The 554,365-nt window shown below is 38.1% G+C and overlaps 81 protein-coding genes and 4 long non-coding RNA genes across 126 annotated transcripts; 36 read left to right on the top strand and 49 right to left on the bottom strand.

Moving 5' to 3' along the window:
• Positions 1-356: 356 nt before the first annotated feature.
• On the bottom strand, positions 357-1,851 carry LOC133844098 (angiopoietin-related protein 3-like). Its single transcript, XM_062277934.1, has 4 exons — positions 1,278-1,851; positions 1,176-1,220; positions 533-1,097; positions 357-468 (listed from the first exon to the last, which is right to left on the bottom strand). The coding sequence occupies exons 1-4, from the start codon at positions 1,777-1,779 to the stop codon at positions 372-374; spliced, it is 1,209 nt and encodes a 402-aa protein (XP_062133918.1). The 5' UTR covers positions 1,780-1,851; the 3' UTR covers positions 357-371.
• A 1,286-nt stretch (positions 1,852-3,137) lies between these two features.
• LOC133845227 (angiopoietin-1-like) lies at positions 3,138-5,099 on the bottom strand. Its single transcript, XM_062279628.1, has 5 exons — positions 4,426-5,099; positions 4,296-4,364; positions 4,140-4,190; positions 3,437-4,079; positions 3,138-3,380 (listed from the first exon to the last, which is right to left on the bottom strand). Exons 1-5 carry the CDS (start codon positions 4,844-4,846, stop codon positions 3,275-3,277), a joined length of 1,290 nt encoding a protein of 429 aa, XP_062135612.1. The 5' UTR covers positions 4,847-5,099; the 3' UTR covers positions 3,138-3,274.
• A 627-nt stretch (positions 5,100-5,726) lies between these two features.
• LOC133846298 (apolipoprotein D) lies at positions 5,727-6,561 on the bottom strand. The gene is made up of 4 exons (XM_062281176.1): positions 6,275-6,561; positions 6,127-6,212; positions 5,968-6,066; positions 5,727-5,913 (listed from the first exon to the last, which is right to left on the bottom strand). Exons 1-4 carry the CDS (start codon positions 6,532-6,534, stop codon positions 5,774-5,776), a joined length of 585 nt encoding a protein of 194 aa, XP_062137160.1. The 5' UTR covers positions 6,535-6,561; the 3' UTR covers positions 5,727-5,773.
• Positions 6,562-7,347: 786 nt separating this feature from the next.
• On the top strand, positions 7,348-8,274 carry LOC133850176 (uncharacterized). The gene is made up of 5 exons (XM_062286173.1): positions 7,348-7,426; positions 7,486-7,720; positions 7,776-7,864; positions 7,917-8,033; positions 8,089-8,274. Exons 2-5 carry the CDS (start codon positions 7,590-7,592, stop codon positions 8,226-8,228), a joined length of 477 nt encoding a protein of 158 aa, XP_062142157.1. The 5' UTR covers positions 7,348-7,426; positions 7,486-7,589; the 3' UTR covers positions 8,229-8,274.
• Positions 8,275-10,950: 2,676 nt separating this feature from the next.
• LOC133843257 (ficolin-1-like) lies at positions 10,951-12,826 on the bottom strand. Of its 2 annotated transcripts, XM_062276720.1 has the most exons (6): positions 12,284-12,826; positions 12,095-12,226; positions 11,976-12,038; positions 11,850-11,921; positions 11,173-11,794; positions 10,951-11,116 (listed from the first exon to the last, which is right to left on the bottom strand). In XM_062276720.1, exons 1-6 carry the CDS (start codon positions 12,345-12,347, stop codon positions 11,020-11,022), a joined length of 1,050 nt encoding a protein of 349 aa, XP_062132704.1. In that variant the 5' UTR covers positions 12,348-12,826; the 3' UTR covers positions 10,951-11,019. The 2 variants fall into 2 exon arrangements, with proteins under 2 accessions (XP_062132704.1, XP_062132711.1); XM_062276727.1 differs by lacking the exon at positions 11,976-12,038.
• A 3,102-nt stretch (positions 12,827-15,928) lies between these two features.
• On the bottom strand, positions 15,929-16,877 carry LOC133850327 (ficolin-1-like). The gene is made up of 3 exons (XM_062286388.1): positions 16,820-16,877; positions 16,145-16,763; positions 15,929-16,092 (listed from the first exon to the last, which is right to left on the bottom strand). Exons 2-3 carry the CDS (start codon positions 16,552-16,554, stop codon positions 15,996-15,998), a joined length of 507 nt encoding a protein of 168 aa, XP_062142372.1. The 5' UTR covers positions 16,555-16,763; positions 16,820-16,877; the 3' UTR covers positions 15,929-15,995.
• Positions 16,878-18,127: 1,250 nt separating this feature from the next.
• LOC133850259 (angiopoietin-related protein 4-like) lies at positions 18,128-21,826 on the bottom strand. 3 transcript variants are annotated; one of them, XM_062286305.1, is made up of 7 exons: positions 21,292-21,826; positions 21,103-21,234; positions 20,979-21,041; positions 20,853-20,924; positions 20,612-20,796; positions 20,196-20,575; positions 19,915-20,139 (listed from the first exon to the last, which is right to left on the bottom strand). In XM_062286305.1, the coding sequence occupies exons 1-7, from the start codon at positions 21,779-21,781 to the stop codon at positions 20,043-20,045; spliced, it is 1,419 nt and encodes a 472-aa protein (XP_062142289.1). In that variant the 5' UTR covers positions 21,782-21,826; the 3' UTR covers positions 19,915-20,042. The 3 variants fall into 3 exon arrangements, 2 of the variants coding, with proteins under 2 accessions (XP_062142289.1, XP_062142288.1); XR_009895612.1 differs by lacking the exons at positions 19,915-20,139; positions 20,196-20,575; positions 20,612-20,796 and adding exons at positions 18,128-18,869; positions 18,926-19,556; XM_062286304.1 differs by having other exon boundaries at positions 19,925-20,139; positions 20,196-20,796.
• A 476-nt stretch (positions 21,827-22,302) lies between these two features.
• LOC133847320 (angiopoietin-related protein 3-like) lies at positions 22,303-23,937 on the bottom strand. The gene is made up of 4 exons (XM_062282287.1): positions 23,481-23,937; positions 23,340-23,417; positions 23,233-23,283; positions 22,303-23,173 (listed from the first exon to the last, which is right to left on the bottom strand). The coding sequence occupies exons 1-4, from the start codon at positions 23,863-23,865 to the stop codon at positions 22,467-22,469; spliced, it is 1,221 nt and encodes a 406-aa protein (XP_062138271.1). The 5' UTR covers positions 23,866-23,937; the 3' UTR covers positions 22,303-22,466.
• Positions 23,938-28,374: 4,437 nt separating this feature from the next.
• On the bottom strand, positions 28,375-29,984 carry LOC133844730 (interaptin-like). 2 transcript variants are annotated; one of them, XM_062278884.1, is made up of 10 exons: positions 29,916-29,984; positions 29,786-29,860; positions 29,668-29,730; positions 29,501-29,605; positions 29,282-29,353; positions 29,138-29,224; positions 28,975-29,079; positions 28,866-28,907; positions 28,677-28,802; positions 28,375-28,585 (listed from the first exon to the last, which is right to left on the bottom strand). In XM_062278884.1, exons 1-10 carry the CDS (start codon positions 29,974-29,976, stop codon positions 28,455-28,457), a joined length of 867 nt encoding a protein of 288 aa, XP_062134868.1. In that variant the 5' UTR covers positions 29,977-29,984; the 3' UTR covers positions 28,375-28,454. The 2 variants fall into 2 exon arrangements, with proteins under 2 accessions (XP_062134868.1, XP_062134876.1); XM_062278892.1 differs by lacking the exons at positions 28,375-28,585; positions 28,677-28,802; positions 28,866-28,907; positions 28,975-29,079; positions 29,138-29,224 and having other exon boundaries at positions 29,337-29,419.
• A 2,018-nt stretch (positions 29,985-32,002) lies between these two features.
• LOC133850044 (fibrinogen-like protein 1) lies at positions 32,003-32,961 on the bottom strand. The gene is made up of 2 exons (XM_062286005.1): positions 32,270-32,961; positions 32,003-32,212 (listed from the first exon to the last, which is right to left on the bottom strand). Exons 1-2 carry the CDS (start codon positions 32,860-32,862, stop codon positions 32,116-32,118), a joined length of 690 nt encoding a protein of 229 aa, XP_062141989.1. The 5' UTR covers positions 32,863-32,961; the 3' UTR covers positions 32,003-32,115.
• Positions 32,962-37,360: 4,399 nt separating this feature from the next.
• Positions 37,361-38,288, bottom strand: LOC133850577 (probable pseudouridine-5'-phosphatase). The gene is made up of 2 exons (XM_062286702.1): positions 38,137-38,288; positions 37,361-38,073 (listed from the first exon to the last, which is right to left on the bottom strand). Exons 1-2 carry the CDS (start codon positions 38,207-38,209, stop codon positions 37,424-37,426), a joined length of 723 nt encoding a protein of 240 aa, XP_062142686.1. The 5' UTR covers positions 38,210-38,288; the 3' UTR covers positions 37,361-37,423.
• A 307-nt stretch (positions 38,289-38,595) lies between these two features.
• On the bottom strand, positions 38,596-39,641 carry LOC133850353 (pseudouridine-5'-phosphatase-like). 2 transcript variants are annotated; one of them, XM_062286416.1, is made up of 2 exons: positions 39,449-39,641; positions 38,596-39,377 (listed from the first exon to the last, which is right to left on the bottom strand). In XM_062286416.1, the coding sequence occupies exons 1-2, from the start codon at positions 39,519-39,521 to the stop codon at positions 38,728-38,730; spliced, it is 723 nt and encodes a 240-aa protein (XP_062142400.1). In that variant the 5' UTR covers positions 39,522-39,641; the 3' UTR covers positions 38,596-38,727. The 2 variants fall into 2 exon arrangements, with proteins under 2 accessions (XP_062142400.1, XP_062142401.1); XM_062286417.1 differs by having other exon boundaries at positions 38,596-39,390; positions 39,449-39,586.
• A 1,078-nt stretch (positions 39,642-40,719) lies between these two features.
• On the bottom strand, positions 40,720-41,809 carry LOC133850242 (probable pseudouridine-5'-phosphatase). Its single transcript, XM_062286281.1, has 2 exons — positions 41,587-41,809; positions 40,720-41,529 (listed from the first exon to the last, which is right to left on the bottom strand). The coding sequence occupies exons 1-2, from the start codon at positions 41,705-41,707 to the stop codon at positions 40,760-40,762; spliced, it is 891 nt and encodes a 296-aa protein (XP_062142265.1). The 5' UTR covers positions 41,708-41,809; the 3' UTR covers positions 40,720-40,759.
• Positions 41,810-56,106: 14,297 nt separating this feature from the next.
• On the bottom strand, positions 56,107-57,085 carry LOC133843026 (dynein light chain 1, cytoplasmic). 2 transcript variants are annotated; one of them, XM_062276389.1, is made up of 2 exons: positions 56,910-57,085; positions 56,107-56,842 (listed from the first exon to the last, which is right to left on the bottom strand). In XM_062276389.1, exon 2 carries the CDS (start codon positions 56,822-56,824, stop codon positions 56,555-56,557), a length of 270 nt encoding a protein of 89 aa, XP_062132373.1. In that variant the 5' UTR covers positions 56,825-56,842; positions 56,910-57,085; the 3' UTR covers positions 56,107-56,554. The 2 variants fall into 2 exon arrangements, with proteins under 2 accessions (XP_062132373.1, XP_062132366.1); XM_062276382.1 differs by having other exon boundaries at positions 56,107-56,846; positions 56,910-57,076.
• A 181-nt stretch (positions 57,086-57,266) lies between these two features.
• LOC133843043 (dynein light chain 1, cytoplasmic-like) lies at positions 57,267-57,794 on the bottom strand. Its single transcript, XM_062276401.1, has 2 exons — positions 57,666-57,794; positions 57,267-57,602 (listed from the first exon to the last, which is right to left on the bottom strand). Exon 2 carries the CDS (start codon positions 57,578-57,580, stop codon positions 57,311-57,313), a length of 270 nt encoding a protein of 89 aa, XP_062132385.1. The 5' UTR covers positions 57,581-57,602; positions 57,666-57,794; the 3' UTR covers positions 57,267-57,310.
• Positions 57,795-57,874: 80 nt separating this feature from the next.
• LOC133843017 (dynein light chain 1, cytoplasmic-like) lies at positions 57,875-58,474 on the bottom strand. The gene is made up of 2 exons (XM_062276372.1): positions 58,315-58,474; positions 57,875-58,251 (listed from the first exon to the last, which is right to left on the bottom strand). The coding sequence occupies exon 2, from the start codon at positions 58,230-58,232 to the stop codon at positions 57,963-57,965; it is 270 nt and encodes an 89-aa protein (XP_062132356.1). The 5' UTR covers positions 58,233-58,251; positions 58,315-58,474; the 3' UTR covers positions 57,875-57,962.
• A 297-nt stretch (positions 58,475-58,771) lies between these two features.
• LOC133843052 (uncharacterized) lies at positions 58,772-93,644 on the top strand. Its single transcript, XR_009894467.1, has 3 exons — positions 58,772-59,203; positions 59,294-59,466; positions 93,515-93,644. It is a non-coding gene; the product is annotated as an uncharacterized LOC133843052 (long non-coding RNA).
• Positions 78,824-79,605, bottom strand: LOC133848963 (putative odorant-binding protein A5). The gene is made up of 2 exons (XM_062284739.1): positions 79,420-79,605; positions 78,824-79,361 (listed from the first exon to the last, which is right to left on the bottom strand). Exons 1-2 carry the CDS (start codon positions 79,579-79,581, stop codon positions 78,876-78,878), a joined length of 648 nt encoding a protein of 215 aa, XP_062140723.1. The 5' UTR covers positions 79,582-79,605; the 3' UTR covers positions 78,824-78,875.
• Positions 93,645-125,515: 31,871 nt separating the features above from the next.
• On the bottom strand, positions 125,516-129,505 carry LOC133850760 (angiopoietin-related protein 3-like). 2 transcript variants are annotated; one of them, XM_062286947.1, is made up of 6 exons: positions 129,122-129,505; positions 128,977-129,063; positions 128,850-128,921; positions 128,723-128,792; positions 128,037-128,666; positions 125,516-125,672 (listed from the first exon to the last, which is right to left on the bottom strand). In XM_062286947.1, the coding sequence occupies exons 1-6, from the start codon at positions 129,432-129,434 to the stop codon at positions 125,606-125,608; spliced, it is 1,239 nt and encodes a 412-aa protein (XP_062142931.1). In that variant the 5' UTR covers positions 129,435-129,505; the 3' UTR covers positions 125,516-125,605. The 2 variants fall into 2 exon arrangements, with proteins under 2 accessions (XP_062142931.1, XP_062142930.1); XM_062286946.1 differs by lacking the exon at positions 125,516-125,672 and adding an exon at positions 127,757-127,980 and having other exon boundaries at positions 129,122-129,504.
• Positions 129,506-138,870: 9,365 nt separating this feature from the next.
• LOC133839659 (roundabout homolog 2) lies at positions 138,871-190,648 on the bottom strand. Of its 2 annotated transcripts, XM_062271297.1 has the most exons (12): positions 189,807-190,648; positions 166,911-167,104; positions 157,667-157,769; positions 152,403-152,687; positions 152,076-152,216; positions 151,858-151,989; positions 149,293-150,600; positions 149,017-149,115; positions 147,813-148,053; positions 147,297-147,457; positions 145,024-145,348; positions 138,871-140,295 (listed from the first exon to the last, which is right to left on the bottom strand). In XM_062271297.1, the coding sequence occupies exons 1-12, from the start codon at positions 189,922-189,924 to the stop codon at positions 139,131-139,133; spliced, it is 4,272 nt and encodes a 1,423-aa protein (XP_062127281.1). In that variant the 5' UTR covers positions 189,925-190,648; the 3' UTR covers positions 138,871-139,130. The 2 variants fall into 2 exon arrangements, with proteins under 2 accessions (XP_062127281.1, XP_062127288.1); XM_062271304.1 differs by lacking the exon at positions 149,293-150,600 and having other exon boundaries at positions 138,875-140,295.
• Positions 153,482-153,992, bottom strand: LOC133850523 (small ribosomal subunit protein eS28-like). Its single transcript, XM_062286649.1, has one exon. It carries the CDS (start codon positions 153,898-153,900, stop codon positions 153,703-153,705), a length of 198 nt encoding a protein of 65 aa, XP_062142633.1. The 5' UTR covers positions 153,901-153,992; the 3' UTR covers positions 153,482-153,702.
• Positions 190,649-207,862: 17,214 nt separating the features above from the next.
• LOC133841528 (carboxylesterase 1E) lies at positions 207,863-212,502 on the bottom strand. Its single transcript, XM_062274079.1, has 2 exons — positions 211,543-212,502; positions 207,863-210,260 (listed from the first exon to the last, which is right to left on the bottom strand). The coding sequence occupies exons 1-2, from the start codon at positions 212,452-212,454 to the stop codon at positions 209,139-209,141; spliced, it is 2,034 nt and encodes a 677-aa protein (XP_062130063.1). The 5' UTR covers positions 212,455-212,502; the 3' UTR covers positions 207,863-209,138.
• LOC133841538 (uncharacterized) lies at positions 207,869-254,307 on the top strand. Its single transcript, XM_062274093.1, has 5 exons — positions 207,869-207,953; positions 231,583-231,792; positions 252,453-253,171; positions 253,324-253,446; positions 253,536-254,307. Exons 3-5 carry the CDS (start codon positions 252,924-252,926, stop codon positions 253,687-253,689), a joined length of 525 nt encoding a protein of 174 aa, XP_062130077.1. The 5' UTR covers positions 207,869-207,953; positions 231,583-231,792; positions 252,453-252,923; the 3' UTR covers positions 253,690-254,307.
• Positions 254,308-258,935: 4,628 nt separating this feature from the next.
• Positions 258,936-259,602, top strand: LOC133850170 (uncharacterized). The gene has a single exon (XM_062286168.1). The coding sequence runs from the start codon at positions 259,014-259,016 to the stop codon at positions 259,533-259,535; it is 522 nt and encodes a 173-aa protein (XP_062142152.1). The 5' UTR covers positions 258,936-259,013; the 3' UTR covers positions 259,536-259,602.
• A 3,327-nt stretch (positions 259,603-262,929) lies between these two features.
• On the bottom strand, positions 262,930-278,928 carry LOC133850427 (dnaJ protein homolog 1). 2 transcript variants are annotated; one of them, XM_062286534.1, is made up of 6 exons: positions 278,730-278,928; positions 271,675-271,863; positions 271,293-271,615; positions 271,000-271,228; positions 270,574-270,931; positions 262,930-263,703 (listed from the first exon to the last, which is right to left on the bottom strand). In XM_062286534.1, exons 3-6 carry the CDS (start codon positions 271,516-271,518, stop codon positions 263,476-263,478), a joined length of 1,041 nt encoding a protein of 346 aa, XP_062142518.1. In that variant the 5' UTR covers positions 271,519-271,615; positions 271,675-271,863; positions 278,730-278,928; the 3' UTR covers positions 262,930-263,475. The 2 variants fall into 2 exon arrangements, with proteins under 2 accessions (XP_062142518.1, XP_062142517.1); XM_062286533.1 differs by having other exon boundaries at positions 270,574-270,943; positions 278,730-278,927.
• Positions 278,929-279,591: 663 nt separating this feature from the next.
• Positions 279,592-281,080, bottom strand: LOC133850421 (queuine tRNA-ribosyltransferase catalytic subunit). The gene is made up of 2 exons (XM_062286524.1): positions 280,886-281,080; positions 279,592-280,829 (listed from the first exon to the last, which is right to left on the bottom strand). Exons 1-2 carry the CDS (start codon positions 280,972-280,974, stop codon positions 279,677-279,679), a joined length of 1,242 nt encoding a protein of 413 aa, XP_062142508.1. The 5' UTR covers positions 280,975-281,080; the 3' UTR covers positions 279,592-279,676.
• Positions 281,081-281,270: 190 nt separating this feature from the next.
• On the bottom strand, positions 281,271-286,198 carry LOC133850412 (RNA-binding protein 5-A-like). 3 transcript variants are annotated; one of them, XM_062286508.1, is made up of 13 exons: positions 286,059-286,194; positions 285,843-285,987; positions 285,351-285,740; positions 285,050-285,263; positions 284,818-284,887; positions 284,446-284,519; positions 283,992-284,069; positions 283,802-283,928; positions 283,452-283,688; positions 282,916-283,395; positions 281,914-282,739; positions 281,606-281,855; positions 281,271-281,545 (listed from the first exon to the last, which is right to left on the bottom strand). In XM_062286508.1, exons 1-13 carry the CDS (start codon positions 286,060-286,062, stop codon positions 281,429-281,431), a joined length of 3,012 nt encoding a protein of 1,003 aa, XP_062142492.1. In that variant the 5' UTR covers positions 286,063-286,194; the 3' UTR covers positions 281,271-281,428. The 3 variants fall into 3 exon arrangements, with proteins under 3 accessions (XP_062142492.1, XP_062142491.1, XP_062142493.1); XM_062286507.1 differs by having other exon boundaries at positions 285,843-285,993; positions 286,059-286,193; XM_062286509.1 differs by lacking the exons at positions 281,271-281,545; positions 281,606-281,855; positions 281,914-282,739; ... (1 more) ...; positions 283,452-283,688; positions 284,446-284,519 and having other exon boundaries at positions 285,843-285,993; positions 286,059-286,198.
• A 215-nt stretch (positions 286,199-286,413) lies between these two features.
• LOC133850417 (uncharacterized) lies at positions 286,414-289,095 on the top strand. Of its 2 annotated transcripts, XM_062286520.1 has the most exons (4): positions 286,414-286,661; positions 286,742-287,313; positions 287,941-288,185; positions 288,242-289,095. In XM_062286520.1, exons 2-4 carry the CDS (start codon positions 286,762-286,764, stop codon positions 289,071-289,073), a joined length of 1,629 nt encoding a protein of 542 aa, XP_062142504.1. In that variant the 5' UTR covers positions 286,414-286,661; positions 286,742-286,761; the 3' UTR covers positions 289,074-289,095. The 2 variants fall into 2 exon arrangements, with proteins under 2 accessions (XP_062142504.1, XP_062142503.1); XM_062286519.1 differs by having other exon boundaries at positions 286,416-287,313.
• Positions 289,096-289,281: 186 nt separating this feature from the next.
• On the bottom strand, positions 289,282-290,074 carry LOC133850435 (zinc finger matrin-type protein 5). Its single transcript, XM_062286542.1, has 3 exons — positions 289,858-290,074; positions 289,663-289,797; positions 289,282-289,415 (listed from the first exon to the last, which is right to left on the bottom strand). The coding sequence occupies exons 1-3, from the start codon at positions 289,985-289,987 to the stop codon at positions 289,282-289,284; spliced, it is 399 nt and encodes a 132-aa protein (XP_062142526.1). The 5' UTR covers positions 289,988-290,074.
• Positions 290,075-290,208: 134 nt separating this feature from the next.
• Positions 290,209-291,516, top strand: LOC133850433 (protein cornichon homolog 4). The gene is made up of 4 exons (XM_062286540.1): positions 290,209-290,343; positions 290,427-290,554; positions 290,617-290,811; positions 291,098-291,516. The coding sequence occupies exons 1-4, from the start codon at positions 290,266-290,268 to the stop codon at positions 291,168-291,170; spliced, it is 474 nt and encodes a 157-aa protein (XP_062142524.1). The 5' UTR covers positions 290,209-290,265; the 3' UTR covers positions 291,171-291,516.
• On the bottom strand, positions 290,247-292,650 carry LOC133850425 (uncharacterized). Its single transcript, XM_062286530.1, has one exon. The coding sequence runs from the start codon at positions 292,469-292,471 to the stop codon at positions 291,377-291,379; it is 1,095 nt and encodes a 364-aa protein (XP_062142514.1). The 5' UTR covers positions 292,472-292,650; the 3' UTR covers positions 290,247-291,376.
• A 188-nt stretch (positions 292,651-292,838) lies between these two features.
• LOC133850414 (alanine--tRNA ligase, cytoplasmic) lies at positions 292,839-296,425 on the top strand. 2 transcript variants are annotated; one of them, XM_062286510.1, is made up of 3 exons: positions 292,839-292,972; positions 293,279-294,294; positions 294,355-296,425. In XM_062286510.1, the coding sequence occupies exons 2-3, from the start codon at positions 293,300-293,302 to the stop codon at positions 296,261-296,263; spliced, it is 2,904 nt and encodes a 967-aa protein (XP_062142494.1). In that variant the 5' UTR covers positions 292,839-292,972; positions 293,279-293,299; the 3' UTR covers positions 296,264-296,425. The 2 variants fall into 2 exon arrangements, with proteins under 2 accessions (XP_062142494.1, XP_062142495.1); XM_062286511.1 differs by having other exon boundaries at positions 292,885-292,976.
• On the bottom strand, positions 295,541-297,480 carry LOC133850430 (haloacid dehalogenase-like hydrolase domain-containing protein 2). Its single transcript, XM_062286536.1, is given in 3 exon segments — positions 295,541-296,637; positions 296,695-297,262; positions 297,319-297,480. Coding segments are annotated over 3 exon segments (867 nt in total). The 5' UTR covers positions 297,447-297,480; the 3' UTR covers positions 295,541-296,466.
• Positions 297,481-297,532: 52 nt separating this feature from the next.
• Positions 297,533-298,866, top strand: LOC133850423 (mitochondrial ribosome-associated GTPase 2). Its single transcript, XM_062286527.1, has 2 exons — positions 297,533-297,728; positions 297,795-298,866. The coding sequence occupies exons 1-2, from the start codon at positions 297,606-297,608 to the stop codon at positions 298,803-298,805; spliced, it is 1,134 nt and encodes a 377-aa protein (XP_062142511.1). The 5' UTR covers positions 297,533-297,605; the 3' UTR covers positions 298,806-298,866.
• On the bottom strand, positions 298,798-299,939 carry LOC133850429 (WD repeat-containing protein 82). Its single transcript, XM_062286535.1, has one exon. The coding sequence runs from the start codon at positions 299,819-299,821 to the stop codon at positions 298,868-298,870; it is 954 nt and encodes a 317-aa protein (XP_062142519.1). The 5' UTR covers positions 299,822-299,939; the 3' UTR covers positions 298,798-298,867.
• A 207-nt stretch (positions 299,940-300,146) lies between these two features.
• On the bottom strand, positions 300,147-303,126 carry LOC133850424 (lipase member H-A). Of its 2 annotated transcripts, none has more exons than XM_062286529.1 (6): positions 303,039-303,126; positions 301,723-301,757; positions 301,364-301,430; positions 300,871-301,278; positions 300,422-300,805; positions 300,147-300,358 (listed from the first exon to the last, which is right to left on the bottom strand). In XM_062286529.1, exons 2-6 carry the CDS (start codon positions 301,748-301,750, stop codon positions 300,205-300,207), a joined length of 1,041 nt encoding a protein of 346 aa, XP_062142513.1. In that variant the 5' UTR covers positions 301,751-301,757; positions 303,039-303,126; the 3' UTR covers positions 300,147-300,204. The 2 variants fall into 2 exon arrangements, with proteins under 2 accessions (XP_062142513.1, XP_062142512.1); XM_062286528.1 differs by lacking the exon at positions 303,039-303,126 and adding an exon at positions 301,820-301,844.
• A 258-nt stretch (positions 303,127-303,384) lies between these two features.
• On the bottom strand, positions 303,385-307,051 carry LOC133850416 (serine/threonine-protein phosphatase PP2A 65 kDa regulatory subunit). Of its 4 annotated transcripts, none has more exons than XM_062286515.1 (8): positions 306,715-307,051; positions 306,218-306,371; positions 305,660-306,153; positions 305,118-305,597; positions 304,770-305,055; positions 304,434-304,706; positions 304,120-304,335; positions 303,385-303,750 (listed from the first exon to the last, which is right to left on the bottom strand). In XM_062286515.1, exons 1-8 carry the CDS (start codon positions 306,796-306,798, stop codon positions 303,725-303,727), a joined length of 2,013 nt encoding a protein of 670 aa, XP_062142499.1. In that variant the 5' UTR covers positions 306,799-307,051; the 3' UTR covers positions 303,385-303,724. The 4 variants fall into 4 exon arrangements, with proteins under 4 accessions (XP_062142499.1, XP_062142502.1, XP_062142501.1 ...); XM_062286518.1 differs by lacking the exon at positions 304,120-304,335 and adding an exon at positions 303,819-303,857 and having other exon boundaries at positions 306,715-307,049; XM_062286517.1 differs by lacking the exon at positions 304,120-304,335 and having other exon boundaries at positions 303,385-303,857; positions 306,715-307,049.
• Positions 307,052-307,390: 339 nt separating this feature from the next.
• Positions 307,391-308,261, bottom strand: LOC133850432 (COP9 signalosome complex subunit 8). Its single transcript, XM_062286539.1, has 4 exons — positions 308,101-308,261; positions 307,973-308,037; positions 307,737-307,915; positions 307,391-307,678 (listed from the first exon to the last, which is right to left on the bottom strand). Exons 1-4 carry the CDS (start codon positions 308,155-308,157, stop codon positions 307,434-307,436), a joined length of 546 nt encoding a protein of 181 aa, XP_062142523.1. The 5' UTR covers positions 308,158-308,261; the 3' UTR covers positions 307,391-307,433.
• A 92-nt stretch (positions 308,262-308,353) lies between these two features.
• Positions 308,354-309,365, top strand: LOC133850434 (small ribosomal subunit protein uS15). The gene is made up of 3 exons (XM_062286541.1): positions 308,354-308,510; positions 308,752-308,879; positions 308,951-309,365. The coding sequence occupies exons 1-3, from the start codon at positions 308,488-308,490 to the stop codon at positions 309,253-309,255; spliced, it is 456 nt and encodes a 151-aa protein (XP_062142525.1). The 5' UTR covers positions 308,354-308,487; the 3' UTR covers positions 309,256-309,365.
• Positions 309,366-310,077: 712 nt separating this feature from the next.
• On the top strand, positions 310,078-317,570 carry LOC133850409 (probable multidrug resistance-associated protein lethal(2)03659). Of its 2 annotated transcripts, none has more exons than XM_062286502.1 (9): positions 310,078-310,240; positions 311,471-311,555; positions 311,632-311,717; positions 313,022-313,551; positions 313,618-315,218; positions 315,273-315,868; positions 315,935-316,200; positions 316,264-317,193; positions 317,267-317,570. In XM_062286502.1, the coding sequence occupies exons 2-9, from the start codon at positions 311,479-311,481 to the stop codon at positions 317,306-317,308; spliced, it is 4,128 nt and encodes a 1,375-aa protein (XP_062142486.1). In that variant the 5' UTR covers positions 310,078-310,240; positions 311,471-311,478; the 3' UTR covers positions 317,309-317,570. The 2 variants fall into 2 exon arrangements, with proteins under 2 accessions (XP_062142486.1, XP_062142485.1); XM_062286501.1 differs by having other exon boundaries at positions 311,452-311,555.
• Positions 317,571-317,980: 410 nt separating this feature from the next.
• LOC133850410 (probable multidrug resistance-associated protein lethal(2)03659) lies at positions 317,981-332,773 on the top strand. Of its 2 annotated transcripts, none has more exons than XM_062286503.1 (8): positions 317,981-318,123; positions 326,336-326,422; positions 327,296-327,550; positions 328,016-329,986; positions 330,304-331,507; positions 331,568-331,984; positions 332,047-332,556; positions 332,616-332,773. In XM_062286503.1, exons 2-7 carry the CDS (start codon positions 326,355-326,357, stop codon positions 332,080-332,082), a joined length of 3,951 nt encoding a protein of 1,316 aa, XP_062142487.1. In that variant the 5' UTR covers positions 317,981-318,123; positions 326,336-326,354; the 3' UTR covers positions 332,083-332,556; positions 332,616-332,773. The 2 variants fall into 2 exon arrangements, with proteins under 2 accessions (XP_062142487.1, XP_062142488.1); XM_062286504.1 differs by having other exon boundaries at positions 318,018-318,035.
• LOC133850431 (uncharacterized protein C1orf50 homolog) lies at positions 332,420-333,276 on the top strand. Its single transcript, XM_062286537.1, is given in 4 exon segments — positions 332,420-332,556; positions 332,616-332,773; positions 332,835-332,996; positions 333,062-333,276. Coding segments are annotated over 4 exon segments (552 nt in total). The 5' UTR covers positions 332,420-332,498; the 3' UTR covers positions 333,236-333,276.
• A 179-nt stretch (positions 333,277-333,455) lies between these two features.
• On the top strand, positions 333,456-336,180 carry LOC133850415 (protein hook). Its single transcript, XM_062286512.1, has 7 exons — positions 333,456-334,355; positions 334,416-334,542; positions 334,602-335,165; positions 335,222-335,340; positions 335,397-335,449; positions 335,514-335,690; positions 335,748-336,180. The coding sequence occupies exons 1-7, from the start codon at positions 333,571-333,573 to the stop codon at positions 335,984-335,986; spliced, it is 2,064 nt and encodes a 687-aa protein (XP_062142496.1). The 5' UTR covers positions 333,456-333,570; the 3' UTR covers positions 335,987-336,180.
• A 90-nt stretch (positions 336,181-336,270) lies between these two features.
• Positions 336,271-339,351, bottom strand: LOC133850418 (protein hairy). 2 transcript variants are annotated; one of them, XM_062286521.1, is made up of 3 exons: positions 339,037-339,351; positions 337,916-338,233; positions 336,271-337,848 (listed from the first exon to the last, which is right to left on the bottom strand). In XM_062286521.1, exons 1-3 carry the CDS (start codon positions 339,083-339,085, stop codon positions 336,725-336,727), a joined length of 1,491 nt encoding a protein of 496 aa, XP_062142505.1. In that variant the 5' UTR covers positions 339,086-339,351; the 3' UTR covers positions 336,271-336,724. The 2 variants fall into 2 exon arrangements, with proteins under 2 accessions (XP_062142505.1, XP_062142506.1); XM_062286522.1 differs by having other exon boundaries at positions 336,271-337,845.
• An 18,150-nt stretch (positions 339,352-357,501) lies between these two features.
• On the bottom strand, positions 357,502-358,972 carry LOC133850422 (endonuclease III-like protein 1). The gene is made up of 4 exons (XM_062286525.1): positions 358,757-358,972; positions 358,186-358,698; positions 357,961-358,131; positions 357,502-357,901 (listed from the first exon to the last, which is right to left on the bottom strand). The coding sequence occupies exons 1-4, from the start codon at positions 358,895-358,897 to the stop codon at positions 357,503-357,505; spliced, it is 1,224 nt and encodes a 407-aa protein (XP_062142509.1). The 5' UTR covers positions 358,898-358,972; the 3' UTR covers position 357,502.
• A 339-nt stretch (positions 358,973-359,311) lies between these two features.
• LOC133850411 (E3 ubiquitin-protein ligase MIB2) lies at positions 359,312-366,219 on the top strand. Of its 2 annotated transcripts, none has more exons than XM_062286505.1 (7): positions 359,312-359,465; positions 361,062-361,164; positions 362,518-362,685; positions 362,744-363,410; positions 363,467-363,629; positions 363,689-365,426; positions 365,483-366,219. In XM_062286505.1, the coding sequence occupies exons 1-7, from the start codon at positions 359,430-359,432 to the stop codon at positions 365,845-365,847; spliced, it is 3,240 nt and encodes a 1,079-aa protein (XP_062142489.1). In that variant the 5' UTR covers positions 359,312-359,429; the 3' UTR covers positions 365,848-366,219. The 2 variants fall into 2 exon arrangements, with proteins under 2 accessions (XP_062142489.1, XP_062142490.1); XM_062286506.1 differs by having other exon boundaries at positions 359,344-359,846.
• Positions 366,220-366,433: 214 nt separating this feature from the next.
• LOC133850420 (protein catecholamines up) lies at positions 366,434-368,092 on the top strand. The gene is made up of 2 exons (XM_062286523.1): positions 366,434-366,882; positions 366,945-368,092. The coding sequence occupies exons 1-2, from the start codon at positions 366,528-366,530 to the stop codon at positions 367,907-367,909; spliced, it is 1,320 nt and encodes a 439-aa protein (XP_062142507.1). The 5' UTR covers positions 366,434-366,527; the 3' UTR covers positions 367,910-368,092.
• A 122-nt stretch (positions 368,093-368,214) lies between these two features.
• Positions 368,215-369,678, bottom strand: LOC133850426 (tetratricopeptide repeat protein 19 homolog, mitochondrial). Of its 2 annotated transcripts, XM_062286531.1 has the most exons (3): positions 368,890-369,676; positions 368,654-368,801; positions 368,215-368,596 (listed from the first exon to the last, which is right to left on the bottom strand). In XM_062286531.1, the coding sequence occupies exons 1-3, from the start codon at positions 369,579-369,581 to the stop codon at positions 368,345-368,347; spliced, it is 1,092 nt and encodes a 363-aa protein (XP_062142515.1). In that variant the 5' UTR covers positions 369,582-369,676; the 3' UTR covers positions 368,215-368,344. The 2 variants fall into 2 exon arrangements, with proteins under 2 accessions (XP_062142515.1, XP_062142516.1); XM_062286532.1 differs by lacking the exon at positions 368,215-368,596 and having other exon boundaries at positions 368,663-368,801; positions 368,881-369,678.
• Positions 369,679-370,166: 488 nt separating this feature from the next.
• LOC133835215 (apoptotic chromatin condensation inducer in the nucleus) lies at positions 370,167-373,087 on the top strand. 3 transcript variants are annotated; one of them, XM_062265137.1, is made up of 6 exons: positions 370,167-370,288; positions 370,344-371,938; positions 372,007-372,217; positions 372,279-372,537; positions 372,595-372,707; positions 372,769-373,087. In XM_062265137.1, exons 2-6 carry the CDS (start codon positions 370,413-370,415, stop codon positions 372,970-372,972), a joined length of 2,313 nt encoding a protein of 770 aa, XP_062121121.1. In that variant the 5' UTR covers positions 370,167-370,288; positions 370,344-370,412; the 3' UTR covers positions 372,973-373,087. The 3 variants fall into 3 exon arrangements, with proteins under 3 accessions (XP_062121121.1, XP_062121122.1, XP_062121120.1); XM_062265138.1 differs by having other exon boundaries at positions 370,185-370,284; XM_062265136.1 differs by having other exon boundaries at positions 370,191-371,938.
• A 176-nt stretch (positions 373,088-373,263) lies between these two features.
• On the bottom strand, positions 373,264-375,509 carry LOC133835218 (adenylyltransferase and sulfurtransferase MOCS3). The gene has a single exon (XM_062265140.1). The coding sequence runs from the start codon at positions 375,413-375,415 to the stop codon at positions 374,066-374,068; it is 1,350 nt and encodes a 449-aa protein (XP_062121124.1). The 5' UTR covers positions 375,416-375,509; the 3' UTR covers positions 373,264-374,065.
• A 146-nt stretch (positions 375,510-375,655) lies between these two features.
• On the top strand, positions 375,656-376,404 carry LOC133835220 (large ribosomal subunit protein mL51). Its single transcript, XM_062265142.1, has 2 exons — positions 375,656-375,799; positions 375,859-376,404. Exon 2 carries the CDS (start codon positions 375,865-375,867, stop codon positions 376,366-376,368), a length of 504 nt encoding a protein of 167 aa, XP_062121126.1. The 5' UTR covers positions 375,656-375,799; positions 375,859-375,864; the 3' UTR covers positions 376,369-376,404.
• LOC133835219 (phosphatidylinositol glycan anchor biosynthesis class U protein) lies at positions 376,377-378,007 on the bottom strand. Its single transcript, XM_062265141.1, has 4 exons — positions 377,759-378,007; positions 377,070-377,694; positions 376,744-377,015; positions 376,377-376,679 (listed from the first exon to the last, which is right to left on the bottom strand). Exons 1-4 carry the CDS (start codon positions 377,886-377,888, stop codon positions 376,426-376,428), a joined length of 1,281 nt encoding a protein of 426 aa, XP_062121125.1. The 5' UTR covers positions 377,889-378,007; the 3' UTR covers positions 376,377-376,425.
• A 241-nt stretch (positions 378,008-378,248) lies between these two features.
• LOC133835216 (U3 small nucleolar ribonucleoprotein protein MPP10) lies at positions 378,249-380,501 on the top strand. Its single transcript, XM_062265139.1, has 3 exons — positions 378,249-378,442; positions 378,501-380,241; positions 380,303-380,501. Exons 1-3 carry the CDS (start codon positions 378,336-378,338, stop codon positions 380,450-380,452), a joined length of 1,998 nt encoding a protein of 665 aa, XP_062121123.1. The 5' UTR covers positions 378,249-378,335; the 3' UTR covers positions 380,453-380,501.
• Positions 380,502-381,050: 549 nt separating this feature from the next.
• LOC133841632 (ribosomal L1 domain-containing protein CG13096) lies at positions 381,051-383,633 on the top strand. The gene is made up of 2 exons (XM_062274258.1): positions 381,051-382,650; positions 382,760-383,633. The coding sequence occupies exons 1-2, from the start codon at positions 381,133-381,135 to the stop codon at positions 383,459-383,461; spliced, it is 2,220 nt and encodes a 739-aa protein (XP_062130242.1). The 5' UTR covers positions 381,051-381,132; the 3' UTR covers positions 383,462-383,633.
• A 1,567-nt stretch (positions 383,634-385,200) lies between these two features.
• Positions 385,201-385,562, top strand: LOC133841641 (uncharacterized). Its single transcript, XR_009894324.1, has 3 exons — positions 385,201-385,289; positions 385,357-385,414; positions 385,486-385,562. It is a non-coding gene; the product is annotated as an uncharacterized LOC133841641 (long non-coding RNA).
• A 3,157-nt stretch (positions 385,563-388,719) lies between these two features.
• On the top strand, positions 388,720-403,565 carry LOC133850370 (diuretic hormone class 2). 4 transcript variants are annotated; one of them, XM_062286445.1, is made up of 5 exons: positions 388,720-388,825; positions 388,917-389,025; positions 401,187-401,296; positions 402,700-402,822; positions 402,911-403,565. In XM_062286445.1, the coding sequence occupies exons 3-5, from the start codon at positions 401,205-401,207 to the stop codon at positions 403,044-403,046; spliced, it is 351 nt and encodes a 116-aa protein (XP_062142429.1). In that variant the 5' UTR covers positions 388,720-388,825; positions 388,917-389,025; positions 401,187-401,204; the 3' UTR covers positions 403,047-403,565. The 4 variants fall into 4 exon arrangements, with proteins under 4 accessions (XP_062142429.1, XP_062142428.1, XP_062142425.1 ...); XM_062286441.1 differs by having other exon boundaries at positions 388,722-388,825; positions 401,187-401,299; XM_062286442.1 differs by having other exon boundaries at positions 388,725-388,825; positions 388,922-389,025; positions 401,187-401,299.
• A 1,627-nt stretch (positions 403,566-405,192) lies between these two features.
• Positions 405,193-405,847, top strand: LOC133836625 (accessory gland protein Acp29AB-like). The gene is made up of 2 exons (XM_062267218.1): positions 405,193-405,313; positions 405,369-405,847. The coding sequence occupies exons 1-2, from the start codon at positions 405,223-405,225 to the stop codon at positions 405,845-405,847; spliced, it is 570 nt and encodes a 189-aa protein (XP_062123202.1). The 5' UTR covers positions 405,193-405,222.
• Positions 405,848-405,880: 33 nt separating this feature from the next.
• On the bottom strand, positions 405,881-431,200 carry LOC133836607 (myosin-G heavy chain). The gene is given in 10 exon segments (XM_062267194.1): positions 405,881-406,790; positions 406,792-406,809; positions 407,456-407,616; positions 407,679-409,383; positions 410,229-410,933; positions 411,888-412,487; positions 412,547-412,866; positions 418,552-418,781; positions 418,850-419,294; positions 430,821-431,200. Coding segments are annotated over 9 exon segments (4,563 nt in total). The 5' UTR covers positions 419,257-419,294; positions 430,821-431,200; the 3' UTR covers positions 405,881-406,373.
• LOC133850558 (uncharacterized) lies at positions 413,193-415,198 on the top strand. 3 transcript variants are annotated; one of them, XR_009895657.1, is made up of 3 exons: positions 413,476-413,967; positions 414,038-414,169; positions 414,705-415,198. It is a non-coding gene; the product is annotated as an uncharacterized LOC133850558 (long non-coding RNA). The 3 variants fall into 3 exon arrangements; XR_009895655.1 differs by having other exon boundaries at positions 413,477-413,967; positions 414,038-414,175; XR_009895656.1 differs by lacking the exon at positions 414,038-414,169 and having other exon boundaries at positions 413,193-413,967.
• Positions 431,201-431,625: 425 nt separating the features above from the next.
• On the bottom strand, positions 431,626-434,113 carry LOC133836617 (zinc finger protein 436). The gene is made up of 2 exons (XM_062267206.1): positions 432,058-434,113; positions 431,626-431,953 (listed from the first exon to the last, which is right to left on the bottom strand). Exon 1 carries the CDS (start codon positions 433,992-433,994, stop codon positions 432,072-432,074), a length of 1,923 nt encoding a protein of 640 aa, XP_062123190.1. The 5' UTR covers positions 433,995-434,113; the 3' UTR covers positions 431,626-431,953; positions 432,058-432,071.
• Positions 434,114-435,137: 1,024 nt separating this feature from the next.
• Positions 435,138-439,045, top strand: LOC133837038 (putative 1-acyl-sn-glycerol-3-phosphate acyltransferase acl-2). 2 transcript variants are annotated; one of them, XM_062267692.1, is made up of 3 exons: positions 435,138-435,441; positions 437,927-438,124; positions 438,187-439,045. In XM_062267692.1, the coding sequence occupies exons 2-3, from the start codon at positions 437,949-437,951 to the stop codon at positions 438,836-438,838; spliced, it is 828 nt and encodes a 275-aa protein (XP_062123676.1). In that variant the 5' UTR covers positions 435,138-435,441; positions 437,927-437,948; the 3' UTR covers positions 438,839-439,045. The 2 variants fall into 2 exon arrangements, with proteins under 2 accessions (XP_062123676.1, XP_062123684.1); XM_062267700.1 differs by lacking the exon at positions 435,138-435,441 and having other exon boundaries at positions 437,869-438,124.
• Positions 439,046-439,536: 491 nt separating this feature from the next.
• On the top strand, positions 439,537-440,491 carry LOC133837055 (dolichol-phosphate mannosyltransferase subunit 1). Its single transcript, XM_062267712.1, has 3 exons — positions 439,537-439,679; positions 439,751-439,961; positions 440,027-440,491. Exons 1-3 carry the CDS (start codon positions 439,576-439,578, stop codon positions 440,435-440,437), a joined length of 726 nt encoding a protein of 241 aa, XP_062123696.1. The 5' UTR covers positions 439,537-439,575; the 3' UTR covers positions 440,438-440,491.
• On the bottom strand, positions 440,141-447,872 carry LOC133837031 (uncharacterized). Its single transcript, XM_062267680.1, has 10 exons — positions 447,448-447,872; positions 445,574-445,714; positions 445,296-445,507; positions 443,938-445,234; positions 443,633-443,738; positions 442,747-443,570; positions 441,977-442,688; positions 441,727-441,917; positions 441,189-441,664; positions 440,141-440,994 (listed from the first exon to the last, which is right to left on the bottom strand). The coding sequence occupies exons 2-10, from the start codon at positions 445,642-445,644 to the stop codon at positions 440,777-440,779; spliced, it is 4,107 nt and encodes a 1,368-aa protein (XP_062123664.1). The 5' UTR covers positions 445,645-445,714; positions 447,448-447,872; the 3' UTR covers positions 440,141-440,776.
• Positions 447,873-448,556: 684 nt separating this feature from the next.
• Positions 448,557-456,009, top strand: LOC133835281 (protein lev-9). 2 transcript variants are annotated; one of them, XM_062265286.1, is made up of 16 exons: positions 448,557-448,802; positions 449,201-449,527; positions 449,587-449,766; positions 449,842-450,033; positions 450,101-450,277; positions 450,972-451,154; positions 451,211-452,005; positions 452,060-452,272; positions 452,335-453,230; positions 453,288-453,395; positions 453,460-453,785; positions 453,840-453,982; positions 454,040-454,154; positions 454,219-454,337; positions 454,584-454,743; positions 454,846-456,009. In XM_062265286.1, exons 1-16 carry the CDS (start codon positions 448,751-448,753, stop codon positions 455,795-455,797), a joined length of 4,938 nt encoding a protein of 1,645 aa, XP_062121270.1. In that variant the 5' UTR covers positions 448,557-448,750; the 3' UTR covers positions 455,798-456,009. The 2 variants fall into 2 exon arrangements, with proteins under 2 accessions (XP_062121270.1, XP_062121268.1); XM_062265284.1 differs by lacking the exons at positions 450,972-451,154; positions 451,211-452,005; positions 452,060-452,272; ... (6 more) ...; positions 454,584-454,743; positions 454,846-456,009 and adding an exon at positions 450,371-450,764 and having other exon boundaries at positions 448,564-448,802.
• Positions 456,010-456,397: 388 nt separating this feature from the next.
• Positions 456,398-465,164, top strand: LOC133835263 (monocarboxylate transporter 13). Its single transcript, XM_062265259.1, has 5 exons — positions 456,398-456,840; positions 461,512-461,619; positions 462,612-462,839; positions 462,907-463,033; positions 463,152-465,164. The coding sequence occupies exons 2-5, from the start codon at positions 461,517-461,519 to the stop codon at positions 464,701-464,703; spliced, it is 2,010 nt and encodes a 669-aa protein (XP_062121243.1). The 5' UTR covers positions 456,398-456,840; positions 461,512-461,516; the 3' UTR covers positions 464,704-465,164.
• On the bottom strand, positions 464,921-472,806 carry LOC133835272 (zinc finger protein OZF-like). Its single transcript, XM_062265271.1, has 8 exons — positions 472,310-472,806; positions 467,506-467,788; positions 467,078-467,443; positions 466,949-467,018; positions 466,783-466,882; positions 466,518-466,683; positions 466,372-466,455; positions 464,921-466,136 (listed from the first exon to the last, which is right to left on the bottom strand). The coding sequence occupies exons 1-8, from the start codon at positions 472,493-472,495 to the stop codon at positions 465,922-465,924; spliced, it is 1,470 nt and encodes a 489-aa protein (XP_062121255.1). The 5' UTR covers positions 472,496-472,806; the 3' UTR covers positions 464,921-465,921.
• A 2,615-nt stretch (positions 472,807-475,421) lies between these two features.
• LOC133850509 (forkhead box protein E4-like) lies at positions 475,422-478,003 on the bottom strand. Of its 5 annotated transcripts, none has more exons than XM_062286636.1 (9): positions 477,877-478,003; positions 477,603-477,763; positions 477,049-477,154; positions 476,667-476,745; positions 476,240-476,604; positions 476,087-476,177; positions 475,808-475,868; positions 475,668-475,745; positions 475,422-475,609 (listed from the first exon to the last, which is right to left on the bottom strand). In XM_062286636.1, the coding sequence occupies exons 3-9, from the start codon at positions 477,123-477,125 to the stop codon at positions 475,521-475,523; spliced, it is 840 nt and encodes a 279-aa protein (XP_062142620.1). In that variant the 5' UTR covers positions 477,126-477,154; positions 477,603-477,763; positions 477,877-478,003; the 3' UTR covers positions 475,422-475,520. The 5 variants fall into 5 exon arrangements, with proteins under 5 accessions (XP_062142620.1, XP_062142617.1, XP_062142618.1 ...); XM_062286633.1 differs by having other exon boundaries at positions 477,049-477,133; positions 477,877-478,002; XM_062286634.1 differs by having other exon boundaries at positions 477,049-477,133; positions 477,873-477,986.
• A 1,296-nt stretch (positions 478,004-479,299) lies between these two features.
• Positions 479,300-482,825, top strand: LOC133850610 (ribonucleoside-diphosphate reductase large subunit). Its single transcript, XM_062286735.1, has 4 exons — positions 479,300-479,455; positions 479,511-479,599; positions 480,205-480,382; positions 480,562-482,825. The coding sequence occupies exons 1-4, from the start codon at positions 479,404-479,406 to the stop codon at positions 482,703-482,705; spliced, it is 2,463 nt and encodes an 820-aa protein (XP_062142719.1). The 5' UTR covers positions 479,300-479,403; the 3' UTR covers positions 482,706-482,825.
• A 153-nt stretch (positions 482,826-482,978) lies between these two features.
• Positions 482,979-490,450, bottom strand: LOC133848062 (uncharacterized). Its single transcript, XM_062283443.1, is given in 18 exon segments — positions 482,979-483,214; positions 483,280-483,447; positions 483,897-484,374; positions 484,376-484,470; positions 484,533-484,608; positions 484,681-484,742; positions 484,802-485,080; positions 485,144-485,356; positions 485,423-485,458; positions 485,521-485,673; positions 485,744-486,754; positions 486,832-486,985; positions 487,050-487,268; positions 487,336-487,422; positions 487,634-487,783; positions 487,856-487,969; positions 488,032-488,219; positions 490,317-490,450. Coding segments are annotated over 17 exon segments (3,558 nt in total). The 5' UTR covers positions 488,140-488,219; positions 490,317-490,450; the 3' UTR covers positions 482,979-483,059.
• Positions 490,451-490,770: 320 nt separating this feature from the next.
• Positions 490,771-492,567, bottom strand: LOC133850607 (protoheme IX farnesyltransferase, mitochondrial). The gene is made up of 4 exons (XM_062286733.1): positions 492,372-492,567; positions 492,061-492,286; positions 491,316-492,002; positions 490,771-491,120 (listed from the first exon to the last, which is right to left on the bottom strand). Exons 1-4 carry the CDS (start codon positions 492,450-492,452, stop codon positions 490,873-490,875), a joined length of 1,242 nt encoding a protein of 413 aa, XP_062142717.1. The 5' UTR covers positions 492,453-492,567; the 3' UTR covers positions 490,771-490,872.
• A 74-nt stretch (positions 492,568-492,641) lies between these two features.
• On the top strand, positions 492,642-496,286 carry LOC133850606 (threonine--tRNA ligase 1, cytoplasmic). 3 transcript variants are annotated; one of them, XM_062286731.1, is made up of 4 exons: positions 492,642-492,795; positions 493,569-493,632; positions 494,036-494,469; positions 494,536-496,286. In XM_062286731.1, the coding sequence occupies exons 1-4, from the start codon at positions 492,742-492,744 to the stop codon at positions 496,120-496,122; spliced, it is 2,139 nt and encodes a 712-aa protein (XP_062142715.1). In that variant the 5' UTR covers positions 492,642-492,741; the 3' UTR covers positions 496,123-496,286. The 3 variants fall into 3 exon arrangements, with proteins under 3 accessions (XP_062142715.1, XP_062142714.1, XP_062142716.1); XM_062286730.1 differs by lacking the exon at positions 492,642-492,795 and adding an exon at positions 492,835-493,014; XM_062286732.1 differs by lacking the exon at positions 492,642-492,795 and adding an exon at positions 493,450-493,474.
• An 873-nt stretch (positions 496,287-497,159) lies between these two features.
• LOC133850608 (ras-related protein Rab6) lies at positions 497,160-498,717 on the bottom strand. Its single transcript, XM_062286734.1, has one exon. It carries the CDS (start codon positions 498,345-498,347, stop codon positions 497,721-497,723), a length of 627 nt encoding a protein of 208 aa, XP_062142718.1. The 5' UTR covers positions 498,348-498,717; the 3' UTR covers positions 497,160-497,720.
• A 456-nt stretch (positions 498,718-499,173) lies between these two features.
• On the top strand, positions 499,174-500,192 carry LOC133850950 (trypsin-like). Its single transcript, XM_062287213.1, has one exon. It carries the CDS (start codon positions 499,313-499,315, stop codon positions 500,123-500,125), a length of 813 nt encoding a protein of 270 aa, XP_062143197.1. The 5' UTR covers positions 499,174-499,312; the 3' UTR covers positions 500,126-500,192.
• A 712-nt stretch (positions 500,193-500,904) lies between these two features.
• Positions 500,905-501,797, top strand: LOC133850949 (trypsin delta-like). The gene has a single exon (XM_062287211.1). The coding sequence runs from the start codon at positions 500,938-500,940 to the stop codon at positions 501,748-501,750; it is 813 nt and encodes a 270-aa protein (XP_062143195.1). The 5' UTR covers positions 500,905-500,937; the 3' UTR covers positions 501,751-501,797.
• A 97-nt stretch (positions 501,798-501,894) lies between these two features.
• Positions 501,895-504,344, top strand: LOC133850946 (sorting nexin-2). The gene is made up of 5 exons (XM_062287206.1): positions 501,895-502,217; positions 502,449-502,570; positions 502,661-503,546; positions 503,609-503,761; positions 503,831-504,344. The coding sequence occupies exons 1-5, from the start codon at positions 502,023-502,025 to the stop codon at positions 503,879-503,881; spliced, it is 1,407 nt and encodes a 468-aa protein (XP_062143190.1). The 5' UTR covers positions 501,895-502,022; the 3' UTR covers positions 503,882-504,344.
• A 446-nt stretch (positions 504,345-504,790) lies between these two features.
• Positions 504,791-506,133, top strand: LOC133850951 (AN1-type zinc finger protein 2A). The gene is made up of 3 exons (XM_062287214.1): positions 504,791-504,980; positions 505,076-505,638; positions 505,700-506,133. Exons 1-3 carry the CDS (start codon positions 504,926-504,928, stop codon positions 505,853-505,855), a joined length of 774 nt encoding a protein of 257 aa, XP_062143198.1. The 5' UTR covers positions 504,791-504,925; the 3' UTR covers positions 505,856-506,133.
• On the bottom strand, positions 505,984-509,399 carry LOC133850945 (conserved oligomeric Golgi complex subunit 3). Its single transcript, XM_062287205.1, has 8 exons — positions 509,120-509,399; positions 508,554-509,047; positions 508,013-508,500; positions 507,813-507,952; positions 507,598-507,758; positions 507,422-507,536; positions 506,618-507,366; positions 505,984-506,551 (listed from the first exon to the last, which is right to left on the bottom strand). Exons 1-8 carry the CDS (start codon positions 509,286-509,288, stop codon positions 506,219-506,221), a joined length of 2,649 nt encoding a protein of 882 aa, XP_062143189.1. The 5' UTR covers positions 509,289-509,399; the 3' UTR covers positions 505,984-506,218.
• Positions 509,400-509,510: 111 nt separating this feature from the next.
• Positions 509,511-512,579, top strand: LOC133850944 (exocyst complex component 2). Its single transcript, XM_062287204.1, has 4 exons — positions 509,511-509,703; positions 509,760-510,374; positions 510,436-512,269; positions 512,329-512,579. Exons 1-4 carry the CDS (start codon positions 509,595-509,597, stop codon positions 512,465-512,467), a joined length of 2,697 nt encoding a protein of 898 aa, XP_062143188.1. The 5' UTR covers positions 509,511-509,594; the 3' UTR covers positions 512,468-512,579.
• Positions 512,518-514,599, bottom strand: LOC133850947 (uncharacterized). 4 transcript variants are annotated; one of them, XM_062287207.1, is made up of 3 exons: positions 514,359-514,599; positions 514,035-514,303; positions 512,518-513,608 (listed from the first exon to the last, which is right to left on the bottom strand). In XM_062287207.1, exons 1-3 carry the CDS (start codon positions 514,435-514,437, stop codon positions 512,583-512,585), a joined length of 1,374 nt encoding a protein of 457 aa, XP_062143191.1. In that variant the 5' UTR covers positions 514,438-514,599; the 3' UTR covers positions 512,518-512,582. The 4 variants fall into 4 exon arrangements, with proteins under 4 accessions (XP_062143191.1, XP_062143192.1, XP_062143193.1 ...); XM_062287208.1 differs by having other exon boundaries at positions 514,035-514,300; XM_062287209.1 differs by having other exon boundaries at positions 514,368-514,599.
• A 589-nt stretch (positions 514,600-515,188) lies between these two features.
• LOC133850597 (E3 ubiquitin-protein ligase msl-2) lies at positions 515,189-518,735 on the bottom strand. Its single transcript, XM_062286723.1, has 3 exons — positions 516,292-518,735; positions 515,962-516,226; positions 515,189-515,790 (listed from the first exon to the last, which is right to left on the bottom strand). Exons 1-3 carry the CDS (start codon positions 518,621-518,623, stop codon positions 515,673-515,675), a joined length of 2,715 nt encoding a protein of 904 aa, XP_062142707.1. The 5' UTR covers positions 518,624-518,735; the 3' UTR covers positions 515,189-515,672.
• A 511-nt stretch (positions 518,736-519,246) lies between these two features.
• On the top strand, positions 519,247-520,653 carry LOC133850602 (uncharacterized). Of its 2 annotated transcripts, XR_009895667.1 has the most exons (3): positions 519,247-519,851; positions 519,919-519,977; positions 520,057-520,653. It is a non-coding gene; the product is annotated as an uncharacterized LOC133850602 (long non-coding RNA). The 2 variants fall into 2 exon arrangements; XR_009895666.1 differs by having other exon boundaries at positions 519,247-519,977.
• On the bottom strand, positions 520,365-541,421 carry LOC133850601 (vascular endothelial growth factor receptor 1). The gene is given in 19 exon segments (XM_062286727.1): positions 520,365-521,588; positions 521,690-521,840; positions 521,917-521,989; positions 522,056-522,303; positions 522,394-522,671; positions 522,738-523,006; positions 523,368-523,527; positions 523,599-524,078; positions 524,145-524,594; positions 524,652-524,961; positions 525,071-525,097; positions 525,385-525,854; positions 525,918-526,098; positions 526,177-526,328; positions 526,755-527,105; positions 527,547-527,721; positions 528,300-528,808; positions 530,207-530,406; positions 541,157-541,421. Coding segments are annotated over 18 exon segments (4,932 nt in total). The 5' UTR covers positions 530,292-530,406; positions 541,157-541,421; the 3' UTR covers positions 520,365-521,025.
• A 555-nt stretch (positions 541,422-541,976) lies between these two features.
• On the top strand, positions 541,977-542,917 carry LOC133850598 (uncharacterized). Its single transcript, XM_062286725.1, has 3 exons — positions 541,977-542,242; positions 542,308-542,709; positions 542,772-542,917. The coding sequence occupies exons 1-3, from the start codon at positions 542,180-542,182 to the stop codon at positions 542,814-542,816; spliced, it is 510 nt and encodes a 169-aa protein (XP_062142709.1). The 5' UTR covers positions 541,977-542,179; the 3' UTR covers positions 542,817-542,917.
• Positions 542,918-543,752: 835 nt separating this feature from the next.
• Positions 543,753-553,372, bottom strand: LOC133850596 (uncharacterized). Its single transcript, XM_062286722.1, is given in 15 exon segments — positions 543,753-543,893; positions 544,099-544,588; positions 545,827-545,892; positions 546,188-546,280; positions 546,379-546,474; positions 546,553-549,838; positions 549,840-550,058; positions 550,060-550,316; positions 550,388-550,486; positions 550,789-550,887; positions 551,041-551,145; positions 551,443-551,544; positions 552,579-552,884; positions 552,946-553,138; positions 553,198-553,372. Coding segments are annotated over 15 exon segments (5,430 nt in total). The 5' UTR covers positions 553,210-553,372; the 3' UTR covers positions 543,753-543,886.
• On the bottom strand, positions 544,676-545,454 carry LOC133850600 (uncharacterized). The gene is made up of 2 exons (XM_062286726.1): positions 545,180-545,454; positions 544,676-545,115 (listed from the first exon to the last, which is right to left on the bottom strand). Exons 1-2 carry the CDS (start codon positions 545,241-545,243, stop codon positions 544,736-544,738), a joined length of 444 nt encoding a protein of 147 aa, XP_062142710.1. The 5' UTR covers positions 545,244-545,454; the 3' UTR covers positions 544,676-544,735.
• Positions 553,373-554,365: the final 993 nt, after the last annotated feature.

Below are 554,365 nucleotides of genomic sequence, written 5' to 3'. Positions count from 1 at the left end.
AAAATATAAAAGGGAATATTAAGTCAATAAACATTTGATAAGTGAAGTCATTTCAATATTTTTTATTAGTGTTTGGGAAAATTTTCATGGTGACAGTTTGGACTTCAATTGTAAGTTATCCTTTAGTATTATTAATGCTTATTATTATGTGATTTAAAGAGGCATTAAAAGATGAAAAAAAACGTTGCGTAAACGTTGTTGTATATATTTTTTAAGTATCGAAATAAAAATAAACGTTCAATGAAAATTCAAAAATACATATTATATTTAGATGTATTAAAAAGTAGAGGTTGCAAGTTTATTTGCCGAAAATCAAATTATGAGGAAAATATCAAATCAATATTAAGTCAAGCTAATAAATAGTAGACCCTTCAATTTTTATCAGTGTATGGGCGAATCTGCATAGAGACGCCTTTAGCTTGAATGCCAGTTGTTGTGCGTATTTGACGATATGGCGAGTTTAGATTTCTGCAATACAAATCATATTATGTAATATTATTCTAATTCGAAATCAAGCTTGAATCAAACTCACTTTCCACAATCTTTTCCATACCACCAGCCACCATCTCCATCTTCGGCGCATCTTTCAACACTCTCTCCAAGGTGTCTATCGTATGTTGAAAATTTGGTCTTTTCTTGAAGCTGCGTGTAATTAAATTTGCTTTTATGGTTTCCGAGTGATTTCAATTCGTAGAATTCGTCTGCACTTGCAATCTGAAAGTCATCATATTCATAGGAAACTGTGAAGAATGAATAACGCACAGAGATTAATAACTCTTGTCGGGATGAATTCGTTATCTGATGAAGTTTATCCAATCCAAGCCAAAAGTCTCCTTCGAAGTCGCCAAATCCAAATGCGTAATTCTCCCAGTTTCTATCGAAGCTAATGCCTCCATCGATTCGTTGCTGAATGGTCATCCAACTGCCCCAATCACAAAGTACATCAAAAGGAGATCCATTTCCAATTTGTATCTTCCGCTGGCCCGCAGACAAGTTTAGGCAAGAGCTTGGATATCTCATATTCCTTACGTAAGCAGTTTGCACAGGCCTTCTATAAGATGAATCATAATAATTGTCAAATTCCGATTCACAATCAACTAAAAAAGTTAAGAAGAGAAAATCAAATTAAAAGATTTATCACATTCTGATTACATTTATCAAAATTATAATATTACCGATTTCACTCAGTTTTTTTTTGTCTTCATTTCGTTCCTGATCAACTGAAAATGATCAAAATTAGTAAATTTTATTATATGCAATAGTTCTTTGCAGCTTACGGCGTTTGTTTTCCAAATCCAATTTTGATATAATTGCATTATTCGAATCGATGGTCAATTTATAAGAAGATATAGTTGATTGCAAGTTCTTTATTTCGAGTTCTTTGTCCTCTATTTGATGTTTATAATCGCTTGCTTCCTGCCTAGCTTTACTTGTTTCATTTATTTGAAATTCTAGAATATTCGATTTGTCCTCCAACTGCGTTTTTTGGCATGCGATTATTTCATCTTTTTCTTTTAATTTGGATTCGAAATCATCGTTATTCTTTTGAAGATTTTGGATACCGCGCAATATGTTTGAAAGTGGAGTTTCTGTTTGAGTTTTAATCGACACAAAATGATTTTCCAAATTCGATATTTCGACATCATTCACTGAAATTGCTTTGCCTTCGTTTGGCAAATTAGTAGTTGTAATAAATTCGCCATCAGTTGATTGAGAGTTCACTGACCATATTTTCACAATGATAAAGAACACTACGAATACTTTGAAAAACTTGCGCATTTTTGTATTTTAGAAGATTCACATCCGTTCGCCACTTGAGACCAAATACAACTAAATTTTGTGAATAACTCGCAGTCAAGTTGAAGCTAAATTTAATATCATTCGCATTCGCAAAAACAACCTAATATTATCTGTGGTGAAGTAATCAACTTTAAACACATATTTTTACTCGCTAGTAAAAACAGCAAGTTCCGGTAGCTAATCTTCAACTTGACAATAAGAATTTAATAAGTTAAGTTTAAGTTTCATATTTATACCACGCTAATAACTAAAATTCTTTTTTTTGTTGAGTTTATCATTCCTGAACAATTACTTCCATGTGAAATTCTAGCTCAAATGCTAAGCATAAGTACAGTGTAGATATCATCTGCTTCACTCAAGTCTATAAGAACCACATCATAAGAAAGATATAATCAATGATGCTCGACTGTGGGATATCCGCTACCCATTTTCATTTAAAACAGTGTGGTATTCTTTTTAACAGATAAAAAATTAACATAATATGTAAATCAAATAAATACATAAAAAGTATTATTTGTAAAATATTACTAAACAGTATTATAAATATACCAAATAAATATCTTAGCAGACAAATTCGTAAAATATACCAAATAAATACTTAAGCAGTATTATTCGTAAAATATACCAAATTAATATTTAAACATTCACAAAATATACCAAATAAATACTTGAGCAATGATATTCGTAAAATATACCAAACGAATATAGCAGATAAATACATAAGCAGTATTATTCCTCAAATATACCAAATAAATATCTTAGCAGAATAATGCGTAAATTATACCAAATAAATACTATTCGTAAAATATACCAAATAATTATTGAAGCAGTATTACACGAAATATATATACCAAATAAATACTTAAGCAGTATTGTTCTCAATTTATACCAAATTAATATACCAAATAATACTTGAGAAGTATTATTATCAAATTATACCAAATTAATATACCAAATAAATACTTGAACAGTATTCAACTAAAAATATACCGAAAATACTAAAAATACCTAACAATTCCTGCCGACGCAAGAGTATAACACAATTCTACACCATCGGGTAGCGGGTATAAAGGGACAAACAGTTTATTTGCTAGATTGATTTCACAATAAATATGTGTTTCCAAATATGTTTTCTATGCCCAGAGTAAGACAAGGATACTTCAAATTTTTACATCATGCATAAAGGCTGAGCTTTACAAAACTCAAGTTGAAGGTTGTCCAAAAAATCGAAATGCAGAAAATTGTGTACGAAATTTCCAGAAGAAAAAATAAAGACTTGGATAAAATCCTCATTTTGATGCCCAGTAATTAAAAAATCAACGTTACGTTACGATACATTAAAGAAAATTAATTATTTATTGAGACTAAAGAGAAAAGAAAAAAAATATTTTATGTTTTATGATTGTAAATAAATGAAGACTGAAATTGTACGTAAAAATGAATGAATATTGTAAAGCTTGGAGTTGTAGATTTTTCAATATCCATTAGTGGATGGCCGAATCATCATGGTTATTTGATGTATACCGTATCTATCGCTATCGACTAAACGGTTTAAATCATCATATTGCGAGTTTGGATTGCTGCAAGATGATAATATTAAATTATTTGAATTAAATATTGGTTAAATTAAACTTACAGCCCGCAATAATTTGAATGCCACCAGCCACCATAGCCATAATTAGCGCAATTTCTATCATCATATCCTGGACCGTTATTTCTATCGTATGTTGTAAATTTTTCTTCATCATTGTTGAAGAATAAGTATTTATCTGCGTCATCTGTATAGTTTCGAATTTTGTACAATTTGTACATTTCTCCTGCACCTCCAATCCTAAAGTTATAAGAACTTGCACCTTGACCATCTATTAATATTCTTAACCGGTGAGGTGCTGAACTTGTAACCAGATGCAATTTATGCAATCCAAACCAAAACTCGTCATTCAAGTCACCAAATCCATCCTCGTATTCTTGCCAGTATCTATTAAAGTCGACATTTCCATTAATTCGACGCTGAATGATCATCCAACCATCACCATCACAAACAACATCTGAAACACGTCCCTTTGGAATTTGTATCTTGTGAATACCAGCAGTCAAGTTTAAGCAAAAGCTTGGAAGGCTTTCAGCCAAAGGCTTAGGAGTCTCCTCATTCTCTGTTTCTGTGTAGTTTTTGCCATTTGTGGTCTTGCATTCTCTCAGCTTTGATTTTGTGTATTCTAGATATTCCTCCGTGTCCGTAAGTTTATACGATACGTCATTATTCTTGGTTTCACAGTTATCTAGAATCGAATCAATTATAAGATATTCCATGATTGTAGTAAATGTTCTATATTACTTACATAATCTCTCGCTCAGTTCTGATTTTTCCTCGAGTTCCCGTTGACATTCATCTAAAAAAGTTAAGGAATGATATAAGAGAATTTAATTATTGCTGAGTCGGATTATTCCGATTTTGTAACATCTAAAATTATTGTTAATATGTTTTCAGAACTTACCTAGTCTATTTGTCAGATCTGATATTTTACTATTGTGTTCCTTCTCAGTTTCCATCCTTTCATTATAATCTGGAATAAAATTATCAGAATTATTAAATTACACTAACTTTAGTTGGTTAGTTAACTTTACTCTCATTGATTTGCTTCTCCAACTTTGATATTTCTTCATTTTTTATATTGATCGTAGCATTTAACGCCGTGTTTTGGTTTTCGTAATCGATAAGTTGTTCATTAGCTTTATTGACTTCTTTTACTTGCATTTTCAGCAGTCTCAATTTATTTTCCAACTCAGCATTTTGTCTAGCGATTATCTCATCGTTTTTCTTCAATTTCAATTCGATATTTGCGGTATTCGACTGAATTTTTTGTATTTCACTTAGAATAATTGATAGTGAATTCTCCTTCTGTTCCGGTTCTTTTAGTAACTTGTCTTCGTTTGGTAAATTAGTAGTTGAAATAAAATCGTCAACAGTTGATTGTGAGCTCACTGTACATATTTGCACAACTATAAAGAATACAGCGAAAAACTTCCGACACTTTTGGGTAATCATTTTTTTATTTTAAGACGGAATGTGAACTTCACGTCCGTTTGCCACTTGAGGGTAAACACTATTAAATTGTGTGAATAGTTCGCCGAAGCTAAATTAAATAATTTAGGCATGCGCATATGTTTAATCAACATAATGCTATCAGTGGTAAAGTAATCAACATTAAAATTTAAATACTCAGCTTAACACATATTTTTAGTCGCTCGAAGAAATAGCGAGCTTCTTAAGCTTTTCTTCAGCGTGACAGCAAGAAATTAAAAAAAATATGAAAGTAATAGTCGAGTGCGCTCTACTGTGAAATACCCGGTACCCGTTGTTAATAAAAGCAAAACAATGCGGTATTAAACTCAAAATATACCGAATTATTATACCGAAATTTATATTTGGTAGATTGATATCGTACTATATTCAAAATATACGATAGAGTGTTAATATATAATATAATAATATAAATATAAATAATAATATATAATATAATAAATACATATAATATATAAATATATATAAAATATATATTCAAAATATTTACACTCTATGGTATATTATGAATATACTACTCTATCAATATACCAGATTGTTAGCAAAAGCAATAAAGTATGCGTCTTGCTCATGCAAATGTATTTCTTTAATAACTTCTACAATTTTTGTGGCTATATCGTCTCTTTTGTTGTCGCTGATCTAGAATATATTTATATATAGTACTTTATAAGGTCTGAGGCACAAAGCTATAATACCCTTCTACCCTATGGATAGCGGGTATAAAAACTATTTGGTTTTGATATCCAAAACATCGCTTTAGCTGTGGCAAATAAAATATCATATATTAGGTACAACTTGCTGAAGAATATTTTTAGCTACAAGTTGATAAAAAGTAGAGTCTATCTAAGAACAAAAACATTTATTTGAAATTATACGAAATTCTGCGGTTTCTTAAGTATCTGTGGGACAAGAATCCTGTTGAACCGGTATCAATCGACTCATTGCTAAACCAGATTGTTTGGCCATCTTTCTTGCAATATATAGTGTGGATTCCGTGGGCACTCGCTTCCGAGTGCCGATAACAGCCCATTCTGAAATTATTGATAATAAAGCTGACAGTTGAATAAATTAATTTCCTTACTTACGCATGTTGAAAACACCATCCGAATTGATGCACGTATATTCAATAGTATAATTTGTATAATCCGTATTCAAAATATAGATTTCAACGCCCCTGGGAAATGCTAAGAAAAATAATTAAGAAAATTAATATTGTGTTAGGAAAAGTTATGATTATTACTTACTCCTCGGTTTGTGATTAAAGATGTATTGTCCGAGGTTTGAATTTACACTCTTTATCTTCATTGTGTGTTTCGTTACAGTTTTCGTGCTTTCGATTTATAAATTAAATATGGGAATGTGAAAAAAAAGATGCTTTTCAAAATAACTTACTCAAACTCGAGTTGCTTAGAAGTAACAAAATAGTGACCACGTTTATCTTTTGTAAACTGATTTGATTTGCAATGTGGCATTGGCTTCGTAAATGGCGAAAACATTGAATATATATACCATTTGCCCAAATATCGTTCCATATCGAATTTGCCAATAGAAGTGATATTAGTCGGACAGACACCATCAGTTACGCTAAAAGTGATCATCGGCTCTACCAAAGACAGCAACACAATTGCTACACAGAGTTTTAGACGGACCATTGTTCGAAGTTTGACAGAAACTGACAAGAAAATATTTTTTTTTTTATATTTCATAATTTTATTCGCAAAGCATTTTCAAACCTTGCAATTAAATTGGCGCCATGTAAATTGCATTAGCATAGCTATTTACTTCGAAAGTTGGATTTGGAATACTCTGAATCTAAGTTACTATTGTTCAAATTATTATTATTAATATTATTAATCCTAAATTATAATTAACAAGCAAATTGAGCTGAATGACTTTTAATTACATAACTATTTAATTATTTACTTTATTTATTTTTTTTTTTTACTTTATATTATTAAATTTAGTTAAATTTCTTTTTATGTTGTATATCATTTTAATATTTATTTATTTTTTTATTTCTTTTTATTTTTTACATATTTTTTATTTTTTTTGAATTTTAAGTTATATTTTTTTTAATTGTTTTTAGTTTATTTTTTAAATTAATTTTTATTTAATTTTAATTTGTTTTATTTTTATTTAAATTTTTTTTTATTTTATTTTTTTTTATTTTATTTGTTTCATTTTCATTTTTATTTTAGTTTATTTAATTATATTTAAATTTATTTATCTTTTTATTTATTTTAATTTATTTTATTTTTATTTTTTTTTATTTTATTTTAATTTATTTTATTTTTATTTTTTTTTATTTTCCTTTTTTTTATTTTATTTTATTTTATCTTATTTTATTTTAATTTGTTTCATTTTTATTTAGGTATATTACTTTCATCTGATTTAAAGTTGACTTGTAATTTTAGAAAATAATACTCTTTCTTTCATTAATGTAATTAATATAACGCTATTAATTCGCTCAAGTGTAAAGAATTCATTTTGAGCTGTGCAACCTCTAAGGCAATCTATAGTCGACGTTATGATGGGATTGAGATTGTAAGTCGAAGTATTTTACTACAATTTTTTAGTTATTTATTTGTACACATATTATGCAGAATAATTGGTATTTTCCTGCTTGCTGGACTAAGTTTTGGCTTTAGGAAACTTGAGCTATGTCCAAAACACATACCCCACAAAGAATTCTTTGATGTAAAAAAAAATGTTTGGTATTTGGTATTCACATTATCGAACAACGACGCAAGCTAATCAAACACTGAACTGTGTGCGATCTCATGTGCGAGAGGATGTCGACGATGGATTATATATCAAAACATATTATCAATTTCCCAAGTAAGTAACGCAATTCTTGGCAGCTAAAAAATGAATTAAAAACTTTTTAATGCAGAAATAATTCGATTGTAATTCAACGAGCTAAAATATATGGACTTCAAAGTAGTGGATATTTCCGAACTCGAAAGTTAGTATGGAAATATGGTGAGCGTTGTTTTTAAACATTAATTTCTCCAATAATATTTGATTTATTTAGAGAAACTACCTAGGAAATATTCTGAACATTGGGTTATAGATACAGATTATAAAACTTATAGAGTTAGCTTCAACTGCATGAATTTAACCTCTTATGGCAGAGTGACTGGCAGTCAGCGTAAGTACAAAGCATTAAATGTTTCATAATTTATATTATTTGAATTTTTATTTAGAGATTTTATTACTTCAAACACGTACAAAGTTTCCAACTCGAGGGTTAATCGAAAAGCTGAAGGGAATTGCCACGAAAGCTGGATTGTCTATAGAGCACGCTTTTAAAGTGGACCAAAGGAATTGTCCATTAAGATTTTAAATCAATGAATATTAGAATTGTTAAATGTTCTAAAAAGCAAACATTTAAAAAATTGGACTCTAATTTCAACATTTTCTTTAACCAACCTTTTCCTTTAACCAATTCTATTTAAATCTCATTATAAAAATTTAAAATTTCCATTTTCAAAAGATATTACTTTTATTTCTTTCATGAATAGATAATTATGGATAAGATAATAAATAACATATATTATATATAAGAACATACAATATAAGAATATTTGAAGATCTTTTCTTCTATTTCTTGAACTTGAACATAATATGCAATTTAAGTAGTAATCAATACTGATATTAGCAACTCATAAGTAAAAATATATAGTTATTTAGAATAATACAGATAACATAAGTAAGTGAGATACAAGCAAAACAGTGCGGTATTTATATTCAAATATACCAAATTAATATGCCACAAAATTCTGAAAATATATGGAAGACTATATTTGGTATATTATTCGATTTTATTCTTTTACAAAGGGCGAGAGTGGGTGGTACTTTATAGGGTCGGAGATATCATATTACCCTTCTACCCTATGGGTTGCGGTTACAAAAATATATTTATAATTTAGTTGCTATTCATTGCTAGTAAACTCTTGGCAATTAAATATATTTATACAAATTAACTTTTAGTGTTTGCGAGTATACTATTCAACATTTGAATATGCACAAAATGAATGTATTTGTTTCGTAATATAACTCATAGCATTGTTTGTAAACTGACCAAATGACATGGCCACATGCAAATGACAACGACCAAGTTGCAGGAAGTAATATTTTTTACTCAGGTACAAGTACAAGCTACTTCTAGTTATTGTTTGTAAGCTGCTTACGAATACTTGCTTGTATTTCCCCTGTTAATATACTCTGTGAATTGGCAATGACAAAAGAAAGATATGATAAATTCAGAGGAAATTGATGTAATCTATTTAAGACAACAAGAGTAACGAAGAGACTGATGCTTATTCCGATACTTATTCATATTATGTTTATTTTAGGCTGTGAATTGTACAAACATTTTTCTTTCCACTATTAGTAGTATATTTTTTTAGTGATTTAAAAACTTAAAAACTCTTAATTGATTTTTGATTTATAAACTTAAGTAGTATATCTCAATCGAGTAACCTTTTTGTTTGCTTGCTTCCTTGTTTATTTAGATTTGTATTGTTTTGTTTTGCTGTTTGTGCGGTAAATAAAACAAATGCTCGAACAACATAAACAAACATAAATCAGAAACCGCAACAGTGCTGACCGCCATAGATAGCTTCCTTATTTCCACACTTCTGTGCCAACTTCTTCGTTCTGTCGCTTTACAGTGCTCCATTGAAAAGGACAATTGCGAAATTAAACAGCGAAATGGCAAAAGACAGAGAGAATGGCGCCCAATGGGGAAATTTTATGGTACAGCGATTTTCAGAATTTCACCATATCTATTTCATGTGCCAGACTTTTAGACTCTTGTCTCGCACTCAGTCTGGCAAAATGCAGACTGCAAGTTTTGAAGGGACTCAACTACTCGCTATGCATACAGAATTTATTTTGTAAACAAAGTAAATGCCATTACAAACAAATTGGACTTTGTGCCATGCTTTTTGTACTTTGTTGCCGGTTTTTCACATTTCGTTTTCCCTTTTTTTTTTGGCCAGAAGCTGTTGCTGTTGTTGTGCAGCTGCCACCGTTGGGAACTCGTCCAAGTGGGCCTCGGGGCCATCTCCCCAATGAGCCGACTTGCTGTGCGTGATGTGCATCGACGTGGCTGTCTCTCTCTCTCTCTGACATTTGAGACCTCGATGAGTGATAGATAGTTTGCGGTCAGAAAATATTTATTGAGTGCAAAAACCACTCACACACACACACACAATGTTCTCATCTTCATGTGTAAGTTTGCCAAAGGCTAAGACGTCGTCTATTTTTGGCTATTCACTATTTGACTATTCACTTATAGTCTATAAATAGATCTAGCTAAATTTTAGATTATGAGGGAAGCTCAGGTTATATAATAAAAAGAAAAATCATATGAGCCATCATAATAAACATAAAAGTTATTTAAATATTTTTTGGTTTAAACTTTTTAAAGTTTTTTACTTAGTTTGTAATCTAAATACGAAATATTGCTTTAGCAGTTTTAGGACAGGAATACATTGCACATACTAAGCAGACTTTATTAAATAAGTAAGAAAGCAACCCGCTATTCATTGTGAATAAAACCCGGATACTGCGGTATTAATCTTAAAGTATATCGATATAACCACAAAAACTACCAAAAATATACAAACATTTGTTTTAGGAATATAGATACAGAACAGAGTGTAAAAAGTACCAGATTGTCAGTCAAAGCAACAAAGAACCTTAGTTAGGAGACGTCATTCTCCATACGAAAGTATTTCTTTAAGAATTTATAAGCTTTTGTAACTTTAAGCAAACACCCTAAGTAATATAACAGCTATAGTTCGCCATCGATATTAACACACTTAGAATGATATGCGACAGTCCATTATCTATCAAATATCTAAAGATACGTGCATAAATCTTAAACAAGCTTGAAATAATTGAGAACGTTTTGTTTAAGTCAATACTACATTAAAGACATACATATATATATTTTAATTAACAGCATTTTTATTCATTTCGCCAAAAATATAAACAAAATACACAATTTGAAAACACAAAGTCAATTTGAATTAATGTAAACTAAAAATTATGCTCTACAATATTAGCAAAAAAAAATTAAAAGTTTCTATAAAGCATTAAATAAGTATTAAAGAGAATAGAGACTTTTAATACTCATTAGAGTATGGGCGAATTTTCATAGTTGCGGAAGTTACTGTTTTATAAAACCAAACCATTTCGCGATTGTATGGCGCGTTTAAGTTGCTGTAAAATAAGCAAGTCACTTTTTTGAAATTAATTTTAATTTTATTGAAACTCACCTGTTCCTACAGTATTTAGAATACCACCAGCCACCCATGCCATTTTCAGCGCAATTTTCATAAGCATTTGGATTATTTTTTTTATCATATGTTGAAAATTTCGTATTTACTTTCGCTTTTAACGAATTTATGTTAAATGGATATTTCTTGCTTCCCTTTATAAATGTTCCTAATGACTCCAATTCGTATAGAGAATCTGAATTGCCTACACGAAAGTCGTCATATTCAACAAAACTTGTACACCCATATATTGTCATTATAATGTTTAGCTGGTGACGATCTGAACTTGTCAACAGATGCAGGTTTTCCAATCCAAACCAAAAGTCCCCATCCAAGTATCCGAATCCATCCACGTATTCTTGCCAGTTTTTATCAAAATTTTGTTCTCCATTAATTCGACGCTGAATGATCATCCAACCATCATCATCACAAAGAACATTACAACTTTTATTATTTGGAAGTTGTATCTCTTGAATACCAGGACTTAAATTTAAACAAGACTTTGGTAGAATTCTTACGGTCTTCTTTTGAATCTTCGTCAACTCGTCTTGTAAATCTGTCAAATTCAGTTGAGTGACTCTTAGCTGATTTTCAATGAGTGAACTGTAGTTTTTACAGTTATCTGCATTAAAAAAATAGTATACAATTTAAAATAAACATTTATTGAATGGTCATACTTAGCTCATTTTGGATTATTTTTTGATTCTGAATATCTTTTTGCATATCTTCTTTACTCTTTTGACATTGGTCTGGAAACAATAAATTGAATAAATGTTATGAACGGTCGATATAATTTTTCTTACCTAATAATCTTTGTTGATCATGATTATATTTGGCAAAATTAGTGTTGTTTAATTTACAATCAGCTGAAATAAATATTATTTTCTGATTGTTTTATATAAAATCTTATTAATGAACTTACTGAGTTGACTTTCTAGATATTTTATATCCGTTGTAATGTTCTGAAGCTGTGAATTTAACTTTGTGTTTTCATGCTGTAGTTCGCTCACAGAATTCCAGCACGTTGAGTTTTGTTTTGAAATTTGCTGATTAACTAAATTGTGAATTACAATTAATTATTGCAATTATATTGTATTTAACAAAAGCTTACTCTTATTGTTTCCCGACTCCAGCAATGAAATTACATTTTCACAAGGTTTTATAATTGAATTCATTTTTTCTATTAGATTTCTGTAATCCTCTAGTTGCTGATTATTTTTATTGATTTCAGTTTCTTGAATCTTCAAGAGTAATACATTCTGTTCTATTTCAGTTTTTTGATTAGCAATAATCTCGTCTTTAATCTTTAATTTGATTTCGTTATCATTGATTTTCAACTGGAGAATATCTGTGTGATTTTTGCTCTGCTCTCGACACTGATTTAATTGATTCTCCAAAGTTGAAATGTTATCTCTTGTAGAATTTATTGCTTCCTCAAAGTTTAGACACTTTTTTTCTCTTCATTTTGGGCATCCAATTGTCTTATAATTTCGTCATTGGTTTCAATGATCTTCTGAATTTTTTCATTTAAATCTATGCTGATTGTGCATCTTGGCACAACGATTAAAAAAACCGTCAACAACTTCAGATATTTTTGCATATTTCTTTGATTGATTCTAAAAACACATCCGTCGGCTGTTAACTGTAAATTATAACTAATTCACATCTGCAGCTCACAGTCAAAGAATGGTTTAATCATATATGTAGATGGTTATACATATATATAAGCTTATGTACATATATGCAAGAAATTCCATTGTTATCACCGTCGTAGTCGAAAATGTTATTCATAATAAGTACATACTTATATACATATATGCGTTTTATATATTCGTTCATGTCGAGCCTCTGTCGTTATCAGAAGAACATATAATATTAAAACAAGTGAGAATGCTATATTCGAGTGTGCTTAACTGTGAGATGCCCAGTACTCATTTCGAATACAAGCAAAACAGTGCGGTATTATTTTTAAAATATACCAAATAATATATCACAAATATACTTAACAATACCGAAGGCCCCATTTGGTATATTTATATACATAATTCCACATTAGAATTATACCACAGAACTCACAGTTCACCAGATTGTCAGCCAAAGCAGCTAAAACCCCATTGTACTTGGCGTAATTTGCCATACAATAGACTTTTTTAAATAACTTTTACAATTTGTATCCAATCACAACCAAATTCTCAGGTAGTATCATTAATAGTATAGTTTTTCCCTCTATTTTTATCTTGTATTGTCTCTGAGGTCCATGTAGGTGTTCATACAGATGGACGGATAGACGGACATGGCTATGGTATATCGTCTCGGCTTTTGACGCTGATTAAGAATATATATGTTTACCTTTTTCTTCCGGCGCAAAGTTATAATACCCTTCTTCTCTATGGGGTAATGAGTATAAATCCAATTTTTTAAACTTCATGTGAATATGCACAATAATTAAATCAATTTTACAATTTCAATTCACGATTATATATTCAAATTTGTTGATGTTACAAATGCTATTGATCGTCTTGGCAAAACGAAAAGTTCACTTTACAGAAAACATGAAATCGTCTCTCAATTTATAACATATTGAAGTTAAAGATTTTAAGTTGAGCTTCTCAATGTCCAATTCCATTTGGGCGAATCATCATGATTGTATTGCGCTTAGGCCAGAGTACTCCTTGATTGTAGGGCGCATTTAGATTGCTATAAGAAAATTAAATGCAATTAAAAAGTTATTCAAGTTTTTAATGCTGTTTAATACTTACTAATCACTACACCACCAGCCGCCTTCAAGACAATTCGGAACACCATTTAAATTTCGAATATTTTTATCGAATATTACAAATTGACAATTTACATTCCGTCCTAAGACATTGAAGTTGCCAGTGTATTTTCCTATTGATTCCAAATTGTAAAATGTTTCGGTATTTCCAACTCTAAAGTTATCGTATTCTGCCACAAATGACTCGTTTGTATTTCTTATCGAAATTAATAATTGATGGCGAGCTAAATTCGTAACCAAATGCAATATTTCCAATCCAATCCAAAATTCTCCTCCCAAGTTTCCAAATCCATTCACGTAATCTGGCCAGTTTCTAACAAAGTTTTCACTTCCATCATATCGTTGCTGAATTTTCATCCAACCATTGCCATCGCATTCCGCATTAAATGATATTCCATTTGTAAGTTGTATCTGTTTAACACCTGCAGTAAGGTTTAAACACGAGCTTGGAAGACTTTTGAAGTTGTTCTGAGTTCGAAATTCGAGGTTTATTATTGTCTTTTGCAATTGCTTTATTTCAAGATCTTTCCTCCGTATTTGCTCTTTATAATCTTCTAGTTGCTGATAAGCTTTATTAGTTTCATTTTTTTGTATTTCTAAGAGATTGGTTTTATCTGCAATCTGAGCTTTTTGGCTGACAATAATCTCATTATCGGCCTTACACTGTCTTCTTTTGCGACATTGATTTAATCGCTTCTTCAAAGTTGAAATGTATTCTTTTGTAGATTTTATTGCGTCCTCAAAGTTTAGGTATTTTTCGTTCTCTTGATTTTGAGCTTCCAATTGTCTAATTCTTTCCTCATTTTCTTCAATTTTTTTCTGAATGTCTTTATTTAGTTGTATGCTCACAGTAAGACTTGGTGCAACGATTAAAAAAACAGTTAATAATTTGATATATTTTTGCATGTTTATTTGTCACAATTGTTGATGTTTTAAAACACATCCGTTTACTTCTTGGCGTCACAACTTACTGTATAATATCTACTGCTAGCAGTTGGGCAAAGCCGAAGTTTAAATAAGCGTATTAAAATACAGAAATATGTAGGTTATCAGCAATTTTGTATAATCAGTGCTCTGTGAGTATACTCAAAAATATTTGTTGCATTATAAGTAAGTTATACATATGTATATAGAGCAGCATATACACAGAAAGCAAGATTCATCACTTGTGACAAACGTGTACTAAATTATGTTCTCAGTTCACAGTCGAGATGAAGTCAAATTATAGCTTTATCTCTTATAGTCTCTGAGACCCAGTGTTTCATACGGACGGACGGACAGACGCACATGGCTATATCGTCTCGGCTGTTGACGCTGATCAAGAATATATATACTTTATAGGGTCGGAGATGCCTCCTTTTACGTGTTACATACATTTCCTGCCGGCACAAAATTATAATACCCTTCTACCCTATGGGTAGCGGGTATAAAAACTGCCAAAATGTTTAAAAACAACTTTATCTCCGTTCAAGAATGAGAAGTACTTTCTTTATCGCCTACGCTGTTGACACTGATCAAGAATATATAAACTTTATAGAGTCGGATGCCTCCTTCTGTCTGTTACATATAATTCGCTCCGGCACAAAGTTATAATAGCCTTTTACCCTGTGGGTATAAAAATCTGTTTTATATAGTGGCATGTAAAGTCAAACGATTATACTTTTAGATATATAGAATGGCAAGAAGAGATCAAAGCAATGTATTGGCAACAGAAGCGCAAATTGCACTAAAATTACTCTGCAATAAGTTTTTAAGCTGTTGTAACTTTAAACAAATAGCTATAGTTCGTTTTCGATATTAGATTACTTAGTATGATATACGACAGTCCATTATTAATAAATATCCTTTAACCAAATATCTATATAAATCTTCATCGAACTTGAACAGATTGAGAACGTTTTATTGATCTAGTCAAAAATATTATATAAACAAAGCACACTATTTAATATATAAGCATATAAAGTAAAAATTATACTCTACAATATTAGCAAAAGAAAATAAAAATTGCTATAAAGCATTAAATAAGTATTAAAGAGAATAGAGACTTTTAATACTCATTAGAGTATGGGCGAATTTTCATAGTTGCGGAAGTTACTCTATTATAAGACCAGACCATTTCATCATTGTAAGGCGCGTTTAGGTTGCTGTAATAATCGGAATGTTATTGAAATTAATTATTAATCATAAACAACTCACCTGCCAAAACAATACAAATACCACCAGCCACCCATGCCATTTTCAGCGCAATTTTTATAAGTATTTGGATTATTTTTTTTATCATATGTTGAAAATTTCGTTTTTTCTTTTGGTGTTAACGAATTTCTGTTAAATGGATGTTTCTTGCTTCCCTTTATAAATGTTCCTAATGACTCCAATTCGTATAGAGACTCTAAATTGCCTACACGAAAGTCGTCATATTCAACAAAACTTGTAAGCCCATATATTGTCATTATAATGTTTAGCTGGTGACGATCTGAACTTGTCAACAGATGCAGGTTTTCCAATCCAAACCAAAAATCTCCATCCAAGTATCCAAATCCATTCACGTATTCTTGCCAGTTTTTATCAAAATCTTGATCTCCATTAATTCGACGTTGAATGATCATCCAACCATTATCATCACAAAGAACATTACAACTTTTATTATTTGGAAGTTGTATCTCTTGAATACCAGGACTCAAATTTAAACAAGACTTTGGTAGAATTGTTACGGGCTTCTTTTGAATCTTCGTCAACTCCTCTTGTAAATCTGTCAAATTCAGTTGAGTGACTCTTAGCTGATTTTCAATGTGTGAACTGTAATTTTTACAATCATCTGCGTGTAAAAAGATGATATAGAATTCAACATAATTATTTATTAAATCGCCATACTTAGCTCATTTTGGATTATTTTTTTATTCTGAATCTCTTTTTGAATATCTGCTTTACTCCTTTGGCATTGGGCTGGAAACAATAAATTTAATAAATTTTATGAATGGTTGATATAATTATTCTTACCTAATAATATTTGGTAATCATGATTATATTTGGCAAACTTAGTGTTATTTAATTTGCAACGATCTGAAAGAAATGTGATGTTATTTTCTGATGGTTTAACTAAACTCCTATTAATGAACTTACTGATCTGATTTTCTAGATATGATATTTCCATTGAAATGTTTTGAAGCTGTGAATTTAACTTTGTATTTTCCTGCTGTAGTTCGTTCAAAGAATTCAAGCACGTTGAGTTTTGTTTTGAATTTTGCTTATTAACTAATTTGTGGATTAGAATTAATTATTGCAATTATATTGTATTTAACAAAAGCTTACTCTTATTGTTTCCCGACTCCAGCAATGATATTACATTTTCACAAGGTTTTATAATTGATTTCAAGCTTTCTATTAGATCTTTGAAATCTTCTAGTTGTTGATTATTTTTGTTGATATCATTTTCTTGAATCTTCAAGAGTAATACATTTTGTTCTATTTCAGTTTTTTGCTTAGCAATAATCTCATCTTTAACCTTTAATTTGATTTCGTTATTATTTATTTTCAACTGGAGAATATCTGTGTGATTTTTGCTCTGCTCTCGACACTGATTTAATTGATTCTCCAAAGATGAAATATAATCTCTTGTAGAATTTATTGCTTCCTCAAAGTTAAGATATTTTTCGTTCTCGAGATTTTGAGCTTCCAATTGTCTTATTTTTTTCTCATTTTCTTCAATTTTTTTCTCAGTGTCTTCATTTAATTGTATGCTCCCTGTACATCTTGGCGCAATGATTAAAAAAAACGTCAACAACTTCAGAAATTTCTGCATATTTCTTTAATTGATTTAAAAAACACATCCGTTGGCTGCTAACTGTAAATTGGTACTAATTTGCATTTGTAGCTCACAGTCAAAGAATAGTTTAATCTTATATGTATTTATATCATATATAATATTATATATAAGTTTTTGTATATGCCGGGAATTCCAATGCTATCAGCGATCAGCGTCGTAGTCGAAAATGTTCTTTATAATAAGTACATACATACATACATATATGCCTTCTATATTCGTTCATGTCGAACCTTTATCGTTATCAGAAGAACATATTAAAACAAGTGAGAAAGCTATATTCGAGCGTGCTCGATGACCAGTTTGAATAAAACCTAAATATTTTCAAAGTGGAAGTGGACAAGAACTAGTAAAAAAGCTATGCTCAGGTACCCATTTTCAACAAAACCATATTCTACAAATATCAGATTATCATATTAAATTTTTCATATTAATTTACATTTAAGCTTCACCAATTACGAATTATATTTATTAAAATACGTCCCTTATTTGTATACCTAATAGAAGAATTTCTATTACATGTTGAAAATGGCATTTTTAAATGATGTTGTAAGGCATTCATATCCTTCTTCTCGTTAATTTTAATTTAAAAGTGTTGCAAATAATCTTTTTAAAAATGTAGACAAAGTATTATATTAAAAAAAAAAGAACTGTTATCTGTCTTAGCAGATAAAACAATATATTAGCAAAAAAATACATGTTTTTGTATGACATTAAATTGATGTTAGGCTGAGTGCAAGCAAGAAGTGAAGCCATAATATTGGGCGAAAACGAGCGATGATGTTTGAATAGAATTGCTGGAAAGAGTTCGGAGTGAGAGCGAAGCGAGAACTAAAGGAAAGAGAGAGAGAGAGAGAGAGAGAGAGAAAAAGAGCAATTCGCAAACCACTTTCTCGCTTCATCTCGTTTCTCTTAAGGCTTTCACTCTGCCTACAGTCTTGCTCGTCGTTTCACGCTTAGCTTTGCTTCTTGCGCGCACTCTGACATCAGCAAACTTTAAATAATAAAAGAGTGCAATATGTAGGAAACGGGCGAATCTTCATAGTTACGGAGATTGCTGTAGCATAGGACAGTTGACCATTGTATGGCGCGTTTAAGTTGCTGTAAAATAAACAAGTTACTGTTTTGAAATTTATTTTAATTTAATTTAAACTCACCTGCTACCACAGTTAGCCGTATACCTCCAGCCACCCATGCCATTTTCAGCGCAATTTGCATGATGATTTGGAATATTATTCTTATCGTATGTTGAGAATTTCTTATTTACATTACCATTTAACGAATTTTTATAAAATGGATACATAGTCTCTCTATTTAGAAATTTTCCTAATGATTCCAATTTAGGGAATCTGAACTGCCTACACGAAAGTCTTTATATTCAACAAAACTTGTATATCTATCAATTGTCATTAAAATGGTTAGCTGGTCACGATCTGAACTTGTGAGCAGATGCAATTTTTCCAATCCAATCCAAAATTCCCCATTTATGTCCCCAAATCCATTCACGTATTCTTGCCAATTTTTATCAAAATCTTGTTTTCCATTAATTCGACGCTGAATTATTATCCAAACATCATCATCACAAAGAACATTACTACTTTCTTTATTTGGAAGTTGTATCTTTAGTATACCATCTGTCCAACCGATACAGGAGTCTGGAAGACTTTCTACGTACTGTTCTTTAAAAAAATTTAAGTTTGTCAGCTCTTTTTGTAAATCTATCAAATTCATTCAGTTGAGTGACTCTTAGCTGATTTTCGATGTCAGAACAGTAATTTTTGCAATCGTCTGCGCATAACAAAATTCTATAGAAGAAGAATCTTTTTTATATTCCTATAGTGTAAAATAACTCAAACCAATGTCATGAAAACTGAAGCGTACATTGCATTAAGATTCCTTATTTACTTAACATTACTTAATTATTACTGCTGTTCGTTCTCGATATTAACATACTTAGTATCGTCTAAGGTAGTCCATTATATATTAAAAGCATTCAACCAAATATATTTGTAAGCTTTAATTTGCTTTATCACAAATATACTTATATAAATCGTTAAATTTATTTTAAATGTATTTTAATAAGTGTCGTAAAAAATGTAAGGCAAAGAGTACTATTAAAAGAAAAAACAAAGAAAAAGATAAGCTATCTGCCTTAACAGATATTAACAATTAATTCACTCTAAAATATTATTAAAAGAAAATATATATATTTTTATTTTGTAAAACATTACATAAATATTGAATATAAACTTGTAAGATAATAAGGAGAAAGTTTTAATACTCATTAGAGTATGGGCGAATTTTCATAGTTGCAGTAGTTATTGGATTGTAAGACCACATCATTCCACCATCGTATTGCGCGTTTAAGTTGCTGTAAGATAGTCAAGTCAAATCACTTTTATTAATTTCCATTTTCATCAAACTTACTTGCCTCCACAGTAATAAGTATACCACCAGCCACCGTTCCCATTTTTAGCGCAATTATTATAAGAATTTTGAATGTTATATTTATCATATGCTGCGAATTTCTGATTTACATGCGACTTTAATGGATCATATGTGGTTAATTTAGAAGTAACTTCCAATTTGTAGAGGGAGTCTGAATTACCAATCCTAAAGTAATCATATAGATTCTCATAATGTGAGCCATAAAAGGTATTTCCGGATATTTGTAATTGGTGTCGCATTGAACTCGTAACGAGATGCAGTTTTTCCAATCCGAACCAAAACTCCCCATCCAAGTATCCAAATCCATCCACGTATTCCTGCCAGTTTTTGTCAAAATCTTGTTCTCCATTAATTCGACGCTGAATGATCATCCAACCATCATCATCACAAAGAACATTACAACTTTTATTATTTGGAAGTTGTATCTCTTGAATACCAGGACTCAAATTTAAACAAGACTTTGGTAGAATTGTTACGGGCTTCTTTTGAATCTTCGTCAACTCCTCTTGTAAATCTGTCAAATTCAGTTGAGTTACTCTTAGCTGATTTTCAATGTGTGAACTGTAATTTTTACAATCATCTGCGTGTAAAAAAATGATATAGAATTTAACATAATTATTTATTAAATCGCCATACTTAGCTCATTTTGGATTATTTTTTTATTCTGAATCTCTTTTTGCATATCTTCTTTACTCTTTTGGCATTGGGCTGAAAACAATAAATTGAATAAATTTTATGAATGGTTGATATAATTATTCTTACCTAATAATATTTGGTAATCATGATTATATTTGGCAAACTTAGTGTTATTTAATTTGCAACCATCTGAAAGAAATGTGATGTTATTTCCTGATTGTTTTATCTAAAATCTTATTACTGAACTTACTGAGTTGATTTTCTAGATATGATATTTCCATTGAAATGTTTTGAAGCTGTGAATTTAACTTTGTGTTTTCCTGCTGTAGTTCGTTCAAAGAATTAATGCACGTTGCGTCTAGTTTTGAATTTTGCTGATTAGCTAAATTGTGGATTAAAATTAATTATTGCAATTATATTGTATTTAACAAGAGCTTACTCTTATTGTTTCCCGACTCCAGAAATGATATTACATTTTCACAAGGTTTTATAATTGATTTCAAGCTTTCTATTAGATCTCTGTAATCCTCTAGTTGTTGATTATTTTTGTTGATATCATTTTCTTGAATCTTCAAGAGTAATACATTTTGTTCTATTTCAGTTTTTTGCTTAGCAATAATCTCATCTTTAACCTTTAATTTGATTTCGTTATCATTTATTTTCAACTGGAGAATATCTGTGTGATTTTTGCTCTGCTCTCGACACTGATTTAATTGATTCTCCAAAGATGAAATATAATCTCTTGTAGAATTTATTGCTTCCTCAAAGTTAAGATATTTTTCGTTCTCGAGATTTTGAGCTTCCAATTGTCTTATTTTTTTCTCATTTTCTTCAATTTTTTTCTCAGTGTCTTCATTTAATCGTATGCTCCCTGTCCATCTTGGAGCAACGATTAAAAAAACCGTCAACAACTTCAGATATTTTTGCATATTTTTTTGATTGATTCTAAAAAACACATCCGTTTGCTGCTTACTGTAAATTATTACTAATTTGCATTTGCAGCTCACAGTTAAAGCGTAGTTTAATCATATAGACGCTTATATATATTATATAGAAGCTTATGTATGTACTATATGCCAGAAATTCCAATGCTATCAGCGCGCCGCAGCGATCAGAGTTAAAGTCGAAAATGCTTTTTAATATAGGTTCATACATTTATGCCCTTCTATATTCGCTCAAGTCGAACCTCTGTCGTTATCGAAAGAACATATTAAAACAAGTGAGAAAGCTATATTCGAGCGTGCTCGATGACCAGTTTGAATAAAACCCAAACATTTTCAAAGTGGAAGCGGGCTTGATTACCAACTAGTAAGAAACCTACAGTCGTGTGTGCTTGACTGCCAGATAGCCGCAAGCCATTTTAAATAAATGACCAAAAATATGTCACAAAAATTCTAAAATATACCAAAGGCTATATTTGGAAATATATCTTAGAAAAGCAAACAAAAAATCTGATTTTTAATTGAATAATATAATAAGTAGAGGATCTTTAATATCCATTAGTGTAGGGGCGAATTTCCATTGTTACACGTTGTATTTTAAGCCATTGCCAGTATATAACATCATAGGGCGCATTTAGGTCACTGTAAGATTATCAGATTAAATTATTCATATTCATTTACAGAGAAACTTCACTAACCATTGATTATAATCCGAAAACCACCAGCCTGCGTTCATGGTTTCCCAATTATTAGAATTTACATCGGTTATTGAAAAAGGCATTTTTACATGATTTTCTAAGGCATTTAAATCTGACTCTCCCGTGAAATTTCCGATTGATTCCAATTCATATAGAGATTCTGAATTTCCAATCCTAAAGTCATCATATTCAAAAATTACTTCTTTTTCTTCTTCTTTTTTTTCTATAAAAACTTTCAACTTGTGACGCGTTGCATTGGTAATTAGATGCAGATTTTCCAACCCCATGAAAAATTCCCCATTAATGTCTCCAATACCATCCACATATATCTGCAAATTCTTATTGAAGTCTCCACTTCCATCGATTCGTCGCTGAATAATCATCCAACCATCCGAACCGCATAGCACATAATATGGATTTCCATTTGGCAGTTGAATCTCTTGAATACCAGAAGTCAGGTTTAAGCATGAGGTGGGAAGAATTTTGGAAGGAATTGATGATCCGGATATTTGTTGACGCTTTATAAAGCAATCGTTTAACTCATCATCTTTAGAACTGAGTTTATTCTTAAAGAACTCTTTCCAAGAATTGCAGTATTTCAACTCGGTTTGTAGTGTGCTTAGGGTTTTTTCCAAGTCGGCAAGTTTATGTTGGCTATCCATAGTGTCATATTTACAGCGTTCTAAAATCAAAATTAATGTGGAATGTATAGGTCATAATAAAAAATTCAATGTTCCATACCTAATTCCATTTCTATGAACGATTTCCTCACCATTTGCTCTTGGTTTTCCTCTAGAAATGTTATACAAAATTAAAAATTGTTTTGTTAATGTTCTTACGAAACTTACTTTGTTCATTTTTCAGCATTTCTATTTCGCTATTTTGCTTCTCAGCTGCAGACTTCAACATAGTAATTTCTAGATAATCTGTAATTAATTTTGTTATTAAATTGCACTTACATTAACTACTTTTAACTCATTTAAATTTACCCTCTTCCTTTTCCGACTTCAACTTTGATATTTCTTCATTTTTTATATTGATTGTTGATTGCAACTTCGTTACTTGATCTTTATAATCGGCAACTTGTTCTTTAGTCTTTAAAAGTTCATCTATTTCAGTATTCAAGAGTCTCAATTTATTTTCCAACTCAGCATTTTGCTTAGCGATAATCTCTTCACTTTCCTTTAATTTCAATTCAATGTTAGCGGTATTCAACTGGATTTTTTGTATTTCACTTAATATTACTGATAGGGAATTTTCTTTGTTTTCAGATTTGTTAAGTAACTTGTTGTTGCCATCAGTTGGTTGTGTGCTGACTGTCCATATTTGCACAATTACAAGGACAACAGTGAATAATCTGAGAAACTTCCGCATATTGGAATTTTCAGAGGGAATTCAAGATACACAACCGTTTACCACTTGCGACGAATAACTTCTAAATTTTATGAATAGTTGAAACTAAATTTAAAAGAATAAATTTAAGTCTAACCTAACGCTATCAATGGCGAAGTAATCAACTTAAAACAATCAGCATTACGCGAGTGCGTACTCTATTTTAAATAATAAGTTTTTTTGCTAAAAGAAACAGGAAATTCCGCTAGCTAATCTTGAAACAACAAAAAATGTAGTACTCAACAAAATATTAACCACATATTAAATTATATAATAGGTCGCAAAAATTCGGTATACTTGTGTTAATTTGGAGATATTTGGCTCTACATTTCATGTGAACTCGCAAATGGCACTGGAAATAAATGGAATTATCAATATTTATCCAAATTTGTATTCAAGTGTTTAAATATCTTTGCATATAATAAAAAACATGTAAGAAAGTTACAGTCAAGTGTGCTCAACTGTGAGATAACCGCAACCCATTGTAAATAAAAGCAAAACAGCGCACAGTACAGTGTGGTATTATTTTTTAAAATGTACCGAAGCCTTTATTTACTATATATAGAGATAGTATTATATTTAATTTTAAATATACCATAAAGTACACATTATACAAAATTTATACCAAAGCTGACCTTAGATGCTGAAAATATAACAAAAATATTGAAAGCATAACCAAAAAGTATATTTTGGCAAATTAATAGATTGCGTTATCGATCAACATCGCAATTAAACTAATGCCCCAAAATGATCTTTTAAGTATTTTCAATGCTTTTCATGTAATCCCAAATATTGTATCTATATTTAACTGTCGTAAAATAAACCTCGTTTCTTATAGTTTTTTTTTAACATGTGCTGAAAGAGCATGGTAAATTTTCCCCTATCGATGGTGAGATCTACGTGGCATAAAGACAGATGGATGTCATTAGCTACCCTGGCACAAAGTCATAAAACAAATAATATTACTTGTAATTTTTTTTTTTTTTTGAATATTCAATATATAATTGTTTTAATTCTAACTTCAAATATTTTTTACTTGTACAATTTATGCCCAACAATATATTTTACATATAATAGAATAATCAATGCAAAAAAACGAAAATCTTCTGATTTTAAATTGAAATGGATAATAAGTAGAGGCTTTTTAATGTTCGTGAATGTAGGGGCGAATTGCCATTGTTACGGCTTGCACTCCAACATATCTCCAGTAGACCTTACTGTAACCAGCATCAGTGTGGGGCGCATTAAGATAGCTGTAAGAATATCAGATTAAATTGTTTATTTTCATTTACTATTGACGTTCACTAACCAATAATCGTCTACATTCGAGTACCACCAGCCTCCAAAGTTTACTCCACCAGTTTTCAAATCAGGAGACTTTCTATCATATGTTGAAAATGGCCTTTTTATATGATGTTGTAAGGCATTTATAATACAAGTATACTCATCTTCAGTGAAATTTCCGATTGATTCCAATTCATATAGGGATTCTGAATTTCCAATCCTAAAGTCATCATATTCCGCAACTTCTGTTCCGAAATCATCAGTTCTAATCGAAATATTTAACTGTTGACGTGTTGCATTGGTAATTAGGTGCAGATTTTCTAATCCCATAAAAAACTCCCCATGAATGTCTCCAACTCCATCCACATATTCCTGCCAGGTCTTATTAAAGTCTTGACTTCCATCGATGCGTCGCTGAATAATCAGCCAACCATCCGAACCGCATAGCACATAATATGGATTTCCATTTGGCAGTTGAATTTCTTGAATACCAGAAGTCAGGTTTAAGCATGAGGTGGGAAGAATTTTGGAAGGAATTGATGATCCGGATATTTGTTGATTCTTTGTATAGCAATCGATTAACTCATCATCCTTAGAACTGAGTTTATTCTTAAATAACTCTTTCCAGGAATTGCAGTATTTAACCTCAGTTTGTAATGTGCTCTGTGTTTTTTCTTTAAACCTTTCAAATTTCCTTTTGTCCTGATAAGAGTCTTCTTTACAGCGTTCTAAAATCAAAATGAATGTGGAATGTATAGGTCATAATAAACAAGTAAGAAAGCTACAGTCGAGTGTACTCGACTGTGAGATACCCGCTACCCAATTTGATTAAAAACAATATATTTTGGGGTATTATTCTCAAAATATACCGAATATACTTCAAATATACTAAAAATATACCAAATGGTATATTTGGTATATCGATACAGCACACCATTCAAAATATACCATAGACGGCACAATGTGCCAGATTGCCAGCCAAAGCAACTAAGACCCCTAGTAAGTAGGCGTTTTTGACCATACAAAAGTATTTCTTTAATAACTTCGACAATTATCTGATCGCAACCAAATTTTCAGGAATCATAACTACTATAGTAATTATTGTATATACCAAAATTCGCAGCTTTAGCTTTAAAATTACGCTTGTTATTCGATTTTTTTGATTTGCGGGGGCGGAAGTGGGCGTGGCAAAAATTTGAAACAAACTTGATCTGCGTGCAAACATAACAAATGCTGTCGAAAAAAAATTATATCTCTATCTCTTATAGTCTCTGAGATCTAGGTGTTCATACGGACGGACGGACAGACACAAAGACACACAGACGGACAGACGGACATGGCTAGATCGTCTCGGCTGTTGACGCTGATCAAGAATATATATACTTTATAGGGTCGGAGATGCCTCCTTCTACCTGTTACATACATTTCCTGTCGGCACAGAGTTATAATACCCTTTTACCCTATGGGTAGCGGGTATAAAAATTCAATGTTCCATACCTAATTCCATTTCTATGAACGATTTCCTCACCATTTGCTCTTGGTTTTCTTCTAGAAATGTTATACAAAATTAAAAATTGTTTTGTTAATGTTCTTACGGAACTTACTTTGTTCATTTTTCAGCCTTTCTGTTTCGCTATTTAGCTTCTCAAATTCATACTTCAGCGTATTAAATTTAATATTATCTGGAATAATTAAAATTATTAAATTGTACCAAATTTAGTAGCTTATTTAAGTTTACACTCATCGTTTGCCGACTCCAACTTTGATATTTTTTTATTATTTGCATTGATGGTATTTTTGTATGATATTAGAGTTGAATGCAACTTTGATATTTGATCTTTGTAATCGGCAACTTTCTCTTTAGATTTTATAAGCTCGTTTACATCAGTCAGTTCCTTTAATTTCAATTCGATGTTGGCGGTATTCAACTGGATTTTTTGTATTTCACTTAATATAATTGATAGAGAAGTTTCTTTTACTTCTGTTTCACCCAGCAACTTATTATTTTCTTCTTTTGTTAAATTAGTAGTTGTAATAAAATCTCCATCAGTTGGTTGTGTGCTGACTGTCCATATTTGCACAATTACAAGGACAACAGCGAGTAATTTGAGGAACTTCCGCATATTGGAATTTTTGGAGGGAATTCAAGATTCACAACCGTATGCTCTTTGAGACGAATAACTACTAAATTTTATGAATAGTTTGTAGCCACGTTGAAACTAAATTTCAAAGCTTAAATTTAAGTCTAACCTAACGCTATCAGTGGCGAAGTAATCAACTTAAAACAATCAGCATTATACGAGTGCGTGCACTATTTAAACAAATTGTGTTTCCTGCTTGAAAGAAACAGGAAGTATGGCTAACTGATCTTGATAACAACAAAAAGTGTAGTACTCAACAAAATATTAACTGTTATATATTATAACACATATTAAACTACATGTATATTAGATCCCAAAAATTCGGTATATGAACTCGCAAATGCCACTTGAATTATCGAAGTTTTCGCAAATTTGTAATCAAGTACAAATTTAATATATTTCTTATATTAATTATAAACAACTAATGAATTAATATTATTATTCTGTTATTTTTATACCCGCGACACATAGGGTAGAAGGGTATCTTTGAGCCTCCAGGAAATGCATTTAACAGTCAGAAGAAGTCTTCTCCGGCCCTGTAAAGTCTAGACGATTTAGCCAGATCCGTTTGTCTGGCTGTCTGTTCGTATGAACATCTAGATCTCAAAGACTTTAAGAGATAGTCAGTACTTTTTATATTTGCACGTCCACTTGCGCCCACGCAAATCGACAATAATCAAATAACAGGCGTATTTTCGAAACTATAATCAAATTTTGGTATATATAATACAATAATAACTATTGTATTTATGATTTCTGAGAGTTCTGTATATTTTGATCTTTATGTAGTACTTCATCGACATATCAGTCTATTTTAGTTTTTTTTGGAGTATATTAATTCGGTATATTTTAGGGAAAATACCGCACTATCGTGCTTTTATTCAAAATGGGTGCCGGGCTTCTCACAGTTTATTGTGAACCACTTCTGAATGGATCGAAACCCTAAATAGTTTCCGTCAAATTCGTATTAGGTTCCATTGTTTATTTTGTGTGTTTTCATATCCCTTTTGGTCCACTTATTAATGGAAATAAAATTAAATTAACGAAATATGCGATTCAAATTTAGCAAATGTGTATTCAGAATGAGTGAAATTAAACAGAAGAATCAGCTGACTTAAATCTATAACATCGATATTGTAAGAACTGCTAACAATTCCATTTACATTTCGCTTTACACCATGCATTTGTAAAGAAATTTTTTCCGTGGCATTGTTTGTTGCATTTTTCAATGATGCTCAGCCGATTGTTGAGGTCTGCATTGTTCTTTTTACACTCATCTAAAGAAAAAAATAAATATGGATTGATGAATTGGTCGATGGTACATAAATAACTCCTCTTGAATTGATTTCCTTTAAAGACGATACCTACCCAAAACTTTATTTAATTCGTTAATAATCGCATTTTTATAGGTGGTCTCAAGTTTTTGCGATTCCAATTGCTTTTTACATGATTCGACTAAATTTTTGATGTACGCATCCTTTATTTTATAAGAATCTACCACAGCAAAAATTGTTGAAATTAGACGACTATCATGATTAATAATTCAATAAAACATACCAAGTTCAGTTTGGACTTCTTCGCTATTCTTCTGGCATTGGGCTAGAATGTAGAATACAATATAAATAGATTTTTCAAATGTAATACATATATTTAAGAAGATACCTACTCCATAGATTGTGATTAAGCTCAGCAACTTTATTCAGTTCCTTAATAGTCACATTCTTATAAGTGGACTCATTTCTTTGCGATTCCAAATCATTCTGACACGATTCTTTAATTGACATTATTTTGAGTGGTATTTATTTTACATTTCAATGTGATTCACTTACCTAATATTATTTGTTGATTACTTTGACATTCTTTGAAGCTTTCATCGTTTAATTTTACTAAATTCGTATTATTGAATTGACATTCATCTGGAAAAAGGTATTTTCTATTAGATTTATTTAAATTAGATATTTAATCTAGCATACTTAGTTTCTCTTCGACTGATTTCTTCTCCTCTTCTGTCTTTTGCAAATTCATATTGTTCTCTTGACATTGATCTAGTAAAGTTAATAAAACTTATTTAAATTCTGTAATGTAATAAGCCAAAGGCAACACTTACTCAACTGAATTTTATTATTTAGCTGATAATTTCTTTCCATTTCCATTAATTTCCATTTCTTTAATTAAGTAAAGTGAACACTTACCCAACAGTTTACGATTAGCCTCAGCTTCTTTATTCATATCGTCAATAGTGACATCCTTTTCGATGGAGTCAAACCTTTCTGACTCCAAATCCATCTGACACGATACTGTAAGAGAGCAGATGTGCAGTCAGAATTGCATCAACAAGTTAAATTCCTATTTAATAAACCTTCTTGGACGCCTATATGATCATTCAGATCGTCTAATTTTTTAATTGTTAATTCGCATTCATCTGAAAAATATGTAAGTGCAATAATTTATTTATAAGTAAGTATGACTGAACTTACTTTGTTCATTTTCCAGTTGTTGAATTTTATCATTAAGATTCTGAACCTCAGATTTTAACATTTTGTTTTCCTCATCTGAAAAAATATGTATGTGTACTAATTCGTTTATTATAAGTATGACTGAACTTACTTTGTTCATTTTCCAGATGTTGAATTTTATCATTAAGATTCTGAACCTCAGATTTTAACATTTTGTTTTCCTCATGGTAACATATTATATCTGGTGTTGTAATTTTTAGATTACCTATTTTGTGGAATAATTATTTATTATTAAATTTCCCTAGCTATGTGGTAATATCTTATAAAATTTTACTCTGATTATTTGTATTGTTCTCGTAAGATGATATAGTTGATTGCAAGTTCCTTATTTCTAATTCATTCTTTGCAATTTGCAATTGAAAATCTTCCAGAAGTTTTAGTTTATCTTCTATCTCAGCTCTTTGGCTAGTAACAATTCCGTTGTTCTTCGACAAGTTCTGTATTTCATGTTCTTTCTTTTCAATTTGGTTTTTGTAGTCTTCTATTTGTTGATTGGCTTTGTTCGTTTTATTAATTTGCATTTCCAGCAACATTAGTTTATCTTCTATTTCAGCTTTTTGGCTAGCAATAAGTTCATCTTTAATCGAAATGGTCTTTATTTCGGCTGCTTGCTTTTCAATTTGGTTTTTATATTCGTCTAGTTGCTGATTAGCTTTATTGGTTTCATTTATTTTAAGTTCCAAGAGCATTATTTTTTCTTCCATTTCTCCACATTGCTTTAATTGATTTTCCATAGGTGCGATATATGCTTTTGTAGAATTTACGCCTTCGTCAATATTAACATTTCTTATTTGATCATCTACTACTTTAGTTACATTGACAATTGCTTTAAGCAGAAAACTACTCGCTGTGCATGTTGGCACGAGAATAAATAATACCGCCAACAATTTCAAAAATGTCTGCATCTTTTTTTATATTTCTCCGTTTTTTAAAAGACGCTTGCTTACTTTTAATGCCGATTACAACTGCAACTCGTGTCTGAACTAAGGAACTCTTTTATACTAAATACAAATGTTCTTATTGTCGCATTTCCTCAAAATTGTCGTACTTAGAAAAAATAAGATTATTCTAAAATGAGTCATTCATTATTTTGTTTATATAATTTAAATTTTATCCCTTCTTATTATTTGGGAGTTATGTTTACCGAAAAAAACAACAGTTAAACGAAATCGTAGTAGGCGAGATATGAAACCAGAACAAAATAAGCGATTACGCTCTAAAAAAAAAAAATAATAATAATAAGGAAGCTACAGTCGAAAGCTCGACTTTAAGATACTTCGCAATAAAAGCAAAACAGTGCAGTATTATTATCAAAATATACCGAATTAATGTGCCAAGAAAATATACCAATGGATATATTTGGTATATTGATATATTGATATTGATATATAAAAGCAAAAAATGTTATATTATTCTTACAATATACCGAACTAATGCACCAAAACCTACAGAAATATACCGAAGTCTGTTTTTGGTATATTGATATACTACTATATTCAAAATATACGACATTGTCAACGAAAGCAATTATGATCCGACTGTCAAAAATTATTTTTTAATCAAAAGATTCAAATTATTTTATATTTTAATATAATTAATCAATTCAGTGGAACCCTAAAAATTTTATTTATTAAATTTAACAATTTTATTTAATGTCATCATTTAATGTTGCTTCAGAAATTCTATCAATTTCGAATAGTCTTAGTCAGAGGTCATGTTAAACGAGGTTTTGTTAGAGAAAAACCCCATTGAAAGTTTTTAGCACGGTATTGATTTAAAGTTTACGCGTTTAAATATAAACATATAACATATAACATATAATATATAAGAAATAAATAATGCTTATCATAAAACTTCCGCATTCATTTAGTAAAATGTTGACATTCCAAAGAAACTTAAGCTGTTATCTCAAATAAAAAATTATAATTTATTTGCCCAAATTGTATTATGCTTTTTTCGCATAAATTAACTGTTGAAATAATGGCAGAAACTAATATAATATGAGTTTATAATCCAAAATAGTAAAGTAAAATAAATATTAATAATCGGAATTCCGCATAAGTAAAGAACAAGTACAGTCAGTAAGCAAAACCCGATATTCTTGTAAGTTTCTTTTTTTGTGCAACATATATTTTGAATAATCCATACTGTATATAAAAGATAATTATGAAACTCTGACTTTATAATTTTTATAGTTGAAAAATACAATATCAATGCAATTATTTTGATTGATAATATTTTCAAATTCGATAAATGAATATTAAATGTTTAAGACGAAAGGCTAAGATTCTTTAAAGTCCATTTGGGTATGGACGAATCTTCGTTACTACGGACTTGACATCAAAGTATTCCCAGCGTATGAAACCATTGAATGGAGCATTGAGATTGCTATAAAACGATTAAAATTAAATTATTTATTTTAATTTATTGATAAATTAAACGAACCTCAGTCCACAATCGTTTGGATACCACCAACCACTCCGGAAAATGCTGGCGCAATTGTGATGAGATGGAGATCGATTTTGATCGTATGTTGAGAATTCCTGATTGACATTCAATCTTAAAGCATCACATGCGTTGCCGGTAAACTTTCCTAAAGACTCCAATTTGTAGTGCGATGTTGAGTTGGCAATCGCAAAATCATCATATTGTGCCACAACTGAGCCCCAATCAAATTTTAATGTGACATGCAACACTTGACGTGTTGAACTGGTGAAAAGTTGCAATTTCTTCAATCCAATGAAAAAGTCAGTTCGAGAGTTACCAAATCCATCCTCGTATTCCTGCCAGCTCTTATTAAAGTCTTCCTCTCCATTGGTTCGTCGCTGAATGACCACCCAACCAGCATCGTCACAAAGCACATAGTTAGACGATTTATTCTGTGGTTGTATTTCTTGAAAACCAGCAGATAAATGTAAACAAGAGCTTGGAAGAGTTCTTAGGGGAGTTGAGGGAGTAGTGCGATCACGTTCTTCCTTCCATTTAAGTCTGAACGCACGCGCGTTTTCAAATTCTTCCCAATGTGAACTACTATGCATATTTGCATAATTATAAGGAGTAAAGCGTACAATTGTTGGCACTTTTCCATATTTGAGTTTTAAAAGCGAATCCACGTTTCACATCCGTTTGCTGCTTGATACCAAGAGCTACTAAAAGCAGTAAAAAGTTCGCCGCCGCGCTAAATTAAAATAATATCTTACACACATGTTTAAGCAACCAAATGTTATCAGTGGGGACGCTATCAATTTTTTAATATACTACAACACATAATAATGCGAATTCGCCAGCTATTTCCGTCGTCAAAAAAATTCGAATTTATTCCATAAAATAAATGTACACTGAAAAAAAAGGTTAAAAAAGTAAATTTTGATCAAATTGTAATTATTTTTTTAAATATTAGTCTAATCATTATACTTAGTAGTATATTTACAATGAATAAATATCACACTCACCCCTACATCGCTTATATGTGTTCACATTAACTTACATTAAGTATATCCAAAATAATACAAAATAGTATTTTGTGGAAATGTGGAATTAAATTGTGTTTTTTTTTTTCATAATAAAGAAAATTTTCCAATTTGTAATATTTTATTTTTTCTAAAAAATAGAGAATAAATATCCAAAATTTTGAAATATGATAAATATGATATTTTTATAATTATTATTCTTAATATATAGTATAAAACCAAACAATGAGTATAAAACCAAACAATGTATTTTAAAACATTAGGGCTTGATTTCATAACTTTTTTAATAAATCTTTTGTTCATAAATTTAAAAACCATCTGTGATTCTTAAGCAGAAGAGTAATTAAAACTTCTCTTATAAATCGAAAAAAAAAACATAAGTTATTTAATTTATCAGAGAAGATTAAAATACTAATTTGATCACTTTTATTAAAGTTATTATTTAGGCATTGCGTTTCCTCAAAAAAGAGCAAATAAATCTCGCTGTCACCTCAAAAACAATTTATTAGGTTCCTCAATAGCGGATTTCCTTCGCTCCTGAAACTTTTCGTTTTCATTGCAGCTGCACAATGAGACGAGAATTTTACTGACCAGTCTTCGACTTATTCTCCAGTTTTATGACCTTTTATTGCCACCGTTTGCCAATTCGCTGACTGTCTTGCCTGAATTGCTGCGCTGCAGTGCAGAGAAGAAGCCCAATGACCGTTAAGCATTAATGTGCTGTCGCAATCGACATCGAACTGTGTGTGGAGAACTTTTACGTGTTTGCATATTTTATGGGGTCGTCTGACAGTCTGCCAGTCTGCTAGTGGAACTTTAATTGGTACATTCGAACAATACCAATAAATGCCAAAAACAGTTGCAGCAGCAGCGAGCCAAAAGTTTGATGTGCATTGACCGGGATTTTTATGGGAGTTTGGGAGGAAAACGACGACTGGAGCTAAATCCCCACTGAAAGCAAACCCAAATCAACTCAAGGGACACAAGGGGAAAGGGGGCTGTAACAAACCGCAAGGATAACAACGGCTTTTAGCCGTTTTCCCGCTACAGCAGCCGTTTTCCACTCCTCCAGTTGCAAGTTGCGGTTGCGGCTGGCCGTAGACAACGAATCCAGTTAACAATTCAATGAACGCAATTACAAGCGACCAGGTTGCAGGTTTGGGTGGCAGTTGCACGTTGCCAGGACAGCGATTAGAGACGCGTTCAAATTAAACGTTTACAACATATTGTTGCTGGCCAGTCGCCCGTTACACCCATGTCTCTACGTCCCCAACCCCCTCTGGAAGTTTGTGGCCAAAAAACGTGGCCATAAATGCTTTGCCCAAAATGGTTGGTTGTGCATAATTTATGCGCTCAATTCGTCGCTGCATTCAAATGCCTATATAGCACATTCTCTTTCCCTTTCTTAGTGGCATTTGTTGCCAAGCTTTTGTGGCAACAGCTGACGCAGCGCTTCCGATTAATTAAAGCCATTTTATTGACGCAGCATGTCGCCCACTCGCATTTTTCTTTATTTTCTATTTTGTGTTTGCGATTTGCTATTTTGATTTTTGCTCTTGTTTCTATTTTTCCTCTTGCGGTTTGGTCTCACACTTCTCCCCAAATAAGCGACGTGCAAATTATTTGATGGCTAACAATTTTTGGCATAGAATAAAAGGTATAACAAAATATTTATTACATTTTCCCATTATTTAAAGGTGTAACAGATTGCAGCTCTTTTCAGTGGTTGGTTATATATTATATTTGCAAAAGGTATGAAAAAATATTGAACTAAACCTAGTTGGCAAACATTTACTTTAGTTTTGGCAATATTCATAAATAAATAAATTGAAAAAGAAACAAGTAGTTCCTATAAAATTATAATTTCAAAAATAGATATAGATTCATATAAAAATTATGATTTGAACAGCAAAATACGCAAAAATGAAAAAATCGACAAATAAACCTCATAACCATTCTTTTTTTAGTTGAAGAAGTCAGATAAGCAAATAATTAAACAGAAAATTAAACAAAAAATTGAATTGAATTTATAATTTCATACAAAAATAATTGCTGCACATTAATTTTTTCTGAATTTATAAATTCAATCTCGATTTTTTTTAACTGAAAAAGTTAGCTTTTATTTATTTATTATTATTTTTTATTTTTCTAAATCTGTAGGTAGTAAAAGAAAAGTGTAGTAAAAGGAAAGTGAATTTATATTGATCCCATAACAATGATATTTATTTTTCCGGAAACATTTGGATGATTCCAGACTCCAGGCTAAGTTATTATTTCAGGTATGATTATCAGATTTAAGCAATCTTTTTCAATTCAATCAATTTATTGTTTAAGGAATCTGGAATTCTTTCATAGGATCATCTTTTATAACTGAGTACATCTATTCTTTTCACTTATTTATAAACTTCAGATTCTTGAAAAAGTCTTTACCTCGATACCTCAATATATAATATTTTGATCGCACAAGATTTCCAGACTCAGTGATAATTCAACTAATATGTGTCTTGGCCTCATGCATCCATTAAGTGCTCAACGTATCCTGGTACCATGGGAACGTCAATGCCAGTGGCTAATCCGCATTCAAAGCGTCTGTCAACATGAAGCACGTGCCACGTTGCGTCATCGTCGTCGTTGTCGTCGATGACAAAGTTTGTCGCTGCCACAGCCGATGCCAGCTTCGTTGACGTCTTGCCAACTGCTTAATCAATTACGCAACTTTGTAACAACATGCAGCCAGTTCGAAGTCGAAGTCGAAACTGAAGCTGAAGCAACACAAGCTGTAGCTGGCAGTCAGAACGGAGCTGCAAACTCCGGGACCGGAAAACCCCGAGCACAACTCACAACTCAGAACTTGCAACTTGGGCATTAGGCTAAGCAAAGGCAAAGAAAAACGTCAGCTTTTGCCGTGAAGGCGCGCCACTAAATTGACAGCTGCAGCAAGCACCTTTTACTGAGGCTGCATGCCCCATCTTGTGGCAGTGAGTGGAGTGCTGCTGGCTGCAACAGAAGCAGCAGCAGCAGCAACTTTTCGAAAGTATTTTAAATTGCACGTCGCTAAAGTCGAAAATAGTTTAATTAAAATGCATGTGAAGCATTTTCTTTTCAACATTTTCCCCCTCAAACCCCCCAAATGAACCCCTCATACAGTTGGCATGCATAATCAAATTAACGTGATCTCTCAACGAAGCTGCGCGCAGAACTTCAGAAAAGTGTTCTTAATTGCAGTATGATGATATATGAATAGCAGAATGCATTCAGCATATCAACTTTGTGCAGCGATAAATGAGCCTCAACTTGAGCGAGTAAAAAGTTCTTTTCGGTAGTAAATAAGTATAAAACACTTCATTCCAAGACCAAACACCATGTTAAATAAAGAGCAGCTGAAAATGATACAGTCGAAGTATTAAACTTCTATCAAAGTGTCTTGAAAGAGAGAATGTAAAAAAGTAAAAAATGATTAAAAAGATTGTATGCAATATTTTAATACACACTTGTCTTAAATATTTATCTAAAATATTTAACAATAATAAAAACTATCACACATTAGTGACGTAATTATAATTTATATATAATTACTTTTAATAAAATATTTTGTAGTCATTAATATAAAATTCTTGAAATAAATTATATACTTACTATATTTATTGATCGCATCGTCCATAGTCCACTAAATATTCAACTTTACATTTAACAAGTAACAAAGCTACAGTCTTTAAATAAAAACAAAATTGTGCAGTATTGTTCTTTATTAATAATAATAAAGTACTGTTTTCAAAATATACACCAGTATATATTATTGTATTTTAGTATTTTCGAGGTATATTGTTCTTAAATTTTACCGAATAATATACCTCAAAAGTACTAAAATATACCGAAGACAATATCGATGAAGATAATAAAAAATATAATCACGTATTTTCCATTTAATTATAGAATTAATAAATTATGAGCGTTTTCAAAGTCAAGTATAAATATCACAATTTATTTAAAATTAAATTAGTTAAGTAAAATACTTCTATTACCACAAAACATTCATCAATTCTGTAAATATGTATTTAAACTTAAGTAATTTATAAAGTATCCATTTTAATATAAAATTTACATTAATTTAGAGAAAAATTTTGTTTGACTAGCCAAACGTAAATCGATCACAGTTGTCATAAGGCGGCAGACCAAAGAGCTCCGGCTGGAAGTCGGCCATTGAACGCAGGACAATTGTGGCATCCTTAGTCTGCTCCTCAGGCACACGAGGATCAGGTATCATGACCACCTGCATGCCCGCAGCCAAGGCAGCCTGCTTGCCAATGGGCGAATCCTCAAAGACCAGACAACACTGAGGTTGCGGCTTGGGCTTAAATCGCGATGCGGCTAAAAGAAAAATGTCTGGAGCTGGTTTGCCATGCACCAGCTCGGGATCATCGCCGCAGACAATGTGACGAAAGGCGGGCATTATATCGCAATGTGAACTAGCCTTATGAACAAATACTTTCCGCTGTGCTGAGGTGCCAATGGCCATTGGCACACGATGATGATGGAGATGAAGTATGAGATCTTTTACACCAGGCATCAATTCCACATTCCCCATCTGACGATGCACTTCGTCATTGAACATTTGCTCGAATGTGGCGCCATCAATGGGCAAATTGAGTTTCTCAACCAGAAATCTGGTTGACTTGGAAGTTGGCATTCCCATACATTGCAGCTTCAAGTCGTAAGTGTATTTCTCTCCATAGGGTCGCAATAAGTTGGAGACGGCTGTCTCGTATTGCTTCTCTGTATCTATAGAAGACATATCTTTTTTAACTAGTTTCTAAATTAGTATTAAATACTGAGGTAGTTTACCCATCAAAGTTCCATCATTATCAAAAATGCAGTGAGTCACTTTGTGTAGACATTTGTCTTGAGCTGGTGACATCTTTCCTGCGATTCCTCCGCCTACAACATGTAAACAATTTACAAAAAAAAATAAAAGAAAAATCTATTGTATTTAAAACTGCCAACTAAGTTGAGAAATTAGTAAATATGTTTAACATATTTAAGCAGCGATAATCAAGGTCCTTATGTCTTTTTTTTAATTCTTTATAAAACAAGAATGAAAGCTAGAGTAAAGGTAAAAATACTAAAATAAACCAATGACCATATTTGAAATACTACATTCAAAATATACCATAGAAGTCAAAATATACCAAATTGTGAAGCCAAAGCTTCTTAGACCAGATTGCTGTACACGTTCTTTGCCATACAAAAGAATTTCTTAAATATCCACTACAATTTTTGGTACTGCTTTTATTTGTATTATAATTATTATTCTAAAGTTTTTAAATAATATGCGATGATAATTTTTTAATTGACAAAATTTGTATTAATTTGTCATGATTTATCTTAATAATTATTTCAAAATTTGTATAAAATATTAAAAAAATGTAGAGTCACTTAACCAAACGAGAATTTAGGACTGCAGTCGATATAGGGCAGACCAAAAAGTTCTGGCTGAAAGCATTCCATCGAGGGCAAAACAAGCGTTGCCCCCTCCCTCAGTTCTTTGGGCACATGTGGCTCTGGGATCATGACAACCTGCATCCCAGCAGCCAAACCCGCCCGCATGCCCGCCGGCGAATCCTCAAAGACTAGACAACACTCCGGCTTGGGTTGCGGCTTAAAACGCGAGGCGGCAAGCAGAAAAATATCTGGTGCCGGTTTGCTGCGCTTCAGTTGCGGATCATCGCCGCAGACAACGTGATGCATGACACTCAAGAGATTGCGATGCGGATACGATTTAATGCGCAACGATTCACTGGACGACGATGTGGCTATGGCCATCGGAATATGCTGATCGTAGAGATGGCGCAGCAACTCATCAACTCCTGGCATTAGAGGCACATTCGACAGCATTTTGAGTGCCTCTTCTTCGTATTGTTGCACAAACTCGAGTTCAGTTAGGGGCAGCTTGAACATATTAATCAATAAAGCGGCGATGGAAATGGATTTTCTGCCCATGCAGTTAATCTGCATATCATGATTGAAGTCATGACCATATTTAGCGACTACTTTCTTTAACGCATTGCCATAGATTTTTTCAGAATCTGTAAAGATATTCTTATATTTCAATAGCAAAGAGATCTATCAGTTATCTGGCCAACTTTTAGTACTCTACCCATGAGCGTTCCATCATTGTCAAAGATCACATGGGTGACCTTCTGAAAGCATTTTGTATTGGCATCGGGCATCTTTGATTCTGCTGCTAATCTCGACTAAAACATACTTTAAATTTGGAATTTTTTAAAAATAAATTTCAGTTGAACTTTTTAAAATACTTTTGTCATTTGAAAAGTGTGGACGAGAATGTTTGACATTTGAAATTCAATAATCAAATAAAGCAAGTATTTTATTAAATAATAAATAAAATATAATGTTTTTATAAATCTATAAATACTAAAATATTAAGAATGAAAAATATTTCGAAAAAAAAAATAAAACAAATGTTTAGGAATTATTTTCTTTTAAGCAAAAGCCAAATCTTTGAAATTCAAAAGTTATCAACAGATAATTTTCATAAATTTAATGTATAGTAAATAAATATTATTATTTAATAGAGAGATGATTTGCAACTTTTATTGTATTCTTTTAAATATTTTTGGAGTACTATCTTGAATTTCGTCAAATTTTTAATTATTGTAATATTATTACGAATTTAAAATAACAACTTTAAATCGCAATCACTTGAAATTCAACCACTAGCTTGACATTAACTATGAAATTACCTATTTCAAATGTTTAAAGCCATTAGCGAAATTTACACTTGTCGTCACTGGAGTTCATTGAATCTTGCATGTCTAAAACCAATTTCAAACTCCTCAGACATCGATTTTAATCAAGTTAGGGAATGAGAAAATAAAAATATAAAAAAAAAATTCTTTGTGTCATCTGTGGTTATTATTCTACACATTATTTTTTCAATACGTTTTTTTGAAATTTATTTCCATTTCAGTTTTTGCTGTGCCCTTGAGTGTTTCCTGTGGCGTGCATTCATTAGGCAAAAGTGGAAGCAGGGGCTAAAATGGAAAAGCAAAAATAAAATGATTATAAAACAAAAAAAAAAAGAAAGGAGAAGAAAAGTTACAGCCAAGGCAGACGCACATAAAGAGTTAAAAGGTTTATTCACTTTACTTTTACGAGGCTGAAGCACTGAGATTGGAGTTAGCTTTGTTCGAGGGAGGAAAGTGCAGTCTGGCTAAAACATTAAGTAATTATAAGTTGGCAAAAAGTTGTGTGTTGACGCCAGACGAGCGACACACACACACATGGCGTATGCGTAATATACGACTATGCCAACAATGAGTGATAAAATGTTGCCATTTAGTTACGATTTATTGCTGCCACTTATCCGGCCAATAATTACGAATTTGACTTAAGGAAATTGAATACTGCATTTGCTTGCGAATCAATTTATTTAAAATTTATGAATTTATGCAGCTTCCTCCGCTGGCTCCTCAGCTGGTGGCGCCTCCTCGTCCTGCGTGCTGCCACGCACCTCCTCCTCCTCCAACTGAGACGTAAAGACGCGCTTCTCAACTCGACTGGAGCGCGGCGTTGGTTCCGGAGTTGGTTCTGGCAAAGGAGCTAAATATGGCATGCCAAAATCTTCGGGATCGAAATCTTTCAACGTCTCCAGACGCTGTGTGGCCAACTCTGAATAACAGCAAGGCAACTCTGGATCGGGCAGCATTATCACCTGAAGTCGAGCATCTCGCGCCGCCTGAACACCCTTCGTAGTTCCATCGAAGGCCAGACAACAATCTGGCGGAGGTCGCTCACAAAATAGTTCCATGGCCAGCAAATAACAATCCGGCTGCGGTTTGGGTTGATTGTATTCATCGGCGCAAAGCACATGATCGAACAGCTCAAAGAACTCTTCATGGCCGCGTATCTTTTGGCAGAACAACGAACGTTTGCTGGATGTGATTAAAGCTAAGCCAATGCAATTGCAGTGCAAATGTTGCACTAATCGCTCGACACCTTCCATTAGTGGGGGATTCGCAATCAGTTCGCAGGTGTGCTCATTCAGCTGCATCAGAAACTGTTCCCAAACAATCGGCAAGGAGCATTTGCGGCATATTAATTCGGCCATTTCGGGTGTCTCCATTGGGCCGCATTGCATTAAAACCGCCTCGGGCAGCGTTCTATTATAGCTGGCGAGCAGTTCTCGGCAAGCGCGTTGATAAATGTGTCGAGTATCTATAAATTATACGATACTATATATCATAACAATATTTAATAACTTCTGTAGCTTACCGAAGACGGCGCTCTCGAGGTCGAATATGCAGTAGGAGACGCAGGGACCGCAGCAGGGCGAGGGACAGCAGCGTAGGCAACGCGGAGACGTTGCCTTAATAGGTGCCTTATTATTGCCCATATGGAATGACCGAATATGATTGTTAAAATTTAAAATTTACGAATTTAAATATTGATATTTTTGAAAATGACAGTTTGTCAAGAGTCAGAAAAATGTTCATTAAAATACAATAAACAAAATGCAATATTTGATATTTATTCAACTTTTTATTTGAATGGTAGACAACAAAAATAAATTGTCAAGTAAAATTTAAAAAAAATAGAATTACAAATTTTAATATAACTATTAATGAATAACTATAATAAATTACAAATTTCTTTAAATAATATATCAAATTTTCAGCTGATTGCCAATATTAAAACTAAATTCTAAATTCAATGAGTGAAGTAAAAATTTATTAATCTTTACAAGCAAATTATATTTTTTAATGATATACGAATATATATATACATACATACATATGTAAATAAAAAGAACCAAAATTATAGTTTTAGTAAAAAATAATAGTTAAAATATAAATATAGTTTACAGATTTAATATTTATTTTCAATATCAATATTCATGCTAAAGTTAGGCGTCAAAAACAAGCAGAAAGCTTCAACACATCAAGATTTATCTAACAATAGTACGTTAGTATGTAAATGAAAAACTGTACTTCGAAATTAAGCGCAGCAAAGCACTCGGTCAATATCGTGGGACCGCGAAAGCAAGCATTGAATTCCGAAAGGAGCTATTAGAAAATGACACTTTTCGAATTTGAAGTACCGAAAAGACGTGATGCCAAAGCGTAGGCGTGAGCAGTGCAGCATGCGTAAGCTGTGAGCTAGCAACAACTGCACACTCAATTTCGAACTCGAACAATAACAACAATCAACCCAGAGAGTAGCTCAAAGATCTCCCACATAGCAGTATAAAAGAGATGAAAGCGAGAGTGGTCAGCGCAACGTTTGCCAATTGTGACGTCACCAATGATCGTTGCATGCAAACCGAAATGAACTTTTGCCATCTGTTTTGCTCATCAATATGCTGCGATGCTACCTGATAATAAGAAGCTCTTTTTTTTTCAGTCAGTTTAAATGGCGCGTTAACTCGAATTGTGCGGGAAAATAAAAGTGCGTGTTAAATCGGTGTTTAATTGCAATCAAAGTGTTATTAATATTATTACTAGTGCGTGTCTCGATGTTAACAATATGTATTTAACAAATTTAATGAATGAAATGTGCTTAAGCGCTGAAAATCTATGCAGCCCCAAAACCGATTATACACTGCTTTTCCATGGGGTGAGTACAAAATGAATGTGAATGTGATTGTGAATGTGAGAATATGAGTGGTTGTGTGGTAGCATCAACGACAGGATTAACATGTGTCGCCGACGACGACGACGCTGAAAAGCTTTCCGTAGTCCTTTGCAGCATTCCACTAAATTAATGTTAAATAGCATGGGTCGCAAAAGGTGGCAGGGGGGGGGACAGCAAAGGGCAACAGCTGCGGGCTCAGCATTCAGACAGCGGCATCCATGTTTTGTTTGTGCATATGCATGTATGTATGTGTGTGTTCTGTTATAAAGCATTAATCAAGCATACCTGCTGGGCTGAGAGAGCGACCCACAAAGAGAGCAAGAGAGTGGAGAGCTTGGAAGTTCAGCCGATATCAGGGCAGTAGCAGGGGCGGGGCCTGCGGCTTTGGCCTTTGCTTGTTTGCGGTGGCGACAACGACACACACATATATGAACACACACAAGAGCACTAAATTGGCGCTCATTATGATGGGCATGCAGACACACATACACATATACGAGACGGGTAAGTGTGAGTGTGAGTGTGATTGTGTGCACCCCTGCAATTTTCCGGCTAAATGGCATACATTAATTAACGGGACTTGGCCCTTGCTTGCTTGGTAGCAGCAGCATTCATTTGGCCAACAGCTCACGAAAAGATTAATGATGCGCTATTAATGTGTAATGACAAATGTTAGTGCAGTCTCTTTGCTCCCCTCTCTCTCTCTCTCTGTCTCTCACTCCTTATCGCACTCTCACTTTAACTTCAGTTGTGATCAGCGTTGCCAACTTGGCTATTTTCTAGCCAGATTTGGCTATTTTGCATCACCTAAAACTAGAAACCACTCAATTTTGCTAGAGCCTGTTATGTTGGCTATTTCACAAAAAAAATTTGCTATTTTTTAGCTATTTTAAATTATTTGTAATATTTGATTATTTATTTAAAGTCAACTAAAAAAAAAGTGGACCTTCAAATTTAATTTTCGGAAATCGTATATTGGTTATCGATATATACACACCACGTTTACCGCCCAGCGTGACCGAATTGTGTATTTTAAATACTAAAATATTATTTACCCCTTTGTAACTTTTGGGTACTTGGTATTTTCTCAACATCGTTTCGCGCTCGCAATGCTACCATCTCTACATTCAAATTCACTGATTATTGTGTTTGTGCGGAAGTTTCTTAAAATGTATAAACAAAAAGTTCGCGATGCTTGGTTGGAGGATCCCCAATTTAAGGACTGTATTGCAAAAGATTTAACTAATAAATCAAAAGCATTTTGCAAATATTGCAAATGCACATTAAATGCAAAGTTGTGGGACTTGAAATCTCACGTTGAAACTAAAAAACACAAGGCAAATCTTGAAGTACGGCGAGGTAACCAAACAATAGAGTTTCCCAAAACATCTACAGAGACATCCTCAAAGGAAGCTGCTCTCTGCTTGTTTGTGGCTCAACACTGTTCAATCAGTTCGGTTGACCACCTTAATAATTTGTGCGCGCAAATCTTTAAAGAAAGCCAGTTAAAAATTCACCGTACAAAGTGCATGACAGTTATAAAAAATGTGCTGTCGCCACATTTCCAGGAGTGTCTGCAAAACGACATTGCAAATTCAAAATTTAGCTTATTGATCGATGAATCGACAGATATAAGCTTTACAAAAATACTTGGTAAGTTTACCGCATTTTTCTACTATATTGGTTTAACGTATATTTATTAAAAAAAAATTGATCTTTGCAGGAGTCGCCATTAATTATTTCAGTATCCAACAGTCGAAAATTGTGTCTACATTTTTGTGCCTTATTGAACTTGAAAACGCAGATGCCGTATCTATAGCAACAGCGCTAAAAAATAAGTTAAAGGTAATGAACATGAACATAAGTAACCTTATCGGAATAGGTACAGATAATGCGAGCGTTATGATCGGCTCTAAAAGAAGCGTTTATCAGGAGTTGAAGAAAGATGTCCCTTCGCTTGTTTTAATTAAATGTGTTTGCCACTCGGTGCAATTGGCTGTAAACCATGCATGTAAATTAACACTTCCAGATGGCTTGGAGTTTCTAATTTACGAAACCTACAACTGGTTTTCCAAAAGTTCCAAGCGCCAAATGGAATACAAAAAAAATTTATCAATGTATTAACGATGAGAAGGTTTGATTTCATTGGAGTTGTATTATTTGTTATTTGTTTAATCTTGTCTTCGTTGCCTTTATACAATTAACATATAGTTTTTTGTTTTTATTTATTTTTTTTTAATGTAATTCGCTTTTGTGATCGTACTTTGTGTTTGTCAGTATGTGTTATAAGTTAATTTTGATATTCAACTAATAATGTTTTTTTTTTTTTAAATAATAGGAACCACTTAAAATTCCAAGAGTTTGTGACACGCGTTGGTTGTCAATAGAAACTGCAGTTAGCCGAATTTTAGATCAATGGGATGCGCTTAAGTTGCATTTTGATATTGCAGCTACACAAGAAAAGTGTCATAAAGCACAAATTTTAAAGGATATGTATGCGGATAGGATTAATTATGCATATCTTCTGTTTCTTCGACCTATTTTGGAAGATGCTCAGAGAGTCAACAAAAGTTTTCAGGCGAACAATCCAAATGCAACAAAACTTCTTGGCGATCTTAAATTACTTGCAGACTCACTTAAGTCTAAAGTTATACCAGCTAGTGAGGATAAGCATAATGATGATAAGTTTGAAAATTACGTTCAGCGGAACTTATTTTTGGGATACAAGTTCGAAAATGAAATCAAATCAATGACTTTAAGCCCCGAACAGGAACTTCAAATTCGAAGAGTATGCACAGATTTTATGATAGAATTGATAAAACAAATAAATGAAAGGTTCGTATAATGCGTATTTAATGAATGCAGTTACATTCTAATTAATTAAATTTCTTTATTACATCAGACTACCAGATAATTTTGAAATCTTGGAAAACATACATTTGTTTGGAGTCGAAAATGTTTTAAAACCAGTTAAGGCAGATATAATGAGTATTCTGGAATTTTTTAACACGCCTACTGAAAAAATCGATCCAATACTGAATCAATATGCCAATATTCATTTAATTAAGTGGATAAATAATGGAGATAATTCATTATTTTGGAGCGAAGTCAATTCATATAAAGACGCTGGAGGAAACAATCCTTTTAATGATTTGGCTTCATTTGCTATCATGCTCCTAAGCCTACCATGGTCAAATGCAATGGTAGAAAGAGTTTTTAGCCAGGTTAACCTGGTAAAGTCAAAACTTAGAAATAGAATGCAAATGAGCACACTATGTTCTATTTTAGACATAAGGTATGAATTCAATAATTTTAAATGAGTAGTTAAGAAAATTCATAAATTTTTTTTCAGATATGGATTGCAACGAGCTGAAAAATGCTGTTTTCAGTACGACGTCCCCCATAAGTATCTTTTACAGATTGGTACAATGGGAAAGTATTTGAGTTCCGAGGAGGTGGAAATTGGGCAAGTTTTAAACAATTTGCTTATCGAGGAAGAATCATTAGATAATCAACACTGAATGTACAAAAATATAAGATTTTGTTATTGAAAACTAACAGCTATTTTAATTTACTATTTTTTAAGAAATCTTGCTATTTTTGGCTATTTTTTTATGCTTTCACTGCTATAAACGACCACTAAGAGTTGGCAACACTGGTTGTGATTTCCTGTTGTTCTCGCTGTTGTTATTACCGGAACGCATTTTCCATTTGGCCCCAAAATGATTGAAATAAATATTTAATTAAAGTGCGCGCAAGTGTAACAATATCAACAAACAGGCTCTAAATTTTCATAAAAAATGCAAGAGCACGTTTCGAAAAAAAACAACAATGACAACAATAACAACAAAGTCAGCTGTATGCAATAAAGTGCGGTCACGGTTAAAGCAAAAAACAAACCGGCGAAAAGCACTTAATAGGAAGAGTCGAATATCAAATACCCTTTCGAATATATTAAGAAGAATAACATTAAGAAAATTTTAACGCTTAAACAAATTTTACAAAATAAAAAAGCATTTTAAATTCTTTAATTATCTAATTATTGTATGTAGAACATTTTTTCCAAAGAATTGATTTTCAAAGGCTTTTTCTCCAATTCATAAGAAACATGAAAAATTCTAATAAAAACGTATAAAACAAATAAAAAAATTCAGACATTTTTGGGATGGGAAGAAATGCAAAAAATATATAAGGGGTCATATCATTAATAAAAATTGCAAAAATAATATGAACTTATGAAAACATATCGAATATTTTTTTATATATTAAGCAAACAAGTCTAATTTAGTTATTTCAGCTAAAATTCACAAAATTATACCAAAATCGCATGTTTTTTAAATATATTTAGCCAAAAAGTTTACTTTACCACAAATGAAATAAATAGTTTAAAATATGAGTAAAAGTGTGGTAAATACCCGTGCATTTTCACTTTACCACAAACAATTTGATATTATCAAAGCGACCCGCCTATTAGAGTAAAACAAAGACAAGCAGCAACAACTGGGCCAACGTCAAGCATCAAAGTGACAACAACAGACATTAGGAGACGCACAAACACACACAAACACACATACACACACACATACAATCATATATACAGTTATAGCACTTATATAGGAAGCGTGCCACCCATGAGATGGAGATAACATGCAGCAGAGCGAGATGGCTGATGGGTGGTTGCAAGTAGAGTGCGCTAGGCTGTTTCGGGCAAACAAGTAAATAAATGACAAACTAAAGCCAAATTAAGTAAATAAAATTGTTGACGCTGTCAGGCGCATAAACTGACACTGACACAAAATGCGACATGGGGACATCAGAGCAGCCAGCGGCTGACTGACAGCACATGTGCACCCGTGTCCTGTTCTGTACAGTCCTGTCCTGTCCTGTTCCCAAACCCATGTCCCGTGTCCGACAATGGGCGCTTTGCCAAGTGGACAGCACAGTCAGTCAGTCGAAGTGCACCCACAGTTGTCAAATCAAGTGAAACACACTGAAGCGACAGTAAACAGCTGACATCAGAGCAACAACCGAGCTCAGTTCTTAACATATAATGCATACATACGTAGGCAAATATTGTGGTTTATTATAACCATTGAATTTAAATGCGTTTCCTATTAATTAATAAAGTTAATAGTATTTTTGTTGGTATTTCAACATTTGTTGTTGCATATTTTTAAAAAATACTCAGGAATAAAATATTAAAATAATTTCGTATATTTTATTCCTTTTACTTTGCATACAATATCATATTAATTAAATAGATTTTCATTTTTAAATTAATGTATTTCATTGCATTGATTTTTATATTTATTATTCGATAATCTTCGATATCTTCTCCGTCATATTTTGCATTTAGTCAGTCTTCAATCTTATATCATTCGATTCTCAATTTACTATTGAGTTCTAATCTGCTTTCTCTCTAAATTCTTGAATGTATCTACTCCTTATTTTTATATTTCGCTACAGTTGCAATGGCCCTGTAAAGGACATGAGCTTCTGTCATACCTGTCTTCAGATACATGAGCAATTTCTATTCTCTAGAAATTGAAAAAGTGCGATAACCTTTGCGGTCTCCATTCTAGACAATCGCAAGCCGTAAAAATAAAACAATGCCTCTATATTGTTTTCACAATGGGCAGACAAACGCTGACATGTGTCAGAACGAAAGGCGCACAATTTATCAAAAGGCAACAAATAAAACAAACCAAAAAGTAACAAAAATATACCAAGATATTCGAGCTATGCGAATACGAAATACCCTAGATAATAATCAACTATTGTTCACCTCAATTGCTGATAGTATAAAATTATACTCTAAACGAGTTCATCATTGCCGTTGGCAAATGTTTCTATAGAGTATTTCAAATAAATCCAAAAACTAACAAGAGAATTGTGGACAATGCTTTAAAGCGAGCGAATGGAAACCAAAGCTGACAGACTAGAACCAAAAACCGAGACCGAGTCCGAGTCCAAGTCAAGACAAGTGCTTTGAAAGGAGACACTGACAATGGTCAACGACAAGAGACACACAAGAGAGAAAGAGAATGCGAGAAAGATAGTGGAAGTGAGGGAGTCAGATATTCCCAAATTCATACAAGACAGAGACTGACTCTTATGGCTGAGGATGTTGAATGAAAAATTGACGCTCAGCCTCCTTCATTCTCCCCATGCGAATTGTTGGGCTGATGGGTTTTTGTGGTTGCCGTTGGAGGGAGTGGGGAGAGGGATGTGGGAAGTGGAGGACAGCGCTTGGCTCCATTCATCACGCCGAAAGCGATGCAAGTTTCCGGCTCAGTTAAGGAAACTGCAAAGAATTCTCCCGACTGCCTGACAGAGTCTGGCTGACATGCGATTATTATTGTTTATGTGTGCGATTATCCAGTGCATGCTTTATGGAAATACCACAGCGCTTTTCCGGCTTGTGCTTCTACTATAAATCTTCCCATTAATTTGGTTGCCAAGTATTATCTGTTAATTCCATGAAGGTTGATAATTAGACATGGGAGTATGCAATTTGATAACTGTAATTAAACGAAAGATTTCATATCAATAATGAACATATTTTTGTTACTTATACTAGATTTTGTCACCTTATGATGCAATATAATAATTTAGCATATTAGTAATTTAGTATCTATAATGCAATATATTATTTTATTATTATTTAGTGTTTTAGAATCTATAACTAATTATTATATTTTAGTATATTATTATTTTAGTATTTACCACTTTATTAGAGGCAGTATAACATTTTAATATCTATGATTACATATTAAATTGTAGTATATTAGTATTTTATTATTTATGGTGGATTATATTATTTTGGTATTTTAGTATTTAGTATCTAAAATTAAATATAATAGTACATATATTAGCATTTCAGTATTTACCATGCAATATATTTTATTTATTTTAAATTTATTTAGTATTTTTGTATATATAATGCTATAATAAAATATGCAAATTGTACTCACAATACTCCAGGATGTTAAACAAATTATAAAATTAGATAGAAAACATTTTCCTTATTGAGTTGTCTTTCCATACTAATTACAGGGTATATAGAGTGTCTCCCATTCGATCTCCACGACAGCAATTGTCCTTGTTGATTTTGGTTATATGTTAAATTGCGCAACAAATGAGAATTTTCTCGTTTTTGCCGCTGCTCTTGTTGATGTTGCATTTTGTTGGCGTTGTCTATTTTATTTTGTGCGGTTTTTATTATTGTTTGCTTGGCTGATGCCCTCCATCTACGCTCCCCCTTCACCTCCACCCCGCCCGGAGTCCACCGTTGTCTTGTTTATGTTTCATTAAGTTTTTTGTCATTGTCAGACTGCTGCAGCTGCAGCCATGTGTGTGCTGCTGCTATATGTTGCTGGTTGCCACACGCTTTGTGCCACTGACTGATAAAACTAGTCGCAGTGTTGACTTTAACCCAGCCCTTTGACCTCCGCTGTCTTTCTTCCAACTCCTCATACATACACACACACACATGTTGACCCGCTTGGCTTTGTTGCGTTTTATAGTTACAAATTAACAACAACAAAAATAAAAGCAATAATAATAATAAGAATAATAATAGCTGCAAAAAAGCATATGAATATATACTATGCGTGAGTGTATGTGAGTGTGTATTTGGTTGTGTTTGTTTGTCTGGTTGGCTGGTTGGTTGGTTGACTTTGGCTTTCTAGCTTTTTGCCTGACCAAATGCAACAAAGTAAAATGCAATTACGCTCGTATCTATGGCACTTGCAATTGTTTTCTTTTTGCCCAACTTGTGTGTATATTTGAGAGTATGTGTGTGTGTATGTGTGTGTTTATTCAAGTCATGTTGTGTAATTTAATATTGAGGTCAGTGCTGTCGACTGTAATTTACAAAAGTTGCCATTTTGTTTGGCTCCCGCAAAAGAAACCGCTCAAAAGCACCAAATAAATTTCGGTTACTTTTTTGTCTGTGTGTGTGTGTGTGTGTGTGTGTAACATGGAAATTGCTCGAATTTCCTATACGGAAATTGATTATTGAGTGCAGTCATCATCAATTTGGTCTTCAAAATGTTGAGTAAATTTAAATTGTAACTTATATTTTAAACATAGCATCTGAAATCGAAGCTAACATATTTTTTTCAAGATTAAAATAATGGCATTTTATATGTAGAATATTTGTAATAAAATTACTTTCATTTTCAAAATTTTTTTTCATTAATAATTATTTAAAAAGTTGCTTTAACATAAAATACAGAAATTGCAAAGATTTCATTTCAGTTCGATATATTTTTACTCAATGAACTTGTAAACAGTAAGTTCATAATAATCAAACTTCGTCCATATTTATATATGCATATACATATGAGAAATCTTCACACATAATCTCATATATTCCAACGATATTTGATGTTCTTTTATTATAATGTGAAATAATTGTGTCGTATGTTAAAATTTGTTCTGTTTTGGCATTGCTTTAAGTAGTTTCTTTTTATTACGATGGTGTATGTAATGTAATGTATAAATCGAAAAGAATCTTTAATATCAATCATTTTGATATTTAAAGTTTGACTTTTCTATCTAGAAAATCGTTCTAACCTATTTTTCAAATATTTCAAAAATAGATTATTAACGAGTTACCACGAAACTCGTTAGAGTTTAGTTACTCGTCAGAGTTGAAAATGCGTTCCTGCGCAAACTCAACAAATGTCGCTCCATTCAGCTGAGCAAAACAAGCGAAGGCAATTCCAATTGTCCAAAACAGCTGCTGGCGACAAAAGTCACCACGGAACTGAGTTGACTCAGAGGACGTTTAGTTTTTTGGGGGTCAGAAGCGGAATCAGAATGCGATGGACGTGCTTCGCCGGGGAAACAGGGAACTGAGAGTAAAAAGGAGTATGGAGTAAGGGACAAATAAATGATGAATTCACCTGGCTATGCGGCCTTTTGTTGTTTTTAATGTTAGAACATAAAAAATTACCATAAATTGACAAACGTAAAAATATTAATAAAGAGCGCGTACGTTCCGTACATAAACCTGATTGTGATTGGGCCAGTTGAGAGTTGCGTGCATGGCACTTAAAATGATTTTTTTTTGTTGCGTTTTATTATCGCAAAGGATTTTGTTAAGCATGGCAGGAGCAGCGGCATTGCGACTGTGTATTTAAACGTAACATGAAATATGCATGAGAATCTGTCTGTGTGCCAGAATCCTCAGACTCAAACCTGAACCTGATCCTGAACCTCTGGAACAGCTCGTCATCAGGCAAGGCCAAAAGTCGTCCAACTGTAAAAGCGGCTCAAAAGAACGGCAACGATTCTCAACAATTTGTCCATCTGTTTGGCCGCCAGGCAAACATTTTCATATTGAACCAAATAACAACAACAACGACAACGACAACAACAAAAGACAATACAATGCAATGCAGAAAATACATATTTCCAGTAGAGCAACTTTATTAATAGTATTGTCATTCTCTGGCTCTGGCTCTGGCATTGACTACGTGCGCTGGCATAATTATGGAATCCTCCCCACAATGCTACTGCATACGCTGGCGACATCCTTTTGGCCATAAAGGTCCTGGTCTGTCCGAAAATTGCCAATCGCCGAGATAATAAAAGCACATAAATGCGAACCGCGTGCAGCAGCAACAATATTTTAATTAACTTAATTAAGCCATTTTTATTTGCCACTGTCAGGTGTAAACTCACAGAGGCGCACAGCACACACACACACACAGACACATGCACACATAAATACACAAGCACACACACACGCATGCAGACGAGCTGCCTTCATCCGTTGGCGAACATTGTTTACCTTATGATGCAGCTCGATACATAAAGATTAACTCAAAGGACTTGATCGATGTGCGGTGCCAGCTGTTGTAAAATTTAAGTGGTCATATAATATAGTTGAGGCTAGTTAAACCGTAATATACCCTGTTAAATAGTTTAATAGTTCACATAATTCAAATTCCTATTTTTAATTTCTTGAATTTCTTTTTAAGAATTCTTAAATTTAAATTTGAATTATTCATTTTTTTGCTCTCAAATTTCATATATAGATCAGGTTGATATACCCTGTAATGACAATAGTTCCATAGTTCACATAATCTAAGTTTTTTTTTTTAGGAATCTTGAATTCTTAAATTTAAATTAATCTTTTTCCAATTTATAGTTTCTAAAATCATATTTTTGACTATACGTTGTCATAGAATAGAGTTGTCTGACCAACAAAATATCCTGTAATGGACATAACTTAATCGTTCTCCCATAATATAATTTAAATCTTATTCTATTTATATGTTTATTTAATTACGCGAATTCTGAAATTTAAATTTGAAGTATTCATTTATATTTTATTTTTAAGATTTAAAGCTTTTTTTATAATAAGATTATTTTATGTTTTTGTTTTCTTATCTTCAACATATTTGTACGAATGCGACGCGTTATCTGCAGATTCATCTGAACTATAAGATTTATTTCTGTTTTTATTACCAAATTTTAAATGAATTTCAATTTTTTTTATATATTATATATTCACTTTGCTATCTCTATTAAACTTTGTTAAAATATGCTTCATACAGTATCTTAAAGTCGAGCTACTGCTGTTCTGTTAAATCACAATTTTTATCAGCAGCAGCAGCCGTAGCAGTCCACGCTTAACTCAAATAATAATATAAACTGTGCGCACAATTAATCTCACATAAAAAATTCAAGACCTTGAACTCATTCTTCACAATTTAAAACTTTATTTCTGTATTGTTGATTCAATAACACACATACTATATTTCTTAGGTATTTAACGGGGTTCTCTTTACATTGACCAACAAAACTTCTTTGTCTTCCCATGTTACAAAGACATGATTCACATTACTATTTGCGAAATCGTGATAGATCTTTGGACCAATAATGCAATGCCAGTTATGTGATCCATCAATATTTTTTAACTCTTTTCGCACGTGTTTGGTCAACTGCCTGAGATTGTTGTGGTATTGTGGTGCATTTCGAATGATATTCAAAAGATATTCCTCCAGTTGTACTTTATTGTGTAACAATTCCCTATTAGTTTCAAATATTTGCTTGATTTCATTAGCGACTTCCTGACGTTGACGTTTCTGGTTTTGAAGTGCACCCCTCGTTTCAGCGAGCCGCTTGCCCAGTTCTTCGGGATGATTTATCAGATACTCTTTTTCTGTGTGATTTAATGCAACTGTTCCGAACAGCAAATAATTGACAATCGCTAAGTATATTATACAAATTCTCAGCATCGTATTTGAATTTTTTAATCTGTCGGGTTCGCCAAACGAAATGATACTAAACATTCGTTCGCTCTCATAAGTTTCAGCTACTCTTTGTATTCGTCATCAGTTTCTGCGATTTTTGTATTTTCTAATTTTGTAGAACAACTCATTTATGGAATTTCCAAACAAATCATTTTATATCTACAAGATTTATTTATAAACAATGATTGCCTAATAGTGAGCATTACAGAAATTCTTTAAGTGCATTCTATATATAGAATATGTATATATATGTGTTTTTATGTAAAAACTAAATTTTCTCTCACACCGCTTCTTAGAACTGACATTAATGCGATAATTAATGAATTGAAAATAAAAGCATTATGTATTTTGACTTGTATACTTGATTCAATTCTTATCGAAATCTGTGAGCGCTTTTGTATGTGCGTGTGATTGGTTCTAAAAAAATACCCTGTAATGGCAATAGCATCATTGTTCACATAATTTAAATTTATATTTTTAATTTCCTGAGTCTTCAATTTCTTTTCATGAATTCTTAAATTTAAATTTGAATTATTTATTTTTAGTTTTTTACGATTTACAGTCTTTAATTTAATATTTTTGACTTTAAGTGGTGATATAATAAAGTTTCGGCTAGTTTCTCGCGAATTCTGAAATTTAAATTTGAAGTATTCATTTATATTTTATTTTTAAGATTTGAAACCTTTTTTTAATAAAACTAATTTATGTTTTTATTATACAATTTTGAAATACATTTTTATTCAATTTTATTATTATTTTCAACAAGTTTCTACGAATGAGACGCATTTTCATTTATCTCTCAAGATTTATCTCAATATTCAATTGCTTTCTCTATTTAACTTTGTTAAAACATACTTCATACAGTATCTTAAAGTCGAGCTACTGCTGTTCTGTTAAATCACAATTTTTATCAGCAGCAGCAGCCGTAGCAGCCCACGCTTAACTCAAATAATAATATAAACTGTGCGCACAATTAATCTCATTTAAAAAATTCAAGACCTTGAACTCATTCTTCACAATTTAAAACTTTATTTTTGTATTGTTGTTTCAATAACACACATACTATAGTTCTTAGGTATTTAACACGGTTCTCTTTACATTGACCAACAAAACTTCTTTGTCTTCCCATGTTACAAAGACATGATTCACAGTACTATTTGCGAAATCGTGATAGATCTTTGGACCCACAATGCAATGCCAGTGATGCGATCCATCAATCTTTTTGAACTCTTTTCGCACGTGTTTGGTCAACTCCCAGATATTGTTGTGGTATTGTGGTGCATCTCGAATGATATTCAAAAGATGTTCCTCCAGTTTTGTTTTATTGTGCAACAATCTCTGATTATTCCTGAGTCGGTTCTCGATTCTACGGGTGAAATTCTGATATAGAACTTGCTCGTTGTCAAGTGCAGCTATCGATTCATCCAGCAACCTGTCCAGTTCCTTGGGCTTGTTTAACAGCTGCTGTTGTGCTGTCTCATTGAATGCAACTGCTTCGAACAGCAAATAATTGACAAGTGCAAAGCAGATTATGTAAGTTCTCAGCATCGTATCCGAATTTCTTAAACAGTCGCGTTCGCCAAGCGAAATTAGACTGAAGCTTCGTTCGCTTTCAGTTTCAGCGCATTAGTTTCAACGACTCTTTCTTTTCTTTTATTTTTTTTAATGAGCTTATCAGCTTCTATGGCTTTTGCGTTTTGTAATTTGCATGGAATTTCCTCTCAAATAATTTTATTTCTACAAGATTTATGTGTAAACAATGATTGCATGAGCATTAAACAAATTCGCTTGTTGATAATTTGCAGAATAAATATAAATAGAATATGTATGGAACGAACTATGTATTTGAAACATGTTCATATTTTGAATTTTTTTTTCATTTAAAACGTAATTTTGTCTTTCCTTATCACCGTCGCTTAAACTTTTAATTATACCACTTCTAAGTACCGATAATTCATGAATTAAAACCAAAAGCATTATGTATTTTGACTTGTATACTTGATTTAATTCTTATCGAAATCTGTGTGCGCTTTTGTATGTGTTTATCTGTGGTGATTGGTTCTATTAGTTGATTAGTTTTGCATTTGTGGGTTTGCCATCATAACATATAATATTCGAACTGTGGTTTGTGCATGTTATTTCAATCCCCCTAATGTTTTGTGGGAGATATGCTATACAATATGTATCTGTGTGTATTAACAGTGCCATTTCAAATCTCCGAGTTTTCTGTGTTGTGTGAGTGTATGCGTCTGGGTTTACAACAAAATTGTGAATAAGCTATTATTATTGGTGGTTTTGGTAACGGGGAAACAAAGAGGAAGGTGTGGCAAGGTGGCAAGTTAACCGCTCTTGAAGAGTAATATGGCCACTTGCCCCAAGTAGAAATAGATGAAGTGACGTGTCTCATGGGTCACATAGGAGCCAAAGTTGCGGCCGACAATGCAATGCCAGGTTGGATTATATTTCTTGTCAAACTCCTTCTTGATGTACGCTGCAATGTCCTTCTCAATATTGTACTTCTCCAGCGCCTGTGTTGCACAATCCACAGCATCCTGTTGCATCTCCTCGCTCATGTCTGCATTCTTGATAACTGCCTTGCGGTCCGACATCTTGCCTCTGTGCTTACTCTAACTGTCGAGAGATGCGTATGCAATTTAGTATTAATAACATTTGCAAAATGCAATAAGCACTTACCGTATGGATAGACGCCAAAAAAATATTTAAAATATTCAATATTATGACAATTTTCGGATAATTTTGCAGTCACAAATTATCAAATTTCTGAAAGTGTGCTAGCATTAGTTAAAATTTGACTGTTCAAGCAATGGAAACTTAAAAACCAAAACAATTTTGACGCTCATCAAATTTTTGTTTTCTGCTTGCGACAAAATCACAGGTGACTAGAGAACATATGTTGCAGGGTTGCAATTTGACAGGATTAGAGATGTGCAACAAGCTTACATTTCCAATCGATTACTTATTGTTCTCGTTTTATATAAAAATTTTGATTTTCTTTATCTTTAAATTGCGCGTTGTTTTATTTGGAAGAGTTGCATATGTGACACATTTTTTTGATTATACTCTTTTTCCCTTCGTTAACCGCTCTTGAAGAGCAACACAACCCGCTTTCCCAAGTAGAAGTTAATAAAATGACGTGTGTCATGGCTCACATAGGAGCCAAACTTGCGGCCGACAATGCAATGCCAGGTTGGATTGTACTTCTTGTCAAACTCTTTTTTGATGTAGGCCGCAATGTCCCTCTCAATATTGTACTTCTCCAGCGCCTGTGTGGCACAATCCACGCAATCCTGTTGCATCTCCTCGCTCATGTCTGCATCCTTGATAACTACCTTACGGTCCGACATCTTGTCTTTGTGCTTACTCTAACTGTCGAGAGATGCGTATGCAATTTAGTATTAATAATATTTGCAAAATGAAATAAGCACTTACCGTATGGATAGACGCCAAAAAAAATATTTTAAAAATTCAATATTATGACAATTTCCGGATGATTTAGCTGTCAGAAATTATCAATTTTCGGACAAAATCACATGTGACCAGAGAACACGTGTTGCAGGACTGGAATTTGTCAGGATTAGAGATGTGCAACAAGCTTAAATTGCCAATCGATTACTTATTGTTATCGTTTTATATAAAAATTTTGTTTTTCTTTATCTTTCAATTGCGCGTTGCTTTATTTGGAATATTGTAGTATAAGAGTTGCATATGCGACACATTTTCCCTTCGTTAACCGCTCTTGAAGAGCAACACAGCCACCTGACCCAAGTAGAAGTAGATAAAATGACGTGTCTCATGTGTCACATAGGAGCCAAAGTTGCGACCGACAATGCAATGCCAGGTTGGATTGTACTTCTTGTCAAACTCTTTTTTAATGTAGGCCGCAATGTCCTTCTCAATGTTGTACTTCTCCAGCGCCTGTGTTGCACAATCCACGCAATCCTGTTGCATCTCCTCGCTCATGTCTGCATTTTTGATAACTGCTTTGCGGTCCGACATCTTAGTTTTGCAATATTTTCTGTGTAATGTACTATAAATCAAAAATTAACATTCGAAACGCAAATGCAAGCTATTTACTTACCTTTAGATGCAAATCTAAATTGAATTTTTGTTAGCTTTACAGGTTTTTTTTCCTAAAGTTTAGAATTACGAGACATTAGTCGAAGCTGACTGAAAAATCTATTTGTCGGCTCAAACTTACGCAATGATTAGATTTTGTTTTTATTTTCTTCTGAATGAAGTTTCGGTTGACAATACTCGCAATTGAATCGGAATGTTGATAGTATTAGCTATCGTTATCGAATTATTAGATTCGTTTAAGTCTGAAGTGTGACCGCAAGTATAGTTTCATACTATAAACAAAATATGTTAAAATTTCCTAACTAAATTTCAAAATTTTACTCTTACAAATGTTGCCCTTAAATCGATTGATTCGATATTTTGTCTCACCGATATTTCGGTACTTTTCATCACTGAAAAACAGTGGAAAGAGCCCAAAATAATCGATATTTGCCCAACACTAAAAACAATCGATAACACATGGCACAATAGATTTTCTTTAAGCACTATTTTAAATGCTTTAATACAAAGCCTAATTGGTTTTTCTTTTTTTTGTGATTTGATTTAACTAACAATAGTTTTGGAATATGAAAGACTTTGACTCGCTGGGTGATGGCGATTACTTTGAGGACCGGAATCTTGTTAGAGTTTCAGGCATATAAAATTAGCACGCAATCTTCTGAAATTGCATGACAAATTGCACACCGGAATTTGCACTTACCGAGCGAAATTCATTCATGAATTTGTAGCCGTCTCACTCTTGTTCTCTGCATGCTCTTATTGTTTTCGGTTGGACACATTTATCACATCAGGAATGCAAATGGAAAGGTTGTTAAGTTCGATTAGACATGCAAATGTCGTAAACGAGCTGAGCTAAAGTTGAACCTGCACACGGCGGTCCGTGGGTGCACGTAAAGGAAATTGAATTTTAATAATAGCATTGTGCAACTCTCTCTCTAATCAAGTAATGCAACTAATTTGCGTTTGCCCCCCTCTTTTAGGTTATTTTTATTTTAATCGGATATGGAGAACATCGACACGGACAACATGTGAAGCAGCAAGCCCTTTTTCGATTCCAAACCGACAACATTGCGAACAAATTTTACTTGTTTTTTAATGTAACGCTAATTTACGGAACACACGCAACACATTTAACAGCCCAGCCTATTGTCAGGTGTGTACCAACGATTAAATCCCAATTGTATTAATACTAAATAGGATTTTTGTGGTTGACAATTTGAGATATAGAAAGTTATACTTGATTCTATATTAGATTGAATTTGTTAGGTGAAAGACTTCACTTTTTACTAAATAATCAATTGTTCAATAATAATTTAGAGCGATGATTCAAATTTAAATCCAGGGAATTCAATCTTGTGTGTTAAGATGTTTTAGAAGTCTGACTATTTTACTTAATTGCAAGTTTCTTTATCAAATGAAAAAGTATCGTTTTTATCCCGACTTGATCCAACGACTTAATCTAATAATAGTGAATAGGATTCTTATCGGCCACAATGTGAGCTATAGAAAATAATACTTGATTCTATATTAGATTTGCTTTTTTAGGTGGCAAACTTAACTTTTTACTTTCTGTTTTGGTCGACTATAGCTATGATTTAAATTTTAGAAGTTGTATATGTATAGTATTTCATTTAATTGTAATTGCAAAATGTATCTTTATCAAGTCTAAAGAGTATCTTTTTGTACCCGATGTCTTTTTTTCATTGATGTATCAGAATTTATAAGTTTCTGCATTTCATATCTTTACAAATGCTTTGGTCTACTTTATTTTACAGAAAATATCTTTATCAAGCCTAAAAAGTATCTTTTTTTTAGTGCTGTATTAGAAATTATAAGTTTCTACATTTCATTTCTTTTACAATCGAGCCGTTCTATTTCATTGACTTGGCAATGCAAATGAATGCGTATTGTAGTGTATTGTTTTTTTTGCACAAATTTGGCAGTAAATGATATTTAAATGTATGCACTTGAATGTGGCAGCTTCCAGCTTTACTTCATCTTAATGTTATTGTTGTTTTCACGCCCATGGCACAGTTGGCATTGGCAGACGAAAAATGTTTGCGATTGCCAAGAAAAAAAATGTAAAAAAAAAGAGAAACGAAGAGCTGCATATTGGATGCTTGAATGTTTTGGATGCTTGGGCTGCCAAAAGTAATGCAGAGAATGCTAAATGTTTTGGCACACAAAAAGTTGAAGCTCGCTGAACAAAAAAGTTTTTAATCTGCCGCATGGAAAATTTTAATCGAAACGCTCCGACAGCGTTGGGAAACTAAGTCAAACTTTTCAAATTGATATATCAAACATTTCGATTCCGTATGCCTTTTTCCTATTCATTGTTGTCCCACATGTCTCGTGATCTCTCTTTCTCACTCCTCCTCCCCTCTATCTCTCTTTCTCACTCGCCTCTCTCTGTCTGTCTCTTTCTACGTGTATGTGTGCTATCTTGCGCAAACATTTTGACTGTCACATGCCAATTGCGTGTTGAAAATGCATGCAGGAATTTAAGCTAAAAACTTTTCCCACTGACTGTGACAAATGCAAAAGTCAAACTTTTGCCTATATACCCAAAGCGCTTCTATATACATACATATGTTCTCTGTGAGATGATAACGTGTGCTCTTCTTACGTGACACGAAAGGCAAATGCTTTAAATAATATTTGCATTTCAGAGATTCGTTTCAATGGGATTTCAGTGCCTATATAGTTTGACATTATTTCCAATTATATCCAATTTATTTTCATATATGTGTTTCTGCAATCCAAAATATATAAAGAACTTATTTCTCATTTCTAATAGTTAACTTATTTATTTGTCTAAAACATATTTTCATTTTGGAGATTCATTTTAATGGGATTTTTGGTGCACATAAAAATAAACTTGCTTATTTATGACATTATTATTAATACCCAAATCACATATTTCTTACTAGAAACACTTTAAACAATTTAAAAAAAAAAAATGTAGAATTCCGCTCTTTATTACAGTCAAATATTTGTAAGCATTATTTTCAATGTCCAAATTACATATTTTGCTGTTCGTGTTGATTGAAAACATCACGTTCTCATCTCTGTACTCTGTGCACCAATTGAAATTTCGCTCAAACTCCTGAAAGTTGAGAAAATAAAAAAAAATCCCCAGCAGATAACGACTGCATTTGCTAATGGTTAGAGAAGTCAGCAATTGAAAAAGTGAGACAAGGATGGGAAAAAGAGAGTAAAACTGGCGATAAAGTTGACCTTCTGCCACTCGACTAAAAACAATATAAGTACACAGAAAAATGGACTTTTGAGAAGTGCGCTTCACTGTTAATTTTGAAATCCAAAAACGTGACTTTTTCAAATTTTTATAAACATTTATTACAAATTCCGACTAGGATTTATTATGCTCGTTCTGTTTGCGTCATTTTCAAGTGGTGCTTCAACAATATTTAATGGCACAATTTATTTGTACAAGAGCATTAAAGTCAAGTAGTTAAATAGATTACGAGCAAATTAACCCTTTAATGCGGTGGAAAAAAAAAATTGAGTTAAGCTTAGAGTGGGTCATTAAATTTATAATTCTAAATTTGAGTAAAGTAAACCATTTTTAGGGTTGAGAATCTTATCCCCAACTCTATTTATTTAAGTGCAAAGCAATTCAACAATCCTAGACATATATTTTTTTACATAAAATAACAACGAAAGTTTTTATTATTCGTAAAAATTTTGTTGGGATCAGATACAAATTGTACAAATTATTTGAACAGTACTTTTGTATTGTCTTCGTAGCTTTGGCTGACAATCTGGTATATTCTAAATGTACTATATAATAATACTAAATATAACATTCGGTATATTTTTAAAAATTTGCAGTATATTAATTGTGTATTTTATTTTATTAAAAAATGCACAATCAAGCACAATCGACTAGCTTACTTGTTATAAGTCAAGATTCGAGTAAGTCATTAAATTGATTATTCAAAACTGAAGTTAAATTATCATTATAATATTTTAACTCTACACTATGCACTTTAGATAGTTATTACACTGCTTTAATATGTAATGTAATTGAGCAATCATATATGTAAGTACATTAATTATGAAGAAGTATAAATGCAAAACTTTAATGCATAATCATATTTAAATTATAGCAAATAGTTTTGGTATAAAATTCTCCTAGTGCCAGGGTTGCCAACACTTTCGTGTATAATTCCGGCACTCTCATCTACTCATCTACTCGGCTTTTGGTTTTTGGGGTTGAAATTGAAACTTTGTTTAATTTACAACGCATTAAAAGTGTGAATACAAACTGCATTGCATTACAGAGCTGACCAGAAGTTTTCACAACGCATGCAATTGTTGAATTTGTGGCAACAACAACAGCAGTAGCAGCAACAGGCACCTCATGTGGAAATTCAAATAATTTGATGAAATTTTTAATTAACCAAACGCTTTTATGAATATAATACACAAACACACACTCCACTCGACTCCACAGCGCTCTGCTTACAAGTTGGGAACTGGGAAACTGGGCGTTGCCATACCGCAGAACTCAAATACAGCAGGCGAAATTAATTTGCCCAGTGCAAATATGCAGAATACTGTGTGCGGTGTCATAAATTCAAGCTGAGTGCAAGGCAAGAGGAGAGAGAGAGAGAGAGGTAACGAGTGCTTTAGAGTGAGAGAGAGAGAAAAGCCCGAAAAGCCCAAGCAAATAACACAAATTTTTCGCTGACGAGAGCAAAGTCAAGCGCAGTGCAAATATACACAACCATGTACAGCACTCATACACATGCAAACATGCCAAACACATACATTTGAATATACATATGTATGTATAAGTGTACATTCGTATGCACAGTCAATTGCAGTGTGCAAGTCATGAGGCAACTTTGTCTCGAGACTTGACGCTCCCAATTGCCACAATGAGGTTGCTTGCTACTGTTGTGCGGTGTTTCCAAGAAATTTCACCTGCCATGGCAACCCTAGACAAAGGCTACATCAACAATCACCCACACAGATACACACATTTACTACTACATATTCAGTAGTATTATGAGCGGCTAGCTCAACGTGTAGTTGTGATGTCTATGACTGCCAAATACTCACAGTCAGTACTCACAGTACTTCCATTTGCTGTCGTCACTAACTGTGTGTGCCACTACCAGTGCACTGGCAGAGTGCTTGTTGCAATGACAGTGTCACTGCCACAGTCAGAGGATCTGCAACAGAATCTACGTCAGTTAGCAGCGGGTTATTGCTGCTGTCGTTGTTGTCGGCTGTCATAAACAATCTCATTTTGTCAGCCAAATAACAGAGTAAACATATTTTTGACACTACCAAATAATAAATCAATTTCGGACTAGACATTCACTAGAAAATCTGGAGACTGATGTAGTTTATACAAATTTAGTTTTGTAAGCTAAAATATCATAATGTTTTCAACACAAATTTAAAAAAAAGTGGTAGCATTAGTCTTACCTAAATTATAAACAACATTTCTTTTTATTATTTTTTGTTTTATATTCAGTTGGAATGCAGTCTTATACATTTATCAATAAGGGAAAATGTATGTTATTTAAGCTAAAATTAAAGAAAATTAATCTCAAATAAAAATATTCAAAGTATTGGAATAGAAACATAATTCCAGTTTATTTTTTTAGTACCCTATTAATTTGCTTGATGATATACGATTAGTTGAGTGTTCCATCAATGTTATTCAATATGGACATATTAAATATATTTATTTATGTCCCAGAGATTTCATTTCTTTGAGTGGTGAATGAAGAGTTCGAGCTCAAAAATTCGATCCACATTTCTTTAAAGAACTAACTTCTTTTTAGCTGGGACTTGAACATTCGATATTTGCAAATTAATGCGTTTAAATGGTGTTCACATTTTTCATTGTTACATATTCATTTGTTCTTTTTTTTTTTTGTGGATGAAGATCCAACTAAAATCATGAGCTATACGCTATGGAAGCAGCTGCTTTTAGCATATGTACTTTAAATACTTTTCTATATAGATTGCCTGCTTTTAGCTTACCATAAATACCGTCCAATATATATATATATTAATACATATTTAGTTAGTTTTAATTTATTAGTGTGTACTTTTTTATTGTTTGTTATTTAAAATGGTTTCAATCTTAGCTCAAATGTTTTAGGTTGTCAGCTCCCGCTCGGCTAGTTGCAAGTGTAAAATCTGCAAGTTCATGTATATATATGCAACTATCAGTGTATAAGTGTGCGGGTTTGTGTGTGTGTGTGGTTGAGTTCGGAGGATGTGGATCTGAGCTCATTATATCGAACATAAATTGTCGTTGCGAAAATTTGCAGCGCTAAATTCTGACAAAGTTAATGGCATTATAATGCCAAAGTGATGTCGAAATGAACGAGAGAGAGAGAGAGAGAGTGAGACAGAGAATTCATTTGGGTGAGTGAGCGAGGTAGATTTGTTGCAGCATTAGCCAGGGGCTGTCGCTTGGTTGCCCTGTTAAGTTTGTCAACTCCATGAAATGGGCCAAGTTGAAGCCTTGAATTGTTACCAAAAATGTTGTCGATTATTTGCTGCTGTTGCCGGGCGGGGGTACAAGGGAAAGGAGGTGGACAGCAAATGACCCTCGTTTGTTTAGGTCCTAACAACAGGTCGGCTAACAGGCTCTGACATTGGACTACAAGGTTCGCAAATGTCAGCACACGTACACACACAAACTCACATACACAACGCACACTCATACAGAAGTGAAACTTGTTAACGTGTTGGCAACTTTATCGCGCGCCGTTCGCTTCAGCGCCACAGAAACATGGCTTTGATGCAACAATACAGCAACAACAATGGCTGCTTGGCTATCGTCTCGACTGCTGCTGCTGCTGTTGCCTCTGCCTCTGCCTCGACTGCGTTGTTCACTTCCTACACACGCCGCACGCGGTCGCCAACCGCAAACTTGCGGCAGCGCCCTGTTCTCACTTCCGGTTTCCGGTTCGCCTGCTACTTCTTGCTGCTCTACTCGCTACTCGCTTCTCGCTGGTTAACTGTTAACTTGTTTTGATTTTTTAATGGCTCGCATGACAGCAAACAACATCAGCAAAAGTCAAGCCAAGCAACAGCAGTTGCCGCCTGCCTTCAGCCTGTCGCCTGCTGCCTTCTGCCACAAGGCCGGCGACAACATTTATGCCTTTCATAATATCTTGGCTTTAAAGCGGCTACCACATCACACGAAAAAAGTATGTACAGAAAAGTTTGCACTTGCGTGTCAGCCTGTCACTGCCAAAAGAGTTAAGTAATCTACAAAAAAAAATATATATATATATATAAGTAAACTTACACATGTAGAAAGTTAATTAATTGTTGTTAGTGCTTTCCTTGTAATGAACTCTAGTTAACAAATAACGTGCGGTAATTGCAGCTGCACAGCTTACCCTTTTCATTTACAATTTGACTATAATAAATACTTTTTGAATTAAAATAAAAATTTAATTTAAAAAATATATTTCATATAGTAAAGAAATTTGTACACTTTCAATGTTAAAGTTCTCTAATACTTGTACAATTTCAAATAGATTATTTACATACAGAAAATAGTTCTTTATTGTTTTGAATTCTTTCACTTTTATACACATTTGTAGTTTGCACTTTAGCTATGTTTTTGGCTTTGAAAACTAGTTCATTGGTATTGAATTTTAAATTCATTTTATTAAACATGTTGAGCTAATTGACGTTTTTTATCATTGCAATTATTTCTTATTTTCATTTAAATTTGTATTTATCAATTTATATTCAGTTCTCTGAATTCATTGACTGATTACATTTGATAATTGAGTTTTACCTTCGTATATTTAAATTTGTATTTGTGTATTCCATATATTTGATTTGGGTTTGAAATCATCTGATTTGATTTGATCATTGTGTTTTTTTTACTAACATTTGCTTCAGTGCATATATTTTTTTAGTTTTAGTAAACATATTGAGATTGGTTGATAGATTAATTCACGTTTTGATCATTGAGTTTTTCATACTTACATTTTTATTATAAATATTTGTTTTGGTTTTGAAATCATTTTTAGTTTAGTGTTTAGATGGTCAACAATGCGAACTTAATTTTATTTAATATATTTTGCCAAGTTCTTTGATCATAATATTTATTTTGCTTATATTTAAAATATATATATATATATTATATATTTAACATATTGCGCCTAGTTCTCTGGTTATATTGCCGATTTAATCATCAGCTGGCACTTTAATTTCAACCGTTTTAAATTTCAAAATTTAGATTTATTGCAGTTCACAATCAGCACAGCTTTAAAAGAGTTAGAATAGTCGACACTTAAATTGAGTTATACCTTAAAAACGAAATCATGTAATAACATATTTATGTATAAAATATGCAAAGCTCACGTCTAAGCTGAAATGTTTTGATTCATTCAATATGACTGAGCTCTAATAAAAGTCTTAAGTTAATAATAATAATAGTAAAAAAAGCCAAGCTCAAATGAATTAACAGCAATGGGTGCACAATGCATGTCACCTCTTATTGTTCTTGGTTGTGTTATTGTTGTTGTTGTTTGTTAAGTTGTGAAAAATGAAGTTATGGTCGGTCTAGTTATGAGCATGAAAGAAAGGTTCTCTCAGTTTCAAACACGAATTGCGTGACTGGTAGCAAACAATGAACGAATGAGTGAAGCAAGAGGCAACTCTCTGGCTACAATCAAAAGGTGTTTTCTAGGCGAAAAAGACACAGAGCTGGGCAACTCCTGTTGAGCTTTTGTCATGCAAATGCAAATGGCTCAACAAGCGAAGCGGCTCCAGAGACAACCTACGATATATACTATATATACTTACGTACATATGTATATATATGATTAAAAACAAACAGCAGACAAGCAGCAGCAACGAGCAAAGTTAACAGTGCTTACCCTCGGCAGCACTTTCTGCCCCAAGTCAATGGCAAAGCCGCATCCATGTTTCCACATGCAACTTGTAGTAAGTAAAAAGAACAAAAACAACAACAACAACAACAACAAAATTGTAATAAAACACAAAAAAAAACAAAAGAGCTGCCAACAACAGCAAACGGACTGTGCTTGCAACTGGCAACTGGTTGACGTTAAAAGGAAGCACAAGTCAAGTCAGAAAACTTTCTTCTTCTTCTTCTTCTTGTTCTGTTCGGTTCTTTTGTTATTGTTGTTGCTGTAATTGCTGTAACAATTGCCGGGCGACCTGCTACCAAGAGTCCTGTGCACAGTCGTCGATTTTAATTACGTATGCAATTTATTTATTACCTTGCCGGAAATATTGTGCAATTGTGTGTTGCCTACGCCCTGCCCGGCCGCGCCCCGCCCTGCACATTAAACTCGAAGGTTTAAGAGAGTGAGGGAAAGAGAGAAGGCCGCATTCTGAGTGCGAGTGCAAGTGAGATGGCTCAAGCAAGATTTAACATGCGGTTATAAAGCTATTTTTCATTTCACAATTGACTCTTGTCATATAGGGTCGAGTTCGTTTTAAAGACACGAGTGTTTTCTATAAACATTTAATTAATTTATCAATTAGTTTGAGCGTCTGCTATTTAAAACAATATTTAATAAAATTCCTAGTCAACTGGAACATGATTTATTTGTGCTGGTTGTCTTGTTAAACTTTTTGATTCATGTTTAAATGCTTATTTGTGGAATTTTAAAATAATGTTGTCTAAAAAAGATAGTTAAATTTCCATGTTTAACGTCTATTAGCATTGCGAGTTATTTATATTTCTGTAGCTTGTCTAATTTGGTAAACTTTAGTTATGTGCACTGGCTTCACGTTAAACTATTCGATTTAGGACTAAGGTCTTATTTATACAATTTTAAAATATTTTCGTTTAATCCTTAATAATTAGGATTAGGAAGTGTATGTAACAGGCAGAAAAAGGGATCGACGGGTCTAAGTATATTTGGCTGAAAATTAGGTATATTTGTGTACTCTATCTGGTATATTTTTAATCCTTAATAATTTTCTATAATGAATTGTAGAGTGGATTAAATTTTCATTCTTAGTTTTTTTGTATAAGTCGATAGAACAAATTTATATGTTCAATTGCAATTTTGGAACTAAATAAAAAGCACACATCTCGCATAAGGAATAATTTATGCATTTGTAGCTTGTCTAATTTGGTATTCAAGTGTTGATATCTCGCTTTATGCCTAAGCTGTGTCTCATGTAACTTATTTTCGCAGTAAACGCAGTTAAAACCTTTAAGCTCATATATATATCATTTGTTTTGTTGTAAGCATTATTTCCCATTGCCATTTGTAGTATGATTTATTTCGAGCCAGGCAGCAGTAACAATAATAACAACAGCAGCAACAACAAAAGCATCAACAACAACAATTTGAATGGCCATTTAGAGCTCGCTTTGCGTATTTTATATTTTTTGTTGCCTACTTTTTGGAGCGCTTACGCTTTTGACGAAGCACGAACAAAATTTAAATTTTTAATGCTATTTCGCGTAATTTGGCAGTTCGTTAGGCTTGTTAGAAGACACACACCAATACACACACGACCGAACACACACACATACACTCGCACACACAGACAGTCGACAACTCATAAATATGAAAGAAAGAAAGTAAAAAAAAAGCGGCGACAAAAATGCGAAGCAAGCGCCGCATTTTGCGGTTTGACTGCGTGTTGGAGTATGTGTGTTTGCTGTACGTGTAAATGTGTGAGTGTGTGACTTTTTGTGCCTGTTATGAGTCACATGACACATCGTTATGTTTTGTTAATGGACTCTTGCTGAGGCTCATAAACGTGCCGACAGCATCAGCATCAGCAGCAGCATCGGCGACAGCAACAACAATGCGCCAAAGCCGCAAAAGCACATCAAATTATATTTAATTATTTAAATCATGTTAATTTGCATGCATTTAAAAGATGCCAAAGATCTTTTGTATCCTACGCGACGTATGCGCAATATCATTTTAAAGCACGTCTAAGTGAATCAACAACAAATACATGTTGCAAAGATGAGCTTGTCTGCACTTTTGTTGGCTTCCACAACACGAAATTGTCGAAAATGTAACTTTAAACTGGCAACCAGAGCTACAACTACAACAAGAGCGACAACGACAACAACAACAAGAATTTTGAACAACATCAAACACTTTGCTGGCAGCGCCAACTGCATGCGTGTGTTTACTTTGCGTTAATGAAGTTGTGCGCCAACTGGGGGAGGCCTAGAGGCGGAGTGACGATGGACAAATGAGGAGTACAGCTGAGAGGGTAGTTCTACTCATGAGGGAAAGAGAGCGAGTGATGTGTCAGAGAAAGAGAGAGAGAGCTCAGCTTAGCGTCAGAGCCCAAAGGTAAAGGTAATGCCATTGGCATTGCACATAAACGGCAAAGCGCAAATGAAATTGGGATGTGGAAGTGACTATGGAGAGTGACTATGGAGGTGAATGTGCCAGCTCAGACAGAGAGAGAGAACAGAGTAGACAGACAGACAGACAGATGAAGGGACAGAGCTGACATCAATGTCAGCGAGTCTTCTATGCAATTAGTACTTTTGTTGATTAAGTCGCAAATACGAACTCAATGTGTCTGAGTGTGCGTATTTGTGGCGATTTGACAGCGGAGAATACATACAAATATATATTTTTTGACTTTGAAATGTCTTTTTGGTAGCTTGGCTTTTAAATCGTCTGACATGAGCATAATTATGCATTAAATATTGAAAATGCTGAAAATGCATTTGAAGCTGATGAAATGAACATGAAAACAAATGAAAAGTAATCAATATCTGTCTGCTTTAGATGCTAGTACTTATGAATCATAATGTTGTTGCTTAAAACAATGATTTATATGAAGTTTTTGCCAATTTAAAAATAATCATTTGGCCCTTTACTTTACTGAAATGAAAAATTTGCTTATTAATACAATAATTAAATAAATTCGGAAAGTTTTTTTTCCAATTTAGAATTCTACATTATAATGTATGATGCTTTATTGTGTATGCAAAGCTCACTGTTAAATATTCAATTAGAGTTTATCACATGATTTCTTACTGTACAGGAAAATGTATGAAACTTTTTTAGATAGGAAATATTAATACACTTGGAACTATTCAGTTTCAGAAATTTTGCAATTGACAAAGTGATTTCTTACTGTGCATGATAATATCTGCAACTTTACTTACTAGTCAACCATTTTATATCCGGTTGAATGTTTACTGTCAAATGACAAGGAATGAAAATTCAATATTTTAGCTATTTACTCAATTTACAAAACGATTTAGTACTGTACAGAAAAATCTGTGATACGTTAACAGAATCAGAAATATATAGCTTAGAAGGCTTTTCAGTTTATTAAATAGTTTGTTCATGAAAATGTCTAGTACATAGTTTTGTATGTATTTAAATGTTTATTATCATTAATGCACAATTTATGCAATTTACTAAACTTAGATAACAATTTCTTACTACACAAAGAAATGCAAATGCAAAACATAGCAACAAATATATATATATATTCAAATGCAAAACGTAGTGAAAGTCAATTGGAACTTGTTTAGATTAACTACGCGATATTTTACTCGTAATGTGGCAATATTCAAGCAAAGAATTGAGCACATTTTATTTCGAAGCCACAAATGTGACCTATAAATTCTCTAATCAAATAAACGAGAGAAGTTTGAGAGAGAGAGAGAGAGATAGAGAGAGTGAGAGTGAGAGTCTAAACATACTCATGCATACGAAATGCGCGCTGCTGTTATTTTGTGGGCCACTTGAAATATGTCAATCCTTTGTTATTGGATTTACTCTTGTTGTTGCGGTTGTTATTCTCCTGAGTTGTTGTTGTTGTTGGTCGGCTGCATTTGACAAGGCAGTCAAAGAAAATGTGGCTGACTGTAACCGTGCATAACCATTTGACAATCAACGTTTCCCTAGCCTCGCAACAAAATTCAAGCAGTTACTTTTTATTGACAACTTTGGAAATTGTTTTTACCGCAGCAAAACGCCCACATGGTGCCACGCCCAGCACAACTGTGTGTGTGTGGTAAAAATGTTGTTTCGAGTGGTCGCCTAAGGTCGATAAGGTAAAGCATATTTTTTGACAACAAGTTCGTGATTTTCATGCAAAAATATTATATTATGACAACACACAAAGAAGGCGAAAACTCTGTTGCTTATCGATTTTAAAATTACATGGGCCAAGCAAAGTGTAAGAAAAAGGAAACACAAAATTAGTCAGAGCTTCAAACTCGAAACTCGAAAAACTGTAGCATACTTTTTTGGGCAAGTTGAGAGCGTAACCGTTGCTTGTGGGTGGATGGTTGTTTGGTTTTGCAACAGCAGCCAAAAGCTAATGTTTGTAATGCTATGCCAAGAGCAAACATTAGCCAGATAGCTGGCACACAGTGTGTTTACTGGGTGGGTTGCGAGGGGGTGGTTGGGTGGAACAGCTGCTGGTTTGACTGGTTGCCAACCAAACCAAACCAAACATTTTTAAAAAGGCTTGCATTGACTTTTTGGATTTATGCGTCCCCCTACACAGTTAACCCATTGGAAGCACCCCCAAAAAATACACTTCTCCCCTTTCTCTCTCCACTTACACACAATGTAATAAGCTGCCAGTCCAAAAACAAAAATATATGTATGTATAAAGCCCCCAGCGAGAAGTCAAATATGCTGCCAAAGTTATTGATGGCGCACGCAGCAAGACAAATTTACTTAAATCTTTTTAATGTTTGCACATTTTTTACACTTTTTTTCCCCTGGTTTTCTTTTCGCTTTTCGCTCGCTATCGTCGCTGTGTTTTTTTTTCAATATTCTATAAATATATGTTTGCCATATGCCAGCCAGAGATATGTTAACTTTCTTTTTATTTTAGCTTAGCTTTTTTCTTTCTATTTGTTGTTGTTATTTCTTTTGCAGCATGCGTGTTATTAGTCGCATAGATCATTTTGACAGCGGCATATTTTCAAGTCTTGTGCATGATATATGGCGGAAATTTTATAGAAAAAGGATAAAGGAAAATAATAGAAAGGGTGACTGTGAAAGCTGCAGAGCTTAATGAGGTTATTTTAGGAAAGCAACTGTCGGGATAGTTGATGAAAGGGTTTTTAACTAGGCAGCTAATCGAAGTGGCTCCTAATTTTGTTTATAGGTACATTGTTGAAAAGTAGTTGCTATAGATAATGTCGTTTTAGAAATTGTCGTTAAAATATGATTTTTTAAATATTTAATTTTTGCAGAAGGTTCAAGTTGCTACTCGAAATTGTTGTTTTTTGAAATCCTTTATTTAAACGCTAAAGAAGATTATTCTTAGACAAATTGTGCTCAAGTTTTCTTTCAATTATTAGAGTTTTGCTCTTGATTAATAGTAATAAAGAATTTATGTTTTATTTTTCGTAAGACAGATAGTGTCTTAAATTAATCTTAGCTTTAAATATAAGAATAATCTTTGTTTATTTTGAAAATTCTTTTAGCTTATGTTTTCACTTATTGTAAATAGTGTCGCACGTGTTAAATTGCGCCCAAATGAATATTTATGTATTCATTTTTTTTTATATATTATATTTTATAATTTTCTCTTATATAAATTATTCAATCCTTTAATTCTTCAACTCCCTCGTCCTCGCTATATAATAACATATTTAGTTCATGGACTTTTATACTAAGAAGTGAAACATAATTTGTTTTCAACATGAAAGAGAATTCAGCCCCACATTTTATATATTTTTAAAATTATAGTAAACGGAATATGAGATTAAGATTTCGCTTAACTATTTACAAAAGAAACGTTACGCTCGCTTTAAGCATTTCAATTTAAAATGTAAATAGCGAGCAATTAGCTTGAAAACATGCCTGCTTGCGGTTGGAAAATTGTATGCTTCATGCTACACACAAATACATACTCGAAAATACACACACACACGCACACACACTCTCGTAGAGAGAAACTCACTTAGCTGGCAGTTTTTCCCGTCTGTCACCTGGCATCAATGCCCCAATGGAGGCGACGCCGCCATTGCCGCTGGCGTTTTGGCCACTGCCACCGAACAATGCAACCAACCGAGCAGCAGCAGCAGTGGCAGCAGCTGCGGCAGCAACAGGAAGCAAAGATGAGGCAGCAAAAGGAAGAGAGGGCAGCGGGGAGCAGCGGCAGCTGGGAGGAAGCACTAGGTAGCCGTGTGTTGAGCCACCATTGTGCCTTTTGAGCGGCGCATTGTTGGACATTTTTCCCTTTTTTTCGCCTTTTCTTTTTTATATTGTTCGTGAGTATGGTTTGTGTGTGTGCGCATAAGTGTGTGTGTGTGTGTTAGTTGATGTGCAGCTCTCGTTGCATTGTTAGCGAGGCGTGTGCAACGTCGACTTGTTGCCGTGACGTTGCCACTTGGCGTCCATTCGCCACTTGCCATGTAATGAGTTTGCCATTTTATTTTATTTATTTGCCCAGCGCTTTGTCTCGCACAACGCACAGAGCCTGATAAAAGGCTTCACTCACACACACACACACACTAAAAAAAGAAGCATGCATTTAAAATTAAAATTAAATAATGATTTAAGTGCGCCGCGAGGCATTGTCTGTTGTCAGTTCACACAAAAAAAAGGAGTTAGAGTATAATAAATAAATAAATATTGCATTTAAGAAGGCATTTCGAGTTGCCTTTCATAAATTAGGGGGAAGCTTTCTGTATGCATTTCTAAATCAATAATCAAGGATAAGATGTGCATAAAACATAAATCGTTTTGTTAGTTTGAGACAAGAGTTAAAATAGAGGTTTAATTTAATTTGCACATAAATGAAGCAAAAAATTAATGTATTTTAGAAGTATATTAAAATAATATAGTATGTATAGTATGTGTTATGCTTATTTTAGTCGTTAGGCTTCGGAAATTCACTTAATTTATTTTTAAGCTCAGTAAAAAATTTGAAAAAAAGCTCGTGTTTGAATATATTACGTATACGTAATTGCTATTTCTGTTTTAATATAAAAAGTTATATACCCAAAATCAACTTCTTATTTTAGTCCCAAGGTTTGGAGAACTAGCCTTATATATTTGTAAGCTCAGCTAAGAAATCTCGAAATAAACTCTTTGGTTAGATATATTAAATATGAAATATTATGCATTGCTTATGAAATATTATGTATACGCAATGTATGCTCGCAAGATCAGCACAATTTTTTATTTACACGAATAGCTGCAACAATAATTATTTTACTCGCTCTACAATCGTCGCTTAATCAGCCGCTATTGATCAGTGCATTTTACTTAATGAAGCTGTATTTACAGTTTGCTATAGTTAATTGCGATAGTTTTGTGGGTTTTAGCAAAGAGCGAAAATCCTTTTAACAAAAATGACAGATGCAAAGTGAGATTAAAAAGAAGGGGAGATGCAAATAGAGAGAAAGAGGGGGAGATCAGGGAGTTGGACAGTTGAAGAGTTGTTTCTGTCGTTGATGTTGTTTTTGGAGGCTGGTGGCAAAAGACAGAAATCAAATTACAATTTCAATATGCGATGCGTACGAATGTCTGTTGGTGGCAGTTTTGGCTTTCAATGTGGAGCATGAACTTTCAAGTTGATGTTTAGAATTTCTGCGGGCACACATGTGTATGAGTGTGTGTGTCAGTGTATGTGTGTGTATGTGTGCCTGGTAGAGTTTGATTTGAGCCCACAAAATGGATTTCAGTTTGTATGCTTGTGTGCGTCTGTCATTTAATGGAATTTATCACATTTTAACTCTGTGACAGAAACGACAACGTCAGCAGCAGTACTCTCTATCTCCCTCTTGCTCTCTCTCTCTCTCTCTCTTCTATTTCTATCTCTGTTCATGTGTGGCCACATGCTCATCCAAGCTGTGCTCTTGTGTCCTGTCATTTGCTCGGTTTGTCAGGCATGCATTTGAAATGTTATTCAATAATGTGCATGAGTAAGAGAGAGTGCAAGAGTCTTCGCATATCGAATGGTTGTGCTGCAAGTGTCACAGTGTCATTGATTCCCAGCTAAATCCAAACAAACAATAAATAATGCAAATGCAACAAGTGTGTGCTGTCGCTTTATTTATTCATCTCCAAATCTCCCTCCTTAACGACTTCAACTGGGTTTAGTTTGAAGCAATTAAAAGCCTACTCATCAGTTGGCTATTAAGCAAAATGGAAATGGTTTCTTTTCGCCAAAGCTATTACAAGTTCTGCCCTCGGGATGCGCAAAGTTTGCAGGCAACTTAACGACTCGACGCCGATTATTAAATTAAAACGTGCAAAAAACTTTAGCCAATGCTCAAAGTTTTCTTTGCAGCAGCAACTTAAGCAAAGCATGCAGAATTTGTTAGTTAAAATGTGACGTTTGCTTAAATATTATTTGCTAATTAATATATTATTAAATTGAATGTATCTTCAATATTTTATAATTTCATTATTTTGCCTTAATAACAAATTCCTTTTACACTCTTTTATTTATTTATCCTTCCAAAACGAGTTGTTAGCGTATTAAATATTCTTTAGTGTTCAGTTTTTCTTCACTTCCTTTTTTGCATTGCGACGCATAATTTATTATGCGAGGCAAAAATCTGCTGCAGCAAATTTGTCACATGGGATAAATAATAAGAAGAAACTTGCTAAACTTTCAGCATAGCAGCAGCAGCAGCACAACTTGCTTTTGCTTTTGCCACAGGGCCACCGAAGTCCTGAAGCCCTTCAAGGCTAGAGCTCTACGACTAGCTCAGCTGAGCTGAGTGTTGGCGCTGGGGGATTTGTGACAGCGCTTGGGCAGATTACTCATACGCCATGAGCGCTGCGTCGAGCGTTGGCAAAAATATACGGGCTGAAAAAAATTTGTGAGCAGGCCAGCGTGAAATTAGTAAGAAAGCACTTAAAGTAGGTCGAATGTGACGCTGCAGCAAAAAAAGAGTTGAAACTTAGTTTTCGGCAACAAAACGAAGAACAAAAACAGAATTTTATATTGCAAGTGGCTGAAATGAACGACTAAGAGTTATGCTTTGAATTTTTTATAAAGAGAGTTAAAATTCAACAGTTAAATTTATATGGAGATAGTTTTATTCTTAAATATTTCATCTATGAATTTATAAATATATATGAATTATAGTTCAATTATTAAGTTCGATATTTATGAAGCTATCAGGATAGCTTTATATTACAATAAACTATCGTTAAATATATATATTATATATATCTTAGGATGATGTAGATACCAATAAACTGTTCCTAAATATAATACTCTTCTATTTATAAAATTATCAATTTAAAGTTTTCAGTATAGCTGCAAAATAAATTATAATATTTGTAAATATATTTTTCTCCTGTTTATGAAACTGCCACCTTAAAGTTCTTAAAGCTGCGTGTTATAAAAAAAAAAAAAAAACAATTTAAAAATATATTTCTCCCCTGTTGTAATAATAAATGAAGCTGATTCGTGGGTTCTCTGATCCTCGAACGCAGTAGCAATTAAAAATTTATTTAGTTTTTGTGATCATAATATGATCTACTTCTTAAGTTTTTTTGAATCTCAATGTTAGCTCTAAATATGTTTCTTATTAGTGTGGATCATAACTGGTTTTACTTGGCATATCAGAGGTATCTAGAATTGTTATAAAATTCGTACTAAGCGACAACTTTACTTTGATTTCTTGTTAAAGTTGAAATTCATGCGTTTCTTCTTGAAGAAATTTGCAGTTCGTTATGTCTTGAAGACAAACTAAGCCGACGAGACAACATTGCGTTTGCATATTTAAAGCCATCTGAAAACTTTATGCTCTAGCAAGTTGCCTCTGGCTTTTCTCTTTGCCTCTGCTCCACAGTTTCCTTCACTTCGGTTCTTGTCTTAACCGCACTAAAAACTGCAAGCACTTTCACTTACTTATGTGTTTATATGGCGTTTTAATGGACTTCGCACAGCTTGTGAGCATCACATGAGCTGCCTTATTGGTCTTATCGCTCCGGCGTGCTAAGACGCCACTAAATATGTCAAAATAAAGGCAAATTTATACACAAACTGATAAAAAAAAAGAAAATATAAAAAAAAGAACAACATAGAATGAAGATGGTTTTTTTTCTTTGGGTTATGTTGTTGGCTGGCGGCAATGCTGCAACAATTGCTATCTTGACATTGTCATCTCTCTAGAACTGTGAGCTGGGAAATTGCCATTGAAATTGGCCCAAGCTGCCTGCAGCATCATGAGACTTTGCTTTGCTTGTTGGTTCTCGTTTCGTTTCGTTTGGTTTGGTTTGGCTTGTTGTTGTGCTTTGGCACGCCTATCAGTGGAATTGAATCAAATTACCTTGTAATCTTAACCTTAAGGTTATTTGCCGTTTGCCACAAAACGCTTTGTGCCCTCTGCGTTTAGTTACTATTCAAGTGGCTCCCCGGTTTCCACTTCTTCTACTTTCCACCTCCAGCTCAACTTCTTGACTCTCGCATTACATCGAGTCGCGTTTGACGTTGCACCTTTAACACTTGTTTCGTGTTGCGGGTGGGTTTCTCTTCTCCTTTTTTTGAGAGGAGGAAATATAAATGGAAATCTAGCATTACGTCTTATCATGATTGCAAAGTTTAAGTGACTTTTCTGCAAGTGCAAAGCGATAGCTGCTACAGTTACTTTTCGTTCCTCCTCCTTCTCCCTTTTGCAGCTACTTTCATGTTGTTGTGGCACTTTGAAAATGTAGCAAGTCAATCAATGTTTGTTCGCCTGTCTGCTCTGAGAGCTAGTAGCTCGGAGAGCTGAAATTGTGGTAGTAAGTAAAAGTTAGTTAAATTTCGATTAGACTTCTTCGTCTTTGACTCGGCTTTGCTTTCGATTATAAAGGTTCCCTTGAGCATTTTTATATTCAACAAAACTACTTAATGGATATTCTGACAGCTTAAAACTGAGCTAAGAGAAGATTTGTTATATTATTTTTGGGATTGAAGGGAATTATCAAGAAGTGTAAAGAAGGCTGACGATTTAGTTGGTAAATATTGTAATAAATATTAAAAGAAATTTTAAATTTGTAATTCATTGATTATAACATAAGATTTGATTGTAATTTTTACGATATTCATTAAACTAATTATATAGATGAAAAGATTAATTATGGATAGATGAAAAGATTATCAAATAGGAAACATAAAAAAAGTAGAATATAATACCCTTAATTTCTGAACTTCTGATATTTGTAGTACTGAAATAAGTTTGTGATTTGAGTGAGAAATTTTGTTGAAAATATTATTACAAAATACGATTTCTTCCTAATCTAATGTGTGGCAAATATTTGGTATATTTTTAGAGTGCAATATGGCCCTCGGCATATTTTGGTACTTTTGTGGTATATTATTTGGTATATTTTAAAAATAATACTGGACTGTCTTGAGTGTATTTAAAATAGCGGGTATTTTACAGTCGAGCACACTCGACTGTAACTTTCTTGTTTAATTAATACACGATTATTTTTAATTATCTTTGCCTGATTTTGATGGAAGTAATTACATAAGATAGAAATTTTCGATTAACTCTTACAGCTAAAAGATTATTACATATATCATATCATCATTACCAAAATAGTTATTCTGCACATAAGTTTGTTCTTTTTCGTCTCTCCCTGCACCTCACTCACTCACATCGTACAACATTTTCATGAGCTCCGGCACGTAGTCATCCCACTTGGACTGGAAAACATTGCCAGCCAATGGATCGTTCATATCGTATTTCTGCGTAAAACGCTCCACATCGAAGTTGCTATGATCCTCGGCATTTTTCAGATCCATTTTCTTTTCCTCAATATCCAATTTCTCTGCCTGCTGATAGACCAACACCACATAGCGACACAGACCGCTGTCTTTGGGGGGCAAAGGACCATAGTATTCAGAAATCGCTTGACCCTTGGCCACATCGAGGCCGGGCACATTGACAACCAGCCAATGTAGCCACGAACGATAGATGGGATTCTCACGACTCGGTGCATCGGGACTCAACATGACAATAGTGTAAAACGTTCCTGGATCGGCATTCCATTCGAGTTTCGGGGGGAATTTCAGTTCCGTGGGCGTATAAACTTTGCCCTCCTCAATCTCCAGTTCGTTGTCGAAGCTCAACTAAAGTTCAAAAGCAAATTTAGTTAGGCGAAACGTTAGAACGTGTCTTAGAATTGACCTTTAGCAGTTCCTTGGGCGGCTCCTTGAGGACATCAGGTATCACCTCCAACTCCTTCATCACCCGTCGCACATTCAACTCGTCATGCTCGGCCCGAGTCAAACACAACACGCAGAGCAAGAAACCGTAGTGGAAATGCATTGTAAATGCTTTTGAGTCCATAATGCCAACAGCTTTTTATATAGCATGCGCCTCCCTTCAATCGATATTGTTTTGCCACTAATCGTCGACGACTCGAAATTGTCAACGCAAATATAATTAAGCAAATTGAGAGCCGAAGCAATTTGCAATCATTTGTGCGGTTCGTGCAAATATTTACAAATATATTTAAATGCTCGAGCAATTTTGAATAATTCGAGCAGCTTTTGTTGCGACACAATTGAAATTAAGCTTAAGCTCTTTCGGCTGCTCTTCAATTACATGCAAAATAAGTATAAATTGTTTGACGTTCGAATAGAAATATCTATTTAAATGGATAGCACATTACATTTGTGTGTAATTTGGCTTTTGTGTTATTTTTGTCGCCTGTTTATTCAACGAGAGAATTATTGAAATATCTCAATCTATATCAAAAATAATTCATTTTGATTGTCTATTTTGTATTTTCATAAAAATTTGATTACTTACCGACAAAATTTATTGCAAATATAAAGACTTTTTGTTGAGAGTTGAAATAATTAAATGTATATCTAATTATTGACTTTGTTTTTCATTAGAATTCGATTATTAGGTTTATTGAAAATATGAAAACTTTGTGTGTTAAGAGTTTAAATTCATTTCAGTTATCTAATTTGTTTTATCTTAAGACTTATATAAGTTAAAATCAAAAATAATATATTGGGATTGCATAAGAGTTCGATATTCAATAGGTAAAAGACCCTCAAATTTCTATCCCCTGCTTTTTTAGTTTCTTTAGCGTATTTTTTGCATTAAAATTGCTTAAGTAAAAAATAAGAAAACAATTTTTCTATTAATTATAAAGTTTTTGCTCTTAGTTTAATTTCTGTAGCATAACTTAATTAAGTGAATCCATTTTCCGGCATACATTTGCATGGCAAATTAAAAAATGGAACAAGGAACAGAAAAAAAAGACGCGGGGAGGAAGATGCCATACATAATTTGCAAAACTATGTGCATTTTTTTTGTGATTTTTTCGCACAGCAGGAGGCAGAAACAAATAAGCAGTAAAAATGTGGAAGAGATGAGATGGGATGGAAGAGGAAGAGTTGTTGCGCCTCAGTGCTGGCAACAACGTTGTGTGCTTCAACTTGTGGCAACATGTGCGTCTAATGTGCGCACATTAGCAACACAAATGCAGTCGACTTGCCTGAAGGATGTGGATGAGCAGCAGCCAGCCAGCTAGCTAGCTAGCTGAACGGAGTTGAGTTGAGTTGAGTTGAGATGAGCTGTGCCAAGCCAGCGCCACTCAAGCAAACGAACGCACTTAATTTATGCAATTTGGTTAACAACGTTAAAATTGTAGACAAGAGAGAAGAAGGAGAGAGAGAGACGCAGAGAGGGAGAGACTACGAGTTTTGGGTTGGCCTAGACTGAGAGGCAGCAGCCAGACATAAATCAAAATGGAAACAATAACGCAGCTTCTCTCCAGAGCTGGCTGGGAAGCTGCACGAAAGGAGTAATAAGGATAATGAAGCAGCATACAGCACAGCACAGCACAAGAGGCAGACGTTGTGGCATGCCGGGCACTTGCCATGTAAACGATGATGAGCACGATAATGATGGCATTTGAATGGGCACACACACTACTCACACACACACACATGCACACTCTGATGTCGTAATTTGAACACTGCTCCAGCAATTTTCCTCCTTCAATATTTGCGTAAATATTGGCTCATTATTTGGCCATATTATATATTAATTTGCTTATTAATTATTTGAACGTTTCCAATTCCATAAGGTGAAGTGTGTGTGCCTGTGTGTGACATTTTGCAAAAGATTTTTCCCAAGTTATTAATATGCACCAAATTAATTGGCAATTTTCTTTGCTTGAATAAACAAAACGAAGCATTTGCTTCACCTGTTTGCTGACTAAATTAGTTATTTGAGATTTGCAGATTTCGAAATTAGTTAAATATAAAAAGTTGGAATTAGAATTTCTCTAAGCTATTGTTCAGATCAATAAGTTAAGTTAGCTTAATCAAGTGTAACAAGAGCAGTTGAAGTAAAAAGCATAGCTTTATGATTATTAGCCTAATGTAAATTTATAATTCAACGAACACCATTTGGGCATTCTTTGGTTTACAAAAATATTTCAATTCAATTTAATATTTACATTACATTTATGCAATAATAATAAACTTAATTTAGAGTTCAGTTTACATGATAAAAGCTTACATCAACGATGTCATCATAAATCTTTTCTATAAACTTTATATAACTGCTTTCCAGAGGGTGGAGAGCTATTATAACTATAAACAATTAAACGGCAGAAAACTTTAATTCTATAAAAATAATTTATAATTCAGAAAAAAGCTAACAGCAAAGGTGTCATCTTAAATATTGGCTCTAAACTTTATAGATAATATTATAACTGAATGTCTAGTTATATATATTTACATATATCTATTATATTTTGTACTCATTCCATAGAGTATGATTGAAGTACTACATTGATATACCAAATATAATCTTCGGCATAATTTCAGTATTTTTCGTAATAATTATTTGGTATATTTTTAGAATATGGCTTTATTAAAAATGGGTGCGGGTATCTCACAGATAAGCCCACTCGACTGTAGCTGCCTTACATGTTTCATTAAACATCATAACATAAATTTATAAATAATTGATAACAAATTCGAATTAATGAAATATAATTTACAGTTAATTCAGTTCATAGAAAATTCCTATTTCATTTAAAATTACTTTCTACATAAATTACTGCCACTTTAATTAAAATCAACATCCGCTCTTATGGAATTGACAGCTTACAAAATTTGCAAGTGTCCACAGTAATCTTGATACTATTCACTCTCTCAATAGATTGCAGAACCAAAAGCAAAAAGCAACACAACAAGGACAATAGAGTTTCTCCATCTCTCTCTCTATCTGTCTCTCTTGAGTCTGTCACATTTTATTAGCCTCAATCGTGGGTTGCATTTTTATGGGCCAAAACCCAAGTAGCTATGGCAGTTGCCACAGCTTCTGGCTGCATTATCTAGTTACTTTTACAAGTTTTTGCCCAAGATTACGAACGTTGAGCTCAAAGCTGAAGCTGTAGCTACAGCTGCAGCTGCAGCTCCGACTGAAGCTCTATTCATGAAAACTTTTGCATTGTTGTTGTAGCTGCTGATTCTGTTACTGTTGTTGCACTAATTTGCATGACCTTTGGCTGTGGCTGTGGCTGCGACTGAGACCAGCTCAGGGAGAACCCAGGTAACCAACTAACCAAGTAACCAAAAGCCATCTCACCCAAAAAAAACCCCAACCCCATCTTGAAAGCGACTCGCTGCAGAACTTGCATTTGAATGTCATTTCATTTGCGACGCTTTTCAACGTTAATGCCATGGAAAATGCATAAATTGTGGCACTCAAGTGGAGAAGTTGCTGAAAAACAATGGCTTCTTGGTTTGACATCAATGTGGAGGCGAGGAAAGAGTATTGTGGATAGCAGGTAATATTGTAGATGGAGAGATGTTAGCCGGGCTAATTAGCAATCGCCAAGTTGAGCTGCAGCTTATCAGTGCACAAGTTGTGCTTGAATGCTGCGATGCTCTTTAGTATTTCATTTGCAACGTAGCAAGGTGGCGGTATATTTTTTATCTTTTTATATTATTCCCTGGAGAGGAATGTCCTCATTTCAGTTCTTGGTTTGATTAACAGAGTGATAGAGTTGCAATAAAGTATACAACTAAACTACTTAATACAAAAAAGTATTGCTTTCGTGAAATAAGATTTACAATATCTAAGCAAAAACTGAACTTAACTAATTATAGTGAAAAATGTAAAACAAATTTTAAATAATAGATGACGATTCTTTAGAAAAAGTCGTAGAAAAAGTATACAAATTTAACTAGTTTTACTTTTTGTGTGAATTCGTCCATTTTTTCAATTAATTTTAAAAAACGTGTTAAGTTTTGAAATGCGCATTAAATGAGTATATTTCTCTTAGTATATACTGTACAAAATATACTAGATTGCCAACCAAAGCCGTTTTTATCATATAATAAATTTGTTTTAGTGAATGTGACCATCACTGCTTAATGTAGATTTAACAATAACAAAACCAAACCGTTTTATTTATAAGTATTACTTCATTAAAATAAGATTTAAAATTATTCTAATAGTAATTTATATTTTTTGTTTTTATATTTTCCTATTTTATTTTGTATTTTCAAATTGAATATTTCAGTTTATTATGTATTGTTATTAGTTGTTTCTAAACTTATAAATATTATATTTTAATATTGGTTTTATTTATTTATTTTTAAATTCAATATTTTTATGTATGCTTCTTACTTTGTTCATATTAATAATAAAGATGACTAGCATATTTAAATAATTTAAGAAATATGAATATAATTGTAATGTATAACTGCGAATTTTCCAAGTTGAAATTGAAATATTCACACTTTAAGCAGGCATTAAAATATAATAAAAGGTAACTAGGTTAAAAGCATGCTAAAAGTTATTATGGTTTCAAATTCACTTTTCGGATTTGAATTACGAAATGGAAATGTTTAAAACGAAGCACGAAATTTGCTTTTAAGATGTTGTTCACTTTGCGTTGTGTTGTGTGTCTGAAATTACAGCTGTCCCTTTCCACATTTGTATAGAGAGAGAGAGAGAGAGTGGAGAGCAAATGGCATTTGGCAATTTCACTTGTTGTGTGTATCCTTTTTGGAGCACACACACACACACACACATATGCACACACAGCAGGACTAAAGCGCTTGATATATCCATTTCGTTTGGAGGATTCTTCGCGTGCCTCGTTGAGAGCGCGCTGGCAAACAACAAAAAGCAATTGTAGTTGTTGTTATTGTTGTTACTGTATTACATGCGTGTGAAGCGCACAGAAAAAGCAACAACAACAACAACAACAATAATAATAGCAACAACAATGCGAACAACAATCATCCAAAACTGGGGAATTGTTCATTTGGAGCTCAACTTTTGAGCTGATGCTGTGTGTGTGTGCGCATTGTGTTTATTTATTTAAGTGTTATTTCGTTTTATTTTTGCAAAATTGAGTTATAAACAAGTTTTGAAAATTGTTTAAATGGAAAAAACAGATTGAATATCCTCCTCCGCAACAACAACAACAACAACTAGAGTGGAGGCGACTCTGAACGAGGAGGCAACTCCGAGTGGCAGCCACTTGAGCACATGTCAAGTGGAAAATCGTTTTGTTGTTGCCTCCTCCGTTGCCCTCGCTTGTAAAATGTGTGCGGCGAGCGCTATGAATATGTTTTTGATAAAGTTTATTTATATATGCAAATCGCATAATACTCGGCATGCAGCAAAAAGGGTTCTCGCATTCATATTTCGCATTTCCCGTTCGCATTTCGCTTTTGCTTTTGCGTGCAAGTTTGAATTGGTTTGCCATTTCTGCTCCTATCGCTTCCTATATGAATTTATATTTATCATATGAGAAAGCAACATATATATGTTATATATGTGCTTCCTATTTACTTTTTGGATAATTTCCGTTTGAAATTTCCTTTAAAAAAGTCAGGCGACACATTTTCACACTCTCTCTCTCGAGATGTATCTTTGCACCTTATCCGAAGTTTTCCAGCTGACTGCCATTTTCTTTATTGTCATTGGCATCCTTCCAATCTGAGAGGCACAACTCAAACTTGTCGGCAACATTTACCGATTTATTTATTTTGATTAAGTGCGCACAATTGTGCTGCTGCTTCTGAGTGGGGAAAGCAAAGGGGAAGTAATTGCGGCAATGTGACGCCTCGCGTTATGTGCTGATAACATTTTGCCTTTTGCGTATCGAACACGCGCATTAAAAACAACAACAACAACAACAATCGCAAGCACAGTTAATAAAATATGAAACACGAGTGATAGCTTTAGATTGAGCTTGGTATAATGTACAACAAATTTGAGCAAATAAGCAGTGTGTTATACTTTCGAAATTTATTGCAACTCGTGTCTGGAATTTATTGAGAAATTTTGCTACAAATTGCAAAAGTATAATTTATGTGCTACATTGATATATTAATCGGTTTTAATATACACATTTTGTTGTAATGTTTTTCATGTGCGTTTTTATACTCAACATCGAGTTTAATACAATCTGCTTATGGATTGTGCTTATATGAATTAACATTCACATGAATTTATAGACCTGAGAGAGATTTTTCATGATACGTTTGATTTTCTAAGCAAAAATATGAGCAAATTGTTAAATCAACTTCTTCTAACAAAGCCTAGTTTCTAGCCTTAATCCCTTCGAGACCAACCTTTTTTTTTGACCATAAATCATGGTTGGAATTATATTGATAGATATATTTTATTTTAGAAATTGTTGAAGTTATTAAAGCATTAATTAATATATGGCCAAAAACGGCTTAGGATTACAAATTGGTATGTTTTATACTTAGATAATTTTCAACGTAATATGATAGTATATCGATATACCAAGTACTTTATAGTATATTTTGATCGTTGCAGTATATGTATATACCAACCACAGTCTTGGGTATATTTTGTGCTCTACAGATTTTATCGTAATAGTATTATATATCGATATATCAAATACAGTCATCAGTACATTTCCGTAATTTTTCGATACTCGCAGTTTTTTTTTTACCAAAAATAGTTAGCGGGTATTTCATAATCGAGTACACTTGACTGTAGCTTTCCTACTTATTTTTCATTTAGTTTAGTCAACAGTCCTTCTTCTGCATTTTATCCTTTATTTTCATATTATTCTTAAAACAACCTTAAAATTCAATTCGAAATTCAATTCCATCTTAAAGGCATTAAGTCTTGAGTTCTCCCATTCTCTCCCTCAAAGCAGCTACCTTAACTTACCTTTATCTTATCGCCATCAATTGACAATTTGATATTTAAATGCAATTATCAAACTTATCGGAAATCATACTCAAACGACACACACAATGAGGACACTTCAATAAAGCCCGCTGGGCAATTGTTATGTCTTTATTAACGAGCCGCAACCAAAAGTTTGGTTGGGTTGCAGCAAATGGACAATGGACAGAGAGAATGAAAGAGAGTGGACATAATACTATAAAAATATTAATGTTGGCTAATAAAAGGGCGAGAAGCAGGCAAGAAAGCGATTAACCCAGAACAGATACTATAAAAAGGGGGACGGTTTCAAGTCGAAAGTTTTTGGCAGCTTAACAACTTGGCAAATGTGAAGCAAATTTCCTTCTTTTTTTTCTTTTGCTGTTCTGTTTTGTTTTTATATTTTAACGATAACAAATCGCTTACGGTTAACAGGCGGCATTAATTCTCATTGTGGCGTAATTTTCACAGCGCCATTTATTGGCTAATTAAAATGGAGTTTGCTGCCGTCTTTGAAAGTATTTCCAAAGAGAAGAAGAGAGAGACAACAAGGACCTCAGGCTATATACTCGGTGCGTGTAGAACATGAAGTGAAAGGAGCTGTAAATAATGACCGCAATTAATAATTTTGACAATTTACACAACATTGGGCAAAAGATAAGGCAAAACTCTGTCTGTGTGTGAGGAGGGGAAACGAAGGGAATTCTTTTTGATTTCTTGACAAACAGAAGTAAAAAACCCTTTCTCGCTGAGCACTCTGCTAATTTGCTCACTTGCCTAATAAGTTGTGCAGAAGTGAACAGTTCTTAAATTTTATTTAATTGCATATTTATTGCTGTCTTCGCTGCGATTTTGTTCCACAATACAATTTCGAACGGAGATGGAAACCCTTCAAATTAGTTCACTTCGCTGCCGTTGACAACTTCGAAACGCGTAGACCTTTTTACTTTTATTTTTATGAGTGAAAAAAATGGGTATTATGATTTAAATAAGATGTTTGTTCTTGTCTATTTAAAATGTATTTAATATTTTCAAAAATTTTAAAGTTTTTTTTGGAATATCTTCACTATTATAATATGCATTTTAGTTGAAGCATGTAGATTTATATTACGAAATAAAGTCATTTCATACATAAATAATTGCAACAGGAACTAAGTAAAGACAATATTTTGTAGGCGAAAGTTTGTTCAAAACATAAAACTGCACTGGGATTTTAGAACCACATTTAATTGTAAAACCATTCTCATAATAATGTAATATAATAATATATTTCTACTTTTACTACAAAACTAAATATTTAATGTAAATAAAGAAATACATTTTTAGGAGAAAACTTTTTACTTATGAAAATAGTCAATTAGAATTTAAATTCAAACGTTTCATTTGTTGTTTCTCGTTATTGCATTGAAATTCTTTGACGAACAGTAAGTAAGTATCAACTAGTCTCTGTTCACAGTTCCCTATGCTTTCTTGCTCCTTAATATATTGTATAACATCTCAATTAAATTATTTATCGAACAATTACTGGTAAAGACAATATTCAATTACCCCTCTAAGAGTATCAAATAGTCTCTGTTCATAGTTCAATGTGCTTTCTTGTCAGTTTTACTTTTGTTATTCGCTTAAAAATAAATCAATTATTTTAATTCACGTTGACAACTCGCGTCATTTGCAGCCCAACAACAACAAGAACAACAGAAACAAGAAGAACAACCAGAAGAGCCACCACGATATTATTTTTTGTGGTCCACTGCTCTTTTGCACTTGACATGGGTATGTCAACGGGGTTGACAAGTGAGGAGGGGGCTTTTGACGTATTGCAGTGGTGGCAGAGGGGGTGGGGGGGGGAAGGCTGCGTTCAATAGGGGTTCAATAACAAGCCGCAAGTGAAAGAATGTCATGCATAAAATGTCAATAGCAGATACGTGAATGTGAATATGAATGAAAATGAATGCGAGTGCGGGCATTCAATCTTTCTTTTTTTTTATAAATATTTATTCAAGATAATGCTTATTAAAGCGTTTTTGTCTGTTATGAAAAGCACATGTGTGCGCAGTTTTCATTTAAAAAAAAATATATATACATATATTAATAAAATGATGACGAGCAATTAAAATTTGCAGTTATTGAATTGATAGTTTGTGAAAGTGTCAGTCTTCCATTAACACTGGAGTCGAGGATTAAATGAAAAGCAATTCAATAAAATTAAACTTTAGTTTGAGAAATTTAATATTATTTTCAGTTTTTGTTAGTTCTACAATAAAGTTATTTACAGCATTTTAAGCCTTCAACCAAAATAAACAAACACGCCATGGCAATATGCAAATCGAAAGCAAGTTGCTGTGAACACAAGAACTCAGTCGAGTGTAATATCTCTGCTTTCGGGCCATAATCATAATGGAGGCTCTTATTCTATTGCTCTGGCTCTTGAATACACAATTTTCCATTATCATTAATTACCTCGCTCTCTGAATGATGGTCCAAAAACTTTACTACAACACAATTTTCTCCATTGCCCCATAATTACTCACACAATAGTACAACAAAAAGCATAATAGAAAATTCTTGTTTTAATGCTGTTCCATCTGCTATCGCAGGGAAAGGATGTTGCCGCAAAAGGGATAGCAAGTAGAAAGAGTGAGAGAGAGCGAAGTAAACTTATGACAGAAATTCAATAGCGCATGCAATTGAAGAAATTATTGTGCAATTTCAATAACTTTCAATTGGGTTTTCAATTTTCTGCATACACTCTTTGTACGGAACTTTATCTTATCTTATCTTTTGTCTGAGCAACAGCCCTTGCTCCTCCTCCCTCGAATTCTCGAAGCCAAGCAAACCGAATCGAGCATAAAAAACTGAAAAACTTTCACAACTTTTCCGTCTGTCCTTCGACGATTTCCGGCCATTGAGGAGCCCATTGGCCAAGAAATGCGAAGTGCAGCCATAATTGTGTAGGGTCATGAATGGAATACAACTGAACTTCTTTAAAAGGAATTTTTGTTGCTATTGAATTTTGTATATTAACATAATTGTTAGAAAAGGGTTAATTCATAAAGAATTTAAAAGTGGTTTGATATACACTTTACTTACTCTAGCTGTTTGTTGTATTTCGTTTGGTAAAAAGAAATTTGGTTCGATATTTAATATCTGCTTTAAAGCAAGTAATTAAAAATACGAATAAACCTAAGTTAAGCTGCTTGTTTTATAAAATTGGACCAATAATAATATAGTTTAGAATTTACATGCTTCTTGTACTAAAAAATAAATATAACTAAATATGTTTTAATAATTTACTTATAACATAAATTGTCTGATTGTTTTAGAAAGCTTAGGAAATAAAAATATTATATTAGTTTATTAATAAAAATGATAAGATATTACACTCTTTTCTTTAAGAAAGTAATTTTTTAAAGTCTGAAAAATATGATATAACTTTAATTCTATACTATATAATATTCAAAATAATAGCACAAGCAAATAAGAAAGTTACAGCAGAGTGTGCTTTACTGTGAGATACCCGCTACCCTCTTTAAATAAAAACAAAACTATGCAGTATTCATTTTAAAATATACCAAATTAATATACCGAAAAGATACTTAAAATGAACAGAATGTTTAATTTGGTATATTAATATAGTATTACATTAAAAATAAAGCATAAAGCAAAATATACCAAAAGCAAAAAATACAAACGTATTTCATTAATCTAATCGGAACCAAATTTTTAGGAGTCACAAAACTATAGTTGTATGTACTTTTCTTTAAATATTTCTATAAATATAAAAGCGCTTACTTTAATGCTTACAAATATTTTTTTTTTGTAATCTTAGAACTAGTTAATCAGCTTTTATTTTTGTTTAACATTTATTTTAAGTTTTAATCAATAAATAGGTTTTTACTTAAGCTTAACATTTCTCTAAATTTTCATTTAACATTTCTTTCAATATTAATTAAATCGCTTTTGCTTTAGTGTTAATATAAGTTATATCTATTCTGTACTTTTTACTACTTTAAATGGTAAACAGTTCAACATTAAAATACATTTTCTGTTGCATACTGAATTTAAGTGCAACCACTAGGTAAAAGTAACACAATTTATCATGGAGAATATGCGTCATAAAGCATCTGAAATGTATTTAAGTTAAGACATTGCAATGATTTGTTAGTTTGCCATCCTTATGCCATATAGAATAAGTGCATATGCCGGACTGGCCAGCCGGTTCTCTGCTGTCCGTTGTCCGGTATGCAAGTCATAATAACAAAATATGACGCCATTTGGCTGCAATTTGAAGAGCTTAACTATGCAAATCTTTTAATATGGCCAATGGATATGGCAGCAACAGCAGCAGCAACAAACATAGAAAAAAATAAAGCAAACTAGATGCATAAAACCAGAATGCAAACAGCGTCGCGGCGGCGACTGAAGCCAAAAGGCAAACAATGCAATCCAAAGAGAAGAAGAACTTCTGCTGGCAACGCTCCCAACAGACAGATAGTCAGCTAGGCAGCCAGGCTGCGTCTGGATTTGGATTCCCAGGCGGAAGACATGCAACGAAAATATGCCTCAAGGCGATGCTCTGTGCGCACGGTGTTCAGAAAACGAAGCAAACGCAAAGTTTTTCGCATAAACATGAAAAACATGAAAAACAGCAAACAACTTGTAAAACTCATGAAAGTACAGCTAAGGGCAGCTTGGGGAGGGGGCGGAGTGTGGTTAAAGGATGAAACCTTGGCCGGGTTATGCATAAAGCAAAACCAAAAACGAAGACAAGAAGACACACACACACATGATATATGTATGCATCCAACCATGCATCTTCTCTATAGATACGAGTAAACTACATACATATAATACTATATATGTATATGTTTGTACATGACTCGCTGCATATCATATTCGCGGGCTACGTGAGTTGTATACGCAGTGTAGTTGCCAGTGTTGTGTAATGCTGTCTGTGCCCGCCAGGTAAATACACCTATCTCCCTCTTCCTCTCTCTCTCACTCTGACTCCCTCTGTTGCTCAGCAAGTAATGCAATTGGAAACAATATTTGCGCTTTACAGCAACCGCTTGCCAAATATTACACACACATAGCATAGGTCAGGAAGCTTTAACTGAAACGTATTCGCTTTTGCAAGGGATGCAAAATGTGTTCTAAAAATTCAGCTAACCAGAAAATGTTTCAATAATGAAAACTATTTATTTATTTATCTTCAAAAATAACGAAATTTCATTTAAGTTAGGACTTAGATATCAAAATAAAGACCGCAACTTTTATATATTATTCCAAAGTTAAGAAATCGAAAATATTATTTGTAAGACATTTGTTAAATTGAAGAAAATCTTCCAAAAAGTGGTAAATGTATTTGAAATTATATATAAAACGTTTAGAAAATAATCTTATCTGAATGAAATAGGCTATCTAAAAGATGTTTCAGCTTTGCAAAAGTTCTGTTCATTTGATTTGAAAAATATCTAAAAATCTTTTTGGATTGTTTTAATTATAGACTGTTTTAATGTTTCTCAATCTAAGAAATATAAGTCATTTAATTGGAAAATTCAAAGTTTATGGGAACTTATCATTGAGGCTAACTATAATACTGTTAGAAATATGAATAATTTTCTTACAAAAAAGTTTAGAAAAGAAACTATTAAGAATATAAAGAGAGGCTTTTTATAGCTAGCAAAAATCTAAATAAAGTTATTGAGTACTTAGAGTGTGGTACATATTTACATTTTTATAATTGCTTTTTTAAATTCTTGCTGTAATCTAATATAATCTACTATAAATAAACTTCTTTCTTTATAAATTTTGTTTATGTTCTGAGGATAGATGGTAAATAAAATCAACTCTAATACTAATTGGTTTTAAGAGTAGATAAGTATTAGCATATACATTTGGTTTTTACATTTCTTGAGCTTATATTACTAAGAAAATATAAAAATTCATTGAATATATAAAATTGATTAGATTAGACAGAGAATATTGAACAATTACAACCATATATTCTTAAAATTCTCATATTTAGTATGCTTCTGATATATACTAAAACTTCTTCAACTTTCTTATGTCTATTAACAATTATGATTGCATACTCTTATTTAATCGCTTAATTTTGAATACTCTCAACTTATTCTATCAACACCTAAGTTTTCATTACAACCTTACAACTTTAATTTGCCTACACTAAAACATCATGAAGTTTTCCATCACGCAGCTAGAACTGTTAACTAAAGTACTTGAGTGTACTGTATGTTCGTCAAACTGTTATGTCGGGGCTGATTTCAAAGCAAGCACGTGTCTCAGTTTTTACCAAACCATTAATCAAACAATTAGAGCTGGTTGCGTCAAGTAAGTGTGGCACAACAGTTTGCTACCCCTTCGCTATCCGCAAACGTATTTGCATAAATTATGGCTTCATAATAACCGCTATTTGTAATTTTGGTCACTGCAGGGCGTTTTGTCCGTTACGCCCACTCTTAACACCCTCGAACACAAAGGGTTGCTTCTCGCCCAACTGATGATGATAAAGTACTCTGAGCGAAGCAGAAAACAGTACAGCAGCTGCACAAAATACTTTTGCAAATCAAAGACTTAAAACCGAATATGTATTTTGAATAAATCTCTTGATGGTATTTCAGCAACGGTGGGAATTATGCTTTAAATAGTGAAATAATATGTTTTTCTTGGCCACATATTTAGTGAATATAAACAGTAAAATAATATCTTTTTATGGCAAAACTATTATTATTTTTATCAATTTATTGAAATGACGAAACAATTCTTATTGCAATGAAATGAGCCAGAGGAACTGAGGCAGGATATTTTTACAAATTTATAATATTCTAAGAATTTACCATTTATCATAATTTTATTTATTTTTAATTATTATGAAAAGTATATGAATTGGTGTTATTCTTAATGCATTTTAAATACATTTTATGATGTATCAAATTTAATTTTTCATTCTTTTTCTTTTCTTAATACATTTTATTTAAATTGTTTATCTAATTTAATTTTTCTTAATACATTTTATTTAAATTGCTTTTCTAATTTAATTTTTATTCTTTTTTCATTTCAGGGTAAGAACATGTTATTCTATTTTGAACATAATTTTGGGTTGGTGCGAGCAAGCAATCAAATTTCAAATCAAAGAAATAAATTTAATATTATAACATTAAAAAGCTTGCAAAAAAATAAAAAAGTTATTGATTACCTAAAGTGTAGAGTATAATTTTTCAACATTTTAAAAATGAAAAGCAGATGAAAACAATTTTAAGTATTTAATTAATAAATTACAAAAAGCTGCCTGTCTATTTATACACATTACATCTTAGTAATCTAATAAATAATAAAATAACTATGTAACAAGTTTTTAAGATGTGCTATAACACTTAATGCTTACAAGCAGAAACCATATTAGAATTCAGCAAACGTCCAAAGTGTGCTGATAACTGGAGTGTCATTTACGGTGATTATGCTATTCAAAGAAATTGCTGCAGCAAAAGTGCGAAGAGCCAAACTAAAAGTGCCACTCGAGTAGATAAGTCTCAGATTGTTATTGGACACAAAATGTCAGGAAATGCAGGTCATTCAAATTAAAACGCAAAACTGCAAGACAATTATCGGCTGGTGATAAAGATAGAAGAGACACACAATGAACATCGAGGCTCGTCACGCATAACAATAACAATTAAAATGTACGACAAGTGCAAATTGAAGATGTTTGCCAATCTCTGGGTGCATAATCCCCAACGCTAGGCAGTCCAGAGGTAGCTAAAAAGCATAAATAATGGAGCTAGCTGCACCTAGACCAAGGGCAAAGAAAGAGTAGGAAAGAGAGAGGGCTTCAGGTGGCAGTAAATGAATGACAAACGGCAGCAGCAGCAGCAGCAGTAGGCAACGTCAATGCCAATGACGTCAACGCCATCATTGTCAGTGGCAGTAGCTGGCAATAGCAAAGGTGTATCTCCACCTGCTTGGCTGCAAGGCAGTATCAGAATTATTGCTAGCTGTCTACATGACCAGCAAAAGGAGTAGAGAGAGAAGTGGAAGAGACAGCCGGGGGAGTTGAGTAAAAGACAGGCAAATGGGTTTTGCACTGACACGCTGAACTCTCGCTCGCTCTCTCACTCGCTTCGTCGTCACGTTTGGCAAAATGAGAAAAAATCTTGTGACACACACCGGAAACTGGAGCACAGGACATGCAGAAGAGGATGGCATGGTCTGGCATCAAAAAGCATGAGCTTAAGTGCCCTGGCATTGTGCGAGGCGAGGCGAACTCGAACTCGAGCTTCAGCTGACAGCCACAGAGCACAGAGAGTGGGCAAAGACTGTGAGGCAGAGTGGAGACCCGCAGCCATGATTCCCAGTTGGTGCTTGCCACGCCATTGTTCTTTTCACTTTTTACGAGTATATGCTGCAAATGAAATGCTCCACTCCCCTTCCTATCCCTTCCCTTCCCTTACTTTCCACTCAAGGTGTTCGACAACGACGGCGAGTTGATTATGGCCACCAATGCCGACTTAAGTGGGCCTCCTCTGCTTTGCTCTGCTCTGTTGTTGCTGTTGCTGTTGCAACTGGCCTCCTCCATTGCTCCACTGATGAAGCACCTTTTGTTGTAATGAGTTTTGAGTGCGATTTTTATTTTTGAATACTTCCTGCCATCCTTCCCTCATATTTGCATCTATGTAGCTCCCTCTTCTTTTTTTGTTGTTTTGTTCTCTGCTTTGCTGGGCATGATTGTAATCCGCTTATGTCGGGCATTTTTCGTGGCGGCTCGAGGTTTGTGTCTGTGTCTGGTTCGAGTTCAGGTTCTGGTTCTGGTTCTGGCCATTGTCTGCTCCAGTTGTCATGGTTAGCGCATTTTTCGGAAATTACTTTCATTGCTCACATTAAGCGCGCTCAACGTACAAATTTTGAATTCTCGCATTACCCCAAATATGCGCTGTACTGTGTTTGGGGCATTTTAAAATGGGGGCTTTCGATTGGGAAATTTGCATTCGGTGTTGCAGCTGAACACACATTCCAGTAGAGCAGTCTCTTTTAAAAAATTAATAGATATAAATGTATATTATAAATATATTGGTGTAATTGTAGAACTATTACACAAACTAAAGAGTAGCCTCCAATGGAAACTTTTCTATTTAAAGCAACAACAACGAATTAAAAAACCAATAAACAAGTACGAAAGCTACAGTATGCTCGCAACTTTACTTACTTTATATATGTATACATATTTATACAACTATTTTATGTCTAATGAAATTAATTAATTTTTAAAGTTAAAGGTAGGTTAAAGCTTACGATATGTTATAAGTTAATTTGTAATAATAATAAGAAATCGTTACTTTTATATAATTAATATACTTTTTCTAATATTCAATAATTATTATATTTTTGCCCATTTGTTAATGTAATATATAGTAATGTAATAATGTATTGTATTATGTGTGTTATTAATTTCAATATTTCTTCATAATTTTAGTAAACTTTCTTTATTCCTTCTCTTTTTGTCAACACTTTGCAATTATTGGCACTGGCAGTTTGTTTTTCCTAGCATATATTTTGATAAGTTGTTCTGTTCGAATGTCTGCATGTTTTTCCTTGGGGTGCTATTCATCTTCCTTTAGCATCAACTAGCCTATGAGTTTTAATAGCTCCCGTTGCTGCATATCTCTGTGTTTGGCCTTATTAAAGCTCCATCAAATTACCAACAACCAATGGTTTGGGTTCGTTTCACTCCCCAAATCCCCTAAAACGATTCGCCTCTACTTTTGGCCATAAGTATTGGGTGCGCTTATTGCATTTGAGTTTTGTGCAGTGTGCCTGTAACTCATCAATAAGAGACGCAGCAGCAAAAGCAGTTGGGTGCACAGTTCTTTAGCCCATTACGGGAATGGAAACCCCTGCTGGACGTACTCATACACACATACACACTCGCACACACTAAATTGATGATGCATACGGCAAACAACAGGAATAGTAACAGCAGCAGCAACAGCAGGGCGAATGACAATTGCATTGACATTTCGACAGAGCGAGGAACGAAACACAGCAGCAACATGTCGCCTGTCTGTCGAAATGGGAAATCCTTCCATTCAACTCCCAGCTCCAGCACCTGATAGAGTGTGAGAGAGAGAGAGAGAGATCTCTTCAACAGACCGAAACATGACCATTTTACTGTGTGGGGTGTATGGATTGTGTGTGTCCCATACATATCGATTGCAATTGCTTGATTTTGTCATTGGGATTTGTTGTCAGCTTGATTTTTGGTCTATTGCCTGTGTGCAGTTCTAGTTTATTTGTTCTGTCAGGCTGTTCGCTCGACGTCGTCGCTCCACTATTTTTCAAACAATTGGAGCAGTTGTCAGTTTATTTAGTTATCATGGCAAAAATGTTTGCTTATTGTTAGGGAGTCCGCTGTGTAATTTCTTATAGCACTCCTCTGATCGAACTGAATGAACTTAGCTTCGCTCTGTCTCGAATTTAGCAATTTTACAATTTTCATTTTCAATTTGTGCGCAGAGCAGCGAAAATTCACTCGTTGCTTCCCCCTTGTTTTTGTAATTGGCGCCGGGCGGCAACAATTTGCATTTTTGGCCTCGACCAACCGACCATCGGATTGCGCAAATTTCACTTTGCATTTGCCTCTCTGCTGGCCACGCCCGCAATGCGCATTGAATTCAATTCGTTTATCAGTTCATTTGATTTTTGACTCTGCAACTCTTTAATATAAAAAAAAAACATTTAAGAAAGCTACAGTCGAATGAGCTCGACCACGAGATACCTGCTATCTATTTTTTAATGAAAGCTATTCGGTGCGGTTTTCAGAAAATATACGGAAATATACTGTAAAAATACTTAAAATGAAACAATGGTCATATTTAGTATATTGCAAAATATACAGAAGTATTTATTTAATAACTTCTACAATTTTTATCTGAATATATACCTAATTACTATACCGAAAGAATGTTAATATATACCGAATGCCATACTTGGTATATTGATATACTATTACAGAGTCAACTAATGCAAAAAAGCGGTAATTTTAAAATATATTTAATATACTGAAAATAGCAAAATATATTAATATGCATATATTATTATTTATATTACATTTAAAATACACACTAGAATAGAGAACAGAATGTGAACTTGATTTGAGTGGAAGTATAAAAAGCGATGTCGAAAATTAATCAATTTTAATTGTGAGCTTAATCTTCTTCTTCCACCGCTCAGACGCCAAAGGACATGCTAAGATAAACTGCGTTGATTTCGAATGAAATTCTAGCCTTTTTTAGGTAAAGTTTACTTATGAAATATGTTATGTTATAAAACAATTTCATATAAAAAAAATTTTTTTTTTTAAAGAGTCAGCAAAAGCCACTTATGTATTTGCATACAACGAGAAACGGTCAACAGTTGTTTGCAAGCTCTTTTGTGAACACATAAGGACAAATACAAAGTGAGATGCTCAGACGAAAGACAATTTTTTTAGTGTAGAGACAGACAACATTCCACACAACCATGCCCGAAGTGGGATTCGAACCCACAACTGGATAGATATTTTGATAGAGAGAGCGCAGCCGAGCCTCTCTACCGATTACACTATCCAGTCGGCGAATGTCTGTCGAAGTTAATAGTATTTTGAAATTGAGGTAGGTTGGAAAGGAGTTATAGGCTTGTGTCCTGACTAGTCAAGATTCGAATCTAAAGAGCCTAAATAATCGTATAACACATTTTATTAATTTTTATACTTTGTGCCTTTAGGAAATGCATGTTAAAAGGCAGAGAGAGAGTCAGAGAGTTTAACCTTATATATTCTTGATCAGCGTCAAGAGTCCGTCTGGCTGTCTGGATTTCAAAGACTATAGGAGAAACAGCTAGAGAGAAAGATATTAAATTTCGTTCGAAAGCAAATGTGATTTTTGCACGCAGATCAAGTTTGTTTTCAATTTTTGCTATGGTTGATAATATAGTATATTTATTTCATGTTAAGTAATAGTATATCGATATACCAAATATAGGTGTCAGTGCATTTGTTCAGTAAATAAATTGGGTATATTTTAAAAATAATATCGCTCTATTGATTCTGTAACAGTATATAAACAGACCAACTATATCATTTGGTATATTTCAGTATTTTTTCAGTATATTAATTAGGTACACTTTCTGATCGACTGTAGTAATCTTTATCTTTGAAAATGTGTACAATTCCAGGGTATCAGCTAGTCATTTAAGTCTCGGCCGAAACTTTGCCTAATGAAAATCTTAGCTAGATGTACACAAATTTTCGCCCATCGAGTGTAGCTTTAAATCTTAACTTGAGCACGTTTCTCGGTTGGACACGTACTTGGGCCAGCACTGAGAGGGAGAGAGTGAGAGACAGAGAGGAAAAGACAGCGAGAGAAGCATAACACATCCTGCGAAATTGGGGTCGTTTTATCGTTAGATGAGCAGCTGCTTTTGCATCTTTAATTGGAATTAAATGGGATTTTTCTTTTAATGAATTATTGAAGTTGGCAAGTGGCAACTTTTGCCAGTCGCCATTCACGATTCGTATCTCATTCACTCCCCGCTGTCTTCTCATTCCCTCATTCCGCGTACAGCAGTCAGCCTATCAATTTCAATTATATAATAATCATTTCCGTCTGGCGCCCGCCCTTCTGCTGTCAATCATAAAAGAGCCCAAAGACCTATGACGCCTTGGCTCGACTCGTTGCAAGTTCACGCCAATTAAGGCTAATCAAATTATTTATAATGCTTAACCTAATTTCTGGCCTAGTCGTAGTCGTTGCAGTCCCGCCTCCTCCTCCTCATCCTCCTCCTTTCTGGCTTTTTCTCTCTTCATCGCCAAACATAACTCAATAAAAACTGCGCTCCAATTTGTGCGCTGGCAACCAATATGCTCGACGCTAACATAGTGAGTAAAGAGAGAGGAGGAATGATGGAAGGGGGGAAAACCTGCAGAAGGGCATCCAACACTTTCGCTTGTGCGAACTTTTGCAATAACCACTTAAAATTCACTCAGCTGTGAATTATGCGCACATCGAAGTGTTGTTCTTGTTTGAAGCAGTCGAGGCAAAAATCCAAATGGTGGCAAACGCAACGGCAACAGCAACGGAATGTGGCACGAAGCAATAAATGGACCCATGTGCCACTGCCTCTGCTATTGCTGTTGCTCTTACTGTTGCTGTGTTGCTGTGGCCTGGCCTGGTTATATTGGCTGACGGTGTTTTAATTTGGTAGCACAGTTTTTGCCTTCTGCCCCACCTCTCACACTCCCCTTGTAACGTCAGCTTCGCCTTCAAAAGTGCCCCGAGTGCGTTTTTTGATCAGGCATGCAATTGTTTTAATTGAAATCGTTGCGTCTTTAAAGGCAAAGCATACGATTGCCACAATTTTCCAAAGATTGTCTTTAATTTGTAATCCTTGATATTCAAGTTTAAGAAATTTAATTTAAGAATATTCATGTATATTTGTTCTGCCTTTATATGTCAATAAATAAATAAATTATATTCTGTAGCAGATATTGTAGAAATTAATTTCGCTCTTTCATACCTAAAAAAAAATATTCCATTTTACTATAATAACAAATTAACTAAAATATTACATATTATTGTATATTAAAAACTTTCTAAGTTGCAAAGTGACTTGGTCTCACATTTTGTTTTTTAAATTAGTTCAATCAATATGTTTAATCTAATAAAATCACTTTTAAACTAATTTTCTGGTAAATGTTTTCATTCTTGCAAATCCAATAACAATTTTGCTGTTAGCTGCAGTTTAAAAAATATTTGAAATGTATCCAAAATAATTTTGCAAATTATTCCTCACATTTTATGCAAATTTATTTCATGAGAATAATTTATTATTCGATTTATTTTTAGTGGCTGATCGTTTTATTTTTTTAAACCAGCCAAATAATAGTCTAATCAAATATCATAATTTTTCAATTGCATAATTATTAACTTGATAAATAGCTTTAATTTCTACACAAACCAATTTATTTTTAAAATTTGATCATTCTATTTTAATATAATGAAATAAGTGCAATATTAATGCTTTGTTAATTGCTTTATTTCTCTACATTTTAATATATGAATTGATGAGCTGCATTTTTAATAAATTGGTTAATCGCGTCATTTATTTATGTGCACACAAATCTATTTTTAAGCAAATCTATTCGACTTTTGTAAATCTAAAAATAAAGAAACCTGCTCAATAGTCCGAAAGTTGTGCGGATGTCTGCAATTATTCTTGTGGGCTTACAGCGACTGCGAAAGCAACTTAATTTGTCAAATCAACTGTAATTTATCTTTCTCACTCGCTAAACAATCAGCCAGGCAGCCAGCGAGGAAGCTAAGGGCAAAGGCAAATGCAAACTGGGCCAGCGAACGAATCAAACGAGAAACTGAGAAGAAAGTCATTCATTATTGTAATTTATTTGCAGCTGAAAATGCCAAATATTTATTTAATTTTCGAGCATTCTTCAATTTATTTGTTTGCAAAATCGAAATTCAAACAAAATCGTTCCCTCTCCCCTCTAACAAACAACAACAACAACAGTTGCCCAGTCGGTCGAGCTGAGTGACATTTGGCAAGGCATATCGATTGCGATTAGTAGGAAAATTTTCAATTTTCCAGCAAAAGCTGTCAGAGTATTTCGTATAAAAAAAAAGCCAGACGCACACACAGTGAAAATCAGAACCAAACAAACTTGACAGAGGGAGAGAAGTGGAGAGAAGAGAAGAGAGAATGTCAGCCGCTGGCAATGTTGACACCCGATGGCAGCTTCAGTCTACAGTCGAAGTCGAAGTCTCGGTCTCAGTCTCAGTCTCGGCCTCAGTTTCGCAGTCTCTGAGCCTGTGGGCTTGCTTGCTTCTTGGTCTAACCGCTGCGCATATATACACACATACATATATATTGAGGGGGGACTCAGTATTATCGATGTCGGTAACAATGGCAACGTTGTGAACGCCTGTAGAACTTCCCCCTCTTCCCTCCTTTCCCATTCATTTCACTCCACAGTTGGCAGCTGAGGAGACGCGGTTTGCTATTTGAAAACCATTTTGTTTGCTTTATGGATTTGCAGAGCTTAAAGTGGCTTCGTCGCTTCGTTTGCTTCATTTTGCTATTGTTGAAAATTTTGAGGCGTGAATGCTGCCCCCCCATCTCTCCTCTCCCTTCTTCAAGTGGCTTGGTCTGCGCCTTGTTTTTGTTTTATTTCCTCATGTTGACTATTGGCTTAGAGTTATGGCCAATGGCAACTGTTTACACGCGCGCGCTTCACGGCTTTTGTTTCAACAACAGGCTGCTGTTGCTGCAGCAGGACTCTTAAGATCCTTTAATTGGCCGGGTCACAGGCGCTAATTTTCACTGGCATCAAAGTGGCAAACTTTGTTTTGGGATTAGCCTCAGCCAACGCTCTGATTAAGTTGGCCAACTGGGTCTGGGTATCGTATCGTAGCATTTAGTTAACTGGTCCTTCAAAATCTCAGCGATTTAAAAGAGCAACAAGTTGACAAGGCATTTAATGCCGCAGTTTAATTAACTGTTTGTTCTAATTATATTAATTTGATTTAAATAATTATTTAAAGTTTATTGATTATTAACGATTAGTAATTTGATTTAATTCGAATATTAAACAACAAATATTTAAGTTCGACTCTTGATAATTTATGTATTATTATAATTTGTTGTTTTTTCTTTCTTTTTAGCTGGAAATCAAATTCGGTAAGTCAACAGCCATGTTGTCCTCAAAAGAATGCTATGAAAAATTTCAAAGCTATTTATAGACTTATTCGCAGTATTGCTTTGGTAGTACAGTATAAAGGTTATATAACAGAATTATTTTTTTTAAACGTTTATTTATTATTAACATTTTTACAACTTTTTCTCGTATCGAAGAATTGAATGAATAACAATTTAATTAACTGTTTGTTCCAATTATATCATTTTGATTTAATTTAAAATTTTTTTGAAGCTTATTGATTATTAACGATTATTAATATGATTTAATTCAAATATTTAAATTATTATTAAGCAACAAATATTTAAGTTCAAATCTAATTAATTTATTTATTATTATAATTTGTTGTTTTTTCTTTCTTTTTAGTTGGAAATCAAATTCGGTAAGTCAACAGCCATGTTGCCCTCAAAAGTATGCTATGAACAATTTCAAAGCTATTTATAGACGTTCGAATTATTGCTTTGGTAGTACAATATAAAAGTTATATAATATCATTATTTTTTTAAACGTTTATTTAATATTCTCATTTTTACAACTTTTAAACGTATCGAAGAATTGAATGAATAACTGTAGATGATAAATACAAATTTTCAAATTTGATCATAACTAGCCAATTGTGCTTAATTTAATTATCACTTAAGCTGCTGCGAAATATGTTATAAACGATTGTAATTGCTGGTTAATCGTTAAACTCCTATGCGAAGTAATTGTGAGACAAGTAGACTAATTAAGTAGCATAATCTTTTTTAACTGCTTCGATGGCTAAATAACAAAATAATTGCTCAAGTCGATGCTGTTCGATTTGTTACGAGCGCGTTATTCGATCCATTTATTAACTTTTTAATTGGCATTTTGTTCACATTTCAAACGAGCTCAAGGGAGTATCTCAATCTATTATTGCGTTGCCCGTTTGCTTGTTTTGTGTTTTTGTGTTCGTTTTCTGTTTTTGGTTTTTCTCATTTTCTATTCTTTGGCTTTTGCATTTGATTTATACGCTTTGCTCATTTCCGTTTTGGGCCGTTGATTATCGTAGTTCTCAGCTCTCAATGCTGTTGTTGGTTAGTAGTTCTTAGCCTCTCAGCTTAGCCGAGTTCAGTTCAAGCGTGCGTGTATGTATTCTTTTTCCTAGCTTGAAATGTATCTCTAGCTGTATCGTTGTATCTTTGCAGCTGCAGCTCGTTGTAAATTCGTTCTGGCAGCTTTAATGTTTGCCAAAGCGGAAATGAAAAACTTTTGCACGTAGTCACCAAAAGTGGCCAAGTGCACGTTCTCGCTCGCTGCCTTTGCTGCTGCCAACATTGTTGTTTCTCTCGCTCCCTCTCTCTCTCTTTCTCTCTATCTCTGAGTTGTTGATGCTGCCTCTGTTGCTGTTGCGCTGCGATGAAGCATGAAAAGTTTTGGTTTAATTTTGGCATTTCACGTATTTGCACATTTCACGTATTTACAGCCACACAAACACACATAAACACATACGCATAAACACACATACATGCTCAACACTTGCGTTTTCCAATGCTGCTCGCCACAGTGGATAGAATTTGCTTATTTTTATATAGAAAATTATTTTAGCTTAGAGCGTGAAGAAGTGCAATCGGGTCTTAGCTGCTTTGCCTGACAATCTGGTATATTTCGAATGTTTTACTTCACCGATATACCACAAATGACCTTCGGTCTACATTTTGTAGTATTTTATGGTATATTATTTAGTATATTTCATGATGAATGTCACACTGCTTTTTATTTTATTCAAAATACGTAGCCGGTATCTTAATTATATATACACTATATACATACCATATTTTTTGTAGGTATACCAAATATGCCCTTCGATATATTTTATAGGATTTTTTGGTATATTTTATTAATAATGGCGTACTATTTTTCATGATATTCAAAACGGTTAGCAGATATCTTAATTATATTATATATAACATATTTTCAATGAGAGCTTCAATGAGTTAACCCTATTGAGTATTTTTTTCCTATGAACATTTGCTAAACGTTTGGCCAATTTGTTTTGCGTGTTGGCCAAATCATTGCAAAAATATGCAGCTATTAATATATCATTTAGACATTATATACATAGATACATTTTTAGTTGTATGAGTTCGTTTTCATTTTAAATTAAATTATGTCACTTTACCAATTACATCCACTGTGCTTAGTCGCCTACTCTTTCACACCCACTCGCTCTGTGCATAAGTACCTAAGCACGCGCACACTTTGAGTTTTGGGGCTTGATTTGGGGTTTGTTTGGGGGCTCTTTGAGGGGTTTCTGGAAGCCTCAGCTGGGCTTAGCTGAATTTGCACGCACGTCTGCTCATTAAATACGCATACGAATACGCATTCGAAGTCGCATTCGTATTCGCATACTAGACGTATACGCAATGTGAGGAGACAGTTGCGAGTGTCAGAGGAAGTCACATACTACATACTACTCAAGCAGGCCACAAAGACAGACATACACTTATAAATGTTGTGCTAGATAATGAATCTTTCACTCAACTTCTCTCTCTTTCGTTCCCTTGTTGCTGGCTAAGTTTTGGGCCTGTCACTGTCTGCTTTATTTGCTTTTATTGTCTTCAACTTTATTCATATCCTGTTAAAATGTATAACTTTGGGCTTTTCGGGTTATAAATTAAATGCAAGTACAACCAACTTACAATGCGAGCGTCCTTCTCAGCCAGTCAGAGTTGAGTTGCGGGGGAACTAAATATGTTGTCAAGCAAACGATTGAGTTGATAAACTGCGATATGCAGCATAATTAATGAGCATGTCGTACAATGCCAATATTTTACATTCGCACACACACACACACCCAAAACATACACACGCTTACACTGCGAAATATGTTTGTAATTGAACTTAATGAGCAAATTATGCAATATACTTACGAAATCTGTTTTAAACACAATTCTGAAGAGGAATCACTTCAAGTTTTCCACTGCCAACGTCACGGTCACGTTCTTAACGACGATACATTTTTGTGTGAGTCGCGTTAAAAGCGAAATTAATCTTGTCAGATTCAGCTGGAGTTTTGATTGTCAGCCAGCAATTGATATGATGAATTTGTGTTGTTATTAAAGGCAGTAGCTGGAGAAAGGCATTTGAAAGGAACTCATAATAAATATTTAAGGCGAAAAAGCTCAAGGTCGCCCATTGTTTTTATTTCTAAATATATTTTTAATCTTTTTAAAAGAGAAGTTTGATTAATGAAAAAGAATGAATTTTCATATATAAATAATTAAGCTACAGTCGAGAATGCTCGACTGTGAGGTACCGAATTTCAATATAATCATATTTTAAAAATATACCAAAAATATACCATAGCAAAATAAAATACTAAGCTAAAATATATTAATTTTCAAATTTACCAAATTAATATACCACAAATAATACTAAAAATATACCAAAGGCTGTATTCGGTATATTGATATACATATTATAAAGAAATTTTTAGAATTAATTTTTTAAATCTTAAATACTTTAGTTATTACTTCATAATTTGAAAAAAAAACAAGAGCTTTTATCTATTATAGTCTCTGAGATCTAGGTTTGTTCATACGAACGGATGGACAGACAGACAGAAAGAGTTTAAATGATAGAGCAAAGTAAAATTATACAATAATATTTTTTCCCTTTTAATAATTTATTACTAAATCCTAAATGCTTAAAATTTGTAGTTTGTAAATAAATTGAATTTATTTTCTTTTGAGCAAAACTTGTGGTCAAGCAGACAAAGTCGCATTATTTCCTAGAGTCCCTCCTAAAGTTCATGACCTGTCAAAATAGTTCAATAGATTTTAGCAAAAGGCATAAACTCCGTCAACGATAAGCTTCAGCAGTATAGAAACAGCATTTTTTGGTTTTGTGACGATTAATTAACTACTTGAACGCTATTTGGCGACTTCAGCAAAGTCATCAATAATGGGCAATCGCTTCAATTCAGCAACTGAAATTGCAATAAAAACCAAAGAGGGGGAAACCGAGTGAAGTTGCTAAGAAAGCAGCCAACAAATGAAAAGTCAAAAAAACATTGACTTTTGAACTTTTTCATTAGCGAGACGAAACCAAAAAAAAAAATACAAAAAAAATCGTGGCATAAAAACAATGTAAGGCCAGGGACAAGGAAGAGTACTTGGTGAAAAGTCAAAGTAGAAGTTGAAGCAGCCAAGTGGAAGCCACTGGAAATCAATACACATTGACTTACGACGCTCCAAGTTGTGCGACGACGATAAAAATCAAGTTCATTTACGAGCTAAAGAGACGACCATTTCGCAGGTGGAAAAACCAGACAAAAACCTTCGCTCCGAAAAAAAAACACACAGAAAAACAAAAGCCGACCGACAGTTTTCTGACTATGTATACTTATAGCCACATAGTTGTTACTGCTGCTGCTGCTGCTGCTGGTCTCTGCTGGCATTAAAGTTAATAGAAAAAGTTGCTGTTGGCCAAGATTCAATCATGCGATATAAATAAGCACACACACAGGAAAAACACAGAGACAGAGAGCAAGAGAGTAAGAGGTGAGAGACAGACAACCAGCCAGGTAAATAAAACAATGAACGGGCAAAAAGACGTTTGCCAGAAAGACGTTAAGAAGTCACAAAAAGTTTCGTTTCGACTCCGTTTTATTTTATTTCATTTTTGTCGGTGTCTCAAGTTGAAAAATTACACAATGCGGGACAGTTGGTCAGTTAAGTTTGTCTTGAGGTTGATATTTGCTGGGTGTTGATTGAAGTTTGCATGTTGCCAAAACTTTCAAAATGAGTCTTAAAGTTGCCTCATTCCTCTCTTCTTTCATTTCCCATTCCATCCACCTAAAAAGTTGACTAACTTTTGCTACCTGTTCACTTCTTCATTCTGGCTGCGTAAATAAGGGTTAAGAAAAAGCTCTCGAAAAAGGGTTTTTGCAGACATTTGCAACTCGAACTCCAACCGAATCAATACAAACAAGTCGAGTAGTTTTATTTGCTATAAATTTACCTTGATTTCATTGATTAAAAGTACTTTTTGATTGAATCGCTTCTGCAGCTAAATTGCTTATAAATTAATTTTAGCATAAAGAGCTGTGGCATTTTATTTATGAAAACAAAAAAAGAAATAATTTGTCATAAAAACAAGTAGGAAAGCTATCGCCGAGTGTAATATAATTTCATTATATTTGAGACTATTTCAAAATCCACTCTTAAAAAAATAAATATAAGTTATATATGTATGTAATATATGTGTATGTATATATATATATAACACCATTTCTAAAACCAGTTCTGAGCATAAGCTCTGTATTATATTTTGAGAAGAATTCTATTTCTATGCCTATTATATTTTATAAGTTAAGCTTACATTCAGGAAATATATTTGTGTTGTCAGTTTAAACAAAACAATCCAATTATCATCAAAACTAAGTGCTCTATTCTATTAAAACTTTGTCATGTGAGATTAGAAGCTAGTATTTGCTGCTTTAACTATTGCTCTCTTTGATCTCAGCTGCTGTTTATGCTTCAACATTCTGCTGCTGTTCCCCTCCCTAAACAAACTGATTTGTTTTCTGTGACTGCTTTTGCTGATTTTCCTGCTTGGCAATTTTCTCCATCCCCTATCGAAACATGCGCCCGCATATTGAATCCATTTAATTCAATTACACATCGCCACAACTTAAAGCGCATTTCAATACAAGATGGAGAAGGAGGGTGCAGAAAGCTGGGGGATATTGGAGGTCAGTTAAGCAGCTGGTGGCCGGCAAGCTGCCCTTTCCTTTTGCCCTTCTTACTTCTCCGCCTTTAGTCCACTTGAATCGCCCCTGCTTGGCTACCAAACGCAGTTTCACTTACGATTATTGCCTACTTCTTTGGGCAACGACAACGATGTCTGATGATTGCGAATGTATGTGTATAAGTGTGTGTGTGTGTGTGTGCTTGTAGGACACGGCTAAGCGCCACATGCAACATGTATTTACCGTTCTTTTCTCTGAACTCTTGCCCCTTGCTTCCCCCATTCCCACATGCTTGCTTTACATGCTCGAATTGTCATTGAAGCGTTTAGCCATTTTATTAGATTGTGCTGTCGTCTTGAAGACCCAGTTTGCATTGGGGTTGTGCTTCCCCCCACCCCCCTACCCTCTTCGCTGCTCTCCCCCTTTGCCTGGGCAGGCCGAGATTTATGCGCATATGCTAAGCACACTGTTTGCCTTAAAAGGGGAGCGAGGCGACGGCGGCAGCATCTCGGGGCAGCTGCTTGTTCTCATTTTGGGGGTTGGCTCTCTTTCTTTTCTTCTCCCGAAGGGTTGCTGCTCCTGTTGTTATCCTGTCTGTGTCCTGTGTTTGCCCCCAGTTTTCTTTTCTTTTTTTTTTTGCTTGCCATTCTACCAACTTTTTGCTTGCTTTGGCATTTTTCCTACGCGTTTTTGCTTGTTTTCTAAATTAAAATTGATTTGATTTTTGCTCTTTTCTTCGACATCAACATCGACATCGACAGCATCGGGCTGCTTGTTGTTTGCCTTTGGCCCATGTCCTGCTACAGATCCTGTTATTGCTCTCTTGCTGGCTTAATATGCTTAAATTGCACATAGTCCGTGACGTCCTTGCATCCTCCTGGCATCCTTGGCATTTTCTTAATAAGTGGGCATGGCATTTTAATTCGATAACGAAACGTGCCACAGCCAAAAAAGGGGCCAAGGTGCACACTCTGCGGGGGCAATTTTGGACTAAGGGTGCTTAAGTTTGCAGTTGAGCCGAGCATAAATCATATATTTTGAAATATTTCATGAAAATGTGCCGAGCTTGCAGTTTTGCCTGCTTCGTATTTTTGCAAAACTAATTATGTTGCAATAAATCTACTGGACTTTTTGCTCTAGCTTCGAAAAGTGTGGCCACTAAAAAGTGTAGGAAAACCAACAGTATTTATTAACAATAAAATTTAAATATATATATTTATACTAAATAAAGTAAGTAAATATGATTTATAATTTTATATTCTCAATAATATGTTCAGTAAATTTAAATAATAATTTAGATGTTTTGTCGATAATGTGCCAAGCTTGTAGTTTATCCTGCTTCATATTTTTTCAAAACTAATTGTGTTGCAATAAATCTACTTAAGCTTTTCAATACGTTTCGGAAAGTGTGACAATTAAATATGTGTATACATTTGTTAAGAACATGTAAAGAGAAAAGAATAGGATGAGATGAATATCCAATATTGGTTAAAATATGTTAAAACTGTAGTAAATATCTTTACTCCACGTCCAAATGCATTATTTGTACCCAATAGGGTTTTGCAAAAATGTTTAAGAAATTTCAGCAGCTTTAATATATCGATACAATAAAAAATATCTTCAGAATATATAAGTCAAATACTTGTCTATTAGCAACTCTCTCTCTCATGGCATCTCAATAACCCTTTTAAAAAGGGAGCGCTTCAAATTAATAAACCTATTTACTTTAGCCGAGCCAATCACTTTATTAATGAGCCCAAGTATTTGCGGAATTTATGTAGATGCTGTAATGAAATGTAATCTCGATTCGCCCCGTCCCCCAAAATGCCAAATATTCGAACATGTTCAATGGAAGCCAGAGCAAACACAAATAAAAAAAAGAAGGAAAAAATGAATCCCAACAAAATTCCCCATTCGCTGAAGAAAATGCTAAATATTTTTTTAATGAAGTTCCCCCATGTTGTATGCAACGCTTATGCTGAAAATCTCGCTGGGATTTGAGTAGAAAATTAATACGAAATCGAAAAACATTTACCAAGGCTTATCGCATCGAGGACAGGCGACAACGACAACGTCGCGTATGCGCAATGTCAAACAGCAGCGCTCAAAAGTAGCTTATTTAAATTATCAACACGTTTGAGAGAGAGAGAGTGAGCTGACGGGTGGGGAGAGGTACACAATAGCATTTGCCATATGTTTGGTCCATTAAGATAAGCGTCAATCGAACGAACGCAGAAAAGCAAAAGCAAAGGCAAAACAAAGCACACAAATTGTAAATCCGGCAAATGTGTAAAATTTTCTTTTTTAGGCACGTTTTAAAATTACCATCAATAATGCAGAATGTACGAGCGAAACATCCGAAAATAATGGTGGTGCGTGGGTGGGTGGTGAGTGGAGAGTGAAAGCTGAATGGGGGCTGATTTGCTTGCTGACTGACTGAGCGGTGTCAGTGACACTTGGGCGGTCCTTTGACTTTTGACTAAGCCCCAGCAGCAACTGAGCTGCGACTGAGGCCAGGACTCATTGCCTGATTTGATGGCTTGATAGAAATCTCGCTACTCCCAAAGTCCTCCCATTGCAATCGCAGAGCGTAAATGGCTGAAAGAGAGGGTGGCTGATTGTCTGATTTTCTTGGCATTTTATTGTCTCCAGCTCGTTTCGTATTTATTGAAAATCGTATCTCAGCATTTAAAAGAGCATTTCGGCTACAACAACAAGTACGTTAACTTTGTTATGGGGGAATAATTATAAAGGAAAACATTGAAACAGTAATACAAAATAAATAGTAAAGAGCAACAATTTTAGTAGCCAAATATATTTAAAAAAAAATATTAGTAGTATAAGTATAGCAATTATTTTAAAATTAATAATTTGAGCAAAATATAAAATTCAAAAGCCAGGAAATGCTACTTAGATATATAAATAAATAAATGCAAATAAATTATATTAGTGTGTAAATAATTATTGACAAATTTAACAAAATTAAACAGTATTTGAACTCAGACAAACAAATATTAATTTTGTAAAAGAATCTTAAACATTTTTTGTAATATTTTGAACTGTATGGTAATATTTTGAAATATCGAAATTTTAACTTTAGAAATTTCAGTATTTTCTCGGTATACTTATTTAGTATAAAAAATAATATTATATTATAAATAATATTTTGCATTCCATGTTATATTTTTAACGTCGAATATTAATATAGCATATATAATCGTCGGTATATTTTAGTATTTAATGGGTATATTAATTTGGTTTTTTTGTTGATATTTTGTGCTCGATAGTATATTTTAAACCTAAAATATTGATATACCAAAAATAATCTTCGGTATTTCAGTATTTTCTCGGAACTTCGTTTTTTTTTAATATATTGTAATCCATGGTTTATTTTAAATGTAAAATATTAATATACCAAATATAATCTACATCATATTTTAGTATCGTTTCGGTATATTGATTTTGTATATGTTAAGACTAAAACCACATTTCTGCTTGTCTAACTTTCTTGTTGGTAAAGTATTCCTTATTCGTTGTCGTACATCAGTTTTGCAGCCAGAATTCAGCTTTAACTCGCTGCTCTTTCACCTGTCTTTGTGCTGCTCTTATTGCAGATTGAGTGGGTGGGGGAGGGAAAGCGGCTTTTGGGGCATTTTGTGCTTTAATCCGCGCAACTGTAGTCAAAGCATGGTCGAAGTGCCGTTTTCCATTTAGCATTTTGTCTGTGTGCCGCTGTGGGAAATTCAGCGAGCTAACTGGTCTGGTATAGAGGGAGGCGGGAGGAGGGAGAGAGCAAGAGCTTCTAGTTGTATACAGAAAGGTAGCACGGTCAGCTAGGTAAATGGAGTGGCGGCCAGTAGCCAGTGGCCAGTGCATTCCGAAGCTGGCAATTCAATAAAAATGCCGGCGTTGCGGGCGTTTTCTATACGAATGAAGCTGGCAAATTTGTTGTTTGGTCCGCAATCGACATGGCCGTCGACTTTTGCATTAATCACTTTTGCAAGCTTTCCGCTACGACCAACAACAACAAAGAAAAAAAAAATCCTCCCGCAGCCAGCTAAAATAGAAAAAAAAAAGAAAAAGAGAAAAATTGGAAAGCAAAGCCCTACGCAAAAAGGCATAACAAATGGTGAGAGTGCAAAAACCCCGACGAGACCCTTTAATCCTCTGTGCAAATGAGCGAGGGGCAGAGTTGAAAATTTATGGTCTCCACGTTTCGTTTTTCGAGATTGGACTCAAACAACATCCATGCGAACTGCTGGGCAATTTCTCTAAATTCGTCTATTTTTTTCACTCCATATTTTCTATAGTCTTTTTTTTTGATAGTCGAATTTTTGGATTGCTAAAATATGGATGCGAAATTTGGCAGAGCAAATGTCAAAGATCGGATAGATAGAGCTCAGAGGTCAGTCAATAAAAATGGCAAATTGCTGCACTGAAACCTATTGTTCAGACAGCAAAATGAACAAACAATAAGAAAATAGGTCGATTAGAATAAATGAGTGAAAAGAAATATTCATCATAGAAGATATGTGTATAAACAACGAAATTGGATATTTATTCCGATAATTTATGCCTATTTCTGGTGATATTTTTGAATATGTATATTTTTGCTAAATAATATATAAATTTATATAAATGTACATATGCTTATGGCTTTTGATTTTTCCAAGAGTTAAGATCACAATTCGCTAAGAATAAATATTAGATTTATACTTAATATTGTAATACACCATACATACAGTTTGAAATGTTTAAGGATATTTTTTGTTTATAGAAACAATTAGTCACAGAAATAACGAAAGAACATATAATATTGTTTTTAAGATAATAACCATAAATAGAAATTTCTTCTTTGCAATTAAGTTAAAAGTTAATTTCGAAAGTATTGCTTCAAATCCTTTTCCCCAATGTAATATCTAATTTTCTGAATGCATAAATACAAATTAAATAAATACATGTAATTGTTCCTTAGTAGAAAAGTTGCGCTCTGAACTCGGCGTCAATTCGATTCGCGCTACATTTGAAAACTGTTTAATTTGTTGAGTTTTCAACTTTTAACAGGCGCTCGCCCGTTGGCCAAAAATGCTTAACTGGAATTTTCAAGGAATACAAATTGAATATTCAATCTGCATTCATTCATTCGTTCACTCATTCAATTGCCATTGCCCGCAGGCATTACGAAATTACCAAATTAAAGTTAAATTTGTTGTAAAATGTTGCTGTACAAAAAGTTCAGAGAACAGTCCGAAGAGTGGGAAATTTCATTTCGGTTTCGCGCTAATGTTGATAATGGACAAGTTTTGTCTTGTGATTGCAATTTTTATTATTTATTAGTGAGAGCGCGAAACTTTTTAGCACGCCCCCAGGCTGTTTTTTCATATACCCTGTAAAAGTTTTGTACAGACAAGAGGGGTTTGATGAAGGAGTTCAAAAGTTTAAGTAAAGCGACAAGCTTAGAAATAAATACAATAAATATTTGAAAAGTGAATATTTAAATGCAAATATTTCTAGTGATTTAAATACAGAATATTTATTCGATTCGTATAGTCGATTGGTGTTAATAGAATTGTTGTGCTTTGCTGTTAAATATATAATGCGCTTCAATTTGCAGTTTGAGGCAAAATTGAAAAAGCTTCTTGAAAAGATTTTTTTATTGGATTTGCCATCGTGCTTTTATGAGACACATTTTGTGGCAAAGAGAAGCAAACCAAACATTGCAATATAGAGAAAGCTAGAGCAGAAAGTAAACCAAACCGAAAGTCAAACAAACAAGCAAGCAAACAAGCAAACGAAACGAGATCATATGAAATAAAATTTGTAATATAATTTCGATTCTTTTTTAGCGTGCTATGAAAAGCCGCAAACAGAGTTATGTTGATATAAATGGGTTTTGCATACCTCAAACTCAACGATGACTTCGACGACTGCACTCAGAGGCGAGTTTGCGAATGTGTGAGTGTGGCCAAATGTACTCACACACATACACACACTCATACACATGCATATGCTTATTTACGAACTGTTTCCGGAACCGCAATAAAACAGTCATTTCCCTTAGCTCTGCTCCATTTTGGGTAGCTCATTGTGGCAAATGGGTTTCAGGGAGAGATAGTAAAGAAAGAGAGAGAGAGAAAGAACCGGAGATGGAGACAAAGTATGACCGCAACGAGTGCATTTATGTGTGTGTGTGTGAGCGAAACAGCAACAGCTTATGGCTTGAGTTGCATCCTTCAGCGCATCCTTATGCGACTCTCATGCGGTTTGCATTTGAATGCCATTTGGGGCTTAGATAAAACTGTGGCAATGCCAACGTAGCTTCAAGAAGCTGTAAAATGCAATGGAAGAGTGAGACAGAGAGCGTAAGAGTGAGAGAGAGAGAGAGAGAGAGAGAGAGAGAGAGAGAGAGAGATAGTAAGCTGTAGTAATCAGCTGCAAAATGGTGGGTTATAAAAATGTGAAATCGCTTCGATGTGGCTGATGATACTGTAAAAGTGACAGCAAAATGAAGCAATCGAAGAAGTTGAAATGCAATTCTCAAATTGAAAGCTTAACTTTGTTTAGCACGAATTAAGATACAAAACAATATAAATTGATTTAAAATTTGAGAAAAAGAAAATTGTTATGAAATATCTAAATGTAAATTTGTTCTACAATTGAGAAGGAAATTAAATTATATTGAATTAGGTTGTGCTTTGATAAATTTAGAATCCGAATGAAATAATAAATATTATATAAACAGAAACAATACTGAAACAGTGAGAGAGCTAAAGTCAAGTGTGCTCGACTGTAAGATACGCGCTACCGATTCTTAAAATATTATATACCAAATTAATATTCCGCAGAAATACTACAATACACTTGCTATATTGATATTGTACTGCATTCAAAATATACCATAAGGTACTAAAATATACCAGATTGTCAGCCAAAAATACTTCTGCAATTCAATCTGTTCTTTAACTTTTGCTTGTTGGTAATTGTTTTACTTAAAATTATTCTTAAGTGATGAATCTTTTGATCCTAAAGAGTATTTGAAATAACGTGAAATTTATATTTCAAAAAGAAACAATACTGAAATTTATTTTTTATATTATTTTATTGTTTTGTTTTAAAATGTTTTTATGAAAATTAATAATTATTATTAGTTTGAATATTTGAAATGATAGCACATATACTATGCAGATTGATTTCAACACTTATTCTTCTTCTCACTCATCTCTTTCAATGGATACCAAAGCGCTTTCATGCAGAACGTCTTCGTGTTTATGTTGCCATTGAAACGTTCTTCATCAATCTCTAGTTTTTTTATTTGTTATTCAATAAAATTGTATATATTTGTGTTATGCTAATGTTTGCCAGTTCTAAGGTGCTGCACACTCGATTACCTTTATGCATTTACATGGCTCATGAAATTAATTCATAAATAAGAATATATCTTCTAGCAACATTCGAAATGTTCTGTGAAGCCGCGCTGGCAAAAAACCATATGCGAATTATGTAAATTAGATGAACGGCAAAATCAACTTTCGAGGCTTTTCAATGTAATTTTTCTTTGCGCAAAAACCCACAAAGCAAGAGAGAAAAACAAAAACAAGCGCAAAACGAAGAGGCAAATCAAATGAGGTGGGGAAGCGACGCAAGCTAAAGTCGAGACATGGCCACAAATTGCCGTAGCCTGGAAGGAAGGAAGGAAGACGTGGATGACGGCAAAAGGATTCGCACATTCACATGACGATGTTTACAGTTAGCGAGCCGAGAAAAGCGAAAAGCCCGCAAATGAAATGAAACGAAATGTTTGCATAAACGATTTAATCGAATTCCAATGCAAATTCACTTAAATTTCATTTCCGGCCCCCAGGACGATGGCAACGCGATGCGACAACGAACCACAAACTGGGACTCAGACTCTCAGAGTCTGCCTCAAGACCTCAGCTCGGAGCTCAGCTCGGTATTCCCGGTTACGGAAATTAGCATAACACTCGCGGTAATACAATAAAAAGAAAAGGATACATTCACAGCTACAGCTACAGTCACATCCGAAGGCTGCAGTTACACTTAGAGTTACAGATACAGATACAGTTCGAGCTGAAGATACATTCTGTGCGCCAAGGGCTGAATGTAAAGTTCATTTGCAAAATGTCTGGATGTACGAAATTGAAATAGGAAACACTTTTTTCCCCTTCAACTTTAAGGGAAACTCGAAAGACGCGCAGGCTTATTTTGTATACCCTTTGATAAGTTTGCATTTAAGTGGAAAAGGATATGATTGAAATGATGGGGAATAACAACATGGAAATCCTTATGGAGTATAATCATATTCAGCAACACAAAAGTGCTGATTTAGCTGGCGTATTTTTAAAGTGAATTATTATACATAACAAGGAAATACTTTTTTATACTTTCCTGATATTTATTATACATTTTATAAGTTAAATTCTTCTAAAATATGTTGAACAAAACAAAAAAACACTTAAGAAATCTGCTGTAGAGTGTGCTCAACTTTGAGATACAAGCTACCCATTTTAAATAAAACCAAATACTAACACATATACCAAATTAAAATACCAAAAAATAAGAAAATATACCCAAAGCAGTACATACATTGGTATATATGTGTGCTATGTAAAGTGGTATATTTCTGTAGTATATGCATATATATATATATATTTCTGTGGCATATTTCTGTAATATATTTTATTGTATATTTATGTGATGTATATATATATCCCACTTTAGGTATATTTTCAGTATTTCTGGTATTTCAATTTGATATATTTGTTAGTATTCGGTATATTTTATAGAATTTTTGTTTATTACAAATGGGTATCATACAAAATATACCAGATTTTAGACCAAAGCAACTAAAAAGCAAAATTATTTCTAAAATATTTGCCTCATCATAACAAAACATTTCTTCAAGCTTCATTTCTAAATGAAGTAAGCGTATTTCAACGTCACGAAGTTTTCCACAAGCATTTCCTCAGTCCATAGTCCAACCCTTTTTGGTATTTATATTTATGCGAAATGTTTTTCTGCCTTGGCCTTTAGCCTAATAGAGCGACTCAATTAATGAGCCAAGTTTTTATACGCTTTCATTCATTTGCCTTTTATTTTGTTAGTTCGTCTGTCTGTTTGTCCGTTCACAGAGATTGGGCAAGCTTTGGCTGTCTTTGAGAAAGTTTAATGAAATCTTGACACGAAGTGGACGACAGGGTGTGATTTGCTTTTTCTTTTCGTTCTTTTTTTTGTATTTGCAGCAATTGTCGCGTCATGAATTTTATTTTCGTCCTTAACAAGTTGCAAACAGAAAAAAAGTGAAGAAACTGAAGAGAAATTAAAAGAAAATATATTTGGAGTTTTTGTGCCGCTTTTACAAGTTGTTGGCCGTAAGCCAGCAGAGTTCGAAATCCGTAAGCCAAAAGGCAAAAAAAAAGCGAAAAGCGAAAACTTTGCGTTGCATATTCAAAGCACTTACTAACACTGGCGCGGACAATGTGTTGCCCCTTCCTCCTCTTCCCTTGCAGCTGTTTTGGAGCTGTCTGGACGGACTGTCCCCGGGCGCGCATTTCCGTTACATGCCAAACACTTTTGGCCTTTGTCCCGAGACCGCAAAAGTCAGCGCCTGGCGCATACAAATTAATCACTTGCTTCTGAAGAAAAGGTTTGAGTGTCAGGCAAAGTTAATGGCTTCGGTTTCAGCGCAGACTATTTCTATCTCTCTCTTTCTCTCTCGATACACTCTCTTTTCTCATTTTATCTTTTGCCGTGTGGAACAACAGCTTCATCATTTTTCAACTCACGTACGCGACTTTTTTATGATATACCAATTTTGACATAATCCACGTGGATTACGAGCACGAGCAATGCGACCGACCAAAGCGCAGTTGTTGAAATTGGCCAACACTTTCCGCCCCCAAAATTTTGTGTAGCTCAGGGAATGGGGAAACTCACAACTAACGTGTTTGATTTTGCCAAACTCCTAATACGCTAGACACGCGAGACTTTTCGTAGTTCAATACGTTGTCTGTCCTTTTGGGATTTTAGTTTTCAGCCGACGAACTCTCGAGTGACTTGTCCACAATTTGTTAATAAAATCAATCAATCAATTTGCATGGCAAAATGCGATATTTTCAACAGTAGCTGCAACAAAAACTGAGAGGGAATACTAGAAATTTATGATAATTTTTTGATATACTTGGAAACACTTTTTCCTAAATGTTAACATTTCAGCTACGAAATTTAAAATACTAGCATTAATATGTACCTAAATCATATATAAAAATAAGGATTTGCAATATGTGTAACAAGAAGCTTTAGTTATATGATCGACAACAAGAGATAAAACTAAAAATGTGTGATATGTGAAAGAATAGAAACTGCTATGAAATTAATTTATTTTGAAAAGAAAAGCGAACTTAAAACTAAATATTTAATCAGTGGAGATTCATGTCTCATTGATTAATATAAAATTGAGTAAATATTTTCCCAATTTATTTTTTAATACCCGATAAAAGATTTCCAATGAATTCAGTAATATTTTAAAAAACATACAAAATATATTAAATTGTCATAATTGTGAAGAACTTTTTAAAATATCATACATATTTTGTAAAATGTAAAGAATTTTAATTTGAATGCAACACCTTTTGTAATTTGAATGAGGTTTTATTCAAATTAAAATATCGGAGCTAATTCGATGATATTACACTCCAAATGTAAAAGTTCTTTTACATTATATTGAGAAACTATTTGAATTTTCATTCTTCTAAAAAATTCTTTTCTTTCCCTTTGTCTCGTGTTATATCATGCTAACATCTGAAGAGCATTTGCTTTACCTTACTAATATCCTACCTCTGGGAATACCTTAGAGGTCGCCACCTAAAGTAGCATTCGCTGTCATCTGCAGCTCACAAATGTGAGCATAAAATTGCATCGATTTATTTATGAAGAAGGTCATAAGACTTGCCATTTGTTTGTCTGCCTCCGCGTGGCCTAAGATCTCTTTGCGGTCTTTTACGAGGTCGGGGGGAGGAAGTAACGTTTACTGTGGTCGCAATCCATATATGTATGTGTGGAATATTTTAACATCTAGTTGTAGTTCAATAAACTTTTATGCTAAAACCATGCCATTCATTATGAGCAGACCCCCAGAAGACAGCAGAAGAAAGAAGAACAACACGACTGCAAACAAGGCATAAATATGCCCAGGCATGCTTCCCAGATAACTAAGTACAACATTATGGCCAGAGCAAGATTGGTGGATGAGTGTGCAGGAGGGGAAGGGGAAGAGGGGGGGTCGACTTGGTACTGGGCAAACACACATACACATTGAAACCGAGATTGTCAACATGGCATAAGCGAAAGTGATACCGGGATTTTCCACATGACGACGGCGTCGTCGTCATCGTTGATGATGATGACGGGGCCTTAGGACCGTGGCAAGTGAGATAGAGAGTGAAGAGCGGTGGAACGGGAGAGCGAGCGGAAGTCCAATGCCGATGCTGAAATATGCATTATAGTTATGGTAATGGCCCGCTCAACTACCCAGGCTACAGATCCAGCTATAGCTCCAATGCCACTGCCAGCGTTGATGTCAAAATGATGACAGGCATATTTACGCTCGTTTCGGTTTCAATGCACTACTCGACAGAGTACATTAGCTAGTTGAGAGAGATGGAAATGAGTTTGAAGATGACTTTTCCACTGAAACTGTGTATCACTATACACATTAACTATAGTAGTTATTTTTAAGTTATCATAGAGTAGACTACATGAAAATATGCATAAAAAAGGCTAAACATAGTAAAAATAGTAAATTTATTAATATAAAAAAAAAATAAAAATAAACAAAATAAATTATTTTCATAATGCTCAAACTGTTTTTTATTGAAATTAATTATGATTTATTTTCGGAGCGTTGTCACGGTTTTCTTCTGAATTTGAGTAAAATCTTATTTATTTTTGTTTAATTTGTTTTGAATTCTCATTAATATATAAATTAATACTTATTTCATTCTAAGTCTTCTCAATAATTTCTTATTAATTCAAGTAAATTTTAGCAATTTCAAATTCTTTCTGAAACTCCTTTTTTAATTTCTTCAATAAAACAAATTTATATTTTTGTAGCTTATACATTTGAACGAATGGCTGTGATTATAAACTATTTATTTTTTACGCTTTTTTCTTCTTCTTTTAATCATTTCTTTGGTTTACGTTATTTCAATTGATTTTATTTAAAGTCAATTAATAAAAAATGGATTTTATTTTATATCTTATAGTCGAAATGAAGTGTTTTGTATAATAACTTTATTTTATTAAATTAAATATTAAAGAACTGTCAGTTTTCGTGTTTTGTTAAAGTAATATTATTTTGTAATATATTTCTATATTCTTACACTCTATTCAATAGCTTATTAAATCATAAACACTTTTAAAGGGTATTTATTGTTAGACTTTCGTAAAATTCAGCGCTCATTTTGCATTACTTTCTTTTTTGTCTCTTTTTATTCTGGCTTTGCGCGTCGTCTTTGGTTTTATGGCTTTTCTTTTCATTTTCCATGCCGCTTTGCGCAAATTTTCAGTGGCTTGGCTGATGGGCGGTTTTGTGTGCTGTCTGAGTGGGTGGCGAGGATGATGTGCGAGGGTGGGGGTGAGTGGGAAAGGAGGTGGGGAGGGAGATCTGCTGACAGGCCGTGCAAGGTTAAAGTGACAAGTGCGACGGCGATGGCGATGGCGCCGTGCATAATGCCAAGGTAGCTGTTTAGACTGCGAATGGGGAGTGCTGAATATGTAGAAGTAAGAGAAGGGAAGGGATGGGAAGGGGTGAGAGGTGAGTGGTGAGGGGTGGCTTTCATGGGCAACATATTTGCGTCGCGACACAACAAAATTACGTGCAGCCATCGTCGAGTGACGGCTGGCAAAATTGAGGGGGGAAGAGAAAGAAGAGAGGTGGCAAGTATCCCGGTTGTAGCATAAAAACTTTTGCAGTCTGTGCCGCAAGTTGTTGCCGTAGTTGTTGCTGTTGTTGTTGCTGTTGTTGTTGTTGTTGGTAGTTTGCTGTTTGAATGCGGCTTTTGCTTTTGTTTTTATGCCACACTAAAAACATTGAAATGCGATACTATTGTTGCAAAACTCTCGTTGCTGTTGTTGTTGTTGTTGTTATTCGAGTTGTTGATGTTTGCAGCACATTACCAACACCTCTGCTCTGTTTGTTCTTGTTGTTTTCGTTGTTGCTGTTTGTCTCGCACAATATGTGGCCATGTTTGCTGGCTGCCAGCATGAAATCTATGGATTTACCAGCACTTAAACTTTGTCATACACTCCTCCTACTCATCATCATGATGTTAGAGGTATGTTCATGATGATGATGACGATGTCGGCATTGCTTGCATTGGATGAGCCATAACGCAATATAGACGACGACAACAGCAGCAACAACAGCAGCAACAGCAACAACAGCAGCAACATCGACAACTGCGACAGGCGACAAAACGACAACGAGAACGACGACATCAACATCAACATCGACGACAACTGTCCAATGGTGCATTAACCTCTGCCATTTTGTTGTGGATTGTTTTCTGTTCTCTGAGTGCAAAATGCCGTGTGAAAGCTCGGCAAATTGTAAAGGGGTTAGTTAGGCAGTCAGACAGGGAGGCAGGGGCGGAAAGTAAGTGATGTGTAACTAAAGTTGACTCTGATTGCAAAATGTGATAGATAGTTCTGAACTGAACTCTGATGAAATCAATACGTCTAATCTTTAAATGGATTGCAATGCGACGTTGGCAAAACATCAATTTGCGATCTTCATAAAAGCAATTAAAGGTACATTTTAAAAGACTGCAACTATAAAAAAGAAAGAAATTAAATAAAATTATAAAAGTACATAATTGAAACGGGAGAAGTTTATTTCACTAAAATATTTGGAGAAATTCGATTACTTTAAAAAAACATCTGAAATATCAAGAAGAAAATCAAGCCAAATCTATGATCGATAAAATCATTTACTTAATTTATTTATGTGGTACATTTAATGTATAAAGAAATACATTAAATACAATAATTAAACATTTTGGAGAAAAAATTTGATTAAATGGACAAATTTTGCAAAAAGTTGCGTATACTTAAAAAACAAATGAAGTATATTTCTATTTACTTCGAAACTTCTGCAACTAAATAACAAGTAAGAAAGCTTCAGTCGAGTATGCTCTACTGTGAGATACCCGCTATGCACTTTGAAGAAAAAGAATGTTTTACTTGCGGTATTATTCCTAAAATATATCAAATTAGGCAATGTTTTTGGTGTATATTCTAAATATACCATCGATTGCAAAATATACCATGTTATCAGAATATGTCATGTACGTTTGTACGTCTATACTACATACAGTAAAATATATTCCAGATTGTCAGTATATCAGATATTTATACATATCTGCTTTCGATCAGATAAAAAAATTTATTTAAGAAATACTTTTGAATGAGCTAAATCGCCTAATTACAGGCTATCTGGTATATTTTGTACTGAATGTAATATTATATCAATATACTAAGTGTATTCTTTGGTATATTTTTAAATTTGTGTTTCAAGTAAATACTAAACAATAATATTTTGTCAAAAATATGTATTTACATATATATATTTGATTTTAAGTGTGATTATGTAATTTTTAAATCTTTTGCACTTCCACAATTTTTACCACATTTGACAATATTTCCTTTTGGCCACAACATTTTCAGCTTAATTGCAAAGTGAGACATATTTATTTGCCAATATTTTATGCGCACATAAACTACAGTTGCAATTCGTTTTTTATGCCATTTTAATGCTTTCTTTATGGACACATGAAAAAAAAGTTTGCATTAATTTCGCTGCAAATGCTTTTTTATCACTCTTCTTTTTGTATAATTAAAAAATTAATAGAATTAATTAAATGTCAGATTAAGCGGCATATCATGCAGCATTAATAAATTAACAACCAGCAAACAGACGTAAAAAAGAAAAACGGTAAATAAATAAACCAAATAAAAGCCGCAACAATGTTTATAAAAAAACAACAACAACAAAAAGGCAATAAACAACCAACTAATTATACATGCAACAAGAGGAAAGTTCAACGCTAAAAAAATGAGAATAATCAAAAGAAGCGAAGGCTTAACTTTTAATACTCTCAAAAAAGAAAAAGAAGAAAAAAATGATAATCAACAATGAAAAAACTCAATTAATGTTGACTGTTTACTGTATTTTTTGATGTGGCGATCAAACTAGCATAAAGTAAAGACATTACTTTGTGTACTTTTATTTGCTAAAGTTCCGTTTTTATGTGCCAATTAAAAGCAAATATTACATTAAATACTCAATTATGCATTATACTTGCTTAAAAAAAAACAAAATTATTTGAGTCCTTATTTGAAAAGTGAAACTATTAAAATATGTGTAGCCTACTTTTGGGGGTAGTTAATCATTTTTAAAGATGAGTTTAGATCTCCTAAATAATCAAATCAAGATTGCAATAATATAATAAGTATTAAGAATTAATTTAATGTGTAATATTTATATTATTGCATTCTAAAAATACTGCAAAAGTATATGTAAAAAGTGATTTATATATTTTGGTTAACTTAAATTTATTTGTTTTTTTATTGTATTAAAAATACTGTGAAAGTATCTGCATAAAATGTTTGAAATATTTTGTTTTTTTTTTCAATTTATTTATTTTTTTTTGTATTGTATGTGAAATATATAAAATTATGAAGTTCTCTGCTACCTTAAATTTGTTACTTGAAAATTTAAAAATAATTTATTTCTAATTTATTCTTTTGGTTGTCATCATTCAATGTTCTTTTCCAAATTAAAACCCATTTCAAATTTGTAATTTCTTATAAGGTTTATCATCATTCAATATTCTTTAACCTATTCAAAATATTTTTATTAATGTTTGCCATAATTTAATATTCTTTGAATTGAAGTCTAAGTCTTTAATAACTTAAATTTAATTGCATTAAATAATTATCATTAAATAATTATTACAAAAATACTTAATTGAACTTTTGGCAAAAATAATATTGAGAGCAGCAGCTGCACAGCAATCGCCACTCAATAAATTTTATTTAGTTAGTGTATTTACGATACCATTATAAAAATTTATGATGCCAGCAATTGGTAAGTATTTTTTTTTTTGTGCGGCACTTTGGCAAATTAAATTGTCAATTATGGGCCAGCAAGCAAGAACAACAACAACTGTGTTAGCAAGCGAAAGTCAGAGCCATAAAGTAATATGTGTGTGTGTGTGTGTGTGTGTGTGTGTGTGTATGTGTGTGTGTGCAACCCCCTTTTGTTGACCACACAACGTTGCAGGATCGGTCGATCCACAAAAACCACAGACGAGGCTGTGGCTCATGCGCCACTTATTGTTGTTGTTATTCTTGTTTGTGGTGTGGCATGAAGAGAGAGGAGTAAGAGAGAAAGCAGTGATAGGGAGAGGGGAACAAAAAGTGCAACCACAGTTTAACCAACGGGCCGACGCATTTGTCATTCTTTCGACCAGCAGCAGCAAACAGCAGTCGAGAGAGTCCTGAAGTCCTGTTTGCCAATATTCAAATACAGCAAAAAGTCAGACATATTCTCATTAACATAAAACATAAATATTTACTTTTGGCTTTCGACATTTCTATTTGATTTCGTTGTGTGTGTGTGTGTGTGTGTGTTTGTGTTTGTGTGTGTGAGACAGACATTCATATTGCAGCACAATGTCGTATCCTTTGCATTTTTACACCATTACCGTTACGTGTTGGAAGAACGAAATGGTGGCTAAAATAGCATTTCCATAAATGCAAATCAGTTTGTTTATTCGCAACGCGCTTCTTCGCCCATATTTCTTGCAAATAGTTCAACTTATGAGCCAAAAAAAACACGGCAAAATTGTAACATTCTTGTTGCATAACTTGTGGTTTATTGTTGGGAGGTTGAAATTGGCTTGTACTCAATGCAAACGTTGGATATTTCTGAGCAATGAGTCTTCAAGTTATAACAACCTTAACTTTATTAAGTTCTATATTAGCACAAATAAAATAAAATAAAAATTTACCAATTTCAATTCAAGATTTTTCTTTTAAATACAAAAGAGAACTAGTTGACAGCAATACAATAATGTTAACAAAACAAGTAAATATACCAAATATACCAAAAAATTCACCGCAAAATACTAAAAAATATACCGAAGTCTATATTTGGAATATCAATATTGTAATACATTCAAAATATACAATATACTTAAAAACAAATACCATAGACTACAAAATATTCCATAGACTACGAAATATACCATTGACTACAAAATATACCAGATTGTCAGCCAAGTAAGATCCTATTGCCTTAGTGTTTTTTTTTTAAATTTTCTCGTAAAAGTATTTCCTAAATATATTCTACAATCAAATCTTCAGAAATCATAAATAATGTAGTTGTTATTATACAAAAAATCGATTCAGCTTTAAGGATATTCGATTTTATGAAACCAAATAAATAAATAACTAAAAATTTTATAAATTTATATTTAAAGATTATATGTTTAATTACAATAATGAAATAAATAGTTAAAAGCATTCAAAATATAAAATATGTTAGATATTGACAATCGAAAATGAAATTGAACTAAATAGTAATATTTAGAATGATGATACATCGAAAAATGGAAACATCAATCAGAGTATGGGCGTAACTTCACGACTGAGGTCCAATAACCATTAGTTGGTTCATTCATGTTACTGAAATGTGATCATTGCAATTAATTATCAAAATTGATCATGATGTTTAAACTTACTAATCCAAGCAGTCGAAACTAAACCACCAGCCACTTAAGCCATAACTAGCGCAATTTAGTTCAGGATTTCCATTATGATTTGCATCGTATGTTGAAAATGCATTGTTCACATTCTTTATGAACACAGTACGATCTGCCTGACAATTGTGTTCCGTGCAATTTCCGGTTGATTCCAATTTATAGAAGGATTCCGAATTTCCAATCGTAAAGTCATCAAAGTGAATGGCAGATGGCTTCGTTCCCCACCCAACTCTTACAGACATGTTTAACCTCTGACGTGTAAAACTCGTAGCAAGATGAATCTTTTCCAAACCAAACCAAAACTCCTCATTTAAGTCTCCAAATCCATCCTCGTATTCCTGCCAGGTCCTATTAAAGTCTTCAGTTCCATTAATTCGTCGCTGAATAATCATCCAACCATCACCATCGCACATCGCCTTAAAAGGTTTTGCATTTCCAATTTGTATCTCTTGAATACCAGCCGTCATGTTTACACAAGAGCTTGGAAGACTTTTAGAGATAGTGGTTGATTCAGATATATCTGCATTCTTTGAAGTGGAATTGTTTGATGCAACTTCATCTTTATTAGTCTGATTCTGTTCCTTATATCTCAATTCACACTCAGCTAAAGTTGAAAATAATATAGACACTGGATTTACTTACTATTAACTCGATACTTACTCAAGCCTTTTTTCAATTCGTTAATAGTTGCATCCTTATAAGAAGTCTCATTTCTAAGTGATTCGAAATTTGTTTCTTTAAGAGAAAATATTACTTTAATCTGTTGTTCATATAAGTAAAGTCAACACATACCCAAGAGTTTGTGATTATCCTCAGATTTTTGTCTTAGAGTATTTGTATTGCTCTGAAGTTGTGACTTTAATTTTTCATTTTCCTCCTGCTGTTTGCTAACTTCATTTTGTAAATTTTTTATCATTTCTTTGTAATCTTCGAGTTGTTGATTAGCTTCAGTTATTCGATTTACTAGAAATTTAGTTTTCTCTTCTGACTCAATCGTTTTGTCAGCGATAATCTCATTTTGTTGATCTTCCCCCTTTCGATTTTACACTGCCAGAGCTCGCTTTCCATATTGACACAATTAAGAGAAGTACAGCGAATAGTTTTTTTTTTTTAAGAGGAAATCAAAGATTCACATCCGTTCGCCACTCGTGATCAATAAATACTAAATGTTGCCAATACTTCGCAGTCGAGGTGAAGTAAAATTGTTATTCAATAAAATGTAAAAGATTCTCTCGCTCTCACATTTGAAGTCAAACTTGTTTTTTTGTACCCGTTAACTATAAGGTAGAAGGGTATTATAACTTTATGTGTAACAGACAGAACGTGGGAATCTCAAACGACATGAAGAACTACAATTTTTTTTTTTTTTGACAATACTTGCAATCAGATTGCAACAATCTATATATATATAAATATATATACTATATGATACCCGAAAATGTGATTGTGATTACAATTATTAACTGATAAATTATTAAATTTGCGCTCTATGGTATATTTTGAATGGAATAATACTATATAGATAAACCAAATATAGATTTAATATTTTAATTAGCTATATTTCAATGATAATATAATACCTCACAGTTTTGCTTTTATTGGAAATGTGTACCGGGTATCTCGAAGTCGAGCACACTCGACTGCAACTTTCTTTCTTATTTTCCATTCAAAAGTGTATTTTTTTTAAAGGTTCTTCAATTTTGAATATAATTCAGGAATCATAAATACTGTAGTTGTTAATATACATATATAATACATACGCAAAATTAATTTAGCTTCGAAATTTTGCTTACTTTTCGATTTTCGGTAATTTTTGTTTAGGTAATTCCCAATCTAGATTTTTTTTCAGAATTTGAATTTAGATTTAAGACTTTAGTACAATTCAAGGAATTTTTCCTTAATTTGGATATTAGCAAGATACTTCGAGTCTTTATTTAAACAACTTTTCCTAAATCAGTGCTAAGTGAATAATAAACGCATGAAATCAAATCAATAAATAAATAACTATAAAATGTATTTACTTAAATTTTAAGGTTATATATTTGATGACAATAAATAAATAAGTAGTTAACAGCGTTACAAAAATTAAATATGTTGGCAATCGAAAATGAAATTCAACTAAAAAGTAATATTAAGAATGATGATACATCGAAAAATGGAAAAATCAATCAGTGTATGGGCGTATCCTCAGAACTGTGGTCCAATAACCATCGGTTGGTTCATTCATGTTACTGAAATGTGATCATTGCAATTAATCATCAAAATTTATCATAATGTTTAAACTTACTAATCCAAGCAGTCGAAACTAAACCAAAAACCACCCGCGCCATAACTGGCGCAATTTAGTTCAGGATTTCCATTATGATTTGCATCATATGTTGAAAATGCATTGTTAACATTATTTTTGAGCAAAGTTTCATTTCTCGTGTGCCAATCTTCCGTGTAATTTCCGATTGATTCCAATTTATAAAAGGATTCCGAATTTCCAATCCTAAAGTCATCAAAGTGAATGACAAATGGATCCGCTCCCCACCCAGATCTTATAGTCATGTTTAACCTCTGACGTGTGGAATTCGTAGCGAGATGTATTTTCTCCAATCCAAACCAAAACTCCTCATTTAAGTCTCCAAATCCATCCTCGTATTCCTTCCAGGTCCTATTAAAGTCTTCAGTTCCATTAATTCGTCGCTGAATAATCATCCAACCATCACCATCGCACATCGCCTTAAAAGGTTTTGCATTTCCAATTTGTATCTCTTGAATACCAGCCGTCATGTTTACACAAGAGCTTGGAAGACTTTTAGAGATAGTGGTTGATTCAGATATATCTGCATTCTTTGAAGTGGAATTGTTTGATGCAACTTCATCTTTATTAGTCTGATTCTGTTCCTTATATCTCAATTCACACTCAGCTAAAGTTGAAAATAATATAGACACTGGATTTACTTACTATTAACTCGATACTTACTCAAGCCTTTTTTCAATTCGTTAATAGTTGCATCCTTATAAGAAGTCTCATTTCTAAGTGATTCGAAATTTGTTTCTTTAAGAGAAAAGATCACTTCAAACTGTTGTTCAAATAAGTAAAGTCAATACTTACCCAACAGTTTGTGATTATTCTCCGATTTTTCTCTTAGAGTCTTGTGTGCTTCCAAATATTTTTGACATGTTTCTTTCAAAGAAGAGTAAATACTTAAATAACGATATTTAAAATTCGATCTACTTACCAAATATTCTTTCCTGGTCATCTTCATAGGCATCCCACTCTTCCTTAAACAGTTTCAAGAAAACCGTATAATTTCTTTGACATTGACCTGGAAAAAATGTGATCTTATTCTTGGATTGTTTTATCCAAGTTTTTAGTGAACTTACCCAGTTCATCTTCGGTGTATTTTAATTCATTTGTATTTTTCTGAAGTTGTGACTTTAACTTTTCGTTTTCCTCCTGCTGTTTGCTAACTTCATTTTGTAAATTTTTGATAATTTCTTTGTAATCTTCGAGTTGTTGATTAGCTTTAGTTATTCGATTTACTAAAAACTTGATTTTCTCTTCTGTGTCAACCGTTTTGCCAGCGATAATCTCATTTTGTTGATCTTCCCCATTAGATTTTATACTGCCAGAACTCACTTTCCATATTGACACAATTAAGAGAAGTACAGCGAACAGTTTGTGACAGATTTGCATATTTATTTATTTTAAGAGGGAATCCAAGATTCACATCCGATCGCCACTCGTGATCAATAAATACTAAATTTCGCAGTCGAGGTGAAGTAAAATTGTTATTCAATAAAATGTAAAAGATTCTCTCGCTCTCACATTTGAATTCAAACTCGTTATTCATACCCATTAACTATTAGGTAGAAGGGTATTATAACTTTGTGCGTTAGCATTAGTCTCCGACCCCATAATCTGATATGTTTTTAATGGAATACCAAATATAGGCTTTGGTATATTTTGGTATTTTTTAATACAATAAGTAGATATAGTATATTTTTGGATTTAATGGAAAATAAGAAGGAAAAAGGGTACCTCTCAGTCGAGCACACTCGATTGTAATTTTCTTATTCCTTTCATCGATCTTCTTTTCCACTCTTTACCGTTCTTTTATTGTGTTATTGATAAATTGCTATTTCTGGTATTAACCTAAGTTTGTAAAAAAAAAAAACAGTCATAAAAAATAAAGTATTTCTTGTTTTATTTTTACTTTCTTGTTTCTTTTACGCTCACGACGCACTTTCGCCAGTCACTTTCTTTCTTTAAACATATATTTAGTTATTAGCTGTGCTCTTGAAGGTGCAGGTCATCGTTGTTTTTTATTAACCTATTTTTGATTTTTGTGAATTCATTTAAATTCTTTATTTATACATACATTGAGCGAAAAAATTTAAGTTCCCAAAACTACATTGTATTTGTTATTTTTGCACGCGGATGAAGTTTGTTTCAAATTTTTACCACGCCTATCCGCTCGAGTGATATTATAGATAATAGAAATAAGCAATGTAAGTTAAAAACAAGATTTCCATCTTAAATAGAAAATATATGAATTTATACAATAATTAACTTTTAGAACAATTAGCTTCATTTGATATAGGAAATCCCAGTCGAGAATATTTAAAAAAAAAAATCTGTTAGCAAATTGTAATTACTGACATCACGTATTCTAGATGATTTTCAAGTGGTGCCCCAAATTAATTGAGGTTAACTGTCGCAACCAAGCTGAAGTATAAAGTTAATTGGTCAGTTTTTGCTTTCAACAGTTCTCTCCCAAAGGGGGAAATGACAACTGAACCTATACTAAAATTGTTCAATGCAACGCCCCAAGCATTTTTAATAGGAAAATAAGAGGAAGAGGCAGGCACCATATCATTATAATCAATGTTCTTATGTTCGAATTCGAATGGAAACCGCACAATAACAACAACAACATCAACAACAGGAAAACAACCGCAGACCATCGTTAAATCAAAAGGCAAACAAAAATAATATAAGCGAAAGGGACACGCAAAACGTAGACGGAGTAGGTGTAGTGTGCCCAGACTCGACCACAGACAGACACAGAGCAGACGACAGTAGTGAAGTGCAACAACGCCCAAGTCATTAGAATGCCGTTTCATTCGACATTTTGTATGCAGAAAAGTTGGCAGAATAGCAGAAAGCAGAAAGCAAAAACAGAAATCGCAAATGCAAAACGAATTTCATTAAATTAGACGTAACGGAAACAAAGTCGTTAAAACTTGGAGCCCAACCAAAAATGGACTGCAGTAGGATTACGGCTGCCAAGGACTGCCACACTAACGATACGAAATGATGGTCCGACCCCAACAAAACCCCAAGGAGCATTTTGCAGCAGGATATGCGTAGATTGCCCATTGCCCGTTTTCCATTTGCTATTTTCCATTGCCCACTTGACGCTGGTCAGGAACGACAATGCTGCCAACGTCATTTTAATAAAAATTCCCACCCCTGCTGTAAAGTCGAAAATCCCCACGGTCACACAGACAGACAGGCAGACAGAGGGACGGACAGGCAGACAGTTAAACAATTTTCATGCGCATACCTTTGCCATACGTATGTACATACATATTAGGAAGCATGGCCAAAAACTCTCCCCTCGCTGCGAACGCATTGTCTACTAATAGAGACTTGAGCTCAAGTCTCAACTCTCCACTACTCAGTCTGCTTCTCTCTTTTACTTCTGTGCTCATTGCATGCAATGGCAAATTGCCATTTTTAGTTGGTGCCATTCGATGTAACCGAAACTGGCGACCATTGCCAAAGCTACAAATTAGTATAATAAAACGTTTCATAAAACGCCACACACACACATATACACTTACACTAAGAGCGCTGGTGCTGGTGGGAGCGACAACAATTGAACTTAACTCTCACTCACTCTACTCTCCCTCTCTTCGTACACTGCACATGCTGTGCTTAAGTTGCCATTAAAGCTGCGCTTACGTTTCGTTGTGCGTTGCGTTGCCTTCGTACTCTCCTTCGCCTTTCAGTTAGTAGGATCGTCTGCAGGTATTCATTACACATAATGAGCGTGAGCAAGTTCAAGTACTTCTCCCCGTCCCCCGCGTCGCGTTGTGCTTACGGTAGTATTATATTCGTATTCGTATTTATAATGGCACCCAAAATACCAGTTGAAATTGTATTATCCTTGCGTCGCGTCAACTTCTTAGAAATTGTCGCCATATTTTGCAATTAGGCGCACGACGCGCCTGACAAACACATTCAAGAAATTACAACACAACGCCTAAAGGCGAAGCTACAAAACGACAACTAGAAAAGCGACAAAAGCAGCGACGCCGCGACGAAGACGCCACGCTCAAAATGTATTTTATCGTCTGTTTAAGTGTCTTCTACGTCGCGACGGGCAGCAGCAGCAATTGTGTCCACGTTTTGTGATTCTGCTTTCCACTCACTCTCTTCCTTCGCATCTCTCTTGTTTAAGACGCCTACCACAGACGCCATATTGTGTGTTAAAGAGCGTGGCTCAAAGTGCAAATCGGCAGTTCAGTTTAATGCCCTCTTAAATTACATGAACTAAACGAAGTGCGCGAATTTTTCGAGTTTTGCTGCATTTAATATATGCATAAATAAGTAAATATAATAAGGTAAGCTTAAAGTCATGCTAATTTGTAAAGATAAAACACAGTTCGCTCACTCAGCTGGGCAGCTCATTTATTTTAATGCATTTTGCTAATTACTCACGAAACAAAACAAGCAACTCGCTCCCACAACGCAAATTTAACTTTTTGACTAACTCGACGAAAAAGAAGAAGGCTACATTTCATTTGCTAGTCAAAGTTTTGTTCGGGCATTTAATTACAACACCAACTGGGCGTGTATGTCTATGTGCGTGTTGTGTAGGCGCAGGTAAAAAGAGAATTGAAAAAGGAGATTGCACGTCTGCATATGTACAATTGTGTGTGAGTGCATATACAGACAAAGAGACGTCTGCGATTTCATTCACACTTTGCTTTAATTTGTTGTTGAAAAAAAGAGTCAAAAAATCAAAAATAACATAATAGTACTCGACTGTGTTTGCTTTCACATCCAAAGTGATTTGCACTAGATTTTTATGTTCACCATGTTCTCGTTTGCCTTTATGTCATTGCAGCGAGTATCGCGATTTCTACATGCAGTTTGTCGCTGCATTTCAATTATACAATCCGTAGAGTATTCAAATAACGACTATCGACCAACTAGTTTTCTTCTCTTTTTTGTTGCTCCTTTACACACATTCCTACACACATTTCTGTCTCTGTCTGCAGCATTTACATTTTGTTGTTTGCGTTCATTGGGGAGTTGAAATTAAATTGCTTTTCATAGCGTCGCATTTTTTGTGATATTTATTTTTATTGTTTTATGTAGCCATTTAGTTAAAGCAATTTTAATTCTTTAGCGTCTGAGCAAATGCAATAATCTAAATACATACATACTTACAACATTCTTTTAATCACCTTTTCTATTTTCGTTCGATCTCTTTTTAGATGGCTCTCTTAAGCGGAGCTTTGTGTCAAGCTGTGCTTTAAGTGGCGAGGCAACCATGCTAAAGTAAGAGAACAAGAAATAGTGAAAAACTGTAATAGTGAAGACGTGAAATAGTGAAAAGTGAAATAGTGCGTTACAATTAAGAGAACAACAGCAACATCACTATAAAGTGTAATGGTAAGTGGATTAAAGAGCATATTAGAACGTATTTTACTTTGCCAAATAAGAGTACCCAGTATGCAAACTAGCAGCTGCTGCAAAACGAACATAAATTTTAAAGAGAAGCTGGAAAAACAGTGTGTTGGTGCACTCAATATTCGAAAATTTAAAGAGAGACGGAGTACCAAAACTGTAAGTGCAAAAGTCATGCACAGCCACAGTGGTCGTCACCAAAAATAACATAAATAACATTATTCTGTAGACATTTTATCGTCATCCGAAATTCATAAAAAACGCTTTGCACCACAAATCAATGCTTATCTAAATAGCTTAGTGGTGAACATAAACTATTTCCGTCTGTTATGGAATATGTTTAGAACATTTTTCTGTCCGAAAGTACCGCAAGATAAGAATATTTGCTTACCATTGTAAGTACCGTTATTGCTGCCGGAGCTTAATCAATTTGTCATTGAGCCGGCCGCATCGAATTATAATGACATTTGGTCCCACTGTAGTACGATGGGTGTAATCTCATCAAATTGCGCTGCACAAATTGTTCTTATCGAGAGAGGCATGCGAGGAGTCAGCAAAACTGGCTAGTTCATTTTTATGGTCACTCAAATGCGCATAAAACTTTGGATATATTTAGTATACGAGGAGTATGCCAGACTGCGTATGTGTGTGTGTAGGAGACTCGACTCGACTCGACTCATATTTACGAGTCTTTTTTCAAAGCTTGTCCTTGTTGCTCCTGCTGCTGATTAAACTTTATGACAATTTGCTGAATCAGTGCTTTCGGGGCAACTTCTGGCCAGCCTCCCATTTCCCTACAGATTTCTCCACACACATTGTCACATGGCACACTCGACTGCCCAAATACAATAAAAATAAAGAGAAAAAAAGAAGTATGCCATTTTTACGATACAAATGCTGTCAACTAATTTATATATGTATGTGACTCGACAAATATCCCTAATCAGAGTCATCATCAGGCTAAAATGCCAGCTGGCCAATTGCAAATGAGTAGTAAACAAAACGAGTTCGTGTTCTCTGTTTGTGTGCTTTTTATTAAATTATTTACAAAATGCATTTAAATTTTATTTGTCACATGTGTTGCAAAATTCTTGTGGGCCCATGTCGTCCTGGCCATTGTCCTGTTTGGTATCCGGGCGCAGCTGCTGTCTAAACAAATTGAGAATTGATTCTTTATAGACCATTAGTTTTGATTATACAATAGTGTTTGAACGTCTGCACACTAAGCAGCTTGCTCAAAGCGGAGGGCAATGGGAAGGGAAGGGGACGAAGCTAAGGTCTGGGGTTCGAGGTCTTGGTCTAGGGTTCAACGTCAGGGTCTCTCGGACCAGACGATGTCGTCTAGGACATTCAATTGAACGCTTCAACGCCTATCGACAATTTTGTGCCAAAAATTATGACCGCTGCCGGCATTTTGCTATTATATCCACGATATATGGTTGCCGGCAATGGAGACTTACAGCCACTATCTTTCCTCTCTTCCGCCCCGCCCTCGACGCCCCTTACTCTGGTGTGTGCACCCTTTTCATGTACATGATAAATTTGGGTTTATTTATCGGCCTGACCAGTGGGCAAACAGGCAACAGAGAGTTTGATGCTATTTGTACTAGGATTTGAACAGCAACAGAGCGTACTACATACATACGTGTTTGTGTGTGGGTGTCTGGCAGTGTGTGTGCATGTGTGTGTGTGTGGCTAATGGTATAGCTTGTTTAGATACATTAGGCAACAGCCACTCTGGGTGCTGTGGCAACTGTTGTGCGACAGCTTTTTGACTAATAACTAAAGGCTTTAAGCATCGACAATGTTTTGTACATGAAAAGTTCTTAAATTCAGAAGCATTCCTTAGTAAACAAGTAAGAAAGTTACAGTCGAGTGTGCTCGACTGTGAGATACCCGCTACCCATTTTAAATAAAGGCAAAATATTGCGGTATCATTTTCAAAATATACCGAAAATACTAAAAAAAATACTAAAAAATATACCAAATGGTATATGTGGTATATCGATATAGTACCGCATTCAAAATATACCATAGACGGCACAATGTACCAGATTGTCGGCCAAAGCAACTCAGACCCCTAGTAAGAAGGCGTTTTTGCCCATACAAAAGTATTTCTTTAATAACTTCGACAATTTTTTTCTGATCGCAACCAAATTTTCAGGAATCATAATTATTACAGTAATTATTGCATATACCAAAATTCGTGACTCTAGCTTTAAAATTACGCTTGTTATTCGATTTTTTTGATTTGCGGGGGCGGAAGTGGGCGTGGCAAAAATTTGAAACAAACTTGATCTGCGTGCAAACATAACAAATGCTGTCGAAAAAAAAAATTATAGCTCTATCTCTTATAGTCTCTGAGATCCAGTGTTTCATACGGACGGACGGACAGACGGACAGACACACAGACGGACAGACGGACAGACGGACAGACGGACATGGCTATATCGACTCGGCTGTTGACGCTGATCAAGAATATATATACTTTATAGGGTCGGAGATGCCTCCTTCTACCTGTTACATACATTTCCTGCCGGCACAAAGTTATAATACCCTTCTACCCTATGGGTAGCGGGTATAAAAATGGTAGAAACCAAATATCAATTGAAACTGAAACTTTATTTAAAAAAATATATATTATAATTATTTTCAATAATACAGAAAAATATATGGATTTTAAATACATAAATAAAGTTCAAAACAATGTAAAATGAAACAATAACATAAATATGGTAATTCGTTTAGCAGAAGATAAGATTAAATGTAAAACAATATTATTTAAAATTATTAAATGAGATAATCAAGAAAATATTGAAATTCATTTAACTGGAAATAAACTAAACTATTTTTTTTGGCAATTAGAACAACTGCAAAATATGAGTCTTCGAAATAAATTCCACAACAAAAACAAATAAACAAGATCAAAATCAATAACCAAAAACATATTTTTATGATAACAATACTGCTTTTAACAGGGAATATTGGTAAATTTATTGTAAAGAATTACAACAATCAAAGACCTAATTTATATTTTTTACAAACGCAGCTCATAGTCAAAAATAAATTGTATTAAAATAGTGTATTAAATTCGAAATAACGAAAGCAGATATAAAATCCCTTAAAACTATATATTTATAATTGCAGTTCAGCTTTCAATTAAACCATAACTTTACGCAAATTTTAAATAATGATTTCCCAAAAAAATGTATTTATTTTATATAAATGCAAAAAAAAGAAATGACACATAAATGCATTAAAATATATATGATAGCAAAGCTTCCGTTGTATGTAAAAAAAAGAAAAATAATATAATAGAGTTACTCGTTCTGAAAGTGCGCCTAATAATGCCAATCATAATGAATTAAGCAAAAATGTTGCCAATATTATTGCGCTTCATTTGCTCGAATTGATTTTCATTTGTGTGCACAATTTTAATGCGCATTCAAATGGCATCCGTTAGCCGACAACAAAAACAAAAAGCGAAGAGAAAAATCATAGGAAAAGCGAGAGGCAGAAAAAAAAAACAGAGCAGAACAACAGACATAAATTGTCAATAACAATTTGTAAAATTGTTTTACAAGCAAATGCGACGAATAAAAACAGAAACAGAAAACCAGAGGAAGAGAATTCATTTGATTATCCGGAATATTTTTCCCCAATTGCGATGTTTACAGTTGCAGCAGACGGAGGAGCGGAAGCGAGGGGGAAAAATCGTTGGATGCGACTACTATAAACAATATCTCATTTCAATTTAATGATGCTGTAGCTCTCAGGGGGAGTGAAGGGAGTCGGAGTCGGAGCAGAGGTCAATTCAAAGCGCATAATTAATTCGCCTGCTCCGGGATGCAAAACTCAGTGTGCTCTATTTTTCCAGCTGTGCAGTTGGTTGACATAGCTCGGTTTTTGGTTGCAGTTGCGGTGACTGGTAGAGCAGGGGACTGTGGAGGGGAAGGGAGAGGAACTACGGTTTACCTGGCGGAATTTAAACGACAAAATCCATGGAATTGTCGAGCAGAATGTAAGCGCAGCTGTGGCGCCTCCAAACGGTGGCAGCTGCAAGTAATAATGTAGTTTAGGTTAAATGAATCAAATGCCTTTAATTTTTCGAGTTGGTATTCATAATAACTGTTTTTTTTTTTAATAGTAGTTAGTTTAGTATTTATTTTAATTCTTTTTTTTTCGCATATATTTATCAATTGAATTTCTCATTGTTTTTTTTTGTGTTCAGCTGTAATCGTGTTTTTTTTTTGTGTGTTCTTGTTTAGTTTAGCTACTCAAACTAAAACTAGTTACAGTTAAATGCTTTAATTACACAATTTATTAATGTATAGATATACTATATATTGTTTTTGCTGTGGGTTATTATTTAATATTTATGATATTTTACATTTAACAGCCTTATTATTAGCATTTATTTAGCTTATCTGCGGGGATTATTACACATTTGCAATGAATGAAATCATTATTAATTATTGTTTAAGTGCTGTTGTTGTGTTTGAATCGACTTTATTCTAAAGGTTTTGTGTTTTGTTTTTTTGCTTACTTTGTGTGTGTGGATTTTTTTCTTTATTGATTTAAATATATTTCGTTAGGGTTTTGCTAGGCGTCAATATCCGTTTTTTTGTTGTCTCTTCATATTATTTTTTTAATTTTTTTGGCTCAAACTCTTTGCAGATTTCGTACTAAAAATTACATTAATCTTAACTATATTTCGGTGCTATTTGGGTTTAGGATTTTCATTTTGCTTGCCATATTCCATATGTTTTAATAAGGATTTCAAAATTCTATTTACAAGCCAACTTACACATTTCGTTGTTGTTGTTGTTGTTCGGGGGAGGTGAAAGTCTAGGCTAGTTATGAAGCGATCGAGGATGATTTTTTTTAGCTACTTGGGAGGCAAAGTGAGGGCAACTATTCAATAGAAATCGCAGCTGCAACGCGTGTTGGTTTATTTTATTTGTTTATTAAGGTTTTTTTTTTTTTTACTATTTTTAACATATTGAGGTAATATGTTAATTTGAGCTTCGTTTACAGCTGCAATTCTAAAGAAACTCAATATATTTTAGCTATAGTTTTAGCTCTTTTGTGTGCACTCTAAGCTTTTATTTGTTTGTCTCTACTGTTTAGTTTCTGAGCTACCATTTCACAGAAGTGTCTCTCACTCAAAAACTTTCACGCCCCAATAACCAAGTTTACTATTCAGTATATAAAATATACTGTAGTAGACAGTATATAATATATACTATAAACTGAACAGTATATACCAAATATAGTAAATAGTAGAACATTTGTTAATATATAATGTACATAGTATATACCAAATATACTGTACTACTAATATGGAGTATATACTGTAAATAGTACGCAGTATTTACTGTGCATAGTACACAGTATTTACTATACATAGTATACAGTATATACAGTAAGTAGTATATTCCATAAATTGTACAGTATATACTATATACTGCACATACTAAAAACTGTACTGTACATACTACATTTAGCATATATTGTAAACTGTACAGTATATACTACATACAGCATATACTATACATAGTATATAGTATACACTTCATTACTCTCTCCCCCTTTGCGTCAGCATTCACAACATTCGCTTCGCTTTTAACTTATGTCTATTTACTGAGCAAAACACACACCCAAAAACACAAGCACTGGGTTTAGTTTTTAGACATTGGCACTTGTATTGCCGAAACTACTCAGGAATTTGCTATCAGCAGCCAGGCTACTTGAACTATGGGCAGGATTAACAAGTAGGGGCTTGTTGTTGTCACCTGTGCCAACATGGAATTGCTGTTGCTGTTGCTGCTGTTGTTGCTTGTATGTCTGATATGCATCCGAACTGACAGCGGACCAAGTGCCATCCTTGGCCTTAACGTAGAGATGCTGTTTGCTCGGCTGCTTGTTGCCAAAATGATAATCACCGGCCGCAATCGAGGCACTGGAAGCCCAATCGTTGAGCAACTGATTCGTTGAATTGCACAATGCCGAGAAATCGGCATCGATATTCAGCTGCTGTTCCCCACCGATTGGTGGGCCACCGGTTAAAAAGTCCATATTATTATTGCCATTGCCACCATTCCGTGTTGCTGCTGTTGATTTGCCCAGAATGTTTGTTTCGCTCTTGAACAAAGACGCTGTGGCTTTTGGCTGTCGCTGGCGTCTCAAAGTGCCAGCGCCGCCACCGTTGGCCATTTGAGCGGCCAACGTTGTGTTGGCATAGGCGCCCAAGCCCTGCTTCAATGCATTGCTGGCCAAGAGCAGTTGTTGCTGCTGATTGAAGGGATTTGTGCGTTCCGATTTACCAGTAGTTGTTGCTGCCACTCCATTGTCGTTGATGCTTTGCATGTGATGATCCATTTTGTTCTCGGTTATGTTGATCTTTTTATTATTGAGCTTGGCCGGTGAACCGTTGCCCATGATGGCCGTTGAGGCCGTCGATGTGGTCATCACATTTGGCTCAAGGCAGCCATAATGTGCGCTCGCTGGTGCCGAATACATGCCCGTCGATTGGTAATCATTATTGCCGGTTATCAATGTGCCATTATTGTTGTTCGTCGTCGTCATTGTAGTTGTTCCTGTTGCCGTTGGCTTTGTCCCATAACGATTCGCCGTCTGATTGGGATTTGGATGTTGATTCTGATTCTGATAGAGCTTCACATTGGCCACCACATTTGCTGTGGCATAGGCACCACAGCTATCGTATAATGATGAAGCTCCACCTCCGACTCCGCCTGCCATTTGGCCGGAAGTTTGTGCAACGCCATTGTGTGGGCTTTTGAATGTTGAACATGCAACTTCCGCATAGTCCGGCATATTCAATGGCGAGAGTCTGCAAAACACAGAGAAACGGAGAGAGAGAGACAGAATGAGAATGAGATTGGGTATTAACTGTGGCTTAAAAAGCGTATGTCTGGGACACACACAAATTCATTTCATAAATCAATCGTAGGAAATTGCTTTTGTTAGCCGCTCCCACATCACAGACACACACACATACACGCATTAACTGAGATAAATCGAAGTGAGGTGAGGAAGTGTGAGCAGTTCATTCCGGAAATTTGTTTGCTGCAGTTCATTACAAAATTTTGCGATATAACGACGCCGACGACTTTTCCCTCCCAATACAATTTTTGCCCATTAGCTGGGCGTGTCATGCATTTTAACTTTCTAATTAGTCGACGCTGAAACAAGCTACAACAGGAAAAACAACCAAAAACAAAAAAAATACTAAAGGAAATCACAGTGAACAACTTTTTTTCGCCACATTCACTAACACGCTTTTCTCTCGTCGTCTGTTTTGCACAAATTTTCTATGCGCAAACTTTTTTATTGCGCAAATTTTTCGTGCACTAATTAGCTAATGAGATAATGCTTATCTATCGCAATTTCCCAATTTATTTTTCCCCCTCTCCTCATTCTTTGAATTGACGATTGCGCGGGTGTCTTTCAGCGACTGTTTGGAGCATAATTTGTATGCTTTGAATGCATAAAATTAAACCGTAAAAAGAGCTTATAGCAAAAGTTTTGTAAAGCAGAACATGTTTACGACACGCAAGAATAGTTTTAGTTAGCCAAAAAGGATACTGCACGGAATAAAAAGGAAAAACCGTTGAAAGGAATTAATTGCACCGAATAAATTAGGGGATTTATTTCCAGAGAGGAATTAAACAAAATAAATGCAGTGAATATATCAGAGAATTTATTTTTTTTTTAAGATATTAAACCAATTTAATGCAAAGAATATATTATAGTGCTATATGTTATTAAACCATAGAAACCCGAAATTAATTTTTGAAATGAATAATCTTAATTTGTAACACAAAAGTAATATAAATGTGTACTGAAATATATAAAGTAAAGAATGGAAGTAGTAAATTTAATAAAGAGTTTATTTTAGAAATAATTAAAAATCTATAAAAAGATATAAAACAGTAAAGTGTGCACATTCCACTTGTACAGCAATTTATTATTACTTAAAGTAAATCAGTTATGTATTTAATATAATATAATATTATCACATCAGTTTAGTCTAGTCACGTTTTCAATACTTGTATATATATCATATTTCATATTTCTGATAGATTGTCAAATTAAATCAATATAACACAGCGATAAGCACTTAATTTTCGTTGATTGCTTTCATTTTTCAACTCTTGAAATCTCTTGTCTGCCCATTTAAACTGCCGCTTTAAAAAGCCTGTGCAAATCCTGCACAAGATTAAGCATCACTTTAATGCGCTATAAATAGTCCACGTTTTAACCCCTTTTTGTGTGACATCAAATAAATGTGAGACACCTGCCACCCTCAAAAGCAAAGTGAAAGCAAAGCGACATCAGCCACATACGTTCTCATTTTAAAGACGCCTGAAATTATGCAACGGAATTTGGAATTTTCCAGCAATTAAACGTGCCCGTGACAAGGGAATACAAGTGCCTATTAGGACATCGAATTGGGGAGAGACAGAGATAGAGATAGAGAGACAGCAACAGAGCAGTCTCTCTCTCACTCTCTTGTGAACTAAAGGCATTTGCATATGCTTAAGACTTGGACTTTGTGACAGGGGACAATGCCCGGGGGGCTATCAATTTTTAATTGTTAATTTAGCGGTGCAAATTGCGCACATACTAATAAACCAAATAGATGGAAACGCGAAAAGCGAGAGAGAGATAGAGAAAGGGAAGCAAGATGTTGTTGTTGTTGTGTTCCTTAGGCCATAAAATGTTGAAAATCAGACAACCCGAAAAGAAATTAAATATTTTAATTGGAAATTCAAATGACGACGAAGTCGCGTGCGTTGCCCCAGAGGAAGGAACGAGCACACGGGGGGAAGGGAGTAAAGGTGTGTGTGTGTGTGTGTGTGTGAGTAGAGGAAAATGTTGTGTTTTTTTTACGACTTTACAACGTTGTTAAAATGCACAACAACACAACAAGCAGAAGAACAACCAGAAAGTTGCCAAAGTACATAACGGAAAAATTGAAACGGAAATAATGAAAATCGCGTAACGGAAGTGGCAAACAGCATTAGAGTGTGCTCAGGAGGGGTGGAAGGGGGAGAGAACACAGGAGTGCTATAGGAAATGCTCAAATTGCAGTGGTGTGAGAGGGGAAGAAGAGAAGAGTGAGAAGAGAGAGAGAGAGAGAAAGACAGTAGAAGATTCCTGGGATATATTGTAAAAAAAAAGTCAAAACAAATAAATGCGTAAAATGCCGCAAATAAATACACACACACACACACACAGAGAACTTTGGGGTACCAAAAAAGCGAGCTAAGCTGAGTGGGAGTTGGGGTGGCTTTGTTCAACGGGGCGTGGCAGGGGTGGCAAGCCAAGCAAAGAAAGAAGCAGCAGAAGAAGAAATAACACAGAGCAGCAATATGTCGCCAGCAGTTGCGTCTTTTTATTGCGCCTTGTTTTCCTTTCAGTTATTGTTGCCACAACGCTACATTAAGCTTTAAAGAAACTTCGACAACAACAACAACAACAACTGAACAAAACAAACAAACATGAAAAACACGGCAGAAATTCTTTTCTCATTTTTTTTAAGTAAGAAGTAAAAACAAAGAACCTAAAAAAAAGAGGCCAAGGGAGGCAGCAAAAACTGAGGACAAAGTTGGATTAAAGAGATATGGATTAAGATTGAAAGAATGAGAGAATGACACACAAAACAAACCAAACGAAGGAAGAAAAAAAGTAAAACAAATGTTTGTATAGAAAATGAAAAGTTTGCGCTGGCTTTAAAGACAGTTGAAAACTATTGTTTGATAGTTCCCAAGAGTTAAATGCTAACGCTTTAGAGCGATAGCTGTTCAACGACAAAAAAAAAAACAAAGACGAAGATTAGAAGCTCACTCTTGTAGTAGGCAGCAGTTAAAGTTAGGAATATGGAAAAAAATCACTCGATCATTTCTTGGTTAAAATTGAATTTTCATAAGTAATAGCTTTAGCTTAGATAAAGAAAGAATACTACTGACGATATTGTAAATAAAGTTTCATTTCCTTATGTAAATATGTACTTAACAAATTTTTCAATTAATTTAAAAAACCCAAAGAGAAGATATTTATATTAAACATTTTCAGTTTCAAGGCGCTAATCAAGTTAAGTATGACATATTGAAAAAGTGGCTTTAAGATGACTTTTATTATTGTATTGAATTATCATTTCAATATTTAAAAATAGTATTCAAAGATAACACATAATATAAACAAAATTATATTTTTAAATCATGTATAGAGCATAGATAGGTGAAGATTTCTTGATAAAAATTGATTTACTTCTTGTGAAAGTTTTGATTTTTTTTTGTTCAGTAACGTAAAAACGTTTAATAAAGAATTATACTTGAGAAGCGAATTTATAGTTTCAAAGATAGTTTAAAAAATTTATTTTTAATGGTAAATTCAAATGAAAAGAAAATATATACAAAATGTATAGTTCCAAGGACATCTTAAAAAAATCAATTTTATATTTGAATTAAAATTATATTATATATAATACAATAGATTGTCTGTAGTTTCAATGATCCAATTAGAGGAATATAATAGGTATAGGTGAAGGAAAATTTTTTTTAAGTATATATCAACATCTGAGCAATGACAAATTTGAGTTGTCTGAACGTTTGAATGCGTTTCCTTTTATCTTTGCATTTGTCCACTTGTGACAGCTCAACTAGGATTTAGCGAGTGAATAACTGAGGTAATTTGCGATATCTGCAACTGGCTCGTTAAATGCGCTGTTCTGCATATCACTTAGCCAACCACCGTGAGTTGGGCTATGCATTAAGCGGGCGGCAAAAAAAAAGAGAGTGAACCGACCACTGCATCACCACCCAACAGCACCCACAGCAACGAACAGCACAAAGCAAACAGACAAATGTTTAAAAATATACAAACGAGAAATATGGAATTCATATGCGTATATGGAAATGAATGAGGAGGTGGAATGGGAGAGTGAGAAGAGTGAGTGAGTGGGAGGCACAACAACATAAATGCCCGTAGTAAAGCTCAGTCAGGGAAAAAGGGGAACCCCAATAAAACGAGGGCAGTGGCTGAGGATGAGGATGAGGCAGTGCCAGGTTGTGGCAATCGCCATGGCCCAAAGTAAAACCCGTTCAAGTGTAACAATTTAATGGCGCTTGTTGTTGTTTTCGTTTTTTTCGGGTTGGGGGAGATGTGGAATAAATGAAGGAGGAGCTTCGGGGTGGATATTTCAGTTTGGTTTGCTTTTGGTATTGAAGTGGGATGCGGCTGCAGCTCCGCAATTTTTACGAGCGAATCGTAAATAGTGCTCGTCGTATTTTCCTTTTGCATTCGCTTGTATGTTGTGTAGTAGTGGTAGTAGTAGTAAAACATTTAAGCATTTGACGTGGTTTTTCGGCTGCGTTTCTCCTCGCATCGCAATTTTTCGTAATTAAACAGTCAGCGAAGCGTAGACCCCAGGATATTAAGGCAACTTCCTGTGCGCACGATGCAGATAAACAAAGCTCGTCCGTTCCCCTTTTTAAGCTGTACAACAACCCTTTCTCTCTCTCTCTCTCTCTCTTTCTGGGCAAATCATGCTTACCTCTCATAATCAGGCAACGGCTGTTGTTGTGTACGGTTTGATTGTCCTTGTTGTTGTTGTTGTTGTTGCTTCTGCTGTTTGTGTTTCTGCTGCTGCTGATGTTGCTGTTGAGCTGTGGCCTGTGCGTAGCCCGGAAGTTGCTCCTTTGTCGTACATGAGGCGGACGCCTGTCGCCAAACACCGCCACTGGGATCGATCCACAGTCCATTCGAGCCACCAGAGTTGTTGCCACCACTCAAAGCACAAGAGTTGCCACCGCCAATGCCACCGCCGCCATTCATTGGCAACGTTGGAAACTTTCGCACGGTGCCGATTGCGTGATTGCCTGTTATAAAAAAAGAGCCAAAGCAAAAGGTATCGAATATATAGTACACACATTGAATTGAGGTTTTCTTTTTTTCCTTTTTGGGTCGTTAGCAGCGCCAATTACAAAACTAAAACTCTAGCGAACGTCTTCGTTCTTTGCTTCGGGCTGTAAAAACAGCAAAAGCGGCAACGTGCAAATAATAAAAGACGGAAATAACATTTTATATTCAATTGGCAAGCATTTCCTCCAACTCTCTCCCTCTCTCGATTCCCTTTTTATATTTGTGTAGAGTTTTACTAGACAATTGATGTGATTTTCACGTGCGCATTTGTCGTTTTTCCAGCCATTCCTTGTTTCGCTCTTTATCTTTTTATCGTCGGTTTAACCTTCGAGCTCTGTCTCTCTGCCTCTCGTTCTGTCTATAAGCTTATTACCCTTAGGTATCCTGTGCTTGGCCCCTCTAATGTTATGAGTGCGTGTTGCGTAGTTCAGTTTTTGTGGCTAACAAAACGGCAGCCTAATTGAGAGCAGTCATAAACGCAAGCCAGCGGAGCGCACTCATAAATCATAGATTATATGAGCTCTTCATTCAGCTTGTACATCGAGCGTTCCTTTCTGCAAAAATTATCTTATCAAACACACGACTTTTCCCCAGACTTCTTTTTTTCTGTTCTTGTTTCGTGTGTTGCTTTTTTCTTTGGCCAAATGGAGCTGTTAATGTTGAGATTTGTGACTGCTTTGCATTTATTATGGAAAGGCTATAAACCATGTATGACAAGCTAAGTTAAAATAGTGCCTTCAAATGCTATTCATATTATTTTTGACTTTATATTTGTTATTTATTTTACTTGGATTGCTTATTTTGGGAAATGTGAAGTGTAATATTATATATATATTCTTTCAGTTCTCAGATTTGAGATTTATAAATATATTTATTTGACTTGAATTGATTCCCCATTTGCAGGATTCAAATTAGCAGCAAATTTTGTTTATGCCACGGTTCGCTATCTTTGAATTAACAATTCTACCTTATCTCTGGAATATTTAACATAACGATGTTAATGAAAGTATATATTATTGCACTTATAGATTGTCTAGTAAGAATTTTTGCATTTTGAATGCTTTTCAAATCCGAGTCTCTTCTTTTATGTCTATAGATTAATGCTTCATTTGAAGACTTTTGTGTGTTGACTTTAAGGAATAAATACACGTCAACTACTTGAAATTGAAATTAATTTCAACTTGAATAAATATATTTATTATTTCCTGCATAGACTTCTTATCTTTAGTTGTATGATGCTGCTCTCTAAATTATTTTGCGAATAAATTCGCTTTTGATTTCGACTTTTAATACCGTTTAAATTCGATACATTTTACCGTATTTTATATATTTAGAGCCTTCTATTTTTGTTAAATAGGTTTTCTAGTTTTTTCTATAAATGTTCTAAAATTTTATTAAAAATTCCTCAGATCATAAATTTTAGATATAAAAATTTCCAAGGAATTTCAAATAAAAATGAAATTAATTTCAACTTAAATATTGCGTCACTCAGTTCATCTATAGGCTTCTACTCTTTTTTTGTGTTTTGCTGCCTTAAAAATTATTTGACAAATAAATAAGGTCAGCTTCGTCGATGTCATTTTGCGCCTTTAAACTGCTAATCCGACTATAAAATCACGTTATGCTTAAGCCCAGACACATTTGCAATGCTCAATTGAGCATTCACCTCATAAATTGCAAAGGCCAAAAGCAAAAGCAAAAGCAATTGCCACCCACTGAGGAAAAGGGCAGCAGAAGCAGTTACTTTCTACCATCTAAAGCTAGTCTGGAAACTAAGCCGCTGCCACCAAAACTTAAGCTACAACAAATGCAAAAAAAAAAGTATATTTAAATTGACGACATTGCTGTAAGGTTAAGGAGAAGGGGGAAGGGAGGGGGAGGGAATAGGTAAATGGTAAAACTCACCATGTAGACTGCCCAGCGAGGTCTGCTTGATAAATTGATAGCGCTTGAATAGAACCAATGCGCCCAATAGAAACACAATTATGGCAATGATGGAGCCCAGCAGGACGATAAACCAGGTCTGCGTTAAAAAGTCATCGGCAATATCACGACTGATGGGATAGCTGCACAAAATACACAAAATACACAATAGGAAAAGAACACAAAAAAGAAAAAGAAACGGAATGAGCATGATATCAAAGCTGGGCAGGAAGTACGTGCCTAGGCGAGGCTTAGTTTAATGGCCGTCCGCCATGGCCTTCAACGTTGAGGCAACACCATTGTCGTTTGCCGTTAATGGATTGATGTGAATGTGGCGCTGTCGCTGTTGTTGCTGCCACGACTCTGTGCCACCGTTGGCTTTTGTCCCAGCAGCAACAGCAGCAGCAGTCAAATGAGCTCGACAATGACACACAATAAAGCCACACACCATCTCTCCCATCTTCCCATCTCACATCTCTCATCTCCCCCAATACTCACCGCGTGTAGCCGGTGTCCAGTGATTGGGTCCGTGCATCGATGCGTAGCACAGCCGGTTTGCTGAAGGGACCGACGCCAACGCGGGTGGCAGCCGCAACGGCAATGTAGTAGGTGACGCCCGTGGTGAGGTTTGCCAGCAGCAGAGTTGGTGTCGCCGCATCAATGGTCATATTTTTGAATATACGCGTCGTATTGTGCACATCCAGACCCTTGACGAGCACATTGTAGCTGGTCAGGATGCCTACAGGGGATGCCAGCCACGCAGCAGCAACAAGCGACACACAGCCAGACAGCCAAACAGCCAGACAGAGAGTGAGCAACGAGAGAGAAATGAAAGACAAATGAAATTAAATGTTAACAAGGGCTGAAAGAAAATAGTCGCGCTCATACGGTCAACCGAATGCTTAAATGCCCTTGCTAAAGAGTTTAAGGGCACATTTTCACATTTATACTTAAATTGTATTTACACATTGAACAGATAAAAAAAAAAAAAAAACATTCCTGTTTTTCATGTCAACTTGAATGCAAACAGTTGCAGTTGAAATAACTTTGTTTATTGATGATGTATAGAATGACGTAAAGGCTGTATTTTATCTCAATATTTTTTTTGGTATTTTTATAGGTGAAGTTTGTAATATTTGAATACAAAATGTATTAAATTCTTACTCACAAAGCTAATAGAAATTTAAGATAGTTATAATATCTCTTTCTTTCTCTCTGCAAAAATACTTATTGAAATGTATCTGTAATTCTTGAACATGAAAGCAAATTTAGTACATATAATAATCGACTTATGGTCCCAATAATATTGAGACTTTTTGACATGATTTCTCATGCAAAATGTGATCTTTGAGCTTAAACTATTTTCACCGGAAGAATTCTGTAAATTCTATAATTTGTAATATTCCTTTTGGGTAATATCTTTATTATAAATAAACTCATCTTTTTTGTAGAGTTGAGGATGATATCTGTTTAGTAGCAATGTTAAAATTTTAGTGCATCTCAATTTTCAAACTTCAATAGAATTATGTCAAATTCAACATTTCCTCTGCCTCTAACTTTATTACAATTATTTTGAAAATAAAGGTCATTTATTTAGCTTTCGGTGGCCGCCACCAAGTTGATCCTTTAGTCAGTATACCCTAGAGAAAATGGCGCCTCCCGAACAGCAGAGTAAGCCTAGGGATTTGTGTTTAGTACGTACCATTGCGAGTGCGATTCGGTTGCGGGGGAAGCCATTTCAAGAAGACGGAGGTGCGATTGAATTGGATGGCTTCCATGCCATACGGCGCTGCTTCGGGCACTGTGAGCAGCACACACACGCACACATAGAAAGTAAACAAGGAGATGAAACAAATGAGATTGGGATTAGTTATGTTCAGCCCCTAAAAACAGCATGAGGTCAAGAGCTGCAGCTGATTAGCAGACAAACTTTATATATAGAGTACACAAAATAACTAGCTGGGAATCTGAATCTTACCATCTTCCAGAGTGCGAGCGTGTCTTGAGTTCGAGGGTTTGCCTACGATGCTCTTGTAAAATGGCACAAGAAAAAACTCATACGTAGAAGCCTTTGCCAACCCGGGCACACTACACGAACTGATTCCTTGTCCTTTGTTCAGGAGCGTTAGCATTTTGTATTCCGCTGAACGCAATTCGCGAGCATACAAATAGAAGCCTTCGATGTACTGACCATTGTCAATGTCCCAGGCGAGTCGAATCGTTGTCGAATCGCTGGCATTCGCCTCGAGCAGTTCGACGATGTTATTCGATTGCAGCAACGTCTCCACATCGCTCAACAGCAGCTGTGAGCTGGAGGAACTTGCATCGCTGCCATCCCGCACTCCGATCAACTTGCCAGCTGTAATTGGCTCTGAGATGGGCGATGGCGGTGAGAAGCCCAAAGCATTCTCGGCCCGGACAATGAACATGTAAGCAGCACCCGACTCGAGGCTATCCACGGTGACAATGGGCTCACTTAGCCTGCTGGCAATCGGTATCCAGGTTTTGCTCTTGTTCGTGCAATACATCTCCACGCTATACCCGTGGAACGGGGAGTTGCCCAGTTTGTCGCTGCTGGGCCACACAATGGTCATTGCATTGGCTGTCGCATTCAGCACTGTCGGTTGCCCCGGAGCTGTGGGACATTTGCTTTGTTCGGGCGCCCGGTAGAACTTGATGTTCGGATTTGTGGGCAACTCAATGCGTAGGAAACCGCTCCACGTGGATTTCCCCGCCCGTGAGCTGGCCACACACGTGTACAGTCCTTGATCCTGTTGGCGATCCAAGTCAGAGATTATCAAATCACCGGCAGCGGTTATGTTTAGCTTGGCACTCGGATGCACCGGGATGCCGTCGCGATACCACGAAATTGTCGGATTGGGCAAACCAATTGCTTTGCACTGCAACGTTGCCAGCGATTTGATGGGCAGCGTTTGATTCACCGGCCCAGCGATGATTATGGGCGGTGGTCGATCCTCCTGTGAGTCGAGAGTGATTTGCACCCTCGATGTTATGCTGGCCACCTCGTTCATGGCATTGCACACAATCACCAGATCCTTGTCGGTGCGCTGAAAGCGTGTCAGCGTCAGTATCGAGTGTCCTTCTTCTGTGTTTAAACTATGAAATCGATCCAACGGCGGTGCACCCGGAAATATCAGTGTGCTGTTGTTCTTGATCGTCCAGAAGATCGTTGGCTTGGGGTTCCCTGAGGCGCGACACTCGAAGGATGTGTCGGCTCCCAACTCGACCGATTTACTCGCAGGACGTTGTATGAATTTCGGGGGCGCTACATTGTGCATATTTTGTGTGTGTGTGTTTTGGGGGGATCATATAGGAGGGTAAACTAATTAGCTAAATGTGCTAGACTAGCGCTAGTTTAATATGGACAACGAGCTTAAAGTTGATTCTAATAAGTAAAGTTCGCCAAATATTGCATCGGAAGATTCATGTAGTTAAATTGCTACTGAAACACACTTTAATCAAATTTAAGCTGTGTAATAATTGGTTTGCATTATGATTCAATGTCAAAGGTTAATTGAATGCAAATTGAGTGAAAGATGTCAATGTTTGGCATCGGCAACTGCTGAGAGCTTAAAAGTTAATTAAGTCAAGTGAAACCTATTTAAAGTGTACTGCAGTTTCAATAATTTAAAGCTTAAAAAGATATAATTCACTAGGCAAAATGATATATGTATGTATGTATAATATTTATATAAACAAACTGCTGAATATTTGAACGATACTGCTTTTACAATTTAAAATCTTGCCATTAAGCTCTTGAATTGTTATTGCTTTCTTTTCATTATGATAATTGTGTTTTATTTTTTTACATACAATGCATTTATTTAGAAATATCACTTTAATATCTGATTAACTTGTGCATTTCTAATATTTATTTTGTATTTCAAATTTGTGCAATTTATTTCCATCTTTTGGCTAAATTATACATTCACAATTTCAAATCTGATTATTAGCTTCAACTTCTAAGTTGCTTATTAGAATAATTTCATTTCTGATAATCTTTTAATAACAAATACTGTTTTCCAATGCGTTTTATTTTATTTATTTTTCAACTATAGTTGCAAATATTTTCATTGTGTTTTGCATTCCCGGTGTGTGTTATTTTCAATTTGAATATTGTAGAATATAATTTTGATTATTTGAAGACTAATTTATTGCTTAAAATCTTGTCATTTGCTTCTGCATTCTATTTTGATTTATGTTGTTATGAAAATTGTGGAATATTTCACTGTTTAGTTTAGCTTATGATGTTATTAGCTTCCACATTCCTATTGCCCATTTTCATAATAAAATTAGAGCAGAGTTTAATTTATACTTTCTTGTAGATGCTTCATATTTTCTACCCATCTAATCTTATGCTAGTTTTCCTACTTAAAATCCTGTTTAAACCTTTTACTGTTCCTTTCTGTTGTTGTCGCTTCACTCCCTACCTAATAAACATTTTTAGCTTCAGCTCCACTTTAAGCTCGTGTCATTATCTAGTTGTTCTGCTAGCAGTGTATTAATTGAAGCCATAACTCACCGAACACTGTCAGCGTGCCCATGGCCGTGATGGCGCCCACCACATTATCCGCCTCGCAGCTGTATTCCCCTTCGTCCGCAATGGTGACGCGTTCCAGTCGCAGACTGCGATCCTCCAGCACACTGACGCGGTCTGTGTGTGAGGCGACATAAACCAAATGAGTTGCGATTTTTTTGTGGCTGCTGTTGCCCGAATGAATTATGGAATGGAAAACTTACCTAGCGGCATGTTGCCGCCTGAAGCGGTGCGCAGCCAAAGGACATCGGGCATGGGATCTCCGCCTACGCGGCAGGGAAATGTGACGGAGGCGCCTTCGAGAACCGTTTGATCATGTGGGCCGCGTATGATGTAGGGTTTAACTGTGCAATAAACATAATGAGACGCTTAGCGGCATTTAGGTGCAAAATCCACAGTGCCAGAACACCACAAAGGACCCAAGTCACATTCCAGCAAATTGAACATGACACATTGATTTGAGGTGAAACTTGACGTGCGTGTAGAAGAGAGAGGAGGTAAGGGGAAGGGGAAGGGGACTGCTGACTTACCGTGTACTTTGAGTGTGGCCAAAGAGGATTCACGCACACCGACTGGATTCTTGGCAATGCATTGGTATTGACCCTCGTCACTCTGACGTGCATCCTGTATGGCCAAATTGCCACCATCAACGATGCGTACACGCTTCGAGCCCTCCAAATCCAATTTCTGGCCACCCTTCTTCCATGTGACCGTCGGTTCCGGAATGCCACGCGGTGGGGCGCACTCCAACAGCGCCGTTTCGCCCTGGGCGATGCGTGTGTTTTGCGGCTCCAGGCGAAACTCATCGCGAAGCACTGTCAAACACAGAGAGAGAGAGAGGGGGAGATATTGAGATGGAGAGTGAGAGGAGTGACAGCGTTTTAGTCTCCGTATATGTATGTGTGTATGTTGGTGTGATGGCCTCTGTCCATTTGATTTCTCCAGCTGCCGTTGCTGCTGTTGTTGTTGTTGGTTATAAATTATCTTGGTTTTGCATGATAAATGCCTGTCCCTGTCCTGCCTTAACCTGCGGCACTCTCTCTCAGCTTATATAGGTGTGCGCTTTTGTGGGTGTTTGCGGCCTGACAGCAAAGATAAATTGTTGGTAAATGGCATAAATGTGATTTTTATACGCCATACGCCACGTCGAGAGATGCCGCCGAGTGACTGTAGCTCATTTGTAACACACATAAGCACACAAAAAAAAACTGTCTGGCAACGCCATTTGCACGCAGCTTTTTAGTTAATTTAATTCACCACTCAAACTTCATTCTCATATTTAAGCATATTGCATTTTATTTCACTTGGTCAAATCAAGCAAAAATAAAACATTGATAAAACAGTTTGTTATTGGCAAAGCTTGAAAAACTAGAGATGATAGTAATTTGTATAATCGATACGACTGGAACTGGTGTAAAAAATGAATTAGTAACTCGATAAGTTGTTTAATCGAACTTAAATGTTGTCGAATATTCACGTGCTGAATAAAAATCCCTTCCAATATCTTTCCGCCTTTTTATGCATTTCACATAATTGAGAATTCATTTTCTTAATATTTGTAAATAAGTCTACATCATTTATAATAGTATAGAATGAATATAGAGAATTATATGGCGCATTAATATATTTGCATATTTTTAAAGTTACTTTCAAGCTACAATTTAAAAGACACTTTCGCTTTAGCAGCTCAAATTTACAAGTTTAATTAAATGCTTTTGGCATGCACATTAAAGTTTATGCAAACATAGTATATCGTTTTTATTGCTTCCTCAACTCTTCTTCGTTCGTTTGTTGTTGTCAAAATGTAGAAGAGAGAATCCATTTTCATTCCTAGCGCAGACGTCTAGCTTCACGTTCAGATTCCAGCAGCGTGAGAATGTCGCCTTCACGCACAGGTCCCTTCACATTGCGGATGATCTGGCGATTATTTTCGCCCAGAAATTCCACCTTCACTTGTGTGCACTGACCCTGAGAGCCGGTGCGTCCCAGCACCTTGATGACGCGAGCCCAGACAATTGGTCTATCCATATTGTATTGTACTTTCTTTTATTAAATTCTTTTTAGTTTGAAAAACAAAAATTTGCAAAGCTTCCGCTTCTGCTTGACTGTCTAGCGAAATGTGTGAAATATATCGATTAAGTAGAGAAGAAAAGCTGATAGACACAGAGTTGTAATCTAAAGTTATCGATTAAATCGGGGAGCTTAGAAGTCGATAGACATCGAGTTGTAATCTGATGAATGAAAGTTATCGATGAAGTAGAGAAGCAAGCAAGAATGTCGATATACACAAACTAGAAATTGACTAGGTAAAAGTTATCGATTAAGTAGAGAACCAATCAAAGAAGTCGTTATACACGGGGTTGTAATTTGCAATGCCGATTAAAGTGTTGGAAAGTGCACTCCAATTTATATTTGCAAATTTTTGATTTAAATGAAATGCACTTTGAAAGTACATTTTAAATAATTGAACGCGCAAAGTGGAAGCCGAAGCAGATGCGAATTTATTCATGCGATATTTGCAGCTTAGTAGCAATTTTTGCGTTTTAATACTTGGAACATTTCTAAAGGTTTTTTTTTTTGTTGGCTTTAACCCAGCGTAGTAAATCACGCTATTATCAACATTTTGCTTTGCCAACCGCAGATTTAAGGCACTCACTAACTCAGCTGTCTGCATTTATTTTGCATGCTCTCTCGCTTTTCTTTTCCTGCTTTTCTTTTCTATTTTCTATTTTTTGCTTTATACTTTGTACTCCATCTCCATCTTTCAACCTTGCCATGCTGTGCAGTCTGTGGTCAAATTGCAAACCTGTAATTTGCACACCTTGCTTGCCCCATGAGGCGGCGGCTGCTGTTGTTGCTGCTGCTGCTGCTGCTGCCACTGACGTTGCTACCACCTCGATTTGCACAGTTATAAATTTGCTATGCGAATATTTGTCCCACACACACAACACACATACACACAAGCGGGGGAGTAGTGTAATAAATCAAGTAACTTTCAAGTGCTTGAAAAGCAGAGCAAAGTACAACTTTTTATTTTTTTCATTCGTGCCATGAAAAGCGAGCTTTGTGCATTCACTTCTTATATACTTTGTATATAGCGAATAAATCCGAAATGCGGCAGCAGCTTTTACGTAAATTAAATTTCACTTTTTTCTTATTATAGTACATCTACATTATATTCTTGTATTTTAATCTCCCAAAGTGAATAAGCGCATTTTCTGTTTTTTTTGTCGGTTTAGTTTTTGCTTTTCTCTTCCCCACTCTCTTTTTACGCTGTGCAAAAATGTTGAGCCATGACTTTTATTAAATTTAAAGTGATGTCTATAAATCAACATAAATCAAAATATATTTTCTGACGAAAGTGAGCACGAAAGCGAAGCACAGCACAGCCACAGCCATAGCAAGAAGAAACTTTTAATACTTCGGAAATAGCAACAACAAAAAAGCGAAGCGCCCATCCCGACATCGTCCGTATCCGGACACCGACTTTCTGTCGGAGCGAACGAAACACAGCAGGAAACACGCCAACCATCAATAAATTAATCAAAGTCATAATCAGTGTCAGGTTCAGTGGCACTGGTGAAAGTTGTAGGCCAAATTCTCAATTGGGTCGTGGCCGTCGTCCGTGACTCAGTGAAGCGGAAAAGCGCCGCTGAAAAGGTGCAAACTGCCAGCTGGCCAGATAATGAGTTAATAAATGATCGTTAAGCCAATATTTATATATATAGTATATGACAGCCCCTATACAAAGATAAATGTTAAAGCCACATCGCCACAATTAAAGCTATTTTCAGACAGGCAGATGCGAGAGAAAGATACCTGAGCAGGAGAATTGGAGTTGGAGTTGGAGTACGTCGCACACATTGCGTATGCGTAATGTGACAGAAATTGCGCTGACAACATCAAATATGGGCAACTTATGTTTATTATTGACACACAAAATAAAAAAAAAGCGAACGAACGGAAAAAGAAAAGCAAACTCTACCCTCTAGTCAGCTTTTATTGCCTAACCCAATCAATGTGAACGGTTTTCTCCCCGCCTCCACCCCCTCACTTCAGACACGAGTCGCAATAACGACGTTTTAACCAAGCAAACAAATTTGACGTGCTTTTCGTGATTTACATGCAAATATTGAAAAATATTCCCCAAGGATACCGCAAAAAGCAAACCAAACCAAACCGGCTAAGGCTAAACACGAGCAGTACCAGAAAAGAATAAATAAAAATAAAAAAGCAGCAGCAAGGAACAGGAAGAACGAGGAGAACTTCCAACGTCAGGAAGCAAATATCGATTTTCATGTGAAGGCGGTTGTGGAAAATGAAAGAGTATGGCAAATAAAAGAAATATTAGCCAACAAAAGACAAAGTGGCGGTCTGCGGTGGCAATAGGGCAAATGGGAGTTCAAATGGGGGACCCAAAAAAAAAAAAGAACCGTATGTATGATATACACTTTTGCTGTAGTCCGATATGTCGGGCATATATGTTAGTATGAATAATGATCTCGAAAGTAGGTTTTACATTAAAAAGAAATGAAAACAAAAGTGGGTTGCAGAATTATGATAAATATGCCAAAATATTTTATATTAATGTAGGTTATAAATCGAAGAACATTATACAAAATTCAGTAGATTTCAATAATAATAATAAATTTAAATATAAAAGAAATTTCTTATTGTTAGATAGTAAGGTGAATAACGATCTTGAAAGTAGGTTTTATATTAAAAATAAATGACAACAAAAGTGTGTTGCAGAATTATGATAAATATGCCAAAATATTTTATATTAATGTAGGTTATACATTGAAGAAATTTATGAGAAATTCAGTGGAATTCAATAATTTTAATAAATTTAAACATAATAAAAATTTCTTATTGTTAGACAGTAATATTTATAATACATCATCTCTTATCTGCAAACTTATAATATCTCTATTTATTTTTGTCTTTTCTTGAGTCAAAAATAAGCTTAACTCTCATACTATATTTTGTATATTTGTCCTTCACTTGCATAAACAAATTTGCTGATTTTTTCGAGCATAAGTTAAGTGAGTTATTCTCTAATCTGTTGTGATAGCACAAACTCTTGTCAAAGCATACATTTAGACCTGTCCCAACCTCAATATCCATGCTATAGCTACACTCTAGCCATGTGTTCCCATAAATCACATATACAGAGAGAGCTCTGTCACCCCCCCAAAAAAAAAGGAAAAAAGAGGAGAAGCAAATAAGGAAAAGCTTAACTCAATCCGTTCACTCAACCCGACAACCAACTAACCAGCTGAAAAAGGCTTCAAAAGTCAAAAAATGGCAGTAAAAATAGAAAATTCAGAGAGAGCAAAAGAGAAAACTAAAACGGGTTAATAGAAGCAGAAGCAGTGACAGTGATAGAGGCAGAGGCAGCGACTGAGACAGCGGCAGAGACCTCTGACAAGACAAGTGGGTGCGTTCATGCGGAAAACTTGTAAACGCAGCTCAGCTAGTTAGTTAAGTGGGCGTTGCTACACCTCCAACCGAATCCTGCCCAAACACAACACACACAGCAAAGACGGAAAAAAAAAGACAGTCGCTGCCCTGGGCATATCGAAGCCCAGCAACAACAACAACAACTGTGGCAAAAATCAACATCAATTTAGAATATTAAAAACGCAAACGCGTGCGTGGGCAACGCTGCTGACAACGATGTTGTGCCTGCCTCCTGCTTTCTCTCCCAGCATGTGGCGTGTGGAGTTCAGGATGTGACTGTATGTAAATGTGTGTGTGTGAATGTGAATGTGGTTGTGAATTGAGGACTTACCCGCCACTTGCAGCGTGGCATTGCGACTTCGTGCCACGCCCAGTTCGTTTTTAGCCTCACACCAGTAGACGCCGGCATCTGTTTCGCGACGCGAATTGACAACCTGCAAAAAAAACAGAAGCAGAAAGAAAGCGAGGGTAAGAAAAAAGATTAGACATGAAGTAAAAGCTGAGGAAAAGCATGAGCTTAAGGGCCAAATGTGAGCAAATTTTAATTGAAATGAGTAAAAGATTGTTTTTCCAAGTCGTTATACTCTAACCAAATGGGAATTTGAGGAAATATGTGCAGCCAAGATGAGTAAGGGAATTTCATATAATAAAATTTCATACTATGAAATATTAATATTAGAAAATCATCTTTAGAAATAATCTTAAAATTAATTGAAAGTTCCATCTAAGAAACTCACAGGTTTATTAACTTGTGTTGGTTTTCAATTTGATTTGGTATATACTAGAATTTTGTATAGAAAACATGACAAATTTATAAAATATTTTATTTTATGAATTCTAATAAAAAAAATCGTTACCACCTTAAAAGCATATCACTTTAAGTTTGCTATGTATAATTCTAGCTTTAAAACTTATTAGCTGAAGTTTGATTTCATTTTAATTAGGTATATGCTAGAATGTGGTAAATAGAAAATGACAGATGAATTTATAAAATAACATTGGCACTGTATTTAATTTTATTAATTGTGTTAAAAACAATTTCTTAGCAACTTTAAAGTTAATCAGATTAAGCTTTATTTTCAATTCTATTCGGTATATATTAGAACTCCGTATTTAGAGCATGACAGAGTTTCAAAATACCAAAAATTGAGGTGGGCACTTAATATGAAGATAAGATTATCTGCCTTTTATTACTATTAACTAAATATTTCGTTAAAAATTGTAATAATTAAACTGAAAATCATTAAAAAAAATCTTAAATGATTTGAAAATTCAATCTTTGCAAATTAATTTATATTGTTTAAAGTTTGTTATCATATTAATTTGGTGTATACATTATTTTGAGTATGAAGATTCAAAAAAAAGAAGTGGACTTTTAATCCCAAAATATTAATTTTTAAATGGAAAGTTCAAACTCAGCAAATTTCAAGTTTATCAGCGAAAGTTTGACAATTTCAGTTATCAAATTTATTTCTCGTATATGTCAAATGTATAATATATAAAAGAAAATCTCTTGTTACGATGCCAAAGATAATAGTTTATCGTGCAGTTTAAGTTGACATAATGCAAGTCAAAAAGGGTATATAACTGATATCATTCAGCAGATTGCTTTTGCAGCTTTTTCTTATTGTAATTTTACAAATGGCAGCAAAAAGTGCTTTTACAACTCGCAAGACGTTTGCTTGCTTCGCTGTCTCTTTTGCTCTTCCTCTCTCTATTACCTCACTCACTTTTGGAGTCTGTCGCAATCTCTCATGTTGTGCTGCTTCTTGCCTCTTCTTGTCCTCTCACCGTCGTTGTTGTTGTCGTTGCCCTGTCTTTTTGGCCATAATAAACAGCCAGCAATCTGTTGTCTGTTGCGCGTCTGCTGCCTTCAAGTGCTCAAATCATAAAATGTCTCTCGAGCAACTTTATAGTTACTTCATGTTCCCTTCCCTTTCCGTCCCTCTCTCTCTCTCTTCGTATTCCTCTCTCTTTCACCCCCTTGCTTTCAGTTGCTTGTTTCGCTGACTGTTTTTGTCTTTCAGTTTTGTTTATTTGTTTTTGTGCGCGCTCACAAAAGAAATTCCCCAACATGCGCTTAAAATTAAATGTCAAAATGTGTAAGATGTATGTGTGTGTGTTTCACTGTGTATTAGTGTAAATATGTATGTGTGTGTGTGTCATATTTATCTGCTCTGCAGCAGCGGCAACAAAGTTCGCACAATTTACACAACTTCTGCGCCTTCTCATCCAAGTGAAATTAAGTGTTGCGCTAAGTGAAGATGACAAAAGGGTTCTTCAGCTGTATTATTCTTTCATTTAATCTTGCTCATGTGTGTGGCTGTGTGTTGTGTGTGTGAGTGTGTTGTGCTCTCTACTGTGCCGCGGGTGTGCTTTGTAAAACAAATAAGCGAATGCGCTTCAGGCATCTCAATTGTCATGCTGGCAACTCAAAGGCAAAGCCCTTCATACTCCACAGCAAACTTGAGGCAAAAGGATCTTAAATATACGACTATCACACACACACACACACACACACACAGACACATATCGCATTGTCCTTTGTCAGTTCTTAGTCAAACTACTTTATTATTCCCATCATAAGTTTTGTCTCTCTACACCACAGGCAATGCCCCGTTTTCCGTTGTCTTATCAACTCGAGGCTGACAGCCTTGTGATTGAACCGCTTTTTAAGATACACAAAGCACAAAAGACATTTCATTTGTAGCAGAATTAATTATGTTTTAATTGTGAAAAGAACAAATTCAGTTGTTTGCATACATTTTGTATCAATTCCTTTGAGTTGTAAATAAATAATGAAATTATGTAGTTATTAAATTTGTATGTTGTATTTTATTGAGTTTGAAGTTGATTTCTTAGTTGCTTTGGCTGGAAATCTGGTATATTTTGAACTCAATAGTATATTTTGTATGTAGAACTTTATCTTTATACCAAATAGAACATTTGGTATATTTTTAGTATTTAGTGGTATATTAATTTAGTAATACAATACATCAAATATAGCATTAGGTAAATTTGCAATATTTTTGCGGTATATTATAAATGACTGCGTTTATTCACAATAGATAGTGAGTATCTCACAGTCGAGCACTCTCGAATATAGATTTTTAACTTGTTTTTGATTGGTTTCGTATTTAACTCGGTGTTAAAATATTTATCCCTTGATTCCATAATATTATGACTACTATTATTTTTAATTCTTTTCCCATTTTCTATTATATTTATTTAGAATTTTTTCTGTTCTGTCTTAATCTCACTTTCCTAGACAAAAATCTTTTTTAAATTCTCATTTTCTTTTTTATTTGTCTCCAATCTGAATCTACTGTAATTTGCTCTACTTCTTTGCTTTCTTACAACTTTCTTTCTTTCTTTCTTTCTTTCTTTCTCTCTTTCTGGTTTACAAAACTAACCTTGCACTCAGTAGTTTCTTTTGATTTTGTCTGCTTTTTACCTGCATTTAACAGCATTTCAAATATTAAGCATACGCCCCATGGGTCGCGGCTGCTGCGTAGCTGCTGTCGACCAAAAGACTAAGCTTATTACCAGCTACCAAAGCAGTTGCAATTACATTTTTATTTAAAAATTTCCCGCTCGCATTCTTTCTGAATACATATAAAATGAAATCCGTTGCAATGGAAACGAAAGCAGATAAAAAAAAATAAAAATATAATTCGTGCTCTGTGCAGACAGACAATGTAATCTATATGCTTTCCACTCTTTTTTACTGCAGCTAGCTCTTTCTATTGTTTGTTGTTGAAATTTAATTTGGCCATAGAAGCGAACAGTGACAACGGGAACAGCAGCAGGAGCAACGACAGCGACAGGATAAGGAAAAGGAAAAGAAACTGCGCCGAAAGTCACATAAATTTATTTATGTCTTTAATGACTTGAGCCACGCGAATTGTTGCGAATTGGCTGCGCGAGCTCTACTCTCTTTTTTTGTGTGTTTGTTGTGTTGTTTGTGCGTGCTGCCAGCAAACATTGAAACTGATTTGACACCAACAACAACAGCAACAATTTTGCCGTGTGCTACGTGCGTCTTGAATTCAGTTGGGGGAAAACAACAAAGGCTGAGGAGGGGGACTTTGGAGGGCAGAGTTGAAGCGCTGCGGCTATAAAATATATTGACTGTGTGTGTATTAGTATAAAAGTATATACACAACCTCGCTCTCTTTCTCTTTCTTTCATTGTGTATTCGCGCGTTGAAAACACGCTTCCGTTTTAATTTAAAATACCCATAAATTTACAACATTTCATTTGGGAGCCATTTCGTTTTCATGTTGTTACATTTTGTAATTGTGTGTGCAGCAAAAAGAGATAGAAGTCAGTAGCGAAAGAGAGACAGAGAAAGAAAGAGAGAGAGAGAGAGAGAGAGAGAGGGAGAGACAGAGAAGAGCAAGAGCGAAAGCTGAACAAAGCGAAAGTGTGCGTTTGGATAATTTTATTTTAAATTTAAAGCCAGCAAAATGTGGCGTGTAAATGCTTTTAATTGGGCTTGAAATCGAGCCAGTCAGCAAAATTGGCCAAAAAGCTGTGACACAAAGAGGTGACAGACTGAATGAATGAAGAGTTCAACAGGTAACTTTTGCAATATAATACAAATAGTGTAACATGTATTTAGAACAAAGTTTAGGCTTAGCATTTAATGGAATGAATAGTTGCAAATGAATAGAGAAATTGAAGTTCATAGTGAGAGAATAAATCGCTCTAAATAGAGAATAGAGAATAGAGAATAAATCGCTCTAAATTTCTGTTGTCAAAAAAAATATTATACAAGAATATATTGTGAAATAAATATAGAACCAATTATAAATAATTCCAAATAAAAGGATCATCAAAGCAAGATTGAAATATTAAAATAACATTTGTTTGCCATTTAATTTAGCATTTAAAATTGTAAAAGACTTTTGTTGTCTAAAATTATTTTTTGCCAGTATCATTTTTGCTCATACTTATTGAGATTTTTAAAAAATGTTTGAGCGAAAGTCGTTGACTTTTAAAGCTGTGTTCAATTCAATAAACATATATAAAAAGCAGGCAAATCTCAAAGGCACGCTTGACAGGGCCACCGGTTTAAGCTGGTTGTTTACCTTCATTTCTGTTGTTAATAAGTCGAAAGATTTGTTGTTGCCACCCTTTTTTACCTTTCAGTCAACCAATCAACTTTGGAACGACTTTGACTTGTTAAGTCGTTCATTAAACGGCTCTCGAAAGTGTTTCGCGTCCCTCGCACACTCAGTTAATAAGCGAACGAACATAAAGTGTGAATTGCGGCGCACTCGTAAAGTCCATGTGAATATACATAACGCATACGCAACGTTGTCGCTGACTCCTAGGGCCGTAAATACTTTTGCTTGGCTCTGCGCTGTTTTTTCTTTTTTATGAAGCTGCGAATGTGTCAAGCGTTTTGTAAACTCATTAAAATGTACTCTACATGCCTGGCAGTTGAAAGTTATGTTGCGCTTGTGGCCAAAGTGGCAAGTGGCAAGTGGCAAGTAGCAAGTAGCAAGCGGCAAGTGGCAGAGGCACAGTAACGTGTAGTCGTAATGTGGCATTAACGTGACTCTGTTGTAGTTTTTAATTAAGTCGAATCCAACGATATTCCATTTTTTTTCGCTCTCTCTCTGTTATAGACGATGATTTATTTGACTGCCAGCAAATGTTTTGATTGCCTTTTAAAGCCCGGCCACAAAACTACACAGCGTTTAAATAAGCATTTAGAGGCGAACGAACGCATTACATGCAAACACTTGAGTGCCAGACAGTTGTACAAATACCGAAACCAGGCAACTTTTAGCCAAGGACGAGCAGAGGATGTGAATGTAGAGGATGAGGATGTGAATGTGGATTCAGATTCAGATTCAGATTCAGTTGCTTTGCCGCCTCTTCAGCTGTTGATGATGTGCGGAAGGCACAAACCAAAGTGGCGCACACAAATACACGCGCATAGTTGCTACAAATCATGTGGATCCTCCCTCGCTCTCCTTCCCATCCCATCCCTCCTCTCTTTCTCATACTCTTCTCTGCTCTGCTACAACATTTGTCTGACTGGTCGTTTCGTCCTTTTTCGTGCAGTTACGTAAATTATTGTCTGTCTCCTTGTTGCTCGCTCCTCCACTGTCACTTTTCGCTATACTTCAGCTTTTCTCTCTGTTTTTTTTTTTCGGGGCGCACACACATACAGAGGGAGAGAGAGCAAGGAAATGACTGAGAGAGTGAAAGAGACAACTACACACATTGTATTTTATTGCAAATTCCCCACTCGCTTGTCTCTTATTGTTAGTTAAAGACGAGAAGCTAGACCCTAGCAGAACTTTGTGCCGCATTAAAGTTGCCACACATACAAACATTTTGTTTTCTTTTCTTCGTTGCCGCTGTGGAAATTTGATAGTGTTGCATACTTTTTGGGGCGCTATCATTTTCGGTCGCCCCTCGTTATAATAATGCTTGGGCGAAGTAGCTTCACTTCCCCCATTATAAGTAAGATGAATTGTCTCTGACAGAGAGAGAAAGGGAGAGAGAAAGATGGAGCGGGAGTGAGAGAGAGAGAGAGAGTGACGGAGACTTTTAGTTGCAATGCGAAAAGCTGGCGGAATTAGAATGTAAATTATGCAAGTGACATAGAAAAATGGCGCAAAAATATATATAAAAAAAAACCAAAAATATCCTTGGCTTACATTTTAAAATGAAAGCAACCAAAAGCGAATTTATCGGGATTAGTTGTTTCTGCTACTGCTGCTGCAATCTTTGCAGTCATAGTTTCTCCACAAAGCGCACACGGGATTAGCCGATAAATGTATAATATTTTTGCAAAATGGGGTCAACTTTCAAAGCCCCACATTGAAAATTTGTGCAATTTGAATGCTGATTTCTCTCGCTTTAAATCCCACATAATTCATTTATAATTGCCAACGCTTTTATCTGTGTTTTGCCATTAAAAGTACAATTGCAGCATTTGATTTAAGCTTGAAATGAAACACGTTTCTTAAATGTTAAAAAATATATTAATTCGTTCATTGCCAGCGCTTTAAAAGAGTGCACGATTTGTGGCCAAGAGAAATGTCACTTTGGTTTTTGTGGTGCGGACAGGTTAGAAATAATGGACGGGGCTTTAGCTTTCGAATTAATTCATTTAAAACTCGTTAGTTAGTGCAGAGAGCGAGCAAAACGGAAGCTTGTGTCTGAAAGTCTGATTTGCTGGAATGCTGAAATCCTGAATCCTTTTTTGCACTTAAGTGATAAACAAATACACTCTCACATCAGAGGCAAACACAAACACATACAGAGACAAATGCGAAAGCAAAATGCATAAGCAGACAGACTGAGCAGACGACGACAGATCGAGTGTGAAAAGTGCCAGGCTCCAGTTGGTTAAATGAATAACGCAGACTGCATCGAGGGACAAGTGGGGGAAAAAGGATGCAGAGTCGAAATGTCCTGGCCGCAGCAGCAGCAGCAGCAGCGTCTCCAACTGCATCATCAGCATAATCAACGCGCGCCGTTGGCTTTTTGCGTCGTAAATTGCTGAGTACTCAGTCCAAGTGCTGCCACTGCTTCAACTGCTGCCACACACCATCACACACACACACATACACTTACTCATACAGTTACACTCATTCAGTGGAAGCTCATCAGAGTGCTGACTTTTGCTGCGTTGCCAGCCAACTTCCGTTTGTCTTTATTTGTCTGGCTGGCTTCTGCTTTTGGCTTCTCTGCTCGAATTTTCTCCACTTTCTGCACCTCTGAGGGCATCCCTCTTAATGTTTGTTTACCTTACGTTAATGAAGTTGTTGCCCCGAACCCCATAACGAAATGCTTGCAAAAATATTTTTGCAGCTTGCAAAAGATACGAGTATATGCATATAAAAAAGTGCAAAGCAGAGAAAAAACGGAGAAAAATAAAAGCAATTAGTTTGTTCATCACTCAACAGATGGCCTGGCAAAATGAAAAATTTTAAACAGCCTTTTCACCTCCGCCGCTGACTATCTCCTCGCTATCTCGCTGTCTTATTATGAATGAAAAGCGCGGAGACAGCGGCAAAATAATAATTATGCATGCAGCAAAAAGAGGAGGAAAATATGAAAATGCAAAAAAACAAAAAAGGAAAAAGAAAAACAAACAAACATATAAATAAGTAAGCGAGCGAGCGAGTGAAAATAATGTAAATACACCGCAGGCTCATTTCATGATCCTAGCCAGCAAAATAAGGATACAATGACTTTTTCGGTGAGTTGAAAGCACCGAGCTCAGCTCTCTCTCTCTCTCTCTCTCTCTCTCTCTCTCTCTCTCTCTCTCTCTCTCTCTCTCTCTCCTCTATAGAAGTGTGAATTAAGCCGAGGTTGGGGACTTAACCCCTAAGGATGTAATTTCACTATAAACAAAAGCTTCACAAAAAACGTGCTGCTGTGGTTTTTAGAATTCTTTTGAGTTGCAACGCTCTGAAGAGCTCAAAGTTTATTATAATGAAAGATGAAAGTAAGTCTAGTAAAGAGCAACAATGAGATCTGAACTGACTTGACATTATATAAAATATTGTGAAAGATAATATAAATTATTAAAATAATCTATCTCAAATGTAACTCATTAGAAGCTCATTAGATAGTATTTTTTTACTTAAACATTATCTGCTAAATTTATAGACTCTTTAGCCATATGAGAAATATTATTAAATGGTTTTAATATTTAATTTAGCTACAAACAATTTTTTATATTATTTAATTTGACTGTTGAACTTTTTTATATTTTATAGAAATTATGAGGTTTATCATATAAAAGTCAATCATTTAAGAAAGAGACTGCTTTTCAATCTAAAGGAGTTCTTTACAAAATTGACAATATTTTGCAAATTGAGAGTATAAATATATTTAAAAATTTGTCATTTTTATAAATCATATTTGCCCATTTATTATTGAGAAATAGCATCTCCACTTCTTACCTTTATCTACTTACATTATAACATTTTTATAAAATTTTTATCTATTTAAAACTGAGAATAAGAACTTTCTTTTCTTATTGTTGACTTCTCCAAAGTATTCTCTATTCTTATAAAATTTGTCTCCTATTTAAAACTGAGAAATATACTTGCATTTCCTACTTAGTTTAATAAAAGTTTATTCAATTCTTATAAATTGTGTTTGCTTATTTATAATTGAGAAATTTACTTACATTTCTTACTGCTAGCTTCACTAAATTGAATTGAACTTGAGTATAATATTTTTATCTTTTTAAAACTGAGAAAAAGACTTTTATTTCCTACTGTTATTTTTCTTAAAAGAATGCGACATTTATATATAATGTTTCATTCCATTAATTATTGAGAATAGCATCTCCACTGTTAACTTCTTAAATTAGTATTGAATTTTTATAAATATATTTCTATCTATTTAAAACTGAGAAGTAGACTTCGTATTCCAACTGTTGCCTTCCTGAAAGTATTTTTAAATTTTTACAAAAAAAATTCCTCGCCGGGTTTAAAATCCAAGAAACATAAATTCTTCTGGCAAGAGTATTCAAATGGAGCTCTTTTTGCCATACGGCACTCGGTAAAAAACTGTCATGTTGTGGGACTTACCTTAAGGAAGAACAATCCACCCGCTGGCAGCGTAATGCGATGGGAGCCCGGCAGTATCTTCAGTGGCACGCCATCCTTATACCATTGAATGGTGGGCGTGGGCGAGCCCTCAGCCTTGCAATTAAGCGTTGCTGGCTCGTGTCGTGGCACCGTCGTATCTATGGGATGTTCAACTATTCGCGGCGGATGTGAACCTGCAACGATGCAATGCAGAAAGAGCAATGAAGAGGTTAAAACGTACTTTTCTCTTTTTTTGTTTTGTATATAAATTGCAGAGGGAAGAAATAAACGGAGAGCGGAGAGGTAAAAGGAGGGAGAGCATATCCTTTTTCCGCTGCGTCAGTTGCGAGAGTCGTCAGCGGTTTGGCAAATGTTAAAAGCGACGAGCTGCCTGGCAAATGAAAACAATGTTAATGCGCATTGCCGTTGACGTTGCAAATGAAGTTGCAGTTGCAACTGACGAGTGGCAGAAGCAAAGCAGCAAAGCGATGCGAAGCGAAGCGAAAGGGGGGAATTTCTGTATCAGCAGAAAGACTCAAAGGTTCAGTTTGGAATTAATTTGTGTGAATTTGCATATGCGGCAAAAGGACCACCGCAAGGCAGCTTAGCAGTTAAGTAGTTTTTTGTTTTTGCATAATGCGAAACTGTAAAATTAACTAGAAAAACGAGGAGGGCGGAGGAGGTAAATATCAGACACACACACACACACACAGGTTGTCAGGTTGTCAGTTTTTAGGGGGCATGTTAGCCTGAGATAAGCAAATGGATTAGCATAGTTTTCGATGCCATTCAAGTAAAAGCAAAAGCATTCATCAGCAGCGCATTTGCGAATGCAGTTCACGCTGCAAATGAAACGTATTCAAATTACGCTTCATATAAAGCCAAAGCCCAAAGCAAATGAGAAACGTGCACGTGCGTCTTAAAGGATTCAAAGCACTAAATAAGATTTCCCCAAAAACACATACAAAGTGGCATTAGGACAGCATTTAATTCAAGAGATAAATCTCTCTCTCTTATAGTTTCAAGTCAAACTTAATCCATTTTGATTTTTCTTTGCATTTCACAAATATATTTGTATAATCTTAAGGTGCTTTTCCCTAATTGTATTTTTAAGCCCATAAAGCGCTTTCAATTCATGTCAGATACTTTCCCGTAGAGCTTATGCGTATTCAACGCAAAAACTTGTCAGTGGCAAAAAGACATAAATTTCAATTTTCATGTCATATATAAACAATTTGCTGTCACCCACACACGCACACAAAACTTTATCGCAACAAAAATCTATGCGGATTTATATAAATACACATTTACAGAGAGACAGAGATACATTTATGTATTTGTATCTGTATCCGTATCTATGGCTGCCGTTTGAAAATTGATATGTCAGAAATGTTGGAATATTGAAACGTTATTAAATAAGAAAAAGCGCAGCTGTTGTTGCTTCTGCTTCTGCTGTTGCTGTTGCATTTTGTTGTTGATTGCATCGCCAGCAACATGACAACAGCAACAGCAACAACAGCAATAACAATAACAATTTCAGTATCAACAACTTCGCACAGCTCGAGGCAAATGCTGCATGTCATGCAACAGACGCTGCATAAAGTCGAACTGCAAATCGAATAGAAAATTGGGCGAAGGAGGATTCTCCTCTTCACTGTTCTGTTCGCATGTTGCATGTTGCTGACTTTGCCCCGCGGCAGCCGCTTTAGCAGGTCGCAACGCATGTCAATGTTATTTTAGCAATGAAAAAAAATAAACGCACGAAACGAAAAAACACTTCAAGCTCAGAGTGGAGCGTGAGGCAAAGTTATGGCCAGGCCAAAAATCAACACGCAAACAAAACAAAAACAACAGCAGCGAAAAGAAACAACAACAAGTAACTAAAGTTCAGCCAAAATGTTCAATGTGCCACACTTTGAGGGTTAAATGTCGCATGTGGGTGGCAACAACAACAACAACAACAACTTTGAGACAGGGGTGCAACACACACAAAAAAAAAGTTGCTGGACCGTGGACGTATTTTTTTTTGCTGCTTTTGTTTTTCTGTTTACATATCTTTGCTGACCAGGCGAGAGAACCAAGCTGCCGGAGCTGCTGCTGCTGCCGCTGTTGCTTGTGGTTGTGGTTGTGCCCTGCGGTAATGTTCAACACCTAAAAAAGGTTGTTTTTATAAATGACACATCCAAAAAAAAAGGGGCTGCCCGTCTACTTTCTACTGTCTGGCAGCGGTTGCAAGTGTCATAAGTGCCAGCAAAAGAGTGTGGAGTATTGAGCTTGGCCTCTGAGTAACAAACAGAGCTTTCATTTTACCCTCGACTGACCTTCAGTTGGGGTATGCAGTGCCATGAGTCAGACAGTCCCGAATCAATTAAGATTTATTGTTAATTACATAATTGAACATTTTCATAACAACATTTATCTCCTGCTATTTTACATTTTGAACATAATTTATAAAGGTATCGCAATGTCTTTTATAAATATTTCTGTCCCTAACTGCGCTTAAAATAAATACAAGAAAAATATAATTAAATTAACAAATCATTTTTTAAATGATTTGTCCTTTGTAACCCTACAGTATCTTTCTACATAAATATTTCCTCCCACAACTGCGTTTCAAAGTTATTCAAAATATTAAACTAAATTAACAAAAATATTTACAAATTTGCTAATTTAATTAGTGCATTGAATTGTTATTTAACTTATTAAATGAAATGAAAGTTGAGTTAATTTATTTATCACAATGTCTTTTTATAAATATTTTAATTAGGAACTCAATTTCAAATCAATACAAAATTTAATTAAATTAAAAATTCATTTAAAATTAAGTTGAATTCATAAAATTAAATTTAGCTCGGCCTTTTTTTTTTCATAAATAAATAAATTAGCTTCCAACATCATTTAAATTCAATAGAAAAATGTAATTAATAAGTTTATTAATATATTCAAGACCAGGTAAATTCAATGCAGCTTCTAATCATTATGTTCAATCATCAAATTATTTAAAGCTTGAGCAAAATTAGTTTGTGGTTTTCATTTTTTTTTTCACTCTTATTTATCAATAATATGAAATACATTAAAAGTAGGAAATTCTTTTCGAATTGAAATAAATTGATTTAAAGGTCTAAATATTAATTAAAACGTGAATGTCGAACTAACTTAATTTACGAATTTTAGTTACACACTTCATCATTAAATATCACGTAAGAATACTTTTATCTAAGAACTTAAAATAATTGAGCTGCATTTAGCTTAACTATATATGTATATCAAATTATTTCTAAATATTTCTTCGCAAATTTATCACAAATATAATACACTTTTTTTTAGCGAATTTATTTATTTATGAATTCCATTTTTTAAAAACTGTTCCCATATTCAAGTAAGCCCACAATTTGCCTTCATTGCGTATGCTTGATTTGGCAGTTTTATTATAGTTGGCAATTCTTTCTCGTGCTTCGCCTGCGACTTTGTCGTTTTCGTTGTCGAGGCCAAAAGTTAGCGTGTGCATTTAATGAAACGACTTGCAGCTAAATAATTTAATTAGAAAATTGAAAATTGCATTCTCGATTTTCAGTTTTCTCAGCAATTCGCTCTGGTAGCCCAGAGGCCTACTAATTTAGTTTTAATTGCGTGCCACTCACAAGTCCATATAAGAATACATATATAAAATATATACATATAGTAGAAGATGGTTATGTGTGTGTGTGTGTGTGTAATATGTTGGCCAAGCATACAAAGAATGTAACAACATGGAAAATGCACGAAATTTGCATAAATTGCTAAAACGACAAAGGCATTTCCAAGCGCTTATGCAAAATGCAAAAGTGCCAGGACCCTAAAAGGACTTGAAATAACCCAAAGAAGCAAGACGGACACAAAACATGACGACGTCGACGACGACGACGACGTCGAAGACGTTGCACTATGAGTGCCACACTCTCTTGTGGGGCATGGAAAATGCCTGAAGAAAATTTCATAGTGCAGTTTTTCCCTCCCTTTACATTCTCTGTCGATGGCTGGGAAAAAGCGTTTTGGAAACTGGGTTTCACTTAACAAGCAAAATATTTGCAGCAATTTCCTTAAACATTTTCTTTTTGTTTTCCACATATGAGTGCCGCAGTGTGTGTGTGTGTGTGTGTGTGTAATGGCAGACATTTGCATGCTTTCTGCATTGTTTGTTGCTGTTGCTGGCGGCCAAAAAACAATGCCAAGAACTAAAAGCAAGCTAGAGAGTGCGCCTTCAACGCCTTGCCATACACTTTTGCAGCATGTGGCTTTAAGAAGCGCCTCTTCCCCTCCTACCCTCGTCTCCCCTCTCTGCTTACATCATCATCAATCAAAGAGCCTTGAGCTGTGCTCTGCTCTGCTCGCTGCTCTGCCTCTCTTTGACTGTTGTTTTAATTAGAACGTTGCTAATTGTTTTAGTAGCATACTTTTAGGGCAACTTCTGCTGCTGTTTTCCCTCAGCTGAAACTGTGTTACGAGTAGTTTTGTTGCACGTCCAGTGCGATAATTAAATTTTCGCTATAATTTATGTATATAGTATGTTGTTGCAACCAAACAGCTGCTGCTAAGCAAATTTATCTTGTAGGTGAGCACCAGAATGTTGTATGTGTTCGTGTAACTAGGCGAAAGTTCAACCAAAAATATTTGGAAGTGAGGGAAATAAGGCTTTATAATTATGTATGTAAGTTAAAGTGTTTTTAATTTCATTTTCATTTTACTAATGAAGCTGCATTTCTCAGCTGCTCACGCAACAAAAGCAAAACACAAACTAAGTTTCAATTAGCTTCGTTTCGAAAGTAAATTCAGCTCAATACAAGTGCATATTTCTGCACTAGATTCCTTAAAGTTTTCATGGCAAAATAGCAACAAAAAAAGATACTCAAATTTTGGCAAATTGGTAGCAAACTAGATTGATTGGCATAGAATTTATTTTCCGAAAAATTGAGAAAACGTAAAATTTGATTTGTTTACTTATTGATTATGGAAATATTTAGTATTTTATTTAAAAGATAATTCATGTTGTAGCTTATAGATATTTTTAATTTGTTGGTAAACAAATTTATTACGGAATATGTTAAAAATTACACTTGTTTTTCCTCACTGTATGGTAGAAAAATGTAACAAAGACGCTTAACAAAGATGCTTACTTACTTAATGTTGTCTTGAATCACGAATTTCAATTATTATTATCTCTGCGATTAATCCTATTTCTTCATTAAACACGGTCAACTAACATATACTTTATGCTATCTAATTTCTCTATTGTCTATAAATTGCCTGAATCAATATTAATGTATTTTTCTTTTCATGTATGATTTATGTTACTTCAGGTAAGTACCAAGACATATTTGTAAATATCACAACAGCTAATCCTTGACATTATCAACAATATTACAAAATAAGCTCAGGTTTTCGTCACTTTATTTTTTCCACCCTCAAGTAATTTTTCTGTTACCAAATCTTCAGTTGTTTAATTTAGTTTCAACCACCGAAAAAAGTTGTGAACATAACAGCAACGATTATATCATTGTCGCCTCAACGAAGTCGAGTCTTTCACTTTTTTTTTCAAGAGAATTGTACAATATTTCTGTTTTATGTTTGTTTATTTTGTTATTCCTGTGGAAAGTTCGTGCTTCGTGTAGAACGCAAATGAGTCAAATTAAAGTTTGGTAAACGCTTCGTGTGCAGCAAATTGTTTCCGGGGATGTTGTGAAAAGTTTTTGTTTAGTTATGAATCATAACGACGCAACGAGAACAACAGCAACAACAACAACGAGAACCAACAGTCGAGTATGGCTATAAATTCTCAACGTTTAGAGCACAGTTTTTTCTGTTTTCTAGTAGCTGGCAAGGGTTGTCTCTGGGCGGCGATTGAGAAGGGGAGACAGGACAATGACTCACAAGTTCTAGCAAATGAATTGCTTTTTTTGGGTGTTTCGGTGTTTTTTTGACACTCTTTATAATTGTGCAGATGAAGGAGTCTCCCACTCCCCCTTTAGAGAGTAACTCGTGACGACGCCCCTGGATTATGGAGTGACATTTGCCATGTTCATTCAAATTGTAAACATGTCGGGAGTCAAGATTTTTGTGGTTAAATGCAAAATGCAATAAATGCAAAGAGAGAGAGAGAGTCAGCATTGGCATCAACGTCACATCCAAATGTGCACTATACAAATGCTTATATAGATATAGATATATGTACTTTTTACAGAGCAAAAGTGTCTGGCTATGAGAGTTGGCCTGTTGAACTGAGAGCCAAGCTGCTGCATATAAAGTGCAAATAATATAAATAATTCAAAACACACGAGAGACTGAACGCCCCACACACACATACATTTGCATTGACACACTTCAAAGTTGCACATGCCAGGTTGCCACCTCCCCTACCCTCCTCCCTTTGGCAAACTTTTGCCCACTTTTGGCGAGCGCCCACTAAATGCATTACAATGCCAAATGCAACACACAACTCTGTTCGCACATATACAAACCGAGTGTGCAAATACTTTTAGACAACAGTGTAAGGAAGGGGAAGTGTTCAGCTGCAACACTCGTATATCTAGCTAAACAGACGCCCACTCAGTCAGTGAGTCAGACAGTCAGAGAGACAGTCGTAGATACTTTTGCTCCACATTCCCGTAGGCAGCAGCTCCACCTGCAACCACAGTTAGTCAGGCACCTCACCCTTTCTTCTTCTTCGCTACTTCCTCCTCCCTAGTGCGGTTTGCTCCCTCCTCTCTGCCCCTTCTCTACTTCCTCGCCCCCTTTTGTGGAAAAAAACATGTGTCCAATACTTGGCGTTGTCTGTGGATGCAAACACAACTAAGTATATGCAATTGCACTTGCTGCTGCTGCCCAAAAACTCGCAGCCTTGACGCTCCAGCTAAGAGTCAGCACTTACACACACACACACACAGACGCCCCTCTACACCCACTCACACACTCGCTTGCCAAATGCAAAGTTTTCACATTGAATTTTCCGGCACAGCGCATCGAACGACAAAATCCACAAATAGTACAACAAGTTTGCCTAGGTAAGTGTGTGTGTATAAGTGGGTGCAAGTGCACATGTGTGCGTATATGTTTTACATATATTACGGTGTGTGTGTGTCTGAGTCTGTTATTCTAGTCTCTGTTTTTGTTGTGCGCTCTACAGGGCATCTTCAATTTTGTGTGTTGGCAGCTGCTTCAAACAGACTTTAAGTAACTTTTATAAGAAAACTGGGAAATCTTCTAAATTTTAAAGATTAATCTTCTGAACTATTTAATAATAATTAGCTAAAAATTTGAGCGAAAAATAGGTGTAAAATATTTGAAGTGAAAATGTGTAAGAAGTACAGCAAAACACTTTAGCTAATTACAATAACTTTATATAATTTATCTATGTTAGACTTAAAGAAACTTTGGCAAAATTTTTGTTCTGAAAATATGTGCAAATCTTAGAGCTAAAATATCTAGTTAAAATTTTCCGCTAAAAAGAATAGGAAGATAAAATAACGTTGGCTAAAAATACTACTTTAATACTATTATTATTATTTTATAACAAATAAAGTTCGTCATTGCAAATTTATTTTTAAATTATTTTCGCTTGCTCGTATAAAGTATTTAAATAGGAACAATAAACAAAGGAATTTTAGTCGGTTCCACTTGAGACATGTTTGAAAGTGTGTCAACTAAAATTCTCGAATAGAGTATTGAAATATGAACTATAAACAAAGGAATTCTATTTTTGTTTTACATAATTTCCGAAAGGGTCACAAAACTTTGTGCATCGTAAAATTATATGTTAGTATGGTTGATCAAGGAAGTTTGTTAGAGGCAGCCACACGATATTTTTATTTGCACATCGGGACATTTGAAATTCCACTTCGTGTGATGGCTCATTAAACAGCAAATAGCCGGAGCAACAAACCCACCTATGAAAGCACCTGCCACCCGCAACTGGCAAGCAGGAAAACCACGTCTCATTCAGGATGAGCAGAGAAATTTCATTCGTGTTAAGCTGCTGTGTCAAATGCTAATTAAAATCAAGCGGCATTCGCTCGCTTATATAAACAGATATCCCCACGCCCAGGTAAAACTAAAATCACAGGACATCAACGAAGTAGCGGCAGCGACTGAGGCGGCAGCAACGCCATCATCATCATTATCCTTGTCATCGTCAACAGCAATCAAGATAAAAGATAAGTTAAATGCCGAGCGGGCAAAGTGGTGAAGATGAAACGAGGCCAGTAACAACAACAACAACAACAAGGCAACTGGAACTGTAGTTGGTCCTTGGCAATCTGCTTGCTCCTGCTGCTTGTTTGTTTTGTAATAAAGTCCTGGACCTAGAGCCGTGGCAGCGGCGGCAACGGCGGCTGCTGCTCTTCAGTTGCGGCATCAAAGCAAACTTTCGAGTTGCTGCCTTCGGTTTTTCGGCTAGTGATTTGAACGCTTGATTGCTTTCACTCATCCTGTCATTTCTCTGGACCTCATCCTGGGCCCTCAGTACGTGCAAAGCACCAAAGGACATGCCCCAAGTCTCTCTGTGTATGTATGTGTGTGTGTGAGTGTGCATGTTAATTTCCATCTGCCTGATTGCGAGGGTGTGTGTGTGTGTCTCTATATCTTTCTATCTATGCCTTGACGGTCGAGAGAGCTCCATAACAACACGTTCGGCTCATAATTTGGAGTGAAAATTTTCAATTAAACTTAATTGCATTAAAAGCGAAGGGTTCAATCTGTCGTTATAACCGCCCCCATTTTGCTTGGTCCCCCCTTTGCTGTTGTTGTTGTTGTCCTTACTTTTTAACTTGTGCTGCGCCTTCTCCCTTCCTATCCTTGCATTTCATTTTAATTTTCGTTCCCCCTTTTATAGTTGTTGCTTTTTATGGTTGTCGAAACTTTTTTTATGTTGCAATAGATTTAGCTTTTGTGTGGTTTTTGCTAGGAAAGAGTTGAGAGGGAAAGCGAGGGGAATCTGTTTACACTTCTCGTTAAATATCAAGTCAATTTGTGTCGAAGTCATTTCAAGTTTAGCTATTAAAAAATTTTCATATTTATAATACATATTTGAATTCATTTTCGACATTTTGATTAAAAATTTATTGCATAATCATTTTTTAGTTTTATAGTTGAAATTTGATGTGGGTTTTTTTGGGGCAATCGGAAAAGTTTGCAGTTCATTGAGGGTAATTGATATAAAAGTTAATTTGTAGTCTTCATTTTGTAAATTGCATTAAAATAAAAGTTAATTTTTGTTCTTCGATTTTATAACTATTAATGAAATTGTAGTTCATTGGCAGTCTTCGAGGTTATTATTTTCAATGGAATTACAATTTATTTTCAGTCTTAAATTTCGTAATTTTGAATGAAATTGGCAATTTTGTTTTAGGAGATGATTCCATTTTGTAATATTTAGTCTTCAGTTTTGTTGATTTCAATTTAATTTATTGAGGATATACTTTCAAATGCGCAAAAAAAGGCTACTACAACCGGGTTGATTGCAATAACAATCTGACAATAAATATACCAAATACCTTCGGTATATTGTAGTAAATATAGTATTATTTTAGTATATTTTAAAATTACTATTGCATTTTTTTGCTTTTGCTTAAAATTTCACAGTCGAGCACACTCGACTCTAGCTTTTTTTTGCGTGTTTAATTTTAAGTTAGGAGATTCTTTTAGTTTTTAGAAGTAGAATTGCAATTTTCCATATGTATTTATTAATGTAAGAGTTTTGCATATTAGAATTCCATTTTATTTTCGTTTTTACGTTTATTTTATTGTTTAATGATATATTTGAAATTCGTACTGCATTATTTATTACTAACAAAAACTCAAAAAACTTTATATGGCAAAGATTTATGAGGCTATCAAACGTGTTATATAGAAAAGAAAGAGTGAATGAATGTTGGAATGAAAGCCTCTTTGGTGGTCAGCCCTTGCATTAGGCACTTTATGGTTGCCATTTCCGCAATTTTAGCAGCATCAGAGGCCTTTCCTCTTGCCACTTGCCACATGCTGCATGCCGAATTCCACTTGCCACATTCCACTCAATGTAAGCGTCAAACAAACGTTTTACTCGGCTTTTTGTTTGCATCTCTGTGTGTATGTGTGTGTGTGTGTGTGTAAATTGCAACGCATAAATCTTTGTGACAAACACCCAGAATACACACACACACTCGCACATACACATTCACAGTACACACACACAACAGACACTCGAAAAATACAATAGAAGTGATGCGACAGCCATTTTTCAAAAACAAAACAGTCTGAAAATAAAAGCAAAACGAAACGAATTGAATTGAATTCGAAGGAGCGAGTAGAAGACTGCCAAACAGAGGCGACTCTCTGCTTAGGCGACAGACAGTGAATAAAGCATGCAAAAAAAAACTGAACTGAACTGAAAGAAATGGAAATGGGTATAAAAAAAAGTGTCACACCCTTGATGTAAAAAACACAACAACAGCAACGACAAAAAAAGTTAGAAATACAGGCAAAACGCATGATTGTCTTAATGGCTTCGACATGTTTGCAAAACGACTGTCAAAAGCAGCCATGTCAGGGATCCTTGCTGGCATCAGGCGTCACATGAAATCACCAGCAAGACAATGCAAAAGTGACTAAGAGAGAAGCAGAGAGAGCAGGGGAAAGAGAAGTGCTGAAGAATTGTGTGTTGTGTGTGCCTTCTGCCTTTTTGATTTGCTCGGTTTGCTCTTCAGGACATTTGCGATTGCGAGACACTTGAGCTTGTCATATGCCTCCGTTTCTACTGCCATTTCTACACTCCATTTCTACACACACACACACACTTGCAGCTGCTTCATCTTGTGCATCACTTTCTCGTCTTGTGTGTGGCATGACAGAAAGTCACTCAGTCATGCAACCAGTACCACAGCAGCAACACTTGATACTGCCCCATCTTCAGTTTCACGCTCTCTATGCATACTCTGCCTAAGAGTATTATTATTTAATCGCATTATGTGCATCGCATCATTTGTCGCAGTTACTAGAAATTAATCATATTAGTGATCAGCTCAATAGAGAGCAAAATGTCCGCCTGTATGTTCATCATTTTCTTGTCAAATTAGTTACTCTATTCAAAAGCTATGTTTGAATTATTTAACTCGACAAATCTTCATTCCTTTTGCTGATGCCTTGATTAGAATTTTTAGAATTCTTGGTTACTTAATTGATATTTTCATTTTAAGCTATACAATCTCTCAGAGTATTATATTCTTTTCGTACTTCAATATGATCTTATTCTTTTTTTTTTTCTAAATAATAAATTATCTGTCAATATATCCATCAAATTCTTGATAAAATAGTCGATGTGTTAATTATATAAACGAGAAATATGTTCAATAATTTTACTTATATATTATTTAGTAATTCCAAATTGTTTACTCTCTTTATAAGAGCTTATTCTATATTATTGTTAAATATATTAGAATATATTTCTATATCTATGTTAGATATATTGAAATGTCTTCCTATATGGTCATCAATTTGTTGATCAATTAGTTTTGAATTCAACAATTATTCTTACATCGATCCTTCTTTATTTTGACTAGATAGTAATATGACTTAATGCCTTAATGTCTTCCCATTAAATTTTTGATGAATTATTGCCTTTGGTTTGGGGCCTTAATTGAGTTATTATTAATACTCTTAAATCATTATTATCTTTACTGCTGAAATATTTGTGATTACTAGATATGTTTTAGTTTGCTTAAAATATGTTATGAATTATCTGTTAGAGTATTTCATTTCCCACATTCCTTGATAACGTTTCTCTGCTTTTTTCCATGCTTCATTTTAAGTTTTTTTTTTGGTAAGCTCAAACAAAGTTCTCCCACCCAGGAAGCCAGCTCAGACACGAAACTCACACACTTAAGCCGCTGGCAGTGCGTCGTCTCTCTGTCTGTCTGTCGTGTCTGTGTAGTAAATTGAATTTCTCACCTGAATGCATTGACATGTCTGCATGTGTAATTATCGTTATCGATATCGCGTATACGCACAGTTAGAGACTGGCCTTTGGCTGGGCATGTAATGGTGGGAGGAGGGCGTATGGCACATTTAACCCTCGTTAAGCAAAATCGAAATTAACGCTTTATGTGTATTTAGTTCATGTGAAAAAGGACACTTTTTTAAGGCTTCCCCGCTTCAGTTTTGGCTTTGCCTTTGCCTATGAAGTTATTAAAAGTAAATTAGGGTTGACTGTAACCAGCTAACGAAACCCGAACCAGTTGTCATCGTTGACTGTGTGTGTGTGTGTGAGTGTGAGTGGGTGCGGGCGACGCTTGTTTTGGCTGCCTCTCCCTTTGATTGCTGGTTGCTTGTCACCAGCTACTGTCCTGGCTCCCCCTTTCCCCTTTTCTGCTGCTGCCCTTTACAACTTGCACCCACTTTGTAAGGGTTGCGTGCCTTTCACGCGTTTTGCTTTCGCTTTTGTTGTTGTTTAGTCTGTGTTGGGCATTTGTTGTTGTTCTCGTTCTCGTTGTTGTTATTGTTTTTGTTGCTGTAGTTGTTGCTAACTTAATTGTCAACATGGGAATTTTTAAGCTCAACAACAACTTGCATAGTTTAGCTGATAGACGACTAGAAGTATGCTTACACCAAGAGTGTTTGTGTGTGTGTAGTTTGGAGAGTGTGTGTTGCCATGTGTGTGTGTGTGTGTGCTGGGTGTTTATGTCTGGGATTTATGTCGAAAAGTTTCAATTATTTTCAGATTTGTTTAATTACGCATGCATAGCGTCTGCCTACAACAGCACTTCAAAACAACAACAATGAGACGAAGACAACAACAAATTGATTTTTAAGTGTTTGCGACTAGAGCGTTGTTTGTCAATCAACTCTTAATTAAGGACGTCGCAACTTGCATGCGGCAAACAAACTTCAAGTATGCAAACTCTCTCAAACCCTCCAATGACAGACTATGTGATATCTTAACTCAAGTGAGGGCTTAGCTTCGATGAGAAGAACCCATCAAGAGTAGTTGCTATGATGATTAATTATATTTTGGGATGAAGAAGAAGCTTTCTAATAGAATATATTATAATTGTATTTATTTTCGGTAGAACCAATCTTAAGTTTTATATTTTAAATATTTTAAAAAAATGTTTTCTATCTATTTGTATTTATCTTTACAAAATCAACTTTCCCAATCAATAATTTTCTTAATCTCTGATTTTTTCTCCTACTCTTAAAGAATCGTAGATTCTGTAGATATTGTGTAGAGCTCTTTAACTTTAACTTTTATTCTCTTACTCTGAAATAATCAGAGATTCCGGGATATCGTAAATACCTCTTCTAGTGTAATTTATAGAGCATTTCGCCTAGGTAAACTATGTCGCTATGCACACACATTAACACACTCACATACAAATGCCTCTTCAAATCGGCCGCAAAACTGTCGCAAATATGTTAACACACGTCTGGTAGGCGCAGTGACAAGCACACATATACAGAGAGGCACCCATATACCGAGATTTACACACATAACCACACACACACACATACACACCTTTGAAGTGCAACAGCCGCGAGCAAAGTTGAAAAGTGCGCTTGTTAACATTCCTTAATTGCTGTTGTTGTTGTTCCTCTGCCGTGAGGCATGAGACGAGGGAATGGGTAGAGGGATAGAGGAGAACGAGGAGCGAGGAGCGAGGGGTAGCAACAAGGATGTCGACAAGGACGACAATGACGAGTGCAATTATACAAAAACTACTTAGGCGCGCATCCTGCCTGGCAGGCAGAGAAGACGCAAACGCAGACACGACTCGTCTCAACTCAACTCGAATGAATTCAACTCGAGTCGAGTCGAGTTGAGTCGACAGGACTCAGGACTCAGGACTCCTTCTGCTGCTGGCGTTGCAGCTCCTGCGCAACAAAATTGAAAGAAAATTCACTTTCGTGTTGTAAATTTGTAAACATCCTTGAAAAAATAGCTAAAGGCAGACTTGAAGTTGAATTGTTTGGGGGTGACAACTAGAAAGGACTACGACACAGTACGAAATGCAGAGAGCAAGGAGTAAGGCGAAATGAGGAACGGAAAAGAGGCTGCTGATGACAGCCGCAATGCAATTTGCAGTGCATCTTTTCTATTATTATCATGCTCAGCACGGGGCAGAACACAACTGAAGCACTTTGCCAATTACCAATGGTAACCAGGCAGGACTCAGCGCCAGAAGCCAGAAGTGATCTAAGGGCGAGGCATCTTATCGGTGGCCCTCATTGATGGCCAACAACATTTGTCATTAAGTCAATAAGCGCATTGTGCTTAAATGTACATAAAATAAAGCCAGGAGCTCCGAGCTCCGAGCTGCTTCTCTGAATGCCATTAAATTGGGAGAACGAGCGAACGAGGACCTCAGGTCTTTTATGTATGTGCTCATGTGTTTTTTTCCCCCCGATGTAGAGGACAACAAAGCCGATTTATGCCCAATTGGATTTGCTGCTAAGAGCCACAATTCATGTTTTTATGACCGGATGCCTATTAGGGCCTCTCAACGTTGCGAATTGCCGACGCTTTTTTTAATAAATATAAAATGTCCTGTCCGAAAAAAAAAAAAACACACACAAACATAATACAAAGAGAGATGAGAATAAAGAAGAGAAAAGGTAACTCAACGCACACACAAAGCAGCAAAATGCTTAGCATTGATAAGCGTCTTGACTTCGAAAGGAGAAAGAAAGAGAAGGTCAGCTGTGTTGTCCTTAAACAGGATACGGTCGAAGTCCAGTCCAAAGTCGAAGTCCATTCATAAAGTACGGAAAGCATATCGTCTTTGGATGCTCATTCATTTCATTTGATTTGCTTGTTAAAAAGCTCAAGTTTTATGGCCATTTCTTTTCTTTTCTTTCATTCTTTCGGGCCCGACTCGGTCCAACAAGTCCTCAGCCATATCGATTCGCAGATAGTCCAGCAGAAAGTTTACTACAAAAAGGAGGAGTGGAAGCAAGGGAGAGACTTGACAATCTGCTGGCTTGGCATTTGGGTGGCGTTCATCATCGCCTCTGCTGACGTTGATAAATTATTCACAGCTCTCTGGGACAACAGCTGAGCCCATCAAACTAGGACTACTTTAACCCAGGCAACGGGTAACGGGCAACGGGCAACATGAGCAACAAATGGCACAAAAAGAGGAGAGAAGAAGAAAAAGTGTTGCGCGGCGTTTGAGACGTCACTTTTTGGCCTTGCCGAGATTTTTGCGGCTCAAAAGGCAATGAGTTGGCAAAAATTATGACTCGTCGGCGTAAAGTCATAAAAATATATACACAATATATGTATATATAAAGACACACATATATACAATAGAGGCAGAGCAAGACGAAGAGACTGGGAGTAAAGGCTTAACAAAATGGGTTTTGCGTCATGGCATTTAAAATTTAAGTGCCTCAGTTGTTGCCTCGGTTGTCTCGCTGCTAGCGTCGTAGATGGAACGTTAAAGGCATAGTTAAAGCTCTTTGGGGGCTCGCTGTGTATTTTGTGGAACGAGACTACAATTTTAGTACAGTTTTTAATATTTAAAATTGCCTAAAAAGATGAGGCGGCAAGTTGGGAACTGCAGTATTGGGAAATATGGAAATGTTGGAGAGAAAAGAATAGTAGAAAAAAATTTAAAAGAAACTACAACAGTTACAACATACGATTTTAATACAGAATATAAAATATTCTGCTTTAAAAATGTTCATTATATAAAGAACGTTGGGTAAAACTTAAAAGAAAAGAAGCTGCAACTATTAAAGCATTTTTAGCACAAAAATTTAAAAAAGTGAGAAAGCTACAGTCAAGTGTGCTTGATTGTGAGATATCCTTCAAACAATTTGAATAAAAACACAATCGTGCGGTATTATTCTTAAAATATACCGAATAATATACCATAAAGTTACTAAAATATAGCGAGGACTATATTTGGTACTTAAATGATAAGTACTACACTCGAAATATACCATGAGGGTCGTAATATACTAGATTGTTAGCCAAAGTAGCTTTAAATATATCATCAAAATTCTAATTCAAATTCTAAAATATACTAAAGGCTATATTTGGTATTGATGTACTACATTCGAAATGTATCATAGAGGTAAAAATATAGCATATTTTTAGCCATTTATATAAATACATATTCTGTCAGTACTATGTTATAATACCCTTCTACCCTTTGAGTAACGGGTCTAAAAATAAAGCATTAAATAACATCATTATTTAGTGCTTCTAAACATTTCCGTATTTCTCGCTAAACTTCTTTTCAGCATTAAAGCAGCTTTTATTTGAGAGCAACTCGAACGTCTTTAATGCCCAGAAAACTATATTTACATTTTTGATTGCAATTTGCTCTATTTAGTCAGCGACAAGTTTTGCTGCAATATTCTTTCTCGTAAAATCATAACCTACATTTAACATTTGTTTTTATTTTTGTGCTGAAAACTCAGCTGCTTGCAAAAGCTGCTTACTGCCAAAGCCCTTGCAATTTCCCACTGAATTGACAACTTTGACATAATTGACTGCAAGCGAAACGAACGAACGAACGAAAGTAGAAGAGAGAAGAGAGAAGCGTAGCGAAATGATGTAAAATAAAATCATAACAACTCATAAACACCGCAAGTCCTTGAGCAGCCTTTAAGAGAGTGTACAAAATTGTGTACGTATAATAAAAATTAAAAACCGCACTTCGCCATAATGAGAAGCGCGAGTCAAAGGCGACAAGGATGACGACGATGACGAAGCTGATGACGACGTTGACGATGGCGTTGACAGTGTTCTGACTATTTTTATAACAATTTCATAATATATTTTTTAGCATATTTTTTGCTTGCTTCGTCGCCGTTCTCGCTGTCTGCTCTCTTAATGCTATGCTGTGCCCCTCATCTTCATTAGCACATTAAAATGTCAATGACACTTTGGGGCGGGGGCGTTTGCTTGACGTTCGTTTGCATAGCTCAAGGGTCGAAAGGGTAAGCATTTGAAAAATTCGCGAGAAATGCGAGCAAGTGCCAACAACCAGCATCAGACTCAAACTCAGTCTCTTGCTCTCTGCCTCATCAGCAGCTGCCCCGAGATGCTGACGGCTTCGCTTCGAGACTCCTCCAGACATTTGCGTCCGGCCTCCGCCTCGCGGCATACTTAACCCGAGCCTCAGTCTCAGTCTCGGTCTCGGTCTCGGACCCAGACACGGACTGTCCGTCGGTCACTCAATGCTTTATGATTGCTCTGGCGCCAGGGTCGCCGCAATAAGAACAACGACGAAAAACAACAAAAAAAATATAATAATAAAGAAGGAGTGAAATGCCAAAGTTGCCATAAAAAAATATGCTCAACACTTGTTTATGTCCGAGTTGCTGTTGCGGTTGTTGTTGTTGCTTTTATCTTTTCTCGGCCATTTTCAAGTTATTTCGCAACTTTTCAATGAGGCATATTAAATATGATATGCTCTATAAGCAATTTAAAATTGGCTGTCATCAACTTTTATAAATCTGAGCTCATAAAAGTGCACAAATTGTGTGTGTAAAATATTAAGTGTTAAGCGAGGAAAATTATGAATTTTTAGTATGTTGATTGAATATTGTAAAATCATGCCAATTTTATATTTCTTAATTTTTATTTTTAATAAATTTGCTATATTAGATTAATACTAAAATTACTAAAAATTTACCAAAAGATATATGTAGTAGTATATAGACTGAATGTCTAAAAAATAAATATACAATTGAGTGAAAAATATACTAGAAAGTAGGTGTTTTTTGCCCCTACAAAAGTATTTCTTAAATAAGTAATACAATTTGTATTTAATCAGGAATCTTAAATAATATAATTATTATTGTATGTATGTAAAATCATCGCTCTATATCTTTGAAATAATCATTTGCTCAGACTCTTCGCAAAGCTTATCTTCATTCAATTTCCAAGTTTCTCTAAATTTATTACAATCATGTTTTCAAAGTTAACTGCAAAGTGTATCAACACTTCGACTGTTTTAATTATGTTTAATGTTTTTCCTTACGTTTTTTATTTTGTACTTTGTTTTGGCGCCGCATTCGCTATTTTGTACCATTTCTGAAGCACTTTAAACTTTTGATAGCCGTGTTGCGCCTCGGCAGCTGCTTCAGTAAAATTTACTAGCTCAATTCATTAAGCGCAATTGGTTGTTGTTTTTCTAGCTGTTACTTGATGATGTTGCTTTTGCTGTTGTTGGCCTAGTTTTGCGCATAATGCCATGAAATATGTTTTCATGTGGCAAGCATACAGTTTGTATGTGTGTGTGTGTAGCACACACAAAGGCTCAGGCTCAGCGGGTAATCATGTCAAGCTGTGCCCGGATTAGCGCAACAGCAACAGCAATTGCTGTTGATAAGCATTGTCGACGTTGTAGCTATTGTATTGTTGTTGTTGTTCTCGCTGTTATTATAGACGGAGGTCGAAGTGTGAGTTGAAATCGAGGAGAAATCACTTAATTAAGTTAATCAAAATTTTGCCATTATTTGAGGCAACAATCGATTCTCCGAGTCTCCTGCATGACCAGCTGCATGTGGCTTTGTTTATTTGTTTACTCACACACACACACACACAAACACACATTCTGCACACACACTGTCATAAAAGATACGTTAGATAAATAAATAAATGTCTCTCTATGCCTAATGATTTGTTTGTTTAAGGACATGTGTATTTATGTGCATTTTGTGTCTCTCTCTCTCTGTGTTTATGTGTTTGAGTATTTATGTTATTTGTATTATGACAGGCAATCCGATTGCAGCAGAAATTAATTAAAATTTTGCCAATGTCTCTCTCTATGATTCGATACTGTCTGATTGCCCCGAAGGCAAAGCAATTTCATTTTTGTTCCTCAAATTGATACTCAATTAAATGGAGACGCATCTCACAGGCAACTAAATTAAAGTTTGACATAATAAACTGCATTTGATTTATGTACAATTCGAATGCGTACACTAATCATTCCTAAAACTAAATGCCACAATTTTGCTTGGCTGCATTTCTGCCAAGATTTATCAACAACAGTTGAGTACAAATCTGAAGTAAATTATTAAATTTTTGCTAAGCTTTTAATGCATTAGAAGCTTAAAGATCTAAAGATCTGAATTTCAATTTGAAAAACCTGACGCACATCAATCAAACGTAATCTATTATAATCGTCTTACCCTTTTTTTTTGTCTTCTAGTTTTTTTTCATATTTGCAAATCTAATAAACGGCAAAAAGCTCATTTCAATTAGTTGAACTGCCAGCAAATAATGGTTGCCAAGTAATTTTAAAAGTACGGATACCTTTTAGCATTTAGTCTCAATTAAGTAGGAACACACACAAAGGGAAAATACTCTGAGCAGCAGCAGTTTGAATTGCTGGTCATTATTTGCCAGGGCCGAGGAAACCCTTTTGGCTAAGTCGAGTCTTAAAGGCAAGCATTGTCTTGGCCATATAAAATAATTTCAAACCCTTTTTTTCTGCACTAATTTAACGCACCAAAGAGCACAGCCCATGTTAACATATACTAAAGTAGCCAAAATAGACAGCAAAGGGAAGGGAAGGGACGGATGATGATGATGGGGGTAAGATAACTGTCTGGGGCACATTGATACCGGCGGGCAACATTTCATGCCACTTATCAAAGGCAACAATTTAGGTTAAATACTCATTAATATTCCGGTCTGCGAAAGTTTTTGCCAAATAAATTTATGCCCGACGCTTTTGGCCGCCAGGCGCAAGACAGCAACAAAATAAATATAGAGAGGCGCACACGCACTCACACAGAGAAGAAGAGGAAGATAGCAATACACACATACACACACACGCACACACATACAAATTAATTTTGTTCTGTGGGCCAACGAGTCGTATGAGCGTTGTGTTGCTGTCTGTGTTTTCGTTCTGTTTGCGTTCCGTATTTGTTTGCATTGCTTTTGCTTTAGCCTACTTTTTTTTTCTTTTGGTAGTCGACCAAACAACAGCTGAGCCCTCAGTTCATGCAATGAAAATGATAATTGGCCCAGTGCTTCCCAATGCCGAATGAATAATTTATAAATTAAGGCTAAAGAAAAGGCTGAAACTTTGGCAACCGAAGTAAAAACAAAAGTTGCCAAAAAAAAGAAGTAAACAAAGTAAAGGAAGTAAAGTATTTAATTTGTTTTATTTGATGCTACACCAATACAACACATTCACATTGAATCGCTGCGCGTTGCTGCCACTAAAATGCCAATAAATTTTGCAATGTTGCCCAACAAAAATTTATTGCATACTTTCCAGCGCGACGCATCACATGTATGTGTGTGTGTGAGAGCGATTTTTTTGCTCCGTGCTGTGTGTGGATTTATTTATTTACTGCTTCATGGCGAAATTTTTCCGTGCGCTGATAAAAATTTTGACATGGCAAACGAGCCGCGGAGGAAGAAGCTACCCAACAAAATGACAGGATATTATTCAATTGAATTCGTTTACATGCATCAAACTACATAATAATAAAAGAGCCCTTAACCAAAAAACGAGACAAAATGACAAGAGATAACAAGTGGATGAAAAGTTTGGGGAAAGCGGGTCGACCGAGAGATACCCTAGAAATGGAATTTGAAAGTATGATCTACCGAAAGTTTCTCATTTCACAATTTTTACACGGTATTCAAATGCAAAAATTTGAGCATTCAAAAAAGTAGCAAAAGCTCTCAAATTAAATAAAATATAATACAGCATGTAGTATATTGCTTTGTGCCACACACATACATATATACACACATTGTATGATATATCTTTTGTAATATTTGCGGTAAAACGCTTTTGTTTTATGTCGCTTCGTTTCCGTTTTGCGCCAATTTCGCTTCGCTTCATTTTTGAGGGTCGCCATTTACATGGCCTCTTATTGTTTTTCGGGTAACATTCTCATTCATTTTTTGTGTGGGGGGCTTATTAAATGCGCATATTTTATGCAACAGTCCAAAAAAGCGAACAAACAAGAACCAAAAACGAAAAACGAAAAACCGAAATTGCAAAGAAAGATATGAGAGCGAGAGCTACAGGAACTCATTCATAATTTGCTTCGGCCTCGGGGCTCTAACTCTGACTCTCTTCTTTTTCATATACTATATATTTCATGCTCTTCTTCTTCTTTCTTTTTTTGCCTAATTTGTTTGGGTTGTTAGGCAGCAACTAGGGAACAGCTGGAGTAAAGGGAAGAGGAACGCGGAGGGGTAGGGAGAGAGTAGTCTGGGGAGGCACTGTGCGGAAATTGTTTTGTGGCTGGCAAAAGTTTTCGTATGAAAACCAAGCAAATAAGTTTATTTGAGCGAAAGTAAATGAGAGTTAAGTGAAACTTAACTATGAGATATATTCAAGCAGAGAACATACATTCATATATGTACATATATATTTGCTAAGCTAAAGACGGTTAATCAATGCATTAACTCATAACTAGTTCAAGTAACTAAAGCACTCTTTTGACGCCAGATACTTTGGCTAATGTTGCAAACGTGACCAGGGAATTTGTACAAAGAAATTCAATAAGTTGAGTTGAGCATACATGGGAAATATTTTATAATTTTTCTATTATCATTTTTTCTATTCGTTATTATTAATATTTCTATTATTGAGTTACATATTTCCATATAGTCTTATTTTATTTTTAGTAAGCTAGAAATTTGTAAAGGTAACGCAGAAATTATGCTACAAAAATGTATGAGAAATTTAGTCTAGAATATTGGAATATAATATTCAATTGCTTATTATTTTTTATTAAATGAAAGCAAGAAAATTAAAAATTCTTTTTATTGTATAGGATTTTTTTTTATTATTATTTATATTATTAAGTAATATATTGGAAACATTTTCCAATACAGTTATTTTTTCAGTTTTTTTTTTTTTGTAGTAAGCTTGAGATTTGTAAAGGCTTTAACGCCTTCATTTTACATTTGCCTATTATAAGATAAGAAATCTCGTTTTTACATTAGAAAACTCTTGTTTATATATATTAATATTATGTTTTTATTATTCAAATTTTCTGACACTAAATTGGCATAAATAAAAACAGAGTAGACTTAAGAAAAAATTAAAAAAAAAAGTTTTAGACTAATGTGATATGCATTTCTAAAGTGAAAGAATTCAGTTATCCTATAGAACTATTTCCCACCTCAACTGAAGTATCAAAAGCTCAGCTTAAACTTAATTTATCCAACTATCAGCAATAGACAAGCAATGGAAATATTTTCCAAGATGTCGCAGCTTAACCTACATTTGTTATTTTTTATCAGCGATATTGAAGTAACTGAAGTATTTCCTTAGTCAACTTAATTATCAACTCCTCAGACATGGGAGAGAAGCACTTGACAATGCTTCAACTCTCGATGCTGCTTAATACAGCTAAATACTTGAAAATACATTCGAACTGTTGATGCTGAGTGCTCGACAACAAAGCACCTGGCACTTGGGCACCTTTCACATTTCACATTTGAGTCGCAACATCAATAATAAAAGAGAGAGAGAGAGAGAAGGGAAAATAAAAAGCATTTGGATTTGTATTCAAAAGTTTTTCTTACTCGAATTGCGAAACTTTTCCGCCCGCAAATACTCGTACGTGTGGCAAGTACGCAAACACACACTTTAGGTCAGCCGCTCTGTTGCCTCAGCTAAATGCGCCTCATTACAGAGAAAGTGTGCGTGTGTGTGTGTGTGTGTGAGTATATAATAAATACTCATATTACATGTGTGGATTCTGAGCCACGTTTTCTATGGCACGAGTATTTGCAACAGCCGCAGCGGCAGCACTTGAACAAATCCTAGAAAACTGCACTTCAGCAGCAGCTGCACAAACAGAGTGCAACACGCACACACACAGAGATGGGGGTGTATAAAAAGGAAACAGAAGGAGGCGAAAAAGGACTCGCGCGTGATATGGACTTACCTTGTGCATACGTCCACTTCAGCAGGAAAACGATGAATACGAAACGTAAATCCATTTTACAATTTTTTACAGTATTTCGACTTGAGATAAAATGGCTAAAAAAGCGTTGCAAAAGCATTTATTTGCTTGCTACACACATACACTCCGATACACACACACACACGCACGCAGGCACAAAAGGATTGCTGCTGCTGTGAGGATTTCTTTTCTACTTTTTCTTCTTTCTTTCTTTGCTTTTTTGTAGTATTCGTTTTCGTACTATTCGTATTCGTATTCGCTTTCGTATTTGATTGCAAGTTTTCTGCTGCTGCAACTTTGGACCCGGCTTTAGACAGCGCTCAGCATTACTCACACACACTCTCATACACACACACACACTACGATAGAGTTGCCGTTGCACACATGTTGCGAGATTTGTGTGTTGGCAGCAAACAGTCGCTGAGCTTGAAAGCAGCCACTTTGCTTAAATGCTTCCGTTTCCGTTTGCTTTTGCGTTTCCGTTTGCCACCAAAATGTTGCGCGGCATCAGCATCGTTCTTGCCACCAGGTGGCCACAGCTTGTCTCGAGCATTGTGTTTCGTGTGCCACGCATTTGTTGCTAAAGCACTTGCAAACAATTAAATTAAAACCGAGTTTTTTCCTCTTTGCTGTCTCCAATCGAATTGAACCGCACCGGCAACGCACTCCCAACACTGTTTTGTTTATGTTTGTGGCAAGTAGCAAGTAGCAAGTGGCAAGTGGCTGTGGCAAAGTGGCGACAAAATTTGTTGTTGAAACACGCGCGACGCGCTGCTGCAAAGCGTTTAAACCGTTGGCGGCAGTAACCAAAACTCAACTGAATTGCTTGGTCGAAGTTCCTCGTTGTCTGTGCCACAGCCAACGGCCAACAGTTTACAGCTACGCCTCCCTTTGACCCTCTTCTCATCCTCGTTCTTGCAACAGTGGTGAGTTTTTCCCTTCGGCTGTTGCCTGTGCACTCGGCAAATTTCACTGGATTCGTGCTTCGGGTTTTCGGAGTAACGAGCCGAGCGAAATTCCTGCAGGCAACACACAAATCAGCTGTTTGTAACTCCCTCAACCTCAGTAACACTTTACGCTTATTTATTACTGCACGTATTAAGTTAGTTTCAGACATTTATTTTAAGTAAATAATTAAAATAATAAATTATTAATTCGTTGTCACATTTATATACTTTCAGTGTTCTCCCTAATCTGCTTCAAAATAATTGTTTTTTATTTGGTAAGTTCCTTCTTATCATTGCTTCAATTTACTGCTACTTGCCACGTTTTGTTTATTATCAGTTGAGAGTGTGTGTGTGTGTTTGAGTGTGTGTGGCATAAACAACATTTGTTGCTGAATCTCTAGACTGCCGGCAAAAATGTTGAGTTTGCGCATTCGCCCAAAGAGTCGCATTATTCGGAGTTCGGCAAATTCCTCTGCTCACAGGCGCTGACATTTGTATTTGCCAAGAGACTGAGAGAATTTGTTGGTAGAGAGCGAGAGAATGTTTTCGAAAAGTAACGAGTGGAATTTCAAATATTTGCCAACGCAAAAACCGTTAGATGCCAATGCATGCAAATTGGCGCAAGCAACGAAAATGTTTGCAGTAGAAATCAGATTCGTTTTGATAAAGTTTAACATACTAAATGCCGAATTTGGTCAAAACGTTCCAAACAGTTGGGAAACATTATACTGACAAGAATATGACAAATTAATTAGCATACTTTCGAGTTAAAAAAAAATGCAAGGAATATTTTACAGCTAAATCAATTGAATTAACATACAAATTATGTTATATGTTAGAATGTTTTTTTTGTTGTGCTAAAAAATCAGGCTAACAACAACGTTCGTTTTAAAAAAAATGTATCTTAAATCTCACATTACTTGTTTCGATATTTTTAAACACTTTATAATGAAAGCGTATTTAAGTAAATATTTTTTAAAATTATATACGTACTTCTGCATACTTCTGCGTACTTCTCAAATTCACTGTTTGTAATGAAACTGAGGAAAAATAATAAATAGTAAATTTGTAGGAGTGAGAGATTATTTTTATGTTAAAAAAAAATATAATTAGTGATTTTCATATTTGAACAGAACAAAACTCTTTAATACATTCGTTTCTGTGGAAATGTAAAAAAAATTCAAAAAAAAATAGAGTGAGCTTGACTGTGAGACACCCGCTACTCATATTAAGTAAAAGCAAAATAGTGCGGTATTCATTTTAAAATATAGTAAATTAATATACCGCTAAAAATACTAAGAGTATTGCAAGCGCTATATTTGGTATTGTGATGTCGTGCTACATTTGAAATATACTAACATCTATATTTGGTATATTGCTGTAGTACAACATTTAAAATACATATATCATAGAGTGTCAAATATACCAAATTGTCAGTCAAAGCAACTAAACTTTTTCTTAAATATATTTAAAATGCATTGTATTTTAATTTAGTCAATTAAGTTGGCTGATACAATTTAAGTGATATAAGTCTAATATTTAACTTTTTATCTTATAAAGTGCAATGAATTCTCCATTAAAGTATAAAAATTCCACCTTTATTTCCACTTTTTATGAAGAAAGCCCTTATTTAGTTTCAGATCCCTTTTAGCTGCTTCTTTTGCAATGCATCGTTCGCAGTTTGCACAACCCACATCACTGGCCCAGTTAATTGAGAACTAATGTCATTTACATTGAGCAGCACAATCAAAATTAGCCCCAGTTGCCTGCGGTTGCAATTCTGCAAGCCACCAAGTCACCCCATTGAACAACCATTTACCCCCTCGCCCCACTCACCTGTCTCAACGATGCCATTGTATAGTATGAAGCAGTTAATCAGTTCGTCCGACTCGGACTTGCAGCTATATAAACAACAATTAAAATGTTACAAATTGCACGTACAAACATCCTTCAAAGATCCTTCCATGGTCTATTTTCTATTCTTGCATTGATGGCAGAAGGCGTCGGTTGGCGGAGGAGGAGGAGGTGGTTGCTATTGTTTCATTCTCTCTCGATTTTTTCTTTTGCTTGTTTTCTTCAATTATTTCCGATTATTGCAGGTAGAGACTTGAAATCCACGTTAATTGCTATTTTACCAAGCTTTTCGCCCCCACCCCCCCATTCAAGGCTTTAAAGTGGGCGAGTGTGTGTGAAAGAAAGAAAATAACAACCTGAGGTCAGGAACTGATTTTCCATTCGTCTTTCTGCTGCTCTAATGCAGCTCAGCTTTTGCTTTCCTTTCGCTGCGAGGGGAAGAACCAAAGCGACAAGCTAGAGAAAAATTACACTAGACGTCGACCCAGTAAAGTAAGTTGAAGGCGGAGGCGGGGGCGGGGGGAAAGTAGGAAGTTGGATGATAAACTGCAATCGAAGGACGTTGACTGAATGATAAATTATACTTGACAATGGCCACTGGCAGTGTGTGTGTGTGCGTGTGTGTGTGTGTGTGTGTGTGTGCGTGGGTCGAGTCCTTGGAAGTCCTTTTGCTCACACGCAGCTGCAAGTTGGTCAGCGAACTTGGCGTGTGCGTTGTCTGTCATAAGTTTACTTTTAATACAAAAGTTTTTCGCACTGTTGAAAAGTGATCACAATGATAATTACACAAGCGTAACAGTAGGTGGCACATTTCCCCTCCCGTCCCCCCACACTTCTTACGACGCAAGATTTATGGGCGCATGTGGTCAGATAAGCAGAGGGAGAAAAAGTGGAAGACACAGGCCGCAGTCCATAGAACTCAAGTATGAAGGGGCGGCATCATCATCATCATCGTTCTCGAGTGTCGAGTACCGAGTGTGTTTCTGTCAGTCGACCTCTGACTGAGTTGAGGCGAAAAGAGAGGAAAAGGGAAGAGAGAGAAAGCATGACGGGGTGCTGGGATAATTATGATGGTTGCTGCTGTGTCTGACTCGAGCCTTAGCCCAGTTTTCACTCATTAAGGATATCCGTGCAGGAAAACAATGCCAAACTCGAAACTTGGCTGCGAGACACACAAAAGCCGTTACAATATTACCGCAGCCGGGCCCCTCTCCCCCTCCCTCGCACACACACAGTGCCACAATTTCCAACGCCTCCATTTCATGGAGCTGGCTTTTAATGCATTTAGTGGCTGCGGTTTTTGCGCTCACTGTGTTTGCTCTTTGGCGCGCCAGAACAACAACCGAAGCAGCAGCAGCACACAAAACAAAAACAATACAAATTTATATATTTGCTAGCTCTCTTCCCTCTCTGCTGGTCTCTGTATATCTTTGTTTATCGCCGGTTTGTTGCACCCTCAGCCTCAGCCACAGTTTGCTGCATTCTTTGTCTGAGCTCTGAGCGAGAGAACTTGAGCGCACTCCGCACGGAAGTTCCGGATACGCAGCGCACTGCGGGTTGCAGAAAACTTGTGCTCTGCGGGCATCAACCAAAAGGGAAACAGCCTCTGAAGGGAGTGTGGCATTCCACACATAAGGCGAACGGGGGAAAGTGTTAATTCGTTTGCTTTGCATTTTCTTTTCGGGGCATAATTTTATTTGATTCATTCGGGCTTTCCGAATTAAAAGTTGGCATTCAAATTAACTTGAGCCGGGGGTTAACAAATTAAACCCACTGAACTTGCAAGTTTCTTCAAAAACCAAATTAAAACTACACTTCACGAGTGCTGTGTACTTAACCAATATAAATTTCGTCAGAAAAATAAACTACCTACAACTTGTAACGAGATTTTTAAGTAGAGAAGTATAAGATTTTGTGTACAGCGGAAGAAATTATATATTAGAGAAAATGCATAAAGATAGGAATTTAAATTTGGTTTTATTAATTAAATCTCAACTTTCAATTTTTTAAGATATACTATTTTATATATTTAATGAAAAGGCTTACAATCGGCTCTTTAAATTCAAGCCAAAACTGTCATAATATGAAGCAACTAAATTAATTATTTGAAATAGCTTCAAAGTGGGAATTTAGTTCAATTGTCAATACTCTATCATATCTCATAAATTTAAGAAAGTTTTGTAGTACGATGTATTTAAAATGACGCAATCTAAAGCAAATAAATTTGATTTATTAAATGTTAAATTAAATGTTCATTGACAAGTTACAATTTTCAAAAAATAACAACTTCTGATGAGATGTTTAAAAATAAATTTTTTTTGTTTCTAACCATAATATTTTATACAATACAAAACTATTTTGCTTGCTGTAAAAACTTGTATTTATTATCTGCAATGAAATGTGAATTTAATCCAATTTTACATCTTTCACTGTCGCCATAAATTCAAGTTAATTTTCCGTACTTGTATTTAAACTGTCGTAATCTGCAGCAACTAAATTTGATTTATTACCAATTGAATAAGTTTGAAAGCGGACGGAGAAAAGGGTTAACGACTCAGCTCAAGCTGATGAAGCAAAGAAGCACAAAGTTTACTTTAAAAGCATGCCACATAAATCTAAATAGTTAGTCCAAAGTGTAGCAACAAAATGTGCAAATATTATAAAGAAAATCAGCAAACAAAAGAAACTCATAATTCAAATGCAAATACGATAGAGAGAAAAACAAATGCAAAGGTTTCGAGGGTGATTGATTGCAGTAGAAGTGTAATTGAATGGCCACAAGAAGCGAAAGTTTTCACTTTTTTACCAGACAAGTCTGGCATTGTGTGATGGAAAAGCGGAAAAGTGCGGAAAAGCATAAACAGACAGACAGACAGACAGACAGACAGAGAAGACAGCTTGAGGTGAGGGTCAAATGCAAATGTATATTCAATGTGGCATTAAAAATGCAACGATGTGCGAGCAGCTGAGCAGCTGAGACAATGCTGCAAATCATAAAAATCCAAATTGCTAGACATAAAAGTGGGGAGACATACAAATCCAAATATCTTATCCGAGGGGGTTGCTTCAGTCAGTGTGGCAAAGCCATTGAGCTGAGCCACTTAGCTGCAACAAATCGGCAAATAAGTGGAAAATATTGCAGGCCACAAATTGCTAACATTTCGCCTTTTGTGGCGCTTCTTATCTGTCGAGGTTGCAGCAGCCAGCAGCAAGCAGCAAAGCGGAATTGTCTTGGCATTCTTGGCTGGCAAGCAATTCGATGACCTCTTTAAATATTAATACGCGTCTTCTGATTGCACTGGGAATTGTGATTGACTTTTTAGACCTCGTACGACAGTCGAACAGTCGACGGTCTACACACACCCTTGAACTACCCTCACGGCAACCCCTCGCTAAATGTTCTTCGGTACTCCCCTCTCTGAACTCTGCTTCCCTTACTATGTATGGGGATTGTACAAACAATTCAACCGGTGGCTGGTCCCCAGGAGATTTTCACTTGCCTAGCGCAAAACTTTGCACTTGAAAATGTCTTTTGGCAAAAGTTTTTCGAAAGTTGCCACAAAACTTTTTTTCTTGTTTTGTTTTTCCTCATCTCTTGCCCTCTCTCTCTCTCTCTTTGACTTTGGTTTTAAAACAAATACATGTCGAGAGTGCGGCCATATTTTATTTATTTGACAGCATTCGTTCTAGAACTTCCATTTAACATCATCCAATTAAAACAGCAGCAGCACACGTTTGTCCAGAGTTCTTGCTCATCGCATATGCAGAGCGACAGTTTGGTACAGAAAACTGAACCAATTGGCCACGTTTTCCAATTCCCATTCTCATTTTGTTGCCCTCAATTAAGCCAATAAATTGTGCAGTGCAACAAAACAAATCAAATGCAAAAATCAACAGAAAGCAAAAAAATATAATATTGATAAAAATAACACGGATCACAGTGAGCAATTAAATGTTAATTTATTGAAATCAATGCAAAATTAGTTGGCAATAAACTGCAAAATTGTCATTTATATGCGTTGCGTGATTAAGTGAAAATATTGCCAGTAGTCGACTTGCAGTTATTCTATGAATTGCATTTTATTTTATAGAATTTTTAATATCGAGAGATTTTAGAAATTTGTAATTTCAACTATAAATATTTTTCAATAAAGAAATATAAACCTAATAAATAATTTTTCAATAAATAATAATATAAAGTAAATATAAATTAGTTAAACGTGAATTTTGAAAATCAAGAATTTAGAAATTTATTTTCAACTATAATAAGTTTACCATTAAAAATGTATTTTTAAATTAGTTTTCATAAATAATAAAAAAAGGAAATGCAAATAAATAAAATTACACTTCTTTGTCATAGAAGACTCAGAAATTAACAGGCAAAAATGCCACTAGTGCGTATACGTAATATTTATTCATTTAGCATAATTGTGTTTGCATATTATATTTCAATATTAACAAACTGATTTCTTGACACATGATAAATACATATTAAAGCTGGTAAAGTTTTCCCTTAATTCTTATCACGCTTTTTCTAGATTTTCCCTTAAATCCAACTAAAAATGATCTCCGAAAATTGCTTTAATATGTGAGCATTTCCTGTTTATTTTTAATTAAATCGTCTTGGACTCTCTTTAATATTTTTTGGCGTCTGCGTTATATTTTGGGAAGTTTCTTTTTGTTTTATTTCAAGGGTTGCTAAATGAACATTAGCTAGAAAAAGCTGTAACTGTTGTCGTTGTCGTTGTAGTTGTAGTTGGAGAATCCGCCGGATTGTGTGTCTGCTTCTCTGGATGGTACTTCAAATTTGTTTGTTGGGGGCTCTTTCGCTGGCGTCTGTCTCCAAAATGCCCATGCCAATGACTCACACGAGTTTTATGCCCACTTAATAGTTTTGTTTGTGCCTTGGGGTTGAGCCAGGCAAATGACTAACCAAATTGTGAAGATGCTCGGCTCGCAAGTGCTCCGTAATTTATGGGCGGCAGCGTCAAAAGGCAGACGGTTGGCTACTTGACAAGCGCACACAAATAACCCCTGACACACACACACACACATTGTATGGTATATAACCTTTTGGTATGTGTTTAGGTTTAAATTATATTAAACTGCCAACGTGGCATGTGTCCCATTTCAAAAACAAAATGCTCTCTCTCTCTAGCAACTTGACTCCTTTTTCTAACTAGTTTAAATGAGCAAATGTTGCACGAATTTAGGTTCTAGTTGCGGTTATCTGTCGAAATTGTTTTCATAATGGCACCTCATAGACTACTACAACGTGGGCGGTTTTGAGCCAAAAGAAATTCATGTCCTCTGTTCTCTGTTCTGCCATCGAAACGAAAACAAAATGCACATTTATCATGAACACATTCCCCCTCACCCCCTCTTTCAAACTAGCCCAGCTCAAAGTCAGGCATTTACATTTAGTGCATTGAAAATGTCAAAAGTTGGAGCGCACAAAAGTTTCAACACTTTTGCCCAAATATTAGCCCGCACTCTCTGCCCGCTATTCTTCCACTTCTTCACTCTCCACTTTGGAGCGTAACTGCGACCCCAGCGGGTAGTCTAATTTAAATTGGTTTGTTTTGTCTGTGGCCATTGCGCTTTTTTACAGGTCCCCAACAATTACGACTCCTGAACGCTACCGTTTGTTTAATGCTCTTTGCTTAGGGTATTCTCAATATGTTCCGACAGATGTGAAGACGGTTTTTAAATGTAATTTAGATACATTTTTGGACACATCTTTATGATATGAGTATGAGGTTTGGCCCAAATGAATTTTACTGTACTGGTTTAACTACTTAATAAATACAAATCTAAAAAGAAGAGAAAAAAATTTAAAAAAAAAAATTATTTATGTAGTATTTATCCAAAAGACCTCCCAACTATGAAAAAACACATAGTATAGTTAAAAATAGAGTAGTAATGGATGTTAATGATATGTAGCTATGAATTGAATTCAAACGACAAACAAAATTATTGAATGATCAAAAAAAAGTTTTTAAAAAGAATTTAAAATTAATGATTTTTCAATTATTATGATTTAATAAAATGTAAATGCAATATCGAATGAGTTAAAAGTGTAGCACTTAGTAACTTTGGTTGGCTATCTGGTATATTTCGTGCTCTATTATATTTTAAATGTAGTATTACATTAATACATTTTAAAGTTATTACTAAACCAATATACCAAATATATATGTTAAGAATATTGATTTAGTATATTTTAAAATAATAAGCCACTGGTTTTTATTCAAAATCGGTAGCTGCTTTCTCACAGTTTAAGTTAATTAACAATCCTTGTAAGAGCAAGCCATATTCGTCTATTTAAATAGATACTTTTCTATTTTGCAATGGATGCGTTGCCGTAAAAGTTTTTACTGCTCGAGGGAGTTTGCCGCTTGGTCACACCGGGGGCCAAGTGGATGAAAGTGCGCGCCAGAGAAAGGGGGAAGGGGAAAGGCAAAGGGGAAGGTAAATGGTAAATGGTAAATGCTAACGTTTACTACAACGAGCAAACCAACTCGTCGTATGTGCAATTGTACAATTCATTTTTTGACTACGTCGAGTGAAATTAAAATGCTTGTTTTCACTTTATGCAAATTTTCTTAAAAATAAAAACGAGAAAAATCGTGGCAGGGGGCAAGGAGCAAAGCGAGAAGCATCATAAAAATAAAAATTGAAGAGGGCAAATGAGTAGATGCGATGCGCAGGATTTACAGGATTCAACGGATGACGTTCCGAGTGCCCAAACATTAAACAAGAAAACAGCAGCGCAGCAAAGTAAAAAGTAAAAAGTAAAAAAAAAATACAAAATAAAGAAAGCAGTCGGGCAAATAAAATGACGCGTATTTACGTTTGGGAATATGTAAATAAGAGTCCGTTGTATTTATTTCCTTTAGCAGCGTCTTTTTTCCATTTCCCCTTCATTTTTTCGCGTCGTATTTTGGGATCCTCTCGAGGCTTACAAGCTGTTAAAATGTCGCTGCAAGTACTTAACTGCTTGATGTTGTCAATTTAAATTAAAACCTCTGCCGCAAAAGTTGCAACCAGACAGACACATTCAGTGACATAAGCTACTCTATGGTATATGAAGTCTCCCTTCCTCAGATATTTTTGACACCTCGCGCCTATGCTTAACACTTTGCTGAGTGACAGCAAAGAAGCTGTTTGCATGTGTGGGGCAAATGGATATTTCATTAGCGAACGTGTGGATTAGCAACAGCAAAACTTTTTGTTTATGTCTGCTTTGTTCATATGCAAATAAGCGCAAAGGGTCCCTTTGTACAATATGTGCGCATAGGGAAATCAAAAATGTTTTGGCTGCAAAATTTAGTAGCAGACAAAGCAATTAAGTTTATGCAACAACTTGACAACCATTAGCGTAATATGCTTAACTTCAAAATATAAAGTATAAATAATAGTATATTTTAATACTATAGTATATTTTAATGCTGCAATTGTGAATGGAAAAAAATCCTCTTAAAGACTGCGCACAAAGCTCGCAACTTGAAGCTGTCAACAACCGTGCATTGTTTGTGTGTCTCTCTATGATTCTATGTTCTCTGTTCTGTGTGTGTGTGTGTTTGTGTGGTGTAATAAGCGAGGCGGCTCAAAGCATTTTAATGCACACACACACACGCCAACACAGAGCATACCATAAAAGCACAGCTCGCACGTGCTTTGATTTTCTAAATAATTGCAATGACGATGGTAACGTGTGCCAACAACACCAACACCAACAACAACAAGAACTACAATCAAAAGAAAATGGAATGGAGATGGAGATGGAGCAGGGAAAAAAGGAAGCCGCGAGGCACATGATAATATTAATAATAGTGGTAATAATCATACGCACTGTGTGACAGCAGCACAAGAAATCGTCGCGTTTAATATGATTAATGCTGTGCAGACTGGCAAAATATTTACACGTCGCCAGAGCGACAAGCGACAAGGCTGCTTTTTAAGACATTGCGATGCATTCCGACATTCACTTTCCACAAACTTTCGCACATGTTCTGGCAATAATTTATTAATTTTTGAAATCAAATTATTATGAAATCTTAGCGTTTTTTACCCCTTTTCTTTTTGTGCACAACTTTTCTGCGAATTTGTGGCATGAAATTGAACTGAATTGTAGCGCAAAAGTTTGCTCAGCCAACAAAAATTCAATGAACCACGAAATTTGCCTGACAATTAAACAGCTTGAGACGATCGGAGAGGAAGCAAAAAAGCAAAAGCAAGAGCAAAGAAAAAAATGCTGAAAGATTCTTACATGATAGTAAAGGAACAAGTTTTTGTGTGCGCCAATTCGAAAGTTATGGCTGTGGCGCCTCAAACTTATGCAACGAATTTCCCTCCCATAAAAGAAGCAATCGAAAGTTTTGGCAAGCTTTTGCAATTGCTCAGCCAAAGGCAGACGAGAACTAACACTGCGCTCTCTGTACCAAAAGGTAGCAACAGAAGCAACAGCAGCAACAACATCAAGCAAAAAGTGCATTGTATATTTATGCCTTTTGGCTGCCGACGCAGCACCAAAAAAAAAAAAGATGATGAAGAATTCAAAAAACGAGAAGCGAAACTAAAAACGAACCAATGGCAAAATGCAGCAGTGCAGAAATTAAAGAATAATATTTTCTTAGGGCCACATCCGAAATGCAGGCAAGCGGTAAACCAAAAAATGCAAAGCAAAAAGGAAAAGGAAAAGCAAAACAAACTAACTTACATATGACGAAGAGTGAATACACTACGAGAGTAGATTTATAAAAAAATATTAAGAATAAAGAAATTTTCAGTCATTGAATATTATTAACAAAAATTGGGGAATAGCAAAATAATAGAAATTCAAAGATATATCCTTAAAGATTGTGACATTTGCACTGATGTCACTTCGAATTTAATCAAAATATAATTGATTAAACAAATTTAAATTGAGAAGTAAAGTAAAATATAGCTGGAAAATTCAAGATTTTTACAGTGCGACGATTTTAGATTGTATCATAATACAATAGATTTATTCACATAATTATCACAATTTGAGATTTCATCAAAATGCAATAAATGAAATAAGAAATAAATAGTATTCAGGAATTAGAGGAGAGGGAGTAATTTAAATTTGTTGAAGAATAGAAAGTATGTAGCTTAAAAGTTGTGACATTTGCAGTGAAATTAAGATTAAATCAAAACATTAAAGACAAAAACTGTAATATATGTATGTACAGATTATATCACAATATAATAGAATGTAGTAATACAATATATTATAGTATGTATATGGAAATTACTTAAATTCACATTGTATTGCTTTTGAAGTAGTACAATAAATAATCTAGAAAAATATGCCGTTACATATGCCACTTCCTAGTGAAAGATTCCAATTGGTAGGTGTATGAATAAATCCACATCGCAGTAGAAAAAACATCAACAGCGTCGCGACTGAAATAGAAGTCTTTAAAAACGCATAAATTGTGTGGATAGTGTGAGTTCTTCTTCTTCTTCTTGTTCCACCTCCCCCAATTTCTCAATTTCTGTAGAGTTCAGGTTGACATTGCACAGAGGGTTGTTTGATGTCTGCGCTAGGGCAACACTCCTCCCAACACCCACCACCCACCTCCACTTTCTATCTCTCCCTCCCCCACTCTTTACACATCTTTAAGTGTTATTCTTTGGGAACTAACCCTTGTTAGAAATACGATATGTTTACTTAAGTTACGCCATCAGAGGGCATCAGGTAGATAGAAGCTGCTGTCAGGATGAGTTTTTGACAGACAGTTGACAGTGTTTTTGTTTTACGCGAAAGGAAGGGGACTGAATAAGCCATAAATGGGATGATTGCATTTAAAATAAATACGAATAAATAACTGCTGCAACGAGGCAATAAATCTGCATGTGCAACTAAATGACGACAATGCTGCAGCAGCAACATACACAGCAACAACAACAACAACAACAATTGCATCATCAAGTCGTGACATTTGACAAATGAGCCATACCTCAACGAACCCCCACTCTCCACTCCCCCTTACTCCCTCTTCGCTCTTGCACCCCTCGGCACATTTGGCAAAGTAAAATAATGCACTGGCAGCAGACGAACACACACGTACGCACACTCACACACACACACTCACATGCAAATTGAAGGTACATCAAATGGGTGTAACAAAAGCAAAAGCCAGCACAGCAAAAGAGATGGAGTCAGGTCTCGGGACTCGGGACTCGAGACTCCTGATCCCATCCTCCAACACGGATTTTCAGCAATTTCCAGAGTCTGCATTCGAATCAGCAAAGTCAGCAGCGTCGCCCCCAAGGCAGCATCGCCTCCTCCTTCCTTTACTTTTCTTTTTTTTCGTATGGCAAATTGTCAGCGCTGTCGTAATTTTTAAGTTAAAAAATTGTTAAAAATTTTCATAGCATTCATTATGCCACGGCCCGAACTGCCTGCCTGCAACTGCCACTCACTCACTCAGAATCTCCCAGTCACAGTCGCAGTCACAATCCCAGTCAGAGTCACAAACTCTCTGTGTTGAGGAGTCAGTGTTGGAGCCGTCTGCGTGTTGCACAATAATTTATTGCCGCACAATTGCAGCTGCCACACATTCCAATGCACTTGACGCGCCCCTTTTATCCGGCGGTGCGCGTCTGGAATGAGCTTTGCCCTCAGCGTTTTGCATAGAGTGAGAAGTGAGTTGCTAGAGTTGCAGGATGAGGAAGTAGCAGAGGTTGCAGGATCAGCTTGAACTGTTAGTGCACCCGCGGTGCTTGTAAAATTCGCATATAAAGCGCGCATTTTGGCAGCGCGAAAAGCAAAATTATGCAAAGTACTTTACATTTGCTTACTACCTTTAGAAAACAGATTTAGCAGTTGAATTTAGATTGTGGGCAATCTTTATAGTAAATATTACTATTATATATTATTATTTGTGTGGATGTTTTTGAAGAATTTAGCAAATATTATTATTATATATTAATATTTGCGTGAAAAATTTATATTGTGGGTCAAAAATGTCTATTTTTTTTTTAATTTGTTAAGAATTTATATAATCCCAGTATTATTTTGTTAAGGCATTTTCATTTTGTATATCTTGATACAATACATTTAGCAGTATTAATTTATTAATTTGTCAAATATGACAGAAAGCATTATTATGACCAGTTTATTCTATAATTTTTGACTCGATTGAAGAATTTACGCTTTGAATTCCATTTTTCATATAGATTTCTGATTTTTATGTTTACTTCCTAAAAATTTGAGAATTAGCTTTGTCGATAAACCCATAACATTTATTAAAGTTCAAGTTTCGAATTATGAATTTTTATTATGAGATGAATTTTAATATAGATTTTTCATATATCTTTGATAGCAAGAGAGCGAAGAGTTGACTTTAAATTGTAGTCTATAATTTTAGTTTTGTAAAAAGTAACTTGCAAATATAAAGAAAATATTATTATTGTTTACATCAAAAGTTATCAAGCAATTAATATTGACATGCTGCCGACATTTCAGTACTCATTTCTCTAATAATAGAATTACTTTAATTTAGTTCTGTATATTCTTAAAAAAAAATATCTGTTATAAATCGTATCTTTAAGTTGCCAAAACCATAAATATCGATTAGAATTACAAGATTTACCTACATCAATCGAATCAGTATTGATGCGAAAACTGTCAATTACACAATACACAATTGTTTATCTGCGGCAAACTTTTAAGTACACTTTTCTCTTGAGATCTATCTAATACTATAATTCTTTCACTTTAGTTCCTATATTTTTTTAAAAACTAGTGAAATACCTGTTTTATTAGTCGTATCTTCAAGTTAGCAAAACACAAATATCGATTAGAATCACAAGATTCGCATCAGTCGCAACAGAATTGATGCGAAAAGTGTCAATTACAGTAAATGTCAAAGGCAATCAATTGCATAAATAAGTCATTAGTTAGTTGAGTTCAACACACGTAATGGGCAATCAATAAACTTTTGCTCCCAATGGCCGAAATTGCGTGCAGTTAATTAGTGTCCTATGACAATGAACCCCAATAAAACCAGAAAAGGTGTTGGCCACAAATATTTCGAAATTATTTATTTAATTGACACGTAAATGTTTTCAAAGCGAACTCTAAAGTGTAGAAATTATAACTAATTATACGGTACATTTGAAAAATACTTGTAATAAAAAGTAAATGTATTATTTTTGTAGTTTACAATATTCAATTAATATTAAAAATAATACCAATACAAAGTTCACATCAACCCCTTTCAGATCAAATTCAATTAGAAATAAACCACCCAAAAACAAGTTGTCAAAATTAGGCAGCTTTGTGTAAACTATCGTGCGTGTTACACAGCCATCAATACACAAAATTATTGTAATCAATTTTAATTAGAGTGTGATAGCTTCTCATAGGCAATGCCCACAGCATAGTAGAGTAGCCTGGCTATCCAGTCGAGTCCATTCCATTCTATTGCTAGAGCTGAATGAGGGCTGCAATTGACGCTGTCAAAGCCGTAGCCAAGTGCACTCCCCACAACAAAAGACATAATCCCATAGCCAAGGGCTTCACATTCGTAAAAGAGACGTGTCCCACACACACACACACACACACACACACAAAGTACACCCACACCCACACACTCTGACTCACACTCCCATACACCATTGCATTGTGGGCATTCAAAGCAGATTTTTGGTTTATGTCAAAACTGGGAACAATGAGGCAAGTGGCTTTGCCCAAAATTTAGGCTGACAGCCTGACGTTCCCCTTATTCCCCCTTCAACCAGTTTACTGCCCTCAGTTCTTATGCATATGACATGTACTCGAAGCGGAAGCTGATATTGCCAGGAGAGAAAAATAATTGATTAAAAATAAGGTAGAGTACCATAAACAAATTTAGGAATTGCTTCAACTAATATTAAGCTTGGAAAAGAGTAGCTAAAAATACGTAAAGATTGAGTACAAACATCTGTAAAAAAAAAAGTTAAAAGATCTAGATTTTGGTGTTAATGAAATAAACTTTGGTCTAAAAAGAGCATCAAGGACATGAAAATCTTAAAATTATTTCATTTCAAAAACTTTTAATATAAGACATTGTTCTTATTTACAAGAGGATGAATAAAATCTCCTAGTCTTAAGTTCGAAAATTTTATTTCAAGAGCTTATTAACGAAAACACTGAATGTCAGATAAAATCTTTATGCAAATTTCGATAAATTACAAAATTTTGTAACTCAATTCTAGTACTTTTGATATTTATCTCATTTGAAGAGCTCAATTTTGTAGACGAATATTTTTGATTTCAATGTAATTCTAACTGATTGACTCTAATTTCTTTCTACACTTTTCTTAGCTTGGATTTCAATGAAGGAATTCTTCTCACATTTTTTTACTCTAGCTTTTTCTAAGCATAATTACCAAACTTAAAAGTTAATTGCACTCTGCAAAATGAAGCCAAAGTCTTTAGTAGAATTTGTAGTGAAAAGTAAAGCAATTTCATAAAGTTCACAACATGTTCTTGTAAAATCAACAACATGGCTAGTAACAAGGTTTCGGCAGCTGCTGCAACTATTAACAGTAAATGACTAGCCTAATTTATGTGCCTTGTTGCACACACACACACACACACACACACATACACACATGGGAGGAGGAGAGTAAACACATCTATTTGAGAGACTAAAACACGCCGCAATGCCGTAACTTTTGCTCTAGAATTGATGAAATGACAGCAAATACATAGTATACGAGTATAGTACATAGTTGTTCTCGGAATAGGCAAAAACCAGAGCAATAGACAGAGTAAGGGGCAGAAACGCGGGGAAGGGGAGCCCTATGAAATTGCTTTACACAATCGAAACGCACGAAATGACAATATAAATCGAGGGGCGGAACTAATTTGGCAAAAGACTCGAAATAGGCTGTGCCTCGCAACCACAAAACGACACGACGACAATGCGGATGAGAATGAGCTGAATAAGGAGCTGGAAAAGGGAATGGGAATGGAGAGAGTAAAAAGGGGGGAGTAGGGAGAAGTGTGCTATAAATGCGGATGAGTACTCGACTCGGCCAATGATGACGGGGGTGGCTCTACCTTCCTCTTCTCATCTCTTCTCTGCTCTTCTCTCCTATGCTCTTCTCTACAATGCCCTTCTCTTCCCTTCTCTATTCCGACTGCTGTTAAATAGCACCGACCACTGAATTGGCCGAAATTAACGGAACGGTAGAAAAGTTTTTCGTCCAAATTGCGTAACTACACATTAATGAAGAAAAATTGCATGTGGTACGAAGTCTCCACATTACACATACGATTGCCTCAAGTTTCCACCTTGCCCATCAGAGTCCATTCAAAAAGGGAAAACTACAGAAAAGTTTTTCGTGGCAAATTGCATTGGAAATTGGGCGACACTTTAGCCATAAAACGACTCTGATTTATGCCAATTGAGGTGCGTCCCCAGGTAAACAGCCTCATAATGAACTCAATGAGTGAGGGGCAACTGATTATACGAGCGTGTGACTAGGCACAGTGGAGTATGTGGGCAAAATATTAAAGAAAATTAATTAATAAAATTCCTAAATTCTAAATGTTACTTTAGATACGATAAAATAGTTACAAACTTCTAAAAAAATAAAATAAAATAAAAGGATTCGGGAACATAAATATTATTGTTTTTATAGTATCAAACTTTTGTGTTAATCTCCCCAAATAGTTTTCTTTAAGCATTACATTGATAATTGCAGATTTCAATTTGTCAACTATTTTACCGGCTTATAAAATGAAACTATTTAAGGAAGCGATAATACTATTCAGATATTTGGATTACATACATTTCAGTTATTCTAAATTCAAAAGTTTCCCTCAATAGGGAAGAAAAGTATATTTTTCACTCAATGTTAGATTGGACACGTAGTACAAATTCAATATACGAAATATGGCTTTTGGTATATTTTTTGGTTTTTGGCGGTATATTAATTTAGTATATTTTTATTAATACCGCACTGTTTTGCTTTCGTTAAAATTCTAAAAATAGCGAGTATCTCACAGTCAAGCACACTTAACTGGTTTTTAATTGCTAATTATTTTGTAACAGATTAAACATTCAACAGATTACAGAACTAATTAGTAACTATTAAAAATCGAATTATTTCATAATTAAAAATGTTGTTAACTCAACTTTTCTTTAATAAATGTCATTTATTATTTAACTTTTTCTTTAACACTACAATTTCATCTTTTGTATCTTTGCAGGATTTGTGAAATATTTTATACTTACGGATTTGCGCAATCATTTCCACTGTGACCATGTGCCACACAGCTTCTGTGCGTTTAAAAGTAAGGGTAAGTTGCAGCATGCTTTTGATTACCACCATCTTCAAATAGAGCCGCATCATTGCGGCTGATCATTTATTATGCCATTGGTAGTTAAGGGTAGAGTAGAGAAACTTGTGCGATTATTGCTTCTATGCCTTTGAAACAAATTTCACGTTACGTTCTTGCGCCATTTGCAATTTTTAATAGCATCATTAAAAGTGCTGCTCAACCAGTTATGGAGACATCTTCTATTTATGTCCAAAGAATGGCACAACTACAACTTGCTTATAATTGTATAATTATCATTTGTCATCCGTTGGACTCTAATTAATTGTAAAGTTTTTTGTTTAAGCCAAATGGGCCCATTAATATTGTCACAGATGTCGCGTCTTTGAATCGCAAATGATTAATACATCAAAGTTGCGACATTCGAGAAAGTATTTCCGCGAATTGTTAGCCAAGGAATAACTTTAACTAAAAGAGAATTTTCTGGTTTAATGGACGCAGTTTTATTATGTTCTAATCTCCGTCTATAAATAGCTGTCCAATCTAAGAGCTGAGAGCTGAGAGCTTAACGCCTCCACGAAAAACTTCTGACGACATTCTCTGGGCAGTTTCAATTTATGAAATTAGTTTTAATAATATTAATAATAATAATATCATCACATGAAAGAGCAGTTACAATGCCGAGTTCTGGTCGTAGGTAAGCCGGCTTTGCTCTCAGCTCTTAGCTCTTAGCTCTTGGCTTTTTGGCCATAGCAAGGAATTTACACAAAGGCGTCAAGGCAACCCAAGGCAGACAAGTCCGTACGCTCTCCCCACGACTTTCACAACTTTCACTTGAAGCTTATGCTCATTGTTTGCACTTGGGTTGCCAGTGCCAACGTTGTTGCTCTTCTCGTTCCCGTTCTCGTCCTCCTCATTGTTGCTTCCCTTGTGTATTATGCTAGGAAGTTTTAAAACTTGTGTACGCGTCGCTTTTTGTTTAAATTTTGCCGCGCGGTTTGGCCGGAAATTTGCTTATCGGCGCATTTCAGTGACTGCTGGTCGGAAGACCAAAGTCAATAGAGAGATTAGTGCCAGTTTTTCCCCCCCGAGAGCGAGACCGAGGGAGAGAACTGTGTGCTAATTGAGCGACGGGTCATGGCAACCAAAACAGCTTATATCAATGCGAACCAAACGGCTTTATTCAATATGCACACTAACACAAACTTAGAGCAGACCCAAACCGAATCCGCCACCACGTTTGTTGCCACCTCCGCCTCCTCCTCCGCCCAATCCCAGCTTGCTGCCCACATTGCCAAGTCCCAGCTGGTTGCCCACGCCACCGAGAGTCTGTCCAAGACCACCCAGAAGTCCGCCCAATGCGGCGCAGCTCGTCGAGGTTAGAGGCGAAAGGGAAGCGCCCATCACTGAGAGTTCACAGAAACGGAAATCACTCGCTGCCTCCAGTTCGGTGTGCACCTTGATGAAAGGCGTGCCTCCGCCTGTGACGCTCTGGAAGAGCTTCGAAGTGATGTCATTCTTTTGTTCCTCGCCCTTTGACTTCTTGGCAAACTGCAGCAGCATCTGGATGAGATTGCGACGCACTTGCAGATCATCAGCGCTACTGAGACGGGTTTCGGGCAGCGGATTGCCAAAGATATCGTTGGCATCGAACATGTATCCCAGCTCATCGCCATGAGCCACCGTCTCGGGTTTATCGTGTGCCTGCTCCGATACTATAGGCAAGCCTTTAAGGAATGTGCTGCCCTTCGACTTGGTGCCGTTGTACTCAAAGCTGTACATATAAGCCGGCGCCAACTTCGACCACACTTGAGTGGTCAGCACAGCTGGGAGATTGAACAACACATCTGTGGTGGATTCCACAACTTTATCGAGGACTTGATCCACATTCAGAGTCTGGGGCACCTTCCACAGATCCTGCAGCGTGGGCGTCAGCAGATTACTTAACCCTGGCAGCACAGGCTTGGCAATATCGCCAGTTAGCTTATCGATGCGCAGAAATCCCGTCAACTGTTGCAGCGCACCGCCAAGCGAACCGAGGAATTTCTCCGCGGAGCCAAAGACTTTGTTTAGTGTGTCCACACTCACAGAGTTCGCTGTCTCATGCTTGGTTACGCCCGTCAAGAGTGGAATTCCCGTAAAGTTGTTGTTGCGCAGCTGCTGCTCCGGTTCGCCAATGATTAAGCTGGGCAAGGCGCGTCTATCATCCTCGGCCTCGGTGTGCGGCTGAAAGCCAACGCTGCCCGTGAGTCCTTTGACCAGAGCACGTCCAGCTAGGCGTTCCGTTTGCACTTTGTCGTCGTTCTTGATGATGTCCATGGCGGATTTCTAAAGGGAAAAAGCGGAAGTTTAAAAGAGTTAAAAGAGTTATAGGAGAACATGAAATTGAGTGCAAACAGATAAGATAATATAGTTAAATTACTAACCTTATAAAACTTTATTTTATAATACATTATTATATGGCTAGTGCTTAAATCAAGTGTGAACACAGCATCTAATATGCTGTAGTTACATTGAATATTATATTAACTTACTTTTATAAGTAAGAAATATTAAGTTTATTTTTTCAAGAATCTAGAATCATTCTAGAATCAATTCTTCAGTTATTAAATTAAGTGCAAACAGATAAGATAATATATGTTAGTTAAATTACTAACCTTATAATACTTTATTATAGTATACGGTTGGTGCTTAAACCAAGTGTGAACACAGCAGCTAATATGCTTTAGTTACATTGAATATATATTTATGTACTTACTTTTATAAGTAAGAAATATTTAGTTTATTCTTTCAAAAATCTAGAATCATTCTAGAATAAATTCTTCAGTTATGAAATGAACTTAAGCTTAATACAAGATTTTATTCTTGACTATGTTGATTCTTAACTTTCTTGAAAAATACAGATTAACTTCATTCTTAGGCATTACAATATAGAATATTTTTACTGACATCTGATTGTAGTTTCCCATTTACAATTTTTCTTTTCTTGAAGTAGGAAGAGTTGTGCCCATATCTTTTTAAGAATCAGGAATTATTCTTCAATAAATGAACTCAGGCTTGACACATGATTTTAAGCTGAAGTCTCTTCATTTTTCTCTTTCTTGAATAATTGTTGATTAACGCAATTCTCAGGCACTAGACTCAGGCATTAGACTATTTTTACCTAAGCTTGATTTTAGTTTCCTATAGCATAATTGAGTTTTCTTGCAATAGTAAGAGTTTTGCTAATTTTTTTTAAACAAAAGAAAAACTTACGTTTAAAATGTTTCAAGTATCTATAATTATTTAAAAATGAAATCTTCAAATTTCTTGGAATAGGAAGAGTGGTCATCATATTTTTTTAAACCAACTTGACTTTCTTAACATTGCCAAGTAATGGAAACACAAACTTTTTTTTTAAGTTTTACTCCTTATATGCTCTGAAATGTACATATTTAGATGTAAAGGAAGTTAGAACGAATGAGAAACAAAATTTGTAAAGTTGTCTAAATTTAAACCTAGCTTGCATTCAGATACTCAGCAGATTGCTTCCCATTATAAATGTGGTTATTTCCCTCGAGTTATACCCTATTTATGCCTGGCTTAAGTAGAGATAAGACTCATTACTCACCGCACGCAGACAGCTGACAATTTCCAGCTCATTGGCCGCCGGACAGCCATTGATCTTGGCCACCTCCTGGACGCTCTGCACCGGCTCCTTGTCGGTGGCATATTGAGATAGAGCAGTCCCTGACATGGCAACCACACCGCTCACCTCACTCGAACTGCGTGCGGTGCGCGACATGGCCAAGTACATGGCACTCGAAGCACCCGAACCGTGTCCAATGGCCTGCACCTGCTTGGGATCACCCCCAAAGTTGGCGATGTAATCGTTGACCCAACGCAATGCCAGCGACAGATCGAACATGGCCAGATTGCCATCGAACTCCTTTGTGCCATCGCCCATGATGCCCAGCGAACCAAGACGATACTGCGGCGCCACCACAATAGCGCCCTGTTGGGCCATGGGCGTGGCATCGTATTGGGCAGCGGAACCGTAGCGAAAGCCACCCGGATGGATCCAGACAAAGACAGGCAGCCCAGTTGTTTCATCGGGCATCTGGGGCGTATACACGTTGAGCAGCAGGCAATTCTCATCGCCGATGATGCGATGCGGCTGCTGGGGATGCGGTTGCATGCAGGGCGGGCCATGGCGTGTGGCATTCAGCTCGCCACCGAGTCGCTTGTAGATGGAGCGAGCGTATCGCAATTGTCCCACCGGTGGCTCGGCATAGTGCATGCCCAGGAAGCTGTAGATGCCCGTGCTGGGATTGCGAATGCCCTCGACTCGCGTGTCTCGCTCGAAGAGACGTGCAAACACAACCGGATCATCGACAGGCGGTGCCTTGGCCTGTTTACCGCCCACAATGCGTTTCACGCGATGATGCTGCTGCTGCTGGGACTCTGATTGCGATTGAGACAGAAACGAAAGCAGCAACAAAAAGCAGCTGAAGCAAAAGTTCCGCTTCGCCAACGATCGCATTGCGATTCACTCGATTGTCAACTTGAAACTGGGCAAATGTTTCCATTGACAGCGTCTCTCAGAGTTCCAAGCTCAACTCGAACCGAGGCCGGCAACTTGCTCAGCATGGCGATAAAAAACAATACAACAACTGACAACAACAAGAAATTCATTTAAAGAGCAGAGCGTTGATAAAATTACAAGTTATTATTGTATACAAAACTCACGATCAGTAAAGCTGCTCTTTTAAGTTTATATATGTATTTAAACAGAAATACTATTTGAGAATACTTTACTCGCTTGAGTGCTCAAATGTGCCATAACGAGTGTATTCATTGGGCATTCTAATCACGTACTGCACAACTACAGCAACAACAGCAAAAAAAAACTACAGCAACAATAGAAACAATAACAACTACAACTGAATCAAACACCAAAATTTACGAGTAAGCTTGAATTTTTCCTTCACTACAGTGATTTTTGTATGCGCTGCTTTCAAAATTTAAGTGAATAACAAAATATGCTACGAATTAATAGGTACAAAGTTTGTTTTACAAACATTCTTTTACTATTTCTTAATGTAACAGTAGTAAAAACTCTTTAATAACAGTTTAAATATTTCCAAGTTTATTTTTACATTTATCAAAATTAAAAACATAACTTGCATGTTTTAGAATTTTTGTCAATAATAGAATATTACAAATTATTTTAGTATATTTGGCTGACAATCTGGTATATTTTACAATTTATGGTACATTTTGTATATAGTCATATTACAATTTAAATTTAAATTACAATTTAATTCAAAAAGTTTTCTTATAAATATTAAATACTAATTCTAAATACTATTTATAAATTTTAAATGCTACAATATTTATTTAAAATGTTTTTATATATCTTTAAAAACATAGCGGATATATTTTAGAAACTTTCTCAATCAGTAAGAGTTTTTTCAGCTACAGCATTTGAGGAAGTAAAACTTAGATAAGCCAAAATATGATGTGTAAATGCAAACAAAAATAGCGCCTTTAAGATCTTGCAATACTTATTTTTGTGCCAATATGTAATAATAACTTTTGAACGAGATATTCAAAATATTATTTTGTAGTCTATAAGGAAATATCTTAAACAAAATTGGTCAATATTTTTATATTTTGAAATCTTATATTATTTTCTTATCCAAACAGTGTTTAGTATGTTCGCTTAAAAGTATAATAATAGCTTAAGATGAACTGACATTAAATAATAATTTATTAATTCGATTATTTAGTAAAAATAGTTTTCTATTCAAATTTACTTTAAGTTACTTTAAATAAACACTTATCATTAGCAAACAATTTAATACTAAAAATGTGCTTGCAGTTGTGCAACTTTCAAAGCACGCAGATGCACATCAATTGTTGAATTTAAGTAGCTGACAGTTTTGAGTTATTCATCATGCGATTCGCTTGATTCAATGCAAGTGAAATGATAATCACTTGAATTGTTTTATTGGTTTATAACTGACAATGTTCATTCCCCCTTCTTTCCTCTTTCGTCTGCTCAACATTGAAACTGGTCAGCTGGGTTTTTCACATGCATTGTTATTATTGTTGTTGCTGCTGTTGTTGTTGTTGTTGATCGTTGCAAACAATTCGCAGAATTAAGTAAAATGTCTGAGCGAAATATTAATGAGATTTTAAAGCCTCAACTTGAAATCTGCGGAATAGAGACAAAAGCTGAGCCTGGCTGTCATACTCTGGACGCTTTGGTTGTACACTATTTTACAGTGCTGAGCAGCATTATCTGTGCAGATGAATTATTTGCTCAGCATATTTACGACTAAACTGGGCAGAGTCACGCACAAGCCAAAGCGGGAAGGGGAAAGGGGAAAAACGGAAACGGAAGCTGGCAAATATCATGAAACGAATGCCTGTTGTGATTTTAAGTTTCTTGACCCCCTCTCAGAAAGTGAGTGAGAGAGAGAGAGAGAGATGAAAGAGCAGTCCGGGATTAGGCCAGTCAGGCGACGGCACGCGCTGCCAGTCTAGAGGCTGCCACATGAATCTCAATGTTGTTGTTTACACTCCCGTTGCCATTTTGCCATTTGCCACTGCCACACACACTGCGACCACGTACGTCGTCTGATTTGTCTCCAGCAAGTGGCGAGCAACGCTCTGCTCTGCTCTGTTCTGCTCTGTTCTCTTCATCTCGTGTGCAGACACATACACACAATGGCAAAATGACATTTAAAGTTACGACAATATAATTAAGTAGACTTCTGGGAGTTGCCACTGCCGGGCCACTGTCACAAGTGGCAGCCAAGGAATAATTATATACGACTACGACTACGACTACGACTACGAGTAAGAGATGTGTTTGTGTGTGTGTGACAGCAACAAGAAAAGCATGCAACACTTTTGACTGTGCCACAAAGTGTGCCAAGTCGTTGGCCCAACACTTTGGACAGAGTCAGAGTCAGAGTCACGCCTGCTCATTTAACAAGCTTTATCTATTTACCATATCCTGTAACCAACAGAGCTGAGCAAAAGGGGTATGAACGGTAACTAAGATTGTAGGATAAATAAGATATTTAGAAGATTATGGACTCTATTTTACAAGTTAAAGGAGATCACTATATTGTGATCTCATTTCATTAAACAAGTGTTTTACTAAAGTGTCAAATGAAAAAATCAGAATAATTTATATATTTGTTAAAGGATTACTTCTTTGTTATTAATTTGTTCTATCAAATTCTATCTATCATATTTGTAATATTATTATTTTTATAATCATAAATACCTATTTACTTAATTAATAGTATGAAACAATTCCTATCTATTATATTTTCTTTTCATGCATTTAGAATATTTTCAAGACGCCTTAAAGTATTTTACTTAGTCTAGTAAACTTGTTAAAGCATCTTTGCTTACAAAAGTGATTATTTTGATATGCCTAACTTTCTTTATTTTAAAGTCGTAATATATAGAAATTCTTATTTATATATAATTATTATAAATTTAATTTTACATATTCAAAATATTTTAAAAACGCTTTAAAGCATCTTGATTAGTTTTTAAAGAGCTTACATTTAAATATTGTGATTAATTTACGTATTTGCTAAATCATACGTCAATTTCATATTTATTATATTTATGTTAATCACACATTTATTTTCATGTATGTATACGGAATATTTTAAAAACATTATATTATAAAGGGCGTTTCTTATACTAGTAATATCATCTTTGGTTTGCTTACAAAAGTGTTTAGTTAACCGATCTGAATATCTTTCTTTAAATAGTAATATTTACCCATTCTAATAATCATAATTAATAATAATAATATTTTAGAAATACCCTACAGGGTCTTATTAAGTCTAGTAAACTCATTTTAGTTAATACTATAAGAGAGACAGAGGCATGAGGCCGAGCTGCTAGTCTTCACAAATGTTATTAATCTCCCAGCTATCGAGTAAATATTTTGCTTTTAATTGGGTTTTAAATGCAGCAACATAGACAATTTGCATAAAAGTTGAGTCGCTTGTTGACAGCAGAAAGGAGTTATGCTAGCCCCTTATGGTTATCCTTAGATCTGCTTGCCGGCTGGCTAAATTAACATGTGGCGTAGACAGGATGTGAAAGCAACTGATAAAAGTCATAATTACATGCTAGATTGAATTTTAATTCAATTTATTGTGGCATAGATGAAATGAAATGCATAAAAATATGGAAAGGGTGCAAAAAGCTCTTAAAAGTTGCAGCAACTTATTTTAAAATAATTTTCCAAACTCACACTCAGTCAATGTTAACGGTGCCTGGAATAAAAATGTTTTCATTCCGCTCTTAAGATGATATATGCTTAATTTCCCTGAGTAGTATATCAAATGTCGTGCTGTTTAAGGATATTTCCTGTGCAACATCCTCTTAAGATCTCCCGCTCCACGTGACCATATTAATTGCGTCTTTCAACACAGAACTTTTACATTTTCTCGCCCAATTTCTCTTAATTTTCTTCATTTTTTTCGTGTTGTTGTATACGTATATATATTTTTTTTCTGCTTCTTTTGTGCCACACGCAACACGCTCAGCTTGATGATACTCCAGTTGCCACTTGCCACTTGCCACGTTGCTTGCCACCCACGATTGCGTGTGCTGTGTTGTGCCTTCGACTTGGGTTCCAGCTGCTGCTGATGCGTTTCTAATGTGCAAAATATTAATTATAAAATAATAATTGAATTGTGCTTGCCTCACTGGGCTGTCGAGCAGTCGAAGAAGCCTCTTGAAAGGTGAACACCGTTGTGCTCATTGTTTAGATATCCTTCACACGCCAAGAGTTCATTAGCAGGCCAAAACGCCGAGAGGAAAAACAAATTGTGCACATCTGCTGGATTTCATAAATGGGAATTACTATTTAATGGGATCAGCAAATGAGCTTGATAGCAGATTTAGCATACAATATGTGTGCTCTCTATGCTAAGATTAATTATTGCAAAATTATAATTAATTAACTACATGAATAAAAGATTTGAATAGTTTGTAGCTGGATAGATTAGATGCTTCTATTAGTTCTTGAATGAATATCCCATGAAATATAATTTATTTAATTATTTTACTTTGAAATTCAATTATTATTCACAAGAGAATTTTCATATGTATGTTGAATTGCTGTCATAAAAACACATTTACTTTTCAACCACAATGCAATAATTCCTTGATGAAAATTCTCTTCTTATTTCATTTAAATCAACACTCATTCATTATTCTTAATACTCATTACTATTTAATGTGCTTTATTTCGTAAGAAACCAACGAAATTTGGTCAACAACCGCAATCATTTTTTGCGGCATTAAACATTTATTTTAATTTTTCGGCCAGTTCAGAAGAAGCGAAACCAAAATGAGCAAAGACGAGAAGAAAACTGCGGTTTGAATGTCTGTCAATGGCCAGGACCAAAAACCCTTTGAGTAGCCTCAAGGATAAGCACAATACAATTTTATTATTTGACTAATTAGTTACCCTGTGATGAAGTGAAAGTAAATTAGTTCTTCCGAAATGTTAAATAATTGAAATAAAATTTAATTTATTTCAGATATTCATTAAGGAAAATTCAACTAACTTAGTTCTTCCGAAATATTAAATGATTAAAATAAAATTTAATTGAGTTCAGACATTTATTTAGAATATTTTTGAAATAATTTACATAGTTCAGAAAATTATTTTGAATATTTTTGAAAATGGCTTAGTTTTGATAATACATAATAGAATAATAATATTTATGTAAGCTTAAAAGCTACATTAGGTTAGTTTAATATAAATTTAATTTAGTGCAGAAACTAGTTTGGAATATTTTAGAAAATTTAAATATTAAAAAAAAAAGTTATCTTAGTGCTGATAATATTATTATTATAATAACAATTGTTTAACGTTATAACATTTTTCTAGTTAGTTAGATTATGCAGAAATTGAAGATTGGACTCGTAGACTTCCGACTTTCATTCCTCTTTATCAGCATCCTTCAGATTACAGGGTATTGTCCGAAACAAAAGCAAATTGAAATGAATGCCATGTGGCAAAAGTTTTGTGGCAACTACAGCAACTACAGCAACTACAACGGGCTGAGCTCAAGTGCAACAATGGACCACATAAATGACAAAAGCAATAACATAATCCTTGGCCCCGCTTCACTTCACGTCACTTCACCTCCTCTCCTTCTCTCTTTCTATTCTTCTTCTTCCTCCGGTTGGCATTCAAAAAGTTTTGTGGTTCAATTTGAAAAGGAAACGCACACCAGCACATGTAAAATTTTAATTAAACTAATGAAAATGTGGAGCTGAGCACATAACTTGTGAAAAGAGGGGTTCGAAAAAGAAAAAGGAATGAAAAGGATGCGAATGCGGATGCGAATGTTCAATGTGTTTAAAGTTTGTTACAGTTTTCGGTATTTTTTTGCGGGGGGAATCGGAGAGAGACAGAACATTAAAAATTAACTGGCGGAATAATCGAAACTGTTAAAACGTTAATTTAACACTTAAACAAGCTAAACCGCAGCACGGCCTCAACAGTGTCCTGTGTCCTGTAACTGTAACTCGTTAGCTCTGCTGACATGTGTGTATGTGTATGAGACTGAATGTGTATGTGTGTGGCAGCTTCTGTGTGTCACATTTAATGCAAAAGCGGAATTCCATTAAACGACAACCACAGGCAGCAAGCCGCCAACGTGGCGAAACCAACCACCACCCAACGAAGCATCAACCCACACAGAGGAAACGCATTTGTGGTGCCAAATAAACACGCACACCCACACACACACCCACATACATACCCACACACACACACACGCGTAGCCGCAGCCCAAACACTCCACAACTGACTGCATTGATCCAGCCGAAAAACACAGACTCCTTTCCTCTCTCTCTATCCCCTTTCGACTGCCGCCACAGCATATTGCAGATGTTTGAACAATCACGCAGTAAGCAATCGGCGGAGGGGGAAGATGAAGTTTCAGGGGAGGTCGCCAAAGAATCACACAACAAGCACACACACACACACACATTACAATGTACGCACATAAATTGCAATCGGAATATCAAATTGGCAGCAGCACAAAAACGGGACGAAACGAAACGGAATGGAATGAGACGGAATGAAACAGAACCGCAGCGCCCTCTCGTTGCGTTGCGTACGTTTCGTGATTTTATCAATTCAATAAAAACCAAATAAAATCAGTACAAATGCAAATACCATTAATGTATTGGGTTTAACTTTGTTTTTGTTTCTCTCTGCAGATTGTTTTTTCTTCTTCTTTCTTCGCTTCACTTCGCCCCTCCTCACACTCTTGGCCAAGTTTTATGCATTTCTCTTTTGTGCTCGTATTTATGTATTTCATATTTTCTTTTACATTATTTACGCTATTGTGCCTTTTATAGTTGACTGGGGCACATGTGAACACACACACACACACACACAAGCACACATAACGGAACAAAACATCCGTCGCATGTGGGGAGGATGAAGGCAATAAAAAAGTAAACGTAGAAAAAACCTTTAAAGAATTCTTATAGCAAACAATGTACACAAAAAGTAGGTAAAGAAAAAAGTTTGAGGCATTTCAATTGCTTGCACTTTGTAAATACACAGAATGCATAAAATTACAATGTCAAGAAAGGAATTTAAATTGATTGCTTTAATTTCAGTTTTGGGAGATGCTAAAAAATTTAAGGTATTAAACTACATTTTGAACCATTATGACTTGTAGGTCCTAAAAGTCTTTTAAATTCTTCATGAGGAGTTGTTAAAATTGAGTTTAAAAAAATATTTTACCGATATGATATTAATGAATATTATTATTATTTTCTTTTGTATTTTTATTATTTATTTTTGGTATTTATTGTGTTGTGATTATAGTAATTTATTATTTGTAATATGTGATTCTTTTTGATTTTATTGCAGGATGCTCTTTAATATCGTCGTTATATTATACTAAGAAAACTTAACCCGAAAAAGTATTGGAATGTGATTATAAGGTAAGTTTCTACCGAACATATTTAGTCCACTGACTAGTTAAATAGTTTGCTCCTTAAATAAAAACATTTATTAATATTGATGAGTGAATTTTGGATACTTACAAATATAATGGATTCCGGCTTTTTAATTTAGGGTTTTGTCTCTAAATAGATTGACTATTTTTAACGCACAATTCTTAAAATATCTCAAATTATTTCCGTCTTCTATCTTCACAAAAAAAACCTCTTAGATGTAGATGTGATAACTTCATTCCCTCTCCACACTCATTATGCAAAAACCTCTGCAACTAATTCGAAATAAACATTAAGTAGCCCGCCCTGCATTAATCTTCATGCATTGCCCAATCATTAAGGACGCTGACCCATCCATTTGATAGAGCATATCCTAAACCTACCCGTATAAAGTAGCCTAATTAACTCATTAGACAATGTCACAGCATCCCTAAATAGTAAGAGGATGAGCACAAAGCACAGCAAAAAAAAAAGAGAAAAGAATCAAAAGAAGTTGGGCAGAGCAGAGGAATGTTAAATGTGCAACATTTACACACTCATTTGTTGACAAACAAATTACACGAAGGATTTGCTGCAAATTACGCGCAATTTTTCAGCACTTTTTGCTTTTCAAATCCAAAAAAGCGATAGAAAAAAAACCCAAACAAAAAAAGAGAAGAGAAACTTAACTGTTGAACTGCTTGGAACCCAATTCGGTTCAATGTGTACATATGTCCCATGAAATTTAATTTAATCAAAGGGCAAGAAGGCCAGAGAAAGTGAGAGAGAGTAAGAGACAGAGAGAGAGAAAGTAGAGGAAGGGGAAACCAGCGGCATCAGGCAGCACAAATCAATCTCTGTTCCCAAAGGCAGATCTTGCACTGCGCAAAAAAAACTAAAAGAAAGGGAAAGGGCGATGAGAGGGCGTTGGGCAATGGGGGGCGTTGCCAAATGAAATTGCTTTAAGCAGCGCACAACGCACATTGTCCTCGCAGTCCTGCCTGTCCTTTTGTCCCATGTCCCTTCTCCCTTGTCCTTATCCAGCGTCCTTTTGGCCCATTGCTGATTGTCTGACCGTAACTTGTTTGCTCGCCTTTAATTTCATTTGCGCGCCGCCATCTCTTCCGATATCCTTGCTGGTCTTTAATGCTCTGCTCAGCTGCCATATCCAAGGGGAAGAACGAAGAGTCGCTTTCCCCTTCCTCTCCCTCCGCCTTCCCGGCGGAGTTTTTGATTTGGCTTGCATTGTCCCTTTGTTGGCTTCCACTTTTCTTTCAGTTGCTTCGCTTTAATTTACATGCTCGAATTGTCCTTGTAGCGTTTAGCAATTTCGATTGTCCTGCTGCCGCTTGGGGAGGACGCTAGCACTTTTCTACGGTGGGGGGACGCGTGATTTATGCGCATATGCTAAGGACCTAATGACATTAGCTTATGCTGACAATATCAAATATAACTTTGGATTAATCTGTGAAGTAGTAAATACTTAAATTTAATTAGTTTTCTAGTTAAATATAAGAAAGCTCATTAAAGCTCGAGGTTTGCAGGATAATTTTAATAATATATTTGACTAACTGACAAAACGTCGAAAAATATTAAAATAGATAAACTAAAGAATAGAATGTTTAAAGCTTATAGTATAGGGCTCATTAAAGCTCGAAGAATATATTATAATTAAAATAACGTTTGATAATCTAATAAAATGTGGCAAAGTTTTAAAAGACAATCAACTATATAATATAATTTTGCAATTTATTTCCACTTAAATTAATTTCATTGAATAAAGCACATTAATTGCGTATATGGCAACTATAAGAAAGCCTTAAAAGCAGCTCAAAGCTGCAGTTCAATTCTTGTAACACAATAATCTTCCCAGAAGTAAAACTGCAGCAGTAAATTTAAAGCCATTTCCACTTAATTCCGTAAGCAACTGAAAGCACATTAAAAAAAAAAAAACGACGCAACAAGCGATTAATTGTATTTCAGTCGAAAGCTTTTAATTGCCGCAACTGCTTCAGCGCAGCAATTCGCATACTTAATTTGCAGGCGTAAACCAGTGTCATTGGGCAATAAGCCTATAATCGAACTTTGACCCTCTGGCCGAAGGTCCTCAATCGCATGTAATTTTTCTCTCGGCATTTAAACGCTTCGCTGCTTGACTTGTCCGCAAACAAAAAAACGAAAACGGAAAGAAGATGGAACTTTAATTTGCCACGGCTGATTGAATTAAGCGTGCATGATAAGGACACTGGGTAATCCCTTTTGAGAGATATGCATGCATGTATCTACTATATATGTGGTAGTATATCCTGTCCCATATGTGATTTTCTGTGGGTGTGTGTGTGTGTAAACGATTCGTTTTAAGGAGCTCGCTCGCACACACATTAGCGATATCTGTGGGGCGACAACGACCCTTCAGACGGCCATAATAAATGGCGTCGCGACAGTTTCCTTTTAACAAAACTTTGTGTATCCGGTATTAAGAACGTTGTCGTTGTCGTCTGTCCTTCTGTCCTGTCTGTCTGTCTGTCTGTCTGTCTGTGCTGTGTAGCTAACAAGAACCACACAGCTAAACACCTGCGTCCACTCTCAGGGAGTGAGAAATGCGACGGCAACTGCACGCCACATAAATTCCAATGGTCTTTGGCATCGCCCACTTTCGACGTGGCTTACAAGTTGGCAAATTTGTGAAAATTACTTTTTGTTTATTGTGCTGAAAGCCATGCTAAGCTTAATGTTAAGGCCAAGGTAAGGCGCAGCACACCCCCAAAACTCTTCCCCCTGGCCAGCAATAACATTGAGTTGTTCTCGTTGTGGTTGCTTCCTTCCATCGCTTTCTTTTTTTCTTTGTGCTGTTTTTAAGCGTTGTTGTTTTCATAATTTGCTCCACCTACGTCGTACGTACATGGCTCGTAAATCTACACTAGAGTGTGTACATTGTATGTGTGTGTGTGTGTGTCTGAGTGTTGTGTATCCTTGTTGCTGTCGTGTTGCTTTTGCCTCTGTGTCCTTTGCTCCCAAAAACACGCTGCGTACGAACAATTGTTGTTTTCACACCATAATCATAAAAGGTACAAGCATAATTATTATTTTTATGTCCTGGCACTTATTGTAAAGCAGCAAATTGCCTGCTTCGGACCAACATGCGCATAAATATGCCAGAGACACCCGCACAAAACCGGAAAGCGTTCGTTCGCTGGCTCTCTTTATGTGTACTCAGATAACAAACCCAAAAAATAACAGACAAAAAAAACCATCTCGCAAAAAATGGTACAGCGCAAAAACAAGAAAAAAAAAGAGTAGAGGAAGAAGTATCATACTATGTAAAGAACTGACCACGAGAAATGTAATTTTTGTGTTGTCGCTGGAACAACTAGTGAATATTTACGATGTTCACAATGAGAGAGAGAAAACAAATACAATAGAGTCGAGCAAAAACTACAAATTTCAGCACTGCTTTCGGCAAATAACAAAGATTTAGTTTCAAAACTATAGTAGAGCAAAATATATAGAGTTGTGATATATGCATTTGAGGTTGTTTCGCTGAGGCTTATCTGAAATAGCCAGCTGAAAAAGGTTGTTGATTTCGTTTAAATTTTGCAGAGCTTATTGGTAGGAATACATAACAGTCAACGTAATGTTTTTGTATTTTTTCGGTATATTAAATTGGTATAATTTTAGGATAATACTGCATTGTTCAATAAGTAGCGCGTACTTCACAGTCGATCATACTCATCTCTAGCATTCTTACTTTTTGTATTCAAGCTGATCGAGTTTCTCTAGTGCAAAAAGTATTGCACTTAATTTTTAATTCAAGTGTGAGTGAGTCAAACTTATTATTATAAATTAATGAAATAGGTAATCATTAAATAGGTAATTATTCTTGTTCTTACACAAACTTTATCTTGAGATGATAAATTTTCAGTTTTATAATCCCATTTTTGCATTACGAGTATATTTCATAAATATTGCAATTCATTTATTTATTGAGACTAAAATGTGAGAAGAGTTTTATATAAACAGAGTTTCAATTAAACATTAAACTTTTACAACACTAATTAATAATACAAGATTGGTAGCATTTAATCTTCAATTCAGATACTTATTTCAACTAATTTATAGTAAGAAGTTTGACCTCCAACGCTTTAGTTTTCAAATTCACTTCGTCTCTAGAAGATCTACTTTAAGTTGGTATTTCTAAATACCATTTTTACATTATATTTCTCAAAAGTTGCAACACAATTCAATATATTTTGGAATACGACACATAATACTGTAAATTTATATTGCTCATCTCAAATTGCAGCCTCTTAGCTTTTACTATTTTGACTCAATTTCTTTTTTCAATTTCTGACATTTTTTCATTTCTTATTCCGCCAAGCTAATATCCAATTCAAATTCCACATTCATTTTAATGTTCTTTAATTATTCTAAAACGCCACCTCGACACAAAACATTTTCAAATCCACCTCAAAATCGAGTGGAAGTAATGTCAACCATTTAGACATGTACATTTTTGTGCATAACAATTGAAATGCTTAAAACCAGCTCTATAAACATTGATGGCAACAGTTTAAACTCTTCGTTTTTGTTGACTCAAAACCAAACAAATAAAAATAATAATAAGAAAAAAATAAAAAAGGTTACGCCATTTGCCAATACAAATGCTGGCCGTTTAGAAAATCAGCCAATTGTGCAGGTAAATGGACTGCAAGCGACGTTTCGAAGTCGCCTCGAAAAAGGGGCAACAAATAAAGAAAAAAGGGAAAGGAAAATGGGGGAAAATCCATTCAAAAAAGTGGCGAGTTTAGAGGGGAATGTTTCACATACAATTGCACAAACGACAGCTGAAAGGGTCATTCAATTTGAAAAGGTTGAAGCCCACCGAGAACCCAGCGTTCAACGCGGTCAGAGTTAATCACTTTTCCGACAGACTTTCGATCCTATTCCCCCAAGGTTCTCCATCTCTCACTCTCTCTCTCTCTCTCTGTAAAGGTCTTCCAATCCTTTTAAATGCTCCAATCTGAATTTATTAGCTGCACGTGATAGTTGCCAAAGGTGCAGCAAATATACAAAAAAAAATAATACTCGAAAAAAACGCGGCAAATAATCCGTGCCCCGAGGCATTTTTAATGCTAATTTATTGCGCCGAGCATTCACATGTGGCACGGCAAGGCGAAAACTCGACATTCGCCACTCGACTCTCGACTTATTTATGAGCTGCAGAAAAGTATTATTTTTTTACACTTTTGCTTTTCCTTTTGCTTTTTGTGAATTAACAAATCTGTGTGGGAATTACATATAAAGCTTTAGCGGAAAAACCATTTTAATTAGTAAAAAATTCCCACAGCACGTATACGTAATATATATGTGTATATTCGTTTTGCCAAACGCAGCGCGAAATTCCTTTCATGCGACCTCGTGGGGGATATGCGAATTTTTGCGGCACGCTAAGCAAACCCACAAATATTCAATTAGCTCTATTTAGTTTATTTTACGTACTCTTGTGTTGCACAAACATTTTGCACCCTTTCACGTTTATTTTTTTGCATATTTGTGAAGTATTTTGATAGTTTAAAATTTAATCATATGTTAAGTTGAAGTGGCGTTTCATATTTATTTTGAATATTTGTAAAGAATTTCAACATTGAATATTTTATAATATTTTGAATAGAATATTTGAGAAACACTTGATTCAAAATGTTCAACATATTTAATATTTGTTAAGAATTTGAATAATTAATAACTAGTTGAATAGAAGCACTAGCTTTAAAATCTTGAACTACATTTCCATGCTTCACATTTATTTTGCATAGTATTTGAACTTGAATATTAAATAATAATTTAAATCGAAATTTGTGCAAACTATAGTTTAAAAGTGTTCCTTATTTCATATTTATTTTCAATAGTTGGGAAGTATTTTTGAATTTTATATTTGGTAATCAATTCAAAATAATATTGAAGAAACACTGGCCTTAAAATGTTGAAAAACGTTCAGAATTTTAATTTTAATAATTCAAACCGAATCAAATATATAGCAAACATTAGTTGTCGTATAATTCTGACTTTTTTTAAATATAAACTTTACATAAAATAAACTGAATTTATATTCTCGTATTCACCGTCTTCACCTTTAATTATTTCCAATGAAAAATCTACAATATTTTCTAAGAAAAGTTTTGTTTTTTTCAAGTACCACCTATAAAATATCCAAAGATCAACTTAGCTTATTAACTTCTTCATATTTTATCTCTTTACTTTGAAAAGGATATCGACACTTCGACTTTTCTTGCTCAGTTTCCCAGCTGCTTTTCATTATTGTGCAGCCAAAAAAAAATTGTGAAGCAACAATAAGAAAAACAACAAAAATGAAAGCTAGCAAAATTATGGTAAAACTTTTCAGCAGTTTAACAATAAAAAGCAAATGCCGCTAGATAGAACTTGCACACAATGCCACGCCCACTCCACACATACACACACACACACACAGACACAGAGACAACCGCACATTAGTAGTGAGTGCAAGCAGGCGGCTTCAAACTTTTGAATAAATACAATATGGCTGTGGATTAAGGGGAGGAGGGAGTCGAAAGTAGCAAAAAGGGGGAAAAGAGGGGAAGTAGATGCACGATTGAGGCGCCTCCCCGGGCGCCACTTTAGACAATGAAGCGTGTAATGCTAAATATCACGCTGGCAACCACATCGCCAGCCGTTGCCTGCAGAACTGAAAGGGGGCTAAAAGTGGGCGTTAGAGAGTGGGAGGCGTGGCTATGCAGCATAATTTTGCTGCGCGGTTTGGCAACAATTGCTTTCATTAGAATTTTTCGGAGAGTTGCTGCTGCTGCTGTTGCTGATCCACCTTGGAGAAACCCCTTGATGTTTTTCCTGTTCCCGTTGTTGTTGTTGTTGCTGTTGTTGTTTTGTGTCCTGCGGCCGCAGATACATTATCCGAAATTTGCATAAAATAAATAAATTAAATATGCCAGACATGCGGTGCGCCGTTGGTCGCCTGGTCGCCTGGTTGCCTGTTAGCCGAGCTCTGCTTGACTCTCTCGCAAAACTTTTCATTTTATTATCACACACAAGCGTGGGATTCACATCCCCAGCCCAAGGGATGCGGAAGTGGAGTGAAGGGCAAGGACAAGAGCCAACAGATAGACAACAGTCGCAAGCAACTGCACATAGCACCAACAACAACAACAACAATAACTTTGGCAATGGGCAACATTTTGAAGTTGGCCAGCAGGCGATCTGTTGGCTTGTGGCATCAACAGCAACGGTGGCAGTGGCAAGTGGCAAGTGGCAATGGCGATGGCAACGATGGCGATGGCACAGGATGCGCTACGTTGCGTTTGCTTGTCATGCTTCGTTGCCTGATTTTTGTGCTCTCGTTCTTCGTCCTCATCCCCTGCGCTTCATGCACGACTTGCTGCCGCTGCCATTGCCGTTGTTGTTGCTGCCACGTTTTTGGAGGGAGGTGGACACATGGCTGCCCGCTACGAAATTGGTTCGTTTGGTCGCATGACCCGGGTGGCTGGCGGCTTTCGCTCGCTCGGGCACTTAAATTTTTCACTCTGCCACTGCCACTGCCTGTTGTAGTTCAATTTGTGCGATGCGGCTTAATGAAATTTAGTTGTTAGTTGCTGCACGTTTATGTGCATAGATTGCTGATAGATGGTGGCTCGTTGGGTCGACGGTGCGTATGCGTGTTTTGCAGGCAGCCAACCAACCAACCAACCACGCAGTCAACCTTCATAAAAGTAATTGCTGTGGCAACTCCTCTTGCCAATGGAGTTAACCATATGGACATCGGTAGGCGTTACATTTGCTTGCCTCGCACACAAACTACGGGGCGTATGCGCAATGCTGGCAAAAGTGAGATACGAGTGTGTGCGGAGTTCTTATAGGCTAGATACCAGCCTGGGTAAAGGATTATTATTGTTTTTATGGATTGTCATTAAACTAACCGGCTATAAAACCAGCTATTATAGAAGTGCATGTTGCGAGCGTTGTTATCAGTTCATAACTAATTAGAAGGCATCATTGTTGTGCGGCTTTCTAACATTTCATAATTAAATATCCTCATTTCGGCAAGTCTATAAAAAAGTGTTGAGCTATTCGTACCTATGTAATAAGATATCATAATTTGACTTATTTTGATGCAAAAGTAAGCCATTCTTAATTAAATATTGTGCTCGTAAAAACAACTTCTTAAGTGACATAAACCAAACAAAATAAAAAGATATTTTTATACCCGCTACCCAGGTTGGGAATCTGGTATATTTTGTGGTATATTTTAAATGTCAAAAAAATAAAAAAAAAATTTATATACTATATTATTTTGGTATATTATTTAAATGTATTGATATACCAAATACAATCTTTGGTATACTTTAGTTTTTTTATACCCGCTACCCATAGGGTAGAAGGGTATTATAACTTTGTGCCGGCAGGAAATGTATGTAACAGGTTGAAGGAGGCATCTCCGACCCTATAAAGTATATATATTCTTGATCAGCGTCAACAGCCGAGACGATATAGCCATGTCCGTCTGTCCGTCTGTCCGTCTGTCCGTCTGTGTGTCTGTGTGTCTGTCCGTCCGTCCGTATGAAACACTGGATCTCAGAGACTATAAGAGATAGAGCTATAATTTTTTTTCGACAGCATTTGTTATGTTTGCACGCAGATCAAGTTTGTTTCAAATTTTTGCCACGCCCACTTCCGCCCCCGCAAATCAAAAAAATCGAATAACAATCGTAATTTTAAAGCTAGAGTTACGAATTTTGGTATATACAATAATTACTATAGTAGTTATGATTCCTGAACATTTGGTTGCGATCAGATAAAAATTGTCGAAGTTATTAAAGAAATTCTTTTGTATGGGCAAAAACGCCTACTTATAGTACTGGGGGTCTTAGTTACTTTGTCTGACAATCTGGTATATTGTGCCGTCTATGGTATATTTTGAATGCGGTACTATATCGATATACCACATATACCATTTGGTATATTTTTTAGTATTTTTGTAGTATATTTGGTATATTTTGAGAAATATACCGCAAAATATATTGCTTTTATTCAAAATGGGTAGCGGGTATCTCACAGTCGAGTACACTCGACTGTAGCTTTCTCACTTGTTTTTTTTTTTGGTTATGAAAACTTGGTATATTTTGTATGTATCTATGTATGGTTCAGTATTTTTACAGTATAATAATTTAGTATATTTTGAATGTAATAGTATATCGATACACCAAATAAAGCCTTCAGTTTCATTTATACATTTTTCAGTATATTAATTTGGAATAGCTAAGAATAATCGAGCATTAAATAAATGGTGTTAGTAATTGCAAATAGACAGCAAACGAATGCTGAATAGGTTTAAAAATTGTATCAAAATGTGAACACTTATTTAGTATGTAATTTGATTATTATTACAATAAATAATTACTTCCCTCAAGAGGCAACCACCGCACAGTGGTTCCGCCCATAGTCCAAAAATAAAAAAAGTCATAACAACAAAAATTTACGAAAAGTAAACAAATCGTTACTAAAATGTCCAAGCTTCTTCATTGCAAACTAGATTTTTCTGGAAATCTAACGGGACATTCTAAAAATAGAATGCAAAGTGTGAACACGTCTTCAATTTGGCTGCTGCAACTGCGTTTAGTGAGCTTTTTGTCAAAACAAAAGTGAAGTTCAAAGTGGTCGGACGTTCGCAAAAATTCACCAAATTGAAATATTTAAAAAGGGTATTAAAGTTGAAGATATTTACTTTAACAAGTTCTTTTACTGAAATTAATTTGAATTATTAATTATTTGTTATTGTTTAATTTTAATTAATACTAATTTTCAGTGAATTGTGATCGTCATTATCTCTGTTTAAGTAGATTTTTAGGTATGTTGCCCCCCCGATTCCCCCTTTATGAGTGATATCAGTGCATTTGCCAATGTTTTCAGGTAATAAAAATGTTAAGTTCAGCTGCAGATTTTGGCAGATGTGTATATACTCATTAATAAACTCAAGCTATCTTACTGTTTTCAAGGTCAAATTTGCGACGCAATCTGCTGCTCCTTCTTTGCCTTTGTGATGTTTTTTTTGTGTTTGTGGACAATTTTACATATTCTTTTTTTCGCTTATTTTTATATTATCATTTTTTATTGGCGCTTCTTATAACTACGAGCTTTTACGCATGTACATCTTTGATCTTTGGTGCACAGAAGAGGGCACGAATGCAGAAAAAACTCGAAAAGTAATTAGTTTAGTAGAAGAAAGCAGAAAGGTAACTTAAATACTCTTATACATATCTTGGATGCTAATAATCAAATTTTAGCACTGTAACTCCACCGGAAGTATTTTGGCGCACTATCGGCATATAAGCCATACTAAGGTTGTATGGGAGCTATAGGATATAGTATTCCGATCTAGACAATTTTTTTACTATATATACAAAATATTTTTATAGAATTTTGGGCAAAATTTCGTAGCAATATAACAACTAGAAGTATTTTTGGCCGCATCTCCCATACTGGCGGAACCACTGTGCACCGTTATTATTACTGTAGTCTATTTACCTAATCTAATGATCTGTTTTTCTATGATCTCGGCTTCTTTTTCTACCGAGTTGTACATCATTTGCAATACAATTTTGAGCATCTGCAGCTGTCACAATGAAATTGCCACTTACCTTGTTGCCTTTTTATACCCGCTACCCATAGGGTAGAAGGGTATTATAACTTTGTGCCGGCAGGAAATGTATGTAACAGGTTGAAGGAGGCATCTCCGACCCTATAAAGTATATATATTCTTGATCAGCGTCAACAGCCGAGACGATATAGCCATGTCCGTCTGTCCGTCTGTCCGTCTGTCCGTATGTGTGTCTGTGTGTCTGTCCGTCCGTCCGTATGAAACACTGGATCTCAGAGACTATAAGAGATAGAGCTATAATTTTTTTTCGACAGCATTTGTTATGTTTGCACGCAGATCAAGTTTGTTTCAAATTTTTGCCACGCCCACTTCCGCCCCCGCAAATCAAAAAAATCGAATAACAATCGTAATTTTAAAGCTAGAGTTACGAATTTTGGTATATACAATAATTACTATAGTAGTTATGATTCCTGAACATTTGGTTGCGATCAGATAAAAATTGTCGAAGTTATTAAAGAAATTCTTTTGTATGGGCAAAAACGCCTACTTATAGTACTGGGGGTCTTAGTTACTTTGTCTGACAATCTGGTATATTGTGCCGTCTATGGTATATTTTGAATGCGGTACTATATCGATATACCACATATACCATTTGGTATATTTTTTAGTATTTTTGTAGTATATTTGGTATATTTTGAGAAATATACCGCAAAATATATTGCTTTTATTCAAAATGGGTAGCGGGTATCTCACAGTCGAGTACACTCGACTGTAGCTTTCTCACTTGTTTGGTGCTGTTTTGTTTTGTTTTTGTTGTGGCGCTTCAAAAATTTCATTACGTCAGTCATAATTCAACGTCAACAGCAACAGCTCCCCATCCCTATTGCTCTCTCTCTCACTCTATGCGACCTTAGTCTGCTCCGGTTATCGGGAGCAGCGGAACATCTGCCTTTTCTAAAATATTAAATAAAGCAATCAAATAAATCTTCCAACATGCCTCATTTATTGCAGATTACCATGCCCCAACTTTCCGCAGCTCCATGTGGCTGCTGTTACATGTTGAATGCTGGCGATGGCAGCTCCACAAAGTGCAGCCCCGCCCCGATTACGTCCACGGTCGAGGGGGGCTGTTCGCACGTACAAACTGGGGGGCACTATCATTATTACAGCGTGTAATCAGCGGGGGATGACGAGGCGGAGCGATGAGTTGGAGAGTGTGAGGTAAGTGAAGCTTCAATTACAGCAAATGAGCGCTGAGAGTCGCAGATTATCTCATTAAAGACGCGCACGCCTAAAAGTCGACTATAATATTTTTTAAAATTCTGCTCACACGCACAAGGGCAAAGAGAGAGTGGAGGATGGGATAGAGACAGGGTCATAGACAGTGACAGAGACAGCGACAGTCACAGGAAGCAACGCAGTGACACTGACAGTGAAGTGAAGTGTGAGAGGAACGCGACAGCAAACTAAAAACGAATGTGAAGCGAGTTTTTCGGTGGCCATGAAAAACGGGAAAAGCGAAAGCGTTGCGCGACTTTGCTTGCAACTTGTGCGACACATTCACCATTTTCACTCGCTCGCATTTTCATTTGCCGGCAATTTTCCCACACACTCCAACTCCCAGCACTTTCGCTTTGGACGTCTTCTGTGCTTCTGGTCTATAAATTTATATATGGCCAAGGAATGCGCATTTAATGGCCAACAATGTGCGTATGGTTTCCTTTCTCTCTCTCTTTCTGAGTCTCAGTCTCAGTCTTTTCTCTGTCTCTATGTGAGCACGTGCTCTCGCTCCCATTACCCCTCAACTCTATTCTCCTCCCTTCTCTCCCTCTCTTTTCGCTCTGCTCTCTGTGGCAATTGTTCGCCCAGGCATAAGACCATTTATTATGCTTCAAATTTTTCGGCTGCTGGAATTTTACGCCGTTGTGCAAATGCCATTTTAGAAGATGTTTTATGTGTGTGTTGACATTTTTATTGCGGCAACATGTGTCGAAATTCGTCCTCGTTCTCGTTCTCCACCATTCCCCACCTTTGCTTGCCACATGTGGCACTCTCACACACAAACATGCAGTTGTTGGTCTATCTGTCTGCTGGTCTGTTAGTGTTTGTCGTAGTTGTTGTTGTTCTTGCTCGGATTGTGGAATGTGCGACGCGGTTTACATTGTACTTAACAGCTGAGCGTAGCGCCAGCAAGAGTTAAATGTCTGGCTACGATAGAGCAGCAGAACAAGGAAGGGGAAATATAGTGCTTGGGGGGGGGGACTAAAAGGAAGGGGAAGTCGAGGTCTTGTATGTCAGACTTTTGGCAGGATTAACAGCATCACATTTAAAGCGAATAACCAGCAAGTGACTTGCTCAAATTGAGGTTTGCCAACATTTGAATTAATCATGCAACTGTTTGCTTTTCCATATTTAAACAGAAGTTACGAATTTGTTATTTATTCCTCTCTTTTTTTATGCAACTCAACTTATGCATGCAAAAATGTAGCTTTTAATTTAAGTGAAAATCACTTTTTAGTATTTTTTAATAGTAATGTTATTCGTGAACAGAAAGCGACAACCTTGTTTTAATCATTTTTAAAGCTTTCAAGTCACCTAACGAATTATTAATGACAGCCTAATAAAAATGGACATACTTTCCATTTTGCATTTTCCAATCAGCAGTAGCAATTAATGCTTTTTATTTGTTGATTTTATTTTAATGATCTTTCACTTTAAAACAATATTAAGTTTGGTAATACAATTCTGACAAGTCACTAATTAAATCACTTTAGATATAAAAGAAAATAATTACTGTTAATAAATTTAAATTAATATTTAAATTACAACTATATTAAACGGTAATAGTCATGAAAATAGTAAAAAAACTTCCAATAGTTGCTAAAAAAAAAATTCAGCTACACTCAAACCTTTTCTGTTCATCCCAAAATTAAAAAAAAAAGTGAAATAGTTGCAAAAGCATATAACGCAATTCAAAACGTTAAAGCCAATAAGCTTAGTGAGGAAATATTTTTCAATATTACAACAATTCAATTTTAAAAATGAATTAGAAAACTTTATAGTTTTCAAAGTAATTAGTGTGAACAATAATCTAGCATATTTTGACTGACAATCTGGTATATTTTGCACTCTATAGTATATTTTGAATATAGTACTATATTAATAAACCAACTTTAAAAATAATATCGCAATATTTTGCTTTTATTCACAATGGGTAGAGCACACTCGACTATAGATTTCTTGTTTTTTCCTTTTTTTCGTATTATATTTTTGTATTTCAAACAATAACAAAATAATCTCCCACAAAATAAGAGAATACATTCAAAGTGTAGTAAGAAAACAAGCCCCTCATAAATTATAAGTTGTATAAATATGCGGCTATAAGGTGTCAAGCACAAAAAGAAAATGAATAAACAAATGAGCCGCAGCTACTCGAAATGTCGGAATGCATCAATTTTGATTAGTTGAGCGAGAGCAAGAGAAATAGCTGTGAAGAATAAAGACAGGAGACTCCACTATATTATAGAAGTGCGAGGAATAACGCATATTAAACAAAGATCTCGCACTTGGGGACAATTACAATTAAAGGCGCAGCTTAGCAACAACGAAACATCGTTTATCACTTGAGCAAATCCAGTGACAAAGGCCGAAGAGAGAGTCGAGTGGAGCTTGGAGCTTACATTACAAGCGATTAGATTTGATTGTGGTGAAGCAAACAGAGAGAGAGAGAGAGAGAGAGAGAGAGGGAAGTGGAACAGTTTTTGGTAAGCGGGCAAATCGAGGGCCATAACTCACGCCACAGGAGGAGTGCCATGGAGGAGTGCCACTGAAATTAAGGAAACAAAGCACAACTACACGAAAACGTAATAAAATCATAATCGTCGGATCAACACAGTCATCAGCGGTGTCACAACAGCAGCAGCTCCTCTATAGATGATGATGCTCATGGACTTGGGCGAAACTCAGCGGTAATTACAGTAATAATTCAAAAGAGATTTGCTGCCCGGAGAAAAAAAAAGCAAAAACCTGTACAGAGACAATGAACGACAGTCGACAGTCGGAGCAATGCAATGCAGCGCACGGGGGCTAAAAGTGGCAATTGCCTGTAACGACAAGGACAACGAGGAAAGCAGACAGCAGCGTGACTCTCAACTCATGTCACACCACCAAAAAGACAGAGCTAGACAGGACACAAGGACGCCCACGCACATGGCTGGCAATGTTGATGTGCAGCTTCCGGCAGCTAAGCGACGCACAGGTGCAGCCCCAAAGCAAAGTCAAAGGCAGCAGCAGCAGAAAGAGAGAGAGAGAGAGAGAGAGGCTAAAGCTTAGCCAAAGACAGAGACGGGGAAAGGAGAAAGGAGAAAGGAGAAAGGGAGCAAACTGCGCAGCTATGTGAAAGCGAGGCGCCCATAAAAACTTCGGGGAGTGTGATGATGAAAAATGCGACAATGAAAATAATGCTCGGCACACGCATAGAGAAGAGTCAGAGTCAGAGCCAGAGCTAGAGCCAGACTTCAACCTTCCTCCTTCCTCTCTCTTTGGCTTCCTGCTGGCGCCGCAGACGTCCAGTCAGCAGGCCCCAAAGCACTTAAAGACACAGTGCCAAAAGGTTGCAGCGGGGTGTGAAAAAAAGTTTAAGTGGCAACACAAAAATCCATGGATTTACTTTTATGCAGCACAGCAGCCGCATCGAGTGAAGGTAGCTGCTTCCTTCATCCTTCAAGCAACCACTTTGGCAGTGCAATCTGAGGCGTTTGGCTAACTTTTTACGCTGTGAACTCCCTTTATGACTTTTGCCGCGTCAAGTTGTTCAAAAGTGTCAATATTGCGTTCAAGCATCACGTGCCCGCACCTGGCAGAGTCCCTCCTCCTACCCTCTCCTGCCCTTGCAACCCTCTCCAACCCTTAGCATAACTGTATCCAGCTGTCAGCTGTTCTATAGATGGGGATTAGCGCGCCCGTTCGTACGTTTTTCGGTCCACTTTTAGCTACTTACTCCAAGTACCCAAGTATCCAAGTACCGAAGCATACCGTGCACTCTAAAACGCAATACGAAACTTTTTTCGTTGATCCCTCAGCATGAGGGAAGTGGGAGAGGGGCGAGAAGGAACAAGAGCAGTTTGTGTAGACAATACCCGATGCCAAAAAACAACAGCGAAAGTTGGCGCAAATGATACCAATAAACAAATCCCATTATACACGGCGTATCAGCTTTTCGTTCATACTACGTGATATGACTGTCAACAGATCACAAAAATAATATTGTAGTTCAACAGCAGCAACAACATCAGCAACAACAACAACAACAATAACAACATACACAAAATAACACAGCATAAAAATTCGAGAGCAACGAGAAAAATATTGTCATGATAGATTGAATTGCCTCTGATATATTTTTGGAAAAACTAAAGCGCTGACAATGCCATTTGACAAGCGCATAAAAAATATAATATATTTCGCTGATTCTTTAGAGCCATTAAATTGACAGAAAAACTAATAAAACATGCTTGAAAATTAGAGAAAAAAAATAATTTAGGGCATATATATTTGAAACGGCTTAAAAGAAATATTTAGTAAAATTGCTCTAGAGAGATTATACATTTTAGTATTGAAAAGAAAATTGGTTTATTTATGTATCCAACATTTTATTTTGTATGTTTTTCTTTTAATTTTGTTAAGGTTGAATCTGCAAATTACATTGTTTCGCAACTGAAACTTCTTTCATATTTCTATATTAGAATTTAAAGGAAATAATTTGAAAGATAGATGGTTACCAGCATTAGGAAATTTAGTAGCAACTAAAATGATTAATTTATGCTACGCAAAACGAAGTTATGGGAATTGTGATTGATTTATATTTAATTAGGTTTGTTATGTGATTTAATTTAGTCCAGACTTAGACTTTTATCATCATCAGACAGTACAATTACTTATAGAATGATTTTATTTTTATTTTGTTAGAATTTAAAACTATTTTAAAGAAAAAACTTTCAAAATTTAAAAAATTCTTTGAAGTTGCTTAAAAATATATGTTGCAGATTTCGATGAAAATTGTTGAGCAAAAAATTTAAAGACAAATTTCTATTTTTGCAATTTTTGCATAAAATGTTATTCAAAAAGTTAAAGAAAATTTCTTTGTTTGCAATGTGCATTACATTTTTTTAATAAATTTAGTCGACATCTGCGAAATATTAGTAATAAACTACTATAACTACAATTACTTCAAGAAAATTATAATTTTGCAATTTTAAAAACAAACCTGTTTTAAATCCAGCGCAATTAACTGCAATTTGCAAGTGCAGTTTAAGCCGGCTGTTGACTAATATATTTTGTAAGCCTCGGCAAACACTTAAGCTACTTTGTGGTCATAAATCTGAAGTAACTAAGTAAAATGCACTACACACTATAAAGTCGCAGTCACCAGCTGAGGAGCAAGAGGAAGCATGCGGGAGGCAGAAAGTTGCTTTTTAATGAACTATGCATTAAAAATATGTGCAGAACTAAGAGCATTCATTAAAAAAGTTTGTGCTTTAAATAAAGACTAAAGAGCATGATGTAGAGTCAAAGACTTGCTGGGAGGAGGAGGAGTAATAGAAGTAGAGCAAGGGAAGAGAGGGAAGGGGAAAAGGGAACTCTTACCAGCCAGTTACAGCCGTCGCCACACTAAATCCAAAGTAAAAGCTGCAAAACTTTGCGACTTTTCGGCCATTCATCTTCCAACTAATTTCTGAGTGGACGCACGCACACTCCAAAAGGACGTTCAGTTCTCTCAAGTGGACCAAGTCGAATCAGTTAGGATCAGCATACAGAGAGAGAGAGAGAGAGAGAGAGAGAGAGAGAGAGGCTGGTCGCCACACTTAAGTGCTTAAATATTATTCTTTGTTTTGCTGGTTTTTCGACAGAAACCAGAAAAACACTCAAGTTAGTGGCCATATCCGTTAACGCTTGCCTAAATATTATTTAAGCTAAATATAGAGAACTTTGTGAGGAGGTTGAGAACCTTTAATGAGGTTTCGGTCAGCTACCCTTCGAGCTGCCCCCCACTTTCCCTCCTCACTCACAGGTGCTTCTTCTCTCCGGTCAACTGCAGCTGCTGGCGACTTTTACAACTTCTGCTTGTGTTCTTCCACCCAAAAAAAACTTTACGCTGATTAAATGCGTTGTCCGAACAAGTCTTTCTCTTAGCCAAAAGCCAAAAGCTGATTTTCCACTATCTGAAAACTACCTTTTCCTTCTTCCCTCTCTCATCTCTTAAGCCTTCGTTTCAATGGAAACGAAGTCTGCGCAAAAGATATGCGAGTGGACAAAAACTTTAAAATCAGCAAAACCCCTTATCTAATTGCTTTGAAAAACTTTTTCGACCGCCATTGAAACTCTCTCTCTCTTTGTCTATTTGAATGCAAAAGTCACTTTTGCGGGGCTGTGGCAACCCAAAATGTGTCTGGACTTGGGAGAACTTTGTGGCAAATATGAATGTGTCACTGATATGACCACATATTATGTTAAACTGGGTAAACTTGGCATTTTTATCGTATTATTTGAAGATGTTAGTCAAAGGAAACTTATATTTGAGTAATATGCAAAACGCTTTCTTAACAGCTGCTTAGTATAACATAGTTCTGAGCTTTGCAAATGTATTTATTGATCAAAAACCCATTTACATTGTAGTAAGAACTATTTCAATTCGATATGAATTTCATGTTGTGAATTTCGATTACTTTTGGAGTTCAGATCTAATCAATACAACAAAATGTTTGCTCAATAGCTGCTTAGCAAATTTCTAAGTTTAAAATTATATTTACTGAGCAAATAGTCATCATCATCAATTCAAACTACTTTTATAGTGATGTCTGTGAATGTTTAATATGCGTATTTTTAGAGTCAATTCAAAAGAATCAATTCAACTTTGTAATATTGAAAACTTAGATTCTTAACATAGTTCTTAGTTTGAAATTATATTTATGTGTTTCATTGTGAAAGCAAGTTCAGTTAGATATTTTATTGCTTTTAGAACTCAGTGTAATTTTTGTTATGAACATATTTCGATGCAAGCCAAATGAAAATCAACGCACTTAATAGATTCTTAGTATAGCTTCAATTTAACATAAATGCATAACATTTTTAAAGTTCATCGTTATCTTTTTCAGGCATACTTTAGTTATACATATTTCAATTGCAAATAGAAAATAGTATTATTTGCTTTATAATGTCATTTATATCATTGTACTTAATATAATTCATTTACTAAATTAGTTCTTTAATGTACAATATTCAGCTATATCTTTCACATTTAATATATCTTTTTAACCCGCAAGTAAATCTTAGTGAAATCAACAACTATGGCAACCAATTTTAAATCCTAGTTTGTATACAAGGCAAAGCTTTGGCTTGGCTTTGCAAACTATATTTTACATTTGAATCTTTGCCTTTCCTCTAGCTGCTGACCTGAGAGATTTTCATATTGCAAATGCTCTGGCGACTTGCCAACAGATATAAATCCAAGACAATAGCAAGAGTAAGAGTAGAGGTAAAGGTAAAGGTAAAAGTCAAAAGCGAGAAAGCTGCAACAAAGCAAGAAAAACTCGACTAAAATCCTGTGAGGTAGCTAAAATTTAATTTCAATTAAAATATTTACAAACGCCTTGGCAACAACAAGCAACAAGATATGAGCACAGAGAGCGTCAAAGGGCGCGACCCAAAGCCAAAGTCAGAGTAGCTTACAAGAGATTGGGAATGAGGGAATCTTAAGCCCGGATGAGAATGCTTTTCATAAAAATTTCAGCAAGTTTATAACAAAGCGCAACGGGGTAGCAGTAGGATAACAACAATAACTCTGAAGTACGACTACATACTAACTTACCAACATACACACACACATACAAACACACACATACATATGTATGAGAAGAAAGAAGGTTTTTGGAGAGCAGCCCCCATGCGGCTTTTATTGATTAAAGTTGAAGTTGCACGCACTGCGAGCGGTCGCACTTTGTTTGCCAAGAACTTTCTTAATTTTGTTGTAATTTCCTTTACGCTGTCGGAATTTCTATCTGCGAATTTATGAGCAAACCCGCTCACAAACTATTTTTATTAGATTACAAAAAAAAATACGCTAAATACACACAGATTTATATGCGTGTGCGTGTGTGTGTGTGTGTGCGGAAGGCAGAACAACAATGCGCGAAAATCTCTTGGCGTAATTTTCTCTAACAATTTTAATCGCATTTGCGAGCACTGAGCAAAATATTAACAACAATGTTGCGAAGCCGTCTCCGCAGTCGATGGGGGGAAGTGGGAGGGAGGCAGACAGCAGGCAACTTCACAGAGAGAGTGTGGCATCCACCGGAATCTGTGCTCTGGTCCGTGGATCTCTCTTGCAATGACGAAGCGATTTTCATTACAGAATTATTCGTGCGTAAGAATGCTGCTGTTGCTGTCGGTGCAAGGGCGGCATTTTCAATTTTCCAAGACAATGTTAATTTATTATGAGTTTGGCAATTCGTGTGCAAAAATAAATAATAGACATACATATCTAATTGTTTGTTTGTTTGTGCACATTTTATAACAACAACCAGATCCATAACAACAGCAACAACAAAAACAACAACAACAACAAAGACAACTGCCAAGCACAAAACCAAGAAAATGTCAATTGAACTTTTGCATAGCATACTTTTTGGGGCTGAAATTATTTTGTGCGGCAAGTGAATGATTTATGTATTTGATACCCAGTTATTGTACTTTTACTAGAGGCTATGAGAGACTAAGCTAGAAAATGTATAAATAATTGAACATAAAAGTGAAATGAATATTAAATTCAGCTTTTAAACATTTTCATTGACTTGCTCAAAACTCATTTCCGATGATCATTAAAAGCATAAGATAACTCTTGAGTCCGTCATATCAAAATTGAATTTATGTATTTGCTATTTAGCTGTGCTTCTTTTTTTTCTCTGCCTGCCACTCGTGCTGAATTTTTATTGCTTGATTTAATTATTAATGCGACCTGCAGATGTCACGAACACGGAAAGGCAGAAAAAGAAAAGAATAGAGAATGGAGAATGGAGAACAGAATGAGCCCCCCCAACTCCAAACATCAATACTTAGCTATGCTTAACCCTACCGTGCGGCACATTTTGACGCGTAAAAACAAAAATTTCTACTTCCCTTCTTGCCCGAGTTGTCGCAAAGGTTCATTGAAGCGGCAACGGATTGCATTTTTTATTATTTATTTCGGGACTTACTTCTAGGCAAAATTCTAGATAGCAAATGCGAAATGCGTTTGCCGAGACCACGCCGAAAAAATTCATAATGAAATATTTATGGCCATAAAGCAATGCGGCGTTGGCCTTTCCATCATCATCGGAAAAGGGTCGCCAACATCAAGAAGTTGGTGGAGTAGATGAGAAGTAGATGGGGAACGAAACGGAATTGTACCATAAACGGAAGTCAACGCAGCTGTCTGGAAAAGATTACGATAAGAGGACATGCTTTTTGTCCTTTTGACTGACTCTGTTTTTGCAAGGAAGCAAACAAAAAAAAAAAAAAAGAAGGTGTGGCAGTGTAGTTACTCAACTGCTGAGCTGAGGTTAGTTTTTATAGAGCCTCAAAATGGTAGTAGAATAATGCATGAGAGCAACTCGCCATCATTTTGGGTAGCTGTCAATGTGATTTTCACAAGACAAGAAGGATATCAATATTTTATTATCATATAATATGTTTATTTAGATTTCGGAGAATTTGATGCAGCTGTTAGCAAACGTGATGCGAGTTACGATTGCAAAAGTGTTAAAGAACTATCATGAAATTGAAGCAGCTGCTTAAAGTATTTTTAGTAGGAAAACAAGTAAGAAAGGTACAGTCGAGTGTGCTCGACTGTGAGATATCATCTACTCACTTTGAGTAAAAGCAAAATGTAACAAATAAAATACTAGAGAATACTAATATTATACTGAATGCTATATTTGGCACTACAAGCAAAATATACCGATTGTTTGAATGTACAATACCGAATCCTAAATTTGGTATATTGATTTGTACTACATGCAAAATATAATACATAGAGGCACAAAGTTACAAATACACTTCTACACTATGTGTAGCGAGTATGAAAACAAAAATGTTTGAGAGAAATTGATTTTATGCCCAAATCATTTTTAAATGTTTGTCAAGCTTTAGTTGACTTTTAATTCTGGCTCTTGCTTTTCTTTTAAATGGAAAACAAATTCAAATATTCAATTTCATAAATTCATTTTTATTTTAATTGATAAGAAATCTTTATTAAACCTCAAATTTGATAAGCAAAAAACTATCAATTTTATTTCGGTTTCAACTTTAAATATCTATAAAAATGTGTATAAAGTTTTGGCTTTAAAACTTTCGCTCCACAAAAGCAGTTTGGCATCATAAATAGAGTAGACGGCTTGAAATGATTTTGGGGCGTTTTCAACAGCTTCACATTAAGTGCGGAGTGCACATAAAGTACATCGAGAGACCCCAAAAACAGTTAACATAACTCATTAAAATGGCCATAGGGGGGAGAGTGTAAAGTAAAGAGAAGGGAAGGGAGAGTGAAGAGTGAAGAGTGAAGAGGGCGTCGCCCAGTAAATACAATAAATATGGAACTAAATCAGGCTTAAATGTGCTTAACAATTTTGAACAATAACATGGAAAACCACAAGTGCAAAAATGCCGAGCACTCCAGACGCCTTTAACGAGCCGTAGCCATAACCCAGGACCAATGTGCCTACGCAGCTCCAGACAGAGCAGAACAGAGCAGAGCAGACGCAAAGATCCTGGCAAGGAGTAAGGATATTTCAGAGGTGGGGAGGGTGCTTTTGGTCCCTTGGCCATATGTCAGGGTCGAGAAATATAACGCACACAAAGTGCTCATTACGATGGACGATGGCAAAAAAGGTAGCGTGGAAATAAATTTGCACCTTAACGCCTTTAAATGCGCAACGCACACACATTCACACACACTAGCACACACACCAGCACACACACACAGTCAGTGAGGTGTAGAACATGGTGTTGCCAATTACCCGGAAGTATGCGAAAAGCTTATGCGATAAATTCAACAAAGTGCCAAAAAGGTATGCATCGAGAATGGAGCAGAAGCAACAGCAGCAAGGCGTCTGGCTGACTCCTTGGCCAGAGGAATAAAATGAAAATAAACTGAGCGACCCGACAAAAGTCTAAGGATTTTTAAGGTGCACAGACACAAAAAACCTAAAAATGCTTTCTGCAAGGGTTTCCGACCACGAAAAGTCGTCTGGGTCTTGCTTCTGCTCTTGCTCTCTACTACTTACTACTTCCACTCCGACTCCGACTTCAGCTGCTGCTGCTGCTCTGTGGCTTCCAAGTGCTTGGTGTGGCGTCATTGTTAGCCACAAGCAACTAGGAACTCGCAACACGTAGCCAGCACCTGCGGCCATTGAAATGGAAAGGGCAGCGCAGTACAACGTTGCGTATGTGTGATGTGTTTGTATGTTCGTGGCGCACATTTACGGCTGCCATATTGAAGGTTAAGTTGCGAGCGAGCGCTTTAATAAAATATATTTATATATATTTTGTATACCTTGCTGCTGTCCCTCTTCTTTTTTGTTGCTCCGATGACATACGCATATAGTTTAAGTCCGAGAAAATCCCCTCAGTTTGATTGCATCTTAAAGAGATTTAATTAAAATTTACAATCTAAGAGCAAAGCTGACGGCCATAAAATATTACTGATATTGTATACGCTGTGTTCTGTGCTTGCCGCTTCCGGTGAATGTTTTGGATGAACCAAAGCGTGAAATATGATTGTAATGCGCTACGGCGGAGAATTTAGGGCATATTAGTTGGGGAAGTTTTATAAGAAGTGTTGTCGAAAAAAGGTTAATAATATATAGATTAAATATTGTGGTAGTTATACACACTTAATAAAACACGAATTGCAGCTTAACGTCTGATTTATTCTGCTGCTCGATCAAGACTGACCGTATAGCTTAATTATGTATAACATAGAAATGTGAAATGAGAGAAAAGATAAAGAGAGCCAATATCGAGAGAGAGTTCGGATAGCCGAGAGAGCGTCACGTTAATATATATGTGTGTATGTGTGTGTAGGCACACGTCCTACTACAACTCGGCCATCCTGCGAACTAGATCTCCTGATCTTGACTTTACAAAGAATAATTATTTTTAGTCTTATGTCTATATAAATATAAATAAATCTTATTTACTACATTTGCTATTATTTCGTACAGTAAAACATTTTTATACATTTTTACTTATTATTTAATTCTTGCCTGATTAAAACATTGAAAAGTTTCTTCCATGTAAACATGGAAGTAGAAGCTGAGTTTACTAATTTGATAAATCTTTGTTCTTAATTATTTTCTTCTAATAATTCCATAAAAGTTTTTTTTTTTTCATTTAATCTATCGCTCTTAATAAATTGATCCTCTAATAGTTGTGATTTAGCATAACAATCTCGTAACAGTTGTGGTTTAGCATAAATATTTCCTAACAGTTTGTTTTCATTATTCGTTCTGTTATCGTTAACAGTCTGTGCTCCTAACAGATGTTGCCTAATAATCTATGTTCCTAACAGTTGTTGCCTAACAGTTGATGTCCCTAACAGTTGATGTCCCTAACAGTTGTTGCCCAACAATCTGTGTTCCTAACATTTGTTGCCTAATAATCTATGTTCCTAACAGTTGTGGCATCACTTGTCGTTGTTCTCCGCCGTCATCTTAGTACCCTCTATCGCATCGTATTTCGGAAGACATATGTGTGCAAAAGCTTGTAGCATCTGCTCTGGATCTCCAAATCTCTGAATGCGCGCCTGGTTGCGTAAGTTCAGCTCCGGTATACCTTCGATAATGTGTTCCAAAAGCTCATCGTTGTCCAGTGTAATGGATTGTGATAAGGCGATCTTCTCCTCGAAGTACATTGCAAAACGCTCATTTTGTTGCCACTTTCGTAACTCAAACTTTCGTCGTAGTTCTGTCTTCGAAGCTACAGTGCCGAATGTTATTATCAGTTGATCACAAAGCTTGTGAAAAGGTTCACGCAAGCGAGTTGAATTTGCATGAAGCCAGTGCTGAGCGTTTCCTTTTAACTTCACGGCCAATAACATCCGAAGCGACTCTTCGTCAAGTTTACACATATCTGCAACGCTTTTGAGTTGGTTTACCCAAATACGTGCACAATATTTTCCGTCGAACTCCAGCGTAGCTTCCTTTGCGAGTGCGAGCGAGACCGCTGATCCACAATTTACTTCCTTTAGTACATTCTTTTCTTCTACAGTACTGTCCGTTACATTTCCAGTGCTGCCCATAACTTGACATAGAAAACCACTGATGTTGTTGTTGTTGTCGTTGCTGCCGCCCAAATTTGCGACTTCTGGCGCCGCACTTTGTGCAGCTGTACACAAATCGAGTAAGTGTGTGGCGCCGTTGTTGTTTGTGTCGATCCGTTGCTGTCGTTGTTGTTGTTGTTGTTGTCGCCCAAATTCGCGACTTCTGGCGCCGAACGCTGTGCAGCTGCGCGCAAAAACTGTGTGGCGCCGTTGTTGTTGTTGTCTATTTCTGTTGTAGACATCTGATGTGCAGCTGCGTTGTTCTGAGAATTTCGCAATTCCTCTTTGACTAAACGTAATTCTTCTTGCAGCTTTTGAATAGTGTTTAGCAAATCCTGGCGAATACTCTCTCCTAGGTCAGAATTTTCGGGAACACTTTGAGTCTGATCATGACGCTCGATGTTGTTGGGCAATTCGTTTTCTTGGCCAGACAAAATATTGGCCAAATTTAATAAATCGTTGCTTCCTGATGGTACTTCTTCAAACATCTCTGGTGAAACATCGAGCAATCGTTTTATTAATTCTGCCTTGTTGCCCGTCGCGGGCAAACATAGCGCTGTTAGCCACTTCTTTAATTGTGTCGTAGTGTATTTCTCAAATGTAGACGTGTTCATTTTTTTTTATAGCCGATCCCACTTCTGAAATTGTGGTAGTTATACACACTTAATAAAACACGAATTGCAGCTTAACGTCTGATTTATTCTGCTGCTCGATCAAGACTGACCGTATAGCTTAATTATGTATAACATAGAAATGTGAAATGAGAGAAAAGATAAAGAGAGCCAATATCGAGAGAGAGTTCGGATAGCCGAGAGAGCGTCACGTTAATATATATGTGTGTATGTGTGTGTAGGCACACGTCCTACTACAATATATATAGATATAATAATATATAATATGCATATATATTAGTATAAATTAATGAAACATATTGCATAGGTATCACAAGTTTATCTTTTTTTCCTATTTTAATTTCTAAATTTATATATTAATTATTGTATTTTGTATATTTTATATTTTTTATATGTATTTTATATAGTTATATACATGGAATTATTACAAGTGTTTCCTTTCAGCATTATCTTTCCTCTTATTAATGTGATTTCTCCCGCTTAAATTTCTCAGTTTCTCTATTGCATACTTTATGCTTATTTGTTTTGCTCCTTCCTTTCCCCATCACTCTCTCCACTCTGCCCATTTATGGCCAGCTCCTTTAGCACTATTCATTCTGAAGATGGCTTTCCTAGACAGAGCGCACCTGTGCAACGCTCTGAGCGAACCGCAGGCCTCGCTTTATTACCTGAACATCATTTCACGCTAACCTAAGCGCAAATTTTGTACATAAGCCGCGACCAGATTCTCCAACACACACACACACACACACACAACAAAAACTCACCCTCGGTCCCTCCCCCTTGCCACGGCTGCTTTTCATCACCGCTGTTAGCATCTCAAGTGGGTAAACACAAGTGTAGCTTCCCAAAAATGGGCAATCAACTTCAAATGGCAGCGAGACCCACCTGGCCAACGTCTTGCAGGAGTTTCCTTTTGCTTTTCCCTTCTTCTTGTTGTCTTGTTACTTTTTAATACTTTTTATGATTATAACAATGTGTAAGGCACGCTGTGCAAATACAAAACAACTTGTTTTCATTTGCCACACAACAAAGATAGCAACAACAACAACTACAACAACAACAACAGCGAAAAGAACATCGTGATGGAAAATAATGAAAATCTCACTGAAAGTCGCTGTTGGATTTTATCCGCATTTCTGCTGTTTTTAGAGTTTCACCTTCGTTTTAATGCTCAAGCTTAGTTTACACTAAACAAGCAAGCATGCAAGCAGCATCCCTTAACCCGACTCCAATTTATATATGCTATAATATTGCGCATACGACGCGTGCTACGCCACGCTTGTAAACAGCCTTTGCTGGCTTATTATATGTGTGTGTATTTTGATAGTCTTTTCGTGTCGCCGCTTGTTGGATTTCTGCTTGCTGCGTTTAATTGTTAACATTTCATTTAAGCCACACTCACACCCACACGCACACACACACACACACGCATACAAAGACACCCCCATGAGCTTTGCCGAATATTCATTTATCAAAACGTTGCCCGCATTTTGGCGCCCGCCCAAATGCTCAAAAACTGGCTGGATGGCTAGATGGCTGGATGGCGCCATCAGTAGCAGCATGTCAGGAACTTAGTTGAACTCGAATCTAAATCGTTATGTGCAGCAACTCACATACACACACACACACTCAGATACACACACTTGCCACCCTGCGGCCTCAGACCAGCCATGACGTTTGCGTATGTCAAAGTTATCTAAATGAAAAATTGACTTTCATACACTCAAAGTGAGTTGGATATGCATGCGTGTGTGTGGATGGAAATCAACGTCGCTTTCAGTCGAGTTTCCGTTGCGTAGAATTTCGCATTTACGCATTTCCTATTTTAGATGATATTTCATACTTTTGTGCTGACAGCGCGGCAACAAACCAACCGCTGATGATGATGCGCCTTTATTATTGTTGCTCTCTGGCTTTGGCTTTTTGCATACATACAACATATATACGCATAAATCCTCTGACTCCATACACATCCTCTCCTTCTCCTCATCCTCCTCCCTGCTGACTGCTGCTGTGGTCTATCTGCCTCCATATGTGGTAGCTCTGTCTGTTTGCCTTTGGGATTATCAACTCATTGTGCCAAAGACTCGCATGCATTTGCTTCTCTGCCTTTCTTCACTCCACCACCACAAACCAACATTCCCTTCCTTCTATATAAGTAGCAGCTTGTCTGTCTGCGTCTTTATCCATTTATCCATTTACTCATTTGACAGTTTGTCATTCCTTGTCTCGTGCTCAGCAGAAAGTCAAACAGTGTTTTCAGTGCCTTAAACTGTTTGCTTTTAACCTAATTGCTGCTATTGGTTTAATGAGCCAATGAATGATAATGAAGATAATCGCTGCATAACTTTAAGAATCAAATTCCTTGACTATCATAATTTGAATAATAATGAATTCTGGTCTTTTCTTAAATAAAATTGTGCTTTATTTCCTATAAATTTATATTTTAATTAAGTTTAAATACAATAATTCAATAATTGTCACTTTCTTCTTTCAGACAATTTGGGAGTCTAATAACTTAAACTTATCAAGCCAAGTCAAATTGTGAATACTGCCAAAAACTTATTGTTCTAGTATAGAATCTAAAAATGTTACCAAATATGAAATAAACACTCTTATATTAAAAATAGAATTTGTGACTTTCGCATTTTTCTTAGATCAGTTATTAGATTCTTAGTTCACGGATTCTTTTTTCATCCAGATCGAAAGAGTTAGTCCAACAATATGTGTGCCTTGAAAATACGGCTGGATAAGGACAAGCTATGGCTATTCTTTATTATGTATGTTAAAGTATGTTAAAGTATAAAGTATGCCCCTAAAAGTATGCAATACAAAACGAATAATGCTCATGCAATATTCATTTTTAAATCATAACTCCGCCAATTCCTTAAAGATCTGACAAGGACATACCTTTTTTTAATCAGGATAATCAGTGCTATGAACTGGCATTCAAGGATCTTAAGAATCTATTAAAAAACAGACCTACAAATTTTTCAAATACAACTGAAATTTTTTTAAGGGGTAGGCATAGAAAAATTGTGAAAATTTCCGTAAATCCGTTGTATCTCGGCCATTTGAAGGACGATCGTGATGTCCTTTGGCACAAGGATAAGTCTTATCAATTCAAAATGATTGACTTACTAAAAAGTATGAAGGTCCTGCAAACAACTGAGTTTCAAGGACTTTTTTGCTCACAAAAAATAACGTATATATCGGCCATATCCTGTCCGATCCTTTCGAGTCCTGTGTCAAACGAAATCTTTTGGTGAGGCCTCTTATCCTGCCAAAGGACATTCGAATCGTCCTTGTAGTTCTCGAGTTATCCGGCAATTTGCAAATTTTACCATTTCCTCTTAAGCCACGAGACAAAAAATTACAAGTGTTGGATCCTTAGATGACCCCATATTTTTTTGATGCCAATCGATAGAGTTGGTCCTTGTGATCACAGCAATATGTATCCTTTGAAAATGTAACAGGATACAGCCAAGTTATACCGCTTTTCATTTAGCTTAAGTACTTGCATCGGTGCCCCTAATAGTATGCAATGAATAACAAATAATGCTCACACAATATTCGTTTTTTACCCATAACTTAGTCAAATCCTTAAGGATCCCAGACGGACATACCTTTTTCTAATCAGGTTGATCAGTGCTATGAACATTCAAGGCATTCAAGGATTTTAAGAATCTGCTAAAAAAAAGAAGTTCAAATTTTTCAAATACAACTGAAATTTTTTTAAGGGGTAGGCATAGAAAAATTGCGAAATTTTCAGAAATTCCGCCGTATCTCGGTCATTTGAAGGACGATCGTGATGTCCTTTGGCACATGGATAACTCTAGTCAATAGAAATCGATTGGCATACTCAAAAGGACGAATATCCTTCAAGCAACAAAGTTTCGAGGACTTTTTTCTGTACAAAAAATAGTGAATACCTCAGCCGTATCCTGTTGGATCCTGGCGAGTCATGTGTCAAACGGCCTCTATTATTTAGGTCTATCAACCTGCCAAAGGACATTGAAATCGTCCTTATAGTTTTTGAGTTATCAAGGATTTTGTAATTTTAAGCATTCCTACAGTTCCTGAGAAAACTAAATTTTTGTTGCCTACTTTTAGGATGACCTTGTATTTAAGGGAATTTACCGAGTCCTGAAATGCACATTTTCTGTTGCATACTTTTAGGAAGTCTTTAATTATTAATTGAAATTACTGTTGCCATTTGGCATTTTGTTGTTGTTGTAAATACTTAACATTACTTACCTCTTCCGCGTTTAATAGATTTATGTGATTTATTTTTCAACATGTTTGTTCTCTTTATTAATGTTTGTTGTACAATAAATATTAAAGTAAACTAAGACGTATTTGTATTCATTAAGAACTAATTTAATATGTTAACTTAAGGTCTTAGTCGCAATAAGGAATTGTATTCGTTTTTGCGATAAAATAATAATAATAATTTAACATGTTATTAACATTTGATTTTTAACAATATATTAAATATGTAAATTTATGGATGTCGTAATTCAATTAGTTCTTTGCAAGATCAAAACGCTGGCTGTTTTTCCGAGATGTCCTGGAAAAGAAACATGAAATTCAAATTTAAATAAATACATTATAAAATAAGTTGCTTATCAATCTGCATCAAGTAATGTAACTAAATACCATATTGCAAGTAAATGATATATGCTCATATTAAAAAGTAATTTAATGTGACGGAAGGCGGCAATTTGAAATGTAACAGCTCCTACGTGCCTGTGCTAGAAATTTGAACTGTCAGCCTAAAATTATGCTGCAAAATTGTTGCAACATCAATCAAATTGCTGATACGCAGCAAGCACACACAAAAGGGCACAAAAGGGCCAAAACAATTGGCCTGCAAGCGCAAAGGGCCATAAAAGCCAAGACATAAGGCGCCAATAAATTGTTTTTTGTTGTTTTTGTTTTTTTTTTAGATATTTTGTTTTTCTATTTTGTGCCTTACATTATGTGAGCGCAGAAAAAAACCGGCAAATAAAATAAATTGAAAAACATTTAGCTGTAGCTGCCATCAATAAGCGCTGACAAAGACGACGCTGCCAACAGCTGAGACCAGGAAAATACGGAAAGAAAAGCAATAAGAGATGAAACGAAAAGTTCATGACATTACTGCGAACTAATGTTGATATTGGCTTGCTACAACATCGACGTCGTCGACAACTTGACTCGACCCCAAGCTCGACCCGGAGCGACCCGAAACGGAGAGGACCCCAAACTCAAACAGACATAAAAAATATAAGAAATCATTTTAGCCCACTGCATTTCTGGCAACATTCTCAATTCGTGTCATATGTGTGTTGTCCTGCCAGCTGCTGCGCTGCGCTTTTTTCTAGCTTCGTCGTTTGTTCTTGTCGTTTTTTATGCCACTTTAAATTAGAGCACATTTCTATGATTGCCTTTTGGCCGGGCCATAAACTGCGACAGGCGCCACTTGGTTCAATAGTTTTGTTTGTTGTCTACTTGGCAAAATGCCAACACCAACAACACTCTTGCAACACTTGCCAGGCAACAGCTGCGACTTCTCAACAACGCCTACGCCTCGGCCTCAGTCTATGTCACTGTCCGTTTGATATGTTTGCAAGGATATTCGTATTGTTGTTGTTGTGACTTTTGCTTGCTGTTGGCCTACTGCTCTGTCTCTTTGTCATTGATATCGCTTTAGACCGGGTTAAGCGAACTGCTTAAAGTCAACTACCAGTGAGGCTGACTCATAACAAACACTAGACCAACATCATCCGCTTAATCTTCTTACGATTAGCAACACATATTCACAACTTAAATTCCAACATCTCGAACTTTGACTATTCTGAGCTTGCAACAACTTTGACCCCTTGATCTAAATATGCCTGCTAAAAATTATTGATTAAAATGAATGACTGGCAGTTATTCCTGCCAGTTTCTCCCCTACTCTCTCTCTCTCTCTCTCTTTTCCTTCTCTCCCTGTTTGTCTATTTCTATGCAAAACAGGCTCGAGTTGGGGCAGGTAAAGTCGAAATGTCAAAACTGTCCATCATTTAAATAGGACGATCGAAGTGTTTTCTGTGTAAATTACGGTTGGCTCAAAAGTGGAATTTGGGGCATATTTACTTAGACCGCAATAAGTGATATATCAATTCTTGCACACAGTGATTTTGATTATTTTAAAATAAAATTTAAATAGAAATGTGTATGATTATATTTAAATGGAAATGGAAATTGTAATTAACGGATATTGAAAAAAATTAAAGGAAAAATTCGAAGAAATTTAGAAAGCGTGAAAATTAAAATAATAATAATAAAAAATTAAGTTTAAGGAATAATCTTAAAAAAGATGTGACTAATATTTCATAATTACACTTAATATAAAGCAAAATTTGTATACACGTGTGATTACACACGTTTTAAAAGCAAAATTTTAAGAAATCAAAATAGATTAAAGATACGAAAAAATTTAAAAAGCCATAAAATTTAAAATCCAAAAATTATGTAAAACATTAAAAATGCAAATAATAATAGTAATAGTATTTCGTAATTACAATTAAATAAAATTGTTTACAAAACACTAACTGATATTGAACCCAAATTGTGGTGGTACTTTTTTACATATGGAAAGTAATAACATATAGACTAAAAAATGTATTATTCTTAAATAAAAGTCTATTTTGTAAAAGAAAATATGGAATGGAGAACAGTAATTCTTTACATTCTTTATGTGAAAATCTCTCAATGTTTTCATTTATAAAATTTACTTTTCATAATAAGTTAAATAAAAAGAAGGAAACACAAAACAAAACAACAAAATTGTAAACCTACCACAACTGCAATACAAATATTATTATCTTTCTCACATAATCTGTTATCTATTGTTGTGTCAATTTAAGAGCTCAAATCACAATTGATCGATGAATACCAAATAAAGTTCCGCCCAGATGGAATAGAGCGTCATCCTTGAAGCGCATTTAATCAACGTTTGCAACTCTTTTATGGCACATCAATCGCGCATTTAGCCAGACAACTCATTCGCAGTGCAGTGAGCAGAAAACACGCAAAATGCATTCGTATATGCAACAGTTAACGGAAGAGCAGAGCTGAACACCTCACCTTACCTCACCACCCCCTTCCCACCAAGCGTGTAACCCATTTGCCTTGTTGGTTCGATAAACTCGTCATGGAGCTGACAACACGATAGCAACAGCAACAGCAACAGCAACTGCAATAGAAATAGGTGCTATACAGCGGGGAGCAACAATAAAGAGCAACACTTTTTTTTGTAGTGCATTGGCAAATGCCCAACGGTAAGGAAGCAATCTCTAACTTAATACGGAAAACTTGTAAACGGTGCAACGAGAGAAATGGAAAAATTGAAAGGCAACCAGCAGCAGAAGAAGGTCGAGACAGGCAATGGCAATGGTAATGGCAACAGTCAGCGCAATGGCAATCGAGTTGCCCCGAGTCCCAGTCCAAGTCCAACGGGCAGACCCAATCCGAATCCCTTCAAGCGGCCGATGAATGCGTTGCAAAAGCAATGGTATCGAGTGCTTCTCGCTCGACGTGTGGGCTTCGGGCAGCGGCCGCCGCAGGACGAGAAAGAGCTAACCTAGTAAGTGTAATGATGAGTCGAGTCGAGTCGAGTCGAGACTCATCTAGTTTCGTCTCGCAACAGATCGAATCAAATTGTGTGAAAATTGCAATTTCCTGTTGATTTAATACATTTTACAATCCTGTCTCTCCCTCTCGTTGCCTTCCTCATAGTGCTGACATATGCCATCGACGCTATGTGGCCGCATTCCGACGCTACAACGAACGTTTCCGCTGGGAAATGGCAATGCATGAACAGATGCAACGCTGTGCCATCGACGCCATGCGTGTGCACAGGTGAGAAAGAGCGACTCAATTAGCCAAATGCTATTTTGCATAGAGTTTTCATTTTCGTTTTCGTTTTTAACAATCATTTTTCCGCATAGAACTTTTGCCATTACCACGCTCTGGCTGCCGTTGCACTCGAAGCGGGAAATCAACTCGACGCTGGAGACCCTCGAGAAGGTTCTGACGGTGAAGGAAAGGCGACGCCTCGAGGAGATACTCAAACGAGGTGAATCTCTGCGAACGCGACGATGACTCGCTCACTCTCTGACTCACTCGCTTACTGTCGCGCTTTGTGAGTCTCTTCTCCACTTTCAGTTGAGCAGCAGCAACACTTTCAAGCACAGCACTTAGGAAACTCTTCACGGACTTCTCCTATTTCTCTCTCTCTCTCTCTCTTGCTGAACTTGAATTTCACTTTGTCAGACGGTTTTCACGTTGTGCTGTGTCGTAAATATTTAATACAAATAAAAGTGCGACTTTCACTTCATTTAAAGCGCAAACAAAATACTAACACACTCTGCTGTCCCTCTTCAACACTGTCTGCCAGTGTTGGCTACAGCTGCAATTTCATCTATGCAGCCACTTAAGACAAGCGAACTTGCAAACGTAAACTTAATTGAGTTCTAAGCCGAAGGGGAAAATAAATAGAAGTTAGCTTAAGCGGAGTGGCGCTGAAGAGAATGAGAGATGGAACAACTAATGCTTCCATATACTACTCCGATTTAAGTTGCATACTTTGCTTTAGTTTTCAGCAAATATATGTTAACTTAAAATGGTAGACAATTTTTTCAACATTGCTTTAACTTATCTGAGTATAAGTTATATTTGCAGACGTTTTAAGAATAAACGATAATAATAAAAATACAAATAATTTCAAAATAAAATTATAAGTTATATATTGTGGTAGTTATACACACTTAATAAAACACGAATTGCAGCTTAACGTCTGATTTATTCTGCTGCTCGATCAAGACTGACCGTATAGCTTAATTATGTATAACATAGAAATGTGAAATGAGAGAAAAGATAAAGAGAGCCAATATCGAGAGAGAGTTCGGATAGCCGAGAGAGCGTCACGTTAATATATATGTGTGTATGTGTGTGTAGGCACACGTCCTACTACAACTCGGCCATCCTGCGAACTAGATCTCCTGATCTTGACTTTACAAAGAATAATTATTTTTAGTCTTATGTCTATATAAATATAAATAAATCTTATTTACTACATTTGCTATTATTTCGTACAGTAAAACATTTTTATACATTTTTACTTATTATTTAATTCTTGCCTGATTAAAACATTGAAAAGTTTCTTCCATGTAAACATGGAAGTAGAAGCTGAGTTTACTAATTTGATAAATCTTTGTTGTTCTTAATTATTTTCTTCTAATAATTCCATAAAAGTTTTTTTTTTTTTCATTTAATCTATCGCTCTTAATAAATTGATCCTCTAATAGTTGTGATTTAGCATAACAATCTCGTAACAGTTGTGGTTTAGCATAAATATTTCCTAACAGTTTGTTTTCATTATTCGTTCTGTTATCGTTAACAGTCTGTGCTCCTAACAGATGTTGCCTAATAATCTATGTTCCTAACAGTTGTTGCCTAACAGTTGATGTCCCTAACAGTTGATGTCCCTAACAGTTGTTGCCCAACAATCTGTGTTCCTAACATTTGTTGCCTAATAATCTATGTTCCTAACAGTTGTGGCATCACTTGTCGTTGTTCTCCGCCGTCATCTTAGTACCCTCTATCGCATCGTATTTCGGAAGACATATGTGTGCAAAAGCTTGTAGCATCTGCTCTGGATCTCCAAATCTCTGAATGCGCGCCTGGTTGCGTAAGTTCAGCTCCGGTATACCTTCGATAATGTGTTCCAAAAGCTCATCGTTGTCCAGTGTAATGGATTGTGATAAGGCGATCTTCTCCTCGAAGTACATTGCAAAACGCTCATTTTGTTGCCACTTTCGTAACTCAAACTTTCGTCGTAGTTCTGTCTTCGAAGCTACAGTGCCGAATGTTATTATCAGTTGATCACAAAGCTTGTGAAAAGGTTCACGCAAGCGAGTTGAATTTGCATGAAGCCAGTGCTGAGCGTTTCCTTTTAACTTCACGGCCAATAACATCCGAAGCGACTCTTCGTCAAGTTTACACATATCTGCAACGCTTTTGAGTTGGTTTACCCAAATACGTGCACAATATTTTCCGTCGAACTCCAGCGTAGCTTCCTTTGCGAGTGCGAGCGAGACCGCTGATCCACAATTTACTTCCTTTAGTACATTCTTTTCTTCTACAGTACTGTCCGTTACATTTCCAGTGCTGCCCATAACTTGACATAGAAAACCACTGATGTTGTTGTTGTTGTCGTTGCTGCCGCCCAAATTTGCGACTTCTGGCGCCGCACTTTGTGCAGCTGTACACAAATCGAGTAAGTGTGTGGCGCCGTTGTTGTTTGTGTCGATCCCGTTGCTGTCGTTGTTGTTGTTGTTGTTGTCGCCCAAATTCGCGACTTCTGGCGCCGAACGCTGTGCAGCTGCGCGCAAAAACTGTGTGGCGCCGTTGTTGTTGTTGTCTATTTCTGTTGTAGACATCTGATGTGCAGCTGCGTTGTTCTGAGAATTTCGCAATTCCTCTTTGACTAAACGTAATTCTTCTTGCAGCTTTTGAATAGTGTTTAGCAAATCCTGGCGAATACTCTCTCCTAGGTCAGAATTTTCGGGAACACTTTGAGTCTGATCATGACGCTCGATGTTGTTGGGCAATTCGTTTTCTTGGCCAGACAAAATATTGGCCAAATTTAATAAATCGTTGCTTCCTGATGGTACTTCTTCAAACATCTCTGGTGAAACATCGAGCAATCGTTTTATTAATTCTGCCTTGTTGCCCGTCGCGGGCAAACATAGCGCTGTTAGCCACTTCTTTAATTGTGTCGTAGTGTATTTCTCAAATGTAGACGTGTTCATTTTTTTTTTTTATAGCCGATCCCACTTCTGAAATTGTGGTAGTTATACACACTTAATAAAACACGAATTGCAGCTTAACGTCTGATTTATTCTGCTGCTCGATCAAGACTGACCGTATAGCTTAATTATGTATAACATAGAAATGTGAAATGAGAGAAAAGATAAAGAGAGCCAATATCGAGAGAGAGTTCGGATAGCCGAGAGAGCGTCACGTTAATATATATGTGTGTATGTGTGTGTAGGCACACGTCCTACTACAATATTCAGAATTAACGATACAAAATATATTTAATTTCAAATCTATCTATCATTAAGATAACAAATGTATTACACTAAAGAATTTACTTGTAACAAAGAAAACTTTTAGCTACAAATATTTTAGAATTTTTCATTTCAATCTTCGAAAAGCAGATAAAAGTTTTTCTTGCCGCCACAATTATGATTAATAATGGAAATTATACGATGGAAACTTTTGTGAAAGGAAATTATCCAATCATGCTACACACACGTTATCTAAGCGGTGTTGTCCAACACTATGATTAGCATTATCCAAGCCAACGAGTTCATATTAATCTAGCCTAGTAAATCTTGTGACTTGCGAGCTTGTGGCACATTTGCATATCTATTATGTTGATAGATTTGCATGGCGCAGAGTCACGGCACAAGGAACGAGAAAGAGTAAGGAGCAGAAGGCGCATAAAAAATGGTTGACCTCCCGATGATAAATACCAAACCGAAAGGAACAAATTTAATGGCAAAATGTGAAAAATGTGCACAAATTTAGAGGCTGTCATAGCTCGCATATCTGCACATTATTAACTCACACCCTCACAGGCAGAGGCAAAGCCAAACTCAGTCGTAGCATGAGGATGAGTTCAGACTAGGATACAACCAGGTCAGTACATCATAACATACGACCCGAAAAGGAGGTCGCTGCACAGGGGTAGAATTGAGAAAGTAGTTTCCATTTCCGCAGCGAAACGAAACGAAACAGAGCATAGAGCAGAAAAAGGAAAAGAAAAGCGTAAAAACATGGGATTATATTAATTTGAATTAATCACATATTTTCCGGCAGACTTTTCCTCTGGAATGTTTTGTAGAGCTGCACCGCATTTGGGCGTTTCTGAGCGAAGGAAGTGGAGTGAGTTTTGCTCTGATTTACAATATTGCGCATACGCAGAGTATGCCGCCCCCGATTCGACCCTAATTGTCTGCATAGTTGCGACGCTTTGAAACTCGAGGCATTTGCCTCATTAATGAGCTCTTAATATAAAGTTCATTTAGATTGGAATTCAACTCTCTGCGGCAACTTGGCAACTGTTTTGCGATTATCCCCAAAATTCACGTTTGCTTTAAGCAGTCAGTTACTTACTTAAAGTGCAATGCGGGGAAAAAGTGCAGGGCATCAATTTAGACATGGACCACATGCTAAACCCTCAACTCTTCAATCCTTCTTCAGCTGTTTGCTGGTCAGCGGCAATTTATTGACTGTATTGAGTTCGGAATGGGATATTCTACGTGCCGCACATAAACCGCACTTATCTGGCTGACTGACTAACTGACTGAATGCCTCCTAGCCTGCTAGCCTGCAACTCCTCTATGTTCTCGTCTGGGTTTCTGCTCACTTCCTGCCATTGAAAGGCGATAGCAGCCAAGTTGAAGAAAAATTGCATGCGGTCTCGAGAGCGAGCAGCAAAATTAATGGCTCTGTCCATGTGCGGTGAGCAGCAAAGTAAGTATGCCCTATCCTTGCTCCTCTTCACAAACCCTTTCACTATTGAGCTTCAGCTGCCCAACGTTCTGACTCCTCTTCCTCCTTCTCCTTCTCCTCCTCTTGCTTGTCTCTGCACTTGCCTGAAGCACTTCAGCTCCAACTCTTAAGCAAATACTCGTAAACGTGCCCGTGGCATGCATATCAAAATGATGTATGCGTGTTAGATATCTTATAAATTTTATTCGCTGCTGCCACGTTTCTCTTTGCTCTCTCTCTCTCTTTGTCTGTCTCGCAACAGATTGCATCGAGTTCAGAGTTATTAAACGCTTGACTGATTGTCTGGCATTGCCATTTGATTCTGATTAGGAATGAGCTGTCGCAAATCCTTGTGCTCATCCTCTCATGCATCGCAAATATTCTCCGCAAATGAGATGCGTTTAATCAACTGCCAGAGGATGTTGAGTTCTCATTAATCATCAGATGGTCTCAATTATCAACTCTGATTATAATTGTGAATTATAAAAATTCGTTGTAACAAGAGTTACCTCTTAAAACAAAGAGCTATCAACTTATTTGAAATCAAAATTTCTCTATAAAAATGCTGCTCCTAAGTACTCATTACAATATAGTGAATAAAATATAAAATTAAAGAAATAATATTAATATTCCCCTCAAAATAATTGTCAATTAAAAGTGTATTTTAAAAAGAAAATTGCTATTTTCTGCTTCTAAGTTCCTCATTACAAGATTGTTAGTAAATAAAATATGAAAATAGAGAAATAATAAATAATAATAACACATTTATATTGCCACTCAAGTTCCCTTTAAAATACTTGTCACTTAAAAAATATATTTTACAATATTCGAGAAATGACAGTGCTAAATTTCAAGTGTACAAAATGATGTGTAATAGTTTTCTCCAGAACACGCTCGACGCCATGGAACAACTAGAGATGGCATTCGAGCAATCGTTGCGAGCTATCGATAACATCAGTCATCGATATCAGCTGGTCTCTAATCTCAAGAGCAAAGCCGACATTCGGCAACAATCGTACGAAGCGGAAATCATGGCTGCCATCACAGAACCCACATTCACCAAGATTTCGGAACCAAAGAAATGCAAGAAACGCAAGAAGCTAAAGAGAAGCATCAAAAAGAAATACAGAACTGAAGAATCGCAGACAGATCCGATCGATATTGAAGAGGAAGAATTTGCAAATAACTGCATCTGTAAATATGAAAATAAAGCAGACTTCGATAGTGATTCCTGCGATCTGGATGAGGACATGGAAGACTTTTCAAGCACCTGGCACAACACAAATTGGGATTATTCCGATGAGAAAGAGAAGCTTTGTCCTGGCATAAGTCATTATTGTTCCTTCTGTCAATGCGAAACTGTTTGTTTCCACTTGGATTCTTGAACGTAGAACGATTTTTGTGTTATCGTAAATCATTAAATTAAACAAGTTGATATAATAGTGAAAGCAATTTCCTTACTTTTTCCACCTTTTTATTGGGGTTAACTCTAAAGAACTGCTTGTGCGATCATAAATCTGAATCTGTGTAGTTTCAGTCACGCTTAATAACTGGCAACAGCATCGATTACCAATAACAAATACAACAATGTGTTGACCATTCCCTTAGCCTCAGCCTCTTTCTCTATTCAACCCTGCACGTGGAACAATGGGCAAGAGGAAAACCATTTCGTTATTTACGAGACGCATTTTGTATGGCAACTTAAACGCTAATGGCATAAACATCCGAAACGTGAGAGAAATGTTTAAAATGCCCGCCACACAAACAAGCAGACGTACAAACAAAGTTGGAGTTGGAATCGCAAACGCAATCGCAATCCGAATCGCAGCTGAAGTTGTAGCTGTAGATGGAGTTGAGGTGCAGGAAACAGGATCAGAATCAACCGCCTTCGTGTGGCTGTAATGTAGCCAAAAGCGCGTCTGCCACAAAACACAGCGGAGGACAGCAAATCAAATCTCAAATCATGCACGTTCCATGCACAGTCCAAAACCAGCGAGACCAACCAACAAATATACAAGGAGGATGCATGAAAGCAAATACCGAAGTGCAAATACTCTAACTTACTTTAAATGTTAACAATATAAAAGTAATACAAGTAAAATATAAAATAAAAAAAAATGCAGTGAAAATAAAAAAATTAAAAATAAAAATAAATACAAAATAAAGTACAAAAAAATGAAAAAGTAAAAGTATTCCAGAATTTCAATATAGATTAGTTTGAAGATTTCGTTTTATAATTGTTAAAAAACAAAATATATATTAATAATTTAGTATCGAAACTAATAGGTTATAGGTGTATCTAATTTATATAAAATAGGTTGGGAATTTCTTATTATAATTTTGAACAATATAAAACTAACATTTCACTATATTCCGAATTTGGCTTAAGATATAAATGCTTAGAGATTTCATCCAATGAGACTTAAAATAATCCCAAGAATGTATTCAATAAAGTAGAAATATAGTTAATAGAGAAAGAGGCAAAAATGTAACATTGAAAAATACAATTTTTGACAGCATACAAATTTCTGTACCCTTATGAACAAACCTTTCAATAAAAGTCAACTCTAAGCTATCTTTTAAACAAACTTTACAACCAAATCACAATGCCCAACCTTAAGGTATGACAAGAAGCGCATGGCATTGTCAAGGGGTGGCACAAAAAAAGGGAGGAGAGAAGGAAGAAAGGCGCCAGAGGAAGCGGCGCTGCAACTGACTTCAGCACTGACTGACGGCAAATTGTTTGAAAATTCAATTCACACATTGCCAGTTGTCGATGATTTTGTGCCGTGATTTTGGCAACGCTTTCCGCCGGCTCATCGTGTGGCATGCATCGCTGAGAGACTCTGCCCCTTCTTCGCCTCGCCTTGAATCATTTGAGGTCTGTCGTTTTTAAAATAAGTGGAAAACAGCGAACAACGAGTTGTTACAATGTTGCCATCGAGAAGCCATCGCGTCTCAGGTCAGACACAGGCTCGAGCCGCAGACATGACATGCCACTTGCTACCGCTTGTGGCAGCATGGGACAGGCAGACACAGACGGCGGCACGTGCAACGCGGCAGCTGGGCTGTCGATGACTCGGCATCGACTTTCGGGACTTCGACTTCGACTTTGAAATCGACATCGGTATCGGTTGCCGCTCTTGTGGCATGTGTTTTGGAAATCTGAGGCAGCTTTGCGAGTTTTATTTGCCACATCTACTATTTTGTATGCAAAGAGCTGCTTCAAATTTAATTTATTTACACTGACGTGTTGTTGCTGTAGCTATTGCTGTTGCTGTCCTGCTTATTGTCTGCAAATGAAATGCGTCTACAGAGGCGAGTCCCCTTGGCCTTGGCATTTTTTATAAACGAATTACCATTCGCTGGCTTTGATGTTCTCTCGCCTCGGAATCTTCTGCATTTGCTGCTGCCCGTTATCCAAAAGGTTTTTCTCCAGCTAGCTCTTTTTTTTTTGGATTTTCTTCTTGTTCTCTTTTTTTGGGTTGTTTCTGCTTTGACGCAAACTTTGCAGACCATAAAGTTTTGACTTCATGCAGTTTTAATGACTTAACGAGCGCTGCGTTTGGCCAAGTTCCTTTTGACAAGGAAACAGCCAACTGCCAAGCTGCCAACTGGCAACTGCCGGCAACAACTACAACAACAACAACCACAACAGCAACAACATCTGAAACGGCAATTGAAACGGCAGCTAATTAGGCAAACGCGTTCCGATTACCACACAATTTGCACTTTTCCTTTCAGACCAACAAAAAAACTTTTCACAAAGTGACTAAACTGTACTGAAGTGAGTTGCTTAACTGGCTCAAACACACAGTCTCGATTCTTGTGAAAATTCAACATGCAATTAATTCAAAATATATCCAACTCACCTGCCAATCGAACAAGAAAAGTTAATGCCTTTTTCATTAAATACGTTCCTTACATTCCTTTCATGTTGACAAGTCCTTTGTAGTTGCAACTTTTCTTGCTTGAATTTGTTTGTTAATTACGCTGAAATATGCAGAAGTTTGGGTTAGTAATAAGCGTTAATAAGTTAACATATAAATAGATATACTTAACTTTTAAATGTTTAGCATGCTGTCATGAAAGTACTTTTTTTTGGCACAATATGTTTTAAGTTTCGTTCTGACTACTTATATCATATACATTTGTTGAAATCTTAAACAATTATTGAATTTATATATTATACTAAAATTTCGATTGGTTAATTTTTACCAGTGGCTGTTTTTTTATCTTTGAATTTATGGAATACCCAAGTTACTTATATCTTTAATGTAGAGCTTATTGTCATCAAAGTACACTTAAATGTTTATATTTTACAATGTGTTTAAGTTTCTTTCTAACTTCTAATGTCAAGTTATTCAAGTGGTAAAAAAAAATATTCTGTTTACATATTATAATAAGTCCTCGTTTGGATATTTCAATACAATGACTGACATGGATTAAAAAAATTACTTCAAATGCTCGAAAACAATGAAAAATAAACAATATAGATTAGATATCTTCAGATTTTTGAAAACAAGACTACAAATTATTTCCATAGCTTGTAAAAAATGCAAATCCTTTTGCAGTTTGTTAATAATAAAAATTAATAGAGCAGAAATAGTTGTTACTAAAAAAACTTCATTATAAACATAAAATTTGCATGCTGATAAATTATGCTTAAATCTATCATATCATATATCTTTCTGTAAAAAAATCATTTAAAATGCTGTTGCTTAATAGTACCTTATCAATATAGAAAATAGAAAATCAAAGTACACGATTCCTTATGAATTCGCTTGTTTTTTCACAAATGTTTGTTGTGTGTTTTTATTATACGTAGCTTTAATTTAGACAAATAAATTAAGAATTATACGATATAATAACTATGGTCAACATATGCACGAACTATGTATTATTGCAACTTCATGGCGGGACAGGGGGCGAGGGATTGGGTAAGGGGGGAGAAGTGGATGGTGAATGAGCAAAATTAGACAATACAATACAATTCCTGTAAAATAAGCACAAAATAATTTTGAACACAAAACGAAATGCGCCTGCTGCTGCTGCTTATCGAAGAATAACTTTCAAAATGATGTTGATGATGATGATGACACAATGGATGTTATGTTACAATACAATACACAGTATCCAGTTACTCAAATAGTTTTGCAAATGAGTTGTGAATAACGAATAGCGTAGTGATTTTAGTAGTATGACTAACTAAATATTCATTGAAGACTGAGTGTGTTTTGTTTTTAGCTGAGTAATGGGTGAGTGAGTCGCTGTCGTTGTTGCATCGGCATCTGGGTCATCGTCATCTCCTCCTCATCATAACGTTCATAACATGTCTCGGAGCACCTCCTTTTGTGCGGCAGTTAGTTTCTCGGGAAATTGGATGTCGAAGGCCACCAGGAGATCGCCCTTGCGCGTGGTATCCTTGGGGAAGGGCAGACCGTAGCCCTGGATGCGTTTCACAGTGTTCGGCTTGATGATCTCCTGCATGGTGCTGATCCGCAGTTTGTCGCCGGACATTGTAGGAACTTGGAAGACAACGCCGCACAGTGCCTAAAAATAAACAAACATGTCAGATTGATGCGAATCAATAAATAAATAAATAAAATGCTTGGCTTATCAATCAAATGGCCAAAACAAATACCAAATACTCTCGCCCTCTCTCACTCCCCTTCTAGAAAAACAACTCAATATCCTGTAAATTGTTGTTGCTTCCTAACGAAAAAAAGAAGAACGAAAGAAAGAAGTTGGACAAACAAACGCACATGGGGATTTAACTGAGAATCTATCAATCTTTTTGGGTAATCCTGTTTATTTTCATAGTTGCCACTTGCTACTTGCCACACCCCCCGATATATCCACATATCCACATGTCGCAACATGTCGCCCAGCCTCCCCAGTTCGTTTATCGTCTTCTTATTGTTTGCTTTGTGTCTTGCATAAATCCTTTTTATGCTTTTTATGTGCCTAATTCGTGTTTAAACATCTTGTTGACATCTCTCTCTTTTTTTTCTTTTTCTCTTTCTCTGTTCTCCCTTTATTTGTTCTGCCCAATATCCACAGTTGTCCTATCTGTTCGTCCTTTTAGAGGCAACCGGTTTCATTTGCCCGACTGGACATTCGATTTGTTTAATTGGCCTGCTAAAAGATAGCCATCAATCATGATTTGCCTTAGTCTGTCTGCATTCAACTCCAACTCGAGACATTAATGTCGCAAACTCAATTAGTTAACGCAAAACTTGCCCGTAATTTAAGCCAAAAAGTTTTTTGATTAGCCATCGTAAACGACTAGTTTAACAATACTTTATTTATTAATTGTTTATTATAGTCAAAGTACACTTTGAGACACAGATGTCAGAACAGCCATAAGAACAGTTTTAAGGGAAATAGAATAAAAAAATAAAATATTTAATACTGTAAAAAGAAAGGAGTGGACAGCTAATTAGAGCTTTTAAAGTCTTCAACTACTTTCGAAAATGTAAAAAGTTCATTAAATGATAGTTTACATAAAATTAATAGAATATAATTGACAACAATGAATTATTTGATGATATGAAAAAGCTTTTCAGTTCCTTCAACTACTTTTCAATTTATAAAAGCTCAGAAACAAAAGTACAAATAATGTAAATCAACTCTAATTATTTATTTGATTATAAGAAACAGTTTTTCAGTCATTTCATCTGCTTTTAAATTGAAATAAGCTCATTAAGTGAACGAAAAATAATCCAAATAGAATTGAATTAACAATAGTTGACGACCTTTTAATAGTTTTCAACTACTTTCAAATCGACTAAAACCCAACAAAAGAAAAGAAAAGACAATTAAACAATCTAAACAAATAAAAACAAGTTTAACTTAACATAAATTCTTCACTGTTTGGTGACAAATGTTTACTAACACTAATAAGATTCGTCATTGCTTTCATGCTGATTAAATAAAAGTACCAACAGTTCCAATATAATTAACTAAATTGATTAATGGATACCACAAATGAGCTTTTCAAAGCTTTCAACTACTTTTAAATTGAAAAAGCTCATCAGAAGAATGTAAAACTAAACAAAATAATACAAAATAAATATAAAGAAGTTTAACTTTGCATAAGTTCTTCAATGTTTAGTAATAAATATTTAGTAATATTAATGTAACGATTCGTCATGACTTTCATGAACTTTTCAAATTGACAAAAGCTCGTTAAATGAAAGAACAAACAATAATAAGGTTTTTAAAGCTTTCAACTAATTTTACATTTTTTTAAGCTCATCAAAAGAAAGTAAAAATAAATTAGACAATTTTAAACAAACGAAAAATGAGTTTAACTTTGCATAAATTCTTCAAAGTTTAGTAATATTTGTTTACCTAAATTAATATAATGATTCGTCATGCTGACTAGTACACGTATTTACTGCGGGCACTGTGCGACTTTATCTATCCGTCTGTGATTTGATACGGCGATAGCCTACTTCCGATCATTGGTCGGTCGCCCACAGCATAGCATAAAGCATGTGAATTGTAGTGCGAATCGCCGCCCCACCCAATAAAGAACATAAATAAATTGCGACAAAAGCAAAGTGCACACCTTATGAATATTTAAATATGTGTGCCATGTGTGTTCGCCGAGTGGTGAATTTAAAGCGATGACAACATAAACTGATGACGACGGCGACAACAACAACAACAACAACAGCAGCAGCAAGAAATTACAACAAACACAAAGAGTAAAACAAAAACTGTCGATGATGACGACGTTGCCGCCAGCATTGATATTTTTTAATGGAAATGTTGGAAATGTTGTCGTAAAGCAACGCAAAAAAAATATATATTTATATGTATGTATGAAAGCGAAGAAGAGGGTAAAGTAAATCAAAATAAACAACTACAAAAATGTGTAACAGAAAAACGCTTAAATACTTTGCTACCTTTTACGGAAGCTGAGGCGCATAAAAACCAACAAAACGAGAACTCAGGGAATACAAATGCGAATTGCGATTCGGTCACATAAGAGAGACAACAACTAAAGCAACAACAACAAGAACAACAACAACAACTATAACTGGATCAGCTGGAGGGCAGCTCTGAAGGGATAGTCACAAATCTTTAGCCAAAAAAGGCAGCTTGAAAGCTTGTAAAGCCTAAAGAAACGATAAGGAAATCTTTTATTTATTTTAGCTGTTAATAGCATGAATTTGAATGCATATTTCTATAATATATACTATAATATATTATAGTATAATATTTCTATAATATTTGTACAACATATTTCTATAAATAAGATGTGTATATTATTAATCATTTGAAATTTAAATTTAGTTGCGCACACATTATTTTCAAGTCACATTAAATGCATGAGTTACGCTCAAAGAAAAAATTCTAAATATTGGCTCATTAATATTTCATTCATTCAACATGTTTGCAATGAAAATGAAAATGCTGCTGAGCCGTAAACAAATTTTTAAATAGAAAAATTTGTAAAAATAACTAGTTTAAAAAGAAATGTGTTTGACATTGAAATACTCTAAATAAATAAACGGTTTCCTACAATATAACGAAATAATTGATTGGTAAATTTAAGCAAACTTAACAATCAAATCGTAGCTTTAATAGTAGCTTCATTAAAGTTGTGAAACTGCAAACAGCAAAAACTTTTCACTTTTCCGCATACACACACAGACACAGAATTTGCAGTTGCGACGCTAGAAAATGACGCTTGGAAAAAGATAAAATAAAATGCATAGACAAAAAGTGTTTGGCAAAAAAAACAAAACAAGCAAATCAACGACATTCAATCGCATGTCATAAAGCATTTTCTGTGTAGTGTTTTTCACTTTGTTTTTTTTTTAGCGAAGTTTTTGACAATGTGAAGGACGACTGACGACTGTCATCAAAATGCAAACGAAACCGAATCGAATGCTTTTGTATTGAGCAACCAATTCGCTGCAGTCGAAATAGACTCGAACTCATTCTGCTTTCCAGTCTCTCGCTAAAAACGCCAACCCAAAAAAACAAAATGAATGACAATAGCGCAATGACAGACGGACAACAGCAACAAGAACAACTGAGCACAATTTGTGGCGTCTGGCGTCCATCAGTAGTTACACAATCATGTCATAGACTTGCCCTGCCATATAGATATAGACATCGACAACAAATACAAATACAACAACATCAACCCAATATAACCAACGTTCAATTGTTTGGCATTCATCAATTTAGGGAGCTGCATTCACAAATTCTGACGCAGACACTCGAAAGCGTCAACATTGAGCTGTTGGCATTTGCATTCCATCGAAAATTCACAACTATATATCTACATATCTAACTATAGCTCTATATCCATTATTTCAATCATTATTATTGTAGTAGGTCAGTGCCATCAGTGCATCAATATTTTAATGATCCCATTTCATTTGCGACAACATCAACAACAGCCAAATACTTGAAAATTATTTCAGAGTTCTATACGATATACGAGTTGAGTCTCGCTCTTTTTTTTTATCGTAATCGCTGGCGATGATGTAATTTATGGCAAATATTAAATTTAATGCACAGCCGCCAAAAGCCAAACAGCGACAGCAACAGCAACAAATTCAAAAATGTTTGCGACCAATTATGTGAAGTACTTATATGGTGCTTTAATTGCTTTATGGGCAGTTTGCTAAGCGAACAAACAACATTCAAATTGAGGCGAATGCTAAAATCGCTTTAAAATCGTTCTTTATTTATTTTCTTATACATAATAGATGAAGAAAACGTAACTCTAATGAGTGTAGAAGAATTTTTAAATTAAAAAACGATAAGCGTTTTAGATGTTAAAGAGAATCTAAACAAATTAGCAATTCTACAAAAGAAATACATTCTAAATTTTAAGCTAAATAAAATAACAGTTCTATAAAAACATATTATATTTCCATATCAAAAATTAAACATAGCTCTGTTCTATAAATCTATCCTTTTTAGAATGCCCACTATGTACTCAAAATTCCACGCCAAAATCAAAGAGAAGCATTTTTATACCCGCTACCCATAGGGTAGAAGGGTATTATAACTTTGTGCCGGCAGGAAATGTATGTAACAGGTAGAAGGAGGCATCTCCGACCCTATAAAGTATATATATTCTTGATCAGCGTCAACAGCCGAGACGATATAGCCATGTCCGTCTGTCCGTCTGTCCGTCTGTCCGTCTGTGTGTCTGTCCGTCCGTCCGTATGAACACCTAGATCTCAGAGACTATAAGAGATAGAGCTATAATTTTTTTTCGACAGCATTTGTTATGTTTGCACGCAGATCAAGTTTGTTTCAAATTTTTGCCACGCCCACTTCCGCCCCCGCAAATCAAAAAAATCGAATAACAAGCATAATTTTAAAGCTAGAGCTACGAATTTTGGTATATACAATAAGTACTGTAGTAGTTATGATTCCTGAAAATTTGGTTGCGATCAGATAAAAATTGTGGAAGTTATTAAAGAAATACTTTTGTATGGGCAAAAACGCCTACTTACTAGGGGTCTGAGTTGCTTTGTCCGACAATCTGGCACATTGTGCCGTTTATAGTATATTTTGAATGGTGTACTATATCGATATACCAAACATACCATTTGGTATATTTTTAGTATTTTTTTTAGTATTTTCGGTATATTTTGAAAATGATACCGCAATATTTTGCCTTTATTAAAAATGGGTAGCGGGTATCTTACAGTCGAGCACACTCGACTGTAACTTTCTTACTTGTTTTTTAATGGATAAGCAAGGAATTAAATATAGAATAATTTGTCTAATGAGAAAATGAATGGGATGCTGTTAAGAAGCTAAATTAACAGTACTATAAACAAAATATGTTCTACTATATACTTATATATATATCCTAAAGATAATTCATAATTCTGTTCTCTAAATCTAACCTTTTCAGAATTCCCACTGCTTAGAATTCCACGCCAAAATCAAAAAGAAAATCAATCATTTCACATGACAAAAATTTCCTTTTTTAACGGAAAAACAAGCAAATGTAATATTCTCATATGTATTGTACTCATATATAATATTTTACTATATATGCAAGATATAGATATATTGCCAAATTCCGCAAGGCATCATAATTATCACGAGTCAGTGAAAAAACCGTGTCAAATATTTCTAAATAGAAGCAACAACATGACACTTTTAGCTAAATCAGAGAGTCAACCAAAATGGCATTCATAATTTATAGAATAGACAGACGTTTGTACGATGGAAAATGCGAAAACGCGAAAATGCGAAAACGGTGGCCAAACTGGGCGGCACGACTGAGACCCCAAAAATATTTACTAAATTTGTCGCACTAACAAGCAATAAAATGTTAAAAATGTCAAAATGTAGCTAGCAACTATTTAATCTAGTTAATGCAATTAACAATTTTAACATGACTACACTCCACTCGACATGTTATGCGCCATGTTTCTCTATTATTTAATTCTTTGCTTACTTTGCTCGTTGTAGTTGTGGTCATTAAAAAATGAATTTTTTGGTACGTTCGCCATATGCGAGTCAATCGTCAATCGCCTCGGAAATTTTAACGCAGTTTGCTGTGAAATACTTTAACACCTCAGCGTCATGAACTGCCTACCAAGTTACCTGAGCTAACTCTGTGTATATATATATATGTGTGTGTAGGCCCGATTGCCCGACCAACTGCTGTGAATGCTTCACTGACGCTTAATTGAAACTTGACCATGTTGACCAAATTTGCCAGCCATATCTCAGCTCTGACAACGTTCGTCGTTGTCTTGTCTCGCCAGCTGGCTGCGTATATGGTAAATTTGCCATAACCATAACGCTGATTTCATTATAATTTGATTTAGGCGCTGACCAGACTTTAATTGGGCGCCATACTGTGAGAACCCAGCCCAATCCAAGTCGTTTATCCTCCATGTTGATCACAGCACAACATTCTGACAGCGCAACTAAATGACACTTTAAGGGACGATTACAATCATGGAGTGCAATAAAATTGCATATTAATAGCATTTGATGTTGCTTTACAACATTATTAAGGCACAGCAGGAACTGCAGTTACAATAAAGTCAAAACAGACTCATAAAAGGTGCAGTAAAGTATCAATGAAGAGATACAAAAATAGGTGGAAGAGATAAGAGAAAGTCAAATATGAAATTAAGTTATAGTTAAACTAATTGCAGTAAGTGTAAGAACGAAAAACTAAACATGTTTTCTCACACAACATATTTCTATAATTATACCCTCTACCAATAGAGTAGAAGGGTATTATAACTTTGTATCTGCAGGACATTTTTGGTACATCAAATTATAGCTATAGACTTTATGAATCCTAAATATTTGGTTGCGCTCATATCAAAATTGTAGAAATTATTAAAGGAATACTTTGTATTCTCTTCCCTCTTAACACTTATTTTACTCTACTCCCCCAAAACTCACCTGCTTGAGCGTTAATCTCGCCGTATAGCGCAAATCGCTGCCCTCTCGCTTGAACATGGCATGTGGCTTGTCCCGAATGATGAACACAATATCCGCTGGTATTTTGCCAGGCGCCTGATCGCCCTCCTTTTGGAACGTGACTTTGGTGCCCGATTTCCAGCCGGGTTTGATCGATATCTGTAGTACTTTATCCTCCTTTTTGGATGTACCATCGGGATGGACAACACGACGTGAGATTTTCATTTTCTTAACACAGCCATGATAGATCTCCTCCAGCGTCACATAGAGATCATGCTCGACGGGTGGATCCTGTTTCTGTTCCTTCTTGAACGGCGTGTGCACATTGAAGGAGTGTGATCTGAAAGAGGGCCTACGATAGTTTAGCAAAATGTTATTTCAAATCGTAGTGTATAAAAAAAAAACTACCTGAAGGCGCTGCCTAAGCCATGCCGAGAGCCGAGACCACCAAATGGCGATGAGAAGAAATCTGGTTCGGTGTCCAAATCAAAGACATTCTTATCAAACAGATTATCGCCCATGTCAAAGAACGAGGCAAACGGATTGCTGTTGCCAAAGAACTGTGTGAATGTGGCCCGAGGATCTCCATGGAACTGATATGTAAATGTATTGTTGCTGCCGCCGCCATTCCGAGTGCCTATCAACAAATGAAATACATTAATAAAGCTTGCTAATAATGGTTAATAGATGCATCTACTTACCGCCACTCTTTAGTCCATCCTCGCCGTATTTGTCGTACACCTCGCGTTTGCTCTTATCCGAGAGCACTTCGTACGCTTCGGCGACCTCTTTGAATTTCTCCTCAGCATTTGCGGCTTTATTCTTGTCCGGATGGTAACGTAGCGCCAGTTTTCTGTAGGCCTTCTTAATCTCATCGTCGGTGGCAGTTTTGGCTATGCCTAAAGTCTTATAATAATCTTTGCCCATATTGTGTGTGTGTGTGTATGTGAAGTGTGCTTTTAGGTTTCCTTAGGTTTTAAGTTGGTGCTCAAAGTGACTGCGTCTCGAATTCTGCTCTCAAGATCTGTAAAAAGCGAAGGAATTAATTCAAGCAAAGAATTATGTTACATTAGAAATACTTACAATAGCATATGTGTTGTATATTTCATTTGGCTCAAGTCCATATACTATATGCATCAATGGTACTGGCTCCAGGCGTGACTTAGTTTCTATGATACTGCTGCTCCAATAACGAATTTCCTGCTTTTTATCTATAATGGCACATACATTTTGTAGTTTGTGTGTTTTGTTTGCTGTTTTTTTTTCTGTTTTCTGTCGAAATAAACGATTGAAAATAAGTATTAGTCTTTGAGATGATGATGATAGTCAACATGTCGCCTTGGCCATGCTCAATGCCGAACAAACGAATGCGACCCACGCGATTTGTTAAATTTAGCACTCGAGAGAAACGCGAAACGAACAGAAACGAAACCAAACGAGATCACATTGGAAATTTTGACTTGTACGTTGAGTACAAGTACGGGATATATAGCTAAACCGTATACATACATATATTTATGAACACAACATTTAAATTAAATATTTGCGTATGCAAATACAAATACAAATACAAATACAAATAGAATTAAATATTATTTATTTTTTCGTTCAGCATTTCACAAATAAACAGTTCCACACTCATTCACACAGCTGGCAAAACACAAGCGCCGGGAAACTCTTTCAACAATTTACAGATAAGTTCAACTATATTCAACAATCTATAAGCACATACATATATCAATGTATGGCATCTATTTATGAAATTTGTACGCTAGCCAATTCACATTGACCTTAACAAATAGCCGAGAAAGTCCAATTGAGTTCAAGCAAAAAACGCGCGCAAGAATTTCAAATTTGAATTGACGATGACATTTATGAATGTCTCTATTAAGCATTGACAACATCAGATCATAGCATCGAAATTTTATAGAATTAACAGCTGATGGGCATCTCGAATCTAAACTGACAATGTAATCTGAACTGTTCCTGATTTGATTTATATATTATTCGAGCAGTTGCGGTTTTTAGCAACAAAAACTGAGAGTAAGACGTTTCATTTGTTGAAAAGTTAATCAAGCTTGGAATTGAGAATAATGTAATTGTTAACCACAATAATCAGGCCGCATTTCTCATCTCAAATTCAGGAAAGCAACTACACTTAATTAATTAAATCAAAACTAGGCGAGCAAGCATAGAACTATTTTCATTAAAGACAATCAAAATGCCACTTGAAATTCGATTTTCGACACAGATAAACAATAATTTCAAAGCGTAGGAAACTTGATCTCAATTAGCTAAATTTGTGTAGTTAAATGACTAATTAACAAGAGTCGAAATTAGCTTCACTAAACAGCTTAACTAGGCAAATGTTAAAAGAGTTGATCTCTCAATTGCCCTTAGACAAGTTCAAGTTGAAATTAATGCAATTCCCATGTCAAATTCATTAACATTCAACATGTCAACGCCATTCTCAATGCAATTTCTTGCCTTGAATTTAACTGATTTCATCTTGGAATATAATATTTTGTTGTTTTTGTTGCAACAAATAAAAACTTGTTGCTTGTGACAACAACAAATATCTGCTGCCAATTCGCCTGCCTTGAATCCAAATCCAAATCCAAAATGAAATCGAAAAATTGATTCGAATGTGTCTCATGGGGGGACTCACTGTCAATTTGCCGATTGATGCGAATCAACGCCATTCCAGACATTGCAGCGATATGCATATATAATGACTGATCTATCTATCGATCGATCAATCGATCGTGCCAAATGTGTGCCACATTTATGGGCGCCGCCTTTTGTAGGCGTTTAAGTTTTTAGTTCTCACTTTGCTTTGCTTCGCTTTGGTTCGCTTCGGTTCGAATCGGCTCGAATTTGGTTCGCACAGCAAGGCCATTGCTCATAAATATATAATTTTTCCACACATTTCGGTTCTGGCGAATTTGCTTCTATTTATTTGTTTTCCTCCTTTTCATTTTGGTGACGAGACGAGCATATAAAAACTCTGCTCAGCGTTGCGTGCGGCCAAAAATAATTCTTGAAAATTATTACGCAAGGTGAATAGATGTCTTTTTTTTTTTTCTTCCACAGTTTCTGTTCTGCATACCCTGTATGGATTTTGGCTGTAAAGTGACGTTTCAATTGCGATATTGCTCTACATTTATTTATGGCTCTTTTTCTGCAAATACTATTTTTAACTTAATGGCTTCAGTTCTTTGAATAAATCTTTATATTCTAAACATTTAACGCAGTAAAAGCTGCTTCAAATTTCGAATAGAAAATAAATCATAGTTCAAATAGAATAGTTTCAATACTTAATTTAAATAAACAACCAAAAGCGCAACTTTATATCTATAGAGGGTAAATCCAAGCCGTGTATGCGACACAATAAATGTTTGCGATAAAAAAGTTTTGATTTTGCTTTCGACAATTTAATTGAAATTTTCGCGCACGTTTCGTTCGGTGTTTTTGTTATTGAATTATTAACAAGATTCGCGTTTGTTCGTGCCAAAATAATGAGTGTAAGCTGCAAATAAATTCATGCTGCTGTTGTTGCGAGAGAACTCGTATATTCAATATATACAATATACAATAATATAATATAAGAATGAATATTCCCCACCCTCATCAGTTGACATTTACAACATGTTTCGCTGTGTAGGCGGGCGACGCTGGCGCATAAATTATTAACACACACACACACTCACAGAGAACGTTACTTATTGATTACAATATAACATTTGTTTAACAATTTATGGCAATTCCATATGCATATACATATGTATATTGTACATTTATAGCAGCGATATATTTTCCATTATTTTATACATATTATTATCGAATTGCATTTTATGTTTTTAGTGTCGATTTTTGCCATTTTAGCATATATGAAATTTCAATTTAAACTTCTAGCTGTGTCAGTGTGTGTATATCTCATGCTAAAATTAATAAATTGTCGTAGGTTATGAGGCCATCGTTAAATTATGGCGCCCCATGCGCTCTAATTGAATTGAACTTGATTTATCATGTCGCGCTTTACTTTTATCCAACAGTTTTTATGATCGCACACAACGCCTCTTTGCTCATAAATTTGCAACAAAATGCGCAACTGGAGCTGAACTCATATGCCAGGGATTTTGTTTGGCAAAAATTAAAGGTAAACTCCACAAAGCACTCGACTAGCAAATACTCTAGTAAGAAACCTCTACATCAAGTATACGCAGTGGTTTGCAACATGGCAAGCAGTGCAATATCCTTCAAGATACCTTACTATATAACAAAATGTAATTCCAAATCGAAATTCCCAACTTTGCATGCATTTCTTTTAAGTAAAGGGTATGCGAAATATATAAAAATGCGTGTGAAATTGTTTTTTGATTTATGGTTAAACGTAAAAATCATGATTTATTACCGACATATTCAATGTTGATATACAAATCCTTTTAGCATTACTGCATAATGTCAACAAAAAAAGATCAAAGAATGTGCATAAAATATCATTTAAATGTGAAAGACAAAACTTATAAAAACTAAATAAATATAAAATTCTATTTTCAGAGCAGAAATTATAGAGAGCACTTTGATAATGCAACTGCAAATGTTTGCAGACTGTCAGTCTTTGATAGCTAATAATCTCTGAGATTATGTATTAGGCATTTTCAAATGTTCAAATGTCACGATTGATGGTCATTGGAATGACGAATGATATCAAGATATACTTCAGACACTTAGCTTGGCATCTCAATCGCAGCATAGCTCACAATATAATGTATGATTTAAGCATCTTGAAGCAACTTCACTTTCCAGTTTTCAAGGTTGGTATACCTTTTTTTTATTTTCTTGTTATTTTTTGGGTTGTCAGTTTGTTGTCAGTTATGTTGACCAACTGGCGATTCGACTCGAGTTGTGATGAGGGCATAATGCGACTTCATTCACTCTCGCTCTCGCTCTCCGATTCAAAGTCAACAAGAGTCTCATTCATTGACAACCACATTTTATTTGTTATTTCTGTTGTTGGTTATTTATTTTGTACTTTTTGCTCATTTTTTGCTGTTTATTTAAAATTAGGCAAAAAGTCAAGCAGCATGAAGTTTATTCACCCACACTTTAGCGCAAAATGCTTTTTCAACAAAGTAGCCAAAATAAACAACAGCTAACATTTAGGCAAAGAGACTGGAATCGCCAAAAATACAAATACAAAAAAAAAAATAAAAAAAATTACACAGCAACAACGATCGATTCCAGAATGTTGATTTGTATGTGTTTCTAAGCCGCAAATCCGCTATGAAAATAGACAAAATGATTCAGCGCAAATGCTTTTTAGTGGCGTTTACCTGTCTGTCCTTCTCTTCTCTATCACTCGCTCTCTTTGTCTTGTTGTCTCCACTGTGGAGACTGGAGACTCCCACATGCCGCTACGCAAACGCAATTTAGTCAAATATTTTTGGAGAAAACATGTGCTAGTCGAATTTTGAGGATGAATCACATCCCGGAGTGGCATTGCTCCCATTCATTCACTTCACCAAAAATAAATGCTCACAACTTGTTGTGCACTTGCCATTCACAATTTCTATTCAGTTTTTGCACAAATTTAATGCATTGCATAGCATTGAAATGCCTTGCTAAAATTGAATTTCCGTTGATAGTTTCACATTGTATTTGAAGTCATAAACGTTGTGTGCGTTTTCAACCAATTTGCATAGAATAACTATTAAAACAAAATTCAGCAAACATATGGGAAACACACACATATGAACAAATGAATATAAATATATTCAAAGTTAGTCTTCGCACAAAATTTGCATACGATGATGAGAACTTGTTTCAGCATGTTTTTTTACTTCCAATGGAATAATATTGTTGCGAGCATTGTTTTTGTTTTAAATGTGTTATTGCTCAATAAAATGAGATAACAATTGCTGGCAAATTATATAATTTCAATTAGCAACTATATGCCTCATAATTTATCAACAATTTAGTGCACACACATTTTCCTATCTATTAAATAAACATAAACACAATTGCATTGCACTGAACTGCAGCCCTGGAATTGTCAACATTACACTGCTTACCAGCACTGCTTGCAACTCTTGTAATTTATATTCATGCATTTGTTTACACATGTCATAAAGGGTACCTGTTGGTCGAGCACTGTACTTTTTATTTGTTCACTTTTTAGGAAGTTCCAGCGCTCATTTATCAGCACTTTCTCGACTAAAGCGATTGGGAGGTGGGGGTATGAGGGATGAGTCGCCAACAAAAACGTGTTATATTTTTAACACTTGTAAAACGCAAACGTGACAACACGAAAATCGCGCAAACAAATTTGTAATTAATCAATTACAATAAGAGCAGGAAAAGAATACAACACAACAAAAGCGCTAAAGTGTATTTCCTTATATTACCCCTCCTCCTCTTTCCAGCACCATAATTGCCAGCCACAACAACAACATGTGTAGCTGTCTCTTTCATTTATGACGAGCTGTGTTTTGCGGCTCATTTGAATCAAGTGTGGCGAATTTTAAGACCCCCAAACAACAACAACGACGACATCAACACAGAGGCCATGCCCGCCCACTCAGCAGCTGTTTAAAGAGTTGAGAGCGACGTCGCTCTCTCGCAATTTCGTTTTATTCCAAAGAGACAGAGAGAGCAAGAACCGCGAGGCTTTTTTTGTGTGTCATAATTTAAAAATACAAATAAGAGCTGCAGAAACGATAGACTGCTAACGGTAAAGATTGACAGTTTGCATATGTATTGCATGTAGTGTGCGTGATGTGTGTGCGTGTGTATATGTGAGTGATTACGATTATGATTAGCACTCACTGTGGCGGCGGCATGTCGAGTCTCTCTCTTTCTCCATTTGCCATTTGTTTTTATTGTCTCCCACCCCAACACTCACACAGACACACGCACTTGAAAATTCACTTATTCGACTTCGACTTTGTTTTTTGGAGGCCAACAATCTTTATTTCATTTTGATTTCTTAAGCACTGTTTACGCTTGCATTGCTTTTGTAATAAGAAGTGTGTTCGAAGGAAATGACGAATGCGAAGCAACACAAAGCAAAAAAGAGTTAAATGGAAAGTGAAATACGTAATTTCGAATCTTATTGGGAAACATTCCAATTGAAGCCGATCACCTGCAAACTCCACAGGGTGTTTTAGCACACACACAACATACAACACCCTGTACTATAGCTTTCACACACAAAAATCTCCCACAAATCTGTTCACAAACACATAAACAAGAAGTATGTAAGTATGTGTGTGTTTACCAAGTGTATATTCCAAAGAATCGCTAAGAATATTCGAAAATAATCAAGCAGAGCAAAACGGCAAAAACTTGGTGAGAAAAAAATAACACACACAAAAATAACTGAAAATGCTAAAAATAAAACTTATTTAAAGAAATGAAACCATGAAAAATCAAAAACACAGGCACAAAACCAACCGAAAAACCAAAAGCCAAAACGATGGCTAGCGAAAATATAAATATAAATAAAGAAAGAAAAATCAAACGTGAAAATATTCCCCTATGAATAGGAAAATTCTTGGATTTTCTTTTACCTAATTTGCAGATGATTTCTGGGTTATGGAATTATTTTCTACATCATTTTAAAAAGGGAATTGAGGGAGCTATTTACATACTCATTGTGATCCTCTAATTCAATTCAATGGACGCTTGTGTTTATTAAGTGTGTGTGGTCAATAGTCCAAAGAGAATTGCTGCAGTGCCGAGGAACAGCAAATCGCAAGATTTCAAGCCATAAAAAGCACTTTTCAATGCACAGTTGTCGCTGCCTGTGAATATGCGAGTGTGTGTGTATGTTTACTCATGCATACATATGTATGTATGCATTCACGTATTTTTGTTATTTTGCTTTGACCACATTTGGCAACAGGCAGAACGTAGCGCACGTTAAGCTCCACACACACACTCACACACGCGCACGCACACCAACAACTCCAGCAGCAGCAGTAGCAGCAACAACAATTCACTCACTCACTCACTCACTATCGCTTACTCACTCACGCACGCACTTGCAAATTGTTGTTGTGATTTATGATGAGCATTTCTTTATTTTATTTGTGTAAGCTATAAATTTAATAACAATAATATTAGCAATATCTTACATTTGGTTGTCGGTTTCAAATTATCAATCTGTTTTTATTTATAATTTGCGCGATTATATCAAAAAGAAAACTTGACAGTCACTCAAAATATTATACCGTAAAATGCGTAGACAAAAAACCGCTAGAGCGCAACAGGCAAACACAACGACAAACGTTCAACGTTCGAGCGATCACCGACAAGCAACGACGACGACGACGCTTTGAGACTCACTGAATGGCCATTCAGTCGACAATCGCCCGTCTAGCCACCAATGCTGTCAAATGCTTGCTGTCTGCTGATCTCTGTGTCTCTGTCTGACGTGTGTAAAAGCGCCAAAGAGAGCGCGAAATGAACGCCAAAGAGAGCAAAGCACCGTAAACCACACGTTGCTTTTGTTGGAGACGCATTCTGCACATATACACATATACCTGTTAATAGCTAAACATGTGTGTACATAGGTGTAAATGGTTGGAAAGCGAAAATAAAGTACAAGACGAAAAACGAATTGATCTTCAAGCGGTTTTTGATGGTCTCTTGCATGCGTCATGGCAGTCAAGCTTTTTCCCATAGGTGAGCAGCGCAAAGCTTTGTGAAAGCTCCAAGCAGCAAAGCGACACTTGAATACCCTTATAATAACTTTAAATAATTAAAGAACATTTCTTGCGTAATCACCAAGTCAATAATAATGTGACTACTTCAATCATTGGCGTCTTACACTGCTTTCTGAGCTGCATGCTTCCGTGCAAGATGTTTCGCATGCTATTCTGCTTGCTGTACTGCATTATCCTATTTAAGTTTTCTTCAAATACGATTGCAAGCATTCTTTGTGTGTGTTCTACTGCTTTCTGCACTGCATCCCCTTTGAATTCGATTCCAATAACATTAGACATTTGAATTACAGTTATTATGTAATTATCAAGTCAATAAATATAAATTGAAAGGAATTATTATTTAGTTGCTACTAGAATCATCTGCTCTTTTCCGTCCGCTTCTCCTGCTCCTCTGTTGGCTGCACTGCATCCTCGGGCAGTTCAATGTTGACAGCTGCCAACGCTTCACGTATCCAAGTGGGAATCGGTTCGCCCACAAAATGTCTAGCCATGAAATCGCGTACAAAGTGCGGAAACTCATCCCGTTGGATCGCTTCCCGCATAGAGTTCATCAGACGCAGCTGAAAGGCAACGTTGTGGATGCTAAGTAACGAACAGGAGACGTTCTCATTGGTGGCAATGTGATGCAGATAGGAGCGAGTGTAACGCTTGCAGGTGTTGCAACCACAATCAACATCAATGGACGTCATGTCATTTTTATACTTCTGCTGCTTCAGATTGAGCTGTCCACCATCCACCAAGGCGCAACCAAAGCGAGCTGTGCGTGTGGGAAAGACGCAGTCAAACATATCGATTCCGAGGGCGACGCAGACCACAAGATCGGCTGCAAAGCCCACACCCATCAGGTAACGTGGCTTCTCTTTGGGCAGATGATCGGTGCACACATCAACCATGCGCCAAAAGTCATGCTTGCTCTCGCCGCCACTCAAGCCGCCCACAGCAAAGCCGCGCACCTGGCGCTCCATCAAAGCAGATACACATCGCTCTCTGAGAGGAATATCCAATCCTCCCTGGACAATGGGAAACAGCGATTGGTCATCGTTGCGGGCGTGAGCTGAGATACAACGGTCTACCCAGCGAATAGTGCGTTCCATAGCCTCCTCGACACGGGGCCCCGTTGTTGTGGTCTTCACGACATCGTCCAGCTGCATCATGATGTCCGCTCCAATGGCATTCTGAATTTGCATCGAATGCTCGGGCGTTAACATGCATTCACTTTGATCAAAGGGCGAACGAAAGTTGACGCCACGCTCATCGATTTCCGCGAGCTGCAGCAGCGAGACCATCTGAAAGCCACCCGAATCCGTGAGTATTGCGCGTGGCCAGCCCATAAAATTGTGCAACCCTCCTGCTTTTTGTAGCGTCTCGATGCCCGGTCGAAGTCCCAAATGATAAGTGTTGCCGAGTAGGATTTGACAATCGAGCTCAATCAACTGATCGGGCAGTATGCCCTTGAGGGTGCCCTGCGTACCCACGGGCATAAATACTGGAGTGCGCACCTCGCTGTGCCTGTTAAGAATTTCACAAATTAACCGAAATCATTTTTGTGATGTGCTAAAATTTACCTCAAAGTCATGAGACCGGCGCGCGCTTTAGAAACGCTGCATTCGGCCACCACTTTGTAGGTGAGCGGTGGAATTTTGCTGGAACTCATTTGGTTAATACTTTTTCACTTATTAAATAGTTTAATAATCTTAAAGAACGAAAATATTACTAATAGATGCGTCAGCACGTGTGCGAAAAACGTAAACAACTTGCCGCACTTCAGTGTGACCACACTCGACAAGCAACAAAAGCGTGCATTCAATATAACAGCTGTAATCACAGTGTAGCCCTGGCAGCCGTAATGCAGCTGTTGCAGAATGGGGCGCGCAAATTCAATACAATAAAGTATCAATTGCTTGTTTCACAACATATTGAACAAGAATTAAATTAAAATGAAAAATTAACTTTTGTATTACTACTTGTATTTAAGCTACTTTCATGATGGGCATGTTTTTTAAATAAACATATGTAAAATTGTGAGAGCTGAGGTAAACAACAAACAATGCGTTTGTAAATACAAATCGAATAATTAAGGAAATGTACAATTAATAAATAAACAACATTTAGGCGTTTTCATATCGAGACTTCATCATCTTCTTAATGTATGTTTTGTAATCATCGCCAGGCGCCAATGTGCCACTCTTGTTGCCCAATCCAATGTTATTGGAGCGTGCCTCGGCCTAAAAGACAAGATAAATGAGTAAATTGATTGGATATTGATTTTGAATTGTGTCTTTCACCTCGATAATTTGTGTGCGTCCTTGATTCTTGCGGCCCAGACCCTGACCCTCTGACCACCCCATTTTCTGCAGCAATCGATTGCCTACATTGTTGGAGCTTATGGGCATAGCAGGCGCTGTTCCGCCGCCATCCTTCTGGCGTGTCTGCAGATTCTTGATCTCATGCTCGAAGCGTTCGCGACTGCGATTTGGTGGCGGCGGATCACCCTCGCCATACTTCAGGCGACGTTCCTTGGCTCGATCACGGTAGCTGTAAAGATTAAGCACAGCTGTTTATAGTATTCTTAATGTTTTAGAGTTACACTTACGATAGTCCTGCGCCCCCTGCATCATCATTGCTGGCGCTCGCGGTGCTGCCCGCTACATTCAGCTTGGCTAGATTCTCCTTGTGCAGGTTCGACATCCTTAAATGCTTCTGCAGTATGTCATGAGATTGAAAGGCACGTTTGCACAGCAGACACGTCAGCTTCTGAAAGTCCACATAGTCCATTTCATCGACAGTGCCGCCGCCAGCTCCTCCTCCTCCTCCTGCTGCAGTCGCAACACTGCCGCTGTTATCCTCTTCGGAGTCGGAGCCACCGCCATAAGCATTCACCAGCTTGTTAATGGGCGTTGGTTGTGGCACATAATCACTGAGCTTGCCCCGCTCCTTCTTTTCAAGTATCGAGAATCCAACATCAGCATAGGCGCCGCCCGCTGCCGCACGAGATGTGCTCGGTGCCTCGTTGCCTGGATCACCACGACCCGGCAGAATGGGCTGCGGTGTGGCCACCACAGTGTAGTCTTTTTTCTGATTCAATTGCTTGGCCCACTTCTCCATGTCCTTGACAATCTTTTTGGCCACCTTGACTTTGTCATGCTTGTTGCTGTTGTCTTTCTTATCCTTCTTATCCTCCTCCTTCTGTTCCGCAGCAGCTGCCGCCGCCTCTTGTGCTAGCGTCTCCTGCAGCGCTGCCTGCGTTGATGCTGGCGTGGCCAGTATGTAGGTGCTGCGTCGTTGATCCCAATACAAATAGGCGCCAGTCTCGTTGTTGTAATAGTACTGCGAATGAGCATCGTAGTACAAACCCGTGCTGGGATCATAGTAGTAGCCAGAGGTCTCGTCGTACTGGTAGCGACTTACATCGGGAGTGGCTAAGGGATGAAGAAATAAACATTAGTTTGCAGTTGATAACAATTGAATACATCGTAAACTTATATATTACATATCTATCTTAGAAATCAGGATCAAGAATTACAACAGCTCACAAACATCATTCTTAACTTCAATAACTAACATGCAATCTTTTTAAAATTCTACAATTACTCACGATAAGTCTTGCCATCATTCCCCCTGGGAGCAACCACAGTCTGTGCCGCAAAGCTTGCCTTAACAGCGGCTGCTGCCTGAGCTGCAGCTGTTGCTGCTGCTGTGGCTGTCGTTTCAATGCTGTTCATCTTTTTCTGCTTGCGTTGAATGGCAGACAATGCGACCGCTGCACCCGAATTGGCCTCTGTCACCTGAGCCTCGCCAGTTCCGCCGCCTCCAAGCTGTCCCCCTTTCTTAATTTCGGCCACATAATAGTCGGTATAATACTGCACGTAATGTGCGTGCTCCGCTGGCGTTGAGGCATACAATGAGGCGCTGTATTCGGCGAGGCGTGGCACATCAGCCAGCGTATATTCTCCACCAGCATCGGAGGGCGGCACAGCAGCCAAAGCCCCATGCATGCTGTTCTGTCCTGTGGCATCTTGTGCATCCTTTGAGACTGCTTGATTGCTCTCCGCGTCATTGCAATAGCTGATGCACACTAGAAGTCAAATAACAATTATTTAGAGCTCATATTTAGTTGCACAATCAACTCACCATCGCGCTCATCAATACGCAGCGGCGTCTCTAGCGCAGTTAAAGCGTTGTGCACATCCATCGAGTCGACGAGCGTCTCGAACTCCAGATAACAAAAGCCGCGCGAGGTTTGTGTCAGCGCATCGCGACTTATGAGCACCTTACTAATGGTTTTGGCCAGCTTGGGCAACACTTTCTGCAGGGCAGTGAGCACACTCTCCTCGGTGGTAAGCGCATCCAGATTGCGCAGCATGATCTCTGCATTGGGAATGAATGGGAAGTGAGTTGTGGGAATGCGTTGCAATTAAAATTTGTTCCATTTGATATAACGAAATTGTTGGCTTAGAGAAGTTGTTGTTTTTTTTGTATACTTTTTGTAAGAATGGGGCTAACTTCATCGATGCCTTCGCCGCCACCGGTATAAATGCTCTCGCTCTCCGCACGCGATGCCATGCACATGAAACAGGAGAAGCGTCGCTTGAAGTTGTACACGCCACACTATAAAGTAATGATAGGATTGTTTAATTAGGGATCTATTACAATTAAATACAGTACTCAGACCTTAATGCAATGCCAGTCGGTGATGCGTTTGTGGCTATACTGCAGGAAGACGCGTTGATCGCCCAACTTCAGATTGCCCTGCGTAAAAAAAAGAAACCAAGAATAATCGACGATTAGTGACTGTTCTTTTGGGGTTTTCCACATGTTGCACAGAATACACAGTCACCGGGTTGCTTCTGTGTCTGTTAACGCGCTGTTTTTTGTTGTTGCTGTTCTCGTTGTTGTTGTTGTTGTCGCTGTTTAGTTGGTGCTCCAATCAAATGAAATGTTTGCCTCAAGTTCAGCAAACAACCTCATTAATAAACTGCAGCAAATTTTGTACAGACAACAAATTGAAAAGGAAAGACATATCTTCGACTGGGACAGCAAACTGAACTTGAAGCACACATTTCGCAAAGTATTATTGCCGAGTTTGGTATTTCTTTTAGCTTGGTTCGTTTCTTGGTTGGGATACCTGAGTTAATTCCATCCAACGAGTTGCTTCCTCAACGGTATTAAACTCGACAAATGCGAAACCGCGTGATGCACCTAAATTTTAGATAGAAGCAGATACAAAATGTTTTTGTCAAAAAATGTAGTTTTGTTTAATATTTTTGTAACATTTTGGGTATTGTTTGATTGGTGTTGTCTTTGTTGTTTATAATTTCATTTACTGATCTCATGTGGCCAAGTACAATTGTATATTCAATTTGGTATTTGGTTGCTGGTGCCAACTTTTCCCGTCTTTTTGGACAAGATAAATACTTACGTCGCGTATTTTACACACTAGATATTGTAAAGCTTTTCTTTGCTAAGAATTAAAAATCTATTCGATATTGCAACCCACCTGTTGGTCGTTTCCTGATCAATCGTATCGAAGAGGGCTCCATGTTCACCTGAATCAGAGCGCCCATAATCTGTAAGCAGCACAAGTAATAAAAGAGTCATTAATTAAGATCCTAATAAAATTTGAAATAAATCTTAACTATTGGTTTACGTTTTCGATAAGTAATGGTTTGTGTCTTTACTTGACGAAGTTTGTGTTTGTGCATAATATCAACATTTCATTTTGAACTTACATCCGCCTCGGTGATGTGCTTCTTTAGGCCAAAGATGATGATCTGATTCAAAGCCTCGTTGCTTGTTCGCACATTGTTGCGTCGATATTGACTGTCGTCGCTCTCGTCGCTATCATAGCTTTCCTCATCGGAGGAGTAGCGTCTATCGCGATCCCGATTCGTGCTGACCAAGGCGTTGTTGCCATTGCCATTGTTATGAGAGCGATAGTCGCGACTGCAATAGAATCCGAGAAGTAGTTAAAATCAAATAGGCCAATCAAGAGCAGCTGCAGCTTGTTAGTTGCAGTCTTTTTAAACTCACCTGCGTTCGCTGCCTCTGTCAAAGTCCGAATTGCGTTCCCGTGGCTCTCGATCATAATGCTTCCAGCGCTGATCTCGATCCCGTTCCCGTTCACGATCACGTTCGCGATCACGGTCGCGATCACGTTCACGATCCCGCTCACGATCGCGATCACGCTCACTGCTATCGTCACGGCGATGATGGTAATTGTTATTGCTACGCGAACTGTTGTTGTAGTTGCTATTGTAGCTGCTGCCTCCGCGCTCTTCATTGTAGTCGTCATTAATCAAGTCACGATACAAATCTTTGTCGGCACTGCCCGCATTGCGATAATGATGCTGCGACGAGCGTTCCCGACTGCGGGAACGGGAATTGCGGCGTCTATAGCCAGCCTGTTCCCGACTTCGCTCTCTGTTGCAAATTGGGTTAAAATGGGAATCGCACAAAATGTGATTGCAGTAAATGCTAATTTTTTGATATATTTATAGAATACGAGTTTTTCGCATTGCTTACCGTGAGCGTGAACGGGAGCGGCTATATTGGCGTCTGTATTGGTTGCCGCTATTGTTGCCCCCGCCCCCTCCGCTACCACCAGCATTGTTGCCACCCCCAGAAAAGCTGCGTCCATATCGCGAATGCGAGTCCATATTACGCGCACCTGAGTCTGGGATTCGTATCAATGCCAAATGCAAGAGTACAGACTAGCAATATTAGATTCACGCAACTCACTCATTAGGCAACACTCATCTACAAAAAAACCCTATTGTTTCAGCTATTTTTGATTCTCAATAATATAGAGCAGTGTGTAAAAACTGAGCGAAAAAATTCGGCCTGCTATTTAACGCCAGGGTGACCGAAAGTTCAAGAGCCAATAAATCCCAAAGAGACGAGCTCACACTGTCGAAATTTTCTAACTATCGATTTGTTGCATGGTAAGCACCGATAATTTGTTGCAAGCAGATAATAATTAATGTAAATTATTTATTATTACATAAACTACAATTTAAATTAGGTTTTATTAATTGTAACCTAACAGGCGCTATAAGAAATATGAAACACATTATCTTAACTGAGCTGCAACTTAACAGCACGATATTCAAGTAGTGTTGAAAAGTGCCGATAAGATATCGTTAGCAACCATGATCTCTATGTAAGTGAGTTTGCTTGTGCAAGCGTGTGCTGGGGGGAAAACCAACTTAATATTTATTTTCATCAACATAAAACGCGACATCCCCCGAAAGTGACAACACAAAGAGTGAACGTCTAGAGCAGTTGTAAATCAAGTGCGTAAAAATGAAAAAAGTTTTGTTAACGAAATCTCAGCAGATTCGTGTGAGTAACCCAGAAATCAAAATGAAACCTTTAATTGGGGTCGGAGTCACAGCAGCAACAACAACTTCTCCTCCCCCCAGTTTCGGTTCCAGTGCGTGTGATGCATGTGCAAACAAATGTGATCACGAATACGTATATGCAGCGTAAATCCTTTCAGTCCATTTACGAGGATATCTTTAAATTGTTAATGCGACTGCCCGATAAAGCCCTCCAGCAACGCGTTATCGATGCTATCAACGGTCGCAGTGATAAGTCGTCGTCGTCTACTATCTCTTCTAATCAGTGTAAACAGTGCGCGGCAAAAGAAGAAAAACCCCTAAAAGTGAATGCGTCAACACAAACCGAATTCCTAGAGACAAAAGAATCGAAAATCGAAAGCTCTCCTTTTACCGAAGTTGCTATCAAATCCGATTTAACGCTAAAGCAGGAATGTCCTACAACAAAAACAGAAACACCTACAAAAGAGGAGAGCACGGAAAACGGAAAGCCCTCAGATCCAGCTGTTAAAGTGCCCCGCAAGCGAGGCAGAAAGCGCAACACATGTGTGCCACAGGTGGTCAAGCGATCGGCGGCTCAAATGGCGATGCAGGAACGCGAGAACAAGCAACTGACTCCGCTGCAGACAAACAAGAAAAAGAAATTGACAGCAGTTGTAAGTCAAATTTTATAATACGCCCTGTAATCCCTTCATAATCACATCCTTTTCACATAATTATTGTAACATATGTTACAACATTTGTTACGGGACTTCAGAAACATCTTTCAAGGTGAAGGTATTGGTTGAACCAATTATTCCTCAAATAGGGTAGATATATTCTTGATCTCAAGCTTTCGATTTTAAAATTTTAATTTTTACCTTTAATAATATCCAATGTTTACTCTATGGCTGTCATATATTGACCTACATAAAAATAATCACTATAAAAATCAAGCAACAATCACCTTAGGTTTCCATTAGCTAACATTTTCCACATGCGAACTTTAATCATTTATTGAAGTGACTTCAAATTGGAATTTAGGGAAATCCGTATTCTTATCTAACTATAATTAAAAAAGTTTTGCTGTATCTAAACATTACCTTCGTAGCTCTTGCCATTTGAACAGTGCATGAATAATTTCACCAGAATGTCAGACAGTCATTCAGAACAAAGAGTTTTCCCTTTTACATATAAACTGATAGTGAAAATATGCTTAGTAAGCATTGCTTACCATTCCTTTGTCTTGTCGCCTCTTTCCAGTCAATTCAAATATATTGCATGATCTTCTGTTTTTTTCCCAGGATGGCAGCTCAAGTGGCAGTTACAACTCCAACGCCAACAATGTGAACGTCAACAACAGCAGCAGCTGCATACAGCGTCGAGATTCAACGTCATCCAATTTCTCGCTTAGTCTGAGTGACATCAGTTTAACGGAATGCTCAAAGCAAATCGATACATACATAGAGAATGGCGTACAAGATACAATATTGGCGACCATGTCGAAAGAGTTCCGAATATCACACGTCATGAACGATGAGGGATTGTTGTAAGTTTTAAATTCCAACTGCTAATGTTCTTCAATTAACAAGACTCTTCTCTCAGACCTATACACGATGCGATCTTAGAAAATAATATTTATGGAGTGCAGCGTCAGATTTTCGTTTGGTCAAAGATGAAGCAGAACGTGGCGCTTAATGAGTTGCTTAGCCAAGCTGGCGAGGATTGCCTTCAGTTGGCCATAACTAACGATTCGGATCCAGAAATTGTAAAAATTATAATCAATGCCGGCGTTCTTCCCATGTACATCTACGAGGATTCGAATACAGCCCTTCACTTAGCCATTATCAACAACATTCAGCTGGAGTCATTGCAACAGTTGATGCTGCACATCGATCTCAATCTGTTGCTGCTAACCAACGATGATGGCTACACAGCTTTACACATTGCCATACGGCATAATCGCTATAAAATGGCTGAGGTCATCTGCGACATCATCGATCAGCGGGAATTGGGTGCTTCAGTCTATCGACGGCCCGTTGAGGGGACACCAGACGAAGCAAAGGCCGAAGGCAGCAGCAGCAATAAAAGTCTCGAGGTCAAGGAGGAGCTGCGTTTTGCCAAATTCTATGAACGTGCCTGCGACAAACTCGAACACAACAAGGACAAACTCTTGGGGCGACGTCTAAAGAATGAGATCCTAAATGCGAGTGAAACCCGTGCTGGGAACGCGTGTCTCTTTTATGCCGTAGAAGGTGAACTTGAGCATCTGTGCTACTTTCTGTTGGCGCATCTCAGCGATCCCGACGAGGAGAACCTCAGTGGGCATAGCCCCAAATCATTTCATTATGAATTTGCTCGCGTTTTGCGTATAAGTCTCAAGATCGCTCGCATCATGGACAAAGTGATTGGCATTTTAAATGGCAAATCTAGTTGAGAACAAATGGTAAAATTATTTATTTAGATTTATTAATTTTATAATTATATAAATTATTATTATTATTTACCTTAAATTTTTAACTTTAAGCGTTAACCATAAAATATGTATACCGTTTCTTGGATATGCACTTGAATATGAATTTCAAATTTTTTTTTATTGTAAGGGTGTCGGGTATATTACAGTCGATCAGCTTAGTTGTAGCCATCTAACCCCAGCTTGACTTCAGATTGCTTTGCTTCAGCTTGGTTAAATTTATTGATTGAAGTGACGGCGGCAAATTTTGTTTGAGTTGCGGCATTTTTTTCCTTTTGGATCTTTGTTTTTTCTTTAGTTTACTCACTGCAATTATATTAGACAATTGAATTTTAATTGTACAACTTTTTTAGGTTTTAAAAATAATTTAAAATTTGGACTAAAAATAAAAAAAAAGCGTTACCATTCAATTAAAAAAAAATATTTGTTCCTAATAAACATTTCTGTGTTTACATTTTTTTGTTAGTGTCTCCTCTTATTATTTTTAAATTAAAAATAAACAAAAATTAGAAGAAAAAAAAAATCTGCAATTTAATTGACATCAAAATCTTACCAATTTTCTCTAGTTGTTGCATCTGTTTTGGATTAAAATGACCGAATTTGCATAGAGCCTGAAACTTGCAGTACCCAGTAAAAAAACGTTTGCAGGGTATTTTCATGCGCTCCTCCTCTAATATTTTGCGGGGATCTAAACATTTTAAAAATATTTTGTAATTTATTTCATTTATAATCGTCAAGTTTGTCTTACTCTCGAAGCGGCGCATATAAGTTGCCTTTGCAGTGCAGTGTGCGATGCCAGCATTATGTGATTTGCGCACATTGAGATCATTCTTCATAAAACAACAACAATAATCACAATAATAACTTTTGCCTCCCATATTATTAATTAAAAATCACTTAGAATGCGAACGCTCGCTTGTTTAGATTTTCTTAGCAACACAGTACAGGGTGTTTGGGGTAAAATATCCTACACCATCAACTAGGGCTGGCAAAACACATCAGCAATTGGCAACACTGCTTGCCATACCCGGCGCTCATTGCACAGCACTGCCGCTGAGAGCTAATTAAAAACAAACTGTGAAAATGTCGCAAATTATTTATTTGAATTAGAATTTAAACGTATTTTTAAGAAAAAAGTGTAATCTCTAGTGCAATTATGTTTCTGCCCGAAACAGCTGTGTTCTGCATTACGCTGCTCGTCTATGGCGCCATTCTATTGCTATTAATTTACTATGTAAGTTGTTTGCCTCTTTTTGTTTGTGTTGTGCGTGTACCGGAAAAGTGAAAATTGAATGAAAATCTTTACGTTTCATGTAGGTGTTGACGCTGGCCGACTTGGAGTGCGACTACCTCAATGCCCAGGAATGCTGTCGTCGCCTAAACTTCTGGGTCATACCCAAATTCGGTTCTCATGCGTTGCTCTGTTTTCTGCTTTTAATTTGCGGGTAACTTTTCCACCACTTTTCCTCCATTAATAAGCATTAAATGTGGAGCATCTCTATTGCAGTCACTGGATAATGTTCTTGCTCAATTTACCAATGGTCGTTTGGTTATTTTATGAGCTGCATCGCCAGCGTCGTGACAGTCTTGGCGTCTATGATCCTGTTGATATTCACAGTCGAGGACTCTTGAAGGTTCATTTGAGGAACTGCATGATCTATCTGGGATATTATTTTGTAATGTTCTTCGTTGGATTGTATTGGTGAGTGACATAAATATACTATATACATTTATAACAGGGACCGTTATCATCATTATTTCATTTATAAATATTACATGGTAATATTGGTATTTTTATGTTTTTTGTTTTCCTTTTACGATAATTGTATTATTGTATTTAAAATAATTTAATATGTTTCTAATCATAATTATTTTTGGCTTTGTATAAAAATAATAATAAATAATAATAATAATAATAATATTTTCGCTCCTTGATTTTTACTCTTCATGAGTGTCATTAATTTGCATTAACTTACGGTTATTTTCAGTCTCATTTCATCGCTGATTAAAGGTGATCCCATCAAGCGGCACGAAGCGGATGAGATTGTCACCGCTTTCTAAGCAACTAAGCAGCGCTCCCACAGCAACTAGACGCACAACGTATTGACATCAACGACATCCACAATTGACCAATACTCATTATTTAATTTCTCTATTTATTTTCATATCTCTTAGCATCTGCAGCCCATTTTTAAGTGTATTCGATCACAATATTTAAATATACTTATACTCTTATATACAAAACGAAGTCTTCTTTCGCTTGCGACTTACTGTAAAAAATCCACCACTTCCTCGAGCTCGCGTTGTCGCGCCTGCTTTTGTGCCCACCGTGCCTCGGCTGTCTTTACACTGACAACCCAACGATCGTGGGCCAATTTGATGCCACATCGATTATCGCTATTATCCAGTTTAATCCCAGAGGATGTAGCAGCTGTGATCGCTCCCTTGCCCATGTAGCTATGTGCATCGGAGCGAGGATGACGTCGCTTGGCTGGACACAGTTTGCCCGACTTGGGAAACGGAGGCTCTGATAGATAAAGCTTGAGGCAGCCCTGATGGAAGAGATGCCCACAATAGACTCGTTCCACAAACGCATCGTCACGATCATCAAGCACCACTTTCTCTGGCTGCTGTGGCAGCACAGGATTATCACAAATGGGACACAACTCCAAGTGAAAGTCACGTGTGGCCTCCAAACAAAACTTCAACGTGCGATACAAACTTCGAGATGGTCGGAAATTGGCCAATTCATCTTTGCTGAGACGCAATGGTGGCTCAACACATTGCCGGGCAATCTCACGCGATTGTCCGTTGAGATATCGTAGCAGGACATTGGGTAGATTTGACTCCTGGCCGCGCAAATCGACCGCTTGCTGCGGATAATCGTCGGGCACAGCGGCTGTCAAGCGATAGTAGTATTGACCACCTCGTGCAGTTATCTCGACGCAGCTGTTGCGTTGTCGCAGCTTCAGCTGACTTACGTTATCCGACTTGAGATCCTGACGCAGCTGCTTGATCTCGTCCAGGCAAATGCAGAGTGGATTATCCGACAGATATTGCAGGGCAAAGCGAAGTACAAGTACCGCTTGAGGTTTGCCCAAATGCTGTTTGGCATGTTCGTCCAACAGTCGGGTGAGCTCCGCCAGCAACTTATCCGAGTAGACGCGACTTTTGAGCTCCACAAGAATCGAGCAGCGTTGCGGATAATCCTCCGGAAAACGTAAACAAACTGTCATGCTGCGATTTGGCCGTTGCGGCAGCAGATCTATGCGCACTAATGTTGCATTACAGGTGATTAATTTAATGGTTTGCTCTTCGCAATTAGCTCGTATATCTGATAATTCTCGCTCAATGAAATCCATGGCGGAATCTGCTTTATCCAATTGGATTTGTTTTTCGCACGATAATACCAGAGCAACAGCTAAGCTATCGATAACTGGGCTACCGATAATTTGCTACTTGCTTCGATGTGGTATATTCTGAATATTTCAAACTGCAGGTTGCACTTACGATGCCGGCTGACGCAATTGTTTGTATTCTGCATGTAATTTGTGAAAATACAAATCAATTTCTCCTATTATCCAATACAAAAATAAATCTGTTCTTGAGATGAAGTGTCCGTAGTTTCTAATAAGTGCCAAGTTTCCCAATTGGATTTTAGAACGCCATCGATAACACGAGTCAAACCAAGCTATCGCATCTGTTCAAAAACTAGCGCCTAAACCAAAGGTATATTTCGGTATTTTAGCAACATGAAATAGCATAGCTTGCCATTCAAGCTGTGGTCACATTGCCTTACACGTTGCTGCAGTCGTCCCCGGTTGACGAAATTGTTTTGTATTTGCATTTAATTCTTGAAAAACGTGAGTGAGTAATACAAAACAAATACAAATGCAACTTCAATACAATTGCTTGCCAATATATAAACAATTTTGTGAAAGTGTTTACAAACAATTCAAACTTAAGCAACTAAATCACGTCTCACTCAATTGAGTGATTTTTTTGTGGACTTTCACAAAAAAAGAGCTTAACCCGAAAACTGGCTGGCAATTGCATTGATTTATATGTAGAGTATCTAATACACACACACACCTGACTATTTACATTGTGTGGGGAGTTTGTCGCGTGGCAACACTGGTAACAGAAAAACTAACCTGTACATTTTGCAGTTCAAGTAAATTACCAACAAGATGAAGTTCCTCACCGCAAAGGAAGTACGCGACGCGTATCTGAACTTCTTCAAGGAGCAACAGCACATCTATGTGCACTCATCCAGCACAATTCCACTTGATGATCCCACACTGCTCTTCGCCAATGCCGGCATGAATCAATTTAAGCCCATTTTCCTGGGAATCGCAGATCCCAACAGCGAAATGTCCAAATGGGTTCGTGTGGCCAACACACAGAAGTGCATTCGTGCTGGCGGCAAGCACAACGATCTGGACGATGTGGGCAAGGATGTGTACCATCATACATTCTTTGAAATGTTGGGAAATTGGTCGTTTGGTGATTACTTCAAGAAGGAAATTTGCTCGTGGGCTTGGGAATTCCTCACTGAACGTTTAAAGCTGCCAAAGGATCGTCTGTACGTCACATACTTTGGCGGCGATGCTGCCAGCGGTCTGGAACCCGATCTTGAATGCAAGCAATTGTGGCTGGATTTGGGCTTGAAGCCCGAGCACATTTTGCCTGGCAGCATGAAGGACAATTTCTGGGAAATGGGTGAGACGGGTCCATGTGGCCCCTGCTCTGAGCTGCATTTCGATCGCATTGGTGGACGTAGTGTCCCAGAGTTGGTCAACATGGATGATCCTGATGTGTTGGAGATCTGGAATCTTGTGTTCATTCAATACAATCGTGAATCCGATGGCAGCCTGAAGCCGTTGCCCAAGAAGCACATTGATTGCGGCATGGGATTCGAACGTCTCGTTTCGGTCATACAAAACAAACGCTCCAACTACGATACTGATCTGTTTGTACCTCTGTTTGAGGCCATTCAGGCAGGCACTGGTGCTCCAGCGTATCAGGGACGCGTGGGTGCCGACGATGTCGATGGCATCGATATGGCGTATCGTGTGCTCGCCGATCATGCTCGAACCATCACCATTGCCTTGGCCGACGGTGGCAATCCCGACAACACTGGACGTGGCTACGTGTTGCGTCGCATTCTTCGTCGCGCTGTGCGGTAAGTTAAATTAAACTTTTCATTTAAATCTCAGTAATTTTACTCATAAATCTTCTACAGCTATGCAACGGAGAAACTGAATGCTAAGCCAGGTTTCTTTGCCAGCTTGGTGAACACTGTGGTTGAGCTGTTGGGCGACGCTTTCCCAGAGGTTAAGAAGGATCCACAGCACATCATCGACATCATCAACGAGGAGGAACTGCAGTTCCTCAAGACACTTTCACGCGGTCGCAATTTACTTAATCGCACTATCGAGAAACTGGGCGCAGATCAAACCACCATTCCTGGCGATGTCGCCTGGCGTCTGTATGACACCTATGGATTCCCCGTGGATCTCACGCAGCTGATGGCCGAGGAGAAATCGCTAAAAATCGATATGGAGGGCTACGATGCAGCCAAGCAGAATTCGTACATTCTGTCACAGGGCAAAGGCGCCAGCAAGATCGAGGAGATTAATCTGGATGTGCATGCCATATCGCAGCTGCAGGATCAGGGTGTGCCATTAACAAACGATTCCTTCAAATACAAATACGAAGCTGTGTCCGATGAACGCGATTCCGCCTACAACTACAGCGATTGCAGCAGCAAAATTGTCGCTTTGCGGTACGAGAATCAATTCGTGCAGCAGATTACCAGTGGTCAGAAGGCAGGCATTGTGTTGGATAAGACAAACTTTTACGCCGAAAGCGGAGGCCAGATCTACGACCAAGGTGCACTCGTCAAGCTGAACGATGAGGCCAACGAATTTCTGGTGGATCGTGTTTACAATCGTGGCGGCTACATTCTGCACATTGGCATTGTCGAGGGAACTTTATCCGTCGGCGATGAGGTGCAGCTGCATATCGATGCTGAGCGTCGTTGGCTCACCATGAAGAATCATTCGGCAACACATGCGCTTAATCATTGTCTGCTGCAGGTGCTAGGCAAGGACACCGAGCAAAAGGGTTCGTTGGTGGTGCCCGAAAAGTTGCGTTTCGATTTCAATAGTAAGGCTGCGATGACCATTGAACAAGTCGCCAAAACGGAGCAGTTAACACGCGATATGGTCTACAAGAATGTGCCCATCTATGCCAAGGAGTCGAAACTGGCGCTGGCTAAACGTATTCGCGGTTTGCGCTCAGTCTTCGATGAGGTCTATCCGGATCCGGTGCGTGTCATTTCCTTCGGCGTGCCCGTCGATCAGCTCGAGACTGAGCCGGAAGCAGAGGCTGGTGAGCAGACGTCTGTGGAGTTTTGTGGAGGTACGCATCTGCGTCGCTCGGGTCACATTATGGACTTTGTGATTAGCAGCGAGGAGGCCATTGCCAAGGGTATCAGACGCATTGTTGCCTTGACCGGACCGGAGGCATTGAAAGCCATCAAGAAATCGGAAGCATTCGAGCAGGAAATTGGCAAACTCAAGGCCACCATCGAAGCGGACAAGACGGGCCAGGATTCCAAACTTTATGTGAAGCAGATTGTTGAGCTGACTGAACAAATCTCGCATGCTACGATTCCCTACGTGAAGAAGGATGAGATGCGCAACTTGCTGAAGGGACTGAAAAAAACTCTCGACGACAAGGAGCGTGCACTGCGTGCTGCGGTCTCTGTGACTGTAGTGGAGCGTGCCAAGGCTTTGTGCGAGGAGAATCCCAAGGCTTTGGTGTTGGTCCAACAGCTTGAGGCGTATAACAACACTAAGGCTTTGGATGCTGCCTTGAAACAAGTGCGTGCCCAACTGCCTGATGCTGCTGCCATGTTTGTGTCTGTGGATGCCGACTCCAAGAAGATCTTTTGCTTGTGTTCAGTGCCCAAGAGCGCTGTGGAGAAGGGTCTGAAGGCCAACGAATGGGTACAGCACATTTCTCCAGTGCTGGGCGGCAAAGGTGGCGGTAAACCGGAATCTGCTCAGGCCTCTGGCAGCAATTTTGAGCGTGTCGATGAAATCGTCGAGTTGGCCAACAAATTCGCCCAAACAAAACTCAACTAAATTGACTATTGGAAACATACTCAGCAAGGAATTAATAACCGCATTAAATACATACTATATATTGTGGACTGTTCCAAACGGTTCTCAAGCTATGCTGCATTTTCAAAAAGAATTTCTGCTTATTTATAAAATACATTAAATACATTTGTAAACATTTTCAAATCGTCAGCTGTACTTTATTTCAGAAAGTAGAAGGCATTCATTTAGGAATTTCTCTTGCACAGCAGCCAGTCGACAGCCTCGGCAAAGTTTTCTACCACCGCTGTGGGTGGCGTTGTCAACGCTGCCAAGGCATCGGGCAAGAATTTGCCGGTCTTCACGAGAATGCCTTGGAGACCCACAGCCATAGCGCCAGCCACATCATCATTGGCATCCTGCAAAACAAAACAACTTGTTGGGCTCTTCAATGTGATTAAAAACAGAGCTCTTACATCACCAATCATCACGCATTGCTCGGCAGTTAAACCTTCGGGGAGAGCGCTCTTAAAGAAATACGGATTGGGTTTGCCGATAACTGTTGCTGTCGAGCCAGTGGCGTACTCCAAACCCTTGACAAAGCAACCAGGTCCCAGAGCCAGCCCATCAGCACGTTTGTAGTATTTACCCTGATGTACTGCGACCAGTTTGTGTGACTTGCTGCATCAAGATGCTGCAAAGCAATGAATTTAATAATGTGCATATGAAATGTGTTAAGTAACTCACCTGAATGCTTTATTCATGTGTTCGTAGTTGAATGCGTTGGGTGCCAGGCCCACAACCACGGAGTCCAACTGACGACTCTTGTCTTCGGTTGGAAAATCTTGACGAGCATCATCCGACAGCAGATAGAAAGGATTTAGCTGTTCCTTCGACACAAATGCTGCTGCTGCACTCAGTGAACTGTAGATTTCTTTGACATCCAATTGGAAGCCTATTTTCGCTAGCCTCTCGTGCAGTGACTTCTTCGAATCCTTTGTAGTGTTGGTGACAAATTTAACGGAGATGCCGCTTTCTCGCAGTCTGCCCCAATTAAATAGATATACATATATATTGTCGTATTTGCAGCAAGTACAAACCTTTGCAATGCAGCCACAGCATTTGGTGTAGGCTCATCCTCCACATGCAGCGTTCCGCTGAGATCGATGAGCGCTGCTTTTATGGACATCTTTCTGAAATGCGTGCAAATTCCTCTATGGCACAACATAGCGACCGATAATCAAAACAAATGCTAACAGTTTTTATCGATGGGAAACATGACTGTAATTAACAGCAACAGCTGAGTCGAAATCGATAAATTTGCCGGTGCGTTCTTATCGCTCTCAACGATATATAAACAAAACGTTGCCATTGCACATGGGCTACGATGTCGTTGTTTTCTTTTTCAAGCCGGTTGCCTATAGCCAAGTCGTTAGTTAAAAACCGTCTAAACTACTGTCAAATTGCAAATGCATTACGTCCCAAAAAAGCAAAGTCGACACGCAAAGAGGTAAGCATCGAAGCGTGAATGTGAATGTGTTTACATAACAAAACATGTTGCTCATTTCAATTGCAGGCACAATACTTCTCCGATGCCAAGAAGGTGCGCGCTGTGGGCGGCAAGGGTGGCGACGGTTGCGTCTCGTTTCTGCAGCTATGGTGCAACGAACGGGCTGGACCCGATGGCGGAGACGGTGGTAATGGCGCCCACATAATTTTCCAGGCGTCGAACGACGTGCGTAACTTCAATCATGTGGGCAGCGTTCTGCGTGCCCCCGAAGGCGGTATTGGTAGCGCCAAGGACTGTCACGGCAAGAATGCGAAGCATATGGTGATCAAAGTGCCTATAGGCACCATAGTGCGCAATACAAAAGGTCTGATTGTGGCCGATTTGGGGCAAGCGGACTTGATGTTTGTGGCCGCACGTGGCGGTGCCGGCGGTAAGGGGAATCGCTTCTTCACAACCGACAAAGAGACAAGCCCCAAGGTCTGCGAGTATGGGCCTCCTGGCGAGGATTGCAGCTACACGCTGGAGTTGCGCAGCATGGCCGAAGTCGGATTGATTGGCTTCCCCAATGCGGGCAAGAGCACGCTGCTCAATGCGCTAACACGTGCCAAGCCCAAGGTGGCACCTTATGCTTTCACCACACTGCGTCCACATCTTGGCACTGTGCAGTACGATGACCATGTGCAGCTGACAATTGCCGATCTCCCCGGATTAATACCTGAAGCACATCGCAATAAAGGACTTGGTATACAATTTCTCAAGCACGCAGAGCGTTGCACGCTGCTGCTGTTTGTGCTGGACGCAAGTGCGCCCGAGCCTTGGCAACAATATGAGCAGCTTATGCACGAGCTGGAACAGTTTGGAGGCAGTCTAGCAAGTCGCCCACAGCTGGTGGTGGCCAATAAAATGGATATGCCCGAGAGTGCAGCCAACTACGCGCAGCTGAAGCGGGAACTAAGTCAAGCCAACATCTTGGGCATCAGTGCCAAGATGGGACAGAATCTGGCGCATCTCTTAAGCACAATAAGAACAGTCTATGATCGTCACAAGGCTAAGGAACAACAGCAGTATAGTAGTTGAATATTAAATGTTACTTTAGTTGTAATCAATTGACTTAAATATACAAAGAACATAAGCTTAATCTAAAGACCCTCCTCGGATGTGGGCAGCCAGAAGGCCATGTTAGTGCAGGCGGACGCAAGCATCATGTACTTGGGATTGAACTGCACGCACTGCACTGGTCCAGGATGATCGCCGTTCAGCACCGAAACCTTGTTGCCCGTGTCCGCATTCCAGATATGCACCCGACCATCGGTGCTGCCCGAGAAGATGAATTGCGAGTCCGGACTGAAGCTGGCTTCTATGGCAATGCCCTTGTTATTCGGATAACCAGTGAATGTTTGTAACGGTGTGCCGTGGAAGGCATCCACCAGTCGTATGACGGAACCATTTGTACTTATCAATATCGTTTTGCCGTCACGCGAGAACTTGAGGCCTGTCCAATCGCATTCTTTTTCTTGATTCAGCTTGAATGTGACAAATGGTCCCTTGTCGAAAGAACGTAAATCATACAGTTTGATGCTCTCTGAATTGACGCCAGCTGCAAAGATCAAACCCTCAGGATCATAGGCGGCAATGGGTCGCCCAGAGAGATGCATTAATCCCTGGCAATTGGGAGAACGCAAGTCCCACAGTCGCAACGTCTTATCCAGCGAACCCGATAGAAACGTGTCCTCCACTGGTGAAATACACAACGAGATCACCTTCTTCGTGTGGCCGGGAAAATAGCGCAAATATTTGTTGTCATGCAAACTCAAATATCTGATGGTGTCATCCACTTTTGTCGAGCTGTGTATCGCCGTGTTGTTCGCGTGTGTAAAGTGTATCAGATCAACGCCATATTTCTTTGAATTCACCGTTCGCGACTGGGTTCCCTTCTCACAATCGTAAATAACAATTTGGTCGTCTTCACTGCAGGATATCAAATGCTCGCCGTTTGGTGCAAAGTCGATGGCGTTGATTTTGTCGGTGTTTTCACGAAAAATTTTCGCTACTTTGAAACTGCGCACAACCGAATCTATTAGTTTTATCTTCATTTTGGAGTTCGTTCTCTATTTAGCCACGCAATAATAATTAATGTTTGTTGTGTTCGGAATTGTGCTCAATTTTTGATGCTTTGCGGAACCAGGGATGCACAGAACTTCTGGAATACTATTGATGCTATCGATGTCTTCTATTAGCGAAAATATCGCAGCCCTAGAAGTGAATAAATGAGAAATATCGATAAATTGCGTCGATTTTCAATATCAATTCCAGCAATATTATTTTTATCGCAACCTAGTGTCGATATACACACAATTGAATTTAAAATTACCCGCTATGGAGTAATGCTGTTCTGAAAAGCGAATTGAATAAAAAAACTATTTTTTTGGTTTAACAGAAGCAAGCAACAATTTATATTTATTTATTCCATTCGCATTTAACATTCGCAGTGATCTACCTTGACAGGTATTGCAGTTTCATAGCTATTATTATTGCCCAACAGCTCCTTGGGATCCACATAGACAGTTCCCTCTCTGCCACGTGCAAAAGGTCTTACGCCATTGGTTTGTAAGTAAAAATCGCCATGTACACTGGAAATGTACAAAATACATCAATAATAATTGCATATTTATAAGGCTTATGCTTCAACTCACTTTGTGGGACAGTTGTGGCCCATAACGACGGTTGATTCAGCTTCAATCGTCTTCTTTTGCTTAAATTCATCCCAGCTCTTTGAGGCAACTGCATCAAATCCTATGGGAAAACGTTCCGAAACTGATTCGGCCCAAAACCACCAGCTACGGCGATGGCTAGACAAATCATTATCGCTAAGCATTTTGTAATTGCGCTTCGGACATCCCGGCTGAAGTGTCTTGCCACCATTAGGCCAGAAATCGACAGTTCCACTGCTACTAGGTGCACCATAAAGCCAGGCATCTGTGTGTATAATATCTACGAACTCGGCGTCTTTCTTATTCAGATGATTACATAATCCAGCGAGGTAGAAAAGCGGGAATGCCGGGTCTAAGCCAGTAATTCTATACAGCAAAATGACAATAGAATTACTAACCATTTAATTAATATATGTATGTTAGGTATTTACCTTTTTATTTTCCTAACTCCCTTGGTGCGTTTAAGGATTTCACGACCCACAATACCAGCCATCTGACCACCCAACGAATGACCAACGATATGGAATTTGTCAATTTCCAGTCCATGATCGAACATTTCCAGCAGGACCTTGGCTAGCTCAGGACCCAACTGCTTTGCATTGGGAACAGCATCGAACATGTAATTACCATCAGCCAGCTCGCCCCAATCGAGGACAATCAGATTTGTATCGTTGCGCTCCAAATAGGCCTCAGCAATAACATGAATGCTCTCCACATCGGGATCCTCCAAATAGCCATGTAAATACAGTACTGTGTTTTTGGTCAAATCTAAATGCTCATCCTCCAACAAACTCTTCGAATCATTCAGATCGTAGATATCACTATCGGCGACACTGGGACTGTGGGAAAAACATCAACATTAAAAAAAAAACAAGAGTGTCAAAGACTGGTTAAAACAAAACGGGTTACGAAATGATTACATACCCATAGTAAAGTATAAACTTGGCTGTTGTAAGATCTGCTTTCGCATTTTTGAGGCCGCATAACAACCCTGAAAAAGTAAGTTATATCAAAAGGGGGTTAATATAGTATATAAGCATAGATAATACTCGTTGGGTGATAAAAAAAGAAGATTAATTGAAGTGCCTTGATTGTAGTTATCTATTATTCTCACAAACAAATGGTATCCATCATATTTATGATTCACTACCTAGATTGAATTTCCTTTCTATAAATATGTAATTAAATATCCTTTGAGATTGAATTGCTTTATTTAAAGGCAATAACCCTCGTTTTATGATTCACTTATTTTTCAGATCAATTTTCTTTCGAGTTTCACTTACTGGATTTATTTTTCACCGCCTTGTGCATATTTGTGCTGTAAAAAAATATAAAAAAGAATAAATAAATAAACTCAGATTACTTATAATAATTCTTTACTTTAAGAAAGGTTGAAACACTTCTAGTCGCTTGCCCTGATTAAAGAAAACTAAGCAAAAATCCATAGAATAAATCAAGTAAAATTAATTCTAATTAAATTCCGACGCTTTTGGATTTGCGATAAGATACAGCCACGGAATACGGAATGCGGAATATTCAGTTCCCCTGTAAGTACTATTTTATGCCCAAGTGTTTATATATATATACGTATATACATACACAAATATATGGGTGTGTGTATTATTTTTACGTGCATATGTTTTGTCTGGCGATTTCTAAATCGCAGTCAAGCAAGCTTTAGTCGAGCACCCGTCATAATTTTTGTAACTGTAATACCTGTGCAATAGATGTGTCCGGTACCGTTATAAACGAAAAACCAGCTGCTCGACTGTAAAATACTCTGTTATACGTACATAATTCTAATCTGTTATACAAACAAACAACACGTGCTGACTCACAAATATTTACAATCTGCAAGCAGTGCTTGGAAAGCAGTGCAGTGAATAAGCTCCTTTTTTGTGACCCTCCGAACAGTTCGTAATTTCAAAGATCAATCAGCAGATAGGAAAACAAAAATGGTCTACGAGTTTTACAGGGTAGATGGAAAAGCACTTCAATTTACATCCATGGCTATCAACTAGTAAATTAACCAACTGCAAGAGACACGACATCCGAAAGCGCCAAGCTAATCGGCGGGGCGGCGAACGTTTAATAAAACGCGCCACTTGAGCTCAAAGTGCGATAACGGTCACAAAAAGCATATCCGTGTAATTAGTGAATGAAATAATTTTGGTCATAAATAAGGTGAACTGCCTAACACACACAGCATTACATTTAATTATCCGTGTCTCTATAATAATAAAAGAGAAACATTAAAGAGCGTCCCCTAATTGCTGTAATACAGAATTAAATCACAACAAACCACTTGACCTGTGTACACACATTCACAAATACAAGCATGCAAACACTTTTGTTTTACTTGTTGCGGCGAATCAGAAAATCATTTATTGGCTTTCTCTTTCGATGACCGAACACACACACTCACACTAACATACACTGTCATAGATTCAATGTATATTTGCGCAATACAATGTTTTAATTATGCATCCAAAAGATAGTATTGTTTACCATATAATTTATTTTAAATATTAGCTAAGCAAACACCTTACATACTCTCAGTGAATTGATATTCGACGCGGACGGTAATCTTCACACTAACCTGAGCACTCGACGTCAAGGTGCGACGCGTCCAACCGCAATGACAACCAAAACTGATCTGCGTCAGTAATTACTCGCGTTCTCTCTCTTTTACACGCGCGCTCTCCATCTATCCATACATTTGGTAGGTTGCTCTCAGCAATAACACGCACACTGACACACACATAGCCCAGTGGTACCACAGCTACAAATATCGTTCGCTTTTGGCGCGACAATCGAAATATGCGATCGACATGAAGTTTAATTATCGATACATTTTTGCTTGCATTGGCAGTTGAGCAAGAAATATTTATTTGAATTGAGCACTTAAATACATTGGCAGCCCAGCTTTTACACAGATTGCAACGTTATTCTTTTACAATAAATTTTATTTTGCATTCAGATGCGATTAACCAATACATTTTTGTTTGTTTTTCAAAGTCTACACATTTTTTTTTTAATAATGAATGTTTGCTTATGTGGTAAATCATGTATTTTATTATATAAGTAGGTAAGTGATAGATATTCTTATGTTTCGCGTTTTTTTTTGTGGCTCATCCGTTATGCTTTCGCTTTGCTCGATTCATGCATTTTGAAAATGGTAAATATGTTGTTAGGGTCGAGGTTTGGGCTCTCAGTGGTGATCTAGTTGCGTTTTTATCGGCTCCATTTCTTTCTACACGTTAAGTTGAAGAATCCATTTAACAACTACAAGTTTCCGTTCTTAAGTGTTGCTACACAATAATTATATATTTTGTTGGTTGTTTGTTGTTTTTGATGCCAGCGTGTGTGAAATACATACATTTTAAAAATAGAATAAAAAATTATAAAGTTGATTACGCTATAAAATATGGATTGGTTCAACATTCAACAGTTGGAGGCGTGTTCATGTATGTGATACCGGGAAAGAGACAAAAGAGATTATAAAAAACAGAATTAGTATTGGATTCCACCTTCGGTTGCACAATCAATTTTAAACATCATATTTTGAAACATTTGGACAGTCGCTTTGAGCTTGCGAATTAGTCAAGAAACTGCACGGGGATCAAAAAGGACATCGAAGGCCACACAAGAGGTTTTGGTTGGGCTACTCATCCTCTAACATTCCGTAACACTTTTCATCTGCTTCTCCGCATCGTTGGAGTTGTTATTCTCAGTTCCAGCATTTAACTGCAGTTGGACATCACCGCCATCAGCTTCACCCCCTGCCGCTGCTGACATTGGTGGCGGCTCAACAACTAGTCGCGAGTTCAATGCCGCTTCAATCTTCAGACCCATGCAGGGCGGCACAGCGGTTCTAAACACGTTTAGCTCCATTTCTATAGGATCGCGTTAAAATTACTTATATGCATATCATGTGTTTGCAGCTGTAGTGGAAGTGAAAAGTGTAAGAGTTAATCTAGAATTTACTGCTTACCGGCGGCAATGCCCGCAATCGCCTGTGCAGCGAAATGTTTAACATCTACATCGGTATCGGCATTCAGTTTGTCTAGCGTGGGCTTGACTTGTGCATCAATGACGCTGGCCTCCAAGAACGGTGAAATCTTCTGCAGTGTTTTGGCCACATTGAAGCGCACATTGGCAACGGGATCAGCGGCTAACAGCAATACCGTTGGCAGCAACAGTTTTGTGGTAATATCCGTGCCACACACCTCGGCCAACACATTCAAGCAGAACAGGCAGGTCATTCCTATAAAGTATGAGTAACATTCATTAGTAGTCTCAAAACTATTTTCGAAATCCTTTCACTTACTGTGCAAATAGTTCTTGTTGCGTGACATGACTAATATCATTGGAATAATGGCTTGCTCGGCCCACGGGGCACCAAACTGTTCCACCAGCTTCTTCATGTTAAGTGTGGCTGCTTCACGAATGGCATAGACATGATCATTTAGCCAGCCCATGCAGAGACCGCGGAGTTTCTGATCGAAGAACTCCTGTCCCAGCTGTCCAGCGAGCGCAGGCATGTACTCAATGATTGCCAAGCGAACGCGCCATTTTGAATCCTCAGCCAGCTCGACAATAGCAGGAAGAAGGGACTACAAGGGAGGTGGTTAAACAATCAATCATCAATTCATGTCACAAATGATTAAAGACTAACCTGTGACAATTGTTGAATGCCAATGACATCGTTGACGCAATCCAAATTGGAGATGATGTTGAGACGCACTTCGGGACACTCGTCCTTCAGCTGAATGAGGAAGAGTGGGAGCAATTGTTCGACTGTCTGATAAGCGCCAAGCATTGGACTCAGACCCATGATGACAGAGGCCAGCGCCGATTTGACGTGTGGATTCGGATCAGAGACCAAATCGCGCACATACGGCAGAATTGAGCTCAAAATGATTTGCACTTGGTTTGCCTTGTCCAAACTAGCGCAAAAGTCCTTCACTTTTGTGGCCACAGCGGCGCGCACTTCAGCCTCGGCATCCTTAAGCAAATATTGGAATGCGGGCACCAGATCGACACGCGTAATCTCTGGGCCGACGGCCTTCTGTAGGTCAACGAACTTCTCGGCGACCATGTAACGTACACGCCACGACGAATCGCTGGCGCACTGACGCAATGTGGGCAGCACCAACTAGAAAGAATAGAAAATAAGCGATAGAACACATCTAGTGGCATTTTAAGTGTCTGTCTTACGTGCTCCACATCATCCTGCGGCAGTAATTGTGCAATGCTAACGCAAGCCTCCACAGCCAAAAGCCGCACCGAATCCTGATCGTCCTGCGCCAGTTGAACAAAGTTCGGTATCAAATCGGACTTTAAATATTCCGTCTCGACAACTTTGGCGAATTCACCCAACTTATTGGCTGCTGCACGTCGCACCATAGGAGTCTCATCCTGGCACAATTTACGGAAATTAGCTCGCAGCTCGGCCTTCACGGGTTGTGTGACACGTGGATAGCACACGGAGAACAAACCACAGGCCGAGGTGCGTGAGGTGAACCAATCGCCGGAGACCAAACGTTGCAGCGTGGGCACCACATGAATCTCCAAATCAAGAGCACTGTGCTCGGCGGCAACGGTGCGCAGCGATTCCACCGCCTTGTCCCGCACCACGGTCTCCTCGACGGTGGCCAGACTCTCTAATGGCGGCAGCAAGTACATTGCATATTCGGGGCCGCCCACAAGACCTAGAAAAAGAGGATGAGGTGTGAATTGATGTGGAAGTGATGTTAATTTGGATTCTTCGCTTACTTGTGAAATTGCCCAATTGATCGGCCAGGGCCAATAAAACCTCATCTTCATCATATATGGTCTCGGTTAGGAACGGAATCAACTCGGAGCGCGTGCGTTCTTCGCCCAAAGCGAGCGCAATCGTTGACAGCTTTTTGATGGAGTTCAGACGTAACTGCAAATGGTCAAAAATTGCTTATTTTCATTTTCTTTTATCAAATTCTCAAGTACTAATTAAACAAAATAAAAGATAGCAAAGCCCTCGCTCGTAAACACACTACACGCACATACATGCACACACGCCTAAATTGGTCTGCACACAATGACGCATTTTTTTTTGCAGAGGCACATACATACTTGCACATACACACATAATCATACATAGATACATATGAAATACATACACATACTCATACACACACAGAAGATTCATGCACCCCAATAAGTTATTTGCTGTTGAATTTGGGTAAACTTCGATCGTGTTAATTAACTGCACACCTATAAATAGTTGGACCAACCTGCACATCCTCATTTTTCAATTCATCAATTAACACCGCAATTGGATACAGGGAATCATCGACAGATTTGTCGCTTGCTGCCATTTTTCTTTTCTCACACACACACTCTCGTACTGCGAATCGGTTTTTTCTTCTCTATTTCGCACGAATTACAATTGGCCAAATGTTTGATACTACTGTTTGGCTGATAAGATAATTAAATGCTTTCACTGTTGTTTCTCAAGCAAATCCTTTCAAAATGTCCACGAAATAAAAAATTCTTCTCCGATTGATTTTCCAGTGAAAATGCGATGCCGTTTCCGTGCAATTTTTTTTATTCTTCTAAAAATGACACAACGAGACAAGAACGATACTACTCGATGCTGCAATATTAACAGTGATTGCTCCGCAATTTAACAGATTAACTCCACCGCATGACAGTTAACAAAACTCGCATACGTATACTTCTTTTCAGATTTTCTATTCAGGCAAAATTATAGTACTTCTATAAGCATAACAATAAACGATTTTATATGACGGCCAACTTACACGAATATAGGAATATACCAAAATGTTAAACGAAGGGTATCTGCGGTCACACCCCGTAACAGATGTATTTATTGTTTTAAAAAGTCATTAATAAATAATTCATGTATGACGGCTATTAAGAATCGATTTCAAAATTCTAAAATATCGATGCATCTGATAGGTGTCATCGATTATTTTAATGTTTACTTTTTTTAATTCTCCAAAAATGATACAAATTCTGTTAATTTCAGCAGCTGATCATCGCTAGCCACGCGTGGAGCCGATTCCCTTATTTTCGGTATTAAAATATATTTATCCCCATCTTGCTCACGTGTCCAATCGAAGCAAGCACTCTTTAGTTCTTCAGGAGTCATTTGTGCCATTTCCATCAGGTTTTGCTCATAAATTGAAACATAGGCACTGGCCGTCAAGTTAAACAGCTCCTCGCGTTTACTAACTACAATAAGAGATAGTTGGAGTATTTTTAGGAATGTATTGGTATAGTCAGCACGTACCCAAGAGATCGTTAATAATGGCTTTGTTGTGCTCTGACCACTCGTATTTCATGTGTTTGAAGAAATCCGAGTAGTTGCTATGCTGCAAGGCGATATTCAATAGATTTATTTGGGCTAGTTCTTTATTTTGATCTTTCAAATTGTCGGGAATGCGCATCCATAGCATTTTGGCATTAGCTCTGCAAGCAAATAAAATGGTGAATGTTTTGTAAATATAATTATTGCTTGCCGCTTACAGATTGTTTAGGTAGAGATAAATTGCCAGCATCTGTTGATAGTTTTCGGCGCTCATAGCGGTGTTCTGCAAATAGCGCCAGACCATTGTTAATTAAAATTCACAGTACATTCGGACGATGACACTTACCTCCAATTCTTCATTTTCCAGCTGACAAAGCGTTGTACTATAACTATCTTCCTGCATTTTGAGAAATATTATTTATTTATTTTTTGATAGAAGAATTTTTTGCAAACAACAGCTAGAGATGGAGAGAAGCATCTACGAGTATATCGATATTTTTAAGCTTTTTCGATATCGGTTTTAAATGGCAAGCATTGAAGTAATTTTCATATTTTATCGAAAGTGTAGAGTTGGGTGTCGAATAACCTATGTTAAATGCTGAGCACCTCTGTTAAGAGAGGAGTAATTCTGAAAGTCAATGCAACTCTGCGTGTTGTGTAGAGTTCTGCTGTAGAGTGTTGCTCCATAAGTCTCCACTTTCTTTTCGGTGTAAAAAACTAAGCTAGCAACATCATGGGTCGTATGCACGCTCCTGGGTAGTTGTTTTTCCAATAGTTATTGAGCTAGTATTGTTGTAAAATGTGCTTGACTAACGTGCAATTACAATCCGCCACAATGACAATATGTGCAACGCGCGCAACGGCGTAGTTTTTATGTTAAATTTGGCCACCATGGCAAGCACATGTTCCAACCGAATACGCTCGTTCTGCTTCTTCTTATTGCTTGCTGTCATTCACTGGCTAAACGAACAATACGAATTGTACTAATTTTTTGCAGCAAGGGTATTTCCCAATCAGCCCTCCCCTACAGACGCACAGTGCCATCCTGGCTGAAGCTTAACGCTGAGGATGTGAAGGACCAGATCAAGAAGCTGGGCAAGAAGGGCCTGACACCCTCAAAAATTGGTAAACAATAACTGTTGTTTATACTCTCTGTTTGAGGTTATGTTAACGCCAGTCTTTCTTTATTAATCTAGGTATCATCCTGCGTGATTCGCATGGTGTGGCTCAGGTGCGTTTCGTCAATGGCAACAAGATTCTGCGCATCATGAAATCGGTTGGTCTTAAGCCCGACATTCCCGAGGATCTTTACCACATGATCAAGAAGGCTGTCGCTATCCGCAAGCATTTGGAGCGCAACCGCAAGGATAAGGATGGCAAGTTCCGTCTGATTCTGGTCGAGTCCCGCATCCACCGTCTGGCTCGTTACTACAAAACCAAGAGCGTGCTTGCGCCCAACTGGAAGTACGAGTCGAGCACAGCTTCCGCTCTTGTTGCCTAAGTTTTCTTTACCAATTATAAACTAATGTGTGAGTGCATACATTTTTAATGTACACCAAGTAGACCACAAAAGCAGCAAAATAAAACTATAATTTTGAGGAAAACACAAAATGTGCATAATGGGTGTGTTATTAATTCCAAGAGTAGTATGAAATTTACATAAATTAAGTTTGTTTAACAACATGATAGCCAAGTTGTTGGGGTGGTTTGGCTTCGTTGCCGGTAACAACAAAGTCGATTTGTTTATGTATACGAATAACAAATTAACCCTCTACAAAGTAAGCTACAAAAAATAGGGTGCGACTTTCTTTAATTATATTAATTTGCTTAAACCACTGAATTTTGAATGAAAAAAATTAAGAATCAAAAAGAATTTTTTTTATAGTTAAGCCGAAAAATTGGCGATTAAAATAAAGTGTAAAGCAATATCAGGAATAGCCTTAACTTCTATATTTTATTTACTTACAATAAGTGTTCTTTTGCTTAATTCAACAGCAGATTCAATTCAAAAATCAATTACTCATGTACTTATGCTACAAAAGCTTTGAAAAGTATGCATACTTATGTATGTGTGTGTGTGCTTGATCTGAGTCCGGCTTTGCAGCATCTTCACCAAACACTTTCAAACTCACCTTACCTTACACATTACTAATCCCCCATATTCTCCGTATACTTGTTGATTGATTCACAAGCATGACGTAGTTCGTGTGCTTACAAGTATATAAAAGAGAGAGAGGGAGAGCGTGCAAAAGAGTGTGTATGTGTGTATGTACTTGCGATAAATTTGGTTGAAAAGAGCCGATTGCCGCCAGCTGTTTTCAGTAGCATGCTGCCCTTCCTTACAGGCAGACGGTTCAATTTTTGTCGTTGGCGTTGAATTCGTGCTTACTTATTTTTCGGTTTTGTTAATTGCGCTACGTTTGGTGAAGCACATAAGAATGATTTACAATAATTATTGAGTTGTTGTCTAAGTTAAACAAACATATGTACGTATAATGTGGCGCACAATGCGTTCTGGAATCATGTGAATCGAGCAATTATTTGTTTTATTTTTGTTTTGCAATTACATGTGTGTTCATGTATGTGTGTGTGTGGACAGTACATGTTTGATTAGATAATTTAAGAGTATTTGCAAAAAATGGCCTTTAGATAAAATAACAATAGATAATTGATATTAGTGTTATTGTGAGCAGGAAGGAACTGAGTGAGCTTCCAGTAATGAAATACCGTTAATGTTGATTTTAGTTGTTGACATGACATTCCAACATAAAGCTACACACACAAGCATATGTACATAAATACATATGTATACATATACACCTCGATGTCTGTTTGGGTTTGTATGCTGAGTGCAAATATCACCGCGTGTTTTTTCTATAAAACGGCAATTAGTGTGTGTGTAATTCTACAGAATCGCCTTAATATAAAATATATACGCAATATACAAATGCGTATGTATGTATTTTGTTTGATTATACATAAATAAACAAACGTAGTCATAAATAAACATGGTGTAGTGTATTATTATATTTCTTTGTGATATTTGCCCTTTTGTTGTTGTCCCTTGGAATAAACTTGCGAGAAGTAGAAAATAAATATGTATGTAGGTGAACACGCATACTTTGCGACGTGTACGTGAATATTTAAATCCACGATTGCACTTTTCGCAGGCCGGCATTTTATTGCAGTGCCAGCATTTTTATGTACACACATATGTATATATCACACAATAATATACACCCACTCACAATCAACTATGCGTTTAAGCGTGTGATTAACCATGTCAAAATCATTCACACACACACAAAAGCCGGCGAATGCTTAAGAATCAAATCGTGCAGAAAACATATACTCACATACATTCAAGTACGCTTACACTCAAGTGTAGTAAATTGCGGTTCTTTAAGCTCGGCTCACGTTATGCGGAGATCCAAAAGCTCGTGTGCTGCGAGCTTTGCAGCGAACAAGCTGTTAATTATTTAGTTATGTTTGTTCTTGACCCGGCTGACACAGAGAGTCGCACATAATTGTCTAAAGTTATGAAATAAATAATTACACATTATTATTGTATGTATGTATAGGTGCACGTTTCAGAGTTCTTGCTCTTAATCAATCAATGCGTTTCACTATAGGAATTAACAAAAATGACACGCACTATTCTTATCTATTTTTTAAATTTGTTTGTTTGCTTCTTAAGATACATTTGTCGAATACAGGTTGAACAATGCAGTCACTCAAAACAACCGATTTGCCGGAGAATCCTCGAGAACATGCCAATTTCATATCGGCAATATGCTTCTGGTATGTAATTGATAATTGATAATTGTATAACATGGTATAACATTTGTAATACACACATACATGTGTATTTATTTAGGTTCACCATGCCCACGTTCCTCAAGGGGCGCAAAAAAGTGTTGGAAACCAGCGATCTCTACAAGACGTTAAGGGAACACAAGACAGGTGCGTGCGCCACAATAAATTACAGATAACGAATTAGTTAACATCATTAATTCATCAGTCAATAGTCAATAGTGTTTAAAATATTTATATCTCAAGAAACCGGTTCCTTTCCGGCTTGTCTATTCAAGAATTCAAATGAAAAGCGAAAAATTTCACTTACGGAAAATGTATTTCACAAGAAAATTGTTTACAATATGCCTATATGTATATACTTGTATAAACAGACAGAACAATTGATTCCACTCAATTTGTGGCTATGCCAGGCAAATCAATTGAGCACAATTATTGTGCATTTCGCTTATATACACAAAAAGAACAGCAAGCTTAAAATGAAGCAATATTTCAATTAATTTGCAAGCAATCATTCTCGTTAGCAGAGCTTAACTTATCAGCCTTAAAATATATACTATATCTATAAAGATTTGTAAATCCGGTCACTGACTTCTGCGCTGCAGACTTTTATAATTGTTTATTTGAACGAATATTTTGTAATGTTTTGGGTAGATAAGAGACTAACCATGTGTTGTTAACATTATCTAGCAATCGTATAGCCGGTTTCCACTTATCTATACAGTTGTTCTACACACCTCAACCGCGTCCAATCATTTCTATAATTAATGATAATTATAATTACTATATTGCCATTCGAGTGTGTGTGCTAAAATGTTTCAGCATATCATCAGACAGATCTCATTAAAGCATATCAGTAATTATTATCAGGCATTAACAACCCACTAAACAAAAGGGTTGCCTCAAACCCACTCAGTGATTATATGACAGCCAAGTTCAGTTTTATCGATATGATGACTTAACTACCAGTAACTTGGGTACCTTAATATGCATGTTTGTTGATAATCTAATACACAATGTCAAGGCTGTTTTTATGGCTACAGCTGTTTGGGACTTGAGGGAAGAAACCGTTTTATATTTGCATATTTGTATCAACAGTAAACAAGATGAATATTTTTATGGATTGTTCAATATTATAATGAAGAATGTTGCAAATTGTATTAATGTTGAACATGTATTTTTACATACTTTTCTTATATTCATCAATTTGTATATTAGAACTTCTTAAAAATAGCAATTCCCTGACAGACAAATTAAATATATTTATAGAAGATTTGTTTGTTAATCTGTATAATTACTATATACTATGTATGTTGTTCTAAAATTAAGAAAAGTTCTAAACGACAGATATACTATATTAATTTTCTTAAATAAGTTATTTTATCAGCAATCTACAGTATTTTCTTAGTTTTGTGTAATTCTATATTATTAATTTTATGTCAATTTTTTTACAGAAACACTTGGGGATAAAATATCCGTGGCATGGAATCGTGAATTACTGAAACAGCAAAAGAACCCCAATAAGAAACCCAGTTTGCTGTGTGCCTTGATTCGGGTATTTGGCTGGTACTATGGACTACTGGGCTTGGTGCTGTTTCTCCTGGAGCTGGGATTGCGCACAATACAACCGTTGTTTCTGTTGAAGCTGATTGCGTACTACACGAATGGCAAGGAATCGATCAATGATGCATATTTCTATGCAGCTGGTGTGATTGCTTGCAGTGCTCTCAACGTGTTCATCATGCATCCTTATATGCTGGGCACTGTTCACATGGGCATGAAGATGCGTGTCGCCTTGAGCAGCATGATTTATCGCAAGGCTCTTAAGTTGAGCAAAACGGCACTGGGGGATACGACAGCTGGACACATTGTGAATCTCATATCTAATGATGTAGGTCGCTTGGATTTGGCAACGATCTTCGTTCACTATCTGTGGGTTGGACCGCTGCAGACGCTCTTTATCACGTACCTGATGTACCTAAAGGTAAGTGGAATAAATTTGATAATGTATTAACTTTTTAATTATCAACTTATTTAATCCCTTTTGCAGATTGGCATTGCTGCCATCTTTGGTGTCGCCTTTATGCTTGCCTTCATTCCGCTCCAAGCGTGGCTGGGCAAGAAGAGCTCTGCTCTCCGCATGCGCACTGCGCTGCGTACGGATGAACGTGTTAGGATGATGAATGAGATCATTGCCGGCATTCAGGTGATCAAGATGTATGCCTGGGAGGTGCCCTTCGAGCAGCTGGTGGCATTTGCGCGTAAGAAGGAAATCAATGCCATACGACATGTTTCCTACATACGCGGCATCTTGTTGTCCTTCATCATCTTCCTCACGCGTGTCTCCATCTTTCTCAGCCTGGTGGGCTACGTGCTCCTGGGCACTTTTCTCACACCCGAAGTGGCCTTTGTGATCACCGCCTACTACAACATTTTGCGCACCACAATGACTGTGTTCTTTCCCCAAGGCATCTCGCAGATGGCCGAGGCATTGATCTCCATTAAGCGTGTGGAGAAGTATATGCTCTATGAGGAGACTGATGTGAGTGACAGATCCGTGGATATGTCGACAGTGTCGACACCAGGCACAAATCAAACCACAGTGCAATCGAAACTGGAACAGGAGAAGTTGCTGACGCCAACATCGCTGCAGAACATCAATGAAAACGCCATGTTATCCGAGGCCAAGGTGTCGATCAACAATCTGATGGCCAAATGGGATCCCAACTCACCGGATTACACACTCAATGGCGTCAATTTGCGAGTACAACCGGGCACATTGCTGGGCATCGTGGGACGCACAGGTGCCGGCAAATCGAGTCTCATTCAGGCCATACTGGGAGAACTGCGTGTGGAGTCGGGTGAAATACGTGTTAATGGCAGCTTCTCTTATGCCAGCCAGGAGCCTTGGCTATTCACGGGCACTGTGCGCCAGAATATACTCTTTGGCCAGGAGATGGACAAGCGGCGTTACAATCTGGTTGTAAAGAACTGTGCGCTCGAGCGTGACTTTGAGCTGCTTCCCTTTGGCGACAAGACAATTGTGGGAGAACGTGGTGCCTCGTTGTCGGGTGGCCAGAAGGCGCGCATCAGCTTGGCACGTGCTGTCTATCGCCAGTCGGCCATCTATCTGCTGGATGATCCTCTGAGTGCGGTGGATACTCATGTGGCTCGCCATCTGTTTGAGAAATGCATGCGTGGATATTTGCGGGATCGCATTGTCATTCTGGTAACGCATCAGCTGCAGTTCTTGCAGCATGCCGATCAGATTGTCATCATGGACAAGGGACAAGTGAGTGCGGTGGGCACTTACGACTCGCTGCGAGAATCTGGCCTGGACTTTGCAACCATGCTGGCGGAAGAGCACGATGAGCACAACAGCGAAGGATCGCGTTCCAGATCGGGCTCAACTACCGAGCGGAGACGCAACAGTGAACAGTCGCTGGTTTCGCTGGCTGATTCGACGGTGGATGAGACAGCTGGCGAGCAGATGCATGTACAGGAGTCACAGGAGCAAGGCGACATTGGCCTGGGACTGTACGCCAAATACTTTAGATCTGGCGGCGGTTTCTTTGCCTTCTTCGTCACAATGGCCTTTTGTGTGTTGACGCAAGTGATGGCCTCACTGGGTGATTACTTTCTTGCTTATTGGTGAGTGTTTGCAGTGAAGGAATGAATCAATTATATATGAATGTATTTCCACAGGGTTGCCAAGAAGGGCAGTGTACGCAACGAGAACATTGTGCCACAGGGCAACAACACCTTCGTATTGGAGGCAGATGCGCCCATTGTCAATGACACTTTCACCGTCGCACCGGACACCGCAGACAACTCGCATGTGCTGGAATCTCGTCTTTCCATTTGGTTAAGTGAACTAGGCTGGTCTGTGGATGCAGAAATGCTGGATACATACATCTTTACTTTGATTACGATCACAACCATTGCTCTGACTTTAGCACGTTCATTTCTGTTCTTTAATCTGGCCATGAAGGCTTCGACCAAGTTGCACAACTCAATGTTTCGTGGTATCTCGCGTGCCGCCATGTATTTCTTCAACACGAATCCCTCGGGACGTATACTTAATCGCTTCTCGAAGGATATGGGTCAGGTGGATGAGATATTGCCCGCTGTGATGATGGACGTCATACAGATCTTTCTCTCACTCGGCGGCATTGTCATTGTCATTGCCGTGGTGAATCCCATGTTTCTCATACCCACAATGTTCCTCGTCATCATCTTCTATCAGCTGCGCACGTTTTACCTGAAAACCTCTCGAAATGTCAAGCGCCTGGAAGCCATTAGTAAGTTTAAGCTAGTATATAATTGCATATTGAAATATGTATTAATATTTTATTTAAATCGCACAGCTCGTTCGCCGATTTACTCGCATATGGCAGCCTCTCTCACGGGTCTGTCGACTATTCGCGCCTTTGGAGCACAGCGAGTGCTTGTGAGTGAATTTGACAACCATCAGGATTTGCACAACTCGGCGTTTTACATGTTCATCAGCACGTCGCGTGCCTTTGGCTTCTGGCTGGACTGTTTCTGCATTCTCTATATTGCCATCGTCACTTTGAGCTGTTTGTTCTTCCCGCCGGCTAATGGCGGCATGGTTGGTCTCGTCATTACCCAGGTAAAGTAGCAAATATTTAAGATATTTTTCATCTATTTATTACCTACTTATATTTCTTTTTAGGCTATGGGTATGACCGGCATGGTGCAGTGGGGCATGCGTCAGTCTGCTGAACTGGAAAACACAATGACGGCCGTGGAGCGTGTTGTTGAATACGAGGATATCGAGCCAGAGGGTGCTTTGGAGGCACCAGCTGATAAGAAACCAGCCAAATCGTGGCCAGAACACGGCAAGATCACGTTCGAAGAGCTGAGTCTACGTTATTTCCCCGATCCCAAATCCGAATACGTGCTCAAATCACTCAATTTTGTTATCAAAGCGCGGGAGAAGGTCGGCATTGTAGGTCGCACGGGTGCGGGCAAATCTTCGCTGATTAACGCATTGTTCCGTCTGTCGTACACCGATGGCTCCATTCTGATCGATAAGCGCGACACTCAAGAAATGGGCTTGCATGATCTGCGTAGCAAGATCTCGATAATACCTCAGGAACCTGTCCTCTTCTCGGGCACAATGCGTTACAATTTGGATCCATTCGATGAGTACAGCGATCAGAAGTTATGGTCTTCCTTGGAGGAGGTGAAACTAAAGGATGTCGTTGCCGACTTGCCCAGTGCTTTGCAAAGCAAGATAACCGAGGGCGGGACCAACTTCAGTGTGGGTCAACGTCAATTGGTGTGCCTGGCTCGCGCAATTCTGCGCGAGAATCGTGTGCTTGTCATGGATGAGGCCACCGCAAATGTGGATCCACAAACTGATGCACTAATTCAAACAACTATTAGGAATAAGTTCAAGGAATGCACAGTCCTCACAATAGCACATCGGCTGCACACTATTATGGACTCGGACAAGGTGCTCGTCATGGATGCCGGTCGCGTCGTTGAGTTTGGCACACCCTACGAGCTGCTCACCTCTGCCGAGACCAAAGTCTTCCACGACATGGTCAAGCAAACTGGCAAAGCAACCTATGAGAATCTGCTGCAGGTTGCCAAGAAGGTGAGTAGATTAAAATATCGAGAAATGCATTTACTATAATTGTTACATTTATTTTATTCAATTTTATTTGCAGGCATTTGAATCAAACCAACAAACTCGAAAATTATCTTCTTAAGGCCAACAAATTTAGTATCGTAATCAGGCTTTATATATTGTTTTATCATTTATTGTATATAATGTCATCAGTTTCCAATTTATCATTATATATTGTCGTAATTTTATGTGTACTTATTATGGAACTATGAGTGTATGTGCCTATGCATTAATTATGCCTACTGATAATGTTTATATATGTATCTTTCTATGTATTTTAAGTGTGTAAATGCGGAGAAATGCAGTGCCTTACAAAATAAATATGTATATCCCACTTATGTAAATATTTACACATTGATTCCTTTTCATAATTAAGCATTTCCTTTTTTGCAGTTTAAAATCGTTAATAAAACAGTTTGAATATTTTTTTGAATATATTATCAAAAATGTTGTATTTTTTAGACCATGGACAACAACAGAGTTTATTTTTCAATACTCCCATTAAGCAATTTCCTTTGAATGTTAAATTAACAAGCGTCCATTCAATTGGTTATATGTATATTTGAAAATGCACAAATTGAAATACAATTATTTCGTACGGCTTCCATGGGATTAAGGTTCACTCCACCTAATTACGTATACGTTATGAACGCGCACTTAAATTTATCGATACGGCAACACTGTGCTGCTGAGAGCGTTGGCTATCAGCTGTTCGGTCAGCTGCTACCAAACTTGCAGAGAGTACAAATTGTTTTAGTTATGTTGTGAACTGCGAACTGAGGACTTGTTGTCCGCTCTCAAGTTGAATGGAAAGTTTTTAATTTTTGTTGTGAACAAAATTGTTGATATTTAATAGATTGACGAGCAAGCAGCAATCGAAGCGTGACTGAAATAAATGTAATGCATTTATCTTTAATGAAATTATGAAAATTGGGCATCTACTCGTCTTCTATTCTTATCTGAAAATGTGATGTAAACGCGGCAAACGATTCCAAACGTTAACATAACGTTACGTATCTACGTTTGTGTTTGTGTATTTTGAGAGATCAAATTAATGCTTGTGTAAGTTAACAGACAAAACATTTCGAAACCCAAACAACAAATCCCACAAGTCCAAAATGCAGACTCAGCGTCTGACCAACTTCCTGCACGCGCCGAGTGCACCTGCAAACATTCCAAGAAGACCCAAGCCAAGTTGCCCAATACATCCGCCACATGCCGGTGCAAGCAATTCCAAGAATAAGAAGCATTGCACCCAATTCACCAACCAAAGCAGCGCTGTCAACGCCGCTGCTGAAACTCGCAGCTTTATATAGGGCTAGCTTTAGAATTAGTCTTTAGTCTCTAATTTGATTTCAATAAAGAACGGTTCCAATCGGAATCTTAATCAAATATATTTTTGTTATTATTTTTAAATAAATAATTAACTGGCGCCCGAGCAGGGACCGGAAAGTTCGCGTATCGATAGTGCAAAACCGTATCTAAGTGCGCCAAAGAACATTTTCGGTCAAATCGCGTTACGATAGAGCAAAACCGTATCTAAGTGCGTGAAAACGAATAGTGCATCGACAGAACAAAACAGTTTCTAAGTGCGCAATTCAAGTTATTATCCCAATAGAGGCTCGTGATAATTAATCACTGGGAAATAACAATCAGCCAATCGGACATTAATTTGACGAAGTGCAACTAAGCCAAAAGGACGTTAATTCGACCAAGTGCGACCAAAGCAATTAAATTTGCAAAACCTTCTCGACTATTAAATTAGTCAGTTGAAGGAACAGTTCAAGCAATCTCGGCAATTAAGTTAGCCAACACAAACCTGTACCAAGCCATTAAATTAGCTAGTGTAACAGGTGAGATTGTGAGAACTGCATCGGTGGACCACATATTCTGCAAGATCCGTTCTCAGAATACTCTCCAGAAGGTATGGATCACGGAGCCCCAGTAGCAGCTGCAAAAGGAACAACCCCGTCCCATCAGGAAAGGTGGCCACATCATTGCTAATGTAAGTTAGATATAAGAAATTTTACAAAGAAAAGAAAACAAAACGGAAATAAAAAACATAAAGCAAAGTGTAAAATACACAAGACTCCAAGGAGTCCATATAGAATATAGCAAATCGCAAGCAAATAAATAAAACTAAAAGCGAAAAGCAAAATTTTGAAAAAATATATAAGAAAAGAAACAAATTATTGCAAAGTAAACAAGACTCAAAAGAGTCCATAGTAAAAGAGTAAATAACATAAATAAGCGTAAAGCGATAAATCAAACAAAAAGATCACAACGGTGATATAACTTATTCCAACTTTGCGATTCCCAAGGACCCTCCAAAGTAGAAGGAAAAACCATCCACTGGTTATAAACTTTAATATAAAACAAAAAAAAACAAAAAAACAAAAAATAGCTTTTAAATTTCATCTTATCGCTTATGGCCAATCGTCATAACTTAATTCGACCCCCCATACTAAATCCAGAAGAAATAGAACAAGTGAACGAAGCACAAAGACAACGTTCAATTGAGAGACAAAACAATAGGCATTTAGAACATCAACAAAACAGACCCACAATGAACGAAGATAACAGAGCCGCTCTAACAGCCGCTATAAGCGAAATATTAGCCGAACAATTGCCAATATTAATAAGACAACATACCAATCCTGTAGAAGATTTTCTAAGTCTCCCAGATCATGTTATTGCGCCAGAACATCAAAGAAATTTGACAGATCTTGACAGAGTACCCGACATAGCAAAAGGTTTGCGTGAGTTTAGTGGAAACCCAGAAGAATTTAGCTCATGGAAAAAAGTGTAGAGCGTGTTTTACAAGCATATAACTCATACCAAGGTACGCCCAAATATCATAATATCTTGCACACCATCCGAGACAAGATAACGAAAAGTGCAGACCAAGCTTTAGAAGCATATAAGGTACCGCTTAACTGGGATGCCATGTGCAGATGTCTTTCACTACATTATGCAGATAAACGAGACATAGCAACCCTAGAATATGAAATGACTACATTAGTACAAGGTCCGAATCAATCAGTGGAAGATTTCCACAAAGACGTATACAGACACTTGTCTCTAATTTTAAATAAAACGAGTAGCATGGATATTGACAGAAACGGGGAAGCAATGTTGACAAAATTATACAGAGACAAAGCGCTAGACACTTTCATTCGAGGGCTACAAGGTGACTTGCCTCGGTTATTAGGCATGAAAGAACCAGCAGACTTACCTACCGCACTACATCTCTGCTTAAAATGGAAAATCAAACCTTTAGGTCGAAACATGCCACTTTTAAAGGACATCCGACACATTTTAGAAACAGTAATGGTAAACCCATACCAGCCCCACGGAATGTCATCTTCTCAAACAGACAACCACCACCAATCCCTTTCAGACAACAACAGCCACGACAATACTTACACTACGGACAACTACCACCAACTCCACTACCAAGACAATATTTCCCAAATTCTGGGTATCAACCAATTGCCAACCCACGGCAATACACTGTTGCCACAACCTCTCAACAGGTTGCCCCACCTAGGCCAATGGCCCCGAAACCGCTACCGCGTCCAGAACCAATGGATGTGGATTCCAGCGTTCAAACGAAATTTGTCAACTACATGAACAGACCACGATTCGAAGCTGGGAAAAGACCCCCCGGTCCTATACCAGACGGACAGAAACGACAGAGAAACTTTAACATACAGACAAACAACGACGAAATAACAGAACCTTCGACAGAAACTTACGATACCACAACTAACTATGAACAAGCAGTCGCTGAATACGAGACTCACGCAGACGTAGAACAAACAATAGAAGAATACGTAGAACAAGTAGACCAATATGACAACAACTATGAAGATGACACTTGCGAATTTTATGACTACTCTGCACTAAATTTTTAGAGTAAAGAGTTCCTCTCTCCCATACTTTACTTGTAGATTGAGGAACGGCCAAATAATTAGAATTCTCATTGACACTGGATCCAATAGAAATTACATCAAGCCGAAATTTGTAGAAAACCCCACTCCAAATAAAAACCCTTTTCACGCCGTCTCGATAGGAGGTAATACACTGGTAACACACCACAAAAATGCCAACTTGTTCAATATAACAGATGTTGAGGTGAAATTTTTCTTATTAAAAGATCTAGAAACTTTTGATGCTATTTTAGGAAACGACACCTTAAAGGAATTAAGAGCAGAAATAAATCCAAGTAAAAACCTAATGGTAATCAGAAACAAGATAAAAATCCCTTTAAAAGAACAAATCTTCGAAGCAGTAAATACAATAGTACCAAGAACAAGCCACCTGTCAGAAACACAGAAAACAAATCTAAACCAACTCTTAAAAAAATTTCCAAACCTCTTCGCCAATCCAAATCAAAAACTGACCTACACAACCAAGGTACAAGCAACAATAAGAACATCAACCGACACCCTGTATATTCCAAGTTCTATCAGTATCCAATGTCACTGAAAGATGAAGTGAATAAACAGATAAAAGAACTTTTAGAAGATGGAATAATTCGACCGTCTCGGTCCCCATACAATTCTCCCGTATGGATCGTACCCAAAAAAGCTGACGCTTCAGGAAAAAAGAAATATCGCGTCGTAATAGACTATCGCAAAATAAACAGAGTAACCATTGCAGACAAATACCCTATTCCTGAGATAGGTGAAGTACTTGCACAGCTAGGCAATAATAGAGTATTTTCGGTTTTAGACCTTAAAAGTGGTTTTCATCAAATCCCTTTGAAACCTTCCGATATAGAAAAGACCGCATTCTCCGTCAATAACGGAAAGTATGAGTTTACACGACTCCCATTTGGTCTCAAAAACGCGCCCGCTATATTTCAGCGAGCTTTGGATGACATACTTCATGAACATATCGGTAAGATATGTTTCATTTACATAGACGATATCATCATATTTAGTAAAGATGATGAATCCCATTACAAGAACTTGGAGTTAATTTTTCGAACTTTACAAGATGCCAACATGAAATGTCAGTTAGATAAATGCGAGTTCATGAAGAATAAAGTCGAATTTCTAGGTTTTGTAATTTCCGATAAAGGCATCGAAACAAATCCAAATAAAGTCGCAGCGATAGCCAACTATCCCTGCCCTAAAACACTAAAAGAGCTGAGATCTTTTCTTGGACTCTCCGGCTACTACCGAAGATTCATACAAAGTTATGCTAAGTTAGCAAAACCCCTTACGTCTCTTTTAAGAGGGGAAGATGGACACGTGTCCAAAAACAGGTCATCAAAAAAACCAATTACTCTTGACTCCGAAGCATTGAAGGCTTTTCAAAAACTACGAAGTTGTCTTATTTCAAAGGAAATAATTCTTCGCTATCCAGATTTTACTAAAGAATTTCACTTGACAACGGACGCGTCTAATTACGCAATAGGAGCAGTCCTATCGCAAGACAACCAACCAATTTCATTCCTATCGAGAACACTAGCAAAAGCAGAAGAAAACTATGCAGCTAACGAAAAGAAATGCTGGCCATCATCTGGTCACTTAAAGCTCTCAAAAATTATTTATATGGGAAAGCAAAAGTCAAAATATTCACCGACCATCAACCCCTTACACATTCCTTGAGCAGTTGGAACGGAAATGCTAGAATTAAAAGATGGAAATCCTACTTAGAAGAATATGACTACGAAATATTCTACAAACCAGGAAAGGAGAACGTCGTAGCTGACGCACTCTCGAGAATATCAACTGATCAAATCAATTCCATAGCCTCAACTCAGCATAGTGCAGAAAGCTCAAGTCACGAACTAATACCCAGTATGGAAGTCCCCATTAATGTTTTCAAGAACCAAATATTTCTTAACAAATCAGATAAATCCGACTACATATTCTCTATACCATTCCCCACGTTCCATCGACACGAAATATACAAAAAGGAATTTAACGATAAAGAATTAGTAGAAACACTTAAAAAATACCTCAACCCTTCGGTTATAAATGGCATCCAAACAACTGAGGATATAATGGGAAAATACAACTATTATATCCTAAATATTTCAAAAACGTCAAAACCCGATTCTCTCAATCCATGACTGTAGACCTCACCAACGAATCTAGACAAGAGGAGGAAATCCTCAAAATCCACAATAGAGCACACCGCAGTGCCGAAGAAAATAAAATTCAATTAGCAGAAAAATTCTACTTCCCTAAAATGAAACAAAAAATAAGCAACATAGTAAGGCAATGCAAAATTTGTAAGGAATCTAAATATGACCGACATCCCCCTAATCCAGAAATAAAAAAAACTCCAATACCAGAATATCCCGGTCACATCATTCACATCGACATTTACTCAACCAAAGGCCATTTAGTTCTTACAGCAATAGATAAATTCTCAAAACTAGCACAGGCACGCATAATCAATTCAAAAGCAATAGAAGACATTCGAACACCACTTAGGGACATTATTTTCTATTATGGAGTTCCTAAGTTCGTTGTAATAGATAATGAGAAATCTCTCAACTCAAGGTCCATAAAATTCATGCTTGAGGATCAGTTAAATATTACAATTTACACTGCGCCACCATATAAGAGTACAGTTAATGGACAAGTAGAAAGGTTCCATTCGACACTTTCCGAAGTAATGAGATGCTTACAGAAAGAAAACCACCATAGAACTTTCGAAGAGCTCCTGGATAGAGCTATATACGAATATAACTACTCTTTCCACTCCACAACCAAAAAGCGACCATTAGAGGTATTCTTTGGAAGGAGAGTCACGACAAACCCAGACCAGTACGAACAGGCCAGACAAGACAATATTGACAAACTTAAGATCGCACAAAATAAAAATTTACAATTCCACAACAAAAGCAGAAACGAAATAATAACTTATGAGCCAGGACAAGAAATATATGTAAAAGTAAACACTCGTTTAGGTTCAAAACTTTCCCCAAGATTTAAGAAAGAATTAGTTAAAGAAGATAAAAATACAAACATTTTAACAGAATCTGGAAGAATCGTACATAAAAGTAACATCAAATCATAATATTCGCAGGGTATTACTATGGACAATAACGGAAGCTACAATGGACATTACAAACTACACGAACGTTCAGACAGTGACCATTCATAGGGACTGGGAAAGTTACAGACATCCTCAACAAAATTAGTACATGTAATAGACCTTAATCAAATCCAGGAAGCACTAGACCTACTTAACAGTCACACTGAAGAGGGCCTAAAGCGTAGTCCGCTATATTCAACAATACATCATGAGTTAATCGCTACCACTAACGCACTCAAAACAATAACAGATTCCCCAAATAAACGAAAATCTAGGTCACTAAATTGGTTAGGTACAGGTTGGAAGTACATAGCAGGCAACCCAGATCATGACGATCTCGTCATGTTAAAGGAAAATATCAATAATCTCATCAGTAATAATAATCAACAGGTTATAGTTAATACACAACTGGAGCAAAGAATTAACAAACTTACGTCCTTATCGAACTCCCTAACTAATTCAATACAAAAAAGTAGTTTTCTTAGTAACGAGGTAGCCATTAGCCTTCATAATGAAATCCGATTATTAAAAGATGAAATAGTAAATATCAAATATGCCACTCAGTGGGCCAAATTAAATATAGCAAATACTCTTTTACTAAATGAAAATGAACTAACAGAAATTGGAGAAATATTTAGAAAAGGCAATATGCCACCATTGTCAATCGAAGAGATAATGGAATTTTCCGATATATCAATGCTTCATAATAAAACTACACTTTTGTATATTGTCAAAATTCCTAACCTAGAAGAAATTGAATATCAAAATATTTTATTAAAACCAATAGTAAAAATAACGCAATTGTACACTTAGAAATAAGTCAACTATTTTTGTATAATGATATAGTATATGGCATACCAAAAAATTGTAAAACCTACTTAAACATAAAAGTTTGCGACAAAAAGAATGTTATTGATGTAAGCCAAACACATTGTATTCCGAAACTAGTTAAGGAGAGAGAGCACTGTGCAGTTTCAGCAACGCGGATCACATCCCGGAGATAGAGGAAATCGACAATGGTCTAATTCTCCTCAACAACTTCAACGGCAATTTGGTCTGGAATGGAACCGGAAATCATCTGGAAGGGTCATTTCTAATTCACCTAATCAACGATTCCATGCAAATCAAAGAGCGGCTATTCAACAATATGGAGCCAGTCATTATGCAACCAAAAGTGCCAATCTCACAAATAACAGCCGAAGAAACTGAACGTTTAAGGATTTTATCCCTAGAAGCACTGGAGGCGCTTCATCTCAATAACACCAACAAGCTGCAATACATACAGACGCATTCCATGGTCAACAGCATTACAATGTTAACGCTCTTCGGTGTCATCCTGATAACAGCGTTAGGACTTCACGCTTGCAGTCGGAAGAAGAACACCATTACCCTTCAACTTGGACCAACACCAGCTCCATCAGAAACATTGAAGCCACCACTCCGCAAGCAAGAAGATTTACAGAAAAATCCACTGCCTCAATTCAACAACATCCCATACTTTTGAGAAATAAAAATTGCTTGAGGACAAGCACGAATTAGAGGGGGAAGAGTTAACAGACAAAACATTTCGAAACCCAAACAACAAATCCCACAAGTCCAAAATGCAGACTCAGCGTCTGACCAACTTCCTGCACGCGCCGAGTGCACCTGCAAACATTCCAAGAAGACCCAAGCCAAGTTGCCCAATACATCCGCCACATGCCGGTGCAAGCAATTCCAAGAATAAGAAGCATTGCACCCAATTCACCAACCAAAGCAGCGCTGTCAACGCCGCTGCTGAAACTCGCAGCTTTATATAGGGCTAGCTTTAGAATTAGTCTTTAGTCTCTAATTTGATTTCAATAAAGAACGGTTCCAATCGGAATCTTAATCAAATATATTTTTGTTATTATTTTTAAATAAATAATTAACTTGTATGCGTACTGTATTGTTTTACAGCGCGATGGCATTCTTTGTAATGTTCTTATTGGACTCCGATCCCATTCAATTGATTCATTTTGCAAAGGTCTAAAATTACTAATTGAAGCGTTTTTGTTTTACCCCACAGAAATTGCATTTGTTTGAAGATGGCAGCTGATAAATTGCCGCCAAATCCGCGCGAGAGTGCAAATTGCATCTCAGCGTTAATGTTCTGGTAAGTCTCAGCATCTAGTTGAAACATATGTTTGATATTTTACATTCAGGAAACTTTCCATAATTGCATCATACATACTATATAAGTCACATTGCTAGCTTGATCTTCATAAATCAAAAGACTGAAGTCTCTGACACTCTAGATTTCTTGTCTGTTATCAATGATAAGATAATATGCATTATTTGTTTATCAGTTGTAATTACACAACTATTTTTAGATCTTCCGCCATTCCAATCTGTTATTAAATAAAATGTTGAAATATTTCGAGGTCATGTGTCCTTGGGTTACAATTATGTTTCTTTGATTTGATTTTTGCTATTTTTACACAACTACAAAATGGCATCATGCTTACAAGTAATATTTAATAATTGGAAATTTAAATTATTAAAGATTATTTAAATTATTAAAATAAAACTAGTGAACATTATTGGCAACAAAAATAAGAAATCTTTGTACTTTAGACTCAAATGAAGTATTGAATAATATCCAAAAATTTGCATAATACAATTTGGTTGTGGTCATTAATATTTTTAGAATTATTTAAATTATTTATGCAATTTTAAACTAAAATGAACTTGTTGCATAATTATAATTCATTTTGAAATATAAATGGTTTTTAATAATGACATTGTTTTAAAAACTAAAACATAGATGTTTTTTAATTGTAAAAGTTTTTTAATTTTTAGAACTGTTAAATTATACTTTTATTATATATTTTTTTGGTCTGTTATCTAATTTATTTTTATTGCATTCAAAACTTTTTAAATTTAAGAGTTCGTGTTCATTTCACATTTTATAACTTTCCGAATTAATTTTCATTTTATAGATCAATTATTAATTTCTATAGTTGCAATATCAATGTTTCCGTTACAGTTTTGCACTGCCCATACTATTTAAGGGGCGGAAGACAACATTGGAGCCAAGTGATCTCTATGAAGTACTCCAAGAGCATAAGGGTGACAACTTGGGCGAGAAGGTGTTTCAAGCTTGGCAGAATGAGGCAAAAAAGATTTCGGAGAGAAAGGGTCGCAATCCCAAGAATGGAATTCTGAGGGTGATACTCAAAGTTTTTGGCTGGGAGCTTGTGTTTACTGGCATAGTGATTGCAATACTGGAGATTGGACTGAGGTAAGATGTTTAAAAAATATATGCGTATATTATTATATATATTATTCATATATTATACAATAATTAGAGTTTATCATTAAATTATCAGGAAAACAATTTTTTATTTATGGTTTTTTCCTTTGTAAATGATTATTCAAATTATGACTGATAAGAACTTGAGTGGGCCAAATTTATAAAATTCTTTACCTTGACTGACTAGCTGATTGAATTATCTACGCACTGCCCCAAAAGCTTAACACATTACACAACATTGTTTATGACTTTTGATATGGCACCAAGAAGTTATTTAATATTCAAAGTCTAATTATTGAATTTAAATAAAAAAATGTAAATTAGTCTTAGAACAGAGGTTTGAATGTTAGCTTAGTTAAGGCGCAAACAATAATATTTGTATTACAACCATGCCTATTAAAGTAATAAACCAAACACATTTCAACATTATTTAACTTTAATTTTTCTTTACAGGGTAACGATGCCTTTGCTGCTGGCCGGATTGATATCGGAGTTCACGCAGCATGGCAATGGCAAGAGTCTTAACGCACAGCTCTATGGGGCTTTGCTGGTCGCCTGCATTGTGCTAGGTGTGCTGCTCATCCATCCTTACATGATGCACATGACGCATTTGGCGATGAAGATGCGTGTCGCTGTCAGCTGTGCTATTTATCGTAAGGCGTTACGCCTGAGTCGCACTGCTTTGGGTGGCACCACAACGGGTCAGGTTGTGAATCTGGTATCCAATGATTTGGGTCGCTTCGATCGTGCACTGATTCATCTGCACTACCTGTGGCTGGGACCACTGGAGCTGTTGATTGCCTCGTACTTTATGTATCAGCAAATTGGCGTCTGTTCCCTTTATGGGATTGCCATTCTGATACTTTATCTGCCACTCCAGACCTACCTCAGTAGATTGACCTCGAAACTGAGATTACGCACTGCGTTGATCACCGATCGGAGAGTGAGAATGATGAATGAGATTATTTCCGGCATACAGGTGATCAAGATGTATGCCTGGGAGAAACCCTTTGAGAAAATGGTGTCTAGCACTCGAGTCAGCGAGATGAGCGTGATCCGCAAGGTGAATTACATACGCGGCATACTGCTCTCCTTTGAGATAACGCTCGGCAGGATTGCCATCTTTTCCAGCCTGTTGGCATATGTGCTCACGGGTGGCCAACTCACGGCAGAGCGCGCTTTCTGTGTGACCGCATTCTACAATATTCTGCGACGCACCGTGAGCAAATTCTTTCCCAGTGGCATGTCCCAAGTGGCTGAGTTGTTGGTATCCATGCAGCGCATCTCACAGTTCATGATACGCGATGAGATTGATATACAGCAGCTGGATGATGAGCAGCAGCCAGAGGGGCAGCCCGAGGAGAAGAACCGTCTGATCAATGGACAGTCGCATTCTTCGCCTAGTTCCAGCGAGATTTCTGTGGAGCTTAAAGACTTGAAGGCACGCTGGAATGCCGAACACACAGATCCCATATTGGACAACATTAATCTGAAGTTGAAAGGACCGCAACTGGTGGCAGTTATTGGTCCGGTGGGCTCTGGCAAATCCAGTCTCATCCAAGCCATTCTCGGCGAACTCAGTCCTGAAGTGGGCAACGTTAAGCTCGGTGGACGCATCTCATACGCGGCTCAAGAGCCTTGGCTCTTTAGTGCCACCGTTCGAGAGAATATACTCTTTGGACTGCCCCTGGACAAGCAACGCTATCGCACTGTGGTCAAGATGTGCGCCTTGGAGCGTGATTTTGAGCTGCTGGATCAAGGCGATAAAACGATAGTCGGAGAACGTGGTGCTTCACTATCGGGCGGACAGAAGGCTCGTATTAGTTTGGCGCGTGCTGTTTACCGCAAGGCGGATATCTATCTGCTGGATGATCCCTTGAGCGCTGTGGACACGCATGTGGGACGCCATCTGTTTGACCAATGTATGCGAGGATTTTTGCGCAATCAGCTGGTGATCTTGGTAACGCATCAACTGCAGTTCCTGGAGCATGCAGATCAGATTGTCATCATGGACAAGGGCAAGATCACCGACATTGGCACCTACGAGCACATGCTCAAGAGTGGACAGGACTTTGCCCAGTTGCTTGCACAGAGGCCACCCGAGGAGGTCGAGGAAGAGACCAAGGTCAAGAAGTCTAAATCAACGGATGACACTAGCTCAAAGGCCAGTTATTCGCGTCACAATAGCATGGAGAGTCGTAACAGTGTCTCCTCAATGGGCTCTAGTGTGGACGACTCATTAATAGGCAAGGAAGACCAGCCTAAACAGGTTCAGGAATCCCGCTCCGCCGAGAAGATTGGTTGGGATATGTATCAGAAGTACTTTTCTGCTGGCTGCAGTTGGTTCATGCTCATCGTAGTCCTCTTCTTGTGCATTGGCACCCAGGTAATGGCATCCTGGGGTGACTACTTCCTTTCCTACTGGTAAGTCACAATCAAAGTTGTTGACAACTTTAGGGTCTTTTATATCGTTAACTGTATATTCAAGAGCTATCAAAAAACTCTTGAATGAACCTCCAAAATAACATGGTTTAATTAGAAGTTTGTCCGCTCACTGTTGTTGTGTTTATCTTTAAGATTAGGCGCCCTAAAACTACTGAAAACACTGACAACACGCTAAGCTAATTTTAGAAATTGACACATTGCCCATAAATAGGAAATTACATGACATCTTTTTATCTTATTTTTATCTTTATTATACCAAAGCTGTTTGTTTACTAAATCTGATCATCACTTTGCAGGGTGAAGAACAACTCGACCTCCGAGCTGGATATCTACTACTTTACCGCTATCAATGTGGCGCTGATCTTGTTCGTCATGCTGCGCACTCTGCTCTTCTTCAGCATGGCAATGCATTCATCCACCGAGCTACACAACTCGATGTTCCGCGGCATAACACATGCTGCCATGTACTTCTTCAACACGAATCCATCGGGTCGGATTTTGAATCGTTTCGCCATGGACTTGGGTCAAGTGGATGAAGTGCTGCCCGCTGTGATGCTGGATTGCATACAAATTTTTCTCACGATGACTGGCATTATCAGTGTGTTGTGTGTATCAAATCCCTGGTATCTGATCAATACGATTGCCATGTTCATCGGCTTCCACTATATGCGCAACTTTTACCTAAGCACCTCCCGGGATGTGAAGCGTCTCGAGGCTGTTGCTCGCTCTCCGATGTACTCGCACTTTGGCGGCACTTTGACGGGCTTGCCTACAATACGTGCGATGCGTGCTCAAAAGATGTTGACGGCGGAGTATGATCAGTATCAGGATAATCATTCCATTGGCTATTATACATTCCTGTCGACAAGTCGCGCCTTCGGATATTACCTTGACTTATTCTGTGTTATCTATGTGCTTATAATCATCTTGAATAACTTTTTCTATCCGCCCGATAATCCCGGACAGATTGGTCTGGCAATTACACAGGCCATGTCCATGACGGGTACGGTGCAGTGGGGCATGCGACAATCTGCAGAGCTGGAGAACTCCATGACATCCGTGGAGCGTGTGATGGAGTATAGAAACTTGAAGGCTGAAGGCGACTTCAGTTCACCTGCGGGCAAAAAGCCACCAGCAAGTTGGCCTGAAGCTGGTGAAATTGTTGCCGATGATTTAAGTTTACGCTACGAGCCAGATCCTCAATCGCCTTATGTGCTAAAGTCGCTCAACTTTATCATACAACCATGTGAGAAGGTTGGTATTGTGGGACGCACAGGAGCGGGTAAATCCTCACTGATTAATGCTCTGTTCCGACTGTCGTACAACGATGGCTCCATTTTGATCGACAAACGCGATACGGAAGAGTTGGGCTTGTATGATTTGCGTAGCAAGATTTCGATTATACCTCAGGAGCCTGTGTTGTTCTCTGGCACAGTGCGCTACAACTTGGATCCATTTGAGCAGTATCCGGACCAGAAACTATGGCAAGCTTTGGAGGAAGTAAGTCTAACACACAGTCCATATCACAGATGTAATTCATTTTCTCTATTTCTTCTTCAGGTGCATTTGAAGGATGAAGTTTCTGAGCTCCCTATGGGACTGCTGGGTAACATTTCTGAGGGCGGATCCAACTTCAGCGTGGGTCAACGTCAACTGGTGTGCCTGGCTCGTGCTATTCTACGCGAGAATCGTGTGCTTGTCATGGATGAGGCCACTGCCAATGTGGATCCACAAACTGATGCTCTTATACAGACTACGATCAGAAACAAGTTCAAGGATTGCACGGTGCTAACAATTGCTCATCGTCTACACACTATTATGGACTCGGACAAGGTGATGGTATTAGATGCGGGACATGTTGTGGAGTTTGGCGCGCCTTATGAACTCTTGACGGCATCCCAGACTAATGTCTTTCATAGCATGGTTATGCAAACGGGGAAGTCAACATTTGATCACCTTTTGAAAATCGCCGAGCAGGTAATTTTGCATTTATAGTAAATTTTGGTAAGCTTTATTTAATAAATTCTTATTTCTTGCAGGCTTATGAAAAAAACAAGGTGGAGAAGTCGGAATAATTGCATTGAAAATTTTCAAAATGGAATGTCATATATTTTTATAGATATTATCTTGTACACTATTGCAATAATGCATTTACTTAACTAGACAATAATTGCCAAAAACTAAATATGTTCAGAATAAACTCGTACTTAATTAATAAACATACCTCAATAATCCATTTTTTAACAGAAGCGTGTAATGCTCTTCAAATAAGCGCTCTTTTTTAGATGTCTTTAATTTAATACAATGTGAAGTATGGCCAACTTTTATTTGTCATATTTTGCGAATGTGCCGCAATTGGTATATTTTTCAATCAATCTGTGGTCACACTCGAATTAGAACACATGTTTCGTTTGTTGTGAAATATTGTAAACAAAAACTACTTTCTTTTATATCTAATAAAAAAATTATTGTGTTTGCCGATGCATGTGTAATGAAAAGGAGTGCCACAATGGATCAACAATTAACTTACGAGTCAGCAATTAAAAAGGGTAACGATATTTCAATGACATTTCTATAATTTTGTGTAATTTTGGTTTTTATCTTTTAGCGCAATTGGTGGAGAGAAACCCGCAACTTCAATTAGACCCGCTTCGAGTGTCCATGCACGAAGAAACTGATATCATAAAACTCGCTCAAGAAATTCAGGCTGCTGATAAGCAATTGAAGAACAGCACAAGCCAGAAATTGGTTGTTATTCTAGATCAGGCAAGTTTCTGCCCCTTATCAGTGTTCTGCAAAGCGTTTGTGTAACTTGAACTCTTTTTAGATAAAAATGTTACAAGCACAGGCGATGAATATACTGCAGGAGTCCAACGACAGCCGTGCACTTCACAGCGCTGCTTGCAATTTTACAAAGAAGCCTGGCCATATCTAGCATCTCTATCAGAGGGCAACAGGGCAAAATTATTTTAGCATGCTGTCGCCGGAGGTAGGCAGCTCTCAATATTTTATTATATGTTATCAATAGTTCAACTGAATATTGTTTAATTGTAGGAATGGAATCATCCAGCAGACCAGACGTTTAAGGGCAGCTATAGACTAGAATATGATTTAAGCTGGACGCCAGTTGACAAAATAAGAGAGCACGATGATAAACTGAAATGGGTGGAACGTTGTATGAACAGTGAAAGTACAGCAGCTATAGATTTTAACATGGCAGATAACTAAAGTTTTAATTTAATTTTAACAATAAATCGTTGGAATTACAATCACTATCTCACATACAAATAATTGTAAGATGGAGTAAAAGTTGTTTGTTTACTTTAAGATTAAGATGTTACGATATAAAAATATTAATTTTTGAATGTGTGCGGTATTCCTTTTCTTGTGGTAATTTAAACAGAGATACTATTATCGATTGGTCGATAACCAAGGCAAGCAGTGTTCGCTCATCTCTATCGTTGTGTGCAGCTGTTTTGTTTACGCTGCAACAGCTGTGTTATTTTTTTCTGTGAAAATTTCTAATTATTGTTTGGTTTTGTCACTTTTATTTCACGTCTACGATGTCCACAGCAAACGGAATGTATTACAGTCTGCTCGAGTGGTTCAAAACTCTCAATTTAAATGCACCACATGCTAATGCCGAAGAATTGGCCGATGGCGTTGCGTTGGCCCAAGCGCTGAATCAGTTTGCACCCGAATCGTTTACGGATTCGTGGCTGTCCAAGATAAAATCCAGTGCTGTCGGTAGCAATTGGCGTTTGCGAATGAGTAATCTGAAAAAGGTAGTTGAAGGTGTCTACGAATACTACACTGATGTGCTGAATTATACGCTGCAACATGATTTCCTGAGACCGGATGTTCAGGCAATTGCTGAAAAGTGCGATCTCACGGAGTTGGAGCGCTTGCTGCAATTGGTGTTGGGTTGTGCGGTCAATTGTGCCAAGAAGCAGTCCTACATCACCGAGATCATGGGCCTCGAGGAGGAGTTGCAGGCAAATATTATGCGTGCCCTGCAAGAGCTGGAAACATCGACACGTCAGTCGTCGGCGTCATCAGAGGGTGGCGGCGTTGTTAGTTCAATGTCACGCAACTCTTTAAGCGGCATGCTGGATGGTAATGCAAAGGCGTTGCAATTGCAGCTACAGGAGGAACGCGATGCTATAGCACAAAAATGTTTCGAGACCGAGAAGAAAATGCTGCTGTTGATCGATGAGAAGACTAATTTGCAACAGGAGCTGCAAAAGGTTCAGCAGGAGTTTGCACGTCTCGAGCACAACACTATTGGCGATGATGGCGTTTCACTAGGTCCCATTCAGGCAGGCTCTGTGCGCTACAATGAGCTCAGGTTTGCAGACAATTTGTTTATTCCATTCAATTAACAAGTTCTAATTATTTGTCACCTTAGACGACAACTGGATTTGATCAAGGAGGAGCTTCTGCAGTCGGAGGGTGCACGTGAGGATTTGAAAATCAAGGCTCAGCAACAAGAGACCGATATGCTGCACATGCAACAACGCATCGATGAGCTAATGGTAAGCATTAAAAACCAGTTGCAATTTCTATTTATTTCTGATTATTCCACCCAAAACAGAAAAGCACCGCAGTGTTGACAACACTTAAGGATGAGGTGGATGTGCTGCGCGAATCGACGGACAAGCTCAAAGTGTGCGAGGCTCAACTGGAGACCTACAAAAAGAAGCTGGAGGAGTACAATGACCTCAAGAAGCACGTTAAGTTGCTGGAGGAGCGCAGTGCTGATTATGTGCAGCAAAATGCACAGTTCGAAGAGGATGCCAAACGTTATGCCAACACAAAGGGACAAATTGAGCTCTTCAAGAAGGAGATTCAAGATCTGCATGCCAAATTGGACAATGAGAGTAGCAAGAATGTGAAACTGGAGTTTGACAACAAGAATTTGGAGGGCAAGAATCTTGCATTGCAGCGTGCCAAGGATAGTTTGCTTAAAGAACGCGACAATCTGCGCGAGGCTTGCGATGAACTCAAGTGCGGTCAATTGTCAACCAATTCGGGCAGCATTGGCGGTAACACGATGTCCAGGGAGCTGCAGCCATCGGCTATGATGGATAAGATACAACGTCTGGAGGCAGAGAACAAAGCACTACGTGAGGGGCAAGGGGGGCAAACAGCATTGGCAGTAAGATGGAACTATATGCTGCTTTGTAACAGTAATTCATTTAATCTTTTTCACAGCAATTGCTGGATGATGCAAACAAACGCTGTGAGAATCTGCGCGAGCAATTAAAGACAGCCAACGAACGGATTCTCAGCTTGTCGCATGCCTCACAAAGCGATGATCCCATTTTAAAAGAGTTAGTTCAAGATAATAAAGTTGATAAATAAGTCGCTAATTTATTTCTCTTTTTAGAAATGAGTTCAGCAAACAAATCAAGCAGCTAATGGAACTGAATGAACAGAAGAGTAAGTAAACATCTACAAATATGGTTTATGCATAATAATAATTGTTACTACTTGTGTTTTATAGCACTGCAAGTTGAAGAGTCTGCCACACAAATCTCCACGATGCACGGCAAGATCACACAGCTGGAGTCAAGTCTGGCTACACGAGAACAGGAGGTCATGGCCTATGAAGTGAAGTATAGGAAATGTGTGGAACGCGCTAAGGAAGTAATCAAGAACATAGATCCGCGTATAGCCAATGGTTTGTCTCTGCCAAACAACCACCAACATGCAACTTATAATAAAATATTCTTTACAGTAATTGATGCCAGTGCACTGGAGAAGAGCGTCGATGTGATTGAGGAGGAAGCAAAGCCCAAGATGAGCGGCATGGAGGAGCAGCTGATGACGACCGCTTTCTACAGATTAGGCATTAATGCACAACGCGATGCAGTCGACTCAAAATTGGCCTTATTGATGAGTTCGGGACAAACATTCTTGGCGCGGCAGCGACAATCGGCGCCACGCAAATCGCTGACTACAATGAAATCCAAATAGTTTAGTTTTTAATCGAGCAGTTCGTTTGTTTTTTTTAACAAAAACGTTATATGCATATCCATATAATACACACCTATACACATTATTTATTCGGGTTATACACAAAGCAATAATATACATTTTTAATTTAATCCCACATATACTCGGTGTTCAGGATTGTTACTTCCTAATAAAAGTACCAAGTGTTGAATATATATAATGTGATGACAATAGAGAATTTTTCGTAGATTTATCGCTGCAAAACCGTATTAATTGCTGGATCTCAGCTTTTTTCAAATCCTTTTCCCTGAAATAATATTGTACACATTTTTGTTTGGTATTTGTTAACATTATTGTAGTTTTTAATTCAGTATTTGATACATTTTACGCAAGGTTCTGGACAAAAAACATAAATAGTGTTTGTGGAATTATACAATTACAATATAGTTATAATCGTGGGATCGTGTGTCCCAGTTTTTTCTTTCTCGCTTATCAATAGTCTTTTTTATAGCATTGGCACACGTGAAAATGCATTTTCCGATTCGTGTTTGAAACTAAACGGGGGGAATTAAGCTTGCTCCTGCTCATGCCCATGTTCCTCGTCATAACAAAGCAACAAACTTGCGCACAGTCTACATAAACATTCATATTCCATATCCATATCCACATCTACATATATCCATCTATATATTTTACTTATATACTTAGTACATAAAAGCTATTCCATCGAACTGTACAAGGCCGCTGCAGTTTGGGGATCTACCAGGGCCGCCACATGCTCTCATCGGAGCCCTGCTGCAGTACCAGCTGCTGTGCCCGATACTCCTCCTCCTGGCGCAGCCGCAACGCCTGCCTGGCTGCACTGCTCGTCTGTGGACTTGCATCCAGAGTTTCATTCTCATTGGAACCGATGCCGCTCTCCGAACGTGGCGACGATTGCTGTGTGGCTGGCGCGGACTTGAGCTCCGAGACACCCGAACTCACCGAGGCCGCTGCCGATGAGGAGGCCACCGAGGCGGGGCGCTCGCTGAGCACAGTGTTTGCTGCCGCCACAGTGGCGGCATTGTTGGCCACACTATTGGCATAGGCTGCCGCGGCTGCAGCTGCCACATGAGCTGCCTCAATGGTGCCCGCAAAGTTCGGACTCAACTTGCCGGCGAGATGTGGCTGCAAGCGCTGCAGCTCAATCAGACGCTCGAAGTCGGTGCGCGTGGCAATGGGATCGACCATGGGCTGGGCACTCAGGCCCAATGCTGCCGCTAGTTGGACGTAGTGTGGCGGCAACACAAGCACGCCGTTGCCGCCCTCCTTCAGCTGCTGCTTGTACTGCTCGAGCACGTTGACGCAGACGACCTTGTTGTTGCTGGCATCGTGCTCGTAGGCCAACTCGATGGCTGTGGCACTGCCATTTGGCTGTGGCGTCACTTGTGGCACTTGCAACTGCTGCAGCTGCTGCTGCTGTTGTTGCTGTTGTGTCTGTGGCGTTGCCTGTTGACCCCGATTATTATTCTCGTCCTGCGGCGCTTGCAACACACGTTGCTGCTGCTGCTGATCGCCTGGCGCCTTGCTGTAGTCCAATGGATTCGAGTCCTGGCTGCTGTAATCCAACGAATGCTCTTCGGGCTGTGTTTGTTTCTTAATCTCAAAGCAGTTGCTGCTGCTGTTGGGACTCTCGGCAAAGTTATTTGGCGTCGCGTGTGTCGGACAGATCTCCACATCAATCTCGGCTATGCATTGATCCAGATGTCGCAGCAGTCGCGCCTTCGAACCCGGTTCCGCCAGCGTTGGCATATTGCCCATTGGCGGCGGCTCCGGCGTGGCCAAATAACGTGCCACTTCTCGGGCACAATCCGTGTAGCCGGCGCGATATTTATTCACAACTGCTGCGGCAGTCGAGATAAAACTACAGATTAACAAAAGGGAGCATTCACATGGAAGTACTTGACTTACTTGGATCATCGAGATTGCGATGCCGTTGAAAGTGTCGCACAGTTAACTCCAAGATGTCCGCCTTCTCCAGTTTCGTGTGCTTCGCCTGTCCCTGATCCTGGCCGTTTTTGGCATTCTGATGTTTGGTGGACTCCAAGATGAGGGCCTTGAGTATGGCCAGGCTCTGATTGATGCGGGCACGACGTCGCTTCTCCATGAGTGGTTTGTTGGTACGCTTGCTGATGTCCTGCGACGAGGTTACATTTTGTGATGAGCTCACCAGTGCAATGGACTTGATGCCGCTGCCATTGGTCGAACTTGACGCGGAGAATCCGAGGCCTATGCAACGACAACAAAAATGCAGGTTTCGGGTCACAATTCGTTATTTTGTATAGATTATATTTATTTTATTATTCATTTTAGAAAAACTAGCTTAATTTAAAACATTAGCGATTAAAGTTAGTTTAGTGAAATATAAGGGGTAAAAAAGACTTTCAGCAAAATTCCAATTTCTATTGCCTACTTTTTGGTGATATCAATATGTTTTCTAATAAGGATGCGCGCTTTGAAGTTATTTTAACTCTGCGTATTTTACAATTTAGAAACTGTGAAGTGCATTTAAATATTGTGTATTTTTGTACTTAAACTCGATCTGTATATATTTAGTTCAGACTGGTTTATCAACACAGTTATTAATCTCCCATAAAATTGCGCTTTATATGATCAATTTTTTATAGGTTCCATTTATAAAAGTTTTCATATGTTTCATTTCAAAGCTTAAATTTTCAAATATAATAAATGAAGTTTTCTTTTGATAGTCCTTGATATTTTATTCCTTGAACTTTTGTGCTGAACTCAATGCAATTTAAATGTCTTTTGTAATAATTTTGTCAAAATAAATTGAAATCTGTTTTAGTTGCACGTTTACGATTATTATTTTCACAAGTTCAAAATCTCAAATAAAATCTTTTGCTATATATTTTAAGAATTCGCAAAACCTTTTTTGGAATTCAAAGAGCACAATTTGATTTTATTGTGAAAACTAATATCACTTAATTTCCGCTAAGCTTTATCTTTGGCATCCTTTCTTGATATAATTGCATATTTTTTAATTGGATTAAGAGAGCGAACGTAATCTTTACCCGCTGTAGATTTATTTTTGGTGTAATCCTTATCACGTTTTGCTGTCATTTTGTCATTTTTACAGAACTCAAATGAATTCCTCGCACGCGTTAATTAAGGAGATCAGTTTTGCCGTTGGTGTTTGTTTTTTGCGCCAAACTTGAATCTGTTTTCCCAAAACGACACGAAAAGTTACGTCTTTTTCGCTGGCTGTGTGGGTGAGTTTTATCAACTGCCTAAAAGCACGCAACACAAAATTGCAAATAGCAATGCGCAAGCGATTCGAGACGTCCGCACTGCTCGAGCTTAAACCGAGTACTGAGCAGACGAAACGAAACAAAACGAAACTCGGCGAACGAAACGAAACGAAGCGAAGCGAACCGAATGAAACTGAACAGAAGTGAACACGGTGAAAGGTACTTCGACTTTTCGTTTTTACTTGGCTGCCCCGTCGCTTATGATGCCCGCCTCTCCTCTCACAATTCGCCCCCCTCAACGACTGCCGCGCGTACAAAATTTGCCGACTGAATGGCTTGGGTTGACTCGCCACAGCCACAGCCATCGCCATTGCCATCGTCGTCGTTGTGTGGCGCAGCAACCAAAGCAGATTGGAGTCAACCAACAATAAAAACAAGAACAAGAACAGCAACAACAACAACAACAAAAGTGGCAACGGCGGCAACAGCAACGCCTGGCTGACTGCCTGGCACGTTAATGGTGGTTGTGGTAATGGTTGCCACACACACACACACACACGCACCACCACTGAGACGCGCGCACACACACACGCGCGTGTACAAAGAGAGCAAAGCTTTAACGACGATGACGACGGCAGCGGCGGCATGTTGCCAGTTGTGGGCGGTTGGGCGTTGGCAAATGCGGCAAATGTCAGCCAGTCGACGTGCCGCCAACGACAGTCGGACAGACAGACCGAAGGACAGACGGACGGACAGACGGCGTGACCATGTCTGGCTTTGGCGAGCACAGAAAGTTCGCACGTACGCGCGCCCCACTCATACACAGACGAACCCTCATGCACACAAGCACACTCACACACACACACACACTGGCATACAAATCAATTCGTTTAGGCACAAATAGGATATGCCAGCAAACATTTTGGATTTACTTTTCGAAATGAAAATTAGCATGGTAAGTTCTATTAAACAACGAGATTTAATTTTATAAGCTTATTTTTAATAAATCAAAGTAAATAAGTAGCTAACTTTAACATTTTAAATTCAGTTAACTTAACAGACTTATGTTAGTTTGAATAGCATTGATAGTTGGCTGTTATGCTAATAGTGGCTGCGATTAAAATGTTAATCTGTTAACATCAAGGATCAGGGCCCTGCAGGGGCTGCCTTTCAAAGCCGTGTAACAGGGTTAATTGTTAACAGTCAACTGTTAAGTGCTGTGATTATGTTAAATGAAGCTAACTAGAAATGATCGTTCGTTAATTCCGTATTTAAATTAGAGACGAATTAAGCAAACATATTTTTAAGTTAAATTATATATTTACAGATAGTAGATATAGCAGATATCATATCTTATATGTTATCTCTATATGTTATGTTGAGAATTGAACACGAACTTGTTTGTCATTCATATATCTTTACATATACAAAATAGCATTCGAAATTTGGCGCATTGGGTGGCCTGCGCAAACGCCATCAGGCAGCCAGCGAGTTAGCTATGGTTGTGGCCTGCGGGCTGCTGTGGGCGGCGGGTGTGAGTCGGATGCCTCTCTCACTCTGAGTGAGTGTGTGTGTGTGTGTGTGTGTGTGTGGAGATGCTGACGATGACGGCTGCGATTGTGGGCACAGGGTCGGGGGTTTGGGGTCGGGGGTCGGGGTCGTCGTGCCGTTCGACTACCCACATTGAAATCATAACACCAACGAGGCGAAAATTTAGCGCCGCAGCAGTCGTGGCAAATAATAAGCCAGGCGACAGCAATTCCTGCTGTAGCAGGGGCATCAACACCAGACGTAGACCATCCTGACAACAGCAGCACAGCAGCAGCAGGGACTATTAGATAAATACGACAACGGTTTGTGTGGGGAGGGGGAAATGTAAGGGGATGGAGAGAGATGAACAGACATTCAGCCAGCCTTTCCTTTCGGATAGCTATCGCAATGGCTGTGTGGCAATGGCAACGACAGCGACAACGACAGCGACAGCATTGACGTTGACTACCACGTTGGCTGTGGGGCAACAAAAGGCGCAAATTGCAGATACGCTTTTAAATTCGTAGATTTCGATCAATGCGTTGCATCAGCGATAGACATTCGACGTGTCGCTATGTGTGTTTTTATGCGTGCCCTAAAAAGTGTGCTATGTTTTTGTACACATTCTTGCTCCGCAAAGTATGCTACATTTCAGTGGTAAATAAAACGCGTGCTTTGACTTACACGTAATTAGCCGGGCGATTGTTGCCAATAGTATTTCTGGATGTAAGCAAAATTGGTAATTAGTGTTAGCCACTGTTGCTGCCACGGCCCTGTTTTGCAAAACAACAACGGCAAACTGTCGCAAGCTGTCCAACTGTCCAAGTGTCGAACTGTCAGTTGCTAGCTACATTGCACTTTTACAGATGCAATCAGAATCTGAAATACACACATCCGCCCACCCAATGCAATGCAATGTAATGCACGCAGGCAAGCAGACAGACAGGCAGAGCAAAGCACAGTCAGTGCGACATTCAGTCAGTTTGGTAGCTGATGCCGCAGTCTCTAAAATTACTGAACTGAACTCAACTGAACGATGACTTGGGCTGGCAGTGGCTGGGTGGGCAAATCATGTGGCACTTGCTGCTTGGCCTTCACAAGCACACACATAAATCGTTTATAGCCACACCGAGCGAGCCACCAGCAGTCAAACCGCCTCCCTTACTCCCCTCACATTAAGCTCCTCGCAGAGCAACAAAGCTGTACGTATTTCTGTCCCTTGACTGTGGCTGCGGCTGCCGTTGATGCTACCCGCGCTCTTGTTTCTGCACGACTTGACTGCTCAAACCGTTGTCCCCCTTTCCCTTTCCCATACAGCTGTGAATCGGCGGCAAGTAACATGCAATCGTTAGATAGCAATATGTGTGTGTGTGTGTGCCAGTAACTTGGGCATTCCACTTTATGAGCTGCTTGTGCGCGGCCTAGACGACAATGCAATGCACTCTTTGAAACAGCTCATCGATAACAGATCGCATCGATAACACTTGCGCACTCATTATCGCCAGCTTAAAGTACCAGGCACCGATACTGCGACAAGTGCAACGAATCGTTGCGAATGGCAAAAGTGCAGAAAAAGCCAGTCACAAATAAAAAAAAAATAAAATAAAAATGCAGGGACGTGAAAAGAGCACTACCGCAATGAGGCAGCTGCAAAAGTAATACTTCATCGTAGGTCCAACAACAACAACAAATGTGGACAAAAAGGTATTGGTAGCAAAACAGAAATGAAAATCAAACAGCAAAAAAAAAGAAAGAAAAAGAAAAGGGCGACCAGAACGATTGGGGCAACCAAGCTACCATGCACACAGAAATCGTCGGAAGTGCGCACACTGCCAACTGAGCGACGTGAGGTCCCAGGCACTGGCAATGCCACTAGACCAGAAGTGAAGAGGCGCAATGCTGGAAAGGGGGGGAAGGGCCACCACATGGCTTGTTGGTTGTCGGCTAAAGAGAGAAAAATGACTAAATCAAAGGAAGTGCGCCACACGGGGTGGGTAAAAGCACGTACAATACGTTCGTGTGTCAGTGTGTGTGTCTGTATGTGTGCTCAGGTCGTGTCGTATGTATGTGTGCGGTTGTGTCCTGGCGCGTGCTTCGAAAACAGGCAGCCTGACGGCATTGCACAGCCAGCAAGTAAAACGAATTCGTTTTACCAAATATAGCAACTCTTTAAAAATAGTTAAAATATAATCGGTCTGCGGGTTACTACTTTGTATTATAAAATTTAGTTGTATTTCAAATATAAAATATCAGTTCAATGCTTAAATACACTTAGAATTTGAGTTATCGAAACATTGCCGATTCTTATCGATAAGTGAAAAAGTTATAGCAGTTGTAAAATCAATTGTAATGTTAGGCACTTCGTTATGTGGCTTATATTTCGTAGAAGCGTTTCTAAACCAAAAAGTAATCCAAATTTGTTGTAATGTTACATCAAATGGAAAACCATTGTGACCAATTTGTCGGGTAGACACACGACCGCAATGTGGCAAAGGCAGAGGGCAAGCAAGAGCTATTGGTGTGAAAAAAATTGAAATTTGCGTGAGTGCTCCAACTGCGGCATGGCATGGCATGGCGACGGTTGACTGCCCTTCTTCTTCTCTTTCTGTGTGCTACTACAAGTGTGTGTGTGTGTGTGCTTATGTCTACTGTGTGTGTGTTTATTTGTATGTCTGTGGGTGGCGTCGTTTGCACACTTCAATGCTAATGTTGGCCTGGCAGCAACGGCGTCTGTCGTCGACATTCTGTGTGCTTGTTGTTGCATTTGTTGTTGTTGTTGTTGGGCTTGTGCTTGGGCGCGTGTCGCTTGTTCGTTTTGGGATTTTTGGGGTCGTCACTTGGGGGTTTCCGAGTCTTTCGCTTGGCATCTGTGCTGTGCGGTGCTTCTGAGAAGCTTCTTTGGTGTGGGTGTTGAAACTTTTACCGTCGACTCCGCCAATCCATAACAACAGCTACAGCAGCAGCAATAGCAACAATAACATCAGCAACAGCAACCACAGCAATAGAATGAACAATTACAGACGCTTAAGACTAGGCAGCATTATTTATTTTTTGGTTTTATTATTTGTAAGTATGTACATACCGCAATATTAGAATTTAAAATTAGAGCTTGTTTGAGCTGCTGCGCAGTGCTAATGTGCCCACTTAAGTAGGCAACATTTTTCTAACACAGTTAAATGAACGCAATCCACTGTCAAATTAACTAACGCTCGCATTAAAAAAGCAGCTTGTAGTTGCCAAAAAGGTTAAAACACTATTCATGTTACTAGTAATTACTATAGTTGCGAACTTAATACAAAGTATTAGTCCATACAACTTGTTTATCCAAAGTTACAGTCTTCAGCTCAGATAAGTAGGCAACAATTTATGCCACACTTTAAATAAACAGAATCCACTGTCAAATTGACTAGCTCCCACGCAAGCACACTAAGAAAACAAGGATGTGGGATGTGCTAAAAAGGAGAAAAAAGAAAAGGGTTCCTAAATCAAATGCCAAGACGTCGCCTATACAAACGGCGTTAACGACAAGTGGGCAAAATGTAACATTTACTCGTATATCAAATGCGAACACATACATCTACATCTTTAAATAGCTTGTGTGTGTGTGTGTGTTTAGATTGATCCTCCGCCCTTAAATGACTTGCTTTTGCCGCCTCGATGCTTGTTTTGTAGCCAACCAGCTAAACCGACAACAAAATTTAACTCGTAGAACTTTTGCCGCATGCCAGCGGCAAATGGTGGCAAACAAAAAAGAAAAAGCCGTAAACCGAGACAGCTGAACCGGGGCCACGGTCTTCTTCTTTCTCTACGCTGCTCAATAAGCGTGACCTGCTGCCACGTTGCCGTTTGAAATACAGTATGTCAAGAAACTCTTTACACACTGAAAAATAAACATATTTTTTGACTTTGCATGCAAAAATAACGCCTTTAGTTATTATTTTTCAAATTTTTTTTAATGCAGATCTATTATTTAGTAAATTTAAAATTAGTATGTACAAAAATAAAAACAATACAACGAAAGGGAAAATTTTCAAGCGACAAAAAATGAGTATACACATTTTTGACACTGTCAAGAAAGTGTTTACACACTTGACTTTTCGATTCCGTTTTGTTCTATTTTTAGAAAAAACGGAACTTTTCCGTTGTCTTCTTCTTCTGCACTATGCACTATTTTTGCATTCCTTGCATTCCTTTTCATTCAATTGCGAAATCTTGCTGCGCACTTGTCAAAAAAAGCTGATTTTTTAATTATTTAATATGCCAGGGGCTAGATTGACTTATGAAGTCACCCAATTGATTTATTATAATCACCAAATTGGGAAATCTGTAGCGGAGTTAGTGGAGATGTTTCTTGTGTCCCGAAAAACAGTTTATAATGTTTTAAATCGAGCAGAAAACGAAGAAAGACTGGAAGCAAAGCGTGGAAAAGGTCGAAAGAAGAAGATTGACGAGCGAGAAGTCCGCCTTATTATGCGTAAGGTGCGTCAAAACCCCCAAATTTCGACTAGGACACTTGCCAAGGAGTTGGAAGAAGAGTGTGGCACAGTCGTTTCGCATGAAACCATCCGCCAACTAATCCTGCGGAACAAGTACTCTTCTAGGGTTGCGCGTAAGAAGCCGCTGCTTTCAAAAGTAAATGTTGAAAAGCGCTTAACTTTCGCTGCCAACATGAACATCAAGCCGGAAAACTACTGGGATGACGTCATATTCTGTGACGAAACAAAAATAATGCTCTACTATAATGATGGACCAACTAGAGTATGGCGCAAGCCGTTAGCAGCTCTAGATCAGCGCAACATCATTCCCACAGTGAAATTTGGCAAATTGTCGGTGATGGTTTGGGGGTGTATTAGTAGCAAGGGGGTGGGACAGCTTGCGTTTATTGAAAATACAATGAATGCTGAGCAATATCTGTCCATTCTAAAAGAAAATCTAAGGCAAAGTGCAGATAAATTTGGCTTCATTGTCGATAATAAGCCAAAATTTAAGTTTTATCAAGACAATGACCCCAAACATAAAGAGCTCACTGTGCGCACATGGCTGCTTTATAATTGCGAAAAGGTTATAGACACACCTCCTCAGAGCCCCGACATGAACCCCATCGAAAATTTGTGGGTTTATCTCAAGAAAAAAGTGGCAAAACGGCATCCCACAAACCGCGCCGCCTTAAAAGCAGCAGTAATAGAAGAGTGGCAAAGAATTCCGTTGGAGTATGACCTACAAAAGCTGATCAATTCAATGAAAAATCGCATTAACCTTGTAGTTGAAGCTAAGGGGGGTCATACTAAATATTAAAATTAGTTTAAGATAGTATAAATTCATAAATATATCCGTTAAACTGTAGTTTAAGTTTTTTGTGTAAACACTTTCTTGACAGTGTCAAAACTGTGTATACTTATTTTTTGTTCCTTGAAAATTTTCCTATTCGTTATTTTGTTTTTATTTTAATACATACTCATTTAAAATTAGTTATACAATAGTTCTGCATTAAAAAAATATTGAAAAAAACTAACTAAAGTCGTTATTTTTGCATGCAAAGTCAAAAAATATTTTTTTTTTTCAGTGTGTAAAGAGTTTCTTGACATACTGTATTTGCCGTTGACGTTGCTGTGTTGCCTACACAAAAAGCGTAATGCAAAACAACATGTGCAAAGTAGCTTTGAGTGTGTGAGTTAAAAAAATTAAAAAATAAAGCAACAGCCAGGGCAGATGCGAGTGACCGCGCTTTGCTATTAAGTATTTTATGGTTTCGCTATTTATTTGCACCTCGTTCTCGCATCGCATGCTTTTTCTTTGCTTCGCACTTCAGCCCATCCATCCAATCAGCGCTGCCACCTTTTGCATGGCATTATCGCAGCCAACTTCAAGTGCTATAATGCGTTCTCAAACGCACCTTTTATATATGTATTAATGTGCTTTAGTTATCGCAAACTGCTGCTAATAGTTTCATTAATTTTTTTTCTATTTTGATTATATTTGCAGCTCAAAGAAATCAAGGTGAGTTTTATGCATGCTTCACACCTAAAATGAAATATCTGGCAACGCCAACAGGCTGCGATCATTTACAGTTCAGTGTCAAGCTTTAACTTAACGCTTAAATCGAGCGTGTATTTTTAGCTTCTATAGTTGTGACATTTACACTTTGCGCTGTGTTTGAAATATTATGAGCATAAAGGAAGAGCTGGCAAATCTCGCCACGTTGCCCACTTAGCGCACGCCCCCCTTTTGTCTAGGGTCGTCATCTGAAATTCTGCTTAATGAAGCAACGACTACGCTTCCTGTTTCAGCCAATTTAGTGTGAGTATGTAATTCTTTAGCTATTACGGACATCCCCCCAACTTCACCCAACTCAACTCTCCGCCCTTCAAGCAGCAGAGCAGCACCTGTGACAGGCAGCATAACGAAGGGAAGGAGGCAGGCAGCAAGGAGAAGAGACCCGAGACGACCTGAAACGCGTGCATAAAAAGTTACGCATACATAAAAGCTGCCCTGTGTTTCTCCCTTCTTTCTCCACACGCTCTGGCAGTTGCCCAATCACAAGCACACCCCCCGCTCCACCCCCCAAGCCATAAGCCACCTGCCCGCTGGCGACGCTTGCAATGCTTTCAACGTTTATCTCCGGAGCCAGTCCACAACCCAAAGCCCAGAACAGAACCCTGAGCCCAGAGCACCAAGCTGCCGAGCTGCCGTGACGCGCAATCAGACGCAGTCATTGTGTTTGAGTGAGTGTCTTCCCCTCTCTCTTTCCCTCATCACTCTGTGTGTGTGTGAGTGTGTGTGCACAAAATGGTGGCAACAAAATGTCCCACAATTACCACTGAGGCCACATCTAACGAAGCCGATGATGATTCCTATGACAATTTTCTATAGCTGGCAAGTGGCAACGGACTGTCGCCTCTTCGCTCCTCCTGCCGTGATGCTCCCTTGGCGCTGAACTGGCCAGCTGCCCTTTGCCTGGCCTCCGTTTGCCCAAATCCAACTAACAATCAGACATTGCCACTCGTCGGACTTGGGGCGGCCAGACGACCATCCATTTATGCCCAACGGCAACAGCAGTAACAGCAACAGCCAGAGCAGAGAGTTTCATGTCCGTCCCAAGCTGTCCGAGCTGTCCAACGGTTTTGTGTGTGCGCCTCAAGCCCCGCCATGTCTTCAGTTTCAAAGTTTTCTCATGTAACCAGCCAGACTTGGGAATGGAAATGGTGTGAGCAGAGGAGGTGGGAAGAGAGAAACGGATGAATGAGCGGACGTGCCAACCAAGACTCACACCGCACGCCACATCACACCACAGCACAGCACACCACACCACAGCACAGTACACCATCCAATGCCATGCCAGTAGCAAACGATGGTTGCCAACGACGCGGCATTGCGGCTAAAAAAGCCATGCCAATGCTCAAAGGCTGCCAGCAACTAAAGCACCGACGGAATGCCTATTACAGCAACAACCAAACAGCAACAGCAACAACAACTGTGACAGCAACAGCAACAACAACTACGACAGCAACAACAACGTTTCAGACGACACACGCCAACACCACATGGACATGGCGTGTTAGACAGCTACACAGCTCCACACCCCAAAATTACGCACGAACAGCACACTCATACATACATATACATATACACGCATACCACAACATTAAAGGGAGCAAACGTTGCCTGCGGCCCGTGTCGCGACCTTTGTGTGCGAGAGTGTATGCGTTAGACCCTGCAGGAAACTGCAGGATTATGATACTACGCTCAAATGTTGCTTTCAACAGCTCACTTGATCTCTGCGGTAAGTGCACAATCTGCCTATAAAATAATACAATATACGTATATACAAAATATATAATATATATGATATGATCTTAGTATATTATAAAAATGAAAGGTCATTTAGACAAACTTAAACTTTATAGATTGCAATTAGAATTTATTTAAAAGAAACATCATTTTGAGTATAGTTGGTATATTAGAGCTTTCTTCATAAATATACTATGTTATGAAGATCGTAACTATTAATATTTTTGGGAATTCCGTTTATGATACCTACTTTTTTTTCTTAAATTGAGATTATATTTTTAAATCCAAAATAAAACATAGATGTTCATATCTTTAGTGAATTTTAAAAAAATATATATGTGTATGTGTATATATAGTTATATTTTAATATATATTTTTAAACATTATTTATAAATGGCACACAAATTCTACGTTTTCAAATCGTTCTGCATTTCCTTTAGAAAAATGATTCTTTTTTACAATCTTGCAAACTCTTAATTTAAGAATCCTTTTTATAAGCTGTGTATATGGATTTTAATTTGCAATCTATAAAAATATTTATAACCTTCATTTTGCAGAAGATTGTCTAAAATATTTTAGAGATGCAATGATACAATTTTACAAATAGAAAGCTTCGCTTACTCTTGGAAACGAAAAAGAATAAATATTTGCGTATAAAACAAGAAGCATGTTAATTTCAGTGAGTTTTTCAGGCTCGCATTTCCAACTGGTTGATATGTGTTTCTGTCTCTGTCTTTCCCTCTCTCTTTCCCTCTGTCTGTGTCTGTGTGCTTTGCTGTGTGTGTGGGTGTAAAATCAGCCAACACAAGCTGCCGCCGCCAGTTCGTCTGGCTTCCGTTGTGAGTGTGTGTGTGTGTGTGCGGGTGTCTGTTTGTGTGCACAAGTTGTTGTTGTTGGAGTTGGCAGCAATTATTCCGTTAGTGCTGGATCACACCCCAGCCAAGGGGAGGGGGGAGAGCAGAGAGCAGGAAAGGCGCGTTCGCGTGGCTCGTTACTCACTCCACCCACACAAAAGCGAAGCACAGCTGCGGCTGCTGCTTCAGCTACAGCTACAGCTCCAACTCGTGCTGCTCCTGATGTTGCCTCTGTTTTTCCTTTGGGGCCGCTGCCCGGCGTTGTTGCCATTGCTGTTTTTTGTCGACACTTTTTCACGGTTTGCTCGCTTGGATGCTCTTTCGTGCGTTGCCGTTTGCCAGTCCCAGTCCCATTCCCAATCCCATTCCCAGCTCCAACTCCAGTCGGTGCCCAACCCAATCCGGCCCATGCCATTCGCATACTTCATGCCATTCTCCATCCGTTGCCTCGCCAATTCCCAAAGCAGTAGCTGCTGCACAGTGTTGCTTGTTATACCCGCCCAAACCGTGCGCTAGAAGTGTATTTTAATTTAACGACAATCGATAATATATCGAACTATTTGCACAAAATTATCGTATGTTAGAAAAATCTGGCTTTGAAGAAGCGTTTTCTTTTCTGGTTGCTTCCATTAATGGTTTGGGACGTAACTCCAAATATGTATATATGTGTGTGTACATATATTAATAGTAATAATAATACCAATAGTGACCTAACGGAATACATACGACTATACAATATATATAAATTCCTTTACAAGATGGTGAGCGCACAACTTAAGAACAAAGTAGCATCATCATAAGAAGAATTGAATAATACTGTTTGGAATCTTTAATATACAATATTCGTCTGTCCTTCTGTACTTAGAAACAACACGCCCTCGACGTCTATATAAAAAGGTTGCGTTATTTTCCATTTAACATTTCTAATTCTACGTTTTGCGCTTTCTTTCAAAAAAAGAACATTTTAAAATTAGTTACTAAACTATGTATATTGTCAACTTAGAATGAATACTTATTATTTTTTGGTAATTCTATTATGAACAAATATAGAATTAAGCTGAGCACACTGAATATATTTAATTCATATTTAATATTTTTAAAACACATGCCGGGTATTGAGCAGACGAGTTGACTCAACCATTGAGTTGCTTTAACTTGTTTTTCTTTTGTGCGGCTGCGTTGCTCGCTCGTTCGTTCGTTCGTTGAGCTTTGGCTTTGGCTGTGGCTCTGACTCTGGCGCTTCGTCCTTTTTTGCCAGAAAATCAAAACACACGTCTCGGCGTGCGGCGCACATCTGCATGGAATTTCTAAAGTACGTGCCATGGACAAGTGGACAGACTAGCGACAGCATTGGTGGGGTTTACCCTCATTCCTTCCTTCCTTTTCGCTCGTCCTTTTTTTGCTTTTCCTTTTTTTTTTTTGTTTGTGTATTTTTTTCGTTTTTTGTTGTTGTTGAGTTGGCATTGCGGGGCTTGGCCTGCCACAGACGCAGTCGTTGCCACAACCAGCAACTTTGGCGTCTCGTCGTCGTCGTCGTTGTCGTTCTCGGTGTGCACATTCATGGTGTACATAGCTACCACAGCAGCAACCAGCTGGCTGTCCTCGGTGTCCTGGCGTCGTGTTTGTATGTTTGGCGGCATGGCCTCGCCTCGCTTCGCTTTGACTGCCTGCCTGCCTGGCGTGAACAGGACCTTTTTCTCCGGTGCGAATAAAGTGAAAAGCTACACTGCACGAAAATACCCACAAAGAGTCAACAAGTTTTGACACTGCAAAAGGCAGCCGCAAAAATATTATAGCATACTTTTGTGAGTCATGCGAAAATATAAACATGTTGCCCCATTAAGTGAAATCAGGTGAATATGTTTTAAAATAGTACGTTTAAATTTTGTTTTTTTTTAGATAGAATTACATATTTTTAAAGAAAATGTTAGTAAGATTGATTATTGAATATCGGATTTCGAAGGTTGAACTGAGTGCTATTTTTTCTTATTTTTTCAAACATAAACTTGAAGGAAATTTATTACATAATTATTTTTATATATCTTTAATGGATTACATCAACTGATAGTATTATTTAATCATTATAATAAACCAATTTTAAATTCGGATGATTTTTCGTTGGATTGATATTTATTTGACCATATGTATAAGTAATAATTAAAATTTACCCATTCATTTTAAATAACTTTTAAATTTTATGAAGCCCAATATTTAATCAATTAATTTATATAATTGGCAAGATAAACGAAATTTAGAAATAAAGCATTAGAAGTAGTCGAAAATGGTGAGAAAAGCGAAAAAGAAACGCGAATGGAATGGAATTTACGATTGTTGTTGGCATTAATTGGCAATGGTTGGAAGGGAACCGGATAGAAGCAAATATTTGCTTGCGGTGTAGAGCAACGGGCGCGTGCGGTGTTCAAGCTTGGCATGATAATTTCTCGCTCCACAAATCAACTGGTATGTGCGATGCGACGCGACGCGTCACGAGGTGAGGTGAGGCGAAATGGGGCGAGGGGCGAAGGGAACGCGCGGTGCGGTAAGCGCAATTCTAACACCCTTCAACAATAAACAGCATGTCACTTAGCTCAAACTTCAAAAGTACGATGCGGTGGCAAAACGGCGTGGCGACGCAGCGCAACAAAACACAAGGCAACGCGACTCGACGCGACACGACACGGGACACGGGTTGGGGACGCAACGGAAGGCGGCAACGCGACACTGCGACCAGGACACAGGACGACGTTGAGAAGGGCAGTCATCGACGTCGTTATGCGTCGCAAATGCCGCCAGCGCCAGCATGCTTCCGTGCCGTGCCAGTTTTCTGCTTCTTCTCCTTTTCTCCTTTTCTCTCTTTCATTTTTCCTTCTTTTTTTTTATTTGTCTTTGGCGGCGGCAGCTTTTGACTAACAACGAACCAGGCGCGCACAGTGTCACAAATTTAGACTGAAGTGAGTTAAAAATTATATTCACTAATTCTGTCAAATCTCGCTAGCGGTCTCAATTTCAGATGCTAACCGTTATTTTTGTGTTTAATTTATTTTTGAAAAATATGCAAATAAGCTGTATTAAATAATTGAAATTCTAAAATAGGGTGTAACGTGAAATTTATATATTTTATATTTATTAATGTAGCCTTACACAAACAATTCATCGCACCCACTGTGCTGTCGACGACAAAGTTCTGTTTGCTGTGGGTCGGATTTGCCGACGGGGGGCGGAACCAAAGGGGGACAGCAGTGGCGATAATAAACAGACACACATACACGAGCCAACAAACGAAATGACAGCCTGAACTGAAGTGTGTCTGTTGGGCGTCGTCAGGCTCAAGCTGGCTGGCTGGCTGTCTGGCTCTTTGGCAGGCAGGCGACGGCGACTTCGCTTGTTGATATTGTCGCACTTGTGCTGCCCTGGTACCGTGGTGCAAAAAGCACTTAAGAAGCTGACTTTTTAAGTAGTTTAGAAGGCAAGAATAACAGTTCCAAGCAAGTCAGAGAAGGCACACTAATGCATGAGCATATATTTAAATATGTATTTTCTGCGAATTATTTGCTTAATTAAGATGAACTGCTTAGTCCGTAAAAGCGAAATATATGTTATATACTTTTTGATTTGTGTTTATTTATAATCAGTCTTAGTGACAGGTTAGATTTCTCGTATGGAAGTTAAAAACTAGTTGTTAATCGTTTGAGTTCATTTATAAATGAGATAAAAATAATTTGATTCTTTAAATCAGAATAAAACAAAATATTACCACTTGAGATTTAGTAAAATAAATGTAACGATTAATATTACAAAAACAGAAAATGAATTTTATAATCATCTAATCATTTTGCCATATTAACTATAAGGTAATGTCTATAATTAATATAGATGCCAATAACAAAATGAAGCCAATGAATATGAATAATAACTGCAAGTCCTACGGCATATCTACCAATCTACCAAAGCCTGTATATTTCTACTTAAAATATGACATTTTCATTACTATTTTATCGTACGTTCATTCTTTGTGTGTTATTTGATATAGCAAAATGAGACAGTATTTATTTTGTTACTTGACATTTGGTCACACTGTACCTGTAAGCATTTTGATTGTCATGGCAATTCGAAAGCATTTGTCGGTAGCTCGCCTCCGCCTGGCGCACTCTGCTCTGGCAAACTTGGCAGTCACCCACATCCCCACACCACAGTTGGGCACAACACAACAGTTACAGTGCTGCAGGCAGCATGCGGCAGGCGGCAGCTACTTGCCACATTTGGCTTTCTGCCAGGACCATCATGACTGTGTGCCTGGCGTCGTTGGGTGAGGCAACTAAAAATGCGACGTGCGAGATTATCGTGTCGCTTGTTGGTCGTGGCGACGTTGGCAAATACACACACAGACACACTCAGTACAATACATACACACACTCACAGCCACTGTGAAGTAGTAGTAGTTGTTGTTGTTGCTGCTGCTGCTGTTTTTTGTGGCTGTGCGCCCCCCGCCCCCGCTGTGTCAAGGCTCACACAGGCAGCACAACTTACGCTACTGATGGCGTTGATGATGGCAAAAGGGCAACAACAGCAGCAGCAGAAGCTACAACAACAACAACAACAATAACTGAAATGTCGACAACAAAAAGTGTGCAGCGTGCGCGCGAGGATAACGACACGAGTAGAGACGTTGGCTGGAAGTGAAGTGGGTGGAAGCAAGGCAGCAGTGTGAGCGGGAGAGAGCGACTGCAGAGAGTGTGAGTGCGCTTGTGTGTGTGTGTGTGTGCGACTAATTGGGTGAGAGAGAATGTGGGCGCTCAAATTGGTTTCGTGCTTTCGTGTGACGCGTGCGGAGGCGTGTAAGCTCTCTGCTCTGCTGTGCCTGCACATTGCTGTCGCTGTTGTAGTTGTTGTCGTTGTTGTTGTTGCTGTTGCCTGGCATGAATGCTTGATGCGTGACGGCAGCGACCGCCAGTTGTTGCCAGCAGTTGGAACGAACGCAGGACACACCGGACAGACACACACACACAACACACAAAAAGCAGGAGAAAAAAAATGGAGACGGGCAACAAAAAAAATACAATTTGCGTCGTGTGGATGTGGATTTTATTTGTACGCTTTTTTTTTGCACAAGTTTACTTTTGTTGTTTTGTGCTCAGTGTGCTTGGGATTTGCACGCTCGTGCAAGGACTCGACACCTCGCTCCCCGCCCGTAACATTCTTCTCTTTTCCCCCCTCCGAACGACCGACCAAAGCATGCACACACACATTTTGCCATTGCCTCTGTTTATGTCATTTTGTTTATGCTGCCCGCACGACGACGCGAACTGCGCCATTTTTAAGCGACCCGTTTTAGTTTTTCCACACATAGAAAGAGTGCCACAGGAATGGAGAGAGGGAGGGGGAAGGGGAGACAAAAGTTTGGCTGTGCGGGTGCGGTATAGTGGAATGTTGGGGTTATGTGAACGAATGAGTGATGAGGGGAGGGGAGGGACAGAGTGTCGTCTCCACCATTGCTGCTTGTGTTTTGCGGCTGACTAAGTTGAAATCGACATCGAGCGCAGTGGGTAACATCTGTGTCTAGGCATCCCTCTAACACTTTTGCATAAAATTGAAATTCTACATTTCTGACAAATTTCCATTTTTTACATTTTTCACTTTTTCTCGGTATTCTTGTGTTTTTTTCTTTTGTTTTTGCCACAGAGGTCAGCTGATGACATATAACATGCGAGACAACTACGAATCGAGCGAAGATAAAAAACCATAATAAAGTTCATTTTTTCATCATTTATCTTCTACTGGCATATCAATTGATATAGCTTATTTGCAAAGCATAAGGTTGCCTTTAAATTTGAAGATGTGCGAACATTTGTGTATTTCTGAAAGCGTTGCAATTAAGCATGTCTGCAGAACTTTTTGAGCTGCAAGTTTGAATTGAAGTCTACTTTTAGGCGACAGGTTTAATTAGTGCATTCTTGAGATGAACAAAAATTGTAGTGTGCTTTTAGGGGGCCAAATTTAATAAGTAGCTGCTGCACTAATTGAAGGGTGTTTCTAGGAGAAGAACTGCATGACTTCTATTTTTAATTAAAGTTAAGAATCTTAATAATCGAATAGTGCTCCGAAATTACAAAATTTTAAAGTAAAATATAATTAGAGCGCGACATGTTGCTCTGTTTTTCTTTTTGTAATATTGTGTCGCTGCGCATTATGAAAGCGACTGAAAGTAGAAAAGTACATGCATGGCTGGCACATAGTGGGTACTGGGCTTAAATCAAAAAACCCCATAATTCGCCACAGGATGTCTGTTCCACTTGAAGCAAAACTTTGCTACTGTTTTTGTGGGTGGGCTGATAAGGGCGACAAGTGGCAAGTGGCAAAGCAGCAACTAGAGAGAGAAATAGAAGAGGGGTGTGGGGAGGGGGAAGGGAAGAACATATCGCGCTGCGCTCACTTGACGCATTTGGAGTCCCCACTTGACTGTGCGACTGCGACTTGACTAACGGCAGGGAGTTTGCTTATCCTTATGCCATGCCTTTGTCTGCCTGTGTGTGTGTGTGTGTTATGCTTACACGATTCGCACACACACACGCACACACATGTACACTCGCATTTTCGCATGACTCCACTCCGTGTGCTTGTGCCGACAGATGGACGTTATGCCTGCTGTTGTTGCTGTTGCTGCTGTCGCACGCTTAAGTAGTATTACCTCCCTTCCTCACTCACCCACACACAATCACCCACAGACACACACACGCTCATACTCATACATACGGCAAGCAAACAGCCACCCAACCAAGTTGCGGCGCCGGCAACAGACAGACGACATCGTCGTCGACGACAACGACGACGACTTGCTGCGTACGCCGGATGGCAATAGGAGGCGAAAGGCAAAAGGACACGAGGGCGAGGACACGTAAACAGCGTTGAATTACAGCCTGACAAACGGGGCGTTGAAGTCTCGAACTTAAAAGTTATGTCTGTGTGGGAGGGCACTCTACATGCGACTGCTTCTCCCAAACGACTCTGACGTCTGGCAGAGCAGAGCGGAGCGAGGGGAGGCAATGGCAATGTCTGAACCCTGCTGCCTCTGCATCATTTATAAGCCAGGCTAGGCCACAGATTGTCTCGACACCGTTCGGCCCAGTCCCGCACCCACATCCACACCTCCTTCCACATTGAAGCCTTTACCCATTCCACTGGGCAGAAAGCGCGCACGCAACGAAGCTGATGATGAGTGCACGCCAACCAAAAACTTGATGACTGCGCGGGGAGGTGGAAGGAAAGGAGGCGGCTTAAGGTGTCACGTGCGCCGGCTCCTTGTTGCTGTCGCCGTCGTTGTTGTTGTTGGCTTTTCCGTTGCCGCTGCTGTTGCTGTTTGTGCACATAATTCATGTGCCGAAGTTGAAATGAAGAGCAATTTATTGAATAATACTTTCACATGAGGTCAATAGCAGGATAGAAGAAACCTCGCTGTGCTCAGCCCGCAACAAACTTCTGACCGCATATCGAAATTCAATTGCGTCTATGATATAAGAAATTTTAGCAGATATTCGGCTAGGTGACGAGTTAGTCTTTTCAGCAATGCTATTCGATTTTATTTATTGAAGTTTTACAACTAATCTTAGTAATCATATGTTTATACACAGAAGTAGTAGTTCAATATGGCAATTTCTTAATGAATTAAGCATTAGTTTTCTTTAATAATATCAATTTAATATTGTAATTCATGTTTTGAGTTCAACTTTAAATCCAAGGGGACAATTAACACATCTTTTTGGAGAGAGCATAAGTCGACTCCAATAATACTGAGATTTTCAATTTACAGGTTTAAGTTTTTTCTGAAAAGTTATATTTTAAATAAAGATTATTAGACTGATATGCGCATATCTTTCTGGATGATGCATTAGTAAACTAAAAATGCTGTATATTCATGATTATTTCGCGATATCAGAAATAAATGATACTAAGCTGAAAAAATTGAAAAATATCCGAACCCGATATCAACATATATCAAGCAGATCTTAATCTTATTACAATTGCAGGTCCTTAGGAAACTTGCTTCATTTGGCTTGGCCTCCATTTCAGTTTATAATACTATTCAACTTCAATATTAACATCATAATTACTTATTCATCTGTTTATTTTTTCTTAGCTGCACTTGACGCCGCACAAATGTCGCGATTAAGACATCCTTCGCAATTGGGTCGAAGCGGAGTGCAAATGGTCTGTCCAAAGCCCACAAAGAGATGATTAACCTCGGCCCACAGTTCCTGTGGTAGCCAACTTTCCAGTTGCACACGCGTCTGCTCTGGCTCCTTGGTGGGTTTCTTAAGCCAGGCGAGGCGGTTGCAAATGCGATGCACATGCGTGTCTACGCCAATTCCAGTGATCTGATTCCAGGCAGTTGCCATGCAAATGTGTGCCATTTTCGGACCAACTCCTGGCAGCTTGAGGAGCTCCTTAATATTGTCCGGTATGTCCTCGTTGTATTTATCAATTAATATTTGCGCCGTTTGCTTCACGTACTTGGCTTTGTTCTGTAGGGAGGAGACAATTCGAAAGTGACAATTGTAGGAAATTAGATTAGAATACAAACCTTGTAGAAGGACACGGGGTGCAGCAATTTCTCCAACTCAGCAACAGGCATTTGCTGTATATTGGCAGGTGTTAGAGATCGAGCTTTTAAGCGATTCATAGCCTCGTAGGTTGTTTCATCTTTGGTCTGACTGGATAACATCAGAGCCACCAATTTGTGGAAACGTTGCGTCTAAAGAGACAGTTACTAAATTAATTAGTCTATGGATGTTGCCAAAGTATTTACCTTTTCATCAGCATTTTTGTCGGCACATTGATGGCATCCCTGAGTATCAACTGGAGCTGGTCTCTCGGAGCGCATCAGACGCACATTCTCCAGCTGTTGCCACCAGTTGACATTGGGGCTGTCGACCTCAGTCTTAATACCGTTAGCTGGCTCACATTTTGGGACCATTTTGGGACTTACCAGTTCAGTTTTAATTGAACTTACTTCAATCTTATCTACGTGCTCTAATTTCGACACTATTTCGAGGCTTTCTTTCTCTGCTTTAATGAAATTCACATCAATTTCGTTATCACATTCATACTTTGGCACTACTTCGCACTCTACAATTGTCGCTGAGCCGATTTTTGTTTTTGTGGCTTTTGAATTTACTGGCGCTTTTTCTTTCCCAATTTGACGAGCTTTTTTGGCGGGCAAATCAATTTTGAGTACTGCAGTGTTTGACTGACGTTGCTTGCGTGTTTGTCTGGGGGAAAAGTAACGTGCAGCTGATCCGCCGGGTAAATCCTCGATGTCCTTAACATTAAAATGCTGTTTAACTCAAATACAAATGACATCTAATAACATTTCTTACCTGTAACTTTATTTCCTGATTGACAATTAGTTTCGGCTTTACAACTTTCTGAAACTTAGCCAATTTACTTGACAAAGATGGCATATTTTGTTTGTTTTGTGAAGACATTGTTCTAATATAGACTCTATATAACTTTAGCATAAAATTTTTTATTAATTTTAACGCGTAATTCGCTATAAACAACTTTGTTTTGACACCGGCTCGCAATGTGACCTTATCTAAAAAACAGCTGTTTTCAGTTTGTGCTTTCGTTAAGTGAGGAGCAGGTGTGTTGAAAGAATATAAACAATATACAGTATTTTTTAATTATTTGTTAAATAATCGGTCACCCTCCGATAGATGGCTAAAGCAAAACTTTTGAGCAATAACAGTTTAAATTTCTTTAGATACTTTCAATTATAATTTGTAATTATCTTTATTTTATTAAATGTTTCTATTTGACAGCAAAACACATCCATGCTAAAGGTCTAAAAATCGATGTTTATTCAAATGTCAAAATCATCGATGCATCGATAGCGCGTTCGATGTTTCTCCATCTCTAGTATTTTTGCAAAATGTAAACTTTCCGGACGTTGCAAACTGCTGTCACACTGTCCTCATTCATACAAAAAAATTAAAGTAAAAAGTAAATTTGACCAAAGTAAAATTTTGGCATATACAAATTAAATTAAAGATGCATTGCTCGACGAAACAAAAACAGGAAAACGGGGTGTGTTGAATAATAAATTAAATGCTGCATCAACAAACGTAGTACACAGCAGCAGTCCATGGCAATATTAATTTGTGTATGATTTCGATTCGTGTGTATAATATAACAACAAGACAAATGCGAAAATTTTATAATTTTTATCAGTAAAAAGTTCAATGAGTAAACACAAAACGAGAGAAGGCATTGCTGATAATTTAGGCTGTAGATATTGTTAAATGAACAAAGCTGACCAAACTGGGATTAGCATTGAAAATCGCATACCAGATATTTACACACAAGCAAGCACACACACACACACACTATTGCACACGCCCGCACACGCACGCACGCACACACACAAGCACTCGTTACATTTGACGGAAGCATAAAAAAATTGCATTGGTAAGTTGGGCCCCTCGCTCGTATCATCAAAACAAATAAACAAATTGTAAAAATGTACCTAAGCTAATAATTAGTTGCTTTTGCGATTGTTTCGGTGCAAAGTGGGTGTATTTTTTTCCCATTTTAAATGCTACATTCTTTGCAACCAAGTATATATATGGGTGATATATACATATATATGTAGGGAATACATATGTATCCATATGTCTTATCTCATGCGTCATTTTCTTCATACTCGTTGCGGTTCCTGCCACAGCTGCACACAGTATCTTTTGTGCCTCAGTTTCTCGCCTGATAAAAAAAGAAAAAGAAAAAAACCAAATGCACAGACTCCAAAATATGTGTTAATTGTCAGCTCTTTGCATTTTCCCTAGAAATCTTGGTTGAATCATAAACTCCTGTGATTCATACATTTCTAATCGCCCAACTTGGTGGTATTCCCAAATTTGAAGTGTCCCCGCCCAAAGTTGGCACCTGCTTTGACTAAAGAATTACATAAACCGATTTGATGTTGATCACCTAGAGATAGCTATCGCAAATTGTTGTGATATATATGTACTATATAATATATTGAGATACACGTCGAATGGTATGTGTACCAATTAATTGATAGCACGAATTGCAAGTTGCTTTAGATTTGTTAGTTGTTTCTCTATAGAAATTAAACTTGAAATGGTTCTTATGATGGGTAATGATAATTAATAGTTTGACTTATAAAATAGTTGAAAATGTATAGCGCTAAAATCATTATAACCATAGGAGTCTAAAGACTGATATCATTTTCATGGATATATTTGTTTTATTTTATCTAAATTTCTTTGATATAAATGCATAAAAGGTGCCACTGTTGATCCAGTTTCCATTTCAAGCTACCTGCTATAGATATATATTTGCCGTTAGACATGCGCTGATTTTTGTCGGTGACCCAAATAAATAACTCCCTCTCTGCCCCATCCCACCCACTCATAAAATGTTTGACACACATTTGTTTGAACTCTTATCAATAACAATTCATGGTATTTTCTGTACATTATGTTTGTTGAACTAAATTTCATGCGTATATAATATTTTATGTAGTCAAGTAGAAAAGGGCAGTTGTGCTCTCCTAATATTATGAAAAAATGTTAAAATTAAATGGTAAATAATTATAGTAATTACTTTATTTAATCTACATGCATTATTAAAATGAGTTAACTGCTTTTTGGTCTCTTACAGGCGACAGAGACGCTGGCAGAGAACGCTGGACTTGGAATGCGGGCCTCCATTCCGCCGGGCGTACGTGTTGTACGCGGTCCAAATTGGATATGGTCGAATCAAGGTAGGACGGCAAACACCCGAAACAGCAATAGCAACAGCAACAGCAACAAAGTCAGCTAACACACACTTTGTTTACCCATTTGCGGAATTAACTAGCTACACCACACACAATTTGTTTATACAAATGTTGTTGTGTATATCCAAACTTATAGATTGTACCTGGTACACATGCATGTATGTATATACTACATTGAGGTTTACACATGGCAAACGATCGGCACTCTTTGGCTGCCAGTGAATGTAAAGAGGACGCTGCTATTTTTAGCCACACTCAACACTCAAACAGCGGAATGCCTTCTTCCCAAATGGCGTTCGTTTGAGAGTGTTTAGGGGTGTGCCTGTGTGTGTGTGATAGGGAGGGGGAGAACTCACACATTCACACATTTGCTTGTGACGTTTGCCACACGGTTGCTACTCTGCTCATCATAACAACAGCAAGATTGTAGATAAATTGGGTGTGCTCGACTGTTAGATACCAGCAAACTTGAAGAACTATTAAGAGATCCCAGTGGAATGTCTACTACAATGAAAGTATTTATATAGTTTAGTTAGTACCCTAATTTCAAAAGCACTAGCTTTTATAGTCTCAGAGATCTATATGTTTATACAGACGGACTGACGAATAAATTACGTTTCAGCTGTTGAAATTATGAAGGAATATTTTTACTTTATGGGAATGTGTTTTAGTTATTTACAGTCGATGTTTAAAAAACAAAAACCACAGGTGTTCTATTAACAAATTGAGTAACTTAGCTCGTACAATCTCTGATATCTTTGGAAAACCTCAAGAATGATCAATATGTATTATTTATGGGGAGATCTTTAAGTTATCCTTAAATACCCTTCTTTCCTTGGGATGGACGGGTATAGAACGAAGTCGGCGTTTTGCTGGGGCGCGTGCCATTTGAAAGTTCTTGGTATTTTTAACTTAAGGGGGAGACAGCCAGGATTGCAGCTGCCACATACAAAAAAACATGGAGTGCAGGAGAAACCTGCTATAAATAGCAACAACACAACGATTAACAGCTTGTCTATTGTTCAATTCTCGTGGGGATCTGTTACCAACATTCTCTCGCTCTCGCTCTTGGCTAACCTAACTCAACATAAATCATGTGTCTGGCGCGTGGGGAACTTTAAACAGATGTGTGTGTGCGTTTAAATTTAGAGTGCAACATGAAATTTGTTTGCTGTTGTGTGGCAGCATTTGCTCCACCGGATGGAGCAGCATTTCCCGTTGTGAACAGAGGGGGACGAGAAACATTTATAAATAGAGCACACAATCGCAAGCAGAGAGCGAAGCCAACAACTACTACAACGATTTCTTCTTTGTTTCATTTCATTGTCCATGCAACAGACGACGGAGAAGGTCACGTTGGCACCGTTTGCGAAATAGGACGTTGCGGCTCAACACATTCACCAGAGAACACTGTTGTTGTTAACTGGGATTCTGGACATCGCACCAATTACAGAGTTGGCTATCAAAATCAATACGATCTAATCATTGTGGACAATGCACAAGTTGGTAAGAAAACAAACAAAATATAAAAGCTACTTCTTTTATTAACTATTTGTACTTTTAGGTGTTCGTCATTCGAATGTTGTATGTGATGGCTGCTCGAAGGGCATAGCGGGGATTGTGTTCAAGTGCGGCCAGTGCACCAATTATCATTTGTGCGCCTTCTGTTACGGCGCCAATCTGCACGATTTGGAGCACACCTTTGTCCGCTACACAACACCCACATCTCTCGGAGTTCGCGTTCCGCCACGCAAAGGTTCACAGCGCATTCAGTTGCGGGGCATCTTTGTCAGCGCAAAGGTTGTGCGTGGTCCGGACTGGGAGTGGAACGATCAGGACGGCGGCGAGGGGAAAACCGGGCGTGTTATGGAAATACGTGGCTGGGACAATGAATCGTGTCGCAGTGTAGCCAACGTATCTTGGGTAACCGGTTCAACGAACGTCTATCGACTGGGTCACAAAGGCAACGTCGATCTAAAGTATATAACAGCGACTTGCGGTGGTTATTACTACAAGGATCATATGCCTGTCTTGGGTCAGACTGAGGAGCAGCAGCCAATTGTGGCGATGGTGAAGCCCAGCTTTTCAGTGGGCGATCGTGTTAAGGTCTGCCTAGAGGTGGATGCACTGATGAAGCTGCAGCAAGGTCATGGCGGTTGGAATCCGCGCATGGTCGAACATCTGGCCAAGCTGGGAACTGTGCATCGAATAACCGAAAAGGGTGACATACGGTGAGTATACTGGTAGCTTCTGCATTGAACTCCCACTTATTCTTTTCTTCTTGCAGTGTTCAATACGAAAATTGTCCCAATCGGTGGACGTTTCACCCCGCCGCTCTCGTCAAGGTTGTGTCGTTCCGCGTGGGCGACTTGGTGACCATCATCAACGATGCCAACAAGGTGCAGCAGTTGCAGAAGGGACACGGCGAATGGATCGACATAATGCGCCATGTAAGTACTCTATGGTATTTAACAAGATCAGATCTTTAACTAATCTAATGCACTTTCAGGCGCTGGGCAAACTCTGCAAGGTAGTCAAGGTGTACATGGATGGCGATCTGCGCATACAACAACTCCACGACGGCTTTGAGTGGACGCTCAATCCCAAATGTGTAAAACTGGAGCGTTCACCACTGGCCACAGCTGCCGAGCGCTCCAATAGCATGATGGACTTGAGCCATCGACGCACCGATCATGTGATGACACCGCTCTCTGGTCTCTCCGGCAGTTCTGTGGCGGACAAACTGGTGCGCGAGGCAGCCCAAGGCCATCTGGAGTTTGTGAAGCAATATCTTGACATGCATCCCGCGCAAGTGGATGTGATGAGCGGTGGCAAGGCGTGCATACAAGTGGCCTCTCATCAGGGCTACGTCGAGTTGGTCACCTACCTCATCTCCAAGGGCGCCAACGTCAATGTGGTGGACAAAGAAGGCGACTCGGCGCTGCATTATGCCGCCTTTGGCAATCAGCCAGAGACGATGCGTGTGCTACTCGAGCATGGCGCCGAGGTGAACTTCCTCAACTCTAGCCACTGTTCGGCATTGCACATTTGTGCGCACAAAAAGACGCCGCATTGCGTGCGCGAACTACTCCAGCACAATGCCAATGTTAATATACAGGACTCGTATGGCGATACAGCGCTTCATGATGCCATTGGCAAGGAGAACACTGAGGTCGTTGAGCTGCTATGCAATGCACCCAATTTGGACTTTACGGTAAAGAACAATCGTGGCTTCAATGTGCTGCATCATGCGGCGCTCAAGGGCAACGTGGTCGCGGCACGTCGCATCCTGCAGCTTTCGCGGCAGCTGGTCAATGTGCGCAAGGACGATGGCTTTGCAGCGCTGCATTTGGCCGCACTCAATGGACATGCCCAGGTGGTGGAGACGCTCGTCACGGAGGGACAAGCCGAGCTGGACATACGCAACAATCGCCGGCAAACGCCATTTTTGCTCGCCGTGTCCCAGGGACATGCAAGTGTCATTGAGCGGCTGGTGAAGTTGTCGTGCGACATCAATGCCAAGGATGAGGATGGAGACAATGCCATGCATTTGTGCGTCCTCAAGAAGTCCAATTTGCAACAAGCCGCCGAGCCAGCCAAGGAGGAGGCGCCCGAAATACAAAAGTTCTTTGTCAGCCTCTCACAGACGAGCATACGCAACGAGGATCGTCTGATGTACAGCATTCTCATCTATTTGTCGCGTCATGGTTGCCGTGTGGAGCTCAACAATGCCAATGCCAGTATTTTCGAATGGATTACCGATCGCAATATACGACAGTTGATCTTTGGCCAGCAAAGCGCTGGCGGAACTGATGATGCAATCACCGCAACCACGACAACGACGACGACAGCAGCACCAACGCCACTTCAACGCAATATGCAAGCGCTTGACATTGGCGGCGCAACGGATGATGCGTCTGCCGTTGAAGTGGGTGAAGATGCCGCAGCAACATCTACAGCAGCTACAGCATTGTGTCTACCTCCGCCAGTGACGCAACCAAAGCCCAGCGAAACGGCAGCTGGAGGCATGCAACCATCGCCGGGCACCAAGAAGCTTAATTCGGATGCTGCCACAACAAGTGTGTCGCCACAAGTGGCGCCACGCAAGAAAGCACCAAAACCGCCAGTGCCAACAGCAGCAGCGACGCTCGAGGCAGCAACTGCTGCTGCGGCTGCATTGCCGGGTCTAATCTCTGGTCAACAGGAGTGCATTGTTTGCAACGAGCCGCTGCAACTAGTGCGTTTCGGTAAGCAACATTTAATATCACAACAAAATAGTATTCTCAATTTGTACTTTTTACAGAGCCTTGCCTGCATCAGATTGCTTGCGAAGAGTGCAGCATTCGTATGAAAAAGTGCCTGCGTTGTGGTGTTGTCATCGAGCGGCGCTTGGATGCGAACGGTCGTCAGGTGACAGCTGCGCAACAGCAGTTATCCTCCACATCATCGCCCAGTGATCAGGCCCGTTTGCCATCGGGAGATCTGTTGCGCTATCTGGAGAACAAGGTGCAAGAGTTTGAGGAGTCGCATTTCTGTGGCATTTGCATGGAACGCAAACGTGATGTGGCCTTCCTGTGTGGGCATGGCGCCTGCTCCCATTGCGCCGAAACATTGCGCACTTGCCACATGTGCCGCAAGACGATATTGAAAAAGATTAATCTGTATTGAACGCGAGGAGATAATTCATTCAGTGATCTGGCAATTTTGCAACCAAAGTGGCTTGTATATATACAACAAACAAACAATGATGATGAGCGTTATAGTTTCCATATTTGATGTGTCGTCGTGTCATCGCCGCAAGCAAATATGTGCTTATTTCTATTTACTCCCCCCACAATTTATTATTTATTCAATCACGCAACGAATTTTTTCTGTTTTTTTGGAGAAGCATATATACATACAAACATTTACATTTACATAAAAAAAACCATTTTTGCACTCAGAACAAAACCAATCACGACCATACAATTCTCTAGTTTATTATTAGTGTCGTTTAACGAACAACGAGCAACTAACTAAATGCGATTAGATGTTTAATAATGCCAGCATTTTGATTTCGAATTTCTGGATTTCAGCAATAATTAGATTTAAACAGATCATTTGGCGCGCACTTGACAATTGCGTACGATTGATATCGATAAAGTCAATTTGGTGGGCATGGCGTGCTTATCGATTACAACACAATGGTACTCATCAAACTGTACAGTTTTGCTACCTATCTTCGTAAGTGCCGGCACTTTTTATACGAAACTTGGTCACACTGGTAAGCAAACAGAAAGCAAAGAAAAAACACACACGTCACAACAAAAAAGAAATACACACGCGTTTGATTTAGAAAACAGCCAACTATGTCTAAACAATTGGCTGATGTGCAGCCGTCAAGGTTTCATTTTTATCAGAAAGTTGCGCTAGGCATCCTCCTGACTGCCATTGTGCTCTCCTTGCCAGAACTATGCCAAAGTCATGGCAAAGCCAGTTTTAAATACTCCCGCGAAGCAAATGAAAATTTCGATCCGAAAAATGCGCCGCCGGTAGAACACGATCATCATCATCACGAACATGATCATGTTCACCACGGACATGATCACCATCATCACGACCATGATCATGATCACCATGGACATGATCATCATCACGAAAACGATCACCATGGACATGATCACCATCATGAGCATCACGAGCATGCGAAGCCGGCAACGTTGGGTAAGAGAAGCTTTTGATAACGAAAAGTGCTCGTAGTTATTCTAATCTCTCATTTCGTATAGATATGAAGAGCATTTGGCTGCACTCAATTGGCTCTACGCTGCTTATCAGTGCCGCTCCCTTTGTACTGCTTTACATTATTCCGCTGGACAACAGCGAAGCGATGAAGCCCCGCCTCAAAGTCTTGCTGGCCTTTGCATCCGGCGGTTTGCTTGGCGATGCCTTCCTTCACCTGATACCCCACGCCACGCATCCTCATACACATGGCGAGCATGGACATGACCACGACCATGACCACCACCATCATCATCATGAGGAGACAGGCGAGGGTCATGGGCATGTCCATGATATGAGCGTTGGTCTTTGGGTGCTCGGCGGTATTATTGCCTTCCTCTCCGTAGAAAAACTGGTGCGCATACTTAAGGGAGGCAGCGGTGGTCATGGTCACAGCCATGGTGCACCCAAGCCAAAGCCAGCGCCCAAGGAGAAGGAACCCGGATCTGGCGATAAGAAAAAAGCCTCAGCTAGCAAAGCTGGTAAACCAGCTGCGAAGAAAGCTGAACCCGAGGGTGAAGTGGAGATCTCTGGCTATCTGAATCTGGCCGCTGACTTTGCGCACAACTTTACCGATGGTTTGGCTATTGGTGCCTCCTATTTGGCAGGCAACAGCATTGGTATTGTGACCACAATCACCATTCTATTGCACGAAGTGCCGCATGAGATCGGCGACTTTGCGATACTCATCAAATCGGGTTGCTCGCGTCGCAAGGCAATGTTGCTGCAGCTGGTGACAGCGTTGGGAGCTTTAGCTGGTACTGCTTTGGCACTGTTGGGTGCGGGCAGCAGCGATGGCAGCTCAGCACCTTGGGTGTTGCCTTTCACCGCTGGTGGTTTCATTTACATTGCCACAGTCAGTGTGCTGCCCGAGTTGTTGGAGGAGTCGACGAAGCTGAAGCAATCGATTAAGGAAATTCTGGCCCTGCTTACTGGAGTGGCGCTGATGATTGTTATAGCCAAGTTTGAATAGTTGCAGAATCATTTAATATAACTCATTTTGCGTGTCTTCAATAAAAATTACTCAAAATGTACTTTAATCGTTAACAACAAATACAATTGGCCATGAAAAGCTGCGAAGCACTTGGGCATCTGAATCGTAAAAGAGAAATGTGAAAAACCTTAACTATAAATATAATTTTGTACGTTGTAATAACTTTTGTTTCTGATTCTACTGATAAATTATTTGAGCGTTTAATAAGCGAAATAAAAAGCGTTTAATAAGCGAATAAAAAGAAAACTCGGTCAATCGTGAATAGTAAAAATGTGACTACAATATAAATTTGTACGACGTTATTTAATAACTTTTGTCGCTGGGTCAACTGAAGAATTGCAATACACAATTTTTTGTGGTACATCTCTTGCTTGTTATAAAACATGTATATAAGTTTGTTGCTTTCGAGGTTAACTAGTTCTTCATGCAGCTCTTAATTTCGTTGAGACAATACTCGGCCTGCTCAATCGCATCAGCATTCTCCTGTTTCTTGCCCGTTTTCCAAGCGAGCTTACAAAAGTTTTCGGCTTCCTTGAGAAGACCTTCGCGCAGATATACGAGTCCCAGATTGGCCTGTATAATCCCTTCCTGAGCGGTGTCCTTTAGCTCTTTGGCCATCGATAAAGCCTGCAACAGTGTTTCCCTGGCCTCCGCATACTGTTCCAGCTGGCGAAATTAAATTAGTTAAATCAAATACATCTAAAAATTAAATAGATCAATTACATTCACATAAGCAACGCTGATGTTGTTTAAGATGGTCACTGAGGCATCGTTAAGTGTGCCGTAGACACCAATCAGGATATCTAAAGCCTCCTTGAAGAGCTTCCTCGCCTCGTCATATTTGCCCTGCTTCATCAACAATTGGCCAAACCTGTAAATTAAAAAAGATTAATTTAACAACAGTTGGTTTTGTCTATTATGCTTTTAGGCTGTGTAGAACATGGAACAACCTTCAATACCAGTTCTTTGTCAAGCCATATAACTCCAAGATATCATTATCTTCTGGCATGCTCTGAACCAATTTGGCCAATCGCTGCAGAGTCCATGTAAAGCCCTGGAAACTCTTCTCCAGCTCGCCTTGTAGCTGCGACATGTGAGCAATTTTGGAGCTAATGTGCAGAATCTTTGGACTATCCTCCGAGTGCCCATCGGACATAAGGCGCTTCATTACATCCACAAAAAGCTTTTCTGCCTTGCGAAACTGTTCTCTTTCCATAGCAAGATTTGCCATCAGATCATAGACATATGTAATGCCCTTGAAGGACTGCATATCCTGTGCCATGCGCAAGGCGAGATGCAACATTTGCTCCGCTTTATCATACTGATCGTTTTGTATGCAGAGAATCGAGCGTTTTATCGTATTTATCAGCTTCGCTTCGGGTGTATCTTCTTCGTCCTTATCACTGCTGCCGCCAAGCAGAAAATTAAAGCTGAAAGCAGCCGTAAACAGTAGGCTTGGAGGTGGAGAAGAGCTGGAAGATTTTTGACGTTGCCGTTGTTGCTCCTTTGGATGAATAATGCATAATGATCGCAATCCGTCGAATCTCAAACGACAGTTTTGATGAATGCCAATTGAATAGTCATATGGACTACGCACATAACGGAGGCGGCCAAATATTTGTGTTAATTTACTAAAATTCTTCACTAACATTTTTGTTATTAAAGCATTGTTCAAATGATAAACTATACAATTTTGTAGATGCGATTTTGTTGGCTGTTGTTGTTGGTGTTCTCAATTACGAAATATGCGTCAATTCAGTGTTGTAAAGAAGCGGATAAAATTGTTTCTCCAAATTGAGTAAACAAAAGTTATAAGTTAATTTTCTGATATATCATGGTAGTTTGCTTATTTCATACTAATTATATTTCTTTTAATTTGTGGTTTTTAATAGTTTTGGATAGTAAACTAATTACTGATGATTATCATTTGTTATCGATGCGGCAGCAATGTGTTTGCTGACTGGCAAGATAATCATCGATTTTGGAAATAATTAAAAATATAAATAACATTACAGTCGTAAGCAATACCAGAAATGTTTTTTTTTCTGCCTAGTTATCAAGTGATATCACTTACCAAATTTGTATTCACATTTACTCTTATTAACATAATGCTGTTTTAAATTACCCGCCCTTTTACATGTGTAATTAGCGCAAAAACATCGATATTTGCTATATCGATTTTTTATAAATAGAAAACGATAGTGTCATCGATATTTCTCCACCTCTATGCCAAAAAAGCAACCCTACATTTTTCGATGGCGGATTGACGCTTTTCATTGGCAACACAAATTTTTTCTTTTACCAAAGCAAAGCAAAAACGTTGCACGCCGCAAAATAGGTAGCAAGTTATATATGTGTGTGCGTGACTCTAAATATCGCACATAATATAAATAATAATCGCATTTATTTATAGTGCGCGTTTATATAGTGGCAACAAACGAAGTGTGTGGAAAACGTTTTGATTTTACAGCTACAGACTGCGATGAGACGTCGTAGCGAGCGAAAAAAATCTTCGTCGCCTGCTCCATTGCCGGTGCAACGTCGTAGTCGCCGATCGCGTAAAGTTTCGGAAAATGAGAAAACTGAGGACGAGACAACGGTAGTGGTGGAGAAGGTTGACAAGGAGAAGGTTGAAGATACAAAAGCGCCACCAATAATTGAAGAAATCAATGAAGAACGCGCTTCGTGCGGTGAAGGGGAACGTGCCTCAAGTGAGGAAAAGCATGCGGCAGCATCGCAGTCGCCGTCGCCAGTGCGCAAAAGCCGCAGCACACGTACGACACCCAAAAAGCGCAATCAACGCGACAAAAGCGTTGAGCACAACAATAAAGTAGAAACAATACCAGAGGAAATTGAGAATGGTGCTGAGACTGTCGAGAAGAGCGTCGATATCGATAATAATTTATCGAACTCAAAGAAGCCAGAAGAAACTGCTGCAGTTGAAGAGCCTACACAGCCAGAACCCAAACCGCAGCTAGAGAAGTCGGAACCAGAATTACCGGTAAAATCGAAAGTGCAGGAAGAAGAGTCAGCTAAGGAACAGCACGAAGATGACACCACCGGCACAGGAACAGGGAAGGGCAAGGGAAAGGGTAGCCATGATGATGATGATGATCGGAGCATGGAAGAGGTAAAAGTTGCTTCGTCTTTAAGCTTTACAGCAAATAAGGATGAGGAACAACTAAAAACCACAAGCGATGTATTAGACATTCAAACAGAGGACGTTGAAGTGCGGAACCTTGAGAAGCCCAAATCGGACTCTGCCTCCAAACTGTCACTGCAAACTGATGAGCAAAAGGAGAATCAAGCGGAACAATCAGCGTCCCCAGCAACGGTAACATCAACGGAGCAGCAGCCAGATAAGGAAGCAGCAAACAAGGAAGACGAGCCAGGCAACAACACGTCGCTTCAACGATCCGTGCGCAAGCGCAAGTGGCTAAGCAAGAAAATTGTGGAGCGCACGCAACCAGTGCTGGCTATTTCAACGGATTCGTTGAAGAACATAATAGCTGATGTGGTTAATCCAGTGCCATTAAGCGATGTGCAATTGGAGTCATCATCAGAGGAAGAGGGTCTGGTCACCAGTGACCATGACGACACAGATGAGCATTCGCTGACGCCCGAGTTAACGCGTGTGGCGGCTAAGGAGCGCGATGAGGGCAACGAGACCGATGAGGAGCAAAGACCGAAGTTACAATCGAAACAGCAGCATGATAAAGAAACGCCAGCTTCGCAAACGCTAAACAACAAATCCGTTGTTGAGAATGCACCAAATGCATCAGTAAATACAGCTGCTGCTGGTGCTGCTCCAGCGGCTGTCGTTGCCCGCTCTCCAAGTCCACCCCGAAATCGCGCCAGCCATGTGCTCTACATCAGCAATTTGGTGCGACCATTTACGGTGTTGCAGTTGAAAGGTTTGTTGGCGCGCACTGGAAAAATCGTTGATGACGATGGCTTCTGGATTGATCGCATCAAATCTAAGTGCTATGTTGCTTATGCCACAGAAGAGTAAGTCGCTGTTGATTGCATTTCTGTTACTCATAACTAACATTTGCTTTTCTCGCCTACTTCTTTAGCGAAGCCATTGAAACACGTCATGCGTTGCATGGAGTACGATGGCCGGTCTCGAATCCTAAGTGCTTAAATGTTGACTTCGGCAGTCGCACTGACATGGATCGAGCAATACAATCGACGAAGAACGAAACTCCCAAGTATCCGCAGGACAATACCAGAGATAATCAAAATGCAGGCAACACTTGGTCTCGCTTAGATGCTAGCGATAAAAAGGTAAAATTAGAATATTTACTGCCGTGTATAACTAATTCTATATATGTGGTAATTCAAACAGCCTGCTCGTCCTGTACGTGAATGGGATGTTGGCAAAAAGGAGCCCAACGATCGCGACAAATCAAGTAACGACAGACGTCGTAGCAGCAAGGAGCGGGTCGATTCACGTTTGCGCGATTCGGAACGTGGCAAAGGCGGAGCGGATGAAGCGGAACGCAGTGGTCAGGATAGGAAACGCTCTAGGGAACGGGATCGTGGTGGACGCGATCGCGAGCGCAGTGATCATCATGGCCATGGGCGCAGCAGAAGTGGCTCACCAGGTAAACAACTAAATGAAACCATAAAAAATTTACTATAAATTATATTTTTTTTTGCAGCAGTGAAATCGAAGAAAAAGGAGAATGAACCACCAATCAGACTATTAGATGATCTATTTCGTAAAACCAAGGGCACACCGTGCATATATTGGCTGCCCTTGACACCGGAAGCCGTAAGAAAAACTTAAATTTTTTAACAGATTCCCTTGATAACCTTGTCTCTTGCTTTGATAGATCGCGGAAAAGGAGGCGTTCCGTCAAAAGCGCATCGAGGAACATAAACAGCGTATCAAGGAACGTGAGGAGCGTGTAAATAAAGAGCGTGAACGTGAAAAGGATCGCGATCGTCAACGAGATAATCGGCGTAGCAACCGGTCGAATGATCGGCGCCGCAGTTCACGCAGTCGTGATCGTGATCGTGAGCGACGACGTTACTAGGCCGTAACTAATGAACAAGATCAACAACCAATCACAACAACAACAAACAAAACAAAAAATAAACAAAGAAATGAAGTCATCTCGACAACCAAATTTTAAACAAACAAAACAAACAGCACGCAAGCAAAAAACAAGAACAGCAACTTCATTTCAAGGGGTGCTTCATGCAACCAACATTTTCTCATTTTCTTTACCTTTGCACTTTTGCAACGTTCTGTTCTGACCTGTTAAAGTATTCAACTTGAAGTTGAAAATCTCCAAGTTCGAGTTGAATATTTTTCCAAAAGACGGTAACGCCAAGAAAAGTATAACATTTGAAATTTCGATTTCTTTTTTTCCCCACTATATATAATTGCTGTTCTATTTACCTACCATATAATATATATATGCATAACTTGATTTGATTTCTTTCCCAAATGTAGCTTTTTACAGCGCGCATCCTCAACAATTGCAACAAGAACAACAACAACAAGAACTACTTGAACATGAACAGCAGGTGTCGATTCAACACTAGTGGAGTCCCAATAAACTATGTCTCTGGAGCCCCAATAACTCGCTCGCTGCAAGTGTTTAAAAATATATACATTAACTATATAAATACATATATAAATATTCAAATCGTAATTGCAAAAGCATTAATTGAATACTTGTAATTAAATGAAATTTTAATGAAAACCTCTAGAAATATAATTTAAATCACACAAGGCAAGTTTGTGACCATGCCAAAAAAAGTATATAACTCATTCTATCATCCAATATAAAACATTTGCAATTTCTAAAATGGAATTTTTCTTACATCGAAAAAATTATATAAAAGTAGTGCCCATAGTTCTTTACGGATTTAAGATCTTTTGTGCAAAACGAGTACGAATCGTTAAAAAAAAACATTTTATTTGATTAATAAACATTTACAAATTGAAGGAGATGATATTCTTATATAAAATATCTCAATAGTTGAAAAGAAATTTAGTTTTCAATTACCAAGTTCTACTTTGGCCAAATCGACTTAATATTATAAATGAACTATAAATTTGCGTAGAAAATTGTCATAAAGAAGAAATAAGAGAGAAATATGTATATATTATATGTATTGTTAGTAAGTAGGAAAACTGGGATCAACTTGACTGGACCACGCATGAAGTCCACCCTCCAAGTCGCGTATGGAATGATCTGGGAACCGATTTCTCATGTGCTGCACAGCGATCTGAGAATCGTTGCCCCGCCTACACAATACCACTATGGGCAACTCCTTGCTATCCAACTGTGAGCCCAACTGCTTCAGATAACTGTCGTCCAGAATTTGCGCCAATGGAACATTAACTGCTGAAGGCAGTTGGCAGATTTCAAACTCCGCCGGCTGACGTACATCGATGAGTAAATGTGCTGGCTGTTGTTGCTGCAGAGCCTTGTAATCCATAGCATCAATACGCTGCTCCGGTTCGAGGAGCTGCAGTGGATTATCCTTGTCGGTGGCATGCATGCCACAAAACTGCTCATAGTCGATAAGTTCCGTGATAAGCGGCTGGGGAGAGCACATATGACAATTTTCTCGCTTGCTGCGTATGCGGATGTTACGAAACTGCAATGTGCTGCCATCAAAAATGAGCAGGCGTCCAGCTAAGACATCGCCTAGCCCCACTATGATCTTAATGGCCTCCAGCGCTTGCAGCGATCCAATGGTCCCGGTCACGGCACCCAAAACACCTCCATCACCACAATTAGTGACTGCCTCAGGTGGCGGCGGTACAGGATAAATACAGCGATAGCATGGACCCGTAACGCCAAAATTGTAGACGGTGAGTTGGCCATCCAATTTGAGGGCACTTCCCGAAACAAGTGGTTTGCGAAGCATCACACAAGCATCATTGAGTAAGTAACGTGTGGCCACATTGTCACTGCAGTCCAGCACAACGTCGTAGTCGCGTATGATCTGCATGGCTGTGAATCTACTTAGTAATCGAGTATGACATGAAATGCGACAATGTGGATTCAACTCTTCCAATGCAATCTTGGCAGATTCCGTTTTGTCCATGCCAATGCGTGTGATTGTGTGCAGTGTTTGTCGATGCAAATTGCTCTTATCGACGCGATCATAGTCGACCAGTCCGACATGACCGCAGCCAGCGCCAGCCAAATATTGTGCCGCTGGACATCCCAAGCCACCAGCGCCAACAATTAGCACTGAGCTGGTCTTTAGCTTCAGCTGACCGGCCACACCAAAGCCAGGCAAGATCAGCTGTCGACTGTAGCGTGCAATGTCATCGTTGGTTAACGCTCTTTGGATTTGTTTTGGACTTAGTGCATTACTGTCGTCATCAACATCTGCAGTTGTTGCCTCCAAATCTCGCAGTCTCTGCTTTTTGGCATTCAATTGAGCTGTTAAATCGGCAATCTCCTGACGCAGCCTTTCCTTGGCATTGTTCACAGCCTCGTCATCAATCATTGGTACGTTAAATAATTATTTCATTCACTTTATGAAGAAATAGAAACTACTTTACTTCGTGTTTTGTTTGTCCACCAAGATGTTATCAGTGTGGCTGCAATTAAAAATATACCATAATTGTTATGACACTTCAGCTTACAACTCATTGTATAGTAGCCATCAACAGCTGATTATTATTTTTAATTTTCTCAGTTTTTCTTTTAACATTTATTGGTATTTTAAATAATTCATAACATTAAGAAAATATAAATTACTGTTGCTTAAATAATATTACCATTCCATAATTATTGCAGCTCCTCCTATATATTGGTATTTTGTGCACTGTTATCGAAAGCCGGCGATAACAACTTATTGTTTGTCGACCACCAACAGCTGTTCGGAAAAGTATGCTCGCTTATAATTTGTCTATTTACAATTACCTAATCATAAATTAAAACACGCAGGCAACGATGTCTTGGCTAACAAATACATTTCAAAAGCTGCTGAGCGTGGGAGCAAAGACGTTACCCTTGGGCTCAACCACAACAGTGCGCCAGCTGTCGCATGCGGAGCGTCGGGCACGCGGTCCTACAGTGAGACGCTATGGCTACAAGGACAAGATTTTCCAGAGTGGTCTGCTGCCGCATTTAGACAATGGTCAAAAGCTACCCATGCCCGTCTATCGACCCAAGAATGCATGGTCGGAGAAGCGTGCGCTGTTTGGCCAGAATGACTACATCGACATCTTGGGCAACGATCGCTTGCATCCCACTCGAGTGCTGTATTCTGTGCCCTCGTGGTTGCGTGGCGTGTCCGGTAATGAGTATCAGGTGTTACTGCGGAAGCGTCGCCTCATGGAGAAGACCAAATATCCAATAGCGCGTCCCACTAAGTGGCGAGAGATGGAGAAACGCATCTTGTATCTATACAAATTCCTAAATAGGAAAACAAAAACAGGATACTCCAAGCAGTAAATGCTATGTTTAAATAAAATGTTTTCTTTTAATTGATGTGTGCTTATGTCCAGCTTATTACTCTAGCAGTATACGCGCTTCCTCGCCATCAATCATTATCTTCTGGCCATTGTAAAGGCAAAACTCGCGCTTCACATGCGCGAAAAGCAAATCCGTTATTAGGAATATTTGACCAGTGCAAAAGGCCAGTGTTGCACCAAAGTAAAAATTGGCGTTTGCTGAACCAGCATAGATCCAAAGATGCCATAGTGATCCCATCATGGACAACGTGACCAGGAAGAAAGTGAAGACCACAAAGCCATGGGCCATGACTAGAAGTTTAAAAGAAGTTACATATTAATAACGTATAGAGATTAACAAAAATCTTCAACTTGCATTTCCAACAACGTCGCCACAGCGGCATTAAAGCCAAATAGAATCCGACATCGCCTAGACTGGGATAAGCACGAAAGACAGCCATGAGGGCAACCAAAACGGTGGCCAGAAGCATCGGTTCCTTACGCAGTTTAATGGATAATGGCACTAAATATAATACAGTGGCATTCAGTTGGAATGTGATCAGAAACATAGTGCGAAAGTGCTCAAACATTTCTGTGAAAAAGTACCAAAAGAGTCCAATATTCGGTTGCAAATCACGGAAATAAAAACTACAAAGATAAGAATGATAATCATCGTAAATTAGATGTTTGGCTTACACTTACATGAAGCCAAGAGTGCCGTCTAAGAAGTTCCAGCTATTCATGACCAAAAAGTTAGCTCCAGCAATTGCCAAGCAGAAGCTGGCGAACATAAGGAATATGGCAATGCTCAAGCCGGCAGAGCGTCGAGCAAATATTAGCAGCAGTGGTGCAATGAGCACTACAGGGTAAAGACTGCGAACAGTCTCAAAAGCCAACAGAACGAGGCACACCAAGAGATGGCGCCTTGTCAGTGCACATAGAAATGAGGCCAGTAGCAGATTACTTAATACCGTCGATGTGAGTCCAATGCAGCTCATCACAGTCAGTGGATTGAACAGATAGGCAACCAGCACCATCTTGGCAATGTCATAGTGATCTTTTTCACTGTACTGCAACTCTATAGAATCCTTGTCGTAATTCTCGCTTTCTTTCCGCTGTTGCTGTAGCTTTTGCGCAACAAAACTACGACTCATCGAATAGAGCAATGTGGCAGTGCACAAATCACAGAGAATGTAAAGCAACGGCAGAAACGCGGCATAGTTGAGGAAAAGACTTGATATAGCCTTTAGGACCAAGGGTGTCTCATGCACTAGGTCTCCACTATACGGATCAATGCCTTGCTGCAGCAGAAAAACACCTTCTTGCACTGAAAACAAAGTAAGTTGACAGCTAAAAGAAATTATAATATATGTATAAAATGGTGTACTTACTGCGCTTGTAAGAGTTTAATGGAGTCGCAAACTCGACGCGATTGCCAATTAACGCTGCCACTGAGGTGCGGCTAAAGTACAGACGTACGGCACCGCCCAATAATAGTAGCTTGAAGCATTTAAAGTCCATAGTTGGCCGGAAATTGAGATCTATGGTTTTTAGTTTACAATTAAAGCAACACACACATAATACTCCCAACAAATGTTTTGGTGTTTTGAAGACGGCTCTTTATCAATGTGACCATATGGTGAATTGTAAAAAATGTAAAAATGGACTACAATTATACCATTGTTAAGATGATTTCTATAATAAGCTTTATGACAAGCTTAATTTATTGTTATGTAGGCGTTAAGTATTTAAAAAGCTTATAATGATGTTTTCTTTAATAATAAAATAATTACTCGCTGTTGGATTTCACGATGTACCAATGTGCATCAAACTTTACAGTTGCTGACAATTCATGTTGCACGGTATATTTTCAAATTAAACTTACGGTCACACTGCACCGTTCGTACCTGTTTCAGTGTTTTATTTAATTCGTATAAATAAATTCTGTAATAGCGCTCTTTTAATGAAATGGCTACGAAAAATAGATCTAAGAAATCTAGTCTAGGCTCCAGCATTTTCAAAGAGATTTCCGCAAGCTTCGACCAGCTGGTTCAGGATGCAGATCGTTTCTTAAAGTTTGTTTTTAGTCTCGACTAAACCGCGCACGTGTTTCAAGAAATGTTTTTCTTTTAGGCCGCAGCCGGAACAAGTGGGCGCTATTCATCAGTTAATACAGCAAACGTATACATTGAGCGTCAGTAGCGATGTGGCGAATCAAAAGGACGTTTTACCAGAGTTGGTGTTGGACCAAATGGATGAGGAACAAATTTGGCAACAACTCGAGCTACGCAATGCTTTAATGTTGCCACAGTTTGTGGAACAGGCAGCTCAACTTATGGCGACACGGGAACAGGATTTGGGCATTGAACTGGACGACGACGAGGATGAGGATGAGGCAGAGAAGTTGTCTGAGCAGGAGAGCGATGAGGAGAATGAAGAGGCGGAGTATCAATCAGCATCGGAAGAAGACTCTGAAGGCTTCAATGAACCTAAAGCGAAATCAAAGCAAATGAAGGCGAAGCTCGGAAAGAAGAGTGGCAAGAAATCAGTGGTTGATGACACATTCTTCAAGCTGGATGAAATGAAGCAGTTTCTGGAACAGGAAGATGCCAAGGAAATGCGGCGACAAAAGAATAACAAGAATCCCGTTGACGATACAGAGGGGATCGATCATTACGCCGAGGATTTGGGAGTTGGCGAGCAAACTGAAGATGAAGAGGACGATGACGATGATGGTAATGTAAACTATGCGGACTTCTTTGATATGGATGAGGACCTAGAGGAGGCAGCTAAAAATCTGCCGAAAGATAAAGCCAGAGACTTTTTCAATGAAAGTGAAAGCGAGGAGGAGGAAAAAGTTAATGAAGATGAAGATGATGTAGAGCAGACAGAGCAGCCAGATGAGGTGGCAAGTGAAATCGATGAAGCTGACTTTGTTGCTCAAAGTGGTGTTGAACCTGCCAGTGATTCCGATTCGGATTCGCAGAAAGATGATGATGAAAGCCAACCGGAGGATGAAGAGAAATCAAAGTTTACGCAACAATCGTCAAATGAATTGCGTGAGACGCGATTGCTGCAGCGCATACGTGACTACGAGGACGTGGTGCTGGGTGACAAGCCATGGCAACTGCGGGGTGAAGTACAGGCAGGAAATCGGCCGCAGAACTCGCTGCTGGAGGAGATTCTCGAATTTGATTCGACGACGCGCCCGGTAGCAGCAATAACAGAGGAACAAAACGAAACCATCGAGGATATAATTAAGCAACGCATCCGTGACAAGGCTTGGGATGATGTGGAGCGCACTGTGCGTCCGATGCAAACGGCACAAGAATATCGCAAGCAGCTGGTGCTCGATCAGGAGAAATCCAAGCAGTCGCTGGCTCAGATCTATGAACAGCAATACCAACAAGAGATGCAGAAACTTGATCCCAATCGCGATGGAGATGATAGTACGACACCCGAGTCCAAGGAGCATCAAGAAATCAAACGTGCTATGCGCACACTATTCCTCAAGCTTGACGCCCTTTCCAATTTCCATTTTACACCCAAACCGGTCGCTCCAGAGATTAAGATTGTCACCAACACTCCTGCCGTTCACATGGAAGAAGTGGCTCCTGTAGCCGTTAGCGATGCTAAGCTGCTGGCACCCGAGGAGGTGTTCCGTGGTCCCAAGCACACGCCGTTGGGCAAAACGGAACGCACGCGCACCGACAAGAATCGCGAGCGTCGCAAGAAGAAACAGAAACAGCGCGCCATCAACAGCGCCTTGGAGCAACGTGATCTGCAGCGTGCCAAGGAAGGCAAGGCGCCCACTCAGCGTGAAGCGAACGCCAAGTTATTAAAATCGATTACCAAGAGTCGAAATGTGCAAAAGGTAAGATTATAAAACTACGCCAAATAGAATTGTTTATTAATGCATTTATTATCAATTGCAGATTACGAGCAGCAATGATCAGGGCGCACTTAAATCATCAAAGGCCTTCTTTAATAAGCTGCAGGATACAACATCATCGACGGCATCCGTTGGCAGTAAACGTCCCAAAAAGGACACTTCGAAAGCGAATGCCAAAAAACTCAAACTGTAACTTGTAACTAAGATATTAGGTCTTTAATAAATGTTAATTATATTTGACAGAAAGTTGCTGAAGGCGAATCAGTTACTTTTGTTGTTGTGCTTCAGTCACGTGTCGCCAAATGCGACGGTTCCTTGTGGAGAGCCAGGCCAGAAATGCTGTGAGTTTTCTATGGAACGCTTTAATTTGAAGCGCCATGGGAGCTGCCATGTGCCATGAGCAAGTCCAGGTCAACTGCGGGGGTGCACAAGGACATACATTTGATGGGTGGCTGCTGTTATTAGGCACGCGTGTCAACGCACAATTGGTTTATTTTTAGCGCTCAGATGTGTCCCGAAATAAAAAGGGGGCTTCAATAATAGCAATAACTTTTTTCTGTAAAGTGGCATGACGAAATATAATTATCACATAATCTTATGCTGCCCAAAGATAAATATTAGGATTAGAAAATAGTATTTTCAAAATACATATTTTATATTGTCTCTGATCATGTGTTTAAATGCGGCTGAATTTGCGCCAAAGTGATGTTTTACAACACTTAATTACAGTGATTATAATTAGTATATTTTTCGTCTTCAACTAGTATCTTTTTTATAATACAACGTGCGGTCACCCTGACAATAACTCTATAGCACGTGTTGGCGTGTTTTGTTTAAATCTTGTTAATTTTCTAAACGCGAATTGTGAGAAACATGGTGAAAGTACAAAAGCCTCCACAGCCGAAATCGCTGAGTAAAACGCAGAAAATTGAAGGCGTTTCCAAGGAAAAATTAAAGGCTGCCAAAGAGAAGAAAACAACAGCAAAAGTTGTTGCCGCCGCTGATATTGTAGCTGACATTAAAAAGAAGTCCAAAGAAGTTAAAAATGTGGCGGAAAAGTCTGAAAAAAAGGCCTCAAAAGACAAGACAACTGAGAAGCCAAAAGCATCGAAAAAGGCATTGGTGCTAGCACCTCCGCCATCGCCTGCTGTAGCAACAGCACCAAAAGCAAAAGGTAGCAAGAAGGTGACAGCGGCGCCGGCGTCGCCAGTGGCAGCAACACCGAAGCCCAAATTGGGTAAGAAGCCATTGGTTGTAGCACCCACGCCATCGCCAGTTGCGGTAGCCCCTCGTAAAACAAAAGGCGGCAAGAAGACGTTGGCTGTGGAAGAACCTGTAGATGTTCCAACAACACCTGTTGAGGCAGCACATAAAAAGAAAGGTGGCAAGAAAGCTGCTCCAGTTGTTGAGGCAGAAGCAGCAGCTAAACCGAAAGCCATCAAGAAGAAATTAGTGGAAGAAGCTGCTCCAAAAGAGAAGAAATCCGCCAAGAAGGTTGCAGATTTGGCTGAAGACAAGACAAGCCAAGCTAGAGGCAAAAAGAAGGATATTGCAAAACCATCACCAGCCGTCGTTGAAGAGAAGGCTGCAAAGAAGGAGAAAAAGCAAGAGAGCACTGCGGCTACTCCCAAGGAAGCCAAATCTGTCAAGGAAATCAAGCCTATTAAGGAAACTAAACCTGCCAAAAAAGCCGAGGAAGTCAAGGGTGTTAAGGAAGTTAAGCCTGCCAAGGAAGTCAAGCCTATCAAGGAAGCTAAGACTGACAAAGAATCCTCAAAGCAAAAGGAGTTGGCAAATGGCAAAGCAGAGAAACCTGTTACCAAAAAACTGGGTAAGGCTCTAAAAACTAAAGGAGCTGCTGCAAAAGAAAATGGAGTTGAAAAGAAGCCCAAGAGAGAGATCGAGTTGAAGTATGAACTCAAGCCATTTGATGAGGAACAATTCTTTTCGATTGTCAGCTCGGCGAATGTGCAGAAAGTTTGTGATGCTCTCAAGACACAAGTAGCCGAAGAGGTCAAGAAGCAAAAGTCCGCATCGATCTTCAAAGATTATCGTTACATACTGCAGGTGTGCAGCTATAAGATACCCAGTTGCCCGAAGCGTGTCGTGAAGTTGGCACTGAAGAATTCACTCGTGGGCAGCGATGACGATGTGGCTATCATTGTGACGGACTTGCAGCGTGGCGCACGTTTCGACTATGAGCCTACAGTGCAACACTATGAGGATTTGTTCCGCGAGGCGGGCGTCGAACAGAAGCTGACCGTGGTGCCATTCAATCAGCTGCGCAATGATATGGGCACCTTTGAGGCAAAGCGCAAATTCCTCAACACCTACGACTATTTTTTGTGTGATGGACGCATCTCTGGTCAAGCCCACGCTTTCCTTGGTCAGGTTAGTACCACATATTTTAATGCAGTCACCTAACATACACATTATTATTATTGTTTATACCAAACTGATTCTAACTGTTTAACAATATTTTGATTTTTATATTTCACAGGGCACACAAAAGCCTCGCAATGTCCTGCACGCCGTGCGCCTGAGCAAGGAAGACAACCTGCCAAAGGAGATTACGCGTTCACTCTGTCGCACAGCTTACAGACAGCTGCACAAGGGTGATCTGACCGCCATTCCAGTGGGCAATCATGAGTTCAGCGGCAAACAGCTCGCAGAGAATGTGGAGACCGTTGTCAATCAATTGCAGCAAGTGTATCCCGGTGGCTTGGCAAACATTCGCTCGTTGTATTTGAAAATCGATATGGTTGGTACATCGGCACTGCCATTGTACATCAGCATGTGCTCCCCACCTGCAGATGCGCCCTACGTGGTCGGTCCGCGTGAGCAGCGTATGTTGAAGCTGAAGAAGCAGGCCAACGAAGTGCTGTCCAGATTCGCACTTACCAAGGATGTTAACTTTGTGAAGTTAACCGATGAGCAAGTGAAAAACAAGGCAGAAGTGCGTGCGAAGCGTCTGGCGCTGCAGTCGGCCGATGCCAAGGACGAGAACGATGAGGAAGACGCAGTTGTGCCAGCGAAAAAGGCACGCAAAGAGGCGGCAGTTGAAGCCGTCGAAGCTGAAGAGGAAGACGATGACGAGGATGTTGGGGAGGATGATGATGACGTTGACGAGGACGAGGACGAAGATGACGAGGATGATGATGATGATGATGATGAAGACGATGATGAGGATGATGAAGAGTAAAAGAAGCGAATAAAAGTATGTCGCACTTCCTTAGTCTCTATTTTGTATATGCAATTTACATTGTTTATGTATTGCCTAACAACGATGCAACAATTTTAGATAAGAAACCCATGTTTTATATAAGAAATAAACATTTTTACAGCTTCATTACGAGATCTGTAAAGCAAATCAACCATGAACTCAATGATACGCACATTCTATGCATATAATTCTTAATTGTAATATTGGAAATATGCTATTAACGCTTAATGGACAGTATTTAATTGTTCAAAGCTGATACATCTGTTCATTTGCATATGTCCAATTGTGTGCGGATCATTTGCTTAACTAAACAGTATTATTATTATGCAAACTGTCTAGATATTCACAATGATTTGATTTAAATGTGTAGCACAGAAAAACGCATCCTTTATGTTGCATCCATGTATCAATGTGTGGAAAACGAAATACAAAGGAAGAGCTAAAATGCCAGCATGTCATGCCTTGGCTGCTTTGTGCTGCTTGTGGTCTTTGCTGTCCATAGAATCAAAATATGCACATGCTGCTATCATCGTGCACAGAATAGTGTATGTATAGTTGGATGTATGTATGTATGTTTAGTGGGGATATTAACAAAATATGCCAAGACTCTCTCTCGCTACGGGCGTTCCGTGTCTTGCTAAAGTGAAATGCACTTGAGTGCACACAGCTCTGTGTTGTAGGGGCTGTGGATAATCAAGCAGCCAATTTCCATAATAATCGAGTATGCGTTTGCATATATATGTAGTAAGTACATATATCCGTTATATAAACATTGTATATTTTCGCGTGGTCGTACTTAATAAGTACTAAATCTAATACATAAATTAGCTAGTTCGAAACTGTTTCCCAAGTGTTGCCTAATGCCATATTGAAGTCTTTGAAGTTATTTTTGATGGATGAGCAATTCTCATGCGTTTTGTGTGAGCTAGCGAACTACTTCAACATACATACATATGTTATGTGTAGATTAATAATAATGAAAGGTCAAAAGGTCAGGCTACCCCAAAAGATGCACAGAAAGGTGGCACACGGCTAAAGTTAGCCCCGTCCTAATTAGCTTTATGGCATTCCTGGAGTGCTACGCAACTGTGTCAGACGATAAGGTGAACCCCAAACACCCACTCATGTATGTAGATGTGGTTGTATGTGGCAAGGACATGCTGCAGAGATTAAAAATCACATTCCATTCAGACGGACAGCGCAATTTATGGATGAAATGTCGCTGGCCACGTCATGTAAAAACATTGTAAAGCTTTTATCAGACACATTATCATTAGCGGTTCAAAAGCTGCTAACTGCCTGTTGCCTGCCATAAAACCCAAATTGTTTTTCGGAGTAAATGCTTCCGTATTGACAACATGTCTGGTGAGTCATATCTTTAAATATTACTTACAATGTAAAAGCTGGAGATGCTAAGAAAATGTTTTAGAATCAAATTATTGATAAAAAATAACATACATATGTTTTAATTTTAATTTGTGTTATTAAAAGTATTTTCATTTTTTGCATTACCTCATTAATTACTTAAATATAGTAAATTCTTATTATTGTCGTCATAAGTCACAATTTAATATACTTTGATTTCATACCGTGCGGCTTAATGTAGGTATAAATATATTGCTTTATAGTATTATTAATCATTGTGGTTAGCAAGCTTACTTTTATATTATTTATGCGCGTCTTGACTTTATTAAACTCCCATTTATTTCATTATTAAATGTGAATCTGTAAGCACGACATTTTCATTAAAAATTTGATTTATTTTCGATTTGGATATGGAGAATATTGTAATTCGTTCACCTGGCCGGTAAGTATTTCATTTGTCACATTGTTAATCGAATACAATTAAATAATTCTCTTCTTTCTTATCACAGCTTCAGGATCTGTTCAATTATTTTCTGTAGAGGCGAGAAAAATTCTTATATTCCAAAGGTAATTTAAATCAGTAATCAATCTGTAAACAACAAAAATTATGAATAAAATTTTTTCCCATGCATATTCAGAAACCATTATAGCTAGAGGTAAGTAGGTTAACTTATTAAATATAATACTTCAAAACAAGTAAAATCAGCTGCCAAATCGATTCGAGGTACTAATTATTTAATTTAAAATAAAGCGTTATTACTTTTTTACACATAGCCAACTACTTATTCCAATGAACGGCTAAAAAGTGCTTCGTCAGCATACGAAATACCAGGAGACCATGGATGAGCAGCAAGAGGAAATATAGAATTCACTAGCACCACCTGGATTTCAAGTGGCATTTTACAAGAAATCTAGGCCTATTAAAATTTTCTTATATTCTACCAGGCCAACAGAAGTGACTAGCAGGTGGCTGTAGACAAATTCACTTGCGCCACGTGGTTAGATGAAAGCTCGCATAGTCCCGCTCTTAGGATCCATATATTGGAGCACATGTTCGGACATATTGACCAATGGCATCAAGGCATATTTGTAGATCAATCCACTTGCTATTCTATTATGTTCGCCTGGTATTCTGCTCCACGTTGCAGTTCACTATGCTTCTCGTCTACATTTATCAGCACCATGCGTCACTTCAAACAGAATAAATGTTGCCCATCCCACAGTTCAAAATAAATTATTAATTTGTGTTATTATAAGTGTAATATTTATTTATTTAAATTGTAATGAAGATGGTGGTTATAAATGTGATTAGTAATAAAAAAAGAAATAAAGAGGAAACAGTATAACTTTTAATAAAGAGTAGAAAATAATACAAAGAAGTAAGAAACAATATATAAAAATTTAAAAAAAACAAAAAATATAGAAATATATTCGCCAGGTAAATATTAAAAATGTAAGTATTAAAAACAATATCCTTGAAATTTTACAGAAGGTAAGTATTCTCTAGTTATAATTTAATAATTTAATCTAATTGTCGCAAACGGTTCAAAATTGCGAAATTATCAGATGAAATACCAGGCAAACATATGTTAAATCAGCAGCAAGTAATTATACAGAAAGTCAACGTTCAATTCTGACCAATCAGAAGCAAACACTCATACTCCCGCTATTAGGATCCACATCCTAGAGCACATGTTCTGAGAAATTGACCAATGGCAGCAAGGCATATTTGGTTCTATTCCTAGATCAATCCACTTGCTACTCTATTATGATCGCCTGGTATTTCGGTTGCTTCACGCTTGATTGAACTAGGGATCGCGACCAAAATATTTGATACCCCCAAGTCAAGCAAGTGTCTCGTCAGCATATGAAATACCAGGAGAATATAATTGAGCAGGAAGTGAAAATACAGAATTCATTTGCGTCACGTGGATGAATTTCAATGGCGTCTGTTGACATTTTGCTTTCTTTGTCTTGCCCAGAATTATTAAAATTTGCTTATATTATACCAGGCCAACATAAGTGACTAGTAGGTGGCTGCAAGCAAAGTCACTTGCGCCACGTGGTAAAGTGCACGCTCTCATACTCCCGCTCTTAGGATCCACATCCTAGAGCACACGTTCTCAAAAATTGACCAATGGCAGCAAGGCATATTTTATAGCTTTCAAAGATGAATCCACTTGCTGCTCTATTATGTTCGCCTGGTATTTGAGCTGCTCCACTTGGTATTTTACAAGGGATCGCGACCAGATTTCTTGGTACCTCCTCGAAGCTGTACCAAGCTCAGGCAGCGGGACTCTATGAGGGGAGGAGAGATCGAGGGGGACGTACAGTTTCAGTATGCATATGGTAAGGGGAAAGAGGGGGGAAAAGGCAGGTGAAGGTGAAGTATTCTACGATTGACAAGATGACAGTGCATTTTCCGATGGCTGACACCTCTGCTATATAGAGGTTTTGTGACACGCTTTCTTAAATCCGGTAATTTTTCGTATGAACTATCAATAATCAACATTCCACTGGTCTTCTTTATTACCCGCTAATTGAAAGGGGTATTACAACTTAGTATCAGCAGAAAATTTATGAAGCTAGAATCATAAAGTATATATATTCTTGATCAGCAATGCGACATAATTCATAAATAACTGAGAGCCTATTAAAGGTAGCTCTAAACTACTCGTGAAAGTGCAAAGTAGTTAGTTTGTGCTTTTACATTTTGCCACTCCCCCTTTTGCCCTCGGAAATTACGTAATATCGGTTTGTACGTAGTTAAGTTTTAATTATACATCAACAATTATTTCTCCAGTTGGATTACGGGAAAGAGAGCTTTGCTTCTTTCGACCAGCATATTTAATTTTGTTAATAACATTTTCAGATACGAAAGTACTTAGCTAGATACCAGTTATATCCATGTTTAATACACAGTCTATTGCAATAAAGAATTTAATTATGCAACCAAAATGTAGTATTAAGTTACCTTTATTTGGCTTCAACGCTTACTGAAAATAAAAACAAACCTAATCTCTTCCGCACAATTTCACCGGCGTTAAATGCCACATAAATTGTATTCATATTCGTGTGCGTAATTGTGACTTTCCAAATTTATTTCGATCCCCGAAGAGTAAGTGGAAATCGAACTGAAAATGGAAGTGAGAGAGGGAGATGATGCTAGATATTAAACATATTGTATTCGTATAATACCTTTTAGATAAGGGTGATAATACCGAGAGAGAGTGAGAGCGAGAGAGTGAAGAATTAATAAGCCAAGCATATCACAAGGCTGGCATGAGCCTGGGATTTATATTGGATTTTGTGTGATGGCTGCCAAATGTGCAACTAATTGAAAATAATCTGCTGCTGAATAGATGATTATATGATATGATTAGCTGATAAGATCGCGTGACAAATGTGTGCGCTTGCGATAATTATGCGTAATTGATGGCTGATAAACCGATAAAGGAATACGCCAAAATTTTATGGTTCTGGGATTTTGGGAACCGTTCGACGTGTTGTGAGTCGTGGGCCGTCGCAAGTCACAGTCATACAGTGTGATACCACGTGTTGCACATTATTCATACGACGTGTGTGCCGCTGCCGCAAAACAAACCAAACACACTCACATAGACATTCCTACCAAACGATGACTGCGCACAATCTCAAGCACACAGACACACACATACAGTCAATGTCGTGGTCGTTCGCTTCGTGTTTGCGTCGTGTCGAGTCGTGTTGGATTGTCAGTTACCTGAACTGAAGCACATTCAAGTCGACGCTGCATTGAAATCTTTTGAATCTTCGGGCTCTTCGTTCGCATTCGTCGGCTCCACAGTCCATCTAGACTCGCGATTCGTATAAATCGAGTGCGCCTTGACTGCCGATTTCACTTACGTTTCAGTTCCATTGCGGTGCAGTTAGCTGCGGATAGAACCCGAGACTCAGCTCTAGATTCAGTAGAATCCATCAGTGGCAACATCAGCGACGGTGAATCTCAATATAATTTAAATCAAACAACATTTTTAAAGTGACAATATCCATCATATAGTTCATATCTGATTTCTTGTGTATTTTATAGTGCAGTTTTGAAAATATTCACCATCTGAATATCGTCTATTTTGACACACAAATCTTTAAGTGACATTCCTATAATTATATTCAAGTTTTTGTGCATTCCTTAAACAAGGGTAAGCTGTACGAGATTTCTTTCAAAAATATTATAGAAATATTTAAATGACTTTTTTGAAAAGTGCCTAAATTTTTAAAGATCTCTTTCGAACTGCATATAATTAGAAACTTCCTTTAGAAAGTTTAATATTCTAAAATATAGACAAATTATTTGAAATAATTCTTTTTTTTTACAATATCTGAGATTTGTACTTAAGAATTTAATGAAAATGCTTGGAATCGATTTCTGTTATAACAAGCCAATAACTCTCTACTTCTTTTCTATCTATTCTATTAAAAGTCAGTCATTTTAATATGAACATTCAATATCTTGATTGTTCTTATCTCATATCTCTTTTATTTCTATTTAAAATATTCGTTTGACAACAAAGTTATGATATTTCAATTGGAATATCTTTTGCTACAACTAAATCAAAAGAATTATGATAATAAACTAATAAACTTGTTAATGGCTGCAATAATCTCATGGTTGCCTTGTAAGATAATCCAAGTAATAATGATGTAGACTTCATAATACTTCAAACATTATTAAAATATTATTTCGCAAGTGAGGACAAAGCCCACACACTCGCACACACGCATACACACACATTGTCGCTATGCAGGATGTGTGAGACTCAGAGAGAGAAACTCTGGCTAGGACATTTGTTGCTTCGCTGGCCTTTTTATCGGCTCCACAGAGCTGTTCGCCTATGCGACCTTTTTTTTTGCTCGTTTTAATATCAGAGAAAATCTTCACTTAATATTGCAAAATTGAGGTCGCTTTGTACCTTTATTGCCTTATTTCGGTCTCTCAGCTTGGAAAACGTAATGCGAAAATCTTTGGGATTATCGTTCGAATTGCAAGCTTCAATAAACGACAAACTCGTAATGCGCTTATATTGTGGCTCTTAAATTTTTAATGGCAGCTATGATGATTAAAGTTGTGTGCTCTTTGGCTTCTACTCGTGTTAAACTCCAAGCGGAGCTTACCAAAATTTTCGTAGCAAATTCTGCGCAGCTAAAAAATAACTATTCACATTTTCATTATTTGTAATTACATCAGATTGTAGAGTTTAGCATTTAAATCCAAAAACTCTCACATTGCGATAAATGCCATAAAATGTTGTAATTCGCTTGAACAATTTAACATGGAAACTTTCAATCGACGAATGTCGCTCATCAACTTTCAGTCAAACGCTTGAATTATATAACCATCATATTTATAGATGCTCCAATGCTTCAGAAATCAAATTAAATGATGGAAAAGCAATGCTTACGGAGTATTCAATTAAATGTGAGACTTGGGTTACATTGACCCCGACTAAAAGTATTCTCCTGAGAATGTAATTAAAATAGTATTTTTAGAAAACAGCGTCTTTATGGTTAATACCACAAAATAAAACAAGACTTCTTCGATCTAGATAAATTCAGCTTCTCAAAGCAGATGGAACGATAAATTCTTGCAAACTTAACAATTCTAAGAAACTATGCTCATTGTTATGCAAATGATGTTTCCCAAAACAATTTAATTGTCTTTTCTCTTCAACACAGTTTGCAACATTGTTAATTTGTGTACATTTGTGTTGCCTACATTTCGGGGCTTCCAACTCAGGTGTTGTTGTGCAGACAAAACTACTTAATATAATGCAAAGGCCTCAAGTTATTTTATTGTATCTTCAATGGCGACAAATGGCGAAGTTTCCTTTTGAGCCTGCCATCCACCACTTGTTTTCTTTAAATTTACAGAAAATAAACAACAACAAGTGGGGAATCCTGAATACAAAAGGCACAAGGACGCTTTTGGGTATCTGGATTTCCTTCTTATTCTTTTTTTCTTGAGTTCTTGGGTGGGTATCTGTTTCGGTTCAGTCACGCTTAGTTTAGTTGAACCAAGAGCATACTAATAACTGGAACAGGAGACAGACTGCTCATCTGCTTGGCATCTCCAAAGTTTTTCATACTCAATTAATTCATAAGAGATCCCCTTCGGAAAGTTTATCCGTTGAGTGTTTGGCATTTTTACCTGAGCACTAATTAAAAGAACATTTATGAACTTCGAGTGGGATCTTGTGCTTAGGAAATAAACTAAAATAATCTTAAATTGCGGGTTACAAATTTCCATTTTCCATTTTTGTTGCTCATTTTGCTGCTGCTGTTGCTGTTGCTTTGTTGTTCATCTCGAGTTTTGCGTTTGTTCTTTTAATTAAATTTGCATATTTTTATTAATTAAATTGTTTTCGCAATGTTTACCCATCAAACTTGACGACGGCACTTTTCGGTAGAGTCGCCGCGTCGCCTTTTTGGCTTGCAACCCATATACACACACACACAGTTTTACATGTGTGTGTGTTGTATAATCACCATTGAGCTACAAATCCCAACTAAAAGCTGTGTTGCATTCATTCATTGCGAAATTAGCATATCTCCCGCATTTCGCCAGTCAAAACTCCAGAATGGAAAATACTCAAATAACATACAGAGAAAAGAAAGAGATAGAGAGAGAGAGAGAGAGAGAGAACCGCATATGGAATGTGGGCAATTGTAATCTTTATTCACGCCACGCATCCAACATTGTTGTTCCCCCGATGATTCCCATAAAAGTTTTGCTTCTGTTTCGCCTTTCCTTCATTAGCAAGTGGCTTTTTCGGCTGTGACTGCTTTGGAGGCGCATTGCGCATATTATTGTTATGGCGTTATTACGATCCTGGAACCCAACAAAACATATTTCAATTCGGACATCTTGAATGGGACACGAACTGGAGGCTGAAAATGTTTATGCCTAATTAGCTGAGTTTATGAGCATCAAATGTAAATTTCAACTGTTTCGCATTGTGGTTCATTTATGAATACTTCAATTTTAAAGCGAATTATCATCAAAAAAGGCTTGTTATTAACTGTTTATTGTACGGGCTGCAGTAAAACCTTAAGGGACTTCATTAAATGATTTACCATTATTTAGATTGGTTACAGAATTTATTAATTTTATACTTCACCACTTTAATCCGCTGATTGATTACTTCAGCTCACAATTTGTGAATGCTTTCTGCTTTTAATATAAAAGTCTGCATAAACATTTATCGCGCATATTTACCCAAAACAGAAATATATTGAAGATGCTGCCAAAGTGTATATGAAGAGTTCTTTTCGCTTTTGTTTTTAAGCCGCAAAGAATGCGCTGGGAATGCTGGATGCCCAAATAAAGTATTTAATTTAAATGCCGACCATAAATGTACAAATATTTTTTAAAGCGAATTTATTACAAAATGCAAACTTTGTCATACAAACAATTTGGAAGCCTTTAAGCAAACACGAAGAAGCTGCCATAAAAACAGACGCCATCGCCATCGCTCAAGCCTGAATGAGCCAAGTGAAGGGGATTGGAGGAGTTGAGGAGTGTGGTGGGGGCAGAGAGAGGCATCTTGAATGCATGTCTTATCACTGTGCGGAGTAGACTGGCAGACTGCGGAGTAGACTGGCAGCGGTGCAAAATTGTGTGAGCGAACTGGCAAAGAATTGCTTATGGGAAAATGCAGCATAAAATACTTTTTAAATGTGGATAAATATTTGAGAGCGAGACATGCCGCAAATGAAAATGAATATACGCTTCAATGGTATGCTTATGATAACATTTCAATTTATACTTTAACTCACATTCATGCTGATGTTAAAATAAACATTTTTTTTAGATATTAAAAAATGAATATGTCGGAGGAGGTGACGACAATAATAAGTAGCATACTTTTAGGTGTAGCAATGATTTGAAGTTTTGTGTATTGGCTAGATTTAGTTCAGAAAAAGTGTTCTGTCGAAGCTAGAAGTAGTTTTGTGATCGTATAAGCAAACAAATTTAAAATATTTGTTATCTAACATAAACTTTAAGCTTTGCTTTATTGCATAAATTACAAAAGTATTCTAAGCACGCTTCTGCCATAACGCAAAAAGGGATTGAAAACGAAGAGCAAGAATTTTGTTTTCTTTTTATGAATTATCGAATCGATGCTTACCAGTTGAATTGATGTTTGTAGTTTAACCAATAGGCAGGGAAAATCCATTGAACGTGGACTGAGGGAAACTATTGTGCAATGCCAGAAATGTTGAGTGTTGGCAAATCAGAGTGAAAGGCGCACACGAAGTTCGTTAAATGGAAAAAACATTTACATTTTAAACAGAAAGGCAATGCAAAAAGTTGTCGACTCGTTATTCAAAAGGTCTCTATTTGAGTTGTGCAAAAGTTTTGTGGCAACAATGCTCATAAAACATAAACAAACAAATGTCAACGAGATGTGTGTGCGTGTGTGTGTGAGAATGTGGCACCAAATGAACGAACGAACGAAGGCCTGGAACTGCCACTCGCTTGGGATCGGGGCAGGAGTGAGGAGGAGTCTTGGTGTTGGGACAGCAAGAGGGTTTATCAGGAACGCGTTTGATGGCTGACGGCAATGCAATGAAGCGAAAGTGAAAGAGCAACGACAACAGCAGCATTGACATCGATATGTATGTATGTACATATGAACGTTGGCAGGGATCATTCTTCCCCTTCCTCCTCGTCGACAGCGATTTCAGGTTCGGGAAGGTCGAAATTCTTACCCAAGGCAAGTCTCACACACATGCAACAATTACGAGTACAAAATTCTCAGGGGGGCATCAAAAGTTTTGCCACAATTTTTTGCAGTTGCTTTTCTTTTCTTTTTTTTACTTTGTTTTTTTTTTATACTTTGTTTTACTTACATCATTTTGCACCATTTACGTTCTTGCCCCCAAAAGCATAGTTTGTGCAGCATTTAAATATTTTTGCCACTCGTGACGCAGCTGAGCCAAAGTCTTACATACTCATAGTTCATATGGCTTTTAACCTCCACTCGTTTATTTCTGTTTCGAGCATCATACGAGTTGGAAAAGTATTTCCAAGTTGCTGCTTCGGAAAGGGCTTACAAAATGAATCGTAAACTTTACACTTTGCAAAACTTACCAAAGTCTCAAAGGTGGGCCACAACATAAGTGCCATCGATTCAACAGTTAACACTAGAGAAGTTTTGCAATTGTTGTTTAAATGTTTCGCCAGTTAATTGCAGAGCATCGAAATCAAAGCAAGTGCTTCTAGCCAAAAAAAGGCAGCTAGACTTTTAATGTTGCTACAAATCCGCAATGCAATTCGCTCGAGGCAATCAATTGTTGTACCCTGCAAAGAGAAATATAAGTATTCGAATATTTTTGTAATGTTTGTAAGAGTTTAATACTTTTTCGATTCATAAAGTTAAATTTTTGAACTGCTTTGAAAATTTTGCCTAAAAGTATGCAACTCAAATTTCTATTAAATCAATGAGCTTTCCTCAACTTTTCTGCAGGGTATTAAAGCGGCTATCATCGCCTAATTCGATAGTAGAACAATAGAAATTGTTCTTTTTTTATTTTCGGTTTCCCGTTTACATTTAGTTTGCATTGGCACATTAATTTTGAATGCTTTGTGGGCTTTTGGTTAACAGGTTGGAGGAAATGGAGTGAACGCCCAATCAAACGGTGAAAACATGGCGTACAACAACGAAATATACAAAACAATTCGAAATTCGAATCACCTGAGGCTAATTCACAAAATGCTCAGTTTAAAATAAATACATAAACAATTCAACAGCGAATTCCCATTTGGATAAAAGAGAAAACCAAAACCAGAGAATCAAGCAAAGCCAACATCAACATCAACACAGCAACAGGAACACCAACAAAATGAAACCTGTTGGTTGCCTACAATTTGCGATTTGGGCGGGCGTTGAATACCCTCGTACAATTATTTTAATCTGTGTCCGACATTTTTCGCATAATTTTCCATCATTTTTGCTCTAAAGCAGGCCGTCAATTGGGAAGGAAAGGATCTCGAGTTCGGGGGAGTGAGAAAAGAAAGTTAAAGCGAAAGCAAACCGCGAGCAAAAGCTAAATAAAAGTATTCCTTGGGTCGCAATGAATTTTTAAGTTAATGTAAAGAGCGCCAAGGTAGCTCTGGCTCTCTTCTTCCCCTTCGCGTCTTTTGCTATAGCTACAGCTATCTTGGGTCTTCACTCACAGCTCTAAGAAGTGACGACTCCCCAAGGATGCGGTTGCTCATCTTGTTGTTGTTGCTGTTGCGTGTGATGCTTTTAGCCTCAAACGTTAAATGCTGTGTTCTACCTCATTGTCTTAGCCGGGCCAGCACGTCGCTTCCCCCTCCTCCTTGTATCCATCGGTTGCGCCTTGACAAATTCGCTGGATGAGGAGGTGGAGGCATCTGAGTTAGGTCAACAATTTTTACATTGTTTTGGCATCTGAGCAGCGCGTGCTTATGTGAATGATGACGTTGAATGTTGTCCTAGTACCTCTTAAGTCGCAACCTCCTAACGCCATGTAAGTCGTGTGTTAGCATGCACAAAACTTTCATTCCCCTAGGGAAACAGCGCAAAAGATTTTTCGTCCTTACACGCAGCCATTAGAAGTTGCAATTACTTGACGTGCCTGTCATCCATGTCGAAGTCTGTAAGTTAAGTAAACTTAACTTAGTAAAATGTAGCTAAGCCCTGAGCATCGACATGATTATTAAACAATTAAGAGAATCAAGACAACTAACTATCCCAAAGCTGCAAAAGAAATTCAAAGAATTAATTCTAATTGCAGTGAGAGTTGTAAAGATAATTATGTTAATAGCAAGACTGGAATAAGATAGTTTTAGATAAGAAACGAAGTGTTATAGAGTTGGCTTAGATTCCTACAAATAATTCTTCAAATTGTACAAGATTTCACAATTCAATAATTCATGCTTAAGACTTGCCAAATTCCCTTAAGCTGTCAAATGTATCAAATTATTGTGCAGAGAACAAATGCTATCTCTTAATGGAGGAACTCACTTTAACATATTTTCTCATTTAATTGTAAACTGAGTGTTCACTTGCCAGCATATTAGACTTAGCCTTGAGCACTCTACTCACTGCTTTATTTTGGTCTAATTATGTATTCTATTAGTAAAGCATTAAACAGGTTTGCAGGTGGGATTAGTTAGTTGGACAGATTGCGGATATCGAAGCAGATTAGAGACAGACAAAACCAACTGTGGCTCAGCGAGATAAACACTGCTAATGACTGGCTCGTAATCAGTGAGGACGCGGTCACAGATTGATTGGCGGCGAGACACAGACAGAGAAACAGAGACAGAGAGAGAGAGAATGGGAGACAAATCAGAGCAAATAAAATGTGTGGCTTTTGCGACTTCCGTCGCCTGTCTGAATCCAAATCAATCTTGTGGCTACAACTTGGACGAGTTGTTTGCTTAATTTGACAAACGGAATAATTTGATGAATATCTAAATGGCAGCAAAGACACAGCAGGCAGTCTCAGTGTCCGTCTCCATCTCCGTCTCAGTCTCAATCTCCGACTACATCTTCTCATCCTTGTTTTCCACCCTCACAGCTCAACGACGACTTTGTCACTAATTCAATAAGCATCCAATTACAACACGGCATGAAACTGGCTCCTTAACTTCACCCTCCCGATGGCTGCTTCCATTTGGCCAACGCAACTGTGTCGTATACGTAATTTTCATTTGCTATATGAAAATTTAATGCCTGGCAAAAGTGCTGTCTTCAGTGTGCGTGTTAATAATTTTGCACAATTATGAGAAATGTCCAAGCATGCTGCCATTAGCGTAACTGCAATGTTTATGATGTGTCACAGAGTTAAAGCCAAAGGCCAACACGACTCTCGACTCAGCTTTAACACAGAGAAACTAAATACAAACTGAAATAGCAATAGAAATAGAAACAGAATATTCGAAAATCACGTGCAATTCTCATATTTTGAGCAGGCAACCCAGCCCGTTAGCAATTGAGTGACCCAAATTCAATTTCAGACTTGTGATATGCCTCACACCCGAGCTGTGAGACCAGAGAAATCATAAGTACGTTTTCAGTTACCAGCACAGCAGGTGACCACACTCTCCTCTTGCTCTTGCTCCTGCTCCTGCTTCATCCCTGTTGCCAGGCAGTCAGCCATTCAGTCACTCACTCAGCCAGCCAGTCAGTCAGCTAGTCGAGGTGCTGCCCCATAATCAACGCAATGCAATTTCAATGTCTGCGTCTCGTGTTTCACTTTAGCCCCAGCCACAGTGTCCCCAACTGTCTCCCCATCTCTCCCTGTATCTCTCTCTCTCTTTCAATATATCCCTCTCTTTCACTCTGTGCCCCATTGGCCAAGCAATTTATAATTTCAGCCCGTGTTTAGGTAAACAAGTCTTGTGGCACATGTTAGAAATTAAAGAGACAATACGTGTAGTTGACCATGTGACTTGCCTCGCCTCGCCTCACTTTGCCTTGCCTCGCATTGCTTTGGCTGTTTTGATGCTCTCGAACAGCTCGTTAGCCAAATGCCAAATGCCTCAGTTGGACTCCCAGTGTGCTGACCAAGCAACTACTGACCAGATACAAACATAGCAGCTGTGCTTATGATTGACATTCCATTTAACTTCTAAAAGAATTCAATTCAAATCAGCTTTTTGCTAAATTTGACCTCTTCTATTGAATTGAATTTTATACATTTCGATGCCAGCTAATTAAGCTCAAATTTAATGGATTCGTATAATGTCAATATTTAAAGTGCAAAAATTGACTCGGATAACTATATATGGTTCAGCTATAAACTCTGACATTAGGTTTAAAAATAGAATTCACATTCAAATTCCAATTTAAATTGAAACACATTTGAAAACTCTTAGAGAAAATTGCCAATGAATATATTAGGCAATAAATATTGGCATTAAACTAGTCTGCATAATAACGCAAATACTCTGAAAAGAATTGTGATTATATTCGATACTTTCAACAAACCAATGCATACTGAAAGTATTGTTTAAACTAACCAATTGAACAGCAATAAAATGCAATCAAATCAGGTAGAAATAATTGATTGCAATATGTATCAAATGCAATAAATCTCAATGCCCAAGTCTTAAGTTAAAGTTGAATTTGAGGCAAATCTTGAGCTTGAGCTTCAGCTGAATCATGAGTCATGACGTGAGGCGAGTGAAATGATTAACCTTTTGCGCTTTGTTGGCTGCAAGGCGCTTAGATCAAGTGCATTTTACAATTAATCGCCTGGCACTTCGCTGATTCCACGAGGTATAAAAACCAAGTGAAGGCAACTGTGGGGGGAAGTGAGAAGTGCGAATCAGGCAATCGAATGGAGGATGCGAAATGCTGCACTTGACACAGGAGATGGAGCAGAAGTTGCAGCCAAGTGTGAAGAGGCCACAGAGTGTGTATGTGTTTGTGTTTGTGTGTGTGAGTGTGAGTGGGGCAAGGTCTGGCTTATTTGCTCCGTTTGATGCGCTTGATGGAGGGCAAACATTATAAATATTTAGTTATTTGCAGATCGAGCGCATAATGAATTGTGCACTGACCGAACAATTGTTGATTACTCTCGTGTTACACACACATATAGATTTTATTTATATTTATTGTATTTTTGGTTGTCGACGGCAAATATTATCATATTTGTATATTATTATTATTTTTTGGCTTATTTTTATTTGCATGAGCAGCTAAGCCTTTAAGCCAAATACATTATGGATGTGAGATTGGGCTCGGTTCTCGCTTTGCTTATCGTTCGCAAATAAAATGCGAGAGTAAATCGAAAACGAAATCGAGATTTATGTGTGTGCAACACGCTTTACACTTGACCGACTTCGGACCAACGAGGCGTATGCGTTATATGTGCTGAAATACTATTTACGTACGGGGAAATTCGATGTTACTCTCCGACTCTTTCATTATGGCCATAAATCAAATGCGAAAATGATTGATAAACGGTTGGTCAAGTCCACTCACTCGCTTCAGCGAACTGTCGTTTAAGCAGCCTAATAACAAATGTCGTCGGCGACAACCCATTGCTGTCAGCAATCATACGCACTGTTGTCCCGCGCGCACAAAACAAATACAGCAAAAAAAGAACACTGAACTGAAACGAAGATGAACGGAAATTGTTCGTCGTTGCGTTAAATCCGTTGATTACTTTATTTGTACAAAGTGCGCGACGCGTTCGTCCGTGTATTTCCCTTTTGTCTCACTCGTCATTGCTCTCTCTCTCTCACTCCTTCCTCTGTGGATGAGCTGTCCTTGCTTGGCTTGTTGTGTGGTCCGATAAGCAGACCACGCAACCCCCAGCAACCCCAAACAACCTGTGGCTTCCCTCACTCCACGTCTAACAAACAACTTCGTGTAATAAAACGCAATCACACATTCGATCTCATTGTGTGTGTTTGTGTGTGTGTGTTTGTGTGTGCGACTTGCGTTTGCTTTGCTTTCCAAATGGTAGACCATTTTATATGATTTTAAATCTGCTTTCAATAATGGCTTAAACGCACCCAACCTGCGCGTGCTTTTATCTGTAACTGGCAAATACACAAAACTCGTACTCTTTCTTCTCTCCTATACTGTATACTTTTATGGTACAATAATTCTTGGACTTAGCTTGCCCCAAAAATGAAAAAATAAAACCACACGCAGTTCAAGTGAATTTTCTACATTTTTCTCTAATGACAATTCGATTTGGTCAGCTGCAAAAAAGATGTTCGTAATTGCACACTCATGCGTTTGCCATTTATTTGAAGCTTTAAAACGAGTTTATCTTCATTGTCCTTTTGTTTCTGAAATGTCTATAAAAGCAATTGTGCAGTTAAAATTGAACTAATTACGAGCTCAAATTCATTAAGGAGAATGTTTGAATAAATTGTGCAGTTTATGTGAACTCAGTCTATATACATAATTGGTGTTGTTAAAAAGGAGGTCAAATATGTATCATTGCTGAACTAAATTGAATTGTATTGATACTTACTTAAAATGCTGGTATTCTGGGATTAGCACTGAACTGATTTGAATAGATACTTACTTTAAGTATTGCTTGAGAAACTCATTAGCGGAGTCTTACTTACTTCATGGCATTCAATACTGCAAAGTAAACAATTTCAATTATAATTTAATTCAATTCTTATTAATGTGAAATGGAATAGCAAGAATAATTTTGTGGAAGAGTATAAACAACTAAATATCGTATAAGAAATATATGAGACTATTAATTACACTTTTTTAATAACCTGTTTCCTCTATGAACGGAAGCATTCACATTTTTAAACATGTCATAAACTTTTTTCTAAGTTCAATTTCATTACTCACTCTACAAATAATGCACATATTGAGGGCTTCACTTTGGCATTTCCGTTTCTATTTGATATTATTCTCTAACTCATGTTCGATTTATTGGCCATTGCGGTTTCAACGTAATGACAAATGTTGCACTTCTACTCTCGAAGCATCAATGGAAATGTTCACTCACCTGAACTGAACAACTGTTGGCAGATGATGCAAGGTGCAAGATGAAAGTGTGATGAGTGAATTGAGTGAAGTCCCCCAATAGAACGATAGAGTTAAAGCGAGGGAGGGAATTGCGAGACAAGTCCACTGTGTCAATTCATTTATCCGGCTGACCGGTGTGTCCTGGCTGTCCTCGTTGTCCCGGCTGTCTCAGCTGTCCTGCGGGTCTCCTGTTACCGCTGATGTCAGAGACAAATGTCAGAGAGCTGCTAAAGTTTTGCAACTGTAAACATAACAGTGACAACAGCATTTAGAGGTAGCAAGGTGGCAAGTTGGGAGAGTGTCCTCCTCCTGCTGCCAGCAGGCAAGGAGGACAGCCAACAGCCAACAGACAACAGCAAGCGGGCATGGCCGGCGACAGGATGTGCAGGAATGCACAAGTGAGTCGACCTGCTCATATTGCGGGCAAAGCAAATGACTTTGTGACCGGGCACTGCGTGGAAGAGGGGTAAGGGAGGGAGGGGAAGCGAGGGCAGGCAGGAGAGCTGCCGCCTATGCTTCGCTGAGCAGTTAATGAATCACTTAATGGAAAATGGTATACCTGACTTCCGTTTTGTGTCCAGCCTGGGGGGCAACTCGTGGCTACTCGTAGCAACCGAGTCTTGGCCACACTTTCGATCGATTTTTAATTGTCTGTGGTTTATATTGCGCATACGACGTGTGTGTCCAGTCGTATCGCTTTACATTGCTGCCTAACTGAAATGATTTGAGTGCAAAATGATTTGAAAATGTGTTTTTTAAGTGATTTCGTATTAACTCTACTTACTTTGGATTCTCTCTCTGATTCTTTATTGCAGCAAATAAATCGCAGCGCAATGATGACAAACAAATTCGCTTTTGGCGCCTTGGCCCTTCTAACCATTTGTTTGCTGGCCATCTCAAGGACCGATGCGGCACCAATGCCCAGGTAGTTGTACAATAGCCTTAATGCTAGAAAAATGCGATAAATTAGATGATAATAATTGTTAAAGGAATTCGATTTTAATAACGATTATACACAGAACGAAAAAATCTAGATTACAAAGTAGATTGCAAATCTTGATTTAAAAACTTTTCAATTTTAATCTAACTTTATGCTTAACTTACATCTTAAGTTTCAAAAAATATTATTTGAAGATTAAAATATTGCTTAAAGAATTCACTTTTTTCTTTCTATGTTATAAAATTCAAGTTAAGTTTATGCTATTTAATTTAATAAGAATTCAACTAACTAGAAATTTTGCTTAGTGAATAATGCTATAGTTCATAAATAAATACTATATTATGAGTATTGTATAGTATGATTAGCATTTTAAACATATTTTTCTTTCATATATTTTGAAATATTTATTTCACTATAAAATTGATCACTTTTACATTTTTAGAATTCGAAAAGAGAGTAGTACTCGTAAATATGTTAGCTTCTTCGCTAAGACATTTTAAAGTAAGAAACTTAGCACTTAATTTAATTGAAAACAGATAATGATCACATATCAGGTAATTCTGTCTCGTATTCTCGTCACGGACAACTTGGCATCTCTGCCACACTGTGATGCTGCTGAGCTAATTAATTTCTGGCACTTTTGCTGCGAATATCTGCAAATTTTGGAATTAAAAATATTTGCCGAAACCAATTACCGAAAGTGTGCTCTGAGTACACTCGGCACTCGTTGCCCATATGCGAACAGGAAAAAGGACAGAAAATGAGGGTCGCAGCACATGTCGCGCAGCTCCTTTATAACATATATTTTATTCGTCTGTCTGCGGTCTTTGCCCTGTGCCAAATTTCACACTTGATGCCGTTATCTGCGGCGCAAAATGTTCACTTTTTTCTCTTTTGCGCCTTGTGAAAATTTCAATTAATTAAATGTAAACGCTGCTAAAGTGACAGCTAAATCTGCAAACGTGTTAAATATTTAAAAGAGCACACTTTAAGTAATTACATTTTGCAATTTAAATTTAATGTTTTATTATTTCTAACATATTTATGATTGTATGATTTGACGTTATCGTAAGTGCCAGATATTAGAGTACAATTAAACTCGCTTAATGGGTGGGAAGTCAGTTGGAAAATGAGATTCATGGCATATCTTGATGTTTCCTGATTAGAGCAAGGTTCGGACTTAAATTTTATGCAAATGCTTCGCAAATACAAAAACAAAACAAAAGCAAATTACAAGCTAAAAGTAATTAGACGGTCTGTTAATTTGAAATTAGCAATTGAAATCGGCAGGCAGCGAAGACTAAATTTAAAAGTTAATTATTTATAAGGAAAACAAAAAGAGAGCACACCACTAATATTCCACTTGACTGATTTCTGTGCCACTACAGCCAAAGCTCGAATGGCGGCTACGGCGGCTATAACGAGCTCGAGGAAGTGCCCGATGAACTTTTAATGGAGTTGATGACACGCTTTGGCCGCACCATAATACGAGCACGCAACGACCTGGAGAAGTAAGTACTCGCCTCTTGTTGTATCTGTCACCGTAGAGATACACTTGAGTAATGGCTATATCGAAATTTATATGATATATTATAATAGCTCGAAGCGCACCGTGGACTTTGGACTGGCGCGTGGTTATTCCGGCACTCAGGAGGCGAAACATCGCATGGGACTCGCTGCAGCCAATTTTCCCGGTGGACCGGGACGAAGGCGGCGTTCGGAAACCGATGCTTAAATATCTTAAAACATCTCTCGATCACGATAATGTCGAAAACTAAATGCGAAAATCTATTAAGAAAATTACACAACAACAACAACAACAACAAACGTTTTTACAAATTTTGCGGATCTTAAATTTGAGTTTTATTTTTCGAAATATGATTTTTCAATATTTCAGCGCTATTTTCGATTCATTGTATATACATATATATATTTATATTGAAGTTATTTCGATCTATTTGCAAATTAAACAACACTCGCATGTTTGCTAAAAACACAAAAGAAATATATTAAAGGAAATTTTCACGGAATAAAAAGACAAAAATAAAAATGTTAAACTGTTGCTCCAAAGTTATAAAGTGTTTATGCATCCTTTAACAATTAACAATAATATATATAATATAAGAGTACCACGATCATGATCCCCTCTCGCTCTCTCGCTCGTCTTAATGTTTGAAGCAAATCAAAAAAGAATAAAACAAAATACGAAACCAATTGAATTGCATTGTAATGAATTCGAATTAATCAAAAATAACGCGTAATATTTAAGCACAAGTACAATTCTATACCAAATATTCAAGTGTAATTAAAAACTCGCGCAAAAAATCTTTAAATAGGTATGCCTTGGTCTAACACACACACACACACACACACACACACACATTCACACTTATACCAACACATACACACATATGGACACTACAAGCAAATTTTTTGTTGAGTTTTCGCTTTACTTGTTTTTCGCTTTTTCTTTGCTATTTCTATTCGTAACTTTGGAAATACGCGACTTCTCTTAGGCTTACTATCTACTAAGCTACACTAACTTTGAGTTAGTTTTCGAAATATTTCTTGTAAATATATATATTTGATTTGTGTAACACGAATATATCAAAAATATCGGAGAACGTACATGCATACATATTATATACCATACATATATGGATTAATGTGTCTATTGAAAATCAATATCGTAACGAACAATGATTAAATAAATTTACATTTAGAGAAACTCTAATCCAACAACGTCTTTTCAATGGTGGGGCTAAAGAATTTTGTCAATCAGTTTTGCTAAAATGTATTTTAGAATGTGTGTTTTAATTTTTATTATAATTAACAAGTAAACAAGATACAGTCGAGTAATAAAATCAAAACAGTGCGGTATTAATTTTGAAATATATTTAATTAATATACCGCATAAATACTAAAAATTTACCGCATGTTATCTTTGGTACTTTGGTAACTTTTACCATTTTCATCTGATTGCAATCAAATTTTCAGGAATCATAAAGAGAATAGTTGTTATTGTATGTAAATCTCCCTGATGCACAAAGTTGTAATACTCTTCTTCCCTTTTCTAATACCCTCTTACAAATATAAATTTAGTAAAATTAATTAATTTCCAATCTTTAAACTGCTGAAAGTCTGAAAGATTTAATTCAATTCACATTTGCTCCAAAAAGTATGCTACACTTTTTATTAAACTTAACGAGGAGTACAAGCAAATATCATAGAGTATTAAATCTCCGCCATTTCGCCATCACCTCCTGATAAAGTGTGTGTTTGCTTTCAGAAGTACACAAAATAAATGAATGCAAGTGTCCAAACAGCAGTATCTAGTCGTAGTCGGTAACAAATTTATCTTTGGGGACTCACAAATGCACAACAACATTGATATTTCCATGCGAATTAAATTTATGCACAAATGTGGCCACTCACAGATACATGTGTAAACACATGCACACGCACAGGCACACACACACACACACTCTGGTTTCTAGGATTAGATAGACAAAGTGAGATAAGTGCACCAGGTGGTGTCATAAAATGCTCTGATGCCCGGTCTCGTTCACAGCGTGCACCTTGCCAATTACAGCTCGATATTGATAAGTGTAATTGCACAGTTAATAACAGGCGAGGGATCCATAAGCAGATTGATTACAGCTAACTAAATAAATATGTTATACTACGAAAAGTATTAATAAGGAATTAGTTTGGAAGTGAGAAACCGTTTGAAGTAAAGCTGAGTAAAGTGGGGAGTAAACTGAGATTAAAATAAGTAATTGAGCAACTCTATGTAAATACACATTATTATTAATACTTATTTATTATTTCTTTATCGCTGTATAAATACCTTTTACGTCTCATAATCCTACTCATTGTGTTGCTGAACGTCGTGTACTTTACTTCATAAAATGCATAAACAAATTTTGTTGATTTCAAATATTTATTGTATTTTATTGCTTTTTCCATTGGGCTCCGCGTTATACGAGCCCGTATTGAACGGTAAAGTTATAAAAGCCAGAGTAAACAAAATAAACAAATTATTGTTGTACCTTAGGTAATCGCTCAGCAGTATTTATCAATCACAATATCGGCGATGTGTTTTATGCGGAAATCCCGGAAGGATTTGTGAAAATCGGTTATATGTTTCTTCATATCGATCAAACGGAAATCGTAAATTGGTTTGGTGCCGTTGAAAAGTGCCGTCGAATCAATGGACATCTCATCAATCTGCAAAGTCTTGACGATTTGAAGAATCTGCAAAATCATTTGGATACATCCATTGAGTACTGGACCGATTTGAATAATCTCGTCAAAACAGTATATTTCTATTCATTGACAACGGGAACAAAAGCTGAATTACTCAATGAACCATCAAAGGACAAGAGAGACTCCTATATGTGTGGCATATTGCGTTTCAATAAAGAAGAGGAAAAGTTCGAGTTGGTCGAAAAAAATTGCACCTCGAAGACAGGTCGACCCATTTGCCAAACAACTCATCCAACCACAATAGATGTTGTAATAATTGATAATTGAATTGAGAATTTTAAATAAATAGCTTATATACAAATATGTTGTTCTTTAATAGTTTCAAATAATAGATTCTTAGCACATAAATGGCCCTTGATTAAAATTGTCATGATGAGCAGCTTTTAATTGTTAGGAAAAGATGAAATCTTAAAGCTATTCTAAACTATGTGATGTGGGAATGCTATTTATGAACGAGCTGAACGAGAATGAGTAACAAAAATAAGAAATAAAAACCGCAGCGAGACCGATCGATGATTAATCGAATAACGAGCGATAACTAATCTCATGTATGCATGTCTGTGTGTGAGTGTATTTAATTACAAAAACTTATACTCGAATATTATTCCTATTGGAAGAACTCTCTTGATTGGCACTGGAAGCTACAACCTACCATACGATAATACTACAAAGTGTTCCATAATCTTAACAATACTCGGATAAGCACAATTCTCGTATGCAAATATTTTGAGAAACTCTTTAAAACTAATTATATACAGTCTTCGATCTGGTTCGATCTCAGTTCAATTGTGTGTCAAATCTTCACTCCATTTCCCTGTCCCTTCACAATGGGCACAGTGGGAATGCTGGCTGATCCTCCAGAGCCGGAGCCAGCGCCCGAAACGGTGGCAGAGGCAATTGCTTGACTGCTCAGTTCCATGTACTGAAAGGGTACATGGTAACTTTGGCCTTTGTGCTCGACAATCAAATGGCCTCGTCCACTCGAGGCGCCCACCACAGTCACTGTTTCGCCTTTTTTCAACTGCTGCTGCTGCTGTTGCTCTCCTACTCCTCCTCCTGCTCCTGCTCCTCCTCCGGCGCCTGCTGCAGGCGGCAATGCTGGAGCCGGATTAGCAAGCGCATCCTCTGGAAAATTCATTTTCATGATGCGACTTTGCGGATAGCCCAGCTTCTTCGAGTTCGCCGTGATGGTGTAAGCTCTCGATGGGGGGCACGGGAGGTGGCCGCTCCTAGGGTCAGCCACAAACACAAACATGAACACGAACACAAGCGCAAGCACAAAGACAACCACAGAAAGAAGTGCAGCAACAATCACAGCATCATAATCCAAGCGGGAATAGTTCATATGAAAAAGAGAAAAAGTAAAGATGGAAAAATAAAAATCAACTCAGGCAAATAAACTGGGATTGTACAGTGGGCAATAAGTAAAACATAAATTCGTATGATTAAATTCGAATTGTTTCGAAACCATAGATATTTCATTATTTCTTTAAGAAAAAGTTTAAACTATTTGGTTGTTTCAACAGTATTTGTTATTTGTAAAAGTACACATCATTTTTATAAACATAAAGTTTAGGTCAGTGAAAAACGAAATTTAGATAAAAAATTTCAAAAGACTGATTTTAAAACTCATTACAATTTGCTGTCGGTTATCGTTTGTGAAAGTATTTTTCTTCGACAACATATTATAAACACACATTTTAAATCAGTTCAAAATGAAATCAACAAAAAACATAAAACAGCTTTAAATAACTCATACAACCGAGAGTGAGTTACTACACAATTTTGACCACTGTGCCTCCGCCGGAAGCAGGGGAACCGCAAACAGGAAGCGAGCGATTGTGATGTGACACAATAACAAAATGAGCCACTTACCAAATCTAATCCGAAGAGACTACAAGTTTGTTGTATAATCTTCTGGTCGCATTTCTCGTGAGGATCCGGCGGAGGAGTCCCGGCGATAGGTTGAGGTCTCGGCCTGGTCACAGTGCCAATGCCTAGGCTTGGATTCGTGGACTTTGCGGACAGGCGGGGAACTGCAAAGCATGAAAAATAAACAATTAAAATGATGTGCTGTCAGTGGCATTCATTTCCTTACCCGTATTAGGGGCAGCTGCAGCCACCGCAGCGAGAGCAGCCATGGCAGCTGAGGTCGCCTTGCCATTGGGATTGTTGTGAGCGCTGGCGAGTTTGGCACAAGAGCTAGCAATTGCGGGCAGCGCTGCCATTAAGCCACCGGCAGCTGCAGCAGCAGTGTCGTTGGCAGCGGGTCGCTTGATGCTGCTTGTGGTGCCCATCTTCTTGCGCCACCACCAGCCACGCCAAGTGGCCTGCATCCGTGTGGCGCTCCTGTGTCGTATCTCGGTGCGCAAATGCTCCAGATGCTGGCGAATGCCCTCGCTGATGAACACATGTCGCTTGCCCGGTGCCCAGGCCAGCGTCACGGAGCCATCGAGCACCGGTGGCTGCTCCATGTCCATGGCATACTGCAGGATAAGCTGGCAATCCTCCAGCGCCTTGTCCTCGCTGCGACGCAGCAAGCGGAATGGAGCCAACATGCGATAGCGAGCATTGAACTGCTTGAAGCGCATGCGATGCGGGAACCCAGAAGCCATCAGATTCACCGTCTCCAGCACCTGCAGCGAGCGTATCTGACGCACCACCGTCATCCTCTCGAATCTTCCCGCCTGCTCCGCGGCATTGCTGCGAATGCAGCGTACAAAATGCGGCCGCGCATGGACGAGAGTGCGCAGCAGATTGTCGAGACGCGTGTGAAAGTCCTGGGTGAGTGTGGACACCGGTTCGTCGCCGTTGAGCAGATCCGAGTGCGAGGTTGGCGAGATGCGGAAGCTGAGGCCACGCGGCGCCTGTTGCTGAGCGTAGAGCGCTTTCAGCTCGGAGCCAAAGAGATGCGTGGCAAAGCCAAAGTTGCAGCTGTGCTTGTAGAACACAGCAACCAAATCATCAGGAACCACATCACGATTCGTGTCCAAAAAGTCCGTGGTATCGTACTCGACACGTCCCGCAAAATGGCGTATGGCAAAGAGACGCGGATCATCTGGCTCGGAGGCATGCCGCGTCTCCAGGCGAGTGGAGCAGCGATGTTGCACTTTCAGCTTTGTGACATAGCTCTCGGCGGTGCCACGCACCGAACACTCCATGTCCAACAGACTAAGCAGCCCTGTGCGCAACGATGATATCAAATCAATGCATGGCACATTGTCCACATAGTCCACTTCGGTGTCACACACGATGCCCTCATCGCGGCACGATTCCACCGACGACTTGAAGATGTGTGTGTTGTAAAAGTGTTGCATTGTCTCGGCACACAGATTGATGCACAAATGCTCCAGCTGGGCGTGGGGCGATGGCTCCTCAAAGCCAAACATATCCAATATGCCAATGAAGCCATCCGTTGCATGTCGCACAGCATTATTAAGAGCTGCCATCGACTTGGACCCAGCATTGCCACCGCCAATGGTCGAGGCATGCTGCGAGGCTGCATCCGCCTGATTGTGCACGGATTCATTCGAGTCCGAGCTCAATGTGCCCAGTGTAGAACCGAGTCGCTTGAGGCTATTCGCACGCCGCACAATCGTCGCAACCAGGCGACAGTATAAGGCTTTTGCCAGGCAATCTCTCGTCATATTGGCATCGCCATCGCCGCACACCGACTTCACCAACTGGCCTCGCACATTGTGCGTTCGTGTCGTCAGGCCACGGAAGAGTGCTGCGGGCGGCACTCCCAAAAGACTGGCCACCGAATTGAGCTCTGTTTCGCCTTTGACGTCCACCTCGAGACCCTGAGATTGTGTGTGAGAAACGAAGCAGGAAAATTAAGTGTGCAGTTAAGTATGCAGCTGGATTTAAATGCAACAATTGAGTAAACATAAAGCACTCATGTTAAGCAAATTATTCGTCGCTGCTGGCAATTAATTTCGATTTTTATTTATTTAAAAGACAATGGCAAACAAATAAGATATTATTGCAATCGGATGAATATATTAATTGCCAATTTCCACGAAAGAAATCATTTGCATATTTATAGTAAAAGCAAAATATGCAAATTAACAAAAGTAATAAATTAATTTATTTCCTTGTTGCAACTTAATTGATTTAAAATAAGTAATTATTCAAATTCTATCTTTGTTAGTTATTGCTGAAGTTGCCTTTAAAGAATTACTTTTATTTAAAATAAACAAAAATGATTTCTCGCTCAGTATGTATAAGATATCGAACACGACATTTCAGACGTAAATTACCCATAATCACATCAGCGCAAGAAATTTAAAAAGTTTTTCTATGGACGCGAGCGAGCGCGAGTTGAACTCGGCACCTAACGCACACAAAAACGATGCTCTAGCCAAAGCACCACAGCAGCATCGCTGAAATGGCAGCGAAAAAGTAAACATGTATATGCGAGCAGCAGCTGAACGCTAGATGGCGCCAATATGCAATTTTGTCACTGTTGCTTCTCGACAATAGATGGCGCTTTATCGTAACGCAACCACACAAACACTAATCAGAATGGAATATCGCAACACGATTTTTTTTGTCGATTTTTTACGAATTCATAGAATAATGATATTTTCTAACTTAAATAATGATTACTTAACAAAATAATTGTATTAAAAATAAAATTACATACCCCGCTATCAATGAACTGCACATTGCCAAGCAAAAGCACCGCTGCCAACACACGCACCACATCCAAGAAGGGAATTCCCAGGATGCCCAGGCAAGTCTTCCACGCCTGGAAACGCACTGCATCCTCCTGCTCGTTCTGGGCGATATCACCACGCAGATAACGCAGATTGGCCGGCGAATAGCCCTCCAAGTGCAACTTCTGGCGTTCATCCCGATTGAGACCCGCAAGCAGTTGATAGAAAATGTGATAGTTCTTCTCCTTGGGCAATGGACGAATCACACGCGTCTGATCCAGAAAGTAACAATGTATCTTGGTGCGATACAGTGCACCATCCGTCACCTGCACCTCGATGAACTGGCCAATGCGACTGGACTCCGAGTTCGTTGTAGTCTTCGCGGATCCCAACGAACGCAAGACGGTAAACGCAGCAGCCAAATGCTTAAAGGCATCTGTCTCGGGGCCACCGCCGGCAATGGCAAACAATTGACGCAACATCAACATGGCATTCGCTGTCTTTCCAGCTCCACTTGTGCCCGACAATATGATCGCTTGCGGATATCCAGTTTCGCTCTGCTGACGCACTGCCTCCTGCACAATCTTCTGGAGTTGCGGGGCAAGCGGAAGGTCGCGTGTCGATGTCAATGTCAGCGGATTGCCAACGTCCAGATACGGATTTATCGACAGCAGTATGGGTCCCACATTTGTCTGTTGAGTTGCGAAAGAAAACAGACGATGAATTTTGTAGGTTATTAATCTTTCAGTGAGTCACACAACTTTAAAGTCATTAAGGGGAGGACAAGGAGAAGAAAGTGTAGATTTCCAGGAAAGCCAGGCTAAGGAAACAGCAGAACTGTTCTTTAACTTGTTCTTCTTTGTCAACCTCAGCAAGAGAATATAAAATTTCATAAATTAATTACTACACTTTAGTCGTATGATTCAGGTATTAATGAAGTTCGGTTCCTTTATATATTGTTTTCAGGGAATGATCAACAAAATTCCCGAACTTTGAAGATGCACTAAATGAGATTGAAAGTTAAATTGTGTATACCGAAAAGAAAGCATTACTACTTATTGATAAAAATGGAATCGTGGACAGAGACAAGATCTAGTTTGAAATTGTAGAAATAATTTTCTCATCTAGAAGTTCAGCGGAAAAAGGAAATCGCTGCTCATTATGGGGATGTGAGTCAACAACGGAATCGGCAAATCAGCAAATACGCGACATTCAAAGTGCTGACTTCTGCTGCTGCTGCTTCCAACAGCAAACTGTGCAATCTACCGTCTAGAGTCTCTCCAGTCTCGAGTCGCGATGTCTGCAGCCTCCATGGCCTCGGGCTAGTTAGACAGTTGACCATGGAGATAGTTAGACAGTAGTGTGAGTATTCAGACGCTATATAATTGTCGAAATTAACAGTTAATCTGAGGCGAGTGCAAGCGGAAATTTAATTTAATGACAAACTATTACGATAATTGTTGGACGCTGAAGTTGAAGCTGAAGCTGAAGCAGACGGAGATTGTCTCTGCTCGCGCGTAATTGGAGTGGGATAAAAGTGAATCTAACTGTGAACTGGTTATGCTAAATGCTGCCACAGACAATGACTGACATTATCCAGTGCCGGCAAAAACATGGGCATTAGCTGGCGTCGGATCGACACTTACGAAATAGCGCTGCTCATTGAAGCGAGCCTGAAGCGTGTGCATAACGGCATGCTCATTAAGCGGTCCCGCCAGATGGATCAGATCCCGCATGTCCTTGGGCAAGCGATGGCTCGACTGCAACTTGATGTTGCCGCCGCCGCCATTGCTGGAGGCAAACCCAAATGGCAGCGTCTTAACACTCTGGCAAGGATTCGCATGCTTCGTTGATGTGGCAAACTGTTGATTGAGCGACTGCTGCTGCTGCTGTTGTTGGTGTTGCTGCAACTGATGTTGCTGCTGCTGCTGCTGTTGCTGATGTTGTTGCTGATGATGCTGATGGTGATGATGATGGGAGGCGGCTATCGATGCCGCCAGCGCTGTGGCCGCCGACGAGCGCATCGGCAGCGTGTTGCAGTTGGAGCTGGAGTTGCCTCCGTTGCCATGAGGCAACGCTGCAGGTGCCGCTGTTGCCAAGTTGCCCGTGTGACTCTTGTGATGCGCCAGCGTCGACTTCTCGCCCAGCTGATGGGGCAACGGATGCGGAATGGATGTGTTCCTTGCCGAGATCACTCCCCCAGAGCCCGCGTTGCTCGGCAACGTCTGGCTGAAGTTGTACGCATGCTGCAAAAGTGGCAACAATTACACTCAATTGTTTGTATTCTCCTCTCTATCTTACTCACCTTGGGCAGCGTGTGCTGACCACCAGCTCCGTTCACATGCTGCTGCAGCGCATTTGTCGAGAGACTTGCGCCCAAATTGAGATTCGGACTGGAGGCATTCAACTCAAAGTTGGCCGCCTTCGCACCGCCCGTTGAAAGACCAACGCCAAGGCTGTGATGTTGTTGTTGTGCATCAACAGCACCGCCTCCGCCACCGCCGTTGCGACTCTGAACCTGACCCTGACCCTCGACATGCAGGCGATTTCGCATGACCAGCAGCTCGGTGCTGAGACTCTTCAGCCGCTGCTGCAGATGCACCGCCTCATTGGACGATGAGGCATCTGAAAGGGGGAAAGAAGAGACCGATTAGTATGATGAAAATACAGCAAATGTGTTTAAAAACTATTAAACTTAAAGAAGGCATACCATTATTATTAGTCACAATAAGTAATTGTATTCGTTATTACAATAAAATAATAATACATTATTAACTGAGTATTGAAAAATATTTTTGAAAATTACAATATTATTTCACTACAAGGAACGTTTTCCTAAAAGAGCTAAAAATCTTTGGGAATTGTCTGGCAAGTTTAATTCACTAACATTGAATATCTAAAAGCTATATTGAAACTAACTATATTAAAACTGTATAATATCGTTTTTCTACAGGGTAGCAACTAGCCAAGCTTCAACAAAAGTATTGAAAATACATTTGTCTGCTTTAAATGGTTAATGAACCAATTTGAATAGAATTAAAAGCTACATTTACATCTGAACAAAGTATCATAAACAACACACAATAAAAGCAATAATATGTAAAAATGAGGGAAATGTAAAAAATTATATAAAAATAGAATAATATTGCCTCTTTCTGGAGGAGACACGCACAATTTGTTTAATTATAATTAACAACTTTATCACACAACAGAAAATTCATTCACATCAATTAGTTTTTGTCAAGCTTGACAAAATTTTTGATGCTTGACTTGCGACGCCAATTTACAAACACAAAATACAACAAAATAATGAAAAGACAACTTGCCGATGCCGAGATTTACATAAATATATTTTAATGAACTAATTTTGCAAGCCAAATCGAAAGACGCTAAGATGAAAAAGAATCAAGAAGAAAAAAGAAACAGAATTTGCGGCAGGTGCCAAGAAAAAACGAAGAGAAAACAACAATAAAAATTAAGAAGTCAAAGGGGAAGTCACGAAAATATCAATGAATTGGGGTTGATAAACGCCATAAATAATGATACATAATGACTCCCAATGGAATCAAGTTGAGAAAGCGGAGAATGGAGACAGCAGCATCAAAAGAATACAGGGTATCTACTAAGCCAATCAGTCTCCCAAGTCTTGCAGCTTAACGAGATTGAAGGCAACATTTCCAATGGATTTTTTATGTGCAATCCATTAAACAATAAAGAGAAAATCAAGTGAGTAAAAGTACTAAGCTAATTAAGCATTTGAAAACTTGTTCGAAATTGTTATTTCGAATCGAAATAGAGGCAGCAGAGCAGACAGTAGACAACGATGCCAACAGTTTCAAAGTCTCGGGGCGAACATTCGACCAACAAAATCCGATATCATTGATGATGGCGGAAAACCAGTTTTGTTTTTAAGCTGCACACAAGAAATGTAAAGGTAAAGCAGCAACAGCAACAGCAGCAACAACACAAACAACAAGCGAACAACATCAAACAAAACTTTGTTTTGATTATTGTACTCTAACTTTGGGAAAGGTAACAGTTAAGAGTCTTTAAGAATCGAGTAAATTTCGAAGGGAGTCTGTTTTGTCTCTGTTTTGCAGCACATTAGATTATCGATAATATTCCGAAACATATTTATAGCAGTGAAGCTAATCTTGAGAAGAATTCTAATGAAGAAACCTAAAGATAATATCATTGCTTCTTTCTCTGCTGTTCTATTCTCAGCTCTGTTGTCTTTGCTTTCTTTCTTCTTTTGTTACATAAATACATCAATTAATTTGACCAAATGCAAGTCATGAGTTGTAATAAAACTTCTTTCTTAGAGTATAAATTTCTCGACTCTTTAAGAGATTCAAAGCTTTCTTTTCACCCTACTCTGCTGCTGATGTTGTTGTTGTTGTAGTTGTTGTTGTTGTTGTTATTTTGGTATTTCATTTTTTTGTGTTTCTTATTTTTGCATGTAGAAAAAAGCTAAAAATCCGATTTGGCCCAGGCACCAGGCAAGAAAATTTCTTGGAAGCTGAAATCAGCGTGCAGCTTTGCCACTAAAGAGCTTGCCAACAACAACACAACGATGACGACGACGTCGGGCACATTTAAAGATCTCAACGGCTGTGTTGGCGGCGTTGCCTGGCACCAAAAAACTGGTCACCAATAGGCTGGCGGAGAGATGACGAAGCGGGTGGCGGTGGCGCTCTTGCTGTTGCTGAAGCTGTGACTGTAGCTCTGCGGCTGCGACTGCGACTGCGGCTGCTGCTGCTGTAGCCAATGCTGGCGGTGGGCAAATGTTGCAAGCCAGAGCAGCAGACAATCTATAACTATACTCGTATACACAAGGGTTCCATATAAGTACATACACAACAGACGTACAAAGGTAGCTACAAAGGTAGTCTTGTTATTGTTCGAAAAGAAAAATCATTCAATAACTGAGTAATCATAAAGCTTAACTCTATACAAAGCATATATAATAATAATTGAAACCTCGAATAGTTTGTTATTAAATAATTTGAGTCATTTCTCACTTAAACTAATATTCCAATATACAATACAAATATCACCATTTCCGGTAGATAAGAATAATTGCTTATACAAATATATAGCTACTTTAAGCGATTGAAAAAGGTCTCCATACTTATATATTCAATACATTTTATAAAACTAATCATAACAATAATAATATCTGAAATACAATTATATAGCGTTTCTTCATATGGAAATTAATTAACGTTATTATATTGTTAAAGTTAATTTCTTATAGAATTCATATGATTATTTTTGTTGATTTATTATAAAAGTTGTTATTTATAGCACAAATCAAATGTAGAAACTTTTTGCATTATTCAGAGTAGAAAATGGAAGTTTTATGAAGTATTTTTTTTTTATATTTACTATTTAAGAGTCGTATTGTTTTTTTATATATATATTTAAATTTCCCTTTGCTGCTCTGAATAGTGCAAAAAGTTTCTACATTTAATTTGTGCTATAAATAGTAACTTTCATAATAGATCAACCAAAATACACATCTAAATCGACTTCAACTAAGAATTGTCATCAAGATCAGAGATCATAAATTTCGATGCAGTTCAAAAGGGTTCAAAACGAGTGTGAATAGTAAAATAACATGAAAATAAAGTTTCCAAATAAAAGCGAACAAGAAGCTTTGTTTCTACGGCGAACAATAGCAGCGCATAACAAAAGACTTAGGCAACAAACTCGAAGCGAGCACTATGAACGCTTTTCGAGTTTAGAAAGAGCATGATGAGTGAGAGCGAATTTCGTTGGATATTTCTGTTAGAATCCTTTTCTTAGGTCGATTGACTGTGTCACTTACCCTGCAGTTTCTTCTCGGTCTCCCAAAATTTTTGCAATTCCGTAAAATATTTATCCAGTATGAATACTTTTGACAGGCCCAAAGTGGCCATAGTTGATGCACATTTGTGTGGCCCAAAACAAGGAACCAGCAGAGACCACAGAGAGCCAAACAACACACCAAAAAAACAAAACCAGCTAACAAAGCTAATTCCGACTGCAAACAAGTTTGGATTTCAAATGTGAGTTGCGTTTTAAGGATGCGAGGACGACGATGCGACGCGAGGCGACGACGACGACGATTTTCTTTTTTGAATAATTTCGTACACTCCGAATAAGCGAGCGACTGAGATGGCAATATCCCGAGAGAAAGAGAGGGGGCGACGGGACACACAAACGCAGCACTAAAACACGCCCGAACGAACAGGTTTTCCGCACAGGCGCATGCCGGGCGACTCCAACAGCGACTCAGATTCAGATTGAGACTCAGACTGGGACTTGGTCTGTAGAATTGACCAGACCAGGCCAGGCCACAGGCTTGTACTTTTGGCTGCTTGCCTGTTTTTCGTTTATCTGTATGTGTGTCTCTATGTGAGCCTGCAACCCGAATGTTTGCTGTCTCTATCTGCAGCTGCGTGTTGTTGTTCTTCGATTTTGTATAGTTTTTTTTTTGGGCCACGCAACAAGTGAACAGCGAGAACGAGAACAAAATAAATAAACAAGCAAAAAGAATGCAGAAGGGCAACAACGCAGCCAAATCTCTGTCTCTGTCTCTGCCTCTGCTTCTCCTTCAGTCGCTGTCCCAATCTGCCTTAGTTCGAGAGAGTTATATGGTTCTCGTTTTTGCCTCCTCTTCTTTGGCCGCTTATTATTATATTTGTGTTTTATCTTGGTATTATTATTTCTCTCTTTATTATTATTATTATTATGATTATTTTTCGTAGCTCTTTCGAAGTTGCGCGCGCGCTTGTTTTCTTCTTCTTGTTGTGTGCAGACTTTTGTTGTTTTTCCTTTTTTTCTTTTACTTTTTTGAAAAACGAGTTAGCAACTTCAGTTGAACACGCGAAGTTGAAAATGTACCCGAACTCGCTGTCTCGCTGTGGATGCTTAGATACCTTCAAGGTACTCACATTGGCACTCGCACACTAACACTCACTCACTGCTGGCTACACACACATTGTGTGCTGTGTGTATACCGAATATAAGCAGAGGGGGGCACACACTTTGGCAAACAAGTCTCTTGTTGTGTGGCTTTTGTTTTAGCGACTTTTCCGTTATGTTTTCAAACACATCACAATACACATAGCATATTCGACAAATTTTGTTTATTACACGAGACGATACAGGGTGTCGTCGTCTGCCGACAGGTAGACAGACAGTGAGGCAGTTGAACCGTCGACAGCGTTGCGATCGCTTAAACACACTTGCACGCTGGTAGAGTAAGCCGCAGACTGATCGCTTCCAGCAGACGAGAAGCCGAGTCAAACGATCGTTTTGCTGTCTCTCTAATAAGCGCACTCCTCTCTCTCTCTCGATGTTCTCTCTCTGGTTTTTGTCTGTCTGCGTCTATAACAGGTAAAAGGCCTGTTCTCTCCATCTCCTTAACTCCACACAACTCCACATCTCGTTGTTGTTTGGTCTCTGTGCAGTTGCTCAAATATGAGGTCAAGTGTTTGAACTATGCGCCACTTCTCCTCGCATCTCTCCTCTCTCTCTCCACTTCTTGTCTCGCTCAGCTGTGTCTCGTTTGCTGGTCGCGTGTTAATTAGTGTTGATTGTTTATTGTTAATGCTGCATTTCACAATTCCCACAGCAAAGACGATTGCATTTTGCAATTTACTGCATTCAACTGCCAACACACATCTCACACACTAATAATTATGCAGAAATTCTAAATCTACACAAAACACAATTCTGCTTGACATTTAATTTAATATTGTATTACTATTCTCATGTATACAAATGATTTAAATTGATGTTAATTTATAACACACAGCTGTCGAGGCGAGACACAAACCAACTCATCAGCAGCAGTAGCAGAGACAACAACCACTGTGGCATGGTCACCCTAAGACAACTGCAAACCGGCGAATTCAATTCGCCGCAGCACAAACTTAGTTTTAGCTGCGCAGTGAAGTTTTTAAATGCAATTTGATATTTCATTCAAATATTTTTTTGGGAATATACTAAATAATTAAAATTAATAAAGTAAAGTAAGTAAATTAAATTTCAATCAAATTAATATTAGATTCCATTATACCCGAATAAGTTTTTCCAATGGTACTAGATTTTAAAAAAATTATGCGTTTTTACTATAAACTTTGTTCTGTTCTATGTTCTAATCTAGTTTAGTAATAAAAACAAAATAAACTACTTTTAAGTACTGTTAAAATGTCTAATACTAAATGACTGAATTGCATACTAAAAAGACTGCCTTTCTAAAACACTTTCTTACACTACGTTAGTTTAGTCTCTCTAGTAGAGGACTCATTAGATGCGCACCTGTTATATTTCCGGTGGTTTTATTGCATGTTTTCTTGCGCTTCGCCACGGGCAGCGTGTAAATGGCGGAGAACTTAGTGAAGCGCTCTACGACTGCATTGACTCTGCTGTCCGATTGTGATTGTTGGGAGGAGGCCTGATCCTTGGAAGATTTTAGCTCGCCCGAAGCAGAGGCGGCTGTGTCCACAACGGGCGAAGCTTTGCTCTGCCGCGGCGATGGAGTCGCTGAGCTGCAGAGAGAAAAAGAGTTATAAATCAGCTGTTAGAATATTGATAGCAGTTAAATGCTGTCACTCACCTGACCGCCTTGTGGTATTGGCAGAAGAAGTCGGGACGCATGCGATGTCGACAGAGAAAATCCTCGCACAGACGCAGCACATCGTTGCAGTTCTCGCTCTCGCTGGAATGGTGTTCGTCATCTGGTCCGCTGGGACTGGATGACGATGATGATGGAGCTGGTGACCCAGGGTGGACATCAACAGGCTGAGCGGGATCCGGTTGCGGAGTGTAGAGAAAGGTCGGCAACGAGGCGCCCACAAAGTCGGGAATGTTCTCAAAGAAGTCCGCAGTGCGATCGTAGCTGCTGCTGCTGTCGCTTGAGCTGGGCTTCGCATTCGATTTGGTATTGGAAGTGGAGTGATTGGAGTGCGGCTTGGTCAGGTGTCGGGCCACGTAGTCAGCGTATGTCTGATCCGGCAGCAACATAGCATCAACATCTTGCGTGACCCATTAACCGAAGATACCTGCAACACAAGCACATAAAATGAGATGAAATTGATGGGTCTGCATGCACTGAGAGAAAAACTTAAGCGAAAGCAATGCAACAACTTTAAAAATATCGATTTTACATTCCCTTATTTCATCTCCCATTGGAACCAAAAAGAAAATTTGCCACTAAGTGGAAAGATTTTAGGTGAAGCGACAGAAGTTTTCGCCTTGTGGGCTATTTCATTGGATTTTTTATCCTATTGAGTCTGACCACTAAGCGAGATAAATATACCGCTAGTTAAATTTAGTACAAAATCTTGTGTGGCCGCTAAGTGAGATTTAAATATATTTTGACCTATATATACATATGACTAGAAAATTAAGCTTTCACATTTAATATAACAACTTATGTTGAATTTAATATTTATATGTACATATATATAAGATATTGGGTTCAAAATTTAATAAATTCATTAATTAAGCAAAATAAAAATGTTTACAGAGAATTTATCTTTTAGTTTTTCTCACTGTATATGGGGTCTGAATCAATCGCGACATCAATTCGCATTTTAATTGCTTTTAAATCAAGTGTGCAACTGTCTCGGTGGCTTCCGCATCTCTCTTTCGCACGCATCTTCCATCCCTGTCCCTGTCGCTGTTTCTGTCTCTGTCTCTTTCTGCGTCTGCACGCCCATAAACCTGTCAGTTTATTGGCGCAGGCGATTACCACGATTAGCGTGACCATGACGAAGGTGACAGACACGGACGCTAATGCCTTTTACTTGCAACTTGCAACTTGCTGCTTGCTGCTTGCAACATGCGACTTTGCAGCTGACGTACGATGCTCCTCCCCAAAACGCCAAACGACAAACAGAAATCAACTGCGCTAAGCTGGCACACAGCTGTTGCGGGAACTTGCCACAGATAGATGAGTTGCCAATCGAAATGAGACACAATATTTATGCCACACTTTGTGGTAATGCCACGCGGTGTGGTCGCCACAGTCCACTGTGGCAAGCAGAGGACATTTGCTGTTCGCAATTAACTCAAATGATTGTCATAAAAATGTTGCAAGCGTGGCCGATGCAAACGCTTCTTGGTGGCCACCACAAGAACCACCGCCGCCGGCTCAAGCATTTCTCAGTGTCAACACAGCGGGCGGCTTTAAGCTTTGAGTACCTTGAGCAGACTGCAGAGCTGATATCTGAGTCACTGCCACATACTTCTTGCTTGATTATGGCGATTACCTAACATGGACTCGCTTCACTCTCTTCCTACAGGATACAAGCAATAGAAATACTTTGTCAGATATTCAACTCATTCTTTACGATATACGATACTCGAATATCGTATTTCTGTGCGACTGCTGTGAATACACTCAAATTATAAATTAAAGAACTGGATTTTGTAAGACATAAAATATTATTATGGTTAAAAACTTGACTATTGAGAATAGCCACAAAAGAATCTGCATAAATTGATAACTATTCAAAACTTTAATTTGATTACTTATCAGATAAAACTAGTACTATTTAATTGACGACGAAGCAACATTTTCGCTAATCTGTAAACTGGTAAACAAACAATGCAGTTAAGCTCATTTAAATGCTACATCATCCACTTTGTCACGCTGCTGACAATCATTGTCGATTTACGAGAAAGTTCTATTCATTATAATCATCCATAAATCGGCTTAACCCAATGCCAGAGACAGTTGAACAATTTGACTATCTGAGCAACGGCAATCAGTTGTGGAGAGTTGCGGAAGTTCGTGCTATTGGAAGAGGGAATAAAATACTCTTTGCTCGATTTGTCCATAATGAATGCTGAGCAAGAATCTTGACAGAAAATCAGGTAGCTACATCGCATAAACTATTCGTAAAATAAATCTCATAAATATACAGACCAAATCCATTTCCATACTCCATGCTTTGTCGCTTGGCAACCAAGGGGGAAATGTATCTCAATATGTCCGTCAGATAGTTTCGTGGCATGCATTGAGGTATGCTGCTGTGCAACAGCGACAGCAGAAGCAGCTAACAGCAAACTGCAACTGCAACTGCAACTGCAGTTAGCGAATGCCACTGCTCGCTAAGTTTAAGCTAAAGTTATTTATTCTAACTACGAGAGATACGATATACAGTTTCCACTCAACTCAACGGACAGACCTAAAACGCAAACGCTGTTGTGGGTCGGGTCGACGTCTTGTCGTCTTCGTCCCGGCGTTCAAGCCAAACTAAAGCTTCAACCACACTGAGACTATGTGGGGCTCAAGCGCACAGTGGGTCAAGGCTTAACGGAAAATGAATGCCGATTTTTAACACAAATGTGATTTAGTTGCAAGATTGTCTCAATCATATTCAACCATCTCATTATAAAATAATAAAAATGCATACATTTATATTCATCACTACAAAGAAGCTCTGTCCTAGTTTATGATGGAAAAAATTAAAAATTTCATTAAATTTTACAAAATTTCGAAACATTTCGGAAATATGAAATAGTTTTGGATCATCATTTTTATGAATTTATTTTATCAAAATGAATTTATTTTAAGGAAAGAAATATAATTTTTTTGAATTCTTCTTTAAAAATGGAGCAGAGATTAAAAAAGAATTAATTTTCGAGATAAATGTTCTGTAAAAATTTTAATTAATAAAACTTTAAGATATATTTTTTACAAACATTTAAAAATACATACTTAAATTACTATTAAGCAATAGAAATTCCTCAGAACTTTTTCGGGCTATTTGTTCACACTGTTGGCATTGGCCCTAGCCATGGCCCTGTGTCACTGGCCGCCAACTAATTTGCATTTTGTGCCAACATTCGTCTAGCCAGAGCAGCGTACGAAGAAATTTGCAGAGAAACCACAACAAATCAGCGCAGCGTCTTAGATACTATGAGTATGAATTAATTAGCACAACTGGAAGATTTGGCAGAGAAAGGAGCGAACAAACTGCAAGCACTTAAATTCCATAGTAAGTAAGTGAAGAAGTGAGCGTACGCGTATTTAGCGTGTGGCTGGTCAAACAAAACAAACTTTGAGGGCAAACGAAAAGTTTCCCAGGAAGAAAATCACTGATCATAGGGTACAGCAAACAGCAAACAGCACACAGCAGACCCTTCACCTTCATCTTCGTCTCCGTCTCCGTGGTTGCCGTTCCCCCTGGCCATGAGCATCATTATCAACAGACCTTGGTCTTGGGCGATGGCGATTCATTGCACTTTTGACTTGCTACATGGAAATTACATGATTTAACTTAATTTAATAAAGAGCCGAAGGGCGCAGCAATTCTCTGGCATCATCTCTTTGTTCTTGTTGCCGTTGTTATTGTTGTTGTTTAGCCAGTTCGTGTCTTGCTTTTGTGATTTACCGCGATTTGCCCATAGTCCATCTCCTCGTGCGCCTGATCCAGCTCCTTCTGCTGCTCATAGTTAATACTCCAACTAAGCTTAGCAGACAAGAGGGCAGGCCTAAGTCGGATCAAGCTGCCCGCTTGTGGTTGTGGCATCGATAGCCTTGCTCTGCTCTGCTCTGGCCTGGCCTGGCCTGGCGTCGTCCATCAACGTGGTGGGTTTGGTGGCCGCCAACGCCACACACTTGTCGAAATGCTCCCTGACCCAATTAGAGGCACTTCGCTATGAGTTTCGCTTGGTGCGCTGCCTTTTCTCGCAGTGTAGCGACATTTGCCCAGATCAAGAGATTTTGATTAATAGGTAGTTGTTTCGCCTTAGCCACGGCTATTTCCCTGTCCTCTGCCTTCTTTCTCTCCTCTCTCAGCAGCTGGCCGCCTAGCCTCAGGCTCTGGATAGACATTGAGAAATATTTTCGCGAATCGAGTCGACAGACGACGACGCAGTCGAAACTCAATGAAATTCTGGCCACTTTCCAGTCTTACTCTTCTTTAAGTCGTTGTTATTGCTATTGCGCCTGTAGAATTACTTTGTTGTTGTTCCTGATATTCGGGGTGTCTGAAAAATGCCGTCTTCAATGACTGATGAATAATTCAATCGAAGCCTATTAATTGTTGATATTGTGGGCGATTCGGTAGCCTAAATTAAATAAAAAACTTAGTCACTTTTGACTGCGGAAAGAACTAAGAATAGAAGCTATGGTAAAGAAGCAAAGCAGTATTATCACATCTAACATATTTCGCATTTATTGAACTAATTGTAGAGTAGCATAAGTTAACTAATAACTGATAATAATTTGTAATCTTTTCTTTCTTTGAAACTATAATTTCATTATAACTTCTATTCATAAATATGTATAGAAATATCTTAGTAATAAACTAGTTTTAACTCAGCAATATATAAATTATAAAAAACAATAAACTATCTAGTTTAAGAGACTTCTTCACCTTCACATTATTGTAAAAACTTGGTAACATTAACAAGGCTATTTAACATTTGAAATAAAGAAAGTCATTTGCATATTTTCAACGCCTTCTCAAAGTTTCCTCTTCCAAGTTGATAAGTTCTTTAAGAACCTTAAAGTTGCAACCTTGTTTAGCAGCTGTGAGAACTTCAGCTGCTGTTGCCTTTAAAGAATGCAACATTGTAACATTATTTATATTCGGCATTCCTGTCGAACATTGCAACGGCACTCAATGGCCAGCAAATTGCAAATATCGTCACGTTTTTGGCTTTAAGGATAATTACGTGTGTGCCCAGGTCTCGAATACCCAAAAAGAGACAGAGAGAAGACGATGGAGAACACTAAAACGACCAACCAAAAAAAGCTGAAGTTGGGTATATTCGACTGTAAAATGACAATCACAACAAAATATTTGCTTCTAATTTCAATATGAAAAATTAATACTAAAAAAAAGAATAGAATTTCTGCCAACTAACATGAGACGTCAAAAAAGAAAAATTTTTTGATTTAATACAATTCTAATAATAAGAAGCACATAAACTGCAATACAATTTTTGTTTGTAATCCTTTTCATTAAGAACATACACATTTTATTTAACCCTTTTCAGTTTCTAGACATTCAAAGTCAACTTAAATAAAAAATGTTAATAAAAGATTTTAAAGTTTTGTTTGTCACTAATACAACCTTCCACTCTTTAAGTAATGGGGATAAAAACGAAAAAGAGACATATCAAGAACTGCAGCTGAAAATGTTGGTGAATGCCGTCAAGTGGAAGCTTGAATGTGGTTTGCGCTTAAAGATCCCATTAAAATGGAAAGTAGGGAAATGGAAATGGAAACCAAAACAAAGCAATGCTTATCAATCAACCAAGATCAAGATCAAGAGCAGGAGCCAGAGTTAAAGTAGTGCTAATTTATGTGGGAGTCTTGACCATAAGATGGCCAACCAGACGGATGGCCTATCCATCTCTCTCTCTGGCTGTCTTGGCCAAGAAGGTGTGTGAAAACTTTTAATGTGATTTTAATTGCATTAGCCCAAGAAGGCTGACAGTTGAGCTGCACTTACAATCCAATTCCATCCGATCCGAAGCAATGCAATGCGATCCATGGCAAAGACCACATCACATCATTTTCCATCTCCCATCACGGACTCTGCCTCCGTCTGCCATTGAATTTCTTGTCGCGTGTGGGTTATGCAATATGGATGGCATGGCATGGTCTCTTGTTCAAGATGACGATGACGATGATGGAGCTGCAACAAGTTGCATGCCAACACGTGCATCGATCGACCCGCTAAAGGAGAGTAAAAAAAAACTTGTCCAGGCCATCTATGTGACCACTGAATCAGTTAGCAGTAAAAGGCATCAAACAATTAGATGCATGTCAAAACGATTGCAGTTGTCTCCTTTATCTCCCATCTCCCAAGCTGCATTGCTTTATGAATTGCATCAACCTTAAAGATTACACAATTCAACGTCAACGGCACTCATCATCAGCCGCAATCGTTCATCGTTCCATCCATCTCTCATCTTTCATAACTAAATATTTGACCTTAACCTTCAGCACAACCAGTCGAACAGTCGCACAGTCTACCAATTTAACAATCTACCAGTCAAGCAGTCTAGCAATCTTTCAACTTGTCCGCATGCCATCGACTTGCATCTGTTGTCAAGAAAATTCCACAGTTATGACAACTCCTAACCAACTGTCATTAATCACAAGCATTAATACTAATCAACACTTTATTCGAAGCTTGATGGTAACTCACTTCATCTACATTCAGACCTATAAGCACGAGTCTTTCTTTAATGCAATTCTAGCATTAGCTTGACAACGCTTATTGAGACATAAATAAATAAAGACTATCACAAAACTCTTTTCCAAAAGAAACACATAAGATTTTATAAGAATTTCTTGCAAAAATACCTTAAGAAACAAACAAGGAATAGAAAAATATTATGGATTTACTTCGGCATTTATTATTTTTTCCTAGCCTATTAAGGAATAAATTATTCTTATTAAGAAAAGCAAAATACTACATTTCTATATTCCTTAAAAAAATATAATACTTATCTTTAAAAGTTATGAGAGATTAGACACAGTTCCTCGAAGTATATTTTATGCTAAAGAATTTAATTCTGAATTAGAAATAATACGTAATATTAAACATAGAAATTACTTTTTGCCACTTAATATATATTCATATTATTGAATTAAAGTTCAAAACGCGAACTAGTAAAGAGAGTCTGAATCTGTTCGGCATTTATTTGAAAGTGTTTTAAGTCAAAATCTCATAAGTTCAACTATGGGAAGATGCTCTGCCACAAAGTTATTTAGCTTGTTCGATGATTACGGTTAATGCATGCAAATATGGCCAATATATTAATATTAGGAATCACAGCTGTAACTGTGACCAAGTTACAAACAAGAAGACCCCAAGAATACACCTCACATACTCAAGGAATAGTCGAGTGGGCACAATGCAAATGTCGTGACAAAGCGATTCACAGTCACAGTTTGCCATAAAGGGACACAAGAGTAGAAAAGGGGACAGAAACTTAGAGCACAGGTTGCACAGGTTTTAGTGAGGACTGCCATCTATGCTATAGTAAGTGACCTCTAAAGGCAGCGGTCTTGAATGCGGACTGCGATTGCGATTCCGAGTTGGGACAACGTCTAGTGAAATGTGTTTGTAATTTGTGCAGATGCGATAACGATAATCCAATCGCATATACCATATGCGCATGTGAGAGTCGCACACCCACATTAGTTGAGCTTCAACTTGAAGTTGAAGATGAAGGTGGAGGTGGCGATAGAGGCGGAGGTGGTGGCATCAATAGACGTGCAATGCCCTCCAGCTGAACATCACCTGCGCATCTTCCGAGACGACAGAGACAGAGACTGCTATTGCGACTGCGACTGCGACTGAGATTGGGAACTGGGAATGAGGATCTTTTTGATTTGCTACCTTTTGCCCGCTGCACACTCTACAAAAGCCCATTTCCATTCACATTCACATTCGCGATCAACATCCGAGTCGCAGTTGGCAGCAGCCAGAGTCGAAGCTGGAGTTAAAGCTGAAATTGCATGAAGGAATTTATTTCAAAGCCTTGGGATGCACTCGCCAGAGAGTCAGTCCACTAATTTGTAGCTCGTCCTCACTGTCAGTTTGGCGGCAGTTGCGCAAAATACAACAAAACAACAACAGCAACAACAAAAGGAATTTTTCAATGTCGAAATCGAGATTCGACACACGACACACGACATACACAAGACACACGACTGTCCTGTCCCCTAAAACCCCAAAGCGGGCAACGCAATTTCAACAATTATGGAAATCATTACACTATCCAATACCACCAGGCAAACAAATTATCCCAACAGCAATTGAGTACGCCACTTAAAACAATGTGCGGACATTGGCGAAGAATAGGATTAATGGTATTTATATATATAAATAAATAGATAAAAAAAAAATGAATCCTTTATTTTATACAAAAGAGAACAAATTGTGGGGAGAAGATTTATAAGAATACAAAATTTAAAGAAATTGATGATGAAATAAAAGAATAAATATAGATTTATATGGGAAAATAATGTTATCGAAATATTTGATATTTCAATGAGTTCAGTAGGAACTTACCGAACTGCATTTCAAACAATGTAATAATGTTTTCTAGAGAAGAACAAAAGAAAGAGAGATTGAAGATAGAAAATTAAAAACCATTCGCAACTCTTTAAGTGAATAGAAACACCGAAAAATTAAATTTCATTGATGAAAGAACCTAAAAAAGAAGTAAGTCAAAACAAAGTAAATGAAATGGAATTAGAGTATGGATTTTAATAGGAAAATAATGTGATAGAAATATTTGAAATATTAACAAGTTCGGGGAGAACTTAAAGAACTCCATTTCAGCTATTGTAATTCAAGATTGACATTAAAGAAACTGTTTATTAGCTAAACAATTAATTTGATAACCACAAAATAACAGTTTTATCATTGAACATAAAGTAAAATCAGAATAACATGTAATTGAATAACAAAAATTTACAAATAACTGTGAATAAACTGCATATTAAAGCAACACTTCAGATGGCGTTGCTCGCTTAATGTCAGACATTAAGTATACGCAATGTGTAACATCGAATGAGCCATAAAATTAAAATAGCATTAGCATTATGAGAATCTCGTTGAAAGGCTTTTATGATAATGAAAATTGAATAGAAGAGTTTGTAGGATAAAAAGAGGGAACTCTCAACAGACTTGAAATGAACAACTCAATTCACTGCGTAAGTTAAGTACAAAATCTGGAATCTGCTTCATAGATGTGATGCGAAACGCCCAATTAATTGGGGCTTTGTATAAAGTAGTAAAGCCCTTTGGCGGTTATCTTATCGTTAACAGTAAGAATCATAATTCTAGACTAAACGCAGTTGTCTGTTGAGGTAACTGCAACCTGGGATCGACTCCCACAATTGGCACCCAGTTCCCATATAAATCATTAACGGATAGCGATGCGGAAAGGGTGTGCAAGCGAGATGGCGAGAGCGGGACAGTTACGAGACAGCAACAACTAATTAACACTTCCAGCTACTTGCACGCCTACCAAACACACCACAGCACAACACAGCAAACTAAGCAGCTAACCAGCAGCAGGCTCGAGCCGTCGAACCGTTTGCCAACTGAATTAATGAACGGATTGAGAGTTCGCGTGACGACATGAAGCGAGTCGCCACAGCGTGGCAAAGAGTCAGAGCCAGAGTCAGAGCCTAGAGTCCATCCAGTCCAGTGTCAGTGTCTTTTGGGGCAGCAGGAACAAATGTCGTGCCAGGCCAGGGAAAATACCTCAAGAAATCACATGGAACAGGTTTACACACACACTCTCAATTCGCGAAAAGTCGCAGCGAAAGAAACAAACAAAAAAAAACATTGGCATAAATGTTTATGATACAGTAAACGGATGGCGACGACATCAACTAACTGCGGATGATGATGAAAAACCTCCACACAACTCAACTCGATACGAACTCTGCCAAGTGGAACGCACTCATGTATACAATATTACAACATACACATAAATCTATAACTATATCTATATCTTTTGTCTGCAAATGGCCCAAAGAAATGGCAACCAGCAGCAGCAAAGAAAGTGAATTGAAAATTCCAAGTGAAACGGATGTCTTGCACTTCCCATGCGAATCTCTCAAGACAATGCGAGTACAGTCAGTCTTTCATTTCTTTCTTTGTTTTGTTTTGGGAGAAACTGAGAAGCTCTCGATACAGCCGAAAGCATATGGAAAAACAAAACCAAACAAAACGAAACGAAACGATTCGACAAACGACGACAAGCAGCAGGAATTGTTTGACATCTGTAAAGTGTCGTCTCTGTCAACTCGTGACATTGACGTATTCGATCCACAAATCGCAATTACAATAAACAATGTTGGCAATGCCAGTTACTGACGTTATCATCCAACACATCACATCAGCAATTCTTCTAGAGCTCTCACTATCTTTACTACTCCTTGCTTCAAACAAAGAAGTAAATATGCTAGAAATTTGGCGTATTTAGAGAGAAACTCTTTTTATATTAAAAAGTAACATACCAGAAATAAAATCTGTTTAGATAAACTCTTTGGTTTAGTAAAACAACATTATCTCCTTCAAATTAAAATCTCTGTGAAGTTTTCAACTTTTAAATATTCTTTTCAAGGTTCACTCTTAAAACGAAGCAGAAAATATTGTACTAAATAAATGTCTTTAAAGAAAATCTTTTTACATTAATACAGTATTATTTTTTACGAATAAAAAGAGTTAATTAATTGACCTCTTTTAAAATTTTATAATAATTCTTAGAAGCAAACACAATAAAAATAAAATAACTACACACATCGAAAAAATTTCAATTTTGTAAAATATTTTTCTAAAATTAATTCTAGGCTATGATAGGATAAGAAATAGGATTTTTTAAAAATTAAGTGACTTTAGGAAATTGCTTTCTCATATTTATACAATATGATATTGCCATAACTATTTTTAATTGACCTTTTTCAATTTTCCTAGCAAATATAATAGCAATTTAATGACTTCTATATTTCAAATTATATTATAATTTCTTAACCAAAATGTTATTGAAAACTTTCCGCAAATGCGTTAAAATTAAAAGAAAAGACAGCTAATCTTTTCATGTGCCATAAAGTAAATGACCAACATTGATTTATACCATTCTTTTGAAAAGCAACCAATTGGCAGCACATCATCAACAAGTTGTTAGCGCTACTTGAAGCTGCAGTAAAACGGCAAGAAATCAAAATCAAAACCGCAAAGTGAATGTTATTGTTGTGGTAAACATGAGAGAGATATTCGAGTTGATTAACGGGTAACTTGATCCCCAGAGACTTTTCGCATCTGTGACTGACATAAAAGTACTTTCTTCAAAGTTGTGTCAATATTTGTCAGGCGATGACAGTAAAATTCAATTTACTAACAATTACATCTTAATGGGACAGAGATTATTTTAATAGCTTGTTGACTCGTTTGGCAGCTATTAGAAATAGGCGAGTTAAACTTGAAAGTCGATACAAAAAATTCATAGAGATTGAAATATAGAACGCTTGAGAATATTAAATAAGTAACGGAATATCCTGTTGTTGTGTCTGGGGCTTTAAATTATATACTATAAGTTTAGGTTGAGTAATTTGAGCAAGTGTTTAACGGAATAATAAAAATATAATTATTATATTTAGTGCTGAGTAAGGTCTATTTATTATAGGGAGAACATATGCAGATTTGAAAGATCTTCCAAGAAAATTTCTTCAACATTTAGTTATGTAGTTAACTTTTCTGTGAATACAAAATAAATGCAGCGATATCTACCCAATCTATATTCTAACTGTATTTCATAAAATAATAAATATTTTTATCAGTCCTTGCTTATTTCTTCATAATTTCACAATAAATATGACGATAGAAAATTAAGTATAATCCTAGGACCGTAAAAAGACGCAAATGTGAAATAGAAACGCACTTCAAAATCTTTTTTAAAAAGAGGATATCGTGCAGTGATTAGGGCGCCAAAAGCACAGCAGGTGGCATTGATCCGAAGTGCCGAGTGCTCTGGACAAGGCGTTAACTACATAAGTCACCCAAGCCTCGAGGGATGGCAGTATAATATCCTACCTAGAATTGAGACAATCTTCGCCAAGTGGAGACCAAAGCTGGAGCTTGGCAATCTTAGCGTCGTTTCCAAGTTGGGATTGCGTGTATGTTGCGTGCTGCGTTGACTCGCGACGTTGAAGGTTTTCTTGCAATAAATCCAAAATGCAACATATCGTGGCAACTTTATGCACCGTAGTATTCACATGCGACACTTGCAACGAAGTTTGTTGTCGGCATGTTGCACAAATTGATATTGCAATTGAATTTTCGATTAATAAACACTCACACACACACACACTTTTTTTACGTATAAAAGTAAACAAAAAATGCGCTAAGCTCATGCAACCATTTGTGGCAAGCACGTCGCGTAATCGTTTGCGCGATTCACGTCTTCACTCGTCGCGCTTTGCTCGCAAACTGATCAGCGGAGGATGAACAAACAAATGCAGGGAGCCAACCAGTGTTGCCACAAAAGTTGCACACACACACCACACACGTAATGCTGTGTTGTTGCTGTGGCAGCTGAGCTGGAACAGCTGCTTTTGCTGTTGCATCGATAATAATGCGATAGAACGCAAAGCGATTGAGTTGTTTGCTGGGGATCGGGAGGAATCTGAAAACTAGGGAACTCCCTCCACATAAATCACATGCTGCAAAATTAAGTAGTTCTCTAACCCCAAAAAAATAACTTGTATTAGTCGCTGGTAGATTGATCATGCTACACTGCAACTGCAACATACGCAGTAACTTGTGATTCTTTTTGCAGTTAAAATAGTTGCATCATTTCCTTAAAATCCTTATTATTTATAGATCAATATTTTTTTTTATGAAATATTTTACAGCAATTCAAACATTAGTTGGCAAAATAGATTGTCTCACTTTTTTATATTAAACATACTTTTTGAATAAAAAAAAAGTAATTTTTAAGATACCTTGACAAATTCCAATTTTTTCCTTATCCAAATTATTTACAGGATGTGTTTCTTAAAGACTTTAACCAAATGATAATAATAATGCTCCAGGCAAATGAGAATTGACTTCAATATAAAATAAATTTCCAAAATTTAGCATAACATCAAGGGCATGTTACATCTATGCTTTCTTATAATAAACGCACCGAAATATTAAATTTGGGTTGGGATGCTGCAATTGACCTAAAATATATAATAATTACAAATTAAATAATGAAATACAATTGTATATCAAAATAGAAGCAATGTGTACTTAACAGCATCACAAATTATGCATTTATTCGTACATGGAATTAATCATTCACAGCTCGTTTCGCTCTTCGGGGCGTGTCTCGCTATAGAATCCCAATTTCATCGTGGGTATCATGTTGCTATAGAAATTCAGCTCGGCTTGCGTGGGCTTCATGTTGACCATGGCCACTGGCTCCTGGCTGATAACCGGCGCCGCTTGCGCTACTGCTACTGATGGTGGCACAGCTATTCGGCTCTGCTCCGCAATGGCAGCTGCTGTTGCTGCCGCCTGCAACGCCTCCTGTGTGCTCTTGGCCACGCTGTGCTGCAACTCGTGCACTTTTAGATGCGTCTCCAGCTCCGTTTGATGCAGGAAAGTGATGCAACAGATGGAACACGTATAACTGGGACCATGTGCCTCTAGCTCATGACGTTGCAGCTGCTCGCGGCGATTGAATCCTTGACCACACAGCTTACAAGCGAACAGCGTGTCCATATGCAAAGCACGATGACGCTGCAGATCGCGTTCACGCTGGAAACCTTTGTCGCAAACATCGCATCGAAAGCTACGCGTTAACTTTGGTGTAGATCTCGATTTGGGCTGCAACTGTGGCTGCAATGGTTGTGGCTGCAGTTGCTGTGGCTGTTGCTGTCCCTGCAACTGTTGCTGATAAGCATAGGGCAGCTGCTGCTCAGTCTCCACATATGGATGCAATGGCATCTGCAGCTGCTCTGGTGCCATGCTCATTTGCAAGCGAGCATTCTGCTGCTGCTGCTCGGCATCCCGCTTCGTGTGCACCTGTTGATGCATCAACAACTTATCCCGCCGCGTAAACGACGCCGCACAGCGTCCACACTGGAACGGCTTCACTTCCGAATGCGAGCGTGTGTGCTTCATTAGCTCCAGCGGCGTTTGAAACGAGCGCGGACACTTCTGGCATACAAACGGCTTTACGCTGCTGTGAATGCGCAGATGCTTTGTCAGGTTGGTGTTGCGCGAGAAGCTCTTGGAGCACACGTTGCAGGAGAATGGACGCACACCCGTATGCACAATTGTGTGCTTCTTGAGGTCTGAGCGACGCACAAAGCCCTTGTTGCAATGCGCACACACATAAGGACGCTCAGCATCATGCAGTTCCCGGATGTGCGCTATCAAACCGGGTCTCGTTGCCAGACGCAGTTGGCAGTAGTTGCAGCAATAAGGAACGGAGGGATCATGAGCACTCAGCTCATGTTGCTGACAGTCGGGTTGCAGTGTAAAGGCCAGATCACAGTATTGGCAGAGGAAGGCGCTCTTGGGATGCGAATTCGCCTGGGCCAAAGCATCAGCTGTTTGATGCGCCTGCATTAGCGCCATTTGTGCTGCATCCATGCCGAGTGGCATCTCCACATCGGCATCTTCGTCTGCCTCATTTTGTGCTTCCTCCTCGTCGTCATCGTACCAATCCTCTTCCTCACCATCAGCGTCGCCATCGGAACCCAAGAATTCATCGTCGCTCGTCTCGCACAATTGATCGGGATCAACGTCCACAACAACACAACCTTCTTCGGCATCGGTTAGCTCAAAGACGCCAGGATTGCCATTAAGCCCCGGTCTGTATTTAGGATCCAGTTTGACTACATTCCTCAGGTCTTCCAACAATTCTCTTTCACGCTGCTCCATGTCTTTACGCTGCTGATACAATTCCTTCAACATTTGTAAACAGTGTCGACAGATGAGTTCGGGTAGAAACTCGTGACGATCGTACTTAACGCCCCAAACACTTTCGCAAACATCAACAATCAAGTGCATCTCGTTTTCATCGCTATTCTCTTCAGAATCTTGCCGGCCAAAATTTACAGTCACCTCATATATATTGGGCGACGCCGTGTCGATTGCCGACCGAGCGTGGCACAGACGGCATTGTGGCGGTTCAGTCGTTGGCGATGTTGCAGATCTTTGGTCTAGCTTCTCGATTGTTACTGCAGCGTCGTCTGCAGTTAAATTAAGCATTTTTGCAATGTAATTGCACTTTGTGCAAAACACCGAGCGGCAAAACGCGGGAGGCAACGAAAAAAATGCGAGCGTAAAACAAATGTGTTCCCTAGAGATGGACAATACTCGATAGAACTAGCGATCTATCGATGTTTCTATTCTATCAGTGGGACCATAACTTGCATAACCAAATATACCAAACTGCTTTAAAATACCTACTGTATCAAACCAACTATTTAAATCTTTGCGCGCAATTAAAAAAAATTCCAATAGTTTGAAAAATAATCCTAAAAAAAAATTTAATTATTTAATTAACAAAATATGACTACTAAACATTTTCAGATGCCAGTAAGCAATAACAGTAATAAGCGAATATATAGAACTTCATGTTATTAGTTTTATGTTTAATGTTATTAGTATTATGGACAGCAAGCACGAAACACTACCGCCAAATATGAATTTAGTTGCAATTGAATACAAATTAAAAGTAATTTTTTGCAATTAAAAGTTTTTACATCTGTGGTTTTTTAATTATTATTATGCATTTGCTTTTATACGGTTAGGTTTATTTTTATGTAGAACAAAATTGTCTTACTGGTTCTTTACTGCGTGTGTATTCCTCCGAGCATAAATTTTCTCTTAAACTACTCCCCATCTCTCTTGTGCAGATTTGTTGGGGTTGTCAATTCCAAGCATAGTACTTTACTAGGTAGGGCTGGCGTCGCTTATCTCTGCTTGACGCGTAAATTGTGTACAACTGTGTGAGTGTGACTCAGTGTTTATGTGACATAGAGATGACTGCGTGAAATTACGTCCTTAGTGTGAGATACTTGTTGATTCTATTCTCGACTATTTAAATATTAAATACAAAAGATTTAATTAGATATGGACATACATGTATGAGATAAAAAAAATATAGATATCAGTTCAGATCTCTCTATATTTTATTCTGTAATAAAGCTTTAAATTTGTAATTCGCAGTAAATAAGAAAATTTCACGAGTTTCAATTTAGAACACGAAAGTGCGAAGCACATGCACACACCAATACTTGGAACAATTGCGCGCGCACACACACAAAGACAGAAAAAACTTAGAGCATGCGAAAGCTCATTTAATTCACTAGAACCCTACTGGCATTTGTAAAAAGCGAGCGCTGGCGTTCACTTGTGTTGTTGGATAGTTTGTTAAACGGTCACCCGGTCAAATTAATAACCTCCTTAAATCATCCAAAATTTAAACTGAATTGAACACTATCGTTCATATTCTATATCATTAAAGTGAAATGTGAAAAGCAATTAAGTTTAATCAATCGCGTGATTTGCATAGAAAATTTAATTTTAATCGGCACCGGTAAATAAATGCTTGTGACATTCGAAGAGCAACTGATCCACGAAAAACGCAGCAGCAATTAACAGCAACGAAAATAACAAAAAAAAAACATTTACGTTTTGGTCCAGCAGTAGAGTAAGTGAAACAGGGAATGTGTTTTTGTCAATTCCTCCTGTTGCCATACAAGTGACACACATACCTACGTATGTACATATGTATGGGTGTGTACATATGTACATACATATGTAAGCGTATTCCCTTGTGCACATGCATACTTACTAAGTATCCTAGCAATACACTCGTTTCTTTTTTCCCCATGCGTGACCGCGCAATGAACCACCCTGTCCCCAATAATTGTCTTGTTTTTCCGCTCCCTCCCCATACTCTAACATCCCTGCCATCGTCTTCGCCACAGGTTTATGGTGTGCTCTGCTGACCTAGCTAGCTTTCACACACACGCACGCACAAATACACTGCTGAATGTGTTTGTGTGTGTACAACGACATGTTGCGCCCTTCTCCTGTTTACTTCACATCATTTAAAAGTTCCCTTTTCAATTTCATTATTAATACATATTGCGTGTTTAAAAGTTTTTACAAAATTGATATTACCTTCATCATATAATTTCTTTTCTACTACTAGTACATTGATTTTGTCAAATGCTCTTGAATAACCTCTCAATTATGTCAGTCGCACAAATCTAACGCATGTCTGTAATAAAATACCACTTAAAAGTCATTCGATTATAAATTGAGCGATCATCATCATCTATCTGATGATTCAGATCTCTCCCCTGTTCTATAACAAGTGTTTTTTGCACATTTCGAGAATTGCATTCGTCTGTCTTTCTGTTTGTCTGTCGACTTTGAACTCGAAAGTGCTCGTCGTAAATTGATGGCTAATTGGCGTGGGCACTTTGCCACGCCCCTGCTAACGCCCCCACCAAAAGCCCAGTAAATTACGTGTGATGTAGTTGTAATGCAATACATACACACAAAAACTTTTTCGTATGTATGTTTTGTTTTGTATTTCAACATTTGTCAGAATCATGCCATAATCTTATCAATAGTATGAGCGAATGCTACGTGAATGAAATTTTACGCGATCGTCATAATAGATTAAGAACATCGGCGGGTGCGGTCATTATTGGACTGATATTCTAAACAAAAACAACAGCTTAGCCGAGTGTAAAACATAAGTTTATAGCATCCTATCATAACAATGACCATAATTTTAAGCCGCCATAATTCTTATCAGCATTATAGGGGAACGCGTGTGAGCCAATAAACTATGGAAATAAAAATTAGTAATAGTATTAGGTACAAACATTTGTAAAACAAATTTAAGTGCAGATCATGTTTTTTTTTTGAATTTAAAAAGTTTAAGCTATTAAGATTTGTGCAATAAAATAAAAACGAACACCAGTTGTTTTCGGTCATAAATAGAAACAAATTCAAATGAATATGAATTTTTAAAAGTCTTTAATATTTTAATTTTTATATTTTAATAATTTCAACTTTCTTTGCTGTTATGAAATTGAATAGAATTTAATATAAATAGAAACCACAGTTATCAGAACGTACCCTCATTTTTATTAGAAGTGGGTTTGTTCCGATTAGCTTTACTAATAGGCTTATACAAAGCTTACTTCGGCAAGTGGTGCACTTGAGATATACACATGTATTTGATAAAGCAGCACAACATAGTATATAGTACTATGATCCGTCCATTGAAATAACTTGAAGGTGAAATCCAATCTAAAGCAACAACAATTATTTTAGCATTGTTGCTGTGGGGCTCTTCTAATACGTATAGAGCGGTAAAAATGTATCAGCGTTATATCAAAGTTCAACGCCTTAGAAAAATCGAAAATTTTGATAAGCCTTTTATATTATTTTTTGCAAGTATTACGAGTAATAATTGCCTTAGTTTCAGTGATACTCAGGTGCTACCTGAGTGATTGCTAAATGGGTTTCTCAGTGTTTTGTGTGCCGCACACAGTGTCGGACGTCAAACAATTTTAATTGAACTACAGCTAATAATAATAGTGCAGTTTGTAAGTTCCACTTTAGTGCGTTTAATTAACTAGCTAAAATAAATTTAAGTAGTAAGCTACTTCCGTCATAGGCTTGCAATAATGCCTTGCCGCTCATGGAAAGTTTGGCAAATTTCTTAATCTTAAATTGAGCTCTTAAATTAGCTCTTCTCCAATTTCCCATTGGGTACTCTGCATAATAATAAAGCAACTTGATATGAGAGCTGTAAACATGCGTTGCCAGGCTAGTGATTCGTTATCTGGTCGTGGAAGTGTTTTTAAATCGATTAAGCTATCACCGATATCACTTTGCCTTCCAGTAATTGATCTGTTTACTTATCACAGCTGTCTGCAGTTGCAGGTTTCGTATGTAACAAAAACTATACCAGGGACTGTAAGGTGTAAGAGAATTCAAAACGCTGGTATTATAATTACTAATTGCTCAAGTCAAATATTCCGTTCCATTGCTAAAATACACGCAATAGGATATTGTACATACATATCTATTTTGTAACTTAGTTCACATTGATTTCTTGGTTTCAATTTATAATGAATGTTTTAAATTCTTTATCTTTTTTATTGTAGCACTGCTTGATAACTGAGTAAGATGGCTTGCACTTGTGAGGTTATTGGATTGGCATGTGTTGTGGCCCTGATCCTAAGCATATCAGCCAAGGCGCCGTACCAGATGAGGATGTGCATTGTCCTGGTCGGAGCTGGTGCCATTGTCATGGTGTGTATTCCCTTCATGATTCTGCGTCCCAGGGATTATCGCAATGGACTGTGAGTACATCAAATTTACCATACTCGATTATCAGTTCTAATCTATTGATATTCCTTCACAGTATTCCTTCATGGTTCTTCCTACAACTGTGCAAATTAATGGGTATTTCCATGGAGGTGCGTGGAGTGGAGAACGTGAGAAGGGAGCACGGCAGCGTGGTGTTAATGAATCATCAGAGCGCTTTGGACTTATGTGTGCTCGCTTATCTGTGGCCCGTGATTGGCCGCTCAACTGTGGTGGCCAAGAAGGAGATTCTTTACATGCCTTTCTTTGGCGTTGGCGCCTGGCTTTGGGGCACATTGTACATCAATCGTTCGCGCAAATCGGACTCGATTAACTCACTGCAAAAGGAAGCGGTTGCGATAAAGGAGCGTAACTGCAAGATTCTCGTCTTTCCTGAAGGCACACGCAACTCCAAGGATACGCTGTTGCCCTTCAAGAAGGGCTCATTCCATATTGCGTTGCAGAGCAAGTGCACCATTCAACCAGTGGTCATCTCTAAATACTCTTTCTTCGATGAGGAGAAGAAAGCTTTTCGCCCTGGCCATGCGCTGATCAACATTCTCCCTGAAATCTCTACGGAAGGCTATGAAAAGGAGGACATGGATAAACTGATTGAGGTGTGCTATTCCACCATGCAGGAGGAATACACGCGACTGACGAAAGAGGCACAATCGTTGGCCTTGTCGAAGGCCGCGAAAAAGCAGTCGTAAACTTTGGATTAGTTTAAAATTGAGAACTCAGGTTACAAACGAAAAACACTAAGCACATTCACGGTATTTTTAATAAGAGCCAAACAATATTTTGTTACTGATAATATTGTGAAAATCAAAGCAGATATGTACATACTATATATAGTAAATATGAGCTAATTTAATAGTGTTAAGTTATGTGGATAACATTGATGTATTTTTGATTAATTTTTAATGTTATTATCTTTTTACATAAGTTATACATACATATATTGTGTAAGTATATGTGTGTGCGGGTATATTTGAAATAATTTGCCAAAGCCAAAAAACTAATAAAGCAACGAAACGGAACTGCGACTTTTATCATATAATGAATTGCCCTTGCCAGCTGTCACGGTAACGGTTTGAATGTCGACTGTTCTTATCGTCTGATACCGCCAACTTGTTATCGATTGCTCCGAGCTAGTACACAAGTGGTTCTATTGAACATTAAAATTGGAACCACAAATTCTCTAGTAAGGTAAAATATTAAAAAACAGTTTCTTAGTGTCTTTGTTTAAATTGAATTGCTCGCTTTTATAAAATTGTACTTTAATTAGTTTAAGATTTTAAATAATTTGCACACTGATGCTTGCTATAAAAATTCGTTGATTGCAATGAAGTTCATAAGCACCGATACATCACTAAAGATATCGATGTTTTTCACCTCGTCTATCACTGACTGTTTTGCTTAATTTTTATTTGTTATTCTAAACAAAATGACAACCAATGGCCACAAATACAGCATTCTGCTGCCCACATATAATGAAAAGGACAACCTACCAATTATCATATGGCTTATAGTGAAATACATGAAGGCCAGGTGAGTAAAGTCTTCCAAGGAAATAGACACGTCCGCACAACAGAAAATTAAGAACAATTGCCCTTTCGCAGCGGCTACGAATACGAAGTGATTGTAATTGACGATGGCAGTCCGGACGGCACCTTGGATGTGGCAAAGGACTTGCAGAAGATATATGGTGAGGACAAAATTGTGCTGCGACCACGTACCGCCAAGCTAGGTCTGGGCACCGCCTACATACACGGTATTAAGCATGCGACCGGCGACTTTATCATCATCATTGACGCCGACCTAAGTCATCATGTGAGTACAAAGAGATTACATTGCACTGACTCAGCCTAATGACCTTTGCTACCTGTTGTTGACAGCCCAAATTCATACCCGAGTTCATTAAGCTGCAAGAGTCAGGCGACTATGACATTGTCTCAGGCACTCGTTATGCTGGCGATGGCGGCGTCTTTGGATGGGATTTTAAACGCAAGCTGATTTCGCGTGGTGCCAACTTTCTGTCCCAGGTGCTGCTACGTCCCAATGCCAGCGATTTGACGGGCTCATTTCGATTGTATAAGAAACCAGTGTTGGAGCAATGCATTGCCAGCTGTGTGTCCAAGGGCTATGTGTTCCAAATGGAGATGTTGGTACGTGCCCGACAGCATAAGTTCACCATTGCCGAGGTGCCCATTACATTTGTGGATCGCATCTATGGCACTTCGAAGTTGGGCGGCACTGAGATCATTCAGTTTGCCAAGAATCTGCTGTATTTGTTTGCCACCACTTAAGATTTAGATAATTTAGACGATGTTAAATAAAATTTGACGATTTGGACTTTTGAATTGTTGTAATTTTTGTAATTTATAATTTTTTTTTTTTTTGGTTTTTCTTTAGCTTTTTGTACATCTGGTAAATTGTTTTCTTTGGTTTTTTTTGTTATAGAATTTTACATACAACTAATGAATTATGCATGAGAATTTCTTTAGCGATATTTTATATAATTCAGAATTATAATTTCATTTCATTTAGTTTTTTTGTTTGTTTTGTAATCTCTTTTTGTTTTGTTGTGGTATATCGTATGTGTGTAATTTGAATAATGATAGCTAATGTTAATTGATTCAATTTAATTACTCAAGTTGAAAGACTTTGTGCTGGTTATCGGGATTGCCGTACAATGTGCCGCAGTCATCCTCCAATGCATCCGCATTGCTATCTCCATAATTCTTCAAGGCCAACGTCAGCAGATCATTGCGATCCTTGAGAGCCAGCACCACATAGGCGCCATTCGGCAGTATCTCGGAGGTGGTGATCTGTGCTGGCGGTTTATAAACGGCCAACGATTTAGCTGTGAAAAAAATAATAGATATTTAAATATCTCTGGATTCACCCAAAACTTAATCTAAAAGAGGTGTCCTCAACACCATAAAATTGATGGAATGGGAGATGCGGTCTTTCTGCTTGCTACACTTTTTCTAATACTCTTTTATCGCAAGATCTATTTACACATATTATCTGGAAACCTCTTTCCCTTTCGCTCACCTGTGCTGAGCTCCCACATGCGTATGGCGCTGTCGCGTCCCTCCTTGTCGAACGACAGCAACACCTTGCCCAGTGGATCCAGTTTAAGGAACGTTACAGGTGCATTATGTCCAACCAATGTACATTTGCAATTGCCTGTTACCAGATCCCAAATCAAGATCTTGGCATCTTCGAGACCAGCTATAACACATGCATTCAATTGAGAGATGGCCAAGGCAACCGTATTGCAGCTGGGCTTCCATTTCTTGAATAAAGTGCCGCTCTGCAGATCGTAGACAACTATGAAATTGGGTGTCGTTGGCTCATTAAGCTCCTTGGCTACCACACACACATAAGATCCCTCGTGTGTGATGGCCGACAACGAAGTGACAAAGTCATGATGTGGTATGCGCAGATCGTAGAGCAACTTGCGCTGTGATAGATGCCAGACGAGCAACGGGAAAGGCTTCTGTGTCTCATCGCCACAAACGAGGATGCTAAAAATGAGTAAAACATGTATAAAACAAGTTGAATAAATTAAGGAGCTTTTCATGTTTACCGCCCATCGCCGGAGACTAGCAGCGAATTGAGGAAGCGATCTTCGCCTGCTTTAAAGGTGGTTACACAATCGCCCGACTCCAGATTCATGAGATTCACGTACATGCGATTGCGCGAGAGGCAGACTAAGTGATGCTGATCATGCTGGCCAAAGTACGGCATCTTCTGATTCATGACGCCTTTAAGCGTTACCTATAATATATTAGTTGATAATATAAGAAACAGTTAAGAAGTTAATTTCTTTAACTCACCTTAAACTTGCCCTCGTCAAGATTAATGACGCGTATCTCGCGACGACAGAGCACAGCGGCCTCATAGTTGCCCACAGGACACATTGCCGTTGGTTGTTGTATGCCTTGCAGTTGACGAATTCGACAACAGTTTTTCACATCCCAAATGCAAATCTCGGCACGCTCCGTTGACATCGAAGCCACATAGCAACCAGGCTGAGGCAGATTTGTCAAAACATCATATCCTTTTACTGGAGCAGCAGTCTCCCCATCCTCTGCGGTTGTTTCCTCATTGGGATTGGCATCTATGTCGGCATTGAGTATCTCGAGAAAGGCAAACTCCAGCTCATTCGTGTACTCCCACCACGAGCGTATCTTCTCGTCATCCTTCAGCTCTGAGGACTCTTTGAAGCGTGTCTTTAGATAGTATTTCATCAGCGTATAGAATTGCTGGCCATCGTAGCTCAACTCATGCAAATAGCGCACAAGGAACTCCTTGAGGAAATTGATATGCACATAGCCCACACAATTGGGGCCCGCTAGCCACTCGGCATGGAGCAGATCGTGCATGAGGTGAGCTGGTCCCGTGGCATGCACCTTGTTGGCAATCCACTGCAGATCCGTAAAGTAGAAGCAGTTGAACAGTATGTCGATTTTGTGCGGCGCCGGCTTGTCCTCGATCACCGCACAGAAGTGATGATAAGGCAGTTTTAAGTACTTCTGATAGTTGTAGCTGCAGAAAGAGAAGAGTTTAATACAGACTCTCGATATATATAGATGCGTTTGCTTACGTGGTGGCTGAGCCGGCGGCTGCTCCTTTGAACTCGCTGTCCTGGCGATCGAAATAGTCGCGCAGCGCTTCATGTACCAGCCATTGTTTCTGCGCATATCTCGCCAGGATGGCGCGTCCAAAGCTACGGTCCGCTATGCGTATGTTCTTCAGACTTAAGAGCATTGGTCCCATCAGCCAGCAGAACTTGGACCAGATCTTAAAGGCGACCTGCGCCTCCAGTTGTGTGATCTTCTGAAATACGCCCAAGCAATCGCTCTCCCTTATGCCCCACGGCGACAAGCGCACTATCAGCAGCAGCAGCTCCACCTGATCAGCCGTAAACTTGCTCTCGAGCACTTGCAATATCTTGCTGCTGATGTCACCGATTTCGCTAATCGGCTGCGCCACATGTCCCAGCCAGGCGAGCCACCACAATGACTTGGCATGATATGGCGTCTTGCCGTGGAGCGACTTCCAATCGTCGGGCAACTTTAGTGCACCATTTGCTGCATAGAAATCGCCGCCACCCGAGCTAAGTATGTCGTTCCACTGGCGCTCGGTGAACTGACGCAGTCGCAGGAAGCAGCGTTGTTGGATGCCCAGCTGCGCCAGCGCCGCGAGCATATCGAAGGATGAGTCGGTGTCATTAGTGGCAGCGCTAGCATCCTCATCCTCGTCCTCGCTGACGGTCAGTATCAGTTTGCCATGAGTGCCCAACTGCAGCGGCAACCAATCGAGCGCTGCATCGCGCTGCAGCTCATCCAGGCCATCGATGATGAGCACAAAGAAGCGCTGTTGACGTCCCAGTATCTCACGAATGACGCCAGCATAAGCAGAAAGTGTCTGCGAAAAAATATGGGAATGTTATAATTGAAGATTTAATGTAAAAACAAACTGGTTCTTACATGTGGCACTTGGCATTGTTGTCCGGTCTCTAGAACAGACATCTGATTGGCAATGGAGCCAAGCAGTGAGGTGAGATCCGAGGAGCGAGCGCTTAGGTTGGCATACCTAAGAAGAAAGTACAAAATTAATAAAAGTCAGAAGAGGAAATGATGGGTGAGGAAGTGCTGAAAAGCAGCGGTGTCTTATAAAAATATCAACCTCCTAGCTCTTACATCATGAACAATGTGTTATAAGTTCATCGAGTCTGTCAGTCCGTTATTTAGTTAGTTCTTAAGAAATAATCCCAAATAAAATAGGCACTCACCTGAGTACAAGCTGCGCTTCTGGCTTCCAGCGATGCACGTTCTCCATGATCTTGGACACTAGCACACTCTTGCCGCTGCCACGCGCTCCGGACACTACCAAAGGCTGTGCGGTAGCATCGCGTATGTAACGCTTCACATCGTTCATAATGTCGAAATTGGCAGAGTTTTGTGCGAGTAGCTTGGAGTAGTGTCCAATGAGCTGGAGCTCCTCGAGTAGCACACGATCCACGCCCAGCGTGTTATGGGCAATGCTCTTCTGATGATGCTCCTCAAAGATGCCCGCCAAAGATTTGTCCAATAAACTCTCAATCACCGCCGATAGCTCATCGTCCAGTATATTCATAGTCGGCAGCAGCCGAATGAGATTCTTTTCGCACAACTGATTCTTAAGCTCTGCATAGATGCGAGTGATGCGACGCAATACCTCTAGCTCCAGTTGGCTGGCATTGTCGGGTGCACGAGAATATTGAGCACCCGTCTGTATCCAAATGCAACGCTTAGCGAGCTCCTGGCTCATCAGCACTGTGTTGTTAATCTCCTGCTCCACGACTGTGGTCAGATATGAGTCCTTCACATCGTCGGAGAACAGACGCAACAGTACCGCAAGCAGTTCATTCAATTCCCCATTCACTTGACTCGAATACGGATCGATTTGTTGGGTGTACAGACGATGACACATCGGCTGATACGAGTTGTCAATGGTATACCATTTCTCCAGCAGAAATTTCTCAGCGTCGCTCGCCGCACTGAGCACCGAGGTAAAGTCCTGACTCTCGATGGTCAGCGGCAGCATTGGGGTGCCCAGTGTGGAGCCCAAAAAGAGAATGGGTATAATGTAGGCACTAGCCACATGGCGTGTAATCTCACACAGACAATTGGCTGCCTCCTCGTGTCCTCCCTGAGCTTCCAGTGGTGTTTGCGTCCAGCGCTTTACCTCCTGCAGCCGAGAGAAATCTTTTTTGGCATTACCATTGCCTTGATCGTGATGTGTGCTCCCCGTTCCCGCCGCCGTCTCCTTGGAGCATGTGTCGCTGTCATGGACATCGGCAATGATGAAATCGAATCCCTTGTTTTGGCACTTGCTTTTGAAATGTTTGTACAGACTGTAGATGACACGCTTGTGCTTCTTGTACTCGGTGCTGTTGTCCGCCAATATATAGATCACAATCTTCTTGTCCCGTTCGATCTTGCGACCCCCGGGCGGCGGTTTGCCCTGCAGCATGCTCAGATTGCCCATCCCAGGACTGGCAGTAGCCACATCACTGGGCGCCTGTGCTGCCTGCGGTGTGCTAGCATCTGCAAGTGAGTTAAGGAGGAACATTAGCAGATGTTGAATTTATTTTTGAAGCTTACTTACCTTTTTCTGTGGCATTGGGCTTTGGCTGTGTGGACTGCTGTTGTGGCTGTTGTTGCTGCTTTTGGGCATTGCCATTGGTATCTTGTGACTGCGTCGTCTCCGGCAACGCCTCCACATCTGCCAATGGAGCTCGCTTTTCGCTCGTCTCTTGCGTTTCGTTGCCCAGCAGCGCATCCTTCTTGTCCGCACTGCTCTCTTGATACGGTGGGGAGCTGTCATGCGATATAAAAAAGGAAGCATTAGTTTAAAGTTTATCATTAAAACCAATTGCTACTCACTCATCTGACTTTTCCGAGGAGCTATCCTTGTCCTTTTTCTTCTTCTGCCCCGAACTGCAGACGTTACCCATATTTAAAAATTCTCCTCTTCAGCCTCTCACTTATTTCAACTCTGGGTTTAACTTAAAATTGACTAATGTCCTGTAATGTAATAGAATGATGGAGAAAATTAGTTAATGGAGATATGTATATATATAATATGTTATATGTATATAATTTTTTAAAAACTATGTTTATATATTTTATTTAGTTAAAATTGTCCAAACCTTTATTTTTTAAATTTAGGATTTAATGATAATAATGGAAACTTAAGAGCTTTGAACTAAGTAACTTACAGCAGCTTTTACAATTCAATTCGAGTATTTGACAAAGCTTTATTTGAAGCTGCTCCAATAAGTAGACTACAAATGTATAGTATAATCTTTAGAGTGAAGCATTATTGTAAAGTACTTACCATATAATCATATAGTTTAAGGACAAATTAGAATCATAACAAATAGCAATGACTTTTTGTACTATAAAATATTTCAGAATTTAAGCGCATCTTGGATAATTATTGCAAGTTCTGAATAAACCCCCCAACATATCGTAAACTGGCCACACTGGAGCAGCAACAATTTTGGGTTTACAGCGTATCTCGGGGGACACATTAATGTGTATGTTCGCCAGAGGTCCTCAAGTGCCCCTATATCGATTAACTCTGCTGTGTTAGCATTTGAAAATGCCTAGGCCTGAATTTTATGCCAGGTACACATAAAACACTAGACGGGGACAAGGGGGGGTAGAAGGCGGCACTGAACTCGGCAAATAAAATACACATTGTAGCTCTTACACGAGTTAATATAACAGTTTATAGATAGATTTGATAAAGATTCCAACACTACTTATGCATATTAAAGCTGCCATGAGATATAAATATTTAAACTATTTGAACATTTTTGCGTCCTTCCACTTTTCACAACAGGTCAATGACAAAAACAACAAGAAACGGAAAAAGCGGGGAGCATAAAAGAGTGCATTAAATACGTCCTGCGACAGATAGAACGCAAGAGGGAGAGCGAACAAAATGACGCAGAGCGAGCGCCAGCGCAAAGAGAGAGCGTGTGTAAAACAATTTAAGAGAGCATAAAAGCTCTCTGAACGCATGCTCTCTGTGCAAGTTCTATAGAGATTTTGTGCGTTTGAATTGGCATTGGCGTTAATCAAGTGGCCGCCTGCCTGCCTGCCTAGTTGGGTGGGTGGTTTGGGGTAGTAGGGTGGGTAGGTTTGCCTGGTGGATTGGTGTATTGGTGGGTTCGTTGGTCTGGTCTGGTCTTGGTCTGGATTTTTGTGTACACGCTTGAAAATTGTTGACGCGCAAACGGCTGGAGCACCCGCCCGCAACCCCCTATTTTATCCACACATCACACAGAACTTATGCGCTTCCTATCGTTTTTTCTTCTTTTTCTTAAATTAAATAGTATATTTATTGGATATCAAAATATGTTCAATCGCGCTACATTTTGTTGTTGGTTGTTGCTTCAGTTTGTGCTATAAATAAACGCGTTTTATATATAAATTTTCAATTTTTTTTATCTGGCCTTTCTTTGGGTTCGACATTTTGTCGCGCATTTGTCGCATACAACATTGCGTTGTTGTTGTCTTATTTCAAATTTCTCAATAGCAATTAATATGTCACAGCATTCCTTTAATCATCATAATCATGTTCGTTTTCGATTTGAATTTTATTTTAAATTATCTTTTTTATTTTGCGCATATGCCACTTACACTGAGTTGTGTGTGTATATGTGTTTGAACAAGTGTGTCTGTGTGTGTATGCATCGCTTAGTTGGTTATTTGATTTATTTAAATACACACATTTCTCTAGCACTTACTTTTCTTTACGCGCTTTTCGCCTCACGCCTCCCTCTCGTTGCACGCCTTCTCCGCCTCGCTCTGCCCCACACCCCGCACTAATAATAATAATTCTAATAAACCATTTCCACCCACACTGCACTTGCACTTGCCGTTTTTTGTTTTTGTTTAGCTATTTTTGCTGATGCTTTTCTTTTTCTCACTTCTTTTTTTTTTGATTATTCAAAGCGCTTTCAATTAATTGCTTAATCAAAACGTTCGCTTCACATTTGCACTAAGACATTTTCGACGCACATACACATAAAAAAATAGCAACTGTTTTTCTGCTCTTTCTTTTTTTTAGCCTGTGTTTTTTTCTTTGATTTTTCAGTTGTGCGCGGTTTTGGGTTAGTTTTTCCCGTTTTTTGTGCGTTTCGCTCCGTGTCGTGCGTCGTTCTGCCTGCTGAACGTTGGAAAATTTCTCAACGCCAACAAACGACGAAAGCTTCAATGGCCAAAAAGCTTTCACACTCTCCCAGAAGTTCTCACCGTTCTTGTAGGTGAGCGAGCAAGCGAGGGCTGCATTGCTTAAGGAAAAACGTAGTGGGCAGCAGAATGCAAAAATAAAAAAATGTAGCAACACAGTTATATTAGTCTTCTTCATATAGCGTAGAAATTTGTGAAAGCTTTTACTGATTGACAGCGACACCCAATAGTAGGCTGCATTATTTGCTCATACTACCAAGGCAGCTGATATGATTTAAAATTTAGTTAAGCGATATAGAATAAATACTTAATATTTCAAAAATATGAATTCCTTATAATGCAAAATTGAATAATTATTCAATTCCATTAATAGATAGGAATGCCAATTGGAGAATTCAAATTTCATGCAACTAGTTTAAAAGGCTTAGCATATAAAGTTGATTAATATACTTTTTATAAGATTTTTATAATTTATAAAACATCTGTGTTTACTGTTAACGTTTAAAATATCTTAGCTCGGACACAAACCAATAGCTGATGAACCCCTCAACGGATTTATCCTGCATCTCTCAGCGGGCACTATTGAGACAGTTGGATGCTGTTGCTCTCGCCAAAGTGTCAGAGAAGACAGAGAGAGCGAAAGGAGCTAAAGAATTTCAGCAGCTGGGCTGCATTTCGTGTTGTTTCGCCAAAGTGTGCAGTTTGCAATTGGCAAAAATTTGCTGCAAATTGATTAAAATTAATCAATATATTTGCTAAAAAAAATGCAGCAGTTGTAAGCGAGCACAAATCAAAAGATTAATCTCCAAACGGAAAAAAAAATAATTACCGTCAATTGGAAAATACAAAATTCAAAAAATGAATCGTCTGCTGTTGCAGTGTCTGGTGACGATGATACTCGTCTACACAGGTAAAGGATTGCACTGAAAATAAAATCCGGAAGTTATCATATCAAAGATCGATAATCAAACAAATTGTGCAATTCAGTTAAAAAGATGTAAAATAAGTTGAAATGAAATGGATGAAATTCTGTTAACTGAAAAATGTATATGCTGTTGGTTATATAAGCGAATAAGCATTGCGCAGGTCCCAAATCCGAACCCAGACCAACTGACTGACAGCCTGAATGAGATGTGCCAAGTGGACGTCAACAGAAAATGGGTCAATGTTTTTGTGGGAAAACTCAGCTTACCCCTATTTCTGTTGTGTGTGTGACGAAGACGGGAATCAAAACAAACAGCGCAAATCCAGGGGGGTGACTAGCATCACTCTAAACGTCATCTCCCATCTCCTCTCATTTACTTGCAGTCATCTCTGTACCCACCAGCAGTAGCATCACAACTACATCGAGCATCGCTGCTGCGGCTGGACAACAAACCACTACGGAGATACCGCAACAGGATGACGATGATGATGATTGGGATGAGGGCGACGACTCGCTGGAATCCGATGATGATGGACGTGTTTACAAAAATCCTCGCAACTCCCCGTCCACTGAATGTCCGCGCGATGAGGAGCAGGCTACTCTGCTTGGACAGAAGTGCTTGCGCAAATGCTCCTCGGATGAGGATTGCAAGAGCAAGAAAAAGAAATGCCTCTGCGATGGTGTCTGCGGAAATTCCTGTATCAAGCCAGGTAAGTTACGAGTACACCTAATGCTTCTTTGTAATAGTTTATTTTTTTTTTCAATATAGACCGCGAGTGTCCGGAGCTGGCGCAGCCAAGCTTGGGTCAGGTTACAGTTGGAGGGCGACACTTTGGCGCACGCGCTTCCTACGCTTGTCCACATGGCTATCATGTGGTTGGACTGCAGAGTCGCCTTTGTCAGGCCGATGGCAACTGGGCAGGCGCTGAGCCAGCCTGCAAACAGAATAGTAAGTAGACCACTACTAAGTCCTGAAGAATTTCTTGAATTCCTGAATGTCTCTTTTCTCTCTTTCACTTCTCAGTTTACTGCCTGAAGCCACCACAGATTGAACACGCTCGTAACTCTGCGTTACCCGAGCAGGAGACTTTTGATTTGGACTCGACGGTGCAGTACCATTGCCACACAGGATATGTGACCAATGGATTCCCACGAGCCAAGTGCTTGGCCATCGATAATCAAGCCAGCTGGTACGGACCGGACATTCAATGCGAACGTAAGAGAATTATCTCAAACATTTTCTCAAAAAATTACTCTAATACTGGAAAAACCTTCGATTGTAGCTCGTTCCTGTGGCCAACCTCCAGATCCTGCCTATGGCTGGCATGCCGGCGAATGCTACACTTACGGTTGCAAGATCACCTATAATTGTGGCACCGGCTACGAGCTGGTGGGCAAACATGAGCGCTACTGTCAATCGGACGGCTCTTGGACGCCTAAGGAGCTCCCCACTTGTGTCTGTGAGTATTATAATTACAACAAATATTGAATCACTTTTTTAATTTATGTTAACTTATTATTATTTCACAATTCCTTTCCCGCACATCGAAAAGCGGATAGCGCAAATGTAACCACAACCCCAGCGTCACTTCCAATTTGAATTCAAATCCGTTGATAAAAAGACACTTAAATTCATCTTGAACTAAACTGAAAGTCAGCTCGAAATGTGTGCGGTTGATTGACCTCGAAAACTTTTCAATAATCCCTTGTTAATAGCGTCGTTCTACTTTCAATAATAGAGTTTAACCTAACATAACCAGGAAAAATAATAAAGCAAAAACGAAAAGTATTAAAGAATATTCCCAAAAGCAAACACTATCACAATGTTTACAACTAAAATGTTACAAATTTAATTGCAAAAGTTGTTGTTGTTGGCCTACAAATGTTAATTGAATCAATAAAAGTTACCACAAATCTTAAGAAAACTTACTAAACCAAAAATCTACAGTTGTTTTATTTCTTGGCAATGATTCGTGACCTAGCTCTCTGAATGGTCTACCAAGATTAAGATTTGTGGTAACATATAGCCATCCTTCCCAGGGGCTCTACAGAAATGTCCAGTTAATCCTGGAAACTTGGTTAAACCTTATAGAACTTAATCACCCAATCGGCACAAACCTATTCTAATTCATGTCTCCATCCATCCTCTTTCAGTGGTTACTTCTGTGGTCTGTCCCACGCCAGAAAATCCAAAGAATGGCAAGGCTACCTACACCACCTTGGCCTACAATTCCGTGGTCAGCTATGAGTGTCGTTATGGTTATACTCTAGTCGGTGAGAGTTCCAGTCGCTGCGGTGCTAGTGCTAAATGGAGCGGCACAGTTCCTAGCTGCAAGGGTAAGCAACCTATTCTAATCGCGATGACAATAGAGCTTATCAAATATATCCCACAGAGATTAACTGTGGACATCCTGGCGTGCTTTATAATGGCTGGATTGAGAACATTGAGGCAGGCACTGGATTGGGTGCCAGCATTATTTTCCGCTGCCAGCCAGAGATGTTGATCAATGGCTTAGGATCGAGCGTCTGTCAGATCGATGGACGTTGGCGCAACGCTTTACCCGAATGTTTGGCACCTTGTGTGGTGCCCACCATATCGCAGGGATTCGTCATACCCATTGAGATAACCACAGATGAGAATGGCACCACGATTATCACACAGACAACGACAACAACACAATCTCCGACACAAATCATAGGTGGAGTGGAGAAGGTAAAGCATGGTACGGCGCTGGAAGTCAAATGTGATGAGAACTACGAATTTCCTGTCTCTCTGCTAAGTCCACCGACTTGCAACAATGGCACTTGGAGCATTATTCCACGATGTGTGCCTGCACGTTGCAAGAATATGCCTCGTCCTCCCAAGCATGGCATGGTTATGGCACCAAAGACAGAGCACGGCATGAAAGCGCGTTTCAAGTGCAAGGATGGATTCAAATTGGTCAGTCCCGAGGGCAAGGATGTAACTGATCCGCATGATTATGTACTAACGTGTTCCTTTGGCAACTGGACGGGAGAAACACCGAAGTGTGATGAGGTATTTTGCTCTTTTCCTGGCTACATTCCCAATGGCAAAGTGTTGTTGGTTGGCAACATGGGTCTCTACGATTACCGGCCATATGTGAAGAAGATTGTCAACAATAAGCAGATCATGTACGACTGCGACAAGGGCTACGTGTTGGAGGTAAGTCACTCAAGAAGTTCCTACTAAGGATATTGATCCTGTCTGTCCTATTCTTTAGGTTGGTCCCCCCCCGGTGCTACTTGCGTGGGTGGCAAGTGGCGACCCTTGGATCTACCGCAGTGTCTGCTTGGTCAGCATCCACGTTTGCGATGGAATCGTCGACGACGTCGTTCTCTGGAGTTGCGACAACTGCGATCCGTTTTTTTGCTTCGCCGTCAGCGTGAGCTGCAGCGACAACTTCTGGAGCATCAAATTTATCAGTTGCCTGAAAGTAAAACCAAATGTCGAGGGTTTTCAAGTGCAAACTTTTTTAATTTCTTACTGTGTTTACAGCCACAGCTGTCGAGACAAGGGGACAACGCTTTAGGCGTGGCACCCAAGCCCTTAATCCCTCGGACATAGATCTGGCCTACTCCAAATACTATCAGAAGATCAAGGAACGCTATCAGCGCTATGTTCGCAAGATTCTCGGTCGCAATCGTCCCTACACATCGACAACAAGCTCTCAGGATGGTCGCTGGTACAATCACTACAATAGTCCGGAGCTGGTAATGACACGCCAAGGAAATCACAATTGGCGCAATGCTGAGGACTATCCCGAGTCCTCTGCACCATTGCCGAGCATCCATCACAATCGTCTGCAAGTGGAGCACAGCTCGAATGTGGCACCAGCTTCTACAGTTTCGCGCAAACTAGATCTCATCGAGCAATTGAAATCGCAGATTGCAGATCGCAGACGTCGACGCAAACGCAGCACCAGCATTAGTTCCTCTCCACCGCCTGCGGCAACATTACCCGACGGCGATCTAGACACCAGTGATGGTGGAGAAACCAGTCGCACTGCGGGTGGCAAGCGGTTACGTGGTCCTTGCGAAGATCTCGACTGGGATTCGTTTGCCAACATCACCACAGTCCGACCAGGTAAAGCGCCGGGTAGAAATTCAGTGGGCATTATGTTGCAGTTGGAGTGCAATGCGGGCTTTAAGCTAAACATCAAGGGCGAAAATGCAACGGCGCGTTGCATTCGCGGTATCTGGAAACCCGATACGCCCAAGTGCATGTCTGCACCTTGTTTGGTGCCGGCGGTGGAGCATGGCAAATACTACAAGGTGGAGCCGCATACTAAGCAGCTGAGCGACAAACCCTCGCTGACACCGCTCTCCACTTACGAGGAGATTCAATCCAATGAGTTTATCACGCTTGAGTGTCAGGATGGCTTCAATATTCAGGTTTGTTGAACACTCAAGGGTTGGATAAAATTAACTGAGGCTTCATCTATCGTTTAGGGCTCTGCTCAATTGCGTTGTGCCCATGGCTCCTGGTCGGTGAATGCCTTCTCTGAGTGCACTTCGGTACCCTGCACCCTGCCCAATATACCAGGGGTCATCTATGAGGCAAGTTATCCGCTTAGTAAATCCTGTCCTGCAGCATCCTAACCTAACCTAAGCTCCTCCCTAGGGCGGTTATCGCGCCGGCCTAACCATCGGTCATGGCAGCACAGTCAGCGTTCGCTGTGAGCTCTCCACCAATGCCAATCCCATTGAGATGTCCTGTCACAAGGGCGTTCTCACCCCACCCAGCATACCCTGCGAGTCCGGACTACGCAAATCCCGCGAGGAACTGGAGCATGCCACGCCCACACCTACGACACACAGCAAAATCGAACACAACGAGCTGGACGATCACAATCATCACAACAACCATCACGACAACAATACGGATGAGCATTCCGACGAAAAGATGTGTGGACATCCCAGTCTAACAGATAACGCCATGGTATACAAGTAAGTAACAAGAGGAATAGATAGGACTCGCTTTGAATCTGTTAACTTGTTCAGGAATGTCGATGCTGAGAACGAAGGTTTCTTTGAGAGCGGTACCGAGATCTTCTTCAACTGCATACCTAATGCAGCCGGAGATCGTCAAACATGGCGTATAATTTGCGACAATGGTCAATGGATAGGACGCTCTTACAACTGCGGTAAGTATTTTAAATCTTGTTTCATTAATTTATCTTCTAATTTTAATCCTGTTACAGAAAATGGCACATGCTCGTTCAAGAACAATGAACCGAATGTGGTCAGTTTTTACAACGATCTGGAGATACGCGAGGACATTGTGGATTTTCCGCCTGGCGCCACGATCATATCTAGGTTCGTTCAGCACCCTGTAAATTCAATAACAAACTCATTAACTCCGCCTCCTACTCTCTTATAGGTGCGTGGACATTGGCAAGTTCTCGATGACTGGCAGCCATGAGCGAACCTGCATTCACTCAGAGTGGACAAACACAAAGCCTGTATGCTCGGGCTTAAATCAGGAGAATGACTATGCGAGTATGTATTGAAGCTGAAAATAAAATCGTTGGTTTTTTTTTAATACTAAATAAGTAAAAAAACAATTGCTGGATCGTAAAAAATCGAGGTTGAGCGATTTTATTTAATGCTTTCTTAGACATTTTATGTAAAATATATCAGCTGCAAATTAATTTGTATACTATAATGTATTATATTACTATTATTATAACATATATCTAGTACAATCGAATTAATAGCATACCATCATGAAACTTACTTTTGCAGTGGAGAAGGCACCCACCATCCTTTTCCGCCACAAGAACGGACCTATAGCGCAGAGCAACGATGGCAAGCTGATTGTTTATCCCGGGACAACAGTGCACATGGAATGCCTGTGGATGCGACGCTTTGGAAATCCAAAATGGAATGTCAGTCACACTTTCAAGTGGGTAGCATGAAGATCTGTTTGTTTATTTATTTTGTGAGTCGCATTCTAATTGTATTATTTCAATATCCTTTTCGTTATTTGTTTTACGGGGCATGCCAGGAACTACACCGAAGGTTGGGTAACCGAAGCAGATGAGGGACGTGACTCAACACTAGAGTATCGTCTAAGTGTGTTCGATGCCCAGGCGGAGGATTCCGGGATTTATTCATGCATGACACCGGCACGACATGAGCATGCTGTTGAGGTGGTGGTGAAGGCAATCAATTGCCCGGAGATACCAATAAGACGGGGCTTGATCGTGAACACAAACGATACGAAGCTGAGCACCCGTGTGCTGTTGTCCTGTTCGAATGGCAACTCGTTGTTTGGCGCATCGGAGCTGTTTTGCTTGCCAAGTGGCAATTGGAGCGCCCTGTTGCCGGTTTGCGAGAGCGTGGAGTGTGGCGATATACCGCTGATGCCGAACAATGTGAGCTCACCGCGCGTCTCTGTGCTATCGCGAGAGGTGGGCGGTCGAGCGGCATTCTCCTGTTCATCGGGTTACGGATTGCGCGGCCCCACCGAGGCCATCTGTTTGCCGACAGGCGAATGGGCGACACCGTTTCCCACCTGTGTGGAAGTGCAATGCGATAATCCCGGTGCACCGCAAAACGGTTACGCCCAAGGGTCGGCACCATATCGTGCCGGCGATGTGGTTCAATTCAATTGCAACCCGGAATATATGATGCAAGGTCAGCCAATAATTGCCTGTCAGGATAACGGACGCTGGTCCGGCGGTCTGCCCAAATGTGTGCAGGCCTGTTCGTATCCCGGCACCGCAATCAGCGGTCGCATGTCCTCCGTTAAATTCTACTACGCCATTGGTGAGAGTATCACGTTCACCTGCGATGCTGGCTTAGAGTTGCGCGGTTCCAAAGTGCTCAAGTGCATGAAGAACGGTAAATGGTCCAGTGCCATACCTACTTGTGTGGCCAACGATGCCCCACCTGGCGGCATTGGTATTGGCGGCACAGCCATTGGCAACAATAAGCATCTGGCAACCATGGGTTAAAAATGATTTCTTTTGTGGAAAGTTGAGTAACAAAAATCAAAGTGATACTAATACATATACAACAAAATGTACTAACTAAATGCACACATTCGAAAAACAGACGCACACACACTCGAGTATTCTCCAAATACTGGATATTCGCGCAATTCTAACAATAATTGTAATTGTATTACGTCGTCATTTTAATATTAATAAATGTTCAATTAAAAATACGCTTCACTATACAATTCACTCGCAAGTTGGCGCCAAAACTACCGATCTTCTCTGTTGCTGTTAACTAACAGATAAAATGAACTGCTGTTAACAGTGTCGTTTGAGTCCAACAGTAGAGCCAATATATCATTTGTAATAATTACAACTGTAAAAAATATTTCAAAACTCACAAAAAATATAAAAATACATATATTATTTTTAAGCTTTAACTTTATGATTTTATCAAGTACAACAAATTTATTTACATTTTACCTGTATGGATATTTTGAATGAATGTTTAACAGCACACCGCTGCACAGGTTCGTTCACAACACGGTTCCAGTTCCGCATTACGTTCGTTCCGCAGCGGAGCGGCTCTCTGGTGCGAGTCGCGAGCAGCCGTACGTTCATTTGTTTTTCCACGTCTGAGAGTGTGGCACGTCGTGTGGGTGGTGTGCGCGTGAAACGACGACGACGGGAACCTTTCGTTTTTCGCGTTTTGTTTTTGTACATAAATTTCGAACACAAAAAATACGTCTAATAATTGTGTATATAATCTATGTATAGTGTAGTTAATTTTGCAAAAAAACAACAAAAAATAATTAATCAATTTACAACTGAAATCACAACAACAACACTGCTGACCCAATGTCATGTAACAGCCAAAAACCAATAAAAACACAACAACCAAATCATTCATTATAGAAACGTGCAAAAAACGTGCGTCAGTATATGTGTGTATGTGTATAAGTACGTGTGTGCGTGAGTGTGAGTGTGTACTAGTGTGTGTTTTGTTGTTGTTGCTGCCCGCTCAGGACGAATTTAAAATTAGCTAAACAATTAAATTTAAGGTAAGTTATTAAAATGCATTCATACACACAACAAAAACAAACAAAAAATAAAAACGAGAACGAACAGCTGACGCATGCACAAATACAATCACAACAGGGCGCAATTATCTGTGACAGGCAAAACAGGCACAAATACACTTACAAATAAAATGAAATGAGAAAAAACATTACCTTGCCTAAGCCCCTCTCCCTCCCTCCACCAACCCCTTACACAGGCCCCGACCCCTTTTGGCAGCAGCAGCCAACGCTTCAAGGGCGATGAACTACAACAACAACAGCAGCCAGGCAGCAGCAGCAACAGAAGAAGAAGAACAAAAACACAAAAAGCAAAGTCACAAAGTGTGACAAAAGCTTTTGTGTTGCGTTTCGTGATTTGCTTTCAATTTTTGCACGTTGCTATGGTTGTTGCTGTTACAGCTGCTGCACTATTTTTGTGTGAGCGCAGATTTGAATTTGTGGGCGTTGAAATGACGTGATAACAGCAATGTTAGCCATATCTTGTTTATGCTAGAAAATCTGTGATAACTCATATTGTTGTTGTTAGTGTTGCTGCCGTCGTCGTCAATGCCACCCCACGTAACGTTTTTTTTTTTTGGTTTTGCTCTGCCGCTGCTCTCTTACTGCTGTGTTGTGTGTGTTACTGCAAGTCTGAAGCACGCAGGCCCCGACACGCGCGCAACAGTATACGACGAGTATAGCCAACGTTGACGCGCCAACGACGGCGTAGGCAGCGGCACAGCAGCAACAGTAGCATAAATGTCAGTGTGTTAGTGGGGGGGCCCGCTAAGCAGACTGTTACTCTTGATGTTGTTGGTCTTACTATTGTTGCTCCTGTTATTGCTCGTACTGCTGTTATTGTTGTTGTTGGTGTTATTGCTCTTGATGATGCTGATACTGTTATTGCTCTTACGGCTGCTATAGTTGTTGCTCCTACTGTTGTTATAGTTGCTGTTCTGCTGTTATTGTTGTTATTGCTCTTGGCTGTTGTTCTGCTACGTTCTGTTACGTATCGCAATACAAATACTTGTTTGCTCTGTTTTTTGTTCGTTTTTTGAAGTGCGTCGTAAGTAAATTGGGTCAATGTTGCCATTTGACCCTATCTTCGAAATTCGTTATTCGTTTCGACAACACAGATCAGATCATTGCTAGAAAGCATCAAGGAGAAACTTTTCGTTGCTGATGATTTATGCCCATATATATAAATATATTTATTTTGTATTCTTAATGTGACGCATTTACACGTTGAAAAATCATTAACAGTAGTTGATTTATTGGTCAAAAAAATTATTACCAACCATTCGTTTACTTGGGGCGCGGCCAGTCTACTTAATGCAAATAACAATAATAATGTGCGCACAGACTACAGTTAAGTAAAAGTTGTCATTGTTATTGTTATCAGCACATGAATAAACTTTGTTTAACGCCATTAATGATGTAATATTTTTAGTGCTTCGCCATGCTGAGATTACGGATTAAGATAAGCTGAGAATGTGCTGCGTTGTATGTGTTATCGATAAGTGGAATCAATCTCTAATCGGTCGCTGTTATGCCCATGTTACGTTCTACTCATTGCGTCAGTGAAGAGGGAGAAATAAGATGATCAATCACAAAGCGTGGCGAGCACTGGACTTTGCTTTTCTTCTTAGCATTTTGGCCACAATTGGCATCTTTTGTTCTGTGATTTCTGCTACTTAAGGCGGCGGCTGCTGCTTTGTTTATTGTTCTGCATGCATCTGGCCAAGGGGCAATGCACTGTTTAAACATTGTGTGTAAACATAGTATATACATAATTGTGTTTAACATGCCCTGCACTCAAATGTTAAAACGTTAATTGACTGTTATCGATAACAGCTGCTGATCACACTGCACTTCCCCTTTCTGCCGCTCTCCCACTCACGCTTTTCTATCTGTTTATTTACAAGCAGACAAAAGGCGCTGCCAACTCATTGTCATTGTCGTCGACATGTCTGCGCCTTTGTCTCTGCTCTACCTGCATTTACTTTGAATCATGCACACACACAAACACTCATAGAGACGTACTTGTTTACCTACAGTTCAAATCGCAGCTGTCTTTTTTGACCTGTCTCAACACGGTGTTAAACCTTCTTAATGCCTTTATAAGTAGCGTTTAAAAAATATTCTTGGAATTTTTATTGCAACCCAGAGAAATATATATATTTATAACATATGGGTATGCGCTTTATTATCTATGCAGTGCGCCGACGCGCGGCTTTTGTCAGTTAACGGGTCTGCTTGCTTATCTCACATATAGTATTGTAGTCTCTCAACCCAGCAGCATTTACACTACGCTTATCTGCTTTTTTATTATTATTGTTTTGACGAGGCCGTTAGTGTTTTTGTTTGCTTGTTGTTGAATGTGGCAGAAATGCTGCCACACGTCATAAGAATAAATATAGAAAGAAAAAAACTATTCACACAAACTGATTTTTTATCAGCAACTAGTAACAAGTAATTGAAGCGTAACAACGCCTGATCGATTCCCTCTCTTCATCTTTGAGGCGGCGACCAGAGTCAAAATCAATTGGCATTGTTTGAACACTACGCCATTTTCTCAGCCCTTAAAGGGTAATGTCTTAAACGTGTTTGTAATTACTTATTAAATTATATATACGATATAACCCTTCTGTTAGATTAGAGGTGAACCGTAGAGCGACTAAAACTAAAACCCGCACATCTGTCGTTTTTCTCACAAGTTTAAATTATTTCTATGTGATTTATTATGTCTGACTGTGGCAAACGATATGTGCTAACAATTTTCTCTTCAATTACTTAGTGTTACAACAAACGTAAAAAAAAACAACTCATAAATATCGCAACAGGCGATTAAGCTGGTTTTAGCGTGATCGATATTTAAAGTCAGGGTTATTATCGAGCAAGGCTTTGGCATTAAATGTTTATTAACAGACGCCCAGGCTGTTAAAAGTAACATTTATCTGTTAATTCCGCTTTGTTGCGTTGCGCTTGTGTGTGGATAGCAATCGAATTGATTTGAAACAATTCGTATAATTGAGCTTTGCTCTAAATGATCAACGCGATTCACTGGGCGTAACGCCACCCAATGCAGCCCCACAATCGAACAACTAGCAAACAGACCTCGTGTTCGTTTTATTTTGTTTTTTGTTTTTTTTTTATAGTAAGTGGAATACGTAATTGTTGTCAATACATTTCAATTTGAGGCGCCAATTGAATTTAAATTTGTAACAGTATTTGTTTTTGCGCAAATTTTAGTTTAATAACTTCCCAGGAAACGACCTTCAGCCTCTATATAGCGGGGCAACAAACGAACTGATGGCGTTGTTCCCAATTCCCAATTCACAATAAAAATCAAAACAATCTTTCTCCCACTCTTTCTACACACTCTTTGATTTAATAAACACATATCTTATGTCCCAGACAATAAACAAAGAATAAAATGTTTAAGTTTAGTGCGAAGTCGATCGGCTCAGCTATCAGCTGACCTAGAAACTTCATAGATATCACAAATTCGTATTAATTAAATCGATGACGTTCCGAATAATTTTTTTTTTTAATTTACGATTTTTTGTTAAATAATCGTAGAAAGAGCGACCTTTGTTTGTCATTGCTGAAATTAATGTGTTGCATTTGTTTTTGGCCTTTCTGATTTACTCTATAGTCGATATACCCCTTTCCAGCATGATCTTTAGATTTATACAGCGCATAAAAATTCCCCTCCAATAATTGTGAACGATGTTTTCGTTTTGTTTTGTTTTGCGTTCTGTGAATATTTATGTACATATATTTCTATATAGTTGGCACCTATGACGTCATAAGGCCCCAGCTAAAAGCAGTTTCAACACTAGCGACAACGCAAAAAACGAAAAAAAATACTACAAAATATTTACACAGTCAGTAGTGCGAAATTATGTTATGTATGTTGCTATCTCTTTCTCTGACATGATCATCATGATCCTTGACGTAGCGTCAAGTGATCAACATCTTGCATGAGTCATTGTGCATGACATGGGGCAATGCTTTGTTTGCCGAGTGGGTTGACAATGTGGGTGGTGAGATGTTATGAGGGGCGGGGGAATAGGATCACGCCACAACAAAATTTGCTTCTATTCGCTCTACAAAATTCTATAGACGTATGCATGTACATGTGTATGTATGTATGTGCGTGCGTGCGTGTGAGGTTTACAAACTTTCAATGAAATTGAATTTTGTACTCTAGCGGTTTATCAGCAGCTGTTCTGCGGCGGCTGCTGCGGTTGATGCCGGATCCCCGAATCCGGTGCCGATTGTGCGCAGCGATGATTTAATGACGAAACATGTTCTGTCATTTAGCATGCAATTACTTAGAAGAACCATAAACCAAGATTAGACGCCATAATAAATAACACGCTCAGCTGCCAGTCTTTTAAACACACATACACAACTTTCACACACATACACATTCAATGTATATGCGCATATTTAATGCCAAATATAGCTGTCCCGCATTGTCAGTTTCCTGTTCTCATCTCTTTTTCTTGCACTGTTCATTGCATCCCTCGTATATCTAGCCCTGCTGCAGTTCCTTCACACGCATATACAGACGCACATACAAACATACAAGTAACGTAACAATTAGAAACAACAACAAACATATGGTAAATAAACGCTCTCTTTCTATTTCTTTTACTCCTACAGAGACCATGCATAAGGAAAAAGTTCTAAGCACACAAAATGCAAATAAAGCAAACAACAAAGAGCATAAATTAAAAAACGGATCAACAAAAGAAAAGAGTGATAAAACAGGTCAGTAATCGATTTGCATACAATAACAAAAATACCGACAATAATTGCTTTTATTGAATTGATTGAATGACAATATCAATAATAGTGTATTGTAGTAGTATATCTTAATTCCATCTACTATGCTAAGTACGATGGAGACACATTTGTTATTTTGATTGATCGTGCGACAGCTCAATGGGCACATAACCTCAATCGATCATATCAACAACTTGTCATGGACAAACACATACATATGTACATACATACATAAATGTATAAATGCACTATTATTTACTTAAGCCCTTTGTAGATGATTTATGATGGTGACTCAGTTAGTAATCGGTACAGTCTAGCTTTTAACTAGAAAGCATCAGGAAAAACATAAATAAATACTCGCTATGCGCTGTCTTCTTCGTTCCTCTAGTGGCCAGTTATTGAATCATTCGCGACCGCATCGCTATTTTGCTTGGTTGCCTAGATTGCAGCACAAAGTATCAAAGTTAATCATTTTACCGGACGCTGACAACCAAAATCGCAATATTAATAAAACCGCTAGGCACGAGGCCTCGGAATGCGTATCATTGACGTCGACGTAGTTCATCCATCCAGCCCCATTGGTAGTTGTGACACGTTTCGCCGGCTTAGCTAGAAACATACACACACTCACTCACACACAGATGGCGCTATCAGTTTGCGTATTTTCTTGTATTCGCGGGCAGTCACCAAAAAAAAATTATAAAAAATTGGAGCAGTGCCCGCCCTATTCTTTCTGGTCTGGACAAAATCACGCGAGCCACGTAATAAGCGATTGATCGCAGTTAGTAGTCCCGACACTTACCGATAAGATATGACATTATTTGGACTATAGGCTGGCAAAAGACCCCCACTTAAAGTATATTTGTAAGACACTCGAGAAATAGCCGGGGAAAGTCTTTAGCAAAGTGGATAGGTCGATCATATCGTGCGTAATCTTTATCTATAATTGTTTTGTTCAATCTTCTATCTATTTGCAGTTAGTCTGCTGAACAAGAAGGATGACAGCAGTGAATATGATCTGGTGCCGCCCGATGGAGGATGGGGTTGGTTAGTTCTCTTTGGTGCGTGTCTGTGCAACATTCTCATTCCGGGTACCATCAAGAGTTTCGGTGTGCTATTCGTTGAGTTCACGGAGGCCTTTGAAGTCTCACAAACGAAGTCGGCCTGGATTCCGGCCTTGTGTTATTTCCTGTACAGTTCATTGGGTAAGACTCCACAACTAATTAACTACAGTATGCATCTTGAATTAATTATTTTTCGCTCTCTCTCTAGGACCTGTTTCGAGTATTCTGTCAGTCAAGTATTCCTATCGCACGGTAACGTTGATAGGCGCCGTCTCCGCATCCCTTGGCATGATCTTATCATTTTGGGCATCCTCCGTTGGTTACTTATATATAAGGTAGGTCACAACGCAACACAGCAACTGGTTATTTCGCCACTGCCAGTTTAACCTGATTCTAATTATTCAAATCACATCATTAATTAACTTGGGAATCCCTTTCTTTTCGTTAATGTAGTTATGGCGTTCTGGTTGGCATCGGAGCCGGACTTTCATTTCCCCCCACAGTGTACATTGTCACCTCGTACTTCGTGAAGCTGCGCGGTCTGGCCAATGGCCTGTGCATCTCGGGCAGTGCCCTCGGCTCCATCATATTGCCACCTGTGTTGCGTTGGCTGCTGGAGGCGTATGGCTATCGTGGCTCATGCTTGATTATGGGTGGCATCACGTTGAATGTGCTGGTGGGTGCATTGTTCTATGAGCCCGTGGAGCAGCATATGGTGCGAGTACCACGCGCTCGCCAAGCACTGGACGATATACCCGAAGAGGAGGACATTGGCATTGTGATGAAGTTCGAGAATGTCGATGAGAAGCCAACGCCAACGGCTCCGACCGCAGAGACGGATCAGATGGACGAAAAGCATTTGTTGCCATACAATTCACCACCATCACCGCTGTATTTGGCCGACGATGCCGATAACAAGCAACAGTTTATACGCAGCGCTTCGGCTGCTGTTGTCCAGAACTATAGCAAGACAGGTGATGAGTTCCAGCCCCGTGCACGCAAGATTAGCACCCCAGTGCGTCTGCCCCAGCGCAATCAGACCTTCACGCCGGGTCAATTGAATTCACAGTCATCATTGTATGCCGTGCCCGAGGGACGCTCCAGCTCCAATCGGCTGGCGGCGAGAAACAGCTCACGCAATCGTCTCTCCAAGCGCTCGCCATCGACCAGCAGTTTTCTGTACATCAGCACGCCGTATCACGGCAGCACATTGTCCTTCCAGCCCAAGGAATTCTCGTCACACTTATCGCTACGCTCGGCGGGCAGTGACAAAGCCGGCGGTGATCATGCCTCATCGGATGCCACTCGAGCGGATGATGTGAAGGGCGGCGGCAAACAGCAGCAGAGTCAACGCAGCAAATTCTTCGATCTAAGCTTGCTTAGAGATCCCATGTACTTGGTCATACTCATCTCGAACTCAACGAACGCCATCAGCTACACCAACTTCATCATTCTGTTGCCCGCCTTTGGCTTAAACCGAGGTTTCGACAAATCCATGGCCGCCTATCTTTTGTCTGTGGTGTCGGCAACGGATTTAATTGGCCGCATTGGTGGTTCGGCGCTATCCGACATGGGTTTCATACCCAAGACATGGTATTTCGTCGGCGGCCTCTCAGTTTCGGGCGTTTCATTAGCATTACTGCCCTTTGCCTACACCTATGGCGCAGTGAGCTTTTGGTGTGCACTCTTTGGTCTCGCATCGGGCATTTATGTGGGCATTACGGCCGTCATAATGGCCGATATGTTGGGCACGGAACGCCTAACATCATCCTATGGCATCAGCCTGTTTGTCAATGGCATATTGCAGCTGGTGGGTCCGCCACTTTGCAACTATTGGACCGAGTCGGTCAAGGACTACAATCCGCTCTTCCATACGCTCGGCCTGACGCTCCTTGTCGGTGCCAGCTTGTGGTCATTTATGCCCTGGATTGAGCGACGCAAAGCCGAAGAGGAGGCGAAATTGGAGGCGCAACTTGATGAGGAAGCTGTCGATGCTGGTTATTGAAAACCAAAAAGCCAACACCCCACGTACAATTACAATTAGTTGTTAGGCTTTAAATGCGTACAAAAGAGGATGATAAGGAGCAAGACAGAAGTGGGAGATCGCGAGTTGACAGTTGAACGAATGGGGGAATAATATAATGTAATGAAGACGTAGATGATGATGATGATAAAGATGATGATTAGACCTAAATGGCATTGGAAATTTTGGAAATTGTTAATTTGTTTCTTCCATCAGCTTTTTTTGTCTAACTGTTAAGTCTTAATTATTATATTGTATAATTATTACAATTTATTGTTTACTTAAAATCAATTTATAGCTTAAGCCCAATAACAAATAATATGTGAAAAGTGTGTAGCAGTGAAAATTTAAGAAATGAAAAATATTTTTTCTATAAATATGCTGAAAAACAAAAACAAAAAAACTCAAAAAAAGCAGTAAAAACTGAAAATTAAAAAAAGCTATTTGTTTTATTTCTTATCTTATATTTGAACTGACCGCCATTTTAAACGAAGCCGCATTGCGTTGAAGTGCGTTCGTTGTGAATGGCAACGGCGTAGTGGGGAGCTATCGAAAATTACTTGATATCGATTTTTATGGGAAGCTTAAGGGTTTATTTGCTGACCAAAATTATAATTTCTATTTGTTCTTTAGTATACTAGACTCCAATTTAAACTTTTAGATGATTTCATTCAGTCCTCTTTTTCCATAAAAAATAGTTCTTAAAAATCTATTTTATGGTAACGCAATTTATCGATTTTGTGGAAAATATCGAACGTTGGCGCAAATTTGAATTGTTTCTCATGAAATTAAGCACACTGTTAAATAAAATTAAGCATAAAAAGCCACAAAACTTTAATTCAATATTAATATTCGTTTTTAATTCATCTGCTCTCAGATAAAATTACATTCGTATAAATATAATTGTCGTGGAGTTTTGTAATGTTAATAAATTAAATCCATGTTGATTTATTGTGTTTGTAAGCGTTGTTTGTTATTTAAAATCACACAAATCGATAGATTGATATAAAAATTTAAAATTTTTGGTCATATTCTAAAACTACTGACACTAATTGGGAATAATTTATTATATTAGCATCAGTCATCGTTGTCTTCATCCTTATCGTCGCTCCCTCTATAAAGTGATCCTTAAAGAATGGCCTCGTAATCTTAAGTACACATACACATTCATTCACACACATAACATAATTCTTCATTTATTTATTTGTCACTAAATTCTGTTGCACCATTTGAAGACTCGTATTCCTCTTCTTCTTCAGTCGAAATACTTTGATCTGATTGAAAACCAGATTTCTCTCCATCATCTGTAGATTCACTCAGATCCAAGCATTTGCTACACCTTTTCCTTTGCTGCGATTCGCTTCCTGTGGCAACAAACGCCTTTCCACAGCGAATACATTCATCTTGGGAAGTACCTAAAAGAAAAGAAATGTCAATTTGATAAGTAATATTCCTTACAATACATTCAAAAGTGTTCTCAAAAGTAGCATATAACAACTAGCGCCATCTATGTTTTATTATAACAAGTTATGGGCATGGGATCAGATAAGCAATCTCATAAGTATTCAATGCTTTACTAAGTATTATTTGTATCGATCTAAACTTTGTGAATATATAAAAATAAATGCATTTTAATGTTTATTAACTTACCATCGTGTGTCTTCATATGCGCCCTCAAATTGCAGGCCAATGCAAATCTCTTTTTACATAATTCGCAGCCGTGTGGTTTATCTCCTAAAAATTAGATTATAAATATTAGTAACTGAAGATTCAAAAGTTTACTAAGAAGAACTTACCGCTATGCAGAAACAAATGATTCTTTAAATTTGTTTGCTTTGAAAACCCGCGGAAGCAAATGGAACACTTGAAGGGCCATGAGCCACTATGAACGTACTTATGGGATTTCAAATCTCCAGGAGTAGGGAAGGATTTTGCGCATAAATTGCACTTGTGGGGTTTTTCCTGTTGGATGGATGGAAAAACGGATTAATAAATGTTAAATTCATGACATTCCTTTAATTAGAAATGTAACAAAAAAATGAAATAAGATATAAATATTACCTTAATGTGAGTCATTCTATGATAATAAAGATTACTGCTAGCTGTAAACCGTTTTCCACACACTTGGCACTCGTGCGGCTTTTCCCCCGAATGAATTCGCCTGTTTGCAAATATATTATGTTACTTAAAATGTTTTAAAAATATATTTCAAGTAAGGTACACATACCTATGAGTATTTAAAGAACTGGAAGTACTGAATCCCTTGCCGCACACCAAACAAATATGTGGCTTTTCACCTGCAGCAAAGAAAATCATATAAATATATCATATATAGTAGGCATTTTTTTTAACTCACCCGTATGTGTTCTCATATGCCTCTTAAGAAGACTTGGCCTATCGAAGGCTTTGCGGCAAACTTCACAGGGTAGCAACGATCTTTCACTTCGTCCGATGCGCTTTTTTGTCGGCGAATATTGATAGTTTTTATGGGTAATGTTTGTTTTATGGGCGATAACTTCAACATCTTCGTATATGGTCTTCTTCAATTCATCTAACGATGTTGATGAAGTCGTTGAATTATCGTTTGTGCTTTCATTGAGTGAACATAAAGAACCAGAAGAATCACTCAACATGGACTTTTGCTCATCCTCACTTGAAGGCGGAGAAAGTGGTAAATTTGGTATTTTATACATCAGTGTTAAAGACAAGTCCAATGGAGTATCTAATTAATGAAAAGGAGATCTTTAAATATCTAAAATGGGTTGTTGAAATGTCGATGCTTACCTTGAAGAATCGAGTCCATGGCCTGTCTGTAGAGCGTTGAACGCAGATTCATAAATATACTCTCTTCGGGACGTTCGGGTAGATAATATGCAACTAATTCTTGGTAGATTTTAATTGGTTTGATAACTTCATATAATGGATCACCCTTGACCATCGTACAGATCAGATTCACATCAGAGGAGAACGAGCCAGCGGTTCTGAGGAATCGAATCCAATTACAATGATGCACACGGGTTCCATAGTTTTGTGAAACCTCATGATAGAGCCCATAGCGGTATCTCAACTGCAAAAAATGAAAGAAAATAATACTTGTTATATATGCATGTAGATAATATATATTTTAGTATGCGAGAAATACATATCTCCGAATTCCCTAGCCTTTTTTCTAGTGTACCTTTTTGTTTATTCAAGAAGTTTTCTTAAAAGTAAATTGAGCGCCTGTGGAATTAGCGTGTAAAATTGGCTTAACGCAACCTGTTCTATGCGGGTCCTTCGAGGACCTCAGCGGTCCTTAGCCCAACCCTTGAAGGAAGTCAACAGGTGTTTTTGAGACAACAAGTAAGGTATGATGGCTTTAGTTTATTTCAAGAATAATATTTACTTACAATTATTTGCTACTACAAATACAAAAGTTCTGAAATAGATTTAATTGATTTTCAGTTTATCATTTCATTCCATTCATGGTAACATAAGCTGAACACTTCTCACAAATATAGAAACAAAGAGAATTTCAGAGGATTAATTTAGGAAGGAAACAGGTGGATAGAGGATCAGAGAGTCGTCCTGGCGCATGCCTCTTGCATTATGTTAGATTGATTGTAAGACCCTCAGCAAGGGTACCAATGAAAAAACACATGCTGCAAGCAATAAGTGTTCGAAAGACGTTACTCAAGAAACCTTTACCCATATTCCCTGAAACAAGGGTAGCAGAGTTAGCGTCACCTGTCGTTCGTTGTCTGCAAGGTGCATGATTATTTCAATGTGTGTGTGTGTGTGTATGTGTGTATGCGTGAGGGATACAGGGTATTTAGTGGTCAAGCATACTGGTTTTAATCACAGTATATACTTTTGTATTAATATTTTTTATGTTTATCATATTAACTTGTAATTTTTTGTTACATTTTTTGTATAACAATAAGTCAAATTAGAATTTTTAATTTTTATTAAATATGTACCCCACATATTTATTTATTAGAACCCAAAATATTTTGAATCTACATATTCATATATTACTAATAGCAACATCATTATTTCTTTATTATTCGTTCGCTTTTATGAAAATTCTTGAGTTATTGAAATTGGCAGCAGGGAAGTAGCAATCATTGGTTCTCAATTAACTATTTTTGTAAGAGCCTCCACCTCCTCCTCCTCCTCCTCCTGCTACTTGCACCGATACCAAGCACTCGCACTCACACTCGCATTCGAAGTCGCGCGCGCGATCGTACTCGACGTATGCTAAGAGCAGATGCAATTTGCCATTCATTATGCCGAGGTTGCAGAACTGGATGTGCCGGTTTTACGAGTTAAAAGACTCTCGCATCCATCGTCCACATATCGTCCACATATATTTATAGTATGTGTGCCTATGTGTATGTGTGTGTGTGTGTTTTAAAAGAACAACAAACTATATAACAAGCCTTGGGGAGGACTGCATATATTAAAGGGTCCTCCAATATACATTTCCAAATTCGCCGATCGATCTAACGGCACAATTTACAATGTTCAACCAAGTTCTTAAAATGTCTAATTCAAAATAAGTGCTCTAATTTCAAATTTTAAAATAAATATAATTTTTGTACTATATCGCAAATTTATTTATATCCTTTGTAACTTTAATATACGAAATCTTCAACTTTTTCTGTGATATATATTTATTTTAAGATAAGAACCAAAAGAATGTGATCGAGATTTTAGAAATAACTTCTGTAAATATTTTAGAAGATATAAATTCTTTCTCTGAATTAAATCTAAATTTATAAAAATAATAATTTTGGAAGCAAAAGATTTTAGAAAACACCTCTGTAAATATTTTAAAAGATAAGTTTTCTTTTACTCTGATAAATATTGAAATAATATTATAAAAAAGAGTTTTTGAATATATGTATAAAGAATAGTTGTTTTTAATAAATATACATAATTAAAGAATTCGTTATTATGGTGATTAAAAGAATTTCAAATCTTCCTCTCGGGCAATTTGAAAATTCTGCATTTCATGGTCGAAAATTGCGGAGCCATCTGGTCAGATGCACAATACGTACGTATATAACATAAATACATATGAGGAGGATATGTATGCAATGCTGATCCGATAATTGATAATCATACGCAGAGTGCATATGCTACTGTTGTAGGTACAAGAGCACTTATGCGCACACATGTTTATACATATGAAGATATGTTGCCGTTGCCGTTGCCGTCGTCGTTGTTGTTGTTGCCGTCGTCGTTGTTGTTGCTGCTGCTGCTGCTGCGCAGTAGCCACTTCCGGTTGTACCTGTCGCTGGCTCTCTTGCTCACACGCCCTCTTTCTCGCTCACGCACACGAAAGGCACAACAGGTTAGCCTCGGGCGTTTGAAATTGTTGCCAGCAAGGATTGTAATCTTCGAGGTGCCGAAGATTTAATGCCACTGCAGATTGCTCCCTGCATCTGGGCATCTCAGCATCTGGGCTTCTTGGCAACTGAGCAACTGAGCAACCGGGCAGCTTGGCATCTCGGCCTCTTGGCTTCTTGGCATCCGTGCATCGCATCGGTAGCATCAATTGCTACCTATCCAATATTGTTTTATTTGGCTTAGGCATAATTTATTCAAATTAAATATGCTCGCTTTTCTCAATTGATCTCCGCACACGATATATGTATGTTTAGCGTTTAAACTTAATTCATTTTTCTGTTCTCTCAGTCCCAATTCTTGGCCAACAACAGCGGCGAAATCGTTTTGGCCAACTCCGTCGGCAAAAATGAAACGATTTTAAATATGAAACTAAGGCTCTCTTTCTTTTTAATCGAAAACAGTGGCTGAGACATTCAGCTTCTGCTCTTTATTTTGGGGCTCTTTAAATTAATTTTATTTTCTGCAACAGCTGGTTAACACCCTTTTAAGGATTCTCTATTTCTTATTTTTATTAATTCTCAAATCTGTTACAAAATTCTGAAATATTTTCAATATACTCTTTAAGTATAATAAATTTATTCTTATTATAGAAACTGAGATCATTTCGATTATTATTCCTGTGATTATTTGGAAATCGTCTTATAAGATTGCTCGACATGATGACAAAATATGAAAATGAGACAATTGCACAATTATAATACATTTAATCTGTGGTTTCTGTGTGTGTGTGTGTGTGTGTGAATAAAAAACCAACATACTAAATAGCTGTGTGTGTGAGTAGGTGGGGAAGATGTAGGTGTATAAGTAGGTGTAGATGTAGGTGTAGGGTAGATGCAAACAGGAATGTGTTACGGAAATTATTTTGATATGGCAGAGAGTCGTCTATGGGGTGATCACTCTCCCATGACGTTGGGAACTCTTAAAGACGAACATAAGACGTTTTAAAGAAGTTCTCACAGTTTTCTTTAATGCTTCAGCAATTATTCAACGCAACGTCTGGGAAAACTTAGGAGGGGCTGGATCGTCCATACTTATAAGCATGTTTGTCCAAAATAATTCTGCACCAACGATGCATGAAAAACGCACACACACAAACTCACATAGAAAAATGTGAAGCAAGTTATATGACTCTTGAAGAATAGTCGTAGATCTGACCAAACGGGGGGCGGTTAAGTTAAAGCTAAATTTTTATATCTTAACTATAGAGGAGCATGGGAATTTTCTCACGGTTATTGAAGAAGACAGTGCAAAGTCACCCACCTCATCATATACCCGTAATTCTTTTCTTTCCATTTCTACGAACTTTCCGATTTCTAGAAGTCTTCTAAGTCTAATTTCTTTTGTGTAAGAAACTTATTTAATCGTTTAGTTTTGAACAAAATCTTTTTCATTTTTTACCAAATTTCCTAACAATTTTTAATTAATGAAGATTTTTAAATATATGACCAGAACACACTCTAACAACACCCTTTAAGATTCTTCGATATCGGGATGCGAATTTCCTAAGTTTCACCCTTAAGAAGTTTATTCTGACAGTTCTTAAATTATCACAATTCTGAACATTTCTATCAAGATTGCATCTTTTAATATTTTACGACTTTACTTTTTAGTTGATCCTGTTAATGCAAATAATATTAAAATCCTGATAATTACTAGAACTTAACATTTGCAAAATTTATATACATACGTATATGTTTTCTATTTATGAAATCAAATTTAAATGACAAAATAATGGCTAAAATCTAATCATATGAGAATTTGTTCGCCCTGACGAATACTTGATATTTTTTTAGAGATTTTTGTCACAAAAAAAAATATATATTTCAACTGACACATACAATATACCAATAAAATACTATAAGACACCCTGTCGCATACTTGATTTTTTCTAAGATTTATTTAATGAAATATTTAGTCTAATAGATATATTCAAAATAAATGAAAAATAAAATATGTATTTATACCCCCCATTTCAAAAAAGTAAAGTGACAAAAAAAATTCGCAAAATCATAAGAAAATCAAAACACGAAATAAATCGAATTGCAAGCAGACCTGTTTGTGGCAAGTGAAATGCTTTCAGGAAATAAATATTATTATCAAAGTAATAGCTATAAATCCAAATAAATCCTTGCATTTAATGCTCCAATTGTTGTTAATAAATGATAAAAGAGTTAACGACTAATTGAACACTTACATCATTTTCGCCGGGATGCTTGAGGTTTTCGATTTTATCGGTGCGAATAGTGCCCTGGAAGGGATAGAAGAGTGATCCCTTTTTGATGTTGGTCGTTGCACACACGGTTAGAAGACACTCGTTTTTCGCGGATAATAATGTCTTCGCCAGTCCGAACTCTTTTGGTATTAAAACACACGATTCCATTTTTGTTAAGTTTTTTTTGCTATTTTAAAATCCAATTGATTTCCCCAAAAAAATTACGATTATTAAGAGTGAATTGAAAAGGAAAATGGGAAAGAGCGTCGAGACGTTTGGGAGGCGATGATGTTGCGATTGCGATTGCGTTAGCGCTTGCGTTTGCTTTAATTTAGTTTAGTTACGACGACGAGTTACGACTTAGCGCACCCATTTCTTTCAATGCTCAACAAATACTGCGTGATCAGGATCGCTTGAATCGGCCATGACCTTCTGAGAGGAAAACTGCAAACACTTGAAATACCAATACCATTCAGACGACGCGACTACTCACAACTACTACCAACAACGCACACTATCAAACGTGAGTACTAAAAACAAAAAAAAAAGAAGAAAAAAAAGTCGTCGCAGGCAAGCAGCAAAATTAAGAGCCGGGCTCATTTAACTCAATGCTCCACTACGTTACCAAAACAAGATCAACATTACACAACGAGCGAAACAACGAACGAGCGAATGAACGATCACAAACACGAACAAACGAACGAACGAACGACGAGCTACGGCTATCAATTGATCTCAAACAAACTCGTCTTGAACGCTCTGGCACGAGCAAGAGCACCTGTGCACGTTTGGCCACTCTGGCCACAGAGTGTGGCTGTGGCTGTGTCTGTATGTGTGGCTGATGCATAGCTGTACGTGTATGTGTGTGAGTGTCTTTAGATGTGTGTGCCTGTAGGCTTCGTTTGATGTACAACACACACACTCACACACACACTATGGCCATGTATGTAGGTATTTTAACAGGTAGCAACTTGACTTTTCTCCAAGACGAAGACCGCTTTTGCCCGTCCATCACCTGTTGCATTGTTAGTTGAGCGGGCTGCTGCCGCTTGTTATACCCGGCATCTAGAGCACACAAGGGTGCATGGTAAATGAGTGATAGTGGAAGATGAAATGTACATATTGTATTGTGAACAATCCTCAATTTACAATAAATCAACTGTTCTAACAGAATGCTAAGGATGGTTTATCATAAGTATGAGACATCTAGAGTTTTAAAAAGTTTGTATAGAAGGGAGAATATTAAATCATATAAGAAGTATATCACTGGGAGTGATGACAGTTAGAAATTGGATTGTATTACTAAAAACTATATTAATATTTTATATTACATTATTCGCTTTTCCCTCAATGATTTGCGTCTATCTCCTGTTAATCTTAGATTCCTTTCCTTTAAATTAAATATATTGTATATATTTCTTTTCTTTTTACGCCTATCTCCTGCTTATCCCTATAACTACATACATACATACGATTAATTTGTAGACCACCCTACGTATACTTGATTTTTAAATTCACCCAATATGCTTATTACCGGGTATCGCTCGGTCGTAATCAGTCTTCGGCAAGCATCTCACTTGTTATCGTTACCTCAGTCCAGTTCAGTTCGTTTTGACTTCAGCTCCGACTTCGGCTCGACGTCAGCTTCCTTGGTTTTTGCTGCCGTTTGTATTATTTTTACTCTTCTTGAGTTAACATGGCCATTATGTGTTTACCTGAATGAAATTTCGCAGTGAGCCGCTTTTACTCAGGATCATTGACAACAGAAGTGCTCGCCTCTCAAATTCTTGAGTCTGCCTCTGCCTCTGTCTCTGCCCTCGCCATCTCACTCAGACATGTTCTCGCTCTTCTCACCTCTCGCTCGCACGCACGCCACTCATTTTGGGTTGTGCTATAGTTCGATATGTTGCTGCCTATTGAGACACACTCAACCCACACACACACACTCTCACACACTTGTGCTCGACTTCTGGATGGAACAGGTGCAGGCACTTGGCCTACAACTACTACTCCCATTCATAACTACCGAGCATCCGAGTATCTTAGTATCTTAGCATCTGAGTCTTGAGTCTCATTTACCTCAAGTGTCTAGTCAAGATCCGGTTTCTTCGGCTTTGGCTTGAGTGCAAATTGAAATTGCTGTAAGAATATTTGCTTGGCTGCTCACTGCTATTGGCGTCTCTCTTTCACTGGCTCAGGCCTTAAGGTGAGTGTCTTAGACACGCCCCCTTCCTATACCCTGTAAACGTAGTCGGCAACTTGTACTAATATTGCGCATGCGATGAGAACTTTAAATATTATGAAACATAAATTATATATTTAAATCAAAATAACATGATTTATAGTATTGAAATACAAATTTACATTTAAACAAAATATTTAAATAAAAAGTTCTTTATGTCACTTTTGTGTTTTACAAATTAATAATTGCAAATTTATAATTCGAAAATGTATTTATTTTCAAAATAAAAACTTGCAAGTATTACTATACGATCTTACAGGTTAAAATAAATCATTATGGATGTAAAGATCAATCGTTTTATACAAAAATTACATAATATATCGTATACAAATGAAAAATCTTACAATTTTTCATTGATTCCAAGTAAATAATTTAATATTAGTAATGAACTTTTCGAATTGAAATAAACGATATTCCTTTTGCCCTACAAAAAGTGCAACTTTGCAAGCTTCACACACACATATACCCTGCGTTATTTGTAGGGTATAAAAAAGGTATGTCTAATTATTGTGCAAGACGGAAGTACGCAGCTTCACTGACACTACCAATAAGCAGGTCCATCCGTCTGACTGTCTGATCTCTGTATTGACTTGAAGACCAAAAACTAAATCAAATTTAAGTTATGATGTGGAAACCTCTAATTGGGAAAACAAGATGCACCTGTGTCATTACATGTTTCCTTTTATGACCGTTTTGAAACAACATTCAATAAATCGAACAAATATAATAAAAATTATAGTTTTAAAATATTACACTCAATAATTTTTTTGAGATGAATTTTGAAAGTTTGTAAAATAAGATGTTCTCTAAATGAAATTCTCTGAATTAGATGTCACATTTAAAAACAAATGAATACCTTAATTGTAGTAAAATATTGCAGTTTATTTATAAATGTTAAAGAGCTTATAATAAAATATGGCTTAGGGTAGGTGATGACACAAGAAATGTAGATTATTGTTGTGATAAATATGAGTTTTGGTAATTGGTTAAACCCGTTGATAACTCAAAGGGAGCCTCTCTTTTGATAGATTGATAGTAAGCTACAAGAAAATGAATTTATTAATGAATCGAATATTAAACTAAGATTTTTAATTTTACCTTCTGCTTCCCAAGAAGCAACCGCATGGCCATCGAATATTTTTGAACAATCAATTGGGATGTTTTCATGCACAAAATCTGCAGTTTAGAGAAAACACATATATTGTAAAATTCTAAAGTAATATACATATTTGTTTTACCTATGTTAAGTTTATTGCCGTAACTGTTGCTCGCAACCAAGTTCGTTTGTGGTGAATACATCTAAGAAGGGAAACATAAAGGATTAAATAAAATGTAATTTGAGTTTCACAATTATATTAATTAAAATTATCAATTCGATAAGAGAGTCTAAAGAATAGGATATATGTTCATTCCCAAAGATTTGTTGAAGTCAAATCAAATTTTAAATCAATACTCCTCAAAGATAATCTATACAACATATAATATATTTATATTATACTAAAGTCAAAATAAATTACCATGCAATTTTTGGAGTTAATCATTCGAGAATTACACACATTGCTATGGGACGCTTGTGTTGCCATCCATTGTGAGCTGCAAGCAAGTAAACTGATTAGGTTTTATTCATTAAATTGTTCAACAAATTAAAATTCAGATCAGTATAGACTTACCTTGAATTGTATTGGTAGATGGATGGACTCGGTATTTGATGTAAGGTTGCCTTCGACTTGAAGGTGTCAGTTAATGAATGCGGAGTGGAAAACTGACTGATATTGCGATAAGGTCGTTTCATGCGACGTCTTCTTCGATAATTACCGTTCTCAAACATATCCTCGTAATTAGGATCTAGCGTCCAATAGTTACCCTTCCTGTCGCCTGCTCCCTCTCGAGGCACCTTGATGAAGCATTCATTTAAACTCAGATTATGACGAATCGAATTTTGCCATCCTTTTTTGTTTTGCTCGAAATATGGAAACTTTAATGCAATGAAATTGTATATTTCATTTAAAGTCGCCCTTTTCATGGCCGAGTTCTGCAAGAAAAACAAAGAAGAATTTTCATTAAAGGCAATTAAATGATAGTTGAGTTACTTTCCTGTATGGCCATCGCTATTAAGGCCACATAGCTATATGGTGGCTTAGCTTTCAAGGTACTATTTGAGGCATCTTCGGGAATTCTGTAATGTTAAAAAATCTTGTTAATCGAAAACTAGATATTCAAACGGTAGAATGTAATCTTTTCACTTATTTTTAGATTATGCTAAAGTGTGAAACGGAAGTGTACGTATGTAAACTGCTTGCAAGCAGTGCATTCGAAACAACTGCGATTGGTTGAAGATGGGTCAATAATACAACAAATATCAGAATACTTTATGAACTTAAAAAAATGTTACTAGGTTATTAATAATTTAGATATTTCTCTCATATCTAAATACTATTATTAAAATTCATTTATTCACATAATTATTAAATGTACTTACTTGTCTTTGTCAGGGTATAATTTGCTTTCCATAGAAATATTATTCGTCGTGGTTTTGTTTAATAAAGTAGTGTGCATATTGTGATCTGTTAAAAAATAATAAAGGTCTGAATTTTTAAATATATTTATATTTGTTCTGAATCTACCGATGTCAATTTGTTAAATAGGGTTTTAAATATCTGTATTTTTAGAATTTTTCAAGGAATATTTCATATATATTTATTTTTCACTCCCTTAATCTGTGAGTTATTTCAACAGTTGTACCAAATAGTGATCTCATATTTTGCATATCTATCAAATTCAACTGATTCGCTAGATTCGCTAATTTGGAAACTGCTAAGTTGGGGGTGGGAGAAAAAAACGTGATCTGGGCCTGGAATATGAGAGCGCACATGCATCCGCTATATACATATATATTTGGGATCTCTAACAGCGGAGCATGACGGACCGACTTCTTGACTATACGTTCCTTTTGTGATTTATTGCGTCAGATTGTATTTTGAATGATCAAGATTTTATATTATAGCAATTATTGTATAATTCGGGAATACTCACTGTGGTGCACTTGTATTGGAATACATTAATGAAGGCTTGCAAGCGATATTCGGTTTAAGTTCTTGATTGTATAGGTCACAAATATGTTTGTATGTATGGCAACCTACTTAACATACAGAAAGGTAAGCACACACGACATACGAGGTCTAACTGTCAATAAACTGCAACATAAAAAAGATCAAGTTCATATGAAATAATCCAGCAAAAAAAAGGGAATTAACCGCAGATACAATTGCAGACGAAGATACGGATACAAATACAAATACATACATACGTTGGAAAGTACATGAACGCATTTAGAAAAAGTCGCTTAATTTGTGGTGAAAAATATTAATCTTGATTAACCGACGGGACGCCCTGAATTGCTAATCGCAAATGAAATGTGCAATCGCAACAATTGAATATGCCAACATTAAGCACACACATACATACAAATACACACACACACACACACACATACACATGTATTTATGCACGTATTGAATATTTGGATGGGCTTGCATGCATGCACTTATGTATGTATGTCTGTATTAAGTGTATATGATACCCTATAGGCTAGTAAATGCACTTGCTTGTATGTAAGTATGTATTTGCCCAGATTTACATACACTTACATACATGCATACAAACGTGCATAAGTATGTAAGCAGTTTGTGAACTTGTGACACGAGCAATCAAAACTCAGCATTATTGGATGGTGTTGTACTGCTTTAAAAGTAGCTCATTCAATAGCAAGCAGTGTAGTCGGCTTTTCTATACCTTGTAATATTCTAACGGGAAATTATTTTTAAATATTTCCATCTGAAATATAAAATATTTTTTCAACTTACACTTTGAATTTTATTAATGTTTATATTATTTTGACATACCGAATGTGTTAGGATAATCCGAAAATAATACATAAATGCACATATATGTATTAAAGTATCTTCGGCTTTCTGCTTAGTCGATTATACCCATGTTTACCCTTTGGATGCAACGTTGTGTACAAACTGAGAAGGTCCGCGTCTTTAATACATATACCTATATGTACATATATAAATATTTACATTCTTACATATATATTTACATACATATATTTACTTATACATACGTTTATGTGTATGTCAGAAATAATGTAATCTTAGCAAAAGCACAAAAAGGGAGAAAAAATCATGATACCATACCATTCAAGCAACTGGGCATATTTAATTAAATAATTAATAATCCATTTTTTTTAATATTATAAGAATGTACAAACAACATTAACATATCATATTCTATCTGTAGAATTCAAATAAAAATACAAATTGAAGCTGGTTTAAAGAAATATTTAAACGAACTTCGTACAGCCTTTAATTTTTGTTATATGTACATTAGACATGAACTTATTTGATTTGAACAAGGCCAAAATCTTTAATATATTGTGAGGCGGTTCTTACTTTACAACTAAATGAAATTTTATATACATATATATTATTATTAACAAATTATTACACTTTTTAAAGTTTTCCTTTCTATATTTTTTTAAATAACTACATTATATCAACTATTAATTAATTAATTAATTATAATATAATTTTTCTACTGTTTATTTATAAAGACTTTTTCATATTGCCTTTATCTTACAATAAATAAGTCTCGACGCTAACTTGCCTAACAAAGTGATCGAGCCCACGGCTGCATGTTAAACTGTTATCGAGCCATTAATCGAACCATGTGAAATTGCGGCATTGCATTTTGGCGCAATTTTCGTGCAATCGACCGGCGCATTGCTATTTGTGAATTAAGTTTTGTAATTGTCCGTGAATTTGCAATAAATATGAACAGGTCTAAGACAATGAAGTCGACCAAATTATATGTTATTAAACGAGGTATGTTGCAGCAATAGCATTTAGTCGTTGTAATGCCAAAAATTCTTATTAACAGACGGTCGGCAAGAGGAAGTTCATTTTGATAAAATTACATCCAGAATTCAGAAGCTATGTTACAATTTGAATATGGACTTTGTGGATCCCGTAAGTAATTAAGTTAATTTTCTATACATTTCGATATAAGCACATGTAGATAAAAGAATATTTCCCAATGGGAAAATGGTTTGTGTGTGTGCAATTTTCATATCTACATATGGCACAATGAGTCGAACTTTTTTCTGAATAGTGCGCTGAAAACATAAAACATCTGCCATTAACAAATATATTGGTTAGTTTAGCATATTTAACACAAAGAATGCTGACATATTTTTTGCTCTCACTAATACAAATGCAGGTGTTTTGTGTAGAACTAAAAGAAGTATTAAACAATTCTCATCTAGTTCTGGGAATTGCGCAGTGGTGAAATAAAATTTGTTGCTCTAGTAATGCGATAGATGTTTGCAAATATTTATAAATATATGCAAGTTTTAAAGGAAAATGTATCATGAATATATCAAATACTTTTCTATTCGATTTACATTTTGATTTGAAATGAAAATAATAATTTTAAGGCTTTAATGATTTCTTTGTTGCCTTTTAGCGTTTAAATATTTACTTATGTTTTTCTACATGCCGTATGAAATAATCACTTGAGATATAAATAAATTTGTATACTAAAAGTTCTACATAAATTAAATTGTGAACCTCAGGTATCCATCACCTTGAAAGTTATAAATGGCCTTTATTGTGGTGTGACAACCCAAGAACTGGATAATTTGGCTGCTGAGATCGCAGCCAGCTTAACAACGCATCATGCCGACTATGCTCAATTGGCAGCCAGAATTGCGGTGTCCAATCTGCACAAGGAAACTAAGAAAGTGTTCTCAGGTAAGTTTTATCACAGATATCTTATAAACTCTGCAGTAAACGAAAAAACAAGACATACAATATATGAAGAAGTGGTTTTAATTTAACTTGAATCTTAGAATTTATCACTTCATATTTTTATTGATTCTATTAAACGTTGTTTTATATTTAATAATTCTGTTCTAACTTTATATTTGCAGATGTTTTCGAGGATCTCCACAAGAATATTAATAAGGAGACCAAAGAGGCAGCTCCGATGGTGTCAGACTTTCACTACAATGTCGTTAAGAAAAACTCAGATCGCCTGAACTCAGCGATCATCTATGATCGTGATTTTGGCTACAACTATTTTGGCTTCAAGACCCTCGAGCGTTCGTATTTGCTGAAGATCAATGGCAAAATCGCCGAACGTCCGCAGCACATGCTGATGAGAGTGGCGATTGGAATCCATGGCGAAGACATCGATTCCGCTGTCGAGACTTACAATCTGTTATCGGAACGCTATTTTACGCATGCATCGCCAACGCTATTTGCTGCTGCCACCAATCGTCCCCAGATGTCATCGTGTTTCCTTCTAACAATGGTTTCCGATTCCATCGAAGGCATTTTCAAGTCCGTCGAGCAGTGTGCAATGATCTCCAAATCCGCTGGTGGCATTGGACTCAATGTGCACTGTATTCGTGCCAAGGGCACTTCGATCTGTGGCACTAATGGCACTTCAAATGGTTTGGTGCCCATGCTCAGAGTGTTTAATAATGTGGCTCGTTATGTTGATCAAGGTGGCGGCAAGCGACCAGGCGCTTTTGCCATTTACCTGGAACCTTGGCATTCCGATATCTTTGAGTTCTTGGACCTCAAAAAGAACACGGGCAAGGAAGAGCACAGAGCTCGTGATCTCTTCTACGCCTTGTGGATACCCGATCTGTTTATGAAGCGTGTGGAGGCCAATGAGGATTGGTCGCTGTTGTGTCCTCACAAGTGTCCCGGCTTGGAAGACGTTTGGGGGGATGACTTTGAGAAGCTGTATACAAAGTATGAGAGCGAGGGTCGCGCAAATCGTGTGATTAAAGCACAAACTCTTTGGTATGCCATTGTTGAATCTCAAGTTGAGACTGGCACTCCGTACATGCTCTTCAAGGACTCTTGCAACAGGAAGAGCAATCAGCAGAATGTTGGCACCATCAAATGCAGCAACCTCTGCACCGAAATTGTTGAATATTCCGCACCCGATGAGATTGCCGTCTGCAATTTGGCATCGATAGCCTTGAATATGTTTGTGACTTCAGAGAAAACATTCGATTTCAAGAAACTAAAGGAAGTTACTAAAACTGTCACCAGAAATTTGAACAAAATCATTGATATCAATTACTATCCCCTGCCTGAGGCAAAGAAATCCAATTTAAGACATCGTCCAATTGGCATTGGCGTTCAGGGTTTTGCCGACGCCTTAATTCTGATGCGTTTTCCCTATGAGAGTGACAAAGCCGTATTGCTCAATCAGCAGATCTTCGAAACCATCTACTACGGTGCCCTTGAGGCCAGTTGTGAGCTGGCTCAAAAGGACGGTCCCTATGAAACCTACGCTGGTTGTCCGGTGAGCAAGGGAATTCTCCAGTATGATATGTGGGACAAGACACCCACAAACCTTTGGGATTGGACTGCTCTAAAATTGAAAATCAAAGAGCATGGCGTTAGAAACTCGCTGCTTGTGGCTCCAATGCCCACGGCATCTACTGCTCAGATCATGGGTAATAATGAGTCCTTTGAGCCGTATACTTCAAACATTTACACCAGGCGCGTTTTGTCCGGAGAGTTCAACGTGGTGAATCATCATTTGTTGCGGGACTTAACCGAACTGGATTTATGGGATGATGACATGAAGAATCAAATCATTGCCAGTCGTGGCTCCATACAAAACATCGAATCCATTCCTCAGGAAGTACGGGATCTTTACAAAACCGTCTGGGAAATCTCGGTGAAGTCAACCATCAAGATGGCAGCTGATCGCGGTGCGTTTATTGACCAGAGTCAATCGTTCAACATTCACGTTGCCGAACCCAACTACGGCAAGTTGACATCCATTCATTTCTTCTCGTGGAAGGCAGGCCTCAAGACAGGAATGTATTATCTGCGCACAAAGCCAGCTGCCAATGCTATTCAATTCACAGTCAACAAAAACGGCAGCACTCTCATCGCAGCTAATGGACAGAACGGGTCAACGGATCAGCATTCCTCAGTTGATTTAAACGTTAGCACTGAATCCGAGGCTGATCGCGAACGCAAAATGGCACAAATGGTGTGTTCTCTGGAGAATAAGGATGCATGCATGTCGTGCGGATCCTAAAAAGTATTTATATATCTATCTATGCTTAAATCACATTTAGTATCTTTAAGAAACAATGCGAATTGTACAATCGTATTTAAAAGTTAATAAATAAAATAAAGTTGAATGTCACAAGTGTCAGCAGTTTTTGTGCAGCATTTTTTATCACCTTTCTTGGAGGGTTTATTTCAGGGAATAATTAGTGTCCTTAACATAATATATATATAGTATATCAAATACAAATCGGATCTACTCTTATATTATACTATTTATTCAAAACACAATGCTCTTCGATTTTGTATATTCGATTTTTTCTATATGCATGTATTGTAATAAGTATTTAATAAGTAGTACAGGTAAACAAATCTATCATATTCAGACATTATTTGAAAAAAATTGACGGTTTTTTAAGAACTCCAGCATACCCTGTACATTGGCATTGACCTGTGTCTGAGATGACGACTGTCCATTCATCAAATTATTCGGCATATTCATGCCAGGAAGCATTTGTTGAGATTGATTGCTGAACCCTGTTCATAAACATAAATGGCAATTAATTAATTTGTCTAGCTTTGAAGTTGTGTTAAGCACTCACCTTGACCGTTTTGTTGCTGTTGCTGCTGTTGATTTTGGGCTAAATGTTGCAGAAATAGGTCTTGCTGTTGTTGATGGAGTGGCATTTGAGCTTGATGCGGAAACGATGAAAATTGACGGAACGACAGTATTGCCGGGTCCATGGACGTCCAGTCACTACTACTATATCCTGTTGATCGAAGGCAATATTTGTTTCCCAGTTATTTATATGTACAACAATTGAAAATGTTTTTAAAAATAAATATAGATAATACTCTAGCAATCTAATCATTTTTCATCATTATACAAACTCTCCTCTTGTTCAATTATTATGAAATTTTTAGATTAGATAAAGCGTGTAGTAAATAATGAGATGTGTGTATACTAAAATGCAATGTTATGTCTGTAGGAATGTGTTTTTGTAATTCATGAATACAATGATGCCAAATAGAAGATGAGGTGAGTATGCTTAAATCTAAATGTAAATTACTATGAAAATTAAACATTTATACGATACCACAGCAATATGCTTAGAGAGTTAATATTTAGCTTAGACAAATATTATCTTAAATCTTGCAAGGTCGTAAAAGCAATATTTAGTTTTTACACATTATAACCTTAACTTCAATTACTATACACGATGATTGTATAATTTTGAGTGGATAATTAGCAATAGTAAATATAATAGTGCTTGCCTTTGTTGTGGTTGCTTGCAGCAGCAGCGGCAGCAGCAGCAGCTGCGGCCTGAACAAGTTGATGTTGTGTCTGAAGCAAATGAGAATCGCCAATTCCCGGTCCTTGTTGTTGTTGCTGCTGTTGTTGCTGTTGGTGCAGCGTAGCTGCCAAATGGGGATTCCCAGTTAGTCGGCATTTGCATTGGATGTTGCTGCTGCTCCAACGGCGCACTGTTGTTTCCAAGTCCATTGCCCGGCATATTTATAAAAGGCAGAATTTTACTCGAATGAACGCGAGCGGCGCCGTCAAATCCTAAGGCATTCATATGGTTAAAGCCTGGAGGAGGCATCCGGGCACGCTGCATGTTATCAAGTAACTGGTGATGTTGCGCCTGTGTTTGCTGTTGTTGTTGCTGCTGTTGTTGTGGTGGTGGTGGCATTTTTTGGTCCAACATTTCCAATATTAACATTTTGTTGAACGACCTCGTTTTCCATAAGTTCTGCCAATCCCTTTTGGGTTTCAGTGAATGGATCGAAACCTGAATAATAACAAATGTAGAATCAGTTAAATATAATCGGTTGAAGCAATTTTACGTCTTACCTAGGTCATCGTCCACCAAGGAGGTTTGTGAAAATCGATTTTGTGGTGATTGAGTGTTTTGTTGTTGATTTGGAGACTACGAAAATAAAAAAATTATTTTATATTCAACTAGTTAATGGCGAATATATGCTAGCGAATGTTAACTTACAATTTTATCAAAGGCTCCCATTAATCTCTGCTTTTGTACTTGCGCTTGTTGATTCAACATTCCTGATATTAATAAATTAGTATTAATATAGTTGGATTAAAATACAGTAAACAATATTTACCATTGTCGAAGAGTGAAGGATTAACACGGCTATTTTCCAGAAATACAGCCAATCGATGTGAATCAGCATTGTTTAGCATCGAATGCCCATTAATGTACTGTTGATGCAATTGCTGTTGACTTTTGTGGAAGTCAAAGAACTTGGACATGTTGCCGCCAAACAAATTATTTACATTCAGCTGATTCTCATCAGGTTGCTGCAACAGATGTTGCTGTGGTACAGGTCCATGTGCCGGTCTGCTGCCGTCCACTGTGTTGCCATGGAAATGGCTAGGGAAATCTGCAATTAAATAAAGGTATTATTTAGAGAAAGTTTCTCTGTTATAATTAAGAAGAAACTTACCAGGATGTGGGCCATTTGGATGGGCCATTCCCATAGTGTTGACCATGTTATTGCGCTTGTGCAGATCGTGTATGCGAAGGAATTCTTCCTGTTGCTGAAGCACCTGCTGATGATGATGCTGCTGCTGCAGTTGCAGGTGTTGTTGATGCAGCACTTGCTCGTCCACTTGCCGATTGTTGCGAATCATAACATTCTTAAAGACCTCCTCCCATTCTGCATAAATTAAAAAGAAATAATATGGTTTAAATCGGTCATTTTAAATTGAGTAAAATTACATACCGTTTGTGTTGGTTGGTTTCTGGTAACCATCAATGCCTGTTATTAAGAATAAATTAATTAATAATTATTTATACAATTTATGTATTTATGGAATTTACCATTAAGCAAATCAGGCAAATGGGAGGATGTCACTTGAGGTGGTCGCATATCCCCTTCGACTTTGTTCTTCAACAACAGCGACTGCTGGAATGCGGGTGACGATGAGAAGAAGCTATTGCTGTCATCGAACATGTTCAGCTTAGAGAGCGCATCTGCAATAGATATAAGAATATTTTATATGCCATTGTCATTGGTACTAAACTACTGAGAATTTATACGTACCTGTAACTTCCTTTTCACAGTCATTTTCACCAGGATTGGGTATTTCAGCTTCCTCTTGTGGCGTTCGCGTTGCCTCATCTGTGTTCCTACTGCTCTCACTGGCATCGCCAGTGATTTGAATGTTATCTGTATTTGCGGTGCTCGACAAGGCGTCATCAGTATTTACAAACACACCGCTTTCAATGGGGCTATTGTTATTGTTGCTGTTGTTGATCGGAATTTCAGTAAGACCCTCCACATTTGAACTACTTGACTGAGACTCCTTAAAATCACCAGGTGAACTCTTGCCGCTCGCACTGCTCTCGGATATGTGATCATCACTGTTTTCCTCGCTACTCGAGCTGTGTGATCGATGTGCATTGGGTGATGCTCTCTTGGGCAATGGAAACGCTTTGCTACCTACTAGCTCACTACTAGCTTTGGGCGTGCTGTTGCTGGTGTCCTTGTTTGTGTTTGAACTTTCTTCGGAATGCTCCAATTGTTTAGTATTTTGTGTTTGATTGGTCTCCTTTGCATCCTTAGACTCCTTGGCCGCAGTCGAACGGTTGTTGGCCCGATTGCGTTCCGTTTTGCCACGATTACTTGGGGGTGCGTTCTCCTCAGCTTTGGTTGCCACAGGCAACACAGCGTCTTCAACAGGTGCTGCAGCTGTCGAGGCAGAGGCAGATGAAGATGCCGATGCACTTGCACTTGAATTTCCTCGCGACTCTGGAATAAAGTTCTCCTTGTTTGATGAGGCATTCGAATTGGTGAATGTTGCTGCATTCTGTTTGCTCTTCGATTTGTTTTTCTCGTGACGGGTTTTCTCGTTGCGAAACTTTTCCTTTTTGCTCTTGCCGCTGCTGGCGCCACTTCCATTGCAGGCACTTGCCAATGTCTCCTTGCTGTTAACAGGTGATACTGATAAACTGGGCCACGCTTCCTTCTGTTGTGAATTTGCCGAGCTTGCCGTATTTGCAATCGAAACCGACGATGTTGAAGATGATGACGACGATGACATTGTTGTTGCCGCTGCAAAAGATAACAAATAGAAGCAAAAGAGATATTTAATTGTTGTTTATGTTTTGAAGAGGGTGCTGTGTATTCACCATTTGCTTTTGTTGTTCCACTAGCGCTCGCAGTCGTAGTTGTTCCATTCGTTGTTGATCCACCGATGCCCGACACACTATTCGCCCCCGAGGTCGCAATCAATAGATCGTGCAATCGTTTCTCGTACTCCTGATGCTTCCCTTGATGCATTTCCTATATAACACGTTGCTCATTTAAAACAAATGGAAATTTTGGCAATAATAGAGAGCTTGTCTACCTCCTTGGTGAAACTGGCCTCTGAGTCGCCCAGCTCATGCAAGTACATACAGTCGCCTTTGGGACACTGCTGGTTCTTCATGAAATGGCTGCAGTACTTGGTTGTGCCCAAACTGGTCTTGATTAGTCGCCCATCGATCATGATGTTGTTGACACTCTGTATAGCCCGCAGTGCATCCGTATTATGCACATAAGTGACATATGCCGACGCCGAGGGACCCTTGAATCGATTCGAATACAATTCAATTGCCATTTCAGACATGATCTCTGTTATTATCACAACTCACCTGCACTCCAGCGTACGTTGTACTCGGGTTTATAACCACTTTGTGAATCTTTCCATACTTGCCAAAGTATTCGTGCTTCTTCAGTATCTGTAAGATAAGAAAAAAGGTATTTACTTCAATTGTAAACCATATTTAACTGCGTAAGAGTTTTAGTTAGTGAGTCAGAAGTGTGATATTGATGGGAAGATTACAAATGATTTAATTTAATGTAAACATGAAGTGAACAATGTTAATAAGGTTCAAGAGCTAAGCGAAAATCTTAAAATATAGTTAGTAAAACATTCGTGATCCGACTTACATCCGCGTCTGCCAATCGTGGAGGCAGACCCACAACAAATACCAAATTCTTTTGCACCACACGAACATTGGCTAAATGTTTGCGATTCTCCGTGATTTTCTGCTTCCGCTGTTGGTCCCTTTGCCGCTTCTGCGACTTGAACGCGATCATCTAATAAATAAACAAAGTTTATATATATATATATAGATTGTTTGCATTGGAAGAAACAGATAAATTATTTACTTCTTCCTGCGTTAGCGGCTTGAAGTCAGCTGGATTTTCGGGATACTCTTTCCGACATGCTGGACACAGTTTGTTTTCGTCCGTACGAATTCTGTGCCAGCAGAATCGACAAATCTGTAAGCACAATTGCAATTAAAGATCGTTTGTGTTTAAGAGTTATTATTAATGGAACCCACTTGATATCCGCAAGTGCATGGAAAAAACGTTAGATCATCGACCTCAAGCGGTTCCATACACAAAGGACACTCGACAGAGTCATCATTGTTGTTAGCCAGACCGTTCATTATTCACACTTGATGAAAGGTAATGCACTTTATACTAGTTAGTAATCGGTTGTTAAAGTTTTGTTTAAGCTGTATAATCGCTGCAAAAAATATATAGAGATTGATTTGTTATATATATGTATATATATATATGTAAATATGAGACATTTAAAGCAATGTGTTTATTTAGAACTATCCTTCGAATATTATGTATTCAATCGTGTGCGTGAACCTAGAATTTTTATTTGAAATGTGTATTTTATATAAGTAGATAAGTTAATATTAAACAAAAGCTACTGAACTTACTAAATATGCTATAAATGCAATCTATAATCTTTCAATTGAATTTAACAAATTAAATTTGATGGGAAATCAATATAAATATTTATACAATCACATTGTTATTAGATCTCTTCCAAAAATAAACGTGAATCTGATAGATATAAAGATGTTTTCTTTATGTTTATAAACTAATAAATTATTTTATTTCAATATCTCGATCGACTGAATGAATCATCTATGAGTCACAATAAAGACTTAACTTGAAATGATTTTAATTCCATGCAGATACTACTCATATGTAAAGTATGTTTTTGTATTTAGAGTCTATGCAGGGAAATACGTGTCCATTCATAGAATTGAGCTCTTTATCACACTGTACTTTATAAGCACTATTATCATACAACTATATTTTTAAGGCTCAAATAACTAAGATTCCTCCACGCTTTGACCTTAATCTCTGTTCTGTCCCTCTCAAAATGATCAGAATATTTATAAAAATATGTATGCTTAATCTCTTTTAAAAATAAACTAATCCTTTTTTATCTACAAACAGTTGTAACGGGCTTTTCAGTTGCTCGCACTGCTTTAAGAAGGGATTTGTGGGCAGTTGCCAATAAGAAAAACTGACGTATGCTATGAAAAATACATTTCCCAATAATAGTGGCTGGCAGAATAGACAAGGAAAACCACCCCCAAAAAACACCCAACCACACAATGCGATGCGATTCCTTCATATAACACTACACATTATCCTCAGACTGGAAATTCTAAAATATATTGCACACAACCTTACAACTCTATTGTATTGTATTGTATTATAATATCACTCTCTATTTTACATAAATATTATTATAATTACAAAAAAATAAAATAAATTAATAATTATTGCCTGCTTCTTTAAAACAAGGTTGAAACTCGGATCATAAAAACCATGCACACTTATCATTTTTAATACATGGATATACAATAATAATAAATAAATAGTAGTAGAGATGTAGTAGATGTAAAATTAAAATAAAATATATTATAAAAAAAAATAATTACATATTGAACACACATATAGTAAACAGTGTTGTTAGAGAAATAACATTTTTTTTCACAGAGCATCAAACAAAAAGAAATATTTTGTTGTTATTGTGGAACACAAAAAAAATGATACAAAATAAAAATAGAATGCAGTTTCAGCGTATTCAACAAACTCACACACATAGGCACTTTCACACGCATACCAAAGTATGCGATGTGTACTATAATTTAATAATTTTCTGTACATACAATATGTTTGCAATCAAAGATGGAAATGGAAATAAACACTTTTCGCATTCATCGCGAAAGGAAACGTACATACATTAATATATGCAAGATGTACATATGTAATACGTAATACACATAGATATGTATATATGTACATACATACATACAGTATATTATAGTATAAATATTGCTAGTATTTACCTGCCGCAGGCAATAAGAGAAGCAATAAATGAACGGATTGAAAGTTGGCAAGTTTTGTTAACTCAACGCAACGAATAATAAATGACAAGACACGGGGAAAAAAATTAAATTGGCGAAAAAAGTGTTTATCACATACACACACATGTATATAATATTCATATGTAGATGTATGTACATATGTTTCAATGAATCAAAAGAGAAAAACGAAGTTAGGCACACACACATACAATCATGCACACTAACACACATGCACGCACACATATTTACGTGCACATTTATACATATTGAAGTATATAGTACACGTATCAATGTGTGCGTAAGTCTCAATCTTAAAATATATTTAACTAAATTCACCAATTATGTATACTTATTGTGCGTATGTTTGTCTGGTAATAGCGTATTCCCTCGCGAACGAGATGGATAAAGAGTTATTCGAGTTATTAGTAATCCAAATGAAGTACCTCCTAAGTTTTCGACCAACAATTATTGCGAACGAAACGAATAACGAAGCAGACAGACTGATAATGCACAAAGAGGACACGAGAAAATATGTAGATGTGAAAAATATCGAATATAAAGTATCGATAAGCGCGATATCGAGTTAAAATTTGCATGTGCGGTATTCCCAGCATTGTATTTGATTACATATTCGATTTGTCAAGGCCATTTCACTTGTCCATATATATTCGATATTAGCTAAAATTAAAATTATAATATACATTAATATCAGTAATAGTAGATAGTTGCTGATACAAGTCAGCACAAATTTTTCAATTATCAATTTGAGCTTCAAATTATATATAATTGTGAAAAAGACCTTAAATTTGAAAAAGTTCAGAATATTTGTACAGAACTTGACTTACTCATTATTAAATAGTTATCCATATTATTGATCTAAGGCACAACTCACTTGAAAATAGTTAAATTTCTTTATTCATTTTACAAACACGTATTTTTGCACTATTAGGAATACGATACAATCCTTACAAATTTTGCTACCAGTTGACTGGAAGAACATCACCTCGAACCTTCCGTTACAGCGACCGGTAATACTTTCTCCAACCCACTGGGCGTAGACTTGGGCAAAGCCGATATCAGCGATTTATCCGACTTAACAGTTTCTTCGTTTGTTTCCGTATCATCTTTGAAGTACCAGTGTTTTTTGTTGGCCAAAAACAATAGCATCAGCGCAGGTAAATGAATTAAAGAAAATCTAAACAATTTGCGAGAACTTCCACTGTCCGATTTCTGATGAAATTTGTAAGCTGTAAATTAAGTTAATTTAGATAAAAAAAAATTGAAATAAAATTATTTAAATGTACATTTTTGTTGAGGAATGATCCGCATAATGGTTTAAAATCAAATTATAATCTTTATAATTATAACTGCAGCAGTTAACTGTGCAGCCATTTCTAATAACGTGTAGTTCAAACTATCTTTGATGATTGAATTGCACTTACCTAGATAACAAAAGTAGGCGTTTAAGGGCAGTGTCTCCAGAGCAAACCAATAGTTGGTTACATCTGCAACAGGAGCCAAAAGCGAAAGAGCACCAATGGCGACTGAATACCGCAACGCGGTACGACGACATAATCCTGGGTTTGTGACTGCCATCATGCGGTAACCAGCACGCGAATAATCCGGTCGCAGGTTCCACGACAACGCATTGAAGTGTGGAAATTGCCAGGCATACAGAATCCCCGCAAGAATCATAGCACCCGCATCCAGAGACCCAGCACAACCGGCCCAGCCCATTAGCGGTGGTATGGCGCCCACAATGGAGCCCACCCAGGTGTTGGCGATGCTCATTCGTTTCATAGGCGTGTAAACGGAGGTGTAGAGGAACAGATTGCCGGCACCCAAAGCAGCTGTTAATCCATTAACGCCAAAATATAACATGCTCAATCCTGTAGTCGCTGAGACGACAGCAAAGCCAACTGCTTTTAGTGGCGTAATTTGTCCAGTTACCAGCACCCGGTTTTTCGTACGCGACATCTGTGAATCGAAGGGAACTTCGTGGTATTGATTTATAGAATTCGCTGCAGCCGAAACCAATCCTGTGCCCAGTGAACACATCGCAAACGTAGCTAAATCAAATGCAGCCGGCGCCAAAGCATAACCGCCCATTGTAGTTATCACCACCAAGGCTGTGAATGGATGCTATGAGTTAAATAATTCAACATATATTTCAACTTCTTCACTTACATGTCAGCCGAAACTTAGACAGCTTTTTGTATTGACTGAGCGGTCCGCTAGCATTTGATGTGTAGGGACTCGGCATCCATGGCAGAAACTCCAGCGATTTTGTCGAATTTCGTACCGCTTGAGGTTGTTGCTCATTATTAAGTATATGGGCGGGAACTGCGACGGACAGAGCTTCTAATGGTACAGCAGATTTGCAGTTGTCAGTTGGACGCGCACTTGCCGAACACTACAAATACAATTTTCATTAATAATAGTTGATTGCCACTATTCATAATAACAAACAGTTGCATAACAAATCGAACGATTCTTACTCGTATCAAATTGATTTGTGTAGGTATTATCTGTGTTGTTAGATGATCGCATATCGTCAGTTTACTTAGTCTGCGAAACATATTTGTTTATTAATATTGTTTACGTAGAAGAACCGCGTTTAATTATTTAAATCATTTTTGCACAATATATTTTCATTTATTTAGAGATGAAAGTTTTGCAATCATGTGTTTTACATTTGCAATAATCGATTAGTCTATCGAGCGATATGCCGGTAGAATAGCTAGTATATTTCTACATGTGAGTATATCTTGCGTCGAGATTTAGTGCATTTTGCAGATTACAGTTGCAGTCACACGATTGGTGTGTCACAGAAAGCCGCTAAAGTTCTGCTCTCTTTTCTGCAATAATATGGGTGACAACGTGGTGTCGGAATTAAGTAATTTGGATTTAAATAAGCAGAAGGCATGTTAAATATCCTTTCTTGTGTATTAGAAACAGTTAATAATAACAAGTGTAATGTTCAAAGTGTTGCCGTTTGTTAGTGCGCTGAGAAGCAGTTACAATCAGCAAAGATCTTTGCACAATATTCGAGCTCTGTTGGCGGTGAACAAAAATCGACAGCAGCCAAAACAACGACAACAACAACAGCAAGACATTCAGAGCAGCAGCTACGCAACTTTGGTTGGTGTTGTTTCCCTCCGTACGCAATTGTGTATTATTCCCTATCATTTTTAATTGTTAAGTGCCACATCACACGCTCACATTCACCTGTGCTTATCTGTATGTGTGTATGTTCGTGTTTGTGTGTACCATTAAATGCCAACAAATGAATCAGTGTGAAAGTGCTTACTGCATTTGTTTGTGACGTCACTAACTTCAGCTGAAATGGATAACTTGTCCTCCGCTTCCCTACTGTGCATTTACTCTGACTAAAAACTACCGTTTTATTGCATCAGATTCCGACGAATTGAGATAAAAAGAGACGGAAGTTCAAATAGTGTCGAAAATCATTTGTGTTCGACAACTGTGCAAACGACGAAATAAGAAAACAACACGAAACTGAAACTGAAACAGAAACCGAAAACACCAAAAATACATTAAAAATCTAATTACTTATTAGAACTGCGTATTTAGCTCTGAGGTTGATATTTCACTTGTGTTTAATAATAAAAAATTCTGCACGCTGCACATTTCCAGTATTATTGATTTTCTGTTCGTTCTCATTGCATTTGCAGGCTGCTAAGATGAAGAAGGAGAAAAAGGAAAAACCAGCCGCTGGCGGCGGAGATGGTCGCAAAGGTAATTAGAATAATTACACCCGAAGCCCAAAGTTATGTAGGATAAGTTGGTGTTCAATAAGCGGCTCAAGAGCGCGTATACTTAATATTGATTACCAGTTAAAATGATCGATTTTTTCGATATTACCCGTATATCTCTGTATAGCTTTCATTTTTTATTGGGTGGAGTTTCAGTAAAATAACCTTGAGCAATCATAGTTAAAGATAGCATTATTATTTTATGTTTGCTGATTTTCTTGCCTAAGATTATTTAATTCGATCTTAATTTCAAGTTAATGACAAAAAGCTTCTTAAGTTACTTGGTTTAAAATTGTACTTTTATATTTAAAGTTTATGTTATTATATTAGCTAAAGTTTTATTTTGGAATCCAAAATTTTAACTAACACAACTTTTTTTTAATTAGAGCTTAATCCCTGGCCGCAGTATATCGAGGAGCGCAACGTGCTATGGGAGAAATGCAAGGCGGAATATTTGGCTGAGCTGGCTGCGAAGCCGCGTGCGGCAATCAAAGTGACGCTGCCCGATGGCAAGCAAGTGGATGCTACCTCTTGGGAGACTACGCCTTACGATGTGGCACGTGGCATTAGTCAAGGCCTGGCTGATAACACTATCATCTCGAAGGTGAATGGCGAAGTTTGGGATCTGGATCGTGTGCTGGAGGGCGATTGCAATTTGCAGCTGCTTAAGTTCGATGATCCCGATGCACAGGCCGTGTTTTGGCACAGCTCAGCTCATATTATGGGTGAAGCCATGGAGCGTATCTATGGCGGTCACTTGTGCTATGGTCCGCCAATTGAAAGTGGCTTCTACTACGACATGCACTTGGATGGCGATGGCGTAAGTACCAATAATTCTTTTAACTAATATAGTATGAAATTAAATTCATTTGATTGCCTAAAACAGATCTCCACCACGGAATACGGTACCATGGAGACCCTGATTAAACAGATTGTCAAGGAAAAGCAAAACTTTGAGCGTCTGGAGATGAAGAAAGCCGATCTGCTCGAAATGTTCAAATACAACGAGTTCAAGGTGCGCATTCTCAATGAGAAAGTCACCACAGATCGCACCACGGTCTACAAATGCGGCTCATTGATTGATTTGTGCCGTGGCCCGCATGTGCGTCACACTGGCAAAGTCAAGGCACTAAAGATCACCAAGAACTCATCAACCTATTGGGAAGGCAAGGCTGATGCCGAAACTTTACAGCGCGTCTACGGCATCTCATTCCCGGAGCCCAAGCAGTTGAAGGAATGGGAGAAACTACAAGAGGAGGCAGCAAAGCGTGATCACCGCAAGATTGGACGTGAGCAAGAGCTGTTCTTTTTCCATGAACTGTCGCCCGGTTCGTGCTTCTTTCAGCCACGCGGCGCACATATCTACAACACGTTGATGAATCTGATACGCGGCGAGTACCGAAAGCGTGGCTTCCAGGAAGTCATCTCGCCCAATATCTACAATGCCAAGCTGTGGATGACATCGGGTCATTGGGAGCATTATGCCGACAATATGTTCTCCTTTGAGGCGGAAAAGGAAAAGTTTGCGCTCAAGCCCATGAACTGTCCTGGTCATTGTCTGATCTTTGACAACCGCAATCGATCGTGGCGCGAGTTGCCATTGCGCATGGCCGACTTTGGTGTGTTGCATCGCAATGAATTGTCCGGCGCATTGACGGGCTTGACACGCGTACGTCGCTTCCAGCAGGACGATGCGCACATCTTCTGCGCACCTGAGCAGATCAAGGGCGAAATGAAGGGATGTTTGGACTTTTTACGTCATGTCTACACTATCTTTGGCTTTGACTTCCAACTGGTGTTGTCCACTCGCCCCGAGAAGTATCTGGGTGAGCTGGAGCAATGGAATGCTGCTGAGAAGGCGCTTGCCGAATCGCTCGATGAGTTTGGCAAGCCATGGAAAGAGAATCCCGGCGATGGCGCCTTCTATGGACCCAAAATTGATATTACAATTATGGATGCACTGAAGCGACCCTTCCAATGCGCAACCATACAGTTGGATTTCCAGCTGCCCATACGTTTCAATCTCAACTACATCGCCGACGATGGCGAAAAGAAACGTCCAGTGATCATCCATCGTGCCATCCTTGGCTCTGTGGAGCGCATGATTGCCATTCTCACGGAGAACTATGCTGGCAAATGGCCATTCTGGCTATCGCCACGCCAGGTGATGGTCGTGCCCGTGGGTCCCGCTTACGATGAGTATGCGAAGAGCGTGCGCGATCAGTTGTATGCGGCTGGATTTATGAGTGAAGCGGATTGCGATGCCGGCGACACGATGAACAAGAAGATACGAAATGCTCAGTTGGCACAATTCAATTTCATTCTGGTTGTGGGCGATAAGGAGCGCTCGTCGACCACGGTGAATGTGCGCACTCGTGATAACAAGGTGCATGGCGAAGTCTCTGTGGCTGATTTGATAACCAAGCTGCAGAAGATACGCGATGAATTCATCACAAACGAAGACAGCTTTTAAAAAGAAAATTCATGTACTCTACTATTTATATGTATAACCAAAAGTTATAGCTTTTTGCACAGCAAATGCAAAATGACCGCGGCATTTTTTTCAGTTGTATTTACGCTTTTTAAATTACAAGAAATCCTCAAATAAATGAAGAACCCCCAACAGGGGTAAACCAATTAACTATAGTTTTAATATCTTTAGTGCTAAGATGAGGACTATTTTCATATCTGAAAAAAAGTATATTACAATCAATCACCATTTAGTAAAAATGGCCCACTTATCGTACGATAAGATAATAAACGCTGATGAGTCAACTCTTCACATTCCTAAAGAAATCTACATTAGCATGGTGTAGTGTTTTTTTTTTAATTTATTGCTAATACTTATTATGTTTAGTTTCATAATTTGATTTATTAAAAATTGCGTTTCGTATTTTCTCAATTTTGTAAGCTTTGTTTGCTTTGCTTGCGTAAAAAATGCACAAAGTTCTTTTCCTTCATCATCATCATCTCGCTAATCGAAGCAAAAATTGTTAATATATATTGTTTAATTGTTAATTGTTTACTCTCGTGCCTCTTGCTTCTTCATAAAAATATCATATCATATATATATATATTTAGATATATATATAAATATTTGTTTATTTATTTATTACTCATAAGATGCCAAGTTCTGCGCCAACCAACTGCTGAATACTCAAAAACAAAATAAAAAAAAGCCGCAAACAAAACGGGGCTTCAAATAAATACGAGTCACAAACAATGGGCAAAAACGAAATCGCAGAATCGCTTCTTGAATTGATAACGTGGTTGATGATAATCAAGCAATTATCTATCTGATCTACTATTTTAATAGGTTTAATTGGGGATGGAGGGAGGAAGGACTCTCTGGGCTTGAACACAAGCTGGCGCTGTGGTATCTGTATTTTCGAATCTGTATCTTTATCTTTAACCTCTTCTCCATTTGGAAGAAGCCAACCAGCTTATCATTTGGAATGTTCATCTAGTTCTAGCTGTTGTTATGTGTTCAAATGTTTTTCTTTTGCTTTGTTTTTGTTGCTTTGTGGTAAGTACAAATTGTAAGAGAGTTCAAGTTTTAAGCTTAGCTCACACGCTCCAGATTTGGGTGCCATGATATCTTATTTCTTGTTTAGTCATAACTTTCTTAAATTTGACATACATCAAGAGAACAATAATCGAAACGTTAAGCTGCCAGTTTCAAGAACTATGTGAACTAAACTTAGCTTGGGATTTAGGATTAGGATCTAGGATTAGGCGCATACTTGATTTAACGTACATATTTTTAGCCGATTGCGTTAAATTAGTTGTTTAGTCTATTTATGTTTTGCTATCATTTCGTTTTATACTTTTTTGTTTTTGTTTTTATATATATAAATAAACTTAAACATAAAATTGTTGTGTGTATGTGTGTGTGCCTGTGTCTTGTATTTATTTCGTATTTAGCTTGCAAGTTCCACATACACCTGGTTTACACTCGTCGCCAGCGCGTGTCAATGTCTGAAGGTTGTTGTTGAAGTCGTCGTCGAGGTTGCAGCGGAGGTTGTGTTGAAGGATGTGGGGAGGCGAGGAAAGGGTGTCGTTTGCCCAATTCTAGCAAGCGCAGCCTCCTTCGGGATCCTTCGTCTCATTGGGCGAATCCTTAAGCACAACCTCTTGCATATCCTCCGAAGGTTTATTCTCCGTGGAATCCATGCCTGGCAACGCCGCGGCGACCCGTCTGAACAGCTGCTTCACATTGTAGCCGGCCTTGGCGCTCGTCTCGATAAACATCACATTTAGCTCTTTCGCCTTGCGTTCGCCCTCTTCGGTGGACACTTGTCTCTTATCCGAGAGATCCGTCTTATTGCCCACCAGCATGATGATGACATCACTGCCACGCTCGGTGCGCACATCATCGATCCACTTGGATGTCTGATGGAATGAGTTTGTGTTCGTTATATCGTACACAACCACAGCCACAGTGGAGTCGCGAATGTACGATGGTATCAGTGAACGGAAGCGTTCTTGACCCGCCGTATCCCAGAGTTGAAGACGCACTGTGCGATCCTCGAGGTACATGGTTTTGGATAGAAAATCAATACCAATTGTCGCCTGATAGGTGTTGTCGAAGCTGTCGTACATGAAGCGTGTAATCAGCGATGTCTTGCCGACGCTCTGCTCGCCGAGGAACACCAATTTGAATTTGCGCAGCGGATTGCCAAAGTCGCCGGATGACATGATTGTTTACTATTAAGTTTCTTTAGACTGTTGTCTCTACGTGTCGACTTTTTTTCTTAATTGCGGGTTTGCTGACCTCCTCTCCTCTCTCGCTCACTCTCGCTTGCGCACTCTCTCCACCTATTGTTGTGCCTACGGGACTGGGGCGTGATACGTTTTTGCGGCTTCCAATTGCACACGTTGCACTTTCCGTTTAATAAATAGTAGTTGTTGCAATATGTTGTATTCACACGCGCACACTGAACTGCACAGTGAGGTTTTATTTGCAAAGCGAATTGGGCGATTTCCAATCGTAAATTTACACCAAATTTCTTGTGGAAAAAAGTCAGCCACCAAGTCGATTCTGAGTCAGTTGTATGGTTGACTATAAGTATCGATAACTCATCTATATCGATAATCAGAGTTTGCAACCAGATGCGCAAAAATGCGCTCATCGAAATAAATATCGAAAGTATGACGGTAAAAATACTGCAATCCCAAATAAATACTGCCGTAGTTGTAAAAGTAACTGTCACTAATTCAAAATACCCTAACTCTCCCAACAATTATAAACGAACGAAAGTATAAGTTGTTCTTCTATGCTGTAAAAAATCTTATTTGCTTAGTTAAAGTTCACCTCTAATTTTTCTGAGCTAAATAAATTGGCGTTTAATATAATATCTCAATAAGTATTTAATAGTTCGATTATAACACCTATTAATAGATTTATAATTCGTATTTGTAATCTCAGAAATAATCTTTAGCAATTGCAAACACAAAGTATCAAAATAAATAAACACTATTGTCAAAGTTTGTAGTTCTGCTGGGCAATAAATAATCAGCGTTCCCTTCCCAATAAATTTATTATCTTTAGAGTATCGCTAGAAAATTGAATTTTCTTATCATAAGCCGTCGCGAGCAGTCATATCTCCATTTAATTTAAAGAGCAGTCGATAAAGGGAAAGGTAAACAGTTCCTCGACAACCATGGCTTTGGACAGTCAAACTAAATCTAGCATCTTTGCGATCCTATGCTGCCTCTTCCTTGGACTCTCTACTGGGTCAACAACGGACCAGCTTGGTCCTGAGGGTCGTGTAGTTGGCGGAAAAACAGCATCCGTTAATGCGGCACCCTCTGCGGTGTCCATGCAATATAAGAGCACTCACTACTGCGCCGCAAGCATCATCAATGCCCACTGGTTGGTGACAGCTGCCCATTGTCTCTCCAATCGTGCCCAAGTGCTTGGCAGCACTCTCGTGGCTGGAAGCAATGCTGTGGCTGGAACAGCGTCCACAACACAAAAGCGAAGCATCACTCACTTTGTGGTGAATGATCTATATACTGGTGGAACTGTACCATATGATATTGGATTGATCTACACGCCAACCGCTTTCACTTGGACAGCTGCCGTTGCTGCTGTTAGTTTGCCCAAGTCTGGTGTGATTCCCACTGGAACTGCCAACTTGTATGGCTGGGGAAGTACCTCGACTTCGAGTGCCGCCTCATATCCCAAAGAACTGCAAGTGGCTGCTAATGTACCCATCATCAGTCTGACCTCCTGTGAAACTGCGCTGGGTCAGAAGGGAAGAGATCTTCATAGCACAAATTTGTGCACAGGTCCGCTGACCGGTAAAGTGAGTATTTGTACTTCGGATTCTGGTGGTCCTCTGGTGCAGGGTAACGTCTTGATTGGCATTGTCTCCTGGGGCAAGCTGCCGTGTGGTCAGCTCAATTCGCCTTCCGTCTATGTGCAAGTTTCTTCGTTTATAACCTGGATATCAGCCAATCAGCGTGTGTAATAAAAATTATGCTAAACCATTAAAGAAATATACATTGAAGATAAAATTAATATTTTTTCACAATATATTTTTAATTACTTTCAATTTATCTAGTCGATAAGTTAATTTGTTTTTTTTTGAGGAAATTTTCAGAGGGGAATTTTTCTGAGTGGAATTGCAAAATAGCCGTAAAATTTATTATTAGCACTATCGACAAATTTAACTTTCTATAAACCGTACTATTACAGTTGTAATAAAGTATTTGTAATAAAATTTATTTTGCGTATAAAGTAGGATGGAAATGATAGTTAAGAAATTGACTACTGTAACATCTTGTTTTCCCAAAAACAATTTTAACGTAATAAGTATTCTGCTACTTCTTATGATAGTATTTTTAATCATACAAAGTCTGTTGTCTGTCGTCAATGTTTATATTTAAGTAATTAAAGAGCTTCGAGTATCCCGTGCAATTGGTACTCGACAATAAAATTATAATTCAAATACAAATAGTGCCGACACCCTGTAGTAATAACAAAAAACTGTATGATAAGTACGTGACAATGTCTGTAACTGGCATGTGTGTTTATCTTATACAATTATTGTGGCATTAATTAATCTTTGACAATTCGCAATACGAAACTTATTAGAAATAAAGACAGGCTACTACCTTATATTGTTTGTTGTTATTGTTGTTGGCTTCCCTTCCCAATAAACCCGCTTATCTTTGAAGTATGAGCGCAAAATTGAAATTTCTTATCATTTTTGCAGCACGTATCTCCATTTAATTTAAAGAGCAGTCGATAAAGGGAAAGGTAAACAGTTCCCCGAAAACCATGACTCGGTATAGTCAAAGTAAATCGAGCATCCGCTTGATCCTAAGCTCCATTCTGCTACTCCTCGGCTGCTGTGCAGCCATAGCAATATCACCCAATGGACGCGTAGTTGGCGGAACAGCGGCTGCCGTCAATGCGGCACCTTATGCCGTATCCATGCAGTACCAGGCCACGCATTACTGCGCAGCCAGCATCCTCAATGCCAACTGGCTGGTCACGGCTGCCCACTGTTTGACGAATAGTGCCCAGGTGCTCGGCAGCACACTTGTGGCTGGCAGCAATGCAGTGGCTGGAACAGCGTCCACAACCCAGACACGTAGCATCAGTTACTTTGTGATTAATGATTTGTACACTGGCGGCACTGTGCCCTATGACATTGGTTTGATTTACACGCCCACTGCGTTCACCTGGAGTGCTGCTGTGGCGCCCGTTACGCTACCGCAGTCTGGTGTGGTTCCCACTGGAACTGCAAACTTGTATGGCTGGGGAAGTACATCGACTACCAATACTGCGTCGTATCCAAGTGTGCTACAAGTGGCTGCCAATGTGCCCATTATCAGTCTGACCTCCTGTGAAACGGCGTTAGGCCAAAAAGGCAGTGATGTGCATTCCACTAATTTGTGTACGGGTCCTTTAACAGGAGGCGTGAGCATTTGTACTTCGGATTCTGGTGGCCCATTGGTGCAAGACAATGTTTTGATTGGCATTGTGTCGTGGGGCAAGCTGCCATGTGGTCTGGCCAATTCACCATCTGTTTACGTGCAAGTTTCATCGTTTATATCGTGGATTGCGTCTAATCAAGTTGTGCAATAACCAAACTTTTATTTGTTTAATGCAATAAATATACGAGCAATATTGAATTGTAGTATTTTTTTGTTGGTCACACTGCAAAAAGTTGCACCAGAGCAGTATCGATACATGTCGAGTAGAGAGTTGTAGAACTAGATTGCAAGTCGATAACAAACAAGTCGATAGTCGATAGTGGGCGACAAAAAAGAAAAGAATTCCAATAATTTTATTTGTGTGTCAGCGAACGAAACCAGCATTTAGTTAATTAATTAGTATTGAGCGTGCCAGACAGCAAAATGGAAGTTGAGACACCAGCAACAACACCAAACGAGCAGAGTCGCGAATTTGCCGATGTGGACATCAACAACGATGGCTCAGCGTCAGCCGCTGCATCCGATGAGGAAGAAGTTCCAGCGCCGGGCAGCGTAACGTTGGAGCAGAATGAAAATAATGATTTGTTCGTCTCAGCAATGACCCCAAGCGAAGTGCATGTGAGTTACACTTGATTTAGTAAATATTAGATTGAATTATCTTTAATTGAACGCAACAATGAATGGGCGGCGTCGTTTACTGTTTATTTTATCTGCTCTGCTTTGCTTTGTTTGATGTTGACAACGTCACTAGCACACAAAGATCGAAGCTTCCTCTTCTTTACGCCCCTTGCCCAAATTTATGTGTCGATTTATCGCTTATTAATGCACTTGATAATTCAAACTTTGCAGCGTCGTATTTCGAGTAGCAATCTGGAAGAGATATTGACCGATGATGGTGATTTGTTCATACAAATTGTTGTATCCGATCCACAAAAAGTCGGCGATGGCATGAGCTCCTATTTGGCCTACAAGTGAGTCATCATCAATCGCCTTATCGTCTAATTTTTTTGTATTGACATATACTTATTGAAATTCCGATTTGCCTACCATCGTTTTTGTAGAGTGACGACGAAAACAAACATTCCGAAATTCAAACGCAACGAATTTAGCACTTTGCGTCGCTTCAGTGATTTCCTGGGCATCCATGATCTGTTGGTGAACAAATATATGCGCATGGGTCGCATTATTCCGCCGGCGCCATCCAAGAATATTATTGGCAGCACCAAGGTCAAAATGAGTCCACAACAAACAGAGCCGGGCACGCCCATCAATCAGGAATGGATAGAGATAAGACGTGCTGCCCTAGAGCGTTTTGTCCATCGCACAGCCCAGCATCCGGTGTTGCGAGTCGATCTGGATTTTGTAAATTTCCTGGAGAGTGATCAGGAGTTGCCGCGTGCCGTTAATACATCGGCTTTAAGCGGCGCTGGCGTCATACGGTTGTTTAACAAAGTTGGCGAGACTGTAAACAAGATCACGTACAAAATGGATGAGAATGATCCTTGGTTCGATGATAAGATCACTGAGGTGGAGCATCTCGACGCGAATCTGCAAAAATTGTCATCGGCACTCAAATCGTTGGTCTCTTCGCGTCGTGAATTATCTGTGTTGACGGGTTTGGTGGCAAAATCCGCCGCTATGTTAAGCACTTGTGAGGAGCATACTGGACTGTCGCGTGCGTTGTCGCATTTGGCTGATGTGGAAGAAAAGATTGAGCTGTTGCGCTCCGAGCAGGCCAATTCAGACTTTTATATACTCGCCGAGTTTATCAAAGACTATTTGGGGCTATTCGGTGCCATCAAGTGCATATTCCATGAACGTGTCAAGGCATTTCAGAATTGGCAATATGCCCAAATGCAGTTGTCGAAACGACGCGAGAATCGTGGACGCTATGAGCTGGCCAATCGTGCCGACAAACTGGATCAGGCGCAACAGGAGGTTGAAGAGGTTTGACAACTTTACAATATCGTTATTGCAAATGGTTTTAATCTTTTATTGTTATATTGCAGTGGCAAGGCAAGGTGCAACGCTGTCAGCAACAATTTGATGATATATCGGCGGAAATCAAGCGCGAAATGGAACGCTTTGAAATAAGCAGAGTGAAAGACTTTAAGGCCAACATCATCAAGTACATTGAGGTTCAAATGGCGCATCAGCAACAGGTAAATTGCAGTATCTAGAGTGTTAACTATTATTATCGTATATTCATATATTCTCTTTCTGTCTTGTAGATCATCAGCTATTGGGAGGCCTTTGCACCAGTTGCCCGAGAGATCGTTTAACTTTGATTTCCAATGCCAGTTGCATTTTTAAAATGTTTAACAAATGGCGACGCAGTGTGCTACGAAAATATTCAATATTATTATGAATGTGTGGACATCTGTTTTTTTTTAGCGGGACCAATTTGTCGTCACCTCTTACAACAAGTTATTACCACTGATGTTCTTCGCCGCAGTTGGACATTTTCCAAACGCTTTAAATTCCTCTCAAATAATTGTTATCATTTACCAATGAAGGGGGTAACAATTCATGCTTGCATAAAAAAAGTTCAACTTTTATTACACACATATTTTTATCCTTACACAGTAATTATTATGATTACTATTATTATTATTATAATTATTATTGCGAAATGTTGCTTTTATTTTTGTAAATGTATACAAAACGAGACAAATGTTTATTATAGACGACTTTTTGGTGTAGTCTACATAAATGTCGCTAAGCGCTGAGCGAAAAATATTCTCATTCTATATTCGGTATTATCTATAGAAAAAACTTCAATGAAAAGAAAACTGAAAAAATTTAATTGTAAAGTAAAGTGATTGATTAATTGGGAAATAACCTTTCTTGATTGTTGTTGGTACATATTTATGTATATTCCTAATTAAAACATTTTGTATCTCACGCAAAAACAGCATTATATTTCAACAAATAAATTTGTAAATATGTACGTATAGATAGCAAATTTTATATGTAATAATATGGCGAAGCATGCAATTGAAATTCTGAAGGAGATGCTACAATTTACACATTTACATTTATTAAATATTTAAAGCTAAAAAGAGTAAATTTTGAATTTTAACGGTCAGCTTAAAAGAGTTCCTGCTTTTTATCGATATCGATTGCGACACAATGATTGCTAGTGAATGGCAAACCTCATAGGGCTTCGTTGTGAATGACGAAAATGCTATATTGTTTAGTCATTGTGTGATTGGCGTCTAGCGCCTTCTCGAAGTTTTTTGTCCAATTATAGCTTTATAAAATCATAGCGCACATCATTACACGTATTTAATTTGTCAGCAAACGTTGAAAGCAATAGTTTAGCTATGGAGTTTCCACATTTGGGCCAGCATTGCAACGAAGCAACATGCAACAGATTGGGTAAGTTTTGAGCATTGTGACCTTCATTCAAACATAACAATAACAATAGGAAGTATAATATTTGAATAATTTCTCAATAAACACAATTTCAACAGATTTCCTACCAGTAAAGTGCGACTCTTGTGACAAGGTTTTTTGTGCCTCGCACTACAATTACGATCGCCACAATTGCCCAGGTGCCCACAAGAAGAACTTTCAAGTACCCATCTGTCCGCTATGCGGAGAACCCGTTCCCACCGCTCCTGGAGTGGAGCCTGACCTAACGGTTGGTCAGCATATTGATAAGCAGTGCCAGTCAGATAGCAAAAAGATCTATACGAATCGCTGTCATGCAAAGGGCTGCAAACGCAAAGAACTGATTCCTGTGCAGTGCTCACAGTGCAAATTGAATTTCTGTCTACGTCATCGCCACAGCAGCGATCACGACTGTAAGCCGCCTACACAAAGCAATGTCAGCACTGCTGCTAGCAGCAGCAGCACATCACAGGGTGTTTTCAAGATCTTTAGCGATACACGTGCGATGGCCGCGCAGGCCGCCGAGAAGCGTTTGCAAAGCAGAAATCAACAATCTGCAAATAATGCCAAAGCCAGACAAGTGTCCACAACAACGGCAGCTGTTGCGCAGCGCAGTCAAGTACAAAACATACAAGGCAATATGGTAAGACGTCGCTAATTAAATAAAATGTCGAATATATAATTAAACACACTCTTTTATGCAGACGGAAGATGAGGCTTTGGCCCACGCCTTGGCGTTGTCTATTATGGAGCAGGATGGTACAGCCCAGAGTAGCCAAAGTGCTGCAGCAGCCGCAGCGAATGCGCAACGTGCCACAACTGTTGGTGGACGTGACAAGGATAAATGTTCGCTCTCCTAGTTAAAAAAAAAAAAACAAACTGCGCAAAACATATCACAAATCATTCACTTGACCAGCGGCGTCTTTTACTGCCCCCAAATACTACACTTAGGTTGTTAATTAAATCAATTTTGTCATTTTGTTTGTAATTGTAATTGTAATTTATATAATGTTGATAATTATGTACGTTGACTTCGTCACATTCTCTCGCGGCATGCTTATTAAGGGCTGCTTAGCAAAAATAATTTAGCTTATTTAGCTCTACTTTGGAAATGAATAAAAACTGTAATATACACATATTTGAATTTGCCTTAGCTTGTTAAATACAAAGAATACATACAGTGTGTGTTTTGTTAAACATAAGGATACAATATATTGCAAAAACTATTCGTCGCTAACAACAGCAGGGGCAACTTGTTCACTCTCCGGCTCCTCGATTACCACTGCCTGCTGCTGTTGTTGTTGCTGCTCCTTATTGGAAATTGTGCTCAATTTGCGGCCAACTGTTGAATCCCCTCCTGTTGATGATGAGGTGCTGATTTTGCGCGCCGCTGCTGCAAAGCTGGCCACACCCTCGGCAGCCAAGATGCTGGCGCTAGAAAGTAAAATGGACACTTGTTCCGCTGAGGGGCAACTTGTGATGATCATGTCATCCTGTGTATAGCCATTTGTCGTTAGTAATTGCTCCAACTTGACAAATGATTGTATAATATTGTTCTGCAAGTAGAGACGATGAGATTACTTTACAAACCAATTACAACATATTAAAGAATATCTGCTTACACGTATGGGACGAAAGATTATAAACTCGGTATCACGGTTGCTCAAATACAGCTGCATCGCCCGCTGCAGCACAGCCAACTTAGCCTTGATAAGACGCTGTGTCTCTTGTATAATGCTGCTTATCTGCTGTGGACTCGCCCAGCTGCTTTGACGCAGCACATAGTTGACTTTGGCAGTCGCTCCTGGCTCCTTGGACGCATCGCTTGTTGCAGTGGTGGCCAACAGCGCTTGTGCCTTGTCGAGGAATGTTATTAGTGGTCCCACCAGCATATGCACTGCATCCTTAATATATTGCTCACACACTGTCTTTAGCTGACGATCGACTTCTTTGCGCGAGTCCAGCAAATGTTCTTTTATCTGTGGCGTACCTTCGAGCAGAAATTCCAACAGCGCATTATTGCTTCCCATGGAGAAGAGCTGCTTGCGTTTTTGCAGCAGTCCAAAAGCAGCAGTCTTCACCTTGCTAAAGTCCAGCGAAGTCTCCTTGACAGTGAAGTCCACACGAAATGGAGCAATTTGTTCGCGCAGAATAAGCAAGTGTTTGATTTCAAAGAGTTCGCCATCAATAGGCGTTTTGGCGGCGCCAATTTTAACCGCCGCCTGTGAAACACTTTGTATGCAGACCCTCAAGGCCTCCTGGGATAATCCTTGGAATATGGGGCGATCCACACAGCGATAGAGACGCGAGAGACAGACCAAAGTACGACGCACAGTTGGATACCACATGCCATGCAGATCAGCAGGCGAATCTAGAAGTACATTTTTAGTTGGTATCATATGTTGTGGATTACCAATGAGACTTACTCATTTGCTTAACTCTGTAGGCGGTGTCCACGCTCTCTGCTTCAGTGGACATCATGGAGGCGCGCGAGTCCGAGCGACGCAGTTGTGTTGGCTCTTGAAGCGACAAGGCAATGCTCTGTAACGAGAATTTCCAGTGAGTGAAATCTTGTATAAAACTGTGCAGCAATTGTATACACCTCCATCATTTCCAGCTTCTCGGGGTAGGCCAGATCTCCCGTTGATGGATTGTAGTTTTGGATGTCGGACTGCAAATACAAATGCGCACGGAACACCAAACGCTCCTGTACATCTTGCAGCAACTGATGTGCAATAGTGGCAAATGCTTCCAAAGCAGCGGCTATAAAATAATCGAATCAGTCATACCGTCTCGTATAATGTATAAGCATCTTACGATTTTGTTGCACATGCTCTTCGAGCATTTCAATGCGGAGAATGGAGCATATCTCGGCCAACGTTTCCAAATGATTAATGTGTATGATAAACGGCCGCATTGTGTCATACAGAATCGTGCAAAGTCCCTCAAGATAAACACTGAAAAATTTAAAAGAATTAATGTTGCATACATTGCAAGAATTGCGCACTACAACTTACGTTAAATGAGGAGCTCCAGTACTAAAGAACTGATAATAAAGACGCTGCTCATCCTGGCAGACGTGCACCAAAAAAGCGCAAGCACTGCGCGTCAGCGAACAGTGATCGCCCTTGTGAGCGTTCTTTACATTCTGTATGGATTGATTGACAGCTGGGGACATGACACTGGCTCGCTGTGCCAGATAATGTTGTTGCAGATCCGTCATCAGTTGGCTGTACTCACTGCTGTTGCTATTCTCCAGCCGGGTTTCAATCAACTGAGCCACACGCTTCACTTTCGCCGCTGAGGTTTGATACTTGCCATAGTACAAAGCAAAAGCGGCATCAGGGGCTTGCAGCGCAGTATCGCCGCTGTTATTGCGTGGATTAAGAGTCGCCTCAGTAGCCTGATTGATCACATTGATGATGTAATTGCGCACCAGTCCAGTAGCTTTGGCTAGACACTGCTTATACTTGACATTATAGGCAGCCGCATCCTTGAAGTTGGGCTGCAAGCAAGGCATATTTATTGGGTGAATTTAAGGAGTTATCTTGTACTTACGTGCTCTGCCAAATAGTTTAAGCATTCGTCTATTTTATTAAGACACTCACGAAATGCTTCACTGGCCACCGACAATGTGGGACTCTGTAGCCGCTGCAGCAGCAGCTCCACTTGACTGAAGTAGTGCAGGCGCCGCTGTATCTCACTGTTTAACTCCTGCAGTTTTTGCTGCTCATCAATCAACTGCTCACTGGCCGTATTTAATGCACTTGTCTTCTGGGAGACAAATTCGTATTCGGAGCTTAAGGCACCCAATCGCTCCATGGCCACTGAGATTTGTGTGAGCATGTGAGCACATTCCGCCTTGCGTTGCTCCAATTGCTGCAGATACTTGTGATAATCGGCATCGCCACGTTGTTCAATCTCCGCATTGACGTTGACGAACCAGAGCAGAAAATCATTTGTATTCTGCAGTCCGCCCGCTGGCAATTGTTGTATGTCAACCTCGCTGCTGGTTGCCAACTGTTTGTTGGCTTCTTTAGTAGGAGTTGTGGCTGCCTATAAACAAATTTCGGCACAATAAATAATTGTTGTTTTTGGGGAAATTGCGTGTCCCATTTGTTTACTTGCCGTTATTTCGTCGTCCTGCCATAAGCTGGTTAGCACTTCCAAGTGCTCCTCTTGCTGAGCATTGAGTGCGGCGAGTGGATCGTTTTTTGTCTCCCATTGCATTAAACGATTTCGTATTTTACGCAAATTTTCATTTTCACTTTGCGCGCTGGCGACGTCATCCATTTTCCTGCTGGAAGCCAACAACACAACAGCTGTTCGTACGATTAAGTGTGCACACACCGTTAATTAATCGAACAGCTGTTCATCGGTTCGTATGCACACACTGTTAACTAATCGAACAGCTGTTTACCTATTCTGTGTGCACACACTTTGAAATTAACAGTGTCCATTAATATAACAGCTGACGATAGGTATTGTGTTATCGTTAAGTGTGCACATATTGTTGATTAATCGAAAGTCTTAGTTTGCTGCTGTTGCACTTTCGTTAGGCGTTGTTTCTTTTTGTTAAAGTTTTTTTATTTGGTCCCAATGGCCCCACAGCCTGTCGTAACGGGCCTGTCGCCGAAGGAGGGTCCACCCGGTACACGTGTCATCATACGCGGCGAGTTCCTGGGCACTCGCATCCAAGATCTGATCGGTATTCGTCATCGTTTCTGACGCCCCCTGTTGTTGTAACTCGAGTCTCTTTTGCAGGTCTTAAAATTTGCGGTTCCGATTGCCTGTTGTCTGCCGAGTGGAAGTCGCCCAACAAAATCATTGCACGCAGTGGTCCAGCTAAAGGCAAGGGTGACATCATTGTTACAACTCTCAGTGGCGGTGTCGGCACTTCAACAGTGCAATTTCGAGCCTATCACGAGACAATTGGACCTCTCAAGGAGTCGGCTGTGTGGATTGAGGAGTCGCCATCACAGAATTTTGCCTGGGGTCGCCGTACACTCGCCCAGTCTGGACTCACACAAGAGGATCCGCTGGGTCTGTCCATCGAGGGCAATGAGCAGAAAATTCCTGAAGATTTGCGTGATTTGATTCCGGACGCTTGTGGAGATTTGTCGCAAGAAAATTTCTCGCCTGCCTGGTTTTTGCTAGAGAATCATTTGGCCACGTCGTTTGAGGATTTGAAAGCTGGCTTGGCTTACTTGAAGCGCAAGGTGGAGAGTCAAAAGGAGGGACAGCTGTCGTTTCTCAAATCAAATGCTGGTTCGGTCATTGATCAGTTGGACACGCTGATGAACATACGCGATAAGCTGCAAGAGGATGTCAAGCTGCATGGCAGCGAGCCACTCAACATACTGGAGCAGTCCATCGAGAGTAAGTTGATTTTACAGTTTAATTTTAATTCCGATTCAACTGTTCTTTTTTCTTACGCTAGACTCCATCAGTGAATCCCAAAAGATCTTTACTGATGTGCTGGTGCGCAAGGAGAAAGCCGACTCCACACGCTCGGTGCTCTTTGCGCTCTCCCGCCACAAATTTCTCTTCTGTCTGCCCAATGCAGTCGATCGCCGTGCGAAGGCAGCCGAATACGACATAGTCGTAAATGATTATTCGCGTGCTAAGAACTTGTTTGGCAAAACCGAGATACACATCTTTCGCCAGGTGCTGGAGGAGGTTGATCAACGCATACTGCTTATACGACGGCAGTTGCACGAAAAGGTTGTCAAGATGCCACAAAGTGTTGAGCACCAGAAGAAACTTATCAAGGCTTTGTCAAGTTTGGAACTACAGCAGAGCGGCACAACCGTTGGGGATCGTTTGCGCAATACGGATCCCGCCTGGGACGCCATTGAGGCGCGTGCCAAGTACTTGGAGGCCACTTTCCGCCAGACGTTTGAGCAGCATGCCAACAAAGAGGCGAATGTACAGGAAAAGTCCAAAAGTCGTGATCCCAGCCAGCCGCCCAGTCGCGTCAATTTCTGTGAAGAGCTCTGCGACATTGCCGCCTCTCAGCTGCCAGATTTGTGGCGCCTTGGACAGTTTTACTTCACGGGGGATCTGCGTGGACCTCATGATCCTAAGCCGGGTGATTTTAAGCGCATGGTGTTGACGGCCATAGAGAAGTTCTGTGTGTATTTGAGGTTGGCCATTCTCATTGCTGCTGATCAACGTGCTTTGCGTCAGACAAGTGGACTCGCCTGGCCCATTGGCTCTTCGTCGGCTACACATCATTTTCTACCCTGGGTGCCGCAATGTTTGCGTTACACAAGGATTGCTTACGCCACGTTGATTGGATTGGACTTACCCTCGGAAGCATTGGATATTATACAACGATTGATTGATGAGGTGCGTCTGTTTTGTTTCTCTATCATATTTAAACGTGCTACGGATCGTTGCAAGAAACTGGATGCGCTGGAGACGTGGGAAATGAGTGTGGAAGAATATCCGGGTGCAACTTCATTGCCAGCTGCCTTGGAGTCGCTTCTAGTCGAGACTTTGGAAGAGGTGCAAACGGTTTGCATGCAGCCTGAGGCACGTGAGGGAAATCTGCTGGAACCACATTCGGATGGTCAGCGCGAGGTGACACAGCGACTACAAGAGCTGCTCTCCGCGTTTAGCGGAGTGATTGCAGAGCTGGCGTTTGCCAGCCACGATGATGAGACGCCCACGCACAATGTATCGCAACTGCTTGGCTTTCCCAATGCCCAGCAACCTGAGTCAGTGTCGGGTGTGGGAAACTCGGTGGGCGCCGCAGTCAACTGGGAGCAACGGATGCTGTGCTGCTTAGCCAACTATGCGTACTGTAACAAGAGCTTCTTTCATCATCTGGGCAATTTGTTTGTGCGCTATGGATATCCACTGCCAACGCTTGCTATTGAGTCAGCACGCTACAATGTAAATCAGTTATTCACGAATTTGCTGGAGGAATATGTGGAGCACAAGGGTGATCCGCTGGTGGGCACCATTGAGCCCTCAATGTATTTGGGACGTTTTCAATGGGATCATGAGATGGAAATTGGTGCTGGACAATTGCGTCCCTATGCGCATGAATGCTGCGACAATTTGGTGGGCGTCTACTCGGAAATTTATAGCATTTCACCGACGCTACTGCGTCCCATACTCGAGTCCATTGTGCAGACCATCTCCGAGGAGTTGGCACGTCTTATGAGCTGTGTGCAGCGCTTTAGTCACACGGGTGCGATCCAAGCGCATGTGGACATTCGTCTGCTTCGCGATGCCCTCGAGAACTACACTAACGAGACGGCCAAGTAAGCGGACTCTATCAAACCTTTACAACCCGATATCAACTGTTTTATTCTCGTTCTAGAAACTACTTTTTGGAGGCACTGGAGGCAATTAGTCCGCCGCTGAATGGCGAACAGAAGCGCAAAGCGGATGAAATTCTGGAGCGTGTGAAGCGCAACATGCGACTGCAGTTGCTCTGCTTTGCGGTTAAGGAGCCTTAAGCATGCCCGACACATTCCTCCACTCTGATTAGACGTTAAACGGATCGATCTTAAAGGATGCTCTCAACTTTATTTGTAAATGATTAAAGCACACACATGCTACTTATATTAATTATTACATTGTTTTCTTCAACTCATCGAGCATGGGTTTAATATCGAAACTAATTTTGGAATTTTCATCGGTGGGATGCTTTGCTATCCACTGCTTGATGGCCTGCTCTATGTCGATGGTATTGAGCGTCTCCTGCACACGCTGTTTGATGGGATTTTCGATGGCATCCATTATTTGATAGCGCAACAAATTGGGCAGCACATTAACAGCAAACTCCATCACATAGTCCAACGTGCCAGCGCCGCTGCAACGCACTTGAATGTTGCCCAAATCCAATTGCAGATCCTTGATCAGCGGCCGCTGACGCGTGTCGAGTGCCTGACTAAACTCGAGCGTGGCGCGCAGATGATGCACAGTGAACTGAACGTGTCCAATGCGTGACATCATGCCCATGCCAACCTCCCATTGTCCGGCACCCGACAGTTCTTGGGTGCCCACTTGAAAGCGCATCGTGATCGTGTTGTTCACCAGAGCCACCGTTACGTTGCCCACGCGATAGAAGCTAGAGACGCCACGTATCCAAGTGTTTGTTAGCTGAGCACTCAATACGCCCATGGTGCGATTCATGTCCGGCAAATGATACGGATCAAAGCCATATTCACGCACCTGCTTGCGTGTCTGCGCAATCATGGTGTCCAATGGCCTAATGGAGTTGGGCATTCGGGGATCTCCGAGCTTTTCAACAATAAACTTATCGATATCTCCGGTCAGCTGTTTTTCTACATCCTGCAGCATAAACGGCTTCATGGCATCAAACACTAGATTGGGCGCGGAATTGAGTACGCCTTGGAACATGCTGCCCATGAAGCCGAGATTCTGGAAATCCATGGCCATTTCACCAAACGTAATGTCCGTCTTCATTTGATCCACTGCTAGACGGCCATCGCTCTGTGCAGCCAGCGTGGCCAAGGCTGTGAAATGAACCCTTCTCAATGTGATCGAGCACGGTCCGTTGGAGTTTGAGAATAAGGCGGCCAATTTGTATCTGCCTTTGACCACCATTTCGTCTAGCGTTACGTGTCCGGTTACCTAAAGATGCAGAAATAAGGACAATTTTAGCAGACTACAGATCCAGCAATGGGAATTCATTCCATTGACTATTATTATGATTAACTCAACCGAGGCTGTCAGCTTTAGGTTTACAATTGCGCGCATAATTGATTTTATTTCGAATTGAATTTAGCGACTGAAGCTAATTATATAATATCTTTCGAATTAATGGAGCAATTCTACTGAAATATTTAGAAACCTTTTAGAAGGTAAGTTATTAAGAGTTGTTTATGCCAAAATGTAATTATCTACGATTGCCTTAGATTGTCTCAGAAAACTTTTAGAATGGGGTTTAATTGCGCACAATATTTTTCTTTGATGTGAAAGACTTGGAAGGATGGAAGTTTAAGCAAGCGGACAGAGCTGACAAATTTATCAAAACTGTTCTTAATTATGTTGACTTACCAGCATATCCTTCAAGTCCATATTGATGCTTGTGATGCGGAATTTGGACAGGCCGTAAGCCTTCAATTCCATCATGTTAAGTGTGCCGACGCCAATGCTCTTTGCTACATTAGGACAATCCATAGGATCCGCAACCTCCACAGCAGAAGATGGTAGACCAACCGGATCTTCTTGCTTGAAATGTTCTAGCAGTGCCTCAACTTGTGCGGCCACGCGATTCTCAGTGGCCATGGCATTATGTGCGTCATTTCCATCGTCATCGAAAGCTTCTAAGGGGTTTGCGACAAGGTGACAAGGTTCAATTCATCTATGTTGTATAAATACCATGCTCACCATTCACATCCTGTGAGTGCGTTTGTGTAAGCGATAAAAGTGCCACGAGTAAAATTATCAGCGTCTTCATCTTATTATTTCTTACTATTATTTATACTATATATGTATGTATGCTTATCAGTTCAACAACAACAACAACAACGGGAACGAGAAAAGAATACGGATGCGGATGCTATAAGTGCTGCATCTACTCGGCTCCGATTTCAACTGACGACTGGCGCGAGTTAATCAACAGATAATGATGCGCACTTCACATATGTAGCCAGCCAGCCGACGCTTATCTAAGGGCACAGCAGCTGTCCGAGCAGATCCAATCCGACTCGAGCTCAACACAATTGAGTTTAGCTCCGACTCGGCGCTTTTGATTAATCTCCGCTTTGAGTGTAGTTTTGATATGTTACACTCAAACATCATTGGGAAATTTGTACTCTTCTACTCTTTAAAATATTTCCAGAATTTACCTTCAACCTTCAGATTTTATTTGTGATCGATTTCATTTGCCTGAAGAAATATAGCTCCTATATCAAGTCTAGCTTGTCGATTTGATAACATTTCTATATAATATTAATAGATCCCTTTGCTCTTTTAATTGTTGCAAAACTTGTGACTAAATCGCAAATCCTTTATTAATATCTTTGTTTCTCCTATTTTAATAAATTTTAATAATAAATATTTTCTTTATTAAAGCTGAAACGTTAAAGAGAAATGATGCGAATGCTTGTCCAATTTGGTTATAATAGAATGAATAATTTCTTTATTGCAATTTCCATTTGCAAATATATAAATAATCTTAAATTATGAAAAAAAATTGGGTTTCACGTGCTCAAAAAAAAGTTGTATGTTAAAAAAAAAAGGTTTCATGCTCAAAAAAAGGTTCTTAGCTTAGAAAAGAATTGCCTTATAGCTATTAAAAAAAATTGTCTTATGCATATGAAAAAAATGTTGCTTATAGTTATGAAAAAAATTGTCTTATACATATGAAAAAAATTGCCTTATATATATGAAAAAAAATTGTTGTTTTGTTTTTGGTTTACAGCGACCGCATTATTAAGGAAGTTTCAATATTTTTACGATTCGATTATTCGTTAGACGATTGAAAAATCGACCCCTTTTTGCAAAACTGTTGAATGTTAAAAAATTCTAGTTTTACAGTAGTACAATCAATGTAAAAAGGGGTCGAAATATTGATTAGAATTAAATTGTTTGTTTGACTATTGCTTTCACTTTCGCCTAAGATAAGTTCGACATGCGGTGCCTGACTCTGTTTACCATACATTCTTGAATGTACATACATATAGATTATTATCACTTAGCGATCATAAATAATTTCAATTGTCCAGTAAAGATTCCTAGCAACAACTTAAGGAATCGCTGCTGGTTACAAAATACATGTATACAAATGTATGTGTAGTTAACGTTGAATCTGAAAAATGCAATGTGCAATTGTGTTATGAGATGATACGGACAACAATTTGGAACAAAGATGACATTGGAGTTCTAACTACATCGACGAAAACGAACGAAACATGGCAACTCAATTCTTTACAAGACGCACGCAGCAGCAACACATGAAAACATTACGATTTCTGCTTACAAATCATCCGAGCCGGACATAATGTCCTCAAACAATGCCTGGGGACAGTCGCCGACAACCACTTTACTCTTGGAGCTGGCACCAAGCAGCTCATCCACCGATTCCAGTCGTGAATGTGAGGTCATCTCTGTTTGTGGCGGTGAGACCTTGAATTTCTTTGCTGTCTGTTCAACTGACGGCGGCGCTGGAGGAGGTGGCATCACGACACACGGGAAGCCAGCTTCAACGGGATCTATGGGCACGGAGCCATTGAAGGCGTTGAAATCTGCGAATGGAAAGGAATTAAATAGAAGCACTTACTCAGCTCAGAGAATGATATTCGGTACTTACACTGATATTCGCCACTTTCGTTTTGCATCACGACCATAGGACGCTGCGATGCTTGTGGATTGGACACTAGTACCAGTGTAACACCCGATGGCATCGGCGCTGGTGGTGGCGGTGACGCCTCAACAGGCTCCTCAGTCACAACTTCTGCTTCCTCTGCCGCCATTTCTGCCTCCATCTCAGCCTCAAGCTCGGAATCAGTATCGTCTTCATCGCTGCTGTCACCCACATAAGTGTGTGGATTCTTGCAACCATTGCACTTGCAGTCTACGCATTTCAAGCCCACCACGTAGCAGGCACAACGCGTGGTGCGACATGTGGCTTTGCCCGGGGCGGATGAGGTACCACAGCGGCATCCGCGTTTCTCCTTTGGCTTCAGTTTTTGGGATGCGCGCAACTCCTTTGGCGACTTTTCGATGACCTTAGGCGGCGCAGCTACGGCTGCCACTCTGGCGGTTGTTGGAGCTACTGGAGCTGCAGCAGCTCTTGATGTTGCTGTGCTGCGCGTAGTGACTACAGCAGCTGCCTGGACAGTTGCTTGTGCCTTAGCGGAAACTGTTGATTTAGACATTGTGGCTGCTTGAGCGGTCGTTGTGGTCTTGGCATTGACGGCGCTTCTAGTCAATGTTGTGCCTTTGGATGGTGAAGCAGTTGCCAAGGTTGTTTTGGTTGCTATGGCAGCCACAGATGTTGGGAGTTTCTTGGGAATTGTGGCAGTTTGAGATGTCGACATTTTAGGAGCAGTTGCAGTTGAAGATGTGGATACTTTGGGAGCTTTTGCAGCTACAGATGTTGTGAGAGTCTTGGGAACAGATGTAGTTAGAGATATCGATGCCTTCGAGACCTTAACAACTACAGGAGTTGTCAATGTCTTGGGAGCTGTTGCGCCCAGTGATGATGTTGTTGCCTTTGGAACTGTGGCGGTCAGCGAAGTTGTTGCCTTGGGAACTGTCACAGCTAGTGATGATGTTGTGGCTTTCGGAATTGCAGCAGCTACAGTGGCAGTCAATGCTTTGGTAGTTGCTGGAGTTGCTGTCAATAGCTTAGATGTTGCTATTGGTGTCTTGGGGACAACTGTGGTCACAGCTGCATGCATTGCCTTGGGAACAGTTGATGTCATTGTCTTGGGAACTGTTACTGCCATTGTCTTGGGGACAGTTGCTGTTATCGTATTGGGAACTGCAGCCAGCGGAGCAAGAGCAGTTGGTGGCTTGACCTGCACAGATGAGATGATTGTGGGCTTCTGCGGCAACCGACTAATCTTCTCCTGTTGCTGTTCCAATTGCTGTTGTTGCAGCTCCTCAGCCAGCAGCTCCGCATGGCGGCGCTTAAAGGTCACGGTAGCTGGCACTGCTTCTGGGACTGGGACCACAGCTGTCGATGTGCTGGCTGTCATTGCTTCCAGAGGCACTTCGACCACTTGACCAATGGCTGGCATATGCAGTGGAAGCTCTGTGCAGCCGCTGGGCAGCACATAGGTAGCATAGTTGGCTGTGGCGCCGCTGTGACCAAAGGTGTTCAGTGTGAAAGCCGCCGAGAGATCCACTTGATCCGTCCAGCTGGGCTCCATGTAGCCAGCTGTCATGATGGTCTGCGTAGCCGCAGTGGGAATCTGTAGCATGCGCGCTGCACTTGAGGATGAGGCCAACAGGGGCAAAGGATGATGCATGTATTGATCGCCCGTGGCCGCTGCCTCCAGCTCAATGTCCGTTAGCGACAGCTGTTGCTCCGGTAAGTGCTGCTCATAGGGCAGCTCAGGTGTGGTGGCCGCCGTCGTGGGTGGCGTCTCAGCGGGCAGCGATGCAATGTCCTTTAGCGTCAGTCTATCGGGTTGCGGCAAAAAGGTATCGCACATATCATTGTAGTTGGCGCCCTCGCGTATGAACCACTGGGCTGTCTCATCGGGCAGTTGAATACGTGACATCGTCGTACCCAGTTCATTGTACTGTCTACAGTTGAGCGGCCGCTGCCCGGCAAGCTGAGCATAGAGTAACGAGTGCTGCAGCTGTTTGCACAGTGTCTGATAACACAGAACTTGCCAGGCCATGGATTTGTTCTCCTTGTACGTTTTGAAGTCGAAGCAATCCTGACACTGTTCGCAACTTGGTTTCAAGCGCTTGCGACCGCGCAAACAAAGCCGACATACATGATGGCCGCAGCGACGTCGCGCCGGTTCGTAGGGATCCTTGAGCAGTTCGCGGCAGACGACACAGGACAACAGCTGACGCAGTTCACCAATGCCAGCGGCCAATTCTTGCAGGCGGATCTTAGACACATTAGATGCGGATTTCAATGACAGTCGCAAGAGTTTTATATAAACAATTTGCGCTTCCATTGTGTACAGGTGTGTGTAATAGTTTGTGTTTGCAATTGCCTGTGTATGTCGACTGTTAGTCTGTGTGTTATTTTGTGTGTGTGTGGGCGACTGTACAAGTGTTGGTGCTTGGTTTGTTTACAGCCACCGCAGCCGGGCAGCGACTCCGCTGGCCAAACTACTGCTGATGCTGTGTCGTCTGCCTGCTTTCCTCTGTTTCTTTTTTGATTCTTTCTTAATTGCCCAGCAATTTGAAAAACACACTTTTGCATAAAACAGAATTTTCACCGGTTTTGAATTAATTAAGCCAGACGTTCCTTGAAGTTGTCGTTGTTGTTGCACTCTTTCACTTAGCAGCTAAATACTTAAAAATACTTTTCACGTGCCAAAAAAAATACAAAAAAATAGATGGTTATGTAGTCACAAAGTTATTCAAGTCATTTTAAAGAATCACTGTTTGTGTATTATTTTATTTTGTTAAATTTACCAAGAAGAAATAAAAACGCCGTGCGTTGCGTTTTATATTCCCCGATGCAATGTGACCATATCGGCCAACAGTAGCGTGAAAAAAGATAGATATGTGGTCACATTTTACTTTTACTTCGCTGTGAATGGCTAAAGGGCTGCCAATTCAAGGCAATGCTCTCGATACTTACGTTGAAAGATGTCAATCGTGGATTTGTACAAACTCTATTATTTGTTTTCTATCCTAAATTATTAAATTGTGCAATTACTAATTCATCTAACTATTCAGCGATCTGTTTAATAGATCGTTATTAGTATTTGATTTCATTAAGATGAAAGCATAACCAGCATACTGGTCTTTGAAAAAAAAATTGCGCAGCCCTGGCATCAAAATGTAAACAAACAATCCGGCATCAAAGAAATGCATTTGTAATTACGGAAAGCTAAATACAATGTCCACAATCAAGCGTCATAATCAACGCGATACAAATTTTACGCAATACGGGGAGGAGATGCTTATGGCTAATGATGACTCACAGACATGTTTTAGATGACAATTATGGCAATTTCGTAACAAATAAGCTTAAGAAGAAAGCGTGGATAAGCGTGGTGCAACAATTTGCTACTAAAACTGGTGTTAAACGCTCCTACATACATATGTATATCGAACTGCGAGATAAATACAAAAGCTTAACAATTAAAATAATCAAAAAGACAGCTATAAATGATTCGTCATTGACCAGGGCAGTCAGGCGACCATCTTGTGATGAAGCTGAATGCAGCGGTAAATCTGCATTGAATGGCATTTTGCATACAATTAATGCGCAATTTTCTTTTCATTGTGTTCGTAGAAAGTATTTCACTAAATTCTATAAAAGTTGAAACATTTGATATGTTCGAACTTGAAGAGGTAACTTTTGAATAGTATGCATAGCCGACTATTTTGAAATATTAATAGAAATCTAAATTATGCATTTACATATTTGCAGCCTTGTCTACAAATCAATGCAACTGAGTCGAAGTCACAAGTGGCTACTGAATCACAGAAACAAAACCCGTAAAAGTGTTTAATAAAACAACAAGAATTAGAACATTGGCCAAGGAGACAAATGAGTTGTTTAAGATGCAACAAAAGTTCTATCGGAATGAAAATATTCGTGCCTTTAAAATAGTTAACTTGGGGCGAGAGCTACATATTTGAGCTGAAAAAAAGAGCAAGTGAAAAGTAAATTGCGTACCGAAGCAGATATTAAAATAGAGGAGTATGATTGATAGCAGAAACTCGAAGTGCACAATGTAAGTTAATAAGTTTAATTTATTTTATTATACAAACTCTATTTGAGTAAAACATTTATATAATCTATATCTATATATTCGTATATATAAACATCAAGTAGTAAATATTATGATGATGCAATGTCATTTATATATAACATTATGAAAGCCTCTTTCCATCTGCATTACAATTTTCACTATTCCCATTTTGCTGCTGCCATTACAAAAAACAGCAATGGTAATTTTCGAGTGTGGAAGTTTTGACGTAAATCAGCTGCTCAAACTGTAAACAAGTTTATAAAATATGAATATTTTCAACTCGATAAACATTCGAAATATTGTGCTCGATATTTTTACAACTGCGATTTTACATAACGCAAATGTTACATTGAAGATTAATGGGATTATATCGAGAAATCCCAAATTTTGCGTTCAATGGAAAGAGGCTATAACTCTAGAACTTAACATACATATAGATATACATACATACATATATTGTATATGAAATGCTGGCACTAATTAGGGGCGAGGGTGCGTACTTAAAGCTATATATCATCAATATCTCTACAATACTACTAGGTAGCATTGTTGTCCTAATCTTATAAATCTAACGGCGCAGCTGCTGCTTCATCTATCCAATAAAATTCAATCCATAATTTAATCGAATCGTATTGAATACAGTATTAATACCTTCGCTCTGTCTTCTCTGCATTAACAGCTGTCAGTGGCTGATAGCTGGGATTCGAGAAAGCATCTGTTGTGCTGCTTGCTGCTGCAGTTGTTTTGTTGACAAGATTTTTACGAGGCGGTTTCACATTCACATAGTTCTCGCTATCGCCATTGAGTGTCGTTTCGACATGATGCCGTGGTGACGGTGTTGGCCCCGTAAATTGGGGAAATTTGCGTTGTTGTTCGGGACTTCGATCGCCATCGTCTGATGACGAAATCCGATGTAGCATGGGTATCTCCTCGGGTGCCTGATCGGCAGCATCAACTGTTGGCATGCCGTTCTTACGACGGAGCGATTTGTGGATAGCGCTGCTTTCCATGTTGTTGGCCAATGTGGGTGAGTGTTGGCCATGTTGTGTATCTGTTGGGAAGGTGAAAGATGTTTCGGTTGTTGGTTGCTTATCCTTAAAGTCGGTGTGTTGATTGGTGACGTCGCCTTTGGGACGCGTGGGTGAAAATATGGCGGTGCTATTCTCAGTGTTCATTTGCAGATAATCATCGGGCACATCTTCAATTCCTGTTAGTTGTGTGGGGGGTGTTTGTGGGTGTGAGATGTTTGTGCAGGGCAGTTAGTTACCACATCCAAGCATAGCAATAGAATTTAATGTATACACTTACTTATATCGGGCACTATGTGTCCATTGACATAGCGTGGCGCAGCGGGAGCAAATTCATCAGGAGAACCCATTAACGACAAGTAGTCTGTGTGATGATTTCTCAAGTACTCCGTGTTTGATCGCATATACGGATCATTCAGATCCAGGTAGTGCTATGGTTATAATGTCATAATTAGAAAATGTCGACTTCGTTAACCTATGTATCAAGTCTATGTCTATGTTACTCACGTTGGCTGCATCCTCACCCAGCATGTTAGCAAAGCGTTTCTCTAGCACATTGAAAAGCGGTCTGCTCTCGGGGCTAGATAGGAGAAAAGCAAAAGGAATGTTGAAGCAATATGGTTAATGGCAGGATTAAATGTTTTACCTCTTGCGCCAGCACTCTAGCATTATTTCGTAGAGTTCTTGGTTGGCATATGGTGGCTTTTCCATACGGTAACCATCGTTTAGCTTGTTGAACAGCTCCTGGTTGGGATCAATACCCGGATATGGCACCTTTGAGAGTGAGAATAGCTCCCAAAGCACAATACCAAAGGACCATACATCGCTATAGGTGCTGAAGACATGATCGCTCAAAGATTCTAGCGCCAGCCACTTGATGGGCAGCTTGCCGCTCTCTGTGGAAGCAAAAAAAAAGATACACAAATAATGTTAAAACTGGCTTAAATATTTGAAGTTAGAAATTATTTCCTCAGTTGTTGCTACTCACCGGATTTTTTTATAGTTGTCGCCTCTGTACATGGAACGTGCCAAGCCAAAGTCGCAGATCTTCACAACGTTGTCTTCGCATAGTAGAATGTTTCTCGCCGCAAGATCTCCGTGAAGCACCTTCTTGGACGATAAATAATCCATTCCACGAGCAACCTGGAAGGCCCAGCTGACCAAGTCTGTGGTAGTCACAGTCATTGCCTCCGTAGAGTCGGTCTTGTAATTGGAGCGCCAAGCGGGCTGAATGGAATTATTGGACATCACATGATGGTCATCTAGAATGACATTAAGTATAAATGTGGATATTTGGAAGTTTAAGAGCGAAAGGTAGAGCGACTTACCCTCTGGTACAGTGGTCATGACGGTGGCCTCTGTGGCGCAAGTGTCCAGCTGACGGTCGTAGGTCGTGCTGCCGCCACCGGAGGTGGTGCGTCCGGCTCGTGTGCCCGAGCGGGGATCGTTGTCGGAGTTGCTGCGATGATTTTGCGTATAGTTGTTGTTTACGGAGTTCATGTGATTGATATATGGATGGTTCGGGTAACCGACGTTAGCATACTTCAAGCCACCACCAATACCACCAACACTACCACAACCATTACCAGCATTATCACTGGATGCACAACACAGACACGACATAGTAGCAGGAAGGCAGTGTAGAGAGAGGTGAAGACCATAACCATAACCACGAGCACAAGCACAACAAGCACAACCATATACACAGTTTAGGATTAGGAGTGTGTGTGTGTGTGTGAGGAGAGTTTTGTTTTTTTGTTATTACATTGCAATTTGAGGGGATATTGTTGTTATTTTGTAATATGTATTGTTAATGTTGTGTTAGTTTCGTTTTTTGTTAGCACATAGAAGACAGATGTTAAAAGAAGATTACAAGACGGTTAGTGAACATTTATTATCTTTAGCAGCATTTCAAAAAAATTAGTAATTAATAGGCATTTTTATAAAAAGCAACTTACCGATGCAGATCAAAGCTGTCGGATATCCGTTGTGTCATAATTGTGGCATCAATTCGATCGTTCATTGGATTTATTTGATTTATGAAGCATTTGCGATTGCGCAGCAAAAAGTTTTGAATGTTTCCGAATCGACAGTACTCCACAATGACCATCAGTTCGCCTGCTCAATGATGTGAAATCAAAATTAATCAAATTTGTAAACGAAATTAAAGAGAATTATCAAGAACTCACGCTTGGCTATGTTCTTAGTGACGGCACCCAGAAGATTGACCACATTCAGATGCTGTCCCAAATGTACCATAATCTTCAGTTCCGAGACAAGAGCACGGACCACTTCTGCATCTGCGGTGCGTTTAACCATCTTGACCGCGACTATCGATACAGCCTCATCATTGCGAATGCCCTGCGCTTCACCCTTCAGCACCACACCAAAGGCGCCGGCGCCCAGTTGCTTGCCCAGCTTAAGTTTGTCACGCGGGAACTCAAAACCACGGTCGTAAGGCAACAATTCGGCCTGCTCGTCGAGTGACAATGCCGGATTTATGTGCTCCACAGCGCCCTCCTCAAAGTTGGCCAAACCGGCGGCCTTTAGAGCCAAATGTCGCTTGCGTTCCTGGCGATAGCGAATGGCCAGGAAAGCGCACAGTGCGATGAGCACCGTGAAGAAGATGGCAAGCATCCAAATCCAGAGTTTGCTGACACCCGGTAGATCTACGAAAACAATTGGACAGCAGTTAGCATCAAGGTCTATAAAGACATTGTGCGGCAGTAACTCACTGGCTATTATTACGGTGGCGGAGTTCTCAATGCTGCCCAAACGATTATTCACCACACAGCGGTAGATGCCATCGTCCTTGGGGTAGAGATGGGGAATACGTAGTGTTGTGCCATCATCCAGTATGTGAGTGTGATTTGTGGTTTGCACTAAGACTTCGTCCTTATACCATTTAACTGTGGCAGGAGGCATGGCTTTGGAACGGCATTGGAGTTCCAACGTGTCTCCCAGATTGCGTTCGATTTTCGACTTTGGATTAAGATTCGTGTATTCCCATTGCGGTGCTTTGGGATCGTGCACATAGACATTAATTTCTCGACTTTCGTATATATCGGGTGGATTAATATTACGCGCTCTGCACATGTAAGTGCCACGATCTTCATCAGAGATTGCGCTGAACTTTAGCGTACTTTTGTAGGAGTATGTTGTGTAACTGGTTTCCATAGTAATACCTAGTCGATGTATATGTTACACATGGGAACGGGATAATGGAAATGGGTTTGACTTACCAGGACCCTCAGTGATAGGCTCGCCATTGAGGAACCATTCCAGATTACCATCGAAGTGATAAGCTAGCGCTGAGCATGTGAATGTCTCTTCATCCCCCTTGGCTATGTTGTGATTGGTGTTCAGCCCATCAATGGTCATATTCTGCGCTATATCTCCCAACATTACATGTGCCGATTTCTGCTTCGTTACCGGACTGTTGTTGATCAAATTCTGTGCCACGCAGATAATAATTCCTGGCTCCTTGGGTGTGAAGATCGCCTCGTGTATAAACTCTACGCTTAGTGCGCCAGGACGGGAGCTGGTTCTATACTGTTAAGTGGGATTAATACTTGATTATTTATGATCTTTCAATATAAAATTGGAATTGCATTGTAAACTGCATGAAGTTGGCGTTAAACATTGGCAAACCGACGAGTACCTGATAAAGTTCCTGGACTGTTTCAGACTAGCAGCGTTGCAAGATTAGGGACAAAATCAAAAGAATAATCATAATTATTATTAAAATCGTCGTAACTGAATTTACGGTAAACTAAGTTGGTGTTAGACAAATTAGCGACGGATCTTTGTTAGCTTGACTGGATTACGACTATTATTTACAATGGGATAAATCCTTTGGAAAGTTAGCTTTGAATTGAAGTTGTTATTATATATACAAGGACTTTATGCTTCAAATGGTTAGCGTGGGGGTTTCTACGGTTATAAAAATATATTCTCAAGGGTTGCAATACTTACACTAAAGTTTTGTGTGGCCAACGAACAGGATGGCCAACGCGGTTTCAGGCTGCATGGCTTAAAGAGGAATGTCACCACAGCTGTGGGATACGATTGGACGGTACAGTTGAGATGCGCTTCCTGGCCTTCAACCACATAGACATCTTCCATGCTGAGCACTGGACCCGAAATGACGCTCACATTGAACTCCAACTGCTTCGAATCAATGCCATTTGTACCCTTGAGAATGTAGGTGCCGCTATTCTCAAGCTGGGCGTTTATCACCTTTAGTGTAGTGCTCGACTCTGTGGATAGGATCTTAAAGTTCGGCTCGGTCTCCCAGACCTCATTACCGTTGGGCTTATACCACTTGAATGTGGGCGCCGGAAAGCCTTCAAATATGGCGTTCATCTGTATGGATCTGTTGGCATGTTCCTGAACTGTGTAATGACCTGAAGGCTCACGAACTTTCAGATATGTCGAGTTGGGCTCTGTTTTAAATGGTGGTTGATGATTATCGAAATTATTTGGGAGACATACACAGTTACACTTACTCATTACGACCATCTTGTAGGAAGAGAACTCAGGGGCTCCATAATCGCCTTTTATGGTACACTTGTAGACACCTCTGTCTTCAAGTTTCGCCTCTCGTACCGTCAAGGTGCTGTGAGCCAGTTGATGGGTTACATTTTTGTTGCTCTTGTCGAAGTACGGCCCGGTGCGGTTGGTGCGACTCTAGAAAGATAAATCATATATTATATTTTATTAGCGTCTAAATTAAGTTGATGGTTTATACTAGGATTTTAAACTCACCGGATCCACTTTATCGGGTAGGCTCCAAGACAGCTTGTAATTAACATTGTAGGGCGAGTAAACTTCGCAGACCAGTTCGAAAGTTTCACCCTCATAGACGTGGCCACGTGAGCTTGAGGTTATAAGCGGCTTGTTGAGGCGATCATTTGCTTCTGTTGTATTTTATAGAATAGATGCTCGATATTAATTACAGTTGGGCCACTTGAGAAGCTTTGTTAGGGGTTTCTCAAGCGTTATTACAGCCTCATGCAGAGTGTGAGTGGATATTTACAGAGAAGTTAGTCGAAGACGCGGACAGTTTAATGCTTACGCTCTAGGCTTATTTACAAGTTAAATACAAGTAGGCATAACTAAATATTGATTAGTTTAGTTATATAATTGGAGTTAGTTAACAAATGAACAAGCAGTCTCCACAGGCAAACTTAGATTCCAAACTATAAATCCAAAACCAAAAGCAAACCGAAAATAAAAGCAAAAGTGCAATAGAAGGAAAGGCTTAATAAGAAGACAAAACACAAAAAGACAATTTGAACAAGAGCAATTGGAAGTTGAGGGCCAACCACAACCACAACACTTACGCCCTTGGGGTCCCCTTGAGGGCGAGGGATTCATCATTGAGGGCGATCTCGTAGTTCTTATTGGACTACGCTTTTCTCGATGACGCGACGATAATGATGAATAATAATCGCTGTCTTGATCACGCGAATCATGCTGCTCATTATCGTCATCGTTATCGTTGTCGGAGGGGGATGCAACATGCCCAGCACCAGGTATTAGTGTAACGATATCACTGTCGATATGATTAGTAACATTGAGGATCGATTCATCACTATCGTTATCGATAACCATAACCTTAAATTCATCGTGCGTTTTGTTAGTTATCTTCTCAGTCAGAACCATGTCTGTTGTAGCATTGTCCAATCCAAATGCTGGCGGAGAATGGTTAGCATGTATATTAATAAGACGAAACAGTGGATGGGAAGGGAGAAACATCAATTTATATATATAGAGAATACATTTAAGGAGGGATACATATCAAATCAGTTAGCACTCTTAACCTCACATTTAGGAAGCGTTTTTGAAAACTTTTGTTCGTGTGTGTATTTGTGTGTGTGTGTGTGTGTGTGTGAGGGTGTTCTTGTGTGTGTTTTAGTGCATTTCATTGCGTTTTTTATGCTACAGTTTTGACCCATGGCCCAAATTGGTGCAAATCCAAATCCAGTTGAAAATTGTTGATAGAAAAGGTGATAGAATTCTTTTGATTTTTTTGCTTTTTCCAAATAGTATAAAGTAAAGTATAAAGCAATATTTACGACACATTTATGGACGGAAATTCACAAATCACAAAACTTTGGGGTGCAAAAACTCACTATCAATATGACCGTTACCAATAAAGCGCACATCAATGAGCGTTGATTCCTCTTCGTTATCCGGCGATGGAATTTTGGGGACACAAGTATAATACCCAGCATCGGTAACACTTCGAATTACAATAAAGAAACCGCGCTTGGGATCGTAGCGACCGGTTGTCTCACTGGAAAATGTCTATATAGACAACGCACAATACAATATATTGATTTATTTTCATGTTTACCAATCAGATTATTTGTTTTTTTTTATTCTTATGGATGAAGAATAGTGCTGTGCGAAGAATGACTGTGGACTTTCTTTCCTACTATTTCCTAACGATTGACGCCTGAGACTCTGTTATCAAATTACTTTTAAATATTCATTACTATTTTGTATGTAATATGTACAATATGTTCTATGTATATGTATGTATGTACAGTTTTGATATGGTATAATAATACTACTTGGCTACTCGGGTATCAATAATAGCTTAGATACTTGACTGGAATGCGTACTTGAATAATGCATGTCCACATGGTAGCGACTCGTCAACGATGCATCGCTGCAATTAACGTTGCTCATTTGGCCAACAATGTGAAATGTGAATCCATGCTTTGGATCATATTTCAAACTATGATAGGTACTATGGTGACTCTGCGAAATCCTATTTGAGTGAATTGTGTGGACAGTACGATCCTGCATTGAAAGTCAACATGCCAAAGAGCGTGCGATTGTTGTGATAAAGCTAGATATATCGAACGAAATTAACTTACCGCGCCATTGAATGTTAGCAACACCTCTGTCTCGGGCATTGCCGGCTTGCAGGGTATTACCAGGTCGGTGAATTGTCGAGCATTTATTATAGGATCGAGGGGCGCCAGTAGATTGGATTTGTCGTCGACGAAGATGTATATTGTGCTGGCCTTCTCATTGTTGACCAACTCAATCAAATCGATTTCCGACCAGTTGTCTCCAATAGGCTCCAATTGCTGGGGGATGCAATAGTGAGCGCCAACATTCTCAACTTTCGCGGATTTAATGTGGAACTTGATGCCAAAGGGACGGTCTGGATCCTCGACATTATCGAAGGTTTCGCTTTCGAGCAAACCTTCGTCGCCATGCCACCAAACGATCGGTTCGCTGGCCTCACAATGCAGTGTATAGTCGCTGTCGACCTCCAGTTTAAGCGAGTCCTTGCAGGGTGTTATGAGCGGAACCTCCAGCTCTCCGCCACAATTGACGAGTATATCATTGTTCTCTAGGCCTTGCTGAGGACGGGGCACTATCGAAATGAAAGAGGTAGAATGAATAAGGGTTTCATTTTGAATTGATTAATTAAATGTGTTTATTTAGTATTTCCTCAAAGAAGTTGTACAAATCCCTAGAATAAAAGCACGCAATATTTAAAATATCTTTGGACACATTATTCATATTCATAAACTACATATATTATACTGATTTCATTTTAAAATTTATATTCCGCACTTTGTCTTTAAGTGGTCGTTATTTATTTTCCTTTTAAGGAACTAGGCATCTGCTACTTGTTGTTGCTTCAAGGTCAGCACCACATCCCGCATTGCGGCTTTTGTTGTGTCGTCATTGATTTTGCCTAACGCCAAGTTGAGCATCATGTGGCGCTATCGTAAATAATGCACTTAAGTGATTGGCTTAATTGCCCCTTTGGGCACACTGGCTCCATCTCCATTGATATTGATGAACGTTCAACGTCAGCTTGAAGCTGCAACGGTTCTGTCGTCTAGTGGCTCCAGCTTGGCGTTGCCTCTTGTTGCTTGTTTCTTGCTCTATTGTTTGTTTACAAGCGTCAGCGATAAGCGCCCGCGAACTAAGGCTGCTAAAACGCTGATAGCATAATGCTCTTGGATGTGCTTGGTGTTTTCCTAGTACTATTTAATTTCATTATACATATATAACATGAACACAAAGATGAGAAGAAATGTGGGCAATAGATCTAGTCATCTACTAAATTATAAACTCGACACTTGGAATTGGTTTATGGTATTCTTTGGCGTGCCGAAAAATCTTCGCTTATCGGTTGTCGTTCGAAGTTCAATTTCACTTTCAATGGTGTCTAGCGATTCACTTAATGAGAGATTCGTAGATCGGGAGATGAGGCGATCGAGCGTGGACCATAAATTATAAGTCTCTGTCTGTCTCTGTGGGTTTGACAGGAAGCAACGCACAGAAATAATGCACACATATAAAGACTTTATTCCAGACATTGTCTATAGAGACACATGATATATGCACATTTATATATACACATTCGTTTACTCATATTTTAATTGTGCGAATTGGTTACGCTAAGTGTTCCATGGTCATAATTGAAATCATTCCTAATACCCTGGAGCCAGAGTGTTGACTTATTAGGGTTGTATGTACTTGATTAAAAACTACTTTAACGTCAGTTTAAAAAAAGGGTATCTGCTTGTCGAGTTGTTCACATTTTTGCTGATTTATTTTTTTAAATTTTTTTTGTTATCAATTCCGAATAATTTTGCGGGCATTTCATTAATTGCGAGTATAGCATAAATATAATTTTTTAATCAAAAATATATTTACATTTGTTGTTTTTTTTATTTTCTCTTATACACTCATTATCTGCTTGAGGAAGTGACTGAATTGTTTTTAAGCAAATTTGAATAAAACGAACATTACTTACATGAGTTGATGGCGGCAAAACATGAGATCCAAATGAAAAAGAGCAGCGCTTTGCGTAACTTGCACATTTTGTTAACAGCAACCATATTTGATAGCAATTGTTATAATTTGTATGGCTTGAGTTTGGTTTTGATTTAAACGATACGCGCCATAGCTTGAGAATCACTTGTTACAAGTTTGTTTTGTGGTTTTACGGATGCACTGCAAAAAATAGTTGACACATTATTATAACACTTTTGTTCACCACAGTTTAACCTAAAATATTTATAATTGTATTATCGTCTTCGCGCACTTTATAGGCTTTAGGGGGTCTTAATCTGGTAAAGCCAAGTAAACAACTGAATTGAATGTTCCATCTTAAGTCGAGCACAGAGCTTGACGAGCGGCTCATATAACAAAACTCAATCAAGTGTTGGGGATATCAGAATGGAATGGTTGTTGTTGTTGTTATTGTCGCTGTTCTTGATAAAAAAAAACTTTATTGTTAATGAGTATATGCGATGAATACATTAATACATTATGAATGTGTGTGGACTGCTGAACTGAAACTGAACTGTACTGTTAATCTGCCAGAATGGGCATTATCAGAAGACCCTCTTTATCGAATGAATGAACATAAACAAAAACAAACTGTTCGAATGCCTTACAACGAAAAAAAAAGAAGAAAAGCGCAAGAGACAGACTCAGTAAGCAGCGTAGAGAGTAGAGAAGAGAAGAGGAGAGAAAGTCAGCGAAGGCTTTACGCTGTGTTACGCATACGCACAGTGTTACAAAATGATATAGCGAATGTTGGTTAATCGCTGGCATCCGCTGTAAGCGATATCCGCTCTTGTTGTAACGGTAAAATGTCACACAGCGCCTCCTAGCAACAGGTCATTGAGTGTTCTACTCTTAGAGATGGCAAACGCAAGCGATGTCGTGACACGATGCACATCGAAGTTATTCAGAATGTTTTTAATATTCGTGATTTTAAATAACAAAAGTTTAGCAAGTTAGAAAGTAACTAAAAACATATATAGTTTTATTACTTTAATAATTTGTAATTTTATAATCAGATCGACAACAATTCGACATTAAAAGTAAGGAATACAAATATTTTTATGTAGACCACATTCATGATAGAAACACCTTTGATCGAGGAGTATTCACATCGTGTCAAGAGACACGCGCCCACATCTTTAGTCGATAACACAAACAACTCGGATTTAACTACAGTCATTACTCAGAGTGTGTGTGTGTGTGTCGTGTCAGTATTCGTGTCGTTCGTGTTCGTGTCCATGGTCTGGCTGTGCAGCTAGCTCCAGCGGCGATACACATGTGGAGCACTAAATGACAACGAGACATGCACAATTAAACAAGTTGACTAACACAAATTAGAACAGCAATTGCCGCATTTATGGCACGGGCGACAAGAGATGCGGAGCTGGCTGGCGTTACATCCTCTGACACATGCATAAATCCATAATCCTGCCCCCGCAACACCGACAACAACAAGAGCAACAAAAGCGACAGCTGACAACAAGTGGCTCATGTGAACAGTCGTAAACAGAAATTTATTTCATTTAATGCTCTTTTGCTCAGGGGCACACCCAACGAAGCCAAGCCAAAAGCAGTCGACAGATAGACAGACACTGGGTTAATGGGCAGTTGTGGTCAGGACAGTGCTGGTGCTGGTGCTGCTGACATTTGAGCCTAGCCAATGACAATGCCAACTTCTTGGCTAATTGCCATTTCGGGCCCACAAAATAGAAGCGTTCATTCATCTTTGTCAACGCCTCGGCGCCCCGCTCTAATGATGATCAGGTCATGGAGCATGCGTCAGCTCTTTGGCTTTGTTGATAACGCCGTTTGGATATCAGTTAATTAAAGTGCTCAGTCAACCATCTCACATCTCACCTGGTGAATGACGTTGTAACAGGCACTTATGCTGCTGCCTGCTACTTACTTGGCCAAGTGCCAAACGCGTTTTGCAAATATTGACAGCCAAGCCAGCTAATCGCTTGACGACGCACAACCATGATGGGGCACTTGGTTAATGTATGTGTGCGTGTATGTGTGTTTGTGTGTGTGTGCTCCCATTGGCTACGAGGTTATTAACGATAGTGGGTTGCTCTTCAAACTAGTAGATCAACAAGTTACTGTTTTATTACTTTGCCGGTACTTTGCTATAATTGTCCTAATAGTTATGGTTTTATTAAATGCACAACAGCTAACTAGAGCTACTTAACAGTGGGTATTTAGGTATAACGGTATTAGGAGAGATAATCAAATTTTATAGTTCATTTTTGTGTTAATTCTTAATTTCATTTTTAGTATGTCTATTTTTAATGTTGAATAATTCCTCATTTAAAAGGAATGTAATCATTTATCAGCAATCGATTATTGTCAATACAATTAGTTAACACATAACTGATTAACATTTACATTGCATCACTTAACGTTGTCGAACATTGATATTAGCTAAACACTTTGCATTTGTAATTAACTTTTCAACTAGACAAAGACCTCAAAAACAAATAGACTTGCATTCGGTGAGGGTATCGCGATACTTGCTTGGATCATTTACGTTTCAATTACATGCAGTAGCTGGAATGTGTCTGGCAACATGTTGCCCACTTCTCTTGTTGCGCGCAACATGTTGCGTGATGTGTTGCCTGGACTTTGACATTGGCTGCATTGGGGCTGCCTTTTTGCTGTGTTATCGTTGCGTTGTTGCCATGCCGACACGCCCACTCTGCATATTTCAAGAGCGCATGCACATTGACCAGAGGCTGAAGAGGCATGAGGATTTCGTGCTATCCACTATTTTTTCCTTTTGTTGTTTTACTGCAGTCGTCGTCAGTTGTTTGCCAGCGCTATTTATAGATGTGCCCACATCGCAACCAGCTCCTCATCCTGGGCTAATTGCCCAGGCTGCCGATTCCAGTCCTGCGTGCTGCAATTGTTTTTGCCCGTCGCAATTAGTGACCCACGCCACGCCATGCGGCAGATTTAATTTGCGCCATGGGTTCGTGATGAGAGCTGATGTTTCTGCTGCTGCCTTGGCCAAGTGGTTATTTTCAAATCTTGTCTTTGATTCACATTTTGAAATGAATCAACTGTTTTTGGCCGGAATTCTTATTTATCATAACTCGAATGCAATATTTGTTTGGCTAAGCAAATAGAGACATTTAATGTTCAAACGTATGTCGGTACATTTGTTTACCAATGACGTCATCGGTGCGCTCTCCACGCTCGAGTGGTCGCCCTCGGCTCATTTCAATCGACTTGCCGCCACATTTGTTCATACATATAGTATATATATATGTAGTGTGCATGTGTGTGTGACGTATGGAACCTCACACCCCAGTGCATCAATGTTGCCCCGCTTGTAAATCTCTTTACACAAATGTGACAATATTTGCGTATTAATCGAAATGCGGCCCATTGAAGCGTCTACAAATTGTTGTTCAGGGTGCGGGAAACCAAATCGGTTTATAAGGGGAAAAGGCAACCGCATTCTCTCTCTCTCTCTCTCTAACAATTGTTGCGCCTACAGATCAATCTATTGTCCAATGGAATTCATTAGAGCTGATAGAAATTAATTCGTTTTTTGTCGCTTAACAGAGAACAGAGAGGAAGACTGTTAACAGCTATGTGGATGTGGAAGTTTCTCTCATGAAGGACACATAATTGTGTGCTATAATTAATAACAATTGAATATTGTCAATGTTAGTATTGTGAAACTAAAGCACAATTGCTTAGAAGATTCTTGAGTTTTTGCAATCGAATCAATTGATATAAATCTATCATTTCCTTCATTTATATTTAGCTTTTACTTAGCGTATAGTACTTAATCTTATTAATCACATTTCTTTTGTTGAATACATCGCTTGTTAGATTCTTTGAATTCTTCTGCAATATTGTACATTTAGATTAGGGCCGCAGATAGAATTTTGTGGGCGTGGTACGTTTGGTATCCATCAGCGCATGGAATTTTTCTTGTTTTTTTTTTTGTGTTTCTCCATTGTTTTGACCACATTTTGTGAGTGGGGTACAAAATGGAAAAGCAACCGAAAGCCGAAATGAAAAATGATGGTCGTTAGTTGGCTTTTATGGCCAATAAATGAAAAAGTTGTGCAGCGTTTGCGGCATGCAAGTTCATGTTGCATGTGCAACAGATTTGCGGCTTTTTCGCCTGTCACGTTGGTGGCAACTCCCAGCTTTCAACTGCCGCCCAACTTAGCTTTCCCTTACTAGACGACGTGCTTGGCTTGCCACACATTGTGGCATGGTATCTGCTGACCCTCATCTGCTGCTCGGCTATTTCATTTCATTTCGTTCATTTTGTTCATTTCGACTGGCGACGCAGAAATTGAATTTTATGTTAACTGTTTACGGCTGCAATTTCGAATTTGCTAGTAGAAAACGTGTCGCACATTTTGCATTTTATTGGAGCACAAGAACCTTTGGCTAAAAGTGTTTCTATATTAAGATTTATGTTGGCTTTTGACCTTAAGACCTGTGCGAAAGTCAAGTGGTTTGTTACAGCTCAATTGCATTTCCATTTAATTGGAAAAAATGCTTGGGCAACCAAGACACAGCACAACAACCACAGCAGCAGCAACCACAACAACTGCAACAGCTTGCTGGCTTCGAGCCAAAAGCGCATGCAGCCAAAAATATGAGGAAATATTTGCTATCCATTTACAAATGTCTGGAGCTGGATGGGTATTCGTTATTTGCACTCATAGTATTCGTATTCGTTTTCGTGGCTGCTGCTCATTAAAAATTCAAAACTGAACAACATCACAGCACGCAAATTGAAAAGTTTTTGCAATTTGGGGCAACAAACGATTTGTTGTGTAGCCAAAGATTGACACGACCGAGGTATGAGGCATGAGGCATGTGGCTTTTTGGCTTCGTTTGTGGCATGCGGCATACGGCATGCGGGCGTATGCCGTAAATCATGGTTAACTTTTGTCAATTGAGCGTTCAACAGATGTGAGTGGGTGGACACTATCGAGGATTTGAGCTAGTTTCATAAATTCAAAAGATATTTGTGAGATGTGAGAGGAAGGAATTAGCTGAACTAAAGAGATGATTGTAATCATCAAATATGGATATAATTCATACGATTGTTCTCTTTATAAAAGCCTTTCTCCTAAGGGAATACTAATTCTAATTGTAGCTTTTGCTTGAGTCTAATGATTATCATTAGACAGCGCTAGAAATGTTGCGGACATGACGCGATTCGCGTGTCCTTTAATGATGACGAAATTAGCTGGAAAACGAGGCTCTTACACATGCCAACTGAATGACTGTCTGGTCTAATTCATTAGTTCCTTTTTACGTTGTTGTTGCGAGTGTGTGGGCGTTAGTTCAGCTAAAGAGCAATTACTATTTGGCCAACTTATTAGACACTGCAAAAAACTAACAAATAGCAAATGACAAGCCAGAGGGATCAAGTGGCATTTAGCGGAAATTTGAGGTGGCGCAGCAAAGCAAAAGTCAAGTAAATAAACAGAAAAAGTCAGGCAAGTAAACAGATTACAATAATTTATTAGAGTAGTATAGATTTACGAAGCTAACAAAGTTAAAAGTTGCAAAATTGATATGTAGAAATTGTCGAGGAATACAAAAAAAAATAGATCTGGAAATATTTCGGAGATACTTCTAACAAATTTGGTTAGGAAATTGTAATAATTTATTACAGCTATTTTAGAAGCTATAATTTAACAGATGTGGAAATGTTTCCAACAATTTCGTCAAGCATCTTTAATTGATGAACTAAAAAAAAAGTTGTGTGTTGTAAAGCAGAAGTTTAAAGCTTTATAACAAAACAATTGAAGCCATTTCTCACAGTGCATGCCAAAAGCTGGGTTCAACTAATGATTGTTTATGGAAAAGTTGGTCATTGCGCACCAAAGTAGGTTACAATTCTCTCGTATATAGAACATCAATTAATTGTTGTTAAATAATTAACAATCGTTGACAAGCAATACCCAAATAAATGGACAGCTCCAGTAATTTATTGTACATTGATATATGGTTGTAGATACGAGCGATGTTGAGAGCATAGTTGGGGAGAGGAAGTTAATGTTAATGTAATAGTTAATGGGGAGAGGAAGGAACGTGTGGCACAATGCAAGTGCAACACCCACGCAGGGAGCAACAACAGCAGGGAGTAAGGTTGAGCAATTGTCCCGCTGGTTACGCCCACTGGGAAAGAAACAGCAGAGACAACAGAGAGTGAGCCTTTGTCTACTGCATTTTAGAAGTGCAAACATTGTGTGTTGCCGCCCACAAGCACAAAAACGAGAAGAAAACGCAAAGATGTTGAAGAAGAAGGAGGCGTGAAGAGGCAAATAATCTACAAGACAGATGCATAAACAACAACAGAAGCAGAAAACAAACAAACTTTACATTTGATAAATTGGCAAGAAATGCGACAGCGACAGCAACTGAAGCTCTCCCTCCTTCTCCCTCCTTCTCCCTCTCCTCTCTACCCGCTTCAAGATAAAGGCCGACATATAATCGCTAGCGTTTGTATTCCCCTTAAGTGGGAGAGAAAGTATTGCAGACATAGGCATATTGTTTTTCGGCTTCGCAACAAGTGCGGGCGAGACTTAAGATACAGTATCTGGCGAATAGTCGTAACAAGAGAAACGAATGCTTATCAGTTTGTTGAACATGTGTTTTGCTCATTTTCTATCTTAACAACTAATATGCGGATCAAATGATAATCATTCGGGTTCTGAGAAGCTGCAAAGAAACGCTGCAAAGTCGAAGGGGGAATTTCTAACGTGTTGAACTCTTTTTATATAATTACAATGAAAGTTGCGGTTTTCAAACGAATTAAAAGTGAAATTACGTGCGAGTTGTAAATGTATCGTAAGTGTGGATGACTCATAGAGAGGCATGGAAAATTTCTTTGTGACCAGCTTATGTTGAACACATGTTGGGACTTATGCAACGACAAACGCTCTCTTAAGTTGTTTACGATCTTGTATCTGGTAGTGTGAGATACTTTGCTACTTATTTCTTTTATTTCGGTTTTTTTGCGTTTTTTTTTTTTGGGTTTTTTTTTGCTTTCAATTTCGTTTCATTGTAGCCTCTTATTAATCTAATGCCATTTGCTAAGATACTTTATGATGCAAACAATTTATGTTTAAAACATTTTTGGCACTCTGCCCGCCGGTTTTCGAATCGTATCGAATCGAAAGTGGCGACAATACTCATTTGGTTTGCGATGTAAACAACGAAATGCCAACGAAAATCATCGTGGTTTTATTATTGCTGTTGCAAAGCGTATGTTTATTTATATGCGAATACGTCTTCATATCAATACGAGGGTTGCTATTTATATTTCTGGCCTAATAATAAAAATGCGGATATTTATAAAAAAAATGGATTTATTGTTTGTCACAGTATTCTCCAGCAAGTCATTGGGTGCCAAGTCAGGGCTGTACGGCGGATGACCCATGAATTCCACGTTTTGACCGCAAAAAAAAGGCGCGGGTTTGAGCTGGTGTGTGAGAGTTCGCGTTGTCATGGTGCGGAATGATCCATCTTTTCTTGTTCGTTTTTCGAATTTCTACAAGGACTTCAGGCTTACAAATTATGGTGTACCACTCAGAATTAACCGTCCTAAATTGCTCAAGCGAAACAGTCGCCACATGACCAGTTTTACCGAAGAAACAGGCGACCAATTGCTGAATAGTGCTTCCTCCACGAACAAGGTTCGTTGGATTTGGCTCGTCTTCAAAGACCCACACGGTCGATTGCTGTTTTGTTTTGGGCTCATAACCATAGATCCATGATTCGTCACCTGTGACTATCTTATAAATGTTTTTAGAAGCACAGGGAATGTATTTTTCCAAAATTTCTTTGAACCAATCCACACAAGCCTTTTTTTTGAGCAATTGTCAAATTGTGCGGGATCCAACGAGAACAATCATTTTTTACGACCAGGTGTTTATGCAATATCGAATGTATTCTGGTGGAAGAAATGTCAAAGGATGCCTCTATCTCACGATATGTCACATGACGATCTAGCATTATCAGTTAACGCACGGCATCAATGTTTTCTGGCACAACGTCTGTTTTTGGGCGACCTTCACAACCTTCGTCTTCCAGCGAGCATCGGCCACGATAGAATCCATTAAACCAGTATTTCACAGGGCTATAGGATGGCACTTCATCGCCTTATAAAGATTTAAGTTCATCGGTGCACTCTTGTCGTAATAATCCAAGTCGAAAGTTGTGAAAAATGATTGCACGAAAGTGTTCACGAGTTAATTCGATTTTTCTGCCGAGGTAAGTTTTTGATTAATCGTTTATCGTGGTCGCATATGAAAAAGTTGTATGGAGCTTTTATCGATAAAAGTCCAAACTTTTTTTGGGAAATAGCCAATTGGTCCTAATATGGCTAAAAGTGACCTAGGCCAGAAACTTAAATAGCAACCCTCGTATTTATATGCGAATACGTCTTCATATCAATATGTTTTCCATACTCAATTTTCATGACTTGGCAATGACCTCAATGTACATATTTGTATGCAATTGTTGACTGGCTACGGTATAAATATTTAAACAATTCTGTCGGCTGCACTTTTTCTTGCTTTTCTCGGATTTGCCTCATTTGGGTCAAAAATATTTTCGGGCATTTTAAATGCCAGCTGCAAGCGGAAGTAAAGTGTAGGAGGAACGACAATAAAGAAATAGAGTGCGAGGAGAAAGGAGGGGGAACAAAGTGAGATTAAGTTTTTATTGTTATTGGGTAACGCGTACAAGTTTCTCTTTCGCTCTTCGCTCTCCGCACGCTCTTATGAGCGTAATTTACGACCTGCAAATGCGAACCCGGACAAAAAGTACGAAAACTTCTAAATAAACATAATGAAAAGCGCAAAAAGGTGAAAACATTCCTAAGGCACACTTCAGGTGACTCGCAGAGCTTAAACTTAGCTAGCTGATACTTGAAACCACCCACACAGGCCTTGGAAATTGTTATTCTAACGGCCAACTGCCTGAATTGCTGTGCTTGGTTCATTCGTATACCCTGTAAAATGTGCTGCAGCTAGCAAAGCTAGCAAAGTTTCAGACTTGTTTGCTGCAGTATCTGCAAAAGTATCTTTTAGTCGTTGTCGCTCCATTTTGATGGGTTTATTTATGCTTCCTGCAGACTTTGGCTGGCAATCACGTTCTACTTTGATGACGAACTGTTATGAATGGGGAAATCTGCCGTGGTGCATTGGGGATAAATCAATTGTGATGTATTGTTAAATCACAATCATAAACCGTTAGCTCGCCACTGCAAAATGGAATGCAGTAAACTGTGCAAAAGGTGTGAAAATCCATCTGTGTATTGGTCACGCTGCAGGCGGCATTTTTCAGCTGAATTGCTGCAAGCAACTTGCTTTAATTCTATGCAGCGTTGCAACGTTTTCTGTGGCAAGCTTTTACTCCCTTGTGATTTGGCATATGGCTGCAATTTGCCGCCCAACTCTAGAGTGATGGATGCCTTGACTGCGGGACAACTGCAATTAGCAATAGCCGCAGTCGCTTGCAGTTGAAGTTGATGGATAAATGGAGCAAGTGATCTCAAGTGGAGTCTCTGCATTTCATAAACAAATCAAAAATTCAAGCGGTCAATTGTGCAGATGCATATCTGACCCAAATTAAAAAAAAAAACTATACAACTGAAACGTATCTGCGAAATGATCAAAAGCAGCACTGACTCATTACGAGTGTGAGTTTATTGATCAATGAAGTTGTGTTTGTTTTATAGAGGGAATAATAAGACGCAAAGCGCAGAACGAGAACAGTAACTGTTCCCAACACAATTTTTGGGGGCTGTTTGCAAACCGGTTTAAGAAAGTTGTTTTCAAAACTTGTCTGCCAAAAAACCAAAAATGAAAATACCAAATTTGAAATACAAAACAAAAGAAATAAACATGACGAAGCTGCTTCGTCGATGACGTTGAGCGTTGCAGCTTAAGCTTTAGAGTTTAAACATTAATAAGAAGAAGTATAGATGGAGTGACAGAGACGAGCATTTCCTCTAGATGCGGTTGATGATTAAGAGACGCTGCTGCGATAGATATGACTGAAATAGTCAGCTGCTTACGCAGCCTACAGTTAACCAGCCGCAGCAACAGTAATTTCAATAACAAGAAGAAGAAGAAGAAGCAACAGCAGCAGTGTTAACCAACACAGTCACGGCAGCGATGAATCACGGCCTGGTTACCTGGCCGGGCAACTCGCAGCATTATTGTTTGTTCGCCCAATTCGCTGGAATACCGATGTCGTTGCCCATTGCCGTTTTTCCATGTTGGCGCTCTCTTGCACACATACAATCGTACTTTAAAACATACTTATCAATGAAAATTAATTTGATAACAATACAAACACGCACAGACCGCAATCGAGACAGTGAGAGATAGAAAGAGAAGGAGACCGAGAGAGAGAGAGAGAGGTTAGTAGATAATGACAGTTTTTTATTTAAGTATATCCCTGAGAGCACCAAAAAAATAAACGTTGCACCAACGACATTGACAGACGTCAATACCCACTCACACACACACACGCACACACACACTTTCACAGACACAGAGAACTCTATTGAGTTTGCTATTTGAATTGAAATATCAGCTAGTAGTATTTGTTTTTTATTGTCTGCTGCTTTGTCACCACCTGTAGCTCTCTCACACTCTTCCACTCTCTATCTTCCTCTCTCCCTCTCTTTCTTTCTCTTCTACGTATATGTACTATATATTTCGACTTTTTGCACTTTAATATCTTTAGTAGCTTCATACATAATATGCACCACACCTTCGATTTAGCACCTTTTGATGTATGGTTTGGTTTGTTCAACACTTTTTTTGATCCACTTGGCTTGCTTGCTTTTTTTTTGTTTGCCTTTTGGCTATATAATTCTTATAGCATATATTATTTGTTTAATAACGCTTACGTTTTACAATTTTCTTTTTGGTGTTTCACTTTTTAATGACACGGCGCAATTAAGAATGTTTAAATTGCGTTGTCAGCAACAGCGAGTTTAAACTGTTCGCGTTTTGTTTACGCTGTATTTGTTATTGCAACTCAATCTCTTATTGAACACTGACTGCAGTCTTACAACGGAGAGTATGAAAAACCCGCGATTTGGGTTCTAAGCGCTCTTCGACGACCGTTTTCGTATTGCGTTGCGTTTGCTTTGCGTCCGCACAGCGCGACTCGTTAAGTTGAACTAAAATGTTAAAGCGGCGAATGCTGTTAGCCCGGTGCCCGCTATGCGACGTTCAGTTCAGCAAGAGCGTTGCCAGATCCGCACAAAATGTACTAAATGCGGCAGTGCACATGGGCGGAAACGTTGTCATAGCAAGCAGCTTTGTAATGGGCTCGTTCGTGAAGCGTTAAATATTCGAAATTGATTTAAGTGATGGCGGAAATTGTTTTAAATTATAAGTGTCAAAAGTAATATACAACAATGTCGAATACTTATGTTCGTGGTAAATTGTGTGTAATAACAATGATAAGGCATAATCAAAGTAGAACCTGGTTTAACCGTTAGTCAAGCAAAGCATATGGATATAATCTTTTTAATTAGCCTATGAAACTCATGAAAATTGCTGTAGCATGATGAAACTAAACAGAGAAAGCTATCGGTGGCATCGACATGCATGTCAACTACGCTACTGTACCTCAATATCTAATGTTCCATTGGACAATTAAAAATGGCTGTCCATTATTATAATTGATATATAGACGTCGTTAATAGGCAAATAGCTGTTCAGTGAGCAGTGATCAGTGCTGCAATTGAGCCGAACTATCAGCGATGTCAAATGTCTCGGTCATCGTTTAATCTGTTAATAATTACCGTCCAAAAATCGCAGTCCAAAGATACGGTTTTTTCGGTGGTATAAATAGGAGTTTCCAAATTTCTTTCGCAAAACAAAATTGTGTTGTGCATTTCGTCGCGAATCAAAAATTCAAAATGTTGTCGAAAATTGTCTTCCTTGTAATTAGTTGCGTGGCTCTTGACGTGGCCTTGGCCTGTGTAAGTTTTATAAATTTCTGGAAAATTGAGCGTTGGATTACAACTGCAGGATCTGTGTTCTATAGAATGGCTACAAGGCTAAGATCGTCAAAATGGAGAACTGTGCTGGTGACGATGGCATCATAACCGTCGAAGAGGGCTTCGGCATCAAGCTGAACAAAAAGTGCGAGATGGTGCCAACGGGTTGTTTCAACAACAAGGCCTTTGGCACGGCGGTGGCCAAGTACAAGGTCCACAAGGACGGCATTGTGATGAAGGAGGGCAAAATGGATCTTTGCGCTGCCGTAGATCAGGCATCCGCCGAGGCCAAGGATATACTGAAATTATTTGGAGCTCCATCCAAGTGCCCGGTGGCCGAGGAGAAGGTTTGCTCCAACGACCATAAGGTTGACATGTCCAAGTACAAATCAATGCTCGGAATGGCGCGTGGACATCTTATGATTGAGAGCGAAATTAAGCACGACACTGTGAGTAGTCCAGCTGTGAAATCACAATTCAGTTTATCTTATTCCGCATTTTATTCGTGCAGGGCAAATCGTGCTTCAATGTGGAAATCGAAATAACCAAGAACTAAATTCGAAGCTGATGTAATTTATATTCTTATGAGTCTTGCAAATTAGCTGTATGTTTTCGTTGTAATAAATTGGTGGTATTGGAGCGCACATAACTGATCAAGTTGAATCTATTCATTTTGTATTTTGAGGCCTATTTAGAGTGTTACCCGATTTCACCTGTAAGCTAATAGTTCAGCCATTAAGCTTCATAAAAAATAGGTATGTCAATTGATTAGTATGTAATATATATTTCAACATTTTACAACACTTTACTTTCGGCTTACGTATAGCATTTAAAAAATATGAAATCTTATCGTTAGTTCTACTATTCACAAATTGCAACACAATGTGAGGAAGCTTTATTTTGTTGTGAGGGGAAGAGACCATGTTGAGCAGCGCGAGGAATTGATCCGCAATCCAAGGGATAAATCAGCAAATTCCCCGAGAACCCGTAGTCGCAATCGTTCACCTTCTCTTTCAGGCGTCCCAAATAGGGTGAGTGCTTAATGCCAAAGCTGTAGGAGGGCATGTGGGATAGGTTCACCTGTGTTGGGTTAATCACAAAAAAGCAAAGAAAAGATAGACGGAGTCCTTAGTTAGATTAGTTTAATTTATATTTTTGTATTTTTATCGTATGCGGAGAACACTTAAGAAAAAGCCTTGTCCGGTCGACAAGACAGCAGACAACGTGTATAACGCTCTGGCAATAGATATTGTCCTTGTCGGCCACAGAACGGCGAATGTAGAATGCCAAAGGATATTGCGGGAGTCGAACGTTTCTCCCAATACTGCGGGCCAGCTCAAGAACTTAGGAACATTTTCACATTAACCGATTACACTTACCTTTTCTGGGCAATGTGCGCCTGGACCGGGTTTATTGTCATCGGTGATCATCTTGTATTTACCGCGCATGGTGTAAACGGGAGGTTTTGGCTTAACAGCCGTGTATTCGCCATCGTAATAGCCGGGACCCGGCAGGACGAGGGAAGGTATTTGCGAGTCCTTCTCCCGACCAGCCATGGTGTAGGCCGGTGCCGAACGTATGGGACCCTCCTTGCTGCTGCCCAACACAGTGGGTATCTTATAGACATTAGGAGCTGTCAGAAACAATAAGTATGGATTAGTTTAGTGATATTAAAGATAGAGAGGTAAAAAAGCTCAAGTTTGATTTTGTTGTTGGTGTTTGAATGGCTGGATTAGTAGGTGAGAGACTTGATACTTGACTTGAGATGATCTGGAAAACACACAGAGAACAGGCGGGAAGAAACAAATACAACATAAAACATGACATCGACTGGTTACCTGATGATCTTCTCTTGCACGCTGCTCGCCTCCACAGCGTACTTGACTCTACTTGACCTGGTCGTCTGACTGCTGGTCACAATGCTGCCGTCCTTCTGCACCACGGTGCGGGTGCTCGTGTTGGCCGACTTGTTCGTGGTGGCATCAGCTGTGCCTCTGGCTGTTACCTGCATATTGTCACCCTGGAAATGTCCACTCGCCGAGTGATGCAGCGTTGTCTGCACCGACTTGCCTCGTTGCCCATCCGCATTTGCCAGAGTTTTCGTTGTTGTCGTTGTAGTTGTTGTGGTGCTTGTGTTTTTGGTGGGCTTAAGATCAGTGCAAATGGTGCCATTTGTGTTGCTGCTGTGCTTTGTTGTGATTGTCTTTGTTGTATCTTGATCTCCTTGACTTGCTGTCGCATTGACGCCATTTATAATGGACTTCTCAGTGACAGTTGTTGTTGTGGTGGTTGTGGTTTTGGCGGTGCTATCAATGCCATTGCCTCGTACTGTGGATTTCGATTAGATTTTGGGGCATAAACAAAATATTTAAGCAACATATATGTGTGTGTAAAAAGAGGGTGAGGCAGAGCGTGTGTGAAGTTTCAAGTGAAGTTTTATTCATGCGATAACTAATTCATTGCAAAGATGGATCTTCAAGCGGCCTCTTCTGGAGGGGCCTCTTCTGGAGGGGCAACTTCTTCACCCACAGTTGTAGTCTCTTCATCACCAGTACCAGTACCAGTACCACCAGGGTCTTCAGCGCCAGAACCGCTTTCGGATCCAGATCCGGAACCAGATCCAGAACCAGATGTGTTATTCATGGGCAAAACAATCTTCATATGCCAACCACAAGACCACTGGCAATTCTTAAGCGTTGGATACTCGTTATGTGCATGGAATCGTTTGCATTTCGTGTAAACTGCAACGCAGTTTAGAATGATGCGATGAAAAGCAAAGAATTTACGTCGAGGTCCCGAGCAACTCCGCTCATGTCTGTACTTATTTCTTACCAAACAGGCTTTATTCGGCTTAACTACGAATTGTAAAATTGAGATTTCTATTTCGATTGCAATATAGAAAATGAGGATTGGTCTTACAACGACTGGCAGTTTGGATAGAGATGAACCAGCATAAGATAAACGCGAGTAGAATCCACTTCATTGTACGACGGAATACCTTCTAAACATTTGTCTTATAACTGCTAGCAACTGTTGTCACCCTTTATATAAACGTGACAAATGCATTTCATGGCATTAATATGTTGCTGCTCTCTACTACCATGCAATGCTGGTCAAGAATATTGGAATACATCAGTGTTAGAAGAAAACAAACTACGAAGCTAATATTCCACAGTTATGCAGAAATTCGTTGTAAAATCTCGTATTTTTATTTGCGTGCATTAGTTGCCTAAGCAGCAAACTTATATTTCTTGTAATAGGCGACACGTCCCACACCTCGTATAGATGCAACACAGTCCAAAATTATACGATGGAAAGTCAAGAAGGGGTTTTCAAAAGGGGTTATGTACAGTAGCTCTAAAGGAATATTAAAGCAAGTAATAACTGCTTCATTACCTGTGAGAAACTAGACTTCTTAATAGCTTATCAACTTCTTTACACTATATAAGGGTATCAAATGCAATTAGCTTCTCCCATTAGGAGAACTTTTTTTTATACAAAATAGTTCAAATTTTCCTTTGTTGATGTATGCGATGGTGTGAAATGCATTCAATGATTGTGCTTACCGGGACTTCCCAAGCGTCGTTCACGTCGTTGGAGTATACGATCTTCGATGTAAGCACCTTTAGGTTCTAGTGAATGCGGATGAATGCAGGAGTACGGGTATATATACACAAGAAAACATACATATACATAGTATATGGCCAGAGACCCAAAAATGTGAGCAAAGATTTAAGAACGTGGAGAAAACATGAAAAACAAATACAAATACAAATAGAAAGATACACAAAAATAGATTTATATGGAGACATGTGATCCAAATGAATTTCCCAATGCAAACACATGACATAGCCAACACCAATTTAGCTTAATCGATGTATATACGACTAATAGAGTTAGGAATAGGAATTGGAGAGTTTTACCTACCAGGAATAGGCGGCATAGGTAAGGTCTTAATACCAAAACTATATGCCGGCGAACTAACAAGCTTGCATTGTTCGGGATGATAATGTCCGGGGGCTAGATTACAGGACCAACAAGCGGACACAAACATATAAAGCAAACAAAAAAGCAACATGCTAGTAACTATTTGGGATCTATAAAGAGAATATCTTTACCAGGTGCGTCGGTGGAGACTTTAATCTCAGTTTTCGTGCCAAACGTGAAGGCTGGTGTGTTTTGTGTGTGCTTTTCCGGCTCATATGCAGTGGGTGCTGTAAGTTGTCGCATTGTGAGATAGTGCTACTCTACTCGAAGAAGCTTTGACTTCTTCGTGGGTAATTGCAACTCACCTGGTGTATCACTGATATACTCCCGATGCAGTTTCATGCCGAAGGTGAAAGCTGGCGTGCCATCTAGCTGACAGTTCTCTGGTCTGTAGTCACAGGGCGCTGGAGTATGGCTTACATGCTCAATGATCGTACGACCTGCAATTGTGTAGGCGGGTGTATGATCAAGACGAACTTTCTCGGGCGAGTAGTCACATGGCGCTGGTTGATGATTGTCCACTTTGGGGTCGTATTTGCCGCCAAATGTGTAAGCTGGTGTATGATCCAGGCGTGTCTTTTCAGGTGAATAGTCTCCTGGTGCTGGTGTGTCGTTTGAGATCTTTGGATCATGTTTACCAGCCATGGAGAAAGCAGGATTATGATCTTGTCGGACCTTCTCTGGAGAATATGTTCCAGGAGCAGGGGTATCACTTGGCTTATGAAGATCGTGGCGACCAGCGAAGGAAAAGGCGGGGTTGTGGTCTAGTCTAACTTTTTCTGGGTGATAATCACCAGGGGCTGGCGTGTGATTCTCTATTTTGGGATCATTCTTTCCTCCAAAACTATAGGCAGGAGTATGATCAAGGCGGGTCTTTTCAGGGGAGTAATCTCCTGGAGCTGGGGTTCCATTAACGAGTTTAGGATCGTGTTTGCCAGCCATAGAAAATGCGGGATTATGATCTTGCCTAACTTTTTCAGGATAGTAAGCTCCTGGAGCAGGGGTTTCGCTTGGCTTGTGAAGATCGTGTCGGCCAGCGAAGGAGAAAGCAGGAGTATGATCTAGGCGAGATTTCTCTGGGGAGTAATCTCCTGGCGCCGGAGTGCCGTTCTGGAGTTTTGGATCGTGCTTGCCAGCCATGGAAAATGCAGGATTATGGTCTTGTCGGACTTTTTCAGGGGAATAAGCTCCAGGGGCAGGTGTATCACTTGGCTTTTGAAGGTCGTGCCGTCCAGCAAAGGAAAAAGCAGGGTTGTGATCAAGTCTAACCTTTTCCGGGTGGTAATCACCGGGGGCGGGAGTATTGTTTTCAATTTTCGGATCATTTCTTCCACCAAAGGTGAACGCAGGGGTACTATCAAGCTTACTCTTTTCTGGAGAGTAATCTCCTGGAGCTGGAGTGTCGTTTGAGATCTTAGGATCATATTTACCACCTAGCGAAAATGCAGGATTGTGATCCTGACGAACCTTCTCAGGATAGTAAGCTCCTGGAGCGGGGGTTTCACTAGGTTTTTGAAGATCGTGACGACCAGCAAATGAAAAGGCAGGGTTGTGATCTAGTCTTACGTTCTCCGGGTGATAATCACCGGGGGCGGGAGTAATATTTTCTATTTTGGGATTATTTCTTCCACCAAAGCTATAGGCAGGAGTATGATCTAAGCGGGACTTCTCGGGAGAGTAATCCCCTGGAGCTGGAGTGTCATTTGAGATTTTAGGATCATGCTTGCCACCTAACGAGAATGCCGGATTATGATCCTGGCGAACCTTCTCAGGATAATAAGCTCCTGGAGCTGGGGTTTCACTGGGCTTTTGAAGATCGTGGCGTCCGGCGAAAGAGAAAGCGGGGTTGTGGTCTAATCGCACCTTTTCAGGGTGGTAATCACCGGGAGCCGGAGTATTGTTTTCAATTTTCGGATCATTCCTTCCTCCAAAGGTGTACGCAGGAGTATTATCGAGTTTACTCTTTTCCGGAGAGTAATCTCCTGGAGCTGGTGTGTCATTTGAGATCTTAGGATCATGTTTCCCACCTAGAGAGAATGCAGGATTATGATCCTGGCGGACCTTCTCAGGATAGTAAGCTCCTGGAGCGGGGGTTTCACTAGGCTTTTGAAGATCGTGACGGCCAGCAAAAGAAAAAGCAGGAGTATGATCTAGTCGAGACTTTTCTGGAGAGTAGTCTCCAGGGGCTGGTGTTCCGTTAACGATTTTTTGATCGTGTTTGCCAGCCATGGAAAATGCTGGATTATGATCTTGTCGGACTTTTTCAGGTGAATAAGCTCCAGGGGCTGGAGTATCACTTGGTTTTTGTAGATCGTGACGTCCACCAAAGGAGAAGGCAGGATTGTGATCCAATCTTACCTTCTCGGGATGATAATCACCGGGGGCAGGAGTATTATTATCTATTTTGTGATCATTCCTTCCTCCAAAGCTATAGGCGGGGTTGTGATCTAGACGAGCCTTCTCGGGAGAGTAATCTCCAGGGGCTGGTGTCCCATTAACGATTTTGGGATCGTGTTTGCCAGCCATGGAAAATGCAGGATTATGATCTTGTCGGACTTTCTCAGGGAAATAAGCTCCAGGGGCAGGAGTATCACTTGGTTTTTGAAGATCGTGACGTCCACCAAAGGAAAAGGCAGGGTTGTGATCTAGGCGAGACTTCTCGGGAGAATAATCTCCAGGGGCTGGTGTTCCATTAACAATCTTAGGATCGTGCTTTCCAGCCATGGAAAATGCAGGATTATGATCTTGTCGGACCTTTTCAGGTGAATAAGCTCCAGGGGCTGGAGTATCACTAGTCTTATGAAGATTGTGTCGACCAGCGAAAGAGAATGCGGGATTGTGGTCTAGTCGAACCTTTTCCGGATGGTAATCGCCAGGGGCTGGTGTGTGATTCTCTACTTTAGGTTCATTTTTTCCACCAAAGGTATAAGCTGGAGAGTGATCCAGTTTACTTTTTTCTGGGGAGTAATCTCCTGGTGCTGGCGTGCCATTTGTGATCTTAGAGTCATGTTTACCACCTAATGAGAACGCAGGATTGTGATCTTGCCGAACCTTTTCGGGATAGTAAGCTCCTGGAGCAGGAGTTTCACTTGGTTTTTGCAGATCGTAACGACCAGCAAAGGAAAATGCAGGAGTATGGTCTAAACGAGACTTCTCGGGAGAATAATCTCCTGGTGCTGGGGTACCATTCAAGATCTTTGGATCATGTTTGCCCGCCATGGAAAATGCAGGATTATGATCTTGCCGCACCTTTTCAGGAGAATATGCTCCAGGAGCTGGGGTTTCACTTGGTTTTTGAAGATCATGTCGTCCAGCAAAGGAAAAAGCAGGATTGTGATCTAGTCTAACCTTCTCAGGGTGATAATCACCAGGAGCAGGAGTATTATTTTCTACTTTAGGATCATTTCTTCCTCCAAAACTATAAGCGGGAGTATGATCTAGGCGGGACTTTTCGGGAGAGTAATCTCCAGGCGCTGGGGTGCCATTCAGGATCTTTTGATCATGTTTGCCAGCCATGGAGAAAGCCGGATTATGATCCTGACGAACTTTCTCTGGATAGTAAGCTCCTGGGGCAGGGGTCTCACTTGGTTTTTTGAAGATCGTGTCGACCAGCAAAGGAGAACGCAGGATTATGATCTAAACGCACTTTTGCCAAATCATAGGTGCCAGGTGCTGGAGTGTCGCTCGTTTTGAGTGTGTCATGACGGCCGGCAAATGAATAAGCAGGATTATGATCGTGCCGTACTTTTTCAGGACAATAGTCTCCCGGTGCTGGAGTGAAGCTATCGAGCCGCTGCTCATGCTTACCCCCCGAAGCTGAATGCTGGTGTGTGATCGGTGCGATACTTTTCCGGAGCATATGAACCTGGAGCTGGTGTAAAGCTTACAGTTTTCAGTTCATGACGACCTGTTAGCGTGTAGGCGGGAGCATAATCCAAGCGCACTTTCTCTGGCTGATACGTGCCAGGAGCTGGTGTGTCTTGTGTCTTCGTGACTTGAACACGTTGACCAAAACTGTAGGCAGGCGTTTTACTAAGCACACATTTCTCAGGCTCGTATGCGCCAGGGGCTGAAAATAAAATAAAATTTATTTAGGAATACTGAATGAGACGACGATTTATTGCAGTAAAGGCGACTTACCTGGTGTGGCATCAACCACATCGTGCGTTGCTTTGCCTTTGATGCTAAAAGCGGGTGTCGCGTGCAATTTAGATTTTTCTGGACTATATGTGCCGGGTGCTATTTAAATAAAAGAACAAATTGAGTCAGGCGAAGAATTTTGTGAATTGCTTGCAATTGCATTGTCATCGTAGTTCTTCATACATCGTAGTTCTTAGACAGGCATTCCAAGAGCCAATGATATTCAATGTTATTGATGTATATAACTCTCGCTGAATTGTTATCAATTATGCTTCGTTTCAGTTTGGAAATTATTTCTGCGATCAGCTTATCGCCTTTCGAGCAAATCTATTTTGTGATGAGTGCTGGCATCAAACTGTCTAGTGCGCTACTTGAAATCTAATATATGGAGTACTACTAACCTGGCGTATAGTCTGGACGCAGCTCGTGATGCTTAATGCCAAAACTGAATTCTGGTGTCTTGCTCAGCTTTACCTTTTCAGGGCAATATGCGCCCGGAGCTGTTGAATAGATGAAGTAAGTATTATTTATATTACCAAAAAAAGGTGAAGGTGCATGTAGATATATTTTACACAAAGTCCAACATCTAGATAGATACTACTATAGTAGATAGTATGTATACCTATGTGCCTCAACGAACTAGAGAGTATTACCTGGTGTATTCAGATCGTGTTGGATTTTTGTTCGTCTACCAAATGTGTAACGTGGCGCATTCTTTCTTGATTGCGTGACCTTTTCAGGACAATAGCTATTTGGCGCTGTTAGTGTTAATAAAACAAATAAATTGGTACTGGTAACGTTCGTTTTTAGACTACACTTGCAATGCATAACTATATGTAGAACTAAGGGATGGGAATTATAAGTTCAGAGTTAAGAGATGTGAGTTACAAGTTACGAGTTAAGAGTGGAGGAGCATAGGATTTTCAAACACCAGAGAACCAGAAAGTGATTTAACGAGTTGTACATGCATGGTGAAATGCTTTTTGCTATTTTCATAATTTTATTTGGTTACTGTGTTAACTGGGGAAAGACGTTCAGCCAGTTAGTTGTGTTACCTGGATTGTTAACTAGGTATACGTTAACCTTAATGCGAAAGGAATATCGAGGCGCGCGCGGCTTAATAACATCAAGTGGCACCACTTGATAATGGTTGGGACCTAAATGGTGGCAACATTCGTTCGTGGTACGTGATGATTGTTTTTTATTTCAAAAAGAGAAAAATATGAAATTAAAATGAGAAATCATAAACGCAATACACAAAACATAACACAAAAAAAAAACACTCTAGAATCTGTCTTCGGAATCCGAAGTTACAACACCAAGCAGACATATTATAAGTACTAATAATTCTTTGATAGTTTAATAACAACAGACAACTTTAACAGACAAACAATATGTACAAGCTTTTACTTTATTTACATTTATTTTTAAGGAGTTTTCTTTAGAGATATGGAATATCTGCAGGGCTTAACTAAAAACATAGAACACATAATAAATTAACGCAACATACGAAAGAACAACGTGCCTTAAGCTATTATACTAAAGAGACAGGTCGAAGGGAATTCAACGCGTGAGAAAGACAACTACACTAGCAAGCAGCTACGGTAACTACAGGACTACTGAGAATAACAGAGATAGAGAGAAAGACAGACGGAGATTGGGGAGTCATACACAAAGGAGAGACTATACATTAAAATAGTAAAAGGGACCAAAGAGAGCTAACTATACTAACAAGCAACTACAGATACTGTGATCATTGTGATGCAAGCCAGAATGATGTAGATAGAAAAAGAGAGACAGGGAAAGAGAGAGCTAAAGGTTTCTAAGGCAGCGTTTACTTACACGCCGCTTGGGATGATATCTTTTCATGGGGTTAGGATTTGAAATGATTTCGATTTTCATATACTGAGTGTTGTATATACAATGCTTCGGCAGCCTCCATGATGATGCTGATGCTGAGAACTGAAGCTGAAGCTGATGCTGAGCTTGATTGATTGATGATTTGATTGAGGCCTTTTCCGTTATCCATGTCGTTATCGTTAGTGATGCGCATGCAACCCATTTATGATCAAATATACACCGAATTGCCAACAATTGTGTGGTACCGTTCAAACAGCAACAACAAACCAACCAACCAACAATAACAAACAACAACCAGAGACAGTCGAATAATTAGACCGTCTCGTCTTACCTGGTATTAATTGAAACTTTGCGCTCGCTGGCTTCTTGCCAAATGTATACTTGGGCGTGGCATCTATGACAGCCTTGGACGCTGGCAGGACATCGTATTCCCCAGGTCCGGGATTCACAAAACAGCTCAGCTCTTTGGGGCGACTCTGTAAGGTTGCCGCCCGTGGATGATCTTTACCTTTCGGTCGTAGGCCCGACACATTGTACTGAGCCGGACCAGGTCCTGTTGTCTCATCCCGGCTGGTTAGTTTGTGACCAAACGTATATGAGGGGGCGCCCTTTTTCTTTGAGTCCGGTACTTTGCTGCCTGTTTTTGAATAGTTTGCATAGTTTATTTGAAAAGTAGCACCGATGATTTCTTCCATTACCTATAAGAGTGGGCAATGTGACTATGGCTGGTCCCGGATTAGAGGTTTCTGCGGCAATTCTGCCAGTGCGCACAGTTGGTGTCCAAGGACGCTGTTCGATGTTGCCGGCCATTGTGAGAGTACGTATTGTCCTACAGGGCGTACAGGGTCCCACAATCTTCTTCTTAGCCTTGGGTTTCCGTGTAAAGAATACCTGCCAAAATTAAAAAACATTACTCATTTTGTTAGATGATTCAATAGCTGTATTTGCACTTTTTTCATCATGTTGCTGCTGTTCTTAAGACTTTTATAAAGAATCGTTTAGTCCTCTCAAAGGAAGGAATTTTTCGAAATTTGTGTAGAATAAACTCTAATTTGACGATTGAAATTCAGTTTTAATGGGTTTAAAATATTGACTTTGTAGGCTATGTAGGGTTTGATTTCAATATAAAAATATTAGCTATATTCTTATGTTTATTCGTTTTTTTGCTAGCCATTATAAAAAGGAACTTCTGAAATTTATACAAAAATCGAATATACTTGTAAGTAACATAGTCATCAAATTGTCATACATGGTTTTGTGCAGTCGAAGCTACTAAAATTCCTTTAGCTCGTCAATATTCCCTGACATATTTAAACAGTATGTAGTTTGTGCGCTCGTCGCACCCATCGCTAATTTATACCCTGGTTATAGGACAAATTTCCAGCCAGACATAAAATCAATCGCTCCAAAAAAGAAAAGAAAAGAAAGAAACTAGTAAAGGCGGCTCCAATTTTTTGAACGTGACATGCAACGGGTTGGGATTTATTTGTTTCGAATATTCTGGGTCAATTCAATGGGTTGGGGTTTGGGCTTGATTGCCTGACACACTGTAATACTATAATAGTGTTGTGCTGTTGAAAGATTTGTTGTTTGCTCACGTAAGGAACAGAAGACAGGCAAATGGACAAAAACAATAACTTTGCGGTAGGCTCTTCAACCTGTGTGACCTTCTTTTCCACATCAAACAAACAGTCCAAAAGTGTTGCCCATAGAAGAGACTTCCGCGGCAAGGGTAAGGGTGGCGGATGGAGGGGTGTTGAAGGTGGCGGTGTTGCTTGATTTGGTATCAGGCAGCGACGTCGCAATGTAATCGATACGAGACGATGGTGATGACGATGACGACCCCAATTTGTTTGCTGGCGATTAGCTGTTGATGGGCCAAGCAGCAGGGCAGTTCTTGCAACAAGGTTGCGCCCCAAAAACTATGCAGAGTGCTAATGTTGGCCATTTGGCGCATGTTTTGGCCAACAAAACGATTACTTTTAATGACTTATGAGCGACAATTGCATGCCAAAATTACAACAACAACAACAACCGCAACAAAAAGCTAAAAGCGAGCAAGTCCAAGTTGAGGGAGGATGTGGAAATGTGAAAATGGAAAAGTGGATGTGGCATGCA

The sequence above is a fragment of the Drosophila sulfurigaster genome, chromosome 2L (genome assembly GCF_023558435.1).
Source record: "Drosophila sulfurigaster albostrigata strain 15112-1811.04 chromosome 2L, ASM2355843v2, whole genome shotgun sequence".
NCBI classification, from domain to species: domain Eukaryota; kingdom Metazoa; phylum Arthropoda; class Insecta; order Diptera; family Drosophilidae; genus Drosophila; species Drosophila sulfurigaster.
Note: the sequence above shows the minus strand (reverse complement) of the source record. Positions and strands in the feature narration are given on the sequence as shown.

Excerpts from the sequence above, each read along its gene's own strand:
- LOC133836617 (XM_062267206.1), bottom strand. The coding sequence starts at position 433,994 with ATGCTTAATTTAACTGCAGACGACGCTGCAGTAACAATCGAGAAGCTA.
- LOC133850353 (XM_062286416.1), bottom strand. The coding sequence starts at position 39,521 with ATGCCCGATGCCAATACAAAATGCTTTCAGAAGGTCACCCATGTGATC. Across the intron at positions 39,378-39,448 it reads CAATGATGGAACGCTCATGG|ATTCTGAAAAAATCTATGGC; the intron begins GTAGAGTACTAA and ends ATATCTTTACAG.
- LOC133850944 (XM_062287204.1), top strand. The coding sequence starts at position 509,595 with ATGGCCCCACAGCCTGTCGTAACGGGCCTGTCGCCGAAGGAGGGTCCA. Across the intron at positions 510,375-510,435 it reads ACTGGAGCAGTCCATCGAGA|ACTCCATCAGTGAATCCCAA; the intron begins GTAAGTTGATTT and ends TTCTTACGCTAG. Across the intron at positions 512,270-512,328 it reads TACACTAACGAGACGGCCAA|AAACTACTTTTTGGAGGCAC; the intron begins GTAAGCGGACTC and ends TTCTCGTTCTAG.
- LOC133850417 (XM_062286520.1), top strand. The coding sequence starts at position 286,762 with ATGCATGTGCAAACAAATGTGATCACGAATACGTATATGCAGCGTAAA. Across the intron at positions 287,314-287,940 it reads AAAAGAAATTGACAGCAGTT|GATGGCAGCTCAAGTGGCAG; the intron begins GTAAGTCAAATT and ends TTTTTTTCCCAG. Across the intron at positions 288,186-288,241 it reads ATGAACGATGAGGGATTGTT|ACCTATACACGATGCGATCT; the intron begins GTAAGTTTTAAA and ends CTCTTCTCTCAG.
- LOC133850429 (XM_062286535.1), bottom strand. The coding sequence starts at position 299,821 with ATGAAGATAAAACTAATAGATTCGGTTGTGCGCAGTTTCAAAGTAGCG.
- LOC133835263 (XM_062265259.1), top strand. The coding sequence starts at position 461,517 with ATGCATAAGGAAAAAGTTCTAAGCACACAAAATGCAAATAAAGCAAAC. Across the intron at positions 461,620-462,611 it reads AGAAAAGAGTGATAAAACAG|TTAGTCTGCTGAACAAGAAG; the intron begins GTCAGTAATCGA and ends ATCTATTTGCAG. Across the intron at positions 463,034-463,151 it reads GTTGGTTACTTATATATAAG|TTATGGCGTTCTGGTTGGCA; the intron begins GTAGGTCACAAC and ends TCGTTAATGTAG.
- LOC133848963 (XM_062284739.1), bottom strand. The coding sequence starts at position 79,581 with ATGGACTCAAAAGCATTTACAATGCATTTCCACTACGGTTTCTTGCTC. Across the intron at positions 79,362-79,419 it reads CGCCCAAGGAACTGCTAAAG|TTGAGCTTCGACAACGAACT; the intron begins GTCAATTCTAAG and ends TTTGAACTTTAG.
- LOC133835220 (XM_062265142.1), top strand. The coding sequence starts at position 375,865 with ATGTCTTGGCTAACAAATACATTTCAAAAGCTGCTGAGCGTGGGAGCA.
- LOC133850176 (XM_062286173.1), top strand. The coding sequence starts at position 7,590 with ATGTTTGGTATTTGGTATTCACATTATCGAACAACGACGCAAGCTAAT. Across the intron at positions 7,721-7,775 it reads ACATATTATCAATTTCCCAA|AAATAATTCGATTGTAATTC; the intron begins GTAAGTAACGCA and ends TTTTTAATGCAG. Across the intron at positions 8,034-8,088 it reads CAGAGTGACTGGCAGTCAGC|AGATTTTATTACTTCAAACA; the intron begins GTAAGTACAAAG and ends ATTTTTATTTAG.
- LOC133835218 (XM_062265140.1), bottom strand. The coding sequence starts at position 375,415 with ATGATTGATGACGAGGCTGTGAACAATGCCAAGGAAAGGCTGCGTCAG.
- LOC133850949 (XM_062287211.1), top strand. The coding sequence starts at position 500,938 with ATGACTCGGTATAGTCAAAGTAAATCGAGCATCCGCTTGATCCTAAGC.
- LOC133850946 (XM_062287206.1), top strand. The coding sequence starts at position 502,023 with ATGGAAGTTGAGACACCAGCAACAACACCAAACGAGCAGAGTCGCGAA. Across the intron at positions 503,547-503,608 it reads CGCAACAGGAGGTTGAAGAG|TGGCAAGGCAAGGTGCAACG; the intron begins GTTTGACAACTT and ends GTTATATTGCAG. Across the intron at positions 503,762-503,830 it reads AAATGGCGCATCAGCAACAG|ATCATCAGCTATTGGGAGGC; the intron begins GTAAATTGCAGT and ends TCTGTCTTGTAG.
- LOC133850422 (XM_062286525.1), bottom strand. The coding sequence starts at position 358,897 with ATGCTAAAGTTATATAGAGTCTATATTAGAACAATGTCTTCACAAAAC. Across the intron at positions 358,699-358,756 it reads ATCAGGAAATAAAGTTACAG|GACATCGAGGATTTACCCGG; the intron begins GTAAGAAATGTT and ends TTTAATGTTAAG. Across the intron at positions 357,902-357,960 it reads ACCCCGTGTCCTTCTACAAG|AACAAAGCCAAGTACGTGAA; the intron begins GTTTGTATTCTA and ends TCCTCCCTACAG.
- LOC133850420 (XM_062286523.1), top strand. The coding sequence starts at position 366,528 with ATGTCTAAACAATTGGCTGATGTGCAGCCGTCAAGGTTTCATTTTTAT. Across the intron at positions 366,883-366,944 it reads TGCGAAGCCGGCAACGTTGG|ATATGAAGAGCATTTGGCTG; the intron begins GTAAGAGAAGCT and ends CATTTCGTATAG.
- LOC133850424 (XM_062286529.1), bottom strand. The coding sequence starts at position 301,750 with ATGCACAAGGCGGTGAAAAATAAATCCA. Across the intron at positions 301,431-301,722 it reads GGCGGTGAAAAATAAATCCA|GGTTGTTATGCGGCCTCAAA; the intron begins GTAAGTGAAACT and ends TTACTTTTTCAG. Across the intron at positions 300,806-300,870 it reads GGAGTTAGGAAAATAAAAAG|AATTACTGGCTTAGACCCGG; the intron begins GTAAATACCTAA and ends TTTGCTGTATAG.
- LOC133850598 (XM_062286725.1), top strand. The coding sequence starts at position 542,180 with ATGTTGTCGAAAATTGTCTTCCTTGTAATTAGTTGCGTGGCTCTTGAC. Across the intron at positions 542,243-542,307 it reads TTGACGTGGCCTTGGCCTGT|AATGGCTACAAGGCTAAGAT; the intron begins GTAAGTTTTATA and ends TGTGTTCTATAG. Across the intron at positions 542,710-542,771 it reads GCGAAATTAAGCACGACACT|GGCAAATCGTGCTTCAATGT; the intron begins GTGAGTAGTCCA and ends TTATTCGTGCAG.
- LOC133850415 (XM_062286512.1), top strand. The coding sequence starts at position 333,571 with ATGTCCACAGCAAACGGAATGTATTACAGTCTGCTCGAGTGGTTCAAA. Across the intron at positions 335,166-335,221 it reads GGGGGCAAACAGCATTGGCA|CAATTGCTGGATGATGCAAA; the intron begins GTAAGATGGAAC and ends TCTTTTTCACAG. Across the intron at positions 335,341-335,396 it reads GATGATCCCATTTTAAAAGA|AAATGAGTTCAGCAAACAAA; the intron begins GTTAGTTCAAGA and ends TTCTCTTTTTAG.
- LOC133836625 (XM_062267218.1), top strand. The coding sequence starts at position 405,223 with ATGCATAAACAAATTTTGTTGATTTCAAATATTTATTGTATTTTATTG. Across the intron at positions 405,314-405,368 it reads ATACGAGCCCGTATTGAACG|GTAATCGCTCAGCAGTATTT; the intron begins GTAAAGTTATAA and ends GTTGTACCTTAG.
- LOC133850409 (XM_062286502.1), top strand. The coding sequence starts at position 311,479 with ATGCAGTCACTCAAAACAACCGATTTGCCGGAGAATCCTCGAGAACAT. Across the intron at positions 313,552-313,617 it reads CGTACCTGATGTACCTAAAG|ATTGGCATTGCTGCCATCTT; the intron begins GTAAGTGGAATA and ends TCCCTTTTGCAG. Across the intron at positions 315,869-315,934 it reads CAAGCGCCTGGAAGCCATTA|CTCGTTCGCCGATTTACTCG; the intron begins GTAAGTTTAAGC and ends TAAATCGCACAG.
- LOC133850577 (XM_062286702.1), bottom strand. The coding sequence starts at position 38,209 with ATGTCACCAGCTCAAGACAAATGTCTACACAAAGTGACTCACTGCATT. Across the intron at positions 38,074-38,136 it reads TAATGATGGAACTTTGATGG|ATACAGAGAAGCAATACGAG; the intron begins GTAAACTACCTC and ends TGTCTTCTATAG.
- LOC133845227 (XM_062279628.1), bottom strand. The coding sequence starts at position 4,846 with ATGATTACCCAAAAGTGTCGGAAGTTTTTCGCTGTATTCTTTATAGTT. Across the intron at positions 4,191-4,295 it reads AGATCTGACAAATAGACTAG|ATGAATGTCAACGGGAACTC; the intron begins GTAAGTTCTGAA and ends TAACTTTTTTAG. Across the intron at positions 4,080-4,139 it reads AGAACTGAGCGAGAGATTAT|ATAACTGTGAAACCAAGAAT; the intron begins GTAAGTAATATA and ends ATTCGATTCTAG.
- LOC133850327 (XM_062286388.1), bottom strand. The coding sequence starts at position 16,554 with ATGATCATTCAACGTCGAATTAATGGAGATCAAGATTTTGATAAAAAC. Across the intron at positions 16,093-16,144 it reads TATTTGTATTGTTTTGGCAG|CAACCTAAACGCGCCTTACA; the intron begins GTGAGTTGTTTA and ends CGATTATTACAG.
- LOC133841538 (XM_062274093.1), top strand. The coding sequence starts at position 252,924 with ATGGAAAAATTGAAAGGCAACCAGCAGCAGAAGAAGGTCGAGACAGGC. Across the intron at positions 253,172-253,323 it reads GACGAGAAAGAGCTAACCTA|TGCTGACATATGCCATCGAC; the intron begins GTAAGTGTAATG and ends CCTTCCTCATAG. Across the intron at positions 253,447-253,535 it reads GACGCCATGCGTGTGCACAG|AACTTTTGCCATTACCACGC; the intron begins GTGAGAAAGAGC and ends TTTTCCGCATAG.
- LOC133843017 (XM_062276372.1), bottom strand. The coding sequence starts at position 58,232 with ATGTCGGACCGCAAAGCAGTTATCAAAAATGCAGACATGAGCGAGGAG.
- LOC133850610 (XM_062286735.1), top strand. The coding sequence starts at position 479,404 with ATGAACAGGTCTAAGACAATGAAGTCGACCAAATTATATGTTATTAAA. Across the intron at positions 479,456-479,510 it reads ATTATATGTTATTAAACGAG|ACGGTCGGCAAGAGGAAGTT; the intron begins GTATGTTGCAGC and ends TCTTATTAACAG. Across the intron at positions 479,600-480,204 it reads ATATGGACTTTGTGGATCCC|GTATCCATCACCTTGAAAGT; the intron begins GTAAGTAATTAA and ends TGTGAACCTCAG.
- LOC133850044 (XM_062286005.1), bottom strand. The coding sequence starts at position 32,862 with ATGCATAGTAGTTCACATTGGGAAGAATTTGAAAACGCGCGTGCGTTC. Across the intron at positions 32,213-32,269 it reads CCAAACGATTGTGGACTGAG|CAATCTCAATGCTCCATTCA; the intron begins GTTCGTTTAATT and ends ATCGTTTTATAG.
- LOC133850433 (XM_062286540.1), top strand. The coding sequence starts at position 290,266 with ATGTTTCTGCCCGAAACAGCTGTGTTCTGCATTACGCTGCTCGTCTAT. Across the intron at positions 290,555-290,616 it reads TTTCTGCTTTTAATTTGCGG|TCACTGGATAATGTTCTTGC; the intron begins GTAACTTTTCCA and ends TCTCTATTGCAG. Across the intron at positions 290,812-291,097 it reads TTCTTCGTTGGATTGTATTG|TCTCATTTCATCGCTGATTA; the intron begins GTGAGTGACATA and ends GGTTATTTTCAG.
- LOC133843026 (XM_062276389.1), bottom strand. The coding sequence starts at position 56,824 with ATGTCGGACCGCAAGGCAGTTATCAAGAATGCAGACATGAGCGAGGAG.
- LOC133837055 (XM_062267712.1), top strand. The coding sequence starts at position 439,576 with ATGACAACCAATGGCCACAAATACAGCATTCTGCTGCCCACATATAAT. Across the intron at positions 439,680-439,750 it reads GTGAAATACATGAAGGCCAG|CGGCTACGAATACGAAGTGA; the intron begins GTGAGTAAAGTC and ends GCCCTTTCGCAG. Across the intron at positions 439,962-440,026 it reads ACGCCGACCTAAGTCATCAT|CCCAAATTCATACCCGAGTT; the intron begins GTGAGTACAAAG and ends TGTTGTTGACAG.
- LOC133850418 (XM_062286521.1), bottom strand. The coding sequence starts at position 339,085 with ATGACAGCAAAACGTGATAAGGATTACACCAAAAATAAATCTACAGCG. Across the intron at positions 338,234-339,036 it reads CAAAAATAAATCTACAGCGG|GCCTCGGATTCTCCGCGTCA; the intron begins GTAAAGATTACG and ends GTCGTTGCATAG. Across the intron at positions 337,849-337,915 it reads TCGCAATCTCGATGATCCAA|CAGTTGTGAATAAATATCGC; the intron begins GTAAGTCAAGTA and ends CGACTGCCGCAG.
- LOC133850945 (XM_062287205.1), bottom strand. The coding sequence starts at position 509,288 with ATGGATGACGTCGCCAGCGCGCAAAGTGAAAATGAAAATTTGCGTAAA. Across the intron at positions 507,953-508,012 it reads ACTGGAGCTCCTCATTTAAC|TGTTTATCTTGAGGGACTTT; the intron begins GTAAGTTGTAGT and ends TAAATTTTTCAG. Across the intron at positions 507,367-507,421 it reads CTACAGAGTTAAGCAAATGA|ATTCGCCTGCTGATCTGCAT; the intron begins GTAAGTCTCATT and ends ATGTACTTCTAG.
- LOC133850760 (XM_062286947.1), bottom strand. The coding sequence starts at position 129,434 with ATGCAAATCTGTCACAAACTGTTCGCTGTACTTCTCTTAATTGTGTCA. Across the intron at positions 128,793-128,849 it reads GAATAATCACAAACTGTTGG|AAACAAATTTCGAATCACTT; the intron begins GTAAGTATTGAC and ends TTTCTCTTAAAG. Across the intron at positions 125,673-128,036 it reads AGTTTCGACTGCTTGGATTA|TAACATGAATGAACCAACTA; the intron begins GTAAGTTTAAAC and ends ATCACATTTCAG.
- LOC133850597 (XM_062286723.1), bottom strand. The coding sequence starts at position 518,623 with ATGGAAGCGCAAATTGTTTATATAAAACTCTTGCGACTGTCATTGAAA. Across the intron at positions 516,227-516,291 it reads CGAAAGTGGCGAATATCAGT|ATTTCAACGCCTTCAATGGC; the intron begins GTAAGTACCGAA and ends TTCCATTCGCAG. Across the intron at positions 515,791-515,961 it reads ATGTCCGGCTCGGATGATTT|ATTCAACGTTAACTACACAT; the intron begins GTAAGCAGAAAT and ends TGCATTTTTCAG.
- LOC133844098 (XM_062277934.1), bottom strand. The coding sequence starts at position 1,779 with ATGCGCAAGTTTTTCAAAGTATTCGTAGTGTTCTTTATCATTGTGAAA. Across the intron at positions 1,221-1,277 it reads GGATTTGGAAAACAAACGCC|TTGATCAGGAACGAAATGAA; the intron begins GTAAGCTGCAAA and ends GATCATTTTCAG. Across the intron at positions 469-532 it reads TATGGAAAAGATTGTGGAAA|AAATCTAAACTCGCCATATC; the intron begins GTGAGTTTGATT and ends TTTGTATTGCAG.
- LOC133835281 (XM_062265286.1), top strand. The coding sequence starts at position 448,751 with ATGAATCGTCTGCTGTTGCAGTGTCTGGTGACGATGATACTCGTCTAC. Across the intron at positions 450,278-450,971 it reads GGAGCTCCCCACTTGTGTCT|TGGTTACTTCTGTGGTCTGT; the intron begins GTGAGTATTATA and ends ATCCTCTTTCAG. Across the intron at positions 454,744-454,845 it reads AATGTCAGTCACACTTTCAA|GAACTACACCGAAGGTTGGG; the intron begins GTGGGTAGCATG and ends GGGGCATGCCAG.
- LOC133839659 (XM_062271297.1), bottom strand. The coding sequence starts at position 189,924 with ATGCTTTTGCAACGCTTTTTTAGCCATTTTATCTCAAGTCGAAATACT. Across the intron at positions 147,458-147,812 it reads CTGGACACCGGCTACACGCG|CTATCCCATCAGTCGTGATA; the intron begins GTGAGTATTGGG and ends TATTTTGTGCAG. Across the intron at positions 140,296-145,023 it reads CCGTTGCCTGATTATGAGAG|ACTCTCGCCATTGAATATGC; the intron begins GTAAGCATGATT and ends TGTGTTTTGCAG.
- LOC133835216 (XM_062265139.1), top strand. The coding sequence starts at position 378,336 with ATGGCTACGAAAAATAGATCTAAGAAATCTAGTCTAGGCTCCAGCATT. Across the intron at positions 378,443-378,500 it reads GATGCAGATCGTTTCTTAAA|GCCGCAGCCGGAACAAGTGG; the intron begins GTTTGTTTTTAG and ends TTTTTCTTTTAG. Across the intron at positions 380,242-380,302 it reads AGAGTCGAAATGTGCAAAAG|ATTACGAGCAGCAATGATCA; the intron begins GTAAGATTATAA and ends TATCAATTGCAG.
- LOC133850434 (XM_062286541.1), top strand. The coding sequence starts at position 308,488 with ATGGGTCGTATGCACGCTCCTGG. Across the intron at positions 308,511-308,751 it reads GGTCGTATGCACGCTCCTGG|CAAGGGTATTTCCCAATCAG; the intron begins GTAGTTGTTTTT and ends AATTTTTTGCAG. Across the intron at positions 308,880-308,950 it reads CCTGACACCCTCAAAAATTG|GTATCATCCTGCGTGATTCG; the intron begins GTAAACAATAAC and ends TTATTAATCTAG.
- LOC133837038 (XM_062267692.1), top strand. The coding sequence starts at position 437,949 with ATGGCTTGCACTTGTGAGGTTATTGGATTGGCATGTGTTGTGGCCCTG. Across the intron at positions 438,125-438,186 it reads AGGGATTATCGCAATGGACT|TATTCCTTCATGGTTCTTCC; the intron begins GTGAGTACATCA and ends ATTCCTTCACAG.
- LOC133850600 (XM_062286726.1), bottom strand. The coding sequence starts at position 545,243 with ATGAAGTGGATTCTACTCGCGTTTATCTTATGCTGGTTCATCTCTATC. Across the intron at positions 545,116-545,179 it reads TATCCAAACTGCCAGTCGTT|TTAAGCCGAATAAAGCCTGT; the intron begins GTAAGACCAATC and ends TACAATTCGTAG.
- LOC133850951 (XM_062287214.1), top strand. The coding sequence starts at position 504,926 with ATGGAGTTTCCACATTTGGGCCAGCATTGCAACGAAGCAACATGCAAC. Across the intron at positions 504,981-505,075 it reads AGCAACATGCAACAGATTGG|ATTTCCTACCAGTAAAGTGC; the intron begins GTAAGTTTTGAG and ends CAATTTCAACAG. Across the intron at positions 505,639-505,699 it reads AAAACATACAAGGCAATATG|ACGGAAGATGAGGCTTTGGC; the intron begins GTAAGACGTCGC and ends TCTTTTATGCAG.
- LOC133850259 (XM_062286304.1), bottom strand. The coding sequence starts at position 21,781 with ATGCAAAAATATCTGAAGTTGTTGACGGTTTTTTTAATCGTTGCTCCA. Across the intron at positions 21,235-21,291 it reads GGAGTCGGGAAACAATAAGA|CTAATCAGCAAAATTCAAAA; the intron begins GTAAGCTCTTGT and ends TCCACAATTTAG. Across the intron at positions 20,140-20,195 it reads ACTTATTACTGTGGAGGCAA|CAACTTAAACGCGCAATACG; the intron begins GTAAGTTTGATG and ends ACTATCTTACAG.
- LOC133850425 (XM_062286530.1), bottom strand. The coding sequence starts at position 292,471 with ATGGATTTCATTGAGCGAGAATTATCAGATATACGAGCTAATTGCGAA.
- LOC133850416 (XM_062286515.1), bottom strand. The coding sequence starts at position 306,798 with ATGGCAGCAAGCGACAAATCTGTCGATGATTCCCTGTATCCAATTGCG. Across the intron at positions 306,372-306,714 it reads TGAAAAATGAGGATGTGCAG|TTACGTCTGAACTCCATCAA; the intron begins GTTGGTCCAACT and ends GACCATTTGCAG. Across the intron at positions 303,751-304,119 it reads GATGAAAAGTGTTACGGAAT|CAACACTTAAGAACGGAAAC; the intron begins GTTAGAGGATGA and ends ATTATTGTGTAG.
- LOC133841528 (XM_062274079.1), bottom strand. The coding sequence starts at position 212,454 with ATGCGATCGTTGGCGAAGCGGAACTTTTGCTTCAGCTGCTTTTTGTTG. Across the intron at positions 210,261-211,542 it reads TTGTCAGCTGTCTGCGTGCG|AAATCCGCCATGGACATCAT; the intron begins GTGAGTAATGAG and ends TTTTCCCTTTAG.
- LOC133850410 (XM_062286503.1), top strand. The coding sequence starts at position 326,355 with ATGGCAGCTGATAAATTGCCGCCAAATCCGCGCGAGAGTGCAAATTGC. Across the intron at positions 327,551-328,015 it reads ATACTGGAGATTGGACTGAG|GGTAACGATGCCTTTGCTGC; the intron begins GTAAGATGTTTA and ends TTTTCTTTACAG. Across the intron at positions 331,985-332,046 it reads TTTTGAAAATCGCCGAGCAG|GCTTATGAAAAAAACAAGGT; the intron begins GTAATTTTGCAT and ends TATTTCTTGCAG.
- LOC133850427 (XM_062286533.1), bottom strand. The coding sequence starts at position 271,518 with ATGGGCAAAGATTATTATAAGACTTTAGGCATAGCCAAAACTGCCACC. Across the intron at positions 271,229-271,292 it reads GGATGGACTAAAGAGTGGCG|GCACTCGGAATGGCGGCGGC; the intron begins GTAAGTAGATGC and ends ATTTGTTGATAG. Across the intron at positions 263,704-270,573 it reads CGAGATTAACGCTCAAGCAG|GCACTGTGCGGCGTTGTCTT; the intron begins GTGAGTTTTGGG and ends GTTTATTTTTAG.
- LOC133835215 (XM_062265137.1), top strand. The coding sequence starts at position 370,413 with ATGAGACGTCGTAGCGAGCGAAAAAAATCTTCGTCGCCTGCTCCATTG. Across the intron at positions 371,939-372,006 it reads GTTGCTTATGCCACAGAAGA|CGAAGCCATTGAAACACGTC; the intron begins GTAAGTCGCTGT and ends CTACTTCTTTAG. Across the intron at positions 372,218-372,278 it reads TAGATGCTAGCGATAAAAAG|CCTGCTCGTCCTGTACGTGA; the intron begins GTAAAATTAGAA and ends TAATTCAAACAG.
- LOC133850426 (XM_062286531.1), bottom strand. The coding sequence starts at position 369,581 with ATGTTAGTGAAGAATTTTAGTAAATTAACACAAATATTTGGCCGCCTC. Across the intron at positions 368,802-368,889 it reads TATGGCTTGACAAAGAACTG|GTTTGGCCAATTGTTGATGA; the intron begins GTATTGAAGGTT and ends TTTAATTTACAG. Across the intron at positions 368,597-368,653 it reads TCAGCGTTGCTTATGTGAAT|CTGGAACAGTATGCGGAGGC; the intron begins GTAATTGATCTA and ends TAATTTCGCCAG.
- LOC133850412 (XM_062286507.1), bottom strand. Across the intron at positions 283,689-283,801 it reads TAGCCCCATTCTTACAAAAA|AGATCATGCTGCGCAATCTG; the intron begins GTATACAAAAAA and ends TTCCCAATGCAG. Across the intron at positions 281,856-281,913 it reads GCAGGGGGCGCAGGACTATC|CTACCGTGATCGAGCCAAGG; the intron begins GTAAGTGTAACT and ends TAATCTTTACAG.
- LOC133843043 (XM_062276401.1), bottom strand. The coding sequence starts at position 57,580 with ATGTCGGACCGTAAGGTAGTTATCAAGGATGCAGACATGAGCGAGGAG.
- LOC133850423 (XM_062286527.1), top strand. The coding sequence starts at position 297,606 with ATGTCGTTGTTTTCTTTTTCAAGCCGGTTGCCTATAGCCAAGTCGTTA. Across the intron at positions 297,729-297,794 it reads CAAAGTCGACACGCAAAGAG|GCACAATACTTCTCCGATGC; the intron begins GTAAGCATCGAA and ends TTTCAATTGCAG.
- LOC133844730 (XM_062278884.1), bottom strand. The coding sequence starts at position 29,976 with ATGTTAAAATCTGAGGTTCAGAATCTTAATGATAAAATTCAACATCTG. Across the intron at positions 29,731-29,785 it reads ACAACTGGAAAATGAACAAA|ATGAATGCGAATTAACAATT; the intron begins GTAAGTTCAGTC and ends CATATTTTTCAG. Across the intron at positions 29,354-29,500 it reads GGCTAATCGTAAACTGTTGG|ATCAATGTCAAGAGAACAAT; the intron begins GTAAGTGTTCAC and ends TAACTTTACTAG.
- LOC133850170 (XM_062286168.1), top strand. The coding sequence starts at position 259,014 with ATGATGTGTAATAGTTTTCTCCAGAACACGCTCGACGCCATGGAACAA.
- LOC133850509 (XM_062286636.1), bottom strand. The coding sequence starts at position 477,125 with ATGCACACTACTTTATTAAACAAAACCACGACGAATAATATTTCTATG. Across the intron at positions 476,605-476,666 it reads CCTTAATAGCGATGGCCATA|CAGAACTCGGCCATGAAAAG; the intron begins CAGGAAAGTAAC and ends TTGTTTTTCTTG. Across the intron at positions 475,746-475,807 it reads CGGCAATAAACTTAACATAG|ATTTTGTGCATGAAAACATC; the intron begins GTAAAACAAATA and ends TCTAAACTGCAG.
- LOC133850606 (XM_062286730.1), top strand. The coding sequence starts at position 492,850 with ATGTTCAAAGTGTTGCCGTTTGTTAGTGCGCTGAGAAGCAGTTACAAT. Across the intron at positions 493,633-494,035 it reads CGGCGGAGATGGTCGCAAAG|AGCTTAATCCCTGGCCGCAG; the intron begins GTAATTAGAATA and ends TTTTTTAATTAG. Across the intron at positions 494,470-494,535 it reads TGCACTTGGATGGCGATGGC|ATCTCCACCACGGAATACGG; the intron begins GTAAGTACCAAT and ends TGCCTAAAACAG.
- LOC133837031 (XM_062267680.1), bottom strand. The coding sequence starts at position 445,644 with ATGGGTAACGTCTGCAGTTCGGGGCAGAAGAAGAAAAAGGACAAGGAT. Across the intron at positions 445,235-445,295 it reads GCCCAATGCCACAGAAAAAG|ATGCTAGCACACCGCAGGCA; the intron begins GTAAGTAAGCTT and ends ACTCACTTGCAG. Across the intron at positions 440,995-441,188 it reads CATGTGGGAGCTCAGCACAG|CTAAATCGTTGGCCGTTTAT; the intron begins GTGAGCGAAAGG and ends TTTTTTTCACAG.
- LOC133847320 (XM_062282287.1), bottom strand. The coding sequence starts at position 23,865 with ATGCGGAAGTTTCTCAGATTATTCACTGTTGTCCTTGTAATTGTGCAA. Across the intron at positions 23,284-23,339 it reads AATGCTGAAAAATGAACAAA|AGGAAAACCAAGAGCAAATG; the intron begins GTAAGTTTCGTA and ends TAACATTTCTAG. Across the intron at positions 23,174-23,232 it reads GTTCATAGAAATGGAATTAG|AACGCTGTAAATATGACACT; the intron begins GTATGGAACATT and ends TTTTGATTTTAG.
- LOC133841632 (XM_062274258.1), top strand. The coding sequence starts at position 381,133 with ATGGTGAAAGTACAAAAGCCTCCACAGCCGAAATCGCTGAGTAAAACG. Across the intron at positions 382,651-382,759 it reads CCCACGCTTTCCTTGGTCAG|GGCACACAAAAGCCTCGCAA; the intron begins GTTAGTACCACA and ends TATATTTCACAG.
- LOC133850411 (XM_062286505.1), top strand. The coding sequence starts at position 359,430 with ATGCATTGCTCGACGAAACAAAAACAGGAAAACGGG. Across the intron at positions 359,466-361,061 it reads AACAAAAACAGGAAAACGGG|GCGACAGAGACGCTGGCAGA; the intron begins GTGTGTTGAATA and ends GGTCTCTTACAG. Across the intron at positions 363,630-363,688 it reads GGATCGACATAATGCGCCAT|GCGCTGGGCAAACTCTGCAA; the intron begins GTAAGTACTCTA and ends ATGCACTTTCAG.
- LOC133850607 (XM_062286733.1), bottom strand. The coding sequence starts at position 492,452 with ATGTTTCGCAGACTAAGTAAACTGACGATATGCGATCATCTAACAACA. Across the intron at positions 492,287-492,371 it reads CACAAATCAATTTGATACGA|TGTTCGGCAAGTGCGCGTCC; the intron begins GTAAGAATCGTT and ends TTGTATTTGTAG. Across the intron at positions 492,003-492,060 it reads GTCTAAGTTTCGGCTGACAT|CCTTGGTGGTGATAACTACA; the intron begins GTAAGTGAAGAA and ends ATCCATTCACAG.
- LOC133850414 (XM_062286510.1), top strand. The coding sequence starts at position 293,300 with ATGAAGTTCCTCACCGCAAAGGAAGTACGCGACGCGTATCTGAACTTC. Across the intron at positions 294,295-294,354 it reads ATTCTTCGTCGCGCTGTGCG|CTATGCAACGGAGAAACTGA; the intron begins GTAAGTTAAATT and ends AATCTTCTACAG.
- LOC133850370 (XM_062286444.1), top strand. The coding sequence starts at position 401,205 with ATGATGACAAACAAATTCGCTTTTGGCGCCTTGGCCCTTCTAACCATT. Across the intron at positions 401,300-402,699 it reads GCGGCACCAATGCCCAGGTA|CCAAAGCTCGAATGGCGGCT; the intron begins GTTGTACAATAG and ends GTGCCACTACAG. Across the intron at positions 402,823-402,910 it reads GCACGCAACGACCTGGAGAA|CTCGAAGCGCACCGTGGACT; the intron begins GTAAGTACTCGC and ends ATATTATAATAG.
- LOC133850432 (XM_062286539.1), bottom strand. The coding sequence starts at position 308,157 with ATGCAGGAAGATAGTTATAGTACAACGCTTTGTCAGCTGGAAAATGAA. Across the intron at positions 307,916-307,972 it reads TATCTCTACCTAAACAATCT|AGCTAATGCCAAAATGCTAT; the intron begins GTAAGCGGCAAG and ends ATTTGCTTGCAG. Across the intron at positions 307,679-307,736 it reads CATTATTAACGATCTCTTGG|TTAGTAAACGCGAGGAGCTG; the intron begins GTACGTGCTGAC and ends CTCTTATTGTAG.
- LOC133843257 (XM_062276720.1), bottom strand. The coding sequence starts at position 12,347 with ATGAATTCAATTATAAAACCTTGTGAAAATGTAATTTCATTGCTGGAG. Across the intron at positions 12,039-12,094 it reads ATATCTAGAAAGTCAACTCA|CTGATTGTAAATTAAACAAC; the intron begins GTAAGTTCATTA and ends TATTTATTTCAG. Across the intron at positions 11,795-11,849 it reads AATAATCCAAAATGAGCTAA|ATAACTGTAAAAACTACAGT; the intron begins GTATGACCATTC and ends TTTTTAATGCAG.
- LOC133835272 (XM_062265271.1), bottom strand. The coding sequence starts at position 472,495 with ATGGAATCGTGTGTTTTAATACCAAAAGAGTTCGGACTGGCGAAGACA. Across the intron at positions 467,789-472,309 it reads AGCATCCCGGCGAAAATGAT|TTGAGATACCGCTATGGGCT; the intron begins GTAAGTGTTCAA and ends CATTTTTTGCAG. Across the intron at positions 467,019-467,077 it reads GCATATGAGAACACATACGG|GTGAAAAGCCACATATTTGT; the intron begins GTGAGTTAAAAA and ends TCTTTGCTGCAG.
- LOC133835219 (XM_062265141.1), bottom strand. The coding sequence starts at position 377,888 with ATGGACTTTAAATGCTTCAAGCTACTATTATTGGGCGGTGCCGTACGT. Across the intron at positions 377,695-377,758 it reads ATTAAACTCTTACAAGCGCA|TGCAAGAAGGTGTTTTTCTG; the intron begins GTAAGTACACCA and ends CTTTGTTTTCAG. Across the intron at positions 376,680-376,743 it reads GTGGCGACGTTGTTGGAAAT|TCATGGCCCATGGCTTTGTG; the intron begins GCAAGTTGAAGA and ends TTAAACTTCTAG.
- LOC133850435 (XM_062286542.1), bottom strand. The coding sequence starts at position 289,987 with ATGGGAGGCAAAAGTTATTATTGTGATTATTGTTGTTGTTTTATGAAG. Across the intron at positions 289,798-289,857 it reads TTATATGCGCCGCTTCGAGA|ATCCCCGCAAAATATTAGAG; the intron begins GTAAGACAAACT and ends TAAAATGTTTAG. Across the intron at positions 289,416-289,662 it reads GCAACAACTAGAGAAAATTG|TGAGTAAACTAAAGAAAAAA; the intron begins GTAAGATTTTGA and ends ATATAATTGCAG.
- LOC133850950 (XM_062287213.1), top strand. The coding sequence starts at position 499,313 with ATGGCTTTGGACAGTCAAACTAAATCTAGCATCTTTGCGATCCTATGC.
- LOC133850608 (XM_062286734.1), bottom strand. The coding sequence starts at position 498,347 with ATGTCATCCGGCGACTTTGGCAATCCGCTGCGCAAATTCAAATTGGTG.
- LOC133850523 (XM_062286649.1), bottom strand. The coding sequence starts at position 153,900 with ATGGATAGACCAATTGTCTGGGCTCGCGTCATCAAGGTGCTGGGACGC.
- LOC133846298 (XM_062281176.1), bottom strand. The coding sequence starts at position 6,534 with ATGGTCCGTCTAAAACTCTGTGTAGCAATTGTGTTGCTGTCTTTGGTA. Across the intron at positions 6,067-6,126 it reads CTTTAATCACAAACCGAGGA|CATTTCCCAGGGGCGTTGAA; the intron begins GTAAGTAATAAT and ends TATTTTTCTTAG. Across the intron at positions 5,914-5,967 it reads GGATGGTGTTTTCAACATGC|AATGGGCTGTTATCGGCACT; the intron begins GTAAGTAAGGAA and ends CAATAATTTCAG.
- LOC133850421 (XM_062286524.1), bottom strand. The coding sequence starts at position 280,974 with ATGAGTTCCAGCAAAATTCCACCGCTCACCTACAAAGTGGTGGCCGAA. Across the intron at positions 280,830-280,885 it reads GCCGGTCTCATGACTTTGAG|GCACAGCGAGGTGCGCACTC; the intron begins GTAAATTTTAGC and ends AATTCTTAACAG.
- LOC133850947 (XM_062287207.1), bottom strand. The coding sequence starts at position 514,437 with ATGAAGACGCTGATAATTTTACTCGTGGCACTTTTATCGCTTACACAA. Across the intron at positions 514,304-514,358 it reads GGATGTGAATGGTGAGCATG|AAGCTTTCGATGACGATGGA; the intron begins GTATTTATACAA and ends CAAACCCCTTAG. Across the intron at positions 513,609-514,034 it reads TGGACTTGAAGGATATGCTG|GTAACCGGACACGTAACGCT; the intron begins GTAAGTCAACAT and ends CTGCATCTTTAG.
- LOC133850242 (XM_062286281.1), bottom strand. The coding sequence starts at position 41,707 with ATGGGCAATAATAAGGCACCTATTAAGGCAACGTCTCCGCGTTGCCTA. Across the intron at positions 41,530-41,586 it reads CCTCGAGAGCGCCGTCTTCG|ATACTCGACACATTTATCAA; the intron begins GTAAGCTACAGA and ends TATAATTTATAG.